The sequence below is a fragment of the Bufo bufo genome, chromosome 4 (assembly GCF_905171765.1).
Source record: "Bufo bufo chromosome 4, aBufBuf1.1, whole genome shotgun sequence".
Taxonomy (NCBI): Eukaryota; Metazoa; Chordata; class Amphibia; order Anura; family Bufonidae; genus Bufo; species Bufo bufo.
Window position 1 is genome coordinate 308,614,873 of NC_053392.1, and position 497,086 is coordinate 309,111,958.

Sequence of the window (497,086 nt, forward strand, 5' to 3'; positions counted from 1 at the left end):
TCCTGAGAGTGAGGAACCTTAGATCTCTCCCTCAGGCAACTATCAATACATACAGCAAGGGACATGGCCAGCTTCCAATGACTTAGGATATTCATGAAACGCCAACGTATCCTTCAGGCTCTCGGATAACCCTTGACAGAATTGACTACGGAGAGCTGGATCATTCCACTCCGTATTCATAGCCCATCTCCTAAATTCAGAGCAATAGGTCTCAGCAGAACGCTCTCCCTGCTGTAAGCCATGCAACTTAGTCTCGGCCAGGGTGATCCGATCTGGGTCATCATAGAAAAGACCTAGAGCTCTGAAAAATTCATCTACCGACCGGAGGGACTGTGATCCGGTCGGCAACGAAAAAGCCCAAGATTGAGCGTCACCTTTAAGTAATGAAATGATTATACCTACTCTTTTGACTCTCGTCCCCAGAAGAGTTAGGACGTAGTCTGAAATATAATTTGCACGGCTCCCTGAACCGAATAAAGTTGTCACTTTCTGAGGCCTAGTAAACAACAAGCAAATGGGAGCAACAAAATACCAAGAGAAGTACACTTATCTTCAATAGAAAATGGATGAGCAGAAACTCAGATGAGGACCACACACCAGCTCTTCCAACTCCAGGCAGAGAATATCAACCACATGGTATGAAGTGTGAGTCCAGACTAAATAGAGGAGCAATAATGACCACAAGCTACACCTGAGACAAGAGGTGTGGTAATTACCCACAACAACAATGCAACAAGTAATTAAAGATAGGTTGTCAGATGACCTAACGTGCAGCCAGTCTCTCAGATCTTCTAACCTCTGTCACTGGAGGGACTGTGACACAAACTCAGTAGCATGCTTGGGGTACAGATTATATAGCATATGGCAGTGAACCTGCAGAAGCCATTTCAACACAGAGTGCCCCTGCAACGGATATTCTTACACATTTCTTCTATATCAAGAGAATTTATAAAATTTGGAAAAAATAATTCTAACATTATAGAAAAAGGGGGGGTGAAGAGGGGCAGATGGAAAGGGGAGGACATATATGAGGAAAGTAAAGGGATGGAAAGGACAGAGTGACCGCCAAAAAGAAATAGAGAAGTTAGGAAAGAAGAAGGGAGAGAATATTCAAAAGAGGGCCTTTGAGGTCAATAACTTTGAATTTGTGGCAGAACTAGCTAACCATGGGCCCCAAATTGTGTCAAATTTATCAGGATATATACCGTAAGAAAGCACTTTATTAACTTCCCAGATTCAGGCACATTTAGTAGGTTTTTTAGGATGCTTCCAATTAAATAAAAGTTTAAATAAAGTACGCAAGGCTACACTATATGAATGATCATCTACCAATACAAAGAGAAAGATTTGGGGATCATATATTCTCGGGATGCAAAGAACAGCCTTGTCTGTGGAGGAATGTATGGATGGGTTGTCTGAAACCTAGGTTTAGTGTGATTCTTGTGTGTTAAAGGAGACTGATGAGTGTGAGAATAAAGTGGCATGCTGTGTGGCCTGAAGGTGGGGGCTGTAAAGGAACAAGGTACTGTGCCCCGTAGGGTTCTTTACATTACAAAGAACTGTAAGTTGAAGAGTAGTCCGGGTTTATGTGTCCAAAAATACTACATAAGTTGGAAAAGACAGTACATGAAGCAAGATATCAAGGGACCATAGTTTAGTAGTAGGAACTAGGAGGTAGGATAAAACCGGGAGAGATTTGAGTAACAGCGCCTGCACAAATATTTATTGAACTACCGAAATGTGCATCCCTCTTGGGGTTATAGTTGTGCTCTTGGTATCCACAGGTACCCAATCTGCGGAACTGTGTGTGAGCAAGTTGGAATCCCAGTCCAATGCTTCCATGGTCTTTTGATCCATACCTCCATTCCACATCTTACTGTATCTTCTGGATTGTGGACCCATTCAAGTGAATGGGTCCTCATCCTTGATACTGTGCGTACACGGCCGGTGGCCGTATATTGTGGACCCCCTGTTTGTGTGCCGCAATATAGGTATAGGCCACCTTACGGTCGTGTGTATGTGGCCATAGACTGGGAAACTGAAAGCTGTAGATCTCATAAACGAAACAGGTTCTTTGCAATAACCAAATAAATCACCTTTCCCAGCTGATTCAAGACCCGACAAGAGGGACGGCCATACTGGACTTAGTACTAACCAATAGACCTGACAGGAAGTAGTGACCATAAAATAATCACCTTCAGGTAGGCACAAAAATACCAAACTTCAAAAAAGCTAAATGTGACCAGCTAAGAGAGTCAATTGGCCTCACTAACTGGGACAATGTCCTCAAAAATAAAAATGCAGCCACAAAATGGGATATTTTAAAACCATCCTAAATAACTTATGGGAATAAAAGGGTAAGTAACAAGAAAAAAACTATGTACATAAATAGAAATGCAAAGGAAGCAATAAATGACAAAAAGAAAGCATTTAAATTACTAAAACAGAAGCGTAGCAAGGAAGCATTGAAAAACTATAAGGAAAAGATAGAATATGTAAAAGACAAATAAAAGCAGCCAAAGTAGAGACAGAGAAGTGCAATTGCACTCACCGGTAATTGTTTTTCCTGGAAGTCTCCTTGACGGCACCACTGAGATTACCTCCGCCTCTGCTAGGAAACATTCGAAGAGGTCACATTTTTCTCCCCTCCTCCATCTTCTCAGTGATTTGACAAGCACCATGGAATAATGAAATATCGTGGAGACTTCCAGGAAAACCAATTACCAGTAAGTGCAATTGCACTTTTTCCTAGTCGTCTCCACAATGGCACCACTAAGAAATACCAAAGTATAATAGAATTAGGGCGGGACTACTGCCTGGAGAACCTTGCGTCCAAAGGCTAAATCTGAGATAGCATATCCAGGCGATAATGGTTTGTAAAGGTATGGGTAGTTTTCCATGTTGCTGCCCTACATATGTGTTCCATAGATGCAGATGCTTTCTCTGTCCAGGACGTTGCCATGGCTGTAGTGGAATGAGCTCTTAACTCTTGTGGAACCGCTTTACCTAGAGAATTGTAAGCTACAGTAATATTCTGCCTAATCCATCTAGCAATTGAACTTTTTAGCTGCTCTCTTGCATTTGGCCCAAAAAGTGAAGAAATAAGGGGGTCATTTATTAAGCTGAAATACGCCTATATTAGGCGTATTTCAGGCGCAGATTACGCAATCTGTCACTTCTCTCCGCTTACGCCAGGTGTTAAATTGTGGACGTGGCGTGGGTAGGGGATGGCCCAGGAGGCCCATCTCATTTACCATTCTCTACACCTGTTTCAGGCATAGAAAAAGGTCTAAATGTAAGACAGCTCAGAAGCTGTTTTACATTTAGAACTGGCGGAGGATCCGCCGAAGTTATCTAGAGGCCGGTGTCTCTTCATAAGTTTGGCAGAACCACCGTTAGCTTCGAGGTTTATTAAGAGCAGCGCCTAAAACGCCGGTCTTAATAAATGTGCCCTGGTCGTCCTCAGGCAGCACAATGGGTTAAGTTTTGACTTTCCCTAGTGGACAGAAGAACAGAACAATAATGAGATTCAATTAAACACAAGACTCCCTATAAAAGGTCACAATAGACGACCACACATGTTTTTTCGTCTTCTGTGGAATTAAGATCAGAAGAATTCAGTTGGATTCCCTCTCCCTAGCCTGGAGTAAGCCTTCTGCAGGGAGTGTTGCGATTTATAAGTGCTTTTTGCAAATATTGCGGAGTTCAATGTCCTTGTTTCTCTGCCATATGCACACTGCAGTGTGTTTTATTTGTCGCAGGTTTCTACCTTGAAGAAGAAGCTGTGCTGTAAAGCAGTTATGCTTTCTATTCACCCACAGTTATGGCACCATTGGAATTAGGGCAGTGTATCCTGGCATACAGATTGGGCGGAGCTCTTGTGGGATCTCGGAGGTTTATGGCACAAATGCTTGTGCGCTGAGCTTAAGCCAAGTCAGCCAGGTCTGCTGTGGTCACAGTAAGTGCCGCGTACGGCGTCCTTTCATAACTGGGGATGCATATTGCAGCTACTGATGTTTATATTATGTGTTTTACCTTAGATGTCTAGGCTGGAAGCAGGAAGAGGAGCTGGGTAGACAGCCATAGGATGTGTTCATCTTGTGCCCAGTTGCTGCCTGATTAGTGTGAAGGGGATGTATGTCTGGATTGTGCTTCCCTGCAAGACTCCTCCTAAAGCAGACCAGTTTTTCACCTGGTTTAGGTGGAAGTTGTCATGGGCTTTTGATCAAATCCTTCATAATCAGTCAACTAAAAAATAAATAATAATGGTCAAAGAGACCTTTAAGATTAATAAGTCTGAAAAAGGAAGTTTTGTATTATTTTCTGTTATAAAAGAGAAATCATAGTACATCCAGTACTAGAAAATCATAGTACATCCAGTACTAGAAAATTTACTGCAGGCAGACTGGGGGACAAAAAAACCCCTGAAAAGATAACTGATCCAGGTGCCAGGTTCAAGTCTGTCTACCGCATAGATTCCAAGTCCACAGAAATGTGAGATTTGCCCCTAAATTAAATATAGCAGCTTCCAAACTTTCAAGAAATTCTCTGTTTTCTGCTTAGGACTCTTCCTTGCTGCAGGACCTAATAGACCAGAAGATGGATTCCTTAGGCTACTTTCACACTCGTGTTTAGTGCGGATCCGTCATGGACATATCCGTTCAGATATAATACAACCGTCTGCATTCATTCAGAACGGATCCGTTTGTATTATCTTTAACATAGCCAAGGCGGATCCGTCTTGAACACCATTGAAAGTCAGTGGAGGACGGATCCGTTTTCTATTGTGGCAGATTGTGTCAGTAAAAACTCAGTTTCATCAGACGGACACCAAAACACTGCAAGCAGAGTTTTGGTGTCCGTCTCCAAAGTGGAATGGAGACTGAGCTGATGCAAACTGATGCAATCTGAGCGGATCCTGTTCCATTCTGAATGCATTACAATGCAAACTGATCCATTTTGGACCGCTTGTGAGAGCCCTGAACGGATCTCACAAACGGAAAGCCAAAACGCAAGTGTGAAAGTAGACTTAGTTAAACCATATGTCACTGGTGTCTTTTCTATGAAGTCTTCTCTAGTGCAGTTCCAGTAGCCAGAGCACTCCATGTGTGGCTCAGCCAGCTTTTCTGAAGATCTTAAAAATGGCGTACCTAGGGAGGATATTTTTAAAAATACTCCGCTTATGAAGTCAGCCTCTGAATTCATGGCAGATATTCCTATTGATGTATTGAGATTCTCAGCAAAAAGCCTAGCTGTAGTAAATTTTGCAGAATGATATGGTCTGGAGACATTTCTCGCAAGTAACATTTCTGTTTTCTTCCGTTCTAGCCTGACAGCCTTTTGGACTACAGTTGGAAACCATCTTGGAGTCCCTTAATAAAAATAAGGGGTCCTCTTTCCCCAGATATAGATGCAGAATCAGATGTCCTTTTGCTCTAGGTTCAGAAATCGCCCAAAAAGAGGACAGAAAAAGAGTCCAGGCAAGCAGGAGATTTGACAGGATGCCTAAAGCCAGGCCTCTAAAACTGGGAGGCAGGCTGGCATTCTTTCACAAGGCCTGGTCCATAATATCTTCAGATCCCTGGGTAGTCTCAAACAATAACCAAAGGTTACTCTCTAGAACTGGGGGTCAAGCCTGCAGAAAGGTTCTATCTGAACAAGCCTTTTGGTCCTACGGTGGCAAAACTGGTTCAAGAATTTGTCAAGACAGGAGCCTTGCATATGGCTCCAATATCCCAAGAGGAAAGAGAAATATACTCGAGTGTTCCCGGAGGGAAATGGTGTCTCGTAATAGATCTATGCTTCCGCAATTCGTTTATGGTGAAGAAATAGTTCCGGTTGGAGGTGATGAAATAGGTTTTGGCCCTGTTCTCAGAAGGGGTTTTTCTTGCTTCCATAGACTTAAGAGATACTTATCTGCATATACATATAATTCCAGCTCACAGAAAATACCTATGTCTGGCGATTTTTCAAGACAATCAAATGCTCCATTTGTAGTTCACCTGCTTGTTGTTTGGTCTGAGCTCTTCACCAAGAGTCTTCTCCAAAATTGTAGTAGTCCTCACAGCAGCTCTGGCCCTCAAAGACATCTTCTTTGTCCCGTACCTGGACGACTGGCTGGTCAGGGCATCTTCAGAAACATTGCTGAAAGCGTGTCTTCAAGTTATTAAAGTTATTGTTTACTTTGTGGCCCATCATGGCTTTATCATAAAACAAGGAAAAATCGTCTCTAGTTACAGATTCAGTAAATAACTTTTTGGGATTAGTAATAAATAGTCAAGAAATGCCCCTAAATCTGTCCAGTCAAAGAATTCAAAAGCTCAAAAAAGCAGTTCATGTTATGAAAAATCATCACAAAATTCCTGTGCAGAAGGCGATGTCTGTCCTGAGGATGTTGACCATGACCATAGAGGCAGTTTCGCGGGTAAAAGCTCATATGTGTAAACTTCAATGTTCCATCCTGAGTTAGTGGTCTCGCTCCAGACACTCCCTGGACAAGCTGATGTTTCTGGATCTGGAGACCAAGGAGAAACTTCTTTGGTGGCTCAAGAAGCCAATGATGGGCGTTTCTTTGATTCTTTCTCCTCCGACAGACCTCACGTCGGTTGCCTCCAACTGGGTGCACATACTGTAGATCAGTGGGTACAAGAGAAATGGTCCCAGAAGGAGTTGAGTCTTCCATCCAACCTGAAGGGATTGAGGGTAGTGAGACTTGCTCTTCTTTATCTTCAGAACTTTCTGAAAGGCAAGAATGTCTTAGTCTAGACAGACAGCTTGGCTGTGGTGTGCAATTTAAACAAGCAGAGTGGGATAAGAAGTACCCTTCTTCCAGAGAATGTGCCCAGCTGATGAAGTGGGCAGAGGACTGGCTCTTGAATATGTCTGTGGTACACCTCAAGGGTGTACTCGGTTGCAAAGCAGACTGATTGAGCAGGCACCCAGTACAGAACTCAAAATGGACCCTCAACAGGCATGTGTTCCGGTTGGTAACAGACAGGATGGGAATTTTAGAAATAGAGGTGATGGCGACTAGGGAGAATGCTCAGCTTCCATTGTTGTACTCTCTCAACAAGGAGGACAAGCCTCTGGCCCTGGATGCTCTTTCTGTCAGCTGGGAGCACAAGTTTCTGTATGTGATTACCCCTTTGCCTCCGATTCCCAGAGTCCTTCGAAAGATCAAGCAGGAGAAGGAATCTCTGTGTATCTTTGAGAGCTCTCTTGGGATTAGAACGATGGGGGGGGGGACTTAAGCTATCCTAAATTTCCATTTTATTGCGAAAGTGTCTACTGCTATGGGGTGATCTCTTGGATTCAGGGAGCAAAAGTTGTTTATCTTTTGATTAACCTCTAAAATGAGAACTAGAAATTTCTTGCTTCACTATCCAATCCAGTTCCTTAAGTGTAGATATAACTATTTGGATCTTGGACAAAAAATTCTCTTTTCTAGTTTCTGTTATCAGAATATCATCCAGATTGGTTATTATCCTCACACTCTGAAGCCTCAAAGCTTCGGAAACAACTGCCATCATTTTTGTAAATCGGCGGGGTGCTGATGAAATCCCAAATAGAAGGCAGACAAACTGAAAATGTTTTATTTCCTTTCCTACCTAGACAACAAACTTAGAAACCTCAAAGTCCTGATGAATGGGAAAATGGAAGTAAGCGTCCTTTAGGTCTAGTGTTACCATGTTTGCACCTGCTGCAATCAATGGGATGGCAGTCTTGACTGATTCCATTTTGAATTGTCTGTAGACAATGTACTTGTTCAGATGCTTCAGAATTATTATTAAACAGTGTTTACCATTTGGCTTCTTTACCAGGAATAGGGAAGAATAGTGACCCTAGGAACTTCCTGTACTGCTTTCAAATACAAAAGTTCCTGAATATTTCTTATTGACTCTGAAGGTGTTGAAAGGGCAGGGAAGTTAACCTGAAATTTTCTGGCAGAACTGAATGAAATTCTATTTTGTAACCTTCTTTGAGTATTTTTAGTATCCAACTGTTATTTTCTCACACTGACCAAAAAATTCTAGTAACCTTCCCCCCACCTTTTTGGCGTCATTTAGATGAGGAGGCTTGATTTCGGTTAAGCAGAAAGGGTCTACTTTTTCTCCCTTTCCTAAAGCTCCACCTACCCGACTTACCTTTTTCAGATCTAGGTTGGTACTGGTATCTGAGCCTAAATGACTGGGGGTTTTTTTTACCTCAGAAAACCCCTTTTTCCTGTCTGCTGCTTTTTCAAGGATAGTGTTCTGACTGAGTTCACTAGGCCGGAGGTTCTTGTAGCCATTCTAACAGACTCTGCTGAGGAGTCTGCTAAAAATCCTGAATCCATCTTGAGAAGAGGCAAGTAGGATTAAAAGGTAAATTTAACATCTGTCATGTGTAAACTGTTTGAAGGTTTTTTAAGAGATGCTATCTTGGACTACCTCAATGAAAATAAGCGAATAACGCTGTATGAGCATGGCCTCATGAGGGATTGGTCATATCAAACTAATTGAATCAGTTTCTGTGAGGAGGTAAGTTCTAGACTTTACCAGGGTGAGTCAATGGTTGTCCTATATCTTGACTTTTCCAAAGCATTAGATACTTTTCCACATAAAAGGTTATTATATAACATGAGAATGTTTGGACTGGGAGAAAATGTGTGTAAGTGGGTAAGTATCTGGCTCAGTAATAGAAAACAGAGGGTGGTTATTAAAGGTACACACTCAGATTCGGTCACCTTCACTAGCGGATTACCACAGGGGTCAGTATTGGGCCCTATTCTCTTCAATATTTTTATTAATGATCTTGTGGAAGGCTTGCACAGTAAAATATAAATTTTTGAAGATGACACTAAACTGTTGTAAAGTAATTAACACGGAAGAGGACAGTATACTGCTACAGATGGATCTGGATAGATTGGAAGCTTGGGCAGGGATGTGGCAGATGAGATTTAACAATGACAAATGTAAGGTTATGCACATGGGAAGGAATAATGCAAGTCACTAGAACATACTAAATGGTGAAACACTGGGTAACATTGACATGGAAAAGGACCTAGGAATTTTAGTGGACAGACAACTAAACTGTAGAGACCAGTGTCAGGCAGCTGCTACCAAGGCCAATAAGATAATGGGTTGCATCAAAAAGGACATAGATGCCTGTGATGAGAACAAAGTTCTTCCACTTTACCAATCACTAGTCAGACTACACATGAAGTACTGTGTACAGTTCTGGGCTCCTGCGAATAAGACGGACAGACGGACATAGCAGAGCTGGAGAGGGCTCAGAGTAGGGCAACTAAAGTAATATACTGGAATGGGTGGACTACAGTACCCAGAAAGATTATCAAAATAGGGTTATTCAGTTTAGAAAAAAAGACGACTGAGGGGAGATCTAATAACTATGTATAAATACAGGGTGGGCCATTTATATGGATACACCTTAATAAAATGGGAATGGTTGGTGATATTAACTTCCTGTTTGTAGCACATTAGTATATGTGAGGGGGGAAACTTTTCAAGATGGGTGGTGACCATGGCGGCCATTTTGAAGTCGACCATTTTGAATCCAACTTTTGTTTTTTTCAATAGGAAAAACAATGGTGTGCTTGGTATTAATGTAACTTTATTCTTTTATGAGTTATTTACAAGTTTCTCTTTGTTTACAGCCATTGACATGTCACCGAGGTTAACACGTGAGGAGCGGATAGAAATTGTGTTGATGTCTGGTGAACGCAGTAACCGGGTCATTGCAGCAGATTTCAATGCAAGACACCCTACGAGACCACCCATCTCCCATGGTACAGTTAGCAAACTGCTTGCTAAGTTTCGTGAAACTGGTTCAGTGTTGGATTTGCCAAAATGTGGACGCATGAAATCTGTCTCTAATGAAGAAAGATCAGTGGCTGTCCTAGCTTCATTCAGCAAGAGCCCACAGCGTAGCACTCGCCGCATATCACTGAAGAGTGGCATTAGTCGAACATCCCTTCGGCGGATATTAGCTACTCACAAATGGCACCCTTACAAACTCCAGCTACTGCAGCATCTCAACGAGGATGACCCAGATCGGCGCACTGAATTTGCAGAATGGGCAAAACAAAAATTGGAAAAGGACCCTCAGTTTACGCAGAAGATTTTGTTCAAACTTTTATGTGAATGGTGAAGTTAACAAACAAAACCACCGCTATTGGTCTGACACTAACCCACATTGGATAGATCCCTCCAAGACTGTTGGAACAAAAAAATTGATGGTATGGTGTGGTATATGGGGTACAAAGATAGTGGGGCCATTCTTCATCAATGGAAACCTCAAGGCCACTGGATATGCAAAATTGCTACATGATGATGTGTTTCCCTCTTTATGCACTGAAGCTGGCACGTTCCCTGAGTTTTTCCAGCAAGATGGTGCACCACCACATTATGGGTGTCAGGTCCGAGCATTCCTAGATGAACAGTTTCCTGGAAAGTGGATTGGTCATCGTGGGCCAGTTGAATGGCCCCCAAGGTTTCCCGATCTGACCCCCTTAGACTTTTATCTTTGGGGTCATCTGAAGGCAATTGTCTATGCTGTGAAGATACGAGATGTGCAGCACCTGAATCTACGGATACTGGAAGCCTGTGCTAGCATTTCTCCTGCGGTGTTGCTATTAGTGTGTGAAGAGTGGGAGAAGAGGGTTGCATTGACAATCCAACACAATGGGCAGCACATTGAACACATTTTATAAGTGGTCAGAAACTTGTAAATAACTCATGAAAGAATAAAGTTACGTTAAAACCAAGCACACCATTGTTTTACTTGGGAAATTCACAATATGTTTGATGTGTCACATGACCCTTTTCCTATTGAAAAAACAAAAGTTGGATTCAAAATGGCCGACTTCAAAATGGCCGCCATTGTCATCACCCATCTTGAAAAGTTTCCCCCCCTCACATATACTAATGTGCCACAAACAGGAAGTTAATATCACCAACCATTCCCATTTTAGTAAGGTGTATCCATATAAATGGCCCACCCTGTATATCAGAGGTCAGTACAGAGATCTCTTCCATCATCTACTTATACACAGGACTGTTACTGTGACGAGGGGACATAGTCTGTCTTAAGAGGAAAAAAGGTTTCTATACAAACATAGAAGAGGATTCTTTACTGTAAGAGCTGTGAGACTATGGAACTCTCTGCCTGAGGAGGTGGTGATGGTGAAATCACTTAAAAAAATCTCAAGAGGGGCCTGTATGTATTTCTGGAGTGTAATAATATCACAGGTTATAGTTATTAGATTTCTGGAGAAGGGTCGTTAATCCAGGCAGTTATTCTGATTTCCTGATTGGAGTTGAGAAATCATTTTTTTCTCCTAAAATTAGGAAAATCAGCTTCTCCCTCACAGAGGTTGCCTTCCTCTGGATCAACTGGCAGGATAACAGGCTGAACTGGATGGATAAATGTCTTTTTTCAGCTTTACTAACTATATTACTATGTTACCAGCAATTGAAAAAACAAAAATAGTATTCATCAAACAGAATTGGCTGCTGCTGCTGCTTCTGCTACTTGTAGCAGAGATGGTGAGAGGTCTGTGACTCGGCAGGGGGAGGAGAGGGCCTCTTGGTTAGACATGTTGGCAGCAGGCGTCTGGTCCACGAAACCTGTGTATACAGCATATACTGGTAATGCAACAATTTTGCCTCCATTTCGCCATCAAGGAAACATTCCCCCATTTCGCTTTGATAGCGAGGGTCTAAAAACATGATTATTCAGTAGTCATCACTTTGCTTGATGCTAACTATACACTTTTCAGCAAATAAGCAACCACACATGAAACTTGCCATGCCTGCCAGCATGCCTGAGGACCCAGCAACGCTGCATAGTGAGATGGTTGGTCATGGCCAGCGTCATTGTCATATTTATCATCAGCCTCATCTCCTAGGTGTGACTCAGAAAACTCCATGTTCCCTTGTACTACCAACTCTCCCCCTCCATGCGACTTCGTCCATGCGGGTCCCCAACACCTACAAGGCAGCGAGCAAGATGCAGAAGCTGTTCTTCCACCATCCCTGGTTGCATCAGCATTAGCTCCAATATAAATATCGGGATTGACATCGTTGATGATGCAGTTGTCCCTTCTCACAAATAAGGTGGCCTCTTTGAAGGGCCTGAGCAAGTGTCATGCATTCCTGATGATATGATATTGCAGCAAGTTGGAATTTTGCAGATCAAGCAGTGCAAAGACATTTTGTTGCTGCAAGCCCAAGAGGGCCTTCTTAGCCACATAAAGTCTGAAATGCACACACAGTCTCCTGGAAGTCACAATACTTTGTTAAAAAGTGTTGTACCTCTAAATGTATCACGCACGCAATGCAGGGTGCATGTGTTATTTTCCCCAAATACAGTGCAGCTATGATGTTCCTACCACTAAACACCTTGCCCAGTTGCAGATGGTGGGGAGACATTCAAAGGAAAATTTGCTGCTTGATGCAAAATAGCAACTGTTCCATTGTGTGGCCTCTTGCTTAAGCTTATCAGTTCTAAGACAGCATGGTAACAGTTTAGCTTAAACATGGAAAAAAAGGGAGAGGGGAGTGGACGCAACGCTCTGCTATGTTTATGTTGCAGACGGGAGTATGTCCATTGAGGAGAACATGGACTAAGTGGATAAGCACCTGGTGGGATTGGGCCAACACAAATGCAGAGGTGTCAATAGGACCTGGCCTTATTGCTGTGGTGTAGTGTCACCGCTGCCACACAAAATATTAACCCTAGGGTTGTGAAAGACCTTTACTGATGCTGCCTGTAACCGTTGCTCCAGGTGTCGATAGTGGTGTGAACCTTGCCACAGCGACAGTTCCAAGGAGCTGGCCACCTTCTCGCCACATGAGTATACAATGCAAGAATGGCTTTTTTTATGGCAGCTAGGTACCTTCTCTCTTTGCTGAACACATGCCATCAGTTCCCTAGGCAGTGGAATCCACTAAGTGGTATAGTAGCAACTGCACAACCAACAACTTGGCCAGGTGACAGTTTGGTTTGCAAAGAAACAGATTGACGGCCACATTTTAAATTATGTATGACTGATAACTGAGCAGAGGATGAAGTGGAGGAGTATTTGGAACGGGAGAAGCAGTAGCCTGCAATGATGATAACAAAGACACTGTACAGCTTGTGGATGAAGCCTGGCTGCTAGAAAGACAACTAGTAGGAGGACATCCATCTTGTTCTAATTGCTGGGCAGTTTTATTTTCTCTACTGTATCTGGTGATACCACCTCATGTTCTGCAATAGAGCATTGGTGCCTATATTGGTGTTTGAACACTCATTATTTTCATTCTGCTGATCTTGTACACAGCAGTAGTTTGGTCTGCAGGCACTGGGGAGAAAACTTGGCATATGGGAGATACCTGCCCAGAGCTACCAACAGCCCAGCTTGGCCTAGGTCTAACAGTTTTGAGCTTGCACAAACAGTATCAGCAGCATCACCAGTTCCTAGGCTGACCACAGTAAAAGCAGATCTGGCCCTGACAGTTTTTGTATTTGGCCAAATGTTGTCTCTCAGGTCCTGACCTACAAACCATCATAGTCATCTTCCTCTCTGCCACTCTGCTGAGACTGTGATAGGTCATGGACTTCCTCCTGTCCTAACGATTCTCTTCTTTGTATTTCCAAGGTGCCCCTAACAGCACCATGGCTACAAGTGCCACTACTACTACCACCAGCAACACACCTATGAATTTAAGTCATCAGGTACCCTGCCCCTGCCCTGCCTGAACTTCCTCAAACACTGATTATTCTCACAAAACTTAACAGGAAGACTATTTTGAGTATATTCCACAGCACATGGGGTTGGTTGGCTCTTCTTATGAAAAAAGAAGGCACCCTACTAGGAAGGGGCAGTGAAAAAAGATAATGCAAGTGAAAGGTTTCTCTGGGGCAGCAAGGAGGAGAAGCAGGAGGATTGAACTGAACCCTGGCTCAAAGGCATGGTGTCGGACTCAGAGGTGGCATCAACATCATCCTGCTGTGACCAAGATGATGAGTGAGCCATCCAGTCCGTATCATTCTCTTTGTTCTCAATAATAATCTGTTGATTAACTGAAGCAAGGGAGAAGCATGACCTGCTGCTACTATTACTGGCTGGGCGGCTTGTGACGACCGTGCTGCTACTGCTTGCACTACTACAACCATCCACATTCTCATTCACGGATTACTTTGCATAGGTCTTTTGTTTTCCATTACCTCTTTAATTTACCAGACATTTTATTATGAAGCTTAATTAAACAATGAGAAGTCATAGGTTTGGTACACTGATTATTAAATGAGGAAGCTTTTCAACACGTTTTTGAATAACCTCTGCAGCCAAAATATAGACTGCAGTGACACTGGACAATCAGCGTATTGTATGTGCACTTATAAACTGTGGTAGCTTGGCAAAAAAAAAAGTGCAATTGCTAACCTCTTCTGCAAAATATACGCTGCTGATGTTGAAGCACTAAAATTTGCAAGTGGGTGGGACAGAAAACCTGATTCTTTAGAGGCCTGTGTCATAAGGATGTCCAGCCTGTGATCCTTCATCAAGGGCAAAGATGTTGACCATGCGGCATAGTTGTAAATTTGTTTGTGGTATGTGCCCAGTTCAGCCCAGGACATGGCAGTAATGTAGGTAGACTGACTAATGAAACTGGTAGCACTTCTCAATAGATCTCCTAATCCACTGAGCTAGTGGCATTAGTTGTAAAAATGTATACTGGTAAGTGGCTCAACCAAAATCACAGAAAATGACCAGGTGCACACCCCGCGGTACCCCCAGTACCGAAATAGAAGGAGTGAGTATTGGATAGACAGTGGGGGGCACTCTATAGCTGACCACTAATGGACAGCAAATAGAACGAATGACTAATGGACAGTCAATAAAACTATTTATTCTAAGTTGGAAAAAAACTAGTAAATACGTGGATAAGAAATCGATAGAATGTACAGATATGTCCTCAAAAGAATAGCAGCATAAACACTTTAAAATATGATCTTTACATATGATGGCATGTGTCATTCACTCTCATATGTCCCTCTGTATAAATCCTCAACGGGGCTATATTGTGACCTCAGTCCAAGTTCAGAGGTCCCCCTATTGATATGGGGTGTGACCCTCACACACAAACAAAAAAACTGAAAAAACCTGGAAAAACAGAGTCCACCTAAATAATGCTTGGAGAAGAAAATGGTAAAATCAAGGTAGTCTTCCAGTATATAGGTGTCTGTAATATAGATTACTACCGTCTGCAAGGTTAAGTAAAGTCACTACATTGGAGCTACAGCCAGGTAAATATTGGGACATCGACACAATTCTAACATTTTTGGCTCAATACACCGCCACAATGGATTTGAAATGAAACAAACAAGATGTGCTTTAACTGCAGACTGTGAGCTTTAATTTGATGGTATTTACATCCAAATCAGGTGAACGGTGTAGGAATTACAAAAGTTTGCATATGTGCCTCCCACTTGTTAAGGAACAAAAAGTAATAGGACAGAATAATAATCATAAATCAAACTTTCACTTTTTAGTACTTGGTTGCAAATCCTTTGCAGTCAATTACAGCCTGAAGTCTGGAACGCATAGACATCACCAGACGCTGGGTTTCATCCCTGGTGATGCCCTGCCAGGCCTCTACTGCAACTGTCTTCAGTTCCTGCTTGTTCTTGGGGCATTTTCCCTTCAGTTTTGTCTTCAGCAAGTGAAATGCATGCTCAATCGGATTCAGGTCAGGTGATTGACTTGGCCATTGCATACCATTCCACTTCTTTCTCTTAAAAAACTCTTTGGTTGCTTTTGCAGTATGCTTTGGGTCTTTGTCCATATGCACTGTGAAGCGCCGTCCAATGAGTTCTGAAGCATTTGGCTGAATATGAGAAGATAATATTGCCCGAAACACTTCAGAATTCATCCTGCTGCTTTTGTCAGCAGTCACATCATCAATAAATACAAGAGAACCAATTCCATTGGCAGCCATACATGCCCATGCCATGACACTACCACCACCATGCTTCACTGATGAGGTGGTATGCTTAGGATCATGAGCAGTTCCTTTCCTTCTCCATACTCTCCATACTCTTCTCTTCCCATCAGTCTGGTACAAGTTGATCTTGGTCTCATCTGTCCATAGGATGTTGTTCCAGAACTGTGAAGGCTTTTTTAGATGTTGTTTGGCAAACTCTAATCTGGCCTTTCTGTTTTTGAGGCTCACCAATGGTTTACATCTTGTGGTGAACCCTCTGTATTCACTCTGGTGAAGTCTTCTCTTGATTTTTTACTTTGACACACATACACCTAGCTCCTGGAGAGTGTTCTTGATCTGGCCAACTGTTGTGAAGGGTGTTTTCTTCACCAGGGGAAGAATTCTTCGGCCATCCACCGCAGTTGTTTTCTGTGGTCTTCCGGGTCTTTTGGTGTTGCTGAGCTCACCGATGCGTTTCTTCTTTTTAAGAATGTTCCAAACAGTTGTTTTGGCTAGGCCTAATGTTTTTGCTATCATAGCACCTAGAGGCTCATTAGCATATCTATAAAAGTGCTTTTTTAACAAAAACGGCTGCAGGGACTAATGTTAGAAACATACTGTTATGTAGTGCTGACATATTAGCGAATCGCTAATGTCAGTCAGCTACATAACAGTATTTCTGGTGATAGAAACCCTTTAAAGCACATCTTGTTCGTTTCATTTCCAATCCATTGTGGTGGTGTATAGAGTCAAAAATGTTAGAATTGTGTTGATGTCCCAATATTTATGGACCTGACTGTAGGTTAATATATTCAGACTGGTTGTACAAGAATGGATGGAAGATCAAAACCAGTACTTTACCAATTCGAGCTGGTTAAGGCTGTACAGTCCGGCTCCAAAGCTCTTGTAGTCTGGTTCAAAGGCTTGGTGTCGGACTCAGAGGTGGCATCAACATCATCCTGCTGTGACCAAGATGATGAGTGAGCCATCCAGTCCATATCATTCTCTTTGTTCTCAAAAATAATCTGTTGCTTAACTGAAGCAAGGATGTAGCATGGCCTGCTGCTACTATTACTGGCTGGACGGCTTGTGACAACCGTGCTGCTACTGCTTGCACTACTACAACCATCCACATTCTCATTCACGGATTATTTGCATGGGTCTTTTGTTTTCCATTACCTCGCCACTCCTATTTACCAGACATTTTATTATAAAGCTTAATTTAACAATGAGAAGTCATAGTTATTAAATGAGGAAGCTTTTCAACACGTTTTTGAATAACCTCTGCAGCCAAAATATAGACTGCAGTGACACTGGACAATAAGCGTATTGTATGTGCACTTATAAACTGTGGAAGCTTGACAAAAAAAAAAAAAAGTGCAATTGCTATCCTCTTCTGCAAAATATACGCTGCTGATGTTGAAGCACTAAAATTTGCAAACTTAGAAACTGTAGAAGCTTTGCAACATGTTTTTGGGGAAAAGAGGCACAATTGGACAACCACTGCAGCCAAAATATAAACTGGCAGTTACACTGGAAAATATATTTATTGTATGTACACTTATAAACTATAGAAACTTTGCAGCAGGTTTTTGGGAATAAAACACAATTGCATAGTTTATGTGGTAAAATAAGTGTATGTACACTTATAAACTATAAAAACTTTGCAGCAGGTTTTTGGGAATAAAACACAATTGCATAGTTTATGTGGTAAAATATGCACTGCTGTTGTTGATGAAGAAGGAGTCAGTGTATTTTTGTAAAGCAATATTAAAATTATTAAAGGGAGGGAAAGTTGTGTTGCCTACGGACTACAGGAAAAGAAAATTTCAGGATTTTTTTTTATATTTTCTTGGATATCCTATGGCAGCACAGTCACGAATTTAACTTATAAAGCAGTGTTCAAGTGGGTGGGACAGAAGACCTGATTCATTAGAAGCCTGTGTCATAAGTATGTCCAGCATGTGATCCTTCATCAAGGGCGAAGATGTTGACCATGCGGCAGAGTTGTAAATTTGTTTGTGGTATGTGCCCAGTTCAGCCCAGGACATGGCAGTAATGCAGGTAGACTGACTAACGAAACTGGTAGCACTTTTCAATAGATCTCCTAATCCACTGAGCAAGTGGCATTACATGTTCTCTAGCACTTATTAGGTCCTTGATGCCGAAGAAACAGGGCTTCAGATTTTCTGAAGGCATCTGACCTTTTGATATATATATCTCAAAAGTGTACCATTCCTCCTGCTCCTGACCTTGTGGATTATAAATATCTGAGATGAAGTCACTTGTATGTACGGGTCCTGTAAGTTCACTAATACACCTTGTAAAGGTGATGACAAATATCAAGTTGATCTTGAATAGATAATGCTATAGACAACCACAAGAGGGTGCAAGCAATAGATGCTGGACTGAGATTCTTAAAGGTTCTGAAAGAAACTCCTGAAACCTTGCTTTGCAACTATGTCTTGATGGTGAATAGCACTGTGAATTATTTTTTTTCTTAATACATTCTACAAAAATATCCTGGGCCTTCAGGCAGCTAAAGTGTTAACAACCTCTGTGGAAATCAAAACATAGGCATAACAGGTTGTCCTTGCCAACTTGCACACCATGAGATGTACTGTATATTGTATGGATGAAGACAAAGACAACCCCTTTTGGAAGAGAATGTCTGATATATCTGGCAGACTCTAGTAACTGTCCTTCGTGAGTGACTACAGAAACGGGAATAATGCCAAATGAGACCTTCATGGGAGAAAGCCTATGACTTCTGTAAGCTCCTCCTGACTCTTCCTGAGCACACTCAGCAATAAGAGAAGCTATTAGAATATATATACACCAGCTTCTCCTCCCAGCTGATCTACAGACCACCTGATACTAGAACATGGTGCGTGCAATAAAGAGAGCAAATTTGGATATCCTAGCTTTCCCTCTCTGTCGCCATACCATCTAGAGCTGTTTTTTTTTCCCCTTCTCCTCACTACAATATCCGAGAGAAGATTGTATTAGGTTGACTGAGCAAGAATTTGGCGGCTGTGAGGGTAAGATTGGAAATGAGATAAGGCCAGTCTGACAGCCCTGAGATCTTTCAGGTTGGGTGACAATCCCTTCTTCTTGTGCCACATTTTATGGACCCACAATCTTTCTACATATGTACCTAAGTTGCAAATACTTTTTGTGGGCCAGGGAATCAGAAATTTGCACATAGCAGACACTTGGATACAAGCAAAAGTTTCTTATGTAGGCTCGAGACATCTGTTCCAAGAAGTGTATATTGTCATGGGGAAGTTTACATGAAACATGGCCCCTAGTATTGCATGTATGATGAAGATAGGAGATCCAGCATTTTTATTACATAGCAAATGGACACTTTAGATGAGGAAAGAGGTGACTTGCCCACTTCTGGATGGCATCTCTCTTCTATGAAGACAAATTTATCATTAGCTGAAGACAATTTATGACAAAACCAGGTATTTCAACGCTTGAGTTGGGACCATCTGTGACTTCTTGCAATTAATCAGGGAGCCATTATCTTTTAACAGCTGTATGGTCATGTGCAGATCCATCAGAAGCTGTTTGGAGGATGTCTTTACCTGCCAATCATCTAAGTTTGTGATGTCAGTTACACCTTGCATCCTTAGGGAGCCTGTCGGACTGAAAAATCCAGATTCTTGTGTTTTTGTCCCTACAAAGCCCTAGAGGAGCAACCTCTAGTGGGGCTGTCATGGAAGACATTCAAGAAAAGATGCTTTAAAATTGTTATAATATAGGGGGAAAAGATATTTTAAAGGGAATGGACTTTTTTAAATCAAGATTTATGTTGAACATTTTTTAAGAACGCTTGATGTTATTTTTAATTTTTCATGTCACAATATACATGATCAAGTTACATTATGACCACACCACTTCATACTTTCAACATTGCGGCTCGTAGCTCATGAAGGAAGTTATGTGTTGTGAGCTGGCTTAGGCTACTTTCACACTAGCGTTCGGGTGTCCGCTCGTGTGCACCGTTTGAAGGGGCTCACGAGCGGCCCCGAACGCATCCGTCTGGCCCCAATGCATTCTCAGTGGAGGCGGATCCACTGAGAATGCATCCGCCTGCCAGCGTTCAGCCTCCGCTCTGCTCAGTGAGCGGACACCTGAACGCTGCTTGCAGTGTTCGGGTGTCCGCCTGGCCGTGCGGAGGCGAGCGGATCCGTCCAGACTTACAATGTAAGTCAATGGGGACGGATCCGCTTGAAGATGACACAATATGGCTCAATCTTCAAGCGGATCCGTTCCCCATTGACTTTCAATGGAAAGTCTGAACGGATCCGCTCAGACAACTTTCACACTTAGAAAATTTTCTAAGTTTTAATGCAGACGCATCCGTTCTGAACGGATGCGAACGTCTGCATTATCGGAGCGGATCCGTCTGATGAAACATCAGACGGATCCGCTCCGAACGCTAGTGTGAAAGTAGCCTTAATGGGTATATAAGGTGTAAAATAGGCTGTCTGCACACATATCCCTCGTTGCTATCATGGGTAAGAGGGAACTTATCACAGTTGCAAAAAAAGGGATGATTGGCTTTTGGGCCAATGGTAGCAGTATTTTTGAAACAGCATGCTGCTGTGGTGAAAGTGTATTGTGAGTAGACAAACTGCACCATTGCAAATAAGGATGTGGAAACTGCAGTGCACCATGTGCCATTGATGTGAGAGGCGAATGTCATTTACAGAACACCCTGCAACCATTGCTGAAAGAACACAAGCTGTTGGTGGTAGTGGCATTCTCTGAGCATACTCATCCATGTGGAAGGCACTGTCAAGCTATTTGGGTAGGACTATCCATGCAGATCATGTACACTCATGCATGCAGATTGTCTTCCCTAGGGTGGAAGGGATCTTCCAGCAAGAAAATGTCCCATCACAATGCTAGAAATGTCTGACATTGGTTTGAAGAGCATGACCAACACTTTCAAGTACTATCCTGGCCCCCTAATTCCCCACACCTAAACCAAACTGAGCATCTGTGCTACCACTCTGTTCGCTCTATGGATCCTCCCCCTTGTACCATCCAGCAACTGTAGTATGCACTGCAGCCAGCATGGCTCCAGATACCTGTGACAACCTTCCAGGACCTTGAGTCACTCCCAGCCTGTCTAGCTGCTGTCCGTGCTGCACAAGACAGTTACTCTGTCATAATAATGTGACTCAACTGTGTATTTAAAAAATATATATATCCTAAAAACCTGCACTTTTCAAACTGGTTACTAAAGCCTATATTACACCTGCCGATTTTTCAACAGATGTTCATTAAGGAGCGATCATCTTGCAGTTTAATACTGCATGAGCAAACGCTTCAACGGGCAATCCAAATCTTTTCACATGTTCAAAAATTATCGGTTGCAGGCAGCAGATTGTGGTGTATAATCACGATCTGCCACTGGCAAACCAGTATACAGCATGGAGATGAGGGATGGCATAGCGATCTCTCCCTGCCATGCTGCGGAGGAGATCGCTGCATGCAATAGTAGCGGTCTCCTCCGCTAGCAAGCAGGCAATTTCGTGGAGGGAATGCCTCCCTCCCGACAATCATCTGCCACATCCGGCTGTCTAATACAGCTTTAAGCCTAGCCGGCCACTTTCTGTGCTGCATTTTTTAGCAGTCACCCCATTGCCATCACAGCCAGGATTACAATTACAGATAACAATTAACTATAGATAACAGGATCCACCATCACATCAGGTGATGGTCAAATGTTATCTATTCATCTACCCCTACTCAATGACTTCTGCACATGTCACAGGAAACATTTTTATCTTTATTAGTAGTGTTGATCACCAAAGTGCTCGGGTGCTCTGGCCGAACACATCGGGATGCTCGGGTGCTCTACCGAGCACCCGAGTATAATGGAAGTCAATGGGAGAAGCCGAGCATTAAACCAGGCACCCCCTGCTCTGAAGAGGGGAGGGTGCCTGGTTCATAGGAAAAGGTAAAAAAAACACCAAAATGGTTCTGGAACAGCATGGGGATCATGTCTGGATGCATCTTGGACTCCCAGGTCACTGCTCGGAACGATGTTGTCTGAGTAGTAGGCCACTTTTACAGACTGATAATAATACGCTCATAACCGAAGAAAAAATAGATTTTAGAGGAAAAATTGTTAGGAAACATTATTTCCTGTATATTTACTTGTATATAAAGTGCAATAAAATTTAGACTAAAACCTTCAGGATCACAGGTGCATATCTATGAAGCAAACATAATTACAAAAAACAAAATGTCTGCACACCATTATATATACAAACAATAGAGCTAAGAAATGGGGGTCATTCTAGATAAAAGTGGTACAATACAGACTATAAATGAGTATACATGAATAATGGAAGCTTTTAGCGCACATACGTGTCGGGCCCATCTACCAGGCGTCAAGGTGGCTTCCGCAGATGGGTCCCTATCCCTAAAGAAACTGCCTCACTTTGGACTTACTTAAGCCTACAATATTCAGGGCAGTGTAGGAACCAGCTGCAAACATACTCTGCTCAGAAGTCCCAGGTAGATGGGCGTGTCCAGTCTAAAAGTTGGTGCCACCCCCAACATATTGCAAGAAAATTTAGACTAAAACCTTCAGGATCACAGGTGCATATCCATGAAGCAAACATAATTACAAAAAACAAAAGGGCTGCACACCATTATATATACAAACAATAGAGCTAAGAAATGGGGGTCCTTCTAGATAAAAGTGGTACAATACCGACTATAAATGCCTGGTAGATGGGCCCGACACGTATGTGCGCTAAGAGCTTCCATTATTCATGTATACTCATTTATAGTCGGTATTGTACCACTTTTATCTAGAATGACCCCCATTTCTTAGCTCTATTGTTTGTATGTATAATGGTGTGCAGCCATTTTGTTTCTTGTATATAAAGTGCAAGTTCTGCCAAAAATTACAAGCAAGAGGCACTCCAATACAACCTGTATATCACATAAAGGAGGGCCTCATTCACATTGTTGTACAATTGTTCATGTAGTGGAACTCCTACACTCATAAAGCCTATGCACTAAGTGAAAGGGCTGCCAAAAATTACAAGGAAACGGCACTCCAACACACCCTTTGTTACACATAAAGGAGGGCATCATACACACCCTTGAAAAATTATGATTGATGTCCTGCTGGTGACCCTCTAAAACATTTGGAGCAAGGGCCTGCTGATCTAACCATCTAAAACATTAGGGTCGAGGGCCTGCTGCTGAGCTGACCCTCTAAAATATTATGGGTGAGGGTCTGCTGCTGAGCTGACCATCTAAAAAGTTATATGCCAGGGCCTGCAGGTGAGCTGACCCTGTAAAAGGTTGTAGGTGAGGGCCTGCAGGTGATCTGACCCTCTAAAACATTGTATGCGAGGACCTTCAGGTGAGCTGACCCTGAAAAATATTGTAGGTGAAGGCCTGCTGGTGAGCTGACCCTCTAAAAAATTAAATGTGAAGGCCTGCTGGTGAGCTGACCCTGTAAAACTTTATATGCGAGGGCCTGCTGGTGAGCTAACCCTGTAAAATTTTTTAGGTGCGGGCCTGCTGGTAAGCTGACCCTGTAAAAGATTGTAGGTGAGGGCCTGCTGGTGATCTGACCCTCTAAAAGGTTGTAGGTGAGGGCCTGCAGGTGAGCTGACCCTCTAAAACATAATATGCGAGGGCCTTCAGGTGAGCTGACCCTGTAAAAGATTGTAGGTGAAGGCCTGCTGGTGAGCTGACCCTCTAAAAAAATTATATGCGAGGGCCTGCAGCTGAGCTGACCCTGTAAAACATTATATGCAAGGGCATTATATGCGATGAATAAGCATGCATTGATATGATGGAAGAGAAGGAGGAGGAGAAAAGGAAGATTCAACCATATACCCTTGTTTGTGGTGGAAGGGGTGCATGGGAATACAGTGTATTCAGAACATTATAAACATCACATTTAAAGTGCCTTTATGTTCATTAGCTTTCCTCTGGTGGAGTCGAGAAGTCATGGTCAATCCAGGCCTTGTTCATTCTTAACCTGTCAGCATTTTCAGTTGACAAGCAGATACGCTTATCTTTTATAATGCTACCAGCAGCACTAAATACCCGCTCAGACAAAACGCTGGCGGCAGGGCAGGCCAGCACCTCCAAGGCGTAGAACACCAATTCGTGCCTTGTGTCCAGCTTGGACACCCAGTAGTTGTAAGGCACTGAGGGATCATTGAGGACGCTGACACGGTCTGCTATGTACTCCTTCACCATCTTCCAAACTTTTTCACCCCTTGTGACACTGGGCCGCACATCAGGGTGAGGGTGTTGGTAGGGTGTCATGAAACTGTCCCAGGCTTTGCAGAGTGTTGCCCTGCCTCTGTTGGAACTGCTGTGTGTTCCCCTTGTCTCCCCTCCTCGGTTGGCCAAGGAACTACGGACTCTGCCGCCAGTGTTGTCAGATGGGAATCTTTGGAGCAATTTTTCAACAAGGATCTTCTGGTATTGCACTGTTTTGCTCATCCTCTCCACCAGAGGAATGAGAGATGAGAAGGTTTCTTTGTAGCGGGGGTCGAGAAGGGAGAACAACCAGTAATCCGTGTTGTCTAAAATGCATATAACGCGCGGGTCGCGGGAAAGGCAGCCTAACATGAAGTCAGCCATGTGTGCCAGAGTACCAACAGGCAAGACTTTGCTGTCATCATCAGGATTTTCACTCTCAATCTCCTCATCCTCTTCCGCCCACCCAGGCTGAACAGAATTAAACTTCCATGGATACTACCCTCTGTAGCGGAGGCAACTGTCTCCTGCTCCTCCTTTTCATCGTCCAATTCGACGAACTGAGGGTGGTCTGGCTATCACCCTGTGTAATGTCTTCCACCATTTCCACCTGTTCCACATGCAAAGCATTGTCCTTAATTGTGAGCAGCGAGCATTTGAGTAGACACAGAAGTTGGATTGGTACACTGATAATAGTGTTATCGCCGCTCACCATCTGTGTTGATTCCTCAAAGTTTCTTAAAACCTCACAGAGGTCAGACATCCATGCTCACTTCTCGCTTGTGAATAGCGGAAGCTGACTGGAAAGGTGACGACCATGTTGCAGCTGGTATTCCACTTCTGCCCTCTGCTGCTCACAAAGCCTGGCCAACATGTCTAACATCGAGTTCCAGCGCGTGCTCACGACACACAACAGTCGGTGAGCTGGCAATTTCAAGCGCTGCTGCAGCGTTGATAGACCGGCTGAAGCTGTCGATGACTTGCGGAAATGTGCACACAAGCGGCGCACCTGTCACGGCCACGGTTTTGGCCGTGACTCCTTGGGAGCCGCATACAGTTGCCCGCGGTTTGGGTTGTTGTTTCAACCGCAGCTTGAGGCTTGATGTTGTTAGCCTCAAGTGCGGTTGCCGCGGACAACAGGTATGTGTGCGGTCCCTTTGGAGTTTGTGTGCGTGTATGTATGCACTTTTGCATGTCTGTGTGCACTCTGTTTTATGTTTGGTGTGCACTGACATCTTCCCTTCACTGTGGTTGCCCGTGGCAACGTTTGATTGTAGTGTGTACATGTGGTGGGGTGTCACGGCCACGGTTTTGGCCGTGACTCCTTGGGAGCCGCATACAGTTGCCCGCGGTTTGGGTTGTTGTTTCAACCGCAGCTTGAGGCTTGATGTTGTTTGCCTCAAGTGCGGTTGCCGCGGACAACAGGTATGTGTGCGGTCCCTTTGGAGTTTGTGTGCGTGTATGTATGCACTTTTGTATGTCTGTGTGCACTCTGTTTTATGTTTGGTGTGCACTGACATCTTCCCTTCACTGTGGTTGCCCGTGGCAACGTTTGGTTGTAGTGTGTACATGTGGTGGCCGCACTTGAGGCAAACAACATCAAGCCTCAAGCTGCGGTTGAAACAACAACCCAAACCGCGGGCAACTGTATGCGGCTCCCAAGGAGTCACAGCCAAAACCGTGGCCGTGACAGCACCTTCACCAGTAGCTCAGGCAAATTGGGGTAGGTTTTGAGAAACCACTGAGCCACTAAGTTTAAGACGTGGGCTATGCATGGGATGTGTGTGAGCTTGCCGAGCTCCAAAGCCACCACCAAGTTACGGCCATTATCAGACACAACCATGCCTGGTTGTAGGTGAAGTGGTGAGAGCCACAGCTCAGCCTTGTCTCTTATCCCCTGCCACAGCTCAGCGGTGGTGTGCTGTTTGTCCCCTAAGCATATCAGCTTCAGCACTGCCTGTTGCCGCTTCCAGCTACCGACTGATGACTGACTGGTGCTGCACTCGGATAATTCGGAGGTGGAGGAGGAGGTGGCGGCGGAGGAGGAGGAGAAGTGGGGGTTGGAGCCACTAACGTAGGTGCTGGCGGAAACACTGATCGACGTAGGGCCCGCAATCCTTGGTGTCAGTAGCACCTGTGCCATCCCAGGGTACGACTCGCTCCCGGCCTCCACAATATTCACCCAGTGTGCTGTCAGGGAAACATAGCTTCCCTGCCCGAATGCACTTGTCCATGTGTCCGTGGTTAAATGGACTTTCCCAGTAACTGCGTTGGTCAGGGCACATGTGATGTTACGGGACACATGTTGGTGTAAGGCAGGCACGGCACACCTTGAAAAATAGTGGGGACTGCGTAATGCGGGACGGCCGCCGACATTAGGCTGCGGAAGGCCTCAGTGTCCACAAGCCTAAATGAAAATATTTCCAGGGCCAGTAATTTGGAAAGCTGCGCATTTAGTGCTATGGCCTGTGGGTGGGTGGGTGGCTGGGTATTTGCGCTTCCGTTCAAATGCCTGGGGTAAGGACATTTGGACGCTGCGCTGGGACACGGAAGTGGAGGTGGTTGCTGATAGTGCTTGCGAAAGTCCAGGTGCAGAGTGGGAGGCATCCGGGCCTGCGCCTTCAACAGGGGATTGGCCAGCATGTAACACAGGGGAAGAAGAGGCAGTGGTGTGATCCACAGACACAGATTGTGGACCCAGGCGTTCGGCCCACCTATTACGGTGCTTTGATGCCATGTGGCGGATCATGCTGGTGGTGGTGAGGTTGCTAGTGTTCACGCCCCTGCTCATTTTTGTATGGCACAGGTTGCAAATTACAATTCTTTTGTCGTCCGCACTTTCATCAAAAAAGCGCCAGACTGCGGAACACCTACCCCTTGGCAAGGGAGATTTCCACAAGGGGGTGTTCTGGGGAACAGTTGTGGGCCTGTATGGTGTGGCCCGGCTTCCCCCTTTTTTCTACCCCACTGCCTCTTCCAGCCTGTTGCGGTGAAGCAGATCCCTCCCCCTCTGTACTGCTGTCCTCGCTCGGCTTTCCACCTTCCCAGGTTGGGTCAGTGACTTCATCATCCACTATCTCCTTTTCCCCTTCCTCACTCTGCTCATCCTCCTGAATTGTTGATCTAACCCAGGCATCCACAAACTGCGGCCCTCCAGCTGTTGCAAAACTACAACTCCCAGCATGCCCTATCAGCCTACAGCAGGGCATTGTGGGAGTTGTAGTTTTACAACAGCTGGAGGGCCGCAGTTTGAGGATGCCTGATCTAACCACTACCTCAGTGATTGACAACTGTATCTCATCCTCTTCATCAACCTCTTGAGACAGTAATTGCCGTTGAGTTATTGGCAACTGTGTCTCATCATCATCCACCTCATTAAACAGTAATTGCCATTCGCCACCATCATCTTCTTGTGATTGTGGATGCTCAAGAGTTTGGGAATCAGGGCACAAGATTTGTTAATTTATAATGATAATTTGTTTTCCCTTAGTCCTAACAGCAGCACAGATGGGGTTAACCACCCCCCGTGGACTGGTAGGACCGGCGGAATGTTTAATGAGCCCAAGCATAATAACTCAATTTAAACAATTAAGTGTCCCCTTAAAAGGAGGGAGTCAACCCCCAGCCCACTGTATAGCAAGAAAAAAACTAGACTTACTAGGGTGGAATATTTGTGTGCTGCTGTTAGGACTAAAGGAAAACAAATTATCGTTAGAAATTAACGATTCCCCTTACGTCCTACCAGCAGCACAGATGGGAAGATAGCAAGAAGAAACCCCTAGGGAGGGCCTTCCTGCCTGGCAGAACTAAGAATAGTCTGCCCAAAGGCCGAAAACTAAGCTAGTCTGGCATCTAGTCTATAATGGGAGATAAATGTCGATTCAGAGCTCCAGGAGTCAGCTTTACAAATCATGTCAAGAGGCAGAAGACTCCTCTCGGCAAAAGAAGTAGCCACAACTCTAGTAGAGTGGGCCTTTACAAACTCCGGAGGATCGAGAGATTGGGAAACAAAGGCTTCCCTAATAGCCTCCTTAATCCACCGACTGATGGAAGGTTTGGATGCCTTACAGCCTTTAAACTTACCTGCAAACAGGATTAGAAGATTTTCATCTTTCCTGAACTCCTTTGATCTATCCATATAGATCCGGAGACATCTCGAAATGTCCAGCGGATGTCTAAATAGGTTCCTCGGAGGAGGTGGAAGATGTTGACCGAACCGGGAGGGATATTGTCACATCTGTGACAGGTCTCAGAAGGTCTGAGAGATTATCTATGTATTAGTGATCTGACGGCCTATTTTGGTTTCACTTTGTCTGTGTGTTGATGGTATGTCCACACCTCCTGTTCAGGTGTGGATCATGTGACCTTTACCTCACCCTATTTAGTCTGACTTTTCCCATCACTCCTTGCTTGGGATAGCTTCATTTGGTCTTGGAAGAGCTGGAGTGTGGTTCGTGTTGAAGTCCTGTTCATCCTTCATCCTCTGAAGTTAAGTGTTCCGCTTGTCATGTTTTGTATCCCCCGCCCCCTGGTTGTTTACTAGGCCTCAGTGAGACGCTAGTTCCTTCACCAGGGAAGGAACGGGTGGTCTCTGCCCTGTCATTATCTTTAGGGCATCTGAGGGTCACCAGGGTTTTCTAGGTTCCCGTGTATGGGTATCTCTACCATCGAGAGGTGCCCATACAAATAGGAGTTAGGGCCAGGAGCAGGGTTTTATAGGTGGTGACCCTTTTCATTCCCTAGCGGTGAGGCCTAGTGTCTTTCCCCTTCCTTCTTGATTGTCTTTTGGTGTTCTTCCCTACTACATCCGTGACATTATCCCAAGCCGATACCGCCATTTTTGTTCTAATCTGTGCAGCTATGGATACTATGTCTGCACTGGTCGAACAGATGCAGAATCTGACTTTGGAGGTGCAGACCTGTCCTGAACCGAAGGTTGCTCTCCTGGACAAGTTTTCCGGGGGTAGTGACAATTTCATCCGGTTCAGGGAGTCATGTAAATTATACTTTAAGCTGCGTCCATACTCTTCTGGGGATGAGTGTCAACTTGTGGGGATGATTATTTCATTGCTTAAAGAGGACGCCCAATCTTGGGCTTTTTCTCTGCCAACCGGTACCGTCCATCCGGTCGGTAGATGAATTCTTCAGAGCCTTGGGTCTCATCTACGATGACCCAGATCGGCTCTCTCAGGCCCAGACCAAGTTACGGAGTTTGCGGCAGGGAGAACGTTCCGCGGAGACCTATTTAGGAGAGGGGCTACCGATACTGAGTGGAACGATCCTGCTCTCCGTAGCCAATTCTGTCAGGGTCTCTCTGAGAGACTGCAGGACGCGTTGGCCTTTCATGAAAATCCTGTGTCATTGGAGGCAGCTATGTCCCTTGCTGTACGTCTAGATAGACGCCTGAGGGAGAGATCTAGGGGTCCTCACCTTCAGGACGTACTGTCCAATAAGGGTACTGCTTCCTTTGACACTTAGGCCTCATGCACACGACCGTTGTGTGCATCCGCGTCCGTTCCGTCATTTTTCACAGTTTAGCGGAAGTCCCATTAATTTCTATGGAGCAGTGAAAAAAACCTGATATTCCTCCGTTTTTTTCTCCGCGTCTGTGATTCCAGTCCGACAAAAAAATATAACCTGTCCTATTCTTGTCAGTGGAAAACGGAGGACGGACCCATTCAAGTCAATGGGTCCGTCAAAAAAAACGGATGCATCCGTTTTTTTTCCTACAAGACCATGGTGCAATAAAAATACACTTTTCATTAACCTTCCTTTTTTCCCCCGTCAGACAAAAAAAAAAGGAAGACACAAGGAAACAGAACTGAAGCAAAATCGGACACGGACCACTGAAGCCAAATCACTGACAGTGAAAAAACACTGTCGTGTGCATGAGGCCTTATGGTGGAGAGACACTGGTAAGTTGTGCCTTGTGATGAGCTTATGCAGTTAGGAGGAGCTACTCCTGGCAAAAGCTTGGGTTATGTGAAAGGAGTCTGCTTTTATTGTGGCAAGAAGGGACATTTTGTGAATATTTGTCCGTACTTGCAGCATCAAGGTGTAAACAAAAAAACAAAAAACTTTTGATCCTCAAATTACTATTGGTGGTTTGGATGGGGAGCAAGAAAACCTACTTTTGTCTTTACTGGTAGTACCCGTTTTCTCCTGTCTGCCGAGGTGGCGCTAGAGTGAAAATCAAAGCATTTATCGACAGTGGGGCAGGAGTTAACTTGATTGATGGAGAGTTTGTACGCATTCATGGGTTGACTACTAATGCATTAGAGAAAAGTATTTCTGTCTCTGCAATTGACTCAGCACCTCTCACCCAAAAATGCCTGTCGCAGGTAGTGAATGACATTCATTTAAGAGTGGGTGATTTGCATCAGGAATCTATCTCCTGTTATGTATTGGAGGGTCTGCCTGGTTAACCATGGTTAAGCAAACATAACCCTAACCGGCTAGCAAGCGAGACAGATTCTCGATTGGAGTGATTTTTGCATGGACAACTGTCTTAATGCATCATTCTCTATGGTGACCACTAAAACTGTACCCTCGTTCATTTCAGAATTTTCTGATGTTTTCTCTGAGTGGTAATCAGGAGTTGCCTCCGCACCGGGAGTATGACTGTCCCGTCAATCTTATTCCTGGCGCTAAAATGCCCAAATCTCGGTTGTATAATCTTTCGGAACCCGAAAGAAAGGCCATGCGAGAGTATATTACCGAGAGTTTGGCAAAGGGAAATATTAGACCATCCAAGTCCCCAGTGGCTGCTGGGTTTTTCTTTGTAAAGAAAAAAGATGGTACCCTGAGACCATGCCTGGACTTCCGTGAGCTCAATCGTATTACCGTCCATGATCCTTACCCCCTTCCTTTGATTCCGGATTTGTTTAGTCAGATTGTCGGTGCCAAGGTGTTCTCTAAATTGGATCTGAGGGGGGCATATAATCTGGTAAGGATCAAGGAGGGGGGTGAGTGGAAGACCGCATTTAATACCCCTGAGAGTCATTTTGAAAACCTGGTCATGCCCTTTGTGTTAACCAATGCTCCTGCGGTTTTTCAACACTTTGTCAATGACATCTTTCATCATCTGGTGGGGAGGTTTGTCGTTGTATACCTTGATGACATACTAATTTATTCGCCTAATATGGAGACTCATCAGGAACATGTGAGACAGGTGTTACAGATCCTAAGAGAGAATAATTTGTATGCTAAGATGGAAAAATGTGTATTTGCTGTACAGGAAGTGCAATTTCTGGGTTACCTGCTCTCATCCTCAGGTTTTCGTATGGATCCCGAGAAGGTCCGTGCCGTGTTGGACTGGGATCGACCCGAAAATCTGAAAGCGCTTATGCGGTTTTTGGGGTTTACCAACTACTACCGTAAATTTATCTTGAACTATTCATCGGTGGTTAAACCTTTAACAGACATGACTAGGAAGGGTGCGGATATTTCTGTCTGGTCTGATTCGGCATTACAGGCCTTTTCTGCTGTGAAAGAATGTTTTGCATCGGCCCCTATTCTGATGCAACCGGATGAGGTTGACGCGTCCGAGGTAGGGGTAGGAGCAATCTTGTCGCAAGGTCCTTCACCTAGTAAATGGCGCCCATGTGCATTTTTCTCTAAAAAAAACTCTCTACTGCTGAAAGGAATTATGATGTGGGGAATAGGGAATTGCTGGCCATTAAGTTGGCGTTCGAGGAATGGCGGCATTGGTTGGAAGGAGCAATTCACACTATTACGGTAATTACGGATCACAAGAATCTGGCCTACCTGGAGTCGGCTAAGCGACTGAACCCAAGGCAGGCCAGATGGTCATTGTTTTTCACCAGATTTAACTTCATCGTGACTTACCGCCCTGGGGTTAAGAACATCAAGGCGGACACTTTGTCGCGTAGCTTTCCTGGGGGGATGGGGGGGGGGGGTGAGTCTAATGACCCTAGTCCCATTTTATCTGAAGGGGTAGTCATATCCGCTCTTTATCCTGATCTTGAGGCCAGGGTGTTGGAGGCACAGGAGGATGCTCCGAACTCTTGTCCTCCGGGGAAGTTGTTTGTTCCCTCCGAATTATGTCACAAGGTGTTTGATGAACATCACTGTACGGTGCTTGCTGGGCACCCTGGGAGCAGATCGACTGTCGATCTCATCTCTCGCAGATTTTGGTGGCCAGGGTTGCGTAAGTGTGTTGAGGACTATGTGTCAGCCTGTGGTACCTGTGCACCTGCTAAGGTGACACATACTCTGCCTTCCAGATCTCTGCTTCCATTGCCCATCCCGTCCAGACCTTGGACCCATTTGTCCATGGATTTTATCACGAATTTACCGAATTCTTCGGAAAAAAACTGTGATTCTGGTGGTTGTACAGGGTGGGCCATTTATATGGATACACCTTAATAAAATGGGAATGGTTGGTGATATTAACTTCCTGTTTGTGGCACATTAGTATATGTGAGGGGGGAAACTTTTCAAGATGGGTGGTGACCATGGCGGCCATTTTGAAGTCAGCCATTTTGAATCAAACTTTTGTTTTTTCAATAGGAAGAGGGTCATGTGACACATCAAACTTATTGGGAATTTCACAAGAAAAACAATGTTGTGCTTGGTTTTAACGTAACTTTATTCTTTCATTAGTTATTTACAAGTTTCTGACCACTTATAAAATGTGTTCAATGTGCTGCCCATTTTGTTGGATTGTCAATGCAACACTCTTCTCCCACTGATAGCAACACCGCAGGAGAAATGCTAGCACAGGCTTCCAGTATCCATAGTTTCAGGTGCTGCACATCTCGTATCTTCACAGCATAGACAATTGCCTTCAGATGACCCCAAAGATAAAAGTCTAAGGGGGTCAGATCGGGAGACCTTGGGGGCCATTCAACTGGCCCACGACGACCAATCCACTTTCCAGGAAACTGTTCATCTAGGAATGCTCGGACCTGACACCCATAATGTGGTGGTGCACCATCTTGCTGGAAAAACTCAGGGAACGTGCCAGCTTCAGTGCATAAAGAGGGAAACACATCATCGTGTAGAAATTTCGCATATCCAGTGGCCTTGAGGTTTCCATTGATGAAGAATGGCCCCACTATCTTTGTACCCCATATATCACACCATACCATAATTTTTTTTGTTCCAACAGTCTTGGAGGGATCTATCCAATGTGGGTTAGTGTCAGACCAATAGCGGTGGTTTTGTTTGTTAACTTCACCATTCACATAAAAGTTTGCCTCATCACTGAAGAAAATCTTCTGCGTAAACTGAGGGTCCTGTTCCAATTTTTGTTTTGCCCATTCTGCAAATTCAGTGCGCCAATCTGGGTCATCCTCGTTGAGATGCTGCAGTAGCTGGAGTTTGTAAGGGTGCAATTTGTGAGTAGCTAATATCCGCCGAAGGGATGTTCGACTAATGCAACTCTCCAGTGACATGCGGTGAGTGCTACGCTGTGGGCTCTTGCTGAATATGAAGCTAGGACAGCCACTGATGTTTCTTTATTAGAGACAGATTTCATGCGTCCACATTTTGGCAAATCCAACACTGAACCAGTTTCACGAAACTTAGCAAGCAGTTTGCTAACTGTAGCATGGGAGATGGGTGGTCTCGTAGGGTGTCTTGCATTGAAATCTGCTGCAATGACCCGGTTACTGCGTTTACCAGACATCAACACAATTTCTATCCGCTCCTCACGTGTTAACCTCGGCGACATGTCAATGGCTGTAAACAAAGAGAAACTTGTAAATAACTCATGAAAGAATAAAAGTTACATTAAAACCAAGCACATCAATGTGGGTGAAATTCCCAATAATATGTCACATGACCCTCTTCCTATTAAAAAAAACAAAAATTGGATTCAAAATGGCTGCCATGGTCACCACCCATCTTGATAAGTTTCCCCCCTCACATATACTAATGTGCTACAAACAGGAAGTTAATATCACCAACCAATCCCATTTTATTAAGGTGTATCCATATAAATGGACCACCCTGTATATAGGGGAAAGTACAATGTATAATTTACTTATTTAAATTCCTGGGTTTTGAAGTCAAGGCGCAAGTCCTGATTAACAAGTTTCACTTTATAGAATTGTAAATAGCGGCTGCTCCTATAGAACAAATGGATGCAGGGTGCTCACCTCTCTGTCCACCCAAACGGACAGAGTGAATAAGGAAGAAGAAAAATGAGGGGCACTCCGAATCTAGGAATTTGCAGACAGCACTAGGCGGGTATGCCAGATATTTAATAGATAAATTGAAATAAATATAATAGATAAATGCAATAAAAACAACTGTGAATAGATAAAATCAAATAAGCAATAAAACCATATCCTAAATGAACATCTAGACACCGAGTATTAGGAGTCCTGGTATAGCCTCTATGACGACCGCAAGTCTATGCAAGGTATAATGGTACTGCGTGTGTCACACTCCCATATATCTGGCCGAGATACCACGTGGGACGAAGCGTTGGGCAGAGCGGCACGAGAGGCGAGCGGACGGTCCGGCGTGTGGCGAAGAGTGGTAAAGTATCACCTGCCACTGTCATTGCATCTGAGTGTCCTGCTGGGACAGATAGATACATCAACGTTTGCCACAGTTGTGTTGGGCTATTGGATAGTGCGTATGTAGCGCTGCCGGAAAGAGACAGGAAGTGTCAGTATTTTCATCCAGAGACACCGGAGCGCATTGCTCGGCCAGATATATGGGAGTGTGACACACGCAGTACCATTATACCTTGTATAGACTTGCGGTCGTCATAGAGGCGATACCAGGACTCCTATTACTCGGTGTCTAGATGTTCATTTAGGATATGGTTTTATTGCTTATTTGATTTTATCTATTCACAGTTGTTTTTATTGCATTTATCTATTATATTTATTTCAATTTATCTATTAAATATCTGGCATACCCACCTAGTGCTGTCTGCAAATTCCTAGATTCGGAGTGCCCCTCATTTTTCTCCTTCATTTTTCTTCTTCCAAGTTTCACTTTATGACTCATACCCCTGGAATCTCTGCCCCAACTATCAGAAAGTGTAAAACCCGTCATTTATTCAGCTTTAGGAGATGTCACACACCCCACATTTTTTCCCGATTTGTATAGCTGAGAGAGGGATCTAAACATCACTATTGACTACTTTCATTATTAGCACATTTAATCTCCCCACTGCTCTTACTGTATTGCCCATCTAGAAGCCTCAAGGAAAAATTATATAACCACTCGTTTATGCCAACCCACCGAGTTAGTCTATCTACAGTCCTCTAATGAGGGAGGCTTCACAATACAATTGGTACGATTAAACATATTATTTGGTTTTTAGCTAGTATTTAACCATTTTGGGCGCAAACCTAAGTACTACTGTTCCCCCTAACATGGTCACTTGCTCTTGTATTACTCAACATAGGTATATCAGACCTTTCCCCAACAAATCGAACAATCGCTTTTCACATCGTCTCTTCTGCAAAAGTCAGAATTAGAAAGAACTGGAAAGGTTTTAATAAAATCTGCATCATGGAACGTTTGAATGTCTCCATGCAAGGCCTTTTGTCCTTTTTTTTTTTCTCGAGATGGCAAAAGTGTACCTTACCAAGACATCATCAGGATGTTTTTGCTTTATAATACTGCACTGTATGTTTGGAATTTATCATGAGGGTACTATTTGAAATCAGTTTTCCCTGAGTCTGCATTGGAGTAAATGTATCAAAATGTCACATGTTGTTTGTTAATTCTGATGCATCTTTAAACATGACACTTCTGTCTAGAAATGTTACTCATTTTCCTACTCCACCATCCCACTGGAGTTTGTAACTTTTTTTGCGACTTTTTAAATATTCTTGGTGATAAAATAGGATTTTTTATGCTTAGCTGTAAAATAGTTTTCTCGCCGAGTTCATTGGGGGACACAGGAGACCATGGGTATAGCTGCTGTCACTAGGAGGCAACACTAAGCAAAATAGTGTTAGATCCTCCTCTCCGTTATACCCCTCCTGCAGATACTGAGCTAATCAGTTTGTATGAAAGCAGTAGGAGCAGCCAGGAAAGGCCAACAGAAAACAATAGGAAGAAAGAGATGGAGATTAGTCAGACTCAAGAACAGGCGGGACCCATCAGGAAGAGCCAGCAATGTACTTACTGGGTGGGTGCTATGTCCTCCAATGAACTCAGCGAGAAAAGGATCTTACAGGTAAGCACAAAAAAATCTTATTTTCCCGCTCATATCATTGGGGGACACAGGAGACCATGGGACATCCTAAAGCAATACCATGGATAGGGAACAAAAGACCAGAACAAATCTAAGGTTGGCCATGAGGTCCCACACAGAGATGCAGGGAAAGGATGCCCAGGAAACCCTAAAGTGGAGGAGGAGCATGTACCAGGAAGGAAAGCCAGAGAACGTAGGATACGCAGTGTCATATGCTGGGCACAAAAGAAGAAAACCCAGGTAAATGAAGACAAGGGGCTCGAGAAACTGCAGAAGTCGTGGATAGAAGCACAGAATATCCACAAGAAGGATAAACAGTTTTGATTGAAAATGATGTCCAAAAGGTACCTCAGGATATCGAGGACCACAGAACTGCCTTGGAAGACTGGACCGGAAAGCCAGGATATCATGCATGACAATAGACCCCACAAGAAAACCGAGGAAGTTCAACCCAATAGAAACGGGTCTGTAGAATCCAGGTTTGTATGAGACCCGGGCAGACCTAGTGACAAGTGGCCCCAGGAAAAACCTTGTGTGTAAGTACCAGGAAGGGATATTTCAACAGAAGAAAAGAAACTTGGTAATCTGGAATGAGTGACCTCCCAGGCAGACTAAGAAACCTCTGTGGGCCGATTCGTAAGAGAAAATAGGAGAGTAACCCTTCCTTATGAAAGATCTAGAACTTGAAAAAAAGATGGAAAATGGTCACTCAACGAGACGGAGAAAGGGACGGCCATAGGAAATGAAAGCCACAATGGGAACCAATCAGTGGTACTGACCTGAAAAACCATACACGAAAGTAGAAAAAAAAAAACTGTGTCCTCAGGGATCAGTAACATCCCAGCCATGCTGCAGAGAGAAATGCAGCATAAGAGTACAGCCACACGAACTTCCGTCACTGGACAAAAAGGAAGACTGACTGATGCTGGATCCAGGACAATATCATGCTTGGTGCCAGACAGGCTGAGGAAGCAGAGCAGAGATAGGGTAACTGCACTGTTAAAAGAGAGCAGGCTACAACACGTGAGAGCACATACGCTCACCACTCATGGAAGCAGAGTAAGAAGCATAGCATACACCTCTGCTCAAAATTAAAAACTCCCTAAGGAGAAGGTAATATGGTAGGCAAATGACCCCAGAGTCGCAGAGGCTCATCTTAAGTTCACCAACGAGAAAAGCTGCCAGACACCCCACAGACAAAACTGCTTGGACCAGCAAGAGCTAATGGTAGGCTGAAGAACAAACACCTTGGCAATAAGGAGAAGCAATTTTATTTTTTTAGGGAGGGACTACAGCACAAAGGACCTTGCGTCCAAAGGCCATATCCTAATTTGTAGCGTTTAGTGAAAGTATGGGACCTCTTCCCTACAAATCTTCCGTAAGGAGGCTGAAAATCTTTCCGCCCAAGAAGCTGAAACAGCCTTAGTAGAGTGAGTTCTAAGGGAAAGGGGTGCCTCCTTTCCTACCCCCTTGCATGCTTCAGTAATGGCTGTTCTTATCCAGCGGGAAATTGAACTTTGCCGGTTTTTTCCTTTATTTGGTCCACAGAATTGAACAAACAAGTTCTTATCTATTCTCCAGCTTCTTGTTACTTCCAGGCACTGTAACACTGAACGTCTGACATCTAAATTATGGTACAGTATGTAGCCTCCTGTTCATTAGTAGGATTGGCACAAAAAGATGTTATTATGATGTCCTGGAACCTATTAAAGGAGCTGACTTTAGGTAAAAAAAAAAAACCTGGGGTCTAGTTTGAAAACCAATTTTTCCTCAAAAAGTCTTAGAAAGTTGTTGAATGGAAAGAGCTTGGAGCTCGCAGACACATCTAGCTGAATATATGGCTACCAGGAAAATGGTCTTAAGTGTGAGCCATCTAATGGTTATAGATTCTGAAGGTTCAAAAGGGGAAGACAAAATACCTAATAGTACCGTATTCAGATTCCAATAAGCTACCAAGTTTTTTTTAATTATAGGTCTAATCCTATCTGCTGCTTTCAAAAACCTGGTCACCCAAGGTACATCAGTAAGGCTGGTGTTGTACAGGGCGCCTAAAGCCGAGAACCTGAACTCTAAGGGCTCATGCACATGAACGTATTTTCTTTCAGTTTTTTTTGCGGACCGTATGCAGAACTAATTTCAATGGGTCCGCAAAAAACAAAACAAAACAGAAGTTACTCTGTGTGCATTCCGTATGCCTGTACTTCCATTACGCAAAAAAATAGAACATGTCCTATTATTGTCCTCATTACAAACAAGGATAGTACTGTTCTATTAGGGGCCAGCTGTTCCGTTTTGCAAGATACGGAATGCAAACAGATGTCATCCATATTTTTGGCGGATCTGTTATTTTGCGGACTGCAAAATACATACAGTCGTGTGCATGAGCCCTAAGGGTGTTTGGAGCTAGACCCAAATCTAAACCCGCCTGAAGGAACTCTTAAGATAAGAGGAATATTAGTGATGACTGATTGAACTTCTCCCCTCTTCAGGAAACAAAATTTCTTCCACACTTTTAAGTAAGCTCTAGATGTATTTGTTTTTCTGCTGTGCAACAAAGTTCTCACTACCTTTTCGGACAGACCTCACTTGAGCTGGATGGATTCCTCAGTATCCACGCTGACAATTTGAGAATCCCGGGATTTGGATGGAAAATCGGGCCTCTGAAAGGACTTAATCCGGATATACAGCATACAGTGGTAGTGCAAATACTCCGCCTGTGGAAGGGGGTAATGCGACAGGCTGTACAGGAACCAGTGGCAGTGCAATTACTCCGCCTATGGAAGGAGGGTAATGCGACAGGGTGTACAGCATCCAGTAGTGGTGAAATGACTGCCTATGAAAGGAGGACAATATGACAGGACATACAGTGGGGGAAATAATTATTTGACCCCTCACTGATTTTGTAAGTTTGTCCAATGACAAAGAAATGAAAAGTCTCAGAACAGTATCATTTCAATGGTAGGTTTATTGTAACAGTGGCAGATAGCACATCAAAAGGAAAATCGAAAAAATAACTTTAAATAAAAGATAGCAACTGATTTGCATTTCATTGAGTGAAATAAGTATTTGAACCCCTACCAACCATTAAGAGTTCTGGCTCCCACAGAGTGGTTAGACACTTCTACTCAATTAGTCACCCTCATTAAGGACACCTGTCTTAACTAGTCACCTGTATAAAAGACACCTGTCCACAGAATCAATCAATCAAGCAGACTCCAAACTCTCCAACATGGGAAAGACCAAAGAGCTGTCCAAGGATGTCAGAGACAAAATTGTAGACCTGCACAAGGCTGGAATGGGCTACAAAACCATTAGCAAGAAGCTGGGAGAGAAGGTGACAACTGTTGGTGCGATTGTTCGAAAATGGAAGGAGCACAAAATGACCATCAATCGACCTCGCTCTGGGGCTCCACGCAAGATCTCACCTCGTGGGGTGTCAATGGTTCTGAGAAAGGTGAAAAAGCATCCTAGAACTACACGGGAGGAGTTAGTTAATGACCTCAAATTAGCAGGGACCACAGTCACCAAGAAAACCATTGGAAACACATTACACCGCAATGGATTAAAATCCTGCAGGGCTCGCAAGGTCCCCCTGCTCAGGAAGGCACATGTGCAGGCCCGTCTGAAGTTTGCCAATGAACACCTGAATGATTCAGAGAGTGACTGGGAGAAGGTGCTGTGGTCTGATGAGACCAAAATAGAGCTCTTTGGCATTAACTCAACTCGCTGTGTTTGGAGGAAGAAAAATGCTGCCTATGACCCCCAAAACACCGTCCCCACCGTCAAGCATGGGGGTGGAAACATTTTGCTTTGGGGGTGTTTTTCTGCTAAGGGCACAGGACAACTTATTCGCATAAACGGGAAAATGGACGGAGCCATGTATCGTGAAATCCTGAGCGACAACCTCCTTCCCTCTGCCAGGAAACTGAAAATGGGTCGTGGATGGGTGTTCCAGCACGACAATGACCCAAAACATACAGCAAAGGCAACAAAGGAGTGGCTCAAGAAGAAGCACATTAAGGTCATGGAGTGGCCTAGTCAGTCTCCGGACCTTAATCCAATCGAAAACCTATGGAGGGAGCTCAAGCTCAGAGTTGCACAGAGACAGCCTCGAAACCTTAGGGATTTAGAGATGATCTGCAAAGAGGAGTGGACCAACATTCCTCCTAAAATGTGCGCAAACTTGGTCATCAATTACAAGAAACGTTTGACCTCTGTGCTTGCAAACAAGGGTTTTTCCACCAAGTATTAAGTCTTTTTTTGTTAGAGGGTTCAAATACTTATTTCACTCAATGAAATGCAAATCAGTTGCTATCTTTTATTTAAAGTTATTTTTTCGATTTTCCTTTTGATGTGCTATCTGCCACTGTTACAATAAACCTACCATTGAAATGATACTGTTCTGAGACTTTTCATTTCTTTGTCATTGGACAAACTTACAAAATCAGTGAGGGGTCAAATAATTATTTCCCCCACTGTATGGCATCCAGTGATAGTGCAATTACTCTGCCTGTGGAAAGAGGGTAATGCTGCAGGATGTACAGTAGTGCAATTACTCTGCCTGCGGAAGGGGGTTAAGCTACAAGGTGTACTGCATCCAGTGGGAGTACAGTTACTCGTCCTATGGAGGCCGGGTAGTGCGACCGGACGTACAGTATGCAGTGGTAGTGCGATTACTCCGTCTGTGAAAGGAGGTATTGCAACAGTATCCAGTGCACATACGGTGGTAGCACAAGACAGCACCAGTGTCTTAACTGGACTTTTTGTAATTCATCATACATAAAAAAAAAAAACATAACTTATTACATATTTCATTTGCTAGCCTTTGCAATGTTGAGCCCCAAACCTCAATTAGGCAAATGGAACAGTAAGGGGTTACTACTTTTTTTTTGTTGAGGGCTGGGGTGAAGCTTCTGGAGGAGGCAAACGTAATTTTAGCACCCGGCGGACAGTTCCCGCCCCCCAGAACCCAGCCTGGAAGGTGTGGCTTAGTAGGCTGCAAAGCCGAAGTACGGGGAAAAATGGACAAGGACAGCCCGAACCTTGGGGAGGCTGGAGTGGAGGTGGAGGGGGGGGGGGGGGGGGGGGGGGTCACTGCAGAAATGCAGGTGACCCAATGGCTAGTGGTGGAAGGGGGGGTCCAGGGAGGGCTTTGGACAGACACCAGCCTTCCTCCCCAGGTAAATAGAGAGATCAGGTGTCTCTGGGGCGGTGTGTAATAAGTTCCCCCCTATATATATATGCACTTCTTCATTCTCATTTTAATTTCTAGAAGTACCTGAACAACTGGACTACAGGAAAAAAAAAAAATTAAATGCTTGTTGTATTATGGCCAAATCGTTGCATCGTAAAGGCTCCTTAGAACGGATATTTTAACAGTGGACAGTTCCTTTAATAAACCAGAATGATACAGTTACGAATGATCTTTATTAATCTGCATAGCTATGGGGGTAACAAAAGAAAAAAAAAATGAAAAAAAGACAAGTGTGACAGACAAATAACTTGTACATATGTCCTAACAATATAGTACAAAATGTTCAGGCTTCACAGTATAATGTTATGATTTACAATACAGAGTATGGAAAACAAGTTAGACCACAACAAGAATAGAAATGTTTGGATTCTCAGATTAAACGGTTTTAAGAGAACTTTGGTTTATTACAAAAATAAAACCTTGGATTTTTGTATTTGTTTTACTTGGGAAAAAAATACAAACGTCCTACATCTCTACATATTATGCCTTACAATCTTTCCTTCCACGTGTCCATCTACTTGTGTACTGCTAGAAGCTTCCTGCTTCGTTTTATCATAAACTTGTTATGTTATACACGAGAATGGCTGGTAGGTACTATCACATATTTGAACGTATGCCATTTTCTACTTAGGAGGTACGTTGCATAGCTTCCTGCATCACTGAAATGACTTGACCTGAGCCACAGGACATGCTGTTCTATTCCACTGTTCAGTAAGTATTTCCCAGTCATCTCTCCATTCTGCTGCTGCTGAGAGAGTGCAGGCGGTTGTGCATGTATCCAGACATGATCTACACATGTTCTGAGGTAGTCACCAGCTCAAACCACTGCCTGAGGGCATCACCCAGGGTCTCTGGAAGAGTGTTTACATCTCGAAGGATAATGTAGAATGGAAATGGAAATTGCTCCATGTAAGATATCATTTTTGGCATCTCTTTGGGGTCGGTAAAAATTGGCACTTTAATATCCAAGATGGAATCCTAAAAACAATATAAGAGTTTTAACAGGTACAGTAAAAATTACAAAATCAGAAGAAAAGGCAGCACTCTAATGGTCAAAGTGATGCAAAACTCTACTAAGTAGATACACTGAACAAAAATATAAACGCAATACTTTCGGTTTTGCTCCTATTTTGCATGAGCTGAACTCAAAGATCTAAAACATTTTCTACATACACAAAAGACCCATTACTCAAATATTGTTCACAAATCTGTCTAAATCTGTGTCCTTTCTTCTCCTTTGCAGAGATAATCCATCCCACCTCATAGGTGTGGCATGTCAAGGTGCCGATTAGAAAGCATGAATATTGCACAGGTGTGCCTTAGACTGCCCACAATAAAGGTCCACTCTGAAATGTGCAGTTTGATCACACTGCACAATGCCACAGATGTCGCAACGTTTGAGGGAGCGTGCCCGTGCAATGAATGTTCATTTCTCTACCATAAGCCGTCTCCAAAGGCGTTTCAGAGAATTTGGCAGTACATCCAACCAGCCTCACAACCGCAGACCACGTGTAACCACACCAGCCCTGGACTTCCACATCCAGCATGTTCACCTCCATGATCATCTGAGACCAGCCGTCCGGACAGCTGCAGCAACAATCTGCTTGCATAACCAAAGAATTTCTGCACAAACTGTCAGAAACCGTCTCGGGGAAGCTCATCTGCATGCTCGTCGTCCTCATCGGGGTCTGGACCTGACTGCAGTTCGTTGTCGTAACAGAGTGGGAAAATGCTCACATTCGATGGCGTCTGGCACATTGGAGAGGCGTTCTGTTTACGGATGAGTCCTTGTTTTCACTGTTCAGGGCAGATAGACAGCGTGTGTGGCGTTGTGTGGTTGAGCGGTTTGCCGACGTCAACGTTGTGGATCAAGTGGCCTATGGGGGCGGTGGGGTTATGGTATGGGCAGGCGTATGTTATGGACAACGAACATAGGTGCATTTTATTGATGGCATTTCGAATGCACAGAGATAACTCGACGAGATCCTGAGGCCCATTGTTGTGCCATTCATCCACGACCATCACCTCATGTTGCAGCATGATAATGCATGGCCCCATATTGCAAGAATGTGTACACAATTCCTGGAAGCTGAAAACATCCCAGTTCTTGCATGGCCAGCATACTCACCGGACATGTCACCCATTGAGCATGTTTGGGATGCTCTGGATCGACGTATACGACAGCGTGTTCCAGTTCCTGCCAATATTCTGCAACTTCGCACAGCTATTGAAGAGGAGGGGACCAACATTCCACAGGCCACAATCAACAACCTGATCAACTCTATGTGACAGAGATGTGTTGCAATGTGTGAGGTAAATGGTGGCCACACCAGATACTGACTGGTTTTCTGAGTTCCCCCAGTAAGGCAAAACTGTGCATGATTCAGAGTGGTCTTTTATTGTGGGCAGTCTATAGCACACCTGTGCAATCTTCAATATTTGAGAGTAATGGGTCTTTTGTGTATGTAGAATGCTCATGCAAAATGGGAGCAAAACCGAAAGTGTTGCGTTTATATTTTTGTTCAGTGTAATTACATGTAATTTACCTTACATTAAGGAACACCTTTATTTGAAAAGATATGCCCCAGTCTAGTTAAAAAAATAAAAATAAAAAACCCAACATTGAGACACTGAAATCTGCCCCTTTGTTCATTAAGCACTGGAGTGATATGTCAACTAGAAAAACCTCTACGAATAATATAATATATAGTTAGATACAGAATATAAAATTTTATTTTTTACATATTTTTCATTGACATGGCAGTCTTAAAAGTTTTTATTTTTGGGTTAATTGAATCTGGTAAGTATGGAATTACTACGTCAGCAAAGAGCCATTGCAAAACTTAAAATTTACCTTAGAAGTAGGGTTGTCCAAAATAATGAAGATAATAAATATGTTAGAATTGCGAGCTGCCTTTACTGCCCTTGTGACACGGTCCTTTCCCTCTACAAACAATCCTCTTCCATCAGAGACTATTATAAGTAGTTGAGCAGTTTCTGAAACAAAATATAATATATTAGGAATCATTATCTAAAATAATACATCTCCTTATTGGGCTGATGTTGTCACGGTCCATTCTCTCCGTAATTTGATGACTAAACTGTGCAATTGAGAACTGATTCCAGTAAGTAGGTAGAAACAAATATAAAATAAGGGAAGAAAAATGAGAAACTGTTTCATGCATTTCTAACGCTTGTTGTGCTTTTTCATAAGTGTAAACAGTTATATCTACTTATTCTAATTATAATGGGTATTCTTCGCCTTTAAGAGCAATGTTGATTTATATTCACTGTTTTGTATGAATTTTCATGTAGGCCGAAGAAAGTCCATTAGAAGATTACTGTGCCGTTCAAAAAGCTAGTGTTATTGTAACAATATATTATACATTTAGACAGTTAGAAGATACACTGCACCTGCAGATTTAGAGGCCTTATTGTATTTCTTATCCGAACATGAATTCCACTGTGAGAATTGTCTAGATGTTCCTCAAAGTATACATTCATCTATCAAAGTTTGTCCCTCGGCTCTAAGACAAGGCCTCCAGATGTCAGAGGTGTGTAGTATTGAAAATATCAGGCATGTATGAGTTAACCCTTAATGGTATGATGCTTATAGCTTATACAACAGTGCCACCTAGATATTAGCAGTTAATACTACACCAGTAGCAAAAGTGCATTCTGGGTAGTATTACGACGTCACACTCCTCATCAATGCACACACCCATCCAACAATGATTGGAAAGTTCCAAACTAGGAGGGTGTGTTCATCTGATAAGTTTTGGCTTAAGAAACCAGATACCCCAAAAAAAACAAAGAACGAAAGGGAGATCTCTGGAGAAACATTTGGATTATAGATCTCTGGACAAACATTTGGATTATCGGGAAAAACTCTTGAGAGCTGACTGCCCCAAGATTCTGCACATCATTTGACCCTTTGGTAATGTATATTTTTGTTTTATGTAGTATTGATCTAAATTAATTGGCTTGATACTTAGCCAGGTACCTGCTCGTTTGCGGACGTGTAACGTTAGTTGCTACATCAATATTTTCTCTGATTTCAGTTACGATGCATATAACTGAATAAAGTGGATAATATTAGAGAAACTCTCTATTGGGAATCTTTATATTCCCTAGTTTGATATCAAGCCAATAATTTATAAGTTTTGTTGCAATACTACCATTATCTGAGATTTGCCATTATTTTGGGCAGAGCAAGGGCTCGTATCTGTCATTTTTTTGATTGAGTTTTTCGCATAATCCATTGATTTTATATCTCTCACAATTTTAAAGCCATATTGCATAATATGCTTGTGTTGGTTGAGTAGTGTTTTGTTGGCACCATATAGTGGTGAATTCTGGGTACTGCATATCATTGTATATTATTGAAATTTACGTTGATTAATTTTTGACTGTATTTTAAACTATTGTATAATAAACCATTTATATTTTTGCATAGACGCGTGTCGTCCCCTGTTTTACTGATTGCACAAAATAATCAGGTTCTTGGCTGAACTCTTTTTGAGACGTTTATGTCCATCTCGTGGGTCAATATCGTTTGAACCATTTTTATTTGGATCAGATATATATATATATATATATATATATATATATATATATATATATATATATATATATATATATATATAGAGAGAGATATATATATATATATATATATATATATATATATATATATATATATATATATAAAAAGCATTTGCTTTATATACCCGACACGCTCTATTCTTTTAAAACAAGTTTAAAAAAAATGCATGTTTTTACTACGTTCATAAAGGGCAGATATGCAGGGGATTTTACGCCACATATCTGCAGCAAATAGTGTCTTAAAGGGGTTGTCTGGGAGTGGGGACATTTGTCTATTAGGAATCTAATAACAAACATTACAAACATGCATGTGGTACCTTTAGAACATATTGCTGAAGCCCTGTTTTCCTCCTTTCAATTCATGGCCGGAAGCGAGTGTTTTCTTATCTTCAGTGATGTACCGGGTCCCTGGCAGGCGAGCATAGCCTCCTTTTCCTCTGCTCAGGGGGCCCGGTGACGTCACTGGCAGTCCAGAAAATTATGCAGAGGTTGGAGGGGCGGTAACTTGTCCGTCGGACATCGCACTAAGCCCCGCCCCCCAGTCGGTGATAGCCCCAGTCGCGCTAAGCCCCCGCCCCCCCCAGTCGGTGATAGCCCCAGTCGCGCTAAGCCCCCGCCCCCCCAGTCGGTGATAGCATAGAAAACTCCTCCCATCAGAATTACTAATGGGGCAGAAGGCTTTAGAAAGGAGGAATTCCTTTCACCACAGCACCACAGGATTACATGGCCATGCTAATTGCATATATTGCATTTAGACAATGGCATGTCGATTGTGTAAAAAAATAAAATTAATAAAACAATGGCTCAGTTTAAAGAAAAGGTAATAGTGTAATCAGTCTGCTTTTTTTTTGTTGATTTGAAATAAACGGATAATCCTATTTATGAATGAGGCTGCTTTTGTCTAGTTTAACATTTTTTTTTTTAGCCCTGTACTTGTGTTTTGGAATGAATCTTTTTTGCACATTCTACTTTTGGAGTTGCAGTGTGTGCATTTACCTTTCCTGTGGTTATACATCGGTTTCAACAGATTGCCAGATCAGTATATAAGGTTTACCTTGAAATATGTATGTATATATATATATATATATATATATATATATATATATATATATATATATATATATATATATATATATATATATAGATAGAAGCGTGCCCCTTACAGTGTGACGGTGTTTGGTATGTTTATGGATGCATGTGGGAGCGTGCCCTTTACAGTGTGACAGTGTCCGGTCTGTTTATGGATGCATGTGGGAGCGTGCCCCTTACAGTGTGACTGTGTCCGGTATTTTTATGGATGCATGTGGGAGCGTGCCCCTTACAATGTGACTGTGTCCGGTATGTTTATGGATGTATGTGGGAGCGTGCCCCTTACAGTGTGACGATGTCAGGTATGTTTATGGATGTATGTGGGAGCGTGCCCCTTACAGTGTGACGATGTCAGGTATGTTTATGGATACATGTGGGAGCGTGCCCCTTTTATAGTGTGACGGTGTCCGATTGTCTCTCTGCTCTGCAAACACTGAGCACATGACAGATGCCAGAGATAGAGCAAGGAGACGTTTATGGGTGTACATAAGGGGGAGGAATATGAGGCAGGAGGATGAATATGTATGAGGGGGCGGATTGAAGGAGGAATGAAGGCTGTGCAGGAAGCATGAATATGTATGAGGGGGGCGGGTGCAGGGACACGATGTTAGACAGGAGAAATCAGCAGATGCAGCCCTGCACTGGGACCCACAGTGCAGTGCGGCAGGAAGTAAAGGAACAGATATGTAAACAATCTGTTCAGGACTGTAGGAGCCATGCTCCAGTATAAAAGATACCTCAAACCACCTTGGGAACATAGACTTGGCTACTAAAGGTGAGTAAGATGTTTTTAAAAATTCTAGCTTGATCTCGGACAACCCCTTTTCAAATCCTCTGCACACATTTGCGCTAAACTGCAGTAATTACAAAAATTGTAAAAATACCAAGTACATTTTTTGGGGCATAAATTAATGCACAGCTAAAAAGATACTATAGTTTATGAATACCAGGCAATGTGGTGGATTCCATTCTGTTGCGAGTCTTCTAGTTATAAAAGCAAAAGGTTTTTGACATTACAGTTTAAAACAAACATAACTGGTTTTGTCATCCAGTGCAATTTAAGTTACGACAAGCCGGCATATAACAAAAGAAGTAATATAATACAAGAAAATGCTACAGTGGGAAGGCACAAAATAAATGAAATAAATACTAATTTCAAAGAGATAAGTAAAACATTTAGACAGACTGCCTGGGGGAGATTTCACTCCTCTTTAGAAAGGCAGAAATAAGATCATAAAGGATAAATACTAATTCATGAATTCCTTTAGACATCAAGAATATATTAGTTTACACATCTGTTGGTTACATTGGTATAATGATCATAACGTGCTATGCAATGCAAAGAACCATGATAATGGAGAGCAATCTGCAGGCAGCATGTTATGGAGAAGGTGGCAAAAGATATAGCAAAATTTCTAATTTAAACATCCAAATCTTTGCTCTTTCTAAGCTTACTTGTGCAATTAGGCAGTCTTACCAGTGACTGATATGGGCCCTATGAGACCTAATGATTTTCTGGTCGCCTCTGATCAGCCAGTAAATGATCAAATACATGTTTGTCGGCTAATTTGCATCTTTCATTAGCATCTCTCAATATGATGTGCTGCTGATAATCAACAGAACTAAATGAAGGAGGAACGACTGCAGTAGTGATCATTCCTCCCCATTCACTCTCTATCGGAGTGTGTAATAAGCCGATGCAAGCGAACGCCAATGGACGTGTTTATTGTCAATCGGCCCTCGTCCTGCTCGAAAACTGGATGGCTTATTTGGGCAACTTAACTCCGAGCAGAGATGTAAAGGTATAAATAACACATTTTGCTCAATCTTCTCCCACAATACTATATATCAATGTGCTCAGCTTCTACTGGTCTATAACACACTGCCTGCAGATTATACTGCATTTAATGATGACAGGTTGTTTTTAACCTTTCGCACGTCTCTGCCTACCTGGATTACTGCTTGAAGGCATCTGTTGTGCTGCAGCAAACATTGGCACACACGATTCTAAGAACTGAAGGAAAACAAAGAAAAGAAATAAAACATCACATTTGCGTAGAAAAGTCACAAACATGAATTAGATATAGATCTGTGGTTACCTGAGCAAGCAGTGTCTTCTTTTGCTGAAATTTGCACTGACTAAGTATTCTGGATCCAGACTGCTCACTGAATTGTTCATGGAAGGGATGTAAAAGCTTGACATTTTCTCCAAAACTAAGGCAGAAACAGGTGACATGGGCTTATGAACACTTGAAAAAGAGAATGGAGCCTCACAGAAAAGGGCCCTCAACTTGGTGAGGGTAATCTGAACTATAGTAATACAACAAGCAGTATCAACAGGAAGGATAGTGTCACAAATTACAACGTCTGCATAGAAGGGACTAATCTAGAAAAGCTAGACAATAAAAAATTGCCTCTGATTTTTCAACAGCAAATGTAGACTTTCAAAATGGTATCAAGGACAGAAAAAGCAAGAAGCATTGCCCACCCCAGTAAACTCTTTGTCCACTTTGTACATTTATTACAAGACATTTGTTACAAAGGGTGCTTTATGGGTGAATGATAACATTCCTGTCGTAATGAACAAGGGTTGAAGATACAGCAAAGTAGCATACCTGTACACAGCAATTTGGCCAACTTCTAGGAGTGTCAATGCATTTCCTATCACTGCCAGCGACTCATAGGCAAGCTAGAAAATAAAAGCAATTTCATTTTATTCATTTCAACTAGATCAACAAATCAGATTTTTGGATATTAAATAAATGCAAATTCAAACCTGCTTAGAATGGTTGTCAACCATACTAGAGGAATCATCTACGGCTAAACAGATCTGGTATTCCCGTTTGCTGGGCTTCATTCTGCGCAGCCAAATTTTGTCTTTTCTGAACTGACTGGCTATGTATGGAATGACTTTTCGCATATTCAGTCTCTTTCCAGTTCTGTAATCCCCTCTGCAACAGTGAAAGAAAAAGGAGACTAAGAAATAGGTTGCAAAGGATACCAATACATTGTCATCAGGGACTTTTCTTCAGCTCATTTTAAATAATAATACGTCAATATCAGTCTCTAAAGCTACTATGACAAGTGACTATAATCCTACACTGGAAACAATAGCATAGCACTAAACTCACTTGAGCTTTGCTGCTTTTGTCGGCTCTAGAATAAGTCTTAGTTGTTCACATAACTGCTGAGATAGGGGAGCAGTGAGAAGTAGGTAACTCTGCCACATTTCAGCTGCTGACTTCTGAAAGAAAATGAGAAATGACTGCTAGGATTTCATACAGTTCAAATACCACAATTACATTTTCGTATGCCAATGTTAGGATGAAATAGTGGACTGATTAAATACGATGAGACCTTGGAAAGGAAGGTGGAATGAGTATTGTAGGAGCAAAGTACTGTCGAGTTCACAGAGCCTACATGTGGAAATCATGAGCAGACAGGTAAATTTAACAGAAAAAGTGCAGGTGACCAATAAGTGAAGAATAGGAAAAAAGTTTTACTGGGATCACAGGACCTTGGAACTTCAATTACTCTGAACTCTATATATCGAGTGGTAACATACTGTAACTTACATCTTCAGCATCACCATGTGTATACCATGCTTCTAGCTGCTTTTCAAGTTCTTTCCTAAGCACTTCAAGATCTTGAGGAGACTGCTAAAAATGGAGAACAGAGTATAATATAAGGTTTATTTGCATGCTATTAACACTCATAAGCTTAAAACCTTTAAAACAATTGTCAAAGTACTGCCAAGCATAGTAGCAACACATAGAAATTTACATTCCAAACTGTCCTGAAATCTCAAAGCAGCTACATTTAGATGGCATTTATTAATACTAGTCACACACATGGCATTCCTGCAGCTGGACAAATCTAATGACTTCTTAGCGGTTTAGCCTTTCAGGGAGAAATGTGCAAAAAACAAGATATACAGCACTGAACCCCAGTGGTAATACCTGCACAGGTTGTTCTCGTAAAAGATCCCAGGCAGTATGTATGGTGGATTCTAGGCTTCTTTCAGGTTTCTCCATGTCTGTATTTGTGGTTTCAGATTCTTGAATCTGTATCTCATCTTCTGTAGTTACACCTTGCACCTCTAGTTCAGGTTCCATGGGCCCTGTATTTGAAACAGGCCACACATTGGAGTTAGCATTAAGTCATTGTGTATTCAGCACCAGGCCATATATTTAAAATTCTTTATAGAACATAGTAAATTCTGAATTTGCTGGAAGGTTCACAAAAATATAAAAAGTCAATATCAAAGCATTGCAAGGAGGGAAGGGAAGAAAGGCTTTTTTTTTTATTGAAGGTGCACAATTTTGGATATTTCACCTTGTGCAATGGACTCTTTTGACTTTGGTTGCTCTGGCTTTAACTGTTCGACAGTAACTGATTCAAGGTGCTCATCTTCTTGTATCTCCATTTCCACCTCTTCCTGTGCAGCACTGTCATCTTTTTCTTCCTTTTGAGGCTGCAGGGATTTCTCTTGCTCTTTACTGGCTGTATCTTTAACACAAATACAAGACATCAGAGACCACATATGAACATTATATTTTAAGGGAAAATATATAAAAAGTCAAATTGAAAGTCACTAAAATAGGACACTTTACATTTATTGTGTATTTCACTCAAGTGGCACTACATGTCCCAACTTCATGCATTAGCAGATGTTACTCAGAATAATGGTGATCATGAAAGAGGTTGGCCACTGGTTATTGTTGACCAATATGTTTGTAAGATGATTATATGGCACTTAATAACATGGGCTTTGTGAAAATTCTATATTTCTTATTGTATGTCCCCTTGTTTACTGGGTCTTTTGTGCTGTCCCACAGAGGTCTTGCCCATAAATGGCTACTGGTGGAGGGTTAGGTTACCAGGCAGATCCCCTCTACATGAGGTCTCCTGCATTCAAACACACTGCACCTGTACTAAACTCCCAACATTACAAGTACAGATGGCAGGCACAGTGCATTTGAATGTAGGAGACATCACGTGGAAGTGATTTGCCTGACCTTCCATCAGCAGCCATTTTATGGGCAGGATCTGTGTGTGGACAGCACAAAAGACCTAGTAAACACAATATAATCATCTTACAAACATATTGGTCAACAATAACCAGAAAGTGGCCAACCTCTAAGTATGTCTTCAGTTTCTTGTCATGCAGTGATAGAACACTGTAAGAAAACCCAAATTCTTTAAAAGGAAGCAATTGCTCAGGTATGCACAAGATCATGGGCTCAAAACTGGACAGATGGGAAGTGGGTAGCAGTGATCTTGCTATTTTAACAGGAGTCCTCTATGCACATAACTCCGGTAGAGGTTTTGGCAATAACCCAGGAGATCTTAGCCCTGTTCAAAGACAGTACCCTCATCTGAGCCTAAATGAACTGCAAGGGAGAAGCTCAACAATTGGAAGCTGGTGACAGATTTAGTCTAGGGTGGATCTGTCTACGATATGATCCAATAACTACCGTATTTTCCGGCGTATAAGACGACTGGGCGTATAAGATGACCTCCAACTTTTCCATTTAAAAAGGAGATTTTTGTGAAACTCACCTGTAAAATCTTTTTCTCGTCTTTTCCATTGGGGGACACAGACCATGGGTATAGCTTAGAGATATTACTAGGAGGGACACTATGCAAAAAAAGAAGCTCCTCCTCCTCGGGCTATACCCCCAGGCACCTCCAGGAGAACTTCAGTCGTTGCAAAAGCAGTAGGAGAAGGAGAACGGAAATAAAACACAATGGAAACCATCACACCGCACACCATAAGGCGAAAACCATAAAAAAAGGGGCGGGAGCTGTGTCCCCCAATGGAAAAGACGAGAAAAAGATTTTACAGGTGAGTTTCACAAAAATCTCCTTTTCTCGTTCATTCCATTGGGGGACACAGACCATGGGACGTCCCAAAGCAGTCCATGGGGTGGGAACAAGAAACAAACCCAACACCGCCTGGAATAAGCGTCCCGCAGTTAAACAGGAACCACAGCCTGCAATACCCTGCGCCCAAAAACAGCATCAGCCGAGGCTAGAGAGTGTAGCTGATAAAACTTTGTGAAAGTATGTAAGGACGACCAAGTGGCCGCCTTACACAACTGGGAAACGGATGCGCGATTGCGTCTAGCCCAGGAAGCTCCCACTGCCCTTGTGGAGTGAGCAGTAATCCGTGACGGCGGAACCTGGCCACGAGCGCGATAGGCCGCAGCAATAGCGGAACGGATCCACCGCGCCACGGTGACCTTGGAAGCCGCCAGGCCCTTACGAGACCCTTCAGGAATCACAAAGAGAGAGTCTGAACGCCGGAAGGAGGCAGTAGCCCCCAGGTACACCTTCAGAGCCCTGACGACGTCCAGAGAGTGGAGAGCGCATTCCTTGGGGTTCGCCGGAGAAGGACAAAAAGAGGGCAGGACAAGATCTTCGTTAAGGTGGAAGGGAGAAACCACCTTGGGCAAAAAAGAAGGCACCGGTCTGAGCACCACCTTATCCTGGTGAAAGACCAGAAAAGGTTCTCGGCAGGAAAGTGCGGCCAGCTCCGAAACTCGCCTGATGGAGGTTATGGCCACCAGAAAAACCACCTTCCAGGTAAGTAAAACCAGAGAGATCTCCCTCAGAGGCTCAAAAGGCGCCGACTGAAGGGCGCGCAGAACCAAGTTGAGATCCCAGGGGGGCAAGGGAGGCACATACGGGGGAACAGAATGCGCCACCCCCTGCAGGAAGGTTTTCACAGGTCTCAAAAATGCAATGGACTTCTGAAAAAAGATAGCCAAAGCAGAAACCTGACCCTTCAAAGAACTGAGCGACAGACCCATGTCAAGGCCGGATTGGAGAAAGGACAGCACCACTGGGACAGAGAAACGTAGGGGCGGGTAGCCCGACTTCTCACAAAAAACCAGGAAGGCCTTCCAGGTGCGATAATAGATCCGTGAAGAAGCCGGCTTCCGAGCCCTGATCATGGTTCTCACCACCGCATCAGAGAAGCCTCTCTTCCTTAGGATGGAGGTCTCAACAGCCACGCCGTTAAACGCAGCTGCCGTGAATTCTGGTGGAAGAGTGGCCCCTGAGACAGGAGATCCTCTCTGTCGGGTAGCGGCCAAGGAACGTCGACCAACATACGAGCGACGCTGGAGAACCAGGCGCGGCGAGGCCAATCCGGGGCGACGAGAATGGTTGGTATCCCCTCCGCCTCTATCTTGAGCAGCACCTTCGGCAACAGAGGAATCGGAGGGAAGACGTAAAGGAGGCCGAACCGCTGCCATGGAGCTACCAGCGCGTCTACCCCGTCCGCCCGCGGGTCTCGAGCGCGGGCTAGATACACCGGCACCTTGTGGTTGAGCCGGGAAGCCATCAAATCTACGTCCGGACGGCCCCATCGGTTGCAGATGTCCTCGAAAACCTCCGGATGGAGAGACCATTCTCCCGGATCCACCCTGGTGCGACTCAGAAAATCCGCCGTCCAATTGTCGACTCCCGGGATATACACTGCCGACAATACTGGAACATGCGACTCCGCCCATAAGAGGATCCTCGCTACTTCCTGCATTACTGCCCGACTGCGGGTCCCGCCCTGATGGTTGACATAAGCCACAGCCGTGGCATTGTCCGACTGAACACGCACCGGGCGAGTTGCAAGGAGAGGAGTCCAGTGGGAGAGGGAGTGGAAAATCGCCCTTAGTTCCAAGACGTTTATCGGGAGACGGGACTCCTCCGTCGACCAGACACCCTGAACTGTGAGGTTCCGGAGAACACCTCCCCAACCGATGAGGCTGGCGTCGGTGGTGACTACCGTCCAGGAGAACGGAAGGAAGGACCTTCCTGACGATAGGTTGAGGGAAGACTGCCACCAAGGGAGAGAAGCTCGAACTTGCCGGGACAGAAGAACAGGAGTGTCTAGACCCCGAGGGCTCTTGTTCCAGAGGGCAAGGATCATTTGCTGTAGCGGACGAGTGTGAAATTGGGCGTACGGAATCGCCTCGAAAGAGGAGACCATAAGGCCCAGCACCCGCATGCACTCCCGAATGGTGGGACGTGGAGAGCGTAGAAGAAACACCACTGCCAGTCGAATCTGGGAAACCTTGGAATCCGGAAGAAACACCCGAGAAATCGAGGTGTCCAAGATCATCCCCAGGAACGAGAGTCTCTGGGAGGGGTGAAGAGAGGACTTGGGAAGATTGATCAGCCACCCGAACCGTTCCAGGGATTGAACGGTGATTCGGACGCTGTCCTCGGCCTGTGGAAGAGACGGAGCTTTTATCAAGATGTCGTCTAGGTATGGTAACAAAGAGATGCCCCTGGTGCGAAGAAGCGCCATGAGAGGCGCCAGAATCTTCGTAAAAACCCGAGGGGCGGTCGCCAACCCAAAAGGTAGGGCGACGAACTGGTAATGACGCCCCCCTATGGCAAAGCGCAGAAAACGATGGTGGGACTCTGCAATAGGGACGTGCAAGTAGGCGTCTTGAATGTCCACAGACGCGAGGAATTCTCCTGGACTCAGAGAAGCAATAACGGAGCGAAGGGACTCCATGCGAAACTTCCGCACCCGTAGAAACTTGTTGAGAAGTTTTAGATCCAAGATCGGACGCACTGACCCCTCCTTCTTTGGAACAACGAACAGGTTTGAGTAAAAACCTGTCCCTTGCTCTTCTGGGGGAACGGGGGAAATGACACCACGGTCCAGAAGAGAGGAGACCGCAAAAAAGAGATCCGAGGCCTTGGCCGGATCCCCCGGAACGCGAGAAGGAAAAAAACGTTCCGGCGGACTGGACGCGAACTCCAACTTGTAACCGGACGTCACCACTTCCAGAGCCCAGGCGTCCAGAACGTGAGCCCTCCAAACTTGTTGAAAGGAGAGCAGACGTCCCCCCACCACGAGGGGTGGGGGCACCCCTTCATGCGGAGGGTTGCTTGGGAGCAGGAGGACGGGCTGACTGCGCCCGAGGCCGCCAAGAAGGCTGGGGCTTGAAGAAAGGCTTCTTGCGGGAGTCCTGGGACCCCCCTGCCGATGAGGACGACGGCGTCCTGGCAGTGGAGAAGCGACGAAAGGACTGGCCCCGGAAACCTGAAGGCCGAGACCGAAAGGGACGCTTGGTCCTGGGCTGAGGTAGATGAGTGCTCTTGCCCCCAGTTGCGGCCGAAATAAATTCATCTAGTTGAGCCCCAAAGAGCCTGGACCCTTCAAAGGGAAGATTAGCGAGTGAACGCTTAGATGAGGCATCAGCATCCCACACCTTCAGCCAGACCTCCCTGCGCTGAATGACAGAGAGGGCCGAAATACGGGCAAAGAGGGAGCCGATGTCCATTGAAGCCTCACAGAGATATTTGGAAGCTTGAGACATCTGAATGATAAAATCCAGAGTATCTGCAGAGGCGTCCTGCTCTGACAGATCCTGGTGGTGGCGCTGCAACCACATTGTAAGGGCTCTGGCGACCCAAGCTGACGCGAAGGCCGGTCGCAGGGAAGCGCCCGCCAGGGAGAAGATAGACTTGGAAAGTGAATCCAAACGTCTGTCCACCGCGTCCTGCAGAGAGGAACCGTCTAGGACGGGAAGGGCCGTGTTCTTGGCTAACCTGGCCACCGGAGGATCTACCTTAGGGGAAAAAGTCCACTTTTCCACTGTGTCAGCTGGAAAAGGATACAGTGTATCCATACGCTTGGTGGCCGAAAACTTTTGATTAGGACGATCCCAAGCTTTTGATATGACCGCAGTGAATTCCTCATGAATAGGGAACACAGCGGACTCCTGCTTCTTAGGTGGAAAAAGGGAGAACTCCCGACTAGTGGAGGGAGGCGAATCCCCTTGTATATTAAAAGTGTCACGGACGGCTGCCACCAACTCTGTTACCATGGTGGAAAGCTTAGGCAGGGGTTCCCGCTCCGTGACTTCGTCCGATCCGGACAATTCCCCTTCGGATTTGCGCTCCCTGCGGGGGGGAGAGTCAACCGGGCATGCCTCAAGGCGAGGGGGAGAAGCGGAGTCATCCGAGGAGGAATGCTGCCGCTCACGCTGCCTTTTAGAAGTCAGACGCCCTCTGTGAGAGTCACTGAGAGGAGATGGAGTGGTGGCTGCCACAGGGGTAGTAGCCGCCATGCGCTCCATGAAGGACATGGCTGCCTTGGCAACTAAGGCCAGATCAGCTGCCGCATTAGACATGGCGGAGGCCCAGGCGGGTACCGCTGGTTCCGCAGGGGCAGAGGGAGGACCGGGCTGAGCAAGAGAAGGAGGCTGATCCTGTATAGGAGCAGGGCATGAGTCACAAGAACCAGTGACAGAAAAAGGCCTAAGGCATATCTTACATGACTCCAATGGAGCCTGAGAGGGAGCCTTGGAAGGCTTAGGGGCCCCAGGTTTAGGCATGATGGATTCCAATGTAAAACAGATTTCCTACCAGGTTGCTGCAATTCCTACCACCCAGGCAAACAGCAGAAGTCTCCGGTCACTGAGGAGCTGCACGGCCACAAACCAGCAGAGTCTCCGGCGTAAGGAGAAAACAGGCCGGACGCCGAAGCTCCGCCCCCTTGAGCGCGTCATTGCGGCGCGAAAAAAGCGCGCGCGCGCGCGATTCAAACTACACCCCATAGCCGTACGGCGCAGCAGGGGTTAATGAATGACGGAGCGGTCCGGCGGGGAGCTGCAGAGAGCGCAGCGGCCGCAGTCTAAAGGAACAGAAATAATCATATGCAGAGGCGTCCTGTCTCTGCCGATCTTAAGCTGCCGTTTGAGCTGTAGGCAGGTAGGAAAAATGAAGATAGGGAATCCTCAGCCCTACCCGGAAGGCCCCCTCCTCTAGGAAAAAATGCCCCCAGCAGGTCCTTTTCCAGCTCACCCAGGCGGCCTCAGAGTGCCAGACAAACGACATGAAGATAGGGGGGGGGGGAAGAGAGAGAAGGGAGATTGAAGCAGGCAATACTTATCTGCTCAGCATGCTCCCTCGATGTCCAAACCAGCAGGGATTCACCTCTTCAGACATCTGACTCCAAAGGAGGGCAGTGCTCTGGGGAGGGTAGGCAGCAGGTGTCCCAGCAGCTGGTGGGATGCCAGAGCTTACATGTCGAGCCTGGATCCACTTTTCTTCTGTGGGGGAATGGGAGGTAGCCAGGAACCTTCAGAAGACCGTGGCAGACACTCCACAGGGGCCAGGAAAGCGCAATGCTGACCTGCGTCCCCATCTGAAAACAGAAAATAACAAACAGGAGAAGAGTAAGAGTCAACCTCCTTGGACGGACACTAAGCAAAGACTGAAGTTCTCCTGGAGGTGCCTGGGGGTATAGCCCGAGGAGGAGGAGCTTCTTTTTTTGCATAGTGTCCCTCCTAGTAATATCTCTAAGCTATACCCATGGTCTGTGTCCCCCAATGGAATGAACGAGAAATATAGGGTTTGGGCTATACTCGCCATATAAGACAACCCCTGAATGCCCAGCCCTCCCTGTCTTCAAGACGATCTTCTCCAGTCCAGGGAACTGACTGGGATCTGTGGATGGCACTGTTATGAGGAGGGGGATCTGTGAATGGCATTGTTATGGGGAGCGGGATCTGTGGATGGCATTGTTATGGGGAGCGGGATCTGTGGATGGCATTGTTATGGGAGGGGGATCAGTGGATAACACTGCTATGGGGGGGGGGGAATCTATGGATGACACTATATAGCATCTCATGCTATATGTGTCATCCACAGATCCCCCTCCCCATAAAAGTGCCACCCACAGATCCCCCTCCACATAACAGTGCCACCCACAGATTACCCTCCCCGACGCTCAGAGGAGTATACATTTATAAACTGTAATCCGTAACTTTAAATCAGCGCTCATCTCTTTGTTAGGGTACCTTACTCTCAGCTCCGGTAACGGGCAGCGCTTACTCACTGATGTCACGCGCCTGCGCCGCCTAGTGGGAGGAGCAGGCACATGACGTCTGAGTGTGCGCCGCCCGCACTGCCTGTTACCAGAGCTGAGAGTAAGGTACCCTAGTAAAGAGATGAGCGCTGATTTAAAGTTAAAGTTACGGATTACAGTTAATAAATGTATACTCCTGTGAGCAGCGGGGCACTGTATATTCTAAGCGTCCCCGTCAGCATGGGAATGCCTGGGGGTTAAAATATTGATGGATAAAAGGTATACCACGGCACTCTCAGCTTGAGAAAGACCACACTGGTCGAAACGTCGCTGAGAATTGGTGAATAAATATTGAAACGCTGAAGTTTTGAGAGTGCCGTGGTATACCTTTTATCCATCAGTAGCTGTGACGGGGTGCTTTCAGACTGGCACCTGACACTGCGGGCACCACCACTACAAAATCCGACCGTTGTGCTGCTGCACCCTTCTATTTTTTTGGGGGGTTAGAATATACCATTGGATCTGAGTATACCCGGCGTATAAGACGACTTTTGAAAAGAATTTCTAGTGTTAGAAAGTCGTCTTATACGCCGGAAAATACGGTATATAAAAGGTAATCTTTGGCTATGCGCCTTCCCTATAATACAGATAATGTTATACATATATCTATAGTCCAGTATATGTGCATTAATATGTTGGATCTCTATAAATCAGCTGATAACATGGTATATACCATATGCCTGTGCATCATAAGACTCTGCTCCCTGCTTGATGTGCTCATAAGCATCAGCTTCTTGTGCTTGGCGTTCAGTTTGCTTGTCACTGTCTTCCATTTCATTGCTGGATTCCATGGTCTTCAGCCTTTTGTGGACTTGTTCAGTGAAATCCCCCAAAGTGCGGCTGTCATCTGATTGGCCTGGTTTACGCTTGATGCTCTACAATGCATATCAGGTAGATTTAAGTCAAGAATAGGGATGAGCGAACCCAAACTTTACAGGTTCAAGTTCAGGCAGTGGACGAATCCCGTTATGGATTCCGTTATAAGGGAATTTATAACAGGATACCTCCACTGCCCGAACGCCGAACCAGTAAAGTTTGGGTTCGCTCATCCCGTCAAGAACAAACTTACATTTACTATTTTGAAAAATTTAAACTCCACAGTTTTAAGAAGCCATGATGCCTAAACATCTATTGTATCTACATTTGCGGACATTATAACCTATTGTTAATTGTAAATAGCCAGTTCAGGATGCAGACATGCATATTTATGAATGGTATTAGCAGCACTACTTTTACTCCTTTACATTCAGGTGTTCCTTCCTACCAAAAGGACTAGAATATATCGCTTTGTTTATAGGTCTCTGCCTTGAAACATCTCTACTTTATAGACCCCAACCACAATTATGGATGGTTTATCACCTGCTTTTTACTACTGCTTATTTATGTAGCATTACATTTTCCAAAGAACTGTACAGAAAATACAGGCAAACTATTCCCTGTACTCAGTGAGTATTATCAAGGCCTAGTCACATCGCTGACACTAAATAGTAAATTAGGGCCAATGACCTAAATAGTTAATTAAGGCCAATGACCTAAATAGTTAATTAGGGCCAGTGAACCTATGAACTGCAAATCTTCAGATAAATTATGAGGCTGAACATGAAATAAGTGGTAAAATATACGTGTTTTTCTACAGACCATTTACCTGTGTAGGACGGGCACTTTGTTTCTCTAAAGCCATGCGTGCCATCAGTTTAGACTCATGCCCCTCAGATTGACTTGCATCTGCCGATCCGGTACCGTGATCCTAGATATAATGAAGTATTAAGCTGATGAATTTGCAAGGCAAAAAGACTACAATAGAACGATTAAAACATATTTCCCCCAAAATTATCAGAGTTACCAGCTGCAGAAATTATATTTTTGATATTAAACCTTTCGTGGACATATTCATTAAGTCACCTCCTTAGCTTCATCCCTTTCGGATGTTGCACCAGCCAGTTCAGCAGCAGTGTCACTCTGTAAGTTGTCCTCTGCAGTTTGACCACAAGTCTCATGTTCCATTCTATGTGCAGAGTCAGGGACCTCCTCATCTTCACCATTTTTTACTTCCTCCTCATTCTGACAGCAAAAACATAGATGTTAGCATGTCTACATGCTGCTCGACATAAAATATGCATTCCATGTTACCACATCTCTGAAGCTTGAATAGCTTTGAGCATAGACAATAAATACTGGGCTCTGTAGTCCATAGCATAGTTACATAGTTAATACGGTTGAAAAAAGACAAACGTCCATTAGCATGCACTGACTGGTAGCATAGCTCCTTCCCTATTACTAACATTACGGCAACATGGTGATAATCTTCCTTTAAGAAGAATAACTTCCTTTGAAAGTTTTTCAGAATTGATAATATTTTGCTCTCTCAAATTCTCTATATGGGGATGGTACCAGGGACATAGTACGGATGAGGTCACCAAATCAAATGCACACTATAAAATAGCATTGGCAGGAAGAGGGGAAATAATACAAACTTTTGACAGTCTTTATCTGTACTCATTTCTTTTAAAGGGGTTATCCAGAGGTAGATAATGGCAACCTATCCTCAGGATAGGTCATCATTATCAGATTGCCTGGGTCCTGGCACCTCCCGAAGCTCTGGTGAGGACCGCCGCTCACGGCAGCTTTCCAAGCACAGCGGCTTGATATGTGCTTGGTATGGAGCCTAGTCCCATTGAGTGACGAAAAAAAGGATATCTTGCTCATAGGTGGTTACCGTTTTATTTATATGTTATTGCATGTAGGAGATAAACTGGAGCAATATTAACTGTCTTCCACCACTATCATCACAGAATGAATGTAACATGAAATGTCAATCAGTATTTTTCATTCAGCATGTGATAATACTGTTTGCCAAAATATTAAAGGGGTTGGCCCATCTCACACTTTGGTGGCATATCGCCAGGACCTGCAACTATCTCTAGAACGGTGGCCTCAAAGTGAATGAGAGCGCACTGTGCATGTACGGCATGCTCTCCCATTCACTTCTATGGGAGTTCTGGGAGCATGGCTGCGCTTGTACCCTCATTTACTGGTGGGACCTGCACCTATCTGATTTTAGTGGCATATCCTAGAGATATACCACCAATGTGTGAGATGAGCCCCATATAATCTACAACATAAGCTGCAAAATGGGGCAAAGATTGCTTTGCAACACTTACATTTGAAGCTACAAATGAATCTCTAAGAATCTGACGCTTTACCTGAGGCAGGAGTCCACTGTCTGTTTGCAATCCATTTTCATCCTCTTTTTCTGGTTCTGGTTTTAACTCCTCATTTGCAAGCTCTGTGGTATTCTCTCCAGCCTCATTTGCAGACTCTTCCTCTGCTTGTTGTGGGCCTATTTCTTCCTGCTTATCCTTGTCCTCATTCTCCTGGTCAGGTTCATTCATTTCTTGGTCCCCTGCATTTGGTTTCTCCTCATCAACCTCTTCTTCACCTTTATTTTCTTCCTTTATGTCCATTGGCTTCTCTTCTACATCAAAGGGATTTTGCTCTGCAACAATACATAATTAAAAATTGATTTGCAAATTTATAGTTGGAGGCATTACAGGTAAGGAGAACGCCAATAGAGGGCAATTAACCAGCGCATCCAAAAAAGGAATACACTATTAGCTTGCCTGCATGTTACAGCAGAAGAGCCGCAAGCATGTGTCCTCTGGCCACTCCTAAGGTGCCAAAAATACACATAGGATTCTGTCTTAAAGGGGTTGGCCCATCTCACCTCAAACCTATCTCTAGACTGGAGACCACAAAGTGAATGAGAGTGGACAGTGCACACACAGCTGCCCTCCATTTATTTCTATAGGACCTTCAGCCCCATAGAAGTGAATGGAGTGGTAGCCGTACTTGAGCAGTGCGCTTCCTATTTGTTTCTATGGGAATATGGGCGGCACTCAGCTATTTTCAGCACACTGATAGAAATGAATGGAGGGTGGCCGGGAATACACCATTCCTCTCTCCTTCACTTAGTGTGCTCCATTGCAGAGATAGGTGCGGGTCCCAGAGGAGGGACCTGCGCCTATCAGACATTGGTGGCATATCTTAGTTATATGCCACCAATGTGTGAGATGGACCAACCCTTTTACACTGCTTGACATTCGTGCAGATTATCACTAATGAGCATTTCTACGCATGCTTGTTAATGATAATCTGCCAGTATAAAGGTGTCACAGATTACGCTCGTTCATCGGGTAATAGGATCATTGGTGTTGTCACTTGCATCATTGTTTTCTGGCAGCAGATTGTGCTGTCTAGACAGCACTCTGCTGCAGACAAAGAATGATTCTGTATGGGGGACGAGTGATGGCATTAGCGATCACTCCTCCCCATACTGTGGAGGAGATTGTGGCATGTGAATGCAACATTCACCTTCACTGATAAGCATGTGATTATCAGGAAGGAACACTTACTTCCCGACAATTGTCTGCTCCATCGAGCAGTGTAAAGAGGCCTTTACATGCACACTAATAGTATTGATTACAGATAAGGCTGGGTAGTCTTACTGCATTTAAAGAGGACCAGGCACCACAAAAGGCAATGCAATCTGAAAGCACCATGTTATACAGCAGGGGAGGCTCAGAAAATTAAGAGACATTTTTGCGGGGAAAAAAGTCCAGTAAAACTTGTATTTTATAAATTTATATGTTTGCTTTTTCTAACACCTATCGGTACAGGAGGGAGGTGTTATCAGTGACTGACAGCTATTTCTGTATGCACACTTATACACACAATGCTATCAATCCAGATAACACCTCCCTGTACCGATAGCTGTTCACAGGAAGTGTAAAAGGCAAAGCAATTAAGCTAGAAAACAAAACCGGTCAATTTTTAATACTCATCTTTATACATAGAGCCATGCATAGAGGAAATGGGGCTCAATATATAAAAGACGATGATGCAGTCAAGTAGTCAACCATTAACACGAGGTTCCAACATTTGTGCAGCCAGTACCTCCTTCCCTGTGTTGTTGGGAGAGCAAGACCACTATGGGTCAAGAACCACAATGGGCATCTCTATGGGATATACATCCATAAATAATGCAGTAACAACCACAGATAAGCAGGACATGTTGTGGCTTAAACAGCTTCAAACTTGTGGAAGTCTGATGTTCCAATACCATTTTGTTATTACCTTCACCGTTTTCCTCAGCTTGCTCATCTCCACTGGCTTTCCCCTCGTCAGTCTCTAGATTCAGATCGTCAGGAAGGTCAAGGGCTTCTGGCTCTTGATTAGCATCCTGTTTCCCATGATAAGGATCAGTCTCGTTCTCATCGTATTCACGCTGAAATGTGAAAAAAAACAAAAACATTTATATTACATTTGGAGAAAAAAATTTGAGATCCAAATCAAACAGCGTTGTTATAATATTTAATATGTTTTAGTGAAGCATTAAGTGCAATTTCTCAATACCGGTAATTCACTTCACATACAAGCTGAGTAATTCCATCTAAGGTGAGCAGCCTCTGGACAACATGGCCACTGACTACTCTGTTCAATATAAAAAACAAATAATAATAAAAAAAAAAACAAAACAACAATAGCTGGGAGAGTGGTTACAGGGAATATACGGTAGATCCTACAGCTCGAGGGTGTTTTAACTGGTGTTTTTTTTTTTTTTTGCATCATTTGCAGTTAAAAACGCCAGCTCCAGATGTTAGCTGAATGTCTTAAATATGTAAAGCATGCCACACAAGATACTTTTTTACTCATGGTGTTATTAATTTGGTGTTTTGTCACTGTGGCTCCTTTTCAAAAATTCAACATGCGGTGTAGCTCTTGGCCCTTTTTTACATCACCTTCTCTATAGGGAGAAGACTAAGTGAAGAAAACACTAGTGGGCAAACAGTAAGGATGGCAAACGCTAGGATGGCAATACAGTTGAATTCAGGAGTGCACCTGTGCCAGATGGCCTGATACACAAGTACTCGACTCTGTCAGTTAATTAGCTCTATGAACCTGGAGGCCGTGAGTGGGGCTCAAGTGCCCCCCTGGACATCGGCTCACCGGGAGGTTTCCTGTAGGGTCTATGGCCAATCAGCCCTCGGTAACCAAACCATCTCAGTCCACTACATGGTGGATGAAGCTGTGCAGTTTTGAGGTCTAATTCCGGCACCAGAGCAGCATAAAAACTGCTGATCTGCGGGGATACAGGGAGGCAAACGCATGCCAAACCCACACTGATGAACTATGCCAAGGACAGGCCATCAACATAAAAATCCTGATAACCCCTTTTAAATTAATATAATTTCAGCTTACCTCATCAAGCTGCTCATGAATTTTGTCTTTGCGATTTTCCTCCCCTTGTTCCTCTTTAGTCTCATCTTTTGGGTCCTGCTTCTTATCTTTTCCTGGTTCTTCAACATTCTGGTTGTCATCCTTAGCAACCAGCTCAGATTCACCCTAAAAAAATTGCAAGACAGTGTAAAACACAGACAGAAACTACAAGGACACAATATCATCTTAATGATCGTTACAAAACATTTTAAGAAATTATATTTCAGTCTTATTTTTATCTTATATTTACATAAGATCCCATTTCTCTTCCTTTAGTGTGAGAATGCTAAATGCTAGAGGACCAAGATGATGATGGATTTATTTGACCTGGTATTGCTGCTATTTTGGCAATCAGAAATATAAGACCTGGGTGGAACACTTCTCAAACAGAATAATGCGATTATCCCTCACAAGAGCATCCCAGATCTCAGCCTCAGCCGATTTCTTTGCGGCCCGTATGCAGAACCATTTACTTCAAAAAAACGTAAGTGACAGTGCATTCCGATTGCGTATGTCCGCAAGTTCGTTCCACAAAAATTTTTTTTTAACATGTCCTATTCTTGTCCGTTATGCGGACAAGGACAGGCATTGGTACAATGGATCAGAAAAAAATATAAAAAAATGAACCTCCATATTTTTGGCGGATCCGTGTTTTGCGGACCGCAAAATACATACAGTCGTGTGCATGAGCCCTTAGTGTGGGTGACATATTGTGCCATCAATAAATGTTGAATGCAGCATGAAAAACAAGTTACTTTAGCAATTTAATTTCGGTTACAAAAATGCTCCAGTTGCTTAGCTTCTGAAATAAGCCGTGAGTTACAAGAGCTGCAGCAAGGCATGCCCCCCCCACTGTGATAGGGAGCGGCTGCAGCAGATTGGACACACCATGAACTGCCAGCTTGAAATAAATCTAGCAGAGCATATGTAGATATGAATGGGGAGGCCTCTGGATCCATATGAGGTACAGAGCTGATTCTAGCTTTGTTAGAAAGATTGGCATGATACGATATAATTTTTTGCATCATTCGTGGCATAACCTCTTTAAAAGTAATTATTATTTTTTTTTTTCAAAAGGGTTGATATCCTACAAATTATTTGTGTCACTAGGAAGAACAAAAATAAATAAATAGCACTAATACTAGTAAACACAACATGTCATTGTATTTCACTCTATCACGCTATTGTGTTTTAAAAGGATATAGAATATATATATATATATATATATATACACGATTTATTTGATTTTTTTGCTGTCAATGAATATGAACATGCGAAACCAACTTTAAAAGGTCTGAGGTGGAGTTAAATCCCATACATCTACAGATGTCCAAGATTAGTTGGTTATATCTTTTGCTTGCACACTGCATATTGCTCATTTACCTTTTGTGATTGCACAGTATTATGCATTTTTTATAGTGTATTGTGGACTAGCCAGTTTTCTATCACTTATGGTGAGAACTGCAATGTCAAGTTTTTTCGATACATGTATGTAAAAACTTGTGCAGGTATCAGCAACCTTCGGCACTCCAGCTGCTTTGAACTATAACCCCCAACATGCACACTTACTCAGCTAGTTTTGTACCTCCCACAGAAGTGACAGGAGGATTCTGGGAGCTGGAGTGCCAGAGGATGCTGATCCCTGGACTAGTGTAAACTCATCCTGCCTCAACATCCCTACAACATAATTTTTGTAATTTGGATAGTGTGGCAGAATTAATAAAGCAATTGTGTCTCTACCTGATTGAATGGTCATATTAGGGGTGTTCTAGGTGTTTAATACAGTATAACAAACTAGCTAGTTTGTGCAGCTAACCTATTTACCTTAGAAAACATTGCCTAGACTGGGTACGTGTATTCACTACTCATCAGAGCAGAACTAGGGCAAATAAACTCACCATATCCATTCCTGGCCCAGTCTCTTCTGCTTCATCACCATCACCTTCATCATTGTCATCATTATCTCCCCAAAGACGTTCATCAAGTTTGTCTGCATCACCATCACCAAGATCTCCCATTTGTTTATCAAGGTCATCTTCCTCACTGGTGGATTTATCATCTTCATCTTAAGTAAAAACAATTATAATAAATGACACAAATACTTGAATTATTCACTCGCATCCACCCATAACTGTGATTAGGTAGCATTTGTATTAGAGTTTCTCCGCATTGACATGAACAGGGGCAAACGAGTGTACTTGCTGCAATTGGGGTTTTAGCAGTTCTAGCAATACAAAACAATGAAACAAAACTCCACTTGGGGAAGCGTCACATAAAAACGAGATTTTTGTATAACTTACCAGTAAAATCTCTTTCTCGCTCTTCCTTGGGGGACACAGGAAACCTTGGGTATAGCTCATCTCCATAGGAGGCGTGACACTAAGTGAAAGACTGTTAAGCCCCTCCTCCAGCAGCTATACCCTCAGCCTGGAGAGAGAGACTTCCAGTTATGTGCCCAAGTAGTTAAAACAAAGGCAAGGATCAACCAAAATAACACCAACAAGTCAAAACACCCATCAGGGCAACCAAAACAATGGGTGGGTGCTGTGTCCCCCAAGGAAGAGCGAGAAAGAGATTTTACTGGTAAGTTATACAAAAATCTCGTTTTCTCGCCCAATTCCTTGGGGGACACAGGAAACCTTGGGACGTTCAAAAGCAGTCCAAAAAGAGGGAGGGACCACAACCCAAGATGAATTAAAGCACCATAGGCATTAAGGCACCGCCGCCTGCAAGACCAGGCGGCCCAAAGCAGCATCCGCCGATGCATAAGTGTTCACCCTGTAGAACTTGGTGAAAGTGTGCAAAGAAGACCAGGTGGCCGCCTTACACAATTGTTCAGCCGAAGCTAGATTTCGCTGAGCCCAGGAAGCCCCGACCGCTCTGGTAGAATGAGCGGTAACACCAAAGGGCGGCTCCCTGCCCTTAGCACGGTAAGCCTCAGCAATAGCCATCTTGATGAAGCGGGCAATAACCACTTTAGATGCCGCCAGCCCCCTGTGCGGACCCTCCGGAACCACAAATAGAGAATCCGAGCGCCGAAAGGGTCTAGTTACATCCAAGTAGATCCTCAGAGCCCTAACATCCAGACGGTGAAGATCCCGTTCCCGAGGATGAGACGGGGACGGGCACAGAGAAGGAAGGACAATATCTTCATTCAGGTGAAAAGCGGACACCACCTTCGGAAGGAAATCCGGAACCGGGCGGAGAACCACCCTGTCCTGGTGAAAAACCAAGAGGGGTTCTACGCAAGAAAGTGCCGCCAATTCAGACACACGCCGAAGAGACGTGATGGCAACGAGGAAAAAAACTTTGCAAGACAACAAGCGAAGGGAAACCCTACGCAGAGGCTCGAAAGGAGAAGATTGGAGAGCCGTCAGCACAACATTAAGATCCCAAGATGGAACGGAAGCGCGATACGGGGGAGCATAGTGAGCAACCCCCTGAAGAAAAGTCTTAACTGGACCGAGCGGAGCCAGAGGGCGCTGGAAGAGGATCGAAAGCGCTGAGATCTGACCCTTTAGGGTACTGTGACCCAAACCCAAGTCCAGACCAGACTGCAAGAAGGATAAAATCGTGGGGAGAGAAAACCGAAGGGGATGAACATCTAAAGTCTCGCAGAAGTTCAAATAGGCCCGCCAGGTTCGGTAATAAATCCTGGACGATGCCGGTTTACGCGCACGAATCATAGTACGGACCACGTCAGCAGAAAACCCCCGCCGCGTTAGGACTGCGGTTTCAATAGCCACGCCGCTAAACGTAGCGACCCCAAATGCTGGTGGAAGATCGGCCCTTGAGAGAGGAGGTCTTCTCTTAGAGGCAGAGGCAAGGGAGCGTCTGCCAGGAGCAGCATAAGGTCGGCATACCAAGGACGACGAGGCCAATCCGGGGCTATTAGGATCGCAGGCGTGCCTTCCGCCGCGATCTTCCGAAGGACTCGTGGAAGAAGAGGCAGGGGCGGAAAAACGTAGAGGAGAGAGAACTCAGTCCAGGGAAGGACGAGCGCGTCTGGGCCGTAAGCGTCCGGATCCTTGGCTCTGGCCATGAAGGTGGGAAGCTTGTGGTTGAATCTGGAGGCCATGAGATCCACGTCCGGACGACCCCAACGGAGGCAAAGAGACTCGAAGACGTCGGGGTGCAGAGACCACTCGCCCGGGTCGATCGTCGTCCGGCTGAGGAAATCCGCCGCCCAATTGTCCACCCCCGGGATGTAAATGGCCGAAAGGGCTGGAACATGAACTTCCGCCCAGCGAAGGATTAGAGACACCTCCCTCATCGCCGCCGCGCTGCGAGTGCCCCCCTGATGATTTATGTATGCCCGTGGCATTGTCCGATTGGACACGAACAGGGTGACCCTGAAGCAGCGAAGTCCAATGCCGGAGTGAGAGGAGAACCGCCCTCAGCTCCAGAACGTTGATCGGCAGTTTGGACTTCGATGGAGACCAAGTGCCTTGTACGGACCGAGGAGGAAACACCCCCCCCCCAACCCCGCAGACTGGCATCGGTGGTAATCACCAACCAAGTTATCGGCAGAAAGGACTTCCCCTGGAGAGGGGTCCGCAACCACCAGAGGAGAGAGGAGCGAACCTGGGGGGGGGGGGGGGGGGGGGAAGGGGAAAATGCCGATCCAGACTCTCCTGGGACTTGTCCCAGGCAGACAGAATGGCAGTTTGAAAGGTGCGGGAGTGATACTGCGCGTAGGGGATTGCTTCGAAACAGGACACCATCTGTCCCAAGACCCGCATGCTGAACCGGAAGGAAGGATGGCGGTGGGTCAGAAGGCTCCGAACCGACCGATGAAGGAGCTGGCGCTTTTCTGACAGAAGCCGAACCTCAGCTGCATCTGTATCCAGCAGCATCCCCAGAAAGATCAGTTGCCTGGATGGAACAAGAGAGGATTTGGGAAGATTGATAATCCAACCGAACCGGCGTAAGGTTTGTAGCGAGAGGTCCACACTGGCGGATGTCAGTGACAGAGAGGGTGCCTTGATAAGGAGATCGTCCAAATATGGAAGAAGAAAAAACTCCCCTGGAACGAAGTAAGGCGAGGACAGGGGCAAGGACCTTTGTGAAAACGCGAGGGGCCGTTGCCAGCCCGAAGGGGAGAGCAACGAACTGGTAATGGTCGGGCCCCACTGCAAAGCGCAGAAAGCACTGATGACACCGAGCGATCGGAATATGAAGGTAGGCGTCCTGGATATCGATAGAGGCCAGGAACTCCCCTTTTTCCAGAGAGGCCACCACCGACCTGAGAGACTCCATCCGGAATCGCTGAAGACGAAGGAAACGGTTTAACCGTTTTAGATCCAGAATGGGACGAACCGAGCCTTCCTTTTTGGGGACCACAAAAAGGTTCGAATAGAACCCCTTGAATCTTTCTTCCATAGGAACCGGAGCGATGACCCCTTTGTCCAGAAGGGTGCGAGTGGCAGTGAAGAAATCGGCCGCCCCTTGGGGATCCCGGGAGCGAAAGAACCGAACTGGGGGGAGGGACGCAAACTCGAGTTTGTACCCGGAAGACACAACCTCGAGAGCCCAGGCGTCGGAGACGTGCGCCTGCCAGAAGTCCCTGAACAGGAGGAGACGTCCCCCCACCCGGGTGGGTGGGGGCGCACCTTCAGGTAGTGTTCTGCTTGGTCGCGGGAGGGCGAGCAGGCTGTGACTTGCGCCAGGAGGGCTGGGTCCGAAAAAAAGGTTTCTTACGTCTGTCTTGGACAGGGTTAGGGGATGGATCTGAAGAGGTGCGAGAGCCCTGCGGGAAGACCTGAAGCGAGAAAAGGTGGGACGGCCTCGAGTGGTGCTCCTAGTCCTAGATTGGGGAAGATGCGTACTCTTCCCGCCCCGTGGCTTCGGAGATGATTTCATCCAAGCGGGTCCCGAACAATCGAGATCCAGTGAAGGGAAGGCCAGTAAGAGACCGCTTTGACGTGGAGTCCGCCGTCCAAACCTTTAACCAAAGCTCCCTCCTAGCCGAAACGGCCAGGGCAGACGAACGGGCTATGAGAGCCCCCGCATCAAGGGATGCCTCACAGACGAATTTGCCGGCTTGAACGATAAGTTGGGCTAGAGCACGGAGGTCCTGAATAGGGACGTCGGATTCAAGCTCCTGATCCAGCTGAAACGCCCACTCTGAAACCGCTTTTCCAGCCCAAGCGGAAGCAAAGACTGGCCTGAGGGCGGAACCGGAGGCTGCAAAGATACCTTTGGTAATGGCCTTTATACGGCGATCCTCAGTGGATTGTAAGGAAGAGCCATCAGCAACGGGAATAGCCGTGCTTTTGGCCAAACGGGCCACAGGGGGGTCGACTTTAGGTGGTGACGCCCAGTTTGTAATGCAATCCGCCGGGAATGGATAACAGATATCCAACTTCTTAAGCGGGGTAAAACGGGCATCAGGACGGGCCCAGGCCTTAGAAACCACCGACGAGAAGTCAGCGTGGAGGGGAAAAACCGCAGACGCCTGTTTTTGGCGAAAAAAGGAAACACTGTTTTTTTCAGAATTAGGAGGATCATCGTGAATCTTAAAGGTATCACGAATATTGTTAATAGGATGGCCCACGGCAGAAGCCAGTTTTGAAGGCAAGGCCGAGTCCATATCACAATCTGAATCAACTAGTTCCCCTTCAGAGGGCATATCCTGTATTGAGGAAGGGCCCGACTGAGAGCGCACCCTTGGGGGTGATACTGAAGCATCCGAGGATGATAGGCGCTCCGCCCTGGACCGCTTCTGGGGTTGACGGGCTCTGGAGGTGTCGCCTGGAGAGAGGGACTCAGACGGGTCAGCTAAGATAGCGGACCCGGAGGGCCCAGCAGGGGAAATATCCGGCTGCGATAAGGGCAATGCATCTGCAAGGCGGCCCACAACGTTAGAGAGACTGACCACAGCCTGGGAAAGGGATCTAGCCCAGTCAGGGGGATCCAAGAGGCCAGGGGGTGACACAACAGATGGCGGACCCTGTAATGGGGCTTTGCAAGCCGAGCAATGCGGGTCAGGCTGCCCTTGAGGAAGGGGGGCCTTACATGCGGTGCAGGTATGATACCAAGGTCCAGCAGGCGCTGAGGGGTCAGACATGTTGGCTGGAAGTAATATAAAAACGTCCAGGCCAGAGGGCTGCAGTGCTAGAAGGGGTCAACAGTCCTACCAGGTCACAGTGGGAGCGGACGGCAACAGCAGCGGCAACAGTAGCGGCAACAGCAGCGGCAACACCTGAGGTAAAAACGATCCGTCCTGAGAGCAGGCAGGCACGAAGAAGAGGCGGGGCCAGCGAGGAGCGGGAAGAAAGACGTCCGCCCCCCGACTGAAGCCTAACAAGCACAGGAGAAGCAGAACGAAGCCCCGCCCCCCGCTGAAACTTTCGTGCGCGCGATTAAAAAAAATAAAAAAAATAAAAAATATGCCGCCGAAGTCCCGCAGAATATTGCCCCCCGTCCACCTCCATATAAACGGAGGCGAACGACACACCGGTAGCCGGACAAGAGATGTCAGCCGGCAGCTGAACACAGCGGCACACTGGCCGAGAATAACAAAAGGCAGCCCCACACGGCCGCCGCACCTGAGGTAAACTTGCGCTGTAACCCTCCCCCTCGAGCACCGCTCAGCTCTGCCCCACACACAAAGGGGGGAAGCCGACAGGACGTCTTGTAATCGTGACAAGGCCAGGCAGAGGGGACAGCAGAAGTCAGAGTCCTAACAGGGGTGGGGTGGGGGGGGGGGAAGGGGGTAGGAACGGCTGCATAGCCACCTCACCATTCGACGTTTTCACCCTCTGACCATCCAGCAGGGACGCCCCTTCAGCCACTGGCACCGAAGTGGCAGGAAGCTGGAGAGGGGCTTGCAGGCGGGCGACCCTTGTGCTGGCGGGATGCAGGGGAGCTGGGCTGCCCTGGTCCTCCTTTTCTTCTGTGGGGGAGGCAGCAGTGCGGATAGCCGGCACTGGCGCAGCTCAACCCCGGGAAAACAGAGAGGTCGACTCTGTTGTCCCTGTTGAAAAAAAGGAAAAAAACGGAAAATAATATAAAAAAGAAAATATAAAATCTTTAGCAAAGACAGCTCTGCAGTGCAGAGAGTGTCTTGCCTCCTTGACACTAAGCAAAAAACTGGTACTCTCTCTCTCCAGGCTGAGGGTATAGCTGCTGGAGGAGGGGCTTAACAGTCTTTCACTTAGTGTAACGCCTCCTATGGAGATGAGCTATACCCAAGGTTTCCTGTGTCCCCCAAGGAATTGGGCGAGAAAGTATACCGTACATATCACAGTACTTCCAAGAGCCCAAATTATATTACAATTGGCACTGAGAAAGGCAATGCCACCAGTAAGTACTTCATTGAAGGTCCCAGCACCCACTATGCTGCTTAAGAATCAGGGGCACTTTTTAAGATCTACACTTTGACCAAGGAATGTCGGAGCAGCATTTTACTATACTGAAGTTACTAAAAGGTTTAGATAATATTTATATACCTTGCTTTTCTTTGTCTCCATCATGCATTTTCCCATCAAAATCGTCAGACATCTCAATAGCATTATCTTCTGCCTTCACATCAGGCTTGTCTTCAGGATTATCCTCGTCTTTTTCTTGACCCTTTTTCAAGGTATCTTCAATCTTTCAAATGTGCCAGAATTTTTATTTATTTATACGTGTTCATTATATATCAGCTAAAACATAGTACATTAACATAACTACGGTGATATCCATACCTGGTCTTCATTTTCAATTTTATCGCTCACGTCCTTCATGCCTTCCCCTTCCCCTATACCTCCTCCCTCATAATCATGAAATTCTGTCGCTCCATCACCGGCAGAATCTTCAATCAGCTCTTTGGGGAGGCAGAATCCCTATAGTATTTTAAATGAATTTAATAATTGATGATTGGTTTAAAGATTTGGACACATTTCACAACAAGACAAGCAACAAGCCAAAATGCGGAATAGAGGAAACTGTGTGGACCTGCAAGAAAATTCTGAGCAATGTTAAAATGGCTTCCTCACACAATGCAAAACTGCTTTTACAACATAGTAAGGATAGTACTTAATTCTTAAAGCAACTTCTAACGAACCCACCAATTTCTTAACCCTTCCTCAATGAGATAGGTGCATTTTTCTGACTTACTACTAAAGGACCATTTTTTATAGTTTTGGGTGGAAATCCTCTGTAGCCAAAATACTTATTTCAGTTTACACAACACTTTATCCCTTAAACTTCTCTTACTGACTTTAAAGGGGTTGTCCCACGACAAAGACTTATCAATAAATTGCAGTCTTTGTACGTGGACTCTCATACTGTTGAAAGGATAAGGCAGTGGCTGAGGGACAGACAACAGAGGGTTGTAGTCAATGGAGTATATTCAGACCATGGTCTTGTTACCAGTGGGGTAGCTCAGGGATCTGTTCTGGGACCCATATTGTTTAATATCTTTATCAGCGAAATTGCAGAAGGCCTCGATGGTAAGGTGTGTCTTTTTGCTGATGACACAAAGATTTGTAACAGGGTTGATGTTCCTGGAGGGATACACCAAATGGAAAAGGATTTAGAAAAACTAGAGGAATGGTCAAAAATCTGGCAACTAAAATTTTATGTTTAAGCGCAAGATAATGCACCTGGGGCGTAAAATCACAAGAGCAGAATATAAAATCAGTGATACAGTCCTAACCTCAGTATCTGAGGAAAGGGATTTAGTGGTCATTATTTCAGAAGACTTAAAGGTAGGCAGACAATGTCATAGAGCAGCAGGAAATGCTAGCAGAATGCTTGGGTGTATAGGGAGAGGCATTACCAGTAGAAAGAGGGAGGTGCTCATGCCGCTCTACAGAGCACTAGTGAGACCTCATTTGGAGTATTGTGCGCAGTACTGGAGACCATATCTCCAGAAGGATATTGATACTTTGGAGAGAGTTCAGAGAAGAGCTACTAAACTGGTACATGGATTGCAGGATAAAACTTACCAGGAAAGATTAAAGGACCTTAACATGTATAGCTTGGAAGAAAGACGAGACAGAGGGGATATGATAGAAACTTTTAAATACATAAAGGGAATCAACAAGGTAAAAGAGGAGAGAATATTTAAAAGAAGAAAAACTGCTACAAGAGGACATAGTTTTAAATTAGAGGGACAAAGGTTTAAAAGTAATATCAGGAAGTATTACTTTACTGAGAGAGTAGTGGATGCATGGAATAGCCTTCCTGCAGAAGTGGTAGCTGCAAATACAGTGAAGGTGTTTAAGCATGCATGGGATAGGCATAAGGCCATCCTTCATATAAGATAGGGCCAGGGGCTATCCATAGTATTCAGTATATTGGGCAGACTAGATGGGCCAAATGGTTCTTATCTGCCGACACATTCTATGTTTCTATCCACTAGAAAGTGCATAGGTGTTTGATCGGTAGGGCCTGACCACTGGAACTCATGTTTCTGCATTTTAATGGAGCGGCGGACATGCATGCTGCAACTCCATTTAACTGTATGCAGCTGCTGGAGATGGAGTACAAGCACTCAGTTATCTGCAGCAGTCCCACAGAGTTTAAAGGAGCAACTGTGCCTATGCGTGACCGACACTACATTCCAATGTGGAAACACGTGGCACCGCTTCTCGTGATCAGCAAGGGTCCTAGTGGTTGGACACCTGATGATCACACCTATCCATTATCCTATATATTTTCAACAAGACAATCCCTTTAAGGCCCACCAGTTCATTGACCACCTTCCTTAGTGCTTCTCCTAGTCCTATATTCCCACTTTTTCCTTATCAACTTCAACTGGCAAGGGACACACTTACTAGAAGATTAATTTCTGTGGATATCTGTGTATTTATTTTTTAAGGAAAAACTACTACTACTTTATTAATCACAGACGGATTAAGAACTCTGGGCATAAACCATGTTATCTGCACAGGCTGAACCAAACTCTTACCTTCAATGCAAGTTCAGTAAACGTGTAAGTCAAGATTGAAAGTAATTTGCTTGTAGCCCTGTGTGTTGCCAATGACACAGTAAGGTAAAACAGGAGAAGGTCAGAATAGGAAGATACTATTGGTAAGAGTCGGACAAGCAAGCCACAGCACTGGTTGAAGAACTGAAAAAAAAATAATAATAAATCACTCAAAAATACTGTAAGTTGTGATTAAGAAAAACGTTTTAAAACAGTATGTTGAGCATTTGTACACAAATGAGCCAGACGTAGGCCTACCGTGTGTTTATCCTTTATGCAGTCCTCCCCATAGCTTTTGAGCCGTTCAAGGAGCTCTGAAACGGCAGATATTATGGCCTGCACGTCCAAAGCCTTTAAATCATGGCAGAGATCTTCAGTCAGCAATTTGGTAATGAGGCCTTCCTGAAGATCGTTCCCTGTTGTGTCGTCTTCAGCTATAACGAGAATAAAATACAAACTGCTACGATAATTGATAGAGATATTCCTGATAACTCAGATATAGTGGAGGGTTTCTGGCTAAAACGCACACTAAACTCAAAGATTACCATGTGAAGGACTTTTCCATTAAGAGGTTTTTCTAGGACTTTTATATTGATGGACTATCCTCAGGACAGGCCATCAATATCCAATAGGAGTGAGTTGCCCTGCAATTCCGACCATCAGCTGTTTTGTAGTAGATCCAGCACTAGAAATGCACAGCTCTACCCACTGTGTAGTGGATGGAAATAGTTACCGCAGTGTTGCTTCCAATCAGGTTGATGGGAATAGCGTTGTAGTAACCACACACAATGATTGGAGCTGTAGTTCTGGCATAGACTTCTGGTGTTGGAACTAATGCAGAATAGCTGATTGGCTGGAGTTTGGGGCTTTTGGAGTCACTTTTCCCTCTATCAGACTAACAACCATATGATGTTGTGCAAATGGTGCCAAATACATTACAACTGCTCTTGAGGAATGATGCATCTATTTTCCTTATGCCATCTCATGGCTGCCATGCAGTGCACAGCTGCTAAAAAACAGTGGACATATTACTAGCTTCACAGCATTTTTTGACTTTTTTTTTTGCACTTCCCTCAAAACTTTTGAGGGAAGTGCAAACTAAGACAACTTGGTGCATGGATTGCCCTTTTGTGGCGCAATGTGCTACAATTACAGCACAGGTTTCTTACTAAACACCACAAGGTAAATCGCCAGAAGAAACAATACGAACAAGAAATACAGCAGATTTCCAATATTAATAATAATCTATGATGTAAAGGGTTATAACTGCTGTTTTTACCTTCATCCTCTGTTTTCACAGGTTCAAGTGTTTTCTTCTGCTCCATCTTCTCTGAAAGTTTTTGAATAGCATATAAAATACTCTTGATGGTGGTCTCCACATGATCCGAGTAATCTTTTACATATTTTTCATCTGACTCTTGGTTCCCTTGTGATAAACACAACACAACAATTACAAGCAAAATACAAGAAACGTAAAGTATCAAACCATTCCTTTTACTAGGATTGTATGTTCAGACTACTGGTTTGAACAGTGCTTGTGGCAAAGGACCAGATGCATCCAGTTTAAACCCCTTTGATTGGCAACGTAAATTGTAGTTTTCCTTGACGAAAGTCTAATCCCACTAGACTGCCCGGGACGTGGATAACATTCCTACAGGGTGGCTACGCACATCATTAATCCTACATTAAATCCAGAGACCTGGAAAGCAATAGTCCCATTAGGCAACCAAGAATTGGGATAGCTCAATACACTGTATATAGGCCAAGCAGGGACACTGACCGCTTAAGTACTACAGAATAGTAAATTGACAGTATCTAGATGTTTTTCAGCTACAAAACCTAAAAAAATGTAACAGGTTTCAATGGAGGGTAAATTCAGAAAAACACAAAAACAGGTCACAAGTAATGAATATACAAATCTCTACTGGTGAGCTTTTTTTTTTAACTAGGTCTTTAAAGAGCCTAGTTACTGTGGACACCAAATACAGTAAATAATTGCATCATTTTGTAGAAGGTCCTCTCTCCCAAGTTATAATGATTGTTCATATGGTACTGGTAGAGCACACATTGTCTACAAAGCAAAATATATGCATTTCCAATAGGTTTCATATGTGAAAAACGTTTCCATGTCTGTTAATCTTGAAAATGTATGATTTTTGTATAACTTACCAGTAAAATCTCTTTCTCGCTTTTTATTGGGGGACACAGGAACCGTGGGTATAGCTATGTCCACTATGAGGCGTTGACACTAGTAAAAGCTTTTAGCTCCTCCCCTGGCAGCTATTCCCCCTCCAGCCTGGAGAAGGAGCTTCAGTTTTGTGTACAAGTAGTAGGAGAAGCAAGCCAACCAAAGAAAAAACAAGTGGAAAACCAACCATGTCAAAGGACCCAACGGGGTCCAAACCAGCAACTGCCCAACAGTGGCCGGACAACAATACTGGGTGGGTGCTGTGTCCCCCAATGAAGAGTGAGAAAGAGATTTTACTGGCAAGTTATACAAAAATCTCCTTTTCTCGCTCATATTCATTGGGGGACACAGGAACTGTGGGACGTCCGAGAGCAGTCCACAGGGAGGGAAAAAGCCACAGACCCATGGAAGCAAGCGTCCCTGCAGGCATCTAAGAACTGTCGCCTGCAAGACCCGCGGCCGTCGATGCATAAGTATGCACCTGGTAATTTCTTGTGAACATGTGTAAGGAGGACGGGAGCTGCCTTACACAACTGTGCAGCCAAAGCGAGATTCCTCTTAGCCCAAGTAGCGCTCACCGCTTTGGGAGAGTGAGCCGTGACACCTAAGGGTGAAACCCTGCTCCGGGCACGGCATGCGTCAGCACATGCCGGCCGAATCCAACGTGCAATCGCCCTTTGGAGGCCGCCAATCCCTAGCGAGGACCCACCGGAGGGAAAAGGGGATCGGTACGCCAAGAGGGACTGGAGGCTGCTAACAATAAGAAGAGCTCTGACAACGTCCAATAATGTAGCTCCATTCCATAGGGTGCGAAGGAAAGGGACAATGAAGGAAGGACAATTCCTTCATTGATATGGAAGTCAGAGACCACCTTCGGGAGAAGAAGGAATGGGCCGGAGAACTGCCGTATCCTTGTGAAGAACCAGGAAGGGGATCTTGCAAGAGAGCACCCCCAATTTAGACACCCGCCTGATGGATGTGATAGCCACAAGAAAAAACTACCTTCTAGGACAGGAGCCGGAGTAAGAACTCCCGCAAGGGCTCAAGTGGAGAAGACTGGAAGGCTGATAGAACTATATACAGATCCCAAGGCTGTACAGAGGAACCGTATGTGCCCTTCCCAGAAGGAAGGTTTCCATGGGCACCAGGGAAACCAGAGTACGCTGGAAGCTGCCCCAGGACAGAAACGCCAACACCTGACCCATCAAGGAACTAAGGGCAAAACCAAGGTCCAACCCTGAATGTATAAGGATAGGACCATGGGGAGAGAAAAAACAGAGTGAGGGGATGTCCCGGCGTTCATGGAAGCCCAGGAAGGACCTCCAGGTCCCACAACAGATCCTGGGCAATGCAGGCCTCCTGGCCTGAATCATAGTGCGGAAGACATCCGCTGAAACCCTTTCCACGTCAGAATGGTGGTCTTAATAGCCACCCCGTCACCGAAATGCTTATGTAAGACCAGACCCCAGGAAAGAAGGTCGTCTGAGTGGCAGTGACCAAGGGACGTCTCCAGGAAGGAGAACGAGGTAAGCATACCACGCGTGATGGGGACAACTCGGAGCGACAAATATTTGTCGGAATCTCCTCCATCTGGATCCTCCGTAGAACCCTGGGAAGGAGGGGGAAGAAACATGTAAGGAGGGAGAACTCCCGCCAAGAAGAATCAGGGCGTCCACGTCGCATGCTTCCGGAACTCTGGCTCTGGAGAGAAAGGTGGGAAGCTTCGTGTAGATACCGTTAGCCACCAAACTAATACCCTTTGCAAACGCAGATGAGGGAAGGTAGAAACGTAGGAACTACCAAGGCATGCGGGATGGCAATGAACCCTGAGCAAGAGGAGGAAAAGACAAGAGAAGAATAGGCTAGGTTTAAGCCCATTCCCCGTCTGAGACCGGCGCTATACAAAAGTAGCCAAGGACTAAATGGCTGTGCAAAAACACCGCCTGAGGAGGAAGCCAGACAAGGGGAGCCACACAGTATTGCTAGCCTCATACCCCAGCAGAGGAGGGGGTCACCCGTAGAGGCCACGGAATTCAGTGCTAACAGAGTCCACCGCCTGACGGAAGAGCTGTGCAGTAAGAACCCAAGCATGTAGTAGTAAGCAACACCGCTCCCACAGTAGAAGCCAGCGCAAAACTGAGGGGGAGGCCTGAGACTATCCGTAGAAGCCACGTACCATACTGCCCCAGTTAAGTAGAGCTAACCTGAAAACTCTAACTGGAAGAGTGCAGAACTGGCGCAACTGCCAAGCTAGCTCCAGAAAAGCTGTGGAGTAGAACAAGCTGTAGGAGCTAAACCAGAGTGCCAGCATAATCACTTTCCCAGAGAAGGGGGAGTGGTGGATAGAGAATACAGAGTCAGTGAAACACTCTACTCGCTGGAACGTACTCCCATATATGTGCAATGGAGTACGCATTACATATTGATGCGGACAATATCATGACCGACTGGAACAACGAAGGCCAATGGAGATGGGGGGGGGGGGGTCTCTGGGACACAAGTGATGCTAGGAACCCCCTGAGAAGACAGAGGATGTTATAATCATGCGCGAAACCAGCACCAAAGGAAGGAATAGCCACCGTGTCCACTGGTTGCACCCATATAGCACTACGGTAAGAGTGCCGGGCACCTACGAGAACCGACTGTTGTCACGCCCCCTTGGAAATAAGCGAAGGCACCTGGAGCTGTGGTGCCGCAGAATTGCAGCATCCGAAGATGTTTAGCTATTCCCCGCTAATGATCACTTGCGGAAGGGGGTAATGCAACTGAAGCACGGTGATGTGCAACACTCCGCCTAGGAAAGGCTAGTGCGACAGTCGGAACCGTAATCAATGGTAGCGTAATTACGGCAAGTACAAGTCAGTGGTAGGGAGAATAACCCACCTATGAAGGGGGGGGGTGGAGCGAATGCCCACGGCGAGAACTAGTGCATATGGAGAGTCCTGTACCCCGTGGGAGTGCAATTGTTGCACCTAAGTAAGGGGGTAATGCATACAGCACACAATGTACCAGTGACAATGTCATCGCGCCACGAATGGATATGCATATAGCAGGTCCCGAAACCCATGTCATTGTACTTAGCCCACCTGTGGCAGGGTATAATGTATAAGGCAGGTACTGTATCCTGAAGTAGTGCAATTTCGTAGGTGGAGAATTATCAACCAAACGACCCGGAGGGCGGATTGGGAATTCCTCAGAGGTCCATCACTAAATTGCGCAGGTGAAATTAGCAACCAAACGACCCGGAGGGTGGATTGGGAATTCCAGAGGCTCTCCACTGTATTGCAGAGGTGGAGAATCATCAACGGCCCCAGGGGACGGATTGAAATTCTTCATAGGTCCATCACTAAATTGTGCAGGGAATTATCAACCAAACGACCCTGAAGGTGGATTGGGAATACATCAGCTGTCCTCCACGGGATTTGCAGAGGAAGAAAATTATCAACCAAACGGCTCAGAGGGCGGATTGGGAACTAAGAGAGGTGCTCCTTATCCGAGATAGAACACGGGCCCAGTGTGGTACCGCACAGACAGTCAATAAAGAGGGTGGGGAGGGGGGCCGTATGGACGCACATCTCTTTATTTTATTTATTTTTCTTTTTAACTCAAATGACGGCCTCAAGCACAAGAGGCAGGAAAGGGTTAAATTCCTCCATCATGAGGAACATTGCACTGGGAGTGCCACGCCCCCTTAGAACTCTACTCCTCCCCAGATATGCCGGCCAAGTAGGGTTAAGGTCATCTTCATGACTGGGGACGGAGCTAGCAGGTTACTGGGGGAGGGGGGAGAAGGGCGCAAAGTTTTTGCGCCAGAGCGCACATCTCCCCCCCCCCTCCCCCCAGGGGGACGAAGTGCGGCCCTTCAGCAAGCCGCAAAGCGGCAATCCAAGGTCCCTGCGCACAGCCGATTAGTGCATCGGCCGGACCGAAAAGAGGGACCAAGCACCGCGATATGAGCCCGCCCGGCAACGGACTGATGCTCCACCCCGCGGGCCGGGCGGACACTGGCGTGTCCGGGCAAAAAAATATGTGCGGTGCATGGCCGAGTTTCCTGCAAAGTTTAACCCTTTCCGGAGCAGCGCACTCGGCGTCCGCTCCGGATCTCTGGTCATGGCGGTCCAACACAGGCGGAGATTATCTGTCTGGCCGTGTGCTCGGACTCCCTGCTCACCGCTTTGTCATGGAAAAAGCCTGCCAGGGGTTCCACTGCCATTAACCCCCTATGTGCCGCCCTGCTAGGCAATGATAAAATCTGCCAGAGGGGGGAGAAAGGAATGGCTGCAGGGTGCTGGGATATACTGAAGCCCTGTTTCTGCTGGGACTCGAACCCACGAACTTCTGTATCAGAGGCAAGGCACTTAACCACACAGCTATAAGAGCTGGATTGCCTTGTTAACCTCTGCATTACTGCCACCAGGTAGGGAGGGAGGGGATGACCCAGGAGGAACATACTTACCTAGTCCCGTGTACTCACCTCTCTTCTCTTTCCTGCCGCCATCTTTACCCCTCCTCTGGTCCAGCAGGGTCACCCCTTCAGCTACTGGCACCGTAGTGGCAGGACGCTGGAAAAGGGGGGCCTGGATGAGTGACCCCCTTGGCTGGCGGGATGCAGGGGAGCGAGGCTGCCCTGGTCCACCTTGTCTTCTGTGGGGGAGGCAGCAGTGCGGTTGACGGTCACTGGCGCAACTCGACCCCGGGAGAACAGGGAGGCGAGGCGTCCACTGTTTTCCCATCTGAAAAAGAAGGAAAAAAATAAACAAAAATAAAAAATCTTCAGGTCTTGCCTCCTATTGACACTAGAAAAAACTGAAGCTCCTTCTCCAGGCTGGAGGTGGTATAGCTGCCAGGGGAGGAGCCAACAGCTTTTACTAGTGTCAACGCCTCCTAGAGGACATAGCTATACCCACGGTTCCTGTGTCGCCCAATGAATATGGGCGAGAAAAGGGTAAAGGCGACAATGCAATATTAAAACTTGCTATATGCCATTTTATTTTTTATAGACAAAAAATATATATATATATATATATAAAAAAGCCTGAGTTAGGCTGCCCATACATATTAGATGGTGGCTGATTTCAGAGGGGCCTGCCAACCAGCTGAAGTATATAAGGGCCTCCCAACTCTCCCATGAGATATGCATGGGGTAGTGGGAAGAGAACAGCCATTGAGTTGACAGCTGTCTAATTTGTATGGCCACCTTACTGTCAATGTAGAGATTCAGGTATTGAGGTTTTACAAACGGCGAATAAACCATTCAGCTTTATCTAGTTTAGGTAGTTCTTACTCTTTGCTCTTCCAATTGCCTGTAGACGGGATTTCCACAAAGTGAACTCTCTGACCGCTATACGAACTTCTTCTCTGATGTAGTGGATACTCTTCAGAAAAGTCATATGTTGTGCAGCCTCTTTTACTTCTCGCTCAGGGAGGACAAATAGCAACTCTACCTCTCTTAAGTCCTGGGCCATCTGTTGCATGGTATCTAGTGCTGAAGAACAAGCTTCAAAATGTTTCCTAAAAAAAATAAAAAAAATAATAATAAATAAATAGCTTGCTGCACTAGTGACTGCTGTACTATACTTGTATTATAAAAGGCAGTAACACCTTTGTACAGCCCTCACAGACTATAACAAGTTAAAGGGTTCACTAGAAATTCTATAATACCTTGCTATGTTAAAAAAAAAAATATCAGGGTTTTGCACCAGCCACCCTCATGTGTACCAACATCAGAACAGCTTGATAAAGGGCATCCTACAGTAAGAGCCTGAAACACTGCACTGCATACTACCGATGTTGAAATGAAATAAATAAAATAAGCAATAATTAAAATAAAGATGCTGGTGTGCGGTCCAACTATATTATACACATATATATATATATATATTAAACTGGCTCAGGTGCAATGTCCAAGGGAATGAGCTTCTCACCCTTCATATATGCCAGAAATAGGACAGCACTCCAAGACTTGAGAAAGGCTCAGTTGTGAGCTGAAACGTCGCTACTGCTTCACATGGGTGAATAAAGACACAGTTTTTTCAAGTCTTGGAGATACATATATATATATATATATATATATATATATATATATCTATCTCTCAGGGTTTTCACACTGCAAGTCAGGCAAGGTGAACTACACCACATACTTGAGAAGCACGCAGCAAAAATATAAAGAACTTAAAATCCCCATGGGGTCATGTTAACAGTATGATATTAGGGAAAGGAAATTCCCCATTATATGCTGTAAAATAGCTTTAAAGAGGAAGATACAAACTAAGGAATAAATAAAAAAAATATAGAGTATTGAGAATCCAAAATGATCCGCTGCTGCATCCAGGTCCACCTCAAAAGGCCCCTATACACATTAGTGTATTGTCGTCCAAACCCAGAGTGTCTAAAGTGTGCAGGGAGCTCTCATCTACCCCTGAGAGATCATGTTTGTGGAGAGAAGGAAAGGGCAAAGTGAACATTTTCACCCAATATTTTTGTTCTCCCAGAAAATAAGCACCACCATGGGTCTCGGGCAGCAGCTTTCTCCATTCTCCCCATTATACATACACGATCAGCTGAACCAAACGTGTATTTGTATAAGGAAGTCTGGAAAGATAGCTGTCGATTGTTCAGCCGACAGCTACTGAATGTATATAGGGGGCCTTAAACATGGCAATTCTGATAAACTACTTACAAAATTGCTACCTGATTCTTACTATGACCTTTATGCCGCCCATACACACTAGACTAACCTGAACCAGCCATTTTTGAAGGGAACAACAACAATCTAATGTTTATGGGGATTCCCAACTCTCTATTGACAGATGAGGAATGTAACTGTCAGCAGCATGTTTGACCTACAAGAAGGCAATAAAAATGCTGCAAAACACTATGAGTCAGATTTACTAATTCTATAGATAGTGTTGTCTCACTTCAGTAAGTTGCATTTATCATGTAGAGAACGTTAATACAAGCCACTTACTAATGTATTGTGATTCTCCATATTGCTTCCTGGCCAATCGCAGCGCAGAGCTCACAGCCTGGGAGGTTTTTTTTCTCCCAGGCTGTGAGCTCTGCGATGCGATTGGCCAGCGCTACAGCAGACTCTGCCTACTATAACCAAGTCCCCGAACATACCGGAGGACATAACGGGAGAACGGAGCGGCGCCCAGGGATAATAGTAAGTGCAGTGAGATCCCTGGGCGCCGCTGTATATGTCATGATACTTAGTTCACAATGTCAGGATCGGTGAAAGGTCCTCTTTAACTTAGGCAAGTTTCACACTAGCGGCAAGGAACTCCGGCAGGCTGTTCCAGCGGGTGACATGTCGTACTTTTATTTTGGCCGCCTCTCGGCATGTTTGGCCTGAGAAATAGTCAATGGGGCCGGAGCGGTAGCCCAGGTGCACGCCTGCAATAGCGGCAGCACGGATCAGACAGGCTGTTCACCCGCCGGAACAGCCTGCCGGAGTTCCTTGCAGTTAGTGTGAAAGTACCCTTATTAGACAGGCTGTCTAGACCTTCAACAGATTTATCATAGGTGTTCAGGCTGGAGAATAAATGTGGTGCAGGGATAGACACTTTAGTCCAACTCTATTTTATGCCATCTCAGGCCACACACCCTTTCCAGAAAAGCCCGCCACATCCTGCAAAGCCTTTACCCTTTTTTTGAACGAGTGAGAAAATTGTAGAAACCTTACTTACGCTAAATTGTGGCAATTAACAACATGTTTTAGGTAGATTCAAGGAGCAGACACTAGTAAATCTGGGCCTGTGTTCCTATCCATACTTAATCAGGATGCAAGGTGGACAGGACTGGTGTTTCCATAAGTCAGCCTTGATTCATCAGGCGCCAAAGTGAGATGCCTCTTAATAAATTAGTAGCATCTCTGGTAGTCCATATGCCAGAAACTGAAGTATACACCTGCTAGGAGCTGGTGTAGACTTCAGCTATAACTTAGTAAATCCTCAAAGTCCAGCTTTCTTCCACTAAGCCCCGGCCCCTTCATCACTACTTTATAACTTGTGACATTTTTACGTCACAATAGTCGTGTAAACACTTCAGTAAATGCACATCGTTGTGTTTAGCCGTTTGTAAAGTAAATCTTAAATTAGCTCTCACCAAGAATAAAACAGAGTCTCGCAAGACTGCAGTCGAATTGTGTCCACAGCCTTTTTTGTGGCTTTAATATTGGCTAACATCTTTGTTACTGTCTCATACAACTGCTGCCAATCACTGTCTGATCTGCGGATAGTGCATAATTTTGGCAGCCAGTCTGCAGCGGCTGGAGAAGGAACATCCAGTGCTGCTGTCCAAGGCTTGGCATCTTCACAACTTTTATCTTCACTTTTCTTATTATTTACAGGACAGCATTCCAATAACCAGGATAATTGTTCAAGTACAATGCTGCACTGCATTACAAGGTGCTGCAATCTGTCCAGCCACTGCTGCGCCCCATCCTGTGGTGGGAAGGCAATCTTGTACTCATCAGATGATCCCACACGGCAGTTGATCTCCTTCATACAGCTCAACAAATTTCTGTAAAATATGAAAAATTTGGAGAACAGAAATTACTGGGAAGCAGAGATTTGGCAGGCTGTTCTCTGCTGGAACAGCCTGCCACATGTAACAAGCGCTGGCCTAAAAAGGAAATCACTAGGCCAGGTTAACTAATATTACTACTGCACCAAAAAGCGGTCTACAAAAGCAGCACAAATTTGGCACATTTAAAGTTTTGAGGTAAAAACAGTTGGTATAGAGTCAGGGGAAGAGTCTATCCCTGCATCGGATTTATCATCCAGCCTGTGCCACTGTGATAAATCTGGTGCAGGTCTAGACAGTCTTAGAAGTTTATGCCATCTATAGCATTAGTAAATATAGGCCTTGTTTTTTTTTGGGGGGGGTGAATACTGCACGTTTTTTCATTGTAAATCAGCATTTAGACTGATGTAGTCTATCATTTACATAGACAGTTTAGCAGAAATATAGAGCCAAATATGGATCACTATCTGTATTTAACTACATGTTTTATCTGCATCTCCTATACTGTAGGCAAGAAGTGAAACACAAATACATAAGTAATTACACTGCATCTCCTTCTATACTGTAGGCAAGAAGTGAAACACAAATACATAAGTAATTACACGAGTGAGCTGAATGCATCTGTGACACAGCCTCCCATAGACCAAACTGCATATGAATAAATATTGCTATGTCAATGAATATTAAATGGGTTGCATGCAAATAGCATTTATCATGTAGCAAACGTTCATAACAAGGTACTTACTATTGTATTATTATCCATATTGCCCTCTTCTCTCGGTGGATTCATTTTTCCATCACATTATACACTGCTTGTTTCCATGGTTACGACCACTCTGCAATCCTAAGTGGTCCTAACCATGGAAACGAGCAGGATATAATGTGATTGAAAAATGAATCCAGCCAGCAAAGGAGGCAATATGGGTAATCGCAATACATAAGTGGCTTGTATTAACTTTGTCTGCATGATAAATACCATTTGCTGAAGTGAGACACTCTCTTTAACTGTCAGAGTTTTCAAATACAGCATACAATATGGTTTAAGAAAGAACAAAAAAGCAGTGCCCAAGACTTTGGATGTAAAAACATGATTGCTCACAAAATTTAATTTTTTCCCTTATCTACTTGTTTTAACTCAAGAAATAATGAAAACAGTATCTGTACATTACCGGAGAATAATCCACTGTTCTGTTACAGTAGTAAGGGAGCTTCTCTGTTTCAGGATGGTCTTTAAAAGATGACCAGAGAAACCCTTGCATCGCTCAATGTTCCCTAGGCCAAGTTCCTACACAAAAACAAACCAAAAAAACACAGGAAGATTAAACGAAAAACCATAAAGAGAAACGGAATGAATTCCAGGAGTAAAATTAAAAAGCAAAATATAAAAGTGCTGTATTTTTGGACTATAACACGCACATTTTTATTTTTTTTAATCAATAAAACATCTTGCTTAAAAGTGTCTTAATCGCCTGCAGTGTCAGACCTCCCCGACTGCTTCCTTAAAGGGGTTTTATGAGACTTTAGAAATGACCTAGACTAAAGAAGTGAATGGGGCTGAGTGCAATGCCAAGCACAGCTGCTATACTATGTACAGCTCTGTGCTTGGCAAGCACTGGGAACGCAGCGGCGCTGACAGGATCGCCAGTGCCTTCGCAAACAGCTGATCAGCGGGGTCCCGGGTGTCAGACCACCATTGTTAACATACTGATGACCTGACCTGAGGAAAGGTCATCATTAGGGTTGAGCGAACCCGAACTGTAAAGGATTTTTGGACCCGAATTTTAGGATTTTTGGACCCCGGACATTTCCGTAAAAGTTCGGGGTCGGTGTTCGGCGCTTTTTGAAAGGCTGCACAGCAGCCAATCAACAAGCGTCATACTACTTGTCCCAAGAGGCCATCACAGCCATGCCTACTAATGGCATGGCTGTGATTGGCCAGAGCAGCATGTGACCCAGGCTCTATATAAGCTTAAGTCACATAGCGCTGCACGTCACTCTGCTGTTACAAGTGTAGGGAGAGGATGCTGCTGGACTTGTGATTTCAGGCAGAGAATCTAACTCAGCGATCTACCTAGAAATAGTTGTGTGGGTGCAGGACACAATCGTTTTACCCTGCCCTGAGGCCATTGACCAAAAAAAAAAAAACTTTAATAATTCTGTTAGTTAGGTGGGTGGCGGCGGCCATTTTATGCATGCTCAGTGCACCAGCACTGCATCTGAGCTTTTGGGACATTGCAAATCACCATTTTTTGGGGGCAACCTACAACATCTGGATTAGTCAGTGTGCAATTTAAGGTAGAAATACACCCGTTTTCTGGGGTTTGAAAAACACTTTTTTGAAAAAAAACCCCCACTATTTTCAGGCCTTGCAGCATCAGCATGTGTGAAATTACAGGCTTATATACTTCTGTCAAATTCAGTTGTTAAACAAATGTCATTGCGAGATACACCCTTAATACATTTGGGTTACATTCAGAGATTTTAAATACCGCCATTTGGTGCACCAATATTGAATTCAGGCCTACACTGGTTCAGACCGTGTGAGATACCCCCCTACATACAGGGGTTTGAATCAGGCATTTGAAATACAGCCATTTTGTGCAAAGATATATTTACTTCAGGCCTACACTGGTTCAGACCGTGTGAGATACCCCCCTACATACAGGGGTTTGAATCAGGCAATTGAAATACAGCCATTTGAAATACAGCCATTTTGTGCAAAGATATATTTACTTCAGGCCTACAGTGGTTCAGATTGTGTGAGATGCACCCTTTACATACTGTCGTTCTATTCTACTATAGCGTCAAATAAGGGACGTGGCCCAGGTTGTGGTGCTGCTGGTGGAGCTCCTGTTGCAGGGAACAGAAGAAACCCCTTCTGTTGCAGAAGAAACCACTTCCTCAGGTGCGAGTAGGCGACAAAACCTGCAGCGGTATTTGGTCGGGCCTAATGCTGCTCTACGAATGGTGAGGCCTGAACAAGTACAGGCGATAGAAGATTGGGTTGCTGACAGTTGATCCAGTTCCTTCACATTGTCTCCCACCCAGTCTCCTGCTGAAAGACCACAGTTGGCACTTGCAGCCGATGTCCATCAGTCTTTCACCTCACCCCCTTGCAAATCAGACAAGCAGACAGAGCCACAAGTTATGCAGCAGTCTCTTTTGCTTTTTGATGACTCTGTTAGCAGGGTTTTTCAGGGCCATCCACCTAGCCCTGCCCCAGAAGTGGAAGAGATTGAGTGCACCGATGACCAACCACTTATTTTTCAAGATGAGTACATGGGAGGACCTTCGCAGCACGTGTCTGATGATGACGAAACACGGGTGCCAACTGCTGGGGCTTTCGAAAGTGTGCAGACCGACAAGGAAGTCAGGGGTGAAGACTGGGTGGAAGATGATGTGGAGGACGATGAGGTCCTAGACCCCACATGGAATCTAGGTCTTCTAGACAGTACGCCTGCTACTGCCCACTGCAGCAAGGGACCGAGCTCACCAAAGCCAGCTCCAAGGAGTTCCCTGGCGTGGCAGTTCTTCAGACAATGTGATGACGACAAGACACGAGTGGTTTGCACGCTGTGCAATCAGAGCCTGAAGCGAGGCATAAACGTTCTCAACCTGAGCACAACCTGCATGACCAGGCATTTAAGTGCAAAGCACGAGCTGCAGTGGAGTAGACAACTCAAAAACCAAGAAAGGTCTCTGGCTCCTCCTGCTTCCTCTTCTGCTGCAGTCGCGGCCTCTTCATCCACCTCTGGAGTGACAGTGCCACCTGGCACCCCGCAAACAGAGGATCTGCCAGCAAAACCAACACCTGGGTCACCAAGCATCTCCACAATGTCCCACGGAAGCGTTCAGCTCTCCATATCCCAAACGCTGGAGAGGAAGAGGAAGTACCCCCCTACCCACCCGCGATCCCTAGACCTGAATGCCAGCATTTCTAAATTACTGGCCTTTGAAATGCTGTCATTCCGTCTGGTGGAGACAGATAGTTTTAAAGGCCTTATGGCGGTGGCTGTCCCACAGTACGTCGTGCCCAGGCAACACTACTTTTCAAGGCGAGCCATCCCTTCCCTGCACAACCAAGTAGGGGACAAAATCAGGTGTGCACTGCACAATGCCATCTGTGGCAAGGTGCACCTGACTACGGATACGTGGACCAGTAAGCACAGTCAGGGCCGTTATATCTCCATAACAGCACTCTGGGTAAATGCAGTGGCGGCTGGGCCTGAGGCGGATAGCAGTTTGGCGCATGTCCTTCCACCACCGAGGATTTCAGGGCACTTCAGATTGCCTCCTGTTGCTTCCTCCTCCTACTCTGCTTCCTTATCCTCTACCAGCTCCTCATCCGGTCAGCATAACACCTTCACCACTAACCTCAGCACAGCCAGGGGTAAACGACAGCAGGCAGTTTTAAAACTTATCTGTTTGGGGAACAAACCCCACACCGCGCAGGAGCTGTGGAGGGGCCTTGAACAACAGACCGATGAGTGGTTTGTGCCAGTCAGCCTCAAGCCCAGCCTGGTGGTGTGCGATACAGGGCGAAATCTCGTAGCAGCTCTGGGACTAGCCAGTTTGACGCACATCCCTTGCCTGGCGCATGTGCGGAATTTGGTGGTGCAGAGATTCCTTAAAAATTACCCCGACATGTCAGAGCTGCTGCATAAAGTACGGGCCGTCTGTGCGCGCTTTCGGTGTTATCACCCTGCTGCTGCTCGCCTGTCAGCGCTGCAGCATAACTACGGCCTTCCCGTTCAACGCCTCATATGCGACGTGCCCACAAGGTGGAACTCCACCTTGCACATGCTGGCCAGACTGTGCGAGCAGCAGCAGGCGATAGTGGAGTTTCAGCTGCAGCACGCACGGGTGAGTCGCTCGGCGGAACAGCACCACTTCACCACCAATGACTGGGCCTCCATGCGAGACCTGTGTTCCTTGTTGTGCTGTTTCGAGTACTTCACCAACATGGCCAGTGCCGATAACGCCGTTCTCAGCGTTACTATCCCACTTCTATGCCTCCTTGAAAAAACGCTCCTGGCGGATGATGGAAGAGGATGTGGCACAGGAGGAGGAGGAAGAGGGATCATTTTGTAGGGTTTCCGACCAGTCATTCCCAAGTGGCTCCGAGGGCGGGTTCCTGCACCCACAAACCTAAGGTACACAATTGTCCAGCCAGGGCACAGTTCTGGAGGATGAGGAGGTAGAGGATGAGTAGGAGATTCAGGAGGAGGAACCATGTTCACAGCAGTGTGGCACCCAGACCAGCTCATGGCTATCACTGGTGCGTGGATAAGGGGATACAGAGGACACAGACGATACACCTCCCATAGAGGACAGCTTTTAGTTTCCTCTGGGCAGCCTGGCACACATGAGCGATTACATGCTGCAGTGTCTCCGCAACGACCGCTGAGTTGCCCACATTCTAACTTGTGCTGATTATTGGGTGGCCACGCTGCTGAATCCCCGTTACAAGGACAACCTACCATCCTTAATTCCCTCACTGGAACGTAATCGTAAGATGCGCGAGTACAAGCGCACGCTGGTAGACGCGCTGCTGATGGCATTCCCACCTGACAGCGGGGGCACAGTGGAAGCACAAGGCGAAGGCAGAGGAAGAGGTATCCAACGCAGCTGGGGCACCGCCAGCACCTCAGAAGGCAGGGTTAGCCTTTGCCGAAATGTGGAAAAGCTTTGTCAGCACGCCACAACAACCAGCACCACCAGCTGATATGGAACGTCTTAGCAGGAGGCAGCATTTCACCAACATGGTGGAGCAGTATGTGTGCAAACGCCTACACGTACTGAATGACGGGACTGCCCCTTCAACTTCTGGGTCTCCAAATTGGGCACATGGCCTGAGCTTGCCCTTTATGCCTTGGAGGTGCTGGCCTGCCCTGCAGCCAGTGTATTGTCTGAACGTGTATTTAGCACGGCAGGGGGCGTCATCCCAGACAAGCCGCCTGTCCACAGCCAATGTGGACAAGCTCACGTTCATTAAAATGAACCAGGCATGGATCCCACAAGACTTGTCTGTACCTTGTGCATTTATACCACCATCAAACATACATTCTTGTACTCAAGTCAAGTGCAATGATTCTTTGTTTTCTTTTTTATTTTATTTGTCCCAATATTTTGGGGGCTACCTACCCCAATTAAAAAAAACAAAAAAACATTGTTGGCTACCTCCTCCATTGCTGCCTCCACCTACAACACCACATTCACCACCTCCTCAACCTCCGACTCCATATCCACCTCCTCCTCTGAGTTGCAGGTTAATAATTTGTAATTTTTAGTTATTTTATTTTAAGTTATTTCCCTATCCACATTTGTTTGCAGAGCAGTTGCCATGCTCTTAAGCACATTTTACTGCCTTTTACATCCCTCTAGCCTTTTCAAGGACTATTTTAGAGCCATTTTAATGCAAAAAAGTGCCCATTTTAGTGCCCTAAATTGAAAAAATTCTTATTTTCAATTGTCGGGTGACATTTTACCATTTTTGGCGTATACAAACCCCTGCTGTGCCTGGGTGACAGGGGCCTAAATCTCTCAAAATCCTCTGTTCTATTGCTGGGTGAGAAGAACCCCCTTTTGCCGTGATGAACCTCTGCTGAGCCTGGGTGACAGGGGCCTAAATCTCTCAAAATCCTCTGTTCTATTGCTGGGTGACAAGATCCCCCTTTTGCCGTGAATGAACCCCTGCTGTGCCTGAGTGACAGGGTGCTAAATCTCTCAAAATCCTCTGTTCTATTGCTGGGTGACAAGAACCCCCTTTTGCCATGAATGAACCACTGCTGTGCCTGGGTGACATGGGGCTCGTTCTCTCAAAATCCTCTGTTCTATTGCTGGGTAACATGAACCCCCTTTTGCCTAAAAGCGCACGCTGGTAGATGCGCTGCTGATGGCATACCCACCTGACAGCGGGGGCACAGTGGAAGCACAAGGCGAAGGCAGAAGAGGAGGAAGAGGTCGCCAATGCAGCTGGGGCACCGCCAACACCTGAGAAGGCAGGGTTAGCATGGCCAAAATGTGGAAAAGCTTTGTCAGCCTTGGAGGTGCTGACCTGCCCTGCAGTTAGTGTATAGTGTGAACGTGTGTTTAGCACAGCAGAGAGCATTATCACAGGCCGCAGCCAATGTGGACAAGCTTACGTTTATTAAAATGAACCAGGCATGGATCCCACAGGACTTGTCAGTACCTTGTGCAGAATAGACATTTATACCAGCCTCAACCATCCATTCTTGTACTCAAGTGCACTTATTCTTTGTTTTATTTTGTTAAATGCCACAATATTTTGGGGGATACCCCAATTAAAAAATAAAAAAATAACACAAATCAGTGTTGGCTACCTATTCCTCTTTCACCGCCGCTTCCACCTACACAGCCACATCTACCGCCTCCTCAACCTCCTACTCCTAGATCCAGATTGTTATTTTTAATTTTTCTGTATTTTGTTATTTTAAGTCATTTTCCTATCCACATTTGTTTGCAGAACAGTTGCCATGCTCTTAAGCACATTTTGATACCTTTTGCAGCCCTCTAGCCCTTTCCAGGACTATTTTAGAGCCATTTTAGTGCCCAAAAGTTAGGGTCCCCATTGACTTCAATGGGGTTCGGGTTCAAGTTCGGGTCCCAAAATCAAACTTTTTCCGAAGTTCGACCGAACCCGTCGAACCCGAACATCCAGGTGTCCGCTCAACTCTAGTCATCATTTCTTAAGTCTTGGAAAACCCTTTTAATTATCCAGCAGAGCGCTCATACAGTGCTTTGCCCAATCAGTGAGAAAGGTGTGCATCTGCACATTTTTCTCTCTTCCTGTATCTGTGTCATTAGTGCAGGCAGGAAAGAAGGCTGAATGCACACGAAAATAACTATCTTGAAGGTCTACCAACTGCAGTAAATAGAGATGAAAGCGCCACTAAACTGCAGCTGAAGGACCTTTGGTGGTGTAACGAATGGTAGAGGACAGAACCAGGAAGAACAAAGTAATCAGCTGTGTAACAAAGCTGTGTCTGCATCTATACAGGTCAGATGTGCATGCGGCAAGGCTGTGTATGTATGTGTTTGTGTGCATACTGCAGAGGTGTGTGAATTTGTATAAGGCCGCATTCTCATCTGCGGCAAGCTGAACCAGCACAAATGCCGGCCGAATCTCAGGCCTTTATTGCCGGTAGCATCCAGGCACCTGCCGGATCCCATTACACTCCATAGGGATCCAGAGGTAATCTGTAGATTTTGGTGAACTCTGGCAGGCTGTTCTGTGACGATGTGAACGTGGCCTAATGTCATTGATCATGGAGAGTATATAATAAAAAAAAAGATAGCAAGAACTGGAGACACGTTTACTTTTATAGGTACATTTACTGAGGTGACAACAATCGCCACTGCTGTTTATTTCAATGGTCAGCAGATGACACACTAAGGTTAACATTTGCTGACAAAAAGTATTAACTCCTTTATGCTAGACCTCAAAGTTAGGCTACATTCACACGTCAGTATCTTTCTATATCCCAATTTTCGGTCCGTTTTTTGCGGATCCGTTGTTCCTAAAAATGTTTCCGTATGTCATCCGTTTTTTGCGGATCCGCAAAAAACAGAAACATGTATAAATTTCAATAAGCAAATAAAGTTGTTTGGGTTTCTTTGAAAAAAAAATTGAAAAAAAAAAGTGAATAAAAGTCTAGTTATGTGTTACCTCAGGTGCCATTTAATTTCCAGGAACGGAATCCGCATAAAACGGATGACATACGTAATGACATACGAATGTCTTCAGTTTTTTGCGGATCCATTGACTTTGTATTGGTCCAGGATCCGATTTTTGCGGAAAAGAATAGGACAAGTTTTATATTTTTTCGGACATGTGGAACGGAACAACGGAAACTGACAGCACACATTGTGCTGTCCGATTTTTTCCAGGACCCATTGAAAATGAATGGGTACAGAACTGGTTCAGATCTGTTCCGCATAAAACGGAACAGATCAGGAAAGAAAAAACGGACGTGTGAATGGACCCTTAGTGACCTTGACCCCCCCACTTCATTAAAACCGCCAGGGTAGGTAGGTTAATAAGTAGGAAAAAAAAAAGTTTTTCTAATTTTCTGTTGTCTAAACCCGGGGTGCATCTTATACTCTGAAAAATATGGTAATTCAATTAAAAAAGGGAAAAAAATGCTCAATATGCACAATACATGGCCAAACATAGGTGGGATCCTGACCAATATGTCTATATATGAGCTTGTTTTGAAAAAAATAATAATTGTAGGTCTCCTCTTATCTGGGATGGCTCTCCACAAGATTTTGGAGTGTGGCTGTGGGAATATGGACCCATTCAACCGAAAAAGCATTTGTGAGGTCAGGCACTGATGTTGGAACGAGAAGATTTGGCTTCAAATTGTCGTTTTAACTCATTCCAAGGTGTTACAGCCCCTCGGCTGACTGTTCGCTTTGCATATGCTGATCTCATACTTGTGTGCAGCTGCTTTACCATGGAAACCCATTTCAGGAAAGCTTCTGACACACAGTTCCAGTGTGGATGTTACTTCCAGATACATTTTGGAATTCTTCCATGTTGAGCTGATACTTATAGAAGCTTCTTCACAATAATAGGACTTTAGTTAACCACAGCAGATTAGAAATTTTATGCACTGTCTTGCAGCAAAAGTGGCACTTATGACAGTTACAAGTTTAAAGTCACTGAGCTCTTCAGTATGACCTATACTATAGCTATGTGCAGGATTTTAGGCAGCAGTTAGTGATGGGTGTGAACGTAATAATTAGGAGGGGAGTTCACATGATGGTACTGTCGGCCATATAGACCATATGTCCAAATGTCAACAGCTTCATTAACCACCTCAGCTCCCCTAGCTTAAACACCCTTAATGACCAGACCACTTTTTACACTTCTGACCTACACTACTTTCACGGTTTATTGCTCGGTCATACAACTTACCACCCAAATGAATTTTACCTCCTTTTCTTCTCACTAATAGAGCTTTCATTTGGTGGTATTTCATTGCTGCTGACATTTTAACTTTTTTTGTTATTATCGAAATTTACCGAATGTTTTGCAAAAAAATGTAATTTTTCACTTTCAGTTGTAAAATAAATAAAATAAAAAAATACATTTCTATTTAAAATTTCCTCTAAATTTATTGTTCTACATGTCTTTGATAAAATAAAAATGCTATAAGTGTATATTTATTGGTTTGGGTAAAAGTTATAGCGTTTACAAACTATGGTACAAAAATGTGAATTTCCGCATTTTGAAGCAGCTCTGACTTTCTGAGCACCTGTCATGTTTCCTGAGGTTCTACAATGCCCAGACAGTAGAAAAACCCCACAAATGACCTTATTTCGGAAAGTAGACACCCTAAGGTATTCGCTGATGGGCATAGATAGTTCATAGAACTTTTTATTTTTTGTCACAAGTTAGCGGAAAATGCAGATTTTTTTTTTTTCTTACAAAGTCTCATATTCCACTAACTTGTGACAAAAAAATAAAAACTTCCATGAACTCACTATGCCCATCACGAAATACCTTGGGGTGTCTTCTTTCCAAAATGGGGTCACTTGTGGGGTAGTTATACTGCCCTGGCATTTTAGGGGCCCTAATGCGTGAGAAGTATTTTGAAATCCAAATGTGTTAAAAATGCCCTGTGAAATCCTAAAGGTGCTCTTTAGAATTTGGGCCCCTTTGCCCACCTAGGCTGCAAAAAAGTGTCACACATGTGGTATCGCCGTACTCAGAAGAAGTAGGGCAATGTGTTTTGGGGTGTATTTTTACATATACCCATGCTGGGTGAGAGAAATATCTGTCTAAAAGTCAACTTTTCCAATTTTTTTTATACAAAGTTGTCATTTGACAGAGATATTTCTCTCACCCAGCATGGGTATATGTAAAAAGACACCCCAAAACACATTGCCCTACTTCTCCTGAGTACGGCACACTTTTTTGCAGCCTAGGTGCGCAAAGGGGCCCAAATTCCGTTTAGGAGGGCATTTTTAGACATTTGGATTCCAGACTTCTTCTCACGCTTTAGGGCCCCTAAAATGCCAGGTCAGTATAAATACCCCACATGTGACCCCATTTTGGAAAGAAGACACCCCAAGGTATACCGTGAGGGGCATGGCGAGTTCATAGAAGATTTTTTTTTTTGGCACAAGTTAGCGGAAATTATTATTGGGGTGTCTACTTTCCAAAATGGGGTCACATGTGGGGTATTTATACTGATATAAAAAGAATGGGCTAACCTTGTGGTCTAGTTATAAGAGTGCCCATTCTTTTTATATTACTATTGTCTTTTGGTGATCGGGGTACGACATCTGTTTGGTGCACCTTGCCATCGTGAGCCAGGGGTGAGCCGTCCTTTATCCTATCCACGGGTATTTATACTGCCCTGGCATTTTAGGGGCCCTAAAGCGTGAGAAGAAATCTGGAATATAAATGTCTAAAAATTTTTACGCATTTGGATTCCGTGAGGGGTATTGGCGAGTTCATGTGAGATTTAATTTTTTGTCACAAGTTAGTGGAATATGAGACTTTGTAAGAAAAAAACAAAAAATATATCAATTTCCGCTAACTTTTGACAAAAAAAAATAAAATCTTCTATGAACTCGCCATGCCCCTCAAAAGTGAACTTTTTATAGCGCCGCTGCAATTTTACGGTGTTTTTGCAGTGATCAGAAAAAAAAATAATTCGGGCACTGCGGTGGGGCAGACTGAACGCAAGTGTGCGCACAAGATCAGGCCTGATCGGGCGAAAAATGCGTTTTTTGTAGAGCCTATAGAACATGTCCTATTCTTGTCCGCAATTGCGGACAAGAAAAGGCATTTTCTATATAGTTCTGGCAATGTGCGGATCCGCAAAATGCGGAAAAGTACATTGCCGCTGTCCGTGTTTTGCGGATCCGCGCTGTCTGTGTTTTGCGGATCCGCGCAACACATACGGACGTCTAAATGGAGCCTTACAGGGGGTTGATCAATGACAGGGGGGTGATCACCTCCATGTCATTGATCACCCCCCTGTAAGGCTCCATTCAGACGTCCGTATGTGTTTTGCGGATCCGCAAAACACATACGGACGTCTGAATGGAGCCTTACAGGGGGGTGATCAATGACAGGGGGTGATCAGGGAGTCTATATGGGGTGATCAGGGGTTAATAAGTGACAGGGGGGGGGGTGTAGTGTGGTGGTGTTTGGTGCTACTTTACAGAGATGCCTGTGTCCTCTGGTGGTCGATCCAAGCAAAAGGGACCACCAGAGGACCAGGTAGCAGGTATATTAAACGCTGTTATCAAAACAGCGTCTAATATACCCTTCAGGGGTTAAAAAAAAAAAAAAAAATAAAAATAAATCGCATCTACAGGCTGCAGATCCACTCGTTTACCTTCGGTTCCTGTGAACGTGCGCGCCTGTGTGCGCGCGTTCACAGGAAATCTCGCCTCTCGCGAGAGGACGCGCCGGCGCATCCAGGAGGAATAACAGGGCCGCCGCCAGGACGCAATCCTGCGTACGGCGGTCCTGTAGTGGTTAATATAAATTTATATTTTTATCAGGTCAGATGATATTTACAGAACTTGGACTTAAAAGTAAAATATGTTCATTTAAAATCCTTATTATGCAAATCATAATTTCAGTTATTTCAGTCTGTGAATACTCCATGAATTTGCACGAGTTACACATGAATTTGCTATGGATTTAACTCTACCACAGTTGTTTTGTGGTGCAAAATTGGCAGCATGTACTCCCCATGTGAACACACCCAGTCTTAAGCCTCCAGGCTTGCATATATTCACTGCAAGTTATACAGTGTCCACATCGAAATCCATCAGTATCTCTTACCTTTACAGGATTCAACAATGCAGTCTCCAGTCTAGCATTACGTGCTAGAGATCTGTAGAAATACTTCTGGCACCCATCCCAAGTGGTGGTGATTTCTGCAAGCAGCCTGTAGAAAAAAAAATTGTTCAATGCTTAAGTACCAGTTTATCGGTTGACTTAGGCTAGTTTCACACTAGCGGCAGGGGACTCCGGCAGGCTGTTCCGGCGGGTAAACAGCATGTCGGATCTGTCCTGCCGCTAGTTCACGTGTGGCCCCGGACTGCCGCTCCGTCCCTATTAACTATAATGGGGGCGGGGGTGGAGTTCCGGCGGAAGCACACGCCAAGAGGCGGCCGAACTTAAAGTACTGAATGCAGTACTTTTAGTCCGGCTGCCTCTCGGCATATGCTGCCGCCGGAACTCCACCCCCGCCCCCATTATAGTCAATGGGGACGGAGCGACAGTCAGGGGACACAGGTGAACTAGTGGCAGGACTGATCCGACAGGCTGTTCACTCGCCGGAACATCCTGCAGGAGTCCCCTGACGCTAGTGTGAAAGTACCCCTAGGAATGCACAATTTCTTGCATTGTTAAATTCTTGTGGCACTGACCCACAAACAAGGTAAAAACCGTAAATGTTTGTGTGCTAATAAATGAAAACCGCTTTCCTGGACTAAAAAAGGGCAGATTTATAGATGTTCTCATGACAGGATAGCATACAGATCTAGTGTGACACTACAAATGGAAATGGATTTGTTTTAGTCAACAATTCAAATGAATAGCAGATTAAGTACGCTTATGAACTAAAATAGACAAGGCTGTAACTATTCTAGAAAACAAATAATATTCATACTCAGAATTGGTGTCCAGGGCACTACTTGAGACTGTGAAAGCACTGCGAACGTCCAAAGGATGGAGGCAGAGGATATCCTGATTGTCCTTAGAACGCATCCATGCAATTCCCCGACGATAAGACAAACCTATAAGTGATGATATTTCCCCATGTTAAAGCATTTTTGTTATTACACAATGATGCAATGAACAGTACTATACCAAGTATGGGACAAATGGAAAAGAAGTACAAAAATGTATTGCTAACTACACACAGTATACCTGTTTTTGACAACATTTTAAAAAGATCTGCAAGTGCCCTTTGTTTTTGCATCAAGATGTGTTTGGCCTCTGATTTTTGCTTCTCTTTTTCTGCAGTCTGGTCTATGGTAAGATTACGGAGCTCTTGCACAGATTCTAAGATTCCCTCTAAGAAAAAAATATATATAAATAATGACATTTCTCGTCACTGGGTGAGACAAATATGGAAGTGTGCTGTAGTTCTTCCTACCAGTAAACATATTGAGGTTTTCAAACAAGGCTGGCATTTGGCTCTTCTTTATGAAAGAACTGCACAAGTGTCTCATTCTTTTAGTCAGCTTTGGAAGACGGCACTGAAGCGACTCGGCTGAATAAATGTTCTCTCCATAGTTTAGCTGTTAGAAGAACAGAATATATTAATGCTTTAAAGTTGATGACTTAAATAAAAACATAAGCCCACATTTAAAAAAAAAAAGTTGCTACATGCTGATGAATTAACCACCTAACAGTTGGGCTTTGAGAAAAGTACTTAAAGGGAACCTGTCAACGGGATTTTGTGTATAGAGCTGAGGACATGGGTTCCTAGATGGCCACTAGCACATCCGCAATACCCAGTCCCCATAGCTCTGTGTGCTTTTATTGTTGAAAAAAAAATGATTTGATACATATGCAAATTAAACTGAGATGAGTCCTGTCCCTGAGATGAGTCCTGTCCCTGAGATGAGTCCTGTCCCTGAGATGAGTCCTGTCCCTGAGATGAGTCCTGTCCCTGAGATGAGTCAGGGACAGGACTCCTCTCAGGTTAATTTGCATATGTATCAAATCAGTTTTTTTACACAATAAAAGCACACAAAGCAATGGGGACTGGGTATTGCGGATGTGCTAGCGGCCATCTAGCAACCCATGCCCTCAGCTCTATACACAAAATCCCGGTGACAGGTTCCCTTTTAACAGTTCAGCCAGAACAGAGCTCAGGCAGCAGGGTGACAGCTGCTTTAGCTGCTTATATTTCGGGATTGGTAGCAACTAGAGATATGGTCTTGGTCTTGTTTGAAAGCTGGGACTCCAAAAGCATTAGCTCCACTACAAATGGAAATATAGCTGTTAGAAATCAAGTCAGGAATGAAAGCAGGGAAAACGGCTTTTACTTTCAGCTACATTCACCGCCATCCCAATTTCTAACAGCTATATCTTCCGATGTAGTGGAGAAAATGCTGTGATACTGGCTTGGAATGCTAGCTTTAAAACAAGACTAGGCCTATATCTCTAGCTGCTACCAATCCCCAAGACATGAGAAGCTAAAGCAGCCCACCCCTCTTCAGTCTGGGGGGGAATTGGGGAGCAACTTTCCTTCCTGCAGTAGGAAAAAAATAATAATGTTAAAATTGCTTTTTTTTAATCTTTTCCAATAAAAATAAAAATTATTAAGTACACTATATGTCCCCCAAAATGATTGCCCAAAAAATTAAAATTTAAAAGTTACGGTATTACTGCTGGAACAGTAGGAAAATTTGTTATGTCACTAGGGGTTAAAAATGCAATTGTGTCCCCTGAGTTGTGTGTCAATATTTACTTCGGATATATATTAAAAATCTGCAATATTAAAGTAAAATTTTCAGGAGGGTTTTTCCAATTTTAATGTAACTATTATGTGGTTAATCTTACATATAAAAAACTGGCATTTGGTAAAACTGATGCATAAAATTTCATCCACTTAAAAGCAAAGTAGTTGCCAATGGCAATGAATCAGGTTTGAAACATGGGAGGTGGAATCTGATTGCTTGCCATGGAAGCCTATTTCACATTTCCTTCAGCCTACTTTTAATAAATGAAATACTTTAATCTTGAAATAAAACTAGAACTAAAAAAATAAACAGTACATATTTCAAAATGTTAATTATAAACAAACACTGGCCAAACAAGAATTAAAAGAGTTTGGCAAAACAGAATTTAATAGCTCCTTTATTGCCTTACTGGTACACTGCGCCCTCCAGATAAGGCAGAGCTCAGTACAGAAGCGAGGTGCTGCACAGCATTTCTTTTGACTTTCAAGTCTACTGCAGTGTTCGTGAAATCCGGCTGATCCTCATGGACACTTTCCACTAATGCTGAAGTGGTGGCTTCATTCAGAGTGGCTTCAAACTTCTTAATGTATTTAAAGAGTGTTCTAAAAGGAAAGCATGACCAATATGAATCCAGGAATCTACACTTAATGAAACTCAACAAGAAAGCAATTAGAGTGTGCTGGGTTGACATACATTATATCTAGTTCCATTAATAAGCTGATCTCGTTCTTCAATGTATAGTACAAGCCCAATAATCATCTAACTGAATCTATGGCCTATGAATACTGTCTTACCGATGGGTTTTTTCCACAGACTGTTTTACAGCCCAGAAACTGACATCATTCCACTTGGATATACTCACAAAATCCTACAAGAATAAAATGGTTAACATTAAAAACTGACTGTAAAAACATCAGGAAGAGTAAACGTTTTCTGTGTTGTAAGGTACCACTTTATATAAGTAATATACAACCTATGCCTCTCCCCATCGATTACCAAGTGGAGAAATAAAAGCTACTCATTTATTTGCTCATTAAGCAACTTCCATTAGTTTCGCACTACAAAAAAACAACAACTAATAAATGATGATTCTTTAATAACTTAACAAATTGCTATTAGTGGTGACTGCAACTAATCTATACCACAGGATAACCAGCGTTCCAGAATACACATATACTTACTTTCAGCTCTTTCTCCACAGGCTTACGCAATTCATTAATTCTTGCTTCAACAGAGGGCAAAAATTGCTTATAATAATGGTAAAGATTCCAGAGAAGACTGCATAAAGAATCTGCAACACCAAAGCAAAAAATACAGCATGTACCAAAGATCTGTGCAAAATTTTAACAGTTGAAGGCTCTATTCACATCTGCACTTGAAGCTTCACTGCAGATGGTTTCTGCCAATATGACGGACACTTCAGCAAAATCGGCACAGCGCCGTGGCTACCATTATAAATAGAAGCAACAAGGCTAATTCGAGCATAGCCTTAAAACCAACATGCTGTACTAATTAAACCAATTTTACAGACCGTAAAACGAGATTTTTGTATAACTTACCAGTAAAATCTCTTTCTCGCTCTTCATTGGGGGACACAGAGACCATGGGTATAGCCATGTCCTCTAGGAGGCGTTGACACTAGTAAAAGCTGTTAGCTCCTCCCCTGGAAGCTATACCCCCTCCAGCCTGGAGAGAGAGCTTCAGTTTGTGAGAAGCAGTAGGAGAAGCAAGTAAACCAACGAAAAAACGTGGAACAGCAACAATGCCGAGAACCAAACCAGGTTCTAACCAGCAACAGCCACAACTGTGGCTGAACAACAATACTCGGTGGGTGCTGTGTCCCCCAATAAAGAGCGAGAAAAAGATTTTACTGGTAAGTTATACAAAAATCTTGTTTTCTCGCCCATATTCATTGGGGGACACAGATCATGGGACGTCCGAGAGCAGTCCACAGGGAGGGAAAACCACAGACACATGGAGCAAGCGCCCCTGCAGGCAACTAAGAACTGCCGCCTGCAAGACCATGCGGCCCAAGGCAGCACCCGCCGATGCATAAGTATGCACCTGGCAAATTTCTGTGAATGTGCGTAAGGAGGTCAGTAGCCGCCTTGCACAACTGCGCGGCTGAACCTTGAATCCTTTGAGCCCAAGAGCGCCCACCGCTCTGGTGGAGTGAGCCGTGACACCAAAGCGCGGAACCCTGCCCCGCATGCAGTATGCTTCAGCAATTGCATACGTGCAATTGCCACCCTGGAGGCTGCCAATGCATTGCGAGGACCCTCTGGGATGACAAAAAAAGAGGAGTCCGTACGCCGGAAGGAACTGGAGGCTGGCAAATAAATTGCCAGAGCCCTGACAACGTCCAAATGGTGTAACTCCCGTCCCCTAGTGAAGGGGAGGGCACGGTGATGGAAGGACAATTTCTTCATTGAAATGGAAATCAGAGACCACCATCGGGAGAAGGAATGAATGAACGGGCCGGAGGACCGCTGATCCCTGTGAAGAACCAGGAAGGTTCTCTGCAATAGAGCGCCCCAACCCGGACACCCGTCTGATGGATGTGATAGCCACAAGAAAAACTACATTCCAGGACCGGAGTCAGAGAGACATCTCCCGCAAGGGCTCAAGGGGGGAATTCTGGAAACAGTAATTGGTCCACCGAAGTCCCTCGAGCCGAAGAGGCTTGTGGGGAGACTGAGAAGCCGGCTGATAAACTACCAAGAAAAAAAACACCTGAATGAGGAGTGTCCAACCGCAAGCCAAGGAATCAATACATTGTATAGGTAGAAGTAGAGACTAAATGAGAATCACCGACGGTGAGGAGTTCTGTCAGCGACCATGTATTGACGGTGTAGCAACGCTGCTTGACGGAAATTTCGACCAGACCAAGATGAGAGAAAGAAAACCTCCTGCCTCGAGGAGGAAGAATAGAAGGGGTGTTCTGTTCCGGAAACGAAACTCCAGCAACGGTGGCGAGTCGTGACAGCACCCCCGCTCCGCCTGGCGTGGTGAGTCTCGTAGTCTAGCCACGGAATGTGCAGTGAAAAGGCATGACTACCATCGGACTGACGTGGCAATCAGTAGTCAAGTCTTAGAGGTAGTTGTAGATACGGGTAGTACACCCAGGACCAACGGGTAGGATTCCCCTGTAGAAGGAGAATATGGAAAACGTCACAGCCCAACAGTCGGTTCGGAATGAGACTGGAAGAAAAAACCCTACAGAACCAATACCCTGCATCAACGTAGATGAGGGGAAGTAGTAACGTAGGAACTACCAAGGTTTGCGGAGTGACCGTGAACCCTGAGCCAGAGAAGGAAAAAACGGAAGGAAAAGGGGGCAGGGCGAAGCCCATTCCCCATCTGAGACTGGCACTACACAGAAGTAGCCACCAGATGAGATTGGCGGCACCACACTCCCCCTAAGGAGGAGGCCATGCAGCGTACGCCACCGAATTCGGCGTTAGAAGAGACGGTCCCCTGACGAAGGAGCCGTGCAGGAGGAGCCAGAGTATGTAATGGCTACCCCAGGACCCCCGTACCGTAGGAGTCGCAGCGTGCCCCGCCAGCACAAACTTAGAGGAATCCGATAGAAGCCATGGTACCATACTGCCTCAGGGAAGGAGAGCTAACCTTAAACACTCCACCTGGGAAAAGTGTAGAACAGGAACAACTGCCAAGCCAGCGTCCGGGTGGAACCCCTACCTGAAGGGATGCCCCACTGCAGCGACTGCGAACGCTAGTACCAGCGTAAAAAACGCACTAGCGGAGAACACGCTGCAAAGCCAAACCAGAGTGCCAGCACAACCACTTCCCACATCAGGAATGGTGGATAACATATTGGAAAAGTGGAGGACCATGGATACAGGGGACGCTAGGACACATGAGTGACGCTGGGCAACCCCCTGAAGAGAGAGGTTGTCATATTCATGCCCCAGACCGGCACCGAAGGAAAAGGACACAACGTGGAAACAGCCAAAGTATCCACTGGCAGCATCGAAATACCGAAGAAGAGTACAGGGTACCAGTGTGTAACAATACTCGCTACGCCTCACTTGTAGAGGTGCACTCATTCCCCACGGTAGTGGATCACTTGTGGAAGGGGCAATGTTGCAATTATCCCACCAAAGAAAGGGGGTAATGCTTGCGGCAAGCACTGCACTCAGTGGTAGTGCAAGTACGCCACCATGAAGGGTGGCAATGCAGTAATGCATCTAGCAGGAACCGAATCCAAGTAGAGAGTACGTCTGTTTCGGAAAGGGCAAGGCATATGGAGAGTCCCGTATGAATACCCCACCTACGTAAGGGGGTAAGACATACAGTAAACACTAAAACCAGGGATAATGCCATAGAGCCACCTATGGAAGAGGCTAATGCATACAGTAAGTACTGACCCCAGTGGGAATGCAGTTCCGCCACCTACTAAAAGGGGGAACGCCTACTGCCGGCACTGAAAAAGTTCTAGTGCGGTTAGACCCCAATGGAGGGAGGTAATATCCAAGGGAGTACTGCATCCAGTAGTAGTGCAAATACTCCGCCTAAGGAAGGGGGTAATGCATACGACAAGTACTGCTGTCTACCTCGGACGCCATCTTGGAAGATCGCACCGGAATCACGGCAGAGACCAAACCACTGATCTCCCCCCCCCCCCCCTTCGGACCGAACCTCTCCAGAGAGAGGAGGGTGCGACTGAGCGTGACCCTAGGGAGGAAGGGTGGGGGTGTGGTGGTGACAGAGGAGGAAAATATCCTGTTCTGGCCCGTTGTGTGCAGTCTTAACTCTCAGAATCTTGTCCATGGCAGTCGCAGGCTCGCCGGTAGGAGTTGGCAACCAAACTACCCGGGGGTGGAATGGGAACTTCTAGAGGTTCACTCACCGGATTGCGCAGGCGGTGCTTTACCAACCAGACGACCCCGGAGGGAGATTGGGAAGTCCGGAGATCCACCATTGTAGTGCGCAGGCAGTGCATATCAACAAAACAACCCCAGAAGGAGATTGGGAAGTCCAGAGATCCACCATTGGAGTGCGCAGGCGGTGCTCATCAACCAAAACGACCCGGGAGGGTGATTGGGAAGATCCAGAGGTCCACCATTGGATCTTGCAGGTGGAGGATTATCAACCAGACGACCCCGGAGGATGGAATGGGAACTTCCAGAGGGTCTGCGCTGGATGGCGCAGGCGGATTTTATCAACCAGACGACCTCGGAGGGTGGAATGGGAATTTTCGGAGGTTCTGCACCGGATCGCGCTGGTGGCGAATTTTATTAACCAAACGGCCCCGGAGGACGGATTGGGAATCCAGAGGTCCTGTACTGGAGTGCGCTGAAGAATTATCAACCAAACGGCCCTGGAGGACGGATTGGGATCCAGAGGTCCTGTACTGGAGTGCGCTGAAGAATTATCAACCAAACGGCCCCGGAGGACGGATTGGGATCCAGAGGTCCTGTACTGGAGTGCGCTGGAGAACAATCAATCACACGACCCAGAGGGTGGATTGGGAATACTTCAGCTCTCCTCCCTGGATCTGCGTAGGTGGAGGAATATCAACCAACGACCCAGGAGGGGAATTGGGAACTATGAGATGTCCTCCTTTGTCCGCTATAGGACACGGGCCCAGCCTGGTACCACACAGACAGGGTGGTCTTGCGGTGATGAGGCTGAGGGGGGGCCCGTATGAATGCGCATATTTCTTTTTTTATTTTATTTTCATTTTATTTTTTTATTTAATAAACTTGGATGCCCAACATCAAGTGGGCAGAGAGGCAGGAAGGGGTTAACTATATAACTTGGAGGCAACTGTACTGAGATAGAATCCTCAGAATAATCTAGTGCTGGCCCTCAGTGGCTGGCCAGAAAAAGTTAAGGTGTCCTGGAGAGGGCGGGAACCAGCGGCTTCTGGGGGGGGGAGGAGGGGGTTGGCGGGAAGGATTCGCGCCAGAGCACCGCCCCCCCCCCCCCACTCCTGTCAGGGAAGTAATTAACCCCCTAAGAGCCCTGACAACAGCGGATCACAGATAGGGGAGAGCCTCCTTCGCTCCCTTCCCTGCGTGTCCGCCGGTGCATGTTCCCGGTCTGCAGCGGGGGAGGTCGGGTCTATGCGTTAGCGCACTGCGGACCGATGCCCCCGAGTGAGAGCGGAAGAGCTCTCCTGCCACTGAAAATACACTGCTCAAAAAAATAAAGGGAACACAAAAATAACACATCCTAGATCTGAATTAATAAAATATTCTTCTGAAATACTTTGTTCTTTACATAGTTGAATGTGCTGACAACAAAATCACAAAAAAAAATAAAAATGGAAATCAAATTTTTTAACCCATGGAGGTCTGGATTTGGAGTCACCCTCAAAATTAAAAGTGGAAAAACACACTACAGGCTGATCCAACTTTGATGTAATGTCCTTAAAACAAGTCAAAATTAGGCTCAGTAGTGTGTGTGGCCTCCACGGGCCAGTATGACCTCCCTACAACGCCTGTGCATGCTCCTGATGAGGTGGCGGTCGGTCTCCTGAGGGATCTCCTCCCAGACCTGGACTAAAGCATCTGCCAACTCCTGGACAGTCTGTGGTGCAATGTGACGTTGGTGGATAGAGCGAGACCTGATGTCCCAGATGTGCTCAATTGGATTCAGGTCTGGGGAACGGGCGGGCCAGTCCATAGCATCAATGCCTTCGTCTTGCAGGAACTGCTGACACACTCCAGCCACATGAGGTCTAGCATTGTCTTGCATTAGGAGGAACCCAGGGCCAACCGCACCAGCATATGGTCTCACAAGGGGTCTGAGGATCTCATCTCGGTACCTAATGGCAGTCAGGCTACCTCTGGCGAGCACATGGAGGGCTGTGCGGCCCTCCAAAGAAATGCCACCCCACACCATTACTGACCCAATGCCAAACCGGTCATGCTGGAGGATGTTGCCGGCAGCAGAACATTCTCCACGGCGACTCCAGACTCTGTCACATGTGCTCAGTGTGAACCTGCTTTCATCTGTGAAGAGCACAGGGCGCCAGTGGCGAATTTGCCAATCTTGGTGTTTTCTGGCAAATGCCAAACGTCCTGCACGGTGTTGGGCTGTAAGCACAACCCCCACCTGTGGACGTCGGGCCCTCATATCACCCTCATGGAGTCTGTTTCTGACCATTTGAGCAGACACATGCACATTTGTGGCCTGCTGGAGGTCATTTTGCAGGGCTCTGGCAATGCTCCTCCTGTTCCTCCTTGCACAAAGGTGGAGGTAGCGGTCCTGCTGCTGGGTTGTTGGCCTCCTCCACGTCTCCTGATGTACTTGCCTGTCTCCTGGTACCGCCTCCATGCTCTGGACACTACGCTGACAGACACAGCAAACCTTCTTGCCACAGCTCGCATTGATGTGCCATCCTGGATAAGCTGCACTACCTGAGCCACTTGTGTGGGTTGTAGACTCCGTCTCATGCTACCACTAGAGTGAAAGCACCGGCAGCATTCAAAAGTGACCAAAACATCAGCCAGGAAGCATAGGAACTGAAGTGGTCAGGTCACCACCTGCAGAACCACTTCTTTATTGGGGGTGTATTGCTAATTGCCTATAATTTCCACCTGTTGTCTATCCCATTTGCACAACAGCATGTGAAATTGATTGTCACTCAGTGTTGCTTCCTAAGTGGACAGTTTGATTTCACAGAAGTGTGATTGACTTGGAGTTACATTGTGTTGTTTAAGTGTTCCCTTTATTTTTTTGAGCAGTGTATAATCCTTCACCGATTTGTCCTGGTAGCCCTGCATCGGCCAGCCACATGAACAGAGCAGCAGGCGAATGCACCGATGTGGTGCCGGCCGAACGTATGCAGTTAACCCCCTCTGGAGCGGCGTGACTGGCATCCGCTCCCGAAGGGGGTGACAATGAGGTAGGTGCCGGCCCTTATAAATCCAACGACTCCGGAGGGTGGAGGGGAGCGGGAGCCTCCTGCGCTCCCCTCTCTGCATGTGCGCTCCAGACGGCGTATTAACCCATGTGCCGATGTCCCTTCTTGCACAACAAGAGGAGTAAAAAGAATGACAAGAGGGGTGCTGATGGCTTGAGGGAAGCTGGTGATGGCCTCAGGCAGACAGGGTGGTCCTGGAAATAGCTTCAGGGCATAAGTATGCACCTGGTTGTTGAATACTAATACCACCAAGAGTGAGGGATGGCCAGGAGGGTTAACATACTCACCTAGTCCCGTGTACTCACCTCTCTTCTCTTCCCCCCTCCTCTGGTCCAGCAGGGTCACCCCTTCAGCTACTGGCACCGTAGTGGCAGGATGCTGGAAAAGGGGGGCTTGGATGGGTGACCCCTTGGCTGGCGGGATGCAGGGGAGCGAGGCTGCCCTGGTCCACCTTGTCTTCTGTGGGGGGGGCAGCAGTGCGGGTGACCGGCACTGGCGCAGCTCGACCCCGGGAGAACAGGGAGGCGAGGCGTCCACTGTTTCCCCATCTGAAAAAGAAGGAAAAAAATAAACTAAAATAACAAATCTTCAGGAGATCCCTGCAGAGCAGAGAGGTCTTGCCTTCTATTGACACTAGAAGAAAATTAAGCTCTCTCTCCAGGCTGGAGGGGGTATAGCTGCCAGGGGAGGAGCTAACAGCTTTTACCAGTGTCAACGCCTCCTAGAGGACATAGCTATACCCATGGTCTCTGTGTCCCCCAATGAATATGGGCGAGAAATAATGTTAAAACTGACAGAAAAGCAAAGTACTTCAATTACACCATTTTCTTCAGCCGCTTATTAGATTATTCAGTTAACTTTAACTCTTCTTAGGCTCCATTCACACGTCCGTGGTGTGTTGCAGACAAGCAACACACCCGCCCGGCACCCCTATAGAAATGCCTATTTTTGTCCGCAAGCTGCGGACAAGAATAGGACATGTTCTATCTTTTGCGGAGCTGCGGACCCGAAGATCGGGGCCGCGCTCCGCAAATGCGGATGTGGACAGCACACTGTGTGCTGTCCGCATCCATTCCGTCCCCATAGAAAATGAAATGAATGGGTCCGCACCCGTTCCGCAAAATTGCGGAATGGATGCGGACCCATTTGCGGACGTGTGAATGGAGCCTTAAAGGGAACCTGTCAAAATGCTGTGTCACTTTCTTTAATTGACCAAGCTGCCTTGCCAAATTCTTTGATTGATGGTTCCAGTGCATACTGATGAGCCCTGAATATTCATGAGCTCCTGGGCTCTCCCTGCCCACCTGCTGCTCATTTAGTTGCAAAAATTTGTCAGAGGCAGGTTGGGCTCATGAATGTGGGGACTCATTGGCATGCACTGGAGCGGTTAGGATTTAATAGTGAGGGCAGCAGAAAACTGGTGACAGATTCCCTTTAAAATTTACTTCCTAATGCATATAGATTTACAATCAAAGAGCAAGCCATTTGTATATTAAAAGTAACTATATTGGACCACCTAAATGAAATGTTGTTTACACTTGATGTGTTAGGGACCTTACACACAAATTTGGATCTAGCATTTTTTTTTATTTTTTGGCTCATTGTTTTTTTTTTTTTTTTGCTGCAGTTTTTGCAGCTTTTTAGTATTTTATTTTTTTCAAAATGTCTGTGTGAACTGAGACTTTTTTTGCAGCTTTTTTTCTCTATAGTGGAGGAAGTAAAAAAACAAAAAAAGCACCTGAAAAATGCCATGCTGCGTTTTTGAAAAGGAGGCAGAAAGACAACACGACCTACTAAGCAAAAACGTTTGTCCTGCATTGCATGCACCCCCATAGACCTTCAGCTAACATCTGGAGTTTGTTTTTTTACTGAAAAAAATGCAGGTACAAAATGCCAGCAGAAACCTCTACATGAAATCACTCTTGAAGGCGTTGTCTGGTTTCAGGAGGGAACCCCCAGGATCCGCCTGACAAAGAACAAATATGTTTTTACCTGGTAGACTTTGCTCTGCCTGTACTCTATTTACCCAGCTGCAGCAGTGATGTCACAACAAGTGATCACTGCAGCCATTCAAAACCAAAAATAGGGTCAGAATGAGTTTGAAAAAATAAATAAAAATTACACACTTAAGATTCCAGCTCCTCTCCACTTCCTGGTCTGGGGTTGGACACCAATCTATGACGGAGGTCACTGGTCTGTGAAACCCAACACCAGGAATCAGTGAAGCACAAACCAAAGCAGCAGAGCCGAGGGGGGATCAGTGAGGTATTGATTGTTATTTTAACTCCTTTCAACACAGTTTTTAAATAAAATGATTCTCCATTAAATTTATATGACTACAAGAGTTGGATCTCGGTTTTCTAATACAGAAGCTCCAAACCTCCCTTATAGCTGTAATTTTGGCAGTCTGTCAACACCCTACTATGGAACGTATACTTGCATACTGATTTATACAGTTTACTTTGAAGTCAAAGTAAGTCTGCCTTCAGTAGGCTCCTAAGCTAACAATGGCCTACCTTTCCTGGATGCTTGTGGCACAAGCAGGACATGACAGTGAAAAACCAGCATCATGTGGAGACGAGAGGGGAATTCACCCAAAGTGGATCCTTCAATAAATGCTTGTAGTGTCTTTGTAACAGACTGCAATGACTGCTCTTGTCCATTCTCTGCAAATATAAACCAGCACACAAGCTAATGTCAAAGAAATCATTTTTGTACCCTGCAATGACCAACATTTTTTACTGGCATAATGATCGTGAGGGGGCTCGTCAATTATGCCATTTTCAAATCAATCTGCATTCTCAGGACATGGATCACCCCCATTCACTCTCAGGCCTGTGACATAATGAAGGCCGCGATAACTCACTAGAGATGAGCGAACTTCTGTTTTAAGTTCGGCGTCTAAAGTTCGGCTTCCGGTTAGCGGAGAATCGCGATATGGATTCCGAATTCCGTTGTGTCGTCCGTGGTAGCGGAATCAATAATGGCCGATTATTGATTCCGCTACCATGGACCACAACGGAATTCGGAATCCATAAGGGGATTCTCCGCTAACCGGAAGCCGAACTTTAGACGCCGAATTTAAAACAGAAGTTCGCTCAACACTACTCACTACGTCCGTGTCCTGGTGCAGGACACCTTTACTATGTGGGCAGTCGGGGCGCTGTTACTGTGTGGCGTACAAAAGGGTAGTATATTTAACTCTCTGGAGCACCAAGGGATGATTATTACGGCCTGGGGCACTATGCATGTGCATTATACATCACCTTGCTCCTGTTCCACTTGCAGGTAATCTTCAATCAACTGATAAATGGAAAACCAATGTCTATGGGATTTTTCAGCATGTCTCTTCATAGCGTTGTCAAGACTCAAAGACCAGCAGCTGCGAGCCAAGAAAGAAATTCACTCATTTAGCTTATGATAGAGCAGCATTGTCAAGAAATCAACTGGGATCACAGTACAGTATGTTATAAACTTACTATTCTTAATTTCTGTCAGTTTTGTTAAAAGTTAACTTATAATTGATAAGATTACTGTAAGCCACAGAATTCTTGGCTCTGATTTAAGTCCCATCCTGACTGATATTTTCTCATCTGTCCCTTGACATTTCAGTAAAGGCAGAGTTTACTTTAACGATTATTTGCTAAGGGTTTTAGTAACAACCAGTATAAATCTCAATGCAGCAGGGTCAAAATGGATGTAACTAAAGAAATAATAACAAAAACCTTACCTAAGTTCAAGTTTACGCCACTGGATAATAAGCTGTGTAATTTCATCTAGGTTCTTTCTCAGAGTCACACTCCGGCTGGCGCTTTCTTCCCAGTCCTATAGAAAAAGGGAAAAAAACAGTGTTATAAATTCTACTAAATGAAATAAAATAAAATCCATGGTGAACAAAAAAAAACAACCCAGTACAAATTTGACCTTCTGACACCGTTTTAGACTTCAGAGAACAAGGGTCTTTATTAAAGGGAGTCTGTCACCAGCATTTCACTTTTTTAACCCTTCCCACAGCTCCCTAGCATGCTTACAGTTAATAAAAACGTTACCTCTGGCATCAATCCTGGACTTATAGAACCCTCAAAAACGATCTTTATAAGATATGCAAATGAGGGCTCGCAAGTGCCCAGGGCGGCGTTACTCTCTTAGGTGCCCTTCTTGCTCAGCCTTCTCATTGCATCCCCCCGCCCCTTCCTGCCCTCTGCCCGCCCATCCTTTCCCTCTGACCGCCTTTGTACTAACTTGTTATGCTGCCGATATCCCGCGGCGGCACACTCATTCCTTTGGCCGGCGCATGCGCACTGTGATGCCCATTTCTTGTACGGCATCACAGTAACTATTGCGCATGCGCCGGCTAACGACGCGAAAACACAACAAAGGAGGCGGTCCATTGGCGTCGTTAGCCGGCGCATGCGCAATAGTTACTGTGATGCCGTACAAGGAATGGGCATCGCAGTGCGCATGCGCCGGCCAAAGGAATGAGTGTGCCGGCGCGGGATATCGGTAGCATAACAAGTTAGTACAAAGGCGGTCAGAGGGAAAGGATGGGCGGGCAGAGGGTAGGAAGGGGCGGGGGGACGCAATGAGAAGTTTCCTGTATGTTGAGAGGGACCAGGAAGTACACTGCTTAAAAGAAATAAAGGGAACACTTAAACAACACAATGTAACTCCAAGTCAATCATACTTCTGTGAAATCAAACTGTCCACTTAAGAAGCAACACTGAGTGACAATCAATTTCACATGCTGTTGTGCAAATGGGATAGACAACAGGTGGAAATTATAGGCAATTAGCAAGACACCCCCAATAAAGGAGTGGTTCTGCAGGTGGTGACCACAGACCACTTCTCAGTTTCTATGCTTCCTGGCTGATGTTTTGGTCACTTTTGAATGCTGGCGGTGCTTTCACTCTAGTGGTAGCATGAGACGGAGTCTACAACCCACACAAGTGGCTCAGGTAGTGCAGCTTATCCAGGATGGCACATCAATGCGAGCTGTGGCAAGAAGGTTTGCTGTGTCTGTCAGCGTAGTGTCCAGAGCATGGAGGCGCTACCAGGAGACAGGCCAGTACATCAGGAAACGTGGAGGAAGCCGTAGGAGGGCAACAACCCAGCAGCAGGAACACTAACTCCGCCTTTGTGCAAGGAGGAACAGGAGGAGCACTGCCAGAGCCCTGCAAAATGACCTCCAGCAGGCCACAAATGTGCATGTGTCTGCTCAAATGGTCAGAAACAGACTCCATGAGGGTGATATGAGGGCCCGACGTCCACAGGTGGGGGTTGTGCTTACAGCCCAACACCGTGCAGGACGTTTGGCATTTGCCAGAGAACACCAAGATTGGCAAATTTGCCACTGGCGCCCTGTGCTCTTCACAGATGGAAGCAGGTTCACACTGAACACATGTGACAGACGTGACAGAGTCTGGAGACGCCGTGGAGAACGTTCTGCTGCCTGCAACATCCTCCAGCATGACCGGTTTGGCATTGGGTCAGTAATGGTGTGGGGTGGCATTTCTTTGGAGGGCCGCACAGCCCTCCATGTGCTCGCAAGAGGTAGCCTGACTGCCATTAGGTACCGAGACGAGATCCTCAGACCCCTTGTGAGACCATATGCTGGTGCGGTTGGCCCTGGGTTCCTCCTAATGCAAGACAATGCTAGACCTCATGTGGCTGGAGTGTGTCAGCAGTTCCTGCAAGACAAAGGCATTGATGCTATAGACTGGCCCGCCCGTTCCCCAGACCTGAATCCAATTGAGCACATCTGGGACATCATAGAATACCACATAGAATACCACATAATATATTAATATTCCCAAAATCTAAAAATATTTGCTTAGAAAGAAACTAATGTCTTGTCAATCAGTTAGAACTTTGATATTAGCAATGGGAATGGTATACCTTTGTAGAGGTCAAGAAATCTGCAAGTTAAAATTATAATTTTAACTTCTTTTTTTTTCCATTTAAAAATGTAAAGTATAATTGGTGGGAAAAAAAACCCACAAAAACAAATCTCACCGAAACCCCACCACTGCCACTCCGCCAGTATCTACTTCCTGGCTCTTCTCGACACATAGGAAATGACTGCTCAGCCATAGAATGGCTTAGCATTTATTTCCTGTGTCTCAAGAGAAAAACTAGTAAGTAAAAAATGGCAGGGGATTGGGACACAATGGAACAGAGCTGTGGTGGATCGGTAGCACAAAGTTTTATTTTACATAATGTGCAGCCTTAGAGTTTTTTTTTTTTTTCACAGGATAGGCCATCCTAGGACATCACTCCGCACCCCTGCTGATCAGCAGTTCTCCATAGTAACATCGTTTAATGCTGAAAAAAGACATCTGTCCATCCAGTTCAGCCTGTTATCCTGCAAGTTGATCCAGAGGAAGGCAAAAAACCCTCATGAAGTCAAAGCCAATTGTCCTCATTTTAGGGGAAAAATTCCCTCCCGACTCCAATCATTTAACCAGAATAACTCCCTGGATCAAGGACCCTTCTCCAAAATTTTAGTAACTAAAGCCTGTAATATTATTACACTCCAGAAATACATCCAGGCACCTCTTGAACTCTTTGAGTGAACTCACCATCACCAGTTCCATAGTCTCACTGCTCTTACCGTAAAGAATCCTCTTCTATGTTTGTGTACAAACCTTCTTTCCTCTAGAAGTAGAGGATGTCCCCTTGTCACAGTCCTGAGTATAAATATATCATTGGAGAAATCTGTAAAGACCCCTGATATATTTATACATAGTTATTATTAGTTATTATTATTAGATCTCCCCTCAATCTTTTTTTCTACACTAAACCCTAATTTTGACAATCTTTCTGGGTACTGTAGTCCACCCATTCCAGTTATTACTTTAATTGCCCTTCTCTGTATCATCTTTAGCTCTGCATGTGTTTCTTGTCCAAAGGAGACCAGAATTGTACACGATAGTCCATGTGTGGTCTGACTAGTTCACTGTATCAGAACTACACTGCACCCTGGAGTGGACGGCACTCTTCAATGCAGCACTGCTCCCATAGACTTCAGTGATGGGTGCTGTCCACTACAATGTAGACGTCCAATGTAATTTCAGCTCCATAGATACACAGAACAGCTAATTGGTGGGGGTGCGGAGTGCAGGAACCCCGCCAATACCTATTTTGAGAATAGGCCATCAGTTAAAAAAGGCTGGACATGCGATTTAAAACTATTTACAGAGCTATAGTACCCCTTTAAAGATTTTGTGTTCTAGGAATTCAAAGCTTTAATCAGGCTTAAAATGTAACATCATGCAGCAACATCAGCAAGGCCCAATAGGGGACATAGAAGTTCAGCATGCTGAAGAAAAAGCAATCAAAATGGAAGGTATATTCCAATTTTATTATGTTTTACTTTCCTGCCCAATAAAGCTATCTGAATTACCTGAAAACCCCTTTAATCAGATTTTAGGCCCCAATTTGAGATTTAATGGCACTTCTCCTGCTCCATGCTTTTTTTTGGCACAAGACAATCAGACACCACGTCCATGAGCCAGCCTGATATCTCCTTACAGAACTTTTCTAAGGGTATCAAGCAATGTATGGACTGTATTTTTCAGACCATAAGATGCAGGTATAAACAGAAAACCTATTTTCTACTTATTAAGCTTTTTCTGGCAGTTTAATGACATGTAGAGGTCCAGATCACTAACTTTGGGGTCTACCATAGAGGGAGCTAATAGCTTTGGTTGGTTCCTGTTAACCTTAGTATGTCATCTGACGACCACTGCAACAAGTAGCAATGGTGCGTGTTGTCACCTCATTAAATGTATCCAATTAAATGCGACTCCTGTCATTGTTCTGTAGTGTCCCATAATTTATTTATTTTTTTAACCCCTTAAGGACCCTTGCCGTACATCACAGCTGGACGTGACTTAAAGGGGTTCTGCACTTTGTTTTAACTGATGATCTATCCTCTGAATAGATAATCAGCATCTGATCGGCGGGGGTCCGACATAAGGTTGGGCGATATGGGGGCAGCCACAAGGAGACGTTACACTGTATGGGGGCAGCCACAAGGAGACGTTACACTGTATGGGGGCAGCCACAAGGAGACGTTACACTGTATGGGGGCAGCCACAAGGAGACGTTACACTGTATGGGGGCAGCCACAAGGAGACGTTACACTGTATGGGGGCAGCCACAAGGAGACGTTACACTGTATGGGGGCAGCCACAAGGAGACGTTACACTGTATGGGGGCAGCCACAAGGAGACGTTACACTGTATGGGGGCAGCCACAAGGAGACGTTACACTGTATGGGGGCAGCCACAAGGAGACGTTATACTGTATGGGGGCAGCCACAAGAAGACGTTACACTGTATGGGGGGCCACAAGGAGATGTTACACTGTATGGAGGCCACAAGGAGACGTTACACTGTATGGGGGGCCACAAGGAGACGTTACACAGTATGGGGGGCCACAAGGAGACATTATACTGTATGGAGGGGCCACAAGGAGATATTATACTGTATGGGGGGCCACAAAGACGTTATACTGTATGGGGGCCACAAGGAGACGTTACACTGTAGGGGACGGGGGCCACAAGGAGATGTTATAATAAAGTCTTGTGGCCACAAGCCACCATACATACAATAATACTTTAAGATATACTTTTCGGCTGCCTCGCTTGTGTGCTCCGATTCTGACATCAGATGTCGGTGGGCGGAGATCTGAATATGGGAGCAAGGAGGAGGGAGAGCTGGGGGCCCCCCGCTGCGGAAGTAATAAGTTAGTAATTTTGTCATTAGAGCACATGAGCAAGGCAGCCGCAGGAAAAGTCTCTCCAGAGACACCCAGTACTCACACAGAGTTCGCCACAAAGAATCGGCACGGGTGGGTGACGGACGGTGATGTCAGATGGTGGGTGGAGCCTGGAGACTTGAATAAGGGAGGCGGAGCAAGAAGGAGCCAGGAGCGAGAGGAAGTAATGTGTTTGTACTCACTACTCAGCGCTATGCAAGGTGCAGGGGCGGGCAGACGCAGATTTAGAAGCGGTCAGCACACATGACCGCTTCGATGACGTCACAAAATACTGCGGTAATTAGGAAACAGCGATATCGTCATATCGCAGTCTTTTAATACTGCGGTATATCGTGAACACTGGTATACCGCTCAACCCTAGTCCGACATCCGGGACCCCCGCCGATCAGCTGTTTGAGAAGGCAGCGACGCTCCAGCAGCGCCGCGGCCTTCTCACTGTTTACCGCCGGCCCACTGACGCCACGACTAGTATCAACGAGCGTGGGCGCGGCTAAGCTCCATTCAAGTGAACAGAGCTTAGCCCAGCCCACGCTAGTTGATACTAGTGGTGACGTCAGTGGGCCGGCAGTAAACAGTGAGAAGGCCGCGGCGCTACTGGAGCGCCGCTGCCTTCTCAAACAGCTGATCAGCAGGGGTCCCGGCTGTCGGACCCCCGCCGATCAGAGGCTGATGCTCTATCCAGAGGATAGATCATCAGTTAAAACAAAGTGCAGAACCCCTTTAAGGACCATGCAGCATGCAGAGGATACAGGTGCCCTCCAGTCCCCGCGCTGCAGTGGTGGGGACCCGATGGAGGAGAAGGCAAGGACGATGCCTTCCATAGGCATCAGGGCTTGGCTCCTACAGAAGCCTGTGAGATCCAGCCATTAGGCTGGGTCTAACAGGCAGGCTGTCAGCATAAAAGCTGACAGCCAATGGATTACAATACAGGTTGTATTGTAGTGCATTGCAGTGGGGATCAGACCCCAGAAGTTAAAGTCCCATTATGGGACAAAAAAAAAAAACTAAGAAAAAAAAGAAAAAGGTGTTTTTCAATAAGAAAAAAAATAAAATAAAGTTTCAAGTAAAAAAATAAAAAATACCCAAATAAAAACACACAAAAGTGTGAAAAAATATCACATGATACACCCCCTCACATGAACGCCGTAGAAAAAAATTAAATAAAAACTGTGCTAAAACCACCATTTTTTTGTCACCTTACATCACAAAGTGCAACACCTAGCGATCAAAAAAGCGTATCCCCCCCCCCCCAAAATAGTACCAATCAAACCTTCACCTCATCTCGCAAAAAATGCGCTCCTACATAAAACAATTGGGCAAAAAATAAAAAACTATGGCTCTCAGAATATGGAGACACGAAAAACATGATTTTGTTTGTTTCAAAAATGCTGTTATTGTGTACAACTTAAATAAATAAAAAAAAGGAGATTTTTGTATAACTTACCAGTAAAATCTCTCTCTCACTCTTCATTGGGGGGACGCAGGAACCGTGGGTATAGCCATGTCCTCTAGGAGGCGTTGACACTAGTAAAAGCTGTTAGCTCCTCCCCTGGCAGCTATACCCCCTCCAGCCTGGAGAGAGAGCTTCAGTTTGTGTACAAGCAGCAGTAGAAGCAAGCCAACCAAAGAAAAAACACGGAACACCAACCATGCTAAAAGACCCAACGGGGTTCAAACCAGCAATAGCCACAACTGTGGTCGAACAATAATACTGGGTGGGTGCTGTGTCCCCCAATGAAGAGCGAGAAAGAGATTTTACTGGTAAGTTATACAAAAATCTCCTTTTCTCGCCCATATTCATTGGGGGACACACGATCCGTGGGACATCAGAAAGCAGTCCACAGGGAGGGAAAAATCCACAGACCCATGGAAGCAAGCGTCCCTGCAGGCATCTAAGAACTGTCACCTACAAGACCGCGCGGCCCAAGGCAGTGACCGTCGATGCATAAGTATGCACCTGGTAAACCTTTGTGAACGTGTGTAGGAGGACCCGTAGCCACCTTACACAACTGTGCAGTCAAAACGAGATTCCTTCCAGCCCAAGAAAGCGCCCACCGCTCTGGCGGAGTGAGCCATGACACCTAAGGGCGGAACCCTGCTCCGGGCGCGGTATGCCTCAGCTCTTGCAGGCCAAACCTAACGTGCATTCGCCACCTCGGAGGCCGCCAATCCCTAGCGAGAACCCTCCGAAGACAAAAAGGGTGTTCATACACCAGAAGGGACTGGAGACTGCCAATAATGATCAGAGCTCTGACAACGTCCAATAATGTAACTCCCTTCCGTAGGGAGTGAAGGAGAGGGACAGTGAAGGAAGGACAATTTCTTCATTGATATGGAAGTCAGAGACCACCTTTGGGAGAAGGAATGGGCCGGAGAACCACCTTATTTTTGTAAAGAACCAGGAAGGGTTTTCTGCAAGAGAGCGCCCCCAACTCAGACGCCCGTCTGATGGATGTGATAGCCACAAGAAACGACTACCTTCTAGAACAGGAGCTGGAGTGAGATCTCCCGCAAGGGCTCAAAAGGGAGAAGACTGGAACGCTGAGAGAACTAATTCAGATCCCAAGGCGGTAAAGGACGGTACGGAGAAACCGTATGTGTCACTCCCAAAGGGAGGTTGTCATGGCACCAGAGAACCAGAGGATGGTGGAAGCTGCCCAGGGACAGAAGTACCAACATCTGACTCATCAAGGTACTAAGGCCTAAACCAAGGTACAACCCTGATTAAGAAGGATAGGACCGTGGGGAGAGAAAACGGAGTGAGGGGATGTCCCGGCTGTCACAGAAGCCCAGGAAGGACCTCCAGGTCCTATAATAGATCCTGGGCAATGCAGGCTTCCTGGCCTGAGTCATAGTGCTGATGACGTCCGCTAAACACCGTCTCCTCGTCAGAATGGCGGTAACAGTCACACCGTCAGCAAAATGCTGATGTAAGAATGCACCTTGGGAAGAAGGTAGTCTCTGAGTGGCAGTGACCAAGGGACATCTCCTAGAAGGAGAACGAGGTTGGCGTACCACGTGCGACGGGGCCAATCGGGAGCGACTAGGACTTGTCGGAATGCCCTCCATCATGATCTCCCGTAGAACCCTGGGTAGGAAGGGAAGGGGAAAAAACTTATGGAGGGAGAACTCTGGCCAAGGAGATATGAGGGCGTCCCCGGCGCATGCTTCCGGAACTCTTGCTCGGGAGAGAAAGGTGGAAGCTTTCGTGCAGATACCCTAGCACACCCAGACCAATGGAGGAGTCCCTGTAGAAGGAGGCATGTGGAGGCACCACAGCCTACCAATCTGGACCGGAGCGTGCCTGGAAATGGAAGACTACTAAGAGAATGCCCCGTGCAACAGATAAAGGAAGGTAGTAACGCAGGAACTACCAAGGCATGCGGGGTGGCCACGAACCATGAGCCAGAGGAGGAAAAAGACAGGAGAAGAATAGGCTAGGTCTAAGCCCATTTCCCGTCTGAGACCGGCGCTATACAGAAGTAGCCAAGGAATAAGTGGCTGTGCAAAAACTCCGCCTGAGGAGGAAGGCAGGCAAGGGGAGTCACACCATAGAGGCCACCGAATTCAGTGCTAGAAGAGCCCACCACCTGACGAAAGAGCTGTGCAGCAAGAACCCAAATATGTAGTGGTAACTCAATACCGCTCCCACAGTAGTAGCCGTTGCTTGCCCCGTCAGCGCAAAACTAAGGTTGAGGTCTGACTATCCGTAGAAGCCACGTACCATACTGCCCCAGTTAAGTAGAGCTAACCTTAAAGACTGTACCTGGAAGGGCGCTGTAGAGGAGCAACTGCCCAGCCAGTGCCAGGGTAGGACCCCTACCTGAGGGGGATGTCCCACTGCAGCGACTACGAACTCAAGCATTAGCAGCAAAACTGCACCTGTGGAGAGTGCCAGCATAAGCACTTCCTAGAGGAGGAGTGGTGGGTAGAAAATACAGAGTCAGTAAACACTCGACTTGCTGGAACGGACTACCAAATATGTGCAATGGAGTACCCGCTACGCATTGAAGCGGACAATATCATGACCGACAGGAATGGTGGAGGCCCATGGAGATGGGGGGGGGGAGGGGCGCGTCACTGGGACACATAAGTGATGCTAGGTAACCCCCTGAGACAGAGGATGTTATAAGCCTGTCCAAAACCCACGCCAAAAGAAAGATAGACACCGAATCCACTGGCGGCGCCCATATACTACTAGAGTAAGAGTCCCGGGCACCCGCGGGTACCGACTGTTGCCACACCCCCTTGTGAATAAGCGAAGGCACCTAGAGTAGTGGCGTAGCTGAATTGCAGCATCCAAGATGCCTAGTTATTCCCCGCTAGTGGATCACTTGCGGAAGGGGTTAATGCAACAGGAAGCACGGTGAAGTGCAACACTTCGCCCATAGAAAGGGATAGCGTAGTGCAATTACTCTACCTATGGAAGGTAGAATACATACGGCAAGTACTTAAGCCAGTGGTAGGGAAATACGCCACCTATGAAGGGGGGTTAATGCCCACTGCGGGAACTAGTGCATATGGCGAGTCCTGCACCCCATGGGAGTGCAATATATTGCACCTAAGTAAGGGGGGGGATGCATACCGCACACAATGTAACCAGTGAAAATGTCATTGCGCCACCTATAGAAGGGGCTAATGCATATGGCAGGTACCGAACCCAGAGGAGATGCGATTCCGCCACCTACAGAAGGGCACATGTATACACCCGGCACCGAAATCAGTGTTATTGTACTTAGGCCACCTAGGCAGGGGACAGTGTATAGGGCCAGTACTGCATCCCGAAGAGGTGCGATTACTCCGCCCATGGAAGGGGGCAATGCATACGACAAGTACTGCAGGCCACCCTAGACGCAATCCTGGGAGACTGCTTCGGATTCACGTCAGGCCCTTGATCCGTGATTACTCCTCTCCCCTTCCACCCCCCCCCCCCCCTTAGACTGACCCTCTCTGGGGAGTGTCTGAGTGTGGCCCAGGGAGGAAGGGTGGGGGTGCAGAGATATTAGAGGAGAAAGATGTCCTGCTGTGATCCGCTTGCGCGCAGGTCTACCCCTCAGAATCTCGTCCCTGACCGTTGCGGACTGCACAGGTGGGGACTTATCAACCAAACCACCCAGGGGGTGGAATGGGAACTTCTAGAGGTCTCTCCACCAGATTTCATTATCAACCAAACGACCCCGGAGGGTGGATTGGGAAGTTCCAGATGTCCTCCACTGGATTGCGCAGGTGGAGAATTATCAACCAAACAACCCGGAGGGTGGATTGGAAATGTCAGAGGTCCACTATTAAATTGCGCAGGTGGAGAATTATCAACCAACGACCCAGGAGAGTGGATTGGGAATGACAGAGATCCTCCTTGATTGCGCGGGTGGAGGATTGTCAGCCAACGGCCCCAGAGGGCGTATTGGGAATTCTGCAGGAGTCCCTGTATTGCGAAGGTGCATGCAGAATTATCAACCAAGTGGCCGTGTAGGGTGGATTGGGACTATGAGAGGTCCTTCTATGACCGGGACAGGGCATGGGCCCAGTCTGGTACCGCACGGTTATGATGTGCGCTGAGGGGGGCAGGGGCCCGTATTAAATGTTCTATTATAATTTTTATTTAACATAACTGGATTAAGTGGAGGAAGGGTTAAACCTTGCATATTAAGAACTGCACTGTTTATCTAACCCCTTCATGACCCTGTGCCGGCCTAATAAGAAATGGCTGGCCAGGAAGGGTTAAAAGTGTGAGACCGGGGCGGTACTCAGCTGGCTTCTGGGGGAGGGTACAGCTAGGCGGGAAGAATTTGTGGCCTAGTGCTGCAAAGCAGGGCCAAGTTAATACACGGCCGACTGTATAAAGAGCGCCCTGAAAACAGTGTCGAACGGCCGGGGGAAAAGAGGGGGGCTGGAGCAGAGCATCCTGCTTCGCACAAATTGCCCACACCAGCCGGTGGTGCCCGCCCCCGGGAAGGAACAGACGCTGCCGCTGGAACCCGGAGTCGGGCAAGGTAGCCAGCTGGAGTCCCCCATGCCCTACAAACACTCAGCGGCGCACGAGGCGACCGCGATAGGTTCGTGCTGGCATTAACCCTTTCGGAGCGGCGTGCTTGGCGCCCGCTTCCGAAAGGTGTGGAATATGGTGCTGGGTAGCGGGGAGTAGGAGACACTACGCTCCTCTCTCTCCCGCCGAGTGAGCAGTCCTGAGGAGGAAAATTTTCCCCAGGGCCAAACTATTAACCTCCTATGAGCCGGACCTATGGAGGGGGACTGCCTTAGGGGTCCTGTGCATACCGCACACCAATAAACAAACGCCCCAGGCAGCCTTGTGTGTCCCCTGTAAGACATAAGTTGTGGCCTTGTTACTGCCCGCACTAGTTAACCCTTGGAAACTATGCCAAGGGGAAGGGAGGGAGTTAATACTTACCTAGTCCCGTGTACTCACCTCATCTTCTGTCTTGCCGCCATCTTCACCCTTCCTCTGGTCCAGCAGGGTCACCCCTTCAGCTACTGGCACCGAAGTGGCAGGACGCTGGAAAAGGGGGGCTTGGATGGGTGACGAAAGGCTGCGAGGCTGCCCTGGTCCACCTTGTCTTCTGTGGGGGAGGCAGCAGTGTGGGTGAGGGAGGCAGCAGAGAGGTCTTGCCTCCTATTGACACTAGAAAAAACTGAAGCTCTCTCTCCAGGCTGGAGGGGGTATAGCTGCCAGGGGAGAAGCTAACAGCTTTTACTAGTGTCAACGCCTCCTAGAGGACATAGCTATACCCACGGTTCCTGTGTCCCCCAATGAATATGGGGGAGAAAAGTATACATATTAGATATCGCCGCGTCCGTAATAACCTGCTGTATAAAAAAAATCCCATGACCGAACACATCAGGTGAACGCCATAAAAGAAATAATAAAAATGGTGTCAAAAAAGCAATTTTTTGTCACCTTACATCACAAAAAGTGTAATAAAAAGCGATCAAAAAGTTATATGCACCCTAAAATAGTACCAATCAAACCATCGTCTCATATAGAAAAAAAAATGAGCCCCTACATAAGAGTCGCCCAAAAAACAAAACAAAACTATGGCTTTCAGATTGGAGACAAAAAATATTTTTTTATAAAATGCTTTATTATGTAACACTGAAACAACCCAAAAAAGTAGTCATATTTGGTATTGTGCTCTATAAAAATAGCACATGATCAGATGAACATTGTAAAACACAAAAAATAAAAAAAACTGTGCCAAAATAGCTATTTTTTTGTTACCTTGCCTCACAAAAAAGGCGATTTTTTGTGAAACACCTGTAAAATCTTTTTCTTGTCTTTTCCATTGGGGGACACAGACCATGGGTATAGCTTAGAGGCATTAGTAGGAGGGACACTATGCAAATATAAAAGAGAGCTCCTCCTTCTCAGGCTATACCCCCAGACTCCACCAGGAGGAACTCAGGCGTTGCAAAAGCAGTAGGAGAAGAGAAAAAAATAATGGAAGCCACCGGACCAAAGCCCATGAGGTCCAACCACAAACAGAACTGAACTGAAAATCCCTCCTGCAACAGGCAGAATGGGTGGGAGCTGTGTCCCCCAATGGAAAAGACGAGAAAAAGATTTTACAGGTGAGTTTCACAAAAAAATCTCCTTTTCTCATACTTTTTTTCCATTGGGGGACACAGACCATGGGACGTCCTAAAGCAGTCCATGGGGTGGGAAAAAATACCAGCACCGCCAGGAGGAACGTCAAACTGTCAAACAGGAACCACAGCCTGCAAAACCCTGCGGCCAAAGAAAGCATCAGCCGAAGCCAGCGAATGCAACTGATAAAACCTCGTAAAAGGTATGTAAGGACGACCAGGTGGCCGCCTTACACAGTTGAGACGCAGAGGCACGATTGCGCCTTGCCCAGGAAGCTCCCACCGCCCTAGTGGAGTGAGCGGTAATCCGAGCTGGGGGAACCTTACCACGAGCGCGATAAGCCGCGGAGATAGCCGAGCGGATCCATTGCGCCACAGCGACCTTGGAGGCCGCCAGACCCTTACGAGGTCCCTTGGGAATCACAAAGAGGGAGTCTGAACGGCGGACGGAGGAGGTAGCCGTCAGATACTCCCTCAGGGCCCGGACGACATCCAGGGAATGGAGAGCCCGTTCCTTGGGATTTGCCGGAGAAGGACAAAAGGAAGAGAGAACAAGATCCTCGTTAAGGTGGAAGGGAGAGACTACCTTGGGCAAAAAGGAGGGAACCGGACGGAGCACCACATTATCCTAGAGAAAAAAACAGAAAAGGCTCCTGGCAGGAAAGTGCGGCCAGCTCCGACACCCGCCTGATGGAAGTTATGGCCACAAGGAAAACCACTTTCCAGGTGAGAAAAGTCAGGGAGACCTCTCTCAGAGGCTCGAAGGGGGCCATCTGCAGAGCGCGCAGGACCAAATTGAGATCTCAAGGAGGCAAAGGGGGAACATACGGGGGAACCGAATGTGCCACCCCCTGAAGAAAAGTCCTCACAGGACCCATAAGAGCAAGGGACTTCTGAAACAAGACGGCCAGAGCCGAAACCTGACCTTTCAGGGAGCTCAGCGACAGTCCCATCTCAAGCCCGGACTGAAGAAACGACGGCACCATAGGGATGGAAAAACGAAGGGGAGGGAACCCCGAGTTCTCACAAAAAGTCAGGAAGGCCTTCCAGGTACGATAGTAAATCCGGGAGGAAGCAGGCTTCCTCGCACTGATCATGGTTCTAATCACTGAATCCGAGAACCCCTTCTTCAGGATGGCGGTTTCAACAGGCACGCCGTTAAACGAAGAGACCGTAAATTCCGGTGGAAGAGCGGACCCTGAGACAGTAGATCCTCTCTGTCGGGAAGAGGCCATGGGGCGTCCGCCAGCATCCGAGCCACGTCTGAGAACCATGCGCGGCGAGGCCACTCTGGGGCGATGAGAACGGTCGTAATCCCTTCCGCCTCGATCTTGCGTAGAGCCTTCGGTAGCAGAGGAAGCGGAGGGAAGACATAGAGGAGGCTGAAGTCCTGCCACAGACACCAGCGCGTCCACCCCGTACGCCTTCAGATCCCGGGTGCGAGCCAGGAACACCGGGAGCTTGTTGTTGAGCCTGGACGCCATCAAGTCCACATCCGGACGGCCCCATCTGTGGCAGACGTCTTCGAATACATCTGGATGCAGAGACCACTCGCCTGGATCCACCTTGTTACGGCTTAGAAAGTCCGCTGTCCAGTTGTCTACTCCTGGAATGTACACCGCTGACAACACCGGAACGCGCGACTCCGCCCACAGCAGAATTCTCGTCACCTCCTGCATCACCATCCGGCTGCGGTTTCCGCCTTGATGGTTGATGTAAGCCACGGCCGTGGCATTGGCCGACTGAATCCTCACCGGGAGGCTCGCAAGGAGAGGAGTCCAATGGGAGAGGGAGTGGAAAATCGCCCTCGGCTCCAGAATGTTGATCGGAAGGTGAGATTCCGCCGCCGACCAAACCCCCTGAACCGTGCGAGACTGGAGAACGCCGCCCCAACCCAGGAGGCTGGCATCGGTGGCGACGATAGTCCAGGAGATCGGGAGGAAGGATCTTCCTGACCTCAGGTTCATCGGGGACAGCCACCAAGGGAGAGCTGCCCGAACACGCTGCGACAGGAGGATGCGATCGTTCAGACCACGAGAGGTCTTGTCCCAGAGGGAAAGGATCTCCTGTTGTAACAAACGAGTGTGAAACTGGGCATATGGAACGGCCTCGAAAGAGGCTACCATAAGACCCAGGACCCGCATGCACTCCAGAATGGAGAGGCTAGGGGAGCGCAGCAGGTGCGACACTGCCCCCTGGATCTGGAGGGACTTGGAGACTGGCAGGAATACTCTGGCGGTCGAGGTATCCAAAATAATCCCCAGGAAGGAGAGCTTCTGGGACGGGAGGAGAGAGGACTTTGGGAAATTGATCAGCCAGCTGAACTGTTCCAGAGTCTGAACAGTGATCCGGACGCTGTCCTCGGCCTGCGGAAGCGAGGGGGCCTTTATCAGGATATCGTCCAGACAGGGCAGCAAAGGAATGCCCCTGGCACGAAGAAACGCCATGAGCGATGCCAGGATCTTGGTAAAGACCCGAGGGGCGGTCGCTAACCCGAAAGGAAGGGCAACAAACTGATAGTGTCGACCACCAATGGCGAAGCGCAGGAATCGTTGGTGAGATTCTGCGATCGGGACATGCAGATAGGCGTCCTGGATGTCCACAGACGCGAGGAACTCCCCTGGAAGAAGAAAAACAATAACGGAGCGAAAGACAGCTTGGGAGCAGCCGTGCGGGCCGACTGTGCCCTCGGCCGCCAGGAAGGCTGGGGCTTGAAGGAGGGCTTCTTGCGGGAGTCCTGTGACCCCTCTGTGGAGGAAGCAGACGCTGTCCTGCTAGAAGAGAAGCGCGAAAGGACTGGTATCGGGAACCGGAAGACCTGGTCCGAAAGGGGCGCTTAGACCTAGGCTGGGGAAGATGAGTGCTCTTGCCCCCATTAGCGGCAGTTGAGCCCCAAAAAGCTTGGAACCCTCAAAGGGGAGGTTAGCAAGGGAACGCTTGGAAGAAGCGTCGGCGTCCCACACCTTCAACCAGACCTCTCTGCGCTGGATGACCAAGAGGGCTGAAATGCATGCAAAGAGAGAAGCAATGTCCATGGAAGCTTTGCAAAGGAACTTGGAAGCCTGAGACATCTGGAGGACCAAATCCAGTGTGTCAGCAGATGCATCTTGTTCCATCAGGTCTTGGTGGTGGCGATGTAACCACACCGAAAGGGCTATGGCCACCCATGCCGAGGCAAAGGCAGGCCGCAGGGACGTGCCCGCCAGTGAGAAAATGGACTTGGGAAAGAGTCCAAGCGCCTGTCCACAGTGAGGGGTCCCGTTCCAAGACCACATCCGAGCCGGACAATTCCCCTTCAAACTTGCGCTCCCTAGGGGGGGGGGGAGGGGGAGGGAGAGCCGTCCGAACGCGCCTCTAGACGAGGGGGGGAAACGGAGTCATCCGAGGAGGGATGCTGCCGCTAACGCTGCCTCTTAGTCAGGCGTCCTCTGCGGGAACCACTTAGAGGAAATAGAGTGGTTGGCGCCACAGGATTGGAAACTGCCATACGTTCCATAAAGGACATGGCTGCTTTGGCGACTAAGGCCAAATCGGCAGCCGCGCTGGTATAGTGCCTCCATGTGTCCCATTAGAACAGAAAACACCCATGTCCATGCTCACCCAGGCATAACACTCTCCACACTGTCTATGACCGCGGAAAGGCAGATGATCAGCCAGCCGCCACCAGATCCCAGAGAGGGAGGGGGAGGCAGAGGGGAGCCATACTTATCTGCTCCTGCAGTCTTCTCCCTCTGTCCGTACCAGCAGGGCTCACCTCTTCAGACATCTGACTCACCTGAGTACAGTGCTCTGGATGGAGGGCAGCAGCAGGTGACCCAGGGGCTGGTGGGAAGCCGGAGCTAACTGGTCGAGCCCGGATCCACTTGACTTCTTGGGGGGGGGAAAAGGGGAGGCAGCGTCCAACAGACGGCGGCGGGCACTCAACGGTGGACCAGGAAGGCGCTATGCCGACCTGCGTCCCCATCTAAAAGAAAATAACAAAAAGGAGACGAATCAAAAAGTGTCAACCTCCATCACCAGACACTAAGCAAAGACTGAGTTCCTCCTGGTGGTATAGCCCGAGGAGGAGGAGCTCTTTTATATTTGCATAGTGTCCCTCCTACTAATACCTCTAAGCTATACCCATGGTCTGTGTCCCCCCAATGGAAAAAAGTACGAGAAATAATAGTGTAATATAGAGCAACAAAAAATCATATGTACCCTAAAATAGTACCAACAAAACTGCCACCTTATCCTGCAGTTTCCAAAATGGGGTCACTTTGTGGAGTTTCTACTCTAGGGGTGCATCAAATGGGACATGGCAACTTAAAATTATCCCAGTGAAATCTGCCTTCCAAAAACCATATGGCATTCCTTTCCTTCTGCGCCCTGCCGTGTGCCCGTTTACAACCACATATGGAGTGTTTCTGTAAGCTACAGAATCAGGGTAATAAATATTGAGTTTTGTTTTGCTGTTAACCCTTGCTTTATTAGCAGAAAAAAATGGATTAAAATTGAAAAGCTGCCAAAAAAGTGAAATTCTGAAATTTCATCTACGTTTTCCTTTAATTCTTGTGGAACACCTAAAGGGTTAAAGTTTGTAAAATCAATTTTGAATACCTTGAGGGGTTTAGTTTCTTAAAGGGGGGCATTTATGGGTGGTTTCTATTATGTAAGCCCCACAAAGTGACTTCAGACCTGAACTGGTCCTTAAAAATTGGGTTTTGGAAATAGTCTTAAAAATTTTAAAATATTTGCTTCTACACTTCTAACGTCCAAAAAAGAAAATGTCATTTACAAAATGATGCAAAAATAAAGTAGAAATATGGTGAATGTAAAGTAATAACTATTTAAGGCTACTTTCACACTACCGTTCAGAGCGGGTCCGTCTGATGTCTGCACAGACGGATCCGCTCCTATAATGCAGACGTTTGGATCCGTTCAGAACGGATCCGTCTGCATTATAGTTAAAAAAAAAAATTTAAGTGTGAAAGTAGCCTGAAAGTCAATGGGGGACGGATCCGTTTGAAGATTGAGCCATATTGTGTCATCTTCAAATAGATCCGTCCCCATTGACTTCCATTGTAAGTCTGGACGGATCCGCTTGCCTCCGCACGGCCAGGCGGACACCCGAACGCTGCAAGCAGCGTTCAGGTGTCCGCTTGCTGAGCGGAGCGGAGGCTGAACGCTGCCAGACTGATGCATTCTGAGCGGATCCGCGTCCACTCAGAATGCATTAGGGCAGTACGGATGCGTTCGGGGCCGCTTGTGAGCCCCTTCAAACGGAGCTCACAAGCGGACACCCGAACGCTAGTGTGAAAGTAGCCTTAGGAGGTATCACTATCTGTTTTAAAAACAGAAATTGAAATTTTGAAAATTGCGAATTTTCCCAAATTTTTGGGGGAAAATTGGTATTTTTTTCTAAATAAAAATGAAATATTTTGACTCAAATTTACCGCTGTCAAAGTACAGTATGTGACGAGTAAACAATCTCAGAATGGCTTGGATAAGTAAAAGCGTTTTAAAGTCATCACCACAAAGTGAGATGTAAGATTTGCAAAAAAATGGCCTGGTCCTTAAGGTGAAAATGGCAGGGTCCTGAGGGGGTTAATATCCATGATCATGACATTATACAAACACACACAGCTCTGCAGTAGGCACCTTATACAGAGACAGCAGTACAATACACACACAGCTCTGCAGCACAAGCACACAGCCTTAATAAAAACTTGAATCCCTACTCTTTCTGGTCTGGCTCCTGCCACTGGTGACATCTCAAAAGGTCCTCAAACTGCAGTTAGTCAGAGCTTTAGTCTCTTCTCTGCAGCTTGGAGACCTTTAGGATGGAGGGGAATGCGTTTCTCACCGTCCTCTTAATGTTTGCTCACCCTAATCTCCTGTCTGCACTGATCACACAGATCAATGATGGATCAATAAGGAAGCAGTTAGCGAGGTCTGGCACTGCTGGAACATAATGACTGCTGTCTATAAGATGCAAGAACTTTTTAGCAAGGTTTTTTCTTACTTAAAAAGTGCATCTTTTAGTCCACAAAATATAAGATAAATAACCCCACAACCCACTCTGCAATAATTTCCTTGCAGATCAATTTTCATTTGAAGAAAATTAGAAAGCTAGGAGAAAACAAACATGTTTGTGTGTGTAATAAAATATATTTGCAAATGTACTTACTTGAGATTTCGCTAAAAGAATTTCCAGCCCGTTTAGAAATTTGGAAAGAGGGCTGGAGAGTGGAAATCCTTGAATTCTATCAATTATAACGACAAGCTGTAAATAAAAAGATAAATAGGTAAAGTACAAATCAAAACTGGAACAAACTGCACCGCAGCAGGTGAGTTGATCACACTACATTACACTAATCTTCATAGTTTGACTGATTAATGGCAATATACTAGATAATCCAATGCTGAAGTTGAATTTTAAAAAGTATTGAAAATGTTGTGCCAAGGAGGAAGGATATTTTTCTCAGTCAAAACTAACTGTACATATAATGGGTGAGATTTATCAAGACTGGTGTTCCCATATGCAAGTCTTGATCTCCCTGCACTGCACTGACATGCGCCTAACTTATTAAGAGGCTCATCTCTTAATAAGTCAGGCGCATCTCTGGCACTCCGTGCACCAGAAGTGCAAGTCTACACCAGATAGGAGCTAATGCAGACTTGATCTATAACTGAACTACAACCCATTTCCTGGGGTAATTTATAGTAATTCCGACCACTTTTGAGAAGTGTTGAGACCATTTTCAAGTCCCATAATTTGCAACTTTTTCACGCCACTAGTGACAAGTGGCGTAAAGACAACGATACATATCCCCCAAATGTTTAAAGTGAATCTCCATGTTTTATCACCATTAATATAATCTTTATGCCTCACTCATACGTCAGTGATTTAGTCAGTGATTGTGAGCCAAAACTAGGACTGGAGCCTCCACAGACATAAGGTATAAGGGAAAGATCTGCACCTGTTCTGCGTTTAGAGCCGCACCTGGTTTTGGCTCATAATCACTGATGCAAATCACTGACCGAACACTGATGAGTAAATGAGGCTTTATGGTGGGCTGTTCATTGCAGTTTCTGATATAAAGCACTTCAAAGCTTCTGACTGAACAGATTTAAAGAGCATCTGTCACCACTGAACAGATTTAAAGAGCATCTGTCACCACATAACTTCATATCAATCTAATTGTTACATGTGTGCTGGTCTCCTGAGTTAAACGCTCTTGATCACACCATGATTGTTGCCCACATGTCGGAGAAATTCTCTCATATGCAAATTAAGTGGTCGGTGTAACGAGGGCATCATCTTTGTACCTCACACAGTACAGCTCTGTTGCTTGCCAGTACAGTACAGCTCTGTTGCATGTAGAAGACTTCAGTCCTAGCAAGTAACAGGGCTGTCCTGTGCATGTGCCAATTCCAAAAGCGACTGCACATGCACAGTAACAAGGCCATGCCAAACTACAGCACTGTCTGGTAGGTTAATCAAAACATTTGGGGGTGGGGGCGGTCAGGAGTACGTTCAGTTTCAGATAAGTGTGTTAACTGCAGGAAACACTCTCTATGTGAGGTATGTCCCAGGGTGAATGCTGTTCCTGTAACATGACCTCATGGCATTATGATTTATAATGCCGTGTGTGTCTGCCTGACCTCTGCTGTTATGAACAATACTGATGCCACTATGCGAGTACAACTCTCTACAGCAGAGGTAGGACACAGCATTATAAATCATAACAATGCTGTCAGGTTATGTCACACGCAGAGCATGTTAAACTAGCCTAAAAATGGTTAAATACTCTTACCGGTAATTGGATTTTCCAATAGCCACCACAACAGCACTCAGGAGGGTGTCCCCGCCTCCCCAGGACAGCAAACAATGTAGAAGCTCAAGTTTAAAAGGCCCCCTCCCTTTACCTGCTTCGGTTAATGACATAGAACTCGTTAGTAGAGCAAGAAGTGTATTGAATATCCAACGAATATAATATAACATAAATCATGTCAAAGAAACAGAGGGGTTTGGGAAAGCTACAGTCCCGTTGTGGAGGCTATTGGAAAATCCAATTAACGGTAAGAGTAATTAACCCTTTTTCCCCGGCAACTCCACAACGGCACTCTAAGGAGCAGTAAAAAAGAAAACAAAAAGAAATTTAGGGTGGGACTACCGCAGATGATACTTTTCTGCCAAATGATAAATCATAGTTATGGAGCACATCCAACTTGTAATGTTTGAAAAAAGTATTTAGGTTTGCCCAAGTGGCTGCCCTGCATATCTGTTCCACAGACGCAGAGTCATTCTCTGCCCATGAGGTAGATACCGCCCTGGTAGAGTGAGCTTTTATCCCCCTAGGGGGAGTCAAGTTCTTCTGAAGATAAAATTCAATGGCATTTCTTATCCATCTTGCAATGGTAATCTTGTGTGCTGCTGAACCTTTATGATGCCCTTGATAGTGAAGATGATGATGATCTGAGTGTCTGAATTCTTTGGAGACCTCCAGGTAAAGTTAGTATGCATCGTCTTACGTCAAGATTATGATATTTTATCTGTTTCTGAGGATGGATTTGAGCAGAAAGACTAAGGATACCTCCTGCTGGCGATGAAACCTAGAAACGACCTTAGGCAGAAATATAGGGGTATGTATAAGGAAAATACTGTCCCCCAAAAGCGTGAAGTAAGGCGATCTACAGGAAAAGGCTTGGATCTCCCCCCACCCTTCTGGCTGATGCGATTGACAATAAAAAGGTGGTTTTGTACGTCAAAAGTTTTAGAGGAATATCCTGTAAGGGTTCAAAGGGCACATCCATCAGAGGTATAATGGAATGAACAAACGGAAACAGCCTTGTTGCGCCTTTTATAAATCAGTTTATTAGAGGCAGGTCTGCCAACTTCATTTCTAGAAAGTTACTTAATGCCGATATTTGTACTTTATGGGTGCTTGGTCTGAGCCCCTTATCCAGACCGGATTGAAGAAAATCCAATATAAGGTGAACATCAGGACCTAGACTGTGATACCATCTATTCCCCGCAAGTTGTGTCCTTTTTACTCAATAAAAGAGTGGAAATTACTGCCTCTGACAGGCCTTTTTGTTTTAACATAACTTGCTCAATTTCCAGGCTGTTAGATGTAACTGTGATACGCTTGGATAGGATACTGGGCTCTGATGCAGTAGACCTGGATACGATGAGAGACACCAGAATTCCCCCGCCACGAGATCGAATAGGAGAGGAAACCAGGATATTTTCAGTATCAATTGTGCTCTTTCCTCTATCGCCTTCAGTACCCTCGGAATTAAGCTGAAGGGCGGAAAGGCATAAAGCAGATCTCCTGGCCATGGGGCAGACAGAGCGTCTACTATCAGAGGTTGATCCCAAACGGAGAGGGAACAGAACTTTTCTACTTGTCTGTTTTTCCGATCCGCAAAAAGGTCCACGATCAGGGTACCCCATCTTTTTAAAATTTGTTTGAAAATGTTGGGGGTCTAGTGAATATTCTTCTTTCAAACTTTCCCTGCTGAGAAAGTCTGCCACTATATTTTCCTTGCCTTTTAGATGGACGGCAGTCAAAGAATTCAGGATCCTTTCTGCCCAACAAAAAAAAAAAATTCCTGACAGATCTTTACGTGTTGGGATCTTATGGTCGACTGTAGAGAGAGAAGTATTTTGAAGACTGCCATCAGTTCCTTTAAATTGGAGGACACTACTGCCATCTTTTGACCCCAAATACCTTGTACTACTTAATCTTTTTTGGTATGGCCCCCCCCCCATCCTCGACTGCTGGCGTCTGTTGTAATAACTACTTGATGTCGCCAGAACACTCCTCTTCGAAGATTTTTTTTTATTTTCCACCAAAGGAGACACTGTTTTACTTTTAGAGGAACCTTTATTCTTTAGTCTAGAGTGTTTTGATTTCTATCCCAGGTTTTTAGGAGAAACGTCTGTAGTGTCCACCTGACTGCTGGAATTGAGGAAGGTAAATAGTCTAACAGGGTCATGGAAAGACATAAGATTGTGGGAGTCTAACATAAGACCCAAAAATATTTTTTCCCGGCTGGAAACTAGGTCTGATTTTTCTTTGTTTATCAACCAGCCCAATTCCAACAACTTTGTTTGTACAATTTGTAAATAAACCTGGAGATCTTGTAGGGACAGGGCTGCCAACAAAAAAACGTCCAGATATGGAATGATTAATATTCCTTGAAGATGTAGAAAACTCGTCACTTCGGCCATAATTTTAAAAAAAATTCTGGGGGCTGAGGACAACCCAAAGGGTAGAGCCTGGAATTGGAAGTGACGTTTTTGCCCCCTCAGAAATATCGCAATCCTGAGAAATTTCTGATAGTCCCTGTGTATGGGGACATGGTAGTATGCATCGGAGAGATCCAGGGTTACTATGTAGCAATCGTGAGTCAAAAGATTTACCGTCGACTTGATTGTCTCCATCTTGAATCTTTTGTAGGATATGTTTTTGTTTACCTCTTCAGATTTATTATTAATCTGAAAGACTTGTTCGGTTTTTGGATTAAAAAAGATGGGTGAATAAAACCCTGTTCCCTCCTGATCCTTTGGAACTGGGATTATAACTGGCTTTTGCAGAAGAGATAGTATTTCTGATTCTAGAGCTCGCTGTTTTTCTATTGGAAGTAAAGGCCTGTTGTAAGTGTAGAAATCAAGAGGAGGGGCAATGAATTCCAGTTTGTAACCTTCGCTTGTGGTACTTCTTATCCAAGGAGATGTTGAAATTTTTCCCTAGGCCGAGGAAAACATTTTTAGTCTGACTCCTACCTGAAATTTGGAGTCATTGTGAGGATTTTGCAGCAGTTTCTGGAGTGAACAGAAAATCTCTCCCCTTTCCTCTAGAGGGTTGCCATTTGCCCGAGCCCTCTTTTCTCCTGGTCCGATCTGGTTCTTTTCTGATTTCAAAAGGACAGTCTCTATTGGTAAAACGGAGTCGGAAGGAAAGCTTTTTTCCTTGTCTGATGCCTTGTCAAGAATATCATCTAAAACTGAACCGAACAACTTATCCCCCTCACACAGTATGGAGCATAGTCGAATTTTTGAGCTGGCATCTCCAGATCAAGACCTGAGCCATATTGCTCTACGTGTGGCATTTATGAGAGCTGAAGATATAGCAGATAGTTTTACTATATCCGCAGAGGCATCAGACAAAAAATTTGAGGCCTGCTTCAGAATAGGGATGGAGGCTAGGATTTCGTCTCTGGGGGTACCTGCTGCCAAGTGTTCCTCCAATTGAGTTAACCAGACAGATAATGATCTGGAAGTACAGGTAGCCACTATAGTGGGTCTTAGCATAGCCGTGTTAGTCTCCCATGCCCGTTTGAGAAGAGCTTCACATTTTTTTGTCCATCAGGTCTTTTAAGAGACCCATATCTTCAAAGGGCAGAGAAGTCTTTTTTGATATGTGGGTCACTAGGGCATCAATTTTGGGAGTTTTATCCCATAAAGCTGAATCTGATTCTGCAAAGGGATATTTCCTCTTAAAGGCATTTGGAATTGTATTTAGCTTGTCAGGATCTTTCCATTCCTTAGCGATTAGCATTTTTATGTTATTATGGACGGGAAAAACTATTTTCTTTTCTCCCAATCCCTGAAATATTTGATCTTGAATTTGATTCTTTTACGTCCTTAATCTTCATAGTGGCTCTTATGTTCTTTAATAATTTTTTCGTATCCTCAGGGATTTAAAAAGGTTTCCCCGAACAGTCTTCAGAATTTCCATCTGAAAATATATTTTACCATCATCAGAGTCTGGTTCACCTTGAAAACCCAACATCTGTGATTTTTGTGAGCTTGATGGTTGGGGGGGGGGAACACGGCAGTAATTTTGAGTCTATTACCGCTTTTACTTCTTCCTTAATCAGATTTTTTATGGATTCTAGGAAGGAAGGGGATTCTTCAGTCATTACTTTATCCGTGCATCTGGGACAAAGGGCCCTTTTAGTGTTAGACGGCAGGGTTTTCTTTCAAACTGCAAATTTTTTCCGCCAGATGATTTTATGGTGCTGGCCTCTCTACCCTATAAGGTAATAAAATAAATCAGAGCTAATATAGCAAAAAGCTAAAAATGGGGTCCAGCACCAACACCATACATAAAAATCGTGCCCCCCCCCCCACAATAGAAGAGGTAACAGCATCAGGCACAAGATTGGAAGAAGGCTTACCGGGCTCTGGGCGGCAGAAGGATCTACAGGCTTGCGGGGCATGTCACAGGATTCTAAATGAGCTGACATACTGCACATGTCAGGAGACGCCGACTTGCTGCGTTCCTTGCATCCTTGATATCCACCAGGCCTCTGATGTCATGTGCTGACGGAAGTGATGAGCAGAGGCCTGGCAAACTGAATTCTCAACCCAGAGAATTCCGGCCTGTCTGCGCATGCGCGCGATCCTTTACTCCCCGCCGTATACCGTGACTGGGGAACAGATGCCCGAGGCTGCCTTCCCTGAAGGGCTTACGCCAAAGGAAATGGAACAGGCCCTCCCATATGGGACAACACCAGGCAGTGTGCTTTAAAATGAAACTCCTGACCCTGCAGGAGCTGCTTCCATGCGATCCAGAGGACAGGAAACAACAACTGAATTAGGTAAAGGGAGGGAGCCTTTTAAACTTGAGCTTCTACGTTGTTTACTGTCCTGGGGAAGCGGGGACACTTTCCCGAGTGCCGTTGTGGAGGTGCCGGGAAAAAGCGTAATTTTGAGTCTAATAAGGTGCAACGGTGACCCCCTCATTGTACTGAACAGTTAATTTGCATATAGAAAAAATAATTTCTGAAAAATGATGGCAACAATCAGGATGGGATCAAGAGCATTAGGGGTTTGTGGTGACATATTCCCTTTAAAGGGGATTTCTGGGATTTTGATCGGTGGGAGTCCAACACCTGGGACACCCGCCTATCAGCTGTTTGAGAATGCACAAGCACTTCTGTGAGCTCCCCGGTCTTCTCTGTGCTTACCAAGCACAGCTGCTACACAATACATGTCACTGTGCTTGGTAAGCACGGAGAAGGCCACAGCGCTTTTAGGAGTGCCAGTACCTTCTCAAACAGTTGATTGGAGGGGGTTCAGTTTGTCTGGCCCCTACCGATCAGATACTGACGACCTATCCTGAGGTCATCAGTATCAATATCCCAGAAAGCCCCTTTAACATACTGCCAACATGCAGTCTCCACTAGGGGGAGTATGGGAGACTACTGCATACTGTGTTACTACTGAATGCAATGGATAACCGTATACAGTGTTACCTCTCAAGCTCTATCCAGTGGCAGCTGCAGCCAGTAAGCTTTATATATATATAAATAAATGCATCACCCGGCATGATCCATCCTATTAAACCAGGCATATTGCCTGCTGGGGCTAATCATGTCGAGTTAAAGGAATATTCTGATTGTTAAATGTCACCCCCTCTACAGGATAGGGGTTAACTATTAGATGGGTCCCCACTAGTCACAAGAAAAAACCCTTCGAAATTGAGCAGCAGGCATACACACTGCCACTCCATTCATCTCTATAGGAGTTCTGGAAAAAGCTGTGTGCTGTACTTGGCATTCTTCAGAACTCCTATAGAGATGAATAGAGCAGCAGTGCGCATGCACAACCTGATGCTCTGTTCATTTCGGGGCTTTGAGGAGTATGGGGCACCTATTCTCATGATCAAGACCCCCACCGATCTAACAGGTATTCCATATCCTATGGATAGGGGATAAATGTTAAACAACTGGAATAACCTTTTAAGCAACCTCTGAGCAGTTGAAATTATTCATCGACGATGTTGTAGAGAAATCGGCACTAATTAGGTGTCCGGAGCACCAAGAGGTAGGCCTAGCATCTCTGAGTACTGTTTAAACAGTTTTTCTCAAGGACCCATTGGAACTTGCCAATATGCTTTCCTCACCTGAACCAAAGCAGGGTGATCTGGCCAATCTCCCAGCAATTTGTTCACTTCTTCTCTGAAGCAACTCAGCACACACTGGCACTGCCTAACCTGCTGGATGTTAGGATGCTGATAAAAGTCATAAGGGCCTTCGTGCTGCACTACAAGGTCAGAGGTACTGTTTCCCAATATTGTGTTCTGCATGAGCGTGCTAGCCAGCAAATGGCTGCTGGAAAGATGATCATTTAGGTCAGCCCCTAGAAGTTAAATAAAAACATAAGACTTCAAACTAAATGAAAAGATTAAATTCAGTTAAGTGGTAAATGCATGCTAGAATCTAGGAAGAGGCAGCACAAGAGTAGTTTCTTATACAACCCACTAAATTTGCCCAACATTAAAATTCACCAGAAATTCGTTTATTTCAAATCTGAGAGTGTCACTCACCAGAATTGCATTTCATCACACAAATAACATATATAATTTAAAGGGATTCTGTCACCAGGTTTTACCCCTGTCAGCTAAAAATATGCTGATGTTCAGAGCGTCTTCACGATTCCTAATGTGGGCTTATAAATGTCATCTGTGGGCTTATTTAGCTAAAAAACAGCTTTTACTAACCTGTCAGTCAAACAAATAAAGGTGCCCAAGGGGATGTTAATGGATGCAAGGTGCCGGCCGCACCCGCCGCCGTTCGTGCCCAGCGCCGCCTTTCCGGACTTCTGCGCTGCCTCTCGCTCTCCCTCCCTCCTCCTTCTGCTGTAAGATCTCGCGCTTGCGCACAGGGCTCTGCCTGATGCGCCCGTGCGGACTTCTCCATTTGGCTTCTTACAGCGAAGTGCGCATGCACCGGCACTTCGTTCAACCCCTGTATGCGCGAGATCTTACAGCAGGAGGAGGGGGGAGGGAGGGAGAGCGAGAGGCGGCACAGAAGTCTGGAAAGGCGGCGCTGGGCACGAACAGCGGAGGGTGCGGCCGGCACCTTGCATCCATTAACATCCCCTGTAATAGCTGTTTTTTTAGCTAAATAAGCCCACAGATGACATTTATAAGTCCACATTAGGAATCGTGAAGACGCCCTGAACATCAGCATATTTTTAGCTGACAGGGGTGAAACCTGGTGACAGAATTCCTTTAACATTGTGTTTAGTTTACCTCCTAAAAACCAAAAGGTGTGAAACGGTCAGTACGCTATGCCTAGTGACTATGCTTTGTCTACAGTTTACATCACAACAGACCTTTAATTACGTTATATATACGTTACCAGAAACCGTGCAACACTTATCTATAGGTTGTCTGGTATTACAGCTTAGCTCTTTAAAGTAAACAGGGCGAAGTGGTTTTACCAAACTCAACAGGACAGTATGACATGACGACAGTTCAGCACTAAATAGTTACCATATTTTCACACTAAAAGGGGGTTAATGGTTTTGGTCAGCTCCGGTTAACCTTAGTCTGTCATCTGCTTACCATTTTAATAAAACTGTAATGGCGCATTTGGTCAACTCATTAAATGTACCTATCCAAGTATATGTGTTTCCTGTCATTGCTCTGTAGTGTCCTGCCACACTTATTCTGCTAGATTACTTATTTCCCACTCTCCATGACTATGACATTAGACTCACACAAGCATACACATCCACACACACACCTCTGCTACATACACACCCACACAACTCTACTGCATACACACAGCCCTGCAGTATGTATATTACATACACACCTTTAATAAAAAGGTAGACTCCCTTCTAATCTCAACCTTAATAAAAACTAACAATCCTCTTCTTGGTTTGGCCCCTCCCATTGGTGAAATCAAAGGTCATTCACTTACTTGGAGTTTTCATCTCCTTGTAGCACAGCTTTTCCTGCTGAACGGATGGCTCAGCCTCCTCTCCCACCTACACTGACCATACAGATTGGGGTCTGGCAGGGAGACCGAAGTGTGCAGACACACACCTCTCGCATTGATCCAGCAGAGCGCTGTATGGGAACTCTACTGGATCATTATGAACACAAACCAAAATAGGCTAAGCCCTTAATAAGAAAAATTGAGAATTATCTCACATTACATGACTACCATGTATTGCTCAATGAGCACATGCCTATGGCAAAAAAAAATATACTGTATTTTTCGCCCTATAAGACGCACCTACGTTTTTGAAGAGTAAAATAATTAAAAAAATAATTTTAACCAAAAGGTGTGCTTTTGAACTTATGTTATGGGGGGTCGGTGGATGCCACTGTTATGGGGGGGCGTCTGGGGATGCCACTGTTATGGGGGGGGGTGTCTGGGGATGCCACTGTTATGGGGGGGGCGTCTGGGGATGCCACTGTTATGGGGGGATCTCTGGATGACACTGTAATCGGGGGAATATGTGGAGGACACATCCTGTATATATAGCATCTTATTCTATATATGTGTCACCCACAGATATCCCTCATAACAGTGTCCCTGTGTACGGTACATAGTGACCCCAATACAGGAAGTGGAGTCTGGCAACTGGTGTTGAAATCTCACCGGGGCCCGGTGCAGTCACTGTACTCTATTACACCGGGCCCTGCACACACCAGTATTCATATGTAAACTGTAGGCAATCGATATGTAAAGTGCCTCTTATGGGGCGAAAAATACAGTAAGTACCTATAAAAAAAAAAAATATTTGCAAAAGTCATGAAGAAAAAAAATACATACATTAAAAACAAGTGCAGGGAAATGGCAGCATCTACTGGAAGGTGGCACAATGGTAACAATTTATAAGTTGTGTACTCCAAGGTTCAGTGCTGGGCCCTTTTATTTATTTTTTTAATGATATCGAGGGCGAGATTAATAGCACCATATCTATTTTTGCCGATGACACTAAGCTATGTAGTACTGTGCAGTCTATGGAAGATGCCCACAAACTACAAGCTGACTTGAACACTGAGTGATTGGGCATCAACTTGGCAAATGAGGTTCAATGTGGATAAATGTAAAGTTATGCATCTTGGTAGTAATAATCTCTGTTCTTCATATGTCCTAGGACCTAAGTGATGTAGCACTGGCAGAGTCACTTATAGAGAAAGATTTGGGTGTCCTTGTGGATGGTAGATTAAATAACAGCATACAAGGTCAATCAGCGGCTTTAAAGGCCACCAGGATACTGTCATGCATTAAACGAGGCATGGACTCGCGGGGCAGGGATGTGACATTACCACTTTACAAAGCATTGGTGCAGCCTCATCTGGAATATGCAGTCCAGTTCTGGGCACCAGTACACAGAAAGGATGCTCTGCAGCTGGAAAAAGTACAGAGGAGAGTGACTAAGGAGCATGGAGGGTCTTAGTTATGAATAAAGATTAAAAGAATTGAATTTAGTCTTGAGAAGAGACGTCAAGGGGGGGGGGGGGACTACATGATTAACCTATACCAGTATATAAATGGGCCAATATGGTGAAAAACTGTTCCATGTAAAATGCGCTCAAAAGACAAGGGGGCATTGCCTCCGATTGGAGAGGAAAAAGTTCAATATCCAAAAGCGTCAAAGCTTCTTTACTGTAAGACTTCCTCAGGACGTGGTCACAGCAGGAACAGTGGACAGTTTTAGATGAGTTCTTAAAAGAAAACAACATTAATGCTTATGAAAACGTGTAGAAATCTAAGTTTCAACTCCTTCTGCAATTCGCGTCCCCACCTATCCCTTGGTTGAACTTGATGGACTTATGTCTTTTTTCAACCGTATTAACTATGTAACTCATACTAATCCAACAAGATGAAATCCAAGATAAAGTGCAAAAAATATATTCCAAGTATATAAAGAACAGAATCAATTACCCCTAGTGTGCCTCCTCCGGGATGGCGCCAACCCTGACGCGCGTCTGGGTGCTGAAACTTGCACTTTAACTTGGATTTCATCTTGTTGGATTAGTATGAATTGTTACCATTGGTGCCCCCTTCCGGTTGATGCCACCATTTCCCTGCACTTGTTTTTAATATATGTATTTTTTCTTCATAAATTTTGCAAATAAAGTGCATTATTGACTTCATGCGGTCTGGTAGTTTTTTTTTTTTTATAGGTACTTATATGGATCATTAAGGAAGCAGTGGGGGAGGTCTGGCACCTCTGGCCCACCCTGACTGCAGAGAATAAAATGCAAGATTTTTTTTTCTTGATAAAAAGTATGTCTTACAATACAAAAAATATGTTGTATATTTTCTGCCTATAGATGACATTACTTCTAACAGTTTTAAAATCAAGTTGCCTAAATTAGCCTATAAACACATTTAATAAAACTAGCCATTCCACCACTAAATGTTAGCAATATAATAAAAACTATTGTCATACCTATGAGAGGGTAAAGGGACTCTATGAGGGCAGCACTGGTCTGGTAACATGAGAGGAACACACTCAGGTAATGTTTGCTTAGATTTTGCGGTGGCTTCTGGTGATACCAAAGAGATCTGGCAACACCTAGACAGAGCTGCTGATGAATGAGCATCACAGTATGCATTGAACTCTTAGACACGAGCGTTGTCTGATCATCTGCTTGACTTTCACCGCCTTCTGTCTTCATAGGTTCATCCAGACTGAGTTGTTCTGTTATGTCTGCAAAATCCTGTAAGTAATAAAATAAGCACGTCAAGAAACAATTTATGATCATTTTAAAGATAACCACAAAACACTCCTGTGAGCACTACGGCCTTATATGGGCAGCTTTGCTTAAGGCCTCATGCACACGACAGTGATTTGGCTTCAGTGGTCAGTGTCCGATTTTGCTTCAGTTGTGTTTCCTTGTGTCTTCCTTTTTTTTTTGTCTGACAGGGGAAAAAAAGGAAGGTTAACGAAAAGTGTAATTTTATTGCACCAAGGTCTTGTAGAAAAAAAACGGACGCGGACGACATACCAGTTGTGCATCTGTTTTTTTTGACGGACCCATTGACTTGAATAGGTCCGTCCAATGTTTTCCACTGTCAAGAATAGGACAGGTTATATTTTTTTGACGGACTGAAATCACGGACGCGGAGAAAAAAACGGAGGACTATCAGTTTTTTTTCACAGCTCCATAGAAATGAATAGGACCTCCGCTAAACTGTGAAAAATGACGGAACGGACGCGGATGCACACAACGGTCATGTGCATAAGGCCCAAGGCTGATGAATGTGTCGTCACTGGCCTAGGGAAAGCAAAGAGAAGGCTGGAGTGACAAGAGCCGCTGCCCAAACAGCTGATAGGCAGGGGTCCTGGATGTCAGACCCTCACCAATAAGATACTGATAACCTATCCAGAAGATAGGTCATCAGTGTTTAAGTCTCAGAAAACCCCTTTAAGTGCACTGAGGCTGTACCAAAGCCATTCTATGCACCCTTGCTTTTCAGCCTTCATCTGTAGATAACATGGCAGTGTCAATCAAGGAAGGAAGGAAGGGCTGGCAGAGGAAGCAGGCTGAGCAAAGGTGCAGAGAGAAGCTTGAGCCCAGCCTCAGAGCACTTAACCGCTCCCCTTCACATGGATTAGAGCTAGAAAGAACTTTCTCCCAAATGAAATGAACGGATCACTACGTGAAAGGTACAGGGTGGCCCACGAAAAAGTAGCCCGCCTCCAATATCTCCAAATCAAACTGCCTAATAGTAAATCTGACTTAGTTGTCCATAGCAACCAATCCAAGCTCAGCTTTATTTTTTCAGAGCCCTGTAGGAACTGAAAGCTGAGCTCTGATTGGTTGTTAGGGGCAACTAAGACTGATTTACTATTCAGTTCTATAAAAGTGGCCTATTGTATCAGAAAGATGGTGTTCTCCCCGGAACAGTGATTCTGGAAGACTATGTGCGAAGCAGATCGATTAAGGAAACGCAGGAGACCTTTGCCGACAAGTACCCAGGAACAAAACCACCAGCTAAATGTTGTATTCAGAGTCTGGTTCAGAAATGGAATCTTACTGCCTCTGTTGCAAACATGAAGAAACCAAGGTCTCCATCGATCAGGACGGCTGAAGTTATGCATGAAATTCAGCGGCGGATAGCAAGTAGCCCTCAAAAATCACCTCGAAGACTATCTCAGCAAGTTGGTGTATCACGAACGAAGTGTCAGCGAGTGCTGGAATCTCTGAACCCGAAACCGTACCGAATAACATGTGTGCAGGAACTGAAAGAGTCTGACAACTAAACACGTAAATTAATGGACTTGGTTGCTGACTGGAGGCGGGCTACTTTATCATGGGCCACCTTGTATTATTACACTCAGCTGAGCTAGCCCTACAAGACATTGTGCATGGCTTAACGGTGAATTTCCTGGTGTCAAAAGCTCAAATGAAACAACTTAAAGATTTTGTTCTGGCTTGTGAAGTTCAAGTCGAAAACATTGAGAAGCCCAGAAATAGTGTATGGAGATGCTGGGTAAAAAGACTTCAACACATGCAGCACACTCATATGATAATATTCCTGTATGGTCTGTCCATTCGTCTCCTATATCTTTGGTTAAAAAAAAAAAAAAGGCAGTGGAAATTTTTCTTCATTTCTTCAGCATATTTACCACTAAACTAAACAGCAATGTGCTAATACATTTCTAGAAACTTTCAATACAAAAACACGTTTGACAAATTATATTTGTCAACAAAGAATGTGTTCTAATATAAGCATAGGATGTTTAATCATGCTTTAATCATTCTACTAGCAAAGATCATACCTGATCATATACTGGAAACCGCATGCGGAACTCTCTCTCCTCTTCCTCCTCTTCTGTAACACCGGGGCCAAGACTCTTGCTCTTATACTTATAGAGGCTGCTTTCTTGCTTTTCCTGCTCTCTAGCACTCTGCTCTTGCTCATCCCACTCATTGATAATAACCTAAAACAAACATGCATTCTAAAAATCAGTCCATAAAGTCAACACACATTTCTTGGCTCTAAAATGCAAACTAAGTGAGGAAACACTGACCTGACATATATGTCTGAAGAGCTCCAGGGACTTTTGATCCATTTCCCCCTTTGAAAGAATATGAGAGCGTATATAAAGTAACCCATTGACAAGCAGCTGCTCTTTAGTTAGGCAACAACTTAAATCCTTTCCTTGTAGTGATCGGTCTTTGCATGGATACTTTTGAGAAAGTTTTTTAAGGCTTTTGAGGATGTCAAGGGAACCAACTGAACACAAGCTGTCGGCATGTGAAAAGTATGTGGGAAACGCTTCAGACGTAGATGGAAAAGCAAGAAGGGAAGCTATCAGGTTGGTTATCTTGGGTGGAGAAATTAAAGCACTGTTCATTGTGACGTAGAGCTCAGAGGCTATTACTCTCATTCCATGTTGCACTTGCAAAATGGCGGCTTGAAGAGGAGTTACTATGTCTGGATACAGGGAATACTCCTCTGAAAGACGCTTTCTGAACTGGTGTTGGGATCGCTGCCACGTGACCTCTTCAGACAGCAGATTGAGAATACTCTGCCTTGACTTGTTACCCTTTCCACTGAGGGCTTTTAAAAGTCGTGTAGAAAAATCCTGGATAGAAGACATCTTGCCAATGCTGTTGAGGTAGTTGTGAACATCTTGGTACAAAGTGTTGTAAGTGGGACTTGTGGGGCGGCAAGCCTGCTTTTTGGAAAGATTATATATGATTGCTTTCAGCCTCTGAATTCTGTGCAGCAAAGCCCTGTGGAGAGACAAGGTTATTAAAAAGTAGTTGGAAAAAAAAGTAAAAGTGGTATAAATCACTAACATCCTACTATCATGTACGTAAAACAGAGGTCATTAACACAATGCAAACATAGCTTGAAATCTAGGCTTAGACAGATTATTGGTCATTCAGATGAATTGCTATCTGCACATGAGTTATAAATCAGTCTGTGCTGCAAAATTTTCTATATTTGTCCATTTTTCCCACAGGTCCCATTTATTTCAATTAATGAGTCTGCTGGAAAAACAGGGTGCAGAAGGACCTAATCCGTGCACAGTCCGTTTTAAAACTTGCCTCATTAGTGGTCTAAAAAAAGTCAAGAAAGCCTGTTTGTTCTGATCTAGATTTTGGAGACCATGGAATCATTAGGATAGCAATCAACCTACACAAATAAGTACAGTTTACCGGACCTGCTGACAAGATTAATCTCTATCATTAACTCGAGTGCTTTCAGGACACTCAACATGCCACAAGGTTTTTGTAATTACAGAATAGTCACAAGTAGGGCTGAAACGATTACTTGAATTAAACAATTAACTCGACACACAAAAATCCTAGAAATCGATGATTCGTTTGTGCCATGTGACCATAGAGTGTGAGTGAAGAGCTTGCTATTACTCACACTCTGTGGCCACCCGCCTGCTCGCACAACGCTGCTTTGGATCCTGACATACACACATCGTCAGGACATTTTAGTTCACTGGCGCTGCGGCTGGGCACTGAAGGCTAGGAGGGGGAGTGGGAGCAACTGATGACGAGTGGAGAGCTGAAGGCAGTGGGGGAGTGGAGAGCTGAAGGCAGTGGGGGAGTGGAGAGCTGAAGGCAGTGGGGGAGTGGAGAGCTGAAGGCAGTGGGGGAGTGGAGAGCTGAAGGCAGTGGGGGAGTGGAGAGCTGAAGGCAGTGGGGGAGTGGAGAGCTGAAGGCAGTGGGGGAGTGGAGAGCTGAAGGCACTGGGGAGTGGAGAGCTGAAGGCACTGGGGGAGTGGAGAGCTGAAGGCACTGGGGGAGTGGAGAGCTGAAGGCACTGGGGGAGTGGAGAGCTGAAGGCACTGGGGGAGTGGAGAGCTGAAGGCACTGGGGGAGTGGAGAGCTGAAGGCACTGGGGGAGTGGAGAGCTGAAGGCACTGGGGGAGTGGAGAGCTGAAGGCACTGGGGGAGTGGAGAGCTGAAGGCACTGGGGGAGTGGAGAGCTGAAGGCACTGGGGGAGTGGAGAGCTGAAGGCACTGGGGGAGTGGAGAGCTGAAGGCACTGGGGGAGTGGAGAGCTGAAGGCACTGGGGGAGTGGAGAGCTGAAGGCACTGGGGGAGTGGAGAGCTGAAGGCACTGGGGGAGTGGAGGGCTGAAGGCACTGGGGGAGTGGAGAGCTGAAGGCACTGGGGGAGTGGAGAGCTGAAGGCACTGGGGGAGTGGAGAGCTGAAGGCACTGGGGAGAACTGATGCACTTGAGCTGATCGCACGTGGGGGGGGGGGGGGAAAAAAGGGTGTTGGTGACTGATAGCAGGGGGTCTGATGAGTTTTTATAAAGGAAAACAGTCAATTATTTTTTTCTTATTAGAGTACTCGATTAATTGTAAAAATAAATCGGTAGAATACTTGATTACTAAAATAATCATTCACTGCAGCCCTAGTCACAGGGACACAATGATAAGGGGCAAGAGGCTAACGCTACAGCCTGTGAAATTTAGATTGTGATCCCCTATGGGGACAAGTACCTACGTGAGTGAGGACAAACTCTGCACAGCTCTGAACAATGAGTAGGTTCTATGTAAATTAATAATATGTTGGTGATATGGCATCATCTAATTTGCAGCTGTTTTAAGAAGCCATCACTAGTTCTTGACAACACAATATTGTATATGATCAACATTGCACAATTTGGCCATTTTGCGAAGTACATGCTTCAAACACTATGAAGGCGCATCTTAGGAGTTAGTAATTTAGAATATATAACTGTAAAAGATAAAATATGACAAAAACAGACTTATCCTAAAACAAATTACATTTACACTGGCTGCATCAGAATCGGTTATAAAACCAACCATAACATGCAGTTACCATAAAAGAAATGTTATCTGCCAGTTAAATGCAGCTGGCAACACAACTTTTTTCTAATCTGTTTTTATTTTCTGACGGCAGATTTATTCTATTTCATGAACATAATTATGGGGGCAGCCATCTTGCCTGAGCTGTTCTTTTCTTTTAAAAATCTGTATATTGTTTTCAAAGTAAGGTAGAATAAACCCCCAACAGAGGAAATAAACTCATGGTGTCAGTGCATAAAGTCTTCACGACAGAATAAAGCCGAAAATAGTGCAAATTGGTACATGAATTAATTGTTACAATGCACAATTAAAGTAAGCGGAGTTAAGGAAATTTCATCGTAACAGGTCTCAACACTCTAGAACTAGTAGGACACTAGAAACACGCAAGTAGAGAGAGTAGGGAAGGAAGGGATACGAGACTACCTTAGCTGTTCTTAAAAGCACTTAGAAAGCATTAAGAAAATTGCTTTACAGCAGCCACCATGGGCCACAGACAAAATGGACATGAGGCATGCTCTCTAACCCATGCAGAGGTCAGGAAGGAGCTGCTAACTTTGGTAATCACCTATTGTGAATAGAAGATCCTGTATTATATATACACAGAGGTGATATCATTACAGACAGGATTAAAATGACAGATAAGCAAGTAAATGCAGGAAAGTCATCTGTACAGACCAAGAAGTGGCCCCTTTTAGGTTTACTGGCCTGTGCGAAAACCGGCAAAATTTTAAGGTTATAAAAAATGCCAAATTTACCCAAAATTTGGAAAAATAAGCAAATTTCCAAATTTCTATTTCTCTACTTTTTTTAAAAGATAGTAATACCTCCAAAAATAGTTATTACTTTACATTCCCCATAGGTCGACTTCATGTTTGGATCATTTTGTGAATGTCAGAAGGCTTAGAAGTTTAGAAACAAATCTTGAAATTTTTATTAAGAAAATATCCAAAACCCACTTTTTAAGGACCAGTTCAGTTCTGAAGTCACTTTATGAGGCTTACATAATAGAAACCACCCAAAAACTACACCCCTCACTGTATTCAAAACTGATTTTACAAACTTTGTTAACCCTTTAGGTGTTCCACAAGAATTGATAGAAAATAGAGATAAAATTTCAAAATTTCACTTTTTTGGCAGATTTTCCAGTTGAATCAATTTTTTCCAGTAACAAAGCAAGGATTAACAGCCAAACAAAACTCAATATTTATGGCCCCGATTCTGTAGTTTACAGAAACAATCCCATGTGTGGTTGTAAACTGCTGTATGGCCACATAGCAGGGCGCAGAAGGAAAGGAACGCAATATGGTTTTTGGAAGGCAGATTTTGCTTGGACTGGTTTTTTGACACCATGTCCCATTTGAAGCCCCCCTGATGAGTGTAGAAACTCCTAAAAAAGTTACCCCATTTTGGAAACTACGGAGCAGTTTTGTTGGTACTATTTTAGGGTACATATGATTTTTGGTTGCTCTATATTACACTTTTTGTGAGGCAAGGTAACAAGAAATAGCTGATTTGGCACCGTTTTCATTTTTTAGTTTTTACAACATTCATCTGACAGGTTAGATCATGTAGTATTTTTATAGAGCAGGTTGTTACAGATACGACAATACCAAATATGACTACTTTTTTTGATTGTTTGTTTCAGTTATACATAACAAAGCATTTAAAAAATAAAATAAAAAGATTTTTTAGTGTCACCGTAGTTTTATTTATTTTTTGGCCGATTGTCTTGTGTAGGGGCTAATTTTTTTCGGGATGATTGGTACTATTATAGGGTGCATATGACGTTTTAATCGCTTGCTATTACACTTTTTGTGATGTAAGGTGACAAAAAAAAATTGCTTTTTTGACACTTTTTTTAACACCTGAGGGGTTAGGTCATGTGATCTTTTAATAGAGCAGGTTATTACGGACGCTGCGATACCTAATATGTCTACTTTTTTTTATTTATGTAAGTTTTACACAATGAGTTCATTTTTGAAACAAAAAAAAATAAAAATCATGTTTTAGTGTCTCCATAGTCGGAGAACCATAGTTTTTTCAGTTTTTGGGCGATTGTCTTAGTTAGGGCATGATTTTTGCGGTGAGATGACGGTGTGATTGCCACTATTTTTGATTGCGTGCCATTACACTTTTTGTGATGTAAGGTGACAAAATGGCTTTTTTTTTTTTTACACAGTTTTTATTTTTTTATGGTATTCACCTGAGCGGTTAGGTCATGTGATATTTTTATAAAGCAGGTTATTACGGACGTAATAGGTCTACTTTTTATTTTTATTTATGCAAGTTTTACACAATGACCGCGGCACATCAAGGGTTAATGCGCCGGCATCAGTGATTTCACCGATGCGGACGCATGCAGCAGGGGTCCTGCTATCAGTGACTGCCGGACCCTCTGCCGCGGATCGGGCGGGTGCATCTCCTACACCTGCCCGATCACAGCGCCGGTCCATAAGTCACGGACATCTGCGCCGTACATGTACAGCGCGGGTCCTCTACGGGTTCATGATGATATCAAAAATTAAATACGTTAAGCATAAAAACATTTAAACAATAGGTCATTTTCTGAGGAAACATTCCCTTTAATAATGTTCATTTGGCATTCCTTGCAGCCATCAGCCATTTATACATTCAGGCATACATGTCTGCCATGTTCCCATACTAATTCAAATCTGCAGCTATACCACCTACATGTTTTCTCAACCCTATTCCCATACATTCAGGTACTTATTTCATTATGGTCAATATGGTTCTGAACACAACAAACCATCATATAATTAACATACCGGTAATTCCTGCAACCTTTTATCTAAAAAGAGTATTACCATCAATATCAAACCATACATATAAAAACATTTTAAGACGTTTACAAAAAAACATTAAAAATATCACATATGCTAAAGATGAAATCATCAATGGTAACTTCACACATGGCGTAATTGCGGCTTATTTGTATGAAGAAAACCTGCAGCACTTTACAGTATCAGCCATATGGATGAGAATTTAATAAATGGCATCCACACATTGTGAAAAAAAATCTGCGGCATAAAATAACCTGCGTTGTGGGATTTTACATCCACGTTTCAATTTATGCTGGAACTTTCACTGCGGATTTCATCCTCTGCAATGTACAATTTTGGGGTGGATCTAATGTATTGTATAGCTTTTTTTGAGGCAAAGGCGGAAAAAATAAACGTTCCAACAATATATTTTTTTGTTTTGTTAATATGGTGTTTACCGTGCAGCGCAAGTAAGATGATAATTTTATTCTGTGGGTGAAAAGGAGTATGGAAATACCATACTTATTTAGTTTTTGTATCACTGCATTCAGTGTCAAAGACCCATCATTTTATTTTTACAATGTCTGATATGTGCAGGGGAATTGTAGTTCTTTGGTGCCGTTTTGGGATGCAGAATATTTTTGGATCACTTTAGAATGCGTTGTTTAGGAGGTGGAATAAACCATTTTTTATGTGGTTCACTTTACAAGATAAATAACATGATAGTGGGTCATTACAGATGCGGCAATACCAATTGTTAAAGATACCAAGATACTAGTTAAAGATACCGTTTTTTTATTTATTTTCCCAATATACAGTACTCGAAAAATGTAATCTTCCGATTGCCCATATAATACACAATACTAATAAAAAAAAATTTTTTATAATTACATCCACGTTTCTGCTACTGTATATACCACTGCTATTCCGCATGCAGTTCTGCTGTGGAACATCCGCTGCATATCTGTACCCTAATGGTAGGAAATCACAAGCTCACCTTATATGAGGGTGCATGTGTTTTTGCAATGCACCATCATTGAGCTCTTTTCCTGTAAGCAGACTGCATGACAAATTGCGTGTCTTCCATTCGAGGTCCAGTTCATGCAGCTGAAAAAGAAATAAGTAACAAATATGCAAACATTTAGTTTTGTTAAATCAACTCCAAGATGAAATAATAAGATTAAAAAAGTTAAAGGGGTTTTCTGAGACTTTACTACTGATGACCTATCTTCTGAACAGATAGGTGTATAACAGGTTTAACAAAGCTGCTTTACACAGTTAATGCCCCAAAGATGGACAACCCCTGTAAGCGCCACAAAGTAAAAAAAATATATATAAAACACATCTGTCCACATAGCATTTGAGCTTTTAGTGAGAGGTATATGTATTTGATGTACTCCTGAAGTATAAAGTGGTCTATATACGCATCCTTGTAAAACTAAAAATATTGTAATTTTTTAGTAGGATGCTCTATACAGTAAATAATAAAAAATAAAAATGTATAAACAAGCCTGACAGACAACTATGCAACACTCTTCTGGTTGAGTGAATGAGGGTCTATTGAAACATATACAGTCAGGTCCATAAATATTGGGACATCAACACAATTCTAACATTTTTGGCTCTATACACCACCACAATGGATTTGAAAAGAAACGAACAAGATGTGCTTTAGGCATCCTGCACACGACCGTTGTGTGCATCCGCGGCCGTGGTTCCGTTTTCAGTTTTTTTTTGCGAACCCATTGACTTTTTAATGGGTCTGTGGAAAAATCAGAAAATGCACCGTTTGGCAGCCGCATCCGTGATCCGTGTTTCCTGGCCGTGAAAAAAATATGACCTGTCCTATTTTTTTCACGGTCAACGGTTCGCGGACCCATTCAAGTCAATGGGTCCGTGAAAAATCACAGATGCACACAAGATTGTCATCCGCGCCCGTGATCCGTGTTTGTTTTTTCCTATCATTTCAATGGCAAACTTGATTTAGATTTTTTTTTTCTTCACTTTTCATGTCCATGGATCCTCCAAAAATCAAGGAAGACCCACGGACGAAAAAACTGTCACGGATCACGGACCAACGGAACCCCGTTTTGCGGAACGTGAAAAAATACTGTCGTGTGCAGGAGGCCTTAACTGCAGACTGTCAGCTTTAATTTGAGGGTATTTACATCCAAATCAGGTGAACAGTGTAGGAATTACAACAGTTTGCGTGTGCCTCCCACTTGTTAAGGAACCAAAAGTAATGGGACAAAATAATAATCATAAATCAAACTTTCACTTTTTAATACTTGGTTGCAAATCCTTTGAAGTCAATTACAGCCTGAAGTCTGGAACGCATAGACATCGCCAGCCCCTGGGTTTCATCCCTGGTGATGCTCTGCCAGGCCTCTACTGCAACTGTCTTCAGTTCCTGCTTGTTCTTGGGGCATTTTCCCTTCAGTTTTGTCTTTAGCAAGTGAAATGCATGCTCAAATCGGATTCAGGCCAGGTGATTGACTTGGCCATTGCATAACATTCCACTTCTTTCCCTTAAAAAGCATTTGGCTGAATATGAGCAGATAATATTGCCCGAAACACTTCAGAATTCATGCTGGTGCTTTGGTCAGCAGTCACATCATTAATAAATACAAGAGAACCAGTTCCATTGGCAGCCATACATGCCCACGCCATGACACTACCACCACCATTCTTTACTGATTAGGTGGTATGCTTAGGATCATGAGCAGTTCTTTCCTTCTACATACTCTTCTCTTCCCATCACTCTGGTAGACGTTGATCTTGGTCTCATCTGTCCATAGGATGTTGTTCCAGAACTGTGAAGACTTTTTTAGATGTCGTTTGGCAAACTCTAATCTGGCCTTCCTGTTTTTGAGGCTCACCAATGGTTTACATCTTGTGGTGAACCCTCTGTATTCACTCTGGTGAAGTCTTCTCTTGATTGTTGACTTTGACACACATACACCTACCTCCTGGAGAGTGTTCTTGATCTGGCCAACTGTTGTGAAGGGTGTTTTCTTCACCAGGGAAAGAATTCTTCAGTCATCCACCGAAGTTGTTTTCCATTGTCTTCCGGGTCTTTTGGTGTTGCTGAGCTCACCGATGCGTTCCTTCTTTTTAAGAATGTTCCAAACAGTTGTTTTGGCCACACCTCTGATGGGTTTGTTGTGTTTTTTCAGCCTAATGATGGCTTGCTTCACTGAAAGTGACAACTCTTTGGATCTCATCTTGAGAGTTGACAGCAACAGATTCCAAATGCAAATAGCACACTTGAAATGAACTCTGGACCTTTTATCTGCTCATTGTAATTGGGATAATGAGGGAATAACACACACCTGGCCATGGAACAGCTGAGAAGCCAATTGTACCATTACTTTTGGTCCATTAACAAGTGGGAGGCACATATGCAAACTGTTGTAATTCCTACACCGTTCACCTGATTTGGATGTAAATACCCTCAAATTAAAGCTGACAGTATGCAGTTAAAGCACATCTTGTTTGTTTCATTTCAAATCCATTGTGGTGGTGTATAGAGCCAAAAATGTTAGAATTGTGTCGATGTCCCAATATTTATGGACCTGGCTGTAACAATATGCTGCAGGAGCTTTCCCCGCACACATGCTGAACATAACACAACTTTAAAAGTAAGTGAATAAAGCCTTAACCAAAGGATTCATTTTAATCCAATACTCTTACCTCTTCTTCAGCATACTGTAATTTATATTTTCTTTTTACTGCTGGGTCAAAGTTGGTTTGTGGCAGCCAAAGGTGAATCTGCAGTAAACCCAAGTTAATCCACAGAGAACCCCGATGGGCTGCTTCGGAGGCTTGAACTGCATCATCGACATCAGCATAAAACTGCTGTAGACATGTCAACCAGAGCTTAACAATGTTTCCAGGTAACCTTTCCTCATTAGACCAGTCTCCCAAGATGTCCTGGATATAGTGAAATGCAGAGAGGTCCTTCATCGGTAGGTGGTCACAATATTGTAAAAATTCCTCTTGAAGACTTTCTGGTACAAGGTCCTTCAAAGCCACAAAATGATGATACAAGAGAAGACCCTGAAGTCTGGCATCAGTGTTTCTGTAAAAACAAATAAATATATAATCCCAATCTTTTCTTGGCAGATGTAGACTATAAATGTAAAGTTGTCAGAAAAGTTGTGTCCGACCTGCATACTGCACAATTTCTGTCTAAACATTTTTCTAGGAAGAATATAAGCAATATGCTTCCTTTCACAGGAAGAGTCGTTCACTAGATGCTGGGGAAGAGACACTACTACAGCTTCCCCTCCCTCACCCTCTTTCCTGTCTAGTACTTACTGCTATACCGATCAGATTTTCTGGGAAAACTTAAGTGTATATGAATACTTACTGAGAGTTGTAAGACCAGTAATGCCTTCAGCTGCCAAGAGCACATGCAGCAAGTCAGCCAGTTTTATAGGTACAAATCTGTTGACAGATGCTCTTTAAAAGCCTATGACAGCTTTGGGGCAATTATAATTGCATTTTACTTATCTGGGATAAAAATTATTTTTTCAATTGATCTTTATCAATTTTTTTTAGCAGTAAAAATTTGTCTGTTTGCAGACTGTCCCTCCTGAGCTCCAACAACTGACGGCTCATGCAGAGCTCTTATCACCGATCTTCTAACCTCTAACACTCGTTTAATTTAAAGGGGTTGTCCGGGTTCAGAGCTGAACCCGGACAACCTCAATTTTCAGAGCAGACATACCTCAATTTTCACCCAGGCCACCCTGACTTGAGCATCGGAGCAGTTCATGCTCCGATGCTCTCCTTTGCCCTGCGATAAATCGCGCAGGTCAAAAGGCATTTTCCGGAGTTCCGGTGACAAACAGGGCTCTCCGTGGGGCTGCCAGGAAGCCCGGTGACGTCACCGGCACTGATGGGCGGGCTTTAGCTCTGCCCTAGCCAGTAAAACGACTAGGACAGAGCTAAAGCACATCCATCAAAGCCGGTGACGTCACCGAACACACAGCCGGGTGGAAGCCTCCGCCCGGCAGGGTGTTATTGTAAACAAAAGAGCCTGTTCCCTGCACGATCTAGCACAGGGCAAAGGAGCGCATTGGAGCATGAGATGCTCCGATGCTAAGATCAGGTGGGCTGCCTGGGTGAAAATATGGGTATGTCCAGGTTCAGCTCTGAACCCGGACAAACCCTTTTAGCTATATTCTTATCAGTTTGATGAGCTATAAGTGTTTGAGGTCAGGAGATCAGAGATAAGACTACACATGGGCTGTCAGCTGACGGAACTCAGGAGTGACAGTCTGCAAATACACTGATTCTTAAACGCTTTCATCACAAAAAGTTTTTTTTTTTTTTTCATTTTATTATTATATATATTTTTTTAATAAAGACCAATTTAACCTCTTAAGGACATAGGGCGTACAGGTACGCCCTTGTGCCCTGGTACTTAAGGACACAGGGCGTACATGTACGCCCTGTGTATTTTCGATCACTGCCGTGCGGCTGGCAGTGATCGGAACCCGGTGCCTGCTCAAATCATTGAGCAGGCACCTAGGCTAAATGCGCGGGGGGGTCCCGTGACCCCCCCATGTCGGCGATCGCGGCAAACCGCAGGTCAATTCAGACCTGCGGTTTGCTGCGATTTCTGAAGTTTCTGGTCCCCGCAGTCCCTGACCGCAGGGATCAGAAACTTTATATGCCAAAAAAAAAGTTTTATTTACCCCCCCCTGCACCCCTGAATGATTTTTATGGTGGCGGGAGGTGCAGGGGGAGGGTTGCGGGCGGTGTGGGCGTGCGGGAGGCGGGCGGTGCGGCAGGCGGGATCGCGATCCCCCGCCCGCCTCCCCTTGTATAATCGTTGGTGTCTAGTGGGGATACCAGGGTGCCAGCACATTGCTGGCACCCTGGTATAAACGGCTGACATCTGCGATGCGATGTCAGCCGTTTAACCCTTTCCATACAGCGGTCCGTACGGACCGCTGTATGGAAAAGGTTAACAGCGCAGGGAGCTCCCTCCCTCTCCCATCGGGGGGCTGCTGTGCCTTTGCAGCCCCCCGATGGGGAGGGAGAGAGCCCCCAGAGAGCCCACCGAGAGATCCCCTCCTTACCCTTCCCCGTCTGCGAAGTTCTGAGCAGTACTGAGCAGACGGGGAAGGTTCCCATGGCAACAGGACGCCTCTCAGGCGTCCTGCTGTCCATGGTGCTGAACAGATCTGTGCTGAATGGCATAGATCTGTTCAGTGTAAGTAAAATACAGTACAGAACAATATATATTGTACTGTACTGTATTATTCAGACATCAGACCCACTGGATCTTCAAGAACCAAGTGGGTCTGGGTCAAAAAAAAGTGAATAAAAGTGAAAAAAAAGTAAAAATCAAAAAACACATTTATCACTGATAAAAAATGAAAAAAATAAAATTCCCTACACATGTTTGGTATCGCCGCGTCCGTAACGACCTGATCTATAAAACGGTCATGTTACTTTACCCGAACGGTGAACACCATAAAAATAAAAAATAAAAAACTATGATGAAATTGAAATTTTGCCCACCTTACTTCCCAAAAAAGGTAATAAAAGTGATCAAAAAAGTCGCATGTACGCCAAAATTGTAACAATCAAACCGTCATCTCATCCCGCAAAAATCATACCCTACCCAAGATAATCGCCCAAAAACTGAAAAAACTATGGCTCTTAGACTATGGAAACACTAAAACATGATTTTTTTTGTTTCAAAAATGAAATCATTGTGTAAAACTTACATAAATAAAAAAAAAGTATACATATTAGGTATCGCCGCGTCCGTATCGCCCGGCTCTATAAAAATATCACATGATCTAACCCCTCAGATGACCACCGTAAAAAAATAAAAATAAAAACGGTGTAAAAAAAGCCATTTTTTGTCATCTTACGTCACAAAAAGTGTAATAGCAAGCAATCAAAAAGTCATATGCACCCCAAAATAGATGCCAATCAAACCGTCATCTCATCCCGCAAAAAATGAGACCCTACTTAAGATAATCGCCCAAAAACTGAAAAAACTATGGCTCTTAGACTATGGAGACACTAAAACATTTTTTTGGTTTTAAAAATGAAATCATTGTGTAAAACTTACATAAATAAAAAAAATTGTATACATATTAGGTATCTCCGCGTCCGTGACAACCTGCTCTATAAAATTACCACATGATCTAACCTGTCAGATGAATGTTGTAAATAACAAAAAAAAAACGGTGCCAAAAAAGCTATTTCTTGTTACCTTGCCGCACAAAAAGTGTAATATAGAGCAACCAAAAATCATATGTACCCTAAACTAGTACCAACAAAACTGCCACCCTATCCCGTAGTTTCTAAAATGGGGTCACTTTTTTGGAGTTTCTACTCTAGGGGTGCATCAGGGGGGCTTCAAATGGGACATGGTGTCAAAAAAACCAGTCCAGCAAAATATGCCTTCCAAAAACCATATGGTGTTCCTTTCCTTCTGCGCCCTGCCATGTGCCCGTACAGCTGTTTACGACCACATATGGGGTGTTTCTGTAAACTACAGAATTAGGGCCATAATAAATGAGTTTTGTTTGGCTGTTAACCCTTGCTTTGTAACTGGAAAAAAAATATTAAAATGGAAAATCTGCCAAAAAAGTGAAATTTTGAAATTGTATCTCTATTTTCCATTAAATCTTGTGCAACACCTAAAGGGTTAACAAAGTTTGTAAAATCAGTTTTGAATACCTTGAGGGGTGTAGTTTCTTAGATGGGGTCACTTTTATGGAGTTTATAATCTAGGGGTGCATCAGGGGGGCTTCAAATGGGACATGGTGCCAAAAAAACAGTCCAGCAAAATCAGCCCTCCAAAAACCAAACGGCGCACCTTTCACTCTACGCCCCGCTGTGTGCCCGTACAGTAGTTTACGGCCACATATGGGGTGTTTCTGTAAACAGCAGAGTCAGGGCAATAAAGATACAGTCTTGTTTGGCTGTTAACCCTTGCTTTGTTAGTGGAAAAAATGGGTTAAAATGGAAAATTAGGCAAAAAAATTAAATTCTCAAATTTCATCGCCATTTGCCAATAACTCTTGTGCAACACCTAAAGGGTTAACGACGTATGTAAAATCAGTTTTGAATACCTTGAGGGGTGTAGTTTCTTAGATGGGGTCACTTTTAGGGAGTTTCTCCTCTAGGGGTGCATCAGGGGGCTTCAAATGGGACATGGTGTAAATAAACCAGTCCATAAAAATCAGCCTTCCAAAAACCAAACGGCGCACCTTTCACTCTACGCCCCGCTGTGTGGCCGTACAGTAGTTTACGGCCACATATGGGGTGTTTCTGTAAACAGCAGAGTCAGGGCAATAAAGATACAGTCTTGTTTGGCTGTTAACCCTTGGTTTGTTAGTGGAAAAAATGGGTTAAAATGAAAAATTAGACAAAAAAATGAAATTCTCAAATTTCCTCCCTATTTGCCAATAACTCTTGTGCAACACCTAAAGGGTTAACAACGTATGCAAAATCAGTTTTGAATACCTTGAGGGGTGTAGTTTCTTAGATGGGGTCATTTTTGGGTGGTTTCTATAATGTAAGCCTCGCAAAGTGACTTGAGACCTGAACTGGTCCCTAGAAATTGAGTTTTTGTAAATTTCGGAAAAATTTCAAGATTTGCTTCTAAACTTCTAAGCCTTATAACATCCCCAAAAAATAAAATATCATTCCCAAAACAATTCAAACATGAAGTAGACATATGGGGAATGTAAAGTCATCACAATTTTTGGGGGTATTACTATGTATTACAGAAGTAGAGAAACTGAAACTTTGAAATTTGCTAATTTTTTTCAAATTTTTGTTAAATTAGGTATTTTTTGGTGCAAAAAAAATTTTTTTTTTGACTCCATTTTACCAGTGTCATGAAGTACAATATGTGACGAAAAAACAATCTCAGAACGGCCTGGATAAGTCAAACCGTTTTAAAGTTATCAGCACTTAAAGGGACTCTGGTCAGATTTTCAAAAAATGGCCTGGTCCTAAGGTGTAAAAAGGCTGTGTCCTTAAGGGGTTAAAAAAGATTATTTTTGCCCAAAATGTGAATATAAAAAAAAAAAAACTAAAAGAAAATGCCTGAAGGTGTCCATAGCCTTTAAATGGGAATTACCAACTGCTGGAGGGCGAGTAAGACAACACTCTAAATGACACCTCTATCTTGGGCTGCAAGGATACACTGGGGGAAATTATCAACCCTGTGGCCATTAAAGTGACTTCAGATATGTATCATTTGCAGAACAAAAGAAAAAAAAAAAAAGTGTGATTTTTTTTTTTTAGGATTTTATGCCACGCTTGTCACTTTCCCAAAAGAGGTGTGAGCAGGGCTTAGAATCTGGAGTGAATTAAAGGGTGGTGTAGATTTGACTTTCTGGCACACACAGGGCCAGAGATGCACCTAATATATTAAGAGGGGTGTGCCTGTTAAAAAAATTAACATATCTGACTAGTTTTACTAGAGCCATTATACAAGGAAGACATATCTAGTGCGTGTGTAATAGCATCATGGAGCTTGGAGACATGTTCCTGAGGTGATGGTGAGTACAATAAAGGAATTCAAGAGGGGCTTGGATGTATTTCTGGAGTGTAATAATATTACAGGCTATGGCTACTAGAGGGGGGTCGTTGATCCAGGGAGTTATTCTGATTGCCTGATGGGAGTCGGGAAGGAATTTTTTATTCCCCTAAAGTGGGGAAAATTGGCTTCTACCTCACAGTTGTTTTTTTTTTCCTTTCCTCTGGATCAACTTGCAGGATAACAGGCCGAACTGGATGGACAAATGTCTTTTTTCGGCCTTATGTACTATGTTACATGCATGAGCACAGCTTGCATTTGCGTTATGACGGCTGTGGGATGGAGCGGTTTCTGGAAAAGGCAGTGGAATTTCCTCCATTCTACAAAGGAAAGAGTTGGCTTCTTCCTACTTGTACCTCACAACATAGAGGGGCCAGATGGCATAGTGGCATGAATCCAATGAAGCCACATGGAGTCTTCAATAGTTTATAGAATTCTATCACAAACCTATTCCAGCTTGGAGGTGGTCTTTCTAAGGAAGCAAGACATGAGCATTGTCCCCTATTTAGACAATTTCCTATTGATTGCAGACTCAAAATAGAAAATAGTAGAGGATCTCTCAGTACTGATATCTCAAATGCAGGAGTTAGATTTGATTATCAATCAAGACAGATATGATCCCAAGTCACAAGAAAGTGTTTCTAGGAATTTCTAAGAGTTATGCTGTACTGTCTAAGAAAACAAATCTCAGTCTTAATATTAGAGAAATTTACTATTTTGGAGCATGGACCTTTATAAATTTGTACTACCGTAAATTCTGTGCCATATTTACTCTAGAATTCCGTCCGTGCACCAAAAAAACAACTGTCTCGTCCAGGCATGTTGTAGTTTTACAACAGCTGGAGGGCCGCAGGTTGAGCATGCCTGGTCTAGTCTTAGTTTACCTATAAGTTAGTGTAGTTTTGCTACAAAAATGCAGCAAGATTTAGGCCACAACCCCTTATTGGTGGGGATTTAGAAGCTTCAAAAATTGTGTAAACAGTTGGTAAATGTGACGAAAAACACGTGCACCAAAAACTGCCACTTTTTCAATAGTAAATGCACTGTCTTACGACCATTTTTTTTTCTCCCCACAAAGATGATATCAACAGGATATCACTTTTACGAAGCAAGGATGCTCTATCCACATCCTGTATTAATGGAGTCAATTTCATACTCAAAACAAAACCCAAAACAATATTCTATCCAGTTGTGACAGAAGGTTCTTCTACCTCATCAGATCCTCTGCTCCAGATTGGTGGCTCCTCCAATGGAAAAAAATCCTTTGGAATCTGTCTGTCAATTACAGTGATGAGGGAGGCCGGTCTAACAGGCTGGCGAGCTCAAGTCAATTATCACGAGCTGAGTGTAGTGTAGTTATCAATCAAAAAGTCTCAAGATGTTCTGAATAGATGGTGTGAAAGTAATGTCAGATAACATGGGTACAGTAGCCTTCTTAAGACACCAGGAAGAAACCAGACACCTTATCTGAAAAACTTCTCTACAAATCTTGCAATGGGCTGAAAGATTGACTGTTAGCCACTTAGATGAATAGAACGTAAAACATTTCAGCAGACTTCCTCAGTCAGCACTCAGAAGTGGGGAGTTTTGCAAGTGTATATGTTTATCTCCTAAAAAAAGCAAATGCACGGCCGTTCCATGTTCGTGAGAATGCACCCTTAAAAGTCATAACTAACTTACTTTACCCATTTACCTCAAAGTTGGAGATGTATCATCTCTCTACACTTAAAGGTCACAAAACCCGTTTTTGGCAACTTTTTTTAAAATGCCCCTGCGATTAAATTTATTTGCAATTGCAGTGCTTTTGCCACCCTCATCAGTTTCCAAAAAACGGGTATGGTGAGGATAGGGCATAGGGAAGGCCATTGGCTCAGGGCACATTTATAATAATTCATGCCAGAAGGTGGCGTAAATGATGACTGAAATCTATGCCAGCTATGAGCTGGTGTAGATTTCAGTCATGCGGATGAACTGCTGGAGGATGTATTTCAACTATGACAAGTTGTTCACCTCCTCAAATTAAATGCATCCTCCAGAGCAACAGGGCTCATCAAGAACAGCATAAAATTATGCTACGGTTCCATACCTAAAGCCTGCCAAGGAAGAGAATGCCATATTCGTCCAAAGTGTGGAACTGATTTCATGCAGCTGCTGAAGTCTCTCTACTCCTTCTCCAAGACTCACACGTGAAGACAGAAGATCTGGAAGACCTTTCATTTCCCACAATGGTGCCTTGCTGCTGCCTGTCAGAACTTCACAGAAGCATTTTGAAAGCACAGCTCTGTTTAAAATACCAGGACCCTGTAAAAGAATGACCTTATTAATCAAAATATATAATGGCATGATTCAACTGGAAGCACTGGTTAGTATGTGCATTGTACTTAAAGGGGTTGTCAGGGTTCAGAGCTAAACCCGGAAAACCCATATTTGAACCCAGGCAGCCCCCCTGATGCTAGCATGGCAGCATCTCATGCTCCGATGCGCTCCCTTGCCCTGCGGGGTGGAGGCTTCCGCTCAGCAGTGTGTTCGGTGTCATCACCTGCTCTGATGGGCATGCTTTAGTGCTGCCCTAGCCGTTTTACTGGCTAAGGCAGCGCTAAAGTCCGCCCATCAGAGCCGGTGACATCACCGGGCTCACTGCTGGGCGGAAGAAGAGGCTTCGATCGGCAGAAAGGCACCCGGTATGTCACTGACTGTAAGATGAACGGCGCTTCTGGCTGGGATTTTCTCAATGGCAAAAGTTGCAAAGGAATTGTCTGTTAAGGTCGGAGAAGCACGAGTGTAAAATTTAGGACACTGTTGTCCACACACACACCAATCTTCCCAATCCCGGACAACCCCTTTAAGTGGTAAAGCTTAATATAAACTTGCAGGAATGGATAAACTGTCTTTTTCACACAACCAAAAAATATACTATCAAATTTAACAAACGTCAAGATACCAGTTAATACTTTAGTTAAATTTGAAAATAAGTAATTTACAGTGAGAAACACTTATCACCACAATATTACAGAATTTGTCACGTAGAGTTGTTGTGCAGTGCTTACAAACCTTCATAGAAAGCTCCATGAGAGTTTGGGGAATGGTTGCATCATCTGGGCAGACGTGCAGTTTCCAGGATGCCCAATAGTCTGGATCAGTGGTTACAGTGCTATTCCAGAACGATGACAATACGCTGCTGATCAACTCTGACCACAATAACGCAACATCACCAGAATTAACCTGTAATGAAAATTCCTCATTTAAGTGCATATTAAATCCAGGTAATTGTTTACCTTACAATAAAGAAAAGTTACATTGACTCTAAACGTATATCAGCTAAAGATAAAGTGCCTACTACATCACTACTAAATCAACAAGTGTGAAATTGTATCTAAAGGCTAGTTCACATGTGGATTTCTGCTATCCGCATTTCTGGAGCGCGCCGCTGGTCTTCCCGTCCGCGGCTCGGGAAGAAAATAGAACAAGTCCTCTTCTTGTCTGCCGGCCAGGTGTATTGCGGATCCGTAATTTGCGGATCTGCAATGCACTACGGACCTGTGAATGGTTTTCTGGTGTGGAATCTGCACTAACGTCTATGGGAAAAAAGCTCTGTGTGAACTAGCCCTAAAAGTACATTGGTAGATTAATGACCCACTAAATAACTACTAAAGGATCCACTAAATGAAACAAGTTATTCTGCTGAAACCAGACAACCCCTATTAGGCCACATTCAAACATAATTGAATCATGGTGCAAACTCTGCAGAAAAACTACAAGTAGGTACAGTGTAATATAAGGGAGTCAGTCTAGGATTACTAGATAAGGGAGTGAGTCTAGACTTTTAAATAGATACACAAAAGATAGTCTGCAACAAAGTCATCACGTAACAAGCAGATTTGACCCAGATTTAACACAGGTTTTGCCATAAAATCACAGCACAATCCGGTGATTTTAAAGGTTACTGAAAGGTGTATAATGAGTTCAGCAAACAACTGCTTCTAGGGCAGACTATCCCTACCGGTGGCACATGGAGTAACTAGATTACTTTGCGTGCAGCTGTACAGGTTCCATGCACACATGATGTCTAACAATGCCTCTGTTCATAAACATAGTAATACCTCAGGCTGTTGGCTAAGAAAGCAGAAGGCTCGAAGATGCTCTACAGAAACTGGTGTATGTTCCAGGCAAAATGCAACCAACTGGTTTAGGTCTGACTGTATGTTCTTCCTGTGGAGGAGATTGACAAGTGGTCAATCACTTGACAAAATTACATGTACTGTTTCCTAATACACATTTGCCACTTACTCACCGAACATAATAAGAATGGGACAACAGGTCAGTAATCATTTTGTACTGCCACAAGAGCATGAGGTACTCCATTCCAGGCCACATTTGAACACGACTTGAAAGCTTTGGCAAACATTCTTGGTTTAGTGGTGTACACATACTCTCTTCCTGACTCCGGTCTCCAGGACCAAGAAGAACCCCATGTTTCTGCAACTGTAACCTCAGTAATTCCACAGACTTAATTAGGTGGTCTTAAATTAAGAACACAATAAGGTATGGTTACTTGTAAAGTAGGGAGCGGCCATTTAAAAAACGAGAAAGAATCAACAGCTTGTTTTAAAACAAGACCTAATACAGAAAATCATGAAGTAAAAATAGATGAAATAAAATAAACCCCTTGACGTCAGCATCTAAATCAGATATTCCAATGGCAATGGTTGCTGTCAAAGAACTGAAATATCTGGAATCGGCAGAAAATGTTAGGCTAGCATTTTAGGGTATTTTTACAGCCTGAGGATACAGACAATTTGTACAAAAGCTTGTTCTGATAATTGTTTTATGTAAAAGGTAGCATGATCACCTGACAAACAGGCAAAACGGTTTGTTCCCAATCATTTCCCATGTAAACTGGGCCTTAGCTTTGGATACTCAAATGAAGGTTTTCTACCTTCTGAATACTTATCAAGAACAGACAATGAATAAAAAGGGAATTTTCCCCCTTCAACAAGCTAAATGTTTTTCTATATATCTCCAATAATACAGCATAAGGGTACTTTCACACTTGCGTTTTTCTTTTCCGGCACTGAGTTCCGTCCTAGGGGCTCTATACCGGAAAAGAACTGATCAGTTTTATCCCCATGCATTCTGAATGGAGAGCAATCCGTTCAGGATGCATCAGGAGGTCTTCAGTTCAGTCTTTTTGACTGATCAGGAAGGAGATATTACCACAGCATGCTACGGTTTTATCTCCTGCCAAAAAAAAATGGAAGACTTGCCTGAATGCTGTATCTGGCATTTTTTTCCATAGGAATGTATTAGTGCCGGAACCGGCATTCAAAATACCGTAATGCTGGATCCGTCCTTCCGGTTTGCGCATGCGCAGACTGAAAAATAAGGTAAAAAAATAAATAAATGCCGGATCCGTTTTTTCCAGGTGACACCTGAAAGACGGATCCTGCATTTCAATCCATTTTTCAGACTGATCAGGATCCGCCGGAACCGCTTGCCGGATCACTCTGCTGCACGTGTGAAAGTAGCCTAAACCTACATCGTAAAATCTCTGTAAATACAAAGATGCTGATAACCTGTTATATACCTAAATATACCATACAGATACTAAATGCGGTTATTAATGAATGCAGTTTACCAGCATTAATGTCTTCCTGATTGTTTGCTTGAAGGACAGAGGCCCAAGCTTTCAGCAAACTGAACTTGGTTTCCCAAGATGAGCAAGCAGCTTTTAACTTGCAGATCTCCAGGTCCCATGTGCTTTCTTGCTTAACCGGCCTCAGCTCTGTGACATTAAGCGGAGCACTTAGCTCTTTTAACTTCTGCACACATTGTACTATAGCGTCTTCCTGTATAATGCAAAATAAAATGTTGAAGCATGAAAGAGAGAATTCACTAACACACCACAGGGAAATAACAGGAACAATCCAATAACTCAATCTATAATGATGCTAATGCCGGGTACAGATACAGTACAGACCAAAAGTAAGGACACACCTTCTCATGCAAAGAGTTTTCTTTATTTTCGTGACTATGAAGGCATCAAAACTATGAATTAACACATGTGGAATTATATACATAACAAACAAGTGTGAAACAACTGAAAATATGTCATATTCTAGGTTCTTCAAAGTAGCCACCTTTTGCTTTGATTACTGTTTTGCACACTCTTGGCATTCTCTTGATGAGCTTCAAGAGGTAGACCCCTGAAATGGTCTTCCAACAGTCTTGAAGGAGTTCCCAGAGATGCTTAGCACTTGTTGACCCTTTTGCCTTCACTCTGCGGTCCAGCTCACCCCAAACCATCTCGATTGGGTTCAGGTCCGGTGACTGTGGAGGCCAGGTCATCTGGCGCAGCACCCCATCACTCTCCTTCATGGTCAAATAGCCCTTACTTTCAAAATTTTCCCAATTTTTCGGCTGACTGACTGACCTTCATTTCTTAAAGTAATGATGGCCACTCGTTTTTCTTTACTTAGCTGCTTTTTTCTTGCCATAATACAAATTCTAACAGTCTATTCAGTAGGACTATCAGCTGTGTATCCACCTGACTTCTCAACGCAACTGATGGTCCCAACCCGATTTATAAGGCAAGAAATCCCACTTATTAAAGCTGACAGGGCACACCTGTGAAGTGAAAACCATTTCAGGGGACTACCTCTTGAAGCTCATCAAGAGAATGCCAAGAGTGTGCAAAGCAGTAATCAAAGCAAAAAGGTGGCTACTTTGAAGAACCTAGAATATGACATATTTTCAGTTGTTTCACACTTGTTTGTTATGTATATAATTCCACATGTGTTAGTTAATTCATAGTTTTGATGCCTTCAGTGTGAATCTACAATTTTCATAGTCATGAAAATAAAGAAAACTCTTTGAATGAGAAGGTGTGTCCAAACCTTTGGTCTGTACTGTATATAGATCTTGCACATTCTAAAAGATGAAAATTGTTGAGATATCTGGAAGGTTAACAGTTCAGATTATCCCAAGATTCAATAGAAAACTGTTCTCCATGCTCAAAGGTATGAGTGTAAATAATTGCAGTACTTCTACACACAATCTATTTTTCTGGATCTTCCACCCACATCACCTTTTGGCCTTATTCACACATCAGTGAAGTAAGTTCTCCATGGATAGCACATGGATCCATTGAATTCAAAAGGTACATTCAGAAGCATGTTTGTTTGTTTTTTCTGCAGACCAATGAAGGTGGAAGCAAGCACTACTTGGTGGTCAGTTTCTTGGAGAAAACATGCCCATTCAAGTGTATGGGTTTGTGAAAACCATGGACAGCACACAGTGTTCGGTCAATTGTTGCTACAAATTGGTCACGTCCCAGATGACACATTGAGACAAAAAAAGGAGGCAGTTTTTGTACTCGCCAATAAAATCTCTCTCGAAAAGTTCATTGGGGCAAGCATGACAATTAGTAAAACTGTTGCCACTAGGAGGCGGACATTAAGCTAAAAATTGTTAACCCCTGCCAGCTATATCCCCTTCTACCCGGAGAGAGCTAACCATTTTGCGCTTATCGTCTGTAGGAGGCAATCCTGCAATTTTTTTATTACACTAGCAGTATGAGCAATAAAGAGAAGCAGTAAAAGTAGGGGAAAAAAATAAATAATCTGAGACAGGTTGGAACCTAGGAACTCACAACCCATACAGTGAATGAAAAAAAAACAAAAAACAAAAAAACGATGGGAAAAACAACAATTCACACCTGAGTGGGTGCTGTGTTTCCCAATAATCTCTGTGACAAAGATTTTAACAGTTGAGTATACAAAAAAAAAAATCTCCTTTTCATGTTTGCGTCACTGGGGAACACATGGGACATTCAAAAGCAGTCAACAGAGGAGGGAAAAAACAGGAGACGCCTAAGGAGGCAAGTCACACCAATGGGTGTCTAGAGCACAGTGGTCCGCAGCATCTTTCGGCCCAGTGAAGCATATGTGGATGCAAAGATATGCCCCTGGTAAAATTTTGTAAACTTGTGAAGAGACGACCATGTAGACGCTTACACACTTGGAGAGCACAGTGCCACAGTGACCAAGAAGCACCAACTGCTCTTGTCGAATGTGCTGCGACTCTGAGAGGGTGTGCCTTGTCTTTGGTGAAATAGGCCTCAACAATAGTCAACCAAATCCACTGCTTGATTGTGGCTCTGGAGGCTGTTGAACCTTTCTGGGGGTCATTACGGACTAGTAAACCGTAATACCTGGAGAACATCCAGATGATAGAGTGTTCTCTGGGATAGGCTAGTGAAGGGCAAAAGGAAGGAAGCACAATGTCCTTGTTAAGATGAAAGAAGGAAGCTACCTTTGGGAGAAAGATGGCACAGGGTGGAGAACCATGTTATCTTGGTGAAGCAGCAGGAAGGGGGCATTGCAGGAAAGGGCCCCCAATTCTGAGACTCTCCTTATCATAGTGATGGTAACCAAAATGGCTACCTTCCAAGAGAGGAGAAAAGCAAAATCTAAAAGGAGACTACTGAAGGGAGTTAAGAACTAAGCACAAACCCCACAATGAAGAGAGGGGACGATAGGTGGGAATAAAGTGAGCTACACCTGGCAGAAAAGTCCTAATTTGCGTCTTTGAGGGCAGTGGAAGAAAAAAATAAAAAGGAGAGAAGGTAGACACCTGGCCTTTGATGGAACTGAGTCTGGGGCCCAGGTCTAGTCCATATTGCAAAAAGGAGAGGACCCAAGAAAGAGACGAGAGATCATTGAGGACACAGTGATGATTGGCGACAGCCCTGACACCAACGAGGGAGACAAAAAAATTTAAAATAAATAAAATAAAAAAGACTTCCAGGTCCAATGGTAGATTTTAGCTGAAGCAGGTTTACTGGCCTTAATAATGGTCCTTACCACACGGTCAGAAAAATGACAAGAATTTTGAATAAGGGATAAGTAGATGGTGCAAAGTTCCAAGATGTTGATTGGGAGATTTGACTCCTTCAGCCACCAGGATGCTTGGACTGTAACATAATACATACATAGTACATAAGGCTGAAAAAGGACATTTGTCCATCCAGTTTGGCCTGTTACCCTGCAAGTTGATCCAGAGGAAGGCAAAAAAAAAAAAAAAAAAACCCTGATGTAGAAGCCAATTTTCCCCACTTTAGGGGAATAAAAAATTCCATCCCGACTCCAATCAGGCAATCAGACTAACTCCCTGGATCAACGACCCCTCTCTAGTAGCTATAGCCTGTAATATTATTACACTCCAGAAATACATCCAGGCCCCTCCTTTATTGTACTCACCATCACCACCTCCTCAGGCAGAGAGTTCCATAGTCTCACTGCTCTTACCGTAAAGGATCCTTTTCTATGTTTGTGTACAAACCTTCTTTCCTCCAGACGCAGAGGATGTCCCCTCGTCACAGTCACAGTCCTGGGGATAAATAGATGGCTGTCCAAAAGGAAAAGACACCACCCCACCCGGTGGTGAGGAATGGCATCAATGGTGAGGACATCCAAAACATGGGAAGGATTTCCCCATCTGCATGGTTGGAGATGTGAGCCACCATGTGAGAGGTGGGCACACACTGGGAGGAAGGACAATGGAGCAGTCCAGTAAGGATTTTGTTCCCTCTGAGTCACAATTGCACGCTCGAGAGGTTTGTTGGAACGAGGCAAAGGAACTGGAAGAAAGGAGTTCGTCGTGTTCCATGGAGGCAATCATTGAGTTGTACGCGCACAAAGTGGTTGAGTGGTTCGACTGCAGAACTGGGTGGACTGACCTGTTCTTTTAGGGTACCACTAACAGCTTGGGATAAAAACTTCCACCTGTGGGACAAGAATGCTGACCCCCTGTATGAATAAAGCTTCAACATGACCCCTTGGGGCCTAGTCCTGACCTAGGGTAGTAGAGTATTTTTTCCACCAGTGGCCTCAGAGTTAATCCCGTTTAATCTAGAAATACACAGACAGTGCCACAGATGCAGAGGCCTTCAAGTGAGAGTTTGGAAGCAGGATCAGCAGCCCAAACTGAGACAGTGTTTGACGAGTGAAGACTGTAATGGCTGCAGAGCAGGCTATAAAGGTACCTGCATTCAGGGGTGCCTCGCAAAGGTACTTGCCGGAGTGGGAGATCTGTAGGGCCAGAGACTCCAGGTGCTCAGGGTGGGCTCCCACATAGATATCCTGGAGAAGGGGGGCCCACCCGGTGATTGCCTTTGTGAGCCATGTCAAAGCAAACACCAGATGGAGAGCTGAACTGCCAATCACAGAGTGGGAGTCTGGAATCAGAATGTCCCCCAAAGGCCCAAGGTTGCTAAGGTAAGGCTGGAGGAGCTCCAGAGACTACCTAAAAACAAGTGATCGCACTGCAGCAAGTGATCATGTGTTAAGTAAGGAGGTCCATAGGGCTGGGGCTTAAAGGGGGAAAGAAAAGAGGGAGTCGGCAAAAAACATCTGCCAGGAACCCAAGAGAAAGATAGGAAACGAGGTGGAGGGGAAGAATACATACCCCAGAATGTGACACTCACCCCACTCAAATAATTAAGTAAATAAAACTCTGTAGGAGGCTTTTTTTTGTAATTTTACAGACACCAAGCTAAAAATGGTTAGCTCTCTCCCAGTAAGAGAGGGTATAGCTGGCAGTAGGAGCTAACACTTTTGGCATAGTGTTGGCCTCCTAGTGGCAGAAGCTATACTCCTGGTCCTGTGTCCCCCAATGACACAAGCAAGAAAAATGCACACAAAACAAAAATGGATGCAACACATACATTGTCAATGAAAAACTGACTTTTTTCCCCCATGGATAAAAAATGAACATGGACATGTGAATAAGGCCTCATCAGGGCTGAATAATATTCTGCCCTAATGTTGAGATTGTATCCATTTTACAGTCACAATATATTACAATACAAAAAATGGAAAGCTAAAAAATGCCTAATAATGCACAACATTTTATACATGCAAATTATCACCAGTAAATACTTTGGAGGGTATTGATACTTTACTTTGCGTGGATATATGTAACACTAAATGGTAACAATGTCATGGACTGAATATAAATACCTTGAATGGTAGCGGTCTAACAAGAACTTTCTGCAATAACTTTATGCTAGCAGGTGATTGAGAAGATGATAGACACTCCTGAATAGTCACAGATAAGGACTGGACTTCTTCGGAAAGTCTAGAAAGAAAATTAAATTGACATGGCAGTTAACTTGTGCATGAAAAGTAGCAGCATGGACAATAGCAAACTTTAGTAGTTACCCTCTCCAGGTGGTACATGTACTAACAAAATTGACACAAAGGCTGAAAGTTATAATGAAGACTTGCAGAAGCTACTAAACCTATGATAAAGAAGGAACAGACTCTCTTAATGAAAGAAAATGAAACAGGTCCTTTAAAACCATTGTTCTAACACTAACCTGTGAAGTTCATGTCCGAGCAAGATTTCTGAAATCTGTTTTACGGAATGCTTCGCAACCCAGTTCCAGTGAAGAGTTAGCACAGCTAGATCACCATGCTTTAAGCCAACATTTTCAGACACCAGCCTGAATCTATCACGCCACCTCAGGCAGGAGAAAACCTACAAAGCAGGAATCAGCAAGTAAGTTATACTTGAGAAAAGAAGAAAACTAAGCAATCCCCTAAATTGAAAGTTCTTTGCCTGTGTTTTTTTTTTTTGTCCCCAACTTTAGGGTAAGCACAGACACGGCAATGCCAAAATTGATGCAGATTTGAGGTGCAGATTCTGAACCACAAATCCACGTCAATAGGCAGTACAACACATTTCAATTAATTGCACATAGCTACTTGCATATAGAGGACGATACGACGCTCAGGTCAAGCTGGGTGAGGAGAAGACTGAATGGAAGAGGGAATCTGCTGACAAGTTCTCTTTAAAAGGGAACCAGTCACCATAAAAATACAGGCAGTGTGTTATAGAGCTGGAGAAGTGTAGCAGATTGATGTATAGTTCTGTGGGAAATGATCCAGTAAAACTTGTCTTCCCTCTATGACTCTACATTCAGATAGCTGTCAATCACTGATAGGACCGTCTGGTTGACTTCAAAGCCCAGAATGAAAACGGAAATCACTTTAATACAGTTTGTACAGAATATTTTTTTAACAAAGATATATATCAACCTGCTCAGCTCCTCTTGCTCTTTAACAGGCTGGCTCAAAAACCATGTTCAACCTGACAGGTTGCCTTTAATGGGTTTCTGTCAGCAGGAAAATGGGTATTAACCTGGCTGACATTAGCGGTATAGTTATGTTCAGCTGACATTAGTACATTAGGGCCACCTCACTGCGTGCCGCCGTTTGAGAAAAAAATAACTTTTATTAAGCTGGCTGACATTAGTGATGTCGTAATGTCAGCTGAACATAACTATATTAGTCCCACCTCACTGCGTGCTGCCGTTATTGAGAAAAAATAACTTTTATAATCTGCAAATGATCCTCTAGGAGCAGCGGGGGCGTTGCCCCTGCTCCTAGAGGCTCCGTTCTCCCACCTCTGGCCGCGCCTTGCTACACTTGATTGACAGGGCCAGGCAGCGTTGGTCTCCGCTGGCCGGCCGTGTCTCTTGTGGAAATCTTGTGTCTGCGCCGACTACTGAACGGGACGGCGCAGGTGCGAGATATCCACAGGAGACTGGGCCGGCAAGGGGAGACCAACGCTGCCTGGCCCGGTCAATCAAGTGTAACAAGGCGCAGCCAGAGGTGGGAGAACGGAGCCTCTAGGAGCAGGGGCAACGCCCCCGCTGCTCCTAGAGGATCATTTGCAGATTATAAAAGTTATTTTTTCTCAATAACAGCAGCACGCAGTGAGGTGGCACTAATATAGTTATGTTCAGCTGACATTACGACATCACTAATGTCAGCCAGCTTAATACCCATTTTCCTGCTGACAGAAACCCTTTAAAGAGGATCTGACACCATACTATGATACCCCCTGCTAATACCACTGCTGTATAGCTGGAAGAGCCCTGCTTCTGAAGATGTAATTCCTTTCGTAAAACTCCCCAACTAACTCCCACTGCGATACTGTAATCATTCCCCCCCTTGCGTCCTGATGATTCCTCCTGATGATGTGCATAAGCTCAGCAGCCCTATTCTGCAAATAGGCAGTAGTGAGGCCTGCCCATCTGTTCTGATATTACGCAATGCCAGCCAGCCCAGCAGCTGCTGATCATAAATATTCTAGACATGGGGCAGAGCGAAGGGATGAAGTTGTGGTTTACTCACGATTGACGTGTACAACTCAGAACCTTTTCTACCAATTGTGGGGGAATGCAAGCGAGTTTGATTAATAGAAAACGATTTAAAATCAGTGTCACACTGCATTACTTCTAGCTGTTTGATAGGGGTTACAGGTGGTGACAGATTCTTTAACAATGCAATGATCAGATACAATTCAGCCACATGATCAACTTATGGTCTGGACTTATTTCACTATAAAAAGTGAACTGAACACAGTTTAGGCCTCTTTCACACTTGCGTTGTCCGGATCCGGCGTGTACTCCACTTGCCGGAATTACACGCCGGATCCGGAAAAACGCAAGTGTACTGAAAGCATTTGAAGACGGAACCGTCTTCCAAATGCGTTCAGTGTTACTATGGCACCCAGGACGCTATTAAAGTCCTGGTTGCCATAGTAGGAGCGGGGAGCGATATACTTACAGTCCGTGCGGCTCCCGGGGCGCTCCAGAGTGACGTCAGAGCGCCCCATGCGCTTGGATGATGTGATCCATGTGATCACGTGATCCATGCGCTTGGGGCGCCCTGACGTCACTCTGGAGCGCCCGGGGAGCCGCGCGGACGGTGAGTATACTGCTCCCCCGCTCCCCGCTACACTTTACCATGGCTGCCAGGACTTTAGCGTCCCGGCAGCCATGGTAACCACTCTGAAAAAGCTAAATGTCGGCTCCGGCAATGCGCCGAAACAACGTTTAGCTTAAGGCCGGATCCGGATCAATGCCTTTCAATGGGCATTAATTCCGGATCCGGCCTTGCGGCAAGTGTTCCGGATTTTTGGCCGGAGCAAAAAGCGCAGCATGCTGCGGTATTTTCTCCGGCCAAAAAACGTTCCGTTCCGGAACTGAAGACATCCTGATGCATCCTGAACGGATTTCTCTCCATTCAGAATGCATTAGGATAATCCTGATCAGGATTCTTCCGGCATAGAGCCCCGACGACGGAACTCTATGCCGGAAGACAAGAACGCAAGTGTGAAAGAGCCCTTACACGGTGCCGCGGAGTGCATCACAGCCAAACCACATGTGTTTGAAATGGTTTTGTGAAGCAGTTTTAGGTAGCACAGTTAAAAAAAAAAACACATCACAACACCCTGGCAAAATCAGGCAGTTTTGCCATGCTACTCATGTAAATCCAGCCAAGTAAAGACTAAATGACTGTCATCAAAGCGGAATACTATTGTACAATGACAAATGTTGTAAAGCTGCAATTTTAAAATAACCTGGACATTTTCATAAACTAGGAAAAAAACATAAAAGAAACTGTAAAGTGTTAACGATTAGAACAGTTAGAAAAAAAATACAGGACTAGCATCCAACTGGCTCAGTTTTTAAACAATGTTCTTAAAGGGGTTCTTCAGGAATTAAGAAAATTTAAATGCTCAAATATTACCTTATTATAAATATATTCCCAATTATTTAGCTATAACGGCTCGTTTTACACAGGAAGCAATCATTAGAAGACATAAAATGGCCACCATCCTATTAGAACACACAAGGACAAGTTACTTCAGAACACTGAGCTAAAGTGCTGCCTCATCCTCCTCTACGCTCTACTTGTCAGGGATTATGATCCTGAATATAGCTGATAAAATCTTCAGCTGAATCTCTGTAGAAATAGAGTTCATGAGGAGACATAATACCTGACAAGCAGAGAAGAGAATGAGGCAGCTCTTTAGCTCAGTGTTCTGAAGTAACTTGTCCTCCTGTGTGATTAGGACAGGTTTTGTGTGTACTAGCAGGATGGTGACTATTTTATTTCCCCTAATGATTGCTCCCCAGACAAAACAAGTCATTATAACTTATGAAAGATATTTGGGAATAAATTAATATTTAAGTATTTTCATTTTCTTAGTTCCCAGAGAACCACTTTAAAGAGGACCCGTCAGCTCCTGACATGTCTGTACTAATTATTGCATCTGTTCATAGAACTCAGCGTTGTACGGTTCCTTTCATTCCACTCACTAAGGCTACTTTCACACTACCGTTCAGAGCGGGTCCGTCTGATGTCTGCACAGACGGATCCGCTCCTATAATGCAGACGTTTGGATCCGTTCAGAACGGATCCGTCTGCATTATAGTTTAAAAAAAATTCTAAGTGTGAAAGTAGCCTGAACGGATCCGTCCAGACTTTACATTGAAAGTCAATGGGGGGCGGATCCGTTTGAAGATTGAGCCATATTGTGTCATCTTCAAACGGATCCGTCCCCATTGACTTACCTTGTAAGTCTGGATGGATCCGCTTGCCTCCGCACGGCCAGGCGGACACCCGAACGTTGCAAGCAGCGTTCAGGTGTCCGCTTGCTGAGCGGAGCGGAGGCTGAACACTGCCAGACTGATGCATTCTAAGCGGATCCGCGTCCACTCAGAATGCATTAGGGCAGTACGGATGCGTTCGGGGCCGCTTGTGAGCCCCTTCAAACGGAGCTCACAAACGGACACCCAAACGCTAGTGTGAAAGTAGCCTTAGTCAAAAGTCCTAGAAATTAAAGGCGTTACCCAATTTCACAAACGGCCCCCCATGTACCGGGCCCCTCAAAGGGAAGATACTTACCCTGCACCCCGCGCCGCTCCTGGTCCCTGCACCACCACTGCTTCTTCTCCCTGTACACGGATGAAAACATCCGGTGTCGGAGGGGCACAGCCAATGGCATGAGGGGACGAGCCTCCCTAGCGTCACCCGAGATGCTAGGGAGGCTCGACCCAGTCTTCAAGTTCTCTTTACAAATGAACACTACAATGCACATATAAATTATATCCTACCTTATTAGTCGTTTCATCTGTCAATGGAGAAAAGCTAGACTCAAGGTATTCATACACAAGCATGTCCCATAGGTCAAAAAAGGCAGCGAGATGGACTACCACTGGATGAGGAAGGTCCTGATGGACAGCTGGATCTAATCACAAAAGGTCAATAAAAATATAAATAGTCTCTTTTCATGAGGTTGTATTTTCCCCAAGGAACAAATCGAAGCATGCAGTGTCAGACTGGGGTTCATTAAACTCAGCAGAGGAGGGCCCACACTCCATATATAGAGAACATATGCACATTTAATTGCGTTATATAATTAACATAATTGTACATACAGTACTATATGACCTATGAAATACGTGGACATCCCTCCACTGAACTATTACATAATACAGTCCTGGTGTTGGACTCCAGAGAAACCCTGGAATAAAAACTTCCCACTGTAAGTGTACTGCTAATAGCAGAACATTTGTGAATCAGATCATCTTCAGATGTATTATCAGTTTCACAATTGGCCAGCCAGGGAGAAGGAGACTGCCACTGAGAAAAGCTGATGTCTCCTCCTCCCTATACCGATGCTCTGCATTAACATATATGGCGCCAAAATCACAGCAGGATAGCCTAGGAGTGGTGTAAAAAAAGAAGAAATTCCTGCAGCATCAGTGGAGGGCACTCTCCAAATGAGTGTTTATGAGCTGTCATGAATTCAGAGTTAGGGTTCATACACACGACCGTGTTTTTTTATTTTTTTTTACAGATCGGATATGGACCCATTCACTTTAACGGGGCCAAAAAAAGATGTGGACAGCATACTGTGTGCTGTCTGCATCCGTATGTCCATTCCATGGCCCCATGAAAAAAAAAAAAAAAAAAAATTATAACATGTCCTATTCTTGTCCGTTTTGCAGCAAGGATAGGACAGTTGTGAAGTAGTGGGGGGAAAAAAAAAAAACTGGCTGCAGGCTCTCTGCCGGTATCCGTGTTTTGTGGATCCGCAGTTTGCAGCCATGTGCATGAGCCCTTAAAGGGAACCTGTCACCTGGATTTAGTGCACAGAGCTGGGGACATGGGCTGCTAGATGGCCACTAGCACATCTGCAATACCCAGTCCCCACAGCTCTCTGCGCTTTTATTGCGTTAAAAAACAATTTTGATCCATATGCAAATTACCTGATATGAGTCCTGTATCCGGAGATAAGTCAAGCGGAAAGGAGCCCAGCACCGCCCCGCGTCCTCCGAATCTCCTCCTTGCTAGCTGACGTCACAGAGCTGGAGCGCCGAAATCTCGCGCATCGCGAGCTAGCGCATGCGTAGTTCGTTCCCTGCGCTGATGCCAGTACAGGGAATGAACATGATGCTGACACTGCGCATGCGCTAGCTCGCGCATCGCGAGATTTCGGCGCTCCAGCTCTGTGACGTCAGCCAGCAAGGAGGAGATTCGGAGGACGCGGGGCGGTGCTGGGCTCCTTTCCGCTTGACTCATCTCTGGATACAGGACTCATATCAGGTAATTTGCATATGGATGAAAACTGTTTTTTAACGCAATAAAAGCGCAGAGAGCTGTGGGGACCAGGTATTGCAGATGTGCTAGCGGCCATCTAGCAGCCCATGTCCCCAGCTCTATGCACAAAATCCTGGTGACAAGTTCCCTTTAAGGGCTATACATTTCGCTGTCAAAGCAGCAAGAGTCAAGTGGGGTTTTTAATTTTGAGAAGCTGAATAGATTGTTACACAGATAATGCAGAAAACCACGATTTTTAGATTTGGAAAGCCAAAAAAAAAAAACCTACCTTTGTGAAATTCAACAGCAATTTTGTAAGCACTTTGTCTTTTTGGCTTCCTGGACACATGTGTCTCGATGAAAGATTGCTTTTGTCGGTTGATTAGAAGAATTGACCTGTCAAGAAAACATGTAATACGTTACATAATTTTTGTAATTTTAAACCCTCACTCTATCATACTACAGCTTACCTCCTAGCTTAACAGGAACTCCCACTTCCTGGGAAAAGTCATGAAATAATAAGAGAACCAAAATATAAAAACTCTTTATGTAATTTGAAAAACCTTAAACATTTATCTCCAATTGTGATAAAATATCTGTTCCTTTAAGAGCTGCAGCACTAAAGAATGTTCTCAAAGAGGACAGCTAGTGTGCAGCATGTGTACACAGGGGAGAACTCTGCTGCTGCCTGGCCTTAGATCCTGCTGGATACTGGTATATTAAAGGGGTTGTCTTATCTGGGACCTTGGTGGCATATCACTAGGATATGCCAATGTCAGACATGTGTGGGTTCTAGGGGAAAGACCACCCACCTACCCACCAAAGTGAATGAGAGCTCACTAAGAAAAGCATGGCCAACCTCTATTCACTTCTATGGGAGTTTAGAAAATAGTCAAGCATTTTAGGGACCATGATCTAACAAACCAATACAGATAAGGTATAAACAATTATGGGAAATGGTTTCTTTTTTTAAAAGCTTTTCCAGAGTGCTACTGGGCTCTTGCTGATAGCAGATGTGGATTACTTTCCACTGAAACAGAGGGATACCACTTTATGATCTACGGGTAATTTGAAAATCTACCACAGCTGTCTATCTCTAACATGTATAGGTAAGACAATAAAAGCATAGTATCCCCATTCACAAAACCGACTGAATTGAAAGCTGCAAATGAAAACACTACAATAATTATAACGCTGCAGTGCTTTGGAAGAGAGGTGCCCTGTTAGGTCTACTATTATTGATGGGCAGTGTTGGCTTTGTGTGTTTATTATTGAATAAAGCAGACATGTAAGGAGTGGTGACAGGTCCAAGAGCCTGACAAATGCTATGCAGCACATCATAAATCTTACCTGTTTACTATACTATCCAGCTGGCTAAATATTTCCATATCTGGTTCCATGCCAGTATCGAAGGTGAGGGAATGCTTCATAATGTCCAATAATTGCATATTCCAGCGAGGATCAAGTGGGACACTAGTGTCTCCTACATTAGAAAGAAAAACATTAATATGTTCCATGTACAAATAGAGATTTAAGCCAACATAACCATGAAAAAAACAGGAAAAATTATAGAAAACAAAGATTCACATTAATTTAACATCAAATTAACTTAAAAGGTCATTAAAGGGAATCTGTCACCAGCATATTATCAAAAATATTTTTCATGAATCCATGTGTAATAAACTACCTTATATCCAGATGTCTTGTTCTTTTTATTGCGAGTCTTGTCATTTCTTCATAAAAAGGCTTTTTGTGATATGCAAATCAAGCTGTAAGGAGCCCAGAGGGGCGTTTTTCTTTCTCCACGGTGCCCAGGAACGCCCCTCTGAAGTGCCGTGCCCGCCGAAATTTGAAAACGAATACCTCCTACAAGTTCAGCTAAATCGCCTCCCAGAGGCGCGGCTGAGTGCTCAAACCCCCTCCCCCCCAGCGCTGCGCTCTGCGGCAAACACCCCGAACCTCCTCTCCCCGCATCCTAAATCCCGCGCAGGCGCAGTGCCGGCAATTTCCTGCGCCTGCGCAATGATAAAAAGACTGAGGGCAACAGCTTCAACAGCGTCACTGGGCATGCGCCGGTCCCAGTGACGCTATTGCCCTCAGTCTTTTTATCATTGCGCAGGCGCAGGAAATCGCCATCATTGCGCAGGCGCAGGAAATCACCGGCACTGCGCCTGCGCGGGATTTAGGATGCGGCGAGAGGAGGTTCGGGGTGTTTGCCGCAGAGCGCGGCGCTGGGGGGGGAGGGGGTTTGAGCACTCAGCCGCGCCTCTGGGAGGCGATTTAGCTGAACTTGTAGGAGGTATTCGTTTTCAAATTTCGGCGGGCACGGCACTTTAGAGGGGCGTTCCTGGGCACCGTGGAGAAAGAAGAACGCCCCTCTGGGCTCCTTACAGCTTGATTTGCATATCACAAAAAGCCTTTTTATGAAGAAATGACAAGACTCGCAATAAAAAGAACAAGACATATGGATATAAGGTACTTTATTACACATGGATTCCTGAAAAAAAAAAAATTGATAATATGCTGGTGACAGATTCCCTTTAAGGAGATGATTGAGTGGAGACCATCAGACAACCAGTCTTAGTGAATACCTTTCTGCAGCTGCAAAACATTTTTTAATATAAACATAATAGCCCAAAATATCTAAAATCTATAGGCGCTGGCCACAGGATTTTTGCAGCATTGAAGAGCCATACCTATTTTTCAGGCATGTGGTCATTCTGGTTATTGTTGACCAATGTGTTTTGTAAGATGATTATATGGCACTTACTAATCTAGTCTTTGTTGAAATTACAAAACACACTGCACTAGACGCCCAACAGAACAAGTGAAGATGGCAGGTGCAGTGTATTTGAATGGAGGGGATAACACAGGGGTGATATGCCTGGTCACATGACCCTCTATCAGCAGCCACTTTATGGACAGGACCTCTGTGTGGACAGCACACCCCAGGAAATATAGAAAATGACAAAGAATTGCAACAAAGGCTATATATTAAGAAGTGTCATATAATCCTCTTACATACACATTGGTCAACAGTAACCAGAAAGTGGCTAAACTCTAAGTCATTAACTCTTCCTATGGTAAAAGTGATAAAACACAGCGATTCTGTTGTATGGTAGCATTTTCTTGCTTTTTATGATGTTGCATTTATAGAGTAATAACGTTTTAATTTTTCAGTAAGTGGGCTTGTTTTTTATCATGCTCTGAAAGGGAACCTGTCACCTGGAATTTGGCAATAGAGCTGAGGACATGGGTTGCTAGATGGCCGCTAGCACATCCGCAATACCCAGTCCCCATAGCTCTGTGTGCTTTTATTGTGTAAAAAAAAATAAAAAATTTGATACATATGCAAATTAACCTAAGATGTGTCCTGTCCCTGAGATGAGTCACGTACAGGACTCATCTCAGGTTAATTTGCATATGTATCAAATCTTTTTTTTTTTTACACATGTCCTCAGCTCTATACACAAAATCCAGGTGACCGGTTCCCTTTAAGAGAACCACTTTGGAGTAGGTATAAAGTGTTGATCAACTTTTATTATTGGAGCAGTTGTAAATGTGTCAACTTTATTGTTACTATTTCAGCAGTACCACATACACCCATCTTTATGGAACAATTATTTTTCTATTAAACCTTATTTTTAAGTTGCACAACTGGAAGTCAAAAAACGCAAAAAAGCAAGGGTAGCTTTTGAGGATTTTAGTTTTAAGAATTTGTTTCAACAAAACATTCAATAAAAACTTAGAGGACTCGTCACCCAAAAAATGCAATGCAATATAACAGGCACCATGTTCTAGAACCCAAAGGAGCTGAGCAGATTGAAAAATATTGTTATTCAGTAAACATTAACCCTTTCAGGACCCTGCCATATGTCAGGGCCATGACGTTTTTTGGAAATCTGACATGTGTCACTTTAGGTGGTAATATCTTTGGAACGCTTTTACTTATCCAGACCATTCTGAGAATGTTTTCTCGTGACACATTGTACTTCATGTTGCTGGTAAATATCAGTCAATATTTAGCTTCTTTTTTTTTTAACCCCTTAAGGACACAGCCTTTTTACACCTTAGGACCAGGCCATTTTTTGCAAATCTGACCAGAGTCACTTTAAGTGCTGATAACTTTAAAACGCTTTGACTTATCCAGGCCGTTCTGAGATTGTTTTTTCGTCACATATTGTACTTCATGACACTGGTAAAATGAAGTCAAAAAAATTATTTTTTTTGCACCAAAAAATACCTAATTTAACAAAAATTTAGAAAAATTTGCAAATTTCAAAGTTAGTTTCTCTACTTCTGTAATACATAGTAATACCCCCAAAAATTGTGATGACTTTACATTCCCCATATGTCTACTTCATGTTTGAATTGTTTTGGGAATGATATTTTATTTTTTGGGGATGTTATAAGGCTTAGAAGTTTAGAAGCAAATCTTGAAATTTTTCAGAAATTTACAAAAACTCAATTTCTAGGGACCAGTTCAGGTCTCAAGTCACTTTGCGAGGCTTACATTATAGAAACCACCCAAAAATGACCCCATCTAAGAAACTACACCCCTCAAGGTATTCAAAACTGATTTTGCATACGTTGTTAACCTTTTAGGTGTTGCACAAGAGTTATTGGCAAATGGGGATGAAATTTGAAAATTTAATTATTTTGCCTTATTTTCCATTTTAACCCATTTTTTTCCACTAACAAAGCAAGGGTTAACAGCCAAACAAGACTGTATCTTTATTGCCCTGACTCTGCCGTTTACAGAAACACCCAATATGTGGCCGTAAACTACTGTATGGCCACACAGCGGGGCGTAGAGTGAAAGGTGCGCCGTTTGGTTTTTGGAGGGCTGATTTTTATGGACCGGTTTATTTACACCGTGTCCTGTTTCAACCCCTCTGATGCACCCCTGGAGTAGAAACTCCCTAAAAGTGACCCCATTTTGGAAACTACGGGATAAGGTGGCATTTTTTTGGGGACTATTTTTAGGGTAAATATGATTTTTGGTTGCTCTATATTACATTTTTGTGAGGCAAGGTTACCAAAAATTGAAATTCTGAAATTTCATCTCCATTTTCCATTAACTGTTGAGGAACACCTAAAGGGTTAATAAAGTTTGTATAATCAGTTTTGAATACCTTGAGGGGTGTAGTTTCTTAGATGGGGTCAGTTTTTACTCTAGAGTGCATCAAGGGGGCTTCAAAAGGGACATGGTGTCAATAAAAAAGGCCATCAAAATCGGCCTTCCAGAAACCATGTCGGTCCTTTCCTTTTGCGGCCTCCCTTTTACTGATACAGCAGTTTACGACCACAAATGTGGTGTTTCTGTAAACTGCAGTATCAGGGTAATAAATATTAAGTTTTGTTTGGTTGTTAACCCTTGTTTTGTTACCGGAAAAAACGGATTGAAATGGAAAAGTGCCCAAAATAGCGGTTTTGGCACTGTTTTTTTTTTTTAACCGTGTTAATCTGGGGGGTTAGGTAATGGGATATTTTTATAGAGGAGATTCTTACGGACGCGGCAATACCTAATAAGTCTACTTTTTTTTTACAATTATTTAGGTTTTAGACTATATTATCTTATTTGGTACAAATTTTTTTTTGGGTATCTCTAAAGTCTAAGGGTCATTTTTAAAAAAATTATTTTATCCAATTATCTCATGTGGGGGCTTATTTTTTGCGGGATGAGCGGACGGTTTTATTGGCACTATATGACTTTTTGATCGCTTGCTATTAAACTTTTTATTATGTAAGGTGACAAAAAAAAAAACTTTTTTTGCACCTTTTTTTTTTCCCCCTTGACCGTGTTAATCTGGGGGGTTAGGTCATGGGGTAGTTTTATAGAGGAGATTATTACCGACGCGGCGATACCTAATATGTCTACTTTTAATAAATTATTTTAGTTTTTTTGGGTGTCTCAAGTCTGAGAACCATTTTTTTTTTATCCAATGTCAGTGCTAAATTGGGATATAAATTTAGTACTCCATGGAAGTGTGATACTCCCTGAAGCAACCGTCAATGCAGAGGCCCGGATGATCGGGGCACGTGTCGCACTGAGTAGTCGTGTCCTTCCGTATCCCCCTCCTGCGACACACTCTGCACTTTTTTTGGGTTCGTCCCTTCTTTCGAGTATGGGGGACCACACCTGGAAAGTGTTGGCCAGGGACGATCCGGGCATCTACAGTTCCCGAGGTACTCCGGCCTGCTCTTTCCCAGTCCGAAAAGATCAGGGCCTTGAGGACTGCCTCATAGAACTGGAGGAATGTCCCTGTGCTGCCAGCGCTTCGGGATAGTACAAAAGAGTTGTACATGGCAACCTGCACCAAGTAGACCGCAACTTTTTTGTACCATGCCCGGGTTTTGCGCATGGCATTATATGGCTTGAGGACTTGATCAGAGAGATCAACTCCTCCATATACCGATTGTAGGCGACGATACAATCGGGCTTGAGGACCGTTGCCGCGGTACCTCGCACAGGGACAGGGGTGATGCCGTTACCATGAATTGTGGACAGCATAAGGACATCCCTCTTGTCCTTATACCTGACCAGCAACAGGTTTCCAGTGGCAAGGGCTGGAGATAGGTACCTGGAGGGGGTGGGCAGGGAGGCCGCGTTGATTTTTCCGCACGGTCCCACAAGCGGACGTGGATCTGGCGGCAAGGGACTGGAACAAGGGGATACTGGTATAAAAGTTATCCACGTAAAGGTGGTAACCCTTATCCAGCAGTGGGTACATAAGGTCCCACACAAGTTTCCCGGTAACACCCAGAGTGGGGGGACATTCTGGGGGTTGAATCCGGGAATCCCGCCCCTCGTACACACGAAATTTGTAAGTGTACCCTGAGGTACTCTCACAAATTTTGTATAGCTTCACGCCATACCTCGCCCGCTTGGAGGGCACATACTGGCGGAAAATGAGTCTCCCCTTGAACGCAATGAGAGACTCATCAACCGCGACCTCCCTTCCAGGTACATAGGCCTCCATGAATTTGGCCCCAAAGTGATCGATGACCGGCCGTATCTTATACAGACGGTCATGGGCAGGATCACCTCGGGGGGGACATGCTGCATTATCGGAATAATGCAGACATTTCCGGATGGCCTCAAACCGGGAGCGTGTCATGGCTGTACTGTAAAGTGGGGCCTGGTATAGGACGTCCCCACTCCAGTACAGCCTGACACTGGGTTTTTTGACCAGGCCTATATGCAGCACGAGGCCCCAAAATATCCTCATTTCGGCTGCACTGACCGGCGTCCAGCCACCGGGCCTGGCCAAAAAGGAGCCCGGGTGTACAGCGACGAACTGTTGGGCGTACAGATTCGTCTGCTCCACCATCAGATTTACCAGTGGGTCACTGAAAAAATGACAAAAAAAAGTCATATTCAGTGTAGCCCACTGTGGAAATCTGGATTCCTGATTGGCCTACAAAATCAGGAATCACAGGCTCGTATCGCTCTGGGCTACACCAGACAAGTTCACCGGCAGGGGGCTCCGGTGGATTTAACTGGTGGGCCGGGAAACCAGTACGAGCCCCAGAGCTGCTCGTACTAGTGTAGGCCACAGGGTCCCTAACATGGCGGTCCCCTTGCTCCGCCTGGCGGCGTTTCCGCCGCCTTGGGGGCTCATCATCATCGCTAGATGATGAGGAGGATGCGGATGACAACAGGAATGTGGGGTCATCCTCATCCTCACTGGGACTCTCGGAGTCGGAGGCAAGCTGGGCGTATGCCTCCTCGGCCGAGAACGTCCGGCGGGCCATAGGGGAGTGTGTGTCTGCGTGTATATGTGCGTGTGTGTAACTCTTTATTTTGTGTGCGTGTGTGTGGGGGCACGGGTGTTCGCGGACTTAACCCTAAAACTAACAGAAAAAAAAAATATAAACTAACTAAAAAAAGGGCAAAAAATGTGGGGAAAAAAATTCAAAACCGCTGATCAACCGTCCGAAGTTGATCAGCGGTGGGGTGTGCGATGCGCTAACAGTGGCCGGACACTAAGTGCCAGCCACAGTCAGCGTACACACAAAAAAAAAAAAATGCACCCCAAAAAAGGTGGGGGGGGGGGGGGGGGGGCAAGTAGCAGCACCCCTGGGGGGTCTAGGGTCACACAGCTGTGCTGTGGACCCCAGACACCCTAACTTGGGGTGATGCAATCAAAGTTTAGAAAAGTTCAGAAACTAACTTTCCCTTTTTTTTCCCTGCCTAAACCAAACTTTCCCTGTGCTGTCCCTATGTACCTGATGGGGGGTGCTGGGGCACAGATCGGGTCCTGGGGGCAGAGATCAGGTCCTGTGGGGTGCTGGCAGCGACGGCAGACACAGTGCAGGCAGCTCCTCTCTCCTCCGGCTCCGGAACACAAAAGGAGGAGGAGAGGAGCGCCTGCCTCTTTTGAATCTGCCGCCGGACCGCTCACAGACCAATCAGAAAGCGATCCTGAGTGGTGATGTCACCATCACCACTCAGGATCGCTGGATGGTGATTGGTGGGGTGAAATCACACCATCACCATCCTGTTCCGGGTTATCGGGTCTTCAGAGACCCGAACAACCCGGAAACGCAGAAAACCGCAGGTCTGAATTGACCTGCGGTTTTCTGCGCATACATGGGGGGGGTCACCGGACCCCCCGGCGCATTTGCCCCAAGTGCCTGCTCAATGATTTGAGCAGGCACGGGGTTCCGAATACCGCCCGCCGCGCGGCGGTGATCGAAAATACACAGGGCGTACAGGTACGCCCTGTGTCCTTAAGTACCAGGGCACAAGGGCGTACCTGTACGCCCTATGTCCTTAAGAGGTTAAATCACAAAATTAACCCCAAAAAATTGGAAAAATTCACAACTTACGAAATTTCAATTTCTCTGCTTTTAAAACAGATAGTGATACCTCATATAATAGTTATTTCATTTCCCATATGTCTACTTTATGTTTGGATCATTTTGTGAATGCCATTTTTTGGGGACATTAGAAGGCTTAGAAGTTTGGAAGCATATCTTAATTTTTCACAAAATTTCCAAAAAAAAAACCCCACTTTAAGGACCAGTTCAGTTATGAAGTCACTGTTGGGCTTACATAATATAAACCACCCCATTTGTAATGCATTGCCTGACAGCTTTTATGCTGACAGCCTGCCTGTGAGACCCAGCCCACGCGTGTCCTCTATGGAAAAAAACCTGTAATTTATACATTAATATCGCTGCTTTTTCCACTTTATGTGAAGTACTATCGGCACAGGGGGGAGGGGTCATTAATGACTGACAATTCTTATGCACTCAATGTTGTCATTAACACCCCCCCCCCCCATACAGATAGGTATTCACAGGAAGTGAAAAAAGAAAAGATATAAATGTATAAATTCAGGATTTACTCAATTATTTCCCACAAAACTGTATATCAATCTATTCAGCTCCTCATGCTCTTTAATATGCTGCCTGCAGATTGCATTGAATCTTTTGGCGACAGGTCCTCTTAATTTTTTTTTTTTTTTTTTACTATTTAAAAGGTCAATGCAACTGAAATATTCCAGCTGACACAGAAGCTGGCTAGTACGGTCAAAGATTCAACAGCAAAACAGTAATGCAAGTGGTGATCCCAGGCTGTGAAAACAACGCATACAAAAGGGAGTTTTGCTAAAACATTATAAAGTACCCCGTCCCTTTTCAGCCTAAGAACAGGCGGGAAGTACAATTTTCTCACTACTATCTGTGAGGTAACCTCTGCACGGATGCACTAAACTCAGCACTGTAAGGGCAATGGATAGATATACAGGACCCCACCCAGGGTTTTATGACCATTCATAGAACTTTATTTTGGCAATGTGTTAAATTCTTACCTAATCTTGAAGTGTAGAAGAGTTTCATAGCACTATTCATTTCTTCAGACAGTGGACTAGAGTAGAACAGATTCAAAGCATGCGCCCCAGCATCAATCACCATACGTATATGATCTGATCATAAGAAAAAGACAAGATGGCAATTGGAGTAACAAACGGTTTAGCAAGCAGGTTGTGCTATGTATGCTGTTTACACAATTCCCATAGCAGTGAATAAGAGCTTACTGTATTAGTAACTCTTAGATCAATAAGAGCAATAAAGGGCTTGGATAGAAATAACTCTTTAAATATTTTAAAGTTATTTATAGTAACAGTATTACCATAGTGCTCAGTTTAAATACATGATTGCACATTTGCAGCCTGTGAATACCTCTGATTTGGTTGCATGTTTTTGGAAAAAGATTACAGGTCCCTTTACACTGGCAGAGCATTGGGTGGATAATCGCTAACGAGCATTTGTAGGAAAGCGCTCATTAGCGATTATCTGCCGCTGTTTACCCAGCGAAACGCTCATTTATTGGGTAATAGAACTGTTTGTGCAGTCATCTAAATCGTTTGCCGCAGTAGATCGTGCCATCTAAACAGCCGGCAAACAATAATTCTGTACGGGGACGAGCAATGGAATTAGTGATTGCTCCTCCCCAAACTGTGGAGGAGATTACTGCATGTAAATACAGAGGTCACCTCCACTGACGCGCAGGTGCTTGCTGGAAAGGAATGCTTCTTTCCCGACAATCGTCTGCTATATACAGTGGCGGAAATAATTATTTGACCCCTCACTGATTTTGTAAGTTTGTCCAATGACAAAGAAATGAAAAGTCTCAGAACAGTATCATTTCAATGGTAGGTTTATTGTAACAGTGGCAGATAGCACATCAAAAGGAAAATCGAAAAAATAACTTTAAATAAAAGATAGCAACTGATTTGCATTTCATTGAGTGAAATAAGTATTTGAACCCCTACCAACCATTAAGAGTTCTGGCTCCCACAGAGTGGTTAGACACTTCTACTCAATTAGTCACCCTCATTAAGGACACCTGTCTTAACTAGTCACCTGTATAAAAGACACCTGTCCACAGAATCAATCAATCAAGCAGACTCCAAACTCTCCAACATGGGAAAGACCAAAGAGCTGTCCAAGGATGTCAGAGACAAAATTGTAGACCTGCACAAGGCTGGAATGGGCTACAAAACCATTAGCAAGAAGCTGGGAGAGAAGGTGACAACTGTTGGTGCGATTGTTCGAAAATGGAAGGAGCACAAAATGACCATCAATCGACCTCGCTCTGGGGCTCCACGCAAGATCTCACCTCGTGGGGTGTCAATGGTTCTGAGAAAGGTGAAAAAGCATCCTAGAACTACACGGGAGGAGTTAGTTAATGACCTCAAATTAGCAGGGACCACAGTCACCAAGAAAACCATTGGAAACACATTACACCGCAATGGATTAAAATCCTGCAGGGCTCGCAAGGTCCCCCTGCTCAGGAAGGCACATGTGCAGGCCCGTCTGAAGTTTGCCAATGAACACCTGAATGATTCAGAGAGTGACTGGGAGAAGGTGCTGTGGTCTGATGAGACCAAAATAGAGCTCTTTGGCATTAACTCAACTCGCTGTGTTTGGAGGAAGAAAAATGCTGCCTATGACCCCCAAAACACCGTCCCACCGTCAAGCATGGGGGTGGAAACATTTTGCTTTGGGGGTGTTTTTCTGCTAAGGGCACAGGACAACTTATTCGCATAAACGGGAAAATGGACGGAGCCATGTATCGTGAAATCCTGAGCGACAACCTCCTTCCCTCTGCCAGGAAACTGAAAATGGGTCGTGGATGGGTGTTCCAGCACGACAATGACCCAAAACATACAGCAAAGGCAACAAAGGAGTGGCTCAAGAAGAAGCACATTAAGGTCATGGAGTGGCCTAGTCAGTCTCCGGACCTTAATCCAATCGAAAACCTATGGAGGGAGCTCAAGCTCAGAGTTGCACAGAGACAGCCTCGAAACCTTAGGGATTTAGAGATGATCTGCAAAGAGGAGTGGACCAACATTCCTCCTAAAATGTGCGCAAACTTGGTCATCAATTACAAGAAACGTTTGACCTCTGTGCTTGCAAACAAGGGTTTTTCCACCAAGTATTAAGTCTTTTTTTGTTAGAGGGTTCAAATACTTATTTCACTCAATGAAATGCAAATCAGTTGCTATCTTTTATTTAAAGTTATTTTTTCGATTTTCCTTTTGATGTGCTATCTGCCACTGTTACAATAAACCTACCATTGAAATGATACTGTTCTGAGACTTTTCATTTCTTTGTCATTGGACAAACTTACAAAATCAGTGAGGGGTCAAATAATTATTTCCGCCACTGTATAGCAATGTAAATGGGCCTTAAATTAAGAGCACAACAACTGAAGGATTTCAATGTAAAGAAGGCACTTCAGTAACGCACCCAGTTCAGATGGCAACTGTTTTGATAAATGGCAAAGCCAGCGCATCCTTAGTATCCAATCGAATGAACTTGCTTTCTCAATGATCAGCTGGACAGAATACTGAATGACGGAAGAGTCATCCATCCAAACATCTTCCATTTCCAAAGCATTAAAATTGAGATTGTCTGTACTATTTGACTTTGCCATCAACTGAAGATCCTGTATTGCAAGTGGAATTTTTCTGTAATGAATGGAATAAAAAAAATTAAGATGAATTATGTTGGGTTTAAGAGATGGTGCAAAGAAACACTAAAAGATCATGCCCGTTTTCCTGAAACACAAGCACAAATTATAGAATAAGAAAAACAGAGTTCCTGCACAGAAATCCGATTCAAATACCATGCCTACAGTTTAGGTAGTTAGTCAGACTATGTAGGGACAAGGGAATGGTACACCACTGTTGTCAATATAGTCAAACTGCTTAAAGAAATAATGAGGAACAGAGTAATGCAGAGTTATGAAATATGCTAGATAAGAATATCAAATGTTTTTCATTAGACAAAAGGGCTACTTGCATCTGCTTAAAACTATATATATTTTTTGGGGGTAAAAGAAGCAATGAAAAAAAATTTGCAAATCCGAAATTTTGCTACTTTTTTCTGTTACGCCATTTGCCGCATTAGAAAAAATTATTAATATTTCAATAGTACGGGCGGTTTCAGACAGGGTGATGCCCATGATGTTTATAGTTTTGTATTCTAAGGAAAGGGGTGGGATAGAATTTATTTTTTTACTTTTTTCTAGCCCCTCTAGGATGCTACAATGTCCACTAGTTTGCTCTTTTTTTTTTTTTTTTTTAAGATTGTTACTATACTCGCATAGGTTAACAAGCAGATCAAAAACGCCTCCTCAAAAAGCTGATTGGCGTTGGTCCCCCACGATCAGATACTGATGACCTATCCTGAGGATAGATCTTTAGTAGTAAAATCCTGGAAAACCCCTTTAAGGGGACATCATTGACTTCTATGGGAGAGAGTTTTCTAGGCATATTCAGTGACCTGTGCAGAGGTCATTGTACAAAGACAGACTAAATAAGCTTTGACAATCACCTATTGTGAATGATGGATCCTGTCTAAGGCTACTTTCACACTAGCGTTCGGGTGTCCGCTCGTGCGCACCGTTTGAAGGGGCTCATGAGCGGCCCCGAACGCATCCGTCTGGCCCCAATGCATTCTCAGTGGAGGCGGATCCACTGAGAATGCATCCGCCTGCCAGCGTTCAGCCTCCGCTCCGCTCAGTGAGCGGACACCTGAACGCTGCTTGCAGCGTTCGGGTGTCCGCCTGGCCGTGCGGAGGCGAGTGGATCCGTCCACACTTACAATGTAAGTCAATGGGGACGGATCCGCTTGAAGATGACACAATATGGCTCAATCTTCAAGCGGATCCGTTCCCCATTGACTTTCAATGTAAAGTCTGAACGGATCCGCTCAGACAACTTTCACACTTAGAAAATTTTCTAAGTTTTAATGCAGACGCATCCGTTCTGAACGGATGCGAACGTCTGCATTATCGGAGCGGATCCGTCTGATGAAACATCAGACGGATCCGCTCCGAACGTTAGTGTGAAAGTAGCCTTATCTGTGAATCTAATCCTGCCTGTAATGATATTAACTACCGTATTTTTCGCCCTATAAGACGCACTTTTTCACCCCCAAAAGTGGGGGGAAATAGCAGTGCGTCTTATGGGGCGAATGCTGCTGATTTTGCCGTATTTTCAATGATACACCCGCCGCGATGCCGCGCGGTGGGTGTATCAGCTGTGAGGGAGGAGGGGCTGGGGGCCGGCATCTGCATTTATAATGACAGCTGGGCCTGTGCAGTGACTGTATTCTACTACACGGGCCCCGCTCACTGTATAATCGTATCTGTATTCTGTAATAGTTAATTGTGTATATAATGTAATCGCATAATCAGCGCTACTTACAACGACAAGCGCTCGGTACGTAGCAGAGAGGAGGCAGGCCCGCGCCGCCTGCTTCATTCATAAAGTGGGCGGCGCAGGTAGTGAGTGACGCACCGCCCGCCCGTCCTCCGGGCCTGCCTCCTCCCTCCTCTCTGCTACCTACCGAGCGCTTGTAGTTGTAAGTAGCGCTGATTATGCGATTACATTATATACACAATTAACTATTACAGAATGCAGATACGATTATACAGTGAGCGGGGCCCGTGTAGTAGAATACAGTCACTGCACGGGGCCCGCTGTCATTATAAAAGCAGATGCGACCCCCACCCCTTGTATTGAGGGTCATTCACTACAGGGACACTGTTATGGAGGGGATCTGTGGATGACACATAGCATAAGATGCTATATATGTGTCATCCACAGATCCCCCCCATATCAGTGTCATCCACAGATCCCCATAACAGTGCCATCCAGAGACCCCAATAAGAGTCACCCACAGATCCCCCATAAGTGTCACCCACAGATCCCCCATAACAGTGCGTCACCCACAGATCCCCCATAACAGTGCGTCACCCACAGATCCCCCATAACAGTGCGTCACCCACAGATCCCCCATAACAGTGCGTCACCCACAGATCCCCCATAACAGTGCGTCACCCACAGATCCCCCATAACAGTGCGTCACCCACAGATCCCCCATAACAGTTCGCCACCCACAGATCCCCCATAACAGTGTGCCATCCACAGACCACAATCAGTTCAAAACCCACCAAAAGCACACCTATTGGTTCAAAATATTTTTTTTCTTATTTTCCTCCTCAAAAACCTAGGTGCGTCTTATGGGCCGGTGCGTCTTATAGGGCGAAAAATACTGTATGTGTATAGATAAGCAGGTAACTGCAGTAAAGTGATTTGTAGAGACTTACTGGACAATAGCATTTTATGGTTTTGGTTTAAATAAAATTATATATATATATTCAAAACATCTTTTAAAAATATAAAAAGGTGATTTAAACAATAGGTCATTTTCTGATGACACATTTCCTTTAAGTTTTGCTACATCTGGTATTACCTGGTTTTCTTCAAACAATGTCTGTTCAGGATATAAGAAAGAACTTGTCCATCTCTCAGAATGGTCGATAAAATAGAGTCCTCAGCAGAAAGGACGGCATCAGGAACTTTATCAGGCCACAATCCAATAGATAACAAACAACCTCCTTGTGTGGGTTTGAGAGTACACGTCTGACTTTGAATAATGTGCTGCACTTGCTGAAAAAAAGAAAAACATCATCCAGTGTATATAGAGACAAACTGAACATGGTTATGCATCAGTGGTTACAGAATTATTATTTAGGAATGATGAAACTATCCTGATGGAAGGGATGGCGAACATATTAAGTTACCTTCCAAAAAAGAAGGCAAAATTGATGTAACTATGACAAGGTGATAAATTATTTCACTATTTGGCTGTTCTACTATTCGGTTTCGCACAGAAAAAGATTTGATATAGAACTGCAAAGATTTGATCACGAAATGGACTTTATTCATACTTGTGACCAGACCTCCCAAGCTGTGCAGCCAGGGACCATCACACAGTAACCATAGGACTCTATATTCTCCACACAGCAGACAATAGGCTCACAGTTCAGAGAGACTGGAGCTGCACAATCTTCTTCGACATAGACTAGTGTTCATTGTCGGGATGGAGGCCCTGGGGTGTAACCGTCTGACCACCATTCTTTTAAACAAGTGTATGCACAGCAATTCCTTAATATATACCGCAAATCAGAATTGCTTATAATTATAGAAAAATAAAAAATAAATAAAAAAATCTGTATACATTAAATGGTTATTCCTATCACTGACATTTATATAAATTGACCACTCCAATATCCTAGATAAACGAAAATGGAGTCCTCACATCTACCACCAGCCTGAAAATGCTATTTGTGAACTCAACCTACGGTAATAAAAGTAGTAGCAATGCGCCTGTTGATAGACTGCGGGCTTAAATACAGGCTACAGTTTGGTTTAGTGCAAGAGGAGAAACACATACGTATTTAAAGGGTTTCTTGACTTTTTATGGAAAACAATTACATAATGTATTGTATTTGTTGAACTAGAAGGCAGAAAATAAGTAAAATTATTATTTTCTGCACTTTGGCAGTTTTAGGGCACTTTCCACACATTTTTCCTGGCATTTTTTCTGCAGCTTAGTTTTTGCAGAGTTTCGGGATTTAAAAAAGTCAGCTCAACATGTTTGTTGAAGGTCCATGGGAAGTATAAAAACGCTGGTGATTTTATTAGGTGCCAATATTCGTCTTTTTTGTTTATTTAAAAAAAAAAAAAAACACAGCATGCTGGAGCTTTTCATGTGTTCCCAGGCATTTTGACACCTTCTCTACAATGAATAGGCAAGAAAGAAAATGCTAGTATTAAGACACAGGGAGGGACATTTATGAATACTAGAGTTCCCATACGCCAGGGGGAGCAGGAGTAAGATGTGCCTAATTAAATGGGTTGTCCGGGTTCAGAGCTGAACCCGGACATACCCATAATTTCACCCAGGCAGTACCCCTCATGTTAGCATCGGAGCATCTCATGCTCCGATGCACTCCCTTGCCCTGCGCTGCGCTAGTTCGCGCGGAAAAGGGCGCTTTTGTTTACAATAACACGCTTCCGCCCGGCAGTGTGTTCGTGACGTCACCAGCTCTGATGGGTGTGCTTTAGAGCTGCCCTAGCCGTTTTACTGGATAGGAGAGCGCTAAAGCCCACCCATTAGTGCAGGTGACGTCACCGGGCTTCCTGGCAGCCCCATGGAGAGCCCGGTACGTCACCGGAACTCCGGAAAATGCCTTTGCCCTGCGCGATTTAGCATAGGGAAAAGGAGAGCATCGAAGCATCAACTGCTCCAATGCTCAAGTCAGGGGGGCTTGTTGTGCCTTTTCATAGGTAAATGCATTGATATCCAATTATTCTAGTCAAGATGGATGTTCATTGCCTTTAAGAGCCATGCTCGACTATATTTACAATTTTGTATGTCTTGAGTAGGCCAAAGTAAGGTCGCACAAAGGTTTCTGTGTATAAAGGTTTCTGCTCTTTAGTGTTATTCTTCTCATGAATGTACCAGTCTGAGAAGATGCCTCCTTGTCTACTTATAAATTTATGATGGGAGATAAGATAAGAAGCAGCTGGTGATAATTACTTATACAATTAGGTATTTAATAATAAAGCTAAATATATAATATGTATGTATTCATTTAATGAGCCTTAGTTAGTCCTTAGCATAAGACAATCAGTAGGACATATATATATTATTTCTTTCTTTATATTATAATGTTGTATGTTATGAAGACAAAATGTATCCAGTATATTATATATATTTCTCATTAGGAGAATATTCGTCTCTAAAAGAGTGTCTGTAAAGATGTGTGTTTTGTAACAATTAATCACATCTTTGGTATGACAGAGGAGGTACTGATATCTCTGAGAAAACAAGGCCCATTCAAATCATTACGGTCCATAGATCAACAGTTAGAGAAACATTCAGAGAGACGCCTAGAGGTCTGTCTCTAATTGCTACAAGTGTCAGAATTAATCCCTATAGCTTTGAATTAAAGCTTCTGAGGTCAAAAGTATAGAATACGTTTTAATCAGACTTACATAGTTAACCCTTTATACTATGATGCAAATAGCTTATACAGCAGTGCCACCTAGGTATGAGTAGGTGACATGACAACAGTAGCAAAAGTGCATTCTGGGTCATGTTATGATGTCACATTTCTTATTAATGGTCACGTCCATCCGACAATGATTGGAAAGTCCCAAACTAGGAAGGTGTGTCTAACTGATAAGTTTGTGATCATAAACCACACAAAGGGAGAGAGAGGGAGACAAGTTGTCTAGCAAGATGAAAGCCATGGTGAGATGCGCTATGATGGACCACCTAGCTTTCCTAGGAGCAGAAGTGAGATTCCTACTAGGACTTAGTAAGAGACACAAAGAATGATATTTCATTTTATTAAGACTAATTGGATAGTGTGGGTGAAATTATACCATCTAGATTGGCGAATAAATAAATAAATAAATAAATAGATCATCTTAATATTGAGATGTAGAATATTGTGAGGCTTCATGCTACCTGCAGAAGAATCAAGACTCAATCTAGCAAAGCATTAAATGCACATATATATATATATATTTTGATAGAACATTCTTCGCCAAGCTAAGTGATGGGTTCCCACAGGAAAGACTTGTTTCAAGTCTTTCCCATTTAAGATATGGTCTAGCAAAGATCCTAGATCCCTGTTATTTGTCTTAATAGTCTTACCAAAGTCATATGTGTGAAAATAGTCCAGGATGGGGCGGAAGGATACAGTTATCTCCAAGTTATATCCTTGAATGGATTTGCCCATTCTGGAAGTCATGTGATGTGTAGTTGGTTAGAAGGGGCGGAATGTATTTAGCATTCCATATTGAGGTCTAGGATTAGACATGCCCATCCTGATATCATGAGGTTTTCTATGAACAGAAGTAATCTATATAACTTATGTTCCTATTTTGATATCCTAACCTAATAATAGCTTTGTTATACTGTGACAAGTTATTTCCACTCACATGTATTGTTAAGCTTGTAATGCTTTATATCAATGCTGAATATATTCATTTGCATGTATCATTGTGTTTATTTACTTATATATGTTTATAACCTTGTAACCAATAAATGTGCATATCTTTATAATACCTGTATATTATTGTATAATGCAGAACTACATTTTTATTATTAACGTCATCTCACGTCGGACTCCGATGTGAATTGTATCGATTAGTTTGTCTACAATTCACCAGGTCATGATTTCAAGAATTTATGACAAATTTTATCAATTTTATTTTTTCAAGATTAATTATTTTATGACCATAATTAATAATTCTCAATTTAATTATTACCGCCCGACAGGCTACCTGGGTGAAAATGGAGGTATGTCCGGGTTCAGCTCTGAACCCAAACAACCCCTTTAAGAGGAAGAGTTCTGCTAATAAATTAGTTGCATCTCTGCCCCTCTGTGCAAAAGAAACTAACGTCTATGCCAGTTAGGCCCCATTCACACGTACACAATTTCGATCCGCATTTTGAGGAACGGACTTGCGGCCCCATTCATTTTTATGGGGCAGCACGATGTGCTGCCCGGATCCGGAATTGCAGACCCGCACTTCTGGGTCCGCAATTCCGTTACCGAAAAAAATTGCGGACAAGAATAGGCATATTCTATGTTTTGCGGATCCGCAAAACACGTTACGGACATGTGAATGGAGCCTAAGGGTTGGAAATAACTAATTCCACTTTCTGGCATATGATACAGTACACCTGATGGCCTGCGCTAAGCCCTGCAATCTTTACTCGCCACATCAGAAAAGTGGTGAGGTTACAAAGTAGAAAATATAGCATGCACCATAATTTGCTACTTTATGCATATTGTGGCATAAAAGGTTTAGTAAATTTCACCCACTGTGAGCAACAAAAAAAAACAAACAAAAACCTACAAACAAAATGCAGATGCCAATGTTCGTTTTTTTCTGGCATTTTATTTATCAGGTTATGGGAAAAATTAAATGCAGGGAACACAAGAGTATTTTTGGTATCTTGGCATTTTAGTTAAAGGGGTTCTGCAGTTTGTTTAAACTGATGATCTATCCTCTGGATAGATCAGCTTCTGATCAGCTGGGGTACCGCTGGCCCAGTGACGTCACAACTAGTATGAACTGGCCTGGGCGCGGCTAAGCTCCATTGAAGTGAACGGAGCTTAGCCCCGCCCAGGCCAGTTGATACTGGTCGTGACATCACTGGGCCAGCTGTAGACAGTGAGAAGGCCACGGCGCTCCTGGAGCGCCACTGCCTTCTCGAACAGCTGATCGGCGAGGGTCCCGGGTGTCGAACCCTTGCCGATCAGAAGCTGATGATCTATCCAGAGGATAGATCATCAGTTTAAACAAACTGCAGAACCCCTTTAATTAGGTGGCTATTTTTGGGTCACTTTTTTTACATGAAGCTCTAAACAACATGATTCAAACAGTTTAGAAAACAGCATAAAAACTATACAAAAAAAAAAAATAAAATACAGTAGGTGGTATCTTGCCATTTTTTTTTTCTTACACACAGCAAATGTGTGTGTAGGTTAGTGTTTCCTATACTGCAGTAGTCAACTGGTGGCAACACGTCTTACAATGAAAATCAGCTGATATTTACACAATTATTTGGCAATTTCAAGCCAAGAGGACGCACAGTTGGAATGCAGTTCTGGACTAACTCAAAATTATATAGAACATGTAAACTGCAAAATGGTGTTTGAGGTTCAAAGATGAGCACACATCCTAGCTTGCTGGGTAGCACTGTGTTGTTCTGTAAGCCAAAAGTTGTGAGAAGAACTAAGTTAACTTGGCACCAAAGTTTATATTTTTTTTTTATGCCAACCGAAACTACAAAGTGTACTAAAATTAACACTTACTGACAGAACTTACCCGCTGAACCACAGCTGTGGGCTGTGAGTGAACAAACACATCTCCACAGGCCTTCTGGAAAGCTTGTTCTAGGTCAACTCCTCTTTGAAGCTGCTGGGATATCAGAGCTGCAGCATGAAGTAAATAAGAAAGAGAACTGCATGGAGAACCTAAACGTGATTGCAAGAAAAAGAAAAGGGAAATGCTATTCACACACTATAGTAGTATATTAATAATATATAAAAGCCATAGTATTTTCAGGTTTGAGAAACAACTTAAAAATAGGATTTTTGGTGCTTACCTGTAAAATCCTTTATGCGCCAAGTTCATTGGGGGGGCACATAAGTCCATGGGTATAGCAGCTGCCACGAGGACTCTACACTAAGCTGAAAAATGTTAACTGCTCCTCTCAGCTATACCCCTCCTGCAGACACTGAGCTGATCAGAAGTACAAAAGCAGTAGGAGCAGCCAGGAGAAGCCAACAGAAAACAATAGTAAGAAAGATAGAGATGGAAGAGCCAATAATGTACTTACGGGTGGGAGCTGTGTCCCCTAATGAAAGGATTTTACAGGTAAGCAAAAAAATAATAATACTATCCTATTTCTTCACTATTATCATGGGCACAGAAGACCATGGGATGTTCTAGAGCAGTACCATGGGGAGGGGCCAAAAGAACGCAATAAAACTATGGCTGGCCATAAGGTCCCACACGGAAATGCAGGAGAAGGATGCAAAGGAAACCCTGACTAGGACTAGAAGAGCACATAACAGGAAGGCCAACCAGAGAGAGAGCATAAAATACACTGTGTCTGAGGCTGGGCATAGAGGATTTAGAAATCAAACTCCCCAATTCAAAACTCCTCAATTTACTAATTCTTTTGAAAATTGACTGGTTCAGGACCCATTCTTCCTGTGACTTCAGATGACAACTGTGAAAAGCTGTCTAGATATTTCCTGTCCCCTTGATATGAACTGTTGAGATTTAAAGACAGTTCTCTTCTGCAAGCATTAGTATTCTCCTGGCCTCCTGCATCAAACTCTCGCCCTTTGTACCTCACTGCTGATTTACGTAAAATACTACCGTCCTGTTGTCTGTCATAATCCTTATATGACAGCCTACAACTGGAAGAACTTCCAACATAGCACATTTTACTGCTGAAAGATCCTTCAGATTAGAAGACCCCTCTTTAATGCTGCCTAGCCAAAGACCCTGAAAAGACATTATGAACATGGGCAGCCTATCCCCAGGTACTTGTATCTGTGATCAGACACACTAAATCTGCCATTTTCCAAGGAACTCCTAAAACTAGGTTTTCCTTCCTTAGCCACCAAGTTAGGTTCTGGAGGGTTTCTGACGAAATATTCACATTTGATTCCAGAGGCCACTTTCTCCCTTCCCAGGAAAATAAAATCTCCCATCGGATATCTCTAGAATGCCACTGAGCATGCTATCAAGAATCCCAATACCATCATTCCCTTTCTCAAAGATGTCACAGGATTTTTTATAGACCTATAAACCGCTATTAAACCCTGATAATTTTCTCCTTGGGCAAAGAACATTTCTGGATCACTGAGTGTAGAATTAGTCGCAAAAATGTCTGGATCTGTGAAGGGCCTGGTCTCGATTGTTCTCAATTCAAAATCCAACCCATTTTCTCGAGGATTTGAGATACTTAGTCTACTGCATCCAGACAAGCGCTTTCTGAATTTGCTACTCACAGAAAATTGTCTAAATAAGGAATGAATAGTATCTCCCTCCCTCTCTCCCTTATGTGCGCCGCCATTTGCGGCACAATTTTTGTAAAGATCCCTGGGGCCATAGAAAGGAAAGTCCTGAAATTGCAGATGTACAAGTTTTCTTTTATCTCCACTGCCACCCTGAAAACATTTTGGTGTTAATGATTTATGGATATATGGTAATAAGCATCTTTGAGGTCGAAAACTGCCATGAAGCAAAGGGAAAAAGACTTATTGCCGACTTTGTCTGCATCTTCAATTTTTTTTTTAATGAAAATAATATAATATAATATAATATAATATAATATATATATATATATATATATATATATATATATATGAAAAACGGACAGCACTCCAGGTAAAAGTTGATGGTGTTTATTCACCCATGTGGATGGCAACGTTTCAGCTCATACAAGAGCCCTTTGTCAAGGCTTGACAAAGGCTCTTGTATGAGCTGAAACGTTGCCATCCACATGGGTGAATAAACACCATAAACTTTTACCTGGAGTGCTGTCCGTTTTTCCATCCATATTTGACGGGGTAAGCTGCTACATCCCTGGACATAGCACCCTTCCTGTGTTGTTTCTCCAGTGCCGCCATTGTTTTTCTATATATATATATATATATATATATATATATATATATATATATATTTATTTATATATATATACACACACCAAGGAAAAAAGGCGGCACTGGTACAAGATCAGTTGAAGTTAGGGTGCACGTCCCAAGGGGAATAGGCTTCTTACCCCAATGTATAAATCCAGAAAAACGGGCGGCACTCCAAGAGATAAAAGAAAGTGAACCTTTATTCACCCAGGTGGTGCAACGTTTCGGCTCTACACTTGAGCCTTTTTCAAGCCTGAAAAAGGCTCAAGTGTAGAGCCGAAACGTTGCACCACCTGGGTGAATAAAGAGTTCACTTGCTTTTACCTACCGGAGTGCCGCTCTTTTTTCTGGATTTATTCATTGGGGTTACTAGTCCATTCCTCTTGAGACGTGCACCCGTACCTCTCCTCTGGAGCCAGTGCCGCCATTTTTCTAATATAGTATATATATATACTATATATCAGCTGTGGAAGAAGTGTTAAAGTTAATGGGTAAACAGGTGTTAGTTCCCAGTTCTAAGAGAAGGGGAAGGTTTGTGTTCTCCCGTTTTTGGTAAAGAAACCGGATTGTTTCTTCAGGACAATTATAGGTTAAAAAAATAAAATAAAAAATATAATATAATATAATATTTATATATATATATATTTTTTTTTTTTTAATCTATAATTGTCCTGAAGAAACAATCCGGTTTCTTTACCAAAAACGGGAGAACACAAACCATCCCCTAGAACTGGGAACTAACACCTGTTTACCCATTAACTTTAACACTTCTTCCACAGCTGATATCCCTTGTCCTGAAGGTGGAATTTATTTTATCACATATCTTGGAGGAGGAAGAACCTGAAATTCCAGTTTTAGGCCTTGTTCTATAATATCCAAAATCAATGAACTGTTTGATATTGGAACCAAAGTAGTTAGAAAATGACTTCTGGCATCATTGTTGCTTAGATTTATTTTTGTCTCCAAATGACTGATGAAAAAACCTCTTCCTCCTCCCTTTTTTGGTGCCTTGAATATGTATCTTCTCTATCTCTTCTGTGCCGCTCTCTATACCTCCTAAAGAGCCGAAAGTAACAACTGAATTTAGCAAGAGAAGGATTAAAAGACTGATAACCTAGGAATCTCTATCCTCTGCATTTTCTAATAGTTCATCTAAGGCTGGACCAAAAAGATATCCCCTTGACAGGGGACTCCATATAGCAGAGTTTGATGAAGCCGAAGATCTAGCTGCTAACCTTACTGAACCTGCAGGCGCGTCAGCCAAAAAATCTGCTGCTTTCCTAATAGTAGGGAAACTGGCTAAGATTTCCTCTCTGAGACATTTTCACTCTGGTTTTCTAACTCTGATAGCCAAACAATAAGGGATTTGACAGTACAAGTAGAGGCAACCCATGGTCTAAAAGGAGGATGTTGCCACCTCCCCAGCCCTTTTAAAAAAAAAAAGCTGCTGCTTTTTTATCTAAGGGATCTTTAAGGATCCCCGTGTCCTCAAAAGGGCAAGGCCATTTTCCTAGAGACTTTAAAGGGAACCTGTCACTGCGATTTTGGCTATAGAGCTGAGGACATGGGTTGCTAGAGGACCGCTAGCACATCCGCAATATCCAGTCCCCATAGCCATCTGTGTTTTTATTGTGTAAAAACACAAATTTGATACATATGCAAATTAACCTGAGATGAGTCCTGTCCGTGAGATGAGTCAGGGACAGGACTCATCTCAGGTTAATTTGCATATGTATCAAATTTGTGTTTTTACACAATAAAAACACAGAGCTATGGGGACTGGATATTGCGGATGAGCTAGCGGCCATCTAGCAACCCATGTCCTCAGCTCTATACACAAAATCCCGGTAACAGGTTCCCTTTAAATATTGCTATGTCAATCCTAGGGGCCTTATTCCAAGTAGCACAATCTTCCTCACTAAAAGGGATATTTTCTCATTTAAGACTTTTTTGAGATGAAAACCTCTGTTTGGTTTTTTCCATTCCTCCTTAATCATGCGTAATACATTTTTATGCACAGGAAAGGCTTCGTGGTGTCTGGATTCTAAACCACGAAACCATGACGTCTTGCAATGATCTGTATTCTCTGGTTTCTTCAATACCTATAGTTGACCTGATAGTTTTCAGCAACTTATTTTTATCGTCGATAGGGAAGCATAGACTTCCCCACTCCTCATCACCAGAAGGAGGAGAAAATATTACTAAAGAATGTATGTCCTCCATCTCCTCATCTTCCAAATATGATTAAATCTGACAGCCTTTAAGCACTTACAACTCAAATTTTTTTTCTTTTCAGGGAACTGTTAACCACAGATTTTACCAGGGCCTGTAGACACTTAAGAAGGGGACTCCTCTGCCACTGTTTTGTCTATGCATAGATGACAACGTCTTTTCATAATCAGGGGGTAAAGAGTATTTACTTATTTTTCATCTCAGTGACAGCTTTCTTGGATTTAGGCCTCATGCACACGACCGTATGTATTTTGCGGTCCAAAAAAATACGGATGACGTATGTGTGCATTCCGTTTTTTGCAGAAAGGAACAGCTGGCCCCTAATTCAACAGTACTATCCTTGTCAGTTATGCGAACAATAATAGGATATGTTCTATTTTTTTTTGCGGAAAGGAAATACGGACATACGGAAATGGAATGCACACGGAACTTCTTTTTTTTGCAGACCCATTGAAATGAATGGTTCTGTATACGGTCCGCAAGAAAAACGGAACGGACATGGAAAGAAAATACGTTCATGTGCATGAGGCCTTAACCTGTAACCACAGATAAACATGCCATCAGTAACTGGATCAAGTTTTGGCCCAAGGCCACCCACCCCCCTTCAAAGGTAGCATGGCTGGAGAAGATGCCAGTCCTCCTTTCTTTTCTGCGTCTCTGCTCACCCATCCAGCGCATCAGCGAAGTAATGAGGCAGTACACATGGTATCCAATAGCAGTGGAATTAGTCCACCTGTGGAGGGGGGTAATGCAGCAGCATGCATCGCATCCAGTCATGTACAGTATGTAGTGTAGCGCAATTACTCCACCTGTATAAGGGGTTAATGTGATAGCATGTGTAGCATCTAGTGCAATTACTCAGTTTGTGAACGGGTAGTGCAACAGAAGGTACAGTATCCAGTGTAGTGCAATTTTTCGGACTTTGGAAGGGGGGTTATGAGACAGCATATACAGCATACAGTGGTAGTGCAATTACACCGCCTGTGGAAGAGGGTAATGCAACAGCATGTTCAGCATCCAGAGTAATGTAATTACTCTGCCTGTGGAAGGGGGGGGGGGGGGGGGTAATGTGACAGGATGTACAATATCTAGTTGGTGTAATTACTCCAACTGTGGAAGGGGAGGGGTGGGCTGTCGTGCGGTAGAAGGTACCGAATGTGGTGGTCACCAATACACCACCTGTAGAAGGGGTGAAAACGAACCAGGGGTTAACTGGGCTTTTTTTTTTTTTAATCCCATGACTAGGGGTGGAACCCCCACAGGCTCCTGAGTGAGGAGAAAGTATGGCCGCAAATTTTTCGCACTCCACAGGCCGGTTCACGCCTTCTGCCCAATCAGCCAGAGGGTTCGGCCTAGTAGGCTGAAAAAGCCGGGACCTCGATTAGGAGCTAGGCCAACCAGAAGTACCGGACAGTCTGGCCGGAACGGAGCGGGGGAACAATGTAGGAGCGGGAAGAACAGGTGAACCCATCTCAGATGAAGGCCTGAGACCGCATACTGATGCCCAGGAGAGAAAAGTAAAGGTAATATACTTACCTATCCGATGGTTCCTGCTTACCCTGACTGTAGCCATCTCAACTTCATCGGTGTGCTGCCCCATGGGGAGGGCAGCTACACCATTAAAAGGGGGAACTTCTTGAAGGAGTTTCTAAGGTGACCCGATCGCTGGCGGTTAACAGCAGATGTGTAGATCAGCTGTTCCTCCTTGCCTTCCAGAGGTGGTGAATGAGCGGCAGGCTTGGGGACCCACTGGTGTGGGAAAACAGCCAGTTCACGACCGCCTGTAGGCCAGTCATTAAATTAGATCTTTGGCAGACCTGCATAGAAAAAGGTGTCTGCCTCCTACAGACACTAAGCTAAAAAAACTGACTAGCTCAGTGTCTGCAGGAGGGGAAAGCGGAGAGGAGGAGATAACACTTTTCAGCTTAGGGTCGCCTCCTAGTGGCAGCAGCTATACCCCATGTTCTTCTGTGTCCCCCAATGATACGAGGAAGAAAACAAAATGATACGCTTGCTCTATGATAGCTCATATGCATCAGTCTCTTCTACTTACCAATTACAGTCTCCTTGATCTCTTTGTGGACGTCTATCAAAGCATTGCATACATTGTCTCCAATGACACCCAGACTGTTCAATAAAGTCTTAATGTCATAAGAATCCAGAAGAGAGTCACCACAGTCTTCAGGCATGAAGATTTCAACACCACGATTCCTCATAGCTCTGGAGATTTCCCCATGAGAAGGGTCCATTGTCATAAACAACCTATAAAAATATTCATCATTATAGACAAGACAAAGAACAAAATTTCACCAAATTTAACCAAATCTATTTACAGAGTTCCAGAATAAAAACAGAATAAAACTTTGGCACCATGATGGTGCCAAAGTGATATTACACCCCGATTTTAGCATCAGTTGTCAAGATTAAATCACCCTTTAATTTTCTTCCATCTAAAAAAAATGGATTTGGTTCCTATAGGAGGATGTAGTAAGGACAAACATTTCCTTATTAGAGGTTTGATTTTTGGTGACAGATCTAAGGGAGAAAGGACTCGAGCCTATAAGAACTTGAGAACTGTACATTAAAGAATATGTGAGACCAGTCATGACAAGAAACAGGCAATTTAGAAAAATTTCAGCCAAATTTTTTTAGTAACATATTATTGAATAACAAAACTACTAATTTACCTGAAGTTTGGGTGAGGCATTATAGTGGGAGTGGTCCCATCAATGACTCCTCGCTCACTGACCGTAAGAACACCACTAGGTTCAAGCAACGCATTGAGACGATCCAACACAGACGAACTGTAAATTAAATAAAAAATAAAAATGAAGACTTTCTATTGCTAGATTGTTTACACAATGTTTCAACTGAGAATGATACTGTCATAGCATAATATACGCTTCAACACACTACAATTGATTTTTTTTTTTTATTTGAAGCTGAGAACTAGAGATCAGCAAATTTAAGGTTATGAAATTCGTTCACGCTTCATTTACTGGTAAAAGGTGAATTGCGTTATTGATTCTGTTAACACGGACCATAACGCATTTCTATGACGGAATGCCTTTAGATGCCTTTATTCATTCCGTCATAATAGAAGTCTATGGGCTGCAAAACGGATCCGTCCCGTTTCCGTTATGCAGGAGAGGACTCCCCTGCATAATGGAATAAGAACTGATCCGTTATACAGTCCATAGACTTCTATTATGACCGAATGAATAACCGAATGCCTCTAAAGGCATTCCGTTATAGAAATGCATTATGGTCCGTGTTAACAGAATCCATAACGCAATTAACCTTTTACCAGTAAACAAAGCGTGAACGAATTTCAAAATATGAAATTCGCTCATCTCTATCAGGAAACTTAACCACCTCAGCCCCCAGTGCTTAAACACCCTGAAAGACCAGGCCACTTTTTACACATCTGACCTACACTACTTTCACGGTTTATTGCTCGGTCATGCAACTTACCACCCAAATGAATTTTACCTCCTTTTCTTCTCACTAATAGAGCTTTCATTTGGTGGTATTTCATTGCTGCTGACATTTTTACTTTTTTTGTTATTAATCGAAATTTAACGATTTTTTTGCAAAAAAATGACATTTTTCACTTTCAGTTGTAAAATTTTGCAAAAAAAACGACATCCATATAGAAATTTTGCTCTAAATTTATAGTTCTACATGTCTTTGATAAAAAAAAATGTTTGGGTAAAAAAAAAATGGTTTGGGTAAAAGTTATAGCGTTTACAAACTATGGTACAAAAATGTGAATTTCCGCTTTTTGAAGCAGCTCTGACTTTCTGAGCACCTGTCATGTTTCCTGAGGTTCTACAATGCCCAGACAGTACAAACACCCCACAAATGACCCCATTTCTGAAAGTACACACCCTAAGGTATTCGCTGATGGGCATAGTGAGTTCATAGAACTTTTTATTTTTTGTCACAAGTTAGCGGAAAATGATGATTTTTTTTTTTGATTTTTTTTTCCTTACAAAGTCTCATATTCCACTAACTTGTGACAAAAAATAAAAACTTCTATGAACTCACTATGCCCATCAGCGAATACCTTGGGGTCTCTTCTTTCCAAAATGGGGTCACTTGTGGGGTAGTTATACTGCCCTGGCATTCTAGGGGCCCAAATGTGTGGTAAGGAGTTTGAAATCAAATTCTGTAAAAAATGACCTGTGAAATCCGAAAGGTGCTCTTTGGAATATGGGCCCCTTTGCCCACCTAGGCTGCAAAAAAGTGTCACACATCTGGTATCTCCGTACTCAGGAGAAGGTGGGGAATGTGTTTTGGGGTGTCATTTTATATATACCCATGCTGGGTGAGAGAAATATCTTGGCAAAAGACAACTTTTCCCATTTTTTTATACAAAGTTGTCATTTGACCAAGATATTTATCTCACCCAGCATGGGTATATGTAAAAAGACACCCCAAAACACATTCCTCAACTTCTCCTGAGTACGGGGATACCAGATGTGTGACACTTTTTTGCAGCCTAGGTGGGCAAAGGGGCCCATATTCCAAAGAGCACCTTTCGGATTTCACTCCTCATTTTTTCCTGAATTTGATTTCAAACTCCTTACCACACATTTGGGCCCCTAGAATACCAGGGCAGTATAACTACCCCACAAGTGACCCCATTTTGGAAAGAAGACACCCCAAGGTATTCCGTGAGGGGCATGGCGAGTTCCTAGAATTTTTTATTTTTTGTCACAAGTTAGTGGAAAATGATGATTTTTTTTTTTTTTTTTTTTTTTTTCATACAAAGTCTCATATTCCACAAACTTGTGACAAAAAATAAAAACTTCCATGAACTCACTATGCCCATCAGCGAATACCTTGGGGTCTCTTCTTTCCAAAATGGGGTCACTTGTGGGTAGTTATACTGCCCTGGCATTCTAGGGGCCCAAATGTGTGGTAAGTAGGTAAATGACCTGTGAAATCCGAAAGGTGCTCTTTGGAATGTGGGCCCCTTTGCCCACCTAGGCTGCAAAAAAGTGTCACACATCTGGTATCTCTGTATTCAGGAGAAGTTGAGGAATGTGTTTTGGGGTGTCTTTTTACATATACCCATGCTGGGTGAGATAAATATCTTGGTCAAATGCCAACTTTGTATAAAAAAATGGGAAAAGTTGTCTTTTGCCAAGATATTTCTCTCACCCAGCATGGGTATATGTAAAATGACACCCCAAAACACATTCCCCAACTTCTCCCGATTACGGAGATACCAGATGTGTGACACTTTTTTGCAGCCGAGGTGGGCAAAGGGGCCCATATTCAAAAGAGCACCTTTCGGATTTCACAGGTCATTTTTTACAGAATTTGATTTCAAACTCCTTACCACACATTTGGGCCCCTAGAATGCCAGGGCAGTATAACTACCCCACAAGTGACCCCATTTTGGAAAGAAGAGACCCCAAGGTATTCGCTGATGGGCAAAGTGAGTTCATGGAAGTTTTTATTTTTTGTCACAAGTTAGTGGAATATGAGACTTTGTATGAAAAAAAAATAAAAAAAAAAAAGCATTTTCCACTAACTTGTGACAAAAAATAAAAAATTCTAGGAACTCGCCATGCCCCTCACGGAATACCTTGGGGTGTCTTCTTTCCAAAATGGGGTCACTTGTGGGGTAGTTATACTGCCCTGGCATTTTCCAGGGGCCCTAATGTGTGGTAAGTAGGTAAATGACCTGTGAAATCCTAAAGGTGCTCTTTGGAATATGGGCCCCTTTGCCCACCTAGGCTGCAAAAAAGTGTCACACATGTGGTATCGCTGTATTCAGGAGAAGTTGGGGAATGTGTTTTGGGGTGTCATTTTACATATACCCATGCTGGGTGAGAGAAATATCTTGGCAAAAGACAACTTTTCCCATTTTTTTATACAAAGTTGGCATTTGACCAAGATATTTCTCTCACCCAGCATGGGTATATGTAAAATGACACCCCAAAACACATTCCCCAACTTCTCCTGAGTACGGCGATACCAGATGTGTGACACTTTTTTGCAGCCTAGATGCGCAAAGGTGCCCAAATTCCTTTTAGGAGGGCATTTTTAGACATTTGGATACCAGACTTCTTCTCACGCTTTGGGGCCCCTAGAATGCCAGGGCAGTATAAATACCCCACATGTGACCCCATTTTGGAAAGAAGACACCCCAAGGTATTCAATGAGGGGCATGGCGAGTTCATAGAAATTTTTTTTTTTTGCCACAAGTTAGCGGAAATTGATATTTTTAATTTTTTTCTCACAAAGTCTCCCGTTCCGCTAACTTGGGACAAAAATTTCAATCTTTCATGGACTCAATATGCCCCTCACGGAATACCTGGGGTGTCTTCTTTCCGAAATGGGGTCACATGTGGGGTATTTATACTGCCCTGGCATTCTAGGGGCCCTAAAGCGTGAGAAGAAGTCTGGAATATAAATGTCTAAAAAATTTTACGCATTTGGATTCCGTGAGGGGTATGGTGAGTTCATGTGAGATTTTATTTTTTGACACAAGTTAGTGGAATATGAGACTTTGTAAGAAAAAAAAAAAAAAATTCTGCTAACTTGGGCCAAAAAAATATCTGAATGGAGCCTTACAGAGGGGTGATAAATGACAGGGGGGTGATAAATGACAGGGGGGTGATCAATGACAGGGGGGTGATCAATGACAGGGGGGTGATCAGGGAGTCTATATGGGGTGATAACCACAGTCATTGATCACGCCCGTGTAAGGCTTCATTCAGACGTCCGGATGCGTTTTGCGGATCCGATCCATCTATCAGTGCATCCGTAAAAATCATGCGGACATCTGAATGGAGCTTTACAGGGGGGTAATCAATGACAGGGGGGTGATCAATGACAGGGGGGTGATCAGGGAGTCTATATGGGGTGATCACCACAGTCATTGATCATGCCCCTGTAAGGCTTCATTCAGACGTCCGGATGCGTTTTGCGGATCGGATCCATCTATCAGTGCATCCGTAAAAATCATGCGGACATCTGAATGGAGCTTTACAGGGGGGTAATCAATGACAGGGGGGTGATCAGGGAGTCTATATGGGGTGATCACCACAGTCATTGATCATGCCCCTGTAAGGCTTCATTCAGACGTCCGGATGCGTTTTGCGGATCCGATCCATCTATCAGTGGATCCGTAAAAATCATGCGGACGTCTGAATGGAGCTTTACAGGGGGTTGATCAATGACAGGGGGGTAATCAATGACAGGGGGGTGATCAGGGAGTCTATATGGGGTGATCAGGGGTGATTAGGGGTGATCAGGGGCTAATAAGGGGTTAATAAGTGATGGGGGGGGGGTGTAGTGTAGTGTAGTGGTGCTTGGTGCTACTTTACTGAGCTACCTGTGTCCTCTGGTGGTCGATCCAAACAAAGGGGACCACCAGAGGACCAGGTAGCAGGTATATTAGACGCTGTTATCAAAACAGCGTCTAATATACCTGTTAGGGGTTAAAAAAAACACATCTCCAGCCTGCCAGCGAACGATCGCCGCTGGCAGGCTGGAGATCAACTCTCTTACCTTCCGTTCCTGTGAGCGCGCGCGCCTGTGTGCGCGCGTTCACAGGAAATCTCGCGTCTCGCGAGATGACGCGTATATGCGTGACTGTGCGCAGCGCTGCCACCTCCGGAACGCGATCCTGCGTTAGGCGGTCCGGAGGTGGTTAAGCAAAGTTTACTTGCTTGCGTCACTAATTAACATAAAACAATAAAGGGGTTGACCAGCTGCAGAAACTTTTTAAATGTTCCCTATGGTGTAAAAAAATTTGTACTTAACTCTCTGATAAACCATTGCTCCCACTCCTCTGATTTACCATCCCCTCAACACTCTGTCTCCTTGGTCCCTCCTGACATGCAGGAAATGTCTACTCTAGTTATATCACTTATCCACCAAAAGAAAAAAAAAAAGCACATACAAGAGGCACACCTCATCATATGTGCTTTTTCTTGGTGGATGTGTTGTGCTTTAGGCAAATGCAGGCACTCCATAACTGGCTAGGTGGTGCTCACTCAGTTTTGGTAATTACATGCAGCCATCACTGGTATAGGCAGATTACCGCTGCAATCTCCAACTGAGCATTTTCTGCATGCCAAGAGGGAGAAGAAAGCAAAAACCAGCAGGACTGAAGCTTCAGAATGGGGGTGGATAGGTAAATACTGACTACTTTAAACCTAGTAGGCCTTTAATATAAATATATATATATATATATATATATATATATATATATATATATATATAAATATAAAAATGTAATACATACATACATACATACATACATACATACACACACAGTCCGGTCCATAAATACTGGGACAGACACAATTCAAACATTTTTGGCTCTATACACCACCACAATGGATTTGAAATGAAACAAACTAGATGTGCTTTAACTGCAGACTGTCAGCTTTAATTTGAGGGAATTTACATCCAAATCAGGTGAACGGTGTAGGAATTACAACAGTTTGCATATGTGCCTCCCACTTGTTAAGGGACCAAAAGTAATGGGACAGAATAATAATCATAAATCAAACTAACTTTTTAATACTTGATTAAAAATCCTTTGCAGTCAATTACAGCCTGAAGTCTGGAACGCATAGACATCAGCAGACGCTGGGTTTTTATCCCTGGTGATGCTCTGCCAGGCCTCTACTGCAACTGTTTTCAGTTCCTGCTTGTTCTTGGGGCATTTTCCCTTCAGTTTTGTCTTCAGCAAGTGAAATGCATGCTCAATCGGATTCAGGTCAGGTGATTGACTTGGCCATTGCATAACATTCCACTTCTTTCCCTTAAAAAACTCTTTGGTTGCTTTTGCAGTATGCTTTGGGTCATTGTCCATCTGCACTGTGAAGCGCCGTCCAATGAGTTCTGAAGCATTTGGCTGAATATGAGCAGATAATATTGCCCAGAACACTTCAGAATTCATCCTGCTGCTTTTGTCAGCAGTCACATCATCAATAAATACAGAGAACCAGTTCCATTGGCAGCCATACATGCCCACGCCATGACACTACCACCACCATGCTTCAGGCTACTTTCACACTTGCGTTTGGGGTTCTGCTTGCGAGATCCGTTTGAGGGCTCTCACAAGCTGCCCCTAACGGATCCGTTCATCCTCAATGCATTCTAAATGGATAAGGATCCGTTCAGAATGCATCAGTTTGGCTCCGTTCCGCCTCCATTCCGCTCTTGAGGCAGACACCAAAATGCTGCTTGCAGCGTTTTGGTGTCCGCCTGGCCGTGCAGAGCCAAACGTTGACACAATATGGTGCAATTGCAAACGGATCCGTCCCCCATTGACTTTCAATGTAAAGTCAGGAGTCCCTATTAATATACCATCGGATCGGAGTTTTCTCCAATCCGATGGTATATTTTAACTTGAAGCGTCCCCATCACCATGGGAACGCCTCTATGTTAGAATATACCATCGGATTTGAGTTAGAACGTGAAACTCAAATCCGACAGTATATTCTAACACAGAGGCGTTCCCATGGTGATGGGGACGCTTCAAGTTAGAATATACTGAGAACTGTGTACATGACTGCCCCCTGCTGCCTGGCGGCGCACTGGCCACCAATGAATTTAATACTGGGGAGGGAGGGGGGGGGGGGGCCACCAATGAATTTAAATACTGGGGAGGGAGGCCGCACTGGCCACCAATGCTTTTAATACTGGGGAGGGAGGGGGGGTCTGGCACCTGCTGCCTGGCAGCACCCGATCAGGGGGCTGAGATCCGCACAATTAACCCCTCAGGTGTGGCACCTGAGAGGTTAATTGTGCGGATCTCAGCCCCCTGTAAGAGATCGGGTGCTGCCAGGCAGCAGGGGGCAGTTATGTGCACAGTATATTCTAACTTGAAGCGTCCCCATCACTATGGGAACGCCTCTGTGTTAGAATATACTGTTAGATCTGAGTTTTCACGATCGTGAAAACTCAGATCTGAAAAGGCTGTTATGCAGACGGATCCACACTGAACGGATACCATCGTTTGCATTTATAGGTGCGGATCCGCACCTAACGCAAGTGTGAAAGTAGCCTCACTGATGAGGTGGTATGCTTAGGATCATGAGCAGTTCCTTTCCTTCTCCATACTCTTCTCTTCCCATCACTCTGGTACAAGTTGATCTTGGTCTCATCTGTCCATAGGATGATGTTCCGGAACTGTGAAGGCTTTTTTAGATGTCGTTTGGCAAACTCTTCCCGTTTGACGCTCACCAATGGTTTACATCTTGTGGTGAACCCTCTGTATTCACTCTGGTGAAGTCTTCTCTTGATTGTTGACTTTGACACACATGCACCTACCTCCTGGAGAGTGTTCTTGATCTGGCCAACTGTTGTGAAGGGTGTTTTCTTCACCATGGAAAGAATTCTTAAGTCATCCACCACAGTTGTTTTCCATGGTCTTCTGGGTCTTTTGGTGTTGCTAAGCTCACCGGTGTGTTCCTTCTTTTTAAGAATGTCCCAAACAGTTGTTTAGGCCACTCCTAATGTTTTTGCTATAACTCTGATGGGTTTGTTTTGTTTTTTCAGCCTAATGATTGCTTGCTTCACTGATAGTGACAGCTCTTTGGATCTCATCTTGACAGTTGACAGCAACAGATTCCAAATGCAAATAGCACACTTGAAATGAACTCTGGACCTTTTATCTGCTCATTGTAATTGGGATAATGAGGGAATAACACACCTGTCCATAGAACAGCTGAGAAGCCAATTGTCCCATTACTTTTGGTCCCTTAACAAGTGGGAGGCACATATGCAAACTGTTGTAATTCCTACACCGTTCACCTGATTTGGATGTAAATACCCTCAAATTAAAGCTGACAGTCTGCAGTTAAAGCACATCTTGTTTGTTTCATTTCAAATCCATTGTGGTGGTGTATAGAGTGTGTCAATGTCCCAATATTTATGGACCTGACTGTGTGTGTGTGTGTGTGTGTGTGTATGTATATGTGTATATGTATGTATATGTATATATATGTATATATATATATATTTTTATGTATGTGTATATATTGTGCATTTTTCATGACGTAAAGGGAGCGGATCAACGCTGTAGCCAGTGAATGCACTGCACCATGAAGCTGGGGCAAATGATGTCAAACCGGATGTTTTCAGCGAGGAAGCCGAGCGGTGCATTGTAGGCTGGGATAAGTAGTGGGAAGCATGTAACTAAGCTTCCTTTTACAAGTCCGGCCAAGTGGAGTGAGCGGGGGGTTGCAATCATCCCCCATTCTTGCACAACCCCTTTAAGCTTATGATAGTAAAGGGATGCTGTGCAGAACACTAAATCTCACCCTCACCTGCAGGTAAGGTAGTCTGCCAAGCAGAAAGAACAAACACACCGTGTGCATAGCACTATTACCCCTTGAATTAAGTTTTGTGATGCAGGAGTGTAATGGCAGCATAAATGTGCCATGCTTATTTGCCATGTTGGGTGTATACAACCCTGAAGGTACTCCTAGGGATATCCATCTAGTAATTCAGCGCTTTCCACCAGGCAGATATGATATTCTATCTGGTTAAGGCTACATGAACACGACCGTATGTGTTTTGCGGCCCGCAAATTGCGGATCCGCAAAAAAAAAAACAGATGACGTTCCATATGGCATCCGTTTTTTTTGTTTTTTCGCGGATCCGTTTTTTTTTTGCAGATCCATTGTAATAATGCCTATCCTTGTCCGCAAACTAGAAAAAATAGGACCTGCACTATTTTTTTTGCGGAGCAACTAAACGGACCTACTGATGCGGACAGCACACAGTGTTTTTTGCGGACCCATTGAAATGAATGCATCCTATCCGCAAAAAAAAATTGATCGGACACGGAAACAAAATACGGTAGTGTGCATGAGGCCTAATAGTTAGGAAGTTATTTGGGTCACCTGGACAGTAGTCATGGATGATCTGACCTTAAACTTAAATATTAAACACGTCAACTCTGATTGATACTTTATGGCCCATGTAAAAAAGTTACATGGGTGGAAGCTTTACTGAAGTATAAGATAAGATGAGGAATTTCTTGAAGTCATGTGGGAAGCCTCATCAGCAGAGTGGATGTGCGCACTGCTCAGAATTTCCCGATTATCAGAGCCACCTGGCTAGACTCAAAAGAGACCTCCCAGCCAAGGTGTTGGCCTGGATGTAGTATGCTGAAACTACATAAATCAGTGATGTATTTTGTTTTACTTGATTTACTTTGTATCTTCATTCTGGATGTAGTTAAGACTCCAGCTGAAATGTTGGTTTGGATGTTGCTATGTACATCTTTGGGGGCAATTTTGTTTATTATTGCATTGTACTCATTTGGAACTAAAAATCATTTTTTCAATTGATCTTTATTACAAATATGGAACCCTTTTTTCTGTACAAGGCGGAGATGCTCTAATGAAGAGATCAGAATTTTCTCTCTTTTCCGTCAGCCAGCTAAGGCTACCTTCACACTGGCGTTTTGGTTTCCGTTTGTGAGATCCGTTCAGGGCTCTCACAAGCGGTCCAAAACGGATCAGTTTTGCCCTAATGCATTCTGAATGGAAAAGAATCCGCTCAGAATGCATCAGTGCCGCTTTGGAGGCGGACACCAAAACGCTGAGCTTAACGGATCCGTTCTGACACACAATGTAAGTCAATGGGAACAGATCCGTTTTCACTGACACAATCTGGCACAATAGAAAACGGATCCGTCCTCCATTGACTTTCAATGGTGTTCAAGACTGATCCGTCTTGGCTATGTTAAAGATAATACAAACGGATCCGTTCTGAACGGATGCAGACAGTTGTATTATCTGAACTGATCCGTCTGTGCAGATCCATGACAGATCCACACCAAAACGCGAATCTGAAAGTAGCCTAATCTGACAGACTCCTTATCTCTGCTCTCTGACATGATAAACACTCAATATAGCTCAGTTCTTATCTTACGGTTTATGACCTCTTAGTAAATTAGATTAGCAATCAGGATTATTAGAGGACTGGCACAAAGTGAAAGTGAAAAGTACAATCCACACAGCTAGACAAACAGATAACCCTTTGTGACAAAACGGCTCATATGTTTAATAAAGACCAATTGAAGAAATGATTTTTAGCCCAAAATGAGTAAAATGCAATCATAAAAATGTTTTGCCTCTGAAGGTATACCTTTAAGACTTCATTGTCAATTATGTGTTCTGTTTTATCTAATCCTTATTTACTGTAAGACTCCTAAAATAAAAAGTAACTTTTTATTTTTACTATTATCTATTGTGTTCTGTCCTTTTCTTCTGGTCATCTTGCAGTTTAGGTAAAACGAGGGGTCGTTGTAGATCTGTTACTGCACTAGCAATTAAAGGGGTTGGCCACTTTCTGGCTACTGTTGACCAATGTGTTTTAAGGTGTCTATATGGCCCTTACTTATATAGCCTTTGTTGAAATTCTGCACTATTTCATAAGGTATGCTTCCATGTTTACTTCCATGCTTCCACGTCTTTTGTGCTATCCACACAGAGATTTGGTCCATAAGATGACCACTGATGGAAGGTCACGTGACTAGACAAATCCCCTCCAGGTGATGTCTTCTCCATTAAAATATACTGCACCTGCCATCTGCACTTGTTCTATTGGGAGTTTAGTGTAGGTGTGGTGTGTTTTGAATGCAGGAGACAAGTGCAGATGGCAGATGCAGTATATTTTAAAGGAGGAGACATCACGTGGAGGTGATGTGCCTGTATTATTAAGTACCAAATAGACCCCTCACAAATACATTGGTCACAAGTAACCAGAAAGTGGCCAACCTTTTTAATGCTCTCTCATTCCAATTTAGAGTAAAACTGAACGAACTGCCACCTTGCTCACACCAAAGCCTGATCAGTTTTTTTTTCTCTCTACTCATGTAAACTACATAATTTATAGGGGGCACTAGATTCCATCGGATTCCTGGGTTTGTAGTATGCACTAAAATACACCGGTTTGTGTCTAAAAAAAAATGAATCAAACGGACTCGCATGTTTACAATGAACACTTCTTTCATGTCAACTATGTGTGCACATCTAGTACATCACCATTTCCATTTAAAGACATACCTACAAAAGTTGACATTGTCCATCAGAAGCCAGTCTCCTGCTTGCAAAGACTGCACCAGCATTCCATCAACCCATTCAAATGTTCCACTGGTCTGCCCCTCTACAGAATGAAGGAGCTGGTCCTTAAAATTACGCAAACTTTCCAAAATCGCAGCAAATTCTGACAATAAAAACACATTCAAACAATAAATAATCCTCAGGCATAAAAAAAAAAAAAATAATACATTTCTGCTTTCACCCCCATCTTAACTAAAGATTTAAGATTCAACAGAATATGTAAATTCAAAAAGCAGTATAGGTAATAAGGACCTAGTTTAGGGAATTCACACACCTGCTTTTGTAAAGGAGTTTAGCTTTCCATTCAGTCTCTGAATTTGCAAAAGGACGGTTTCTAGTTTGTTCAGCACCTCTGTAGAAATCCCATGTCCTCCATCAACCATAGATCTGGGCTTGTGAGTAAGATTTAGGTTGCTCCAAGAACGCATCAAACTTTCTGTGTCATCCGGAGATATATCAGTAGCAAGAAGACTGTCTCTTACCAAGGTTATCACTGCATTCCATACCTGCTCAAGGAGCTGCTGCCATGGTCTGTTGATATCAGCCTAAAATGTTACATCAGTCAGTAAACTAAGAGAATATCAAAAGATAATGTTATATTCTGGTAGATCAAAAGCTATGGTCACCTCTAACATGGGATTTATTTGTATTTTTAAACAGTTAAAAAAAAAGTTGCACGAAGTCTACAATCTCCATGCACAAAGTCTACCATCTCAATCTTCTCCTGGAAAACTGCCTTGCATGCGCTTTCCTCCCAATCTACAACCAGGGTGAGCTGCCCCGCTTCGATTCTTTCCCCCTTCTGTGTACACATCTGTCTTATTCAACCTCCTGCCTGCTACAGTCTCTGGCAGAAAGAAGGGGGGGGGGGGGGGGAAGGGGGGGGGGGGGGGCAGAGAGAAATACAGAAGCAGTGGCCTGGTGGATTTATGTCAGATTCAGAGCATCAGCAGCTATGTGATGGACTAAACCAGTCAATGTGTCTGAATGTTAGCAACATAGCAGACTAAACCAGTCAGGGTGTCATTTTATGGGGAAAAGGCACAGAAGGTTTGCACAAAATAGCAAATAACTGGTTCTCATGCCATACACTTGTATTTCTGGCCAAACATGGTTAAATTTACCAAATGGATCATATTTGCAGCAGATAAAATTCTTTGCGGTTGGCAAAAATTTCCAACGATGGCTGTCCAAAATGGGCAAAAACTGCCCATATATCATATGTAAGTGGCCACCTAATATACACCCAGTCTTCAAAGGTGACCATAACCTTCAAAGAGAAACTACTACTTAAACTCAATAAATGTACTAAACCTAGCAGAGTGGAAATCATTTATGTTCAAATATTCTACATAACATCCCAAATCATTAAAGACACAAGCAGGATAGTGAATACTGGCATCATAACATTTGAAATACATAAAAAAAAATATAAAAAATACCCCATTTCATCACGTTTAATCTCAGCTAATTAAAATACTCACAAGCTAATTACATATGAAAATTGCCCAAATAAATAGACGAAAACCATTTCCAAAGTAATTTACAAGATATCTTGAAACAAAATGGTCTTTGCACCTGTTCAAATCCGCCAAGAAGCTCTGTAGTGTCCATAGCACTGTTCATCGCCATAACGTTCAGTTTGTTTCCAGTCAAAAGAGACAAGAGCTGAATAAGGCTGGTCTTCCCAGCAGCTGCAGGGCCTACAAGGATTACCATCCAGCCCATTTCTACACACTTCATGAGTGGTTCAAGAGACTGAAGGGAGTGGTGAAGGAGAGACAAGTGTCGGCGTGTAGTTGACGGGCAATTAGTGCCACGGGGTAGAACTGAAAAGCCAACCTGATGAAAAAGTTAAATTAAAGACATAAGTATACTCCATAACAACTACACTCTAAGTTCCAGTCTATAATTTATGACAAGCACATGTATTTTACAAATGCTAGTTCTTCAAGAAATATTTTCCTCACAGCAAGTTACAGACAACTGTTGGTACGTAAAACAGGGCGTATCCTGCAATGCCCGTCTCCTGGTCTAAACAGCCACAATCACCTGCACAATCCAACAATCATGCAAAGTGGCAAATTTACTCTACCAGCTTACCTGTATATTTTGAGGACTGATGTGAAAATGTCGGCTTCCCAAGTAAGGAGTGTTTTCTTCCCCAAACACCTCTTGATAAACAGAAATAAGCTACAATAAAAGTAACAGAAAAAACTGTTAGTTTGATTTTTTTACCGTTTCTATTTCGTGACTAAAAAAAAAAACCTTATAGATGACACTTCTAAATATGCTACCTAAAAATGTAAGGACTACCAGACTGAACATGAGTCAAGCTTCTAACAAAAATAGCAGCAGCAAACATTTGACAGCAGCTTTGTCTAAACCTGTGCAAACCATCTGGTTCACCCAGCCATTTTTCATGACTGCTTATACTAACCTTTTGTCGATCCTCTTTAGCCCTCAGCCGCTCTCCGTATACCAGTAAAACATGCTGGGATGGATCATAACTTTCAGGTGACTGATCGTGCAACATAAGATGACACCACCGAAACAGATCTCTCAAATTGAACTCCCACGGTCCTCCTTTCTGACCCCATTTTCTCTCAGCCATAACTTCCAAGTCAATCTAAAGCAAGGGCAAGGCTTAATGTGTATCATTTTGGCGACAAAAGCCACAGTGGATGGCTTGCAGTGCAGTAGGCAGATCAGAGAAAAAATTTATTTTGTTTACCAACCTATCAACAGTTCATGAGCTAAATTCAGCAGTATGGACCTATTGAAGCATCAAACTAAATGCACTGCCACCATCTGCCATAAAATTAAAAAAAATAACAAATTAGACATACCTGGTTATTAAATGCTACAATTTTCCCAATTATTTCTTCACCCAAGGTAGGAAAAAGAGAATTGGCTATGAACTGCATGTCAGATGGCGATAGCTGATCCACAAAAACCTAAAAGGCACAAAAAAACAAATGAAGCATGTTAACACAGTACATTTTACCTTATACAATATGACCTAAGGAATATTTTCTGTAAATTATATTGAGAGAAAGTTCTGTCATTCGTCCATAACTGACATTGTTAATGGGAATGATATATTAGTGAACACCGTATGTGTGTATATATTCAATTTCATCTACTCTACATGAATTAAGGTATGCTCTAACCGGACTATTTGTCACTGAGCACTGCAGAGTGAATTTTGATGGAATACATCTATTTGCACAAATGCACTTGTGATATTAAATTAATAGAAGCATTTTTATGTATTGCTGACTGAGTTCTCCGTTTGGTCAGTTGCATGATAAATGGTAATTGTAAGTGGATTACTACAAAATGCTAATAATTAAAAGAGAGTTGCCAGGCAAGATAAAACCAGTGATTGGTTGAGTACGCGTTTGCTGCCATTTTCTGTGTGTGAAGATGGGAACAGTAACTGGAGACCAGTAGGAATTATAAAAAAAAAAGTAAATATAAAAAACAACAAACCTGTGTGAACCTGTTTAAAAAAGATCGTGGAAGCCCTTTTCGACCACCTCCTTGACGGAAAGGGTTCTGGCATCCAAATATCTTTGTTTTTTCATGTTGCACCTGAAAGTGCATGCCAAGTTCTGGAATGTACACCTCAGCACGATGGTCAAAGCAAGCATTAAGCCCTTCCAGTACAGATTGAGATGCCAGATTAAGCTGGTAAAATAATATAAAAATAAATAAATAAGTAGATACCACTATGCATGACTTATTGCAGATCTTACATTTTGACAAATTTGAGCAGTATCGTAAAAGGCTGTAAGAGTAACAAAACTTACTTCATCCAGTACAACCCAATGCCCAGCCTTTAAAGCTGAAAGAAGTGGTCCATCACGCCAAGCAAATTCTCCACCTTTTCCTCCCTCAATAGGAAGATCAGTGCCAAATAAATCTGTTACATCCTTCAGTAAAAAAAAATATTAAATTAAGTTAGTAGCTGAAATTTCTAGTAAAATTACTTTTAAAAATGTATACACCGAAACAACACTACTGGCACCACCTAACGGCTAAAACATTTTACAGATTTTAGTCTGCAAAATTTTTCACACTAAAATAGGACAATTTACTTCACAAATATAATAACTATAACTGGTTATTAAAAGCTCCTGTAAACATGTATGAAATACCACAACTTGTCTTGGACTACCAGAATTCCAATAATGTGCCATTCTCCAATGAAATGATCCAGTTCATTGCAGGATTAAAAATAAGGTGGGTATTTACATTACATGGGGCTTCTACATTCCATAATCATGTGAACTTGATGAACTTATGTCTTTTTTCAACCATATTAACTATGTATCATATCACAAAGTAACAAGCATGACCTGAACTATCTTTCTACCATAGGCGCGCGCACGGGGTGTGCCTGGGCACACCCTAATCAAGGCGACTCGAGGTTCTGTCAGGGCCGGAAAGCGCTGAAAGCGCTATACTCACCGCTTACTTCCTGGTCCTCAGCGCACAGTGTGAGGCCGCGCTGTGACCTCACACTGTGCGTGCCCACACAGCAGACTGTACAAGAGGACTACCGAGTGGGGGTGGTGAGGAGCGGCGGCAACAGGAGCAGGAATGGTACGTTTTTTTGTTAGGCTGATGGGGGCACTGGGGGCTGAAGAGGGGCTGATATGAGGCTGCTGGGGGGCTGATATCCGAGGTCTGAATGGGGGTCATTCACATTGGGGTCTGATCTGAGGTCTTATTGGGGCTGTCAGCTGAGGTCTGATTAACATTGGGGGTCTGACCTCAGGTGTAATGAAAAATATTTTTTTCATATTGTCCCCCTCTAAAACCTAGGTGCGTCTTATGGGCGGAAAATACGGGTAAGTTTAAAAATGATTTCTTCTTCCTTCATTATATTGATAGTGCGGGTCTGTATGTACGTATGAAGAGGGAATCGCCTATGCTTTCTACCAATTCAAAAACCAGAAGCCAGGGCAATCTGTAGCATGACCATTGGTAAATGTCCGTTTTTAATAATCCTAAAAATAAAGCATCAAAACATAACACACATCTAGAACCTAGGGCACTTAGTTCCCCTGGATTAGATATTGCAGGGATGATGCTTTAAGCTACCAAACATCTTGAAATTACATTGTACACATCACTTTAATGTACAGCAGCTGACAATGCAAAGTATAGATTGTGGCATATTAAAAACATCCACATTAGGAATGCTATATAAACTGCTGACCAACGTATTAGTCTACAGCAGTAACATAACAAAAAACTGACATATACTGTAACCAGTTCTTGAAATACTGCTAATTCAAACCTAGTTAAAATATTGTGAACAATTGACATCTTTAGGACATGGCAAATATTCAAAGAACTATACCGTTTGCTCAGAAAGGTTTATCCGAACAAGATGATTTCCAGAAGCTTTGGCCAATGCAGTGACAAGGCTGGTCTTTCCAACACCTGGGGAACCCTCTAATAAGATGGGTTTGTTGAGTTGCATTGCTCGCAGTAGCCTCTGTGCATTCATTGATGTGGTTTCAGAATCAAGTGCATATTCAGTCAAAGATTCTTCATGAAATACAGGACCTTAAAACAAAGTTAACACACCCAACAGGCTTTTTATATAGCACTAGATTCAAAAACCAACTGTAAAATTAATAAAATCATAATGAAGGCGTTATGAAATACAGCTTGAAAAAAATAATTGTGAGAAAAGCAGAAACACAGTTTAAAAAAAGCAATTAAGATATTTAACTCTTCTGCTCCTTCCTCATTGATCATCCCAGACAATACAGTTTTGAACAAACACCATTTAGTGCTGTAGGTGCAGAAGGGGGGGGGCCTGTCATTAACCCCTTCTACCCCAGGCCAGTTTTCACTCTTCTGCCCAGGCCATTTTTTGCAACTCTGACACGTGTCACTTTATGTGGTAGTAGCTTTGGAACACTTATTTATCAAAGCCATTCTGAGATCATTTTCTCGAGACACACTGTACTTTATGATGGTCCCAAATTTACCAAAATTTCTATTTCTCTACTTTTAAAATAGATAGTGAGACCTCCTATAATAGTTATTTCTTAACATTTCCCATATGTCTACTTCATGTTTGGGTCACTTTGAAAATTACATTTTATTTTTGATGACTTTAGAAGGCTTAGAAGTTTAGAAGCAAATCTTCAAAAACACACTACTTAAGTACCAGTTCATGTCTGAAGTCACTTTGTGGGGCTTACATAATAGAAGCCACCCATAAATGACCCCATTTAGAAACTACACCCCTCAAGGAATTCAAAACTGATTTTACAAACTTTGTTAACCCTTTAGGTGTTCCACAAGAATTAATGGAAAATGGAGAAGAAATTTCAGAATTTAACTTTTTTGGCAGAATTTACATTTTAATCCATTTTTACCAGTAGGAAAGCAAGGGTTAACAGCCAAACAATACTCTGATTCTGCAGTTACAGGAACACCCCAAAGGTGGTCGTAAACTGCTGTATAGCCACATGGCAGGGCGCAGAAGGAAAGGAACGCCATATGGATTTTGGAAGGCAGATTTAGCTGAACTGGTTTTTAGATGCCATGTCCAATTTGAAGGCCCCTTGATGCACCCCTACATAGGGTTTGGCGATATACCGGTATCAGGATATACCTCGGTATTAAAAAAAACTGCGATATGGTGATATCGCTGTTTCCTAATTACCGCTGTATTTTATGACATCATAGAAGCGGTCATGTGCGCTGACCGCTTCTAAATCTGCGTCCGCGGCCACCCGCCCCAGCATGAACCGATACTGGACATTTGCAGAGTACTTGTTAATTGCGCGGATCACAGCGTCCTCTCAGAGATCGGGTTCCGGGACTGTTCTTCAGTCTGACTCTTCATTGGTGGCAGTGGGCAGTGCGCCGCCCCCCCCCCCCCCCTCCCTTCCCAGTATTAATCATTGGTGGCAGTGGTCACAGGGTCCCCCTCCCCCTCCCATCATTGGTGGCAGTGGGCAGTTCCGATCGGAGTCCCAGCAGTGTAATGCTTATAGCATTAGCAATGTGCCGCACAGACAGAAGGAGCTCCCGGCGGCCACAGCGCACGTGAGTATAATGCTGCTCACTAACATACCATGGCAGCCAGGACTTCAGTAGCGTCTTGGCTGCCATGGTAACCGATCAGAGCCCCAGCATTACACTGCTGGGACTCCGATCGGAACTGCCCACTGCCACCAATGATGGGAGGGGGACCCTGTGGCCACTGCCACCAATGATTAATACTGGGAAGGGAGGGGGGGCGCACTGCCCACTGCAACCAATGATGGGGGGGGAGGAGGGGGAGGGCGACCCTGTGGCCACTGCCGCCAATGATTAATACTGGGGACGGAGGGGGGGCGCACTGCGCCTGTACGATACTCCTGATCCTGAGGGCAACAGCCTCAATAGTGTCACTGGGCATGCGCTGAGCCCAGTGACGTAATCAGAGCGCTGTTGCCCTCAGGACCAGGAGTATCGTACAGGCACAGGCAGTCAGCGATACTGCGGCTGCGCAGGATTTCGGAGGCCAAGAAAGGAGGACGCAAGGAGGGTGGGGTGAATAAATTACACGATGTAGTGGAGGGGGTGGTGCTGTTCGGAAAGGATGTGTGAGTAAATTCATTTCTTAAGAGGCGTGCTGGGCTTGGAAGAAAGGCGGGCTGGGCACTGCAGGGGGGCGTTACTGGGCACTAGAGGAGAGTAATAACGCCCCTCTGGGCACCTTGAGGCTTAATTAGCATATCAGAAAAATTGGTGCCCACCGGATCACCATGACGTACTATTACGTCAAATTGTGGGAACGCAGTGGCTTCCATGACGTAATAGTACGTCAAGTGTCGGGAAGGGGTTAAGCTACAGCCACAATTTTGGTCTTGCTTTGCAGTAAATAATCTAAAAACCTACGTTTTTAAACAAGACCAAGTTACAGCTCTTAGAAATGGGTCCAAGTGAGTTTAAGACCCATGAACTTTTTTATTTCTCTTTCTATGAAGTTGTGTTAGGGCTTGATTTTTGCCGAACGACTTCTTTTCAGCTCTGCGCTGCGATTGGACAGCGCTACAGCCTGGGAGAAGGAACGCCCAGGAGAAAAAATGCAGGCTGCTCCCAGTGTTACCAAGTCAGCAAAAATACCAGGGGACATAGCGGGAGAACGGAGCGGCGCCCCGGAAAAACAGTAAGTGCAGTGAGATCCCGGGGCGCAGCTCTACATGTCCGGATAGTTATCTTACAATGTTTGGACCGATGAAAGGTCCTCTTTAAAAAAAAAGAAAAGAAAAGGCACTTCAGTCACCTGTGTTGTTAAACTATATTTGAGACATGAATTCAAAATCTACAATAAAAAAATTGCATTTTTGGGAAGGTCTTTCCAGTTTTGATGTGACTGTTGGGAAGTTAAACTATATTCTTACATCCCAGAAAATCCTGGTATTTAAATTACTGCAACAGCTTTAACATGTCATTTACCTCTAGTTATGTAGAAGGGGTGGATTCCAAACAAGTTTTCCAATGAATTTATCTTCCGCTTTTTAGATTTCTCATACATTTGTAGGTCTAATTGCACATCCTCAGTAATTGGGACAATAGCAGAGAGCTTCTCATGTAAAAAACGCATACATTGTTGTCTGGCAGAAATTGCAGAAGCAGCGGAACAAAAGGTAGTTCCTACAAAGAAGGAAGTTAACAGATGCAATGAAAGCTTAAAGTAGAAGGCTTAAAAGGGATTACCCAGCTTTCAAACACTTTTGGGCCGCCCACCCCAAAGTCTAGGGCATTTTCTTTTGTAAATCTGCCCCACATTATGAATTCTAGACTGTGTTCCCTTTTTTTTTTTCTGTACAGTCCTAAAGTTAGTAATATCTGTCACCAGATTTGCACCTGTGAAACTAGGTGACCTGTTGCATGTGCACTTGGCAGCTTTAGGCATCTGTGTTGATCCAATGTTCATTTCTGCCCGCATTGCTGAGAAAAAACAAGATTTTTGTATAACTTACCAGTAAAATCTTTCTCGCTCTTCCTTGGGGGACACAGAAGACCTTGACTTTGGTATAGCTCAGCTCCCTAGGAGGCGTGACACACTAAGTGAAAACTGTTAAGCCCCTCCTCCAGCAGCTATACCCTCAGCCTGGAGAGAGAGACTGCCAGTTGCGTGTCCAAGTAGTGAGAAAAGGCAATGTCCAACAAGTGGAACCAACAAGCCAACTACCCAACGGGGTAAACCAAGTCCGGAAACCGTGTAGAAAAAAACAATGAATGGGTGGGTGCTGTGTCCCCCAAGGAAGAGCGAGAAATATTTCACTGGTAAGTTATACAAAAATCTTGTTTTCTCGCCCATTTTCCTTGGGGGACACAGAAGACCTTGGGACGTCCGAGAGCAGTACCAGAGGGGGGGGACCACAGCTCCAAGGCAAAGCACCCGAAGGCATCAAGGAACCGCCGCCTGCAAACCCAGGCGGCCCAAGGCAGCATCCGCCGAAGACCGAGTATGCACACTGTAGAACTTGGTAAGGCGTGCAAGGAAGACCGGTGGCCGCCTTGCACAATTGCGCGGCCGAAGCCCAATGTCTCCAGCCCAGGATGCACCGACCGCTCTGGTGAAATGAACGGTGACACCGAAGGCGGAACCCTGCCTTTGGTGCGGTAACCTCAGCAATAGCCATTCTGATGAAGCGGGGAAAAGCCACCCTGGAGGCCGTCAAACCTTTGCGCGGACCTCCTGGAAACACAAGAGTCTGAGCGTCGACAAGAGACGGTGATCTCCAAGTAAAACTGCAAGGCCCAACAACGTCCAATCGTTGAAGTGTCCGTTCCCGGGGGTGGGAAGGGGAGGACGATATCTGCCTTTCATCTCAAAGAGGCTACCACCTTGAGAAGGAAGGAAGGGACGGGATGGAGAACAGGCCTGTCCTGAGGAAGGACAGAAGGCTCAGAACAAGAAGGGTCGCCATTCAGACACCCGTCTGAGAGACACGATGGCTACAGAAACACAACCGTACAGGACAGAAGGAGTAGAGAGAACTTCTGTAACGGCTCCAAGAGAAAGCTTGGAGCGCCGAGATCTCAGTATGTAGTTCCCAGGGCGGTACCGGGGGACGGTACACAGAAAACAATGAGCCACTCCTTGGAAGAAGGTATTGACAGGACCAAGAGGGGCCAGGGAACGCTGGAAGAGGATGGACAGCGCTGACACTTGACCCTTCAAGGAACAGAGTCCCAGTCCCAGGTCCAGGCCGGACTGGAGAAGGACAAAACCATGGGGAGAGAAGGGCAGAGTGGGGGAATGCCCAGCTTCACACAGAACCTCAGGTAAGAACTCTAAGTCCGATAATAGATCCTGGACGAAGCATGGCCGGGAGCGAACACTAGCGTGCCTGCTGGAATCGCCAGGGCAAGCAGTAAAAAACCCAATGTGATCAGGCGCAGATCAGTAACACGGGCAGAAAACACCGGCAAAACTGGTCCCGTCGGCCCCCGAGCAACGTTGTCCCGTATCCACCCGGAGTGGGGGAGCAGAAGGACAGACGGAAGGAACCGAAAGGGTCCGCCCAGCATCCGACAGATGCCAGGACAAGACAGGCTAAAGTCCATGTCGATGTTGCCACCAGAGGAAGGGGTTATATAGTCCCGGTATGGGAGATCTAAGGACAATCTTGACCGAAGGGTAGTCCTCCCAAGTTACCGAGAAGGTAAGTCTACAGCAGGACCATCGCCTAGAATGGAAAACGCAATCTGCACCCAAGCGGGAGGACAGAACGCGGTAGACCCGGTAAATGGGCGCACAGCTAGTACAGCCAATGTGAACGAGGGAGACGGTACGAGGCCACAAGGAACACCGGAACCATCCAAGTGAACAACCATGCTCTCCCCAGAGGGGAGGGCAGTGAAGGAACAGCCTCTGAAGCCTGGCCGGGGCAGAAGCCACATTTGAGTAATATGCCCCGAGCGGGAGCCAAAACAGAGCCGGCGAGAAAAAGCAGTCGAGACAGAGGCCGGCATAACACCCTCCAACCGAAAGGAGGAGTGGGTAACAGGGAAGTCATAGTAGGACAGTTCAAAGGCAGAACACACGCTACTCTGTGAGACGCCCGGCTCACCGCCTCGCAGAAGGCGAATACCCTGAAGAACCCAAAGTGGAGGTCCCCCGGACCTGGATAATCGAGCACCCAAGAGAAGTTGGGTGACCTTCCCGAGAAGAGCGGCCCAAACCTGGTAGCAGAGCAGAACTGAAGCGCAGAGGGTGCCAATAGGAAGGACTCAAACCACACTGCATCCGAAGAGGAGGAAATGGTAGTAGGTGAGGGAACCGCAGTCCCGCCAGAGCCAACGTAAAATTCGAGGGGCGCTGCAGACAGCACTCTCGTCCATGTGACCGCTTGCGCAGGGAAGCAATGCCGTGGGAGGACGAATGGTTATGCATCTAGGAACCACGAACACTCCCCAGGTGGAAGGGCCAACAAACATGGTGGGTACCATCACAAGGGAACCACAATATACAATCCAAACCCGAGAACGAGTACCGCCAAGCTCGGTGCAGTAGAGAGCAAGTAGAGCCGTCTGGGTCAGGTGGAAGCAGAATGATCTCCTCAGAGAAGAGTGCAAGGCTTGTGGCAAGCATCGTATCCCAAGAGAAACAAGTATGGGCTGGAGAAGCCACTCTCTCACCATCAGCAGTCTTCACCCCCGGTCCGTTCCAGCAGGGTCACCCCTTCAGATACTGGCACCAGTGGCAGGACGCTGGAAGAGGGACTTGGCGTGCGGGCGACCCTTGCGCTGGCGGGATGCAGGGGAGCTAGGCTGCCCTGGTCCACCTTGCCTTCTGTGGGGGAGGCAGCAGTGCGGGTGACCGGCACTGCCGCAGCTCAACCCCGGGAGAAACAGAGCGGTCTATTAAGAAAAAGAAAAAAGTAAAAATCTAAATTTAAACAACAAGGAGAAAACAGCCCTGCAGAGCAGGGAGTGTCTTGCCTCCTTGGACACTAAACAAAAACTGGCAGTCTCTCTCTCCAGGCTGAGGGTATAGCTGCTGGAGGAGGGGCTTAACAGTTTTCACTTAGTGTCACGCCTCCTAGAGAGCTGAGCTATACGAAAGTCAAGGTCTTCTGTGTCCCCCAAGAAAAATGGTCAAGAAATTATGTTTTAATATATGAAAATGAGCCTTTACAGCAACAGCAACCGCTGCACCCTCTGCAATTTGATTGACCGGGCCAGGCAGTGAAATAATCACCATGCCTGACCCTGTCCCAAGAGGGCGCAGCAGTTGCAGAAAATAGCCTCTAGGCTTAACAGCAATATCCCTAGAGGCTCATTTGCATATATTAAAACATTTTTCTTAGCAATGATGGGCACATATGAACATGGGACCAACACAGATGCCTTCAGCTACCAAGTGCACATACAACAGGTCAGCGAGTTTCATGGGTACAAATCTGACAGATGCCCTTTTAGGCCTCTTTCACACTTGCGTTGTCCGGATCCGTCGTGTACTCCATTTGCCGGAAGTGCCCGCCGGATCCGTAACACCGCAAGTGAACTGAAAGCATTTGAAGACGGATCAGTCTTCAAAATGCGTTCAGTGTTACTATGGCACCCAGGATGCTATTAAAGTCCTGGTTGCCATAGTAGTAGTGGGGAGCGGGGGAGCAGTATACTTACCGTCCGTGCGGCTCCCGGGGCGCTCCAGAATAACGTCAGAGCGCCCCATGCGCATGGATGACGTGATCCATGCGATCACGTCATCCATGCGCGTGGGGCGCCCTGACAACATTCTGAAGCGCCCTGGGAGCCGCACGGACGGTAAGTATACTGCTCCCCACTACACTTTACCATGGCAAACAGGACTTTAGTGTCCTGGCAGCCATGGTAACCATTCAGAAAAAGCTAAATTTTCTCCGGCCAAAAAACGTTCCGTTCTGGAACTGAAGACATCCTGATGCATCCTGAACGGATTTCTCTCCATTCAGAATGCATGGGGATAATCCTGATCAGGATTCTTCCGGCATAGAACCCCGACGATGGAACTCTATGCCGGGACACAACAACGCAAGTGTGAAAGAGCCCTAAGCTGCTTAGTCATGAAAGAACGTAATTTTGTAATAGACAAAGTAATTCTGTTTCAGATTAGCAAGCAGAATTACAATTATTACAAAGTATTTTTTTTTGCATAAAACAAGCTTTATTGATATTGATGACTACATTCATAGGATAAGAAAAGTTTTCAAAACAAAGTTTATATTACAATATACATGCCCCTGAAAGCCAGCATATCTACCTGATCCCAAGCCATCGATGTACACAAGGCAAGCTGCATGTATAAAAGCTGCGATGGTATCGAGGTTAGTTCCTTCATACTGAGCCACTGATATGTCATTTTTTATAGTGACATTCATAAAGTTCACCCAGGAAAGTATATCTCGAATACTGAAAATGCAACAACGACCAAATTCTTGGTTTGTCAACCATTCAATAAAATCCATGATCACATCCGCTAAAACAGCACCTGAAGAAAGAATTACCAAAATTTAGTGATAACATCAAACATTTCACTACAATACATATCCTTTCAGGAATGAAGGTTGATCAAAAACATAAGGCCAAGATGACCCTTCACTGGATGCAGCAAAAGTTGACCACCAATCTCCTTAAGTCAACATCACTGAGCCATCGTGGGGAGGAGTATGAAAAGCAATTCATGCTAGGGCAACCTAGGAATTTCCAGAATGTGAAAGCCATAAGGAACGGGCAGTATTATTTATGAGAAAATAAAGGGATTCATCCGCAGTGATCACAAATATTTGCAAGTAATTACTGAGGAAAATGGGAGCAGAAAATGAAATTAAGAACTACTGGTTGCGTATTTTAGAATAGGAACGTTTTATTGTGTGTTTTACTGCAATAATGTGTATTTGTATATAAATTCATGAAACCTACTGGACATCAGATTTCAGACCACTTATGAATTAAGACTGGATTATGGAGCTTTTTTCCCCCAAAAGAGAAGGCAGGTTTTACAGCTCCATAGTATAGAGTCCAAATGGCTATCTGTACATTCATTTTAAAACAAAACAAGGGGAATGTTTTATTACTATGCTTGTTCTGAACACTTTATAGAGAGATACCCACCATAGTCATCTGAGAAGGTGAGAGACATTTCTGGATTCAGATTGTGCTTAATAATTTCTACAAGATCAAGGCGATCATTACTTTGTGGACACCAAATCTCTGTAAATCTGTTGCGAAGGGCAGGTGAAAGCTGTAAAACAAAACCATTCCAAATGATTAGTGCTGCAGCTAATGATTATTTGAATAATCGATTAGTTGTCGATAATTTTATCGACTAATTAAGAAAACCACCAAAATGACAAAAAAAAAAAAGGGTTTATATGATTTTACTTGAAAAATTATGTTCAAAGGCAATATTAAAACAAATTGTGGATGGCACTGTTATGGGGAGAGGGGTCTGTGCACTGTTATGGGGAGGGGGGTCTGTGCACTGTTATGGGGGGGGGGAGATCTATGGATGACACTACATAGCATCTTATGCTATATGTGTCATTCACAGATCCCCCCTTAACAGTGTCATCCACAGATCTCCCTCCACATAACAGTGCACAGATTCCCCCTCCCCATAACAACCCCGGCCCCGCCGCTCACAGCAGTAGACTATTCTGGCAGTAACTTTTAGGGTCCATTCACACGTCCGTTGTTTCTTTCCTGATCTGTTCCGTTTTTTGCGTTACAGATCTGGACCAGATCTGGACCCATTCATTTTCAATGGGTCCTGAAAAAAATCGGACAGCTCAATGTCAGATTTTTTTTCAGGACCCATTGAAAATGAATGGGTCCAGATCTGGTCCAGATCTGTTCCGCAAAAAACGGAACAGATCAGGAAAGAAACAACGGACGTGTGAATGGACCCTTACTTGAACTTTACATCAGCGCATCTTTATTACCTGACAATGAAGCTCCAGTAACAGGCAGAGCGGGCGGCGGCGTAACGTCACTCACGTGACGAGCCTGCTCCGCCCACTTTATGAATTAAGCAGGCGCGTCACATGAGTGAGTGACGTTACGCCGCCGCCCGCTCTGCCTGTTACTGGAGCTTCATAGCAAGGTAATAAAGATGCGCTGATTTAAAGTTCAAGGACCCGCAGGCATATTGCCTGACCGCCCGCTCCCGCCTGCATAGCAACGAATCGACCGATTATTCGATAACGGGATTAGTCGACAACGAATCCAGTTATCAAATATTATTGATAACTTTGATTAATCATTACAGCCCTACAAATGATTATCATTAAATGAGGCTGAACGGTTTGTTCAAAGCACAATTTTTAAATCTTAAGTCTCTTAGGGCTCATGCACACAAATGTATTTTTGGTTGGCATCTGATCTGCATTTTTTGCGGGTCAAATGCGGACCCATTCACTTCAAACTTCTATTCATGTCCGCATTACAGAAAAGGATAGGACTGTTCTATAAGGGGCTGACCATTCCACAAAATGTGGAATGTACATGGACAATATCCGTGTTTTGCGAATCGCAAAAGCAGACTGTTAACAAGTGACCACACGCATAACTATGGACATTTAGGGCTTGTCCATACAGGATTTTTGCGGATGTTCAGTATGGATTTTCTGTCGGAAAATCTGCAGTATGCGCAATGCGAATGACATTTGTAGAAATCTATGGTGCTCGTGACATTACTTGCCCACCTCAATCTTTGATTTTAGATATGCAATTTTTTCTTAAGCAGATCAGCGGTTTGAAGAGAAGCCTGTGTTCATACAAGCGCTGCCTTCTTTTGTTTACCTGCTCGCCATAGCAACTGCAGCGGTAAGCAGGTGTAATTACACCTAAGCCGTCCCATTCACTTCAATGAGATGGTTCCATCCTATCACTTAAAGGCTATGTATATTATATTATACCTATTGTGAGCTAAAAATCACTTTCAATTGGTCTTTATTAACAATATGGAATCCTTTTTTGTGTACAGAGCTGACATGCTGTAGTAGCTGCCTCTGGATTTTTTGTCCTTTCCGTCATCTGAGGAGCAGAGACTCCTTATCTCTGCTCTCTGGCCTTATAAACACTCATTACAGCTCAGTTCTTATCTTACTGATAAGAGTATGACTTAAATAAGCGTTTATGACCTCTCAGTAATTTAGAAATAAATGTTATTAAATGACTGCACAAATTAAAAGTATTAGTCACACAGTTAGAAAAACAGTTAACTAATTGTGACTGAAGCTCAATATTTTTAATAAAGGCCAATTGAAAATATGATTTTTAGCAACAAAAAAAAAGTTAAATGCAAATCAAAAAAATAAAATAAAAATTGTACTCCAAAAAGGTGTACATAGCCTTTAGCCTTCATTTACGTGAATAGCATGACTGAGATGCAATCACACTGTTCATTGTTTATCTGCTCGCCATCGCAACAATAAAGAGAAAGCGGCCCTTGTATGAGCGCTGCCTTCTCTTCAAACAGTGGATCAGTCAGGTGACGGGAGGTGGAACCCTGCCAATCTGAGAATAGGTCATCAATATTAATAAAGCGGACAACCCCTTTAATGTCTATCATGTTTATATGATTGTTACAGTCAGGATGTGTTTATACTATCACCTGTACAGTCCCATGTGTTTTTATAATAAACTATTCTCTTGAATGGGCATCTTAAAGAAATCCTATACATAATAAAAAACACAACTGAGGTGCAGATATTTTAATTCACAACATTACAATTGCTGTTGCAGAATTACCAGATTTTGCAAATTCTTCCTTATTGAGGTCTACCTTTATTCAATATCATTGCAATTTAGAGAAAAAAATAAAAATCAGCAGAAAAAAAAACAAAAAAAAAAAACAAAGGCACCATTTCCCACATCAAATCTGTGAATAAATGCACACCAAAACTGCACGATTTGATGTGGATTTCACACTGTTTCCTTTGAAGAACTGCTCATCTGATGCAGAAAAAAAATTTGATGTAAAACCATCCTGTGCAATGGTTCACGGTTAAAAAAAAAAAAAAAGTTAAAAATGACAAAAATAATCTTAAAAGGAGTTATCCAGTCATATTGGTGGCCTATCAATATTGGTTACCAATATCAAATTAGAGGGGGCCCCAACTCTTCGCACCCCTCACTGAACAGCTGTTTACCTGCATGCTACTTCATGTAAAGGGTTTCTGTCACCAGATTTATCCTATTAAGCTAGCGGTGAAGAAGCTGGCAGCCTGCGAGCGTCTTTCCCTCACCGCGCCTGCTCCAAATGCTGAACGGCGCGTGATTTCACCAGAGCACAAGGCTGGCAGACAGATGCGAGCGCTGCCTGGCCCTGTCAATCAGGACTTGGAGGGAGGCGACAAAGGTGGAAGAACGGAGCCTCTAGGAGCAGGAACAACACTAGAGGCTAATTAGTAGGGATCGATTATCGTTTTTTTCAGTATTTTGACCGTTATCGGTATCGGCATTTATTTTACCGATATTCCGATAACTTATTGGAAACACAGATCGCGCTGCTGTCAGCGCTCTCCGTGTTCCCTCAGCAGCACAGGGGAGAAGGAATCAGTGTCTCCCTCCCCTGTGCTGCTGCTGCCGCCAATGAGAGGAAGGAGGACAAGGGGAGGGGTTATGGCCACTGCGCCACCAATGAAGATAACTCTCTCATTCATATACAGGAAGCGGGAGCTGGCTGCAGAATCACATAGCCGACTCCCGACCTCTATGAGCAATAGCTGTGATCTGCGGTAGTTAACCCCTCAGGTGCCGCAGATCGCAGCTACGGCTCATAGAGGTCGGGAGCCGGCTATGTAATTCTGCAGCCAACTCCCGCCTCCTGTATATGAATGAATGAGAGATTTCTCTTCATTGGTGGCGCAGTGCGCCCCCCCCCCCAAGCCCCCCAGTATTAATCATTGGAGGCGCAGTGCGCCCCCCACCCCAATTCCAGTATTAAAACCATTGGTGGCGCAGTGCGCCCCCCCACCCAGTATTAATCATTGGTGGCAGTGGCCACAGGATCCCCTCTCCCCTGCTCCTCCGATCGGAGCCCCAGCAGTGTAATCCTGGGGCTCCGATCGGTTACCATGGCAGCCAGGACGCTATTGAAGCCCTGGCTGCCATGTTCAGCTCCCTGCTGCTGTGTGCACAAAGCACAGGGCAGCAGGGACAGTGTGAGCTCCTATTCACCCTGATCGAGATCTATCAGGGTGAATAGGACAAGGGTTCTAGTCCCTAAGGGGGCTAAAATTTAGTAAAAAAAAAAAAAAAAAAACACCAAAATATTAAGTATAAATGAAAAAGATTAACAAAAAAAATAAAAAAAATACACGTTAACAATAAACATATTAATTTTCAGCAGATTTGTGTAGGAATTTTTTTTTTTTCAAAAATGAAAATTCCCAGAATATCGGTATAAATTATCGGCTATCGGCCTGAAAGTTCACAAATTATCGGTATCGGCCCTAAAAAATCAATATCGGTCGATCCCTACTAATTAGCATATTATAAAAACTTAGATTTCTGGCGTAATGGGGGCATCGATAAAAGTAGGAATAGGCTAGTTCAGTTTAGCTGACATTAGCACATCGCTAATGTCAGCTAGCTTAATAGGGTTAAATCTGGTGACAGAATCCCTTTAAATGGAAATAAGCTGCAATAACTTACACTGCTGCTACTATGCAGACAGTTTTTAGGTAAACAACAAAGAGCGGTGTGGCGCCTTCAAACAAGCTTATCGGTGGGAGTGGCGAGAATGGAACTCCCACCGATCTGATATTGATCAGTTTTCCCAGTTTTCATAAGCTGCATACCTCTTTCTTTCCAAAGTCTCCACCAGGGTTCATAGTAGCCAAAATTCGAAACTTTGTTCCAGCTGTTAAAAGTTCCACCTCATCGTCATCTTGTCTACTTCCCTTTTCAGCCAATACCAGTGTCTTCTCCACTTCAAGGACACTAAAATACGAGAGATGAAATATTACTGTTCTCAAACAACTAATTAGAAAAAATAAAAATAAAAATCAAGGCGTACTAAGGACTCTCATATCAATACAGTGAGCATAATCATATGCCACTAAATAGGCTACACCACAGGCAGGACAAGATTAGAGGGGTTGGCCAGCATCTATTACTAGCTATACTTGTGCAGGAAGCAGCACATGCATGCAGCTAGCAATAAGCATTATTAAATTGTTATCGGCACCAATGTCTGATAGTTTAATATACATAATTCATATATACATGCAGGTCGCCTGCTTCCCTGTTCTGCGCTCTAAAAATGGGCGCAGTTCAGTCAATCAGTGGCCTCCATTCGTTTTCATTGGGGACAGACTGTGCATGCGCTAGTTAACCGGTTAGAGATGTGTGAATTTTATTCTATATTTTTTGTATCTCTAGGACTGTAATTGGTTAATCTTAAGGGGAACCTGTCACCGGGATTTTGGGTATAGAGCTGAGGACATTGGCTGCTAGATGGCCACTAGCACATGCGCAATATCCAGTCCCCATAGCTCTGTGTGCTTTTATTGTGTAAAAAAAACCATTTGATACATATGCAAATTAACATAAAAGTTACTTGTGTGACCAGAGAAGAGTCATATTTTCAAGCTCTGACTCATCTAAGGTTAATTTGCATATGTATCAAATCGGTTTTTTTACACAATAAAAGCAGAGAGAGCTGTGGGGACTGGGTATTGTGGATGTGCTAGCGGCCATCTAGCAACCCATGTCCTCAGCTCTATACCCAAAATCCAGGTGACAGGTTCCCTTTAAGTTTTTACAAACTTCTTATCTAAGGAGCCTTCCCCCTCCCCTTTCTGCTGTTAGTCGAGCTCTGTCTATGCAATGCTATGAGGAGAATAACGGGGGGGCGGGGGCAGAGAACTGTGCTGTGGGCAGTGTTTGTCTTCTATCTCCGCAAAGATGCTTTGAAGAAGATGTGTGCACTGTGAAAGGATACTAAATCCAATCCCTTGGCTGGATGAATAGGATACACACATATTACTCACTGCCTATAGAAGAACGCCTCTTTGAAGTGTCATATATGACGTGTGCAGTATTATTGTTAGGATAGACGCCATTACAACATGGCGGCGATAACCAGATGTTTATATTAGTTCACATTCCAAAGTAGTGCACAGTGCGCAGATGCTAGAGTGTTATTTCTTCTTCCTTTTGAGCTAATGAAATAATGCCTGGGCCTCAGAAAGTACTGCCCTTTTCTGAAGATGGATATACCGCTTACTTTCTGTAATAAAGTAGATATTGCATTGACCATCTATGTGTCAGCGTCTAGGCTCTCAGCCACGCGTGGATATTAACCCCTGGGGGGTACTTTGATTCGGAGCACCAGAGTGTATCTTAAAGGCTTTAATTAAAAGCCGGTTTGTCACTGTCTTACCCCAGTGTAAGTGATGGAGGCTGCTGATGGCGAAAAACCCTCCATCAGAGGACATTTTCAGAGCGTGCCTCTGGCAAGCGAGTGGGCCTGCATGTAAACATGAATTATTCATATTAAACTATCGGACATGGGTGCCGATAGTTCAATAATGCTTATTACTAGCTGCAGGCATGTGCTGTTCTCAGCGTATGTGCAGCTAGTAACAGATGATGGGGCCAACATATTTAAGGATCCCAAAAGTACGCAATAGTCTATTTATTGGAGGCCTCTAATGTGAGGTCCTTCTCCACCACATACTGGGGTGACAATGAGACAATTTGCAAGTCTTATCTAGAGTATACTAGGATGGATTTGCAGAATGGGAGTGGTTTCACAAACTAGATTAGCACCACACATTAATTTGCTGTAATGTCTTTGGCGGCCCTACGCAGGAGCCCAGTTTGCCATACTGATTGGTTTTGCAAAACAAATTGAAAACTATCGCCCATGGCAACAGTAAGTGAAAATGTCTATTTTGTTAAAAATCTTTTCCATCTGTCTAGGGAGAATTGTTGTGGGTATTACAGTAGCGTGTAGCTAGAGAAACAGCCGGCATATTTTAAAATAAAGATACTACATGGATTGTGCAGGGACAGTGGAAAAGATTATTGTGAGTGTTGCAAATATTTGTTGCAACTTATTTGACGCCACGATCTGGACACTGGTAAATTTCTGGGTTGTGGAATCAATAAATGGCCTAGGGGGTGACTGCATGAGAAAGCGCCCAACTTCTTACTTCTTTTTTAAGAAGAAAAAAAAAAAAAAAACATCTAACTCCCTTGTATGCTCTCCGATTGGAGTGGTGTGTGTGTGGGGGGAGGGGGCCTAAACGGGTTGATGACATGCACAGTCCATGTTCCCTCCATCCTCGGAGTCACCTACGGTTATACAATGATCAGATCTATACCTCTACCCCTATCCCTGTAGCCCAGGGCTGGCCAACCTGCGGCTCTCCAGCTGTTGCAAAACTACAACTCCCAACATGCCCAGACAGCCTACAGCTATCAGCCTACAGCAGGGCATGGTGGGAATTGTAGTTTTACAACAGCTGGAGAGCCGCAGGTTGGCCAGCTCTGCTGTAGCCTATCATCAGGCCCACACCGCTACTGCAACTTGTTCTACCTTAGGTTCTATGGACCACCATAATTTTTATCCTTGTACTATCCATGCTTTTCGTGGATAACAAACTGACCTATTCATTTCTATAGTGTCATACACTGTATATCTGTATTTTTGGCGAATCTGTGTGGCCTTTCTGCCAATTACAGGACAAGTTCTATTCTGGGTAGCATCGCGCACATGAATTGTCATTTCTAGCTCTTATTGGGGAACACAAGACAATGCGTACAGCTACATCCACTAGGAGGCGACCCAAAGCTGAAAAGTGTTAGCACCACCTCTCAGCTATACCCCTCTTGCAGACACTGAGCTAATCATAAAAATAAATAAATAAATAAATAAATAAATAAATAAAATGTAACCCCTGGTGCGCTTTAACCCCTTCTACAGGTGGTGTATTGTCAACCTCCAGATGCAGTCCTCTCTACCGGAATTCCCCTCTTCCGCAGGCGGAGTGATTACACCAACACTGGAAATTGTACGTCCTATCAAATAACACCTTTCAGGCACAGTAATTGCGCCACCACTGGATACTGTACATCCTGTTGCATTACCCCTCTTCTGCAGACGGAGTAATTGCACTAACAATAGATAATGTACACACTGTTGCACTACCCCCTTCCACAGGCGGAGCACTTGCACTACCATTGGATACTGTACATCCTGTCTCATTACGACCTTCTACAGGCGCCGTAATTGCACTACCACCGGATACTGCATATCCTGTCGTATAACCCCCTTCCACAGACTAAGTAATTGCACTTCCACTGGATACTATATGGTCCTATTACCCCCTTCCACAGGTGGAGTGATTGCACTACCACTGGATGCTGTACATTCAGTTCCTTTTTTTCCCCCCCCCCCCCCGCCCTTCCTTTCTACAGGCAGAGTACTTGCAATACCACTGGAAGCTTTACTATGCTGCCACATTACCCCCTTCCTCACCAGACACAGCGGTTGTGCCGTCAGTTGCCGTCACAGCTTGTAGCCAATTTGTTGCCAAGATGCAACACCCTACATTTCCCTTTCCACAAGGAGAGTAGTTGCACTCTTCCTAGATACTATTTCTCGTGCATGGCATTGGGGGACACAGCACCATGGGTATATGTCCAATTACCACTAGGAGGCGACACTAGACATAAAAAAGTGTTGGCTCCTCCCCGTTGGGCTATACCCTCTCCAAGGACACTAGGCAGATCAGTCTTGTTCTAGTGTCCGTAGGAGGCAGACCTGACCTGCTTTTTGTGCAGGTCATCCTGCTACTTTTTTATTTGATTTTTTCTTCAATCATTTTTTCCTTTCTCTTCTCTGCAGGTTCCGGCCTGCGGCAGGGGTGGCTCCATAGTGTTCCACTTTAGTTGCCCCCCTGCGGGCGCGTACTCAGGTACCTGGCAGCCACCCAGTCCCCAAATCTGCTTCAGCAGTGGAATTCCGGCAGTCCCACGGTTCCCGTGTTGAGTCCGCCGAGGGGGTGGTTACTGCTGCGCCTGAAGACGTCTGAGGGCGAGTATGTTAGATTAGGGTCTTTCACCCTTCTTCTCGGGCCTGGGGCGTTCCCCCCTCTCCTCCCTTCCCGGATACCTAATAAAGCTCTCATTGCTGTGTGAGTAAATGCCTTGCCTCCGATAGTGCCTTGCCTCGGATACAGTAGGTTGTGGATTCAGGCCCCAGCAGAAACTTTTACGCTCAGCTGTATCCAAAGTTCTCTACCCCACCTGGCCCCCGTTCGTCGCGGCAGCTCTGGGGCACTTCCGTGATTGCGGCCGTTCGTCCTCGGCCGCGCTCCACAATTTTTTTTTTAAATCAGATATTTTTATTTGGTTTTCACAAACATATAAAGAACAACAATACCCCGAAAAACCCTCCCACCTCCCTTCCACCCCTCCCCAGAGTCTTGTGACCATTTGAGTCCAAAGTCCACGAATTGTGCAAGAAGTCCAACATTAGGTCCTCATACGTATACCATACATATATCTTTCCCCATATTCCAGGTCATACATCACATGCCTTCCTCATATTCATGTATATCTCTACAGAATTTATCATCCAAACACATTCTACTTATATCATCCTTACTGTTAATATCTAAGGAATATCTAGACAATAGCCAACCTATGGGCCAAATATCACACTGTAATGCTGCATCCAGGAAAACCATAACGTCTCAAACTTCTTAATGGACCCTCTCTTCTGATAGACGTACTTCTCCATCCGAACCAAATTATGTACCCTAGCCTCCAGTTCCCTCACAGTTGGTGGCAGTATATCTATCCAGTGAAAAGCTATGCTTTTTCTAGCTTTATATAGAACCCGTCCAATAGCCAGCTTCTTTTTTGCCATACCTGGTAATATCTCAAAGTACCCCAATACACATATCAAGGGTGTAACGTCAAGGTGTACCTCAAACACAGTGTTTATTGTTTCAATGACCCCTGTCCAATACCGCCTCAGTCTTGGACAATTCCACATAAGGTGGATTAAATCTGCATTGGATATGTCACATCTTGGGCAATGGTCATTGTCCCTATATCCCATCTTTTTCAAGACCACTGGCGTTCTATAAACCCTAAGTAGTAAGTACAATTGGGAGATTCTTTGTGCTTCACTAACAGCTAGCAATGGGCATTCCTGTAACACTTTTTCCCACTGTTCCTCAGTGAGGTCCGATATGTCCGACTTCCATTTGGCAAATAATTGCAAAGGTGTATTTTTAATTTGCATATCAATAAATGCACTGTAGTGAAGTGAGATAACACCATTAGTGGTACCACTAGTCGCTGTGAGGTCTATAATACTGTGCCTTTGAGCAGGGGCAACCTTTTCAGACTTATCTTGCGTTTTAATGGCATGTCGGAGCTGTAGGTATAAATAAAAGAACTTCTTAGGGATATTAAATTCCTGTTGTAACTGTGTGAATTCTTTCAAAATACCTTCCGAATACAACTGGGTCATTCTATTCAGATTATATGGAATCCACCCCCGTAATTCCGCAAGTTTGTCTAGCTCTTTATACATATAGTTAGGCCAGATTGGGGTATATGCCGTATACCCAGCGACCTTTGTAACCTCCCTGGCTTTCCACCACACTTTATGAATGGTGCTCAGTACTCCAAATCGTTCCCCTTTAATACGAAAGGTACCATCCTCTAGTGCAGACATCAGACATGTACGCCCTACAAGAAATCTCACCACCTTCCCTACCGTATTCACTTTCTCTATATCTCCCCATCCCCTAACATGTTGTAACTGACTCGCCAAATAATATAACCACGGGTCAGGTAGGGCTAGGCCCCCGTTTGTCTTTGGTCGCCGTAAAGTGTCTAGTTTAATACGGGGAATCCCTTTTTTCCAAATTAATTCCCTAAACAGGGCATTTACTTTATAGAAAAAACGAATCGGAACCCAGCAGGGAGCATTATGTAGGAGGTACAACAACTGGGGCATCAAGATCATTTTTATAAGGTTGGTTCTTCCTACCATGGAAAGTGGCAGCTTGATCCACGTGTTCACTTTATCTTTAAATCTGTTTAGTAACGGCGTCAGGTTTAGGCTTTCGTAGTTGCTAGTATCAGGGGTTATTTGGATACCTAAATACTTAAAAGAAGTTACGATCGTTAAGCCCATGGTATCCTCCGGGTTTGGGACATCTCCTTTAGTTAATGGCATTATCACAGACTTCGTCCAATTAATATGAAGACCAGACAACGCTCCATAATCATTAATAACCTTCATGGCTTCCTTAAGGGAATTTCTCCAATCCTCCAAGAACAGTAATAGATCATCAGCATAAAGAGTGACTTTTTCAGTCAATTCCCCATCAAAAAAGCCCCTTACCAAACTCTCCTGCCTTAAAGCCTCCGCCAAGGGTTCCACTGCCACCGCAAACAATAGCGGGGACAGGGGACACCCCTGTCTCGTTCCCCTATATAATTCAAAGGGATCTGACAAGGCCCCATTGATTCGTAGCACAGCCTTTGGGGTGGCATACAAGAGTTGTACCCATTCAATGTATTGGCGCCCAAAGCCCATCCTCTCTAGTACTAGCCATAGGTATCGCCATTCCACACTGTCGAATGCCTTGGCCGCATCAAGAGATGCGACCGCCACACACGAGGTGTGGACCTGGCTCGCCTGGATATTCATGAAAAGTCTTCTGACATTAACAGCAGTGGAGGCATTTGGCATGAAGCCCGCTTGATCTGAATGAATAAGCATTGTGATAACCTTATTTAATCTATTCGCCATCACTTTTGCCAACAGTTTCACGTCAGTCTGCAGGAGCGAGATAGGTCTGTAGGAGTCCGCTTCTTTATCATCTTTACCGGGTTTTGGAATGAGCACAATGACAGCCTCATTCATTGAGGCAGGTAGGCGCCCCATTTCCTTCGCCTCCTTACAGACCTCCAACAACTGCGGCAAAAGTATGTCCGAGAACCGTTTATATAGTTCTCTCCCTGGCGCTTTATTATTAGACATGGACCCCAAAGCCTCCTCTAATTCCCTAACGGTTATTGGGGCATCTAACATATTTCTATGATCTCCCGACAAAGTACGCAGAGGCAGTTATTTTAGATTCATATAATGAGGAATAAAAGGATTTCATAATATGAATTATCATATCAGGGTCGTCCCTTAGTATTCCCTCTGAATCCCTAAGTGTCGCTATATAGGATGTCTGCTGTTGGGCTTTAGAGATTAAGGCCAGCAATCTTCCCGCCTTTTCGCCCTCTTCATAGTAGGACTGCTTCTGAAAGAATCTCTTATTTTTTGCGTTTTGCATTAGTTTCTCATTCAGTTTTTCCTGAGCCTCTTTCCACTGCGCCTCAGTGTCCGCTGTTGGAGCAGCAACATGTGCTGCCTCCAAGAGCCCCACCGCGGTAGTCAGTTTTTGTACTGTTAGTTTAGTTTCGGTCTTTTTAGCATTAATATCCCCTATTAGTAGTCCTCTGAGATAAGCCATCATGGCGTCCCATACTACTAATTTTGATGCCGATGGAAGATTAATGACAAAGTATTCCTTAAGTTTATCCCCTATTCCTCCCATATCTGGTAACACAGATAGCCAGTGCGGGTTCAGTTTCCATATCATATTTTCCCGTACCCTACTGGGCCGAAAGTCAGCGACCGCCAGGACCGGAGAGTGGTCCGATAAGTTACGAGGTAGGTATTTGACCTCCCGTATGTAATGCCCCATGTTTTCATTTCCCAATATAAGGTCTATTCTTGATAGGGAATCATAGGTAGAGGAGACACATGAATATTGTTTTATCAAGGGATTCTTCAATCGCCAGAAATCTAACAAGAGGGATTCCTGTAGAAGCTTTCCAAACGGCGAGAGGCCACACCCAGAAGGATGTGATCCCCCTCCCATTTTATCTAACGCAGGATTGACAATATTATTAAAGTCTCCCATAACTATGACCGGGACATCCGGTACTTCCGCAAAATAGCACAAAATAGCCTTAAGCACTTGCGGTGAGTAAGGCGGAGGGATGTAGACTCCCACCACCACACACGAGACATTATACAGCGTGCAGTGCAAGCATATAAACCTACCTTCTTTGTCTATCTTGCTTGAAATGAATTTAAATGCTATGGATTTGTGTACTAGGATACTTACACCCCTCGCATATGTATAGTATGTAGCGTGGTAACAATGTCCAGCCCAATGCGGACTGAGCAGTTTCGTTTGGTCCTCTAATAAGTGTGTTTCCTGGATGCAGCATATCACAGAGCCATGTTGCTTAACTTTATCTAAAATAGCCCTTCGTTTAATACTCTCCTTCACTCCTCTAGTATTCCAGCTAAGAAAACGGACTATTCCTGCCATAATACTATTATAATCATCAGATCAGTATAACGGATGCAGCCTGAGGAATCTATTATAAAAGGACCCAATAAATTTTCCTCCTCATATTTTAGGACTCTATCTGCAATACTTTGAAAAAACATGGTCATCCCTTCCAGACTCTATCAGCAATAGTATCCCCCCCCCCCCTTCCCTTCCCTTCCCTTCCTAAACAAAGAATTAAACTATATCCTTCCCTATAAATCGGAAAGAGCACTTAGCCACCACAACGGAGCCCCACTAAAAACACCTGTATTACCAGGCACGTGGGATACAGAAAGCACCCGTCGTCGTAGCCTCCAACCTCTAGTAGGCTTACACCCCCAGTAATAGGTTAGAGTTGGCAACACCTATCTCTATAGGAAAACAAAAAAAAAAAAACAAAAAAAAAAAAAAAAAAACAGCAGCAGCAATTAAATAGAAAACTCCCTCCCCCTCCTTTCTTTAAAGTACACGTTAAACTTAGCAAATGTATGACATATACCTTTATCCTCCGCACCTCACACAACAGTAGGTATTAAACCCCATATAATATATTTTCTTCCTCATTACAAAATTTCTAGACAAGAGGCATTGCATTTTACACATTTGACCCCCTAGCTATAATGACAGTTTTACCATCCACACTGTCACCCATACCATCTATCACATCACACATTCTTATCAATGACTATGTCATTTATCACCGCCTCTTCTGATCCTCAATTCCCTTCTGCCGCAAGTTGCCCCTCATGCCGGTCCAGCCACTTCCTCGCCTCTTCCGGATTGTCGCGGAAAATTGTAGACCCCAGTGCCACAATTCGCAGTTTGGCCGGGTACATCATGGAGTACGCAATCTTCAAGGATCGCAGTCGCTTCTTGATCTCCAGGAACTTTGCTCTCCGTCTTTGCACCTCTTGGGAAAAGTCCGGATATAAGGACACCTTGTTTCCGTAGATCATAAGGTTTTCCATCTCTCTGGCCTTCCTCAGGATAATGTCCCGGTCCCTGTAATGTAACAACTTCACTAGCATGGGTCTCGGGGGCGCCCCCGGTGGCAGTGTTCTGGTGGGAACTCTATGGGCTCTTTCTATAGCAAAAAATTTGGTCAGCACCTCCTCACCAAACTGGTTCTTGAACCATGTTTCAAAAAAATCTGCCGGATGATTCCCCTCAGCTTTCTCAGGGACGCCAACCAATCTAACGTTATTCCGGCGAGCCCGGTTTTCCAGGTCATCTTGTTTGGCAGCAATTATATCCACTCTTCTAGCGTGCTCTCTCAGATCCCTTCTCAAGGGGGGCAAAATGTCCTCCACTGCGCCCATTCTATCTTCCAGGGCCGTGGTGCGCTCTGCCAGCTTTCTCATGTCATGGCGGACTATGGTAACGTCCTCTTTTATGGCTCCCACCTTTTCAGTAAGAGTAGCCAGCGACTTGCTGCAGCTAGTTATGGCCGCCATCACATCTTTCAGAGTGGGTTCATCCACTTCAGATTCTGTAGCCCCCATAGTACTTGCTTCTTTGTCAGGGCATAGGGGAGAGAACCTGTTATTCCGGTCCATGCAGTCTGCAGATGACTCCTCTAGTTCAGGATCGGAGTCCATTTGCGCATCCCCCCTTCCAGCAGCTTGCCTCCTTTGGGGCCCTTTGCTCACCGCTCCTGCCGAGGACCTAGCAAATCTTTCCAGCCTGGCCGCAGCGTCTCGCTGTGTCTCCGACACCCGGCCCTGTCGGCCTGGAGTTGCCGCGCCGGCGCCATCTTGTGCCTCTCTCACCTCCACTTTTCCGTCCTTTTTAAGTTTCATTGCGCCCGAACCTCAGCCGCTGTCACGATTCTGAGGTCAGCACAGTGCTCAGGAGCCGATCCGGAGCCTTCCCACACTGTTTTTCAAGCTTTTTTTGGGGTTTTCAGGATGTTTTTACACTCTGTGCAGAGGAGCTCGGCCGATGTGCTGCCGCTCACATGCTCCGCTTGGCTCCGCCCCGCGCTCCACAAATTTAGGCCCCAGCTTTTCGGGCCTGCTAGGCCGCAACTCCCCGGCCACTTTCTGTCCTTCCCGGGCTTACTCAGTCACCTACCCTCCTGCTCTCTCTCAGAGGGGCGGTTCTTCCTCTGGCTGTCGGCTCCTGCTCTCTCCGGTCGCCATCTTCTGCTCTCCTGCTTGGGGTGCGCTGCACAGCTCCTGGGGTCTGGTAGGCAGCCTCTGGCTGAATTACTCCGCAGGCTTTTTTCCCTCCCTCCCCTCTCGATTGCTGCATTCTCCTGCAGCCCTGCCACCTGCTCTATAGCTGCTGCAGCACCTCTTAGGGAACGTGACATCCGGGGACAGATAGGACAGCCCTGCTGCTCTATGAGGGCCTCCTCTCCCAGCCTTCCTATCGGATCGCCACGCATTTCACATGCGTCCATTGTCTACGGAGGTTTCCATGTGGTCGCCTTGTCCCCCTCCCACCCTTTTGTGTGTAGGTCCCCCCTGAATGGGCTCCTTCCATGTCAAGCCATGGGATCCTTGCCTGACTCGCCCAATCCCAGGCGGAGTCGCTGGAGCGCTGCCTACAAATTACGGTCTCCTTTTCAGAGGCTCGTTCCTCGTCTCCTGTTTTTGAGATGCAGGGCTTATCTTATCCTTTCTTTTTTCTGGCCTTTACTTACAACCCCCTCCCTTTCCAATCTGGTACCCTTTTTTCCCTGATACTTCATTTGGCCGGAGTTTCTCCGGTCTTGCACTTCTCAGCGGTATTTTGTTTTCAGAGGCTCGTTCCTCGTCCCCTAGTTTGGGGATGCAGGTCTTTTTCTAGTTTTTACTTACAACCCCCTCCCCTTCCAAGGGTTGGCGGTTTCCCTTAGCGCCTTTGGGATTTTTTCCTTTCAATAGGGCGCTTAACTTCTTCACCTGCTTTGCGGTGAGGGGAGACCTGCTCCCTTCACATGTGAGCCTTGCTATGGCTTCCCTCACTCGTCTGGCCTTCAGTGATTCCATGTTCCCTTGCTACCCTGGCCGTCAGGGGTTGGCCTCAGGGTGTTTGTGCTTTCACCTGAGACTATTCGCCTGTTAGGTAGCTCCGATACGCGGTGCTGTCCTACTTTCTCTCCAGCCGTCGGCTGAGCTCGGTGTTCCCCTTTGCCTTCTTCTTGCATTTGGGTTGTTCTCCCAGGCATTTGTCCTGGGGTGCTGGCAGTCGTCACTGTGGCTTCCTTTGGGTTTCTCCCTGGTTATGTGGCTTCCTGCCTATTCCATGCTTTTCTCCTGTTGGGTCACATGGTTCTTCCGCACCTGTATGCCCAACAGGTGGCATGGCTGTTCTTTTCCCACCCTCGGGGACTGCTTTGGGACGTCCCATGGTGCTGTGTCCCCCAATGCCATGCACGAGAAAATTTGATTTTTTTGTACTCACCGTAAAATCCTTTTCTCGTAGTAGGCATTGGGGGACACAGATCCCACCCCATGTTTTTTACTTCCGCTTCTCCGGGCTGGTCTCTTCATCTTTCCTGGTACGGGAGTTGTTGGTTCCTTGCCTTTCTTCTCTCTCCTACTGCTTTTGGTACAAACTGATCTGCCTAGTGTCTGCAGAGAGGGTATAGCCCAACGGGGAGGAGCCAACACTTTTTTATGTCTAGTGTCGCCTCCTAGTGGTAGTTGGACATATACCCATGGTGCTGTGTCCCCCAATGCCTACTATGAGAAAAGGATTTTACGGTGAGCACGAAAAATCTAATTTTCTGTCTACTTGACCTTTATCCATGTTCCTTGGGTTAGCTTATCACTGCTCTGGAGTGTCTGCACAGATGCTACTTTTTTTCTGATACATTCGTGGTGATGGGCATCCATATCACACTCCTTTACTGGCACCAGTCTCTGGTTGCTGTCTGGCTACTTGTGCATTCCTCTGATAACCACATTCTCCACTTCAGGGGGAGTTGCTACACTATGGCGGTAGATAGTATCTAGTCCACAGACTACCAGCGTTTCACGCGTTGGCATCACCTCCGCCTACCGCTAAGGGAATTATTATTTTTTCCTTCAGCTTACGGTTAGGTTGGCCCGATCCAGGCAGTTTTGGTGGAGTGTCAGGAGGCTACTCTCCTCTCTTGTTCTAGCTCTTATTTTTAGCAGCTGTGCACGCTGCAGTTTTTACCTTTGGATATGCTTCCATGAGTGTTCTCATAGTGACATATCTAGATATTCCTGGCGAGCGTATGCTATCTCTTATGGTTTTTCCTCTACCTTGGCAGTCGCTTGTCTCAGAGAGAGAGTAGACCATATTCCATCATTTTTGCCTTTTATAGTTTAGCTTACAGATATTTTCATAACCTACTTGAGAGGGCATTCCATGCCTGGTTCACTGCCATCTGCTCAGTGGATTCCTTCCAGATTTTTCCTATGTTTAAATATCCCTTCCTTGTATTTACACATTTGGTAAGCTTCTGTCTATGTCCACATATTGTTCTGTTTGACTGTGTCTCATTGGTAAATTGATTCTACAGACTCATTTCTTTGGGTTGCCCCCCTCACTTTTCTAGCGGGGTCTATTGTCATGCAAGACGTCCTAGTTTTCCAGCCCAGACTTTTGTCATCATTCTGCTGGAGTGTTCTTTTCTTTCTGGCGCAACAGTAGTTCTGCAGTCCTCGATATCCGGATGTACCTTCCTGGACATCATTTTCAGTCTGTCTCCTTCCAATCGGTATTTCATGGAGTGGATTTACTTGTTATCCTTCTTCACAGGCTGCCCTATTGCCATTCCTCACAGACTTTGTTTTCTTCTCATCTCATTTAGTCACAGTTTATGACTCCAGGGTGTTTTTTCCTATGGCTCCAGTCCTCTGGTATCGGTTTTTGCTACGTCTTCTGGCCCTTGCCATTTCTCCTCTCTCCTACATTTTCTGTAGTCTCTGTTTTCTGGTGCTTACCTTTAATATGCTCTTCTGTCCGAGTTCATTGGAGGACACCGCTCCCACCCAGTAAGTACATTGCTGGGTCTTCCTGGTGGGTCCTACCTGTTCTTGGTTGTAACCAATCTCCAGCACTCCTTCTCCTGGCTGCTCCTATTGCTTTTGTGAGAATTGATTAGATCATTGTTTGGAGGAGTTGTATAGCTGAGAGGAGGAACTAACACTTTCAGCTTGTCGCCTCCTAGTGGCAGCAGCTATACCCATGGTCTTCAGTGTCCCCCAATGAACTCAGCGTGAAAAGGATAGGTAAGCACAAAAAAAAATCTATTTACTATTTATGGGAGTGAGAAAAAAGTGGAGTGCACACATAGAAGGTATCTGTGGACCAAAACACTGACATGGTTGTGTGCATGAGGTCTTGGGCTGTATAGCAGCTAGACAGGAGAGCAAATTCTTGTTTGGAAGCTAACAATCTAAGCTTGCAATGCTACCTGCCATACAGTTGGAGATAAAACCCTTAAAAATCAGGATGGGAGTAATATCTGCAGATACTGGGCCTAAATTAAAGCTTGGAGTCTTAGCGGATCTGCTGTGCGAACATACCCATAATGCACTCCTTTTAGTGGAAGCAAGCACTTTAACATAAATGGTAAAATAATGTAACTGCCTAAATTACAGAACAGCCAACCACAGATGTCTTACCTGTTTAATCTCTCTAAAACTGAATCATCTGCTAGAGAGATTTCATCCAACAAGAAAAATCCATCTTCCCTCATAGCCAAAACCAACGGACCATCATGCCACTCAAACAGCTTTGAACTCTCATCTTCATCATCAACCTAAATATAAAATTATGATTATTATTGCAAACACAGCAGTGAGAAAAATCTATGCTTTGAAGATTAAAAACGTACTTTGTCCTTGGACCTGTGTCTGATAGGTCGCAGCCCTCCCAAAAAATCTGAGGTTTCCATGTGTTGATGACAGTTAACAGAGTATAATTTCTGGTTTTGCAGAGCTGCAAACAGTTGGCAAATGGTGGTTTTGCCACATCTATCAAATACAAAGAAATGATTATAAAAAGGGTGGAGTCAGACAAAGCAGAACAAATTACAACTAAATATCTAGACTTACCCAGTATCCCCTACAAGCAAGATAGGCTCTCCAAACTCCAATGCTCGACCCACAAGAACAGCTAGCCTTCTCATTCCTACAGTCCATACAACATGTGAAAAACTCTGATCCGTTCCACCACTTAGAACAGATAACTTTTCTGTAAAAAAACAAAAAAAAAAAAAAAAACACATCAGGTCATGTTTATCTATACGTGAAACCAGTGCCCTATATAGAACGAAATTGCATGTGGTCTGTAAAAAGTCTCATCATAGACACCCATATTTTACTGCTTTGCCTCCATCCAAGTTAAGCATTTCTTCAATTGAAATGAATATTCAAAAAACTGTCTATGCAGAAATTCCTTAACAGCCTACAGTAGTGAAACTCTACAGCTGTACATAACAGCAGGAGGGCTTCAAGCTTGTCACCAAAGTGGGAAACATTTTGCCACCTCTCCATTAACACTTTCTACATTTAAAAAGGACTTATTGGAAGTTCCAGACAGCGCAAAGAGTCCTGTGATTTTTTTTTTTTTTATATATAACATTTTATTTGGATTTCTTTAAGTTTTTGTAACATAGAAAAAAGAAAAAGTAACACTGAGAACATAAAACATACAATCACTTATAGGTGTGTGAATGTATGCTTTAAAGGTTAGTGGAAAGATGCATTCTCCTGCTAAACGTGTTCAACACAGAAACATTCTGTGAGAATACCAATTCTCCATCAGCAAGACCCTTCTGAATACAATAGTAGTCGACCCAAAAAGTGGTTCCCTCTCCCAGGTTATTCAGTGCCCCAGAGCCAAAAGGGCCTAGAGTGCCCATTGTATTTTCTATGATATACTGTTGAGTATATTTTAAGGGGTGCATGAATTCCTGAGTTTCGTACAATATCATAAATTTAGAAATAAAGGGTTTCCACTTTGTCAGGGATTCTTTACAGCTGACTGTGGCTAAGCGTTCTAGGCTAAGTTTGTGTAGTTGGGAGGTCAGGGTTTCCATAGATGGGATAGCAAAGGAGAATCAACCTTTCTAAACACAGCAATTCGCCACCAGGAAGATGACATGGAGCAATGGAGGGACCTTACATGATTTGTGAGTGGGCCCTAGAATGCTTGCTGTTACAGATTGGAATATCATCAATAATGGAGTGATCTGCGGGCAAGTTCAAAGACCATGCCACATACCAGAAGAGGGAGCTTTGCATGTGGTCAACCCATGGAGATGAGCGGGAGATGCAGAGACTGAAGCCATATATAGCCCCATGGATGAGTTTTAACCCACCAGTTCCTATCCTTGCAAGATGCTGTCAGAAACAACTGTTTCCAATATCATAGACCATCTTTTAAACGGGGAACGGGGGGGGGGGGGGGTCAGTCATGCTGAAGTCATGGGACAGCAAGCTAAAACCAACCTGAAAGTTACATAGGACAGAGCGGGGTGCTGGTGATAGAAGCAAATGAAAACCGATGCAATAGAGTTTGAGACTTATGCAAGCAGTGTTCTTCAGAATAGTTTCATGCCCTGGCACTTGTATACTTACCCAGCTGCTTTTGCATATTTTCTCTGGAGAAGAGGACCTCTGGCACTACCGCCTTCTTGAAGCACTTCTTTAAGACTCTTAAGATTACATCTACCTCCTCCTGTTTTCTCACTCGACCAGCTAGGAGCAAGAAACCTAAACAAATTGTTAAAAACACACAGGTCAGATTTGGCTCGTCGCCAACATTAATTGTTCTGTTCAATGGAAGAAATGTTCATACCATCATTTGCCAAGTGCTGAAGCCAGTCATAATCTTTTTCTGTTTGTTCTGATAATCTGTATCGCTCAGCCCATCTAAAGAGATCTCGAAGTGTAATAAAGCCATGCTTTCCTGCAAAGACGGAGGATCCTCTTCTGTGTGACTAGAGAATGAAGGAGTCCAAAGTTCGTTAGTGGTACACAGTACTTTTATCAGTCTTCATATTATAAAAATAACCATTACCTGCAGTTCTAACATCACTGCAACCAACTTGGCACAGTATGATGGAGGCAGGCAGCAGCGTTTGTGCAATATGGTTTCCAGTTCAGCACTTGGTAATTCATCATAATGTAGCTCCACAAACCTGTTCCGAAAAGCTCTGGATAATACCTGTTAAAAGCAATAAAAATTGAAAATTTTAATGTACAAAATGGGAATTGGATAAGTTATAGTTACACCATCTCTAAGGCTGATTTTACATTCATATTACAACTTCATTAAGAGTAAAACCGAAGATTGAATTCCATGCATGCCATGTATGGAGCCATAAAATGTTGACATGGAAACAGTTGAAAAATGCCCATACCACTGAAACCGCTGTCGGCCCCAACGCTTGTTCAGCAGACAGATCATCCGAACCCACATACATGCTTGGTAACTGCCTATCTATCCTGAGGATAGGTCAGCATTATGCCACTGCACACCCTCTTTAAGACTGGGGTCGCACCAGATATTAGCAACTCTTTAACTTACACATTTTATAGGATTTTTATTTTTTTACGGGACTATGTAGTGTAGCCTGCTTCGCTAGTTAGCAATGCATGATACAGTGAGAATTTCCATCCCTTTCTCTAGTTTTTTTTCTCCCTTAATCAGAAACAAACCTTTCTTCCACCATAAATGCCCGGTGGATTCTGGGTTGCAAAAAGCATGAACCTTGGATGTGCTTTAACCACTTCCTGGGTTTCAGTAATAAAAAGCTCTCTGTTATCATCCAACAAACGGTTGAGTGCTTCAAGCACATCTGTAGGAGCCAGATTCAACTCATCAAGTATAATCCAGTAACCTTTCCTCATGGCATGAATTAAAACACCTAATGGCAAAAAAAAAAGAAATAAATCTGAGTGACAGAAGTGCAATGTATTTGTTGAAGAGCACATATGATCAGGAGAATATTTCATGTACAGTAAAGTATTAAAGTAATGCTATTGTATCCATCATTGTAAAATGACAATCTACAACCCCAAAAATCTAAAATACTAATAATTTGTAGATCCAATGGCAGGACACAACTCAAAAACATTTTAATTTACAAAGTAATTAAGATAGAGTTTGAATAAAACCATTCTAAACAATGACATTATTTATCACAAATATAGAAAACACATGGTGGGAGATTTATCATCTCCCTACGCACGTGGCGTTTTCCACACCCCCTTCTCGGAAAATGGCGAGGGCAGCGTAGAAATCCCACCTGTGCCACTTGCTGGGAGAGGGTGGGGCCAGAGGACCATGCACATTTATCTTCTTTTACACCCGTTTTCCAGCATGAATGAAGACTGAAATCTGTAGATTTCTGTTTAGATGCAAGGACTGCCGGAGGATGCGCTTAATTTATAAGAAGGGCTGTGCCCCGCCATAAGTTACTTATTTACATTTAGTCATTGACTACTGATTGCCTCATCTTGCCATGTGCTTATCTTACTAATAAAACTTATCTTTTAATAATTGATTTATTTTATTCTTTCTATCTAACCACAATTTTTTAAAATTATATATCAGGTGTTCTCCTATTCTAATGCTGTATTACATGTGTTATTTCTTGGCCTGGTAGCTGCGCGCTAGCTCCAGATTATCCCTAGCGATTATTCATTCCTTCTATGTATTGCACTTGATGGGTACACCTAATGTTTAAAATCACCTCATGCACTGCCCCCCGACATGTTTCGCCAGCTACCTGGCGTCTTCAGGGGATCGGGCAGTGTGTCGGCGTGGCGAGATCTATTTGATACCTCCTATTGTTTGACATCATCGCTACTGGCCAATCATATTTATTCTAGGATTCATTCTACATGGTAGGTGCAACTTTATTGGGCCCTTTCCTGCTTTTCTCATCCTATTTTTGGTGATGTGCGCTGTCTCATTAATGATGTCAATTTCTTTGGTCTCGCGATACTGGCCCTCATCCCGCGCATGTCTCAACACTTTGATTCTTCTAATATTGGCGATCGCTTCTGCACTTGTATTCGGACTTAGAAAAAAATGCCTTCTCTTAATCTGTGCATGTCTCGATACTTAGAGGTTCATTTTTATCAGGTACCTGATATGCACATGCGCTGGTACTTTAACACATATAGTCTTAAGATTGCAAATTTCTTCTGCACTTCAATTCTGACTTAGGAGATCATGTTTTCTTCTCTCTCTATTTTTATGCATGTGCTTGTCAATTTATTTATCACAGGTACCTGATTATTACGTGGGCTAGATCTTTGGACTGTATATTTCTAAGACCTTTCTATATCTATCTCTGGTCATTTTTTATCTTTAAAATTGACTACCATTCACTACCATAAGTTAAGCTCATCCTCCAGCAGCACAGGAAATATCAAGAGGACACGTTGGTCTTGACAGATCTCACCCATGGGCCAATAAATTGATAGAGAGGTGACTTTTTTTTTCCTTTTTTTGGGGGGGGGGGGGGGGGGGGGGGGGGGGAAATAGCTTATTTAATGCAACTAAAGTAAAATGAGAGGTAGCTTATAACATCACCATTCTACAATATTAACACTACACCTACATGCCAGCAGCAAAATCAACTAGTAGAAATCACAAATTTACCTTCCTGAAATACAAGTTTTCCGGACGCATCTGAAGTATAGCAGCCAATGTACTCCTGGATGTCAGTGTGCTCATGATTATTAATCCTTACACAATGATTGCCACTAGCACAGGCCAACCATCGAATTAGACTAGTTTTACCAACAGAGGTTTCTCCCTGGACAAGCACTGGGTGGTTCCTGAAAAAAACAACGTTATTTGTAGCAAGAATAAACCTGTCATTTTTGAAAAAACAATTCTTGCTGTGTAGATAAATATATGCAGCACTGAGGAAGACACTATATGAATACATGTCTCAAAGTGTCTTAGGGTTACTTATGGAACTTTTAAGTGAAGTCTCCAAATTGATTTGGCACCAGGGATTAATACATGCACTACATTAATGGATATAGATTGTATAATCTCCAGCTGTCTCAACAGTACCAATCACTTCACACAGGGGATCACAGTTCTCATGATCAGTGGGAAATCATAAGTATCCGGTGAGCAGGTAATAAACAGTGATGGTCAGTTCGCAGTGTTCGCCAGTGAACACATGTGGGCTGCCATCTTGACTCACCCGTCCGGAAATGCACAGATAAGCCCTTGCCTGTGCCGGGAGACGGTCTGAAATCAAATGCGGTCACCGGGAGCAGGCAGTTCCGAGAACAGTCGCCGGGGGCCTTCATCGGGCTGTTCTCGGAACTGCCTGCTCCCGGTGACCGCATTTGATTTCAGACCGGCTCCCGGCACAGGTAAGGGCTTACCTGTGCATTTCCGGATGGGTGAGTCAAGATGGCAGCCTGCACTGCGAACACTGCGAACTGACCATCACTGGTAATAAATGCCACCCCTTTAACAGTTTAACTAAAAAAAAACTGAACACCACTACCAGAGGGCTGTTTGTGCAAGCTAGTAGAGGGGGCAGATGAGGCTTATTTTAGAGGGATGGTATACAAAACGGAAGGGAGGGTTGTTTATAACAAAGCAATTCAATTGTTCGCATTATTTTGTAACCAATAAAACTAAAAGGCTAAAAGAAATATGCAAAATATGGTAGTGTATCAGAGGAAGTAAACATAAATCTACCAGAATTCGCCACTGTTGAAAATTACATCAATTGAAAGAATTATAAAACAAAGCAAACAAGTTAAGCACATAAAATATCAATTACATACCCCGCAGAGACAACCCTCACAAGGTCTCGAAGATTCAATTTTACTGACGATGTTAGGATGTAACTATCATCTATGGTGGGATCCTTATCTCCCACTGGTATCCAGTATCCTTCTATTTGGACAAACCTGCCTCCACGAGGCTCAGGAAGAGGCTGGAAATAAAGCAGTATTTGTTGATTTTGCTGCATTGTGTGAACCATAGTCAACATATAGAGCTGTCCCTACAGACAAAAGCTGAGCAACAAAGAGCTATGGTGCATATACCTGTTTCAATAATTGTTTAATGTTCCCGGGCACAATGTGGCGACAAATTAATGACTGCACACTAGAATGAGATGCTCTATCAAGTTGTGTTAGGAAAGAGAGGCAAAATCCCTAAAAGACAAAAAAAGGAATTAAAATTACAGTCCTGGCATAATAAAATGTCAATAAATATTAAAAACACTAAATACATATTACAAATGAACTAACGGGGGGGGGGGGGGGGGGTGTTGGGGAATTGTACAAAAGGTCAAGGAAATGAAGGCTGGGTTTACACATTTAGATTTTCAACAAAAAGTTGCAGAAGTAGCGAGACTATTTTAGAGCTGTGATTTATCTGCAAAAAGCCAATAAAAAAGTTGCATGTTGCACGCAATTTACATTAAAGTCAGAGTAAAAGTCCATGCCACACTGCGACACCATTGAGTCATTAGATCCAATTTCGCAGTGTAGCCAGGGCCTTCTTCTTAGGTTGCTGGCACACAAACCGGTTGCCGGTTTGGGTGCATCAATAAACACGAATTTACAATGTAGTTAAAGAATTTAGCCAGCTACAATTACTTGGGCATCTTTGGGGGTGTGAGATAGCAAACCCACTTCTTGGGCAGACCAGCAAAGGGAAGCATACTTAACTGCCTTCCAGTGGTGGCTTCCCACTCCTTTTCTCTCTGAGCTCAGCTGCACTCCCAATCGCTGGCTGCAGTGATGAACTGCTCCTGTTGCATCATGTCAAATGGTCACATGAAGCAAGGGGAACAGGTTAGCGCTGCGGCAGGAAATTGGCTGCAGTGGTGTCAAAACTGAGGTTTAAATTCTGGGAGCAGCAAAGGCCAGGAAGAGAAGGGCAGGACAGAAAGCAGGTAAGTATGCTTTTCTTCGCAGGTCCGTTTGTCAACTGCACCATCCTCCCGAAGTTGCAAAGGCCCTTTAAATAATTTTGATTATTTCTGCTGTGCAGAACACCAGTGTTTAGGATGCAGTCAGTTTCACCTTTTGCATTTTCGTTTTTACTCTATGCCTCCCAAGTGCTATAACTTCTTAGATTTTTCAATTCATGTAGCCATATATGGGCTTATTTTTAGTGGGACAAACTGTATTTTTTTAATGGCATTAATTAATTTGACACAGCTTGTATTGGGAAAAAAAATGTGTGGGGTGAAACAAAAAAATAATGCAATTCAGCCAATTTTTTATTTTTTTTGTGGCTTTCATGGTGTGCTAAAAATGAAATTACAGCCTTTTTCTGTGCGTCAGTATGACAACAAATTTATATACTTTATATTATGTTTTACTGCTTAAAAAAAACACTTTTTTTCTTCGATCTACATAGGAGTGGTAGGGCTTATTTTTTATGGGATGAGTAGTTTTTATTGATATAATTTTGGGGTATGTACAACTTGACAAAAAAACAGCTTATTGGTTTTAGTCCCTACAATCATACAATCTTCTAATCATGTGTCCCATAGTCTGCAATAGAATACTATAGCAGTCTATGAGAGTTTCACTGACTTCCTGTAAAGCCGTGCCACATGCTCGGCTTTGCAGGCAGCGCACTACGAAATGCCTTGAAACCTTCTTAAGAACCCAGGCCGTCAAAGCAACTGATTAGAGGCCCTTAATTTTGCCATGGGGGGCTTTAATTGAAGGACAACGATTACCCCTTCCATCTGTGTAAGTGCACAGATGGCACGATCACTATTGACAGTGGCATCTGATGGGGTTAAAATGACTGATACAGTATTCTCCATTTACAGTCACTGCCGTTAGGTGTCAACTGTATTATACAGCTGACACCTTCTGTTTATGGAGCAAGCTCAGCACGCGAGCCCACTCCATACTTCCCCGTAACGCTTATGATACACAGATATGTTATACTGCATTAATGGGTTAATTAGCCTGCTACACTAGTCATATTGTTTAACTGCTAAGTGAAATCACATTTGCGGATGTAAAAAATGCATGCAGTCAACTGCACACAGCTTTCAACTTCATTATAACTGCGCTGTGTGACAGCACTCTGACTGTCGCTTTTTGATCCACATCTGGTTTTGGTTTTAAAAACTGTATCAGAAAATCAAAATGTGGAAACCCAGCTTAAGGGTACTGTTTAGCGAGTAGTCCAGACGTCAATATTGTTGTCTTAAAATGTGTTGGTATCAAACCAGTCAGGGCTTTCAGAGGCAGTAGAGAGTTGCACGGCTAAAAACTGCTGTAGTATTGCAATGATTTTTCTGCAAGCAACAGATGAACCCGTTTTTTTTAATCTTCTTAAATTGTACTTGTTGCGGAACGCAGAAGATTGTGGAGAACAAGAAGCTGTTTTGCTGCACAGGTCTTAGCCTTGTAGCACACTATGGCCCTGCAGTTGCAGCATGGAAACCCAGCCTTAGAGAACCACCTTGCCATGCTAACCACAGCGGTATTCAACAAAGTCATTGTTTTTATCGGAAGAGCAGTTTTGCGTGTTACAACACGACTTAACAATGAACAGTGAAAAAGGAAATCAGCCCCTGGGGTCTTCTCCTGTCCCCTGAATATAACAAACCCCACTCATCTGTCAATGTTCCTGACATTTCTCTGTTCCTGGCTGTTTCTGGTCCCCCTAAGACAAGTAGGCACCTTAGCCCTGTGACCGCTGCGGCCAACCACAGCCCTCTTAACTGTATTTTTCTATATTTTAATTTGCTCTTAAACCACTTAAAAGAAAAATAAAGCATGCAAAAATAATAAAAATGCAGATAAATTTACCTCATAAAGGGATCGCTGTATGTTGTCACATGGATTTAAAGCTGCATACCGCAGGGCTCTGCACAATGTACGCAAGCTGAAATGTGGTCTGTGACCAGTGCCATCCACAAGCTCTACAAGAGATTTCTTTCGTATTGTCAAATAAAAGCTAACGACAAAATACAGAAATAAATCAGAAATTAGGTTCCAGTCTCTTACACAAAGCTATTAATGCTTTCCACTGTAAACCTAAAAACTGTAAATAGTGAATATGTTAGGGGAAAATGAAATGGCACAAGATTTGTAGATAGTGGAAATAACTTTAGAGCTCCTGGGATATTCTATAAAAGTTTAAAACAAAAAACAAACAAAAATAAAACCCACTGAAATCTTCAAATTTTAGGGAAGCTATACCAGGGCATACATTGGTATGCAATGCTATTGCTTACAGTTCAAACTTCTGAATGGGTTTGTAAAAATCCAGTGCACAGGCTACAAACCCATTAATCGAGATTATGCAATGGACTTCTACAAGAAATCTGCCATGTGTGGCTGAAATACCTACATATATCCAGTTCAGCCTATTACCCAAACTCAAATTTTTGGTGCGGATTTCACGGTCTTCAACGGAAGGGTGAGATCTGCGGCAAAATCTGCATTAAAAACTTCAAATAACACATATGGATTTTGATGAGGATCTAGTGCAGAAACGCACAGAAATCTGCAGGTAAATTGGTGCATAATTTGGACAAGTCTACCCACATCCATGTGCAGGTAACCTAAAAAAAATAATTTTAGGTTATGGCTACACGGCGAAAAAACAAGAGCATGCAACTGCACGGCATAAGTCACACAACATTTTTTGTAACGATAGTCAATGGGGTAGCAATGTGAAAGTCGCCCAAAAATCCAACTTAGATGGATTTTTTGTAAGGCCCCTTTGACACGAGCGAGTATTCCAGCGGGTGACCACTGCCACCAATTACTAATACTAGGGGGTTGGTGCACTGCACCACCAATGATAATTAACCTTTAATACAGATACAGGAGGCAGGTACAGCCGGCACCCGCCTCCTGTATTTGTATTAAAATTATCACAGGCTGCTTGACTCTGGGGAGGACACTCAGGAGGAGGAGGCTGCTGCCGTTCGCCGAGCACTCTAGCTGAGACGGCGCAGCCTCCTCCTGTGCCTCCTCCTGCTTTAATATTAGCCAGACATTCATCGGTGGCAGTGGTGCGGGCAGCTTCAGAGCCTGCTCATTTTATTGGGCTCTACGATGGCCACGTCACTAAGGAGGGAGGGATTCCCTCCCTCCGTCCTGCCTTCTCCACCGAATCTGGCCACTGAACATGGCGGCGCACGCCAAGCTCCATGTTTTCTCATAAGCGAGCAGCACTGGACGCATTATCAGCCAGGTTAGATGCCGATAACTTTGAAAATCATGAATATCGGCCGATAATATAAGTAAATCAGATAATCAGTCAATCCCTAATTAAAAGTAAACCAACTAATAGTTGACATAGCATTAGACAGCCATGTCCAACTCTGCATCAAATTTATCATCCAGGGTAAGCCACTGTGAAATATATATGGTGCATGTCTAAAGTTGAACTGGCTTTATAAGTTTACACCATCTACAAACTTAGTAAACCAACCACCGTAGTGTTTAATGGAACATTTCATAGCGTATATTAAATAAAAGATAATAAATGGTTTTTTTCACCTGATTATTCCTAGGACAACAGATTTATCGACATTGAGACCTTTCAAGTAGTCCATGATAAGTATCTGTAAATCTTTTTCATTTTCTAGTTCTTCCACATAAAGTTCAGTAAAACTATAAAGAAAAACCCAATGTAAAAATCAACTCATAACAGTACAATAGTTTGAATACCTCATATGCACACACTCTTCTATATGGACCTGTACAGTGGTGAATGCACCCATCTGTGTGAGAAGATATAAGACACATCTGGTGGCATTAGAGGCAGAGCTTGTTAAGAGCTAATTTACATCCCTTTCTTCCCAGAATTCTAGAGGAGCATGTATGGCCTATAAGTCTCCTCACACTGACTAAGGCGCTCTCTCTGTAAAGAGAGAAAGTACTCCCCCCCCCCCCCCCCCCCCCCAACACTACAATATTTCAGAAAACACTGATGCGACTCAATGTGAAATCAGAGTTTCAGGACCATAGCATTGTAATAGGTATCTCCGATGGACGGAGGCTGTCCTAATTTTTAGGTTCCTTACAGATCTATAGAAAATAGGATCCTCACATGCCACCTTTTCCGGTGGCTAAAACGGTCATCCCCTTTACCCTAAAGAGGGGTATGAAGATATCCCCCATATTAAATTTATGGAAGACCTGACTGATTTGACTGGATTCAATTGCAGTCCACTGATGTTTTTTGTTCCTCACATATTGGTTTTGCATCCTGATCGCCCTTTTGATCAGTGCTCTCTTTCTTGGGAAGCCACTTTTCCATCATTAGACTACTGCCACTTGGTTGGCTTCTTTGTCTTCAAATCATAGTGTTTCAAGTTCTTCCGATCAGGTTCCTCAGTGCACCATCCAAGGTAATGTCTCCCATTTATCCTATAGCGCCTAAACTTTGTCTTTCCTTGTTGGTTTCCCAATCTATTCCCAGGTAGTGCTTGGAAATTAAATGTTTCTGTTGCCGATTCAACAAGCGGATTATGTAGAAGAATTTATTTACATTAATGATATTAACTATGCTGACTGCCCACACATTAAAATTTTTCTCAATTAAATATATAATTTTTTAAACACATTCGCACCTCTAAAAATTTGAAAACTAAAAAAATAGGCTATGGATTTATAAACGTTTTTTTCGAGTGAAAAAATATTGCACATGTGAAAGCTGTAACCAAGTTAACTTATTATTAATAATATGAAATATTAAACTTTCAAATATACAAGACAGGATTCTGGAGTTCAGGGTACCTGGTCACCTCTCCTCAGTAAATGCTTGCATTTCCCATCTGTGCTTTCCATTCCTTTATTGTTGCTTCTAGAGGTTTACTAATAATAAGCTAGCAGTCTGCAGCAAAGGTACTGCTGGGTGTTACCAGGAACAGGTGTGTCTGACTATCCGATTAGTACTGCCAGTGTCACACTGTGCAGGGACACACCCCTGACTGGTAACACCCAGCAGAGTACCCCCACCGTCTGGATCCAACTGACATCTGATCTGGTACAACATAACATCTGTTAGCCATGCTACAATTGTGAATGTAGCCTTAAATTAGGTATTAGTCAAAAGAATTTAACACCCATTTCATATGTGAAATGTTAGACCGGTGGACGTCCAACTGCTGGTAACTTCCTAGTTTCCCATCACTGTGCTTTGCCATTTCCATCAGTATCAGACTGTGAATGAAAGCTTAAGTTGTGAAACTGGGGAGGAACTCTCAACACATATTCGATGGATCGCTTATAAGTGCTTTTTGTCAAGGTCAGGATACAATTATAACTTTTCAAATATTTACCGATTTCTTAATCCAGGTGGTAAATTTCTCTTGCCCACATCGGTAGCAGGATTCATGCAAGCAAATAATCGAAAGTCAGGATGTCGAATCAGAGGCTCTGTGTGAAAGTTAAAAAAATAAATAAAAAAAAAACAATAAAAAAAAAAAACGAATCTGAAACCTTTAGGCTTCATTCACACATACGCGGATTTTCACGGACCACGGTCCGTGAAAACGTGGCCTACCATCCTGCTGAGTGCAAGACCGCAAGGCATCATTGGTTGCTATGACGTCATGCTCTTCGTGCCGCCTTTGTACAGTAATACACTTGTATGATCAATACAAGTGTATTACTGTACAGCGGCGGAGGCACGAAGTGCATGGCGTCATATCAACCAACGCTTGTGCACTCAGCAGGACAGGTTTTCACAGACCATGGTCCATGAAAATCTACATATGTGTGAATGAGGTCTTACTCCGGAATCATCATTAATCTTGTAGGCAGAGCATGCAATATATTATTCTCAGCATTACTAATTAGATGTCGTGTCCAAGGGTGCAGGTGCAATGAAATAAGTGTGCATAGTGGAATTTTTTCCAAAGCAGATCTGCGAGCACAAAAGTACGCTGGCCGGGTCTTTAAAGATGGCGCCCGCTCCTGAGCGAAGTGAGTGCCATAGCCGTGGGTGGCCTGCTGTTTCTTATAGCAGACACCCGCGGCTAATGTCCGCAACCAGCATTAATGCCGATTGCGGACAGTTAACCCCTCAGATGCTGTGAGCAATCTTGACTACGGAATCTGAGCGCATTAAACACCGAAAGCATGCGCTTCCAGTGTTGCTCCGGCTCCCCCGTTCGGAGGAGAGGGACCTTGAGTGCACAGCCCGTCTTTGTGAATTACAGGAGGCTGCTTCATAGTATTTCCTATGGAGCACTTGCCTGTAATATGGCTCCATAGGAAACTAGCAATTTTCTCATAGACTCCAATACTAGTGCATTGGATCTATGAGAAAAGCAATCTAATGAGTGCTTGTTACAGTTCCCTATGGGAACTATAAAAAAAAAGTGTAAAAAATTTAGTTTTTAAAATTCCAAAAATAAAAACAAAAATTCAAATCACCCCCCTTCCCCCCCCCTGTGGGGTAACGCGACAGAACATATGGTCTCCGGTGGAAGTGCAATTACCGGTACTCCGCCTAAGGAAAGAGTAATGCTACAGTCTGTATAGGACCCAGTGAAAGCGCAATTACTCCATGGAATGAGGAGAATGTCACCGAATGTACAGTACCCAGTGGAAGTGTAAATACACCCACTATGGAAGGAGGGCAATGCTACCGGGAATATGATCCAGTGGTAGTACCACTGGATACTGTACAGGCTGTACAGTATCCAGTGGTAGTGCAAGTACTCTGTCCAAGAAAAGAGGGTAATAACACAAGTTGTACAGAATGCAGTAGAAGTAGAAATACTGCACCTATGGAAGGGCGGTAATGCTACAGGCTGTACAATATCCTAGTCGTAAGTAGCTAGCGGTAGGGCAAGCCACTGGCTCTGCTATAGCTGAAGAGAGGACAGTGCAAGCCTGAACGTGGGGGCACTACAGACACTAAGATAACAAGATGGTCACACACTGCTATAGGGAGATGGGAACTAAGCCCAAAATAGGAGCGGAGTTCCGTGGGTTAATAATAATGATAATAATAATAGCTGTAGGTATTACATGTACCCTTTTAGGAGTGATAGGTAATTATTTTTTACCCAGCCATAGAAGCACTGAGGCAAGGAAGGGGTTAAGTAGGTTGGGGGCAGAGCTCAGTGGACCGAAGATATGGGCGCAAAAGTTTCACGCTCTGAGTGTACAGTCACCACCTCCCAAACACTCTGGGAGAACGCGGCACAGTCAGGCCCTAGTGTACAGGTGGGGCCAACCGGAAGAACTTCCGGCTGGGAGAGCAGCGCATGGAGGAAGTGGGAGTGCAAGGGGGGATCTTGCCCCCCGAACAGAGGAGGCCGGGAATGGGCGAACCGATGCCCAGTGAGAGAAAGCAGCAGCCACCCAAGGAGGCCTGCGAGCACTGGAGTACCGCTGGGCCTGGAGGAAGGCCTGGGGACCGGAGCCGCACCGAGGGCCGGTAAGGGGCCAAGGTTTTGATGGAAAAAAAAAAACACATTTTCCGGTGTTCACTTTAGAGAACACAGGAGGAGACACAGCAGAAGGTTAACCCCTAGAACTCAGTACAGAGAGAAGGAGAGGAAGGCTAGGGAGGAAGGGGGGGGTGGTGGTGGTAGGGGCAGCAGGACAAGGTAGGTAATACTTACCTAGACTGTTTCAGCCCACTCCGCTTCCAGCAGTGTCAAAACTTCCTCAGTGTGCTGCCCCTTGGGAAGGGTGGCTACACTGTTAACAGGGGGGACTTCTGGAAGTAGCAGCAAGGTGACTCAAGGTGACTCTTCCAGAGGTGGGGAGCAAGCAGCGGGCTTGAGGACCCACTGGTCTCCTCATCAAGTGTGGAAAAAAGCCGGAATTAGACTTACCGGTAATTCAGTTTCCACAAAATCACCACGACGGCCCACAAGGAGATTTACCCCTGACCTCTGTAGGGGCAGGAACAGAGAGAGAGTTTGAATCCCCCCCTCCCACCATAAACACTAGTGTGTCCAAGATTATAGAGACATAAAAAAGGTGGTGAATAGAAAAAAGAACTTAAGAGGATATAAATTCATAACCTCAGAAACAAAGCAAAAAGCAAAAAATTAGGGAAGGGAATATAAGTGCCGTCGTGGTGATGAATTACCGGTAAGTCTAATTCCGGCTTTCCACCTCATCACCACGACGGCCCACAAGGAGATATACAAAATAATAGAACTGGGGGGGCTGCCTTTAGGACTTTACGTCCAAAAGACAGATCCGAGCTACTAGAGAGGTACGAGATTTCAGAGAAGGGCGGATGCGTGAGGCTGCTCGCATGAATCTTCTGATCCAGCGGTGGTTAGCTAGGTCTTGGTCAAAGAAGCAAGCCAGGGCTGAGATTTGTACTTTAAGGGTGGAAGGTCTGAGGCCAAGTTCAAGGCCCTGCTGGAGAAACTCTAAAAAAATTTGGATGTTGGGAGGTTCAGAATTGGGGACTGGAATGCCTATCCAGGAACAAAACCTCTTCCAGATTTTCAAGTAGATAGAATAGGTGACCTTCCTACTCACCTTCAGGGTGGATATTACTCGGTCAGAGAGACCCTGAGATTTTAGCATCCGGACCTCAGGATACAGGCTGTCAACTTTAGGAAGTCCGGGTTGTGGTGTAAGATTGGTCCCTAATGAAGGAGATCCCTCCTGGGAGGCAGAGGACACGGGCTTTCTACCGAGAGGTTCTTCAGAGAAGGAAACCAACTTCTCTTCGGCCAGTAAGGAGCTATCAGAATCAGAGTTGTATGTTCCTGGCCGAGTTTCTGGATTATTCTGGGAATCAAAAAGGCAGTGTAGGAAACGCGTAGCAAAGGTTCCAGTTCCATTGTATGGTGAATGCATCCAGCGCCCAAGGTCTGTCCCATGGACTTAGGGAGCAGACTGTTGGTATCTTCGCACTTTCTCTTGAGGCAAACAGATCTATTTGAGGGACGCCCCATCTGTCTATCAGCATCTGAAAGACTGTACAATTCAGAGACCATTCCGTGTGATCTATTAGGTTTCGACTGAGGTAGTCTGCCTCTATGTTCAGAGCCCCCTTTAGGTGAATCACGGAGATGGATCTCACGTGGAACTCTGCCCAGTTGAAGATCTTCTCTGATATATACATCAGTCTCCCTGATCTTGTCCCACCTTGACGAGAAAGGTACGATACTGTAGTCGTATTGTCGGTAAGGATTTTTATGTGAAGGCCTTGGAGGAGGTCTTCCGCCGCCCTCAATGACTGCCAAACCGCCTTCAGCTCTCTGAAGTTGGATGATTGAGAACGAGTTTTTGGCAGCCAGACACCCTGAAAGTAATTCGCTCCCCATCCTCTTTCGCTTGCATCCGTTAGGATCTGAACGTAAGGAGACCTCTTCCAGGCGACTCCCAAAGAAAGGTTGTTCGTGTTCATCCACCAGTCAAGGGAAGTCTTCACTAGTAGCGGGATGGACACTCTGATTTAGGGAGTTCTGCTGCCTGTTCCATATTCTGGATCCATAAGTGCGACTGACTCCAAGGTACCGAGGGAATGCAAGATGAAAGAAGACCTAAAAGGCTCATGGCTTCCCTTATGGTGCAGGACCTTCTGGTCTGAAAATGTTGAATCTTTAAACGAAGGTTCCTGATCTTGTCCAACAGTAAGAAACGTGCGTTGAACCTGGGAATCTAGAATGACCCCCAGAAACTGAAATGTGCTGGATGGTTGGAGATTCGATTTCTGCCGGTTTATTAACCAACCTAGATTCTGTATGAATGATAGGCAGGTGTCTAGATCCGCTTTGAGCTGACTTTTGCTGTTTCTAATTATGAGAAAATCATCCAGGTATGGTACTATCACCAAACCTCTGTGCCTCAGGGAGGCCACCATCTCGACCACCAGCTTCGTAAAGACTCTGGGAGCAGATGATATTCCGAAGGAGAGAGCTGTAAATTGGAAGCTGAGGATTGAGCCTTTGCGATCCCGAATTGTGAATCTTAGACATTTTTGGGAATCTGGGTGGATCGGGACGTGATAGTAGGCGTCCCTTAGGTCTACAGAGCACATCAGAGCGTTTCTTCCTATCAGAGATTTTAGAGACTCCATCCTGAATCTTCGATAAACTATAAATTTGTTTAGGGTCTTTAAATTTATAATAGTGCGAAATGAGCCTCCCTTCTTTTGGACCAGGAAAAGGTTTGAATAGAATCCCTGCCCTACCTGTGAAAATGGGACCTGGGTTACTACACCTATGTCTAGAAGGATTTGGACTCCCTGACGGATTCTCTTGTTTACCGAGGATGAGGCAGGACTGGTGACAATGAAGCGGTTTGGGAAAGATGAAGAAAATTCTATTTGGAGACCGGATCTTATGATCTCCTGGGCCCAAGGATTGTGGGTAATGGAAACCCAAGGGGCTAGAAAAATTTTCAATCTCCCCCAACTCTGGTGTCATTGTCTGTCGCTAGATTTACTCTGAGAGGAGGGGAGGGGAGTGCCTCTTCCCTTACCACCCTTGGGGTAGCTCCAGCAACCCGACTTCCCTTTATCTCTGTAGGGCCTACCCTGACTAGCGAAGGCACGAAAGGGAAATTTCCTTTTACAAGGTCGTTCCTCGGGGAAACATTTCTTTTTGTCTGCCACCTTTTCTAAAATACGGTCTAATACAGGGCCAAAGACGTACTCCCCCGAGAAGGGGATGGAGCTCAACTTCATCTTTGAGGTTTTATCCCCTGACCAGCACTTCATCCACAAGGCCTGGCGGGCCGCATTGGATAGGCCGGCATCCTTGGCGGCGAATCTTACCGATTCCGGCGAGGCGTCAGCCATAAAAGCAGTGGCTGACTTCAGCAGAGGAAAGGAGTTCAAGATTTCCACCCTAGGGATCTTGTCGCGGATATGAGACTCTAGTTCGTTTAACCACAACCCCGTGGCCCTCGCCACCGAGGTAGCAGCAATATTAGACTTTATGTTGTACATTGCGGCCTCCCAGGATTTCTTCAATAAGCTGTCCGCCTTCCTGTCCATGGGGTTGCGTAACTGTGAGGCGTCTTCAAATGGTAGAGATGTCTTATTTACTTTTGAGACCTGAACATCAATTTTAGGTGTTTCATTAAATATTTTGCACTCAATAGGATCAAATAGAAGTCAATTCCGAAATGAGTTAGGTACCCCCAGGCGTTTCTCGGTATTGGACCACTCGTCGAGGAACATCTCATGAATATTTTCGTTTATGGTGAAGACGCAGGTTTTTTTTTTTTTAACACGAAGCCCCCCGAACTTCTCATCTTGTACTGAATGGGACTTCTGAGCTTTCTCTACCCCCATGGTGGCTCTGACAGCCTTTAATAAGTCTGGCATGCATTCAGAAGAAAAACAAAATCTTCTGTCAGATTCAGAGAATTCGATGTCAGAGGAGGCTTCCTCGTCATCCCATGGTCTAGAGCAGTGTTTCCCAACCAGTGCGCCTCCAGCTGTTGCAAAACTACAAGTCCCAGCATGCCCGCACAGCCAAAGGCTGTCCGGGCATGCTGGGACTTGTAGTTTTGCAACAGCTGGAGGCGCACTGGTTGGGAAACACTGGTCTAGAGGACGAGGCGTCTTCGGCTATTCCGTCTGAATCTGAGGAAGAGGGGGACGCTATTTTCTGTCTTTTAGCTGGGGGTGGATCCCGAGTTAAAGAGGTAAGCTGAGATAAGAGGGATTTGACTTCATCGTGAATCATGGACCTAAATTCTTCTATTAGGGAAGTTTGTTCTTCACGTATAACACTGGAAATGCAATCCTTACATAGTCTTTTATGGTAATCATCAGGAAGCCGCCTGAAGCACGATATACACTTGGCGGGCTTCCTAAGCTTCTTCTGCGCCTCCTTAAGGACCTAGGAGGGGACAGCGACCTCATTCAGGCTTGATGTAACAAAAACAAATTGAATGTTATAATTGCCTCCAAAGCCTGAGAAAGGGAGGAGGAGGAGAGAGGAACCCGAGTTCCCTGACCCAGAAGTACAAACGAGCATTGGTGACATAGGCACTTCTCCCCACAGGGGAACTTACGGCAGCCGGCGCAGAGGGGTCTCCCGGAGAGCGGGATTCCGCGGACATGCTGGCACAAGCAACAGCGGTTGCCTCGGCACTTCCATGTGCTGTGCCGATGTTACCAGGAGACGCGCGCCTTATACGTCACTTACTCAGTCTCCCGGAAGGGACGTAGCCGTGAAGCGCAAAGCGCCCGACGCACAATCCGGCTGTAGCCATCAGAGGCCCGGCGGGAGATCGCGCCCAGGGAGCAGGCTCACGTATTGAACGGAGCGAGGCCTTCCACTTCACCCCTGTCCAGCGTTAGTACTGGGACCGCGGGACACCCAGGTAAATCAAAAGGTGCCAGGAAAACGTCAGTCTTCATCTCCCTGGATAGGGAGACCTCTCTCTGCCCCTGTCCTCTGTAGGGACAGGAAACACTGGTGTTGGTGGTAGGAGGAGGGGGGGGGGGGGATTTAAACCCTCTCTCTGTTCCTTCCCCTACAGAGGTCAGGGGTCAATCTCATTGTGGGCAGTCGTGGTGATGAGTTGGAAACAGGTGGTTGGAGGCCACCTGTAGTCCGATCGGAGAAAGAAAAAATCTTTGGCAGAGCTGCAGGAAAACATGTCTACCGCTGATGGACTCCAAGCTAAAACCAATTAGCTCAGTGTCTGCAAGAGGGGTATAGCTGAGAGGAGGCGCTTTTTTGCTTAGTCTCGCCCCCCAATGGCAGCAGCTATACCTATGGTCTTCTGTTTAGTTATGCTAGTTATCTTTAAAGTTTAAAACAAAGTTACTGATTATTTAAATGCAAACATAAAAAGGTGTGAAAGAAGCCAAAGTACAATACCTGTATCACCTCTGTCGAGCAAAACAAGTGAACCTGATGAGCCCTCAAGTAAACCACACAAGCACTCCAGTGTTTCAGCAGCTGCCAAGTTAATTTCATCCAATAAAATCCACTCTCCTTTCTTTACAGCCAGAGCTAAAGTACCCTAAGGGAAAAACAGGATATGATAAGGTAACAGGAAGAATAAAGTGAACAATACGAGTATTCCCATCTGGAACATTGATGGCATATCACTTGAATGCTAAAGAAACTTAAAAATGCCCAAAATGTAGATTTTTTTTCACCCCCCCTGCACCCCTGAATGATTTCATGCCGGTGGGTGGTGCAGGGAAGGGGGGTACATATTAGGTATCGCCGCGTCCGTGACAACCTGCTTTATAAAATACACCATGATCTAACCTGTCAAATGAATGTTGTAAATAACAAGAAATAATAAAACTGTGCCAAAAAAGCTATTTCTTGTTATCTTGCCTCACAAAAGGTGTAATATAGAGCAACCAAAAATCATATGTACCCTAAACTAGTACCAACAAAATTGCCACCCTATCCCGTAGTTTCTAAAATGGGGTCACTTTTTTGGAGTTTCTACTCTAGGGGTGCATCAGGGGGGCTTCAAATGGGACATGGTGTCAAAAAAAAAAACTGTCCAGCAAAATCTGCCTTCCAAAAACCGTATGGCATTCCTTTCTTTCTGCACCCTGTCGTGTGCCTGTACAGCAGTTTACGACCACATATGGGGTGTTTCTGTAAACTACAGAATCAGGGCCATAAATATTGAGTTTTGTTTGGCTGTTAACCCTTGCTTTGTAACTCGAAAAAAAATATTAAAATGGAAAATCTGCCAAAAAAGTGAAATTTTGAAATTGTATCTCTATTTTCCATTAAATCTTGTGCAACACCTAAAGGGTTAACAAAGTTTGTAAAATCAGTTTTGAATACCTTGAGATGTGTAGTTTCTTAGATGGGGTCACTTTTCTGGAGTTTCTACTCTAGGGGTGCATCAGGGGGGCTTCAAATGGGGCATAGTGTCAAAAAAGCCAGTCCAGCAAAATCTGCCTTCTAAAAACCATACGGCGCACCTTTCCCTCTACTCCCTACTGTGTGCCCGTACAGTAGTTTACGGCCACATATGGGGTGTTTCTGCAAACTACAGAATCGGGGCAATAAATATAGCATTGTGTTTGGCTGTTAACCCTTGCTTTGTTATTGGAAAAAATTGATTAAAATGGAAAATTTGCCAAAAAATCTAAATTCTGACATTATCACCATTTGCCATTACTCTTGTGGAACACCTAAAGGGTTAACAAAGTTTGTAAACTCAGTTTTAAATACCTTGAGGGGTGTAGTTTATAGAATGGGGTCATTTTTGGGTGGTTTCTATTATGTAAGCCTCGCAAAGTGACTTCAGACCTGAACTGGTCCCTAAAAATTGGGTTTTTAAAAATTTCTGAAAAATTTCAAGATTTGCTTCTAAACTTCTAAGCCTTGTAACATCCCCAAAAAATAAAATACACTGCTCAAAAAAATAAAGGGAACACTTAAACAACACAATGTAACTCCAAGTCAATCACACTTCTGTGACATCAAACTGTCCACTTAGGAGGCAACACTGAGTGACAATTAATTTCACATGCTGTTGTGCAAATGGGATAGACAACAGGTGGAAATTATAGGCAATTAGCAAGACACCCCCAATAAAGGAGTGGTTCTGCAGGTGGTGACCACAGACCACTTCTCAGTTCCTATGCTTCCTGGCTGATGTTTTGGTCACTTTTGAATGCTGGCGGTGCTTTCACTCTAGTGGTAGCATGAGACGGAGTCTACAACCCACACAAGTGGCTCAGGTAGTGCAGCTTATCCAGGATGGCACATCAATGCGAGCTGTGGCAAGAAGGTTTGCTGTGTCTGTCAGCGTAGTGTCCAGAGCATGGAGGCGCTACCAGGAGACGTGGAGGAGGCCGTAAAAGGGCAACAACCCAGCAGCAGGACCGCAACCTCCGCCTTTGTGCAAGGAGGAACAGGAGGAGCAGTGCCAGAGCCCTGCAAAATGACCTCCAGCATGCCACAAATGTGCATGTGTCTGCTCAAACGGTCAGAAACAGACTCCATGAGAGTGATATGAGGGCCCGACGTCCACAGGTGGGGGTTGTGCTTACAGCCCAACACCGTGCAGGACGTTTGGCATTTGCCAGAGAACACCAAGATTGGCAAATTCGCCACTGGCGCCCTGTGCTCTTCACAGATGAAAGCAGGTTCACACTGAGCACATGTGACAGACGTGACAGAGTCTGGAGACGCCGTGGAGAACGTTCTGCTGCCTGCAACATCCTCCAGCATGACCGGTTTGGCATTGGGTCAGTAATGGTGTGGGGTGGCCTTTCTTTGGAGGGCCGCACAGCCCTCCATGTGCTCGCCAGAGGTAGCCTGACTGCCATTAGGTACCGAGATGAGATCCTCAGACCCCTTGTGAGACCATATGCTGGTGCGGTTGGCCCTGGGTTCCTCCTAATGCAAGACAACACTAGACCTCATGTGGCTGAAGTGTGTCAGCAGTTCCTGCAAGACGAAGGCATTGATGCTATGGACTGGCCCGCCTGTTCCCCAGACCTGAATCCAATTGAGCACATCTGGGACATCATGTCTCGCTCTATCCACCAACGTCACATTGCACCACAGACTGTCCAGGAGTTGGCAGATGCTTTAGTCCAGGTCTGGGAGGAGATCCCTCAGGAGACCGTCCGCCACCTCATCAGGAGCATGCACAGGCGTTGTAGGGAGGTCATACAGGCAAGTGGAGGCGACACACACTACTGAGCCTCATTTTGACTTGTTTTAAGGACATTACATCAAAGTTGGATCAGCCTGTAGTGTGTTTTTCCACTTTAATTTTGAGTGTGACTCCAAATCCAGACCTCCATGGGTTGAAAAATTTGATTTCCATTTTTAATTTTTGTGTGATTTTGTTGTCAGCACATTCAACTATGTAAAGAACAAAGTATTTCAGAAGAATATTTAATTAATTCAGATCTAGGATGTGTCATTTTTGTGTTCCCTTTATTTTTTTGAGCAGTGTATCATTCCCAAAATGATCCAAACATGAAGTGGACATATGGGGAATGTAAAGTAATAACTATTTTTGGAGGTATTACTATGTATTCTAGAAGTAGAGAAATTGAAACTTGGAAATTTGCAATTTGTTTCAAATTTGGGGTAAATTTTGTATTTTTTCATAAATAAAAATGATTTTTTTTTTTTACTTCATTTTACCAGTGTCATTAAGTACACTATGTGACGAAAAAACAATCTCAGAATGGCCTGGATAAGTCAAAGCGTTTTACAGTTATCAGCACTTAAAGTGACACTGGTCAGATTTGCAAAAAATGGCCAAGTCCTTAAGGTGAAATAGGGCTGAGTCCTTAAGGGGTTAAGGAGTTAAAATGAAACAAAAACAAACTCAACTCATTCACTTCAATGCTAAGGAACACTGGGTCTTCACTTGAGGGAGCAGGACCTGACTCTCCCAGCGCCATGACGTCACTTGTCAAAACCATGCTGGGAGCAACCGGTCCTGCACTCTTCAGTGCATAACCAGTGTTCTCTCGATCTTAACTGGATTAATTTTTTTACTTTTTATTTGGGGGTTGGACCAGGCAGAATGGAGGGTATTATTGGGGGCAATATTTATACTGGGGGGCACTATTGTAGGGCATTTTATATACAAGGGACAGTGCAGCATTACACAGTGGGCCATTATAGATACTGGGGGCAATATGGTGGCTATTATTTACAATGAGGGCACTGCAAGGGTTAGGATGAGAATTCAGCCATAGCATTAGACAGATTTTAACCTTGGTGTACTGTGGGAATCATCTGCGTCAGATTGCCTACGCCTCCTTATTCGAGGAGAGCAATAGGAATCTGCTTACCTGTAAGCGCAGCCGTTAGTTTACCAGAGGAATTCAGCCTCTGTGACTGACCACATCCCTTGAGATGTTAAAGTTGTCAAGCTATAAAAGTACAACCAGGGATTCAGGATGGCTAGTCCATAGGAGTCTTTTCCCTGCTGAAGGGTCTCCAATTCTTACCCGTTATTTCTTCCAAACTAAAGCTCTAAACAGCCCCGTAAAATAATTTGCACAGGTATGGTCTTATAAAAATTCCTGCAATAGGACCTGGTGATCCTTATTATGTCTTCCATATTACTTGACAGGCTTGCATACATAACACATACATGACAGTCTTTGGTGCCTTCAATGCCAGTTTCTCATAAAAACATGCTTGGAGAATCCTTTATTATTAAGTCTACATTGGGTCAATCCTCTGTTATTCCTCCTAACATATTACAAATCAACTGGAAACTGGGTGTCACCATTCCCCTTTTCAACCTGATTGGGGGGATTCCCCCCCAATGTCAGCAATGGCTGGTCAGTGTCCCCTTCTGTATAAGGATACACCTGAACTGTTAACACACCCAGCTGTCAAATTAGGCTACTTTCACACTAGCATTTTTGCTGGATCTGGCAGGGTTCAGCAAAAACGCTTCAGTTACTGATAATACAACCATCTGCATCAGTTATGAACGATTGTATTATCTTTAAAGGGAATCTGTCACTAGCATATTAGCAATTTTTTTTTTTTATGAATCCATGTGTAATAAAGTACCTTATATCCATATGTCTTGTTCTTTTTATTGTGAGTCTTGTCATTTCTTAAAAAAAACCGCTTCTTGTGATATGCAAATGAAGCTGTAAGGAGCCCAGAGGGGCGTTATTCTTTCTCCACGGTGCCCAGGAACGCCCCTCTGAAGTGCCGTGCCCGTCTAAATTTGAAAACGAATAACTCCTCCAAATTCAGCTAAATCGCCTCCCAGAGGCGAGGCTAAGTGCTCCACCCCCAGCTGCAAACACCCCCGATCCTCCTCTCGCCTGCAACCGAAATCCCGCGCAAGCGCAGTGCCGGCGATTTAGCTGGCTGAGGAAACAGCGAACACGTCACTGGGATGGGCGCATGCCCAGTGACGCTGTTGAAGCTGTTGCCCTCAGTCATCTTATCAGCGCAGGCGCAGGAAATCACCCGACACTGCGCCTGCGCGGGATTTCGGTTGCAGGCGAGAGGAGGATCGGGGGTGTTTGCCGCTGAGCCCGGGGCTGGGGGGGGGGGGGGGGAAGCACTTAGCCTGGCCTCTGGGAGGCGATTTAGCTGAACTTGGAGGAGTTATTAGTTTTCAAATTTAGGCGGGCACGGCACTTCAGAGGGGCGTTCCTGGGCACCGTGGAGAAAGAAAAATGCCCCTCTTGGCTCCTTACAGCTTCATTTGCATATCATAAGAAGCGTTTTTTTTTTTTTTTAAGAAATGACAAGACATGGAATAAAAAGAACAAGACATATGGATATAAGGTACTTTATTGCACATGGATTCATAAAAAAAAAAAATTTGCTAATATGCTAGTGACAGATTCCCTTTAACATTTCCAAAATTGAGCAGTTTTGAACTCCATTTAAAGTCAATGGAGGACGGATCCGTTTTCTATTGTGGCAGAGAAAACGTCCCCATTGACTTGCATTGTGGGTCATGACGGATCCGTCCCCATTGACTTACATTGTGGGTCATAACTGATCAGTCTTAATCAGTTTCCCAGGATGGAAAGCAAAATACAAGTTGCGGTTTGCTCTCCGGTCTGGGAACGCAACTAAATGGAACTGAATGCATTTTGGAGCATTCCGTTCAGTTCAGTTTTGTCCCTATTGACAATGAATGGGGACAAAACTGAAGCGTTTTTTTTCCGGTACTGAACCCCTATGACGGAACTCAATACCGGAAAACTTTAATGCTAGTGTGAAAGTAGCCTTATTCATACATTTCTGAGAAGCCTAAGGGGAACAGTGCAAAGGTAGGATTAAAGAAAAGATTTTCCTTTTACAATGCTAGTTGGGGCATCTCCCACGAGAGCAATTTTTCAATTTCAGCGATGTTCTCTATCATTTTTATGCCTGAGTTATAGAACTATTAATAACCGATTGTAGGCTTCAAAGTTCTTCAGATCAGAATTTCTGGGAGTATTTGGCTTAAGGAACATTGTGGAACACTGTCCTGGAATAAATCTTAAAAAAGGTTTCATTTTAAACCCTTCTAAAAAGCTATGTTATCAAGTATTATTGTCTTTATGTAATGCACAGAAGCAACTTAAAGGGAATCTGTCACCTGCTTTTACCATTTTAAGCTGGCACCATCGCTATGTTGACTAAAGTACCTTATTTCCAGCAGTCTTCTTTTTACTTTATTTCGTTTTGTAGTTTTGATATAAAAGCGCTTTTTATGTTATGCTAATTAGGGTCCAAGGTGCCCAGAGGGGCATTTTTTTCACTCTCCGGAGCCCAGTGACGCCCCCCTACAGTGCCCAAGAACGCCTCCTGATCATCAAATAACCTCCCACAGCCCCGGCAAACGGTTCAGCCCCCTCCCCACGTCATAGTCTACCTTATAGAAATGCCCCGTCCTCCTTCCTGTCTGCGGCCAGAAAACTCGCGCAGGCGCAGTACTGCCAGCGGCTTGCGCAATCATCAACCTCCTGAGGGCAACAGCCTCAAAAGTTTGCCGGGGCTGGAACCGTTTGCCGGGGCTGTGGGAGGTTATTTGATGATCAGGAGGCGTTCTTGGAATTCAAATTAAGCCGGGCTGGGCACTGCAGGGGGGCGTCACTGGGCTCCGGAGAGTGAAAAAAACGCCCCTCTGAGCACCTTGGACCCTAATTAGCATAACATAAAAAGCGCTTTTATATCAAAACTACAAAACGAAATAAAGTAAAAAGAAGACTGCTGGAAATAAGGTACTTTAGTCAACATAGCGATGGTGCCAGCTTAAAATGGTAAAAGCAGGTGACAGATTCCCTTTAAAGCCAAGTATGAATTTCAAATTTATCATAGTAACAACTTGTTGTGATATAAAACAAAATGTATCAGAAACATACCTCTACAAATGCAAAAAGCACAGCATTTTCGGTCATCCTCATTTGCTGCTGCGCTTGATTAAGACGCAGAGAAAACGCTTCCCATTTTTCTTTTAACAAGAATTCTAAAAGGGAACACGAAGTAAGCAAGAATTAAAAGAACTGTCTAATGTAAGTGGGGAAAAGATGTTGTTGGCAATTTGAAAACCAAGGATGTAATCGCACAAAGTCTTTATTGCAATAGCTTACCTGTGTCTGCAGTCTGAACTTTAGTCATGGCATTTTTAAGAACATGCTGCATTAATTTAAGGAGATCCTGCCACCTCTTCTTTTTATAGCATGTGTTAATGTGACCCAAAAATGCAGTGTTTTGCTTCCTTGAGAATGTCTGTGCAAAAAGATCTTCAAAGCCCTCACGCAAAGGCAGCCATATAAGTTTGTGGTCCACAGGCTTGTACCTAAAGCAAGCAAATAAAAAACACTTTCCACTAAGCATCATTCATTTGGAGAAAAGTATAATTCTTAAAACTGCAAATACACAATGTATGTTATTGAAATGTATATACCGACAACATACTCTACAGTATTAACAAACAATTTCTATGTCTGTAAAAATATAGGCTGGCTCACAGTATTTTTGCATAAAATTTATTGATACACTAGATCAAAACAGACTAACTTATTGTCAGTATCAGCATACATATATAAACATATAAAGTGTGGTTTCTATCTGTCAGACGACATCCAAACACAGAGTCCCCTTGTGGGAAATTATAACAAGGATAACTTAGAACCTTCGGTTCCAACTATTCGGCAAATCGGCATCTGAAAGCATGGACATATGAGCGGTTCAATAGAATACCCCTTGCAGCCCAACTCTAGCCATTAGGTCTTATTCCTAGGAGTACTCCGGTCATTTAGGTTTGTGCGTGAGCTCCGCACTCATATTCCTATTTACACATTTTGTTTATATATGTATGCTGATACTGACAATAAGTTAGTCTGTTTTGATCTAGTGTATCAATAAATTTTATGCAAAAATACTGTGAGCCAGCCTATATTTTTACTGATTTATTCCTCCTTTTCAGCTGGTAACTGAAAGGCTGAGCTCCAGTAGTTTGCTGGTGGAGCCTTTTCTAAATATTTGTTATTAATTTCTATGTTTGTACTGAGGTCCACAGTGTAACCTTCACACACTGCAAAATCATTGCAGAAACTTCTATGACTGAAAATCAGTTCCATTCATCTGCAAGTCCATCGAGAGCTGCAGAAATGTCTGCAACAAATCTGTGGAATGGGAATTCACCTTTACCCTAACAAGTGCTCTATAGACATTCCCAAAGAGAAAGGTAATACCCAGTGGTCAATTCATTCAGACATTTTCAAGAGAAATGACAATGCAAAGCTCTATGAAAAGATGCTCCAACATAGCTATTTCTTGGTAAATACAAATACATTTCTACTTAGACTGAAGGAGAACAATAAATTAATGTCTACCTTTTTTATATTTCTTAATATATTGTCATAGTGGTCAGTTTTTCTTCTGACACAGAAATACAAATCAGGTGCATTTAAGGAGGACCTGTCTGCACTACACAAACAAATGGCCAATGTTTAACACTCAATTTCCCTGCGGAGGCACTGCGGGAAACTGAACAAATAGGCCATTCAAATGCCATAGGCTGATAAGTGGAGGTGGAGGCATTTTACTTTAATATATTACAAAATGTTTTATTTTATTTGTACAGCTGATTTAAGTAAAGTTTATTTAAAGTATAATGGCTCTATAATTCTCTCTAAATTAGGCATTTAAAAGTCTACAAATCTGAACAATTCAAAAGTCTATTTAAAGGGTTTTTAACAGAAGTTACCCCAGCTGCTCATTTAAACTGCAGTAGCATCTCAATGGCGAAATGTAGTACTTACTTCAAATGAACAAATAATACATGGACTGCCCTATGATGCCCAAATGCCTTAACAGAACACAAAGAAAGGGTTCGCCAAGATGAGACAACCACTTTGAAATAAGGACAAGGAACACAAACCATGAGTATGCATTCAAGTTACTTTATGTACCCCAATGAACTCAAGATTGGCATGAACATTAGCCACCATAGTTTAAGGAACCACTACATATACGGAGCAAATTGCACAATCTACCTACCCGCCTAAGAGATCAGCTGTGTCACTCTGCTGGTTCATATTGACGATGCGAAGGCGCTGACCTGTCCAGTTTAATAAAAGCGTTTATTAAAACAATATGTCAAAACACAAAGGCAGCCATGAACTAATACATTAAACAATACTTGATAACTCAGAATGATTTTACTTCCCCTTGCAAATCCAAGAACTACTTTAAGGCATAAAACAAAAATGTGCACATGATTGATTATGTACAGCTGTTCAAAAACAGCCTATCAGCAGGTTCATGTTGCCCAAACCACAGACAGCACGAAATCACGACAAGCACCACAATTTTTTTTTCGTCTTAAACACTGCAGCAAAACTTATTTAAAAAGAAATCAAAAACAGGGAGAGACATCATGGGGAGGATTCACCCTTGCTGGTCCCCACCCAGCTCGGCCTTATTGACAGGTGTCTACCTATACAGCAATAGAGGAGACTTGTCAATCAAACTGACCCAGGCTGGCACCCGCCCTCGACTCTTCACCCTGTTGTTTTTAAACCATGTTTTCTCTGAAATGTCTGGAACTTTTAAGGATCTCAAACTGCTGTGGTTCGGGCAATATGAAGCTTCTGACAGGCTCCCATGTCTGTTCCTGGGACAACAAGTTGTTCTTTGACAGCCACCAGAGCAAAGCATATTAGCTTTATAACGGGGTGGCAACACTATCCAATTTTATGACAGGTAACAAAGTAGTCTCTTCTAGACTTTGTTTGTCTAGATTTCAAGAACATAGAATGCTAAGCTTATTCTTATGAAAATTATGAATAAACACAAATGCGGCAATATACCTGCAACGTGAGCAAGATACTGAACGGTGGAGGTCTTGCCTGTGCCAGTTTCACCAACAAGTAAGACAGGCTCTGCTTTATTAACGCACACTGCAATTTGTTCAATTAATATTGAAGATGGTCTTGTAGCAGCAAAAGATATTCTGTCCCTGTACAGAAAGAAAAATACATAGACAGTGAAATCAACAAAAATAAAGCATAAATCATACAATGTGTATTAAAGATACAATACACACAGAAACAAAGCTGAGAATAGCTACTGTTAATATGCAATGTAGTGCACCATAACATTGTCTACTGTTCTGGGAAGGTTTCTCATAAGCACATTTGTGAGAACAGACATGAAATATTGTACAAGACGGCCTTGCTCACAATTGGCATGTCAATTAATTCCAAAGTTGTTTGAAGGAGTTGAGGTCAGGGCTCTAAGTGGAATACTCAGGTATCTTCACAACAAAGTCACCCAACCATGCCTATAAGGATCCTGCTTTGTACACTGCAGCACAGCCATGCAGACACAGGAAATACTTTCTCCAAACTATTGGCACAAAGCTAAAAGCATACATTTCTCTAAAATGTCTTTGGATGCTATATCTTTAAAAGGGGTTGTCCAGCTTTTATTTTTAAGTGAAGGCCTATACTCAGGTGTAGTTTTGTTGACAGAAGTCATCACCAGAGCTACACAGCACTCATCACTGTAATTGAGGGAGCTCGCTACTACAGCGCTGTTCCAATTTATCTTTTATAATAATTACCTTTTGCCATCATCAAGAGCCTGCTCCAATTTTGTATCCCTATTAAATAACCACTGCTATGACATAAGTAAAACAACCATAGATGCTTAAAGGTGTTGTGCAACTTTATTTAATTTTTTTAAACAGACCTATGGCTGGACCCGTACTGGTGATCAACCTGGTCCTGTTGCTGGGTCCTGGCTACATGGCCATCTCCGCAAGCCTCCAGTCTCTTTGGAATCAACATCCTGTTGACATAGGCTGCAGCAGTCATGTGAACTATCACTGGCAGCAGTGGTGACCTATCGCCCTGCAGCATGAGACCCAGTGACATACCAAATGGGTGACCGTAATTGGCTGCAGCGATCACATGACCTTCGTCAACAGGCTGTCGATTCCAGGGCCTGGGAGCTGGAACCCAGCGGTGGGGACAAGGTAAGTATGATCACCACCGTGGCTCTGGCCATTCTTTGAGGTCTGTTAAAGGGCTTCTGTCAGCCCACTAAACCGTTTTTATTTTTTTTGCTTAGTAACAACCCCTACACTGCGATTTATCCATACATAAGTAAAATAATAATTTTGGTTCAGTAGAATTTGCTAAAACCCTATTTTTATAATATGTAAATTACCTTGCTACCAGCAAGTAGGGCGGCTACTTGCTGGTAGCAGCCGCATCCTCCGATGGTAATGACGCCCCCTTTGCTTGTTGATTGACAGGGCCAGCGCACGGGATCTTTCTCCGCTGGCCCTGCCTGTTTTCATTCAATATCTGGCGCCTGCGCCGCGGCCGTACCTATCTTCAATCGGCGCAGGCGCACTGAGAGGCGGCCACTCACTCGGCCGCTTCATCCTCAATGCGCCTGCGCCGATGACGTCACATCTACACCCGGCGCAGGCGCATTGAGGATGAAGCGGCCGAGTGAGTGGCCACCTCTCAGTGCGCCTGCGCCGATTGAAGATAGGTACGGCCGCGGCGCAGGCGCCAGATATTGAATGAAAACCGGCAGTGCCAGCGGAGAAAGATCCTGTCCGCTGGCCCTGTCAATCAACAAGCAGAGGGGGCGTCATTACAATCGGAGGATGCGGCTGCTACCAGCAAGTAGCCGCCCTACTTGCTGGTAGCAAGGTAATTTACATATTATAAAAATAGGGTTTTAGCAAATTCTACTGAACCAAAATTATTATTTTACTTATGTATGGATAAATCGCAGTGTAGGGGTTATTATTAAGCAAAAAAAAAAAAAAAAAAAAAAAAAAAAACGGTTTAGTGGGCACACAGAAGCCCTTTAAACAAAACAAAAAAAAGTTTATATTTGTATAACCCCTTTAAGACAGTGGCCAAAACTGTACAGTCCTGCAAACTGTCCTCACATCTCACAGTTCTTAAAAAGACACACGGTAGATGCTTCAGGAGACGACTCATGTCAGTCAGTTCTCCTCTAACCAATGTTGCAATAACACAAAAGACTAAAGAAATGGCCAAGAGCATCCCCACTGTTTCAACCTCCTGCTTACAGAATCAATATGACAACAGCTGTGCTTTACAGTTACTAAACAAAGCATTAATGCCTGAGAATGAATGAGAAGATTCATAGGATAGACTTTACATTCAGAGTGTATTTTACAATAACTTTTAAAATTCACTGTTATACATAATATCGAGAGAAACAATGCTGCAACATACCTGTGAACTCGAATGCTCTCAGTTTGCTTTCTAAGCATCTCAACTCTACCGACAGAGACATCCAGTTCTCGCACCACAATCTCGGGTTTATAAAGCTGACAATAAAATTCTGCCTGTAGTAAAAACAGCAGTTAACATAAAAGGTGCAAATTTGAATATTATCTAGACAAAAATTCAACCTGTCCATGTCAATTAAAGAAAATAAAGCGCCAGCTCAGATTGCCCATGGGAATTGTCTAAGACTATCTCAGAATTTCTACTGTAACCATAACCTGAGCATCTAAGATCCCTTCACAAGTCCAACCGAGCAGGCAATTATTAGGAAAGAACCGTTCAGTTCTGATAACTGCCTGCTCGTCAGGAAACACTGCCATTATATGCAGCGCTTGTTCCAAATACGCCCATCATAATGTCTGTAAAGCGCGGCAGAATATGTCAGTGCTATTTAAGTGAGAAAAATATATACATTACAGACTATGAAAGTGCATAAAAAGAAGCAGGAAGGGAGTAATAAGCATGTAAACCATGATGCAATACTGTCCGACAATATGGAACCCATCGACAATATGGAACCCATGCATATACCGCAGCTGGAATATGGACAGAGTTTAATATGCTTGTGTGAAAGAGACCTATTGGAGGGGGCTTCTTTCCCCCTTCTCTGCATGAATTAGGAAGATCCCATCCCATCCCATCTATGCTGGAGGTTGGTAGGAGCAATGGCTCTAGAGAACACTTGCTTTTGGTGGCTACCAAAGGACTGTAGGACATTGTACTATTTATTCTGGAAATGGTTGTCACTATCCCTACAGAAGATTTAGGAGCTGCACGTGTATACAATTCTTTATGTGCTACAAAACTACCTGCTGACTTATATGGAAGAGTGTGGCGAGCATGCAAGGCTCGAGTCTCTCTAGAATCAACATACGGTTGACATAGGTCAAATCACTGCTGCAGCCAATCACTGGCAGCAGTGACCTGTTGCCCTGCGGCATGTGACCCAGGGACATACCAAATGGGTGACAGGTTACCACAGCGGCCAATGATTGGCTGCAGCGGTCACATTACCTCCATCAACAGGCCGTCAATTCCAGGGACCTGGTACCTGCAGAAGTGGCCATGGAGCCGGAACCCAGTGGTGAGGATCAGGCAAGTATGATCAGCACTGTATGCTCTATGATGTGCAGAAATGACTCTGCAGAGGTGATGAAATTTCCATCATATATTGTCAGTGGTGTGATTCTTTATGTTCTACCTTCAGCATTATAACAGAGGACGTAACACTCATTTTAATCCAGCATGCTGCTTATGTTGAGAAGCCCCTGATACCAGCGAACACAGAACAGGCTAAAGAATCCTTTACAGAGCAGAAGTGTCATCCCTTTGTAAGGGAACAATAGGAAAATGTGAAATCTGCAATCCGTCAAAACGTATTTTTTAATTATAGAAATAGTGACATAAAAATAAACACAAACCATGAAGAGGAAAAATAAATAAATCAAAATCAAAATATGCAGCTCACCTTTTGCTTGGAAATGTTCAGTTTGCTGCCAATTACTTCTGCCATCTTAAGTCTGACCGCTGGAGATGACAGCATTGCAGTGAAGCAGTCTAGTGCCTAGTATGAAATAAGTATCCACATGCAATTTACTTTACAATCAAAGGTCATATAAATAGAAAAAGTTTTTAAAAATATTTTACCTCTTGGAATATATTTAAAGCAGTGCTTGCTAAAGAGCTATCAAAACTATACGCAATTCTGTTGCTCCACTTCAGTAAATCTCTATTTAAAAAAAAAAAAAAAGTACATGGTTAACACATTTCACGGCTTATTATATAACAGAGAAAAAATGTGGGTGATTCAGCACAACCCTGTATGCAGGTGCACATCGCTATGGCGAAATACATACGCAAAATACAAATGCAATAGCACTCTGCAACCAGCATTCTTATATATCAACATTATTATATAACAGCATTGTATGCTGCAGTTCTGTAGAGGTTTCAACTTATACAGAAAGCTCTGTCACAATCTAATTCCCCTACATCAGACACACAGTAAAGCAAATTTCACAGGAAGACAGTTAAGCATTCAGTGGGGAACATATTATCAATGCTTTTAAGTAGCGCTGCAGCTAACGATTATTTTACCAATCAAGTATTCTACCGATTATTTTTACGATTAATCAAGTACTCTAGTAAGAAAAAATGAATTAGGCCGAGTTCACACGGGCGAGTATTCCGCGCGGGTGCAATGCGGGAGGTGAACGCATTGCACCCGCACTGAATCTGGACCCATTCATTTCTATGGGGCTGTGCACACGAGCAGTGATTTTCACGCATCACTTGTGCGTTGCGTGAAAATCGCAGCATGCCCTATATTGTGCGTTTTTCACGCAACGCAGGCCCCATAGAAGTGAATGGGGCTATGTGAAAATCGCAAGCATCCGCAAGCAAGTGTGGATGCGGTGCGATTTTCACGCACGGTTGCTAGGAGACGATCAAGATGGAGACCTGTGGTGACGTCACTCCGGTCATCACATGGGTCTGTCACATGATCTTTTACCATGGTGATGGATCATGTGATGACTGGAGTGACGTCATCACAGGTCCTTTTCCTGCACACAGCTAAGATGAAGACAGAAGAGATGCCGGGCTGCACGAGCAAGTGGATTAAGGTGAGTTAAATTATTATTTATTTATTTTTTAACCCCTCCAGCGGTATTTTACTATGCATTTTGTATTCAGAATGCTATTATTTTCCCTTATAACCATGTTATAAGGGAAAATACAATTTACAGAATACCGATCCCAAGCCCGAACTTCTGTGAAGAAGTTCGGGTTTGGGTACCAAACAGGCGCGATTTTTCTCAGGCGAGTGCAAAACGCATTACAATGTTTTGTACTCGCGCGGAAAAATCGCGCATGTTCCCGCAACGCCCGTGTGAACTTAGCCTTAGGCCTCATGCACACGACCGTTGTGTGCATCCGTGGCCGTTGTGCCATTTTCCGTTTTTTTTCGCTGACCCATTGACTTTCAATGGGTCCGTGGAAAAATCGGAAAATGCACCGTTTTGCAGCCGAGACCGCGATCCGAGTATCCTGTCCGTCAAAAAAATATGACCTGTCATTTTTTTGACGGACAACGGTTCACGGACCCATTCAAGTCAATAGGTCCGTGAAAGAACACGGATGCACACAAGATTGGCATCCGTGTCCGTGATCCGTGGCCGTAGGTTACTTTTATACAGACGGATCCGAAGATCCGTCTGCATAGCTGAAAACTCAGAACCGACAGTATATTCTAACACAGAGGCGTTCCCATGGTGATGGGGACGCTTCAGGTTAGAATATACTAAAAGAACTGTGTACATGACTGCCCCCTGCTGCCTGGCAGGTGCTGCCAGGCAGCAGGGGGCAGCCACCCCCCTGTAGTTAACACATTGGTGGCCAGTGCGGCTGGCCCCCCTCCCCTGTAGTTAACTCGTTGGTGGCCAGTGCGGCCGTCCCCCCTCCCTCCCCTGTAGTTAACTCGTTGGTGGCCAGTGGGCCCTCTCCCCTCCTAATTAAAATCTCCCCCCCTATCATTGGTGGCAGCGGTGAGTACCGATCGGAGTCCCAGTTTAATCGCTGGGGCTCCGATCGGTAACCACGGCAACCAGGACGCTACTGCAGTCCCGGTTGCCATGGTTACTTAGCAATTTGTAGAACCATTATACTTACCTGCGAGCTCCGATGTCTGCGTCCGGCCGGGAGCTCCTCCTACTGGTAAGTGACGCATTGCTTAATGACCTGTCACTTACCAGTAGGAGGAGCTCCCGGCCGGACACAGACATCGGAGCTCGCAGGTAAGTATAATGCTTCTACAAATTGCTAAGTAACCATGGCAACCGGGACTGCAGTAGCGTCCTGGTTGCCATGGTTACCGATCGGAGACCCAGCGATTAAACTGGGACTCCGATCGTAATCTCCGCTGCCACCAATGATAGGGTGGGAGATTTTAATTAGGAGGGGGAGGGAGGGGAGAGGGCCCACTGGCCACCAACGAGTTAACTACAGGGGAGGGAGGGGCCCACTGGCCACCAATGAGTTAACTACAGGGGAGGGGGGGCTGCCCCCTGCTGCCTGGCAGCACCTACCAGGCAGCAGGGGGCAGTCATGTACACAGTTCTTTTAGTGTATTCTAACCTGAAGCGTCCCCATCACCATGGGAACACCTCTGTGTTAGAATATACAGTCTGATTTGAGTTTCAGATCTAACTCATATCCGACAGTATATTCTAACGTAGAGGCGTTCCCATGGTGATGGGGACGCTTCAAGTTAAAATATACCATCGGATTGGAGAAAACTCCGATCCGATGGTATATTAACTCCTGACTTTACATTGAAAGTCAATGGGGGACGGATCCGTTTGCAATTGCACCATATTGTGTCAACGTCAAACGGATCCGTCCCCATTGACTTGCATTGTAATTCAGAACGGATCCGTTTGGCTCCGCACGGCCAGGCGGACACCAAAACGACTTTTTTTTATGTCCGTGGATCCTCCAAAAATCAAGGAAGACCCACGGACGAAAAAACGGTCACGGATCACGGACCGCAAAAAATACGGTCGTGTGCATGAGGCCTTAGACTGTTTTCTGTTATAAAAACTCAGACCCCCTGCCATCAGTCCCCAACACCCTTCGTTCCCCCCAGAGCCATCAGCTCTCCCCCACCCCAGAGCCATCAGCTCTCTCCCCCTTGTGTAAGTCTCTGCTCCCCTTGCGCCATCTCTCCCCTAAGGCTGGGCCACACTTCAGTTAAACCACGGATGCACGGTCCGTGAAAGCTTAGCCTGCCCTCCTCCTGACACCCGAAGGGCACAGCGTCATTGGTTGCTATGACGCCGTGCACTCCGGGCGTCCGGCCGTAGTCGTGCCCCCACCCCCTCGGTGTCACCAACTTACGTTTCCAGCAGGGGCGCGGCCAACACTCCATCATTCCGCGCTGCTCTCTGCCTGATGTCACACAGCACATCAGGTCGTGGCATGCGTACGCCAGGAGGTCAGTGCAGCGCAGGACCATGGACGTGTAGTGTCCAGAGGCCCCCTGCTGGAAAGGAGTATTCCGAGCGCATTGCGGGCCAGCGGGAGACCACGGAGCGGGAGTAATAGCAAAAGCTTCACTCCCGCTCTGTGGTCACGCGACACAAACAAATCCTTGATGCAAAAAATTTGCATTGAGGATTTTTTTGTGTCGAATTACGATTTAATCGAGTACTCGTTGTAGCCCTACATTGAAGTTTCACACAACTTTATGGAAGGGGGTGTGACTTGGCACTACCGCCGCATTTACTATGACTTTCTGGCACACACCTGGGGGGAGATGCGCCTGATTTGTTAATAGGTTTCTGCCATTCTACACTGAGGCTTCTACAGTTCTGACCCAAGCAACAGTGCTAAGCACTAAGCATCCATGCGGTTTAAAGTGGTTCACAGATAAATGACTGGAGATGAACATTATATGCTTGTACTTTGTAACAATTCCAATTCAGTACCCAAGAACTGCTACAAATAAAAGGCTATGTACACCTTCAGAGACAATTTCTTTTTAATGATTGTAGGTTAGTCATTTTTGGCTAAAAAACTTTATTTTTTCCCAATAGGTTTAATAGCTTTATTAATAATTTTGAGCTGTTCTGTCACAAAGGGTTAACTGTTTTTCTAGCTGTGTGACTGGTACTTTCACTTTCCTCATCTAAAAAACCTTATCTCTAAACTACTAAGAGGTCATGAACACTTATTTAAGCCACAATCTTATCAGTATTTCGTCAGGGTTGCGGTTATTTGCCGATTTCCATTTTAGTGGATGGGGCCACACAGCGATGCGGTAGCTTCCGGCAATGGTAGAAGGCAGGAAAATTGGTAGTGTGAAACTAGCCTTAGATGTCCCAATAATTGGTCTTTCACACACCACAATCAGTGCTGCCTCTCTTACCTAGCTATACGCACTGTACATGAGTGTCCTCCAGGCAGTTGTCATACTTGTGATATAAAGGCAGCTGTTTTAACACTTCTGAGCAAGCAGTGATATATACTAGGTTAATGGGAAGAACGAAACACAGCATCACTCTGTGCCAAACGCTTCCATCCCCGGTACTGGACTCAGCAGAATGAGGCAGCTGAGGAAGTCTTTTCAGGTTTGGCGCTAGGGCTCGGATGTAGCGATTAAAGTATTTTGTGTCTGTATGTGCAATGTCTATACCAGGGATGGATTGGCCGTAGACCTTACAGGGAAATTACCCGGTGAGCCGATGCCCAGGGGGCCACCTGAGCCCTGCTCATGGCCGGCCAGTGGAAGTTTTTGGGGATGTATTTTGTGCTGCTGGCAGCATTTTGTGATTGACTGTGGTATTTGGCTCTGTTGGGGTGGTATATTGTGCCACAATATGGTATTGTTGGCCGTGCCTTCCATCAATTTGGACCAGACTAGAAAACGGGGCCACTTTAAGTTCCCAGTCCGCAAATGGTCTATACACACACTAAGTACAACATTCTGTTCCTCCCTGTTTGGTCACCATATTCACATTTTGCAAACTCCTGATGCTGCATACATTACTGTATAGCAGCATCGGAGACGCATACCCAAAGTCTGGCAGGGTTTCATAATTGTCACTTGCCAACAGCATAACCCCGCTCACACAACTGCACAGCAGATAAAGGAGAAACAGCGAGGCAGTGGAAGAAAATACTGAAGGATGGGAAAATCCTTTAAACGATATAAGGATCACCTCATACTGCAGTAAATAGTTATATAAAGTAAAAATGTACATGCAAATAGAAATTCTGCATTGAAGCATAATGCATGTGTATAACATAATAAATTAACTACCGTAATGATAAGCCTCTGCCTTCAAGACTAGGTCTTTTGTCTGATATTTTCAGGCCTTCCGTGCCAGGCATATTCAGCTGTGTATCAGTGCTGTCAATGGGCAGCAACTGGTGCTTATCGCCGGTAAGCTGGATGTAGATGTCAAGTAATCGGTCTATGGCAAGGTCCATATTAGGGTGCAATTGTTGAAGAACCTGGAAAAAATAAAAAATAAAAAGTTACTCAAAGCTATTAAATAGGAAGTAAATATTTGCTATGGAAGGCAGACAAGAGATAAGCGGACCAGCAGCTCTCTCTCGATATAGTCGAACCAACCAATAGCCCCATACAAATACACATGAAACATTATATATAAAATGTAATATAAAAGGATATGGTGTTATATGGTCTAAGGTATTGTTTGGTTTTATCTCTCTCGATATAGACCTGTATAATTGTAACGCCAGTCAAAAAATGTGTAAACATTTGTTTTTTTTAGCTGAATGAAAGACGCAAAATTGTCAGGAAGCTCAGAGGGAAGAACTACTGTGGAAGCAATCATTCCTCCCTCATTCACTATGAATCAGCCTGAGCAACAGGTAGATTCCAAAAAGCGCCTATGGATCTGTTAAATGTCCATTGATTCTTGTCCTGCCAGAACACCGAGCAGTATAAAAGGGCTCCAACTCAGAATGAATATAGGCTTTCTAAACAAGACAAACCCTTTAAGACTACGGCAACTGTACAACAGAAGCAAGAGTGATACCCGGAATGGTATCTGATATACCTTCAACATAATCACAAAGCTTCAGTCGACTGCAACTCTGATATGGTGCAGTTCTGTTGTAGACAGTCCCACTACTATTAATTGAAATTGGATAAATGTATAATTTTAGTTAAGTTAAAAACTCCATCATTAAAATTAGTAGGAGTTCTCTCTGACATCTGGGAACACCTGTAAATCAGCACAAGGATGGGGTTGTGACACTATTTACACAGGCACATCGGCTTGTCTGGTACTGCAGATCGTCCAGTTCAGTCACCTTCATTGTGCTGACCACCCGCAGGTCAGACCCCCTTATTTTTAGAGAAGAAAATAAAACGAAAATAAGAAGATTGGAAAACAACTTTCAAGCCACTGTGAACCAAAAGTTGCTATTTAGGTCTAAATAGTGCTTGAAATCGTGATTAAATACAGTATAATTATACACATTGAAATATTGTATATCATGCAGGCAAATAAATGTGCAGCAAATGTTGCTTAAAGGGGTTGTCTCATTACAGCAGATAGAATTTATTATGGAGATAACGTTAATAAAAGCCACTTACTAATGTATTGTGATTGTCCATATTGCCTCCTCCTGCTGGATTCATTTTTCCATCACATTATGCACTGCTCATTTCCATGTTTATGACCAGCCTGGAATTCAGCAGTGGTGGCCGTGCTTGCACACTACAGGAAAAAGCACCAGCCTATGTGTGCATGCTCCCAAAGTCCCGGCCACCAGAGAGGCCAGAGCATTTTCCTATAGTGTGCAGCACAGCCACCACTGCTGGATTTCAGGGTGGTCGTAACCATGAAAACGAGCAGTGTATAATGTGATGGAAAAATGAATCAAGCCAACAGGAGGAGGCAAAAAAGACAATCACAATACATTAGTAAGTGCCTTGTATTAACCTTGTCTACATGATAAATGCCACTTGCTGAAGTGAGACAACCCCTTTAAGGGTGGCATCTTGTCAGCAACATCTTTACATTTCTACTGTACCTCTTTCAGTTCACTTCGGTTCATGTTATCAAGATGTATTTTTGTCCAATATTTGTCAAGCAATGAAGCATGGCTAGTCTGTGGTCTGTACCATAATCCAGAATTGGAAGTTAGTAGCCTAGAACAAAATAAATCATTATTTCCCGGCAATCGCCACATTAGTGTCTCATTTGTTAACGTGCTAAAGCAATATATGGAGCAAAAAAAAAAAGGAATGGCAATGCAAGTATGAAGCATACAAGACTATGCCCAGGTTTATATTATGTTCATCGCCGGCACTTAATAGAAAATGCCTAATCTTGTCAGCAATTGCAGACAAGAATAGGACATGTCCTATTTTTTTCGGGAACGGAATTGCGGACCGGGAAGTGCAGATCCGCATTTCCGGATCCATAAAGCACACCATGTGGCCCCATAGAAATAAATTAATCCGCAATTACGTTCAGCAAAACGCGAAACAGAATTGCGGACGTGTAAATGGAGCCTAACAGATTAGTCTGGGACAGGGAGGGGTGTTACATATGCCAGAAAAAAGATATGCACTTTTTTGCAGTTCATGCAATGGCCAACATTAATAGCGTCAGAAACAGTTGGAAAAAGTGAGCCGTGAATTCCTAACCTTCTAGTAGCAAATAGCTGAAAACCCGGAGATACTTTGATGCAGTCACCTCTTCCAGGAATAAGCAGCTGACCATTTTCCAAAACTGAGATTAACACTGATATCTGGAGAATTTTTTTTAGAAATATAAGATTGCATTAAAACATAGAAGTGCAAATGCCAATGTAAGAGCAATATTAGAGAGAAATGAGCAAAAGCACTATGTTTTAACAATACATAATACATGTAACAAGTTAATGAAAGCACTGGGATAGATTATTGCAAATCTGCCAGATTTGAGACACTTCCGTTTAGGCTGATTTCAGACAAGCACGTGCCAGTCTATGAAACCCTGTGATGGCTGCATTTTGACTACTGCTGAACTGACACAATGTGGTTTTTAATCCTTTGACTTCAATAAAGATGGACTGTTTTTAACCCCTTCAGGACCCAGCCTAATTTAGCAAATCTGACATGTGACACTTTATGTGGTAATAACTTTAAAAACGCTTTTACTTATCCAAGCCATTCCGAGACAGTTTTCTCGTCACATATTGTACTTCATGACAGTGGTAAAACTGAATCAAAATATTTCATTTTTATTTATAAAAAAAATACCAAATTTACCCAAAATTTTTAAAAATTAGCAAATTCCCAAATTTCAATTTCTCTACTTTTATAATGGATAGAAATACCTCCAAAAATTATTATTTTACATTTCCCATATGTCTACTTCATGTTTGTATTATTTTGAAGATTAATTATTTTTTTTTTTTGGGACGTTAGAAGGCTTAGAAGCAAATCTTTATTTCCAAAACCCAATTTTTTCTGGGGCTGAAGTCACCCATCAAGCTATTCAAAACTGATTTTACAAACGTTAACCCTTTAGGTGCCCGACGAGAATTAAAGGAAAATGGGAATAAAATTTCAAAATTTAACTTTTTGGGCAGATTTTTCATTTTAATCCATTTTTTCCAGTAACAAAGCAAGGGTTAACGGCCAAACAAAACTCAATATTTATTACCCTGATTCTGTAGTTTACTATCACAAATGGGGTGTTTCTGTAAACTGCTGTACGGGCAAACGGCAGGGCGCAGAAGGAAAAGAACGCCATAAGGTTTTTGAAGGGCAGATTTCACTGGGATAATTTTAAGTTCACATTTGAAGACCCCCTGATGCACCCCTAGAGTAAAAACTCCAAAAAAAGACCCCATTTTGGAAAATACGGGATAAGGCAGTTTTGTAGGTACTATTTTAGGGTACACAGGATTTTTGGTTGCTCTATGTTTCACTTTTTGTGAGGCAAGGTAACAAAAGATAGCTGTTTTGGCACAGTTTGTTATTTACAAATTTCCTCTGACAGGTTAGATCATGTGGTATTTTTTAGAGAGCAGGTTGTTACGGACGCGACAATACCAAATATGTATACTTATTTATTTTAGTTTTACATAATAACAGCATTTTTGAAGCAAACAAAAAAAAATAATATGTTTTAGTGTCTTCCATATTCCGAGAGCCATAGTTTTTTGTTTTTTTGGGGGCAATTGTCTTAGGTAGGAGCTCATTTTTTGTGGGATGAAGTGACGGTTAGATTGGTACTATTCTGGGGGGCATATGCCTTTTTGATCGCTTGGTGTTGCACTTTTACTGATGTAAGGTGATGAAAAAAAAAAAATTATCAGTTTTTTAGCACAGGTTTTATTAATTTTTTTTGACAATGTTCACCTGAGGGGTTAGGTTATGTGATATTTGTATAGACCGGTCGATACGGACGCGGCCATACCTAATGTGTCTACTTTTATTATTTTCCCTATAAAAAAAAATTATAATATGTACTTTATTTTGGGAAAAGGACGCTTTTTTTTTTTTGTTACTTGAAACGTAAAAAATTTATTTTTTTTTTTTTTTTTTTTTGTTTAATACAAAACTTTTTTCACTCTTTATATTTATCCTACTGTGGGACTTCACCTTTTCAGGGTTTGAGCCCAGTTTCAATTCAGTACAATATATTCTGTATTGTATTGAATACTGAACTGTCAGCTTCTTACACAGTAAGACAATGACAGTTGTCTAGGAGATCAGGCTGGATCTCCTGGGCTTTCTGTTGACCGCGGCATGTGAAAGGGTTAATCTGCCGGCATCACCACATACAGTGATGCAGACACATGCAGCAGGGGACCTGATCAGTAACAGTCGGAACCGTGCTGCGGATTGGGCGGGTGCAGCTCCTGCACCCGCCCGATCATATCACGTACATGCACATGGGAATGCGGTAAGGCACAACATTCCCCCACGTACATGTATGTGAAAATGCGGGAAGGGGTTAATACTCTTTCTACATACTGCAGATGCTGGGGAGCCTTTCACAGTTGTAACACTCACGCTCTCTACTACAATAAAGTGCTGTTTCTGGGGGGGGGGGGGGGAGACTATAATTTTAGCTGTCCATAACATTTATTTCATTAATACTGCAGAGCATGTAAAAGACAAATAGTATTGGAGAAATGACATTTCCTTACCACATCAAGTGGTGCATAATCAATATCCTCTAACAAAATCCAGTGGCCGTTGGCAACAGCTTGTGTTAAGGTTCCTGGCTGCCACACAAACTCCCCTGGAATATCTGTGCAGCGATACATCCCAAGCAACATCTGAGGAGGAAAAAAAATAGTAGAGAAAATTATAGGTTATGGGTATACCATGTATTCTTGAAAAATGCCTGCTGATTTCACTGCACCATGGGTATACATGATTCTCCAAAAACTAAAAACTGTAAAGTTGATGTTAGAGGACTGACTTTGAGGAACACACAATGGAATAGTTAACTGTACAACAACCTAAATTTTTTAGGAGGTGCCAAGGTGAATTTCCTATAGTATGCCACAGTTGTGCATGCTTTCTTTCAGTTAATAACAGTGCTTCTTTATTAGAAACACTACAAATATCTAATTTTTGTAATTGACGCAAACAAAATGAATTATATAAGATACATAATTGGATTTATAACACATAATGAAGCTCTAAAGCAGACATGAAAGCCCCCAAACCAACATTTAAATACTTGTGTTAACTACAAGAAGGAAAACAAATGTGTGATAGCAGAGGGTCACTTCTGGCTACCAAGGGAGGTTTTGGACAATACACAAACTGGGCAACCATGTGGGTCCCCCTTGATGTCAGACAGCAGCACCACCCAAGATGCCCATTAATAAAATTGGCGCATTTTACGCCAGCATATTTACTTGGAAATGCCCCACCGCCAAGAAGAGAACCACGCATTGGTTTACTTACCTTGCTATCAGTCTGATCCCCAAGCTGCACCTTCAATAAATCAGGTTGTTTTAAGCGTCCAGTAACCCTGGCCAAGTACTCTACTAGAGCAGTTTTCCCACATCCTATGGGCCCTTCCAAAAGCACGGCATTTTGATAGGTGACTGCATGAGCAAGACTCTGGAGACTTCTGCAAGTTGTTTCCACTAAGATTAGCTGATTACTGCTAACTTCCTACAAAAGAACATACAAAAACAGCAAAATATATATAATTACATGTTGTAACTTTGAAATATTTATATATATATATAGATATATATAGATATATATATATATATATAAATATATAATCCAAATAAATGTAACGCAGCACTCCTTGAGTAAAAAGTAAAAAATGTGATATTTATTCAACACATGTTGATACAGGCAACGATTCAGCTCTCTCAAAGAGCCATTATCAAGCCACTTGGACCCCAGGACCAAAGGGTAAACGCTGGCACCTGAATTACTTGAAGCAAGGAGCGCTGCCCTGCCAAATGGAGATTATATATATATATATATATATATATATATATATATATATATATATATATATATATATATATTTTATCTCACAATAAACTGAGAATTGACAAAATTGTTTTTTTCACATGACCCGTTACAATGAAATGCAGTGCAGTGCAGTGCAGTGCAATCTGCAGGCAACAGGTTAGGCTACTTTCACACCTGCGTTAGGTGCGGATACGTCTGGTATCTGCACAGACGGATCCGCACCTATAAATGCAAACGATGTTATCCGTTCTGTGCGGATCCGTCTGCATAACAGCTTTTTCAGATCAGAGTTTTCACGATCGTAAAAACTCAAGATCCGACAGTATATTCTAACACAGAGGCGTTCCCATGGTGATGGGGACGCTTCAGGTTAGAATATACTAAGAACTGTGTACATAACTGCCCCCTGCTGCCTGGCAGCACCCGATCTATTACAGGGGGCTGTGATCCGCACAATTAACCCCTCAGGTGTCGCATCTGATTGGGTGCTCCCAGGCAGCAGGGGCCAGACCCCCCTCCTTCCCCAGAATTAAAAGCATTGGTGGCCAGTGCGCCCCCCTCCTCCCCAGTATTAAAAGCATTAGCTTATACTTATATGCGCTGTCTGTGGCCGGCCGGCGTTCCTCCTACTGGTAAGTGACAGGTCTGTGCGGCGCAGGACTGCAGTAGCAGCCACCAATGAAGGTGGGGAGGGGGATTGTTAGCCTGTGGCCACTGCCACCAATGCTTTTAATACTGGGGAGGGATGGGCCGCACTGGCCACCAATGCTTTTAATTCTGGGGAAGGAGGGGGGTCTGGCCCCTGCTGCCTGGCAGCACCCGATCAGGGGGCTGAGATCCGCACAATTAACCCCTCAGGTGCGGCACCTGAGGGGTTAATTGTGCGGATCACATCCCCCTGTAAGAGATCGGGTGCTGCCAGGCATCAGTTATGTACACAGTTCTTAGTATATTCTAACTTGAAGTGTCCCCATCACTATAGGAACGCCTCTGTGTTAGAATATACTGTCGGATCTGAGTTGTCACGATATATAACTCAAATCCGATGGTATATTCTAACAGAGGCGTTCCCATGGTGATGGGGACGCTTCAAGTTAAAATATACCATCGGATTGGAGAAAACTCTGATCCGATGGTATATTAATAGGGACTCCTGACTTTACATTGAAAGTCAATGGGGGACGGATCCGTTTACAATTGCACCAATATTGTGTCAATGTAAACGGATCCGTCCCCATTGACTTCCATTGTAAGTCAGGACGGATCCGTTCGGCTCCGCACCGCCAGGCGGACACCAAAACGCTGCAAGCAGCGTTTTGGTATCCGCCTCCAGAGCGGAATGGAGGCGGAACGGAGCCAAACTTATGTATTCTGAATGGATCCGCATCCATTCAGAATGCATTGGGGCTAAACTGCTCCGTTTGGGGCCGCTTGTGAGAGCCTTGAAACGGATTTCACAGGCGGACCCAGAAACGCGGGTGTGAAAGTAGCCTTATATAGCAGGAGATTCTGAGCAGAATAACATTGTGGGAAAATATTCAACAAATCTTGCAATTTATAAATTTAAAGAGTCTTGTTCAAACATTTGTAATCAAATTAATAGCCTATATGTGAATATTTTATGTAATTTTTATTTTATTTTTTGTGAAAAACAAAAACAGGTGGATGAGTTTTGGATATCATTTTGTAAAGTCACTCCATGTACTTCACTTCCTGACCTGGCAAATTTACTGCGACCAGAGGGGGAAGGGATGAGTGACTCAATTATAGCATCACACTGATAAGTGCAATCCTGTGGGAATCTCTCTCTCAGGCTATCAAAAGACCAATAGAGCTGTCATAGTGCTACCCAAATTTTTTTTTTATATGCTTTATTTTCAGAGTTTAAAGACAATAAAAAAATACAACAGAAAATACAGATCCAGTCATTGTCAACATGACCGTCAAATGAAGGGTTACATGACACTTGCATATCAATTCAGAGCAATGCACCTTCATATTCAGCCCATCATCCTAGCGTTCCTAAGTACGAATACTCTAGTTGCGACCCGATTCAACATCTATATTAGGTGTTTTTCAGGCCCAAATTTCAGCGCAATGGTTAGTGTCGCCACAATCTGCAACTCTTACCCACTCACACCAGGTCTAAAAAAGTGGGCGTAACGTGAGCGGCGAAGAAGGAGAGCCGACAGGCCTGTCTTATTTACCATTTTCTACGCCCGTTTCAGCTGTAGAATAAGGTCTTAATGTAAGACAGCTCGTAAGCTGTCTTACATTTAGAACTTGTGGAGGAGCCGCTGAAGTTATGAAGAGGCCAGCGCCTCTTCATAACTCCAGAAGATCCACCGCCAGCTTAGGGCTGTAATAAGACCGGCATCTAAGACGCTGGTCTTAACAAAAGTGCCCCATTATCTTTCCCTTATAGCAGGGATCAGCAACCTCCAGCACTCCAGCTGTTCTGAAACTACAACTCCCAGAATCCTCCTTTGAATTCTATGGGAGTTGCAAGAACTGCCAAGTGTGCATTTCTGGGTGAAGTGCCAAAGGATGCTGACCCCTGCCTTATAGAAACCAGAAACTAAAACTGGGTTACTTATCTATAGATCTGTGTCCTGACTGCTACAGATAGAAAATTTATTTTATTTATATATAATATTTATTTAGATATCATGATATAGTACTGCCAAAAATTCTAAGAACTGTTTTCTAAGAATAATGAATAAAAAATAAAAAAAACACTGACAGAAGTGTCCATTTAAGTCTCTGCTTCTTTCGAGTTCAGTTTTACATGGGAGCCATGGAATCAGTGACTGACAGCTATATCTCTGCATGCACGTACACAGAGAATGCTATCTGTTACTGATAATAGCCGAATGGGCCATCTCGAGCTCAGAAAGTGCAGAAAATTAAATGTATATATATATTTCATATTTTCCTACAAAATTATACAATCAGCTCAGCTCCTTTCTGCTCTATAACAAGATGCATCCGGGGACAGTCGAGAAAGCGTCATGTGGGTAAAACACACTGCAGCCGCCATCTTGTTATGAAGGTCAGAACCGTAACATCCACACTGTTTACATGGCGTGCAGACAGGAAGCCAGGGGGCTTCTAATGACCTTCTAGGCTAAAGGAAAAGCAACTACACCATTTACTGTTTGACAACAAGCAGCTTAGGAGCACTTAGGATTTTCATGATGTGGAAAGTCCATTTAAGCCTGCTCAAATAACTGCTTTAAAGTTTACATTTTAATTGTAAAGTTATTGAAAAAGTCACTTAGTTAATGCATTGCTCTGCACGGTTTTCAAGCGCTTTGTTTATTACATACAAGAAATTACCCGCGTCTTTATTTGAATAAAAAAAATGGATTTTTGTAAAACTTAACAGTAAAATCTCTTTCTCGCTCTTCATTGGGGGACACAGAGACCGTGGGTATAGCTATGTCCTCTAGGAGGCGTTGACACTAGTAAAAGCTGTTAGCTCCTCCCCTGGCAGCTATACCCCCTCCAGCCTGGAGAGCGAGCCTCAGTTTGTGAGAAGCAGTAGGAGAAGCAAGTAAACCAACGAAAAAACGTGAACAGCAACAATGCCAAGAACCGAACAGGGTTCTAACCAGCAACAGCCACAACTGTGGCCGAACAACAATACTGGGTGGGTGCTGTGTCCCCCAATGAAGAGCGAGAAAGAAATTTTACTGGCAAGTTTTACAAAAATCTTGTTTTCTCGCCCATATTCATTGGGGGACACAGAGACAGTGGGACGTCTGAGAGCAGTCCACAGGGAGGGAAAACCACAGACCCATGGAGCAAGCGCCCCTGCAGGCAACTAAGAGCTGCCGCCTGCAAGATCATGCGACCCAAAAGGGGCGCCCACCGATGCATAAGTATGCACCTGGCAAAATTTTGTGAATATGCGTAAGGAGGACAGTAGCCGCCCTGCACAACTGCGCGGCCAAACCTTGAATCCTCCGAGCCAAGAGCGCCCACCGCTCTGGTGGAATGAGCCCTGACACCGAAGGGCGGAACCCTGCCCCGGGTGCAGTATGCTTGAGCAAATGCAGACGTGCAATTGCCACCCTGGAGGCCGCCAATGCCTTGCGAGGACCCTCCGGAATGACAAATAAGGAGAGACCGTACGCCGGAAGGAACCGGCGGCTGGCAAATAAATAGTCAGAGCCCTGACAACGTCCAAATGACCTACCTCCCTTTCCCTAGGGTGCGAAGTGAAGGGACACAGTGATGGAAGGACAGTTTCTTCATCGAAATGGAAATCAGAGACCACCGTCGGGAGAAAGGAATGAACAAGGCCAGGGAACCGCTTATCCCTGTTAGAACCAGGAGATTCTGTGCAAGAGAGCGCCCCAACCCGGACACCCATCTGATGGGAGTGATAGCCACAAGAAAAAAACACCTTCCAGGACAGGAGTCGGAGTGACATCTCCCGCAAGGGTTCAAGGGGAGAATCCCAGAGCGCTGAAAGGACTAAGGTCAGATCCCAAGGCGGTAAAGGAGGACGGTATGGAGGAACCGTATGTGCCATTCCCTGAAGGAAAGTATTATGGGCCCCGGGTGAGTCAGAGGACGCTGGAAAGGATACACAGTGCCGAACCTGACCCAGTAAGGAACTAAATGGCCAACCAAAAACCCCCGGGCTGCGTGGCAAGTGCAAGTTAATTGTTTGCCGCTTGGGCTGCCTTATGATAGAGCCGGCCCTGTAAGGGGGTAAGACAGACAGTAAACACTGAACCAGGGATAATGCCATAGCGCCACCTATGGAAGAGGCTAATCACATAGTATTGTCCCCAGTGGGAATGCAGTTACGCCACCTAAATAAAAGGGGGAACGCCTACTGCCGGAACTGAAAAGTTCTAGTGCGGTTAGACCCCAATGGAGGGAGGTAATATCCAAGGAAGTACTGCATCCAGCAGTAGTGTAAATACCCCGCCTAACGAAGGGGGTAATGCATACGACAAGTATTGCGGTCTACCTCGGACGCCATTGACGCTAGGGAGGAAGGGTGGGGGTGTGGAGGTGACAGAGGAGGAAAATCTCCTGCTCTGGCCCGCTGTGTGTAGTCTTACCTCTCAGAATCTTGCCATGGCAGTCGCAGGCTCGCCGGTGGGAGTTATCAACCAAACTACCCGGGGGTGGAATGGGAACTTCTAGAGGTTCACTCACCAGATAGCGCAGGTGACCCCGGAGGGAGATTGGGAAGTCTGGAGATCCACCATTGGAGTGCGCATAGATTTCGCAGATAGTGATTTATCAACCAAATTACCCCGGAGGGTGATTGGGAAGGTCCAGACGTCCACAAGTGGATTGCGCAGGTGGAGAATATCAACCAAACGACCCAGAAGGGTGATTGGGAAGGTCCATTGGTCCATCAGTGGATTTCGCAGGTAGTGATTTATCCATCAAATTACCCCGGAGGGTGATTTGGAAGGTCCAGACATCCACCAGTGGATTGAGCAGATAGTGCCATATCACCCAATGACCTCAGAGGGTGATTGGAAAGGTCCATTGGATTGTGCATGTGGTGCCTATCAACCAAACGGCCCGGAGGGCGATTGGGAAGGTCCACCATTGGATTGCGCAGGCAGTGCTTATCAACCAAGCGACCACGGAGGGTGATTGGGAAGGTCCGGAGATCCACCATTGGATTACGCAGGTGGAGAATACCAATCAAGGGACCCTGGAGGGTGGATTGGGAACTGAGAGGTCCTCCTCTGTCCGTTCTAGGACACGAGCCCAGTCTGACACAGACAGAGCGGTCCAGCGGCGATGAGGCCTGATGGGGCAGGACCCGAATCATTCATGGACTTTATTTATTTATTTTTAAACAAAACTGGGATGCCCAGCCTCAGGGAACCAGAGGCAGGAAGGGGTTAAATCAGCAGCATTTAAACCCATTGCCCTGCAGATAGGCACAATCCTGCACCAGCCTCAAGAGATGGCTGGCCAGGAAGGGTTAACTGCCTTGAAAAAAAACAGGGGTGGGGCTCTGCAGGGATGAAAGAGTGCGGCCTAGTAGGCCGCGAAGCCGGGGCCTAAGTTATGGACACGGCCGACCGGGATGCAGCTCCGATGTACTGTCAGGCCGGTGGGGCACAGAGGGGGAAGTGCACTGCCCGGGACACATGTCACATTTGAATGCGCTCTCCAGTCATGGATGCCATGCGGGCCGGAGGAAGAAGGAAGGGGTAGGCCCAAAATGAAGCCGGGGCCTAAATTTAACGGCGCCCGGACACAGTGCTGGCGGTTCTCTACTGGAGCAGAACGATTAGCGCCCGCTCCCTGGATGGGCGGATTATGGCGCTGGGGAGCGGGAACCTCCTCCGCTCCCCTCCTGTAGCGAGATAACAAATAATACAGAGCACAGTGGTGCTCTCGGCCGCCAGCTGTGCCTGACAGTGCCTGCCGGAGAACGGGCCATTAACCCCCTATGTGCCCGTGTCAGTAACAACCACAGAGTAAGCAGAAACATCAGTGCTGCTACTCTGCCAGCGCCGGCGGTGCTGGGCACTTACTGTGTCGGCACAGAGGGGAGGGAATCCACCAAAGGTCCAGTGCTAGGGATACTGCCCCAGGGATAAATGAAGTCCGATGTCTGGCCTGGGGAGGGAGGGAGGTGGAAGCAGAGAGCCCGATGCTTGCCAAATACGAAGGGAGGGAGAGGGTTAACATACTCACCTAGTCCTTTATCGTCCTCCTCTTCACTTCACCCTCCCTAAGTGGGCCTATAATGTCACCTTCTCCAGAAGGGGTCACCTCCTCAGCAGCTGGCACCGGAGTGGCAGGAGTCTGGTATGGCGGGAGGGTCTTCTCTTTGGCAGACCTAGGTGACCCCTTGGCTGGCGGGATGCAGGGGAGCAAGGCTGCCCTGGTCCACCTTGTCTTCTGTGGGGGAGGCAGCAGTGCGGGTGACAGACACTGGCGCAACTCGACCCCAGGAGAACAGGGAGGCGAGGCGTCCACTGTTTTCCATCTGAAAAAGGAAAAAAATAAACTAAAATAAAAAATCTTCAGGAGATCCCTGCAGAGCAGGGAGGTCTTGCCTCCTATTGACACTAGAAAAAACTGAAGCTCTCTCTCCAGGCTGGAGGGGGTATAGCTGCCAGGGGAGGAGCTAACAGCTTTTACTAGTGTCAACGCCTCCTAGAGGACATAGCTATAGAGACTGTCTCTGTGTCCCCCAATGAATATGGTCGAGAAAGTAGGATTTCATTTTTGTACAAGTACTCCAATAATATGCTGAGATGTACCTTGAAGTTGTGTGATGATGTTTGAGGATGTTTATACCTCTTCTATTTGAAATGCAAATGTCGGGGTCTGTGTACCCTACATTTTAGTTCCGCTGATGTACTGCAAAATGTTTTTTTTTTTTGTTTGTTTTTTAGGGTCTGTGTACCCTCATGTTGATGTGTACTAACAAAAATTGTAAAAAAAAAATAAAAAAAAAATAAAAAAGAAAGAAAGTTACCTGCTCCTTGGTTTTAATCATTTTTTTAGTAAGAGTTATTCCGCAGACCGGTACTACATGTGAACACAGATCTCCAGACACAATTTGGCCCTGTGTATATTGCTGGGTTTTGTCCTTACACCACAAGGAAGTCTCTGGATTGGTTAATAGAAGAGCCTGCTCTACGTTCTGGCTATGCAGCTCATCCAGTAATCTGAAACAAAAAGCACTGTCAGAGATGATCTCTGGAAAAATATTAATAGAGCTGAGGCAGCGAAATGGATACTTACTGAAGTTTGAAATTTATTAATTCATCTGTAACAAACAATTTCTTCAGAAAGCTCTGTCTGTTCTCATCTGACATACAAGTAACCAGAGCCAAGCAATGAGAAGTGTACCTGAAAGAAATGGTCTCAGTCTTATTACTACGTTTAGCAGTACAATGGTATGTCTACAAGCAGCATATTGTAAAAACATTTCTGTGACCGCCCCATACATCAAAAAGTGGTATGTAAGCATCCATGCAAAAGCAAAAGAATCCATTTTATTTAGATGTATGAGAAACAATTTCACTCACAAAAACGTCTGCGACAAATCTGTCCCATGTGCACATAACTTAATAAAATTATTCTGTGCAGTTCATACAACTCTTGGCTTGCCTTTCCTTTGGCGATCCTCATGGAGGTCCATCTCCTAAAATCACTTCATGCTTTTTGCCATTGAACTAGCATCAGCTTTAAGAACTGAAGGTTAGTCAATTAAGACAGAGACTTCTCTCCCCTTCTCCTAACAGGTCAGCATCTAGATGATTAAGCAGCCAGGATCAGTGTTATCTCTGATCCCGGCAAATACAGTCAGGTCCATAAATATTGGGACATCGACACAATTCAAAAATTTTTGGCTCTATAAACCACCACAATGGATTTGAAATGTAACGAACGAGATGTGCTTTAACTGCAGACTGTCAGCTTTAATTTGAGGGTATTTACATCCAAATCAGGTGAACGGTGTAGGAATTACAACAGTTTGCATATGTGCCTCCCACTTGTTAGGGGACCAAAAGTAATGGGACAATTGGCTTGTCAGCTGTTCCATGGCCAGGTGTGTGTTATTCCCTCATTATCCCAATTACAATGAGCAGATAAAAGGTCCAGAGTTGATTTCAAGTGTGCTATTTGAATTTGGAATCTGTTGCTGTCAACTCTCAAGATGAGATCCAAAGAGCTGTCACTATAAGTGAAGCAAGCCATCATTAGGCTGAAAAAAACAAACCCATCAGAGAGATAGCAAAAATTAGGCGTGGCCAAAACAACTGTTTGGAACAATCTTAAAAAGAAGGAATGCACCGGTGAGCTCAGCAACACCAAAAGACCCGGAAGACCACAGAAAACAACTGTGGTGGATGACCGAAGAATTCTTTCCCTGGTGAAGAAAACACCCTTTACAACAGTTGGCCAGATCAAGAACACTCTCCAGGAGGTAGGTGTAGGTGTATGTGTGTCAAAGTCAACAATCAAGAGAAGACAGAGGGTTCACCACAAGATGTAAACCATTGGTGAGCCTCAAAAACAGCAAGGCCAGATTAGAGTTTGCCAAACGACATCTAAAAAAGCCTTCACAGTTCTGGAACAACATCCTATGGACAGATGAGACCAAGATCAACTTGTACCAGAGTGATGGGAAGAGAAGAAGAGTATGGAGAAGGAAAGGAACTGCTCATGATCCTAAGCATACCACCTCATCAGTGAAGCATGGTGGTGGTGGTAGTGTCATGGCATTGGCATGCATGGCTACCAATGGAACTGGTTCTCTTGTATTTATTGATGATGTGACTGCTGACAAAATCAGCAGGATGAATTCTGAAGTGTTTCGGGCAATATTATCTGCTCATATTCAGCCAAATGCTTCAGAACTCATTGGACGGCGCTTCACAGTGCAGATGGACAATGAGCCAAAGCATACTGCAAAAGCAACCAAAGAGTTTTTTAAGGTAAAGAAGTGGAATGGTATGCAATGGCCAAGTCAATCACCTGACCTGAATCCGATTGAGCATGCATTTCACTTGCTGAAGAGAAAATGCCCCAAGAACAAGCAGGAACTGAAAACAGTTGCAGTAAAGGCCTGGCAGAGCATCACCAGGGATGAAACCCAGCGTCTGGTGATGTCTATGCGTTCCATACTTCAGGCTGTAATTGATTGCAAAGGATTTGCAACCAAGTATTAAAAAGTGAAAGTTTGATTTATGATTATTATTAGGTCCCATTACTTTTTGTCCCTTAACAAGTGGGAGGCACATTTGCAAACTGTTGTAATTCCTACACCATTCACATGATTTGGATGTAAATACCCTCAAATTAAAGCAGACAGTCTGCAGTTAAAGCACATCTTGTTCGTTTCATTTCAAATCCATTGTGGTGGTGTATAGAGCCAAAAATGTTAGAATTGTGTCGATGTCCCAATATTTATGGACCTGACTGTATATTGGGAGCCTAGCTTCATTCAGTGTCAGGCTCCCTAGGTTATCTGGAGTCTATGTGGGGTGTGTTTAGTCCCTGCTGCCACACCAGGATTAATAGTACAGGCAGCAGGGACTGCACAGACTTTACACAAGCTGAGCTGATATACAATTCCGGGCCAAAAAAATAAAAGAAAAAGCACAATGCAAGCTCTATGGTACTTTCTCCTCAGTGAGCGGCCACTGGTTTTGGTTCTGGGTGTATCTGGTGATCCATATATTTACCTCTACATGCAGCAATATTCACCTCCTTTAGCTAAGTGAAATACTACAGTACACAGGGAAGTCTTACTACACTGCTTATAAAATAACTCTCTATAAGAAATTAGATTCAAGTGGTGAGCCAATATTATGCCTGCTCCACTAATTTGCTGCTCATTAAAAGGGTTCTACGGGATTTAAGAAAATGAAAATACTTAAATATTACTTTACTGGAAATATATTCCCAAATACCTTTCATTAGTTATAATGGCTCATTTTGTCTGAGGAGCAATCAGGGGAAATAAAATGGCCGCCATCCTGTTAGTCCACACAGAACCTGTCCTAATCACAGAGCAGGACAAGTTACTTCACAACTCTGAGGTAAAAAGCTGCCTCAGCCTTTTCTCTGCTCTACTTGTCAGGGATTATGATCCTGAATACAGTTAAATAAAATCTTCAGCTGAATCTCTGTGGGAATGGCGTTCATGAAGAGACATGAAGTACAGAGAGGAGGGTGGGGGTAATGAGCAACAGCACTTGTATGCAGTCTCCATTACCACAGTCTGTCCTGTCCATCCTCTCTGTACTTTATGTCTCCTCATGAACTCATTCCTAAAGAGATTCAGCTGAAGACCTTATCTGTATTCAGGATCATAATCCGTGACAAGCAGACCAGAGAGGAGGCTGAGGCAACTCTTTAGCTCAGTGTTGCGAAGTAACCTGTCCTGTGTGGTTAGGACAGATTTTGTGTGTACTAATAGGACGGTGGCCATTTTATTTCTCCTAATGATTTGTCTGGGGAGAAAGCAAGCCATTATTACTAATGAAAGGTATTTGGGAATATATTTATAATAAAGCAATATTTAAGTATTTTCATTTTGTTAATTCGCGGAGAACCTCTAAGTTGAATTAGCCAATTTACCAGGCTTCATACTGGCTTTTGGCAAATTACTGACAAAAATAGATTAATAGATTCCTCAGTTGTGTTCTATGGACCAGCAAATCAACAAAGCAGCAAAAGAGTGAATCAAGCATATCAGTTTGCTGTTCCTGGCCAAAAGCTCCACTTTGCCATTCAGAGGCTGTATAGAGTCAAGCCCCTCCATCCTACAAAAAGACAGAAACCTCACAGTGCAATGAAAATCTAAACATCTTAACTTCACTCTGCTGAAATGAAGAAAATTAATAATTGACAAAAAAATCTAATAAAAGTGAACACACCAGCGAACAGCTAGATCGTGACTTTTCAGCAAAGGCACACAGACGCTCCAGTCCCATATTTCTCTAAAGGAAAGCTCATCCTGTTGCAGAAATCGGTAGGCTGCTTCCATTAGATCTCGCAGTTTCATTCGTCTTCGGCCATAACGAACCGTGCTCGAGTCACAGCTCTCCAAGAACAGTCTATTAAACACAGGTGGAGCACTCTGGAAATACCGAAGTGCAAATCTGTCCAGACAAAAATGTATACGAGAATGAAAATAAGCAAGTCTCCACAGAAATAATCAAAATGTATTATTAGTTCAACTTTCAAAGAGCAGTAAGACAGATTTTAGTGTCTGTCTTGTATCTTGCAGATACAACATTTGCATCAGTGCTTTACGCACATTCTGCTGCAACACGTCAGATGGGTCTACAGGAATTCTTTTTTGTGGATGTAAAAATAAAATAAAAAAAATGTTTGGACATTTTGTGCCTCAATTGGTTGCGTCCTGTTCTGAAGGACTTTTTTACTAAGACTGGGGGCTTCTGCACGATGTGCCTTGTTTCATCCTGACTCCCGATACAGAAGCTGTATCATTAGGGCTACTTTCACATTTGTATTTACATTTTCCGATATTGAGATAGACAGAGGCAATGCAAGTCAATGGGAGCAGTTAGTTTCCGCAGACACAATAGACAATGGATCCGTCCCTCATTGACTTTCAATGGTGTTCATGACGCTGTGTTATGTTAAAGATAATACAACCGGATCCGTTCTTAACGGATGCAGACGGTTGTATTATTAGTAACGGAGACAAAAGACTGGAAGCTGCAAAAAAGACCTAACTTTCCATGCCACAGACTCTAAAAACATTACAAAAATGCCAAAATAATTTCAATGTACGCTTTATAATATATTAACAAAGGCCTTAACTGTTTTGCTATCAGAGGTTTTTTAAATTTTTTATTTTTTTAAAACCCATTTTAAACTTTTTGTAACCAGGACAATTCATGCATTTTTGACATGTACAAACACTTGTGTTTGCTGATCCAGCAGGCTATTCCAGAATGACATCCAGCCCCATGAACTATAATGGCATCTGGCCGATTCCCTGCATTCTATGCCAGAACAGTCTGCCGGAAGTGTGAAACAAGCCTAAGGGTACTGCCACACATTCAGGCTTTTTGATGCAGTTTTTGAATTCAAAATCAGGAGTGGATTATAACGGTACAGAAGGTATTAAGGGAAGATACAACTTCATTGCTTTTTTCAATCCACTTTGGCTTTAAAAACCTGAATGTGTGCCAGCACCCTAAAGTTGCACTCGCACGACCATATGTATTTTGCGGTCCACAAAGCGCGGATCCACAAAAAATACAGATTATGTCCATGTTGCATCCTTTTTTCAAGCAGCCCCATGGGTACAATGCTTTTTCCCCGGACCTCCACAACGGCACTCAAGAGGGTGTGCCCGCCTCCCCAGGACAGAAAACAATGTAGAAGCTCAAGTTTAAAAGGCCCCCTTCCCTTAACCTGCTTCAGTTGTTGTTGTTGTTTCCTGTCCTCGGGATCGCGTGGAAGCCGCTCCTGCGGTGTCAGGAGTTAAAGTCATCTCGCAAGGCCTATTGTTATTGCCCCATCTTGGGAGAGCCGGTTCAGAGGACGGGTACAGAAGGGGTCAGGAGCCTCTATCCCCACTCCTTAGACATAAGCCCTTCAGTGAAGGCAGCCCCGGGCATCTGTTCCCCCGCTCCATCTCACGGCGGGGAACGAGGGATCGTGCGCATGCGCAAACAGGCCGGGGCTCTATAGGGCCGAGAGTTCAGGCTTTAGTATGGTACTTACTACTAACTTGCATAGCAGGCAGGAGGCCAGGCGAGTGGACGGGAGCCGGCAGAGCAACTCACTACGTCACGCGCCTGCGTGGCCTGCTTCATTCATAAAGCAGGCGAAGCAGGCGCGTGACGTGGTTTGTTACGCTGCCGGCTCCCGCCCACTCACCCGGCCTAGTGCCTGCTATGCAAGTTAGTAGTAAGTACCGTACTAAAGCCTGGATAGGAGTTGAATTAACATTGCCTATATGATTACTACAGTGAACGGGGCCCGGTGTAGTAGAATACAGTGACTGCACCGGGCCCCGCTGCCATTACAAAACAAGATGCCGGCCCCCAGTCCCTCCTCCCTCCCGCTGATACACATGCCGTCCACGCTGTGCGGCAGCGATGTATCACTGTAAAATTGCAGCATTCCCCCCATAAGACGCAGTGCTATTTCCCCCCCACTTTGGGGGGGGGGGGGGGGCAGGGGAAGTGCATCTTATAGGGCGAAAAATATGGTATGTTCCGAGTCCTCTGAGGATGATTCGGGGAAGCTCCTCTGTACCCCTCAGGACACAAAAATTATTGAGAACTATAAGAGCCACTATGAAAATTGAAGAAGTTAAAGAGCCCCAGTCTATTCAAGATAGAATGTTCAAGGGACTAAGTGAAAAGAGAAGAAAGGTTTTTCCTGTTCATAACTATATAAAAATGCTAAATCGCTAAGGAATGGGAAGATCCTGAGAAGCTAAATGCAATCACAAATGCCTTTAAGAGGAAATATCCTTTTGCGAATTTAGACTCAGCTTTGTGGGATAAGACTCCTGAGATAGATGCCCCTGTTGCCCGCATATCAAAAAATACTTCGCTGCCCTTTGAAGATATGTGCCTCTTAAGAGACCCTATGGACAAAAAATGTGAGGGTCTTCTCAAACATGCATGGGAAACAAACACAGCTATGTTAAGGCCGAGTATAGCGGCAACCTGCACCTCCAGATCATTGTCAGTCTGGTTAACCCAGTTAGAGGAACACTTGGCAGCCGGCACCCCCAGAGAGGAGATTTTGGCCTCCATTCCTGTTCTGAAACAGGCCTCAAATTTTTTGTCTGATGCCTCAGCAGATCTGGTAAAGCTCTTAGCTAGATTCTCTGCCCTTTCAAATGCCACGCAGAGAGCCATATGGCTCAGGTCCTGGTCTGGGGATGCCAGTTCTAAGAGTAGTCTATGCTCCATTGTGAAGGAGATAAGCCATTTGGCTCTGTCCTGGATGATATCCTGGATAAGGCATCAGACAAGAAAAAAGGTTTCCCGTCAGATTCAAAATTTTATTAACAGAGATGGACCTTTCGTAACCAAGGGAGACCCAGATTTGACCAGAAGAGAAAAGAGAGCTCAGGAAAGTGGTAGCCCTCTAGAGGGAAGGGAAGAGGTTTCCTATTCATCCCAGAAACCTCTGCAAAACTCTCACAATGACGCCAGGTCTCAGGTAGGAGGCAGATTACCAAGATTTGTCTCGGCCTGGGAAAATATTTTTAGCTCTCCTTAAGCAATAGGCACTATAAGAGAAGGCTACAAGCTCGAGTTCAGTGCACCACCTCCAAATTATTTCATGCTCAACAAACCATTACTTCAGAAGGAAAAACAGCAGGCTCTAGAATCAGAGATATGTTCTCTCCTACAAAAACATGTCTTAATCCCGATTCCAAGAGATCAGTAGGGAACGGGGTTTTATTCACCCATCTTTCTCATCCAAAAAACAATCAAATCCTTCAGATTAATAATAAACCTAAAAAAGTTGAACAAAAACATATATCTTACAAGAAATTCAAAATGGTTAACGATAAAATAGACAGTAAATCTCTTGACCTGCGATTGCTACATGGTAACTATGGATCTCTCCGACGCATACTATCATGTTCCCATACACAGACAATATCCAAAATATCTCAGGATTGCGATTTTTTTTTTAAGGGGAGAAAATATCACTTCCAGTTTCAGGCCCTTCCCTTCGGGTTGTCGTCAGCCCACAGGGTCTTTTAAAAAATTATGGCAGAAGTAACGAGTTCTTTTCATCTCCAGGGAATACTAATCATTCCATATTTGGACGACTTTCTGGTGGCAGCTCCATTCCTCCAAGATCTCCAAGCTCATTAATGGGTTGTGAAAGAAAAATTACTGGAACTAGGCTGGTTGATAAACGAAGAGAAGTCAGACATAGTTCCCAGTCAACAAAGGGTATTTTTGGGAGTCATGCTAGATTCCCACAATCTTATGTCCTTCCTCCCGCAAGAAAAGCAAACCTCTCTCTCTCTCTCAAAAAGTGGCACTATTCTGCGAGTCCATAAGTGTCCATCAGAGATATCATGACGCTGTTAGGCCATTTAACTTCCGCAATCCCTGCAGTCAAGTGGGCCCAGCATCATACAAGAATGCTACAGATTGTCCTCCTAAAGTCCTGGGATGGAAAGCAGGAGACTTTAGACCAGGGGTGCACAACTTTTTTTTGGTCTGGGGGCCGCATTGTCACATCGCACTTCAAGGGGACTCAAGAAAAAAGTTAAAAGGGGTTCTGCACTTTCATTTAACTGATGATCTATTCTCTGGATAGATTATCAGCTTCTGATCGGTGGGGGTCTGCTGGAGCGCCGCTGCCTTCTCAAACAGCTGATAGGCGGGGGTCCCGGGTGTCGGACCCCCGCCGATCAGAAGCTGAAGATCTATCCAGTGGATAGATCATCAGTTAAATGAAAGTGCAGAACCCCTTTAAACAGTGCTTGTTTGCATCAGCCTAATACACAGGCTGATGCAAAGTGACTGGGGAGGAACAATCACTACCAGTCATTCCTCCCTCATTCACTTCTAATCGATTATCGGTAACACATTCCTGATTACACGGTGAGATGTGCTGATGATAATCGTACATCTTTTATCCTGATAAACGAGCGATTCCTTTATCGGCTGATCAGCGGCACGATAATAGCAGCCAGATATCAGGAACACTTGTTCCCATTAATTGTCCTGAATATCGTGCCGTGTAACAGGGGCTTAGAGATTTCCTGGTAAAAAAAAAGATTTTTAACATGTTCCTGCAGCATGGGCCTGAAACAGAAGATTCATACTTTTCTGCTCCCCGCCACTCCCGCTGTCTCCATCTTCTGGTTCCAGCTCTGTTTACATCCGGCTGGCTATGGGAATAGTCACTTGTACCTCTACAGCCAATGACTGGCTTCAGTGGTGATGTGGCCACAAGCAGAATGTCACCAGTAAAATCAGTCATTTGCTGGAGAGGTGCTCCTGGACCGGAGAATGGAGACAGCGAGAGCAGGAAAGTAGGACTCTTCTGTTTCAGGGACTATGCTGCAGGAACTGGTTAAAAATCATTTTAACTAGGAAACTCCTTTAAGTGGCGACATTTCCTTCCTGCCTCCTATTCACAAATGAGCGCTTTACTTCACTGCAGAGGACGGCGCTCAATTACCGCCTCCTGCACCCCCAGATATACGGTCGGTGCCCTGCAATAACCAGTAAGAGCTTTCCCTGAGGGCTCACGCACACGGCCATTGTTTTAGTCCGCATCTGAGCCGCATTTTCTTTAAGTGGATTGGATGAGGACCCATTCACTTCAACTAGGCCGCAAAAGATGCGGACTGAACTCCATGTGCTGTCCGCATTCGTTACTCCATTATGCTAAATGCAGAACACACATGGCTGGTGTCCTGCAGACCAAAATAAAAAGTACGGTCGTGTGCATGAGGCCTTACTAGCACTTATTGGTTAACCCTTGAACCCCTGAAAACGCTTTAATTACCAGTCACTTTTGCAGCTTTTTATTACATAACACAGATATATATTTTTTTGTTTTATTAGGGAGAAACTGTACAATTTATTTATTGTTTATGAAGTCATTTTTATTCAAACTATAGCTCATTATTTACGGTAAATATGCAAAGTATTATAATTAGTTCCCGATGTGTTGGATCATTTTATTATACAATATGTATAGTTTCACATGAATGGGGTGATAATTGTAATGGTTTTGGTTGGTGTGGGTGTTTTTTCCTTGTGTATTTTACTATTTTTTTTATATATATATATATCTGTTACAAAAAGACCTTGGGGGGACACAGACTTTTATTTTTCACATTTTCCTTTTTTCCTTTTATTTGTATATTTTAATTTTTTTATCATCACTATTTTTAAAATATATTTTTGCCACATAATATTTATTTTACATCTTTTTCCCAAATTTTTTTAAAATATATTTTTGCAGCACTGTATGTCCCCCAAGAGGTCTTTATTATGTTTTACATTTTTTTTTTCTTTTAATATATATATTTGCCACATAATTTGTCCCCAAAAGGCCATAAAAGAACTTTGGGGACAAAGACTTCTTTTGCACTATTTCCACTGTACACTGCGTGCAGAATTATTAGGCAAATGAGTATTTTGACCACATCATCCTCTTTATGCATGTTGTCTTACTCCAAGCTGTATAGGCTCGAAAGCCTACTACCAATTAAGCATATTAGGTGATGTGCATCTCTGTAATGAGAAGTGGTATGGTCTAATGACATCAACACCCTATATTAGGTGTGCATAATTATTAGGCAACTTCCTTTCCTTTGGCAAAATGGGTCAAAAGAAGGACTTGATAGGCTCAGAAAAGTCAAAAATAGTGAGATATCTTGCAGAGGGATGCAGCACTCTTAAAATTGCAAAGCTTCTGAAGCGTGATCATCGAACAATCAAGCGTTTCATTCAAAATAGTCAACAGGGTCGCAAGAAGCGTGTGGAAAAACCAAGGCGCAAAATAACTGCCCATGAACTGAGAAAAGTCAAGCGTGCAGCTGCCAAGATGCCACTTGCCACCAGTTTGGCCATATTTCAGAGCTGCAACATCACTGGAGTGCCCAAAAGCACAAGGTGTGCAATACTCAGAGACATGGCCAAGGTAAGAAAGGCTGAAAGACGACCACCACTGAACAAGACACACAAGCTGAAACGTCAAGACTGGGCCAAGAAATATCTCAAGACTGATTTTTCTAAGGTTTTATGGACTGATGAAATGAGAGTGAGTCTTGATGGGCCAGATGGATGGGCCCGTGGCTGGATTGGTAAAGGGCAGAGAGCTCCAGTCCGACTCAGACGCCAGCAAGGTGGAGGTGGAGTACTGGTTTGGGCTGGTATCATCAAAGATGAGCTTGTGGGGCCTTTTCGAGTTGAGGATGGAGTCAAGCTCAACTCCCAGTCCTACTGCCAGTTTCTGGAAGACACCTTCTTCAAGCAGTGGTACAGGAAGAAGTCTGCATCCTTCAAGAAAAACATGATTTTCATGCAGGACAATGCTCCATCACACGCGTCCAAGTACTCCACAGCGTGGCTGGCAAGAAAGGGTATAAAAGAAGAAAATCTAATGACGTGGCCTCCTTGTTCACCTGATCTGAACCCCATTGAGAACCTGTGGTCCATCATCAAATGTGAGATTTACAAGGAGGGAAAACAGTACACCTCTCTGAACAGTGTCTGGGAGGCTGTGGTTGCTGCTGCACGCAATGTTGATGGTGAACAGATCAAAACACTGACAGAATCCATGGATGGCAGGCATTTGAGTGTCCTTGCAAAGAAAGGTGGCTATATTGGTCACTGATTTGTTTTTGTTTTGTTTTTTAATGTCAGAAATGTATATTTGTGAATGTTGAGATGTTATATTGGTTTCACTGGTAAAAATAAATAATTGAAATGGGTATATATTTGTTTTTTGTTAAGTTGCCTAATTATGCACAGTAATAGTCACCTGCACACACAGATATCCCCCTAAAATAGCTAAAACTAAAAACAAACTAAAAACTACTTACAAAAATATTCAGCTTTGATATTAATGAGTTTTTTGGGTTCATTGAGAACATGGTTGTTGTTCAATAATAAAATTAATCCTCAAAAATACAACTTGCCTAATAATTCTGCACTCCCTGTAACTGGAGCATCCAAAGGAGCCCCAGTTAAAGGGAAAACCAGCCTCCTGGCGAGGCTTTGTACAGGGCAAAGCTGGTGAGGCTCTGCAGTCCTCTGCCCCTGAGACCCGGTGATCACGAGATCACCGGATCTAAACTGCACAGCGCACCCGCTCACCTGTGTGAGGAGAAGGCAGAAGCGTTCCTACACTGCTTCTGCCTTCTCCTCGAGACTGCTGCTGTCTGACAGCCGGGAACCCGTCCAGCTCCTGCTACACTGCAGGAGCTGTAACCCTGCAATTGTGCAACTCCAGGCAGAAACATCTGATCGCACGATGGATGGATCTGGGGGCCGCAGGTTGTGCACACCTTCTTTAGACAAAAGAATAAAAATCACTCTAAGTGTAAAACAGTCTCTCCTTTGGTGGAGAATAAAGAAAAGTCTTCAAAGAGGAGTGTTCTGGCGACATACAAATCAAATAGTTATTACAACAGACGCCAGCGGTTGAGGTTGGGGAGGCCACACCCAAGATCAAGCAAGTACAGGGTTTTTGGAGTCAAAAGATGGCAGAAGCATCATCAAATCTAAAAGAACTCACGGCTGTATATACAAAAGTACTACTTTCTCTACAGTCAACCGTAAGATTTCAACATGTAAAAATTCTGTGACAACGCCACTACCGTGGCTTATTTAAATTGGCAAGGGGGTACAAAAAGCAAGGCACTGCAAGATCTTTCAAGAATAATTTTTTGCTAGGCCGAAAAGAACATAAAGACCCTGACAGCACATAATCCAAGAGGCAAGGAAAACACAGTAGCAGACTATCTCAGCAGGAAAAGTCTGAAAGAAGGAGAGTGGTCACTAGACCCAGAAATGTTCAGAAGAGTAGGGAACCCCGATTATAGACCCTTTTGCAGATCGAAAAAACAAACAGGTCGAAAAATTTGGTTCCCTCTCTGATAATAGATGCTCTCTCTTCCCCATGGCCAAAAGGGCCTTCTTTACGCTTTCCCGCCTTTCAGCCTAATTCCGAGGGTATTGATGAAGGCAATGGAGGAAAAGGCGCAATTGATACTGATCGCCCCCTTCTGGCCGAAAAGGTCCTGGTTTCCTCTCCTGTTTGGGGGGGGGGGGGGGGAGGAATTCTGGTCCCTTCCATCCTATTCAGGTCTACTGCGTCAGGGCCCAATGTTTCCATCCAAGTGTATACCAGTTGCATCTAACAGTCTGGAGAATGAACAAATTCTACTAAAACAAAAAGGTCCGTCAGAACAGGTAATTTCCACTCTTTTATATAGTAAAAAAGTAACAACTTCCAAAATCTATTCAAGAACATGGCAAACATTAAGATTTGCAAGGGACCGTTTTTTTCATCCGTGGGTCTTCCTTGATTTTTGGAGGATCCACGGACATGAAAAAAAAAAGTCGTTTTGGTGTCCGCCTGGCCGTGCGGAGCCAAACGGATCCGTTTGACGTTGACACAATATGGTGCAATTTCAAACGGATCCGTCCCCCATTGACTTTCAATGTAAAGTCAGGAGTTAATATACCATCGGATCGGAGTTTTCTCCAATCCGATGGTATATTTTAACTTGAAGCGTCCCCATCACCATGGGAACGCCTCTATGTTAGAATATACCGTCGGATTTGAGTTACATCGTCAAACTCAAATCCGACAGTATATTCTAACACAGAGGCGTTCCTATGGTGATGGGGACGCTTCAGGTTAGAATATACTAAAAGAACTGTGTACATGACTGCCCCCCCCTCCCTCCCCTGTAGTTAACTCGTTGGTGGCCAGTGGGCCCCCCCCTCCCTCCCCTGTAGTTAACTCGTTGGTGGCCAGTGGGTTTTCTCCCCTCCCTCCCCCTCCTAATTAAAATCTCCCCCCTATCATTGGTGGCAGCGGAGTGTACCGATCGGAGTCCCAGTTTAATCGCTGGGGCTCCGATCGGTAACCATGGCAACCAGGACGCTACTGCATCCTTACCTGCGAGCGTCTGCGTCCGGCCGGGAGCTCCTCCTACTGGTAAGTGACAGGTCCGGCCGGGAGCTCCTCCTACTGGTAAGTGACAGGTCATGTCACTTACCAGTAGGAGGAGCTCCCGGCCGGACCTGTCACTTACCAGTAAGAGGAGCTCCCGGCCGGACCTGTCACCAGTAGGAGGAGCTCCCGGCCAGACGCAGACCATCGCAGCTCGCAGGTAAGTATAATGGTTCTACAAATTGCTAAGTAACCATGGCAACCGGGACTGCAGTAGCGTCCTGGTTGCCATGGTTACCGATCGGAGCCCCAGCGATTAAACGGGACTCCGATCGGTACACTCCGCTGCCACCAATGATAGGGGGGAGATTATAATTAGGAGGGGGAGGGCCCACCGGCCACCAACGAGTTAACTACAGGGGAGGGGGGGGGGGGGGGGGGGGGCGGCCGCACTGGCCACCAATGTGTTAACTAAAGGGGGAGGGCTGCCCCCTGCTGCCTGGCAGCACCTTCCAGGCAGCAGGGGGCAGTCATGTACACAGTTCTGTTAGTATATTCTAACCTGAAGCGTCCCCATCACCATGGGAACGCCTCTGTGTTAGAATATACTGTCGGTTCTGAGTTTTCACGAAGTGAAAACTCAGCTTTGAAAAAGCTTTTATGCAGACGGATCTTCGGATCCGTCTGTATAAAAACTAACCTACGGCCACGGATCACGGACACGGATGCCAATCTTGTGTGCATCCGTGTTCTTTCACGGACCCATTGACTTGAATGGGTCCGTGAACCGTTGGCCGTGAAAAAAATAGGACAGGTCATATTTTTTTCACGGCCAGGAAACACGGATCACGGATACGGCAGCAAAACGGTGCATTTTCCGATTTTTCCACGGACCCATTGAAAGTCAATGGGTCCGCGAAAAAAAAACGGAAAACGGCACAACGGCCATGGGTGCACACAACGGTCGTGTGCATGAGGCCATACCACTATGTTTCTACCTAAGGTAACTTCAAAATTGCATCCTTTTGCCCAAATCCATCTTCAAAAATGGAGGAAAAATATCATAACCTGGATGTAAGACGGTGTATATTAACCTACCGAAGGTCTCCAGAGTTCAGGAGCTCTGATCACCTTCTTCAATATAAAGGTCAGCATAAAGGATCAGCAGCAAGCAAGAGTACCATCGCACGGTGGATCAGAAATACCACAGAATTCGGCTATCTTCAAAGACTTCACTTCCCCCTATGGGGATTAAAGCTCACTCAACCAGGGCGGTGTCGGCCTCATGGGCAGAAAATGTGACTGCATCTGTGGAACATATCTGTTCCAGGGAAGCCACGTGGGCAAACCCAAATACTTTTTTCAAACACTAAGGCCTCATGCACACGGCTGCTGGGCGGCTGTGGCCGTATTGTGGCCTGGAAACGGCGGGTCGGCAATCGACGGCCGCGTGCAGTCCGCATCACAGATGCGGAACGGAGTCACGGAACACCGGTAAGAGTAATTAACCCTTTTCCCTGGCGCCTCCACAATGGCACTCTCAGGAGTAACAGAGAAACAAAAGTCTTTTAGAGTGGGACTACCGCAGATAATACTTTTCTGCCAATAGATAAATCATGGTTATGGAGTACATCCAACTATTGCCTCATGCACACAGCCGTTGTGCGGCCGTGCAACATCCGTGCAGCGGGCTGGACCCATTCAACTTGAATCGGTCCGTGACATGTCATAATTTTTTGCGGTGCGGACATACCACGGACCGATTCAAGTTGAATGGGTCCAGCCCGCTGCACGGATGTTGCACGGCCGCACAACGGCTGTGTGCATGAGGCCTAAGTTGGATGTACTCCATAACCATGATTTATCTTTTGGCAGAAAAGTATTATCTGCGGTAGTCCCACTCTAAAAGACTTTTGTTTCCCTGTTACTCCTGAGAGTGCCATTGTGGAGGCGCCAGGGAAAAGGGTTTATTACTCTTACCGGTACTTGGATTTTCAAATAGCCTCCACAACGGTACTGGGGCTTCCCAACCCTTATTATTTCATGTAAATTATGTTGCGTTATATTGTTAAATATTCAATACACTTCTTGCTCTACTAACGAGTCCTATGTCATTAACTGAAGCGGGTAAAGGGAGGGGGCACTTTTAAACTTGAGCTTCTGCATTGTTTCCTGTCCTGGGGAGGCAGGGACTCCCTTCCTGAGTGCCGTTGTGGAGGCTATTTGAAAATCCAATTACCGGTAAGAGTAATTAACCGTATTGTCTGCAAAATGAATTAAAAAAACAGGACACATTCTATCTTTTTTTTGCAGGACTGTGGAATGGATATACGGATGTGGACAGCACATAGTGAAAAATGCGGATCGGATGCTGACCAAAAATACTGTCACAAAACAGTCCAGATGAACATCAAACGGACCACAGGCCTCACTTGCTTCAGTTAGGCCGAGTTCACACGGGCGTTGCGGGAAAATGTGCGGGTGCGTTGCGGGAACACGCGCGATTTTTCCGCGTGAGTGCAAAACATTGTAATGCGTTTTGCACTCGCGTGAGAAAAATCGCACATGTTTGTTACCCAAACAGACCTGAGGGGCACCTGAGGGGTTAATTGTGCGGATCACAGCCCCCTGTAAGAGATCGGGTGCTGCCAGGCAGCAGGGGGCAGTCATGTACACAGTTCGTAGTATATTCTAACTTGAAGCGTCCCCATCACTATGGGAACGCCTCTGTGTTAGAATATACTACGAACTGTGTACATGACTGCCCCCTGCTGCCTGGCAGCACCCGATCTCTTACAGGGGGCTGTGATCCGCACAATTAACCCCTCAGGTGCTGCACCTGAGGGGTTAATTGTGCGGATCACAGCCCCCTGTAAGAGATCGGGTGCTGCCAGGCCGGAGGGGGCAGACCCCTCTCCCTCCCCAGTTTTAAATTCATTGGTGGCCAGTGCGGACCCCCATCCCTCCCCTGCATTTAATTCATTGGTGGCCAGTTTAATCGCTGGGGCTCCGATCGGTAACCATGGAAACCAGGACGCTACTGCAGTCCTGGCTGTCATGGTTACTTAGCAATTTTAGAAGCATTATACTTACCTGCGATGTCTGTGACCGGCCGGGCGCTCCTCCTACTGGTAAGTGACAGGTCTGTGCTATAAGCAATGCGCCGCACAGACCTTTTCACTTACAAGTAGGAGGAGCGCGCGGCCGGGCACAGACATCGCAGGTAAGTATAATGCTTCTAAAATTGCTAAGTAACCATGACAGCCAGGACTGCAGCAGAGTCCTGGTTTCCATGGTTACTGATCGGAGTCCCAGCAATTAAACTGGGACTCTGATCGGAACTCTCTGCTGCCACCAATGATGGGGGGGGGGGAGGCCGCACTGGCCACCAATGAGTTAAATACAGGGGAGGGAGGGCGCACTGACCACCAATGAGTTAAATACAGGGGAGGGAGGGAGGGGGGCCACACTGACCACCAATGAGTTAAATACAGGGGAGGGAGGGCGCACTGACCACCAATGAGTTAAATACAGGGGAGGGAGAGGGGGCCACACTGGCCACCAATGAGTTAAATACAGGGGAGGGAGGGAGGCCGCACTGACCACCAATGAGTTAAATACAGGGGAGGGAGGGGGGGCCACACTGGCCACCAATGTTTTTAAAACTGGGGAGGGAGGGGGGGGTCTGCCCCCTCAGGCCTGGCACCACCTGATCTCTTACAGGGGGCTGTGATCCGCACAATTAACCCCTCAGGTGCGGCACCTCAGGGGTTAATTGTGCGGATCACAGCCCCCGTTAGAGATCGGGTGCTGCCAGGCAGCAGGGGGCAGTCATGTACACAGTTCTTAGTATATTCTAACTTGAAGCGTCCCCATAACTCAAATCCGATGGTATATTTTAACATAGAGGCATTCCCATGGTGATGGGGACACTTCAAGTTAAAATATACCATCGGATTGGAGAAAACTCCGATCCGATGGTATAATAGGGACTCCCGACTTTACATTGAAAGTCAATGGGGATGGATCAGTTTGCAATTGCACCATATTGTGTCAACGTCAAACGGATCCATCCCCATTGACTTGCATTGTAAGTCAGGACGGATCAGTTTGGCTCCGCACGGCCAGGCAGACACCAAAACGACTTTTTCCTTCATGTTCGTGGATCCTCCAAAAATCAAGGAAGACCCACGGAAGAAAAAAACGGACACGGAACTACGGAACCCGTTTTTGCAGACAGCAAAAAAAAAAACGGTCGTGTGCATGAGGTCTAAGTAACTGGCTCAATGATAGAAAACAAAGGGTGGTTATTAATGGTACACACTCAGATTGGGTCACTGTCACTAGTGGAGTACCTCAGGGATCAGTATTGGGCCCTATTCTCTTCAATATATTGATTAATGATCTTGTAGAAGGCTTGCATAGTAAAATATAATTTTTTGCAGATGACACTAAACTGTGTAAAGTAATTAAAGAGGACCTTTCATCCGTCCAAACATTGTGAACTAATTATCATGACATATACAGCGGCGCCCTGGTATCTCACTGCACTTACTATTATCCCTGGGCGCCGCCCCGTTCTCCCGTTATGTCCGCCGGTATGTTCGGGGACTTGGTTTTAGTAGAAGGAGTCTGCCTTCGTTCTCTTGGGCGTCTCCTTCTCCTAGGCTGTAGCGTTGGCCAATCGCAGCGCAGAGCTCACAGCCTGGGAGGTTTTTTTCTCCCAGGCTGTGAGCTCTGCGCTGCGATTGGCCAGCCCTACAGCCTAGGAGAAGGAGATGCCCAGGAGAACAAGCGCAGTCTCCTCCTACTATAATCAAGTCCCCGAACATACCGGAGGACATAATGGGAGAATGGAGAGCCGCCCAGGGATAATAGTAAGTGTAATGAGATCCTTGGACGCCGCTGTATGTCATGATACTTAGTTCACAATGTTTGGACCGATGAAAAGGTCCTCTTTAACAAAGACGAGGACAGTATACTGCTACAGAAGAATCTGGATAGATTGGAGGCTTGGGCAGAGAAGTGGCAGATGAGTTTTAACACTGACAAATGTAAGGTTATGCACATGGGAAGGAATAATGCAAGTCACCCATACAAACTAAATGGTAAAACACTGTGTAACACTGACATGGAAAAGGATCTAGGAATTTTAATAAACAGCAAACTAAGCTGCAAAAACCAGTGTCAGGCAGCTTCTGCCAAGGCCAATAAGATAATGGGTTGCAACAAAAGGGGCATAGATGCCCGTGATGAGAACATAGTCCTACCACTTTACAAATCACTAGTCAGACCACACATTGAGAACTGTGTACAGTTCTGGGCTTCTGTGAACAAGGCAGACATAGAGCTGGAGAGGGTACAGAGGAGAGCAACTAAAGTAAAAATTGGAATAGGGCAACTACAGTACCCTGAAAGATCATCAACATTAGGGTTATTCACTTTAGAAAATAGACGACTGAGGGGAGATCTAAAAAATATGAATAAATATATCAGGGGACAGTACAGAGATTTCTGCCATCATCTATTTATCCCCAGGACTGTGACGAGGGGTCATCCTCTGCGTCTGGAGGAAAGAAGGTTTGTAAACGAACATAGAAGAGGATTCTTTACGGTAAAAGCAGTGAGACTATGGAACTATGGAACTCTCTGCCTGAGGAGGTGGTGATGGTGAGCATGATAAAAGAGTTCAAGAGGGGCCTGAATGTATTTCTGGAGTGTAATAATATTACAGGCTATAGCTACTACAGAGGGATCGTTGATCCAGGCAGTTATTCTGATTGCCTGATCGGAGTCGGGAAGGAATTTTTCCCCCTTAAGTGGGGGAAAATTTGCTTCTACCTCCACATGTTTTTTTTTTTCCTTCCTCTCGATCAACTTGCAGGATAACAGACCGAACTGGATGAACAAATGTCTTTTTTCAGCCTTATATGCTATGTTACTATTATACACTGCTCATTTCCAGGGGTTATGGCCACCGATGCAGCGCAGATACAAGGCGGCCAACCCAGGAGCTGCTGCTCATGTGTGTCTATGTGCACTCCTGCGGTCCTGCCCATCAGAAAGGAAGATGCTTTTTCGTTTAGTGTGAACCACAGCCATCACTGATGAACTGCAGGGAGGGGGGGGCATAACCCCAGGATACAAGCAGAGCATAATATAATGGAAAAATTAATGAAGCAAGCATAGGAGGCAATATGGACAATCACAATGCATCAGTATGTGCCTTGTATGCCTTTAGGATTTTGGAGTGGCAAAGTCAAAAGCCCTGACTTGAATCCTATAGAGCCGCTGTGGCTTGAAAATGTTCCAGTGTAGCCAAATTAGTCAATTTTTATTTATTTTTTATGTCTCATCTGGGGTTCCAGATTTATTTTTTCCTTATTTTCCTCCTTTAAATCCTATCTACAGTATGTATATTACTCATTTATATCGCGCTAACATTCTGTCCCCATCTCCACTGCAGCACACAAACTGTATTCCAAGTTATTAAATATTAATATGCTTTTGAAGGCTGGAAAAGAAATAAGAAAAAAATAAGAAAAACTAACTCCATGCAGAAGTTGGCTTTGGTCGTGTGTGAATCCAAGACCCCTTGCAGCAAGGTAAGAGCACTAACCGCTGAGCCATCATGCTTCCCAATCCAAAAGACTTGATATAGATTGAACATTATATAGGGACGTATAATTGGAATACTGTAATACAATTCCATCATTTATTTTTTTTAAAGTCAGTATTCATAGTTACGCTTGATACTCACGGAAGGGCATCAGGGTGGCTGGCAACCAATTTGCTCATAGCAACACACAACCTTTCATGAAGATCGTGGTTCACCTGACCTCCAGCTTTGATACATTCCCCATTTCTCTCCAGAAGATCTAAAAGCAAAGGTCGAAGCTGTCGCCCAATCAGCAGGGTGCATTCCTTGTCTAGGAGCAACTGTGCAAGCAAGCTCAAAATGGATTCTCTGTCCTGAGGAGTCCATATCTAAAAGGCAGCAAAAAAAAAAAAAAAAGATTTAGAACAGTAAATAATCAAATAAATCCACATTTCAAGATACTCAGCCGATGTGACAGTGAAGGCTACTTTAGAGAGCCACTTTGCACCTGACACGAGTTATACATTTGGCAGTGTATACCTATAGACTCCGCATTGGAGAGACTAGGAGTTACTGATTGTTATTTTTTCATAGTTTATTTCTTTCTTTTCTTTCATTGTCCTCTTGCTTTGAGGTTCTCCTCACTCCTATTCATGAGACCTGGCTGACAGGTCATAGACATAACACTGTATTCAAGGATCACCAGTATTCTGATACTGCAAGCATGTATACATTGGACAAGGTTTCTGTTTTGTTCCCCTACATTGTATATTCTTGTCCCTGCTGTACTGGTCTTAATAAACATTTGAATGAGAAAAAAAAATAATTGGCAGTGTACAGCTGTGAACTGCAGTTAGGATATGTCTGCATGTAGTACCGTGGATTTGGCTGCACAAACCTGCTGCATTTTACAGCACTAAAATGTAGACAAGATTAAGCAAGGTCATTGACACGGAGAAAACCTGCAGCCTAATTTGACCTGTAGTTCAGAATTGAAATCTTTAGCATGATAATCAGGTTAAGTCTAACCTTGATGAAGAGGACTGGAGTATCCCCAAAACGCGTTGTGTCTGTTATGCTGACATCTTACTAAAGGCTCATTCAGACGGCCGTATGCTATCCTCAAAAATGCGGATCGGTTGTTTTTGCGGAGAGTTAAGCATGTCCGCAAAAAAAACTGATTGCATTCTGTTTTTTGCTGATCCATAGACTTCAATAGGGCCATGTCCTGATTTTCACCGACAAGTATAGGACATGTTTGATTTGTTTTGATGAGCCGTGCAATGGAAGAAAAGGCCCCATAGAAGTGAATGGGACAGCAGCTAATCCGCAAAAAAACTGATCCGCATTTTTGCTGACAGCTTACGGCCGTCTGAATGAGCCCTGATAAAGAAGATTTATCCATTATCCATCCATCCATTTGATGCCAGTGTTCTTTGCGCCAAGCAGTTACCCTTCTTGATATACCACATCCTTTGAGAGATTTGGCCTCTCCAACAAAGGTACCTTATCTGCGGCAGCATACCTGGCGATCGGATATTGATTTCTACAAGTCTACAATAGAGTTGTGCCTATCAATAGCACAACTCTATAAGGGGAGCCTCCATTTTGGAGATTCTTTACGTCTGGACCACTGCCCAGAAGGTATTTACCTTATGTCGCGCCGTTTTTCCTGTCTTTACAGTGTTCTAGTGTGGGTGGGCGGGGGGAGCAGCCAATGGCAGACGGGGATGAGCCTCCCTAGCATCACCCACGATGCTGGGGAGGCTCGTCCCCGTCCGTGCCATATTGGCTGCTCAACCCCCACCCCTGACACCAGATATTTCATCCGCGCACGGGAGAAGCAGCAGCGGCAGTGCGTGGACCAGGAGCGGAGCGGGGAAAGTATATTCACTGTGAGGGGCCCAGCGTATGGGGGACATTTTTGTAGTATTGGATAACCCCCTTTAAAGGGAGTCTTTCACCTATACTGACCATTCTTCACAAATCTAGCGCCAGTGCCATTCACAAACTTCGCCGCGCCTGAGCACTTCATACCCCATTCCAGCACATGCGCATTAAACGCTCTTGTGCCTCTGCCCATAATGGGGAATGAAGTGCGCAGGCGCGGCGAAGCTTGTGAACGGCGTTAGCGCTGGATTTCTTTAGAACCTAGGGCAGGCCAGAGAGGTGAAAGGGGAAGGGTTACATATGAATAGTGACGAGGGGCCTGGGCATCGGCAGACCTAATTTGCATATTGAATAAAACTTTTTTAAAGAAAATAAGCGACGGACAGCTAAACAGTAAGTAGCATTCCAATATGGGGACTATAATGCTGATAATGGTGTTAAGTGTTCTATAATGGTCAGTATAGGTGAAAGACTCCCTTTAAGTGGTATGGAAAAAATAAATCCATTTATAAAAAATAAAAAGTTACATTTTTATTCCATTGAAAAATACGCTTTTCAATGAAAAAAAAAGCAAAAATAAAATCTCCCCCACATTTGGTATTGCCGTGTCTGTAACATGCACTACACAATTAAATTATCCCCTATGGTGAAAGTTGTAAAATAAAAAAAATAAAAAATTATGGGTCTTAGGGTACGATAATGCTTTTTAAAAAGTAAAACGATATAGAGATAGATATAGATATAGATATGTATATAGTAATCGTACTGACTCAGAGAATAAAAGACATTATGTTATTTATGCCAAAATACGAACGCCGCAAAATTTATAACATAAAAACTCAGTGGTAGTACTGATGTTTTTTCCTCATTTCCCTTTCAAGAAAGTTAATAAAAGCTGATCAGAAAATAATGTGCACCCCAAAATGGCACTATTAAAAACCAAAACTTGTTCGGCAAAAAACAAGCCCTCATACAGAAAGAACAACGAAGTTATAGGTCTTGGAAGAAAACAATGAAAAAAAGAAAAAAACGCAGTAAGGGCAAAAACAGCCTTGTCACTAAGGGGTTAAAAAGTCGCTAACACAGGATTTGCGGCTTTTTTACATCAGAGAACTGACATGGAAAGAATGATAAACTACCACATAGTTTAGAAATACTATATAAAAGAAAGGAGTATAGGGGAACTCTCCCATACGTTATACAGCAAAAACATAATACAAATTTTAAAGGTGTTTTCCAGGATTTACATACTGATGGCCCAACTTCAAAATGGGTCATCAATATTAGATAGGCAGGGGTCTGACTCATGGAGGGCTGCCGACCAGATGTATTTAGAGGCCACAGCGCTCTATAACCCATTCGCTAGCGCGAAGTAGGGATCGACCGATTATCGGTTTGGCCGATATTATCGGCCGATATTGAGGATTTTGAACGTTATCGGTATCGGCATCTATTTTGCCGATATACCGATAACGTATTGGGAACACAGATCGCGCTGGCTCTCAGCGCGCTCTGTGTTCCCTCCGCAGCACCGGGGAGAAGGAAGCAGTGTCTCCCTCCCCCTGTGCTGCTGCTGCCGCTGCCGCCAATGAGGGGATAGAACATAAGAGGAGGGGAGGGGCTGTGGCCGCTGCGCCACCAATGAAGATAAGCCTCTCATTCATTCATATACAGGAGGCGGGAGCTGGCTGCAGAATCACATAGCCGGCTCCCGACCTCTATGAGCGATAGCTGCGGTCCGCGGTAGTTAACTCCTCAGGTGCCGCGGATCACAGCTACCGCTGATAGAGGTCGGGAGCCGCTATGTGATTCTGCAGCCAGCTCCCGCCTCCTGTATATGAATGATCGATAGACTTATCTTCATTGGTGGGCGCAGTGCGCCCCCCCCCAAGCCCCCCAGTATTAATCATTGGTGGCGCAGTGCGCCCCCCACCCCCATCCCAATCCCAGCCAATAGTTAAAACATTGGGGGCGCAGTGCGCCCCCCCACCCAGTATTACTCATTGGTGGCAGTGGCCACAGGATCCCCTCTCCCCTGCTCCTCCGATCGGAGCCCCAGCTGTGTAAGCCTGGGGCTCCGATCGGTTACCATGGCAGCCAGGATGCTATTGAAGCCCTGGCTGCCATGTTCAGCTCCATGCTGCTGTGTGCACTATGCACAGAGCAGCAGGGACAGTGGTGAGATCCTATTCCCCCTGATAGAGATCTATCAGGGTGAATAGGACAAAGGTTCTAGTCCCTAAGGGGGGTTAAAAGTTAGTAAAAAAAAAAAAACACAAAAATATTAAGTATAAATGAAAAAGATTTATAAAAAAAAAATACACATTAACAATAAACAAAAAAAAATACACATTAACAATAAACATATTAATTTTCAGCAGATTTGTGTAGGAATTTTTTTTTTTCTCAAAAATGAAAATTCCCAGAATATCGGTATAAATTATCGGCTATCGGCCTGAAAGTTCACAAATTATCGGTATCGGCCCTAAAAAATCAATATCGGTCGATCCCTAGCGCGAAGTGCAAACATGGCTCCCACTCATGCGAACAGCAGGCATCATGGCCGGCGGGTCTCCGCATTATTGCCAGTCGCGGTCATTAAAGTCTTTAGATGATCAAGTGAGATCACAGCATCCCAAGGGTGAAAAACCTTCTTACCAACATCCTTAGTGGCCAATGAGCATGCCGATAATTGAATTCAAAACGCTGGGTCTCTCTGAAGAGACCCAGGTTATTGAAGCTGCAATTCTTATTTTGGCCAGCAGGTGACATAAGAAATGAGCATTTCTCCTTAAATCATGGTCTAAAAGAGGGTTCAGAATAAAAAATAAAAAAGTCAAAATCACCCCCCTTTTTTTAGAATAAAAAAATAAATACATAAATAACAATATAAACATCAAGGGCATCACTGCATCTGAAAACGCCCATACTATTAAAATATAAAAATATTTTTCCAATATGGCGAATGGCGTAATGACACAGCACAGTAGATATAACTATAAAAAAAAGTTATGGGGTCAGAATATGGTGACATAAAAAGCATTTTTTTCTCAAAGTCTACATTTATTTATACACTACACAAAAAACCTGTACATATGTTAACGTTTGCAGTTTTGCTGTTAATGAAACGCCGCGGGAACAAAACCCGTAAAACATTGGAGAAATTGTGTTTTTTTCCCCCCAATTCCACCCCATTTTTTTCCCGCTTCCCACTAAGCCCGCATACAGCTATGTGAACAGAAAAATTTAAAGTTATGGCTCAAGAAAGATAGGGAAGAAAAATGAAAAAACCTCCAGTATTTTAAGGGTTAAAGGGGTTCTCCAGGAATTAAAAAAATGAAAATACTTATTATCAATATATTTCCAAATACCTTTCATTAGGGGAGCAGTCATTAGGAGAAATAAAATTGCCACTTTCCTATTAGTACACACAAAACCTGTCCTAATGACTCGGCAGGACAAGATACTTCACAACACTGAGCCAAAGAACTGCCTCATCCTCCTCTCTGCTCTACTGGTCAGGGATTATGAGCCTGATTATATAGGATAAGATCTTCTGCTGAATCTCTGTAAGAATGGAGTTCAGGAGGAGACATGGAGTACAGAAAGGAGGGTAGGGATATGGCTAATAGGCAGCAGCACTTGTACGCAGTCTCCATTCCCACAGCCCCACATTATGAAAATCTGTCCTGTCCATCCTCTCTGTACTTCATGTCTCCTCATGAACTCCATTCCTACAGAGATTCAGCTGAAGATCATATTGAACTGTATTCAGGATCATAATCCCTAACAAGTAGAGCTGAGGGGAGGATGAGGCAGCTCTTTAGCGCAGTGTTCTGAAGTAACTTCTCCTCCTGTGTGATTAGGACAGGTTTTGTGTGCACTAATACGACAGCAACCATTTTATTTCTCTTAATGAGATTGCTCCCTAGACAAAATGAGCCTTTATAACTAATGAAAGGTATTTGGGACTATATTTATAATAAAGTAATATTTAAGTATTTTTATTTTCTTAATTCCCAGAGAACCCCTTTAAGCACTTAGGCCTCTTCCTAGGAGATGTGAGGTCACATCGGCCTAGGAGCAGGCTCAGTACCAAGCACAGCAGCTATTGAATGGACGGTGCAGCGCTTGGTAAACTGCAATGAGACGGAGGCACACCAGGGATCTGGTGAGCACTGCAGCTGATCGACGGAGCGGATCTCATAATGATTAACTAAAATGAGGATAGTTCATCAATATGTAAATCCCATAGAACCCCTTTAAGGAGGCCAAAAGAGAATCAGCTATAAACAAAGTAGAGGATGATGAGCACCACAGGCCCCATACTTTGTGAAATTTGTCTGGACAACCCACACCTCTATATGATTATATGGTACTACAAAATTTTATTCCGTCACAGATTAAGAAAGGGAGCATCCCGTTCAATACCACAGATGAAGTTGCCATATCTTCTAGTATTCCATATATTTTTAACTCTAGGACCTTAATTATTTTTAAAAGTCTTTGTACCGTTAAGGTCGTTTCACACAAGTTTGTTTGGGTTTCTTTATAATGCTACTGCAAATTTTGAAGGGTTCTTTTTAACCTTTTCACTACCGGAGGTTTTTGTGGGTTTTTTTTCCCCGTTATTGCAGGGTTTTTTCCCCGTTATTGCAGGGTTTTTTCCCCGTTATTGCAGGGTTTTTTTCCCCCGTTTTTGCGTTTTCATTTTCTTCTATGTCTTTCCTTGAGCCATAACCTTTTTATTTTCCGTTCACATAGCTGTAATGAGGGCTTATTTTTTGCGGGAAAAGTTGTACTTTCTAAAGCCACCATGAATTATGGCACACAATATAGTGGGAAGCAGTAAAAAAAAAAAAAAAAAAGCTCACCGGAGCTCTGGTCAGTGTTGCGGGCTCCAGCAGCTCTCCAAGCACAGCACCGTATTGTGCTTGGAATCGCAGCTTAGTTACATTCACTTAAACGGGCTGAGCTGCGACTAAGCCAAGTGACCGATTTACAGTGACATTGCTGTCCAAGGAAGATGCATTGTCCTAAAATCAAAAACTTCCACAAAAAAATCCAGTGTTTTTCCGTAAGACACTGGATGTGAAACCACTTAGGACTTGTGTCAGAGGCTCCATTTGGGGCCTCCATTGAAGATTTCACAAAAAACTGCAGGGGTTGTCTCGCTTAAACTAATGCCATTTATCATGTAGAGAAAGTAAATGCAAGGTTTGTCCATATTGCCTCCTTTGCTGGCCGGATTCATTTTTCCATCACATTATACAATGCTCATTTCCAGGGGTTACAACCAGCCTACAATCCAGCAGTGGTCGACGTGCTTGAACACTATAGGAAAAGGAGCTGACCTCTCTGGTGGCCAGGAATGTGGGAAAGCACACAGGCCGGCATTCATTCTATAGTGTACAAGCATGGCTACTGCTGCTGAAAAGCAGGGTAGTCGCAACCCCTGGAAACAAGCAGTGTATAATGTGATGGAAAAATGAATCCAGCCAGCAAAGGAGGCAATATGGACAATCAAAATACATTAGTAAGGCTACTTTCACACTAGTGTTCGGAGCGGATCCGTCTGATGTTTCATCAGACGGATCCGCTCCGATAATGCAGACGTTCGCATCCGTTCAGAACGGATGCGTCTGCATTAAAACTTAGAAAATTTTCTAAGTGTGAAAGTTGTCTGAGCGGATCCGTTCAGACTTTACATTGTAAGTCAATGGGGAACGGATCCGCTTGAAGATTGAGCCATATGGTGTCATCTTCAAGCGGATCCGCCCCCATTGACTTACATTGTAAGTCTGGACGGATCCGCTCGCCTCCGCACGGCCAGGCGGACACCCGAACGCTGCAAGCAGCGTTCAGGTGTCCGCTCACTGAGCGGAGCGGAGGCTGAGCGCTGGCAGGCGGATGCATTCTCAGTGGATCCGCCACCACTGAGAATGCATTGGGGCCAGACGGATGCGTTCGGGACCGCTCGTGAGCCCCTTCAAAAGGAGCGCACGAGCGGACACCCGAACGCTAGTGTGAAAGTAGCCTAAGTGGGTTGTATTAAGTTTCTCTACATGATAACTGGCATTTACTGAAGCGAGACAGCCCTTTAATTTCTGCATTATAGTCAAAGGGATCTGTTTGGCTTTGTTCAGGTCAGTTATGTGCGGCATCCTGCATTATTTCTGCAGTTCTGTGCAGATCATCACCAAGATCACCATTGATACATAGAAGACAAGCTGCAATATGACAGTAGTGAAAGCAGACAGCAGATTGCTAATATTACTCTTCCCAGCCAGAAATGGCTGATAATAGGGGACAATACATCACACTCTAAACAAAAATAGTTATATGAGGTTCAATATGTATTCAAATAAAGTATATTTAATGTACAATGAAAACACTGGGGTAGGGCTGGGCCATTAATAGAGGAAAAAAACAAACCGATTTTTCGATTCAGTTTTTGTGAAGTCATATGGGGCCGGGCCATGAGTGTTCCCCAGCAGGCTGCGCATCATTGGTCAATGTCAATATAGTACTGACATTAACACCTTTTACCCCGGGCCAGTTTTCGCCCTTCTGCCCAGGCCACTTTTTGCAAATCTGACACGTGTCACTTTATGTGGTAATAGCTTTGGAACACTTATTTATCCAAGCCATTCTGAGACTGTTTTCTCGTGACACATTGTACTTCATGATAGTCATAAATTTGTGTCAATATATTTCACCTTTATCTATGAAAAAATCCCAAAATTACCTAAAATTTATAAAAATTCAATTTTTCAAAATTTCAATTCTCTCCGCTTTTAAAACAGAAAGTGATAGCTCATAAAATATTTATTACTTAACGATCCCATATGTCTACTTTATGTTGGCATCATTTTGTGAATGTCATTTAATTTTTTTTAGGATGTTAGAAGGTTTAGAAGCAATTCAAAAAATTTTTTAAGAAAAGGTCACAAAAAACTCCCTGGCTGTGACGCTCTGCGCTGCGATTGGACAGTGCTACAGCCAGGGAGAAGGAGACGCCCATTGAGACACCCTGGAGTCTCCTCCCTGTTCCGATGCTTAGCATTAGACAGGGCACAGCAGAGCATATTTTAAAAAAAAAAAAAAAAAAACAAGCAGGGTGGCAGCATCAGCGGGAGGGGGGGGGGAAATGGGGGTACAGGTAAATATATATATCTCCTATATCTCCCTTAATATAAAAACGCATGAAAGGTCCTCTTTAACACAATAATAGCACCTTTTTTTATGGTGTTTATCGGACGGGTGGATCATGTGATATATTTATAGAGCCGGTCATTACGGACGCGGTGATATCTAATGTGTGTTTTTTTTTCTCGTTTTTATTATAAAATCAGGGGAAAGGGGTGTTTTTTTCTATTTTTACTTGAAACAAGGGCCGAAACAATTACTCAATTGAATCGAGTAATTTGACACAAAACAATCCTTAAAGCAAATTTTTTTGCATCGAGGATTCGTTTGTCATGTGACCACGAAGTGGGTGTGAAGCGCTTGCTATTACTCATCCCTCCGTGCTCACCCATCGGTCCGCAACACGCTGTACTGGATCCTGACACATCGTCAGGTCATAGTGCACGTAAGCGCGCACTATGACCCGATGATGTGCAGAGCGACTGGCAGCGGAGGAGGCGGGGCACGAGTCGCAGTACAGATGAGAGCTGTTGGTTATCGGCGGAAGGCTCGTAAGTGGCTGCATGTGTGGAGGGGCACTGGGTGATTAGTGCTCGCTATGTGTGTCCCAGCACGGAGAAGCCCTATGATAACACGTTTACCGCCCAGTGGTGGAGCAGGGACTTCTAGTTAGAGCTTTGTCACCTGTGCCAGAATGGCCAGAGGATGATAGGAGTAGTAGTGCTCACTGGTCTTGTTCAGAGGGGCTGATGACTGGTAGCATAGGGTGTTAGAGCGCCACCTGTCGTTAGTGGCTGGTTCAGGGCGGTTTGGGTTTTGTTTCCTTTTAGGCCTTATAACAGATATATTATTCTCTGCTTGTCTCCCTCATAGGTCTCCTCTGCTGCCTCAGGTTGCTGGTGACCTTACATGTCAACCTACTGAAGCATGTGGGGGAAGGGAAGTGTCAACAGTCCTGAGCCCATCTCTGATGCGGGTATATCCCTGCACCCCAACATCACCGAGCACACTATCCCTGTTGAGCTGATGGCACTAGGGTGGGAGAGAGCTGATGGCACTGGGGTCTGATTAGTTTTTATAAAGGAAAACAGTCTATTAATAAATATTTTCCTTTTAGAGTACTCGATTAAGCGTAATAAATAATTGATAGAATACTCGATTTTTTTAATCGTTTACTGCAGCCCTACTTGAAACAATTTTTTCTTTTATTAAAAACACTCGGGCTCCCTTGTCCGTCCATCTATCGTGTAAGCAGACACTATCGTCACGCCGGCAGCTTTGCTGCATGATTGACATCTGCGGTTTATGGGTCCGCTTTAACATCAAGTTTTCATCTCTGGCGTCACGCAAGTATTCGGCCCTGTTGGCCGTGACTGGCATTATTTGACACTGGTTTGATTCAATGAATCTTGACTTCTATTCACATGCTGGACTCATTTTCACTGTTATTATTTATGTCTGCATGTGAGCTTATTGACATGGCGAACTTATCACGGCTTTATCTCTCAGCTGTCTTTGCCATGCATGTGCTTGTGTCTGCCTGATGCTTCAAACCTGATGTGTGCAACTAACATGTAGCTAGCTGGTCAAAGGGAATCTAGCAGTATCTATCAAACTGTGCATTGGATCCAGCTGATAACAGAACTGATGAGACTATTGATCGGCAATTGATTGACCTTTTAAATACTCTTTGCAGATTAGGTCACTTGTCAGCTTTGCCTTGATATAGTCAGGTCCATAAATATTGGGACAGTGACACAATTGTAACATTTTTGGCTGTATACACCACCACAATGGATTTGAAATGTAACGAACAAGATGTGCTTTAACTGCAGACTGTCAGCTTTAATTTGAGGGTATTTACATCCAAATCAGGTGAACCGTGTAGGAATTACAGCAGTTTGCATATGTGCCTTCCACTTGTTAAGGGACCAAAAGGAATAGGACAATTGGCTTCTCAGGTGTTCCATGGCCAGGTGTGTGTTATTCCCTCATTATCCCAATTATAATGAGCAGATAAAAGGTCCAGAGTTCATTTCAAGTGTGCCACTTGCATTTGGAATCTGTTGCTTTCAACTCTCAAGATGAGATCCAAAGAGCTGTCACTATAAGTGAAGCAAGACATCATTAGGCTGAAAAAAAACAAAACAAACCCATCAGAGTTTTAGCAAAAACATTAGGCCTGGCCAAAACAGCTGTTTGGAACATTCTTAAAAAGAAGGAACGCACCGGTGAGCTCAGCAACACCAAAAGACCCAGAAGACACAGAAAACAACTGTGGTGGATGACCAAAGAATTCTTTCCCTGGTGAAGAAAACACCCTTCACAACAGTTGGCCAGATCAAGAACACTCTCCAGGAGGTAGGTGTATGTGTGTCAAAGTCAACAATCAAGAGAAGACTTCACCAGAGTGAATACAGAGGGTTCACCACAAGATGTAAACCATTGGTGAGCCTCAAAAACAGGAAGGCCAGATTAGAGTTTGCCAAACGACATCTAAAAAAGCCTACACAGTTCTGGAACATCCTATGGACAGATGAGACCAAGATCAACTTGTAACAGAGTGATGGGAAGAGAAGAGTATGGAGAAGGACAGGAACGGCTCATGATCCTAAGCATACCACCTCATCAGTGAAGGTTGGTGGTGGTAGTGTCATGGCGTGGGCATGTATGGCTGCCAATGAAACTGGTTCTCTTGTATTTATTGATGATGTGACTGCTGACAAAAGCAGCAGGATGAATTCTGAAGTGTTTCGGGCAATATTATCTGCTCATATTCAGCCAAATGCATCAGAACTCATTGGACGGCGCTTCACAGTGCAGATGGACAATGACCCAAAGCATACTGCAAAAGCAACCAAAGAGTTTTTTAAGGGAAAGAAGTGGAATGTTATGAAATGGCCAAGTCAATCACCTAACCTGAATCCGATTGAGCATGCATTTCACTTGCTGAAGACAAAACTGAAGGGAAAATGCCCCAAGAACAAGCAGGAACTGAAGACAGTTGCAGTAGAGGCCTAGCAGAGCATCACCAGGGATGAAACCCAGCGTCTGGTCATGTCTATGCGTTCCAGACTTCAGGCTGTAATTGACTGCAAAGGATTTGCAACCAAGTATTTAAAAGTGAAAGTTTGATTTATGATTATTCTTTTGTCCCATTACTTTTGGTTCCTTAACAAGTGGGAGGCACATATGCAAACTGTTGTAATTCCTACACCGTTCACCTGATTTGGATGTAAATACCCTCAAATTAAAGCTGACAGTCTGCAGTTAAAGCACATCTTGTTCTCTTCTTTTTTTTTAATCCATTGTGGTGGCGTATAGAGCCAAACATGTCAGAATTGTGTCGGTGTCCCAATATTTATGGACCTGACTATATATACACACTGCTCAAAAAAATAAAGGGAACACAAAAATAACACATCCTAGATCTGAATTAATTAAATATTCTTCTGAAATACTTTGTTCTTTACATAGTTGAATGTGCGGACAACAAAATCACACAAAAATAAAAAAATGGAAATCAAATTTTTCAACCCATGGAGGTCTGGATTTGGAGTCACACTCAAAATTAAAGGGGAAAAACACACTACAGGCTGATCCAACTTTTAAAACAAGTCAAAATGAGGCTCAGTAGTGTGTGTGGCCTCCACGTGCCTGTATAACCTCCCTACAACGCCTGTGCATCCTCCTGATGAGGTGGCGGACGGTCTCCTGAGGGATCTCCTCCCAGACCTGGAATAAAGCATCTGCCAACTCCTGGACAGTCTGTGGTGCAACGTGACGTTGGTGGATAGAGCGAGACATGATGTCCCAGATGTGCTCAATTGGATTCAGGTCTGGGGAACGGGCGGGCCAGTCCATAGCATCAATGCCTTCATCTTGCAGGAACTGCTGACACACTCCAGCCACATGAGGTCTAGCATTGTCTTGCATTAGGAGGAACCCAGGGCCAACCGCAACAGAATATGGTCTCACAAGGGGTCTGAGGATCTCATCTCGGTACCTAATGGCAGTCAGGCTACCTCTGGCGAGCACATGGAGGGCTGTGCGGCCCTCCAAAGAAATGCCACCCCACACCATTACTGACCCAATGCCAAACCGGTCATGCCGGAGGATGTTGCAGGCAGCAGAACGTTCTCCACGGCGTCTCCAGACTCTGTCACGTCTGTCACGTGTGCTCAGTGTGAACCTGTTTTCATCTGTGAAGAGCACAGGGCGCCAGTGGCGAATTTGCCAATCTTGGTGTTCTCTGGCAAATGCCAAACGTCCTGCACGTCGTTGGGCTGTAAGCACAACCCCCACCTGTGGACGTCGGGCCCTCATATCACCCTCATTGGGGGTGTCTTGCTAATTGCCTATAATTTCCACCTGTTGTCTATCCCATTTGCACAACAGCATGTGAAATTGATTGTCACTCAGTGTTGCTTCCTAAGTGGACAGTTTGATTTCACAGAAGTGTGATTGACTTGGAGTTACATTGTGTTGTTTAAGTGTTCCCTTTATTTTTTTGAGCAGTGTATATTAGGGCTGCACAATATGGGAATTAAGTGCGATTGCGATTAGGGCCCTAAAAATTGCGATAACGATATGCGATGCGATATTTTAAAGGGAATTGTGCTAGAGGTCTATTTGCTTGGATTTTCAAGGCAAAAGCACACCGAAATTACTGATAATGCTGAAATGTAGTTATGCTTAACCCCTTAAGGACACAGCCTTATTTCACCTTAAGGACCAGGCCATTTTTTGCATATCTGACCAGTGTCACTTTAAGTGCTTGACTTATCCAGGCCATTCTGAGATAGTTTTTTCGTCACATATTGTACTTCATGACACTGGTAAAATGAAGTCCAAAAAATTTTTTTTGGGCATAAAAAAAAAACTAATTTACCCAAAAATTTTAAAAAATTTGCATTTTTCAAAGTTTCAGTTTCTCAACTTCTGTAATTCATAGTAATACCCCCAAAAATTGTGATGACTTTACATTCCCCATATGTCTACTTCATGTTTGAATTATTTTGGGAATGATATTTTATTTTTTGGGGATGTTACAAGTCTTAGAAGTTTAGAAGCAAATCTTGAAATTTTTCAGAAATCCAATTTTTAGGGACCACTACAGGTCTGAAGTCACTTTGCAAGGCTTACATAATAGAAACCACCCAAAAATGACCCCATTCTATAAACTACACCCCTCAAACTATTCAAAACTGATTTTACAAACTTCGGTAACCCTTTAGGTGTTGCACAAGAGTTATTGGCAAATGGGGATGAAATTTGTGAATTAAATTTTTTTGCCTAATTTTCCATTTTAACCCATTTTTTCCACTAACAAAGCAAGGGTTAACAGCCAAACAAGACTGTATCTTTATTGCCCTGACTGCCAAACACCCCATATGTGGCCATAAACTACTGTACGGCCACACAGCGGGGCGTAGAGTGAAAGGTGCGCCGTTTGGTTTTTGGAAGCCAGATTTTGCTGGACTGGTTTATTTACACCATGTCCCATTTGAAGCCCCCCTGATGCACCCCTAGAGTAGAAACTCCATAAAAGTGACCCATTCTAAGAAACTACACCCATCAATGTATTCAAAACAGATTTTACAAACTTTGTTAACCCTTTAGGTGTTGCACAAGATTTAATGGAAAATAGAGATACAATTTCCAAATTTCACTTTTTTGGCAGATTTTCCATTTTAATATTTTTTTTCCAGTAACAAAGCAAGGGTTAACAGCCAAACAAAACTCATTATTTATGGCCCTAATTCTGTAGTTTACAGAAACACCCCATATGTGGTAGTAAACAGCTGTACGGTCACACGGCAGGGCGCAGAAGGAAAGGAATGCCATACGGTTTTAGGAAGGCAGATTTTGCTGGACTGTTTTTTTGACACCATGTCCCATTTGAAGCCCCCCTGATGCACCCATAGAATAGAAACTCCAAAAAAGTGACCCCATTTTAGAAACTATGGGATAGGGTGGCAGTTTTGTTGGTACTAGTTTAGGGTACATATGATTTTTGGTTGCTCTATATTACACTTTTTGTGCGGCAAGGTAACAAGAAATAGCTTTTTTGGCACAGTTTTTTTTTTTTTTTGTTATTTACAACATTCATCTGACAGGTTAGATCATGTGGTAATTTTATAGAGCAGGTTGTCACGGATGCGGTGATACCTAATATGTATACAATTTTTTTTATTTATGTAAGTTTTACACAATGATTTCATTTTTAAAACAAAAAAAGTTTTAGTGTCTCTATAGTCTAAGAGCCATAGTTTTTCAGTTTTTGGGCGATTATCTTAAGTAGGGTCTCATTTTTTGTGGGATGGGATGACGGTTTGATTGGCACAATTTTGGGGTGCATATGACTTTGATCGCTTGCTATTCCACTTTTTGTGACGCAAGATGACAAAAAATGGCTTTTTTTACACCGTTTTTATTTTTATTTTTTTACGGTTGTCACCTGAGGGTTTAGGTCATGTGATATTTTTATAGAGCCGGTCGATACGGACGCGGCGATACCTAATATGTATAATTTTTTTTTAATTTATGTAAGTTTTACACAATGATTTCATTTTTGAAACAAAAAAAAAATGATCATGTTTTAGTGTTTCCATAGTCTAAGAGCCATAGTTTTTTTCAGTTTTGGGTAATTATCTTGGGTAGGGTATGATTTTTGCGGGATGAGATGACGGTTTGATTGTTACAATTTTGGCGTACATGCGACTTTTTTGATCACTTTTATTACCTTTTTTTGTGAAGTAAGGTGGGCAAAATTTCAATTTTATCATAGTTTTTTATTTTTTATTTTTATGTCGTTCACCGTTCGGGTAAAGTAACATGACCGTTTTATAGAAGAGGTCGTTACGGACGCGGCGATACCAAACATGTGTAGAAATTTATTTATTTTTCATTTTTAATCAGTGATAAAAGTGTTTTTTGATTTTTACTTTTTTTAACTTTTTTTTGACCCAGACCCACTTGGTTCTTGAAGATCCAGTGGGTCTGATGTCTGTATAATATAGTACAGTACACTATATAGGGTACTGCACTGTATTTTACTTACAGTTTGTCGGAACAGATCTATGCCTTTAGCACAGATCTGTTCAGCACCATGGACAGCAGGATGCCTGAGAAAGCATCCTGTTGCCATGGGAACCTTCTACAACTTCGCCACAACTTCGCAGACGGGGAAGGGTAAGGACGGGTCTGTCGGGGGGCTGTCTGGGGGCTCTCACCCTCTCCAACGGGGGGCTGCAAAGGCACAGCAGCCCCCCGATGGAGGGGGGGGCTCCCTGCGCTGTTAACCTTTTCCATACAACAGTCCGTACGGACCACGGTATGGAAAGGGTTAAACGGCTGACATCGCAGCACAGATGTCAGCCGTTTATACCAGGGTGCCAGCAATGTGCTGGCACCCTGGTATACCCACTAGCCACCAACGATTATTCAAGGGGAGGCGGGCGGGGAAATCGCGATCCCGCCTGCCGCACCGCCCGCCTCCCGCACCACCCGCAACCCTCCCCCTGCACCTCCCACCGGGCTAAAATCATTCAGGGGTGCAGGGGGAGGTGAAATACAGTACAGACCAAAAGTTTGGACACACCTTCTCATTCAAAGAGTTTTCTTTATTTTCATGACTATGAAAATTGTAGATTCACACTGAAGGCATCAAAACTATGGCATCCACACATGTGGAATTATATACATAAACAAGTGTAAAACAACTGAAAATATGTCATATTCTAGGTTCTTCAAAGTAGCCACCTTTTGTTTTGATTACTGCTTTGCACACTCTTGGCATTCTCTTGATGAGCTTCAAGAGGTAGTCCCCTGAAATGGTTTTCACTTCACAGGTGTGCCCTGTCAGGTTTAATAAGTGGGATTTCTTGCTTTATAAATGGGGTTGGGACCATCAGTGGCGTTGAGGAGAAGTCAGCTGGATACACAGCTGATAGTCCTACTGAATAGACTGTTAGAATTTGTATTATGGCAAGAAAAAAGCAGCTAAGTAAAGAAAAACGAGTGGCCATCATTACTTTAAGAAATGAAGGTCAGTCAGTCAGCCGAAAAATTGGGAAAAACTTTGAAAGTAAGGGCTATTTGACCATGAAGGAGAGTGATGGGGTGCTGCGCCAGATGACCTGGCCTCCACAGTCACCGGACCTGAACCCAATCGAGATGGTTTGGGGTGAGCTGGACGGCAGAGTGAAGGCAAAAGGGCCAACAAGTGCTAAGCATCTCTGGGAACTCCTTCAAGACTGTTGGAAGACCATTTCAAGGGACTACCTCTTGAAGCTCATCAAGAGAATGCCAAGAGTGTGCAAAGCAGTAAACAAAGCAAAAGGTGGCTACTTTGAAGAACCTAGAATATGACATATTTTCAGTTGTTTCACACTTGTTTGTTATGTATATAATTCCACGTGTTAATTCATAGTTTTGATGCCTTCATAGTCATGAAAATAAAGAAAACTCTTTGAATGAGAAGGTGTGTCCAAACTTTTGGTCTGTACTGTATATATACACACACACACTCACCACTTGTATATGTTCTTTGCTTGAAAAAGGCTCTAGCATTGAGCCGAAACATTGCACCGCATGGGTGATTAAAGGAGTTCTTATTTTTACATGATACATTGGAGTGCTGTTCATTTTTCGGGAATAATAAAAATATATTTTAAAAAAAATATATACACCGCAGCACATCCAATTATATATATATATATATATATATATATATATATATATATATATATATATAGGCACCTGAGGGGTTAATAGCAGCAGATCGCAGCGCGCAGTCATAGAGGCTGGGTGCCGGGTATGGGATATGTCCGGCACCCGCAGCCTGCGTTTGTATTAAGCATAAACTATATTCATTGGTGGTTCAGTGGCCACAGCACCCCCTCCTCACTTCTATCAGCCCATTGGTGGCAGCGACTGCCTCCTTCTCCCCTGTGCTGTTGAGAAGAACATGGCATGCGCTGACAACAGCGCGTGCCATGTCAGTTTGTAAAAACGGCAGAACGGCGGGTCTAGGCACAAATGGCGACAAGACTACAAAGTAGCAATTCTAGGTCGCATTTGCGACCATTTTGGTCGCCATCTGGAGGCCTGATCCCTATACTACATTGTATTTTATTGTCAGTGCTATACTGACATTAACCATTACACTGCATTATCCGCTCCCTGTCACAGCTTACATGCAGTGGGTGCCATTGCCGGTGGCATGTAAGGGGTTAAACAGCCCGGATCAGAAATACAAAATTCTCACTTTCCGGTTTACTCTCGTAGCAAAAAGATCCATCTCCTGTACCCCCCAGAGGCTGAACTATCTGGGAAAACACCTTCCGACACAGACCATTCCTTCTGATGTAGCCTCTGACGACTCAAATAACCTGCCTTCCAGTTGTCTACTCCTTTGATATGCAGAGCTGACAGTGATAAAGTCATTCCTTTCACTAGGGAAAAGATCCAAGCTGCTAATTCTATTAAAATGACATCGACATCGCCCCCCCCCCCCCCCCCCCCCACCCACTAGCCCGCCCCACCCCCCCACCCTGTTATTACTAATGGGTCTATGAGTCTATAGTCTTCCACAGGACTCCCTGTACTAGGTTTTCTGAACACAGCCACCAATCTAGAGACTGACACGTCTGGGTGGATATTACAACCTTCCCATTTAGATACTGCTTTTCTCCTGTCCAGGACTGAAGAATCTCTGACTGTAATGCTCTGGAATGAGCCTGGGCCCATTAACCACCTCAGCCCCCAGTGCTTAAACACCCTGAAAGACCAGGCCACTTTTTACACTTCTGACCTACACTACTTTCACCATTTATTGCTCGGTCATGAAACTTACCACCCAAATGAATTTTACCTCCTTTTCTTCTCACTAATAGAGCTTTCATTTGGTGGTATTTCATTGCTGCTGACATTTTTACTTTTTTTGTTATTAATCGAAATTTAACGATTTTTTTGCAAAAAAATGACATTTTTCACTTTCAGTTGTAAAATTTTGCAAAAAAAATGACATCCATATATAAATTTTGCTCTAAATTTATTGTTCTACATGTCTTTGATAAAAAAAAAATGTTTGGGTAAAAAAAAAATGGTTTGGGTAAAAGTTATAGCGTTTACAAACTATGGTACAAAAATGTGAATTTCCGCTTTTTGAAGCAGCTCTGATTTTCTGAGCACCTGTCATGTTTCCTGAGGTTCTATAATGCCCAGACAGTACAAACACCCCACAAATGACCCCATTTCTGAAAGTACACACACTAAGGTATTCACTGATGGGCATAGTGAGTTCATAGAACTTTTTATTTTTTGTCACAAGTTAGCGGAAAATTATGATTTTTTTTTTTTTTTTTTTTTTTCTTACAAAGTCTCATATTCCACTAACTTGTGACAAAAAATAAAAAGTTCTATGAACTCACTATGCCCATCAGCGAATACCTTGGGGTCTCTTCTTTCCAAAATGGGGTCACTTGTGGGGAAGTTATACTGCCCTGGCATTCTAGGGGCCCAAATGTGTGGTAAGGAGTTTGAAATCAAATTCTGTAAAAAATGACCAGTGAAATCCGAAAGGTGCTCTTTGGAATATGGGCCCCTTTGCCCACCTAGGCTGCAAAAAAGTGTCACACATCTGGTATCTCCGTACTCAGGAGAAGGTGGGGAATGTGTTTTGGGGTGTCATTTTATATATACCCATGCTGGGTGAGAGAAATATCTTGGCAAAAGACAACTTTTCCCATTTTTTTATACAAAGTTGTCATTTGACCAAGATATTTATCTCACCCAGCATGGGTATATGTAAAAAGACACCCCAAAACACATTCCTCAACTTCTCCTGAGTACGGGGATACCAGATGTGTGACACTTTTTTGCAGCCTAGGTGGGCAAAGGGGCCCATATTCCAAAGAGCACCTTTCGGATTTCACTCCTCATTTTTTCCTGAATTTGATTTCAAACTCCTTACCACACATTTGGGCCCCTAGAATACCAGGGCAGTATAACTACCCCACAAGTGACCCCATTTTGGAAAGAAGACACCCCAAGGTATTCCGTGAGGGGCATGGCGAGTTCCTAGAATTTTTTATTTTTTGTCACAAGTTAGTGGAAAATGATGATTTTTTTTTTTATTTTTTTTTTTCATACAAAGTCTCATATTCCACAAACTTGTGACAAAAAATAAAAACTTCCATGAACTCACTATGCCCATCAGCGAATACCTTGGGGTCTCTTCTTTCCAAAATGGGGTCACTTGTGGGGTAGTTATACTGCCCTGGCATTCTAGGGGCCCAAATGTGTGGTAAGTAGGTAAATGACCTGTGAAATCCGAAAGGTGCTCTTTGGAATGTGGGCCCCTTTGCCCACCTAGGCTGCAAAAAAGTGTCACACATCTGGTATCTCTGTATTCAGGAGAAGTTGAGGAATGTGTTTTGGGGTGTCTTTTTACATATACCCATGCTGGGTGAGATAAATATCTTGGTCAAATGCCAACTTTGTATAAAAAAATGGGAAAAGTTGTCTTTTGCCAAGATATTTCTCTCACCCAGCATGGGTATATGTAAAATGACACCCCAAAACACATTCCCCAACTTCTCCCGATTACGGAGATACCAGATGTGTGACACTTTTTTGCAGCCTAGGTGGGCAAAGGGGCCCATATTCAAAAGAGCACCTTTCGGATTTCACAGGTCATTTTTTACAGAATTTGATTTCAAACTCCTTACCACACATTTGGGCCCCTAGAATGCCAGGGCAGTATAACTACCCCACAAGTGACCCCATTTTGGAAAGAAGAGACCCCAAGGTATTCGCTGATGGGCATAGTGAGTTCATGGAACTTTTTATTTTTTGTCACAAGTTAGTGGAATATGAGACTTTGTATGAAAAAAAAAAAAAAAAAAAATCATCATTTTCCACTAACTTGTGACAAAAAATAAAAAATTCTAGGAACTCGCCATGCCCCTCACGGAATACCTTGGGGTGTCTTCTTTCCAAAATGGGGTCACTTGTGGGGTAGTTATACTGCCCTGGCATTTTCCAGGGGCCCTAATGTGTGGTAAGTAGGTAAATGACCTGTGAAATCCTAAAGGTGCTCTTTGGAATATGGGCCCCTTTGCCCACCTAGGCTGCAAAAAAGTGTCACACATGTGGTATCGCCGTATTCAGGAGAAGTTGGGGAATGTGTTTTGGGGTGTCATTTTACATATACCCATGCTGGGTGAGAGAAATATCTTGGCAAAAGACAACTTTTCCCATTTTTTTATACAAAGTTGGCATTTGACCAAGATATTTCTCTCACCCAGCATGGGTATATGTAAAATGACACCCCAAAACACATTCCCCAACTTCTCCTGAGTACGGCGATACCAGATGTGTGACACTTTTTTGCAGCCTAGATGCGCAAAGGTGCCCAAATTCCTTTTAGGAGGGCATTTTTAGACATTTGGATACCAGACTTCTTCTCACGCTTTGGGGCCCCTAGAATGCCAGAGCAGTATAAATACCCCACATGTGACCCCATTTTGGAAAGAAGACACCCCAAGGTATTCAATGAGGGGCATGGCGAGTTCATAGAAATTTTTTTTTTTTGGCACAAGTTAGCGGAAATTGATATTTTTAATTTTTTTCTCACAAAGTCTCCCGTTCCGCTAACTTGGGACAAAAATTTCAATCTTTCATGGACTCAATATGCCCCTCACGGAATACCTGGGGGTGTCTTCTTTCCGAAATGGGGTCACATGTGGGGTATTTATACTGCCCTGGCATTCTAGGGGCCCTAAAGCGTGAGAAGAAGTCTGGAATATAAATGTCTAAAAAATTTTACGCATTTGGATTCCGTGAGGGGTATGGTGAGTTCATGTGAGATTTTATTTTTTGACACAAGTTAGTGGAATATGAGACTTTGTAAGAAAAAAAAAAAAAATTCTGCTAACTTGGGCCAAAAAAATATCTGAATGGAGCCTTACAGAGGGGTGATCAATGACAGGGGGGTGATCAATGACAGGGGGGTGATCAATGACAGGGGGGGTGATCAATGACAGGGGGGGTGATCAATGACAGGGGGGTGATCAGGGAGTCTATATGGGGTGATCACCACAGTCATTGATCACGCCCCTGTAAGGCTTCATTCAGACGTCCGGATGCGTTTTGCGGATCCGATCCATCTATCAGTGCATCCGTAAAAATCATGCGGACATCTGAATGGAGCTTTACAGGGGGGTAATCAATGACAGGGGGGTGATCAGGGAGTCTATATGGGGTGATCACCACAGTCATTGATCACTCCCCTGTAAGGCTTCATTCAGACGTCCGGATGCGTTTTGCGGATCCGATCCATCTATCAGTGGATCCGTAAAAATCATGCGGACATCTGAATGGAGCTTTACAGGGGGGTGATCAATGACAGGGGGGTGATCAGGGAGTCTATATGGGGTGATCACCACAGTCATTGATCATGCCCCTGTAAGGCTTCATTCAGACGTCCGGATGCGTTTTGCGGATCGGATCCATCTATCAGTGCATCCGTAAAAATCATGCGGACATCTGAATGGAGCTTTACAGGGGGGTGATCAATGACAGGGGGGTGATCAGGGAGTCTATATGGGGTGATCACCACAGTCATTGATCACGCCCCTGTAAGGCTTCATTCAGACGTCCGGATGCGTTTTGCGGATCGGATCCATCTATCAGTGCATCCGTAAAAATCATGCGGACATCTGAATGGAGCTTTACAGGGGGGTGATCAGGGAGTCTATATGGGGTGATCACCACAGTCATTGATCACGCCCCTGTAAGGCTTCATTCAGACGTCCGGATGCGTTTTGCGGATCGGATCCATCTATCAGTGCATCCGTAAAAATCATGCGGACATCTGAATGGAGCTTTACAGGGGGTTGATCAATGACAGGGGTGTAATCAATGACAGGGGGGGTGATCAGGGAGTCTATATGGGGTGATAACCACAGTCATTGATCACGCCCCTGTAAGGCTTCATTCAGACGTCCGGATGCGTTTTGCGGATCCGATCCATCTATCAGTGGATCCGTAAAAATCATGCGGACATCTGAATGGAGCTTTACAGGGGGGTAATCAATGACAGGGGGGTGATCAATGACAGGGGGGTGATCAGGGAGTCTATATGGGGTGATCAGGGGTGATCAGGGGCTAATAAGGGGTTAATAAGTGACGGGGGGGGGGTGTAGTGTAGTGTAGTGGTGCTTGGTGGGACTTTACTGAGCTACCTGTGTCCTCTGGTGGTCGATCCAAACAAAGGGGACCACCAGAGGACCAGGTAGCAGGTATATTAGACGCTGTTATCAAAACAGCGTCTAATATACCTGTTAGGGGTTAAAAAAAACACATCTCCAGCCTGCCAGCGAACGATCGCCGCTGGCAGGCTGGAGATCAACTCTCTTACCTTCCGTTCCTGTGAGCGCGCGCGCCTGTGTGCGCGCGTTCACAGGAAATCTCGCCCATCGCGAGATGACGCATATATGCGTGACTCTGCGCAGGGCTGCCACCTCCGGAACGCGATCCTGCGTTAGGCGGTCCGGAGGTGGTTAAACTGCTGGCATGCAAGATGTTAGTGTTCCTAGAACTGACATCCCCCTTCTTATAGAAACATAAGGGTTCTCTGAGACTGAACCACTGACCTTACTTTTAAGAACCTGTCTGTGGTCAGTAAAGGTCCCACAACTTCCGAGTCCAGTAATACTCCTAGAAACCACTGTGCCCTCTGGGGAATTAGTCTAGATTTTTCTGTTCAGAAACCAACCTAATGACTACAGAATCTGTTTCACCTGCTGCAGCTAAGGCACACAACTTACAATCATCTAGGCACGGCACAAATAGAATATTTTTTACCCTAAAATTTGCCCCCCATTTCCAAGTATCAGTTTCATGAATATTCTTGAAGACATAGGTAGTACCTGAAAATGCCTCAGCTGACCCAGGAAATGTATTGCCACCCTCAGAAACTTGTGATCAAGAAATATTGGAAGATGATAGTAGGCATGTTTTATGTCCAGAACCGCCATTAAAGGGGTTGTCCGAGTTATGAAAAAAAATAATATAGCACTGAAAATCTGATATATAACTGAGCTAAGCAAGTTTTATGCAAAAAAAATATATATTTTTTTTTTCCTCATTTCCCTGGTTCTTTTCTGGCCCTTTGTTTACATGCAATAAAAATAATCTCTGCCCGTCCCCCTGCACTGCAAAGGGAGTGGATACAAGAGCTGCCCTGAGTGACATGTCTGCCTGCTGGGAGACTCAGAAGCATGTTGTATGTGTAGGACTACAAGTCCCAGCTGTATAATGACACTGCAAAGGGAGTGGATACAAGAGCTGCCCTGAGTGCTGGGAGACTCTGCAGCATGTTGTATTTGTAGGACTACATGTCCCAGCTGTATAATGACACTGCTAAGGGAGTGGATACAAGAGCTGCCCTGAGTGCTGGGAGACTCAGCAGCATGTTGTATGTGTAGGACTACAAGTCCCAGCTGTATAATGACACTGCTAAGGCCTCTTTCACACTTGCGTTGTCCGGATCCGGCGTGTACTCCACTTGCCGGAATTACACGTCGGATCCGGAAAAACGCAAGTGAACTGAAAACATTTGAAGACGCATCCGTCTTCAAAATGCTTTCAGTGTTACTATGGCAGCCAGGACGCTATTAACCACCTCCGGACCGCCTAACGCAGGATCGCGTTCCGGAGGTGGCAGCCCTGCGCAGAGTCACGCATATATGCGTCATCTCGCGATGGCCGAGATTTCCTGTGAACGCGCGCACACAGGCGCGCGAGCTCACAGGAACGGAAGGTAAGAGAGTTGATCTCCAGCCTGCCAGCGGCGATCGTTCGCTGGCAGGCTGGAGATGTGTTTTTTTTAACCCCTAACAGGTATATTAGACGCTGTTTTGATAACAGCGTCTAATATACCTGCTACCTGGTCCTCTGGTGGTCCCCTTTGTTTGGATCGACCACCAGAGGACACAGGTAGCTCAGTAAAGTAGCACCAAGCACCACTACACTACACTACACCCCCCCCCCGTCACTTATTAACCCCTTATTAGCCCCTGATCACCCCATATAGACACCCTGATCACCCCCCTGTCATTGATTACCCCCCTGTCATTGATCAACCCCCTGTAAAGCTCCATTCAGACGTCCGCATGATTTTTACGGATCCACTGATAGATGGATCGGATCCGCAAAACGCATCCGGACGTCTGAATGAAGCCTTACAGGGGCGTGATCAATGACTGTGGTGATCACCCCATATAGACTCCCTGATCACCCCCCTGTCATTGATTACCCCCCTGTCATTGATTACCCCCCTGTAAAGCTCCATTCAGATGTCCGCATGATTTTTACGGATGCACTGATAGATGGATCGGATCCGCAAAACGCATCCGGACGTCTGAATGAAGCCTTACAGGGGCATGATCAATGACTGTGGTGATCACCCCATATAGACTCCCTGATCACCCCCCTGTAAAGCTCCATTCAGATGTCCGCATGATTTTTACGGATGCACTGAGAGATGGATCCGATCCGCAAAACGCATCCGGACGTCTGAATGAAGCCTTACAGGGGCATGATCAATGACTGTGGTGATCACCCCCCTGTCATTGATTACCCCCCTGAGCAAAATTTCTATATGGATCTCGTTTTTTTTGCAAAATTTTACAACTGAAAGTGAAAAATGTCATTTTTTTGCAAAAAAAATCGTTAAATTTCGATTAATAACAAAAAAAGTAAAAATGTCAGCAGCAATGAAATACCACCAAATGAAAGCTCTATTAGTGAGAAGAAAAGGAGGTAAAATTCATTTGGGTGGTAAGTTGCATGACCGAGCAATAAATGGTGAAAGTAGTGTAGTGCAGAAGTGTAAAAAGTGGCCTGGTCTTTCAGGGTGTTTAAGCACTGGGGGCTGAAGTGGTTAAAGTCCTGGTTGCCATAGTAGTAGTGGGGAGCGGTATACTTACAGTCCGTGCGGCTCCCGGGGCTCTCCAGAATGACGTCAGAGCGCCCCATGCACATGGATGACGTGCCATGTGATCACATCATCCATGCGCCTGGGGCGCCCTGACGTCACTCTGGAGCGCCCGGGGCGCCCTGACGTCACTCTGGAGCGCCCGGGGAGCCGCACGGAAGGTAAGTACACTGCTCCCCGCTCCCCACTACACTTTACCATGGCTGCCAGGACTTTAGCGTCCCGGCAGCCATGGTAACCATTCAGAAAAAGCTAAACGTCGGATCCGGCAATGCGCCGAAACAACGTTTAGCTTAAGACCGGATCCGGATCAATGCCTTTCAATGGGCATTCATTCCGGATCCGGCCTTGCGGCAAGTGTTCCGGATTTTTGGCCGGAGCAAAAAGCGCAGCATGCTGCGGTATTTTCTCCGGCCAAAAAACGTTCCGTTCCGGAACTGAAGACATCCTGATGCATCCTGAACGGATTTCTCTCCATTCAGAATGCATTAGGATAATCCTGATCAGGATTCTTCCGGCATAGAGCCCCGACGACGGAACTCTATGCCGGAAGAAAAGAACGCAAGTGTGAAAGAGCCCTAAGGGAGTGGATACAAGAGCTGCCCTGAGTGCTGGGAGACTCTGCAGCATGTTGTATGTGTAGGACTACAAGTCCCAACTGTATAATGACACTGCTAAGGGAGTGGATACAAGAGCTGCCCTGAGTGCTGGGAGACTCTGCAGCATGTTGTATGTGGAGGACTACATGTACCAGCTGTATAATGATACTGCTAATACACACAGGATTTTCCCCCTACCTTCTTGTGTAATGCTCTCTCTAGTATGTCAGCTTCAGTGCCCAGCATTGTCTCCTCACTGCCTGCAGTCTGTGCAGCTGAAGGGGTTAAGAATCCTAGCAGAGAGTAGACGGCAGTGAAGGAGGGGCGTGGCCAGCACAGTGACATCTCGTTTACAGGCTTGTAAACAACCTTTATCAGAGCAGAGAGAGAAGCTGACATCACAGGTCATGTGACCCTCAGTGAAATCTGAGAAACCAGCCACTGGAGATAAAGTGAGTTAATTGGAAAGCTGTTACATTTGCTTAGTTAGGAACCTAGAAAGAACAAAAAAATAACTCTGACAACCACTTTAAGCAATCTTTGTAGAGAAGACACACGACTGTTTTTCATTGTTCCTGTCTTTAATTTCTTGTATGCCAGAAATCTGTTTAAGCCTTTTTTAAATTACGATCTTGTGCTATCCATTTGTTTTTGTTTGTTTTTTTACTAAGAAAAGCATGGAATAAAATCCCATTCCTTCTACTGCTCTTAAGCAATGAATTCGGGATCCTTTTTGAAGAATTGAGAATACTTATTGTTCTAGAGCCTGCTGTGTACCCTTTTCTACCCTCATAATCATAAGTCTTTCTGGAGGGGCAAGTCTGAATTTTAAGGGTACTTTCACACTAGCGGTTTTCTTTTCCGGCATAGAGTTCCGTCACGAGGGCTCTATACCGGAAAATAACTGATCAGGCATATCCCCATGCATTCTGAATGGAGAGTAATCCGTTCAGGATGCATCAGGATGTCTTCAGTTTAGTCATTTTGACTGATCAGGCAAAAGAGAAAACCATAGCATGCTACGGTTTTATCTCCGGCGAAAAAGAAATGAAGACTTGCCTGAATGCCGGATCCGGTATTTTTTCCCATAGGAATGTATTAGTGCTGGATCCGGCATTCAGAATACCTGAATGCCGGATCAGTCCTTCCGGTCTGCGCATGCGCAGACTGAAAAAAAAATGAAAATAAATAAATGCCGGATCCGTTTTGCCGGATTACACTGGAAAGACGGATCCGGCATTTCAATGCATTTTTTCGACTGATCAGGCATTTTTAAGACTGATAAGGATCCTGATCAGTCTTACTAATGCCATCAGTTGGCATACATTTTGCCTGATCCGGCAGGCAGTTCCGGCGACGGAACTGCTTGCCGGATCTCTCTGCCGCAAGTGTGAAAGTACCCTAACTTGAACCCTTCCTCTAGTGACTGCAAGATTCTGGTAGTTTGAAATTTTGGCCCAGGCAGGAAATACTTTTTTAGTTTTTTTAAAAAAATCTTCCTCCCACCTTGGTGTCATTGGGAACCCCTTGGCCCTTGATTTAGAGCTGATCTGAATTATTTACCTGTGCACAGAATATTACATAGCCAACTTTCAGAGGCCACATCCCCCAAACATTTAGCCATAAAGCTCTACAGTCCGAATTAGCCAGGTGCAGACAGCTTAACCGCAGCCGCAAAGCCGTCTGCCAAAAAAAACCACTGCCTTTGATATGGCTGGGAGGGATTCTAGCAACGAAACCCTAGGGCAGGGATGCCCAACCTGCGGCCATCCAGCTGTTGCAAAACTACAACGCCCAGCATGCCCTATTAACTGTAGGCTATCCAGGCATGCTAGGAGTTGTAGTTTTGAAACAGCTGGAGGGCCGCAAGTTGGGCATGCCTGCCCTAGGGGCTATAGCCCTAATCTTGGCTTCCAACTGTTTAACCAACAAAATAAGAGCCCTGGATGTACATGTCCCTGCAATGTTGGGTTTAAATGAAGCCCCAATAGACTCCTAAGTACGTTATCAGCTTTCCTATCAGTGGCATCCTTCAGCTGCCCCAGATCATCAAAAGGGAGGGAAGTTCCACGTGATACCTATGTCTAAAAGGACATTTATTTTAGGGGCTCAGTCCCAACAATCAGCCTCCTCAAAAGGGGTATTTCCATTTGACTGAACTTGGCATAAAGCTACGGTTTATCCAGTCGCTTCCCTAGTAAGCAGCGCTAGCACATTTTTATGAATAAAAAAGGATCTTATCTCCCTTCTAAACATTCAAACAAACTGGACTGACTGAACCTCTAAGTTCTTCAACGTTCATGGTCAACCTAATAGCTTTCAATACCTGGTCCACATCTTGAATTGGAAAAAAAAAATTACCACCCTTTTCTCCATCAGGAGTCTATATCAACCTCTCCGCTTTCCAGCTCCTAGTCTCCTCCTCAGAACTAGAAATATCCAAATAATATAGTGCCTATGCCTGGAAGGAGGAGATTCTTTTTAGGACTTCAGGGCACTACTGACCTGTTCCCTAATTATCTTCTTCATACACTTCATGATAGAATAGATACATTAGTGTTCTCAATACATGAACAACAGAGCAATTTAACATAAGATGAGGCCTGCTTGACTTTACACAACCCACATTCTTCCACATTCTTTATGCCATATCTTTGCTGCAGCCTTTTTTGAGGGGTCCTGCTGAGTCTCGCCAGACCCCTCCAAGTCGTACTAGATGACCCGTTTGCCTTGGATCCAGACCTGCCTGATAGGGATCTTAAGGCTGACTGACCGGACTATTTAAAGTATTCGGCTGAGTCTTCCAACTTGTCCTTCGAGAAGACTGATGGGTCGCGCAGGTCTCATGATATTATAGCGTCACTTCTAGATTCGTTCACGCTTAGTTTACTGGTAAAAGCAGAATTGCGATATGGATACGCAATTCTATGACGGAATTCCTTTAGAGGCATTCCGTTATTCATTCCGTCATAATAAAAGTCTATGGCCTGCATAATGGATCCGTCCCGTTTCCGTTATGCAGGGGAGTCCTCTAATGCATTATTATGTCGGAGTGTCTCTAAAGGCATTCTGTTATGCATTCCGTCATAGAAATGCGTTATGGTCTTTGCATAACGCAATTCTGCTTTTACCACCAAACAAAGCATGAACGAACTTTATAATATGAAATTCGCTCATCTTTAATCAATTCCTCCGCATCCATACGCTTTTTTTCCCTGCACTTGGTTCCTTCTATAATCGGAAGTTGCAAACTCCTATCTTCAAGGCGTGTGGAGCGGGGAACTCACACATCTACCAAGCCAGATATATATATATACCACCAAGGGGTTTAGGCAACTATCCACACACATATGGTACTGTGGTATCTAAGGGCAAGGGCTCCCTCGTCGTCTCCCTAGGATGTGACTACTGATAATTTGCTATGGCAGCTAGAAGACTACCTATGGCCCCCAAGGCAGCCATCTTAATATACCTATTGGGACCGGTGTGAGGCAGAGGCTGATAGGACATCTGTCATCAGTGCTACATGTGATTCGCTAAATAAAATGTTTCAAAAATATAAACAAAAAAAAGCTTTATTTTAAGTACGCGTCTGTAACAACCCAAACTATAACATTACTGGCCGAGGTGGGTCACCTCCTGGTACATCCAATCGACAACAGCGCTGGAACATTCAGGGTCTCTCTCCTTTCATGTTTATAAGCCCCTCAGAGCCCACCACCACCACTTTGTATTCAGCTAGATACCCCCTTTATTGTCCTTCCTCATGACGTCATTCTGAGGTATCATTTTTCACAACTTTGTGCTGTTATGACTAAATTGAGAACAAGGCGCTACCTTGTGAAAGCAACGTGGGGGGGGGGTCTCCATGGTTGTCATTCCCTGGCAGACATGAGAGGAAACCATTAGCATGTACTGTGAAGAGCTGGAAACCTCCAGTAGATGCAGGCCATGTGGGTTGTAGACCAGCAGGTGCTCTCCCTGCCCCAGACCACGTGACCCGCTGTATACCAGGTGTGTAGTTCTATAGACCCTGAACCTAGAGCCGCACATAATGCAGCGCCGCAGCTGGGAATGAGGCTATTGTCATGGCGTCTAGGGAAGACGGCGCCTCGGCTCCTGACTGCACACGTTCACACTGGCAGACAATGGAGCGGCTCTCTGGGCCTCGGGCTGAGCAGGATTGTTTTGTCTTTCTCACCTGCTTGGCGAGGTACTGGTTGAGGTCTCCGCCGCTCCTCTGAGAGACAGCGCCGAGCGCCGACAGGCTGAGCTGGAAGTGCTCCATCTCCGGGGGCACCGCTGACTGGAAGAGGCCGTGAGCGCACAACAACCACCAGCAGCGCTCCACACGTGGGGAAGACACCCGCGGAACGGAGCACTTCCGGGAGCGCCGCACGTCATCAGCGGCGCGACATCCTCCAGCGACGGGCCGAGCTCACGTGTTCCTTCTGTTTCCCTTCCTTGGTCGGAAATTGGTTTATAGTGTGAACAGTGCAAAAAAAAGTCTTCATTGTTAGAATAGTATTCTGAGCGCTGTGCTGTCTGCTGTAGTAGGACATGTCCATCGCCCTGGCCCTCACTATGACTACCTGCACATATCCTGGATTCCCGTGCAGTGTAAGGTTATATTCACACTTGTGTTAAAGTTTTCCGGCATAGAGTTCCGTCCTAGGGGCTCCATACCGGGAAAAAAAACTGATCAGTTTTATCCCAATGCATTATGAATGGAGAGCAATCCGTTCAGGAAGCTTACGTTTTTTGGCCGGAGAAAATACCGCAGCGTGCTGCAGTTTTGTCTCCGGCCAAAAATCCTGAACACTTGCCGGATATTCCATTGAAATGCATTAATGCCAGATCCGGCCCCAAGTGTTCCGGCAAAACGGATCCGGTTTTGCGGTCTGCGCATGTGCAAACCTTTAAAAATGAGAAAAAAATAAATACTGGTTCCGTTTTTCAGGATGACAGCCGGAAAGACGGATCCGGTATTGCAATGCATTTGTGATCCGGATCCGTCTCATAAATGCATCCGTTTGTGTCCAGATTGCCGGAATCCAATGCTGCAAGTGTGAAAGTACCCTAAAAATACAGTACCAGTAGGGTCAATGTGATTTCACAAATCCAATGGACGCTTTGCACATTTTTTCCATGTAGAATTGACCTGCTGTGTGGATTTTAAAATGCCCCATGTATGATTCTGCGCCTTAGATATAGCGGTTTACACCATAGACGTCACTGCCTCTGTAGATCCAACCATACTGGGGTTGTCCTCTCCTTTATAAGTGAGGGACAGTCTGCAGCACAGGCCATCGCTGTCCGACACCCCGTGTCCCTGCCACCCAGCCTTTCTACCGTCGCAAGGATTACTGCAGTGTTCCTGCCATTGAAGTGAATTGGAGCAGCCCTGCTATTAAAGAGAAAAGAAACTATTTAAAAATATTTATTTTAAACTGTTCTAAATAGCCCAAACAATTGTTTTGTGGCTGCCGTGGAGAGCAATGCACAGGGCAGAGCACAGATCGCTGTCCTGCCTGCGCTCCCCCCAAGCTAATTCTGGCACAGCACATTGGTATTCGGTACCATTTACCGATGTGCTCTGGAGGGGCTCCTGCCTGTGCCTGCTCTCTATAGCACATTGGTACAGAAGCCTTGAGCTGGAGGGAACGGGCACAGACAGGAGCCCGCTCCGATCAGCTAAAACCTAGCAGAGCACATCAGTTCAGGGTACCGATGTTATGTGCCAGAATTAGCTTGGGGGGAGCGCAGGCAGGAGGAGCAATCTGTGCAGAGTTCTCCACAGCAGCCAGTAATCCGTACACCGGTGCAGCGCTGACAGGCCAGCGCTGTACCAGAATGATTTTAAAAAGCGGTACAATACAGGACTTTGGGTCCTTTTTAAAACATCATAATTAATAAAGTATATTACAAAAATGATTTTTGGGCTATTTAGAACAGTTTAAGAGAACATTTTTACAAAGTTTAGTTATTCTTCAATAGCTCCACCCACTACACAATGAAGTAGCTGTGCAGTTCCAGTGCCAACTTCCTATAAAATAACAGCAGGGGTGCTGGGTGTCTGACCCATAGTTGCCAACTGCCCCCGAATTTGGCAGCACTGTGCCTGATTTTCAGAGACAGTCCCAGCAAATTTGCACTGTCCCAGACCTAAAGTGGGTGGGCGCTAACTCAAACTCCACCTGTAAGTGGGTGTTCCTAGGTGGGTCAGGGCGTTCCCAGGGGCAGGGCTTAAATGCCCTAATTTTACCAACTAACCTGCCAATCTGATATTGAAGGCGTATCGTAAGGCTAGGCCATCAATATAAAAATCCTTTAACTCCTTAAGGACCATGGCAGTTTTTGTTTTTTCCCTACCTGCATACCAAGAGCCACAATCTTTTTTTAAATTTTCCATTCAAATGAGGGCTTATTTTTAGTGGGACAAGTGACATTTTTTAATGGCACCTTTATAGTTACCATATCTTGGAAATCAGGAAAAAAAATCTTTGTTGGGTGAAATTGAAAAAAACTGGAAATATCTAGCCTGAAAAGTGTTAAAATATTCCTCTTCCTGACCAGATAAAAGGTAGTGGTTTTTGGAACCCTTTTTGCGGCGCTGGAAACAGGAGGCGGATTTTCATAAAATACTTTTTAGAGAATAAAATAGCTTGTTTATTTTTTGTGTCAACGCGTTTCAAGGGCGTCCAGCCCTCTTCGTCAGGACAATAAAAGTATCTGTCATACATGTTAAAACATCGTCTTTTAAAAGAGGGGTATTTTGGCGCGCAGGCCAGTGGTTGGACGGGGAACAGATGTGTATGACGTCATTTGTGGCGTCACTTGGAGGAACGCCCCTCATTTTCTGGCTGATAGTAAAGATACTGTGAGCGCTAACTAGGATAGCAGCTGATTGCTAGATTGTATGGTATACATGTCTTTTTTATTTATTTATTCGTATTAGTAGGTGCTGCCGATTTTTCTCAGTACACAGGTGTATGGCGTATTCCGGTAACATGATCCGGTATTTCGTGCATATTGAGAGCTGCTGCCGGCACTGTAAAGTATGGGGGATTGGTGGCTCGGCAAGAAACCAGATGCCTGTAGTTGTAAGGATTCGGTGGAGCTGTGGGTTACTGGAATGGTCGTGGGGTGAGTGGGGGAAGAGGGGGAGGTGGAGAGGGGGTCCGTCCCGCCTGACAGCTCAGTGTGCTGTGAGGAGATGCCGGACTATGTTGGCGCTATGATTTTTGGGTTTTGTAGGGGGCGGACTGCGGTCTGCTGTTTGTTTGAATGCTCCTTCTGTGAGGAGATGTTGAACTATGTTGGCGCTATTGGTATTTTTTGTGTGTAGGAGACGGACTGAGGTCTTGTTGCTGGGATTATATGTTTGTTCTGTCTGGAGGTGCCGGACTGTGTTAGCGCCAATCCCCCATACTTTACAGTGCCGGCAGCAGCTCTCAATATGCACGAAATACCGGATCATGTTACCGGAATACGCCATACACCTGTGTACTGAGAAAAATCGGCAGCACCTACTAATACGAATAAATAAATAAAAAAGACATGTATACCATACAATCTAGCAATCAGCTGCTATCCTAGTTAGCGCTCACAGTATCTTTACTATCAGCCAGAAAATGAGGGGCGTTCCTCCAAGTGACGCCACAAATGACGTCATACACATCTGTTCCCCGTCCAACCACTGGCCTGCGCGCCAAAATACCCCCCTTTTAAAAGACGATGTTTTAACATGTATGACAGATACTTTTATTGTCCTGACGAAGAGGGCTGGACGCCCTTGAAACGCGTTGACACAAAAAATAAACAAGCTATTTTATTCTCTAAAAAGTATTTTATGAAAATCCGCCTCCTGTTTCCAGCGCCGCAAAAAGGGTTCCAAAAACCACTACCTTTTATCTTCTCACTTTTTTCTTCTGTCACCTCTGGTGCAGAGAAAAAGGAACCTTTGGCAGCAGTACAGGACCCCGCATGCTGGACGGGAGAATACCAGCACAAGCCTTCTACAGTTGTTGTGACTATACACAACAAAACACGGTAAGCGCTTCTTGTATACAGTGAATTTAGACCGTAAATACAGCCACACACACGAGGCGCGGCCTCCTGTCTCTTTTTCTCTCTCTTCCTGACCAAACATAGGCTGACAATAAATAGGGAGTAAAGTGGGTAGAAAGGAGCTGCAGGTAATAATGTTTCCCCCGCTCCTATAAGACACACTCTTACTTCCAATCACACCTTTACCTAAACTGAACAATAATTACATAATTCTATCCCCAAAATCCATCCTGCCGATTTCTGCACCAGGGTGTATGTGTCTGGTTACACTGCTACTGAATGTACTGTTCTAATACTATTTAGCCCCTGACGTTGCTGTACTCACCTTTCACCTGTTCTGACCTTACAATATCCATACCTGGCACTGTAGAGCCCGTTTACTAGATGTGATATCGCTATTTTTTTCTGATCTGCTGCCCCTCCATTCTGTTTTGGTGCCCAGTATGCTAATCAATAACATCAGTACAGGGAGGAGGAGACAACAGCTTTTCTCAGGGGGCGTCTCCTTTCTGGCTGTGAGCTGTCCAATCACAATGGATGCACACAGATATACCCTGCTGCCTTATAAAAGCGGGTGTTTGAAACATTATTACCTGCGGTTCCTTTTTACACCCTTTTTACCTATTGTAAGCTGGACAACCATATTTTGGTCAGAGACAGGGATAGTTTAATGCTTTTTAATAAATGTTTTCTAAATCATTCCTCTCAGGCTACATATTTTGTCTAGCAGATTGCGTTGAACGACAGTACCTATTATATTTTATACTCTTTTAAAAAAAAAATTGCAAATTTTTTTTTTATTATTATTACGGTGTTCACTATGCGCTAATGACATGACAACCTTATTATACGGGTCAGTACAAATGTGTTGGTCTTTCAGGTGGAAGTCTGATATGATTTAGCAGGAATGCACTGATAATGCAAACCTTACAATATCAATGCAGTTCTAATGTTAGAATAACTGAAGGACCTGCAAAGACATCATCACAGGTCCTTCACCCACTGAGTGTTTGGAGAAGAAATACAGGAGAAACACTTTCCCTCCTCCAGCATCACTGCACCTGTCCTGCTCCTGCCAGTCTGCTGTTTCACATAGCAGACACCCAAAGGTAATGTCTTAGATCGGACATTTAACCCCTCAGATGCTGCACTCCCTGGGCCCGATCAATTCATCTGAGCACGTGACTGGGGGAGCTATTTGTTCCCTGTGGTATCCTTGATCCAAAGCTACCACAGCGATAGTTCCTATCACCTCCTTTCCCCATAATAAAAATAAACAATAAAAATTAACATAATTTGCAATGCCACGTCCCAAAATGCCCCAACTATTAAAAGTACAGTGAACGTCATAACAAGTAAAAAAAAAAATCAAAATAGCAAATTCAGTTTTTTTCTTTGTGTCACCTCCCCAAAAAATGAAATAAAAAGGCATACACACTCCAAAATGGTACGACTGAAAACTACTGATTGCAAAATAAAATGAGCCCTCACATAGCTCCGTAGACACAAATATAAAAAAAGGTCGGGGTACTTTTTTAAGTATTAAAACAGAAGAAAAACTATGCTATACCAGCCAATTGCAGTACTAGAGGGGCATACAGCATACGCAGAGCCTAACTGCACGCTGCCACTTCAGTTGGTGACGGCATGCTGTGGCCTGCAGGGACTTGTTGTGCACCACGACTGCAATTTACTGTGTTCCTGTAAAAAAAGGAAAATTAAAAGTATTTTTTATTGTTCCTTTGCAGCAGTTCCTGATTCCTTCTCCCTGAAGGGCCCTTTGCACGGTCCGAGTATCTGTAAGATAATCACTAACGAGCGTTCATTGGAATTATTATCTGGCGCTGTAAAAGTGCCGCCGATGAAAGAGTGAAAGGCCCATTCATTGGGTAATACCCTGTTTCCCCGAAAATAAGACAGTGTCTTATATTAATTTTTTCTCCCAAAGATTCGCTAGGTCTTATTTTCAGGGGATGTCTTATTTTTCCATGAAGAAAAATACGGTACACATTTATTATTGAACAAAAAAAAAGGAAATCAGGGTGGGGAGGGGGATCACTTAAAATGACACAGGGCCGATGCTTTATAATCAGGGAGGCCTTATTTTCAGGGGATGCTTTATTATCGGGGAGGCCTTATTTTCGGGGGGATGCCTTATATTACAGCGATAGGCAAAACTAGAGGTAGGTCTTATTTTCGGGGATGTCTTATTTTCGGGGAAACACGGTAGATGCGATCACAAAAATCATCGTTTGCCGGCAGCAGATCGTGCTGTGTAAACACACTCTGCTGCTGGCATAAGAGTCTGTATTGGGAAGAGTGATGGTATTAGCAATCGTTCCTCCCTATACTGAGGAGGAGAACGCTACATGTAAATGCAGCGCTGACGAGCAAGCGCCTCTTGACAATCGCCTGCTGTATTGTCCCGTTTAAAGGGACCTTAAGTCCCTACCCCCCCCCCCCCCCCCCCCCTCGTCTGCTTTCAGTGGATGTCAAGACATACACAAATGCTTATTATTACAGATGGCTCTGGTGGCTGACATTTTGGCACAGAGGCAGGTCCACCAGTATTTTCTTTCTCCAGGGATCTGTCCTCTAAAAGTTACAGCAGGGGTTCCCATAATCATCTTATAGCATATTGCTGCTGCCTCTGTGTGAGCAGATAATATTTGTATGTATCTTTACAGTGAGCCCCCAGAATGAATTTTACTGGTGGGCCCCAGGCACCCCAGTCCGACATATAGATATATATACTGTATATATGTCACGGACGTACCGAGACATACGGACGTCCCCGAGACAGTGAGTGGAGGGAGATCTTTGAGACTGGCAACATGTGGTTTAATTTGACATGTTTACCTTGTGGATCAATAGGCGTGTGTGTTGTTTCTGGTACTGGCCAGACTCTTAACTTCCAGGTGTTGCTATTGTGGTCATTTAACTTTCCCTATTTATATTTGTTTCTCCCATAATGCTGTGCGGTTTATAGCTTCAGTTGGACCTGTAGATAGCTGGTGTTTGGATTTCGGTTATGTTCCTGGTGCTGCCATAGCTACTTGGAAGTTAAGTGTTACCTTTCCCTTTGTATTTTATTTTGACTTTTCTGTGTGTTGCATTTCTTTGTTGTTTTGTATTAGGCCTTAGGGAGACTCCCGTTCACCCTTTCTTTTGGAGGAACAGTTGACTCATTCCTGTCATTAGTACCAGGGTCCTTTATACTTTAGGTACTCCAGTGTATGAACTCACCTACCTTTGGGGTCTGTTCATACTGGTAGTCAGTCAGGGCTTTGGTTAGGGTTTTCACTAAGAGTTGTCCATCTTCCTTTCCTAGTTTTTAGGCCTTATTTCCTTTCCCCTTTCCCTCCTATGTTTGGTGTGGGGGTTTCCCTCCCACATTAGAGCATAACAATATATGCACACACAGTGTATGGCAAAAAAATAAAAAGTTACTGCTATACTTACGGTACTATATGAAACATACTTGGTAGATGGGCCTAATACAATTTTGAACTTCTAATTTTCAGTAAGTATAGCAGTAATGCAGTTTTCATTTATTCATGTCTCCAGTGTTTGCATGTGTCTTTGCACATGGAGCAGTGTGCTGCTACTTGTAGTCCATCGTTGCCTGCACCTTAACTAGTGTGACCACAAACTGACTGAGGCTTTCTCTCCTACTCAGTCAGTCAGTAGAGCCGGTAAACATGTGACAGACTGAGGGTGAGAGTAGCAGTCTAGGCCCACGTGCAGCTCACTTTTCAGACCTCAGATCAGACCCCCAGTCTTCCTCAGGCGTTATATCAGACACAAAATAAATAAAACAACTTAACTCTCCTGCTCCTGGCGGTGCCACTACTCAGGAGATCAAGCGTGCTCTTCCTGCTGTGCTGCACTGTGACCTTATGCCGCACTACGTACTGAGGCTGTATGCTGTCAGGACACAGCAAGGTGTGGTGCCCAGCGAAGACCAGGGAGCAGTGAATAATACCGGCAGTAGCACCACTTCACAAACCGCTCCTCATTCCTACTGTATTAACCCCTTCAGGACCCTGCCATTTTTAGCAAATCTGACGTGTCACTTTATGTGGTGATAACTTTAAAACGCTTTTACTTATCCAAGCCATTCTGAGATTGTATTCTCATCACATATTGTACTTCATGAGAGTGGTAAATTTGAGTAAAAATATTTCATTTTTATTTATAAAAAAAATACAAAATTTACCAAAAATTTGGAAAAATTAGCAAATTTCAATTTCTCAACTTTTAAAATAGATAGTAATACCTCCAAAAATAGTTATTACTTTACATTCCTCATATGTCTATGTCATGTTTGGATCATTTTGAAAATGACATTTTTTGGGACCTTAGAAGGCTTCGAAGTTTCGAAGCAAATCTTAAAATTTTTAAGAAAACTTCCAAAACCCAATTTTTTAAGGACCAGTTCAGGTCCTCACTTTGTGGGGCTTACATATTAGAAACCACCCATAAATCACCCCACTTTAAAAACTACATCAAGCTATTCAAAACTGATTTTACAAACTTTGTTAACCCTTTAGGTGTACCAAGAGAATTAAAGGAAAATGGGAATGAAATTTCAAAATTTACTTTCTTTTTTAGTGAATTATTTTAATTTTTAATCCATTTTTCCTGCAACACATCAAGGATTAACAGTCAAACAAAACTCAAAATCTATTACCCTGATTCTGGAACTCAAAAACTGATGTATGGGCACACAGCAGGCTTCAGAGTGGAAGAAGGACCATATGGCTTTTGGAGAGCTGATTTAGCTGGAATGGTAATTGGGAGCTATGTCGCATATGAACACACTCTGAGGTGGCCCTACAGTGTAAATCCCCAAAAAGTGACCCCATTTTAGGGTACTTTCACACTAGCGTTAAAGTTTTCTGGTATTGAGCTCCGTCATAGGGGCTCAATACCGAAAAAAAAAACGCTTCAGTTTAGTCCAAATGCATTGTGAATAGAAAGCAATCCATTCAGTATGCATCAGGATGTCTTCAGTTCAGTCCCTTTTCCGGTATTTGGCCGGAGAAAATACCGCTGCATGAAATGTATTAATGTCGGATCTGGTACCAAGTGTTCCAGAAAAACGGATCAGGTTTCCCTATCTGCGCATGCGCAGACCTTTAAATCTGTGAAAAAGATAAATACCGGATCCGCTTTTCCTGATGACACCAGAGAGATGGATCCGGTATTGCAATGTATTTGTCATACGGATCCGCATCCGCTGATGCACAACACTAGTGTGAAAGTAGCCTTAGTAACTACACCCCTCAAGAAATCTTTCAAGGTGTGTAGTGAGCACTTTGACCTCAAAGGTGTTTCCTAGAATTAGAAAACACTTGGCAGTGAAAATGAAAAATTGCAATTTACACCCACATTTTCCCTTTCCCAAAGGGTAACAGGACAAAATGCACCCCACATTTTGTTCCCCATTTCATCCCGAATACGTAACACCCTATATGTGCTCAAAAACTGATGTATGGGCGCACAGCGGGGCTCTAGATTCAAACAGCAAAATATGGATTTTGCTGACCTGGATTGGCAGACATTGATGTTAGGTGCCATGTCGCAGTTAAAAAATTCCTGAGGCCCCCAGAAATTAAAAACCCCAAGAAGTGACCCCATTTTGGAAAGTGCACCCCCGTATGAAACATTTTAAGGGGTGGGAAGGGCACTTTTGACCTAACAGGTGTTTCACAGAAATGAATATGTATTGGTTGGTGAAAGGTGGATCTGTAAGCTATGCGGACTAAATCAGAGATATAAGGTGGTAAAACTAAAGGGGACATCAAGGATGAAATTAAATTAATACTCCATGGATGTGTGGTAGATTTTAACACACTCTTGCATGCACAGGCCAGGTTTTTCAGGGCAGGTTTCGCAGTGGTAAATGGTGTCTTTTCTTATCCCCCTTTTGGAACACACCCTGCCTCTTTTTGGGTCTTCCCCTTCCTTGCTGTCTGGGGGACTTGACCTGGAAAATGTTGCCCTGGTACAACACAGGCACCATGACTTCCTGAAGCCTGGCTTCCCGGCCTGGCTTTGAAAAATGAGTGCCTTGATAAACACCTCTTGGAACTGAAGGAAAGTTCCTGTGTGGCCTGCAGATTTAAATAGCACATGCACATTGCACATTGCCATCTGTACAAATGTGTACGGCCAGCTTTTTGTACCACACTTTCGTTTTCCATGTTACACTGTAGGGCTTCAGAAGTTGATTTGAAAGATCCACCCCTCCCATGTGCCTGTTGTAGTACAGGATACAAACTGGTTTGGGGGTAGTGGTTGTGGTACCACGTACAGGGGCAGGGGAGCTGGTGTTAATGTGAATGGTGGTCAGTACAAGGACGTGCCTCTTGTCCTTGTAGTTAACCTCCAGCATGTTCTCATAAAGGAGAGTCCTACTTTCACTCATTCTCATTGGCTGCCCTTCCAGGGATCTAGGGAGGCCTCTCTGATGTTCGCGCACTGTGCCACAAGCCACAGTATTTTTGGAAGTTAGGGGCATGCTGGTATAATAGTTATCCACATAAAGGTGGTAACTATTATCCAGCAGTGGGTGCACTAAGTCCCCCACAATCTTCACACTAACTCCTAGGATGGGGGGGGGGGGGCATTCTAGGGGTTCTATCTTGGAATCTTTCCCTTCGTAAATGCGAAACTTGTGGGTGTACCCGGAGCTACTCTCACAAAGTTTGTAAATCTTTATGCCATACCTTGCCCGTTTTCTAGGCAGGTACTGGCGAAATCTAACCCTCCCTTTGAAAAGTAACAGGGACTCATCTACACAGACATTTTTATAAGGTTTGTACACTTCAGCAAACCTGGTGTTAAAGTGATCAATGACAGGCCTAACCTTGAACAGATGGTCAAATGTCGGGTCCTTTTGGGGTGGGCACTGTGAATTGTCGTTATAGTGTAGGAATTTCCGAATTGGCTCAAATCGCTACCGGGTCATGGTGTTACTGCAAATTGGAGTCTGGTAGAAAATGTACGAACTCCAATATTGTCTAACGTTTGGCTTCTTTACAATGCCCATCTGCAGCACGAATCCCCAAAACTTCATCATTTCTGATGACCCTGGGGTCCAACCTAGGGGTCTAGCGTATGGCGAGGTAGGGTTCTGAGCTATAAATTGTTGGGCGTACAAATTGGTTTGGGCCACCATTACATTTACAAAATCTTCAGAGAAGAAGATTTGGAAAAAATCTAATTCAGTGAAGCCCGCACAATCTATCTGTATTCCAGAGCTGCCCTCTAAATCCGGAATTTGGGGCTGATAATAGTCAGGGGGTGAGGTTCATAAAGGTTCACTCTGGGGAGCTACCTCCGCTGCTAGCCTGGGGCGTCTTCTAGAGGGTCCCTCATCAGCGGATGATGATGAGGGGCTAGAGGAGTAGAAGAAAGTGGCATCCGCTTTTACCTCACTAGCAGATTCCGTATCCGAGGCAAGAATGGCGTATGCCTCTTCAGCTGAGTATACTCTGTGGGATGGACCGGCCATGTTGATTTTATTGAAGTGTGAAATGTGTAAACCTTTATTTATTGTGAGGGATGTGTATGTTGTGTTTTCACACATGAAGGGGCTTGTAATAAATTTAAAATACAGAGAAAAGGAGTAGAAAAAAAAATTGTAGGATGCGCACACAAAGATGTTGCATGCGTGCAAAAATCTACACTAACACTACCTAACTAAAATAGATTTATATATATATATATATATATATATATATATATATATATATATATATATATATGAAAAAGAAAAACAAAACAGCAGCACTCTATAGGTATGCCAGGTGCAAGTCCCACAATAATTCCTGGACCAGGAACAGTAGACTAGAAACGATGAAAAGAGGGCAGCACTCGGGTCTTGTGGTGAAAATAAGGTGGAATTTATTACACCCAAAAGCAATGCAGCATTTCAGCTCTTTCAATGAATCCTTTGTCAAGATATATATATATATATATATATATATATATATATTACACAGTGGATATAAAAAGTCTACACACCCCTGTTAAAATGTCAGGTTTCTGTGATGTAAAAAAAATGAGACAAAGATAAATCATTTCAGAACGTTTTCCACCTTTAATGTGACCTATAAACTGTACAACTCAATTGAAAAACAAAACTGAAATCTTTTAGGTAGAGGGAATAAAAAAATATAAAAATAAAATAATATGGTTGCATAAGTATGCACACCCTTAAACTAATACTTTGTTGAGACACCTTTTGATTTTATTACAGCACTCAGTCTTTTTGGATATGAGTCTATCAGCATGGCACATTTTGACTTTGCAAGATTTGCCCACTCTTCTTTGCAAAAACACTCCAAATCTGTCAGATTGCGAGGGCATCTCCTGTGCACAGCCCTCTTCAGATCACCCCACAGATTATCAATCAGAATCAGGTCTGGGCTCTGGCTGGCCCATTCCAAAACTTTAATCTTCTTCTGTTAAAGCCATTCCTTTGTTGATTTGGATGTATGCTTTGGGTCGTTGTCATGCTGAAAGATGAAGTTCCTCTTCATGTTCAGCTTTCTAGCAGAAGCTTGAAGGTTTTGTGCCAATATTGACTGGTATTTGGAACTGTTCATAATTCCCTCTAGCTTAACTAAAGCCCCAGTTCCAGCTGAAGAAAAACAGCCCCAAAGTATGATGCTGCAACCACCATGCTTCACTGTGGATATGGTGTTCTTTTGGTGATGTGCAGTGTTTTTGTGCCAAACATATCTTTTAGAATTATGGCCAAAAAGTTCAACCTTGGTTTCATCAGACCATAACACCTTTTACCACATGCTTTTGGGAGACTTCAGATGTGTTTTTGAAAAATGTAGCCTGGCTTGGATGTTTGTCTTCGTAAGAAAAGGCTTTCGTCTTGCCACTCTACCCCCATAGCCCAGACATATGAAGAATTTGGGAGATTGTTGTCACATGTACCACACAGCCAAAAAAGTGTCACACATGTGGTATCTCCGTATTCAGGAGAAGTTGGGGAATGTGTTTTGGGGTGTCATTTTACATATACCCATGCTGGGTGAGATAAATATCTTGGTCAAATGCCAACTTTGTATAAAAAAATGGTAAAAGTTGTCTTTTGCCAAGATATTTCTCTCACACAGCATGGGTATATGTAAAATGACACCCCAAAACACATTCCCCAACGTCTCCTGAGTACGGCGATACCAGATGTGTGACACTTTTTTGCAGCCTAGGTGGGCAAAGGGGCCCATATTCCAAAGAGCACCTTTCGGATTTCACTGGTCCTTTTTTACAGAATTTGATTTCAAACTCCTTACCACACATTTGGGCCCCTAGAATGCCAGGGCAGTATAACTACCCCACAAGTGACTCCATTTTGGAAAGAAGACACCCCAAGGTATTCCGTGAGGGGCATGGCGAGTTCCTAGAATTTTTTATTTTTTGTCACAAGTTAGTGAAATATGAGACTTTGTAAGAAAAAAAAAGAAAAAAAAATCATCATTTTCCACTAACTTGTGACAAAAAATAAAAAATTCTAGGAACTCGCCATGCCCCTCACGGAATAACTTGGGGTGTCTTCTTTCCAAAATGGGGTCACTTGTGGGGTAGTTATACTGCCCTGGCATTTTCCAGGGGCCCTAATGTGTGGTAAGTAGGTAAATGACCTGTGAAATCCTAAAGGTGCTCTTTGGAATGTGGGCCCCTTTGCCCACCTAGGCTGCAAAAAAGTGTCACACATGTGGTATCGCCGTATTCAGGAGAAGTTGGGAAATGTGTTTTGGGGTGTCATTTTACATATACCCATGCTGGGTGAGAGAAATATCTTGGCAAAAGACAACTTTTCCCATTTTTTTATACAAAGTTGGCATTTGACCAAGATATTTCTCTCACCCAGCATGGGTATATGTAAAATGACACCCCAAAACACATTCCCCAACTTCTCCTGAGTACGGCGATACCAGATGTGTGACACTTTTTTGCAGCCTAGATGCGCAAAGGTGCCCAAATTCCTTTTAGGAGGGCATTTTTAGACATTTGGATACCAGACTTCTTCTCACGCTTTGGGGCCCCTAGAATGCCAGGGCAGTATAAATACCCCACATGTGACCCCATTTTGGAAAGAAGACACCCCAAGGTATTCAATGAGGGGCATGGCGAGTTCATAGAAATTTTTTTTTTTTGGCACAAGTTAGCGGAAATTGATATTTTTTATTTTTTTCTCACAAAGTCTCTCTTTCCGCTAACTTGGGACAAAAATTTCAATCTTTCATGGACTCAATATGCCCCTCACGGAATACCTGGGGGTGTCTTCTTTCCGAAATGGGGTCACATGTGGGATATTTATACTGCCCTTGCATTCTAGGGCCCTAAAGCGTGAGAAGAAAAATATAAATTTTACGCATTTGGATTCCGTGAGGGGTATGGTGAGTTCATGTGAGATTTTATTTTTTGACACAAGTTAGTGGAATATGAGACTTTGTAAGAAAAAAAATAATAATTCCGCTAACTTGGGCCAAAAAAATGTCTGAATGGAGCCTTACAGAGGGGTGATGTCACAGCCAGACAGCTGAGAAGCGCTCACAGGAGCTTCTCAGATCCTCCTCCTTGAATTTCTTTGTTTTGGTTTAGTTTCTCATCTCGTTAGTCTATCTCAGCTGTCATGCAGTTGGACTGATCGCTACCCTTTAAGTTCCTCCCCATAATGCAGTAGTGTGCGGCTGATACAACTTCCTGGAGTGTGTGTGCATGCTGTTCCCAGTTCCCTGTTCCCAGTCGTCATTCGTCTGCAAGATAAGTGCTGTTTATGTATTTATGGTTTTGTCTTTTCTGGATCCAGGTGATCCTGACTCCCTCCGTGTCAGTGTAGGGAGCCGGTGGTCGTGTCCCTTCACTATTGTAGGGTCTTCAGGTAATAGATAGCCGAGGAACGTGGATATGCGGCCATCCACCTTTGGGGTGTTCGCATAGGCTGAGCAGTGAGGGAGAGCGGCAGGTCTATTGCAGGGGTCTCCCTTTGTTCCTTAGTTGTGGATCCAGAGAGACATTGTTTATATGGTATTGTCTTGTTTCCTGTACACCATCCGTGACATTATCAGCCGCCAAAACCGTCTCAAGCATGGATCCGGTTTCACTTTTGGCTGAACGCTTTCAGGGTCTTTCTTTGGAGGTAGCTGATCTCCGTAAGACTTTTTCTCAGTTTCAAGTGACCGGTTCAGCTTGCGTTCATGGAGTTTGTGCTGAGCCTAAGATCTCGCTCCCGGATACGTTCTCCGGGGGTAGTGAGAATTTTGTGCGTTTTAGAGAGGCTTGCAAACTCCATTTTCGCCTTCTTCCCCATTCTTCTGGTGATGAAGAACGGAGGGTGGGGATCATTATATCGCTGCTCAGGGGTAACGCTCAGTCCTGGGCCTTTTCGCTGCCGGAGGGGGCACGGCCCCTTCGTTCAGTGGATGAATTCTTTTTAGCCCTGGGTCAGATATATGATGATCCGGATCGTATTGCTCTGGCTGAGTCTAGACTACGTCTGTTATGCCAGGGTAAACAATCCGCAGAGATATACTGTTCAGAATTTCGGAGATGAGCAGCAGATACGGGTTGGAATGATGCTGCACTCCGAAGTCAATTTTGCTATGGTCTTTCAGAGGGATTGAAAGATGCATTTGCCTTTCATGAAAGACCTACCTCCTTGGATTCTGCTATGTCTCAGGCTGTTTGTATTGACAGGCGTCTTAGAGAGAGAGGAGAGATCTCTCCTTCCTGTCATACTCAGTCCCGGGACAGTGCAGCGGTCTCATTCTGTGCACATGGGTCTCAGTCGCTGTCAGCCCCTTCTGAGCAGGGTTCCATGCAGCTGGGGTTGATTGCCTCTGACAATAGAAGATTCAGCCCGCAGGGGAGGGTTTATTTTTGTTGTGGAGGTATAAATCATCTGGCAAATGTTTGTCCCTCTAGGAGATTCAGGCAGTTTTCTGGGAGTAATAAAGAGACAAAAAGGAAAAAATCTTTTAAAAATGTTCCGTCTGTTACTATTGGCAGGGTTGAGGCGGAAATTGAAGGTTTTCCGTTTGCTTGTAGTTCCCGTTTTGTCCTGCCTGCTAGGGTGGCGCTAGAGAGCAAGAGCATTTTTTGTGAGATTTTTGTGGATAGTGGAGCAGCTGTCAACCTCATTGATAGTCAATTTGCGGTAACTCATGGTTTCCAGGTATGCACTTTGGGAAAGGATATTCCTGTTTTTGCTATTGATTCAGCTCCACTTTCTCAGAAATCATTAAAGGGCATAGTTCACAATATCCGTTTAATTGTGAGTGATGCTCATGTTGAGGATGTGTCATGTTTCGTCCTTAGCGGTTTGCCTACTCCTCTAGTGTTGGGGCTACCCTGGCTCACTAAACATAACCCCACCATTGATTGGCAAGCGAGGCAAATAAATGGTTGGAGTAACTTTTGCAGAGAGAATTGCCTCATAACATCTGTTTCTGAGGTTTCTACTAAGACTGTACCACCTTTCCTCTCTGAATTTTTGGATGTCTTCTCTGAGAGTGGAGTTCAGGGTTTACCTCCGCACAGGGAGTATGATTGCCCTATTAATCTCATCCCAGGCGCCAAGCTGCCTAAATCTCGTTTATACAATCTCTCCCAACCTGAGAGGGTCGCTATGCGGGCTTATATCTCTGAGAGTCTGAGAAAAGGACACATACGACCCTCGAAGTCACCTGTTGCCGCTGGTTTTTTCTTTGTTAAGAAAAAAGATGGTTCTTTAAGACCTTGTCTGGATTTCAGGGAGCTGAACAGTATCACTATTCGTGATCCTTATCCGCTTCCTCTGATCCCGGACCTGTTTAACCAGGTTGTTGGGGCTAAAGTCTTTTCCAAATTAGACCTAAGAGGGGCATACAACCTGGTTAGGGTCAGAGAAGGAGACGAATGGAAGACGGCTTTCAATACCCCTGAGGGCCATTTTGAGAATTTGGTTATGCCTTTTGGTTTGATGAATGCCCCAGCCGTTTTTCAGCATTTCGTCAACAGCATTTTTTATCATTTAATGGGAAAATTTGTATTAGTGTATTTGGATGACATTTTGATTTTTTCTCCTGATTTCAAGACTCATAAGGAACACTTACGTCAGGTCTTGGTCATCCTGCGGGAGAATAAATTATACGCGAAACTGGAAAAATGTGTGTTTGCGGTTCCAGAAATCCAATTTCTGGGGTTTCTTGTCTCCGCTTCTGGTTTTCGCATGGACCCCGAGAAGGTCCGCGCTGTGCTTGAGTGGGAGCTTCCTGAGAATCAGAAGGCGCTGATGCGTTTTTGGGCTTTGCCAATTATTACAGGAAATTTATTTTGAATTATTCCTCTGTTGTTAAACCACTCACTGATATGACCAGAAAGGGGGTAGATTTTTCTTCCTGGTCGGTAGAGGCGCGTAAGGCCTTTTCTAATATCAAGGAGAGTTTTGCTTCCGCTCCCATCCTAGTACAACCTGATATTCCGTTACCCTTCATAGTTGAGGTTGATGCTTCTGAGGTAGGGGTGGGTGCGGTCTTGTCTCAGGGTTCATCTCCTGCCAAATGGCAACCGTGTGCCTTTTTCTCAAAGAAACTCTCCTCCGCAGAGAGAAATTATGATGTGGGAGATAGGGAATTGTTGGCCATCAAGTTGGCTTTTGAGGAATGGCGCCATTGGCTAGAGCGAGCCAGACACCCTATTACCGTGTTTACTGACCATAAAAATCTGGCCTACTTGGAGTCAGCCAAGCGTCTGAACCCGAGACAGGCCAGATGGTCTTTGTTCTTTTCAAGGTTTAATTTTGTTGTTACGTTCCGCCCTGGGGTTAAGAATGTGAAGGCAGATGCCCTGTCACGTTGTTTTCCGGGAGGTGGGAATTTTGAAGACCCGGGTCCCATTTTGGCTGAAGGTGTGGTGGTCTCTGCTCTTTTTCCTGAATTGGAGGCAGAGGTGCAGGCAGCCCAGTCAGAAGCTCCTGATCTTTGTCCTCCTGGGAGGTTGTTTGTGCCTCTCGCTTTGAGACACAAGATTTTTAAAGATCACCACGACACGGTCCTTGCTGGGCACCCGGGGGCAAGAGCCACACTGGATCTCATCGCTCGGAGATTCTGGTGGCCTGCGCTTCGTAAGTCGGTTGAGGGTTTTGTGGCAGCTTGCGAGACTTGCGCTCGTGCCAAGGTCCCTCATTCACGGCCATCAGGTCCTCTCCTTCCTTTGCCCATTCCTTCCCGTCCTTGGACACATCTGTCCATGGACTTCATAACGGACTTGCCTCGTTCCTCGGGGAAGTCTGTGATTCTGGTGGTGGTGGACCGTTTTAGCAAAATGGTGCATTTTATCCCTTTTACTGGTTTGCCCAATGCTAAGACGCTGGCGCAGGCATTTATTGACCACATTGTCAAATTGCATGGGATTCCTTCAGACATAGTCTCTGATAGGGGCACGCAGTTTGTTTCCAGATTCTGGAAGGCTTTCTGTTCTCGCCTGGGGGTTCGGTTGTCATTCTCTTCTGCTTTCCATCTGCAGTCGAATGGCCAGACAGAGCGCGTCAATCAGAATCTGGAGACATATCTGCGCTGTTTTGTGGCGGAGAATCAGGAGGATTGGTGTTCTTTTTTGTCGCTTGCTGAGTTTGCTTTAAATAACCGTCGTCAGGAGTCCTCTGATAGGTCACCATTTTTTGGTGCATATGGGTTCCATCCGCAGTTTGGGACTTTCTCGGGATTTTTCTTCTGGTTTGCCTGATGAGGACAGATTCTCCTCGTCTTTGTCATCTATTTGGCAAAAGATTCAGGATAATCTAAAGAGCATGAGTGAGAGATATAAGCGTGTGGCGGATAAGAGACGTGTGCCTGGTCCGGACCTGAATGTTGGTGATCTGGTGTGGTTGTCTACCAAGAATATCAAATTGAGGGTTCCCTCCTGGAAGTTGGGTCCTAGGTTTATTGGGCCTTACAAGATCCTGTCTGTCATCAATCCTGTTGCCTACCGTCTTGATCTTCCTCAGACTTGGAAGATCCATAATGTTTTTCATAAGTCCTTATTGAAACCTTATGTTCAACCTATTGTACCCTCGCCTTTTGTCACGGAACCATGAACCAGACGTACAACAAGAGATAAGTGAAAATAAGAAGGCTTTATTGAAAATAAAGCTGTAAAGCAAAAGTCCAAACGGATGGTGAAACCGAGCAGAGAGTCTTTGCGAAGCCAGAGGTCAGGAACCAGAAGGGTAGTCAGACGAAGCCAGGATCAGGAACCAGCAGGGTAGTCAGACGAAGCCAGGATCAGGAACCAGCAGGGTAGTCAGACGAAGCCAGGATCAGGAACCAGAAGCAGCAGCAGTCTTAGAAGCATGTGAACACAAGAGGACCAAGCAAGGAACTGAAGCCACAGACCTCCTATATATATGAGCTAGGCATCCAGCTCCTCCCAGTGGGAAGGAGGAGCCGCAGGGTGGAAGGCTACAAGAAACCCAGAAACCAAGATGGCCGCCAGCACATGTCAAACGAAGGAGAACAGCAAGAAGGTAAGACCATGACAGTACCTCCCCCTCAAGGGCCCCTCCTCCGCGGAGCACAAAACGGTTTCTGAGGGAAGCGTGCGTGGAAGGCTCGGAGCAAGGCAGGAGCATGGACATCTGCGGAGGGAACCCAGGAACGCTCCTCTGGACCATAACCACGCCAATGGACCAAAAACTGCAACCGACCGCGGACCAGGCGTGAGTCCAGGATATTGCTCACCTCATATTCCTCACGATTGCCCACTTGGACCGGACGAGGCCGAGGAACCGAGGAAGTGAAACGATTACACACCAGTGGCTTCAACAGGGAGACATGAAACACGTTGGAGATCCGCATGCCAGGAGGAAGCGCAAGGGCATAGGCTACCGGGTTTACCCTGCGAAGCACTCGGAAGGGACCAACAAAGCGAGGCGCCAGCTTGGGAGTGGGCACTCGAAGGTTGAGGTTGCGGGTGGACAACCATACACGGTCTCCGACCTGGTAGGAAGGAGCAGGCGCTCGTCTGCGATCAGCCTGGAGTCTCTGGCGCTGCGCAGAGACCTCAAGGGACTTCTGGATCTGTACCCAAGAAGCACGTAGGACGGAAAGGTGATCCTCCACAGCCGGAATATCCTGGGGAGAGAATACCTCCGGTAACACGGCAGGTTGGAACCCATAATTGGCCAAGAAGGGAGACGTCCCAGAGGAAGAGTTCACCGCCGTGTTCCTGGCAAACTCAGCCCAAGGCAGGAGGTCAACCCAATTGTCTTGGTGATCGGAGACATAGCAACGAAGGAATTGCTCCAAGGCCTGATTGGATCGTTCTGCGGCCCCATTGGACTGAGGGTGGTAGGCCGAGGAGAAGGAGAGATGAATCCCCAACTGGGAGCAAAAGGCGCGCCAGAACCTGGACACAAACTGACTCCCCCGATCCGACACAATCTCCTTGGGCAAACCGTGCAACCGGAAGACCTCCCTGGCAAAAATCGTGGCCAACTCTTGTGCAGAGGGTAACTTCTTGAGAGGAACACAGTGGCACATTTTGGAAAACCGATCCACAATCATGAGAATGACCGTATGGCCTCGGGATGCAGGGAGGTCCACAAGGAAATCCATCCCCAGGTGTGACCATGGGCGCTCCCCGGTGGCTATGGGTTGCAGAAGGCCCAACGGAAGGTGCCGAGGGGACTTACTCTGGGCACAAACGGAGCATGCCGCTACATATGCGGCGATGTCGGAACATAGGGAAGGCCACCAGAACAGACGTGAAACAGCCCAGGACAGCTGATTCTTTCCAGGATGCCCCGCGGTCTTGGAGTTATGGTAGGTTCGCAACAACCGAGTGCGCAACTCCTCAGGCACAAAACATCTGCCGTTAGGTCTCCCAGAGGGAGCACCAGATTGAGCCGACAAAATCTGCTCACCCAGGGGAGAGGTCAGGCTGGTGCGAATGGCGGCCAGGATCTGATTCGGAGGTATGACCGAAGTCGGAATCGACTCCTCCCTGGACAGCTCGGAGTACTGCCGTGATAAGGCATCCGCCCTGATGTTCTTGGAACCGGGTAGGTAGGAGACCACGTAATTAAAACGTGACAAGAACAGAGCCCATCTGGCCTGACGTGGTGTCAATCTCTTGGCCTCAGAAAGGTAGGTCAGATTCTTGTGGTCCGTCAGGATGAGAACCGGAACCACCGAACCCTCGAGCAAGTGCCTCCATTCTTTAAGGGCCTGCACGATGGCCAATAACTCCCTGTCACCAATCTGATAGTTGCACTCCGCGGAAGACAGTTTCCGGGAGTAAAACCCACAAGGAAGCAGACGACCCTCTGGTGTTCTACGCTGAGACAGAAGGGCGCCTACTCCCGTCTCAGACGCGTCCACCTCGAGGACAAAGGGCAACCCAGGGTTGGGATGCGACAGAATCGGAGCCGACACAAAGGCGGACTTTAGGGCCTCAAAAGCTCGGATGGCCTCGAGCGGCCAGACCTGGGAATTACTGCCCTTCCTGGTCAGATCCGTGAGAGGCTTGGCCAGCATGGAAAAGTCCCTGATGAACTTCCGATAATAATTGGCGAAGCCCAAAAAGCGCTGCAGGGAACGAAGACCACTGGGCTGGGGCCACTGTAAGACAGCCGAAACCTTCTCAGGATCCATGGAGAACCCCTCAGCGGAAATGATGTAACCTAAGAAGGTTACCTGGGATCGGTGAAATTCGCATTTCTCAAGCTTACCGAACAGCTTGTTCTCTCGTAACCGTTGCAACACTCGTCTGACATCCAGAATGTGGGCCTCCATGGATTCAGAATATACCAAGATGTCATCCAAATAGACCACCACACACTGCTGCAACAGGTCACGGAAAACATCGTTGATGAATTCCTGAAAGACTGCGGGCGCATTGCACAACCCAAAGGGCATAACCAAGGATTCGTAATGACCGGTCCTGGTGTTAAACGCGGTCTTCCACTCATCGCCCGCCTTGATCCTTACCAGGTTATATGCCGCCCTCAGGTCGAGTTTGGTAAAGACCGTGGCCCCTTTAAGGCGATCGAACAGCTCGGAAATCAAGGGTATCGGGTAAGCGTTCTTGATCGTGATGCGATTGAGACCCCTGTAATCGATGCAAGGCCTCAACTCACCGCCCTTCTTTTTCACAAAGAAAAATCGAGGCCCCTGCCGGGGACGAAGATTTGCGAATGTGTCCGCGTGAAAGCGCCTCCCTCACGTACTCCTCCATGGCCTCATTCTCCGCTACCGACAGTGGATAGACTTTGCCACGAGGAGGAACGGCACCAGATTGTAACTCTATGGCACAATCGTATGGGCGGTGCGGAGGTAGGGCAACCGCGCGCACCTTATCGAATACATCCCGGTACTCCTCGTATTCAGGAGGCAACAGAGAGTCCGAGGAAGTACACAGCAACTTGACAGACCCATGGATGCAACTAGCCCCACACTGCGGTGACCACGAGAGGATCTCGACCGATCTCCAATCGAAAGTCGGATTATGCTTCTGGAGCCAGGGGTACCCCAAGACCACCGAGTAGTGTGGAGACGAAATAACCTGGAGGCAGACCGACTCTCTGTGAACGGCACCAATGGCTATCCCCACTGGAAGGGTCTCATGAGTCACGTGTGGCGGCAGAAGGGGTCTGCCGTCTATCGCCTCAAGAGCCAGTGGGGAACCTCGAGCCTGCAGAGGAATGGAATTGGCGGCAGCGAACACACTATCAATGAACAAACCACCAGCACCAGAGTCCACCAACGCCTGGGTCGTCACCGAGCCCCCGACCCAGGAGAGGACAACAGTGATCAGTGGTTTGTCAACACGGGAAACCGGGGACGAGGAGACTCCACCCAAGATCTGCCCCCGACAGGATCTCAGGTACGAGCGTTTTCCCGGACGGTTCGGACATGCCAACCGAAAATGCCCACCGAGACCACAGTACATGCATCGGCCCTCGCGTCTCCGGAGTGCCCTCTCCCCCTCGGACAGGCGAGCAAACCCCAGCTGCATGGGTTCACCCCCAGACAAGTCATCCCCAGGAGGCGTGGGAGGAGAGGGAGGCACGGGTGGGACAGCAAACGTAGGCACCAATCTGTTAGAAGACCTCCGCAGGTTCTCCTTAAAGGAAGGTCTCTCCCTGAGTCTGGTGTCAATCAAAATCAGGAAAGAAATAAGAGACTCGAGCTCAACTGGTAGGTCCTTAGCTGCAACCTCATCCTTCAAGGCATCCGAGAGACCATGAGAGAAAGCAGCGACCAGAGCCTCATTATTCCAGCCCACCTCTGCTGCCAGGGTACGAAACTCAATAGCGTATTCAGCTACGGATCGTGAACCCTGTCTGATGGACATAAGGAGCTTCGCAGCAGAGGCAGCACGAGCCGGCACATCGAATACCTTCCGAAGAGAAGCAACAAAACCGGAAAACTCGGCAACCACCGGATTGTTGTTCTCCCATAAAGGACTGGCCCAGGCCAAGGCCTTGTCCGAGAGCAGCGAGATCAAGAAGCCCACCTTTGATCTCTCAGTGGGAAAGGCATGTGGCAGCAACTCGAAATAAATGCCCACCTGGTTAAGGAAACCTCGGCACTGAGTTGGCTCTCCCCCAAAGCGCTGTGGAAGAGGGGCAGAACCGGTCATACCCCGAAACACCGCAGGCGCAACAACAGGTGTCGGGGTAGACTCTGGCGCAACAACCGGAGCGGCAGTAGGAGCGAGCCCAGGAGCGACAACCGACCCATCGGCAACGGGAGCGAAATGAGCCGTGCGTTCAAGCAGGGTTTGCAACGCCACAGCGAACCGACCCAACAGGTGATCCTGCTGATCAAGTCTGGCAACCAGCGTGGGTAGCGAGGATGGCCCTGTACCGTCAGAATTCATGGCTTGGTCCTAATGTCACGGAACCATGAACCAGACGTACAACAAGAGATAAGTGAAAATAAGAAGGCTTTATTGAAAATAAAGCTGTAAAGCAAAAGTCCAAACGGATGGTGAAACCGAGCAGAGTCTTTGCGAAGCCAGAGGTCAGGAACCAGAAGGGTAGTCAGACGAAGCCAGGATCAGGAACCAGCAGGGTAGTCAGACGAAGCCAGGATCAGGAACCAGCAGGGTAGTCAGACGAAGCCAGGATCAGGAACCAGAAGCAGCAGCAGTCTTAGAAGCATGTGAACACAAGAGGACCAAGCAAGGAACTGAAGCCACAGACCTCCTATATATATGAGCTAGGCATCCAGCTCCTCCCAGTGGGAAGGAGGAGCCGCAGGGTGGAAGGCTACAAGAAACCCAGAAACCAAGATGGCCGCCAGCACATGTCAAACGAAGGAGAACAGCAAGAAGGTAAGACCATGACACCTTTGCCTCCTCCTCCGATTATGGTTGATGGAAATCTTGAATTTCAGGTCTCTAGGATTGTGGATTCTCGTCTTGTCCGCGGTTCCCTCCAGTACCTCGTTCATTGGGAGGGTTATGGTCCTGAGGAGAGGATGTGGGTCCCAGTGACGGACATTAAGGCCTCTCGTCTCATCAGGGCTTTCCATAGGTCCCATCCTGAGAAGGTGGGCCCTGAGTGTCCAGAGTCCACTCCTAGAGGGAGGGGTACTGTCACAGCCAGACAGCTGAGAAGCGCTCACAGGAGCTTCTCAGATCCTCCTCCTTGAATTTCTTTGTTTTGGTTTAGTTTCTCATCTCGTTAGTCTATCTCAGCTGTCATGCAGTTGGACTGATCGCTACCCTTTAAGTTCCTCCCCATAATGCAGTAGTGTGCGGCTGATACAACTTCCTGGAGTGTGTGTGCATGCTGTTCCCAGTCGTCATTCTATACTGACCCACTGGAGCTGTGTAGCTGTGATTCCTGGTTGTTGTTCCAGAGCGTTACCCTCCGGATCCCTGTTGGGCTTTTGTGTTCCACTGTTGTCGCCCACCTGGGATTATATGTTTGTCTGTATTGTCTGTCCCCTCCTTGGTGTTTCCCTTTAGTGTTAGTGGTGCGGACTAGTGTTCCCACCGCCCTATTCACTACCTAGGGCTCATCTCAGGGAAAGCCAGGGTTTAGGCACCTGATCGGCGTACGGGTGAGAAACCAGTCTAGGGACGTCAGGGCAGTGAGGTGCCAGCCTCAAGGTGAGTTAGGGGTCACCACCTTTCCCTCTCCCTTGGACAGGGCCTTCCCATTTCCCTCCCTTTGCGTCACGTATGTGATCGGCACGCCGGTCATGAAAGTACCTCAATGATCGGGAGAGGTACCAAGGGACTGCAGAAAAGGTGCTGGGGGCTAATTGCCTGGCAGGTCAGGCAAGACTTACAAAATTCATCCACCTCCCTAATCACACAGGGCCAGTAAAACCGTTGTATCCGCTCCTGTGTTTTCTGCATTCCCAGATGACCCCCGAGAACATATTGGTGGGCTAACTCTAACACAAGTTTGCGATAAGCCTGGGGCACCACCAACTGTTCAATGGGTTCACCCTGCAGCTGGTTTACTCAAAACAACATTCTGCTGAACCACAAAACAGGGGAACACCGAGGTTCACCATCTACTAATAATACATTTTCCCAGGCTCAGGATAGGGTGGGGTCTCGGTGTTGTGCAGTACCAAAATTATCCCCGGAGACATTGAGGTCTGCCAGCTCAGGCCCCGGTGGCAAGTCCTCCACTTCTCCCATGATTACACTCAGTGGGGTTGTCTTCCCCCTCTTCCACCGAAGTGGCGGTCACCCCTACCGCTTCAGCGGGGTTACCTCGTCTCATGGTTCTCAGTCACTTTCGTAGCAGGCCACAGTGCCGGGAAACCAGGAAAGTCTCTCCCTTTTATAAGTTCGTAGTGTATCGTAGTGTAAGTTTGTGGCAACCGCCACTTCGTGAGTCCACCTGCCGTCCCCCGTGGTTAGAGACATGGGGTGATGGGATAGTCTTTTAAGTCCCCATGGATGCACATGACCCTGACTTTCTGGCCAGTATACTCAGTGGACTGTACCAGGGGAGCCCTTACTAGGGACACCATACTCTAAGTCCATCAGGGCCTCCGCTGGAGTGTCTCCCACTTCCACCCGGTACAAGTGATTTAGAGTTTCTGGGGTGCCTGCTGCACACATCTTCCTGGCATATAACGACTGACGGAGGCCATAGTTCGTGATGGGGACAGTCAGCTCGTACATGGCCAGGCTCCTGACACGGCCAACAGACCATCCGAGCCAGGTCCATAGGGGGTACATCCCGGGCGGGTTTGGTTGGCACAAGTCCCCGGGTCTGAGGTGATTTATGGGATTTGACTGCCCCCTCCCAAAAGAACCCTCCTTAAAATTCATAGTAGCCTTGTAGCGCTCTACCTGGTCCACCATCTGCAAGGCATTGCCACCTGGCCGATCCAATGCTGGAGAGGGGGTGGCAGTGCCCTCCAGAAGATATCGGCAATAGTCTATCCAACATAGCCGTGGGACTCAGCACATAAGGCTGTAGCCACTTTTGCAAAAGGTGGAGTAAGTCATAATATTGGTGTTTCGCAGGTTCATCCGGCTTAAAGGGGTATTCCCATCTTGCTACTTCATCCTCAATTGCTGCCAGCTAGCTATTCACTTCCTGGTTTTCTGCTGCTAAGGCTGGGCGGGCTTAGGCTGTTTGAGTGAAGGCCGGCCACACCTCCTTATGACGTCACACTGAGAACTCAGTCCTTGCGTGCTAGTTCATGTGAAGAGTATGACTCATCAGTCTGGCAGCCTGCAGTGTCTGTGAGGCCCCTCCCCCCTGCTGGGGAATCATCAGAGAGCCATGTGAAGTGAGCTCAGTGTACAGTAACATGAGGCTCTTCTGCACAGTTTTACACAAAATCTCAGTCTGATCTTTTACAAACCCATTCTGTGCATCAAAAACTATAATTCCATATTATACATTAGCTCAAAAGCTTGATCAATCCCCACCCACCAGCACTGATGCAGATTTGTTTCCATTACAGCTGTACTCCAGTTGTATATAAACCTTACACTATGTATCTTTATAGATGCATATGCAGCTCAGCTACATATGTCTTCTCCAGTCCCCTAACATCACTTTGGCTGAATGGCTTCCTATACAGCCCTGCTACATCTTTATTCTACTCCCACACTAGAACTGTGTCAGAACAGCCGCATATTCAGCTCTGCTACATCTGTTTCTCTCTTCCACCAGCATTGATGCTGACCCGCCAAATATACAGCACTGCTACATCTGTCTATTCCCTTCCCCATTAGAACTGTGTCTGAAAAGCAGCGTATTCAGCTCTGCTACATCAGTTTCTCTCTTCCACCAGCATTGATGCAGACCCGCCACATATACAGCTCTGCTACATCTGTCTATTCCCTTCTCCACTAGAACTATGGCTAAACAGCAGCATATTCAGCTCTGTTACATCCATCAGCCCCCATATGCCTCAAACTGCCTCCATCAGCCCCCAAAGTGCCTCCATCAGCCCCCAATCGTTGGTGGAATTGGTGGTGCATGTAAAAATACTCACCCCTTCTGAAGTAGTGTCCCGGTCGTCTGCTGGCTCTGCGACGCTGTCCGGACTCGTCTCTTCCTCCCACGAAGTGTTCGGGCGGGCCGCGCATGTGCTAAACTATCTTCCTTTGTGCTGCGTTGGATCCGCGGCACGAAGGAAAATTGATCAGCGCATGCGCGGCCACCCGACGTGCGCGCTCCCTGAACGTAAGAGAGGCCGGCCACTGGATCACCAGGGTAAGCTCTGCGCAATCGCGGCCCATGGATGCGGCCGGCGATCGGTGGCCGTATCCATGGGCAGCGAACATAAACAAGAATAGGATTTTTCGATTTTAGAAGAAAACTAGGATTTTAAAGAGACATTATATTTAGTGGAAGGCTCACTGGGGGGTATATAATTGAATCAAACATGATGAACAAAATGGAAATACCCCTTTAAACCCCCACTGATGTACCCACTGGGCCCGGACCAACACATTCACCCCCAGTCTAGCCAAAATCTCAACCTTTACTTTTGGTAGTCGGCGGCTTGATTGTCCGGCAAGTCAAAATATACCCGCTGGGAATCCGACACCAGGAATGGAGCAACGACCTCAGCCGACTAGTCTGGGGGTAGCTTCTCCCTTGTGGCCACTTTCTCATACGTCGCCAGGTAGTTTTCGGTGTCGTCTGCTAGTGTCATCTTAGGAATCGCTGCACGGACTGCCTTCCGGGCATCATGGACACTCAGGGTTGCTCCTGCTATCTGCAAAGCCATCACATGTTATAGCAGCAACTGGTTGGTCTCTTGCTGCTGCTTATTAGCCTCGCGTTGGTGCAGGTTTGTCTCCCGCTGCTGCAGATTAGCCTCCATGAGGGCCTTCACAACAGTCTCCATTTTGTCGTGGGGCACTGGTTGTAATACAGCTGGTTTAATGTACGACATACAACCGTTCCAGAAAAGAAAAATGCAGAAACCAAAAAATATCGGCGTTCACGCCAACCTCACTGCTCGACCCGCATCCTCCACTAATTGTGGGGATTCGCTCTTGTTGACAGGACAAGCGGAAGCAGTATAGGAGGCAAAGACCAGCTTGTAACTCAAAAACTTCAGTGTTTTATTCACACTTATGGCAACAAAACAGTACGACAGTCCATTTGCAGTTTTGGTGTTCGTTCACACCTAGACAGTTCATACAGCAAAAACAGTCACCTTTTATCCTGGGTGTTAATCCACACCCGATCGTCATAGCACAGGACAGAGAAGTCCTCCCGGATTCTGGCTTCCAGCCTGGCACAAGGCTGGAACGTGGGGAGTAGTCACCCACCCAGAACTTTGCCTACTCCCAGTTAGAGCCGCCCCGCAACAGCTATACTAAATAGCAAGTGACCTAAGGGCTAAGCTCCGTTCAAGTAAACAGAGCTTAGGCCCGCCCACGCTAGTTGATACTAGTCGTGACGTCAGTGGGCCGGCGGTAAACAGTGAGAAGGCCGCGGCGCTGCTAGAGCGTCGCTGCCTTCTCAAACAGCTGATCGGCGGGGGTCCTGGCTGTCGGACCCCCGCCGATCAGAAGCTGATGATCTATCCAGAGGATAGATCATCAGTTAAATTAAAGTGCAGAACTCTTTTAAAGGTAGGCAGACAATGTCATAGAGCAGCAGGAAATGCTAGCAGAATGCTTGGGTGTATAGGGAGAGGCATTACCAGTAGAAAGAGGGAGGTGCTCATGCCGCTCTACAGAGCATTAGTGAGACCTCATTTGGAGTATTGTGCGCAGTACTGGAGACCATATATCCAGAAAGATATTGATACTTTGGAGAGAGTTCAGAGAAGAGCTACTAAAGGCTGCAGCCCTCATTGTTATCTGCCAGCAGGGGGGGAGGTGCGGGCAGTGGATTCATCCCGCCCGCCCCTTCTTATTTCCAGGATGGCCGAGCAGTTAGCAAGCAGAGTGTCAGCACATTGCTGACACTCTGCTTGAAACGACTGACATCTGTGCTGTGATGTCAGCCGTTTAACCCCTTCCATGCCGTGGTCCGTAGGGACCGCTGTATGGAAGGGGTTAACAGGGAGGGAGTTCCCTCCCTCTCCCATCGGGGGCTGCTGTGCCATTTCAGCCACCTTCACAGGCTTCCGGCTTTCCATGGTGCTGATCAGACTTCTGCTAAAGGCAGAAGTCTGATCAGTCTAAGTGTAAAGTGAAAATACAGTACAGTACACTATATAGTGTACTGTACTGTATTATACACACATCAGACCCACTAGATCTTCAAGAACAAATGTGGGTCTGGGTCAAAAAAAAGTAAAAAAGTGAAAAAACTGTAAAAATAAAAACCACACATTTATCACTGATTAAAAAAATAAAATGCACTACACAAATTAGGTATCGCCGCGTCCGTAATAACCTGCTCTATAAAAATATCACATGACCTAACCCCTTAGGTGAATACCGTAAAAAAAAAAAATATGTAAAAGTAAAAAAAATACATTTTTTTGTCACCTTACATCACAAAAAGTGTAATAGCAAGCGATCAAAAAGTCATACGCACCCCAAAATAGTGCAAATCAAATCGTCATCTCATCCCGCAAAAATCACACCCTACCCAAGATAATCGCCCAAAAACTGAAAAATATATGGCTCTCGGACTATGGAGACACTAAAACATGATTTTTTTGTTTTCAAAAATGAAATAATTGTGTAAAACGTACATAAAAAAAAGTAGACATATTAGGTATCGCCGCGTAATAACATGCTCTATAAAAATACCACATGATCTTACCTGTCAGATGAATGTTGTAAATAACAAAAAATTAAATCGGTGCCAAAACAGCTATTTCTTGTTAACATGCCAAAATGATCCAAACATAAAGTACACATATGGGGAATTTAAATGAATAACTATTTTTGGAGGTATTACTATGTATTATAGAAGTAGAGAAATTTAAATTTGGAAATTAGCTAATTTTTCCAAATTTTTTGTACATTTGGAATTTTTTTTATAAATATTATTTTTTTTTTTTACTCCATTTCACCCATGTCATGAAGTACAATATGTGATAAAAAAAAAACACTCTCAGAGTCCCAGGCTATAGGCTGTGCGCTACGATTGGCCAGCGCTGCAGCAAGGGGCAACCCTAATACAAAAACTGTGCCCCGTACAACAGAGGGAGCTGCACACACTGGAGCCTATATCGGGCGAACGGAGCGGCGCCCAGACATACTAGTAAGTGCAGGGGGACCCCTGGGCGCCGCTCTGCCCACTGATATAGTTAGTTTTTAAACTAGTGAAAGGTCCTCTTTAACTAACTAAATGGGGACAAAAATCTACACAGTAAACTGAGCAGACCAGTCGGAAAAATTGATGTTTTTGATCAGTGCTCAGCAGGTGCAGGACGCACGTACGCACACAGATATTATGTGCATGCAAAAATCTACAGAAACACTACCTAAAATTGATTTCTATGTAACACTAAGGCCCCTTTCACATGGGCGAGTATTCCGCGCGGGTGCAATGCGTGAGTTGAACGCATTACACCTGCACTGAATCCTGACCCATTCATTTCTATGGGGCTGTGCACACAAGCAGTGATTTTCACGCATCACTTGTGCGTTGTGTGAAAATTGCAGTATGCTCCTCTTTGTGCGTTTTTCACGTAACGCAGGCCCCATAGAAATGAATGGGGTTGCGTGAAAATCGCAAGCATCCGCAAGCAAGTGCGGATGCGGTGCGTTTTCACGCACGGTTGCTAGGTGACGATTGGGATGGGGACCCGATCATTATTATTTCCCCTTATAACATGGTTATAAGGGAAAATAATAGCATTCTGAATACAGAATGCATAGTACAATAGGACTGGAGGGGTTAAAAAAATGAATAAATAAAAAATAATAATCTTAACTCACCTTAATCCACTTGTCCGCGCAGCCGGCATCTCTTCTGTCTTCTTTTGTGAAGAATAGGACCTTTGATGACGTCACTACGTTCATCACATGGTCCGTCACATGATCCATCACCATAGATCCATCACCATCACCCCTCCAGCCCTATTGTACTATGCATTCTGTATTCAGAATGCTATTATTTTCCCTTATAACCATGTTATAAGGGGAAATAATACAATCTACACTACAACTAACCCAAACCTGAACTTCTGTGAAGAAGTTCGGGTCTGGGTACCACAGTCAGTTTTTTATCACGCGCGTGCAAAACACATTGCACCCACGCGATAAAAACTGAACATCAAAACGCAATCGCAGTCAGAACTGACTGCAATTGCGTACCTACTCACGCGAGTTTGCCGCAATGCACCGGGACGCATCTGGACACACTCGTCTGCAAGGGGCCTAAATGTATTTTTTGCACTGAAAAAAGAAAACGGAGCACAAAGGAGACCAAAGGAGATCGCCACGCCTCCAATATATGCTACAAAGAAAAAAATATAAGGGGTTGAGTCAGCACAACCTGCCTGCAGGTGCACATCACTATGGCGAACTACATACACAAACGGAAAATGCAAATGTGATCGCACACTGCATCCAGCACTCTGCCCTCCATGCTGGATGAGACATTGGTTTATATTTTGGCCAAAGCATAGTAAGCCACTCACCGCGTCAAGGTCGTCTCAATAGAGTGGTCCCTAACTCTTGTTCCTACCTGTTCATGGGCCATGACAGCCACATAAAATCCAGGGAATGCAGGTCAGCATGCAAGCCAAGTACACTTTGCTTATAACCCCGTCCGGTGCCATTACAGCTTTCATCGGATCCAGGGATGCAAGTAACAACATGCATGCTGAACCCACCATATACTTCTCCTGGAGCCAGATGGCTAATGGTAGGTTCTATATAAGCAGACTCAGTTTTATACTGACTTTAAAACCAGCCTCCAGGACAGATTAACTGGTCAGGTGTGCTTGACTCAAAGGAGATCGCCACGCCTCCAATATATGCTACAAAGAAAAAAATATAAGGGGTTGAGTCAGCACAACCTGCCTGCAGGTGCACATCACTATGGCGAACTACAAACACAAACGGAAAATGCAAATGTGATCGCACACTGCATCCAGCACTCTGCCCTCCATGCTGGATGAGACATTGGTTTATATTTTGGCCAAAGCATAGTAAGCCACTCACCGCGTCAAGGTCGTCTCAATTGAGTGGTCCCTAACTCTTGTTCCTACCTGTTCATGGGCCATGACAGCCACATAAAATCCAGGGAATGCAGGTCAGCATGCAAGCCAAGTACACTTTGCTTATAACCCCGTCCGGTGCCATTACAGCTTTCATCGGATCCAGGGATGCAAGTACCAACATGCATGCTGAACCCACCATATACTTCTCCTGGAGCCAGATGGCTAATGATAGGTTCTATATAAGCAGACTCAGTTTTATACTGACTTTAAAACCAGCCTCCAGGACAGATTAACTGGTCAGGTGTGCTTGACTCAAAGGAGATCGCCACGCCTCCAATATATGCTACAAAGAAAAAAATATAAGGGGTTGAGTCAGCACAACCTGCCTGCAGGTGCACATCACTATGGCGAACTACATACACAAACGGAAAATGCAAATGTGATCGCACACTGCATCCAGCACTCTGCCCTCCATGCTGGATGAGACATTGGTTTATATTTTGGCCAAAGCATAGTAAGGGCTCTTTCACACCTGCGTTATTGTCTTCCGGCATAGAGTTCCGTCGTCGGGGCTCTATGCCGGAAGAATCCTGATCAGGATTATCCTAATGCATTCTGAATGGAGAGTAATCCGTTCAGGATGCATCAGGATGTCTTCAGTTCCGGTACGGAACGTTTGTTGGCCGGAGAAAATACCGCAGCATGCTGCGCTTTTTGCTCCGGCCAAAAATCCGGAACACTTGCCGCAAGGCCGGATCCGGAATTAATGCCCATTGGAAGGCATTGATCCGGATCCGGCCTTAAGCTAAACGTCGTTTCGGCGCATTGCCGGAGCCGACATTTAGCTTTTTCAGAGTGGTTACCATGGCTGCCGGGACGCTAAAGTCCTGACAGCCATGGTAAGTGTAGCGGGGAGCGGGGGAGCAGTGTACTTACCGTCCGTGCGGCTCCCCGGGCGCTCCAGAGTGACGTCAGGGCGCCCCAAGCGCATGGATCACGTGATCGCATGGATCACGTCATCCATGCGCATGGGGCGCTCTGACGTCATTCTGGAGCGCCCCGGGAGCCGCACGGACTGTAAGTATACCGCTCCCCCGCTCCTACTATGGCAACCAGGACTTTAATAGCGTCCTGGGTGCCATAGTAACACTGAAAGCATTTGGAAGACGGTTCCGTCTTCAAATGCTTTCAGTACACTTGCGTTTTTCCGGATCCGGAGTGTAATTCCGGCAAGTGGAGTACACGCCGGATCCGGACAACGCAAGTGTGAAAGAGGCCTAAGCCACTCACCGCGTCAAGGTCGTCTCAATTGAGTGGTCCCTAACTCTTGTTCCTACCTGTTCATGGGCCATATCTGGACACGCTCGTCTGCAAGGGGCCTAAATGTATTTTTTGCACTGAAAAAAGAAAACGGAGCACAAAGGAGACCAATAAAAAAAAAGGTACTTATTGGTGCTCAGTGCTGCAGAATGTACGCAAGCTGACGTTCGGAGCATTCGTGCAGTCACTGCAGTAAAAATTTTACTGCAGATACAAAAAAAGAACACTATCTAAAAATTATATATATATATATATATATATATATATATATATATATATATATATATTTAATGAAAAAATGACAGCACTGGGGAAAAAAAACTAATAAAAAGGAAAAAAGTGGGATACAGCTTACCCAATATGAAAAGTCCAAAAACATGGCAGCACTCCAAGGTAAAGGTGAAAAAATATATGCAAGACTTTATTCACCCATGTGACAAGGCAATGTTTCAGCTCAGTATGAGCTTGAGAAAGGCTCATACTGAGCTGAAACGTTGCCTTGTCACATGGGTGAATAAAGTCTTGCATATATTTCTACACCTTTACCTTGGAGAGCTGCCTGTTTTTTGGACCCATATCTTACTATCACTTCTTAAAAAAAACAAAGGACTCCCCTGCATAACAGAAACAAATCGGTTTTGCAGCCCATAGACTTCTACTATGATGGAATGAATAACAGAATGTCGCATTCCGTCATATAATTGCGTTATGGTCCGTGGTAACTGAATCCATAACGCAATTCACCTTTTACCAGTAAACGAAGCGTGAACGAATTTCATAACCTGAAATTCGCTCATCTCGAATAACAAAGCAAAACCCGCAAAAAGTGACCCCATTTTGGAAACTACCCTCAAGGAATTTTTCCAGCGGTATGGTAAGCGTTTTGACCCAACAGGTGTTTCATAGTGTCACCGCCAGATCTCTGAGAAGTTCTGACAGACGTTCTTCAGTACCTCTTGCATGATGTTCTTTTGTTTTGGTTTCGTTTTGTCATCTCTCCTCCCTCTCCCAGCTGTCATCTATTAGCAGTTATCGCCTCCCTTTATATCCCCTCCCATACTGCTTCACTTTGCGGTTTATACCACTTCCTGGATTGTGCTCACTGCTAGATGCTGCAACTGCTGGTTCCTCAGATAAGTCTATTCCTTTATTTGTGATTTCCTGTTGGCTTGAATCTAGGTGACCCTGACTCCCTCCGTATTGAGTGCAGGGAGCCGGTGGTCGTGTCCCTTCACTATTATAGGGTTTTCAGGTGTTAGTCTAGCTACGGGGCATGCAACCTTCTATCATTAAGATCTTTGCATGGGCTGAGCAGTCAGGGAGAGCTCTAGGGCTTTTGTAGGGCTCATCCATATGTTCCTTAGTTTGGGATCAAGTCAGTTGGATCTTTATTTGTGACTTCTAGTTTTCTGCAACACCATCCGTGACATTATAAATCGCCATAACCGTTTTAAAGCATGGATCCGGTTTCAGCCTTGATTGACCGCGTACAGGGTCTTTCACTGGAGGTAGCAGATCTCCGTAAAACTGTCTCTCAGTTTCAGGTGACCGGTTCTGCTTGCGTTCATGGAGTTTGTTCTGAGCCTAAGATCTCGCTTCCGGATACGTTCTCCGGGGGTAGTGAGAATTTTTCTTGTTTTAGAGAGGCTTGCAAACTCCATTTTCGCCTACTTCCCTATTCCTCTGGTGATGAGGAGCAGTGGGTGGGGATCATCATCTCGCTGCTCAGGGGTAACGCTCAGTCTTGGGCTTCTTCGCTGCCGGTGGGGGCACGGCCCCTCCGATCGGTGGATTAATTTTTTGTAGCCCTGGGTCAGATATATGATGATCCGGATTGGATTGCGCTGGCTGAATCTAAACTGCCTCTTTTATGCCAGGGTAAACAGTCCGAAGAGATATACTGTTCAGAATTTCGGAGATGGGCAGCTGATTCTGGTTGGAATGATGCTGCACTCTGAAGTCAATTTTGCCATGGTCTTTCGGAGGGATTGAAAGATGCATTTGCCTTTCATGAGAGACCTGCCTCCTTGGAGTCTGCCATGTCTGGGGCTGTTCGTATTGACAGGTGTCTTAGAGGGAGAGGAGAGATCACTCCCTCCTGTCATATTCAGTCCAAGGACAGTGGTGCGGTCTCATTCAGTGAGCAGGGGCCTCAGTCTCTCTCAATCCCTCTGAGCCGGAGCCCATGCAGCTGGGTTTACTTGTCTCTAATAATAAAGGATTCAGCTCTCAGAGAAGGGTTTGTTTCTGTTGTGGAGGTATAAATCATTTGGCAAATGTTTGCCCCTCTAGGAGATTCAGGAAGTTTTTTGAGAGTAATAAAGAAACAAAAAGAAAAAACTCCTCTAAAAACGTTCCATCTGTTACTATTGGCAAGGTTGATGCGGAAATTGAAGGTTTTCCATTTGCTTGTAGTTCCCGTTTTGTCCTACCTGCCAGGGTGGCGCTGGAGAGCAAGAACATTGTTTGTGAGATTTTTGTAGATAGTGGAGCATCTCATTGATAATTAATTTGCTATAACACATGGTTTTCAGGTATGCACTTTGGGAATGGATATACCCTTTTTTGCTATCGATTCCGCTCCACTTTCTCAAAAATCGTTAAAGGGCATAGTTCACAATATCCGTTTGACTGTGGGTGATGCTCATGTTGAAGATGTGTCATGTTTCGTCCTAAGCGGATTAACTACTTCTCTAGTGTTGGGGCTACCCTGGCTCACTAAACATAACCCCACCATTGATTGGCAAGCGAGGCAAATAAATGGTTGGAGTGACTTTTGTAGAGAGAATTGCCTCTCGGCGTCTCTTTCAGAGGTTTCTACTAAGAAATGTACCATCTTTTCTCTCTGAATTTTCGGATGTGTTTTCAGAGAGTGGTGTCCAGGAGCTACCCCTTTACCAGGAGTACGATTGCCCTATTAATCTCATCCCAGGCGCCAAGCTGCCTAAATCTCGTTTATACAATCTCTCCCAACCTGAAAGGGTCGCTATGCGTACTTATATCTCTGAGAGCCTGAGTAAGGGACACATCCGACCCTTGAAGTCACCTGTTGCCGCTGGGTTTTTTTTTGTTAAGAAAAAAGATGGTTCTTTAAGACCATGTCTGGATTTCAGGGAGCTGAACAGTATCACAATTCGTGACCCTTATCCGCTTCCTCTGATCCCGGACCTGTTTAACCACCTCCGGACCGCTGTACGCACAGACGCGTCCTGGAGGTGGTTGTTTCATTCCGAGTGGACGCGCCGGCGCGTCTTCTCGCGAGACGCGAGATTTCGGTCACAGCCGGCCCGCGCATCGCGGGCCGGCAAAAGTTCGAGGAGAGTTGCATCAGCAACCTGCCAGCCAATGATCGTCGCTGGCAGGTTGCTGATTTTTAAAAAATCGAATCACAAACCAGATAACAGATCATATTAGTAAATATGATCTGTTATATGGCTTCTCTGCTCCTGTGCTGGTCCTTTTCGTCGGTTGGATCCAGCACAGGAGCAGACTTCACAGTGAGTACACCAAACAGCACACCTTAGCCCCAGATCACCCCCCTGCACCCCAATTAACCCTTTGATCACCCCTTTGATCGCCCCTGTCAAATCACTAGTGAAAGGAAAAAAAGTGATCAGTGTAAACTGTCACTTTTTTTTTTTCACTAGTATTGGCTGTTAGGTTTTAGGGATAGTTTAGGCCCCTTGGTTAGGTAGTTAGCGTCAGTTAGCGCCCACCCCACCGCACCGCAGTCACTTTTATTCGCTGATTAGCGTATCGCTAATCAGCATTTGTACTTTTATAGTATCTGTAAGTGATCAAAACTGATCACGGTCAGATCTATAATAGTATTAGTGTCACTTTAGTTTGCCCTCCACCCAAAACGCAGTGTTTGCCCGATCAGGCCTGATCGGTCGCCCACACGTGCGTTCACCCACGCCCGCCCCACCGCAGTGACAAAAAATTATTATTTTTTGATTACTGCACATTCACTTTACACGCACTGCGGCGATAAAAAAATCTGTTTTGATATTTTTTATCAACCGCAGCGGCCTCCGGTACTTCGCTAGCCTCCCCTTTGTAAGACAGGTTTGCTTTTTTTCTTGGGTAGTCTCAGGGAATACCCCTAAATTTAGTAGTCCAAAATGTCAAACAGGGGGTATTCTTCTGAAGAGGCCTACAGGATTCTGACCCAGTCGGATGAGGAGTGGGAACCCTCATCTGACGAATCTAGCGGGTCAGAATATGAACCTGTAGAAAGCAGTGGCTCTCTGACCCAAAGTTCGGACGAGGAGGTTGAGGTCCCTGGCAGCACCAGGCGTACCCGGCCCCGTGTCGCTAGACCACAGGTTACGCAGGATCCGCTTCAAGAGCAGCAGAGTGGGGCTGTCGCTGCCGGATCACGTGGTGAGGCATACACCAGCAGCGCAGCCCTTCCTGGACCTAGTACCAGCACTGCCGTACAACCTGGTGAAGTAGCGAGCACCAGAAGGGCAGTTGAAGCTGGTACGGTGGCACGTGCAGTAGTTACCCCGTCGCAGCCACCGCGCAGACAGGCCCGTAGACCCCCTAGAGTCCCTGAGGTGCTGGCAAACCCTGATTGGCAGTCACCAACTTCAGCCGCACCTGTAGTTCCCCCTTTCACCGCCCAGTCTGGAGTTCGGGTTGAGACGGCTCAAATCGCTTCGGCCCTGGGATTTTTTGAGCTGTTCTTGACTGCGGAGCTCTTGGACTTAGTTGTGGCAGAGACCAACCAATATGCCACACAATTTATAACCGCAAACCCGGAAAGCTATTATGCCCAGCCTTTCCGGTGGAAACCAGTCCAAGTTTCCGAACTTAAAATTTTTCTGGGCCTTCTCCTCAACATGGGCCTGACAAAAAAGCATGAATTGCGGTCATATTGGTCCACGAACCCAATTCATCACATGCCCATGTTCTCTGCTGCTATGTCCAGGACACGATTTGAGACCATCCTGCGTTTTCTGCATTTTAGCGACAACACCACCTCCCGTCCCAGAGGCCACCCAGCTTTTGACCGGCTCCACAAAATTCGGCCCCTCATAGACCATTTCAACCAGAAATTTGCAGATTTGTATACCCCTGAGCAAAACATCTGCGTAGACGAGTCCCTAATACATTTTACCGGGCGCCTTGGCTTCAAACAATACATCCCAAGCAAGCGTGCCCGGTATGGGGTCAAATTGTATAAGCTCTGTGAAAGGGCCACAGGCTATACCCACAAATTTCGGATCTATGAGGGAAAAGATCAGACCCTGGAGCCGGTCGGTTGCCCTGACTACCTGGGGAGCAGTGGGAAGACAGTCTGGGACTTGGTGTCACCCTTATTCGGCAAGGGGTACCATCTTTATGTGGACAATTTTTACACAAGTGTGGCCCTCTTTAGGCATTTGTTTCTAGAACGGATTTGCGCCTGTGGCACCGCGCGAACTAGTCGCGTGGGCTTCCCCCAACGGCTTGTAACCACCCGTCTTGCAAGGGGGGAGAGGGCTGCCTTGTGTAACGAAGAACTGCTCGCGGTGAAATGGAGAGACAAGCGTGACGTTTACATGCTCTCCTCCATTCACGCAGACACGACAATCCAAATTGAAAGGGCAACCCGTGTCATTGAAAAGCCCCTCTCAGTCCACGACTATAATGCGCTCATGGGAGGGGTGGACTTCAATGACCAGATGTTGGCTCCCTATTTAGTTTCCCGCAGAACCAGACGCTGGTATAAGAAGGTGTCTGTATATTTAATTCAATTGGCGCTGTACAATAGTTTTGTTCTCTACAGTAAGGCTGGGAGAACAGGATCCTTCCTCAAATTCCAGGAAGAGATCATCGCGAACCTCCTTTACCCAGGAGGTTCCGTGGCCCCATCCACCAGTGTAGTTAGCCGTCTACACGAGCGACATTTCCCCAGTGTCGTTGCTGGTACCTCAACCCAACCGCCACCCCGAAAAAAATGTCGTGTCTGTAGCAGGAGTGGAATAAGGCGTGACACCCGCTATTTCTGTCCTGACTGCCCTGACCACCCTGCCCTATGCTTAGGTGAGTGTTTCCGGAAGTACCACACACAGGTACACCTAGCATAGGGATTGCATCTCACAGGACAGGCACACAGGGCTATTAGGGCCCTTTTACTCACAGCTGCTGCAAACCTCTCCTTTCACCTGGGATAAAGTGCATAACGTACTTCGCCACATCTTTGGGCGATTTGCGCTTTGCACATTGTCCCATGGGGAAGGAGAGGTTTGTTCTATAAAGGTAAAAAAAAACTAAACAAAAAAAAAATTACCGGTAAGTAAAAAAGTTACAAAAGTTAAAAAAAGTTAATATGTTCTGTTCTAAAGTTAATAAAGTTATTGCTTTGCGGCCTGGTTTTTTCTTTTTTTTTTTTTTTTTTTTTTACCTTTCAGGTGGACCAACCGATCGACTAGCTGCAGCACTGATGTGCATTCGGACAGAAGCATTGCGCTGCTGTCAGATTACACGCAAGTCGGTGTATGCGGCGCTGCAAGACGAGATTTCTCCTCTGCAGTAAAAGATACGTTTGCCGAGGCATATGAGCTGAGGAGGTGGCGGTGTTCATATACTTTGGCAAACACTTTGTATATATAAAAAAAAAAATCCCGGCAATGATTTATTCATCCACATCGATTGATGTGAATGGAGAAATCGGGTTTGCCAGGGCATACGAGCTAAGTGGGCATGGATGTTGGGCGGAGCTCCTATGTCCTGGCAGACGCCTTTCCCCTCCTTTTTCTTTTTTTGGCAGAGATTTTTTCATCCACATTGATTGATGCGAATGAAGAAATCTGTGCCGTTCATTTTTTTCTTTCAGCCCAGCGGCTGAACGGAAAAAAAAAATCTCATTACCTGTATGCTCAATATAAGGAGAATAGCAGAAACTCCTAATGCTGGGCATACATGTAATGATTGCGGAGACCCTCAAATGCCAGGGCAGTACAAACACCCCACAAATAACACCATTTTGGAAAGAAGACACCCCAAGGTATTCGCTGAGGGGCATATTGAGTCCATGAAAGATTGAAATTTTTGTCCCAAGTTAGCGGAAAGGGAGACTTTGTGAGAAAAAAAAATAAAAAAATCAATTTCCGCTAACTTGTGCCAAAATTTTTTTTTTTCTATGAACTCGCCATGCCCCTCATTGAATACCTTGGGGTGTCTTCTTTCCAAAATGGGGTCACATGTGGGGTATTTATACTGCCCTGGCATTTTAGGGGCCCCAAAGCGTGAGAAGAAGTCTGGTATCCAAATGTCTAAAAATGCCCTCCTAAAAGGAATTTGGGCCCCTTTGCCCACCTAGGCTGCAAAAAAGTGTCACACATGTGGTATCTCCGTATTCAGTAGAAGTTGGTGAATGTGTTTTGGGGTGTCATTTTACATATACCCATGCTGGGTGAGATAAATATCTTGGTCAAATGCCAACTTTGTATAAAAAAATGGGAAAAGTTGTCTTTTGCCAAGATATTTCTCTCACCCAGCATGGGTATATGTAAAATGACACCACAAAACACATTCCCCAACTTCTCCCGAGTACGGCGATACCAGATGTGTGACACTTTTTTGCAGCCTAGGTGGGCAAAGGGGCCCACATTCCAAAGAGCACCTTTCGGATTTCACAGGTCATTTACCTACTTACCACACATTAGGGCCCCTGGAAAATGCCAGGGCAGTATAACTACCCCACAAGTGACCCTATTTTGGAAAGAAGACACCCCAAGGTATTCCGTGAGGGGCATGGCGAGTTCCTAGAATTTTTTATTTTTTGTCACAAGTTAGTGGAAAATTATGATTTTTTTTTTTTTTTTTACATACAAAGTCTCATATTCCACTAACTTGTGACAAAAAATAAAAACTTCCATGAACTCACTATGCCCATCAGCGAATACCTTGGGGTCTCTTCTTTCCAAAATGGGGTCACTTGTGGGGTAGTTATACTGCCCTGGCATTCTAGGGGCCCAAATGTGTGGTAAGGAGTTTGAAATCAAATTCTGTAAAAAATGACGAGTGAAATCCGAAAGGTGCTCTTTGGAATATGGGCCCCTTTGCCCACCTAGGCTGCAAAAAAGTGTCACACATCTGGTATCTCCGTATTCAGTAGAAGTTGGGGAATGTGTTTTGGGGTGTCTTTTTACATATACCCATGCTGGGTGAGATAAATATCTTGGTCAAATGCCAACTTTGTATCAAAAAATGGGAAAAGTTGTCTTTTGCCAAGATATTTCTCTCACCCAGCATGGGTATATGTAAAATGACACCCCAAAACACATTCCCCAACTTCTACTGAATACGGAGATACCAGATGTGTGACACTTTTTTGAAGCCTAGGTGGGCAAAGGGGCCCATATTCCAAAGAGCACCTTTCGGATTTCACTCGTCATTTTTTACAGAATTTGATTTCAAACTCCTTACCACACATTTGGGCCCCTAGAATGCCAGGGCAGTATAACTACCCCACAAGTGACCCCATTTTGGAAAGAAGAGACCCCAAGGTATTCGCTGATGGGCATGGCGAGTTCATGGAAGTTTTTATTTTTTGTCACAAGTTAGTGAAATATGAGACTTTGTATGAAAAAAAAAAAAAAAAAAAAATCATCATTTTCCACTAACTTGTGACATAAAATAAAAAATTCTAGGAACTCGCCATACCCCTCACGGAATACCTTGGGGTGTCTTCTTTCCAAAATGGGGTCACTTGCGGGGTAGTTATACTGCCCTGGCATTCTAGGGGCCCAAATGTGTGGTAAGGAGTTTGAAATCAAATTCTGTAAAAAATGACGAGTGTAATCCGAAAGGTGCTCTTTGGAATATGGGCCCCTTTGCCCACCTAGGCTGCAAAAAAGTGTCACACATCTGGTATCTCAGTACTCAGTAGAAGTTGGGGAATGTGTTTTGGGGTGTCATTTTACATATACCCATGCTGGGTGAGAGAAATATCTTGGCAAAAGACAACTTTTCCCATTTTTTTATACAAAGTTGGCATTTGACCAAGATATTTATCTCACCCAGCATGGGTATATGTAAAAAGACACCCCAAAACACATTCCCCAACTTCTACTGAATAAGGAGATACCAGATGTGTGACACTTTTTTGCAGCCTAGGTGGGCAAAGGGGCCCATATTCCAAAGAGCACCTTTCGGATTTCACTCGTCATTTTTTACAGAATTTGATTTCAAACTCCTTACCACACATTTGGGCCCCTAGAATGCCAGGGCAGTATAACTACCCCACAAGTGACCCCATTTTGGAAAGAAGACACCCCAAGGTAATTCGTGAGGGGCATGGCGAGTTCCTAGAATTTTTTATTTTTTGTCACAAGTTAGTGGAAAATGATGATTTTTTTTTTTTTTTTTTTTTCATACAAAGTCTCATATTCCACTAACTTGTGACAAAAAATAAAAACTTCCATGAACTCGCCATGCCCATCAGTGAATACCTTGGGGTCTCTTCTTTCCAAAATGGGGTCACTTGTGGGGTAGTTATACTGCCCTGGCATTCTAGGGGCCCAAATGTGTGGTAAGGAGTTTGAAATCAAATTCTGTAAAAAATGACGAGTGAAATCCGAAAGGTGCTCTTTGGAATATGGGCCCCTTTGCCCACCTAGGCTGCAAAAAAGTGTCACACATCTGGTATCTCCGTACTCAGTAGAAGTTGGGGAATGTGTTTTGGGGTGTCATTTTACATATACCCATGCTGGGTGAGAGAAATATCTTGGCAAAAGACAACTTTTCCCATTTTTTTATACAAAGTTGGCATTTGACCAAGATATTTCTCTCACCCAGCATGGGTATATGTAAAAAGACACCCCAAAACACATTCCCCAACTTCTACTGAATACGGAGATACCAGATGTGTGACACTTTTTTGCAGCCTAGGTGGGCAAAGGGGCCCATATTCCAAAGAGCACCTTTCGGATTTCACTCGTCATTTTTTACAGAATTTGATTTCAAACTCCTTACCACACATTTGGGCCCCTAGAATGCCAGGGCAGTATAACTACCCCACAAGTGACCCCATTTTGGAAAGAAGAGACCCCAAGGTATTCGCTGATGGGCATAGTGAGTTCATAGAACTTTTTATTTTTTGTCACAAGTTAGTGGAATATGAGACTTTGTAATAAAAAAAAAAAAAAAAAAAAAATCATCATTTTCCGCTAACTTGTGACAAAAAATAAAAAGTTCTATGAACTCACTATGCCCATCAGTGAATACCTTAGGGTGTGTACTTTCCGAAATGGGGTCATTTGTGGGGTGTTTGTACTGTCTGGCCATTGTAGAACCTCAGGAAACATGACAGGTGCTCAGAAAGTCAGAGCTGCTTCAAAAAGCGGAAATTCACATTTTTGTACCATAGTTTGTAAACGCTATAACTTTTACCCAAACCATTTTTTTTTTACCCAAACATTTTTTTTTTATCAAAGACATGTAGGACAATAAATTTAGAGCAAAATTTATATATGGATCTTGTTTTTTTTGCAAAATTTTACAACTGAAAGTGAAAAATGTCATTTTTTTGCAAAAAAATCGTTAAATTTCGATTAATAACAAAAAAAGTAAAAATGTCAGCAGCAATGAAATACCACCAAATGAAAGCTCTATTAGTGAGAAGAAAAGGAGGCAAAATTCATTTGGGTGGTAAGTTGCATGACCGAGCAATAAATGGTGAAAGTAGTGTAGGTCAGAAGTGTAAAAAGTGGCCTGGTCTTTCAGGGTGTTTAAGCACTGGGGGCTGAGGTGGTTAACCAGATTGTTGGGGCTAAAGTTTTTTCTAAGTTGGATTTGAGAGGGGCATACAACCTGTTCAGGGTCAGGGAAGGGGACGAATGGAAGACGGCTTTCAATACCCCTGAGGGCCATTTCGAGAATTTGGTTATGCCTTTTGGTTTGATGAATGCTCCAGCCGTCTTCCAACATTTTGTGAACAGCATTTTTTTTATCATTTAATGGGGAAATTTGTACTAGTGTATCTAGATGACATTTTGATTTTTTCTCCTGATTTCAAAACTCACAGGGACCACCTATGTCAGGTCTTGCTCATTCTGCGGGAGAATAAATTATACGCTAAACTGGAAAAATGTGTGTTTGCGGTTCCAGAAATTCAATTTCTGGGTTTTCTTCTCTCCGTTTCTGGTTTTCGCATGGACCCTGAGAAGGTCCGCGCTGTGCTTGATTGGGAGCTTCCTGAGAATCAGAAGGCGCTGATGCGTTTTGCCAATTATTACAGGAAGTTCATTTTGAATTATTCCTCTGTTGTCAAGCCACTCACTGACATGACTAAAAAGGGGTAGATTTTTCCTCCTGGTCAGTAGATGCGCGTAAGGCCTTTTCTAGTATCAAACAGAGTTTTGCTTCCGCTCCCATCTTGGTACAACCTGATGTCTCTCTGCCCTTCATTGTTGAGGTGGACGCTTCTGAGGTGGGTGTGGGTGCGGTCTTGTCTCAGGGTCCCTCTTATGCCAAATGGCGACCGTGTGCCTTTTTCTAGAAGAAACTCTCCTCCGCAGAGAGAAATTACGATGTGGGAGATAGGGAGTTGTTGCCATCAAGTTAGCTTTTGAGGAATGGCGCCATTGGCTAGAGGGAACCAGACACCCTATTACCGTATTTAGCAACGATAAGAATCTGGCCTACTTGGAGTCAGCCAAGCGTCTGAACCCGAGACAGGCCAGATGGATGGTCTTTGTTCTTTTCAAAGTTTAATTTTGTTGTCACGTTCCACCCTGGGGTTAAGAATGTGAAGGCTGATGCCCTGTCACGTTGTTTTCCGGGAGGGGGGAACTTTGAAGACCCGGGTCCCATTTTGGCTGAAGGGGTGGTCATCTCTGCTCTTTATCCTGAATTGGAGGCAGAGGTTCAGGCAGCCCAGGCAGAAGCTCCTGATCTTTGTCCTCCTGGGAGGTTGTTTGTGCCTCTCGCTTTACGACACAAGGTTTTTAAGGAGCACCACGATACTGTCCTTGCTGGGCACCCGGGGTGTAGAGCCACAGTGGATCTCATTGCTCGGAGATTCTGGTGGCCGGCTCTTTGTAAGACGGTTGAGGGTTTTGTGGCAGCCTGCGAGACCTACGCTCGTGCCAATGTCCCTCATTCACGGCCATCGGGTCCTCTCCTCCCGTTACCCATTCCTTCCCGTCCTTGGACACATTTGTCCATGGACTTCATAACGGACCTGCCACGTTCCTCGGGGAAGACTGTGATTCTGGTGGTGGTGGACCGTTTTAGCAAAATGGCACATTTCATTCCTTTTCCTGGGTTGCCCAAAGCTAAAACGCTGGCGCAAGCATTTGTTGACCACATTGTCAAATTGCATGGCATTCCTTCATAGTCTCTGATAGGGGCACTCAGTTTGTTTCCAGATTCTGGAAGGCTTTCTGTTCTCGCTTGGGGGTTCGGTTGTCATTCTCTTCTGCTTTTCACCCGCAGTCGAATGGCCAGACCGAGCGCGTCAATCAGAATCTGGAGACATATCTGCACTGTTTTGTGACAGAGAATCAGGAGGATTGGTGTTCTCTTTTGTCCCTTGCTGAGTTTGCTTTAAATAACCGTCGCCAGGAGTCCTCTGATAAGTCACCATTTTTTGGTGCATATGGGTTTCATCCGCAGTTTGGGACATTCTCTGGATAGGGGTCTTCTGGTTTACATGATGAGGAGAGATTTTCTTTGTCTTTGTCATCTATTTGGCAAAAGATTCAGGGTAATCTAAAGAGCATGAATGAGAGATATAAGCGTGTGGCGGATAAGAGACGTGCGCCTAGTCCGGACCTGAATGTGGGTGATCTGGTGTGGTTGTCTACTAAGAATATCAAATTGAAGGTTCCCTCCTGGAAGTTGGGTCCTAAGTTTATTGGGCCTTACAAGATCTTGTCCGTCATCAATCCCGTTGCTTTCCGTCTTGATCTTCCTCAGACTTGGAAGATCCATAATGTTTTTCACAAGTTCCTATTAAAACCTTATGTCCAACCCACTGTACCCTCCTCTTTGCCTCCTCCTCCGATTTTGGTTGATGGTAATCTTGAATTTCAGGTCTCTAGGATTGTGGATTCTCGTATTATCTGCGGTTCTCTCCAGTACCTCGTTCATTGGGAGGGTTATGGTCCTAAGAGAGGATGTGGGTCCCAGTGGCGGACATTAAGGCCACTCGTCTTATCAGGGCTTTCCATAGGTCCCATCCTGAGAAGGTGGGCTCTGAGTGTCCGGAGTCCACTCGTAGAGGGAGGGGTACTGTCACTGACAGATCTCTGAGAAGTTCTGACAGACGTTCTTCAGTACCTCTTGTATGATATTCTTTTGTTTTGTCATCTCTCCTCCCTCTCCCAGCTGTCATCTATTAGCAGTTATCACCTCCCTTTATATCCCCTCCCATACTGCTTCACTTTGCGGTTTATACCACTTCCTGGATTGTGCTCACTGCTAGATGCTGCAACTGCTGGTTCCTCAGATAAGTCTATTCCTTTATTTGTGTTTTCCTGTTGGCTTGATTCTAGGTGACCCTGACTCCCTCCGTATTGAGTGCAGGGAGCCGGTGGTCGTGTCCCCTCACTATTATAGGGTTTTCAGGTGTTAGTCTAGGTACGGGGGGCATGCAACTTTCTATCATTAAGATCTTTGCATGGGCTGAGCTCTAGGGCTTTTGTAGGGCTCATCCATATGTTCCTTAGTTTGGGATCAAGTCAGTTGGATCTTTATTTGTGACTTCTAGTTTTCTGAAACACCATTCGTGACACATAGAATGTAGAAAAACTTAGCCTTGAAAATGAAAATTTACATTTTTGCAATAATATCCTGCTCTAGCCACAAAGTTTTCACATGGGGTAACAAGAAAAAAAGCACCCCACAATTTCTTACTCATTTTCTCCTGAACATGGCAATGCCCCATATGTGGTCGTAAAACCTGGATTCAAACCAGTGACCTTTTGCCTGGAAATCAACCTAATAACACACTGAGCTATTAGGGAATGTGAGAACAGGTTGTAATTAGTAGTATACAATACGAAAAAGATTGTTCCACCACCAGGAGCAAAACAGTAAGGCCCTTTGCAGACGAGCGAGTATTCCACACGGGTGCAATGCGTAATGCAAATGCATTGCGCCTGCACGGAATCCGGACCCATTCATTTCAATGTGTCTGTGTACATGAGCATTGGTTTTCACGCAACACACAAAAATCGCAGCATGTTCTATATTCTACGATTTTCACGCAACACTGGCCCCATAGACGTGAATGGGGCTGCGTGAAAATCGCATCCGCAAGCGAGGAGGCAATGCGTTTTTCACTGATGGTTGCTAAGAGATGTTGTTTGTAAACATTCCGTCTTTTATCACGCGCATGCAAAACGCAATAAATCGCATTGCACCCGCGCAATAAAAATTTTACGCGATTGCAGACAAAACTGAATGAACTTGCTTGCGAAATCGCGCAGTTTTCACTGAAGGCATACGCAACCAGACCTAATCCGCTTGTCTGCAAAGGGCCTAAGGCCTCTTTCACACGACCGTGTGTCCCCCATGGCCGTATTGCAGCTCGCATATAGCAGGTCTGCAATACACGGGGCACCGGCCGTGTGCATTCCGCATCACGGATGCGGACCCATTCACTTGAATGGGTCTGCAAATCCGGAGATGCAGTGCTGAACAGAACGACGGAACGGAAGCACTACGGAGTGCTTCCGTGGGGTTTCGTTCTGTGCTTCCGTTCCGCAAAAAGATATAACTTGTTCTATCTTTTTGTGGAACGGACGGATTGCAGACCCCATTCAAGTGAATGGGTCCGCTATCCGCATGCAGCTGGTCCATAGTCAGTGCCCGTGCATTGTGGACCCGAATTTGCAGTTCGCAGCACGGCCATGGGGGACACATGTTCATGTGAAAGAGGCCTAACAATGCAGTTACATGACAAAAATCTGCATAACTGATCATGTGCTAAATAGTCCAATTTATAGAATAGGCAAGATGATTGTCTATAAAATGATGGTAGTCTCACGTTCAAAGCTGTAGTGGAGCCTGATATGAAGCCCAAAAGTCAAAAGTTCAAGGTTACCCTTTTGCTCATCAGTGTAAATTATTGTAAATGTGTTGGCCCCACCCTATTTCACTAAGCTCCACCCACTTTAAGTAGAGAGAAATATAAAAAGTTTAAATATTTTTGTACAAAATGCCCTTTGCAGCAAATTGGGCACCACATGAACAGATACCAGCAGTGTGCGTAGCATGGCATGCCTCCAAGTCCACCTGTACACGTTGCGAAATACGTTTTTTCCACTCAGAATATTGTGCAGAAAAACCGCAGTGTGTTACAGTATCAGCAAAGTATATGAGATTGCACAAATCTCATGTACACTTTTTTTCTGTGCAGAAATTGACTTGCATTGCAGATATCAATACTGCCCCCATTATCCCCCCCCTCCACCCCTCAGTTGGTTCATGAACCATTACAGTAGCTACACTCTTGAACTTAGAGCGTACATCCTTTCAGCTGTGGATTTCCTCCTCAGGCACAATTATTTTTTATTTGATAATTTTTACTTGCAGTTGTCAGGGGTGTCAATGGGGCCTAAGTTCTCTCCCTCCATTGCAAAAATATTCATGGCATGGTGGGAGGGTTGCTTCCTCCTTATCGACACCTCCCCTTTTGTGGATCGCCTGTTCTGGTATGGACGGTACATCGATGACCTGCTTATGGTATGGTCTGGTGGTGTGGCGTCCATACCAGAGTTGTTTGCTTATTTCAATTCTTGCTTGGATCCAATTCAATTTATTTTTCACTTTGATACCATAGAAATTCAATTTCTGGATTTGTGCCTGAGGGGCAACTCCACAGCTGGAAGGGTTAATACATCTACCTACCGCAAAGAACTAGCGGTCAACACCACGTTATTTGCACGCTCATGCCACCCACCCCATACCATCCGGAATATTCCTAAGGGAGAGCTGATACGGGCACGCCACAATTGTTCAGACTTGGACATTTACAATAAGGAAGCCTCTGAAATACGAACTAGGTTGTTGCGTAGGGCATATACACCCGGCAACATAGAACAAGCTAACAAACTTGTGTCTGATATGGACAGAAACCAGCTGATATTTCCGTGGCTTCGCACGTATCAGACTCTGGCCAGTACTCCTAATAAGGATAAACACACTACCCATTTTGTAACACAGTATAGTCATGAATTTCCAGAGATATGTAAAATCATGAAGAAATATTTTCACATTTTAAACTATGACGGGCAGTGGGCAAATGTGGTATCGGATGGCATGAGATGCGTTGCTAAAAGAGCTCCTACTGTAGGTAACCTAATTAGCCCGAGTTTTTTTACTGAGGGAAAATGTAGACAACCAACTTGGCTCTGTTCCAAAGGCAGTTTTAGATGCGGACACCGCAAATGCATTTGTTGTGAACACATGGTCACTGATAAGGTCGTCAGGTCCACAGTAGATGATAAAATGTTTAATATACAATCACATATTAATTGCAACTCCAAATATGTGGTATACCTGATTACCTGTGAATCATGTTCACTACAATATGTAGGCTGCACAATTAACCCTTTGAAGAATAGGATACGGAAGCACATCTCGGACATACCGCATTACAAGAACCGCAATGTCTCAGCCGCGAGTCTTCACTTTGCGGTATTACATGCTGGGGACATATCTGGCTTAAAAGTGCAGGGTATAGAGAGGGTCTTTCTACCACCTAGAGGGGGGACCACAGAAGAAAACTTTTGAACAGAGAGGCCTTTTGGATTTTCCAATTGGGATCCCGCCAGCCATCAGGTCTCAATAAACGCCATGACCTTATATTACAGTATTAGAAAATTGCATTTCTCATTTTTCGATTTTCTGTACTACATATTCATCCATTGTTGTGTCTATTTAAGTTTTCTATTATGTCTGTTATATCCATACTGAAATATTTATTCAGTCATATGTGACAGTGTTTATGAACAAGCTGTTTTTCTTCCACGACTTTTAATCACCAAGCTATACTCTGTATTTTGCATTTTTAACTGAGAACCTGTGGGACCTCCCCCTCCCAGGTGATCAGTATCAGTCTGTGATCGGATGGGGATTTATCAGGGGGTGCTCCCTCAGTATTTTGTGTTTGTCATGAAGAAGGACCCTGAAACGTGGCACTTTGCTGTGTGGAATTTTATAACCGCTGTAATAAAGAAGCGATGTATTAACACCTGACCTGAGCTGGACTTCCTTTCCATTTAAACTGTTTACACATTCCCACATCCAGGTGCGGTGTCCGTGCCCGGAGGGTGTCGTGGAGCAGGTGAGAGCTGCCTTACACCGAATTATCTGAGTATCTGCAAAGTATATGAGATTGCACAAATCTCATGTACACTTTTTTTCTGTGCAGAAATTGACATGCATTGCAGAAATCAATACTGCCCCCATTAGCCCCCCAGTAATAGTAATGCCCCATTAGCACCCCCAGTAAGAATAATGCCCCCATTAGAGCACCCCAGAATTAATAGTGCCCCCTTCTCTGCAAAAAACAAAACAAAAAAAAACTCTCCTCCTCTGTTTGCTCTCACCGCTGTGAACACAACTGCCCACTGGATGTGCACAGGAGCAGGACAGGCCCTGCGCTCCAGCGTGAGGACGTCTTGCAGGTCCTATCCTGCACATCCAGTCCGCAGCACTATCAAATGGATGAGGTGAGGCGCTCAGTTATTAACAGGCATTATAGAAAAATACTGGCAATTAATATTACCAGTAGAAAAAAAAAATACCGGCACCAAAATACCGGCCGAGTGGTAACCCTACCTCCACGGAAGCCATACATTTTACTCTTAACGTCGTTTTTATAAGAATCAGCAATCCAAACCCGACTCACTCAACCCTACCAGCCAGCAAAGGAAGCAATATTGACAATCACTATACATTAGTAAGTGCCTTCCTCTACATGAGAAATGCCATTTGTTGAAGTGAGAGAACCCCTTTAAAGCCCCATTTACTACATTATACTGTACTTTGTTGAAGAACATCTTTGCGCATTCTGCAACTCAAACGCTAGAACAAATACTTCAGGTGTGAACTCGCCCCCAAAGTTAATGCAAATTTGGCTGGGAATATCACGAATTCTCATTAATAATAGCGTCTGTACAACAAACCGCCACCTAACCGCTGGGTATAAACACCTTAAAGGATAAAGTCGCCTAACAACACGACAGCACAAGCAGAGCAGCCTACTGCACGACACTATCCGCCGACCGCCGCCTCTGTGCCTGGCGACAAGTATTCCCGCCAAAGACACTGCACGGGGTGGGCGTGGCTAAGGGACGTAGCACTGAGAACGTAATTGCGTCCTCTCTGGTTGGATGGCGGAGTGTGAGACTGAGAGGGGGATGTCGGTTATACCGGGGGCAAGTTGCTGTAAGCGGGTCTGAGTACGGGGGTGGGCGAAACCGGGGACAGCTGACCGATGACGGAAAGCGGAAGAGGACCTCCACCGGTCGTGGTTGGTGGGGCATGAAATACGGTGAGTGCTCTGGGAGCTGAAGGCCGTGAGCATTTGGCGCACAAAGCAGGCTGCAGAGGTAGACATGTTTCTGCTCTAGTGTGTCACAGCACAGTATCAGAAAGGAACGCTGGCCCATTACATTGTAGCGTTCAGACGAGAAGTGACTGGGCATTGGCTTCTATTTGCACAGGGACTCTAAATGGTGGCTTGTGGGACTGCCATGAAGTTCATGAAGACTGTTGTCATTGAGATTCCAAGTTCTGTCACTTGAGTCACAAATACAGTGGTTGTCCCTGACAGCTGGCTCTACTCTACTGTCCTGCCAGTGGTTTTCACAGCCTACTGGTAGGAGAGACGCTTTGGAAATCCATTTTCCGACAAGCAGTGTAATTGTCACACAGATGACACACACAGGGCGCAAAAAAACGGACACATGGCCCAAACACGGGTCCTTCACAGATGACCGTTTTGTCATGGGTGTCTAGTCTAGTGCTCTCATTAAGAGAAACAAGAGTATTACAGGTTTGGTACCTCAGTGCTCCAGCCTAAAAAAAATACCTAGTAGCCATTGGCTCCTGAACTGAAAAATTTAGGAGCCAAATCAAATTTTTAGTCGCCAAATCGAAACTGAATCCAAATTTTGGTATCGTGACAACGCGACGCCGATCAGATCGGCGTAGGGTTGTTTTGAAACCAAAATTTTGATTCGCTTTAGTCACCATAAAAAAGTATTGCGATACTCAATACCGCGCAAAAAAAACAAAAAAAGCCGCGTGCATTTCGCATTTTATGAAACATTCAGCCCATAATAGAACAGTCCTATCCTATTTTTTGGGGTGCCAAAAAATGGCGAATGCTCACCGCATAGGAGATATTTTTGAATAATTTAATAGTTTGGACAGCGCTATGTAATATGTTTATTTATTTATTGTTTATATATTTTATATGTAAAATTGGGAAAGGGGGGATTTAAACTTAATATTTTAGGGTACTTTCACACTAGCGTTATTCTTTTCCGGCATAGAGTTCCGTCCTAGGGGCTCAATACCGGAAAAGAACTGATCAGTTTTATCCCCATGCATTCTGAACGGAGAGTGATCTGTTCAGGATGCATCAGGATGTCTTCAGTTCAGTCATTTTGACTGATCAGGCAAAAGATAAAACCGCAGCATGCTACGGTTTTATCTCCGGCGAAAAAAAAATGAAGATTTGCATGAATGCCGGATCCAGCATTTTTCCCCATAGGAATGTATTAGTGCCAGATCCGGCATTCAAAATACCGGAATGCACCCGCACTAAATCCGGACCCATTCACTTCTATGGGGCTGTGCACATGAGCAGTGATTTTCACACATCACTTGTGCGTTGCGTGAAAATTGCAGCAAGCTCTGTTGTGCGTTTTTCACGCAACGCAGGCCCCATAGAAGTTAATGGGGCTGTGTGAAAATCGCAAGCAAGTGCGGATGCGGCGCGATTTTCACGCATGGTTCCTAGGATGAAAGTCTATTCACTGTATTATTTTCCCTTATAACAACATGGTTATAAGGGAAAGTAATAGCATTCTGAATACAGAATGCATAGTAGAAGGTCAATATAATTAACATTGGTGGCGCAGTGCGCCCCCCCATCACCCCAATATAATAAACATTGGTGGCGCAGTGCGCCCCCCATCACCCCAGTATAATAAACATTGGTGGCGCAGTGCGCCCCCCCAATATAATAAACATTGGTGGCGCAGTGGGCAGTGCCAATGAGGGTTAAAAAATAATTTACTCAACCCTAACCCGCCTCCTGTATTTGTATAAGAAACGTTGGTGGCACAGTGCGCCCCCCCCCCCAACACCCCAGTATAAGAAACGGTGGCACAGTGCGCCCCCCCCCCCCCCAAACACCCCAGTATAAGAAACATTGGTGGCTCAGTGCGGCCCCCCCCCCCCCCCAGTATAATAAACATTGGTGGCTCAGTGGGAAGTGCCAATGAGGGTTAAAAATAATAAAAGAAAATTAACTCACCTCCTCCAGTTGATCGCATAGCTGCCGGTCTCCTGTACTTACTTCTTTCTTCAGGACCTGTGGTGACGTCACTGAGCTCATCACATGGCCCATTACCATGGTGATGAGCTCAGTGACGTCACCACAGGTCCTGAAGAAAGAAGTAAGAACTGGAGACCGGCAGCTATGCGATCAACTGGAGGAGGTGAGTTAATTTTCTTTTATTATTTTTAACCCTCATTGGCACTTCCCACTGAGCCACCAATGTTTATTATACTGGGGGGGGGGGGGGGGGGCGCACTGTGCCACCAACGTTTATTATACTGGGGGGGGGGGGGCGGGCGCACTGTGCCACCAACGTTTCTTATACAAATACAGGAGGCGGGTGCCGGTATCAAATAGCCGGCACCCGACCTCTGTGACAGGGAGCTGCGATCAGCTACAATTAACCCCTCAGGTACCGCACCTGAAGGGTTAACTCAACTGCAGCTGATCGCAGCTCCCTGTCACAGAGGTCGGGTGCCGGCTATTTGATTCCGGCACCCGCCTCCTGTATTTGTAATACAGGTCAGTTATCTTCATTGGTGGCGCAGTGGCCACAGCCCCTCCCCTCCTCCTCCTGTCTCTTCTTATTGGTGGAGGCGGCGGCAGCAGCAGCAGCACAGGGGGGAGGGAGAGACTCCTCCTGCGCTGCTGAGAACGATCATCAGCTTCTGTGCCTGCCGCTGTATTGAGCAGAGCTGCGGCGGCGGGTCTAGTCGCAAATGGCGACAAGACTAAAAAGTCTTGTCGCCATTTGTAAATTCTAAGTCGCATTGGCGACCATTTTGGTCGCCATCTGGAGCCCTGTACCTTTTAATGGCTAACAAAAATACGTGTCGTTGTGGAAGTGTCAGTGTCAGGTCTCGTTCTGACCTCCCCTCCTCTGACAGGATTGCACCGCGTCATGATTTATAATGCTGTGTGTCCCTGTGATTCCTGGAATCTATTATGTCAGTATTAGGGTACTTTCACACTAGCGTTTTTGTTTTCCGGTATTGAGTTCCGTCCTAGGGGCTCAATACCAGAAAAAAACTGATTTAGTTTTCTCCTAATGCATTCTGAATGTAGAGCAATCCGTTCAGGATGCATCAGTTCCGTCCCTCTTATGTTTTTTGGGTGGAGAAAATACTGCAGCGTGCTGCAGTTTTCTCTCCGGCCAAAGATACAGAACACTTTCTGGAATGCTTGATCCGGCCCCAAGTGTTGTGGCAAAACAGACCCAGCTTTCCGGTCTGCGCATGCGCAAACCTTTAAAAATGCAAAAAAATTATACTGGATCAGTTTTTCCAGATGACACCCAAGAGACGGATCCAGTTTTTCAATGCATTTGACTGACAAATGCCATCAGTTTGCGTACGGATGGCCAGATTTGCGCAAGTGTGAAAGTAGCCTAATTCAATAAATTTCAGGACTCTCAGGGTCACACAGCATTATATTTCATTATAATGCTGTGCGATCCTGTCACTGACAAGCTGCGAGTTTCTCGAATTGAACTTGCTTGTGTGTGTCTGGCCTAAGGCTGGGTTCCACCAAAATCTCATCACACGCAGTGTTTTGCAGTGCAGTCTCACGATTGCAGCACGTAGCAGGAGGGATTTCCATTTTGCTTTGGTTGGAATTAAATCCAATGTTGTACATGTCAGGTTTCTAGTTTTAGGTTAGAGGTGATATGACATTGTCTTCTAAAGCAGTAGGGAATAAGATTGTTGGGGGGTCCTACCACTGGGACCCCCACTAGTTATGAGAATGGGCGCCCCGTAACCCCTGCAGCCCCCCTGAAATGAATGAAGCAGCTGTACGCATGCCCAACCAGCGGCCACTCAGTTCATTTTAGGTGGGCTGCAGGGGGTACAGGGCCTCCGTTCTCGTGATCGGTAGGGGTCCCAGCATTAGGCCCCTACTGATATAATAGTTGTCCTGTGGATGGGGGATAACTTAAAGGGCTTCTGTCACCCCCAAAACCCCTTCTTTTTTTTTTTTGGGCTTGTTAAAATCATTATTCCCTATATAGGGATCTTGCCTTTGTCTGTGGCTTCTTTTCATTAAAAAACGATCTTTTAAAATATGCAAATCGCTTCACTACCAGTAAGTAGGGCGTCTACTTGCTGGTTGCCGCCGCAAAAAACCGCCCCCTCCTCTTGTTGATTGACAGGGCCAGCAGTGCTCTCCTCCTCGGGCTGGCCCTGTCAGCATTTCAAAAATCCCGCGCCTGTCTTCATTCGGCGCAGGCGCTCTGAGAGAAGGAGGCTCGCCTCCTCAGCACTCCCTCAGTGCGCCGATGACGTCTTCTCTTTCAGTGACGTCATCGGCGCAGGCGCACTGAGGGAGTGCTGAGGAGGCGAGCCTCCTTCTCTCAGAGCGCCTGCGCCGAATGAAGCTCAGCTCCCCTAGCTTAAACCCCCTTAATGACCAGACCACTTTTTACAATTCTGCACTACACTACTTTCACCGTTTATTACTCGGTCATGCAACTTACCACCCAAATGAATTTTACCTCCTTTTCTTCTCACTAATAGAGCTTTCATTTGGTGGTATTTAATTGCTGCTGACATTTTTACTTTTTTTGTTATTAATCGATATTTAACGAAATTTTTGCAAAAAAAATGAAATTTTTCACTTTCAGTTGTAATTTTTTTTTAAAAAAAACGACATCTATATATACATTGTTCTCTAAATTTATTGTTCTACATGTCTTTGATAAAAAAAAATAATGTTTGGGTAAAAAAAAAAAATGGTTTGGGTAAAAGTCATAGCGTTTACAAACTATGGTACAAAAATGGGAATTTCCGCTTTTTGAAGCAGCTCTGATTTTCTGAGCACCTGTCATGTTTCCTGAGGTTCTACAATGGCCAGACAGTACAAACACCCCACAAATAACCCCATTTCGGAAAGTAGACACCCTAAGGTATTCGCTGATGGGCATAGTGAGTTCATAGAACTTTTTATTTTTTGTCACAAGTTAGCGTAAAATGATGATTTTTTTTTTTTTCCTTACAAAGTCTCATATTCCACTAACTTGTGACAAAAAATAAAAACTTCCATGAAGTCACTATGCCCATCACAAAATACCTTGGGGTGTCTTCTTTCCAAAATGGGGTCACTTGTGGGGTAGTTATACTGCCCTGGCATTTTAGGGGCCCTAATGTGTGGGAAGTAGTTTGAAATCAAAATGTGTAAAAAATGCCCTGTGAAATCCTAAAGGTGCTCTTTGGAATGTGGGCCCCTTTGCCCACCTAGGCTGCAAAAAAGTGTCACATGTGGTATCGCCGTACTCAGGAGAAGTTGGGCAATGTGTTTCGGGGTGTCATTTTACATATACGCATGCTGGGTGAGATAAATATCTCGGTCAAATGTCAACTTTGTATAAAAAAATGGGAAAAGTTGTCTTTTGCCGAGATATTTCTCTCACCCACCATGGGTATATTTAAAATGACACCCCAAAACACATTGCCCAACTTCTCCTAAGTACGGCGATACCACAGGTTTGACACTTTTTTGCAGCCTAGGTGGGCAAAGGGGCCCACATTCCAAAGAGCACCTTTAGGATTTCACAGGGCATTTTTTACACATTTTGATTTCGAACTACTTCCCACACATTAGGGCCCCTAAAATGCCAGGGCAGTATAACTACCCCACAAGTGACCCCATTTTGGAAAGAAGACACCCCAAGGTATTTCGTGATGGGCATAGTGACTTCATGAAAGTTTTTATTTTTTGTCACAAGTTAGTGGAATATGAGACTTTGTAAGGAAAAAAAAAATCATAATTTTCCGCTAACTTGTGACAAAAAATTAAAAAAATTCGAGGAACTCGCCATGCCCCTCACGGAATACCTTGGGGTGTCTTCTTTCCAAAATGGGGTCACTTGTGGGGTAGTTATACTGCCCTGGCATTTTAAGGGCCCTAATGTGTGAGAAGTAGTTTGAAATCAAAATGTGTAAAAAATGCCCTGTGAAATCCGAAAGGTGCTCTTTGGAATGTGGGCCCATTTGCCCACCTAGGCTGCAAAAAAGTGTCACACATTTGGTATCGCCGTACTCAGACGAAGTTGGGCAATGTGTTTTGGGGTGTCATTTTAAATATACCCATGGTGGGTGAGAGAAATATCTCGGCAAAAGACAACTTTTCCCTTTTTTTTTTTTTTATACAAAGTTGGCATTTGACCAAGATATTTATCTCACCCAGCATGGGTATATGTAAAATGACACCCCAAAACACATTCCCCAACTTCTCCTGAGTACGACGATACCACGTGTGACACTTTTTTTGCAGCCTAGATGCGCAAAGGGGCCCAAATTCCTTTTAGGAGGGCATTTTTAGACATTTGGATCCCAGACTTCTTCTCACGCTTTAGGGCCCCTAAAATGCCAGGGCAGTATAAATACCCCACATGTGACCCCATTTTGGAAAGAAGACACCCCAAGGTATTTAATGAGGGGCATGGCGAGTTCATAGAATTTATTTTTTTTTTGGCACAAGTTAGCGGAAATAGATTTTTTTTTTAAAATTTTTTTTTCTCACAAAGTCTCCCTTTCCGCTAACATGGGACAAAAATTTCAATCTTTCATGGACTCAATATGCCCCTCAGCGAATACCTTGGGGTGTCTTCTTTCCAAAATGGGGTCATTTGTGGGGTGTTTGTACTGCCCTGGCATTTGAGGGTCTCCGCAATCATTACCTGTATGGCCAGCATTAGGAGTTTCTGCTATTCTCCTTATATTGAGCATACAGGTAATGATAGATATAGAGATAGATAGATAGATATATATATATATATATATATAAAATTTATTTATTTATTTTTTTTTTTTTTCGTTCAGCCTCTGGGCTGAAAGAAAAAATGAACGGCACAGATTTCTTCATTCGCATCGATCAATGTGGATGAAAAAATCTCTGCCAAAAAAAAAAAGAGCGGAAAGGCGTCTGCTAGGACACAGGAGCTCCGCCCAACATCCATACCCACTCAGCTCGTATGCCCTGGCAAACCCGATTTCTCCATTCACATGTGGATGAATAAATCATTGCCTGGATTTATTATTATTTTTTATATACAAAGTGTTTGCCAAAGCATATGAACACCGCCGCCTCCTCAGCTCATATGCCTCGGCAAACGTATCTTTTACTGCAGAGGAGAAATCTCGTCTTGCAGCGCCGCATACACCGACTTTTGTGTAATCTGACAGCAGCGCAATGCTTCTGTCAGAATGCACATCAGTGCTGCAGCTAGTCGATTGGTTGGTCCACCTGGAAGGTAATAAAGAAAAAACCAGGCCGCAATGCAATAAATTTATTAACTTTATAATAACATTTGAACGGAACATATAAACTTTATTTAACTTTTTGAACAGAACGTTAACTTTTTTGCTTACCAGTGATTTTTTTTTTTAACCTTTTATAGGACAAACCTCTCCTTCCCCATGGGACAATGTGCAAAGCGCAAATCGCCCAAAGATGTGGCGAAGTACAGTATGCACTTTGTCCCAGGTGAAAGGAAAGGTTTGCAGCAGCTGTGAGTGAAAGGGCCCTAATAGCCCTGTGTCCCTGTCCTGTGAGATGCAATCCCTATGCTAAGTGTACCTGTGTGTGGTACTTCCGGAAACACTCCCCTAAGCATAGGGCAGGGTGGTCAGGGCAGTCAGGACAGAAATAGCGGGTGTCACGCCTTATTCCACTCCTGCTACAGACACGACATCTTTTTCGGGGTGACGGTTGGGTTGAGGTACCAGCAACGACATTGGGGAAATGTCGCTCGTGTAGACGGCTAACTACACTGGTGGTTGGGGCCACGGAACCTCGATGATCTCTTTTTGAAATTTGAGGAATGATCATGTTCTCCCAGCCTTACTGTAGAGAACAAAACTATTGTACATAGCCAATTGAATTAAATATACAGACACCTTCTTATACCAGCGTCTGGTGCGTCGGGAAACTAATTAAGGAGCCAACATCTGGTCATTGAAGTCAACCCCTCCCATGAGCGAATTATAGTCGTGGACTGAGAGGGGCTTTTCAATGACACTGGTTGCCCGTTCAATTTGTATTGTCGTGTCTGCGTGAATGGAGGAGAGCATGTAAACGTCACGCTTGTCTCTCCATTTCACCGCGAGCAGTTCTTCGTTACACAAGGCAGCCCTCTCCCCCCTTGCAAGACGGGTGGTAACGAGCCGTTGGGGGAAGCTCCAGCGACTAGGTCGCGCGGTGCCACAGCAGCCAATCTGTTCTAGGAACAAATGCCTGAAGAGGGCCACACTTGTGTAAAAATTGTCCACATAAAGATGGTACCCCTTGCCAAATAAGGGTGACACCAAGTCCCAGACTGTCTTCCCACTGCTCCCCAGGTATTCAGGGCAACCGACCGTCTCCAGGGTCTGATCTTTACCCTCATAGATACGAAATTTGTGGGTATAGCCTGTGGCCCTTTCACAGAGCTTATACAATTTGACCCCATACGGGCGCGCTTGCTTGGGATGTATTGTTTGAAGCCAAGGCGCCCGGTAAAATGTATAAGGGACTCGTCTACGCAGATGTTTTGCTCAGGGGTATACAAATCTGCAAATTTGTTGTTGAAGTGGTCTATGAAGGGCCGAATTTTGTGGATCCGGTCAAAAGCTGGGTGGCCTCTGGGACGGGAGGTGGTGTTGTTGCTAAAGTGCAGGAAACGCAGGATGGCCTCAAATCGTGCCCTGGACATGGCAGCAGAGAACATGGGCATGTGATGAAAGGGGGAACTAATGGTGCGGCTGAAGTTGGGGACTGCCAATCAGGGTTTGCCAGCACCTCAGGGACTCTAGGGGCTCTACTGGCCTGTCTGTACGGCTGCGACGGGGTAACTATTGCACGTGCCACCGTACCAGCTTCAACTGCCTTTCTGGTGCTCGCCACTTCACCATGTTGTACGGCAGTGCTGGTACTAGGTCCAGGGTGGGCTGCGCTGCTGGTGTATGCCTCACCACGTAATCCGACAGCGCCAGCCCCACTCTGCTGCCCTTGAAGCGGATCCTGCGCAACCTGTGGTGTAGCAACACGGGGCGGGGTACGCCTGGTGCTATCAGGGACCTCAACCTCCTCGTCCGAACTTTGGGTCAGACTGCCACTGCTTTTTACAGGTTCATATTCTGACCCGCTGGATTCGTCAGATGAGGGTTCCCATTCCTCATCCGACTGGGTCAGAAGCCTGTAGGCCTCTTCAGAAGAATACCCCCTGTTTGACATTTGGACTACTACATTTAGGGGTATTCCCTGAGACTACCCAAGAAAAAAAGCAAGTCTGTCTTACAAATGGGAGGCTAGCGAAGTACCGGAGGCCGCTGCGATTGATAAAAATATCAAAACTGGGACTTCCGGTTCCGGCGCTGGGATGCGGGCGGCAGCGTGAAGGAGCTCCGGTGACTTCCCACCATTTACTAAATCCCGCTCTTTAAAAAATCGGCAGTAGGGGACCGAGACAGGTTCGTCCTGGTCCCTGAACATCCAGGGTCCATAAGTATATGGAACGATACTTATTGCGGAGCGGCAAAAGGAGGATCTCCAAAGGACGGGGCAGAGTCATTGAGGACATGCTCGACAAGATGGCGGATTCGCGCTCTCCTACTCCGTCTCCGCTGACGCAAGTACTGCTAGAATGCGGTAAGATTGAAGAGCAAGTTGCTCAGTCGAACCCCTCAATGGACATTGACTACAAAAAGTTAGCTATAGAGGTGGCCAGACATTTAGCCCCCGACATAAGAGAAACACTTACCATAAGGGTCCTTTTAATCTGCCTCCAGCCACATACTAAGGGTCCATTCACACGTCCGTTTTTTCTTTCCTGATCTGTTCCGTTTTTTCAGGAACAGATCAGGACCAGATCTGGACCCATTCATTTTCAATGGGTCCTGGAAAAAATCGGACAGCACAATGTGTGCTGTCCGTTTCCGTTGTTCCGTTCCGCATGTCCGTTTAAATATAAAACATGTCCTATTCTTGTCCTGAAAAATCGGATCCTAGACCAATACAAAGTCAATGGATCCGCAAAAAAAGGAAGACATTCGTATGTCATTACGTATGTCATCCGTTTTATGCGGATTCCGTTCCTGGAAATTAGGCTTCCTCCCCAGTATTAAATGTGCCCCCCTCCCTCTATATTCATTGGTGGCCAGTGCGGCAGTGCGGATTCCCAGTAAGTTTTCTACAGATCTGATTTTTCACTTCGTGAAAAACTCAGATCCGACAGTATATTCTAACACAGAGGCGTTCCCATGGTGATGGGGACGCTTCTAGTTAGAATATACTGAGAACGGTGTACATGACTGCCCCCTGCTGTCTGGCAGCACCCGATCTCTTACAGGGGGCTGTGATCTGCACAATTAACCCCTCAGGTGCTGCGCCTGAGGGGTTAATTGTGCATATCATAGCCCCCTATAAGAGATCAGGGGCTGCCAGGCAGCAGGGGGCAGACCCCCCTCCCTCCCCAGTATTAAATGTGCCCAGTGCTGCCTCACCTCTCCCCCCCCCCCCCCCCCCCCATCATCGGTGGCAGTGCGGATTCCCAGTATTAATAAATGTGCCCAGTGCGGTCTCACCTCTTTCCCCCCCCCCCCCCCCATCATTGGTGGCAGCGGAGAGTACCGATCGGAGTCCCAGTTTAAACCGCTGGGGCTCCGATCGGTTACCATGGCAGCAAAGACGCTATTGCAGTCTTGGCTGCCATGGTTACTTAGCAATAAATACAAGCATTATACTGAGCTGCGATGTGTGTCCGGCCAGGAGCTCCTCCTACTTGTAAGTGAAAGGTCTGTGCGGCGCATTGCCTATAGACCTGTCACTTACCAGTAGGAGGAGCTCCCGGCCGGACACACATCGCAGCTCGCAGTCGCAGGTAAGTATAATGCTTGTATTTATTGCTAAGTAACCATGGCAGCCAAGACTGCAATAGCGTCTTTGCTGTCATGGTAACCGATCGGAGCCCCAGCGATTTAAACTGGGACTCCGATCGGTACTCTCCGCTGCCACCAATGATGGGGGGGGAGAGGTGAGACCGCACTAGGCACATTTATTATTACTGGGAATCCGCACTGCCACCGATGATGGGGGGGGGGGGGGGGAGAGGTGAGACCGCACTGGGCACATTTATTAATACTAGGAATCCGCACTGGCCACCGATGATGGGGGGGGGGGAGAGGTGAGGCCGCACTGGGCACATTTAATACTGGGGAGGGAGGGGGGTCTGCCCCCTCCTGCCTGGCAGCACCTGATCTCTCACAGGGGGCTATGATTCGCACAATAATTGTGCGGATCACAGCCCCCTGTAAGAGATCGGGTGCTGCCAGGCAGCAGGGGGCAGTCATGGACACCGTTCTCAGTATATTCTACTGAGTCCCCATCACCATGGGAACGCCTCTGTGTTAGAATATACTGTCGGATTTGAGTTTTCACATGTTTCCGTTTTTTGCGGATCCGCAAAAAACGGATGACATACGGAAACATTTTCAGGAACAACGGATCCGCAAAAAACGGACCGAAAATCGGGATGTAGAAAAAAACGGACGTGTGAATGTAGCCTAACTCTGTCGGCCTCGCTACAGCAGTTGCATGAGGCGGTCGCTCAGCATGATATGAGACTGGAGCAACTTGAGCAAAGAGCGTCTAGGGCTAAAAATGAATCGGCTGCTTTTACTCAAAAAGTTAATGAGCTTTCAAAGCAAAACATGATTTTGTATGATCGGGTAGAGGACCTGGAAAATCGGTCCAGAAGGAGCAATCTGAGACTGTTGAGGCTACCTGAAAAGTTCAAACCGCAGACTCTGATGGATATATGTGAAAAAGATTTACCCAGGGCTCTGGGATTAGAAGGGCGCTGTAAGGTAGAAAGAGCCCACAGAATTGGCCCAGTAATAGAGGATCAGCAAGACCAGACGGGACCGTCCAGAAGCCAGGGCCCTAAACCGTGCCAGGTTATTATGAAATTCCTGGACTATAGCGACAAGGAAGCCCTGCTGAGAGCATATAGGGCTAAGAAAGGTCCATTAAAGCTACTGGGACACTCTGTACTACTTTTTGGTGCATACTCTGCAGCTGTGGCTAGGAAGAGGAGAGAATTTAGCCACGTCTGCACTTTACTATACCAAAAGGGGCGCAGGTTTCAACTGCAATACCCAGCAAAGTTAAGGGTGTTGCATCCTAATGGATCAAGCACGGTATACCATGATCCAACAGCAGCAGAAGAGTGGATTAAATCTATACAGAATCCAGGGGAGTCTGCGGGAGAAGACAAGAGGAGAGGAAGAAGTTCGTCTAGAGTGGAGAACCCAAGAGATCGGGAACGGAGAAGGGAGAGAGAAAGCGAGTATCCAGAACTTGGGATTAGGGGGAGAAGATCTTCAGACCGGAGAGAAGATCCCTACCCAGGGAGATGACTTACGCTTTTCACCTAATCAATAGGGGGTCTATAAGAGATCTCAAAATGCATGTGAGACTGGTACATCTGCAGGTTTGATATGGCAGCACTGATTTGTCATTGCATTTAAGTTGAAAAGAGTTATGGTTCAACCGCCAAGTTATGTTATGTTAATACCATGTATTATGTGCAGTGCCAATGAAATGTCATATGTGTGATGGATGATACCAGATGCAGTATAGATGGGTACGGGTAAAAGTCTAGCAGGTTTAATGGAGAGACCTCAAGAAGAGATAGCAGGAGTGTTTTTTTTTTTTTGTTTTTTTTTTTCCTAGATATCTTGGTGGGAGGTATCCCGCAACCCAGAAAAAAAGGGAAGTTTTTATAGTAATTAAAGGAATAGTATTGGAGGAGGAAGACGATAGAGAAGCTAAAAGTTTGTGACAGTGTCACACAAAATTGTTGATAATCTAACATTTCTCTGTTTGTTTGCTGGTTTGCAAGGGATCTTTCCCCAGTCGTCTCCATGACACCAAGTCCTGAGATTGACTTCCTTCTGATTGGACAGGAAAAACACAGAGAGGTTAAAACCCCCACCCCCTCCTCACATCACCAGTGTTTTTCCTGTCCCATCAGGATAGGAAGCAGGAGAGGTGCACGGAGCTCGTTTGGGCTCACCTGGAGTTTTTTTTTTTTTTTTTTTCATCTGGGCCGAGGTCGGATCTGCAGTGCAGCTCTCCCTCCTCCGTTTGGTTAGGCCTGGGCTCGGGCACATAGGTAGTGCCCCTGCGAAGATTCCCTCTGCGGCGGTCCCGGAGGGCTTGATGCAGAGGGAAGGAGGAACACGGCGGATCGGCACTGTGATGTGTCCCTTCCGGCCGGCAGGCGGATGACGTCAGACGCCGGGGGCGGAGCTAAGCGCGCTGACGTCATCAACATGCGCCACAGGTCCTGCAGCATGAGAAGCATGGAGACACTATAAAAACGCTCAGGACCTGTGTAACGGCGCCCTGCATAGCGCGGCTCACATATTTTGGTGAAGCATCTCTGAAGCGGTCGGGAGTCAAGATGAGCACCCCCCTCACGCCGGGCTCTGGAACCGAGCCTGCATCAAACCCTGGGACAGTGAGTAACCTGTTCTCAGGTACATGCCTTGTATGGTGGGTTCAGTCTGCTCATCCTTTCCTCCCTTACCATTTCAGGGAGAAAAGGATTCGGCTTCTGCAGCCAAAAAAACTAGAAAATGTGGTATTTGCTGCAAAAGATTGTCTAACACTGGATCCAAGCCCCTGTGTAAAGAATGTACTGCCAGTGTCATCAAGTCTGAGTCTTCTAGTCTAATTGAAGACATTAGAAAAGTGGTAAAAGAAGAGGTTCAGCTAGCCTTAACTACCAGAGAACCTACTCCTCCCAAAGTTCCCCCCACTCAGGACGCCCGTAGTGTTAAATCACTTATCCTGGATTCCGACTCTGAGGGGCTGGCGGTCTCAGACTCCGAATCTGTCCAAAAACACCCGGCATCTTCAGATGAAGAGGGCGAATATAAGCGCTTCCTGTTCAATCCTGAAGATATTGATGAACTTATCAGGGCCATCAGGGCCACCATTCAGATGGAGATGCCTAAAACCCCTAGGTCTACCCAGCAAGAAATTTTTGGGGGTCTAGGTGAAAGGAAGAAGGCCGTTTTTCCAGTCCCTGATAGTGTCCAAAAATTAATTAGGTCTGAATGGGAAAAACCGGATAAAGGATCCTTTATCCCAAGAGGAATTAAGAGGCGCTACCCCTTTAGCCAAGAGGACTGTACGGATTGGGAGACCATTCCCAAAGTAGACGCGCCAGTGGCCAAGGTAGCAAAACATACGGCCCTACCGTTTGAAGACTCAGCACAATTGAAAGATCCTCTAGACAGGAAAGCGGAGAGTCTCTTGCGAAAGACCTGGGAGACTACGGCGGCCCTTCTCAAACCGGGCGTTGCCTCCACATGTGTGGCCAGAACACTGAACCTTTGGCTAGACCAGCTAGAGATACATCTGGTCAATAAGACACCACGGGATCAAATTCTAGAGAGCTTGCCTCTATTAAAGATGGCAACCTCCTTTCTAGCAGACGCGGCTGCTGAATCAGTTAAACTGTCCGCCCGTACAGCTGTTCTCTCAAATACAGCGAGAAGGGCACTATGGCTTAAAGCGTGGTCAGGAGATATCACATCTAAAAATAAATTAATCGCACTCCCCTTCCACGGTCAGTACGTTTTCGGAGAAGATCTAGATAAAATCCTAGACAACGCGACAAATAAAAAAAGAGGGTTTCCAGAGGAAAGATATAAACAAAAAAGGCAGCCCTTTCGTGACCGATTTTTTCAACCCGAAAATAAAAAAGATAAAGGGAAGACTGGGAGGTGGAGCTATGCGAAGGGAGGCAGGGGGAGAAGCTTCCTCTTCAACCCAAATCGGGCCGAAGCCTCCTCATCCAACAACAAACAATGACGCCATACCAGTGGGGGGAAGACTCGGCTCCTTTCTAAGATCTTGGGAGCATGTAACAAACAGCCGGTGGATCTTAAGTATTATACAAGAGGGTTATCTGATAGATCTTCTCTCTTCCCCTCCACAGAAATATGTGATCACTACCCTTCCCCCATCTCAAACTGCGACCTTAAAAAACGACATAAAAAACCTATTAACCTTGGACGCCATAGAGCCCGTCCCGAAAAATCAGACAGGACTGGGATTCTATTCCCGCCTCTTCATTATAAAGAAACCAAACGGGAAATCCAGGGTAATTATAAATCTGAAACATCTAAACAAATACGTAAGATATCAAAAATTCAAAATGGAGACCCTGAAGTCAGCAGTGAAACTCTTAAAAAAGGATGCAGTGATGGCCACAATAGATTTAAGCGACGCCTATTATCACGTCCCAATTCACAGGTCATCAAGGGAATTCCTAAGGTTCGCAATAGAATTGGAGGGAAACATTCAGCATTTCCAGTTCAGGTGTCTCCCCTTCGGGATCTCTTCTGCCCCAAGGGTTTTTACCAAAATAATGGCGGAAGCCTTGACAACCTTGAGAGAAAAGGCAATTTGTGTGATCCCCTATCTGGACGACCTACTGGTAGTGGCGGACAACATAGAGACCATGGGAATCCATCTCGGGTTAGTCCTGGATCATCTACAGAGCCTAGGTTGGCTCATCAATTGGAAAAAATCGGATTTAATCCCATCCAAACGGAAAGTTTTTCTGGGCATTACTCTAGACACAGTCTCCCAAAGATCCTTTCTACCACCTCAAAAGATAGTAAAACTTCAGACAGCTTTGAGGAAGTTCAAGAAGGAGAAATTCTGTTCAATAAGACAGGCCATGAAGGTACTAGGGAGTCTGTCCGCTTGCATTCCAGCAGTTGCCTGGGCACAGTTCCATCTAAGACCACTCCAGAAATTCATCTTAGACAAATGGAACAGATCGCAATTAACCCTAGAGAGGAAAATATTCTTAGATGCAGAGACCAAAAAATCACTAACTTGGTGGCTCAGCAATTCGAACCTAGAAAACGGGATTTTCTGGGCACAAGATCTCCCTCTAGTCATCACAACAGATGCCAGCCTCCACGGGTGGGGAGCGGTCGTCCAGGGGAACTCCTACCAGGGAACATGGGGGAATTACGTGAGCCAGCAATCCTCAAATTTCAAGGAGCTGAGGGCAGTGTGGGAAGCACTGAAACACACAAGTCAGCTGGCAAAGGGTCGTCACGTCCTAGTCTACTCGGACAACGCTACAGCCGTGGCCTTTATCCAACACCAGGGAGGCACAAGGCATCGCCCGCTACAGAACCTGGCAAACAAAATCTTTTCCTGGGCAGAAGGCAACATTCAATCTCTTTCAGCGGTTCATTTGAAGGGAGTTTTAAACATTCAGGCCGATTACCTAAGCCGGCACAGACTAGACCCAGGGGAATGGATGTTAGCTCCAGAAGCCTTCCATTTAATCACAAAGAAATGGGGCAGGCCGACGATAGACCTGTTTGCATCCAGGAGAAATCATCAGCTAAACCAGTTCTTCTCCCTCAACCCCAGGGATCATCCTCGGGCAGTAGACGCCCTCAACCAGAGTTGGACAACAAACTTAGTCTACGCCTTCCCCCCATTTCCGCTTATCCCCAGAGTGTTACAGAAGTTCCTAAAAGAAAAGTGTACACTAATCCTGATAACCCCCTTCTGGCCCAAGAGAAGTTGGTTCTCCCTCTTGAAAGCCCTCAGCGTGGAAGCTCCTCTCCTTCTACCTCAAAGGCCGGACCTTCTAAGTCAGGGACCTATTTCTCACCCAGACCTGAAAATACTAAAGTTAACAGCCTGGATTCTGAAGAATCCAACTTATTAAACTTTGGTCTATCAAAAAAAGTAGTGAACACCTTACTCCTTAGCAGGAAACAGAGTACCAACGACAAGTACCAAAAAATATGGAAGAAATTTGCTGATTGGTCTGGGACCTCCTTCAACCAGTTTAGAGCCAACATCTCACTAATCCTGGATTTTCTTCAAGAAGGGCTAGATTTAGGTCTATCCCCCAATACCCTTAGGGTCCAGGTATCGGCTTTAGGAGCACTATATAATACCAAGCTAACGGAACATCCCTGGATATCCAGATTCCTTAAGGCGGCAGATAGGATCAGACCTACAATTAGAAACATGGTGCCACCATGGAACCTTAATACAGTACTAGGGGGTCTAACCTCCGATCCATTCGAACCTCTGGACTCTATCCACATCAGATGGCTTACCATTAAAACGATTTTTCTGGTGGCAATAACCTCAGCCAGAAGGGTCTGTGAGCTGCAGGCCTTGTCCATCCAAGAACCATTCCTTGCAATATTTGAGGACAAATTAATTTTCAAATTAGATCCGACTTTCCTCCCCAAGGTAGTCTCGACCTTCCATAGGTCTCAGGACATTGTTCTCCCCTCGTTCTGTGACGATCCGAAAAACGATCAAGAAATCACTTACCACACATTAGATGTCCGGAGAGCGGTCTTAAAGTACCTGGAAGCTACCAGCCTTTGGAGAAAAGACAAAAATCTGTTTGTCCAATTTTCAGGTCCTAACAAAGGGAAGAAAGCGGCAAAAAGTTCCATCTCCAGATGGATTAAGATGGCAATCTCCGAAGCATATAAAGCTCAGGGAAAAGACGTCCCTGCTTCCCTAAAAGCACATTCTACGAGAGGCATGGCTGCCTCCTGGGCGGAAAAAGCCTCAGCCTCCTTACAACAGATTTGCAGGGCAGCAACATGGAAAAGAGTTCATACTTTCACTAAGCACTACAGACTAGATGTAGCTGCTAATGACGACCTAAGATTTGGACGTAAGGTCCTGTCGGCAGTTGTCCCCCCCTAATTGTATCTTTGATATTGTCTCAGGACTTGGTGTCATGGAGACGACTGGGGAAAAGAGTATTACACTCACCGGTAATCCGGTTTCCTGGAAGTCTCCATGACACCACATATATCCCACCCTTTTTTTCTGCTATTAGCTATTATCCTTTCATCCTGGGGTTCTTCGTTAAAATACACTGGTGATGTGAGGAGGGGGTGGGGGTTTTAACCTCTCTGTGTTTTTCCTGTCCAATCAGAAGGAAGTCAATCTCAGGACTTGGTGTCATGGAGACTTCCAGGAAACCGGATTACCGGTGAGTGTAATACTCTTTTCTGGGCGCTTTCGGTGAGTGACGTGGACCTCAGGCTCGGCAGGTTATAATAACATACATATCTGCTAAAATAAAAAAATAAAAAATAAATAAAATAAAAAGTAAGGGAGAAAAAAAATAAAAAATCTAGAGGACAGATATGAAGGTGATAACGTGGAACATCAAAGGTTTAAAATCACCCCAGAAAAGATGGATGGTTTTAAGACATCTTAAGAAACTTAAACCAGATGTGGTTTTCTTACAAGAGACCCATCTTGAGGCTCGTGATTTTGACAGAATGAAGAAGCTGTGGGGGGGCAGAGTTATTGGGTCCCCGTCACTAGACCGAAAAGCGGGGGTAATAATGCTCATCAATAAGCAATTGAACTGCCAGATTATATCACAAAATACTGATTCACAGGGAAGATGGGCACATATGGTACTGCAGGTGCAGAATACACAGTATAGCATGTACAATATTTATTGCCCTAACACGGGGAATCCTGCCTTCCTAAAGGACCTGGAATTGCGACTACTAGGAGACTCGAGCATAAATAAGGTGGTTGGAGGCGATTTTAATGCGGTTCTAAATGGGGTGGTGGATAGAAAGAGAAATGAAGGAAGATTAGGAGGAGAGACCTCTCAAGATAAAGCACTGCAGCAGTTACTGGTGGGTGGTGGATTGGTAGATGTTTGGCGTCAAGCTCATCCCGATGATAGCAGTTTTACTTTTTATTCCCACTCCCAAAATTCCTGGTCCCGCATTGATTATTTATTAGTGGCTCACAACATGGTACATAGGATAGAATCATCAGATATAGGAGACTTAGTAGTATCGGACCACGCACCAGTGACAATAGTGGTGAGGGACGATTTCCCTAGAGGCCCTGACTTCATATGGAGATTCCCCTCTCGGCTCTGCGCAAGGGAGGAGTTCTTGGAAAAGCTCTCTATTTGGTGGGAGGAATATAAGGCAGATAATGCATGCCACATTGACACACCAGAGCTTTTCTGGGGCGCTTCTAAAGTGGTGCTGAGAGGCAGAATCATGGGATACCTGACAGGTCTTAAAAAAAAAGGCTCAAGCTCAGCTGGAAGTGGCAAGCCAAAAAGTTAGGATGACTTACACAGAGTTTAAAGGGTTTCTGTCACCCTGCAAAACCCATTTTTTTTTTTTTTGGATAGTTAGATTGCTCATAGTGCGATATAGCAGAATATAATGCTCTTACTTACTTTCATGCGGCCGATTCTTTATAAAACGAACTTTTATAATATGTAAATGAGGGCTCTACCAGCAAGTAGGGCGTCTACTTGCTGGTAGCTGCTGCAGAAATCCGCCCCCTCGCCGTGTTGATTGACAGGGCCAGCCGTGATCTCCTCCTCCGGCCGGCCCTGTCAGTAATTCAAAAATCGCGCGCCTCGCGTCATTCGGCGCAGGCGCTCTGAGATGAGGAGGCTCGTATCCTCAGCACTCCCTCAGTGCGCCTGCGCCGATGACATCACCGAAAGAGAAGACGTCATCGGCGCAGGCGCACTGAGGGAGTGCTGAGGATACGAGCCTCCTCATCTCAAAGCGCCTGCGCCGAATGACGCGAGGCGCACGATTTTTGAATTACTGACAGGGCCGGCCGGAGGAGGAGATCACGGCTGGCCCTGTCAATCAACACGGCGAGGGGGCGGATTTCTGCAGCAGCTACCAGCAAGTAGACGCCCTACTTGCTGGTAGAGCCCTCATTTACATATTCTAAAAGTTCGTTTTATAAAGAATCGGCCGCATGAAAGTAAGTAAGAGCATTAAATTCTGCTATATCGCACTATGAGCAATCTAACTATCCAAAAAAAAAAAAAGAGTTTTGCAGGGTGACAGAAACCCTTTAAGCAGGATCCCACAGAATCAAATAGGAAAAAGTGGCTGGAGGAACGTCAAGGTTTTGAACAGTGCATGAAAGAGAGCTTCTACGTAGTTCTGAATTTGAGGCCAAGATGTTTAAATATGGTAATAAGTCAGGGAGACTTTTAGCCAATCTGGCGAAAGGATTGAGACAACCGCAGTATATAAATAGCCTAAAAAATTCTGTGGGGACCACTATTTATGATCCTGCAAAAATTAATTCCATTTTGGGAAAGTACTATGAAAAATTGTATAGTGATGGGGATAGTGTAGACTTAAATAACACACTTCTCGACAAAATTAGACTACCTAAGATGACTGAGGAACAGCGACATACTTTGAATGCAGAGGTCACAGTGACAGAATTGCAGGGAGTGATAAAAGGGCTTGGGAATTCCAAAGCTCCGGGACTAGACGGTTATACTGGAGAGTACTACAAAGCCTTGTTCACTCAGCTCTTACCGGTATTGGTGGAGGTTTACAATGGCAAGTTTAGGGGCGCACCGACCCTGGATGGAACTAGCCTCTCCTACATCAAATTGTTACCCAAACCCGAGAAAGACCCTTTATTGCCGGGTTCATATAGACCCATTTCTCTGATAAATGTAGACGAAAAAATCCTGTCAAAAATTATTGCTGACCGCTTGGCTAAAATGATGCCAGCATTGATAGGACAGGAGCAGGTGGGTTTCATCCAGGGTCGTGCAGCGGTGACAAACATTAGAACAGTACTTAGCGTTATGGATAGGGTGCAACATGATCCGGAGGAAGGAGAGACTCCAGCCATGCTCACACTAGATGCTGAAAAAGCGTTTGATAATGTTAGGTGGGCATGGCTGGAAGCGGTCCTGGATAAAATGGAGATTACAGGGGCCTTTAGGGGAGTCTTGGCACAGATGTATCATAGGCCGCAGGCAAGGGTCCATACGCAGGGTCACTTATCCAAACCATTCGACCTACAAAAGGGGACTCGGCAGGGGTGCCCTCTTTCCCCATTATTATTTAATTTGGCACTAGAACCACTGGCTAGAGAATTATGCGAGTCTAATCTATTTGAAGGGATTAAAGTCGGAAGGACGCAAGTGAAAGCGGCATTGTTTGCCGATGATATTATTTTATTTATGTCAAAGCCACAGGGACAAATAGATAATATCTTTTAAGGCATTAGAGAGTTTCGGGAAATATTCTGGATACAAAGTGAACATGTCAAAATGTGAACTTCTGCCGATAAGCCAAAAAAATAGGTTTGAGGTAAATAAGAATAGGGGTATACTGGGCTCTTTGAAAAAATCCCAAATCAAATACTTAGGTATAAAGATTGGTCAGACGCCACATTCCATCTATCAACTGAATTTTCCGCCTTTGCTCAACAAAATTAAAGAGGATTTAGCCAGATGGCAGAATTTACCACTATCACTAATGGGGAGGTGCCATTTAATCAAAATGCTGGCAGTATCCAAATTAATGTACCCACTCCAGACCATACCAGTACTTCTGAGACACATGGATGTTAGGAATTTAGAGGGATGTTTTACAAAATTCATCTGGAACGGTAAGAAGCCAAGGATCTCATTGAGGAAGCTGAAATTGCGAAGGGAGCTTGGAGGGCTGAATGTTCCTGACATTAGGGGATATAATTTGGCTTGTCTGAGTAGACACCTGATAGACTGGTTCAATGAGACTTCCCATTACTCTAATTTGAGGTTAGAAAAACAGTTGGCGGCACCCTGGGATTTAAAGGCGTTGGTTCATACCAAGCTATCTCAGCTACCAAGATTAGCTAGATGCTCATTAATACTACGGGATTCCATTATAGCGTGGAAAAACCTTAGAAAGGTGTACAGATTGCCATTTCAGGTCTCGAAACATCTTCCTTTGCATAATAATCCAGCCTATAAGCCAGGACAATCGGAGAAGTCGTTCCATGAATGGAAGATCAAGGGGGTGAAGACGGTGGGCGATTTGTTTCATACTCAGGAGAATAGATGGGCGACTCTACAGGAACTAACAGATAAGTGGGGGTTGTCGGGATCTGATTTGTTCCCATATCTACAGGTCAAGCATTATTGTAAGACCCTGGCTATCAACATGGCTGGCGAATGGATTAGGAATAAATTTGATACACTCATTACCTCTGGCAACAGACAGTCCATATCGCTTTTGTATGGTGGTCTGAGGAACCATTGGGAAGACCCTTTCGCCAAGGGAGTGTTCGGGAGATGGGGGAACAAATTAGATCTAGAGGAGGTTTACCCAATAGTGAGAAATGGTATAGTAGCTTTGCACAGGACAGTGGTGAATGAAACAATGAGAGAGACCCACTTTAAAATTATACATCATGCCTTATATGGTTTTGACATGCCGATCAATAGTGCAAAATCAGATAGGATAGTGGCATGTCCTAGATGTTCCACCCCCAAAACTGATCTGTTACACGGGTTGTGGAGCTGCACAAAATTAGAAGATTATTGGAAAATGGTGAAATTGATCTTACGAGATGGGAGTAATTTTAAAGGGGAACTTGACATCCAAATAGCAATGCTGCATGCAGGAGAACAGATGGAGTCGACTGAAGGTGAAAACGGGCAGAATAAGGGCCTCACAGCAATGGGACATAGGATAGTTCTGGAAGCTAAGAGATGTTTGCTGTCATCATGGCTTGAAGAAGAGGTACCATCAGAGGCAGAACTCTTGAGACGTCTGAGACATATGCTCCACTTGGAGTGGCTAGAAGCAATAGGTAGAAAGGAAACAGCGGGGAAGAAATTATACAAGATATGGAAAAAGTTCATGTTAAATTACATGGAGGAGGCAGAATCGGCTAGGATTATGAGACCATTTATCCTAACAGCTTGGTACCTACAGGAAGACATCAAAGGACGGCTAGGTAGGCTCAAAATTCTGTGATCAGTAGAGTTATATAAAGGGACGAGCAGGAGAGCACAAAGGGGGGTTAGGAAAAAGCGGTTAATGGCTACGGCAAACAGGAGAGTGCTCAGAGAGATATGTTTATTCTTGTCAGATATACTTGATCTGTTAGTATTATTTGTTGGATTACATGGGGGGAGGGGGGGAGGGGGAAGGAAAGGAGGGGAGAAAAGTAAAAAATGTATAGTATTGTGTTGTCAGCTCTGAACTAGGATATGTCGCCTAATATTTATGTTATGGATGACTTTGGAAATGTAACTTTACTGTATGTTGGATGACACTGTATCGTTATCTTTTTAAGACCATGACACAATACTAATAAACATCTTTGTTAAAAAAAAAAAAATATCAAAACTGATTATTTTTTTTTTTTATCGCCGCAGGGCTTGTAAAGTGATTGTGCAGTGATAAAAAATAAATAAAAAATTTGGTCAGTGCGGCGGTGCGGGCGTGGGTGAACGCACGTGTGGGCGACCGATCAGGCCTGATTGGGCAAACACTGCGTTTTGGGTGGAGGGCGAACTAAGGTGACACTACTACTATTATAGATCTGACTGTGATCAGTTTTGATCACTTACAGATACTATAAAAGTACAAATGCTGATTAGCTATACGCTAATCAGTGAATCAGTGACTGCGGTGGGCTTGGCGCTAAACGATCGCTAACTACCTAACCAAGGGGCCTAAACTATCCTAAAACTATCAGTCAATACCAGTGGGAAAAAAAAGTGACAGTTTACACTGATCACTTTTTCCCCTTTCACTAGGTGATAGGGGCGATCAAGGGGTTAATTGGGGGTGATGGGGTGATGGGGGGGGGGGGTGATCTGGGGGCTAAGTGTGCTGTTTGGTGTACTCACTGTGAACTGTGCTCCTCTGCTGGAACCAACCGACCAAAAAGACCAGCAGAGAAGCCATTTAACACCTTATATTTGTAAATATAAGGTGTTATATGGCTTGTGATTCATTTTTTGAAAATCATCAGCCTGCCAGCGACTATCATTGGCTGGCAGGCTGATGATGTAATACCCCTCTAACTTTTGCCGGCCCGCGATGCGCATGCACGGGCCGGCTTTGAGCGTAATCTCGCGAGATGACGCGCCGATGCGTGACTCTGCCTGAGACTGCCGCCTCCGGAACGCGATCCTGCGTTAGGCGGTCCGGAGGCAGTTAAAAGATTGGTTTTTTTTAATGAAAAGAAGCCACCGACAAAGGTAAGATCCCTATATAGGGAATAGTCGTTAAATAACGATTTTAACAAGCCCAAAAAAAAAAAAAAAAAAAAAAAAAAAAAAAAAAAGGGGGTTTTGGGGGTGACAGAAGCCCTTTTTAAAAGGGTTTTCTGTGACTTTTACTCTGATGACCTAGCCTCAGCAATGCAGGAGTAGCACAGATGCCTTCAGCCGCCAAGCACACATGTAACAGGTCAGCCAGTTTCATAGGTACAAATCTGCTGACAGATGCCCTTTAACCTGTTCCGGACACACGACGTACCGGTACTTAAGGATACATGACGTACCGGTGTGTCTTGTAAATTTCCGATCACCGCCGTCATTAAGCAGGCTCCTTGGGTCAATGCACGGGGGGGTCCTGTGACCCACCCATGTCGGTGATCGCCGCAAACCGCAGGTCAATTCAGACCTGCGGTTTGCTGCTTTTTATGGTGCGGCGGCGGTGCCATCGGGTTTTTGTGGGGCTGTAGGGGGGACCCGATGGCATGGAAGGCAGCACGTTGCCTTTCTGTGATGAGCCTGTGAGATCCAGCCCCCTGGATCTCACAGGCCGGAAGCTGTATGAGTAATACACACTGTATTACTCATACAGCCAATGCATTCCAATTCAGAAGTATTGGAATGCATTGTAAAGGATTAGACCCCCAAAAGTTGAAGTCCCAAAGTGGGACCAAAAATAAAGTTTCCCCCCCAAAAAATTAAGTTTCAAGTAAAAATAAACAAAAATGTCATTTTCCCCAAATAAAGTGAAAAAAATTGGTAAAAAAAAAGTAGACATATTAGGTATCGACCGACTCTATAAACATATCACATGACCTAACCCCTCAGATGAACACCGTAAAAAATAAAAACTGTGCTAAATAAACCATTTTTTTGTCACCTTACATGACAAAAAGTACAACAGCAAGCGATCAAAAAGGCGTATGCCCACTAAAATAGTACCAATCTAACCGTCACCTCATCCCGCAAAAAAAAATGAGCCCCTACCTTTTAGACAATCGCCCAAAAAATAAAAAAAACTATGGCTTAGAATATGGAGACAGTAAAACATTTTTTTTTTCATTTTAACCGCCTCCGGACCGCCTAACGCAGGATCGCGTTCCGGAGGCGGCAGCTCTGCGCAGAGTCACGCATATACGCATCATCTCGCGAGACGCGAGATTTCGCTCAAAGCCGGCCCGTGCATCGCGGGCCGGCAAAAGTTTGAGTATTTCGTCAGCAACCTGACAGCCAATGATCGTTGCTGGCAGGTTGCTGATTTTTAAGAAATCGAATCAGAAGCCATCTAACACCTTATATTTATAAATATAAGGTGTTAAATGGCTTCTCTGCTCCTCTGCTGGTCCTTTTGGTCGGTTGGTTCCAGCAGAGGAGCAGACATCACAGTGAGTACACACATTACCACACTTAGCCCCAGATCACCCCAATTAACCCCTTGATTGCCCCTGTCAATCACTAGTGAAAGGGAAAAAAGTGATCAGTGTAAACTGACGGTTAGGTTTAAGATAGTTTAGGTCCCTTGGTTAGGTAGTTTAGCGTCAGTTAGCACCCAGCCCACCGCAGTCACTGATTCGCTGATTAGCGTATCGCTAATCAGCATTTGTACTTTTATAGTATCTGTAAGTGATCAAAACTGATCACAGTCAGATCTATAATTGTATTAGTGTCACCTTAGTTCACCCTTCACCCAAAACGCAGTGTTTGCCCGATCAGGCCTGATCGGTCGCCCACACGTGCGTTCACCCACGCCCGCCCCACCGCAGTGACAACATTTTTTATTTTTTTTTTGATCACTGCACAATCACTTTACAAGCGCTGCGGCGATAAAAAAATCAGTTTTGATATTTTTTATCAATCGCAGCGGCCTCCGGTACTTCGCTAGCCTCCCATTTGTAAGACAGGCTTGCTTTTTATCTTGGGTAGTTTCAGGGAATACCCCTAAATTTAGTAGTCCAAATGTCAAACAGGGGGTATTCTTCTGAAGAGGCCTACAGGCTTCTGACCCAGTCGGATGAGGAATGGGAACCCTCATCTGACGAATCCAGCGGGTCAGAATATGAACCTGTAGAAAGCAGTGGCAGTCTGACCCAAAGTTCGGACGAGGAGGTTGAGGTCCCTGATAGCACCAGGCGTACCCGGCCCCGTGTCGCTAGACCACAGGTTGCTCAGGATCCGCTTTAAGAGCAGCAGAGTGGGGCTGGCGCTGTCGGATTACGTGGTGAGGCATACACCAGCAGCGCAGCCCTCCCTGGACCTAGTACCAGCACTACAACATGGTGAAGTGGCGAGCACCAGAAGGGCAGTTAAAGCTGGTACGGTGGCACGTGCAGTAGTTACCCCATCGCAGCCACCGCACAGACAGGCCCGTAGAGCACCTAGAGTCCCTGAGATGCTGGCAAACCCTGATTGGCAGTCCCCAACTTCAGCTGCACCTGTAGTTCCCCCTTTCACCGCCCAGTCTGGAGTTCGGGTTGAGACAGCTCAGATCGGTTCAGCACTGGGATTTTTTGAGCTGTTCTTGACTGCGGAGCTCTTGGACTTAGTCGTGGCAGAAACAAATCGGTATGCCACTCAATTTATAGCCGCCAACCCGGGAAGCTATTATGCCCAGCCTTTCCGGTGGAAACCAGTCCAAGTTTCCGAATTAAAAACTTTTCTGGGCCTTCTCCTGAACATGGGTCTAACCAAAAAGCATGAATTGCGGTCATATTGGTCCACGAACCCGATTCATCACATGCCCATGTTCTCTGCTGCTATGTCCAGGGCACGTTTTGAGACCATCCTGCGTTTCCTGCACTTTAGGCTACTTTCACATTTGCGGCAGAGAGATCCGGCAAGCAGTTCCGTCGCCGGAACTGCATGCCGGATCAGGCAAAATGTATGCTAACTGATGGCATTAGTAAGACTGATCAGGATCCTGATCAGTCTTAAAAATGCCTGATCAGTCGAAAAAATGCATTGAAATGCCGGATCCGTCTTTCCGGTGTCATCCGGCAAAAACGGATCCGGCATTTATTTTTTTACCTTTTTTTCATTCTGCGCATGAGCATACCGGAAGGACGGATCCGGCATTCAGGCAAGTCTTCAGTTTTTTTTAGCCGTAGATAAAACCGTAGCATGCTACGGTTTTCTCTTTTGCCTGATCAGTCAAAACGACTGAACTGAAGACATCCTGATGCAAACTGAACGGATTAGGGCTCTTTCACACCTGCGTTCTTTTCTTCCGGCATAGAGTTCCGTCGTCGGGGCTCTATGCCGCAAGAATCCTGATCAGTTTTATCCTAATGCATTCTGAATGGAGAGAAATCCGTTCAGGATGTCTTCAAGTCCGGAACGGAACGTTTTTTGGGCGGATAAAATACCGCTGCATGCTGCGCTTTTTGCTCCGGCCAAAAATCTTGAAGACTTGCCGCAAGGCCAGATCCGGAATTAATGCCCATTGAAAGGCATTGATCCGGATCCAGCCTTAAGCTAAACGTCGTTTCGGCGCATTGCCGCACCCGACATTTAGCTTTTTCAGAGTGGTCACCATGGCTGCCGGGACGCTATAGTCCTGGCAGCCATGGTAAAGTGTAGCGGGGAACGGGGGAGCAGTATACTTACCATCCGTGCGGCTCCCCAGGCGCTCCAGAGTGACGTCAGGGCCCCCCAAGCGCATGGATCACGCATGGGGCGCTCTGACGTCATTCTGGAGCGCCCCGGAAGCCGCACGGACTGTATGTATACCGCTCACCCGCTCCTACTATGGCAGCCAGGACTTTAATAGCGTCCTGGGTGCCATAGTAACACTGAGCATTTTGAAGACGGCTCCGTCTTCAAATGCTTTCAGTACACTTGCGTTTTTCCGGATCCGGCGGGCACCTCCGGCAACGAAAGTGCACGCCGGATCCCAACAACGCAATTGTGAAAGAGGCCTTACTCTCCATTCAGAATGCATGGGGATAAAACTGATCAGTTCTTTTCCGGTATAGAGCCCCTGTGACGGAACTCTATGCCGGAAACGAAAAACGCAAGTGTGAAAGTAGCATTAGCGACAACAGCACCTCCCGTCCCAGATGCTACCCAGCTTTTGACCGGCTCCACAAAATTCGGCCCCTCATAGACCACTTCAACCAGAAATTTGCAGATTTGTATACCCCTGAGCAAAATATCTGCGTAGACGAGTCCCTTATACATTTTACCGGGCGCCTTGGCTTCAAACAATACATCCCAAGCAAGCGCGCCCGGTATGGGGTCAAATTGTATAAGCTCTGTGAAAGGGCCACAAGCTATACCCACAATTTTCTGATCTATGAGGGAAAAGATCAGACCCTGGAGCCGGTCGGTTTCCCTGACTACCTGGGGAGCAGTGGGAAGACAGTCTGGGACTTGGTGTCACCCTTATTTGGCAAGGGGTACCATCTTTATGTGGACAATTTTTACACAAGTGTGCCCCTCTTCAGGCATTTGTTCCTAGAACAGATTGGCTGCTGTGTCACCGTGCGACCTAGTCGCCGGGGCTTCCCCCAACGGCTCGTTACCACCCGTCTTGCAAGGGGGGAGAGGGCTGCCTTGTGTAACGAAGAACTGCTCGCGGTGAAATGGAGAGACAAGCGTGACGTTTACATGCTCTCCTCCATTCACGCAGACATGACAATACAAATTGAACGGGCAACCCGTGTCATTGAAAAGCCCCTCTCAGTCCACGACTATAATGCGCTCATGGGAGGGGTGAACTTCAATGACCAGATGTTCGCTCCCTATTTAGTTTCCCGACGCACCAGACGCTGGTATAAGAAGGTGTCTGTATATTTGATTCAATTGGCGATGTACAATAGTTTTGTTCTCTACAGTAAGGCTGGGAGAACATGATCCTTCCTCAAATTTCAGGAAGAGATCATCGCGAACCTCCTGTATCCAGGAGGTTCCGTGGCCCCATCCACCAGTGTAGTGAGCCGTCTACACGAGCGACATTTCCCCAGTGTCGTTGCTGGTACTTCAACCCAACCGTCACCCCGAAAAAGATGTTGTGTCTGTAGCAGGAGTGGAATAAGGCGTGACACCCGCTATTTCTGTCCTGACTGCCCTGACCACCCTGCCCTATGCTTTGGAGAGTGTTTCCAGAAGTACCACACACAGGTACACTTAGCATAGGGATTGCATCTCACAGGACAAGCACACAGGGCTATTAGGGCCCTTTTACTCACAGCTGCTGCAAACCTCTCCTTTCACCTGGGATAAAGTGCATAATGTACTTCGCCACATCTTTGGGCGATTTGCGCTTTGCACATTGTCCCATGGGGAAGGAGAGGTTTGTCCTATAAAGGTAAATAACAGAAAAAAAAAAAAAAAACACCGGTAAGCAAAAAAAGTTAACATTCAGTTCAAAATGTTAAATAAAGTTTATATGTTCCGTTCAAATTGCATTGCGCTGCTGTCAGATTACACAAAAGTCAGTGTATACGGCGCTGCAAGACGAGATTTCTCCTCTGCAGTAAAAGATACGTTTGACGAGGCATATGAGCTGAGGAGGTGGCGGCGTTCATATACTTTGGCAAACACTTTGTATATATAAAAATAAATAAATCACATCAAATCGATGAATAAATCATTGCCGGGAATGGAGAAATCGGGTTTGCCAGGGCATACGAGCTAAGTGGGTATGGATGTTGGGGGGAGCTCCTATGTCCTGGCAGACTCCTTTCCCCTCCTTTTTTTCATCCACATTGACCGATGCGAATGAAGAAATCTGTGCCATTCATTTTTTCTTTCAGCCCAGAGGCTGAACGGAAAAAAATAAATCTCATTACCTGTATGCTCAATATAAGGAGAATAGCAGAAACTCCTAATGCTGGCCATACATGTAATAATTGCAGAGACCCTCAAATGCCAGGGCAGTACAAACACCCCACAAATGACCCCATTTTGGAAAGAAGACACCCCAAGGTATTCACTGAGGGGCATATTAAGTCCATGAAAGATTTAAATTTTTGTCCCAAGTTAGCGGAAAGGGAGACTTTGTGATAAAAAATAAATAAATATCAATTTCCGCTAATTTGTGGCAAAAAAAAAAAAATTCTATGAACTCGCTATGCCCCTCATTGAATACCTTGGGGTGTCTTCTTTCCAAAATAGGGTCACTTGTGGGGTAGTTATACTGCCCTGGCATTCTAGGGGCCCTAATGTGTGGTAAGTAGTTTGAAATCAAAATGTATAAAAAATGACCTGTGAAATCCTAAAGGTGCTCTTTGGAATGTGGGCTCCTTTGCCCACCTAGGCTGCAAAAAAGTGTCACACGTGGTATTGCCGTACTCAGGAGAATTTGGGCAATGTGTTTTGGGGTGTCATTTTACATATACCCATGCTGGGTGAGATAAATATCTTGGTCAAATGCCAACTTTGTATAAAAAAAATGGGAAAAGTTGTCTTTTGTCAAGATATTTCTCTCATCCAGCATCGGTATATGTTAAATGACACCCCAAAACACATTGCCCAACTTCTCCTGAGTACGGCAATACCACATGTGTGACACTTTTTGCAGCCTAGGTGGGCAAAGGGGCCCACATTCCAAAGAGCACCATTCGGATTTCACCGGCCATTTTTTACACATTTTGATTTCAAACTACTTACCACACATTAGGGCCCCTAGAATGCCAGGGCAGTATAACTACCCCACAAGTGACCCCATTTTGGAAAGAAGACACCCCAAGGTATTTCGTGATGGGAATAGTGAGTTCCTGGAAGTTTTTATTTTTTGTCACAAGTTAGTGGAATATGAGACTTTGTAATAAAAAAAAAAAATCAGCATTTTCCGCTAACTTGTCACAAAAAATAAAGTTCTATGAACTCACTATGCTCATCAGCGAATACCTTAGGGTGTCTACTTTCCGAAATGGGGTCATTTGTGGGGTGTTTGTACTGTCTGGCCATTGTAGAACCTCAGGAAACATGACAGGTGCTCAGAAAGTCAGAGCTGCTTCAAAAAGCGGAAATTCACATTTTTGTACCATAGTTTGTAAACGCTATAACTTTTACCCAAACCATTTTTTTTTTTTTTATCAAAGACATGTAGAACAATAAATTTAGAGAAAAATTTATTTATGGATGTCGTTTTTTTGCAAAATTTTACAACTGAAAGTGAAAAATGTCATTAAAAAGCGTAAAATTTCGATTAATAACAAAAAAAGTAAAAATGTTAGCAGCAATGAAATACCACCAAATAAAAGCTCTATTAGTGAGAAGAAAAGGAGGTAAAATTCATTTGGGTGGTAAGTTGCATGACCGAGCAATAAACGGTGAAAGTAGGGTAGGTCAGAAGTGTAAAAAGTGGCCTGGTCATTAAGGGTGTTTAAGCTAAGGGGCCTAAAGTGGTTAAAAAGCTGTTATTGTGTAAAACGTACATAAATTAAAAAAAGGTATACATATTGAGTATGGCCGCGTCCGTAATAATCTGCTCTATAAAAATATCACATGACCTAACCCCTCAGATGAACACTGTAAAAAATAAAAACTGTGCTAAGTAAACCATTTTTTTTTTTTGTCACTTTACATAATATAAAGTCTAATAGCAAGCGATCAAAAAGTCATACGCACCCCAAAATAGTGCCAATCAAACCGTCATTTCATCCCGCAAAAATCATACCCTACCCAAGATAATCGCCCAAAAACTGAAAAACCTATGGCTCTCAGACTATAGAAACACTAAAACATGATAATTTATTTTTGTTTAAAAAATGAAATCATTGTGTAAATAAAAAAAAGTATACATATTGGGTATCGCATCGTCCGTGACAACCTGATCTAACCTGTCAGATGAATGTTGTAAATAATAAAAAATAAAAACTGTGCCAAAACAGCTATTTCTTGTTACCTTGCCTCACAAAAAGTGTAATATAGAGCAACCAAAAATCATATGTAACCTAAAATAGTATAGGGTTGTTGCAGGTATCGAAATTTCGATACCCAATCGATACTTTTGTCCCGGTATCTATACGATACCAGGATTTCCATTTTTTCGATACTGGGCTGCGCAGTCTAGTATCTCTGAACATGAGCGGGCTGCTGTCAGTTCGCTCATGCTCCCTCAGCAGCATGGGGAGAAGGAAGCAGTCTCTCCCTCCTCCATGTGCTGCCGCTGCCACCAATGAACGGAGAGAGGGGCGGGCGCACTGCGCCACCAATGATAGGACTCTTCCTACACAGAGCGGCGCCCAGCGATGTCCCAGCACTTACCATTATTCCTGGGCGCCGCTCTGTTCGCCCTCAGTGCCCCCATTACTGTCTCCTCTCCTGCTCCATATTCTAATTACTATCGGAGCAATAGGGAGGAGACATCAGCTTCTCTAGTGGGCTCCGATAGTAATTAGCATATGGAGCAGGAGAGAAGACAGTAATGGGGCACTGCGAGCGAACGGAGCGGCTGCCGCTCTGTGTAGCCTAATACTTAGTCTGGAGTCCCATATAAAGTAGTCAGTCTTTAACACATAATACAGGAGGCAGGTGCCGGCAGCAGAATCGCATTGCCGGCACCCTGCCCCTGACAAGGAGCTGCGATCAGCGGCAGTTAACCCCCCAGGTGCGGCACCTGAGGGGTTAACTGCCACTGATCTGGCAGTACCCGCCTCCTGTATTAAGGGGTAAGTATCATTTGTGGCGCAGTGCATGGAATTGCAGACATCATAAAAATGGGTGTATATACTTAACATGGACAACCAATCCACACAACCGCAAGGGGCATACAAGCCACCTTACCTCCAATCACAATGCCTCTGAGTCTGGCTCTTATGACGATCTGCACGGGGCGCCGATGCGCCTGAACTTAGTAACCAGTGATAATGGACCCACTGAGGCTGTGCGAGAACTCCGGAGTTTATCTCCTTAGTTTGCCATCTAGTGCGCATACCATGCGCTGTTTGCAGATGCGCCGGGACTTAGCCAGGTTACAATCTTTGAGTCCGTACTGGTACCTCCTGCGCAGCCACTAGATGCGCAGGGACTTAGTCTCAGATCAAGAGGATGAAAACTTAAACATCAGGCTTACAGCAAAACCTATGTAGCCACATAGCAATGCCTTCCCGACGCAGGAAAATAGGTAGGTATATGGGGAAGTGGTTGGAGATCGCGAAACGATAGCCATATAAGGCCCACAATGGTAATACAAGGGGCAGAGGAAAAGACTATTACCCTCTATATAATAATCACCCAATAGAGGTATGCTGTATATCCAGATGTTCCAAAGGGCATGATACTGATGGCATTGAATTGTACCCGCATCCTGTATTAAGGGGTAATTATCATTGGTGGCGCAGTGCGCCCGCCCCTCTCAACCCCCCCAGTATTAAAATCATTGGTGGCAGTGGCCACAGTGTCCACTCCGCTTCTCTTCATTGGTGGCAGTGGCAGCTTCTGATCGGAGCCCCAGCAGTGTAATCCTTGGGCTCCGATCGGTTACCATGGCAGCCAGGACGCTACTGAAGCCCTGGCTGCCATGGTAACATCCCTGATGCTGTGTGCACAGAGCACAGGGCAGCAGGGACAGTGTGAAGTCATATTCACCCTAATAGAGCTCTATCAGGGTGAATAGGACAAGGGATGAAAAAAATCCCAGGTTCTGGCCCCTAAGGGGGAAAATAGTTATTAAATAAAAAGTGTAAAAAAAAAAAGTAAAAAAACCCCACCAAAATATTAAGTATGAATCACCCCCCTTTCCCAATTTCACATCTAAAATGTATAAACAATGAATAAACGTATTACATATCGCCACGTCAGAAAAGTCCAAACTATTAAAATATAAAAAAAAATTCTATGCAGTGAACGCCGGAACAGAAATAATAAATAAAAGCTGCACGATTCGCCATTTTTTAGAATGCGGAATGCACGTGGATTTTTTGTTTTATTTTTTCGCATGGTATCGAGTATCGCAATACTTTTTTATGGTATCGAAGCCGAATCAAAAATTTGGTATCGCAACAACTCTAAAATAGTACCAACAAAACTGCCACCCTATCCCGTAGTTTCTAAAATGGGGTCACAGTGCTCCAGACAAAAAAAAATACCAAGTAGCCATTAGCTCCTGAACTGAAAAATTTAGGAGCCAAATTAAATTTTTAGTCGCCAAATCGAAACCGAATCAAAATTATGGTATTGTGACAACACTACGCCGATCAGATCGGCGTAGGGTTGTTTTGATACCAAAATTTTGATTCGCTTTTGTCATCATAAAAATGTATTGCGATACTCAATACCACGCGGAAAAAAAAAACGCCAAAAAAAGCAGCGTGCATTTCCCATTTTATGAAACGTTCGGCCCATAATAGAAGGGAAAATAATAGCATTCTTAATACAGAATGCATTATTTCAATAGGGCTGGAGGGGTTAAAAAAAAAATATAAAAAAAATATTTTAACTCTCCTTAATCCACTTGTTCGCGCAGCCCGACTTCTCTTCTGTCTTCATCTGTGAGGAAAAGGACCTGTGGTGATGTCACTGCGCTCATCACATGATCCATCACCATTGTGATGGATTATGTGACTGACCATGTGATGAGCGCAGTGATGTCACCATAGGTCCTTTTCCTCACAGATGAAGGCAGAAGAGAAGCTGGGCTGCGCCAACAAGTGGATTAAGGGGAGTTAAATTATTATTATTATTTTTTTTAACCCCTCCAGCCATAGTGTACTATGCATTCTGTATTAAGAATGCTATTATTTTCCCTGTTATAAGGGAAAATAATAATGATCGGGTCCCCATCCCGATCGTCTCCTAGCAACCGTGTGTGAAAATCGTACCGCATCCGCACTTGCTTGTGGATGCTTGCGATTTTCACGCAGCCCCATTCACTTCTATGGGGCCTGCGTTGCGTGAAAAACGCACAAAATAGAGCATGTTGCTATTTTCACGAAACGCACTAGTGATGTGTGAAAATCACCGCTCATGTGCACAGCCCCATAGAAATGAATGGGTCCGGATTCAGTGAGGGTGCATTGCACATTTTAATCCTTTTTTTTTCTTTCTTTAACACATCAAGGGTTAACAGCCAAACAAAATTTAATATTTATAACCCCGATTCTATGGTTTACAGAAACACCCCACGTGTGGTCGTAAACTGATGTAAGGGCACACGGCAGAGCGCAGAAGAAAGAGCGTTGTATGGTTTTTGGAAGGCAGATTTTGCTGAAATGGTTTTAAGATGCAATGTCCCATTTTAAGATGCAATGCCCCCCCCATTTGATGTACCCCTACAATAGAAACTCCAAAAAAGGGACCCCATTTTGGAAACTAGGGTATAAGGTGCCAGTTTTATTGGTACTATTTTGGGGTGCATATGATTTTCAATTGCTCTGTATTATGCTTTTTGGCAAGGTAACCCAAAAATGGCACAGTTTATTTTTTATTTTTTTTACAAGATTCATCTGACAGGGTAGATCATGTGCTATTTTTATAGAGCAGGTTGTTACGGACGCAATGATATCAAATATGTTTACTTTATTTGTTTTGTTTCAGTTTTACATAATATCTTTCTGCCGATCATCTGGTGCAGGGGCTAGTTTTTTGCAGGAAGAGTTGGTTTTTATTGGTACCTTTTTTGGGTACATATGATTTTTTTTGATCATTCATTATTTTACTTTATGGGGCAAGGTGACCAAAAAATTGGTTGTTTTGGCACAGTTTTTATTTATTTTTACAGCGTTTACCTGAGCGGTTAGGTCATGTGTAGAGTTGAGCGAACACCTGGATGTTCGGGTTCGAGAAGTTAGGCCGAACTTACCGGAAATGTTCGGGATCCGAACCCGACCCGAACTTCGTCCCGAACCCCATTGAAGTCAATGGGGACCCGAACTTTTCGGCACTAAAAAGGCTGTAAAACAGCCCAGGAAAGAGCTAGAGGGCTGCAAAAGGCAGCAACATGTAGGTAAATCCCCTGCAAACAAATGTGGATAGGGAAATGAATTAAAATAAAAAAATAAATAAAAAAAAATTAACCAATATCAATTGGACAGAGGTCCCATAGCAGAGAATCGGGCTTCACGTCAGCAGAGAATCAGTCTCTTCATGCCATAGCAGAGAATCTGGCTTCATGTCACCCACCACTGGAACAGGCCACTGTCACATATTTAGGCCCAGGCACCCAGGCAGAGGAGAGAGGTCCCATAACAGAGATTCAGGCTTCATGTCAGCACAGAATCAGTCTTCATGTCATAGCAGAGAATCAGGCTTCACGTCACCCACCACTGGAACAGGCCACTGTCACATATTTAGACCCAGGCAGAGGAGAGAGGTCCCATAACAGAGATTCAGGCTTCATGTCAGCAGAGAATCAGTCTTCATGTCATAGCAGAGAATCAGGCTTAACGTCACCCACCACTGGAACAGGCCACTGTCACATATTTAGGCCCCGACACCCAGACAGAGGAGAGGTTCATTCAACTTTGGGTTGCCCCGCAATATAATGGTAAAATGAAAATAAAAATAGGATTGAATGAGGAAGTGCCCTGGAGTACAATAATATATTGTTAAGGGGAGGTAGTTAATGTCTAATCTGCACAAGGGATGGACAGGTCCTGTGGGATCCATGCCTGGTTCATTTTTATGAACGTCAGCTTGTCCACATTGGCTGTAGACAGGCGGCTGCGTTTGTCTGTAATGATGCCCCCTGCCGTGCTGAATACACGTTCAGACAAAACGCTGGCTGCCGGGCAGGCCAGCACCTCCAAGGCATAAAAGGCTAGCTCTGTATGTATTCTACACACTCACCAGTAAGAATCTTGTATTTACCTTGTAACCTTGTCAATACTTTTTCTGGAAAAAAATAAAAGTTTTGAATGATAAAAGGCTAGCTCTGGCCACGTGGACAATTTGGAGACCCAGAAGTTGAATGGGGCCGAACCATCAGTCAGTACGTGGAGGGGTGTGCACAGGTACTGTTCCACCATGTTAGTGAAATGTTGCCTCCTGCTAACACGTTCCGTATCAGGTGGTGGTGCAGTTAGCTGTGGCGTGGTGACAAAACTTTTCCACATCTCAGCCATGCTAACCCTGCCCTCAGAGGAGCTGGCCGTGACACAGCTGCGTTGGCGACCTCTTGCTCCTCCTCTGCCTTCGCCTTGGGCTTCCACTGGTTCCCCTGTGACATTTGTTATGCTCTCAGTAGCGCGTCTACCAACGTGCGCTTGTATGTTATGTTATGTTACTAAGTCCTTGTATAGCGCTCTAGAGGAACTCAATCCGATCGAAGCGCTTGTGGACGGCTATATTTGTGAGCCCCTACGTCATCCTACACAAATAGCCAGGTCTTAACCAGCTTCCTAAATTCCAGGTAATCTGATGTTGTTCTGATATGTTCTGGGAGGGAGTTCGAGATCTTGGGGGCTAATGCTGAGAAACGTCTGTCCCCCCTTGTCTTGAGGCGGGTTCTTGGCACCGACAGAAGGGAGGCTGAGGTGGATCTCAGTTCTCTAGGAGGATGGTAACGTGTTATCTTTTTTTGCAGATAGATGGGGCCTGTTTTGTGGAGGGCTTTGTGTGTTAAGCAGCACAGCTTAACCACTTCAGCCCCCAGTGCTTAAACACCCTGAAAGACCAGGCCACTTTTTACACTTCTGACCTACACTACTTTCACCGTTTATTGCTCGGTCATGCAACTTACCACCCAAATGAATTTTACCTCCTTTTCTTCTCACTAATAGAGCTTTCATTTGGTGGTATTTCATTGCTGCTGACATTTTTACTTTTTTTGTTATTAATCGAAATTTAACGATTTTTTTGCAAAAAAATGACATTTTTCACTTTCAGTTGTAAAATTTTGCAAAAAAAACGACATCCATATAGAAATTTTGCTCTAAATTTATAGTTCTACATGTCTTTGATAAAAAAAAAATGTTTGGGTAAAAAAAAAATGGTTTGGGTAAAAGTTATAGCGTTTACAAACTATGGTACAAAAATGTGAATTTCCGCTTTTTGAAGCAGCTCTGACTTTCTGAGCACCTGTCATGTTTCCTGAGGTTCTACAATGCCCAGACAGTACAAACACCCCACAAATGACCCCATTTCTGAAAGTACACACCCTAAGGTATTCGCTGATGGGCATAGTGAGTTCATAGAACTTTTTATTTTTTGTCACAAGTTAGCGGAAAATTATGATTTTTTTATTTTTTTTTTTTTTCTTACAAAGTCTCATATTCCACTAACTTGTGACAAAAAATAAAAAGTTCTATGAACTCACTATGCCCATCAGCGAATACCTTGGGGTCTCTTCTTTCCAAAATGGGGTCACTTGTGGGGTAGTTATACTGCCCTGGCATTCTAGGGGCCCAAATGTGTGGTAAGGAGTTTGAAATCAAATTCTGTAAAAAATGACCAGTGAAATCCGAAAGGTGCTCTTTGGAATATGGGCCCCTTTGCCCACCTAGGCTGCAAAAAAGTGTCACACATCTGGTATCTCCGTACTCAGGAGAAGGTGGGGAATGTGTTTTGGGGTGTCATTTTATATATACCCATGCTGGGTGAGAGAAATATCTTGGCAAAAGACAACTTTTCCCATTTTTTTTATACAAAGTTGTCATTTGACCAAGATATTTATCTCACCCAGCATGGGTATATGTAAAAAGACACCCCAAAACACATTCCTCAACTTCTCCTGAGTACGGGGATACCAGATGTGTGACACTTTTTTGCAGCCTAGGTGGGCAAAGGGGCCCATATTCCAAAGAGCACCTTTCGGATTTCACTCCTCATTTTTTCCTGAATTTGATTTCAAACTCCTTACCACACATTTGGGCCCCTAGAATACCAGGGCAGTATAACTACCCCACAAGTGACCCCATTTTGGAAAGAAGACACCCCAAGGTATTCCGTGAGGGGCATGGCGAGTTCCTAGAATTTTTTTATTTTTTGTCACAAGTTAGTGGAAAATGATGATTTTTTTTTTTATTTTTTTTTTCATACAAAGTCTCATATTCCACAAACTTGTGACAAAAAATAAAAACTTCCATGAACTCACTATGCCCATCAGCGAATACCTTGGGGTCTCTTCTTTCCAAAATGGGGTCACTTGTGGGGTAGTTATACTGCCCTGGCATTCTAGGGGCCCAAATGTGTGGTAAGTAGGTAAATGACCTGTGAAATCCGAAAGGTGCTCTTTGGAATGTGGGCCCCTTTGCCCACCTAGGCTGCAAAAAAGTGTCACACATCTGGTATCTCTGTATTCAGGAGAAGTTGAGGAATGTGTTTTGGGGTGTCTTTTTACATATACCCATGCTGGGTGAGATAAATATATTGGTCAAATGCCAACTTTGTATAAAAAAATGGGAAAAGTTGTCTTTTGCCAAGATATTTCTCTCACCCAGCATGGGTATATGTAAAATGACACCCCAAAACACATTCCCCAACTTCTCCCGATTACGGAGATACCAGATGTGTGACACTTTTTTGCAGCCTAGGTGGGCAAAGGGGCCCATATTCAAAAGAGCACCTTTCGGATTTCACAGGTCATTTTTTACAGAATTTGATTTCAAACTCCTTACCACACATTTGGGCCCCTAGAATGCCAGGGCAGTATAACTACCCCACAAGTGACCCCATTTTGGAAAGAAGAGACCCCAAGGTATTCGCTGATGGGCATAGTGAGTTCATGGAACTTTTTATTTTTTGTCACAAGTTAGTGGAATATGAGACTTTGTATGAAAAAAAAAAATAAAAAAAAATCATCATTTTCCACTAACTTGTGACAAAAAATAAAAAATTCTAGGAACTCGCCATGCCCCTCACGGAATACCTTGGGGTGTCTTCTTTCCAAAATGGGGTCACTTGTGGGGTAGTTATACTGCCCTGGCATTTTCCAGGGGCCCTAATGTGTGGTAAGTAGGTAAATGACCTGTGAAATCCTAAAGGTGCTCTTTGGAATATGGGCCCCTTTGCCCACCTAGGCTGCAAAAAAGTGTCACACATGTGGTATCGCCGTATTCAGGAGAAGTTGGGGAATGTGTTTTGGGGTGTCATTTTACATATACCCATGCTGGGTGAGAGAAATATCTTGGCAAAAGACAACTTTTCCCATTTTTTTATACAAAGTTGGCATTTGACCAAGATATTTCTCTCACCCAGCATGGGTATATGTAAAATGACACCCCAAAACACATTCCCCAACTTCTCCTGAGTACGGCGATACCAGATGTGTGACACTTTTTTGCAGCCTAGATGCGCAAAGGTGCCCAAATTCCTTTTAGGAGGGCATTTTTAGACATTTGGATACCAGACTTCTTCTCACGCTTTGGGGCCCCTAGAATGCCAGAGCAGTATAAATACCCCACATGTGACCCCATTTTGGAAAGAAGACACCCCAAGGTATTCAATGAGGGGCATGGCGAGTTCATAGAAATTTTTTTTTTTGGCACAAGTTAGCGGAAATTGATATTTTTAATTTTTTTCTCACAAAGTCTCCCGTTCCGCTAACTTGGGACAAAAATTTCAATCTTTCATGGACTCAATATGCCCCTCACGGAATACCTGGGGGTGTCTTCTTTCCGAAATGGGGTCACATGTGGGGTATTTATACTGCCCTGGCATTCTAGGGGCCCTAAAGCGTGAGAAGAAGTCTGGAATATAAATGTCTAAAAAATTTTACGCATTTGGATTCCGTGAGGGGTAGGGTGAGTTCATGTGAGATTTTATTTTTTGACACAAGTTAGTGGAATATGAGACTTTGTAAGAAAAAAAAAAATAAATTCTGCTAACTTGGGCCAAAAAAATATCTGAATGGAGCCTTACAGAGGGGTGATCAATGACAGGGGGGTGATCAATGACAGGGGGGTTGATCAATGACAGGGGGGTTGATCAATGACAGGGGGGTTGATCAATGACAGGGGGGTTGATCAGGGAGTCTATATGGGGTGATCACCACAGTCATTGATCACGCCCCTGTAAGGCTTCATTCAGACGTCCGGATGCGTTTTGCGGATCCGATCCATCTATCAGTGCATCCGTAAAAATCATGCGGACATCTGAATGGAGCTTTACAGGGGGGTGATCAATGACAGGGGGGTGATCAGGGAGTCTATATGGGGTGATCACCACAGTCATTGATCATGCCCCTGTAAGGCTTCATTCAGACGTCCGGATGCGTTTTGCGGATCGGATCCATCTATCAGTGCATCCGTAAAAATCATGCGGACATCTGAATGGAGCTTTACAGGGGGGTGATCAGGGAGTCTATATGGGGTGATCACCACAGTCATTGATCACGCCCCTGTAAGGCTTCATTCAGACGTCCGGATGCGTTTTGCGGATCCGATCTATCTATCAGTGGATCTGTAAAAATCAGGCGGACGTCTGAATGGAGCTTTACAGGGGGTTGATCAATGACAGGGGTGTAATCAATGACAGGGGGGGTGATCAGGGAGTCTATATGGGGTGATAACCACAGTCATTGATCACGCCCCTGTAAGGCTTCATTCAGACGTCCGGATGCGTTTTGCGGATCCGATCCATCTATCAGTGGATCCGTAAAAATTATGCGGACATCTGAATGGAGCTTTACAGGGGGGTAATCAATGACAGGGGGGTGATCAATGACAGGGGGGTGATCAGGGAGTCTATATGGGGTGATCAGGGGTGATCAGGGGCTAATAAGGGGTTAATAAGTGACGGGGGGGGGTGTAGTGTAGTGTAGTGGTGCTTGGTGGGACTTTACTGAGCTACCTGTGTCCTCTGGTGGTCGATCCAAACAAAAGGGACCACCAGAGGACCAGGTAGCAGGTATATTAGACGCTGTTATCAAAACAGCGTCTAATATACCTGTTAGGGGTTAAAAAAAACACATCTCCAGCCTGCCAGCGAACGATCGCCGCTGGCAGGCTGGAGATCAACTCTCTTACCTTCCGTTCCTGTGAGCGCGCGCGCCTGTGTGCGCGCGTTCACAGGAAATCTCGCCCATCGCGAGATGACGCATATATGCGTGACTCTGCGCAGGGCTGCCACCTCCGGAACGCGATCCTGCGTTAGGCGGTCCGGAGGTGGTTAAACTGCACTCTCTCTTTCACTGGGAGCCAGTGGAGTTCCCTGCGTGCTTTTGTAACAGAGTCTGTCCAGTCTAGTTTCTTGATGAGCCGGATCGCTCTGTTTTGACAGAGTTGCAGAGCTCTCAGATCTTTCTCTGGTAGCCCCGCATACATTGCATTGCCGTAGTCCAGGTGGGAGTTGACTAGCGCTCCCACCACGACCTGTCTGCATGTGTTGGGGAGAAACGGTAGGGCTTTTTTTAGAAGGAATAGGGCGAAGTTTGCTTTCCGTATTACTTCTTTAATCTGGGGACGGAGGCTCATTTCTTGATCCAAAATTATCCCCAGACTCTTTCCTTGTGTGGCGATGGCAACGTTTTCCCCAAAGATAGATGGGGCGGCAGCCTCAGGTGTTTTATGTAGTGCAATAAGCTCAGTCTTGGTCGGGTTGAGTTTGAGGTGGTTATGTGCTAGCCAGTTCCTGGCCTTATTTAGTCCTTCTTGCATGAGTTTATAGTCATCAGCGGATTTCGATACTCTCAAAAGGATCTGTGTATCGTCCGCATAAGACTCATAGCTGATGTTATACTCCTTCAGAATGGCGAGCAGAGGTCGGACATAAATGTTGAAGAGTAATGGCGAGAGGGGAGATCCCTGAGGGACTCCCCACTCCACCTTCTCGACTGGGGAAAAGAATGAGCCCAGTTTGACTCTCTGAGCTCTGTTTTTCAGGAAAGAGTCAAACCAGGCAAGTCCGTGGTTATCTACTCCAATGTCAGCTTTTAATCTATTTAGGAGGATGGAATGGCTGATAGTGTCGAAGGCTGCCGACATGTCTAGGAGAACCAGCCAAGTCCCCCCTCCCTCGTCAGCGACCCCTAGGGCTTCATCCCAAAGGCTGACCAGGGCTGATTCCGTGCTGTGTGTTGGCCTGAAGCCCGACTGATGTTCATCTAGAAGTCGATGCTGTTCTACGTGCAGCTGGAGTTGGCTTGCCACTGCTATCTCCATGATTTTAGCTATTAGGTGGATGTTGGTAATCGGTCTGAAATTGGCCATCATATTTATGTCTGCTCCTGGTTTCTTGAGGAGGGGAGTTATGATTCCTAACTTGAGAGTCTCAGGGACGTTACCACTGAGAAAGGAGTCATTTATAATTCTTAGAATTAACGGGGCAATGGTGGTCGTGCATTCGATAAGAGATTTAGTTTGGATATTGGAGAGGGGATAAGTTGCTTTGGACATATTTTTCATGCTTTTAGTTAGGTCTTCAAGTTTTAAAGGGCATAGAGTAAAGGTGTGGGTGGGGTTTATCACGTTGTTCTCTATGGGGGGAACAGTTGCCTGTTGAGCTAGCAAGATGTCGTTTTGGATGTCATCAACTTTTTGTTTAAAAAATTTCGAGATGTCGTTGCAGAGGTCTTGGGATTCGGGGATAGTGGTTTTGAGTGGTACTCGCGCATCTTCCTATCACGCTCCAGTGTAGGAAGTAAGGTGGGCACATTGTCTTTGTACCGGGGATCCAGCAGGGTGGCAACCCAGTAGTCCCCACACGTTAAAATGTGGGCAACTCTGCTGTCGTTGCGCAGGCACTGCAGCATGTAGTCGCTCATGTGTGCCAGGCTGGCCAGAGGTAAGGACAAGCTGTCCTCTGTGGGAGGCGTATCGTCATCGTCCTGTGTTTCCCCCCCAGCCACGCACCAGTGATGGGCCCGAGCTGCTTTGGGTGCCACCCCGCTGTGAACATGCTTCATCCTCATCCTCCACCTCCTCCTCATCCTCGTCGACCTCCAGTAGTGGGCCCTGTCTGGCCACATTTGTACCTGGCCTCTGGTGTTGCAAAAAACCTCCCTCTGAGTCACTTCGAAGAGACTGGCCTGAAAGTGCTAAAAATGACCCCTCTTCCTCCTGGGCCACCTCCTCTTCCATCATCGCCCTAAGTGTTTTCTCAAGGAGACATAGAAGTGGTATTGTAACGCTGATAACGGCGTCATCGCCACTGGCCATGTTGGTGGAGTACTCGAAACAGCGCAACAGGGCACACAGGTCTCGCATGGAGGCCCAGTCATTGGTGGTGAAGTGGTGCTGTTCCGCAGTGCGACTGACCCGTGCATGTTGCAGCTGAAACTCCACTATGGCCTGCTGCTGCTCGCACAGTCTGTCCAGCATGTGCAAGGTGGAGTTCCACCTGGTGGGCACATCGCATATGAGGCGGTGAGCGGGAAGGCCGAAGTTACGCTGTAGCGCAGACAGGCGTGCAGCAGCAGGGTGTGAACGCCGGAAGCGCGAACAGACGGCCCGCACTTTATGCAGCAGCTCTGACATGTCGGGGTAGTTGCGAATTAACTTCTGCACCACCAAATTCAGCACATGCGCCAGGCAAAGGATGTGCGTCAAACCGGCTAGTCCCAGAGCTGCAACGAGATTTCGCCCATTATCGCACACCACCAGGCCGGGCTTGAGGCTCACCGGCAGCAACCACTCGTCGGTCTGTTGTTCTATACCCCGCCACAACTCCTGTGCGGTATGGGGCCTGTCCCCCAAACATATGAGTTTCAGAACGGCCTGCTGACGTTTACCCCGGGCTGTGCTGAAGTTGGTGGTGAAGGTGTGTGGCTGACTGGATGAGCAGGTGGAAGAAGAAGAGGAGGAGGAAGCTGAGGAGGAGGAGACAGGAGGCAAAGAATGTTGCCCTGCGATCCTTGGCGGCGGAAGGACGTGCGCCAAACAGCTCTCCGCCTGGGGCCCAGCTGCCACTACATTTACCCAGTGTGCAGTTAGGGAGATATAGCGTCCCTGGCCGTGCTTACTTGTCCACGTATCTGTGGTTCGGTGGACCTTGCCACAGATGGCGTTGCGCAGTGCCCACTTGATTTTATCGGACACTTGGTTGTGCAGGGAAGGCACGGCTCTCTTGGCGAAGTAGTGGCAGCTGGGAACAACATACTGTGGGACAGCAAGCGACATGAGCTGTTTAAAGCTGTCTGTGTCCACCAGCCTAAATGACAGCATTTCATAGGCCAGTAGTTTAGAAATGCTGGCATTCAGGGCCAGGGATCGAGGGTGGCTAGGTGGGAATTTACGCTTTCTCTCAAATGTTTGTGAGATGGAGAGCTGAACGCTGCCGTGTGACATGGTTGAGATGCTTGGTGACGCAGGTGGTGGTGTTGGTGGTACATCCCATGTTTGCTGGGCGGCAGGTGCCAACGTTCCTCCAGAGGCGGAGGAAGAGGCCGAGGCTGCAGCAGCAGAAGAGGCAGCAGGGGTAGCCTGAGTGACTTCCTTGTTTTTAAGGTGTTTACTCCACTGCAGTTCATGCTTTGCATGCAGGTGCCTGGTCATGCAGGTTGTGCTAAGGTTCAGAACGTTAATGCCTCACTTCAGGCTCTGATGGCACAGCGTGCAAACCACTCAGGTCTTGTCGTCAGCACATTGTTTGAAGAAGTGCCATGCCAGGGAACTCCTTGAAGCTGCCTTTGGGGTGCTCGGTCCCAGATGGCGGCGGTCAGTAGCAGGCGGAGTCTCTTGGCGGCGGGTGTTCTGATTTTGCCCACTGCTCCCTCTTTTGCTACGCTGTTGGCTCGGTCTCACCACTGCCTCTTCTTCCGAACTCTGAAAGTCAGTGGCACGACCTTCATTCCATGTGGGGTCTAGGACCTCATCGTCCCTTGTATCGTCTTCCACCCAGTCTTCCTCCCTGACCTCCTGTTCAGTCTGCACACTGCAGAAAGACGCAGCAGTTGGCACCTGTGTTTCGTCATCATCAGAGACGTGCTGAGGTGGTATTCCCATGTCCTCATCATCAAGAAACATAAGTGGTTGTGCGTTAGTGCATTCTATCTCTTCCACCCCTGGGGAAGGGCTAGGTGGATGCCCTTGGGAAACCCTGGCAGCAGAGTCTTCAAACAGCATAAGAGACTGCTGCATAACTTGAGGCTCAGACAGTTTCCCTGATATCCATGGGGGTGATGTGACAGACTGATGGGCTTGGTTTTCATGCGCCATCTGTGCGCTTTCTGCAGAAGACTGGGTGGGAGATAATGTGAACGTGCTGGATGCACTGTCGGCCACCCAATTGACTAATGCCTGTACCTGCTCAGGCCTTACCATCCTTAGAACGGCATTGGGCCCCACCAAATATTGCTGTAAATTCTGCTGGCTACTGGGACCTGAGGTAGTTGGTTCACTAGGACGTGTGGCTGTGGCAGAACGGCCAGGTCCTCTCCCAGCACCAGAGGGTCCACTAACACCACCACGTCCGCGTCCCTTATTAGATGTTTTCCTCATTGTTCCTGTTCACCACAATTTTGAAAATGGCAAATTTGGGAATAGTTTTTCAACCCAGAACAAAAACTGTGCTTTTACGGTCACTACAAATAATTTGACCAGCTAAAACAGTACAGATTTGGTTGAATAGAAATGTGAGGCCTATTTTTTTCGCGCTGTGTGACAGATATACCTTTAATCACAGAATTAGACTTGTATCTGCACGGTAGCGTGTGTGTTAAGTTTTTCAGAATGACACTATCAGCACCTTGAATCTAAGATATCCTTTTTGGGATAGATTTAAAGTAGGCCTGATATAGCAGAAACTACTTATTTTGAGAGTGGCAAATTTGGGAATAGTTTTTCAACCCAGAACAAAAACTGTGCTTTTACGGTCACTACAAATAACTTGACCAGCTAAAACAGTACTGATTTGGAGGAATATAAATGTCAGGTCTATTTTTTAGGCGCTGGGTGACAGGCTCAACTTGCCCCTGATGTAGTATATGGCCAAAAAATAACCACACTATTGATGGTTAAATGCACTTGGGTGACACAGGCTCAGCCTGCACCTGATGTAGTATATGGCCAAAAAATAACCACACTGTTGATGGTTAAATGCATTTCGGTGACACAGGCTCAGCCTGCAGCTGATGTAGGATGTAGCAAAAAATAACCACACTATTGATGGTTAAATGCACTTGGTGGTAGCTTGTGCTGGCGCACCACAAGCCACAAAATGGCCGCTGATCACCCCAGAAAAAAGTGATATAAAAACGCTCTGGGCAGCCTAAAAAAAGTGAGCAATTCAATATTAGCACTTCAATGATCCACAGCTGGAGATCAATCACAGAATGAAGTCTTTTGGAGGAGTTAATCTGCCTAATCTCGCCCTAACGTCGCAGCAGCAACCTCTCCCTATGCTTGAATCAGCAGAGTGACGTACAGCGCTACGTGACCCAAGCTTATATAGAGGCTGGGTCACATGCTGCACTGGCCAATCACAGCCATGCCAATAGTAGGCAAGGCTGTGATGGCCTCTTGGGGCAAGTAGTATGACGCTTGTTGATTGGCTGCTTTGCAGCCTTTCAAAAAGCGCCAAGAAAGCACCAAACCCGAACCCGGACTTTTATGAAAATGTTCGTGTCCGTGTCACGGACACCCCAAAATTCGGTACGAACCCGAACTATCCAGTTCGGGTTCGCTCATCCCTAGTCATGTGACATTTTTATAGAGCAGATCGTTATGGATGTGGCAATTCCTAATATGTATACTTTTTCTTATTTAAGTTTTGCACAATAGCATTTTTGAAGCCAAAATAATGATGTTTTAGTGTCTCCATAGTCTGAGAGCCATAGCTTTTTTATTTTTTGACCGATTGTCTTAGTTAGGGTCTAATTTTTTTTCTGTATGAGGTGACAGTTTGGTACTATATTGGGGGGCATGCGCCTTTTTGATCGCTGGTGTTGCACTTTGTGATGTTAGGTGACAAAAAATATTGCTTTTTTTGGCACCTGAGGGTTTAGGTCATGTAATAATTTTATAGAGCTGGTTGTTATGGACAAGGCAATACCTAATATGTCTACTTTTATTTTTTTTATTTCACTTAGGGCTCTTTCACACTTGCGTTGTCCGGATCCGGCGTGTACTCCATTTGCAGGAATTATACGCCGGAAAAACGCAAGTGAACTGAAAGCATTTGAAGACTGATCCGTCTTCAAAATGCGTTCAGTGTTACTATGGCAGCCAGGACGCTATTAAAGTCCTGGTTGCCATAGTAGTAGTGGGGAGAGGGGGAGCAGTATAATTACTGTCCATGCGGCTCCCGGGGCGCTCCAGAATGACGTCAGAGTGCCCCATGCGCATGGATGATGTGATCCATGCGACACGTCATCCATGAGTGTGGGGCGCCCTGACGTCACTCTGAAGCGCCCCGGGAGCCGCACGTACGGTAAGTTTACTGCTCCCCCGCTCCCCACTACACTTTACCATGGCTGCCAGGACTTTAGCGTCCTGGCAGCCATGGTAACCGTTCAGAAAAAGCTAAACGTCAGATCCGGCAATGCGCCGAAACGACGTTTAGCTTAAGGCCGATCCGGATCAATGCCTTTCAATGGGCATTAATTCCGGATCCGGCCTTGCGGCAAGTGTTCAGGATTTTTGGCCGGAGCAAAAAGCGCAGCATGCTGCAGTATTTTCTCCGGCCAAAAAACGTTCCGGTCCGGAACTGAAGACATCCTGATGCATCCTGAACGGATTTCTCTCCATTCAGAATGCATTGGGATAAAACTGATCAGGATTCTTCCGGCATAGAGCCCCGACGACAGAACTCTATGCCGGAAGAAAAGAACGCAAGTGTGAAAGAGCCCTTAAACACAATAGTATTTTTGAAACAAAAAAAGGTTTTAATGTCTCAATTTTCTGAAAGCTATAGTTTTTTTTATTTTTACTTTCTCGCCCGTTCCATTGGGGGACACAAACCATGGGGTACAGCTTAGGCCACTACTAGGAGGAGACACTATGCAAATAAGAAAAAACAGCTCCTCCTCCACTGGCTATACCCCCATGCTCCAACAGGAGGACCCCAGTTTTAGCTTAGTGTCGGATAAGGAGGTGACACTCCTGCTCTTGCAGGGTTGTCCCTGTAGTTTTGTTCTTCTCCTGTTTGTTTGGTCTCTCGGTGGAGCGAGCGCCGGGGTCGAATGGACGTCCCAGGCTACCTCCCGTTCCCCCCAGAAGAGAAGTGGAACCGGTCTCGATCTGCAGCTCCGGTGGTCTACCAGATCCAGTGTCACCTACTCCTGTCCTCTATCCAGATCACTGCCACTCCTTGTGCCAGATGACTGAAGTTGTGTACCCTGCTGGTCCGGAACAGAGGGTGAAGACTGCAGGACGCAGATAAGTACTTACGGCTCTCCTGCAACCCCCCCCCCGGTGCTCACTGTGACACGTTTCCTTAAGGCTTACCTGTAGTCCAGGGCCTGCTGGGTTGAGAGTGAGGAGGGATTCCTTCTTGGGGTAGTGGCTGTTCGCAGCGCCATGCTAGGCGCCGTTTCAGTTCCCCCGTTCTGTTCGGAGGGCTTGTTAACCCCTGCATCTCTGGCGGTGGACGCCATTTTCGGAGCCGGGGTCTGCCTTTTTCATATTTCCCGCGCGATCTGTGACGCGACTGGGGGGCCGAGCCTATCGCGTCATTTCCGTCGCTTCTGCTTTGCCTCAGCGCTTCTCCACACTTGGCTGCTCCTCCAGCTCCTCACAGGTCACGGTAGGACAGGTTTAGCGTTCTGCAAACGGTAGGAGACCCTGACTCCGGCATTGTCGCCATCATGCCAAGACCTGGGGCCCCCCAAAAATCGAAGGCAGCAACTCAGGCCCCTCTGGGATCCTGTAAGATCTGCTGCTTGCCGCTATCAGTCACAGGCTCCTGTGACTCTTGCCTTTCCTCGGGACAGAATCTTCCTCCTCCTCCTCCCCCAAGCCAGCCCAGTCCCTCTTCCGCCCCTTCGGAGCCTGCGGAGCCTTCCTGGGCCTCTGCCATATCTAGTGCGGCCGTGGACTTGGCCCAAGTCTCGCGCGCAGCCATGGCCTTTATGGAACGCATGTGGGCCACGGATCCTGTGGTTAGCACCGCTCAACCTCCCGGTGCCCCCCACAGAGGGCGCTCGACCGTTAAGAGGCAGCATACGCAGCAGCATCCCTCCTCGGATGACTCTGCTTCTCCCCCTCGCCTGGAGGCGTGTTCAGCCTCCCCCCCTCGCAGGGACTACAGGTCTGAAGGGGAAAGATCCGGCTCGGACGAGGACACGGAGCTGGAACCCTCGCCTAAGCTCTCCACCATGGTGGCAGACTTGGTCACGGTGGTCCGTGACACCTTTGACATCCAGGGGGAACCACCTTCCACTAGTAGCCAGGAATCCCCCCCCCCTCCCCCTTTTCCATTCCAGGAAACCAGAGGCAGTCACATTCCCCATTCATGGCGAGTTCGCCAAGGTCCTTTCTAAGGCCTGGGAGCGCCCTAATCACCGTTTTTCTGCCACAAGGCGCATGGATACTCTTTATCCTTTCCGGGCAGATCACGTGCAGCAGTGGTCTTCTCCTCCTAAGGTCGACCCGCCGGTGGCCAGATTGGCTAAGAACACGGCAATGCTGGTCCTGGACGAGTCCTCCCTACAGGACTGTATGGACAGGCGTTTGGACTCTTTCCAAAGCAATCTTCACTCTGGCGGACACAGGCCTGCAGTCCGCGTTCGCCTCGGCCTGGGTAGCCAGGGCGCTTTCAGTGTGGTTGCAGCGCCACCATCAGGATCTCGCAGAGCAGGATGCCTCTGCGGATCCTTGAATTTCGTCCTCCAGATGTCTCAGGCGACAACATTCCTCTGTGAGTCCTCATTTGACGTTAGCACTCTTTTTGCGCGTGTTTCGGCCCTCTCGGTCACGCAGCGCAGGGAGGTCTGGTTGAAGGTCTGGGACGCCGACGCTTCCTCCAAGCGTTCCCTCACTAGCCTCCCCTTTGCAGGATCCAGACTCTTCGGTGCTAAATTGGACGAGATTATCTCTGACGCTACGGGGGGCAAGAGCACCCATCTGCCCCAATCCAGATCCAAGCGCGCCTTCAGAGCTCGGCCCTCTGGCCATAGAAACCAGTCCTTTCGGCGCTTCTCCTCCAGGTCTGCGACAGCTTCCTCCTCCGGCGGCTCTCAGGACTCCCGCAAGAAGCCTTCCTTTAAGCCCCAACTTTCCTGGCGCCCGCGGGCACAACTCCAGTGGAGTTCTGCCCGGCGGCTCCCAAGCAGTCCTTCGCCTGAAGGGGCGCCCCCACCGCTGCTCTCCTTTCAGCATGTCTGGAGAGCTCACGTTCAAGACGCCTGGGCCCTGGAAATTGTGACTTCCGGTTACAAGATAGAATTCGTTTCCAGGCCTCGAACGCTTCTTTCCTTCTCGGGTTCCGGGGGTCTCTTCCCTTCTGGACCAGGGAGTAGTGGCCCCAGTTCCTCTGGAGGAACAGGGCGCATGGTTCTACTCAAATCTCTTTGTAGTACCGAAGAAGGAGGGATCAGTGCGTCCGGTCCTAGACCTGAAGCTATTAAACAAGTCCCTGCGGGTGCGGAGGTTCCGGATGGAATCCCTCCGCTCCATTATTGCTTCTCTTCTTCCAGGGGAGTTCCTAGCGTCGGTGGGCATCCGGGACGCCTATCTACATGTCCCTATCGCAGAATCTCGCCACAGACTTCTGCGCTTCGCCTTTGGTGGCTGTCATTACCAGTTCGTCTCCCTTCCCTTTGGGCTGGCGACAGCCCCTCGTGTATTCACAAAGATCTTGGCGCCGCTCATGGCACTTCTCCGTGCCAGGGGCATATCTCTGTTGCCCTACCTGGACGACATACTGATAAAGGCTCCCTCTCGTCCCCAGGCCGAAGACAGCGTCAGGATCACTGTTTAGACTCTGCAACAGTTCGGCTGGCTGATCATCCTTCCGAAGTCCTCTCTCCAACCTTCCCAGAGGGTGACCTTCCTGGGGATGATTATGGACCCCACTGCAGCCCGGGTATTCCTTCTGGATTACAAGTTCTCTCGGATTCGGGAGTCTGTCTCGCCTTCTGCATTCCCCGTGTCTCTCCATCCGGGAGTGCATGCAGGTGCTGGGGCTTATGGTGGCCTCCTTCGAGGCAGTCCCCTTTGCCCAGTTTCACACTCAGCCTCTGCAGCAGGCGATCCTGTCCTTCTAGGACAGAACATCGCGGGGTCTGGACTCTCGGATCCGCCTACCTCCTCGGGTTCGCATTGACCTCCTGTGGTGGCTGTCCCCTCAGAATCTGACTACGGGGAGATCCTTCCTCCCAATCTCCTGGACAGTCGTCACCACCGACGCCAGTCTCCTGGGTTGGGGTGGTGTTCTCCGGGCTCTGACGGTTCAGGGGGTGTGGTCAGAGGTCGACGTCCGCCTTCCGATCAACATACTGGAGCTCAGAGCAATCTTCCTCTCTCTGTCTCATTGGACCCCTCTACTAGCGGGTCTCCCAGTAAGGGTCCAGTCGGACAATACCACAGCCGTGGCCTACATCAATCATCAGGGCGGGACCCGCAGCCAGACGGTGATGCAGGAGGTGAAAAGGATTCTCCAGTGGGCAGAGGCTCACGTTCCAATATTGTCTGCAGTGTACATCCCAGGGGTCGAAAACTGGACGGCAGACTTTCTCAGCCGCGACAGTGTGGATCCGGCAGAGTGGTCTCTGCATCCGGACGTATTCTCAGACGTCTGTCGCCGTTGGGGCCGCCCGGACGTGGACTTGATGGCGTCCAGGCTCAACAACAAGGTTCCCACGGTCCTGGCCCGAACTCGGGATCCGGAGGCGTACGGAGTGGACGCTCTGGTGTCTCCGTGGCAAGACTTCGCACTCCTCTATGTCTTCCCACCACTGCCTCTACTCCCAAAGGTTCTTCGCAGGGTCGCAGCAGAAGGAATTCCGACCATACTCATCGCCCCCGATTGGCTTCGCCGCGCCTGGTTCTCGGTCACTCGGATGCTGGCAGACATTCCTTGGCCTCTTCCTCTCAAGGAGGACCTGCTGTCTCGTGGACCGCTCTTCCACCAGGATTTACAGCCACTTCGTTTAACGGCGTGGCTGTTGAGACCACCATCTTGAAGAAGAGGGGCTTCTTGGACTCTGTCGTGAAGACCATGATCAAAGCCAGGAAACCAGCTTCCTCCCGGATATACTATCGTACCTGGAAGGCCTTTCTTACCTTTTGCGAGAAGATAGGTGTTTTTCCCCTTCGTTTCTCCGTTCCGGTGGTCCTCTCCTTTCTCCAGTCGGGCCTTGAGATGGGCATGTCCCTGAGCTCTCTGAAGGGTCAGGTCTCCGCTCTGGCCATTTTCTTTCAGCGGTCTCTGGCTCTGCTCGGTCCGGTGAGGACCTTCCTACAGGGGGTGGTGCATTCGGTCCCTCCCCTGCCCCCCTGACATCTGAACCTGGTTCTGTCTTCCCTCCAGGTGGCTCCCTTTGAGCCCCTGAGGGAAATTTCCCTGAGTCTTCTCACCTGGAATGTGGTCTTTTTGTTGGCCATCACCACCATTAGGAGGGTATCGGAGCTGGCCGCCCTGTCCTCTAAGGAGCCCTTTTTGGTCTTCCACAAGGATAAGGTGGTACTGCGCCCAGTCCCTTCTTTTTTGCCCAAAGTGGTCTCCGCCTTCCACCTTAATGAGGACATAGTCTTGCCCTCCTTTTGCCCCGCCCCGGCGAACCCCAAGGAGTGCGCTCTCCATTCTCTAGATGTTGTCCGTGCTTTGTGGGTGTACCTGTCGGTTCCTGCCCCATTTCGCCGCTTGGACTCCCTTTTTGTGGTTCCCGAGGGGCCTCGTAAGGGTCTGGCGGCCTCCAAGGTCACTGTGGCTCGGTGGATTCGGTCGGCTATTGCCATGGCCTATCGGTCCCGGGGTAAGGTTCCCCCAGCGGGACTCCACCAGGGCGGTGGGGGGCCTCCTGGGCTAGGCGCAATCGAGCCTCTATATCACAGCTTTGTAAGGCGGCCACCTGGTCGTCTTTACATACCTTTACAAAGTTCTACCAGCTGCACTCAGTGGCTTCGGCTGATGCTGCCCTCGGACGCAAGGTATTGCAGGCTGTGGTTCCTGTTTAACCGTTGGACGTTTCCCTCTGGTGGTGTTGGTCTTCCCACCCCATGGACTGCCCTAGGACGTCCCATGGTCTGTGTCCCCCAATGGAATGGGCGAGAAAAGGAGAATTTTTGTGAAACTCACCTTTTAAATCATTTTCTTGTCTTTTCCATTGGGTGACACAGCTCTCACCCATTCTTGTCTGTTGCAGGAGGGGTTGGTTCAATTCTATTGGGTCCTTATGGTTAACGGCCCGATGGCGGTATTCCTCGGTTCTGTTTTTCTTTGTTAATATTTTGTTTTTGGTCTCCTTCTCCTACTGCTTTTGCACGCACTGAGGTCCTCCCTGGAGCATGGGGGTATAGCCAGTGAAGGATGAGCTGTTTTTTTTTATTTGCATAGTGTCTCCACCTAGTAGTGGCCTAAGCTGTACCCCATGGTCTGTGTCCCCCAATGGAAAAGATGAGAAAAAGATTTTACAGGTTAGTTTCACCCCTAAAATCTTTTTTTTTTTTTTTTTTTTTTTTTCTTATGTAGGGGATTATTTTTTGTGGGATGAGGTGACAGTATTATTGGTACCATTTTGTGGGACATACGCCTTTTTGATCACTTGGTGTTGATCTTTTTGTGATGTAAGGTGACAAAAATTGCATTTTTTTGTTATTTTTTTTTTAATGGTGTTTACAAGCCGGTCGTTACGGATGCAGCAATACCAAATATGTCTATTTTATTTTTCTATTTTAAAAATTTTGTAAAAATTACTTAGTTGGGGATTTTTTTTTTTTTTTTTTTACATATGAAACCTTTATTTTTCATTTTATTTTACACATTTTGTCCCCCATAAGGTCATACAAGAACTCTCGGGGGCATTTAACGTAACTTTTTTTTTTTTTTTTCACTATTGATTTCTCCTGTAACTGGGGCTGACCTAGTCGCCCCAGTTAGTGGAAATAAAGCCCCCAGAGAGGCTGTACAGCAGAATACAACGCTTTACACCATCAGTACAGGGCTGATCGAGGTCTGTGGAAGACCCGTCAGCTCCTGCACTCACCCGGCCCCGGAGGTCACCTGACCGCCGGGACAGGAAGTGCATAGCGCTTCCTGATCTGTATACATGGCGCTCGCTGAGCGCTGTGTATAGAGCGATCTAGAAAGCAGGGACACTTGGGAACTGTCCCTACCTTCTCCCTGGGGTGCCCATGGTTAAAGGGCTTGTGTGTTTTTTTTTTTTTTTGTTTTTTTTTTATAATACTCATGACCTAACCTCAGTCATCGATATCGGTGGGGGGGTCGGCGACACCTGGCACCCCCACAGATCAGCTCTTTTTGAAGAGAAGGCCGAATTTATTCATTGTTTACCTGCTCGTCGTTGCTACCAGAGCAGTGAAAAGTGTAATTACACCTAAGCTGTCCCATTCACTCAATGGGATGGCTCTGTAGTATTCACTTGAACAGGAAGGAGCTGTCCCATTGAAGTGATAGGGACGGGTTTTAGGTGTAATTACACTGCTCACTGCTGCAGTTGCAACGGCAAGCAGGTAAACAATGAAGAGAAGGCAGCGCTCGGATAGGTCATCAATATTAAATAAGCGGGCCACCCCTTTAAAGGAACACTAAACATAGCAGCCATTTCCTCTTCCTCACTATTCTGTGTCTCTCTGTAAGACTGCTTTCTATAGTAGGACACGAAGGCTACTTTCACACTGGCGTTTTGAATTCCGTTTGTGAGATCTGTTTCAGGGATCTCACAAACGGTTCAAAACTGATCAGTTCAGCCCCAATGCATTCTGAATGGATAAGGATCCGCTCAGAATGCATCAGTTTGGCTCCGTTCCGCCTCCATTCCGCTTTGGTGGCGGACACCAAAACGCTGCTTGGAGGGTGGCGCGATTTGCCATTTTTTTTAAAATGCAGAATGCACCTTGCTTTTTTGGTTTATTTTTTAAGCGTGTTATCGAATGGTATTGAGTATCGCAATACTTTTTTTTATGGTATCGGAATTTAATCAAAAATTTGGTATCGCAACAACTCTAGACTTTACCTCCCCCCAATTTGTTTCAGCAATGTATCCCACCCCAACCATTGTATGTAATGTTCTGTGTCATGGCCGATGGAGGAGGAGCCCACAGCGCTGTACTTATATTTGTGCTCTCTTTACCTGACAGGAACCATATAGTTTTGTAGGCCGTGTCATTGTTATTTTGGTGAACTAATTCTAATCTTTTCCTTCTATAGATGGATGGGCAGATGGCATTAAAACAAGAACACGGCAATGAGAACAGGATGCATTTCCAGGATTTTTTTGGTAAGTGGTCCATGTAGAATAGATAGTTACATTCTAACCTAGATCATAAGAGATCACAACACAGACCTCTTAACTAGTGATGAGCGAAGCAACCTGGTACCTCGGAACCGAAGCAGAGTTCGGTTTCAAGTTTTAAAGTGGGTTTCCACTTTAAAAATCAAATATATCGAAGTTATTCAATGAAGTCACGCGCGACCTAGTGAATAGCTTACTTCGGATCATCAGAGCGCATACTTTTTAATACTGTACGGAGACGGATCTCCATACCGTATTAATCCGAAGTTTTGAACAAAGCGGCTTCAGGTGTAGCTTCCGAAGCTTGCTTCGCTCATCACTACTCTTAACCTTAGAGCATCAATATGATGTCATAATAGAGCTCTTCTGGTGGATAGATATCGCCCACAGAACAGTCACATGGTACGATGCAGCTATATTAGTTATTGACTTTAAATAGATCTGTCTGTTCTGATGTCTACCACTGTAGACTGCACTGTTCTTGCTGTCAAAAATACCTGCTATAATTAACACAGCTAGACGTGACTTAAGGACCAGCGCAGTACATCTACGGGTCAAGGATCGCGGGCGAACCGGAGGACGATGGCTGCTGTTACCGGCAGACATCCGTGCCGGGTAAGAGCAGCATTGCGTATTTCTGCCCACCTGCAGCTCCAAGCGCTGCGATTGGCCGGTCAGTGAAGATCGGCACATCGCAGGGCCGGAAGCAGGATGGAGCTGCAGTGGGGACCGGGGAGGTCAGGGGAAAGTGACCGGTGCTGAACTGGTCAGCACCTGTCTCCTCTTAGGTCAGGCAGGGGACTCCAGTGTTTGGTGTCCCCTGCCAGCGCTGCGATTGGCTGGAACAACGCTCTAGCCAATGGCAGCGCTATAATGACACAGGAAAGGGCTGAACCTCCCTGCTATTCTAGCTGGTGACTGCATGCAGAGAGGTTCTGTGCTTCTCTGTGCTGCTTGCTGGGACTTGTGGTTCACCACCACAGCGACTACTACTGCTCCTGTAAAGAAGAAGAAAGAACATCTGTAACATCTGCTGCAATTATTATTATTATAATTTTTTTGCAGCAAAAGTTCCAGATCCCTAATCCCTGTCCCTATCCCCCCTGTTCACTGTTCAGCACCTGGGCTCTTTTTTTTTTTTATGTATTTTTTTTATTTTATTAATCGTTAGAAGCTTATATATATGTTAATTTTTAGATGGTGTTCTTTTATTATATCTGCAGTTAATTTTTATACTGCAGTGTCTTCACGGACGCACCAAACGTCAGCTTGCGTACGTTCTGTAGCCCTACCACTTCAGTTTAAAAAAAAAAAGGTCGCTTCTGTGCTCAGTATCTTTGTATTTTTTACACCAAAAAAAAAATTTTTTTTGTGTTACATAGAAATCTATTTTAGTTAGTTAGGTCCCTTTCAAACGGGCATGTCCGGATACGTCCCGGTGCATTGCGGCAAACCCGCGCGAGTAGAAACGCAATTGAAGTCAGTTTTGACTGCGATTGCGTTCCGATGTTCAGTTTTTATCGCGCGGGTGCAATGTGTTTTGCACGCGCGTGATAAAAAACCGACTGTGGTACCCAGACCCGAACTTCTTTACAGAAGTTCAGGTTTGGGTTAGTTGTAGTGTAGATTGTATTTTTTCCCCTTACAACATGGTTATAAGGGAAAATAATAGCATTCTGAATACAGAATGCATAGTAAAATAGGGCTGGAGGGGTTAAAAATTATTTAACTCACCTTAATCCACTTGTTCGCGCAGCCCGCATTTCTTCTGTCTTCATCTGTGAGCAATAGGATGACGTCACTGCGTTCATCACATGGTCCATCACTGTTTGAAAAAGGCACCTGTGAGTGCCGAAAGGCCGCTCGTATATGACTCCCAGCAAAGATTTTTGGGAGTGCCGGTTTTCTTTCATTCTTCTGATTTTGGGATTACCTCCACACAAACCAAACCCATTTTTTTTATACAAAGTTGTCATTTTAGAAAGATATATTTCTCACCCAGCATGGGTATATGTAAAATGACACCCCAAAACACATTCCCCAACTTCTCCTGAGTACGGCGATACCACATGTGTGACACTTTTTTGCAGCCAAGATGCGCAAAGGAGCCGAAAGTCCAACGAGTACTTTTTAAGAGGGCATTTTTAGGCATTTGGATTCCAGATTTCTTCTCACGCTTTAGGGACCCTAAAATGCCAGGGCAGTATAAATACCCCACATGTGACCCCATTTTGGAAAGAAGACACCCCAAGGTATTCCGTGAGGGGCATGGCGAGTTCATAAAAGTTTTTTTTTTTTTGGCACAAGTTAGCGGAAATTGGCGGATAGATTATATATATTTTTTTTCTCACAAAGTCTCCATTTCCGCTAAATTGTGACAAAAAGTTCAATCTTTCATGGACTCAATATGCCCCTCAGCGAATACCTTGGGGTGTCTTCTTTCCAAAATGGGGTAATTTGTGGGGTGTTTGTACTGCCCTGGCATTTGAGGGTCTCCGCAATCATTACATGTATGGCCAGCATTAGGAGTTTCTGCTATTCTCCTTAGGCCTCATGCACACGACCGTTGTTTCATTTCAATAGGGCCGCAAAAGATGCGGACAGCACTCCGTGTGCTGTCCGCATCCGTGGCTCCGTTCCGCGGCCCCGCTAAAAATATATAACATGTCCTATTCTTGTCCGCGCTTTGCGGACAAGAATAGGCATTTATATTGCCGGCGCCACAAATTGCGGAAGTCAACATGGGCTCCTTCCATTTTTTTGCGCATCCGCGGTTTGCGGACCGCAAAAAATGGCACGGTCGTGTGCATGAGGCCTTATATTGAGCATACGGGTAATGAGTTTTTTTTTTCCGTTCACCCTCTGGGCTGAAAGAAAAAATGAACGGCACAGATTTCTTCATTCGCATCGATCAATGTGGATGAAAAAATCTCTGCCAAAAAATGTGCAAAAAAAAAAAAAAGCTGCGATCGCTAATCAAGATCCAAAAAGCTCAAAAGTGATCTTTATAGCGCCGCAGCGATTTTACAGTGTTTTTGCAGTGATCAGAAAAAAATACATTTCTGTCACTGCGGTGGGGCGGACTGAACGCAAGTGTGCGCATAAGATCAGGCCTGATCGGGCGAACACTGCGTTTTTTGTAGAGCCTATGGTGACCCTAATGTACTGATATAGATCTGATTGCGATCAGTCTTGTTCACTTACAGATACTATATAGTACTAGTGCTGATGACGCTAATCAGTGACTGCGGTGCGGTGGGCGCTAACTACCTAACAAGTGGCTAACTAACTGGCGGTGATAAGGGACCCTTAGGCCCCATTCACATGTCTGCAATTCTGTTCCGCATTTTGCTGAACGGAATTGCGGACCCATTCATTTCTATGGGGACAGACTTTGTCCAGCTCGGATCCGGAATTGCGGATCTGCACTTCCGGGTCCGCACTTCCGTTCCGCAAAAATATTGAACATGTCCTATTCTTGTCCGCAATTGCGGACAAGAAAAGGCATTTTCTATATAGTTCTGGCAATGTGCGGATCCGCAAAATGCGGAAAGCACTTTGCCGGTGTCCGTGTTTTGTGGATCCGCAAAACACATACGGACATCTGAATGGAGCCTTACAGGGGGGTGATCAATGACAGGGGGTGATCAGGGAGTCTATATGGGGTGATCAGGGGTTAATAAGGGGTTAATAAGTGACAGGGGGGGGGGGCTGTAGTGTAGTGTGGTGCTTGGTGCTACTTACAGAGCTTCCTGTGTCCTCTGGTGGTCGATCCAAGCAAAAGGGACCACCAGAGGACCAGGTAGCAGGTATATCAGACGCTGTTAGCAAAACAGCGTATGATATACCTTTCTGGGGTTAAAAAAATCGCATCTACAGCCTGCCAGCGAATGATCGCCGCTGGCAGGCTTAGATCAACTTGTTTACCTTGCGATCCTGTGAACCTGTGCACGCGTTCACAGGAAATCTCGCGTCTCGCGAGATGATGCGCTGATGCGTCAAGGAGGAATAACCCAGCATCCCTGCGTTAGGCGGTCGGGAGCTGGTTAAAGGGAACATGTCATCAACTTCATGCTGCCCATACTAACGGCAGAATAAAGTAGAGACAGGTGAGTTGATTTCAGTGGTCTGTCATTTATAAGTTAAAAGTAAGTGGTTGCCGAGAACCAACAACACAATCATTGCAGACTGGGCCTGGAAAACAGTCCTGACCACCTGAGAAGAGTCCTGGTTATTCATGATCTCCTGCTCTCCCTGTGCACCTGCTGATGACTGACAGGCTTTTACCTAGTTTTCTCCCTTTCTGTCTAGGAGAGAACTGCCAATCATCAGCAGATGGGTGAGAGAGCAGGAGATTATGAATAACCAGGACTCTTCTGAAGTAGATTTGACTCTTTTCAAGGCCTGGGCTGCAATGATTATGATGCTGGTTCTCAGCGACCACTTACTTTTAGCTCATCATTGACACACCACAGAAATCAGAATTTCTGTCACTCTTTTATGCTGCCCTCTAGGTCAGCCTAAAGCTGATGACAGGTTCCCTGTAAATATACAACAAATTTGTTTGCAGTATGTAGTGCAAATGAACATGACCGAACAACATCAGTGTTTATGCTCCTTGCGTGCTGTGAATAAACTTCTTGCACGTCAGACAAGGTGTTTCGCCAGGAACACAGGTTTGTCCACAGTCTCGGGCTTCAGTGCGGATCGGTGGCATGTTACTATGTTGCCACTGGTGCTGAATGCCCTTTCTGAGGGGGCACTTGTGGCAGGAATGCAAAGGTATTTCTTGGCTTGGCTTGCCACCCTGGGAAAATTAGCCTGGTGCAGCCTTCACCACATCAGTGGGTCAACCTCTCCTTCTACATCCATTGCCTGCAGGTAACTCTTAAAGGGGTTTTCTGGGATTGAGGACTGTTCCATTAGTACAAGACAGACATACATATAACATACATCCATGTCCTACCTTTTCCACATGTTTCTGAAGCCCCGTTTTCTTTTAGGAAATTCTTAGCCGGAAGTGAAGTTTTCTTAGACTCTGTGACGTACCGGGTCCCTTGCAGGAGCACTGAAGCCTCCTCTTCCGGCTACTCAGGGAGCCCGGCTCTGATGGGCGGGCTTTAGCGCTTCCCTAGCCGTTTCACTGGCTAGAGCAGGGCTAAAGCCCGCCCATCAGCGCCGGTGACGTCACCGAACACACTGCTGGGCGGAATTAGATTAGGGATTTCCTATCGGACAAGGTGGGTGTATTCGTATGCAGATAACAATGATTTCATTTTAACCCTTGAAATACTGGTGAAAATGACATACTATTATCCATCTACCGCCAGATGGCACTGTTGTACCACATAACAATTTCAGACATTTATGAATTAACACACATAAATGGATTCATTACACAACTTAAACTTTAACCTTTCCCAACTTAGATCAATTAGGAGCGATAACTTTTTGACACTTTAGAATCACTTTCCCAGACATCAAGGATCCAGCTTGACAGTTAACATACCATCTTATTTATGGTCCGATAAGAGAACAATAACCTTTTAACTTTTCTCCTGGTTTGTGTACCCTAACTGTCTCAGCTATTGAGTAATGATGTTTGAAATAACATTAGCTCTTTTTTTTTTTTTTTTTTTTTGTATTAAGTAATTTTTATTAGCATTTTAATAATACAAACATAAGCCCCCAACACCCACATACCCTCCCCCTCAAACCATCATTATGATGCCGTCCATCTTCCATAACCTCCAGCATTCGGCTACACCATCACAACCGCATAACAATTACGAAGGCACATGCCCTTTCCCTACAGCATTCCCCACAGAACATTGATAGCAGAACTTCGATCTTATAAAGGAATATACATTTATCGGCCAGAACCTCCCCACATTACATTACATAGCGTAGAAGCATTCCATGTATCCTGAAAGAAATCACTAACCACTGAGCCAGATATGCACAGCAAGCAATAGTACCCTCGCACTAATCCCAGACCGTATCTCTGAAGTTCCCTGAACGCCAGCCCGGGGGGCATCAATCCAAGGAGTCCAGAGCTTTTCAAATTTGGCCATAGCACCCCTATTCCTATAAACCCCTCGTTCCAAATTAGGTAACCAATTAATTTTGGCTATAAATTCGGTTTTTACTAGGACTACCCTCATCCAGCCAATGTTGAGCAATCAACTTACGAGCCATATACAACATTCTGGCCACTGCTATCTTTCTGGGCTCAGTGATTGGCAAGTCCTCCACATACCCCAATATACAGACAAATGGGGTCACATCCAGTGTAACTTCATACAGAGAATCAATGAGATGCAGCACCGTGCGCCAAAAACCCTCCAGTGCCGAACATGACCACAGCATGTGCAACATACCCGCATCTTCCTCCTCAAACCCTATGAATTAGATATAGGTGCGACAGCCTGTGGGCCTCGCTGAGAGAGAGTTGCGGAATCCTCTCTAATATCTCCTGCCACTGAGTTTCCTCTAATAGCCCCATCTCCGCTTCCCATTTTGTCCTACTATTCATCGGATGGTCTTGCAGAAATAGATCCAGCAGGGTCTGATAGAGCAGAGAAATAACCCCAGAGGAGGAATCCCTCTTCTCTATAAACACAATAATCTTGTTTTCAAGTACCGTGCTCAACATACCGCCATCATCGTCAGCCCGGAAGGCATGGCGCAGCTGCAAGTACCTATAAAAATCTGAGGACGGTAATCCAGTTTCCGTCTGAAGTTGCTCATAAGATTTGAGACCAGTATTCTCAATAAGTTGGTGGACTCTAATAATGCCCCTGTTGCGCCAACCCCCCATTCCCTGCAAAGAGCCTAAATGAGGCAACCACGGAGTGTCCCATATAGAAGTATACTGCGTGATGCCTTTGATGCCCTGCATGTCCCTCAATTTCCACCAAGTTTTATGTAAGAGACGCAACGTAGGGAACGCCACACCCAACAGTTTTAGCTTACCTGCCTCTAACGCTTCATAAAGATTTGGTACCGCCAAAAAGTCTCTCAATAGCCTATGTTGGGTATCTCCCTCTCCCCTTTCCCAGTCCCTCATATGTTGAAGTTGGGCAGCTAGGAAGTACACCCACGGGTTTGGTAGAGCCAATCCCCCATCAGTTTTACCTCTCTGCAGTGTCTCCAGCCGCAATCATGCTGAGCCCCCCTCCATATAAGCTCCCTAAAAAGCCTATTAATTGAGTGGAAAAAGCCTGAGCAGTAACCATATGGGGGAATTATGTAGTAAATAAAGCAGCTGCGGCATCCAGATCATCTTGATAAGATTAATCCGTCCTACTACTGACAGCGGCAGCTTAGACCAGACATGGAGTTTTTGTTTGAATCTGCCTACGAGGGGAGACAAATTCAATTTCTCATAATCGGTAAGCTTCCTAGACACCACCACCCCCAGATACTTAAATTCACTCAACACCTGTAATCCTGACTGAGCATAATCCGCAGAGTGATCTACATTATCTATAGGGAGGGACGATTTACTCCAATTGATAACCAGGCCAGAGTACCGCCCAAAAGTGCCAATCACATCCATAACTACTGGTAGGGATTCTCTAGCCTCAGCCAAGAATAGTAAGGCATCGTCCGCCTACAATGCTATTTTCTCCTGAGACCCGCCTCGATTAAACCCTATGATGCCAGCATGGCACCGAACAATAGCCGCTAATGGCTCGATAGCCAGGGCAAATAGCAACAGAGACAGCGGGCAGCCCTGCCTAGTTCCCCTGTAAAGCCGAAATCCTTCTGATAGACATCTATTCACCCGTACTCGAGCTGTAGGCCCACCATTTAACAACCGTACCCATGCTATGAATTTATCCGCCAAACCAAACCTCTCCAGTACCTCCCACAAATACTCCCACTCAATACTATTGAACGCCTTTGCGGCATCTAGGGAACAGATGACTCTATCCCCTGAGTTATCTACCGGAATCTGCATATTAAGGTAGAGGCGCCGGATGTTAATCGCTGTAGATCTGTCCGGTAAAAATCCTGACTGATCCATATGTACAATGGAGGAGATGACCTTAAAAAGGCCCAAAGCTAGCACCTTAGCCAATATCTTTATATCTGTGGGTAACAATGAGATTGGGCGGTAGGAATCCGGAAGAAGTGGATTTTTCCCCGGTTTAGGGAGAACCACAATAATAGCCTCTTGCATTGACGCAGGAAGCGACCCTGTCTCTGAGGCCTCCTGGTAAACCTTCAGCAGCTGGGGCAGTAAGATGTCTCCAAACTTCTTATAGATTTCTACTGGCAGCCCATCAGTACCTGGTGATTTATTATTTGCCATAGAGGCCACCGCCTCCTCGATTTCCAGTAATTGTAGCGGGCCATTGAGATATGCACTGAGTCTGACAACTTAGGCAAGGATACCCCATGCAAATACGTTGATATATCTTCCCTATTATAATCTAGACGTGATTGATGGAAATCGGCATAAAAGGCACGAAACACCGACACTATGGCCTGGCTATCCACTATTTCCCTCCCATCCTCCCCCTGTAAAGCTGTAATATATGCTGACGCGTACTGTGCCCTAGAGGAAAAAAAGGAGACAATGCGGCAGCACTCTGCAAATCAGACAAAGTACAACAATGCTTACAAAAATTATGATGCTAATACTACGCTTAAAAAGCGAGATGCTTGGTCAATGCATTTTGTACAAAACCATCTAAGCCCGTATGCCAAACGTCAAGGCGATCTCTGTTACACGGGTCCTAACACTAAATACTACCTGTTATGCGCCATAATGACCGCCATAAAATTCAGGGAGTGTTGGACCCACATGCATGCTGGATCCACTCTGCCTTTTTCCGTTTTTTGTGCCAAAATGGCCTCCATTACAAGGGATGCAGGTACCAACATGCATGCTGAGCCCACTCTATACCCTTCCTGGTGCTAAACAGCTTCCAATGAATTTAGTGAGAGCAGGCCACAGCTTTATACTGAAAATAATTAAAATCAGCCTATGGGGCAGACAGGCTAATCAGGAGTGCACGACTCGCTGGAGTGCCACATCTCCAGCATTGTAAATCTGCAAAAAAAGAGGGTTAGTCAGCACCTCCCAGTGCGCAGGTGCACGCCGCCATGGCAAAGACCTAGAGGAAAAAAAGGAGACAATGCGGCAGCACTCTGCAAATCAGACAAAGTACAACAATGCTTACAAAAATGATGATGCTAATACTACGCTTAAAAAGCGAGATGCTTGGTCAATGCATTTTGTACAAAACCATCTAAGCCCGTATGCCAAACGTCAAGGCGATCTCTGTTACACGGGTCCTAACACTAAATACTACCTGTTATGCGCCATAATGACCGCCATAAAATTCAGGGAGTGTTGGACCCACATGCATGCTGGATCCACTCTGCCTTTTTCCGTTTTTTGTGCGGTCATTATGGCGCATAACAGGTAGTATTTAGTGTTAGGACCCGTGTAACAGAGATCGCCTTGACGTTTGGCATACGGGCTTAGATGGTTTTGTACAAAATGCATTGACCAAGCATCTCGCTTTTTAAGCGTAGTATTAGCATCATCATTTTTGTAAGCATTGTTGTACTTTGTCTGATTTGCAGAGTGCTGCCGCATTGTCTCCTTTTTTTCCTCTAGGTCTTTGCCATGGCGGCGTGCACCTGCGCACTGGGAGGTGCTGACTAACCCTCTTTTTTTGCGTACTGTGCCCTAGCCACAATGGCCAGTAGGTGGCCCGCCTTCTCTCCCTCATCATAATACTTCTGTCGCTGAAAGGATTGTTTTGTGCGTGCAAGTTCCACAACGTGCGAGTTATATGCATCCTGTGCCTCCTTCCAGACGGATAGAGATAACTGATCACCCTTCTCCACATATTGCGCCTCCGTCACCCCCTCCTGATCCTTAAAAAATTCTCCAAATTGTCTGCTTTTAAGCTTGGCCCTACTAATCCCTTGAATAAGCGTTCCCCTTAGACAGGTCTTCATGGCGTCCCATACCACCCCGCTTGCGGCTAAGCCTACATTTAGAGTGAAAGACTCCTGTATAGTGGAGCTACGTTGGGGACAATCAATCACCTGTTACCAAAAAGAGTTAAATGTCCACAACCGTTGAGAGACCGGAACCACGGATGCGGTGGACAGACGCAAAAGCAGAGGGGAATGGTCAGACAGAGCCCTAGCCAGGTATTTCACCTCCTCCACCTGCCTACACACCAACTCAGATCCCAGCGCCAGATCAATGCGTGATAAGGCCTCATGTCATCTGGTATAGCAAGAAAACTGACGCACCTTGGGATGACGGACACGCCACAAATCTATCAGGGCCACTTCCTCCAGCAATCTACCAAAGGATGAAACGGGACCCTCAGCATCCACCTGCGCTCCCCCATATCTATCCCAGTAGGGGTGAATAGTGTTATTGAAGTCCCCCACCATAATACCTGGAATGTCAGGGTTACTATTAATAAATGTCGGGCGCCTCTTAAGGCCACACTACTATAAGGTGGAGGTATATACAGTCGTGGCCAAAAGTTTTGAGAATTACATAAATATTGGAAAAGTTGCTGCTTAAGTTTTTATAATAGCAATTTGCATATACTCCAGAATGTTTTGAAGAGTGATCAGATGAATTGCATAGTCCTTCTTTGCCATGAAAATTAACTTAATCCCAAAAAAACCTTTCCACTGCATTTCATTGCTGTCATTAACCACCTCAGCCCCCATAGCTTAAACACCCTTAATGACCAGACCACTTTTTACACTTCTGCACTACACTACTTTCACCGTTTATTGCTCGGTCATGCAACTTACCACCCAAATGAATTTTACCTCCTTTTCTTCTCACTAATAGAGCTTTCATTTGGTGGTATTTTATTGCTGCTGACATTTTTACTTTTTTTTTTATTAATCGAAATTTAACGATTTTTTTTGCAAAAAAATGACATTTTTCACTCTCAGTTGGAAAATTTTGCAAAAAAACGACATCCATATATAAATTTTTCTCTAAATTTATTGTTCTACATGTCTTTGATTAAAAAAAAAAAATGGTTTGGGTAAAAGTTATAGCGTTTACAAACTATGGTACAAAAATGTGAATTTCCGCTTTTTGAAGCAGCTCTGACTTTCTGAGCACCTGTCATGTTTCCTGAGGTTCTACAATGCCCAGAAAGTAGAAAAACCCCACAAATGACCCCATTTCGGAAAGTAGACACCCTAAGGTATTCGCTGATGGGCATAGTGAGTTCATAGAACTTTTTATTTTTTGTCACAAGTTAGCGGAAAATGATGATTTTTTTTTTTTTTTTTCTTACAGTCTCATATTCCACTAACTTGTGACAAAAAATAAAAACTTCCATGAACTCACTATGCCCATCACGAAATACCTTGGGGTGTCTTCTTTCCAAAATGGGGTCACTTGTGGGGTAGTTATACTGCCCTGGTATTTTAGGGGCCCAAATGCGTGCAAAGTAGTTTGAAATCAAAATCTGTAAAAAATGGCCGGTGAAATCCGAAAGGTGCTCTTTGGAATGTGGGCCCCTTTGCCCACCTAGGCTGCAAAAAAGTGTCACACATGTGGTATTGCCGTACTCAGGAGAAGTTGGGCAATGTTTTTTGGGGTGTCATTTTACATATACCCATGCTGGGTGAGAGAAATATCTTGGCAAAAGACAACTTTTGCCATTTTTTTTATACAAAGTTGGCATTTGACCAAGATATTTATCTCACCCAGCATGGGTATATGTAAAATGACACCCCAAAACACATTGCCCAACTTCTCCTGAGTACGGCAATACCACATGTGTGACACTTTTTTGCAGCCTAGGTGGGCAAAGGGGCCCACATTCCAAAGAGCACCTTTAGGATTTCACAGGTCATTTTTTACACATTTTGATTTCAAACTACTTACCACACATTAGGGCCCCTAGAATGCCAGGGCAGTATAACTACCCCACAAGTGACCCCATTTTGGAAAGAAGACACCCCAAGGTATTTCGTGATGGGCATAGTGAGTTCATGGAAGTTTTTATTTTTTGTCACAAGTTAGTGGAATATGAGACTGTAAGGAAAAAAATAAAAAAAATCATAATTTTCTGCTAACTTGTGACAAAAAATAAAAAATTCTAGGAACTCGCCATGCCCCTCACGGAATACCTTGGGGTGTCTTCTTTCCAAAATGGGGTCATTTGTGGGGATTATTATTATATATTTTTTTCTCACAAAGTCTCCCTTTCCGCTAACTTGGGACAAAAATTTAAATCTTTCATGGACTCAATATGCCCCTCACGGAGTACCTTGGGGTGTATTCTTTCCGAAATGGGGTCACATGTGGGGTGATTATACTGCCCTGGCATTCTAGGGGCCCTAAAGTCTGGAATATAAATGTCTAAAAAATTTTACGCATTTGGATTCCTTGAGGGGTATGGTGAGTTCATGTGAGATTTTATTTTTTGACACAAGTTAGTGGAATATGAGACTTTGTAAGAAAAAAAAATAATAATTTCCGCTAACTTGGGCCAAAAAAATGTCTGAATGGAGCCTTACAGGGGGGTGATCAGGGAGTCTATATGGGGTGATCCCCCCCCTATAAGGCTCCATTCAGACGTCTGTATGTGTTTTGCGGATCCGATCTATGTATCCGTGGATCCGTAAAAAAACATACGGACGTCTGAATGGAGCCTTACAGGGGGGTGATCAATGACGGGGGGGGGGTGTGATCACCCCATATAGACTCCCTGACCTCCCCCCTGTCATTGATCACCCCCTGTAAGGCTCCATTCAGACGTCCGTATGTGTTTTTGCGGATCCGATCCGTGGATCCGTAAAAAACATACAGACATCTGAATGGAGCCTTACAGGGGGGTGATGATCAATGACAGGGGGGTGATCAGGGAGTCTATATGGGGTGATCAGGGGTTAATAAGGGGTTAATAAGTGACAGGGGGGGGGGGGGTGTAGGGTAGGGGTGTTTGGTGCTACTTATTACTGAGCTGCCTGTGTCCTCTGGTGGTCGATCCAAACAAAAGGGACCACCAGAGGACCATGTAGCAGGTATATTAGACGCTGTTATCAAAACAGCTTCTAATATACCTGTTAGGGGTTAAAAAAAAATCGCATCTCCAGCCTGCCAGCAAACGATCGCCGCTGGCAGGCTGGAGATCCACTCGCTTACCTTCCGATCCTGTGAACGCGCGCGCCTGTGTGCGCGCGTTCACAGGAAATCTCGCGTCTCGCGAGATGACGCATATATGCGTCACTGTGCGCAGGGCTGCCGCCTCCGGAACGCGATCCTGCGTTAGGCGGTTAAAGGACCTGCTGAGATCATTTCAGTAATCGCCTTGTTAACTCAGGTGAGAATGTTGACGAGCACAAGGCTGGAGATCATTATGTCAGGCTGATTGGGTTAAAATGGCAGACTTGAGATGTAAAAAAGGAGGGTGATGCTTGCAATCATTGTTCTTCCATTGTTAACCATGGTTACCTGCAAAGAAACGCGTGCAGCCATCATTGCGTTGCATAAAAATGGCTTCACAGGCAAGTCTATTGTGGCTACTAAGATTGCACCTCAATCAACAATTTATAGGATCATCAAGAACTTCAAGGAAAGAGGTTCAATTCTTGTTAAGAAGGCTTCAGGGCGTCCAAGAAAGTCCAGCAAGTGCCAGGATAGTCTCCTAAAGAGGATTCAGCTGCGGGATCGGAGTGCCACCAGTGCAGAGCTTGCTCAGGAATGGCAGTAGGCAGGTGTGAGTGCATCTGCACGCACAGTGAGGCGAAGACTTTTGGAAGATGGCCTGGTGTCAAGAAGGGCAGCAAAGAAGCCACTTCTCTCCAAAAAAAACATCAGGGACAGATTGATCTTCTGCAGAAAGTATGGTGAATGGACTGCTGAGGACTGGGGCAAAGTCATATTCTCCGATGAAGCCTCTTTCCGATTGTTTGGGGCATCTGGAAAAAGGCTTGTCCGGAGAAGAAAAGGTGAGCGCTACCATCAGTCCTGTGTCATGCCAACAGTAAAGCATCCTGAGACCATTCATGTGTGGGGTTGCTTCTCATCCAAGAGAGTGGGCTCACTCACAATTTTGCCCAAAAACACAGCCATGAATAAAGAATGGTATCAAAACATCCTCCAACAGCAACTTCTTCCAACAATCCAACAGTTTGGTGAAGAACAATGCATTTTCCAGCACGATGGAGCACCGTGCCATAAGGCAAAAGTGATAACTACTGTAAGTGGCTCGGGGACCAAAACGTTGACATTTTGGGTCCATGGCCTGGAAACTCCCCAGATCTTAATCCCATTGAGAAATTGTGGTCAAGCCTCAAGAGGCGGGTGGACAAACAAAAACCCACTAATTCTGACAAACTCTAAGAAGTGATTATGAAAGAATGGGTTGCTATCAGTCAGGAATTGGCCCAGAAGTTGATTGAGAGCTTCCCCAGTCGAATTGCAGAGGTCCTCAAAAAGAAGGGCTAACACTGCAAATACTGACTCTTTGCATAAATGTCATATAAATGTTGATAAAAGCCTTTGAAACGTATGAAGTGCGTGTAATTATATTTCACTACATCACATAAACAACTGAAACAAAGATCTAAAAGCAGTTTAGCAGCAAACTTTGTGAAAACTAATATTTGTGTAATTCTCCAAACTTTTGTCCACGACTGTATAGTGATACCAGCAGGTACTGCTGCGTGTAGATAGTGTAGTGTATACATACAAAGCGGCCATCAGGGTCGACACTGGACCTGGAAAGGAATTGACTTATGAACCAGGATACTAACCCCGCGGGAATGGCTAGAGAACACTGAGTGAAATGTATGGCTCAACCATGATCTATGGAATGCCTGTGCCCCTTCCTGCAGAAAATGGGTTTCTTGCAAACATATAATAGTGGGAAAATTCGGGCGTAGATAATCCAGCACGGCAAATCGCTTTGACGGATCACCTAGGCCGCGCACATTCCAGCTCACAATATTAAATACTTTAGCCATATTTAAATATTAGGAACTTGACCAAGCTAATAACATAACGTAACGTGGGTATTGTAGGTACAAACAATACAGTAGTGCACCGACAAGCAGGCATGATATCACAGATACAGAGCATCAACACACATATACTGTAAATAATCCCCAAAACAAAAAAATTGTAAAAACAAAAACTGGAACCAAAACATCGCGCCTGTATTGCGTCTTCTAACAGGCTGAGGCACAAGTCCTCCATGAAACCAGGTATAACAGTAACGTTAGAACCTCTCTACTTCTGCTGAGCAAGATTGTCCCCCGCCATAAAAGGATACACGTGCTCTGTGGGCAGTTCAGTAGTGGAACAGTAGAGGGATAACCTTCCAACAGGTCACCTAGTAAAAATTAAGGATGAAAACTTGAAATAAACTGACGACCATCATCTCTCCTCCTGCCGCAGCTGATGTTCATGCTGGTCGATCCATGTGGCCGCATCTTTCGGTGCGTTAAAGAAATAAACAGATCCCAAAGCCACCACCCGCAGACGTGCCGTGTACATAATAGAGTAGGACACTTGTAAGGAACGAAGTCGCCCTTTGACGTCTAGGAACTGGCTCCGCTTCTTTTGTACCTCTGAGGAAAAGTCCTGAAAAAAAACCGCAACCTTTTGCCCATTGATAGCAATGTCAGGACGGTTTCTGGCTGCCCGTAATATGGCATCTGAGTCCCGGTAGTGAAGTAGTTTAATCGAAACAGGACGCGGGGGCGCTCCTGGCGGCAGCGGTCTGGTGGGAAGTCGATGCTCCCGCCCTACCGCATACAACGGTGAAAGCACCTCAGTGCCAAATACTTCATTAACTTTCTGTAGGTCATGAAGTATAAAGCACAGTTCTTGCTTTAGGGTCCCCACTTGCTGTTGTAGTGCAGTCAGGGTCACTCCACACTGAGTAACAGCCTGGAAAATGTCTTTCAATGTGGGCTCTGCACTGTGGGTAGACAGGTCCCCCTCCTCCTCTGCTACCACTGCCGTCACAACCACCGCTGCACCAACCTCCATATCAGCATGATCTCCTCCTGCAGAAGCTGTCTCCAGGTCAGGGATCCTCTCCTCCTCCTCCATATACAGCCCTTTCAGCTCCGGCATTTGTTGTGGAGCCCTGGAGGTCATCGCACTCCGTGCTGCAGCCGGAATACCTCCCGCCCTGCTATGCCTTTTTTTTTTTTTAAGTGAGCAAAATGTACCGGGTACAACATATCAAAACAATGCATTATCAGTGGTACAAGTCGTACATTTACTTTTTCCATCTTAGTCAGCATTGTTAAAACACTGTCGAATACAGACTACAAGTTACAGATTACAAATTACCTTCCCCCCCCCCCCCCCCCCCCTCTCTCTCAACTTCTCTCAAAGCAATATCATTATTGTTCAATCAATCTGAAGTCTTCCCAAAGTTTGGGCTAATTTCTTCTTCAGGTACCACTCTGAAAGGATGAATGGGGCCATTAAAGTGCGCATGTCTTCATCAGAATATACCACTCCTATGAAAGACTCCCATCTCTTGAAAAAAGAGTTTATAAACCGCCCTCCTAGCTGTTCCGCCTCAATCCTCTCCATATTCAGGCAAAGTTTGGCGTGATTAAGAACCTCCGTCATTGATGGCATTTGGGGTTTGAGCCAGTGCCTAAAGATACAGCGTTTGGCTGCCAACAGTAAGATATGTATAACTGGTTGCACACTAGACCCATTTGCCCGAGCATGGAAGAGCATCAAGTCAGGAGTCAAGGGTATCGAGGTCTGCAGGTAGCGTTTTATTTGGGATTTGACTAACCTCCAAAAATTCTGGGAGGCCGGGCAGGACCACACCCCATGACTCAAGTCGGATTTTTCCAACTGCCACTTAGGGCATTTAGACAATCTATCAGAGGAAGGAAAGGGCGACGAGAACTGGAACCCATAAATGGCTTTATGAATAAATCTGAAATGTGATTCTCTCCAGACTTGGTTGACACTCACTTTATTGACTGTGTTCCATCCTTGAATGATTAATGTATCCGCATCTAGTGAGGGAAACATTTTTTTTCCAGTGGGAGAATAAATTGTCTGCCAGACACTTTTGCTTGCGGTCCCGTATCTCGTGATATAATTCTGAAAGTGACTTTTTCCTGGACCCATCTCCCACCACCCGATCAAAGGCATTGGCTGTGAATTCCCCCCTCAGGTCTTTCACCCTATGTCTAAGAAATCCCATTAGCTGGACATGCGCCAGAAAGTGTTGCATTGTAATTTGTGAATATTTATTCTGTAATTCTGCAAATGACAAATAAGAGCTGGCTTGTCTATCCCAGAAGTCCTGAACCTTCCCCAAACCCCCTCGCTTCCACGAAACAAAGTGCTTAGTTTCACTACCTGCGGGAAACTCCGGGTGACCCCAGATTGTCATGTGTTTTGATATCATGAAAGGGAGTTTGAAGATTTTACGCACTCCTTTCCAGGCCGCTATAGTGTCTGTCAATAGAGTACTCCGTTTGGCCACAGGGGGTAAAGCACAAAACTTCGTGTGGAGGAGTGCCCCCAAAGACCATGGTCGAGCTAGTTGAGCTTCTAACAGTGAGTTAGTGTAGAAATTGGATCCGAAGATCCAGTCTATACTGTGTCTTAAAAGACTGGCTAAATTATATGATCTTATATCGGGTAATGCCATTCCCCCCAACCCTTTTGATATTTGAAGTTTCGGAAAAGCTATGCGGGGTTTGCGTTTCCTCCAGATGAAAGCCCTGAATGCAGATTCTAGATCCATTATATCTTTCTCTTGTGTCTGATCCACAAATAGAAGAGATGATTTATTTCAGATCACTCTCCAGTTTCAATCCTACTTAGAGACCGCATCCCGAGGGGTACTGACTTTGTATGGAGATTTCCCTCTAATCTGTATACAGATGAAGACTTTAAAGATCGGTTAAGGAGATGGTGGTTGGAGTATCTCCAGGACAACAAAGACACAGTAGGGCCTCAAAGTCTATGCTACGCGGGTAAAGCGGTTTTACGTGGTAGAATATTAGCTTATGTATATAATAAAAAGAAAACCATCAAAGCCAAAATAACAGACTTAGGCTACTTTCACACTAGCGTTGTTTTAATCCGGCGTTCAATTCCGACACCTGAACTGCCCGCCGGATCCGTAAAAACGTGTGAAAACGGATTACATTTGAATCCCGATCAGGATTTTGATCACAATGAAAAAATGCATTGGAAAAAACAGATCCGCCATTTATGGATTTTAACTTTTTTTTCACATTTTTCGGGTTTAACATCCAAAAGCCAGATCCGGTTTGACTGAACACACAGTCCCGGATCCGGCGTTAATGCAAGTCAATGGGAAAAAGACCGGATCCGGCGTTCAGTCAAAGTGTTCAGGATTTTTGGCCGGAGGTAAAAATACAACATGCTACGTTTTTCTGAAAAGCCTGATCAGTCAAAAAGACTGAAATGGAGACATCCTGATGCATCCTGAATGGATTACTCTCCATTCAGAATGCATTAGGATAAAACTGATCAGTTCTTTTCCGGATTTGAGCCCCTAGGACGGAACTCAGTGCCGGAAAATAAAAACGCTAGTGTGAAAGTACCCTTAAGCGACAGACTGAGGACATATTAGCACATGGGGGCCCGTGGCACACTACCGCTCCGTGGTCATCTATCGCGATATGGCGATAAAACTAACATCTATATCGTCTGCCGAATTGATGACTATATTATCGCATGTCGTTTATATTGGCCACCCTAAATAAAAAAATATATATCAATTTTAGTTAGGTAGTCTTAGTGTAGGTTTTTGCATGCACACAACATCTTTTGTGCGTGCATCCAGAAATGATTTAATTTTTTTTCTACTCCTTTTCTCTGTATTGCAAATTTATTACAAGCCCCTTCACGTGTGAAAACACAACATACACACCCCTCACAATAAATAAAAGTTTTCACATTTCACACACCACACCCCAATAAAATAAAAATGTCCGGTCCATCCCAACGAGTATTGCTTGGCTGAAAAGCCATACGCCATGCTTGCCTCCGATACCGAGTCTGCCAGTGAGGGAGAAGAGGATGCCACTTTCCTCTATACCTCAACCCCCTAATCATCATCATCATCATCATCAGGTGATGAGGGACCCTCTAGAAGGTGCCCCAGGGTAGCAGCAGAGGCAGCCCCCCAGAGTGAATCCTTATGGACCCAATTCCCTGACTATTAGTAGCTCCAAATTCTGGATTTTGAGGGTAGCTCCAGAATTACGATAGTGCGGGCTTCACTGAGCTAGATTTTTTTTCAAAATCTTCTTCTCTGAAGATTTTGGGAATGTAATGGTGGCCCAAACCAATTTATACGCCCAACAATTCATTGCTCAGAACCCTACATCGCCATACGCTAGGCCCTTAGGTTGGACCCCAGTAAGTGCAGCAGAGATGTTGACGTTTTGGGGACTCGTGCTGCATATGGGCGTTGTAAAGAAAAAACAAACGTTAAACAGACATTTTCTACCAGACTCCAATTTACATTAAGACCATGACCCAGAAGCGAATTGAGTCAATTCGGAAATTCCTACACTATAACAACAATGCACAGTGCCTAGCCCAAAATGACCCGACATTTGACCGTCTGTTCAGGGTTTGGCCTTTCATTGACCGCTTTAACACCAGGTTTGCTGAGGTGTACAACCCTGATAAAAATGTCAGTGTAGATGAGTCCCTATTACTTTTCCAAGGGAGGGTTAGATTCCTCCTGTACCTGCCTAGCAAACGGGCAAGGTATAGCATAAAAATATACAAACTTTGTCAGAGTAGCTCCGGGTACACCCACAAGTTCCGCATTAACGAAGGGAAAGATTCCAGGATAGAACCCCTAGAATGCCCCTTCCCCCCTCCCCCCCATCCTAGGAGTTAGTGGGAAGATGGTGTGGGAATTACTGCACCCACTGCTGGATAAGGATTACCACCTTTATGTGGATAACTATTATACCAGCATACCCCTACTCCAGTCCCTAACTGCCAGAGGTACTGTGGCTTACGGCACAGTGCGCAAAAATCAGAGAGGCCTCCCTAGATCCCTGGTAGGGCAGCCACTGAGAATGGGTGAAAGCAGCGCTCTCCTCCATGAGAACATGGTGGTGGTTAAGTATAAGGACAAGAGGGACGTCCTTGTACTGACCACCATTCACACTAACACCAGCTCCCCTGCCCCTGTACATGGTACCACAACCACTAAACCCAAACCAGTTTGTATCCTGTACTACAACAGGCAGATGGGAGGGGTGGATCTTGCAGATCAACTTATGAAGCCCTACAGTGCCACATGAAAAACGAAGGTGTGGTGCAAAAAGCTGGCCGTACACATTGTACAGATGGCAATGTGTATGTGCTATTTAAATCTGCAGGCCACACAGAAACTTTCCTTCAGTTCCAAGAGGTGGTTATCAATGCACAGATTTTTCAAAGCCAGGCCGGGGAGGGTCCCAGTACTTCAGGAAGTCATGGTGCCCGTGTTGTACCAGAGCAACATTTTCCAGGTCAAGTCGCCCAGACAGCAAGGAAGGAGCGGACCCAAAAAGATGAACAGTGCGTTTCAAAAGGGGGATGAGGAAAGACACCATTTACCACTGTGAAACCTGCTCTGAAAAACCTGACCTGTGCATGCAGGATTGTTTCAGAATCTACCACACATCCATGGAGTATTAAGTTAATTTCATCCTTGATGTACCCTGTAGTTTTACCACTTATATCTCTGATTTAGTCCGCATAGCTTAGGCTACTTTCACACTCGCGTTTTGTACGGATCTGTTCAGTTAATATAACAGTCTGCATCCGTTCAGAACAGATCCGTTTGTCTTCTCTTTAACATAGCCAAGACTGATCCGTCTTGAACACCATTGAAAGTCAATGGAGGATAGATCCGTTTTCTATTGTGTCAGTGAAAACTGATCCGTCCCCATTGACTTAAATTGTGTGCCGGGACGCATCCGTTTGGCTCAGTTTCATCAGACGGACACCAAAACGCTGCAGGCAGCGTTTTGGTGTCCGTCTCCAAAGCGGAATGGAGACTGAACTGATACATTCTGAGCGGATCCTTTTCCATTCAAAATGCATTAGAATGCAAACTGATCCGTTTTGGACCGCTTGTGAGAGCCCTGAACGGATCTCGCAAACGGAAAGTCAAAACGCGAGTGTGAAAGTAGACTTACATATCCACTTTTCACCAAGTACTAAATATTCATTTCTGTGAAACACCTGTTAGGTCAAAAGTGCCGTTTCCACCCCTTAAAATGTTTGTACGGGGGTGCACTTTCCAAAATGGGGTCACTTCTTGGGGTTTTTAATTTCTGGGGGCCTTAGGATTTTTTTAAATGTGATATGGCACCTAAAATAAATGTCTGCCAATTCAGGTCAGAAAAATCCATATTTTGCTTTTTGACTCTAGAGCCCTGCTGTGCGGCCATACATAATTTTGTGAGCACATATGGGGTTGTGCTGTACTCAGGGGAAATGGGGAACAAAATGTGGGGTGCATTTTGTCCTGTTACCCTTTGGGGAAGTGAAAAATGTGAATGTAAAGCAATTTTTCACTACCACTGCCATGTGTTTCCTAATTCTAGGAAACACCTTTGAGGTCAAAGTGCTCACTACACACCTTGAAAGATTCCTTGAGGGGTGTAGTTTCCAAAATGGGGTCACTTTTGGGGGATTTCCATTGTAGGGCCACCTTAGGGTGTGTTGATATGCGACATGGCTCCCAATTACCATTCCAGCTAAATCCGCTCTCCAAAAGCCATATGGTGCTCCTTCCACTCCGAAGCCTGCTGTGCGCCTATACGTAAAATTTTGACCACATATGGGGTGTTTCTGTAAAATCCAGAATCAAGGTAAAAAGATTTTGAGTTTTGTTTGGCTGTTAACCCTTGATGTGTTGCAGGAAAAAAGGATTCAAATTTAAAATCTGCTAAAAAAAATGTTAAATTTTGAAATTTCTTTCCCATTCTCCTTTAATTCTCGTGGGACACCTAAAGGGTTAACAAAGTTTGTAAAATTAGGTTTGAATAGCTTGAGGGGTGTAGTTTCCAAAATGGGGTAATTTATGGGTGGTTTCTAATATGTAAGCCCCACAAAGTGACTTCATAACTGAACTGCTCCTTTATAAAATTGGGTTTTGGAAATTTTCTTAAAAATTTTAAGATTTGCTTCTAAGCCCTCTAACGTCCCAAAAAAGAATGTAATTTACAAAATGATCCAAACAGGAAGTAGACATATGGGAAATGTAAAGTAATAACTATTTTAGAAAGTATCACTATCTGTTTTAAAAGCAGAGAAATAGAAATTTTGAAAATTGAAAATTTTTCAAAATTTTTGTTAACTTTGACATTTTGTTTTATAAATAAAAATGAAATATTTTGAAATATTTTACCACTGTCATGAAGTACAATGTGTGACGCGGAAACAATCTCAGAATGGCCTGGAAAAGTAAAAGCTTTTTAAAGTTATCACCACATAAAGTGAAACATGTTAAACTTGCTAAAAATGGCAGGGTCCCGAGGGGGTTAATGTTGTTAATGTGGAGTGCTTATTTGGCACACAGTTTGACTGCATTTTATTTTTATTTTTTTTGGGCTTGTTGCTAAGGCTATGTTCACATCAGCGTTCAGCCTTTCCGTTCTCCTGCTCCGTTATAGGAGCAGGAGAACGGAAAGGACAGATTCGGCACATAACTGAGCGGAGCCTACGGACCTCATAGACCCCCATAGACTATAATGGGGTCGGTTATGTTTCCTCTCAGAAGATGATTTTGGAGCAGAGACCAAAGTTGTGCATGCAGGACTTTTGTCTCCGCTCCAAAATCATCATCTGAGCTGAAACCTAACGGACCCCATTATAGTCTATGTGGTCTGTAGGCTCCGTTCGGCTCAGTTATGTGCCGAATCCGTCCTTTCAGTTCTCCTGCTCCTATAACGGAGCAGGAGAACGGAAAGGCTGAACGCTGATGTGAACAAGGCCTAAGGAGTTTAGTCAGTGTAGTTGTATTCAGGGGTGTAGAGATAAAATAATACTTGTCTAAGGACTAAAGCGGGGGCTCGATCTACTTGTCCCTCATGACAATCTACTTGTCCTGATAGAAAAAATAATTTTAAATCAAAACCATATTTCAATGCACCGCCACGCTTCCTTATGCACGGAGGCGGCTGGCTTGCGTTCCAGTCTTTGTGGTGTGAAATGACATTAAGTTTAGTCCTCATTCACACCTGATGATTCTGTCCAGAATGCACTACATCGCGGCCGGCTCACTATGTTGTGGGGCAGGAGGGGGCGTGACGATCCATTGAAGTGAGTGGCACTGTAGCCACAGCCGCAGGCGATCTGATACACGGGATCGCAAGGCACAATTATGCCTGAGGTCCGGTCAAAATGCTGCTTGCAGCATTTTGTTTGGACTGGACCGCAGGCATAATGTGCCTTGCGATCCTGTGCACCCGACCTCTGACAGGGAGCTGCCGTCCCCGCAATTAACCTTCAGGTGCTGCGGATGTCAGCGCCCTGTCAGAAGTGCGTCCCCATCACCATGGGAACGCCTCGGTTTTAGAATATACCATCAGATCTGAGTTTTCTCCAATCGGTATATTTTAACTTCAATCGTCCCCATCACCATGGGAACGCATCTATATTAGAATAAAAATAAACCGAACACCAAACCTGGACTTCAGTGAAAAAGTCCAGGTTCGGGTCCGTGTACCAAAAACGTAAAGTTCGGGTTTGCTTAACTCTAGTCACTGCCGCTCCACGCCCCCAGCTCGGTGCAGATCCACTGCTCTGGTAAACAATTATTTTTTATTTTTATTTTATAAGATTGATTGCAGTGGATATCCATACGGATATCCAACCCATAACCAGTTTGTTGGGGGGGGCAAAAAAACTGTCTCTAGGATAGAATACTTATCAGCATTGCAGTCTGTTAGGATTGTAAAGCTTCAAAATATGATAAAAAGCATATTTTATTTTAATGTTGACCTTACCTTAACCCCTTCCTGACTGTCGTTGTACATGTGTGTGGCGGAAGTCTGATCTTCAATTATGTCAATCGCGCAGCAGAGACTCGGGGCTAATGTCTGCGATTGGTTATAAGTGAACAGACATTTAAGGCTAGGTCTACACGACGACATTTGTCGCACGACAAATAGGGCGCAATGTTTGTCGCGCAACATTTTGTTGCACCAATGTCGCGCGACAATTTTTATAATGGCAGTCTATGGTGTCGCACTGCAACATGCAACATGCTGCGACTGCGACGCAACAGTCGCAGAAAAATCCATCTCGATGGATTTTCTGCGACTGTTGCGTCGCAGTCGCAGCATGTTGCATGTTGCAGTGCGACACCATAGACTGCCATTATAAAAATTGTCGCGCGACATTGGTGCAACAAAATGTCGCGCGACAAATGTCGTCGTGTAGACCTAGCCTAACCCCTCAAAATCCAAAAGGCTGATTAATTTTTTATTTTTATTTTTTTTACTTCACTTCCCTCATATGGGGGTCAGATATGGCGATGAAAAGAGAAAAAAAAAATTTCAATTTTTTTTTTCTCTTTTTTTCTTCCAGTATTAAAAGACAAGCAAAACAATGTAAATGTACTATCACTGTAATTGTGCTGACCCAAAGAATGAAGGAAAGTTTTACCACATATGGAATGCCATTATTAAATGGTGCCATTAGAAAGTAAAACTATTCTGTGTATGGCAGTGAAATGTTTGCAGTGGTTTAACTCCTTTAATAGCCATCTAATATCTGGCATTACTGTAACTTTCCTCTCCTGTCTGACCTTACATTTGGTGAAGCCCAGCACTAGTGCATGCTGTGGCAACCATACTTTCCTGTCCCCATTCTCCAGACCTGATATAGGTATGAGCAACCACCAAAGTTAGGCCTCTCTCACTCAGGGCCTTGTAGTAATGACAGAGCTAATTATAGTCTTTTATACACTTGAGTAAACAGTAACAAAGATGCACTAGTTTAAAGGGAACTTGTCATCAACTTCATGCTGCCCATACTAACGGCAGCATAAACTAGAGACAGGTGAGTTGATTTCAGCGGTCTGTCATTTATAAGTTACAAGTAAGTGGTTGCCGAGAACCAACATCACAATCATTGCAGACTGGGCCTGGAAAAGAGTCCTGGTCATCCATGATCTCCTGCTCTCCTGCCCACCTGCTGATGACTGACAGGCTTCTACCTAGTTCACCCTTTCTGTCTAGGAGAGAACTGACAACCATCAGCAGATGGGTGAGAGAGCAGGAGATTATGGATAACCAGGACTCTTCTCAAGTAGATTTGACTCTTCTTAAGGCCGGGCTGCAATGATTATGATGCTGGTTCTCAGCGACCACTTACTTTTAGCTCACGAGTGACACACCGCTGACATCAGCATTTCTGTCACTAATTTATGCTGCTCTCAGTGAGATCGGCATAAAGTTGATGACAGGTTCCCTTTAATCCATGCATGGAAAAAACGCCCATTGAAGTCTAAGGAGAGTTTATAAAATATGGCTCCATCCGTTTGTCATCCCTATTGTATTAACATTCAAAGGGCTTGTCTTGTGTAATTCAATCTTCTCCTTAGACTAAAGCCCATAAGTAGTATGGACCTGTAAGACTAAGGCTACTTTCACACTGCCGTTCAGAGCGGGTCCATCTGATGTCTGCTCAGACGGATCCGCTCCTATAATGCAGACTTTTGTATCCGTTCAGAACGGATCCGTCTGCATTATAGTTTAAAAAAATTTCTAAGTGTGAAAGTAGCTTGAACGGATCTGTCCAGACTTTACATTGAAAGTCAATGGGGGACGGATCCGTTTGAAGATTGAGCCTTATGGTGTCATCTTCAAGCGGATCCGTCCCCATTGACTTCCATTATAAGTCTGGACGGATCCGCTTGCCTCCGCACGGCCAGGCGGACACCCGAACGCTGCAAGCAGCGTTCAGGTGTCCGCTTGCTGAGCGGAGGCTGAACGCTGGCAATCTGATGCATTCTGAGCGGATCTGCGTCCACTCAGAATGCATTAGGGCTGGACGGATGCGTTCGGGCCGCTTGTGATCCCCTTCAAACGGAGCTCACGAGCGGACACCCGAACGCAGGTGTGAAAGTAGCCTAATGCAGTACTGGTGACATCCTACTGAGGTGACGGCCTTATGTTAGCATCTTCTTGGCACTTATGGAATTGCAATTCTTTATTACAGCTTCTCCTGCAAAAAGTGATGCAAGCTCAGTTGATATATATGATGGATTGGACATGGTAACTTCAACAGGTAATCATTTTGTGTGTTTTTTTTTTTTTTTTTTTCCCCTGTAATCTTTAATTGCATACATTGTCATGCTATTGCCGAGGTAGTCAGGAAACAATAAAAAATGTTGCATATTTACCTGGTAGTACAAAGTTCCATCTTCTGACAGGAAACTCTGGAATCCCGCCCTTGATAAGTGTCTCACTATAATATAAGTAATATACCCATTGGGAATCCTCACCCACTAGATTTGTGGATGCCAAACTCTAATGAAAAACCCAGCTCAGTCCTTAAAGGGAACCTGTCACCTGGAATTTGGCCATAGAGCTGAGGACATGGGCTGCTAGATCGCCGCTAGCACATCCGCAATATCCAGTCCCCATAGCTCTTTGCGTTTTTGTGTGAAAAAATTATTTGATAGATATGCAAATTAACCTGAGATGAGTGCAGCTTGAAGGTGCCCAGCACAGCGCCGCATCCTCCGAATCTCCTCTTTACCCCCCGACGTCACAAAGCTAGAGTGCCGTAATCTCACGATGCGCGAGGTAGCGCATGCGCAGTTGGTTCCCTGAGGCTGATGCCAGCACAGGGAAGGAACACTATGCTGACACTGCGCATACGCTAGCTCGCGCATCGTGAGATTACGGCGCTCTAGCTTTGTGACGTTTGGGAGCATGGAGGAGATTTGGAGAATGCGGGGCGGTGCTGGGCTCCTTCACGCTGGACTCATCTCAGGTTAATTTGCATATCTATCAAATCGGTTTTTTCACACAATAAAAACACAGAGAGCTATGTGGACTGGATATTGCGGACATGCTAGCGGCGATCTAGCAGCCCAGGTCCTCAGCTCTTTTGCTAAATTCCAGGTGACATGTTTCCTTTAAGCAAGGTGTTCTCCGCATTGGTCAATCCCTACTTGTTAGTCTTTTGACTCACCAGCAATCATCTCTAATCTGTGGGAGAACCTTGCAGTAAGTGGTTGGTTCTAAGTGGTTGGTTCCTTGCAGCGCTACCACAGGGAATATTCAAGGGACAGGGAGTTTGCACAAAAAATGGTGCATGGTATTCTAAATTTATAATAATAATCTGGAAAGTGTGGGGTGTATTTGTATTCAGTCACCCTGAGTCAATACTTAGCAAGACCACCTTTTGCTTGCACATATAGACACGACAGAATTTTTTGCCCATTCTTCTTGGCAAAATATCTCAAGCTTGTCGGATTGGATTAGGAGAGCATCTGAACAGCAATTTTCAAGTCTTGCCACAGACTCTCAATAAGATTTAGGTCTAGACTTTGACTGGGCCATTCTAACATCTAGCATTTGGGCCAAAAAGTTCAAATGTGGTTTCATCTGACCAGAGCACCTTCTTCCACATGGTGGCTGCGTCCCCTACATAGCTTGTGGCAAACTGCAAATGGGACTACTTATGGTTTTCTTTCAAAAATTGCTTGCTTCTTGACACTCTTCCATAAAGGCCAGATTTGTGCAGTACACGACTATTAGTTGTCCTGTGGACAAATACTCCCACCTGAGCTGTGTATCTTTGCAGCTCTTCCACAGTGACCATGGGCCCCTTGGCTGCTTCTCTAATTTAATGCTCTCCTTGCCTGGGCTGTCAGTTTAGGTGGACTGCCATGTCTTGGTAGGTTTGCAGTTGTGCCATACTCTCATTTTTGGATGATGGATTGAACTGCAAATGTTCATTTTTTTGTAACCTAACACTGCTTTACACTTCTCCACAACTTTATCCCTGACCTGTCTGGTGTGTTCCTTGGTTTTCATGATGCTGTTTGATCACTAACGTTCATTAACAAACCTCTGTGGCTTTTACAGAACATCTGTTCTTATTTTGAGAATAATTTACACACAGGTGGACTCTATTTATTAATAGGTGACTTCTGAAGGCAGTTGGACACATTAAATTTTGTTTAGTGGAATCCAAGTACAGGGGATGAATACAAATGCACACCACAGTTTTCAGGTTTTTATTTAGGATTTTAAAAACCATGCATCATTTTAGTTTCACTTCATGTATACTTGCAACTTTGTGTTGGCCTATCTCCTAAAATGCCAATAACATTTTGTTTGTGGGTGTAAGGGCTCTTTCACACTTGCGTTGTTCTGTTCCGGCATAGAGTTCCGTCGTCGGGGCTCTATGCCGGAAGAATCCTGATCAGGATTATCCCCATGCATTCTGAATGGAGAGAAATCCGTTCAGGATGTCTTCAGTTCCGGAACGGAAAGTTTTTTGGCCGGAGAAAATACTGCAGCATGCTGCGCTTTTTGCTCTGGTAAAAAATCCTGAACACTTGCCGCAAGGCCGGATCCGGAGTGAATGCCCATTGAAAGGCATTAATCCGCATCCGGCCTGATTCTGGAGCGCCCCGGGAGCAGCACGGACGGTAAGTATACTGCTCCCCCGCTCCCCACTACTACTATGGCAACCAGGACTTCAAAATGCGTTCAGTGTTACTATGGCACCCAGGACGCTATTAAAGACGGATCCGCCTTCAAATGCTTTCAGTTCACTTGCGGTGTTACGGATCCGGCGGGCACTTCCGGCAAATGGAGTACACGACTGATCCGGACAACGCAAGTGTGAAAGAGGCCTAATGTGGAAAAGTTCAGAGGTTTGAATACTTTTTCAAGGCAATGTATATTTTAAAAACAAAACATTAGCACATGCTTGGGTCATAATTCTAAATAATTAAATTGTAAAAGTCAAAATAGCTAGCCCTGATTACCCTATATTCATATATTACACTTTAAAACTGTTCTTTTTGTTCTTTCAGATCAAGTAGCTGAAACGGGGAGTCCTTCAAGAAACTGTTTGGACCTTTATGAAGAACTATTAACAGAAGAGGGAACTGCTAAAGAAGCTTCATTCAATGATGTATGAATTATTTCATTACGTTAAACACATTAATCACTTTCGGCAGAGATCTGTCTTATAAGGCTACTTTCACACTAGCGTTGTTTTAATCCGGCGTTCAATTCCGACACCGGAACTGCCCGCCGGATCCGGAAAAACGTGTGAAAACCTTTTACATTTGAATCCTGATCAGGATTTTGATCACAATGAAAAAATGCATTGGAAAAAACGCATCCGCTATTTATGGACTTAAACTTTTTTTCCACATTTTTCGGGTTTAACATGCAAAAGCCGGATACGGTTTGACTGAACACACGGCGCCAGATCCGGCGTTAATGCAAGTCAATGGGAAAAAGACTGGATCAGTCAAAGTGTTCAGGATTTTTGGCCGGAGGTAAAAATACAACATGCTACGTTTTACTGAAAAGCCTGATCAGTCAAAAAGACTGAACTGAAGACATCCTGAACGGATTACTCTCCATTCAGAATGCATTAGGATAAAACTGATCAGTTCTTTTCCGGATTTGAGCCCCTAGGACGGAACTCAGCGCCGGAAAAGAAAAACGCTAGTTTGAAAGTACCCTTAGTTGTACTTAAAATAAGGTCTGAACATAAAGTAAATAAAATGTGTATTCCTCTAAAACACCTACCTCCTAAAATATTTAAAATCAAAATTTATGAATATATATATAATCGCAAATACCGCAGCAGCACAGTCAGACCACGTGCACTGGGTGCAATTCCTCACAGAGGTAGGCTTCTCCTCCACGATACGTACTTAACAAATGACGAGGCAGCACTTCCAGCTTTTGGTGAAAAAACCTAGAATATGACATATTTTCAGTTGTTTCACACTTGTTTGTTATGTATATAATTCCACATGTTAATTGATAGTTTTGATGCCTTCAGTGTGAATCTACAATTTTCATAGTCATGAAAATAAAGAAAACTCTTTGAATGAGAAGGTGTGTCCAAACTTTTGGCTTGAGAAAGGCCTCATTGAGTAGGCCGAAACGTTGCTGGGAATAAAGTTTTGGGGTCGTCACCCTGTCACCAAAAGCTGGAAGTGCTGCCTCGTAATTTGTTAAATAAATAAATATACACTGCTCAAAAAAATAAAGGGAACACAAAAATAACACATCCTAGATCTGAATTAATTAAATATTTTTCTGAAATACTTTGTTCTTTACATAGTTGAATGTGCTGACAACAAAATCACACCAAAATAATAAAATGGAAATCAAATTGTTTAACCCATGGAGGTCTGGATTTGGAGTCACACTCAAAATTAAAGTGGAAAAACACACTACAGGCTGATCCAACTTTGATGTAATGTCCTTAAAACAAGTCAAAATGAGGCTCAGTAGTGTGTGTGGCCTCCACGTGCCTGTAGGACCTCCCTACAACGCCTGTGCATGCTCCTGATGAGGTGGCGGACGGTCTCCTGAGGGATCTTCTCCCAGACCTGGACTAAAGCATCTGCCAACTCCTGGACAGTCTGTGGTGCAATGTGACGTTGGTGGATAGAGCGAGACATGATGTCCCAGATGTGCTCAATTGGATTCAGGTCTGGGGAACGGGCAGGCCAGTCCATAGCATCAATGCCTTCGTCTTGCAGGAACTGCTGACACACTCCAGCCACATGAGGTCTAGCATTGTCTTGCATTAGGAGGAACCCAGGGCCAACCGCACCAGAATATGGTCTCACAAGGGGTCTGAGGATCTCATCTCGGTACCTAATGGCAGTCAGGCTACCTCTGGCGAGCACATGGAGGGCTGTGCGGCCCTCCAAAGAAATGCCACCCCACACCAATACTGACCCAATGCCAAACCGGTCATGCTGGAGGATGTTGCAGGCAGCAGAACGTTCTCCACGGCGTCTCCAGACTCTGTCACATCTGTCACATGTGCTCAGTGTGAACCTGCTTTCATCTGTGAAGAGCACAGCGCGCCAGTGGCGAATTTGCCAATCTTGGTGTTCTCTGGCAAATGCCAAACGTCCTGCACGGTGTTGGGCTGTAAGCACAACCCCCACCTGTGGACGTCGGGCCCTCATATCACCCTCATGGAGTCTGTTTCTGACCGTTTGAGCAGACACATGCACATTTGTGGCCTGCTGGAGGTCATTTTGCAGGGCTCTGGCAGTGCTCCTCCTGTTCCTCCTTGCACAAAGGCAGACGTATCGGTCCTGCTGCTGGGTTGTTGCCCTCCTACGGCCTCCTCCACGTTTCCTGATGTACTGGCCTGTCTCCTGGCAGCGCCTCCATGCTCTGGACACTAGGCTGACAGACACAGCAAACCTTCTTGCCACACCTCGCATTGATGTGCCATCCTGGATAAGCTGCACTACCTGAGCCACTTGTGTGGGTTTTAGACTCCGTCTCATGCTACCACTGGAGTGAAAGCACCGCCAGCATTCAAAAGTGACCAAAACATCAGCCAGGAAGCATAGGAACTGAGAAGTGGTCTGTGGTTACCACCTGCAGAACCACTCCTTTATTGGGGGTGTCTTGCTAATTGCCTATAATTTCCACCTGTTGTCTATCCGATTTG

The 497,086-nt window shown here is 44.8% G+C and overlaps 3 protein-coding genes and 1 long non-coding RNA gene across 7 annotated transcripts in view; 3 read left to right on the forward strand and 1 right to left on the reverse strand.

Moving 5' to 3' along the window:
• Positions 1-41,853: 41,853 nt before the first annotated feature.
• On the reverse strand, positions 41,854-357,017 carry MDN1 (midasin AAA ATPase 1). Of its 2 annotated transcripts, none has more exons than XM_040428764.1 (102): positions 356,805-357,017; positions 326,120-326,346; positions 309,627-309,851; positions 305,980-306,087; positions 305,711-305,903; positions 297,700-297,912; positions 296,928-297,059; positions 294,430-294,533; positions 293,811-293,928; positions 292,063-292,256; positions 286,890-286,971; positions 286,711-286,806; positions 285,189-285,301; positions 282,771-282,919; positions 281,959-282,019; positions 280,044-280,252; positions 279,816-279,919; positions 272,848-272,992; positions 265,357-265,453; positions 263,570-263,683; positions 261,866-262,013; positions 259,121-259,231; positions 258,857-259,008; positions 257,700-257,878; positions 255,746-255,954; positions 255,105-255,251; positions 254,883-255,024; positions 254,663-254,797; positions 253,136-253,274; positions 252,916-253,054; positions 252,704-252,840; positions 238,539-238,680; positions 233,845-233,974; positions 232,994-233,221; positions 228,193-228,390; positions 225,086-225,294; positions 223,527-223,649; positions 223,207-223,404; positions 222,561-222,668; positions 222,152-222,340; positions 221,815-221,904; positions 221,290-221,553; positions 219,986-220,256; positions 219,655-219,814; positions 208,285-208,401; positions 207,651-207,859; positions 201,033-201,181; positions 195,589-195,785; positions 192,574-192,794; positions 190,131-190,244; positions 181,660-181,792; positions 180,599-180,705; positions 178,821-178,954; positions 174,228-174,388; positions 173,869-173,986; positions 168,486-168,696; positions 167,142-167,370; positions 166,951-167,059; positions 165,902-166,072; positions 164,937-165,151; positions 156,958-157,345; positions 154,262-154,371; positions 147,709-148,417; positions 147,457-147,618; positions 145,120-145,390; positions 140,822-141,057; positions 133,087-133,182; positions 114,265-114,359; positions 113,801-113,916; positions 113,051-113,200; positions 103,819-103,928; positions 103,432-103,505; positions 103,047-103,239; positions 101,323-101,467; positions 101,094-101,240; positions 100,834-100,960; positions 100,002-100,107; positions 88,336-88,451; positions 86,747-87,163; positions 83,925-84,151; positions 77,732-77,878; positions 76,711-76,886; positions 76,435-76,596; positions 74,225-74,362; positions 73,988-74,129; positions 67,433-67,599; positions 65,517-65,660; positions 64,392-64,542; positions 62,462-62,754; positions 61,161-61,319; positions 60,904-61,005; positions 59,932-60,133; positions 51,701-51,874; positions 51,325-51,485; positions 50,941-51,024; positions 50,497-50,606; positions 50,142-50,316; positions 49,981-50,054; positions 49,465-49,579; positions 49,316-49,379; positions 44,529-44,671; positions 41,854-42,652 (listed from the first exon to the last, which is right to left on the reverse strand). In XM_040428764.1, the coding sequence occupies exons 1-102, from the start codon at positions 356,889-356,891 to the stop codon at positions 42,464-42,466; spliced, it is 16,581 nt and encodes a 5,526-aa protein (XP_040284698.1). In that variant the 5' UTR covers positions 356,892-357,017; the 3' UTR covers positions 41,854-42,463. The 2 variants fall into 2 exon arrangements, with proteins under 2 accessions (XP_040284698.1, XP_040284697.1); XM_040428763.1 differs by having other exon boundaries at positions 50,497-50,609.
• LOC120998190 lies at positions 181,236-197,823 on the forward strand. Its single transcript, XR_005778311.1, has 3 exons — positions 181,236-181,246; positions 183,612-183,615; positions 197,702-197,823. It is a non-coding gene; the product is annotated as an uncharacterized LOC120998190 (long non-coding RNA).
• Positions 357,018-408,945: 51,928 nt separating the features above from the next.
• CASP8AP2 (caspase 8 associated protein 2) overlaps positions 408,946-497,086 on the forward strand; it is a 133,322-nt gene continuing 45,181 nt past the window's right edge. For all 3 annotated transcript variants that reach the window (XM_040428767.1, XM_040428766.1, XM_040428768.1), the window contains exons 1-4: positions 408,946-409,090; positions 465,297-465,366; positions 491,615-491,683; positions 494,454-494,554. In XM_040428767.1, coding sequence (XP_040284701.1) covers positions 465,297-465,366; positions 491,615-491,683; positions 494,454-494,554 — 240 coding nt within the window. In that variant the 5' untranslated portion in view covers positions 408,946-409,090. The remainder of the gene's footprint in view (positions 409,091-465,296; positions 465,367-491,614; positions 491,684-494,453; positions 494,555-497,086) is intronic.
• On the forward strand, positions 422,183-426,927 carry LOC120998192 (lamina-associated polypeptide 2, isoforms alpha/zeta-like). Its single transcript, XM_040428769.1, has 2 exons — positions 422,183-422,606; positions 422,684-426,927. Exons 1-2 carry the CDS (start codon positions 422,550-422,552, stop codon positions 423,965-423,967), a joined length of 1,341 nt encoding a protein of 446 aa, XP_040284703.1. The 5' UTR covers positions 422,183-422,549; the 3' UTR covers positions 423,968-426,927.

Bases quoted from the DNA above. Each gene is read 5' to 3' on its own strand.
- MDN1 (XM_040428763.1), bottom strand. From the start codon at position 356,891: ATGGAGCACTTCCAGCTCAGCCTGTCGGCGCTCGGCGCTGTCTCTCAG. The intron at 253,275-254,662 runs GTAAGTATACAA...GTTTTTTTACAG, and splicing joins AAATATGCAAAAGCAGCTGG to AAAAGTTATCTGTTCTAAGT. The intron at 195,786-201,032 runs GTAAGTTCTGTC...TCTTTTTTTCAG, and splicing joins CCACAGCTGTGGTTCAGCGG to CAAGTGCAGCACATTATTCA.
- LOC120998192 (XM_040428769.1), top strand. From the start codon at position 422,550: ATGAGCACCCCCCTCACGCCGGGCTCTGGAACCGAGCCTGCATCAAAC. The intron at 422,607-422,683 runs GTGAGTAACCTG...TTACCATTTCAG, and splicing joins CTGCATCAAACCCTGGGACA to GGAGAAAAGGATTCGGCTTC.